The following is a 576,716-nucleotide window of genomic DNA, read 5'->3' on the forward strand; positions in this document are numbered from 1 at the left end:
GACAGGCTGTGTGAACCCCCCTGGCGTTCTTGTATCGACCGGGATTCAAACTCAGGATCCTAGGATCCCAAGCCGGCACCCGAACCGCTCAGCCAACACCAGGCTTGCAAGATACTTGAATATGCATCCAAATGAACAATGACAATGTGTGGTGCACCCCTTGTTGGCACAACATCTCCAAGCCATTGCAGACAACCTCATATACTGTTGTGGCCAAACATATTGACACCCTTGCACTTTTTTCAAATAATGCACCATTTCCTCCCGAAAATTGTTGAAGTTAAAAAACCTTTTGGTATCCACACATGTATTTCTTTGGATTGCAGTGGAACAAAACAAAAAAAGCTGAAAAAAATTACGAAATCTTAGCTTATTCCACACATGAATCCTAAAATGGCTCGGACAACATTATTGGCACCATTTAGAAGTTGTTAGAAATAATTAGATTTCAAGCAGGTAATCAATCTCCTTTACTTCGGAAATGAACTCACCCGTAGTGAGTTGCAGGTGCCTGCAATATAAAAATCACTAATTCAATCAGTTTGAATATAGAAAAGGAGTCATTCTGCTGTTTTGTGTCACTGTGTGTATCGCAATGAGCATGGCGAAAAGAAAGAAAACCAGATAATTGTCTGAGGAGGTCAGACACACGATTGTAGCCAAGCATTGACAATCTCAAGGCTACAAACAAGTGCATCTCCAGAGACCTTGATGTTCCTGTGTGCACCGTACTCAATGCTATCAGGAGGTTTAAGGCCCATGGCACTGTAGCCAACCTCCCTGGACGTGGCCGCAAGAGAAAACTTGATTGAAGATGGCAGCGAAGGGTTGTTCGAATGGTGGAGAAAGCACCTCAATCAACTGCCAAACAGATTCAAGCTGACCTTCAGACACTTAGGTATGACAGTTTCAACTCGCACCATCCGTCACCAATAAAAGGGGGTTCTAAGGTAGGAGTCCCAGGAGGACCCCACTGCTGAGAAAGCCAGACTGGAGTTTGCCAAAACACACCTGAACAAGCCAAAATCCTTCTGGGAGAATGTCCTGTGGACAGATGAGGCCAAATTAGAGCTTTTGGTAAAGCACATCATCTCTATGTTTACAGAAAACAAAATGGAGCCTTCAAAGGCTCTCTCTCGATGTCCCTGCTCTCAAATGTTGTGTTTGTGTCCTACCCCCTCTCTCCCAATCTTGTCTACCGCTCCCCATGTTATATGTTTTATGTGTCGATTTGTCTTTCTGTGTGATTAATGTTAGCTCTTTCATGAGCCTCGATGTTGTATACAACAACAAAAAAAAAAGCAGGACAATGACCCCAAACACACTTCAAAAAGCACCCAGGAATGGTTTAAGACAAAAGGCTGGACTGTTCTGAAGTGGCCAGCAATGAGTCCAGATCTAAATCCCATTGAACACCTGTGGGGAGATCTGAAAACAGCAGTTGGGAGAAGGTACCCTTCAAATCTGGGAGAACTGGAGCAGTTTGCACAAGAAGAGTGGGACAAACTGCTATTAGAGAGGTGTAGGAAGCTCATTCATGGCTACAGGAAGTGCTTGACCGCAGTTATTTTGTCCAAAGGTTGTGATACCAAATATTAAGTCTCGGGTGTCAATAATTTTGTCAATGCCATTTCTTTTTATTTTCTGATTTAAAAGGATATATTAAGTTCTGAATCAAAAACAAATGTTCTGTAATATTAACAGTGAAATAAAGAATTGTGGAGACCAAATACTTTTGTCAATTTCAACTTGTTTTTAGAGAAAATTGTGAGTTATTTGAAAAAGATGCAAGGCTGCTAATATTTTTGGCCATGACTGTAATTGCATTGCCAGGCAGTGGCTCTCTTGAATGCAACTAACTGAACTAACAATGGATGGATTCAACGAACAAGAAAACGTCTGGAATGACCAAATCTTTCCATGTGGATGGGGTATGCCTGGGTAAAGAAAAAAAATTGGGGGAAAAATTAGAGGGCCTTCTTGGTTTAATTGTTCTATTAGGAGGACAAAAACAAGGGAATGTGGGAGTTCGATTTGACTCCCACAGTCGTGAGATGTTTCTCTCATAAAGAGAGTTGAGTTATCACCTGCATCTTGTTTCAAATTTGTTTTATCATATGTTTTAATCCTTTCATTAATCAATGTTATTTGCCATTTCTGTTCAAAGACAATGATGGTATCTTTGAATGATGGTATATTCCACTAGTTGTTTTAAATCCACACATCTCATGACACACCAATCAATATAATCTTCAAAAATGTATATTGCCAATGAAGGTCAAGAGTATAATTAGTGATAAATCTTTGAGTAATCTGCATTATGAATTATGGAAACTAGTGGAGTCACCCGTGAGAATCCCACGGGCATGGAGGTGTATCGTTGCGATCGGTTCAGCCGTTTTTGCGGTATCATCGGAGCATTTCATTGCTCATCCCTGTTCTGGAAATTCTTTCACAATCGGATTCAGATGGCCTTTCAGATTCAGATGATTCAGATGGATTCAGAAACACATAATCTTTCTATAATTCACCAAATGTCCGTCCGTCTGTCTGTCCGTCCATTCCCAGGTACCGCAAAAACGGCTGAACCGATCGCAACAAAATTTTGGGTGGGTAATCCTGGGACTCCCTGGAGTAAAATAGGCTATATTGTTTTTCCAATTTCAGCTTTGGTCCCGTGGTCATTATGCTTTCTGTGTTTCAGTGTGTGTTTCTGTGTATGCACAAGAATTATGCATACTAATAATGCATAATGTATACTAATAATGTATAATGTATACTAAAAATACTAATAATTAATGATGTGTACTTCACAAGATTATGTGTCTCTGTGCTTAGAAATACTTAAAGGAACAAAGCTTATATTGATAATTATCTGTGCAAAGATGGAATACAATATTTCTTAAAACCATGAAGCTGTTTTTTCCAGACATAGTGGAATGCCAGGACTCCTTTTTCTTCTGAGGTGCTTATCTTTTATGGCTTATGTTGAAAATGTAAAACAGATGCTTCACCGTGCTTATGGGCGCTTACTTGCCTCGAATCCCTGACTCCTCATCTGAGCCCTCATTATTCAGTCTGACTTCTTGAGACGCAGGAGACGTTTCTTTGTCTCAAGAAATACTATAAAAGACGAGATTCAACCGGATCAGGCAGCAGATTTCTGGGAAACGTTTGTGATGCTCTGTGGTCATCACATCATTCCGAAATGCCAAAGGTGTATGCCGGCATAGTATTGTTAACTTTTTGTAATCCTTGTGTGTATTCAAGCAAATCTTCTCCAGAGAATAAAATATTCAAATTGCTCTTGGTGTGTGGACATTTGATACAATGTGTGGTGTGTGGACATTCCAATCGATACACCCACAACAATTGATACACCCACGACAGCAGTGAAGGGGATGGGTGATGTGGTGGAGGGCAAATGTAAGGAGGTGGAGGCAGAGCCTCCGTTTGGCACCCGTGGAGCCCGCAGCCGCAGGGGGCCACCCACAAATTGGGGCCTCCCACATCAGCTAAAGCATCTTTCTTTAAAGTCCAGTTGTGCAAAATAGACGTTTTCAATAACACTATCCTGCATGCCTACCGGCTGCCAATCGCTTCGCCGATGGGTTTAATCAAAGACATCATGTTGCACTTCACAACCACATGGTAAACCTATCTGTAAATCTTAATTCTCAATGAGGATCAAAAATAGAATGAAACACGCGAAAAGCCGGACCTTTCGTACCCGAGTTGTTGTTGTTGTTGTTTATGTTCTCCTTCCATGTCCGTTGAAGGAGCTGTGCTCCAACGCGAGTCGAACGGATTGACGCGACAAAAGACGGGAATTCATCCGAGTTGCTTTATTGCACAAATCAAACTCGGGTACTCTGAAAAGCCCGTTTATCGGGCAGCAATATATATACAAATCATGCCGGAGCGTTTGCCCGGGAAAGGCGAGACCGCTCTCGTCCTGGGCGAGCCCTGGAAAGGCGAGTCTGGACGTGCCTGGGCGTCCTGGGCGAGTCCTGGAAAGGCGAGTCTGGATGTGCCCGGGCGTCCTGGGCGAGCCCTGGAAAGGCGAGAGCGGGCATGCCCGGGCGAGCCCTGGAAAGGCGAGACTGGGCGTGCCCGGGCGTCCTGGAAAGGCGAGTCTGGGCATGCCTGGAAAAGACGAGACCGGGCGTGCCCGGGCGGCCCGGGCGAGCCCGGGAAAGGCGAGTCCGGGCATGCCCGGGAGAGGCGCGTCTGGGCCTGTCCGGGCGGCCTGGGCGAGCCCGGCATGGTGATCGCTCCCTGGCCGCGTCCTCGGCGGGTGCAAGGCGATTGTGTATACCCAGCGGTAACCGCTACACAACCACAAGCCGTGAAGGGGCGGCCCTCCAGGAGGTGGCGGAAATGGCGAACGGCCAGGTATCGACCGAGGAGCTCGCGGTCAAACGTGCTGTATTTTAACTCGTTCGGCCGGAGTTGCCGGCTAAAAAAAGTGAGTGGCTGCCAAACCCCGTTCACCCGTTGCTCATGTACGGCGCCCACCGCGTAGTCGGAGGCGTCCGTAGTGAGGGCGATGGGAGCGTCGAGCACCGGGTGAGCCAGCAGCGTTGCGTCGGCGAGGGCCCGCTTCGCGCTCGTGAATGCCGCGTCCATGGCCGCGGACCAGACGATGTCATGCTTGGCCAGCTTGCCCCGGAGGGCTTCGTAAAGGGGCCGCATGAGCTGAGCAGCGCGGGGCACGAAACGGTGATAAAAATTCACCATGCCGAGGAACCCCTGCAGGGCCTTGATGGAGCGGGGACGCGGGAACTTGGTGATGGCCTCGACCTTGGTCGGCAGCGGCACGGCCCGGTTCTTGGTGATGTGGTGGCCCAAAAAGTCAACGGCCGTCGTGCCGAAGTGGCATTTGGCCGGGTTGACGATTAAGCCGTGCTCGCTGAGGCACCCGAACAGTGTTCGGAGGTGGAGGAGGTGCTCGGCCCGGGACGTGCTGGCGACGAGGATGTCGTCCAGGTAGACGAAGAGGATTGGCAGGTCAGGCAGCACGCTGTCCATCAAGCGTTGGAATGCCTGGGCCACGTTCTTGAGGCCAAACGGCATCCTCAAAAATTCGAACAGGCCGAACGGCGTGATGACGGCCGTTTTTGGGACGTCGGCCGGCCTGACAGGTACCTGGTGGTATCCCCGTATCAGGTCAATTTTTGAAAAAATGACCCGTCCCGCCAAATGGGAGGAAAAGTCTTGGATGTGCGGGATCGGATACCTGTCGGGGGTGGTAACGTCGTTGAGGCGGCGGTAGTCGCCACATGGGTGCCATCCGCCGCTCGGCTTTGGCACGATGTGCAGTGGTGAGGCCCACGCGCTATCGGAGCGCCGCACGATGCCGAGGCGCTCCAACGCGTCGAACTCGGCTTTGGCCACGGCGAGCTTGGCCGGGTCGAGGCGGCGGGCTCTGGCATAGACCGGCGGGCCCGTAGTGGGTATGTGGTGCTCGATACCATGTCGCACTGCGACGACCGAAAACGTCGGCGGCGTGAGGGCCGGGAATTCCGCGAGCAGGCGAGCAAACTCTTTCGCCGCCAGGAGGGCGCACACTAGTTCGGTCGGCGCGGAGCTGCTCATCGTGCATGCCAGGGAGCTGAAGGTCTCGGCGTTGACAAGGCGATGCCGTTTGACGTCGACCAGCAGCCCGTGCGCGCAGAGGAAGTCGGCGCCCAGCAAAGCCATGGGCACGCTTGCGGTCACAAAGGTCCAATTAAAGCGCTGGCTGCCGAAGCAGAGGGTGACGTTGCACGGGCCAAAGGTGCGTATGGCCGATCCGTTGGCAGCGACCAAGGAGGGGCCGCAAACGGCGGTCTGCTTGTCGTGCTCGGAGGCGGGTATGACGCTCAGTTGGGCGCCGGTGTCACAAAGGAAACGCCGCCCGGACGCTTTGTCCTTAATAAAAAGCAAGTTGCCCGAGTGGCCGGCGCTCATGGCTGGTAATGAACGCCGGCCCGGTCATTTCCTGACTTGCCGAAAGTGCACGGGGGTCGGCATGTCCGAGCCTTCTGTCCGAACCTGGCGTGGTAATAACACCACGCCTGGTCAGGTGGAGGCCCCGGCCGTCATGTTGGAAGCGGTCGGCGCGGCGTGGCGGCCGCCAGTTGCACCGGCAGTTCGGCCTCCAACCGCACAGGGCGCTCGGGCGCCATGGGCGTCGCCTCGGACGGCGGAGGGCTCCAGGTAGCCACCCCGATGTGCTGGCCTGCCGAGGAGATCTTGTCGGCTTCCCTTCCGAGTCCGAGTTGCTTTATTGCACAACTTCGTCCGAGTTGCTTTATTGCACAAATCAAACTCGGGTACTCTGAAAAGCCCATTTATCGGGCAGCAATATATATACACATCATGCCGGAGCATTTGCCCGGGAAAGGCGAGACCGGGCGTGCCCGGGCGTCTTGGGCGAGCCCTGGAAAGGCGAGTCTGGACGTGCCCGGGCGTCCTGGGCGAGCCCTGGAAAGGCGAGAGCGGGCATGCCCGGGCGTCCTGGGCGAGCCCTGGAAAGGCGAGGCTGGGCGTGCCCGGGCGTCCTGGAAAGGCGAGTCTGGACGTGCCCGGGCGAGCCCTGGAAAGGCGAGAGCGGGCATGCCCGGGCGTCCTGGGCGAGCCCTGGAAAGGCGAGACTGGGCGTGCCCGGGCGTCCTGGGCGAGCCCTGGAAAGGCGAGTCTGGGCATGCCCGGGAAAGACGAGACCGGGCGTGCCCGGGAGAGGCGCGTCTGGGCCTGTCCGAGTGGCCTGGGCGAGCCCGGCATGGTGATCGCTCCCTGGCCGCGTCCTCAGCGGGTGCAAGGCGATTGTGTGTACCCAGCGGTAACCGCTACACCGTCACGCTTTATTCTAAAATCTTAAATAGTTCCTGCTGCCATATGTTAAACATCTTCTTCAGCAATTCAGAAAGATAGACTGTCTTTTAAAATAGAAACCTGTATCTTTATGTTTTAAACAGACTTTTTTTTCCCAAGTATAATCAATCATTTCTTCTTGTTTCCATACTTTTTCCAGTAACATCCCTACATCCTTTTTCATTTTTCAAAATGTTTTTATTACTTGTTAAATAACTTTCTAACGACCTCAAAGTAAATCGAATTTAATTTACCATGAATTATTTACTCGATTCTACGTCATTTCCTCCATCTTCCGGAAGTACCTTTAGGACGTCAGTCAGCGCCAGCTTCTTTATCTTAACACACTCGGCATTAGGCTCACATAAGCTATCCTGGCAATAATGAACATTGATAGGCACAGAAACCGAGGTGTCGTGAAATTATACCGAAGGTGAACCCAGGGTGTGCTCGCTTCAAAAGGGGCGTCTAAAAGACCCGGGACAACCGGGGCACACGAACACTCCAGCGGCACTCACTGTGACATAGTCCTGTAGTTTGAATGGTATGTACGCCCCTATATGCTGCGCTGATTGTTTTCTCTATTGGTATCGGCCATTGCCCATGAAATACTCTGATTCTAATGTCTGTTGCATGAATGTATTTTTACAGGATGTTACTTCAGATCTAAATGATATTAAACCTACCCAAGGGTCAAGTCGTGTCTGAGCTTGATTTTCACGACATTTAATATCATTTAGAGATGCCGGAATGGCTGACCACAAGATGATCGTGGTACCGATTCTCGGAGCCGACTCTCAAGCTGAGGGATCGGGATCGGAGTTCACCCACTGGCTCAAAACGCTGGAGAATTACTTTGCTGCTCACGAAACAGAGCCCACCGCTGCGGTGAAGCTGTCCGTGTTACAGTCGAAGGTCCATCACACCGTTTTCCGGAGCATTACTCGATTTGTGACGTACGCTACGGCCCTGGCCGAGCTGAAGCGACTATACGTAAAAACACGGAGCGCTGTGCACGGCCGGCATCAACTCTCCCAGCGGCGACAACAACCATCTGAATCGATCGATCGCTACGCGCAGGAGTTGCGTTACCTGTTGGCGGACTGCGTGCAGGAAATACGGACCCACGAGCAAGTGCAGGACGACTTGCTCCGAGATTCATTCATCTCCGGAATTAATTCTGGAGTCTTGAGGCTCCGACTCCTGGAGGTCGCGGAGCTGACATTTACGGAAGCACTACGGCTGGCACGCGTCTATACAGATGCCCGAGAACAATCCACCGCTTATGATCACCCACGAGTCGTGGCGGGGACTTCTCAACTCGCGCGACCGGAGAGGGGTACCGCCGAGGATATGGAGGAGGACCCGACCACCACGGCCGAGTCTCTGGGTGCTCCTGAAGCGGACTCCGCTTCCGGCCTAACTGCTGCCGCCGCTGCCCGGCCACGGCCTGACCGGTACGCAAAATGTTATTTCTGTGGGAATCGGCAGCACCCTCCATCTGACTGCCCAGCTCGGGAAACCATATGCCACCTGTGCTCCACCAAGGGCCATTTTGCAAAGGTCTGCAGAAAGGCCGCTCGGGGCACGCGTCCCCACGCGACCTTGAATGGGCTCGTCGCTGAGCCAACGGATCAAGCGCCGGACGGGGCGCCTCACTCGGCTTTGATGAGCCGACCTCCTTCTCGCGGGCCTCTGGCTGCATGCACGACCTTGGTGAGATACACCGGGCCGCCGAAACAAATGGCGCGAACGCGACCGGCCGCAGCGCGACCGACCTTGACTGGCGTTCGAACGCCTACTTCAAACAAGCGACATGCTCCTGCTTTGGAAACTCCTCTCGATGTGCGGCAAATGCAGCACGTGACTCGAGCCCCATCTGACGGCGGCTCTTACGAATTACATGCACCCACTCTGGCATATGAATCTGCAGACGGCAGTGATCCTTCTCACGTGACTCGAGCGCCATCTGGCGGCGGCTCTTACGACCTACACACACTGACTCCGGCAAATGAAACTGCTGATGAGCCAACTATGCGCTTGTCACGAGGATCCTCCCCGGGCTGCCCGAATGACCGGCAAACTGCAGCTGGCGTGGGAACGTCCTCTGACAGTGGGTATTACGATTTCTATGCTCCTGCTGAGGCCCAACCTGCCGACGATGCCCGGAGGATTGCAGCCGGAGTGGGATCCACCCACGAGGCGCGATCTTCTCGCCCGGCCGGTACAATACCTGCCGGGTCTGCCGGCCTTGCGCAGGCCATCATTCCGCTCAAGGTCGCGGGCGTTTTTGCGCAGGCTTTGATTGACACGGGGTCTACGGATAGTTTTATCGATCAACGACTAGTGCATCAACATGGGTGGCCGGTTCTCGGGACAACACGCCGGATCTTCATGGCCTCTCAGGGACATCGATTGAGCACAAAAGGGGCGTGTCGATTGAAACTTGTGATAAAGGGACGCACGTTCCCGGACGTGTATCTCATGGTATTACCTGCTTGATGTGCCGACGTTCTGTTAGGACTTGATTTCCTTAAGCGGCATGGACGTTTGGAAATAGACTTCGGTGGGCCGGACACGCTTGCTGTGTGCGCCCTCGCTCAAATGAACGTGGAGCCTCTCTCGCTGTTCCCCAACCTGACCACTGATTGTACCCCTGTAGCCATCAAATCGCGGCGCTACTCTCGCGCAGACGCGCAATTCATTGCGGAAGAAACGGCCCAGCTCTTAAAGGACGGTATTATAGAACCCAGTAGGTCACCGTGGTGGGCCCAAGTCTTAGTGGTGCGAAGTGAGGCCCACCGCCGGCGCATGGTAATCGACTATTCACAGACGATTAAACGTTTTACACAGCTGGATGCCTACCCCTTACCGGGGATGGACGCCCTGGTACGCCAGGTGGCCCTGTATTCTGTTTATAGCACTCTCGATCTGCGTAGTGCGTATCATCAGGTCCCCATCTCTAGGGCTGATCGCGTCTTTACAGCCTTTGAATCGGGTCAGCGGTTGTACCAGTTCACTCGACTCCCCTTTGGGGTAACTAACGGAGTCGCTTGCTTTCAGAGGGCTATGGATGACCTCGTTGCGAAGGAGAACTTGACCGATGTCTTTGTCTATCTGGACAATCTTACGGTTTGTGGGTATGACCAGGAGCATCACGACGCTAATCTGAAGCGCTTCCTCGAGGTCGCGCGGAAATATCGCCTCACCATGAATGCGGCTAAGTGTCGTTACTCTCTACGCACGGTAGATCTTTTGGGGTACACCATGACCCATGGCTCTGTCTCTCCGGATAAGGAGCGTCTGCGCCCTTTGCTCGATATGGCTCCGCCTAGCGATCGGGCTTTGCTGAAACGCGCTCTTGGGCTGTTCGCCCACTATTCAAAGTGTGTGCAAAATTTCTCCGCGAAGCTCCGCCCCCTCGTGGCCTGCGACACGTTCCCCATGGGCCCGGCCGCCATGGCGGCCTTCGAGGGCCTTTAAGCCGACATCGCTGGCGCCGCTGTCGCGACGATTGACGAGAGTGCCTCTTTCGTTTTGGAGAGTGACGCGTCAGATCATGCGATAGCGGCGACTCTCTCCCAAGGGGGACGCCCTGTGGCTTTCTTCTCGCGGACTCTCACCTCCGCCGAGCGGAGGCATTCGTCTGTCGAAAAGGAAGCGTACGCGATCGTCGAATCAATTCGGCGATGGCGGCCGTACCTGCTTGGGCGGTGTTTCCAAATCGTCACGGACCAACAAAGCGTTGCATTTATGTACGACACCTTACATGCTCAGCGCATTAAGAATGAGAAAATCACCCGTTGGCGTATCGAACTCGCCGACTTCTGCTACACCATCAAATACCTCCCGGGGAAGGATAACCTGGTTGCCGACGCCTTATCGAGGCCGGCCACTTGCGCGGGGGTTGTCACTTTGGAGGGGCTGCGCACTTTGCACGGCACTATGTGTCATCCCGGGGTAGCGCGTTTCGCGCATTTTGTGCATGAGGGGAATCTGCCGTACTCGATTGAGGACATCCGCCGCATCTGCCGTGATTACACGATCTGTGCGGAACTCAAACCGCGTTTTTACAACCCTCCGAAGGGGACGCTCGTTAGGGCTACTAGACCGTGGGAGCGCTTGGCGATGGACTTCAAAGGGCCGCTGCCGATGTCGAGCAACTCTCGCTATCTGCTCACTATCGTCGATGAGTATTCATGATTCCCCTTTACTTATACGTGTGGGGATATGTCGGCTGCCACGGTTATTCGGTGCCTGCAGAATTTGTTTTCTATGTTCGGGTATCCGGCCCACGTGCATACCGATCGGGGTGCGGTGTTCCTGTCCCAGGAGGTGAGGGGCTACTTGCTCCAGCATAATGTCGCTTCGAGCTACACCACCCCGTACCGGCCCCAAGCGAATGGGCAGATCGAACGCTTTAATGGGATTATATGGAGGGCCGTCATGCTAAGCCTTCGGACCCTCGGCCGAGGCCTCGATAAATGGGCGTGGTCGCTACCTGCCGCTCTAAACTCGATCCGGGCTCTCCTATGTACTGCCACCAACCAGACTCCTCACGAGCGACTGTTCCACCACCCTAGAAGCTCTGGCAGTATCCAATCTTTACCCAGCTGGCTCGCTGAGCCGGGGCCCGCCTATCTCAAACGAGCGGTTCGCGCTAGCAAGTACGACCCCCTTGTTGACAAGGTGCGAGTCCTCCAGGCTAATCCTGAGCATGCTCGCGTGTTAACGGCGGACGGCCACGAGTCTACTGTCTCCGTACGCCATCTCGCCCCATGTGGGGACGACGACAGGGATATCGACGAACCCGTCTACGAGTCTATGGACTCTACCAAAGCTTCCTCTATGGAACTACCACCGACACTTCCGTCGTCACCCACTCCCGTGCCCGAAGGCGCTGGGGCGCCCCCTCCGACACCCACCTCCGGCGGCTATTCCGACGCGGGGGACTCCGGACTTGGGGACGCCATACCCGGTAGTTTCCGAACACGAACTGGCAGGGTAGTTCGCCGTCCCGACCGCTATGGGTGGATCGACTGACGTAGATCGACGTGACCCATTCGATTATTGCTGATGCTTGCTTGCAACCTGCCGAGCGGCAGTATAGTTCTAACGGCGGGGAGAATGTAGTGAAATTATACCGAAGGTGAACCCCGGGTGTGCTCGCTTCAAAAGGGGCGTCTATAAGACCCGGGACAACCGGGGCGCACGAACACTCCAGCGGCACTCACTGTGACATAGTCCTGTAGTTTGAATGGTATGTACGCCCCTATATGCTGCGCTGATTGTTTTCTCTATTGGTATCGGCCATTGACCATGAAATACTCTGATTCTAATGTCTGTTGCATGAATGTATTTTTACAGGATGTTACTTCAGATCTAAATGATATTAAACCTACCCAAGGGTCAAGTCGTGTCTGAGCTTGATTTTCACGACACGAGGTCCGAGGCATTACGAGTCTGAAGCAGCAAAAAGAAAAAAGCAAGAGGCGTCGAAGGTTGAAGAAACAAAATTGAGAGGTTGTCTGGAGAAATTTCTAATGAAACCACTCAGAGCGCAGCACAGCACATTTGACTCAACGTTACAGCTCCAGTGCCAGGAGCAAGGTAGGAATTCTGGGGACATGGATGTCGAGGCAACACTTTCAATGGAAGAGCAGATGCCTGGACAGGTCGAGAAAGAATCAGTTGGAGGTGAGCAGTCTGTGGATTTTGTCGAAAATTTTGCTGACTATTCAGAGTGGCCTCAAGTGCTGGGCCAGGTAACAATTTCCGCCATTGTCGGTCCAAAGTCGGTCCACTTTCGGTCCAAAGCATGTGAAAATGCATGATTTTCCAAACAACGATGCGAATAGGAGATTCTCAGGTGAAAATTATTATAGAAAGCTCAAAAATGGTGAACAAATCAAGCGCACATGGCTAATATATTCTATAGCAGCCGACACTGTGCACCGCTTCTGTTGTAAGCTTTTTGGAAATGTCGCCATGCACCTCACTTGTGATGGTCTTTCAGCCTGGAAAGATTTGTCAAAAACATTGTCCTGATATGAAACCTCACCACACCACGTACCTTGCATGCAGAAGTGGAAGGAATTGGATGCAAGGTTAAAAGCCGGGAAGACTCTCGATGATGAGCTTGAGTTTGATAGACCTGGAGAAAAAACATTGGAGAAACGTCCTTGAGCGTTTGATTGCGATTGTTCATTTTTTAGCTGAGAGAAATCTGGCATTCCTTGGGTCATCGAAAGACCTCTACGAGCCTAACATTGGTAATTTTCTTGGGCAGTTGGAGTTGATGGCTCAATTTGACCCGGTCATGCAGGAGCATATTCGAAGATCAACCGGGGAAGTACGAGATAACTATCTGAGTGCCGATATTCAGAACGAGCTCCTCGGATTATTAGTCAACAAAATCAGAAGTGAAATACTTACACGTGTTTCAACTTACAAGTCCTACCTGGTGTTGCTTGATTGGACCCCAGATATCGGCCACTAAGAGCAACTTTCCATCATCATCCACTTCGTTCATGTGCGAGATGGAGAGGCTTCTGAAATATGCGAACATCTCCTCTCATTTTTTGTTGTGAAAGACACGACTGGCATGAAACTAACGGAGAAGTTATTGGACATATCGGACGGCTTTGGTCTGCCTTTGTCTGACTGCGGAGGCCAAGGATACGACAACGGCAGCAACATGAAAGGGAAACGTTCTGGCGTTCAGGCTCGGATTCTCCAGATGAACCCTCGGGCATTTTATGTCCCCTGCAATGCTCATAGTCTCAACCTTGTGGTTTCAGATGCTGCGCAGTGCTCATCGTCTCAATATCATTTTTCGGCTTCATGCAACAGCTCCACACACTTTTTGCGGTTTCAACACAAAGATGGGACATTCTAAGGGAACACACCTCCATTTCCGTGAAATCACTTTCTGAAACACAATGGGAATGTAAAACTGAGGCTGTGAAGGTCGTGCGCTGTCAGATGCAGAATGTAAAGGCTGCTCTACTGAGTTTGGCTCACACTGCAAAAGGAAAGGATGCTAAATGTTACAGCGAGGCAATGGGCCTAGTTAAGGAAGTGGGGACTTCAGATTTCTCATATGTCTGGTCATCTGGTGTGCAATGCTCACATGGTGAACTATCGCGATTCTGGATTTGATCAGGCCATGGATACTGCTAAGTGTCTTGCGCTGTCAGTGGAGGCAGAAACACCATTTCGCGACACTCGCAAGGTTAGCAATAAATGTTACTTTTCTTACGAGTCTGCAGATGAACCAGTTTCTGACCCACAGCCAAAGTTCGAAGTTGAATTTTTCTACAGGGTTATTGATGTTTGTCTGACTGCACTGGACAGTAGATTTGAGCAGATGCGCTGCATCCTACAGCCATTCAACTTTCTATTTAACATCACAGCCACGAAAGCTTTAAGTGACAATGATCTTAGAAAAAGCTGGAAAGACCGACATATCATCCTAACTGATTCAAATTCAAGCGATTTGGAACCCATCGAGCTACTGGAAGAACTCAAGCTTCTGCACAACTCAGTGCCAGAAAGATGTTCTCCACTTGAAACACTGAGCTGTACAACTAAAAACTCCTACTGGAAGAACTGAAGCTTCTGTGCAACTCAGTGCCAGAAAGATGTTCTCCACTTGAAACACTGAGCTGTACAACTAAAAACTCCTACTGGAAGAACTCAAGCTTCTGCACAACTCAGTGCCAGAAAGATGTTCTCCACTTGAAACACTGAGCTGTACAACTAAAAACTCCTACTGGAAGAACTGAAGCTTCTGTGCAACTCAGTGCCAGAAAGATGTTCTCCACTTGAAACACTGAGCTGTACAACTAAAAATTCCCTCATTGACACTTATCCAAATGCACACGTGGCTCTGAGGGTTTTACTAACGATGCCGGTAACTGTTGCATCTGCAGAACGCTCTTTCTCAAAGCTGAAGCTCACAAAGAGCTACTTGCGCTCTACAATGTCACAGGACAGACTGTCACACCTGGACATCATCTCAATCGAGAAGGACTTAGGACGAAGACTGAAGTATGATGACATTATTGACGAATTTGCATCCAGGAAAAGTAGAAGGGTGAAATTGTAAAGAATCAATGATTGTTGTGTGTGTGTGTGTGTGTGTGTGTGTGTGTGTGTGTGTGTGTGTGTGTGACATGATATTTTGACTCCATGACTCATACATGTTTGATGCTCTTCTCCGCATCCCCTCTGAATATCTGAAGAATTTAAATCCATAACAGACCAATTCCACCACGTAATACTTCAAAAGAATGATCTTTTGAGCACTTTTCGGAATGATGTGACATTCACTTTGTTCTGTTCTCGAGTTGTTGCCCTTGACCTTTATTTGCAGGAATTCATCATTTTTGTCTGTTCAGTCTGTACTACATCTGTACCCAGTTTGTTGGTGATCGGCAGATCGGGTCATTATTGACAGAGCGATGTGCATATAGATATATTCAGAAATCATCAGAACTGCATTTGCTTTTTCCATCGTGAGATTCGAATAAACTACATCATTTTCCCTGTCGGAATTTCTCCTCTCATCATTTTATTTTAGCGATTTATTGGGGTTTTTAAGAGGATTCCACAAACTAATTTTGAAGGATTTCTGCAGCTCATTTTATGAGCTATAATGATTTTTTTAATGTTTGTACTTTTGGTCATTGTGATTTTTAAGGTCAAGTTTTTATTTTCGTATCCCAATGGAACCTGAGAGTCAATTCCTAAGTCAGATTTGATTTGATGTGCCTTAATTCATAGATTTGATGTGCCTTAATACAAAAACCCACTCCTTTCTCTGATGTTTCATTCTGGAATAATTGTTAGAAATGTGATTTTCCCCCTTTTGATGACCTTGACATTTGACTTGGTTCATCCCAGAGACATACACCCAGACTGATACACGCAGAGACAGACAGAACTGGTCATCCTAATACTTCGCTAACCCCATCCGGACATTAACCGAGGTATGAATCGATTCTTCGCCTGAAGATCTGTCACCATATTATTAGCCCTCCAATAGAAAGGGCCGCCACTTGAGGTTTGCAGGGGGCCACCCACATACCCAGCGGAGGCTCTGGGTGGAGGGGAAGCGTGACACGTTGGAAGGTGGGGGAGGGGGGGGGGGGGAGGACATGAGGCAGAGTAGGGGAAGCAAGGCGGTAGAAAGGAAATGTAAGGTGGTGGAGAGGATGCATGAGGCGATGGAGGGGAAGCGTTACACAGTGGGGTGGGGGTGAAGCGTGACTCGTTGGTGGGGGGGGGGAGGAGGGGGTGGGAGGATGTGAGACAGAGGAGGGGAAGGGTGTGGAGGCTGAGATGAAAGGTGGTGGTGGAGGGGAATCGTGAGGCAGAGGGGAATTGGGGAGAACGTGAGGCGGTTGAGGGGAAATGGAAGGTGATGGAGAAACGTGGGGTGGTGGAGGGGAAGTGCAGGATGGTGAAGGGGAAGTGCAGGGTGGTGGAGGGGAAGTGCAGGGTGGTGGAGGGGAAGTGCAGGATGGTGGAGGGGAAGTGCAGGATGGTGGAGGGGAAGTGCAGGGTGGTGGAGGGGAAGTGCAGGATGGTGGAGGGGAAGTGCAGAGTGGTGGAGGAGAAGCAAGAGGCAGTGGTGGGGAAGTGTGGCTAGGTGATGGTGGGGGGTGGGGAGGGCAGTGTAAGGCTTTGCTTTTCAATATCCAATACCTGACAAGTAAAAAATGTTTTTTTTTTTTTTTTTTTTTTTGTATACAGAATCGAGGCTCGTGAAAGAGCTAACATTTATCACACAAAATAATCAAACAGACACACAAAGTATAAAATAAGGGGAGTGGTAGACAAGATGGGGAGAGAAGGGGAAGCACACAAACACAACATTTGAGAGCAGGGACATCGGGAGATCTGTGGGAGGGAGAGGGCTTGGGGGAGGGGTGTGAGAAGGGGGGGAGGGGGTGGGAGAAGTATAAAACACAAGGACACTGCAAGGACTTCCAGGAAAGAAGTTGGTATTTCAAAAAGGTGGATCTGGGGTGAATTCATGGGGGAAGAAAAGATCAAGGTTTTGGATGGCGGAAGATAAAGGATGGTGGTGAACAGCTGTTTTAAAGACCTGGAGGGAGGAGTGGGATTGAAGAGAGTGAGGGAGTTTGTTCCAGAGGTGGGAGAAAAGAGGAATGAAGGAGTGAAGGTGAGCAGAGAGTCTTGATGTTGGCAGTTTAACCATAAGCGGGTTGCAGGCAGATATTGTGCGACCTGTAGGAATATTTGAGGGACAGAGCCCAGAGAGAGCTGGAGGAGCAAGGCCGGAGAGGAGTCGGTAGAAGACAGAAAGACCACCAACCTGCCTGCGGTGAGTAAGTGAAAGGCCCTCGGAGGTAGCCTCATCGCGGGAGATTCCAATGATTCTGAAGGCTTTGGTTTCAACAGCGTGAAGACGAGCTAGGTGTGAGGCAGGAGCACCAGCCCAGAGGGGAGAGCAGTATTCCATTGAGCTGCGAATGAAAGCCTTGTATGTGGTGAGGAGCTCAGGTGTGCCAAGGAAGGACTTCGCACGACGGAGGATGCCCAGTCGGCGACTGGCTTTGGAGGCCAGATTTGAAATGTGGTTTTCCCAGGAAAGATCATGGCAGATAGTGAGACCAAAAAGCTTGAGCGACAGAACTTCTTGGAGAGGATTGTTGAGAAAGTAGATGGGAGGATTGTCCAGTCGATCTTTTCGGAGAGACATAGTAAGAGTGTGAGATTTGTCAGGATTGAAAGACATGAATTATCAAATTATCATTAATAATTATCAATAATGAATCAATAAAATTATCAAATTATTATCAAAAAAATAATTATTGGTTCACGAGTTATCAAACAGAGTGATCACTAGTTTCGTCATGGGTGTGTGTCTGTCTGTCTGTCCGCAGCATAACTACCCGATGATATCATCCGATCTTGATGAAACTTGGGTGGGAGGTTGATATCATGATCTAGTTGTGTCCTGTCAAGAGTGGGCATATTGCGCCCTTTGTGGGTGGAGCTACACCCCCAAAAGATGTCTTTTTAAGGGTTCAAGCTACATCTTCTCCGAGGGGTTTGGTGGAATCTGACAGGGGGTTCGGTATTTGGTTAGGCCAATGTCATGTGTGTAGCCCCACGGAGCTCGATTTTTCATTTTCGCCCCAAGGTCAAGGTCACAAGGTCACAAAATTTAGAAAAGTCGATTTTTGATGGTTTTATTACATTGTTCGCTTCCTGATAGGGTGAAATGTCGTACATGTTTTTATATTATCACATACATCATGAAATACAAGTTTTCCAACAAATTTCAGAATCTTCGACCTTTGACCTTTGAAGGTCATAAAGGTCAAATTTTCAAAGTTGTCAGAATCGAACTGAATTTTCGGTATTGTGTAGCTAACGAACCTCATAACTGATTATACATTATTTTCTATCTCATTTCAAGGTCAGTAACCTTCGTTTTGACATTTCAAGGTCACAAAGGTCAAATTTGCAAAGTTGTCGGAATCGAACCGAATTTTCGGTATTGTGTAGCTAACTAGTCTCGTAACAGATAATACATTCCTATTTATATATTTTCAATGTCGGTTTTGACCTTTGTCATTGAATACCGCTCGCTCGTGAACCATCGTCGTCTCCTGACTTGTCATTATCAAAGACATTATTTATTATCATTACAATTATCCGCATCTCTAGTGCCCAGTGGGACGTTTCACTCAGCCATTGCTTACTTGTAGAGATCCAGAGTAGAATCAAAATCCCCTATAGTTCACAAGAAACATCACAGGAGTGAAAAAGAAAAACAAATAATATTTATTGCACCAATTCCCTCCAAAAAACATCACAGTAAAATTCCACAAAGGACATAAATAACGACGACATGAACCCCGTCCCTGACAAGGGAGAAAATTCCCATTGAACTCTGTAGGACACTTTGGACCTCTTTACACATCATGTGGATGACCAAGTTCAATGGTTACCCTCAAGTTGTTTGAGAAGTCATTTAGAACTCTTATTCTGTCTGTGCAACACATTTGATCAAACAAACCATCGTGGAGTTGGAAAGGCTCTGCTCTTGCCCGACATGAACAAATTGGTTTGGATTTCCCCAGAGCAATATTCCTACTTGTTCAGTTACAAACCGAGAAATTTCATTAAAAAGAAAGATAAAATAAATCCTTGTAGTTGGCACATTGTGACGTCACAACAGGTACTGTACGCACTCCGAATGCCCTGTTGGTGACACATGTAAAGTTGGGATTTACAGACAGCAGTTTGGGCCCAATCAGTTTTAAACCCTTGGACTTTCCTCGAGCAATGAAGTTTCTGTGGGAAATCGTACTCACTGTCCCAAATAAAACTTCAGCAACTGTTAAAGTTTTTACATTGACAATGACAACACTCCATTTAAAAAAAGTGATAATAAAGCGAGTTCAAGGAAATGGCCCTGGTTCCGCAGAATTTACCCGACTGTCAGACTTGAACGCCAAAGCCCGGAGGATGTGCATCGCTGGTGAGAAGGGAGGGAGAGGAAAACTGGGAGATTCATCAGGGGAAACCGTCGTGAATGTGTGATGAAGGGGTAACAATGGCGATCTTCCTGCCACCATGCGATCGACGTCACGTCTCAAAATACGTGTAGATGGAAGTCACGTAGTGCTTGACGTCGTGCCAGTCAGGACATTCGTTTTGGAGAAGCTCTTCAATGTTCTGCAAGAGAAGGGAATGAGAAAGTGATGAAAGGACTAAGAACATGTTCAAACACATAACAAGTCCTTCAACAGGACAGTCTCCATTGGGGTGAGTTTATAGTAAGTTACAGAATGTTCATCTGAACATAATCTCTCTCTTGTGGTGGTTTCTCCATTTCCTACAAAGTTTAGCATGACCAGTTATTAATTATTACCATTATTATTACTATTATTATTATTATTACTATTATTGCTATCTATATAATAATAGCGTAAGGACTCGACTTTGTTATCCCTTTTACGCCGCACCCAGTGACCCGATGCCCACGGCACTAATGGATTTACGATCTACGAACCGCGCTCTTTGTTTATCACGTACAGCCATACTCGAAAAATCTGAATTAGCCGACGTTGGGGCCCAAAAGCATCCGATTAACTGCCGATACGACGCCATCTTACGACGCCATCATATTGGCGTCTGCTGGGCGAAGGTGAAGCAAGCCGTCTGCTGATTGGACAGGCGAAGGCGAAAGCAAGCTGTCCACTGAGTGGACAATCCAGAGCATGCATTTGTGCCGGTGTCGGCGATCGTTCATATACGCACTCTTCATTCTCATCTTTCTTCCTAACTCTTACTCGGACAAGCAAATCCCCTATGCCATCCATAATGGTACACTCTATCCATACACCACATCCTCCCTTCCGTGGATGTTCCACGGGTTTCGGCTAGTTATTACTATTATTATTACTATGATTATCACAATTATTATTACTATTATTATTAGCATTACTATTATTATTACTATTAATTATTATTATTACTATTATTATTAATTATTACTTATTGTTACTATTATTACTGTTATTATTACTATTAATATTAATTATTATTACTATTATTATTAACTACCATTACTACTAATACTACTCCTCCTCCTCCTCCTCTCCTACTTATTTGTAATGTATGATATGGATTGGGGAACTTCATTTTTAAGGGAAAAATGTATTTAAGTCATAAATCCTCCTCCTCCTCCCCCACCCCAACCCTTTTACCTCCACCACCCCATCACCACCTTCTCTCCCAATTAGGCACCCACACAGACTCTTTCCCGAAGTATAGTAGGTGTGGGTGGTTTCTGGTTCAAAATCGGAAATCCTAATATGACCCTACTGCAAAGCCGCAATGAGCCGGCGAAGCCAAAGCCTCTTGCCACTATTTTACCCATCACGATGGCATCAGTAGGTTAGGTAGTTGGTAGTAGGTAGGTGTAGTAGGTACCGTACCTGGTAAGACTTGGTAAAAGAGAAGAGCAGACAGTCCTCCCCAATACCTACATACAATAAATGTCACAAGAAGCTTAAGGAAGTAACTATACGATGTGCTAGCTTAGGGCCTATTTTAAGAAATTTTAACTGGGCTTAACATACGTTTTCACAGTATGTGTGTAGTCTTCTAACTTCAGTCGCTCAGGACTGGTTCTCTCCGGGCACTGCGGCTTCCTCCACCAGAAGAAGTTAGCTTGCAGTAAGATCAGTGCCGACAGATCAGACGATAGCGCCGATTCAACGGCAATGTGTGACTGTCGTTAATCAAACCGAGCTTTCTTTCTTTATGTAAACCGCTTATACCGGTCGGTGCAGGACAACATCATAAATCAGACAAACCTACTGAGCATGGGAGCATGGGATTGAAGCCTAATTCGCCTTTTTAGGTCTACCACTAAAGAAGAGAAAAAATTCGAAAATGCCCCAGAGTGGTTTACTTTCCAATTACGTTTCGTGAGAACATTGCTTTTTAATCGCGAAAAGAAGGTGATTGACGCTGATAGTGACCTGTAAGTACTCTTGAACATCCTCAACAACACATATATGCTGGTGCAAGCACTTAAAGGTCTTTATACACTTTAAAGAAATTTAGCAGTGTGCAGTTAAAGTGTAAACTTAAATCGTAGATCGTAAATCGTAAATTATTATAAATTATTAATTCGTAAATTAGTTTGTTTACAAACATTCAGCGGAGGAATACGTTGACCTAGTTTCTCAAAATTTATCTCAGTAAAGGAATATATTTGCATAATGTCACCTGTTAAACCCTGATTAGCCTCTGGATAGCAATTTGAGTGATTAAATACGGCTTTAGCTGAGGAAATTTGAGCATATGATGAGAACTATTTTGAGCAGCGTATGCTTACGCGTGATTCGGTTGTTTTGCACCACCTCGTTCCCGGCGTCGCAGACGACGCCCTAGTAAGATGTCCTGTGTCGATGGCGCTGATTGGCTGACCTAAGCTGATCGGTCAGCTCACAAAATTTCGCAAATTCAGACCTAAATGACACCATTTGCATTCTGGATGAGATTGAAATTTATAAAATTTCCTTCTTGATTAATTCGGTGAATTCCGTCTCAACTTCGGATATTTCCGGCCATGAAAAACTATCCCCTACGGCCGCGAGATTTCTAAAAAATAATTATTCGTCAATTTTAGGATATTTGACGCCGTTTTCAGCCTCCGAAACGCGGTAAAAAGCTCTTTTGAAATATTTTTTCAAATGCTCGAATCTCATTGGTTCCAGTGTTTGGTGAAGATTTTCGTTGAAGATAACCAGGGCCCATGCGGGCCCGGGAAACGAGGTTGGTCTTAAAGTATTTTAATTACAAATTAGAGGTGCATATGATTGTGAATCAAACAAAGACGGGTGAAACAAACTCCTATTGAACTTTTTCGCAATTTTTTATGCATACTTCTGCATCCGCAAGATGGCGGCCTTGGAGCGATTTGGTGCGTCAAAGCTTCGACATTCTCAACGGATCCAGCAAAATCTGGCTTTTCAACATAATACGTACGCGTTCATTCACAACACCGGCTACGCCGGCTATAATTAGACCTTACCCTTGAGCCCGCGAGTGATTTTTAATCCCTTCAAAAACAGAATACAATCTCTTGAGCATCCACTTTGTTGGTGAAGCACCGCAAAGACTTTGAGAGAACAAAATGGCTGCCATAAAGAACACAAACACCAGGCATGAAGAGCTAATGTAACGTGTTTATTACCTCCGCCACCAAAGGTGGATGTGGAGCTTATGTTTTCACCCCTGTTTGTTTGTTTGTCACCGGCCTACAAATCACAATTCTAAACCAATCGTCACATAACTTCACCAAGTTGTAGAGGTCGTCACAATTGAGAAGCCTATTGATTTTGAGGTCAAAGTTCAAAGGTCATCTGACATTTTCCCCGAGAATATCGACAAAACAACAGGTAAACTTGTCAATTGGTACAAAATCACCAGAATATACCTGGACTGCTATAGTAATCACCCATGCAGACTCAGGATTGACCTGAGCTCTGTTATTAAACTTTTATAAATCGGCAAATTTGGAGACAAGAACATAAACAAACATAAAGACGCCAATTGGCGGAAAGGTTTGGCATATCTGATTTCCCGGGAATTCAAAATGACCAGAAAACACAATGAACGAGGCAGTTAATGTGGTGTTCTGATGACGAGTCACTCATCCTATGGTTTTCCTGAAAATAGCTTTCTTTGTTGTGGTCAAATTTTTTTGAAAGATTTGTAATTTGGAAAGGTAATTTGTGGACACCCTGTAGAGTGTAGACCAACATTGGCATTGGATACCTATTGTGGAATGAAACCTTGCCACACATTCTCCAGTCACTCTCACCAACACGACCAGAAAGTGGCTCATACACACCTTGATACACACCACCTGGAGACAAAAAGGTCACAGCAAAAGTAACTTTCTAAGTAGGCCACTTCAGCCTCTGCAGATTGTTGGCCACTTGTTAATTTTAAGAGAAAGCATTGACATCTGATGAAACGAGTGTACGAGACTTGACGTCACCCTGAAAGTACGACGCACTGGTCGACACAAAGACATGCGAACCAATGCAAATATGGGAAGCACCGAAGAATCAAATGCTCACGCAAACATTGTTGTTGTTTTTCAGGTAAAAAAATAACATTAAAAAAACCAGATTAGTATTGAAGAATTGCAATAAAATCAACAGCAGCGGTAAAGAGGGAAACGAAAGAGAAAGAGAGAAGCATCAAGATGCCATCTGTTGTCACTCAATCCTCCCTCAATTCCTTCAAAAGTGCTGCCCATCGTCACCTCATGCTTTCTCCCTTCGACTGACCCCCATTCCCCTCGCCCCCTTTACTTTATACCACCCAAATGCAATGTCTGTCTCTCTGGCTTCCCTTTGATTCCGAGTCTGTGAACCTGCTGTAATCTCTCATTGAGCTCTTACATAAGCCAGGATTTCTATGTTAATTTTTTAAATTAATATATTTTGTATTAATTTGTATTAATTTTTGTAATATTTTTGTATCTTAACAAATACACAAATCAACAAGTTTTGGAACATAATTTGCGTCGAGGAGTGGATAATCCACCTTTGTGGAAATGGCTGACAACACGGCTTCATCCAATGTACCAAAACAATCGTGAGTGAAGGAAGTCTCTCAAGACTTTCCACGGATCTCAACTTTGCAGAAGCATTGGCGGAGGTATGCTGTGGAGCCCTTTTGTTAGCAAATGAGCTCGGGGGAGTTGGGTAATTGACACTTGCACATTTGTACATCAAGGAAAATAAAAAGCAAGCAGGAAATAACAGGGTCATGTAAACCTTGTAGTTTTTTTTAAAGCAGATGCTATGTGGAGCACTTTGACCACTGAACGGAGCCCCAATGGGTTCACGCTAATTTGCGGCCCATCATGTATGTGCGCACATATAAATGCATACCAGAGTAGGGGGAATGCCGATGCTTTCAGCTGCATCAAAAGCCAGAGAGAAATTTCTCCTCTGTGGAAAAAAAAGACCACACAGACCCATCATTATTACTGGCAAAATCCAAGATTTTTCAAGTATATTGGTTGGTCTTGTGCGTTATACTGTCTGTCTGCCTGTCTATCACCCACAGGTCACAATTTTAAACCGACCTTCATGAAACTTCACCAAATGGTAGAGTTCGTCGTAAGGAAGAAACCTATTGATTTTGAGGTCAAAGGTCATCTTGAGGTCGAATTTCTAAAATCGTCATTCTTCATCCAATTGACTTGAAAATTGAACAGCATTTGCATATTGAGTCACATTTGCATACTAACTTGGGAAACTAACTTTTTGAGGACAAAAGATAAAAGGTCAACTCAAGGTCAAACTTCTAAAATCATCAATTTTCATCTGAAAACTTGTCACTTTTCACCCGATTAACTTGAAAAATTAAACAGCAACTGCATAGTATATCACGGAATTGGAAAACCTACTATTTTTGGGGTCAAAAGGTCAAAGGTCAACTCAAGACCAAACTTCTAAAATCATCCATTTTCATCCAATTAACCTGAAAATTAAAGAGCAGCTGCATTGTATATCACGGAATTGGAAAACCTACTATTTTGGGGTCAAAAGGTCAACTCAAGATCAACCTTCTAAAATCATCAATTTTCATCTGACAAAAATCAATTTTAATCCGATTGACCTAAGCTTTGATTAAGATCGTCAACTTTATCCTAATGAAATGGAAAATTAGATGTATCCATTGCACCTTTATATTGGATTTTGTGGATTTAGGGTGGATTTTGCAAGTATCTGCATGACGTCTCCTTGTTTTGTACTTTGATGAGGATCATGATCATTCATCCTCCATGCTAATCAGCGATCAACTGGGATGAAGCGACGATATTTTCATTCACCTATGACTGAGTTTTCAAACACCAGGCTCAGACTATGAGCTGCATTACGTTATCACCATATACAACTGTGCAAAAAATGGCAGAAATGTCTGCTTTACAGGATGCAACAATGGCATTGGCACAAGGTTTTTCTGGTTAGGAGGGCAGGCCATCAGCTACCTTATCCGTGGGGTTCAGTTGACTGTAAGGGATGTGTGCAGGCAGGTAGCTGTGTACCAGAGCACAGAAGGCCAGGCCATCGCTCCAGCTGCTGCTGAAGTTTGTGATGTCAATATTCTGTGGAATTAGAGGCAAGATTGTAACGAGAGCAAGCCCAACTGTCTTCATTTGTTCAAGACCTCTACGGTCATCCATCCAACTGTTGGCAATGCTTATGGTTAAACAGGTATTTTCCAGGGAAATTTCAAATAAAGAGAAACTAAACTGATATAATAAACTCCAAAATCTGGTTCTCTCTCTCCCCCACCCACTCTTTCGATTACAGGCCTCAGGAAGTGCTGGAACTCCAAAAGCCATCAGCTCTTAATTACCCACAAGGCCCGAAACAGCCGAGAGATGTCAAGGCTTCTCAGCCTCAGGCCAATTAACAGAAGCGGATCTTTTCCGGTAGCATTCAATTGCCTTGTACTTGACGGATTCAGGAGAAGATCCATTGTTTATTCGAAGGGAGAGAAACGGAGGTAGGGAATCCTCACACACACGAGCAATGAGCTCAGATGCAAACACTCTGGCCTGTCTCCAAGGAAACAATTAGAGTCATGAAGGGGCAGCTGCCTCTCATCCTGTAACAAACTCAATGGGTTGGCAGGCAACCTCATTAACTCAAGGTGAAAGCTGCTCACGGCTAGGGTCAGAAAAGGCTAAATTAATGAGGCGAGAGTTTGAAAGCCAAGAACCTCCGTTAAATGTGAAAAAAGAAGAAAAAAAACCACCTTTCAAAATACACGCCATTGGTCATTTCATTTATCGAATCGTTCAACCTTTCGTTGCACAACCCATAAAAAGGTGACACAAATACTTTTCAGGAAGTGGTCACAACCTGGAACTAGCCATGGGATAAACACTATGGTACTCACGCACGCACATCTTTTTTCTCCACAATGGTAGTCATGATACTTACTCGGTATTTCTTGGTTTGTTTCTGGCACCAGAGGAGGAGGGCATTGCGCTTAGAACTGTTGTATTGCTTTGAAAGCCTGATTAGAGGGTCTTCAGCACCATCCCTATAAGGGACAACCCAAGAAGTGCAAATGGTCAAGAGATTACACAATTACCAAAATGCCAAGCGTACTTAAATATCCAACAGAGATTAACTGCGTCTGTGGTGTTGGATTCAAGGACGCACCTGAGACGACTCTGGCGTGTTACAGAGGTAGGATCAGCCGAGCACGCGGGTTGGCTGTTGGGAATGGACGCTCCGTTCAGGAACCCAACAGATGGATCAGACATGTCGACAACTCCTCCATTTCTTCTTTCTGGCATTTGAAACATGTTTCAGTCTTCCTCTTTCATACCCAAGCTTTTGCGCATTATTTGCTCAATTTATGTGCCAAAAAAAACATTATAGTAAAAAATTGTGAATATCGATTATATTTAAAAATATTAATTAAATAGTAAGAATATAAAAATCAAATTTGGTGGTTTGCAAGAAGATTTTTTTTTAATGTTCTAAGTTAAATTCAATATGGCTGCTAAACCATGTGACCTATGATGTCAGAAATTTAATATTTCAATACAAATGGGTCATAGATCATGTGCATGCAATTTCAGATTTTTAGGATAAGGAATTCGATTAAAACATTTTTGTCTGGTATACAACTTCACTTATGATGTCATCATTATCATGCTTTTGTTCCCCATTGGAAGTACGTGACAATGTGCCAAGTTTCAAATTTTTCCATTCAGCAGTTTCCGAGAATTTTTGTTATTATTATTTGCGTTTAATCCAAGAAGGCTGCCATGCCACATGACCTATGATGTCACAATTGTTACAAAAACATTCTCCATTGGTGTCGCTCCTACCCTGAAAGTTTTGTCTCAATCGGACATGCGGTTGCTGAGAAAAACGAGGTTTAGCCCGTACGGACGTACAAACCAAAAACATAATGCCTCCGGCTACTTTCGAGGGCGGAGGTATTAAAAAAAATCTAGATCGTGGTTTAATAATCCCAGGGATCTAAGAAACTCTGTGACACCATTAAAATTCGGCGCACTTATGGTAGAAGCAAACCCGACAATGGCAATAAGCCTTCCCCTCGCTATTCTATAGGTGGAGGCTTAATTTTTTTTTTTTTAACTGCAAAATTTTTTTTTCTACGATAGTCAAGTTTGAGAAAAACGGATATTTATGCACAGTGATCATTAAAAAGTCCAAAATACATCAAATACAAAAATCAACACGACGATTCCCTTTCAATCACTGGTAGGTTTCAATTGTGCACGTTTATAGAATGGGCCAGTCTTGCGGCTCAGGACGGTGTAGTGCTACATACGTTATTTTGGATAGAGCTCACAAGTGATCATCAAATTGTGAATTGTAATCAAACAATCGGTTTCACGTATTGGTTCATGTATTTACAAGCTTCTCGCAGACCACATGTGAGTGTAGTGCATTTAAGAATCATTAATAGTACGTCTAAGTTTGGCGATGTTTCATCGTACAGAGTCGATTTCAAAATGCTTGTCACTCCGATCATGGCGATCGAAAAGTTGGAGTCAAAATTGATGTTCATTATGTGATTTTGAGGGTGCCAAATCAGGCATCCAAAACACTACCGCTTGTAATATTAGATGCCCCTGGCACAGACAACCGTCGATTCTGAGCCGTACATGCACGCACGCACACACCTGTTCTAAGGGATACATGGGCATAGTTTAGAATAGTTATTTCATGGTGTAATTCCTGTAATTAAAAAGTGTATAGAGCAGTGTTTTGTGAGCTCTCCCCTTTCCCACCCAAATGTCTGTTTCTAAGCCCTCATTTTCCCCTCCCCACATTCTCAAATCTTCCATTCTCAAATATCAGTCCATATACGGTACTTTCCTTCTCTGCAAACAGTCAATCGGCACAACCAACGTATGATCACAGGCGGGCCAGCTGAAGAGTGCCAGAAATGCCCGGCGGGGCCCAATCCGTCATTCCATGTGTGAGCTCAGCAAGCCGGGGAGTGAATAAAAAAATCAGCGCAGCTTTGGACTTCAGCGGCTTCTTGATGATTTTGTCTTCAAGAGAGTTTCAGAGTTCTCACTGTTTTGGCATACTGTCCGTGATGCTGCAATCCAACACAGCACCCTCGTCTCTCTGTCTGTCTCTGTCTGTCTGTGTCCGTCTCACTCTCTCTCTCTTGTGAGTTACAAAAACTGCAGTGGGATGTACACAATGGAGGACTGGCCACATGAGCCGCTATGAAGACCCCCTCACTGCATGGTGGGCATTGCCCCAGACTGCGGAGGACAGGTTCCATTCACTCTTTGTCTTGTCCTTTCCTTCTGTCGATCTCATTATCCTGTATTAATGAGTATCGAGGAATCATTTAAGTTCCGTCAAGGACCCATGGGCAAGTTGTGTATTTATTTATAATTCATTTGTATCCAATCCGCTTGCAGCCATGTGCTATTCTTCTTCTTCTTCTTCTTCTTCTTCTCCACCCCATTTTGTTAATAAAGGCTGTTTGCTCATGAGAACCTGTGTGTGGTCATTGGAAAACAAACCCCAAAGCACATCGATAATTTGAATAAACCCATCACCCTCTTATGGTTAAACTGCCAAAATCAACACTCTATTCATCTTCACTCTTTCATTCCTCTTTTCTCCCACCTCTGGAACAAACTCCCTCACTCTCTTCAATCCCACTTCTCCCTCCAGGTCTTTAAAACAGCTGTTCACCACCATCTCTTATCTTCCCCCATCAAAAAACCTTCATCTTTTCTACCCCCGTTAATTCACCCCAGATCCACTTTTTTGAAATACCGACTTCTTTATGGAAGTCATAGCAGTGTCCATGTGTTATTATTTTTTTTACCTTGAAAATCCCCCCCCCCCCCACCCCCTTCTCATGCCTCCTCCCCCCAAGCCCTCTCCCTCCCACAGGTGTTCCGATGTCCCTGCTCTCCATCTTGTCTCCCGCTCCCTTTATCATGTTTTATGTGTCAGTTTGTCTTTTTGTGATCAATGTTAGCTCTTACACGAGCCTCGATCTTGTATCCAAAAAAGAAAAGAAAAAAAAAGTCAGGCTGTTTGGGATTCACACATGTTTGGGATCCACACTATTAAGGCGCAGTAAAAAGCAAGTCACCGGTCAAGACTTGCTCGGCCACTTCTGGTCGATTCGCCGTCGTCATGTCTGAGATGCCGATTCACACGAAAATTAACGGTCGGACGCAGAGACCTCTCACCCTTTCCCTGCCCAATGGGTGCGTCGGTTGTTACAATCAAAAAAAAAAAAAATATATATATTGTTGCGGATATGGGATTTGGCCTCCATATCCGCTTGTAAATATTCCCCTATTTCCCCAATACTCCCCAACTATCCCCAATCCCCCATTCCCTAGTCCCATTGTCTGTAAACAACACTCTGTAGAACCGACCTTCCCCTTTTTCCCCCATTAACTGTCGTGCCCAGGTTCACCGCATCTCACGTAGACAACTATAGGACCTCTTGCTAGCTATTCTTAGTCTATGTCAGTTAAGGACTCGTTTCCATTAATTCTGACTCTTCGTTGCACCAGAATGTGATTGTATGGCACCAGTAGTGAGTTTAGGACCTCCCAATACCTCCCCACAACCTCATCTCCGCATCCTCCCATCATCTCATGGAACAACAACAACTACAACCACAGCGGGGGCGGCGCGGCCGCGGTGCGGGGAGTGGGCGTCCTCACTCCGGCTCGGTTAGCCGCCATGGCCCATGTGCTCCAGGTTACCTCCAGGTTACGGGGTTACCACGAAGGGGCTGGCTGTCAGCTCCTCGTCAAGGGCGGAGCCCGGTAACCCCCCCGCACCCAATGAGAAGCAATGGGCCGATTCCATCTGGGGCGGAGCTAACGAGCCGAGGGCGTGTCACTCCCCGCCGGATATACGCAGCGACTGACCGGACGTGACGTGAGATGCGCCCCCAGCTTGGAGAAAGAACGTCACCTTCTAGCGCTGAGAGAGACCTCCCGCATCTCTGGACCGGACCGGGTCGATTCTGCCCCTGAGCCAAGAGTGCACCTTGAGCCTCGACTACCTGCCCTTCCTTGCCATCAATCCCCGTGTGAGTCAGTTTTGTCCTGTTTATCTGTCGTCTGTCGGGGCTACTATAAGACCGTGATTAAGTGCCTACCTTCCTATGCTGTCTCTCTTGTCCTTGTAATCTAACGCTCCGAACTATTATAACCTCCTCCGGAGGTCTTGAGAACTGTACCCCTGGTGTCGTGTCATTTAATCCAGCCGTTGTGTCCTTTCCTCAATTGATTTAGCGTAGCGCGACTCGGCCAACGTTCGAGTATAATCGGGTAAACTGTGCAGACGCGGTCATACCAAACCGCTCGGTAAACTAACATCCACAACCGCGTCTGTAACATTTGGTGTCGAGGAGTTGGATTCGGACCTGGGACTAAATTCAGTTAGGCCCAAATTTTGGAACACCAATTGTACCATTAGGGTAACATTTTGGTGTTGGGAAGTGGAATTCGATCCGGAGCGCGTTTCACGCGCTCGAAATTATAACGGCGAAATTTGATTTTGTTTTACGAAAAAATAAAAACCCGAATTTTGAAAGTCGCGCTATGGCAGACCAAGACGGCTGGGTTCCGGTGGGGGAGAGTGAGGCAGGGTCGATCCAGGACCAAATTGAGGGACAAGAGGAGAGCGAAGCAGCGAGGGTAGCAGACGCACAAAATGGCGCCTCGCACATGGCCACGGCGACCGCGCCCGCGACCGTGGTAGCGCCCCTGGTGGATTCGAACCTTTTCCTCCTGCAAATGAGGGCCTTTATGGAACAAATGGGAGACCAAATTGGAGGTTTGAAAAACAGTATAGAAGCTCAGGGTGAGCGATTGGAGGGCAAAATAGGGGTAATAACGAACGAAATGAGGGCCGATATGGAGAAAAGGGAGCAGAGGGACAGAGACCGCAAGTTGGGCGAAAGGGTCCCACGGGTGCACGGCGAGGTAAAGCGGGTCGAAAAGCGCTGGTTGAGCGAAGCGGAGGAAAGCACGGGTACAATGACGGGGGTAGAAATCGCGACACGGGGTTTGGAAAAGCCAGCGGTCGCCGAGGTTAATAAAGAAAAAGCAGTAGCGGGAATAATTAAAATTGAAGAGATGACGGAGGTAGCCCGGGAATTGCAGGGAGAAATGGAAAATGTACAAAGTCCCTGCTCACATCACGATGCTGTGCTTAACCCGAATGGAAGTTTGCAGGTTCGCGTGGAGAAAAGGATCCCCCAGGTGAGTCGTGCTGTTGTGTATTGTGCGGGGAGATTTTGTAAGAGGATGTTTGGCGACAAAAGAATTTTCACGCGCTTGGGATCGAGGAAGCATCCGGGCGTTGGTGAGGGGTCCCGTGTGAGTGGAAATGGCACGCGTGGGAGGAAAAAGTGTGCGTCGGCGAGTGGGTGTGTTATAAAGTGTGGGAGTGAAACCGAGTGCGAGCGAGAATGCACGTCGGTGTGTACGGGGTGTGACACAGGGAGTGAGAGCAATACGGAGTGCACGCCCATGGTGAGTGTTACGGAGGACGTAACGGAGGAGAGGTGTGGACCGAAGTGTGCGCGAGAGGTGTGGTGTGTAACAGAGAGAGCGTTGGTGGAATGTACGGACGGCGTTGGAACGCCAGGTTTTGTGAGGGTGAAAGGGGTAGCGTATGCTTGTGAGCATGCAAGTAAAGCACCGACGGTAAACAGGTTAGCGGTTAGGGCGACGGATAGCCGATGCGAGCGCTCGGTGCGAGGGGTGCGAGGCCCGGCGCGGGTCGATGCTGCGTCGCTTCTCTTCGAAGCGTCGTTGCCGATTCGGGCTGGGCCCCGCCCCGCACGGTCGAGTCGGGGCCTTGGCGGGCGAGGCGACCGGTCCGGTTCGAGGGCGAGTGGGAGGAAGCGGAACGGTGCCCCCTCGTGGGGACGGGGTTCCGACCGGGGGAGATTGAGCCATCGGGCCCGGGACCGCAAGGTGCCGCGCCGAGATGGTGCGTGGAGCCTCGGTCCAACCAAACCACCTCCCTTGAACCGAAAGCCGGACGGATTCAACCTGCAGGCGACCAAACCACCCGAATTCATTGCTCGGCTTTACGAACCGAGTTTAATGATGTCACGGCGCACCGAGAGGATCTAATAAGTAGACGGGTGATGAGGATAGTGTTTTGGCCCCAAAATTAGAGAAAAACAAAATTTGATGAATGGCAAAGGAGTGGCAGTAATGAGTGGCAGATGATGGGTAGTGATTGGAAAATTTTTAATTTGTTGAAATTTGATGTGCAAAATTGGTAGTGGGAGATGCCCGATGTGGTGGGATGGCAACTCTGTCATCCCTCACAAACGTGGGGCAAATGCGCTATAGATTATGGGGTGTATGGCAGTGAAAACTAGCCCGGGTGGGTTAGGATATTGATAGGGCCCTAGAAGATGACAGTAGGTAACGTTAAGGTTTAGTTAGTGACTGATACCTGTAGTGGGGACGCAGGTAGATTAGTATGGATGATAATGACGTGGGAGCGCAATAGTTTGGTGGGTGTTTGAGTGTTCCACCATGTTTGTTTGGTGCTGTGGATTCTGGATGTGGTGGTGTTGCTGTTGTAGTCTGCATTCGCATTGGCTGGAGGTGGGGGTATGTACGCATCCAGGTGTAGTTGCTGCATGTGTATGTGTATGTGCCCCTGCTGGCCCACTTTAGCTGACCGTATCGAGGTTGAAGGGCCGAAACGGGATGATGCTGGAGACCTCGACTAAGGATCCGGTCAGTGCGGCACACTAGTGACCAGGTGTGTTTTGAACTTACGTATATATATATATGGGAGATATATGGGTATATATATATATATGGGTACAGTCACGTGAAAAAGTAAGTACACCCCATGTAAAGTTTTGACTTTTTCAACATATTTCAACATACAGCTATTTGATCTTCATTTCAACAATATTGATAGATAAAGGTGATATAATATAACAAATATCATGAAACATTTACATTTTGTAGTCCATTGTATAATTTAAATAAACATAAATGCAAATTTCGCATGTGGAAAATGTAAGTACACCCTTGGCTCTAATAGGTGGTATTGCCCCCTTTGGCAGAAACAACCTCAAGTAGGCGTTTCTTATAACTGTCTACCAGTCTCTGACATCGACTGGGAGAAATTTTTGCCCACTCCTCCATGCAGAATTCTTTCAGCTGTGCGATGTTTGAAGGGTTTCTTGCATGCACAGCTCGTTTCAAATCCCCCCAAAACATCTCGATGGGATTTAGATCTGAGCTTTGACTTGGCCATTCCAGAACCCTCCATTTCTTTCTTTTCAGCCATTCCTTGGTGGATTTACTGGTATGTCTAGGGTCATTGTCATGTTGCAAGGTCCACCTTCGGTTGAGCTTCAACTTACTGACAGATGGCCTCACATTATCCTCAAGCACCCTCTGGTACAATGAAGAATTCATAGTGCTATCTATGATGGTGAACTGCCCAGGCCCTGATGCAGCAAAGCTGCCCCAAACCATAATATTTCCACCACCGTGCTTTACAGTTGGCATCAGGTTCTTGTGGTGAAATGCCTGCTTTGGTTTTCGCTAAACATGTCTTCTGGTACTGTGGCCAAACAGCTCTACCTTTGACTCATCTGTCCAGAGCACATTGTTCCAGAAGTGCTGGTCTTTGCCTCGGTGTTCATTGGCAAACTTTAGTCTTGCCCTGATGTTCATTCTGGACAGCAAAGGTTTCCTCCTGGCACACCTCCCATGTAGATCAAATTTGTGCAGCCTCTTTCTAATGGTAGACTCGTGCACTTTGACGTCAACAGTGGCAATAACTACCTGTAGGTCCCGTGATGACATTCTGGCATTCTTAGAGACTTCTTTCAGCATCTTGTGGTCTGCTCTCGGGCTGAACTTGCTGGGGCGGCCTTGTCTGAAGAGGTTGGCAGTTGTTTGGAATCTTCTCCACTTGTAGATGATCTTCCGGACAGTCGAATGATTGATTTCAAATTGTTTGGATATCTTTTTAAATCCCTTCCCAGACTCGTCGGCATCAATAACCTTCATTCTGAAGGCCTCAGAGAGCTCTTTTGATCTAGGCATGGTGACGCCGCACACTTCGACAACAAAGAGCAAACCAAACTAAATGTCTGAGGTTAAAATAAGACAGGTTCCTCCAAGATCCTCTCTAATGATGTTTTAATCATTTGCACCTGAGCTGGTGCACCTGATTCTAATTTTAGGTATTTGAAGTAGTGATAAATGTAGGGGTGTACTTACTTTTTCCACATGCGAAATTTGCATTTATGTTTATTTAAATTTTACAATGAACTATAAAATGTAAATGTTTCATGATATTTGTTATATTATATCACCTTTATCTATCAATATTGTTGAAATGAAGATCAAATAGCTGTATGTTGAAATATGTTGAAAAAGTCAAAACTTTACATGGGGTGTACTTACTTTTTCACGTGACTGTATATATATATATATATTTTTTTTTGTTACCATTATTATTACTTATTTTGCATATATGAGTGAGTGGGTGAAGGTGTGTGTTTTAGCATGAATTAATTTTTGCATGAGTGTGTTTTTGTGTGTTGAGTGGTGTATGATGTAAAGGTAGGTGGTTGGTTGGTTGGTGTTCTGTGTGTATGTGTGTCTATGTGTGTGTATGGGTGTGTATGAATGATCTGGTGTGTTTTGTTGGTGAGTGGTGAATGGTATAAAGGTGAGTGTTTGAGTGTTCCACCATGTTTGTTTGGTGCTGTGGATTCTGGATGTGGTGCCTGGAGTGAACCAGCATTGTTTTGCCCTGCCAGTGCTTTCGTTTCCTGTGGTTTGCTGTGTTCGTCCTGTTCGTATTTATTTCCCTGGTTTGTCCTGCATTTTCGTTCGTCTTTTCCCTTCCTGCTTTCCCCCATACTTCCTCCTGTTTGGGGGGCGTTGCCCACCAGACAGGGGGGAGCCTTGCGCTCCCCTTCGTTTCCCGTCACTCCCTCCCTTCCCCCACCCCGAGTGTTGCCCTCCGTCCCCCTAGAACCGCGGTATGGCGAGCAGGCGCCATAATTGTGTCCGGTTTCGGTGGATTAATGATTGTAGTTTTCCGGCTCGGGAAAAATTCGGTCGGGATGTTTTGTTGGGTGTGCTGGGGTTCAAAGCTGTTGACTTTTTCTGCCTGATCTCCCTCGCCCGTGGTTTCGACGTGTCCTTTCAAACAGGGCAGGGACTTGTCGAGTTCTGGCGCCGGTGGGCTACCGCTCAGTCTGCTGGGAAACTGGCAGATTGGGCGGTCGAGGCTCTCTCAGAAACCCAGGAGAAAGTCGTGACCGTCCACCTGTACAACGAAGGCGTAAGTGACTATGATGTCAAAGTTTGGCTCAGTCGCTATGCCGACATCCAAGGCCAAGTACGGCTCGTCCAGGACAGCCTCGGTATTTGGACCGGGACTCGGCAGTTCCGGGTAAAGCTGCGGACGAGGGAGGATGGTACGGTCACCCACATCCCTAATGGGATTATGGTTGGGATGGACCGAGGGCAAGTCTTTTACGCGGGACAGCCGAAATTATGCCGCCGATGCGGTCAACTTGGTCACTTGATTACCGGGTGTACAGTGAACATCTGCACTCAGTGTGGCGAGTTGGGACATTTGAGGGAGCGCTGCACCCAAGTGGTGCGGTGCAACCTCTGTGGTGCGTCGGGGCACACTTTCCGCTCCTGTCGCAGAGCTACGCTAGCAGGATGCGTGCTTCTGCGGCTGGGAGTGGGGGTGTTGCCCCAGGGACAGGGGACGGTGTGGCCCCAGGGACAAAGAAAGGGGACGGTGTGGCCCCAGGGACAAATAAAGGGGACGGTGTGGCTCCAGGGACAAAGAAAGGGGATGGTGTGGCTCCAGGGACAAAGAAAGGGGACGGTGTTGCCCGAGGGACAGCAGAGGAGGGTGTTAGGACAGGGGAGGGTGTGGGGACAGGGGAAGCTGGGGAGGGTAGCACTAACGTGCCTGTGTGCTTGTCAGCCCTCCACCCTGCAGAAAGTAAAGAGAGGGAGTTGGACGAGGGATGATTGGAGGGGGAGGAGAACGAGGAGGGAGAGGCAGTTACTGCACCTCCCACAGAGCAGGACCTGGATGTGGCTACGCCAAGTGGCGGGCACACTGCGGTGGGAGAGGAGAAAGTACAAGGAATGGTGGCTCCGGTAGCGGGGTCAGAAGAAACATCCATGGTACCAGAAACCCCGTTGCCGGAGGCAGGAAGTGATGGCTCCTCCTCCGACTATGAACAAAGTGACCCTGGACAATGGGTGGAGAAGAAGCGTCGGAGGAGGGGCCAGGACAAAGGAAAAGCTCCTCTGGGCAAAGCCCCACAGGGAAAGACCACAAGAACGTCAAAGACAAAAACCCCTGTGGGGCGCAGAGCCCCCCCCCCCCCCCCCCCCCCCCCCCCGTGCAGCGACCCATCCAGGTCTGGGGGATCGCCTGCTCGTGGTAGGGGTGGGGTGCAGTCGGGGTTGGTCGCAGCAGGTCTCCGGGGGAGGGCCCAAATCCAGTATTCCCCTGAACGCTCACGTTCCCGTTCCCCCGTGAGTCGTTCTCCACCCGTTGACCTTACCCCTCCTCCGGGGGCAGCTGTGGCCATGGGCCTCAGCGAGGGTTTGCTCGCGGAGGACTTGTGCCTTTCTTCCCCGGACGGCGGGCGAGGCGGGGGGGGGGGGTAATTTTTATGACTCCCGAGGAGGAGGACCTCGCCTTGCTACCCAGGGAGAATGTCTGCATAGTCAGAGTCTGGCTCCCGGGCACCCTCGTGGCTCCCGGCTGCAGGAAGAACCGCAGGAGGAGGAAGAATGGTAGCCCGTCGTGTCTTGGCAAGGAGGGAGGAGCTTCATAAGTCCTATGACTCCCCTTTCGTGGTTTGCACTAGGGTTGGTGATTAATACACTAACACCTATGAGCTTTAAATTAACGTGTTTGAACGTACGGGGAGTCTGTACCACGGTCCGGAGGATCGCTATTTTTGAAGAACTGCGCAATTTTGAATGGGATGTCTGCCTGTTGCAGGAATGCCATATTCCGCACGGTGAGTATGGATACCTCCGTGCAAATTGTCGGTACGGAGAGTCGTATTGGTCCGGAAGCAACACTAACAGGGCGGCAGGATTAGGGTTCCTTATTAAGAGCCCGAATGTCGAGGTCCTTAGTTTAGAAGAAATTATTCCAGGGCGATTGGCCGCGCTCAGGGTGGTGGTGTCATCGACCCCACTGACCTTGGTCAATGTGTACGCCCCTACGCCGGTGGGAGAAAGAGTGGAGCTCCTGCGCCAGTTGGGGCTCCTCCTCTCCACCTCTGGCCCCGTGATCGTTGGGGGAGATTTTAATATAAGTTTGGACAGGTTTCCCCTGGAGCAATCGGCGCTGGCTCTTAAAGGGCTTGTTCAGGATTTTAGGTTGAGGGACACGGGTGCGGGAAGGAATGAGGTCACCGGACCGAAGCGGCTGGTACCAGTCGGGCTAGGATTGATTACATCCTTTTGACACCAAATTTTGGCGACCCGGACCTGGTACTTCACGCGGTGGCATTTTCAGATCACTGTCGTTTGTCTCTGGGTATTGAATTAAATGGGGTGCGTCCCCGGCGCTCTGAACTCTGGAAGCTTAACTGTCGCCTTTTGCAGGATGACAGTTTAGTGCGTTCCTACGTTCGGAAGTATAGGGAGTGGGAAACGGTCAGGTGCCTCTTCCCTACCTCGGCAGCCTGGTGGGAGGAGGTGAAACGTAGGACCATAGTGTTTTTCCGTACGGCCGGGCGAATGAGGGCCACGGGGCAACGAGAGCATTTGAAGCGCATGCAGGCATACCTCCAGCGCCTGCATAAGAAACTTTGCGAAGGGAGGGACGTGTCGGAAAAAATCCGCCGGGTGAAGGGGAGGATTTTTAGCATCCTCGAAGCCAGGGCGAGGGCCGTCATCTTCCGGAGCAAGGTGCAGGCATTGGAGGGGAATGAAAAGTGTACCAGATTTTTCTTCCAACGATGTTCCAGGCAGAGGGGCAGTTTGGCCCAGGTTAATGTGGGGTGGGGCCATGTTTCGGATCCGGACCAAATTACTGAGGCAGTGGAGGACTATTACTCCAGGCTTTTTGAAAAACGACCGGTTGACCAAATCCAGATGGCCGACGTTCTCGGCCATCTGAGGAATCATTTGAGCCCCGAACAGCGGAGCAGTTGGAGAAGCCGGTGAGCCTGGAGGAATTGACCTCCGCTGTTAGGGATTTCGCCGCGAATAAAACCCCGGGTGACGACGGCCTGCCCGTGGAGTTTTATCGCCGCCTTTGGCACGTCCTTGCGAGGACTATCTGCAGGTAGTGAGGGAGCTAGCCACCTCTGCGAGGTTTCCAGATTCGATGCGCCGGGGCGTGGTAAACCTCGTGCACAAGAAGGGTGATCAGGAGGATTTGTCCAACTGGCGCCCGATCACTTTGTTGAATGTCGACTACAAGATACTAACAAAGGTGCTGTCTAAGAGGGTGCACGGTGTCATGATGGACCTCGTGCACCCGGATCAGACTTGTGCTGTTCCGGGACACAGAGTGTCCGACAGCCTGGGCCTGGTTCGAGAGGCGATCCAGCTAGCGGAGGAGAGAGGCCTCCCACTGAGCATAGTCAGTTTGGACCAGGAGAAGGCTTTCGACAGAGTGTCACATGAATACATGATGGCCGTTTTGGACCGTTTTGGCTTTGGGCCAAATTTGATGCATTGGGTGGACCTGATGTATAGGGACGTTGAAGCCCGTGATTTGGTCAACGGACACCTCTCGGGAGCCTTCCCAGTCGCTTCTGGGGTCAGGCAGGGCTGCCCAATGTCACCAGTCCGTTTTGTTCTTTGTATTGAACCGTTTGCTTGTGCACTGCGAGCGGACCCATCCTTCCCTGGGTTGTGGATTCCCGGAACCCATGGGGAGCGCCTAAAGGTGAGTCTGTACATGGACGACGTGTCAGTGTTTGTCACCGATGCAGTCGCCATGTGCAGACTGGTGGGTCTCTGCGAGCGTTTTGGGTTGGCCTCCTCTTCTAAAATCAATCCTCAGAAGAGTGAGGTCATTCACTTTGGTCGGCACAGGACGGGCTCCGGCCCCTCTTGCCGGTACACGGAGCGAAGAGATCGATTAAAGATCCTCGGGGTCTGCTTTGACCCAGGCGGCATGGCCGCTGAGAACTGGCGAACGGTCATTGGGGGAATGGAATTGGAAGTCGCTTCTTGGCGGTCTCGTCGCCTTACCATGGAGGGGCGAAATTTAGTGATCAAGAATGTTTTGATTGGTAAGTTGTTGTATTTGGCTAGAATCTCCCCACCTCCTCCTGCGGTGGGACAGGCTCTGGAGAGATTAATTTTCACTTTCTTCTGAGGTACCCGAGCAGAGCACAGGAGTCGGAGGGTTGTGAAGATGAGCCCGTCCTTGGTTGGGAAGGGTGTCCCCTGCCCAGTGTTTGTATGTATGTATGTCTGCGTTTGCGTGTACTCTCATGGAGTTATTTGTGTCAGAGGACCCGGGTGGCGCGGGATTTTTTGTTCTTTTTTCTGGGGCCATCCGTCGCGCGGTTGGAAGGGCGGTCCCTCCCGCTGTCTCGGCCTTTTTCTGGGTCCTGTCCGGGGCATTTCCAGATGTTTGAGGGGTTCGCCCGGGAGCAGGGCCTGTTGACCTGTCGGCCCATCGGTTGGCAGTTGTCGCAGGTCCTGGATCACTTGCGCCCAAGGGAGGTGCTGCGGGAGGTGCGTATCCTTCACGGAAGCCCTCTCACAGAACGTATGGCGCGAAAGGTTTGGGAGAACGTTTCGGCTCGCTGTCTCGCCAACGACCAGAAGGACGTCGGGTGGCAAGCCGCCCATGAGTGTCTTCCGGTCCGGGTATTTCGGTTCCAGAGGGACCTGAACGTGTCGGGCCAGTGTCCCCGACCCCGATGCACAGGGGACGAAACCGTCAAGCATGTCCTTTGGGACTTCCCTGTCACCGAGGGGGTCAGATCGCTTGCGGCTGGCCTCCTCGAATGCTATGTGCCTTGGCTGGCGATGGTCAGACGGGACGTCTTTGTGTTCAGCAGGCTCCTACCACAACCAGTGCCTGGCCGCAAGTGGAGGCAGGACATGAGAATGGTCTGTATAATCAAGACCGTCTTGTGGCGAGCGAGAACCAGAGGTTTCTATACCAGGGAAAGGTTGGATCCTGGGCAGATATGGGGCATGGCCCTATCCTGCCTCCAAAGGTACAGGCTTGGCGACAGCCTGCGGGCAACCGGGCGGGGTGCTGGCCGTAACAATGCGTCAGTTGTGTCGTAAAGCCCTCCCTGGAGCGGGGAATACGGCCGGGCTTCTCCGTGGTGAAGGGGGGGGGGGGGTGGGTGTGTCCCGTGGGAGGTTACTTCCAAATGTGCGGGCGACAGTCATGTGCAGCCGTAGTCCCTGACCGAGCTTGCCGCCCGGGCTTGGAAAGGTTGGGGGTGCTCCGGCAGGTGTGCTTGCGGGCCCTGTCGGGCGGTGATTCTCATTGGGACACTCATGCCTCGGGGGCAGCTCAGGGAGCCGGTGCCTGACTTGTGGTGCATCTTCCGGGTGGGCCCTCCCGGGCGCGGCCTGGGGAGGGTGGGGGCAGTTGGGTTTCCTTTTGTTTGATCTTGATTTTGCCTTGGTTTGATTTTTATTTTCTTTCATTATTATTTCCAGCGGTGGGTCGAGCCCTCAACGTGTTTGTGGCCGCATGTTCCCGGCTGCGGTTAGCAGCCGGTTGTTGATTTCGGTATGCAAAGGAAAAAAGGCCCCTTGATCCTTATTGTTTTAAGGTGTCCCTTCCTTGGTTGTTTTTGGGGGAGGTGGGAGAGGGGGATAGGGTCTTCTTTCCTTTCTCCCTCCCCTTTGGTTAGTTAGAGTCAGGTGTCTGTTGCCTGGGGTGGGAGAGGGTTTTTGGGGGTTTGGGCATAGGGATGATGGACTTTGGTTTTTACGATTAATGGTTTATTGAGTTTGATTTGATTTGCATCTTTGTCTTTGAACTTTGTTTTATTTTGTTTCTTGATCTTTGCTCTGCTTTCTCTCTTTGATTTCTTATTTATTGTTTGATTTCTTGGCTTTGATTTCTTGGGTTTTTGAGTGATGGTTTTATTGAGTGGCTTTTGAGAGTGTTTTTACCTTTTTTGTAATAAAAAAGGGTTCAGCCATAAAGAGGTGTTGTTGTTGTTGTTGTTGTTGTTCACACTGGCTGGGAGTGGGGGTATGTTCGCATCCAGGTGCAGTTGCTGCATGTGGATGTGTATGTGCCCCTGCTGGCCCACCTTAGCTGACCGTATCGAGGTTGAAGGGCCGAAACGGGATGATGCTGAGGACCTCGACTGAGGACCCGGTCAGTGTGGCACACTTGTGACCAGGTGTGTTTTGAACTTATATACAGTGATCCCTCGTTTATCGCGGGGGTTACGTTCCAGAACCCCCCGCGATAGACGAAAATCCGCGAAGTAGCGACCATATTTTAATTTTATTATTTATATATATTTTAAAGCTTTATGACCCTCCCCACACTCTTATTAACCTTTCCCACACTCTTATTAACCTTTCTCACACTCTTATTAACCTTTCCCATACTCTTATAAACACTTCCTATACTCTTAAACACTTTTTACACTCTTAAACATACGTAATTTTAACAACATATAAAATTCTAATGGGTACTCACGATTGAAGATACTGTAGCGACCCATGGGTTCCCCAAGCAAGACCAGCATCAGAATCTCCTTGCTCCAGCCGGTGACGTCACCGGCGGGGATTCCCGGTGCCAGAGTGGCTGGTCACGTGACCGCCAAAGCGTGCCGCGCGTGCGGGTATAATCAGCTACACCTGTTGATCACGTGACCGCCGAAGCACGCCACGCTTGAGAGGCGTGGCTTTCGGTTTCTGGTTGTGCTTTATAATGCAGCCCGATAAATGGGCTTTTCAGTGTTCCCGAGTTGGTTTTGAGAATAAATATCTTCTCGGACGAGTTTGTGTCTTGCCCGTCATTTCGTCCGTATCAAGCAAGAGTCCCGGCTCTTCAATACTACAACTTGCGTGATGAAGATGATGATGAATTAGCTGTGCAGTACTGACGACGATGAAGGTGATGACGATGATGAATGTACTGCACAGCCAGAAAGAGCATTACAGTTACCCATTACGTGGGTAACTAGCGCAAATGGAAGCTGCCGCATCTGCGTTTTCCATACGCACGACTCTTTGTCTCTTTGTCTACTGTTCTACTGTACACTATGTACAGTATTTTATTTCTTGTAATATGTTTTAATTACTGTATTTTTCTTATTTTTTTACGTTTTTAAATTTTTTAGGCTAGTAAATGCTTATTTTACCACAAAAATATTTAAAATAATAGTATATAAAAATACATTTATACCGCAAAATCCCGCGATATAGCGAAAAATCGGCGATATAATTTTACATATACTAGCGAGAAAAACCCGCGATGTACCGAAGCCGCGAAAAGTGAACCGCGATATAGCGAGGGATGACTGTATATACAGTATATATATATATATATATATATATATATCACGGGTGTATACAAATATAGTAATGTTATTAAATAGCCAACCTTATAGCAACTGCTTTTGCCTTAGACATTTGGCCCAATGCAGGAATTTAACATGGCCCATTGTATCCTCCGCTGCACCAGGGGCGGAGGAAAAGAATAGAAGAGTGATCCAATTTTTGGTTCTCAAAATAATTTGATTATTGAACCTGCCCACTCAGTTCGGTCATCACGAGTGCAGTGGTACCAACCCCATGGTATCCCAGGTGTCACCAAGAAGGATGGCTCTCGATGTTCAACAATATTCTCAACATTTCATCAACCACTGGTTAATTCAACCACCGAGTAGGAGTTATGAAATGTTACAAAATGCTGTTTTACCAACGTGTTCATCCTTGGTCTGGTTAAGGCACCGATGTTGTAGTATTGAAGATGGACGGTTGTGGTTGGCTGGGACAGGAGCCATCACTTCAGCAAAATCCTTCTCAATCGGTTTCACGAAGCTTGGAGTGCGACTATCAGCCTCGTCACTGTAGAGCACACGCATCCAAATGATCCAAAAATCAATGACTTGGGGGTAAATAAGGGGTTAATTATTCAACATTTATCTCTTAATGAATGTACACTACCGGTCAAAAGTTTTAGAACACCTCAATTTTTCCAGTTTTTATTGAAATTTACGCAGTTTAATGTCCAGTAAATAACCTGAAATTGTACAAAGGTAAGCAGTAAACTGCTCGAGGTTCAAAAAAAAGTTTTGGTTAGCAAAAACGGAAAAATAATGTAAATTGCACAGTTACAACAGTATTGTAAAAAAAAAAGGCCTTCTTCAGGGAACAAAGAATGGGTTAACAACTTACAGCTGTTCTGCAGCAATGTAAGTAAATTAAGCCTTGAAAGTTGATGCAAACAATTCCTACAGGTGTCCCAAACTCTGCTGATTACTTGATTACAAACCCCCTGTCTGTATGAAAGCAGTATTGGAACAGACTGTTATTACACCCTCTGAAGCATTATTTGGACAATATTGCACTGCAGGACGTAGTATATTGGAAACTGGAGGAAACTCTGTCTGACAGGAAGAGGTCTGGCAGACCCAAAGCCACAACAGAATCAGAAGACAAGTTTCTGAGAGTCAACAGCTTGCGTGATAGGCGGCCCACAGGACAACAGCTTCAAGCACAGCTTAACACTAGTCGAAGTAAGCAAGTCTCAGTTTCAACTGTGAAGAGAAGACTTCGAGCTGCAGGTTTGACAGGTCGAGTGGCAGTAAGAAAGCCATTGCTAAGATGGCAAAATAAGAAAAAGAGGCTTGCCTGGGCCATGAAGCACCGCCAGTGGACTACTGAAGACTGGAAGAAGGTCTTATGGACCGATGAATCAAAATTTGAAATATTTGGTTCATCACGCAGGGTTTTTGTACGCCGTCGAGTGGGCAAAAGGATGGTTCCTCAGTGTGTGACACCAACTGTCAAACATGGAGGAGGAAGCGTGATGGTCTGGGGCTCTTTTGCTGGATCCAGAGTCGGCGACTTGCACAGAGTGACTGGCACCCTGAACCAAAAGGGCTACCACAGCATTTTTCAGCACCATGCAATACCCTCTGGTATACACCTAGTTGGTCAGGGGTTCATCCTACAGCGAGATAATGACCCTAAACACACCTCTAGGCTATGTCAATTTACGCAGTTTTACCTTCGAGGAAAAGAACAAGACGGTGGGCTTCAAATCCTGGAATGGCCAGCACAGTCTCCAGATTAAACCCGATCGAGCTGGTTTGGGATGAACTGGACAGAAGGGTGAAAGCAAAGAAACCTACAACTGCCACACATTTGTGGGAACTTCCGCAACAGTGTTGGGAAGAACTTCCCGAACAATATTTGATTTCCATTGTAGAAAGAATGCCACGAGTGTGTTCGGCGGTTATATCTGCAAAAGGTGGCTACTTTGCCGAGTCAAAAATTTAAATTAAATTTTGTTAAACAAGGTGATTCTATGATTTCTTTTTATCTCCAATTGTTTATTTGTTTTCTGCTTAATTTCAGAGTACATTGAGACATTAAACTGCATAAATTTCATTAAAAACTGGAAAAATTGAGGTGTTCTAGAACTTTTGACCGGTAGTGTACATACAAGTGTTTGTAACTCCAATTAGCAGCGACCAGGGTCAGAGGTCAAGGCAGCCCCGTTAAAACCGTTTCAGACTAGGTTAAGCACGTTGATAGGGTTTCTCTGTCACCTTTTTTTCCTGTTCTCCTTGCTGTACACCCTCCCCATTATTTATTCAACCTGTTGCTTTGAAGGTGAGTCGATGTGCATTTGAGCCACAGGATCATCCTCTAGGTCTAGCATAACCAATTTCCCTGTAAAACCGTATACGCGCTGAATCTGCTGCAAGGCCAAATCAATTTAATATATCGCCACACCTCATCGCAAACCAGTCGTGTGCACAGAACGCTTTCGCTCGGCATCCTGGGAGTTCAATTCCGGCAGTTTCACATTGCCCGCTAGGAAGACAGAGTCCATTACAATATGTTTACTCACAAATGCCATGATAAATGCTTACCAATAACAAGTAAACAAGAACAGCACTCGGTAGAACGCTTAAATCCACCAAGCTGAACAGTTTACGTTTTGTATCCGACTGATGGGCCATGATGTCCATCACGGCGTTTGTCCAGGTTCGGAGCATTTTAATAATTATATATATATTTATATATATTATAAATATATTTATATTTATATATAGTTTAAAAGTATATATATATATATATATATATATATATATATATATATATATATATATATATATATATATATATATATATATATATATAAAAATATATATATAAAAATATATATATATCTATATATATATATATCTATATATATATATATATATATATATATATATATATATATATATATATATATATATATATATATATATATATATATATATATATATGTACGAGGGCCAGTCAATAAGTAACCTTAAAATGGCGATATAAATTCGAGAATGTAATGTGTGTAGTTGAAGACTACGTATGTTATATCTATGTGTAAGAGTCATGTTTTGCCCGTTTTAGATCTGGCAACATTGAGCGTATGACGTCAGTAGAGCAATTCCAAGATGGCGGCTCCCTCAGAAGCATGCACCAGGGAGGACCAACGTTCTGTCATCCATTTCTTGGGAAGTGAGGGTGTGAATCCCAATGAAATCCATCACAGAATGAAGATGCAATATGGTGACGCATGTTTATCGCTGCAGCAGGTGTACGACTGGGAAAGGAAGTTTAACAGTGGAGTGTCCAGTGCCTTACAAACAACACACAACACAACAAAAAACACAGACACTTACCTTTAAAATGTCAGCAATATGTAGGTGCAATTACAAACATCCAAGTGAAATCCATTGCCAAATTGAACAATGGATACGATTGACAAAACTTTGGGGTCAACTTCGATTTTTGCTCCAAGGAAGGGTTAACTCCCGAAACATAAGGTTCTCCATGTTTCCCACTGTAGTTAGCACACTTCGATCAATGTAATGATTCCATCCATTGTTCTACCTGTCCACCGATGCAATTTGACACAAGCTTTGTAGAGGAGGACTTCATTCATTCTTCATTCTACGTTTTCCAGATTACACTTTTTCTAAAATAATATCAACACAAAGATTCCACTTCAACAACTTTTGCACAGCAATTCCGATCCCACAATAATTTGCGGTACACGCACCTTGCCGTTAAACCTGCAGACAATTCCGCTTCGAGCTGTCCCACGATCCGACGAGCTTCCTGTAACTCTTCCCGCAGCTCACCTGTTGCCTCCTCCGCCTCGTCACGAATGTTGTCTGCCAACACGACGGCGGTTTGCAGGTCTGACTGGAATTGCTTCCATTCGCTTTGTGCTTCCTATGTGTACATACGGTTCAAAGGAAGCAGATACAAAGTAAACACAAACCTACCTGTTTAAACAAACAAGGGAAAAAACAGGTGTGGGGAAAACACCCACCTGCATCTCCAGCTTGGAATCCCTGAGCTGTGTATGCAGGTTACGGTTTTCTTCCTCCAAACTGTTGATTGTGCCTGAAAGACACCATGGTGGGGTGGGTGACAGCACAAAGAAAAAGTGAGAGACCAAAGCACAACTCTGGTGCCCTCCAGCAGCACAATGACATCACATCCATGTAGTGGTGCAATATAAACCTCTACAATTAGCTGGAGACGAAGCCAACGGTTACACATCGTACAGCAATACGGACCAAACATTACAGCACAAACATCTTGTAGGACAAATGCAGATGAATCCCCCAGATCAAATTCAATGGTGGAGAGAAGGTTTTGATACAATCTTTTCCAAAAATTTTGGCATTTCCAAAATGACATCATGGAACAACATTGTGGATCGGATTGTTGAGTGTCACAGATAAGGCTAAAAGATCCACTCATATCATTAATAACCAAGGAGGCATTACTCTCAAGCGATGCCATTGGACGTCAAATGATGTCCAAATGGATCACGGCGGTCAAGCAGCTTTATTGGAATCCCCATTCCACCTTTCAGAGACGACGATTTTTCACCAATGAGATTTGGATCAAATGGATGTGAACGTTTTAGAGTTCCTCCACCTCCACCTTGCATAACCTCCACCTACCGAGATGTTCAGCCACGTTGTGGTCGTCGTGCAGTTTGACCATGCGGTGCTGCTCCAGAGCATCCTCCAGCTCCAGCACATTCTCGCAGAGTTCTGCCAGGTGCTCATCACGGAGGCGGAGTTCTGTTTGAAGATGCATTGCTTCCGCCTCGCAGCCCCGTTGCACATTGCCCGCATGTCTCTGTCCGATATTCCTCTCCACCCCTTTTGTGACCGAGTCGCTTTCGTTTGCACTGAGCTGCGTTTTCAGCACCTCATTCTCTGCAGCAACCTACTCCGGAATTCAAAAGTGAAGAAGCAAATTCATGAATAAATAAACAAGTTGGGAAGAGATCTCGATGATTGAAGCCATGTGCATATGAATGAACAAAAAGAGGAGAGAGCGTGTGTTGGGGGAAGAGTGTCAAAATTTCCACCATTTTGTGCAGATAATATGTAGATGGACCATTACTTTTATGATACAAAAAAAGAAATCGACAAGAAAACTTCCACGATACATAAGTTGAGATTGAACCACACAGAAAGTTGAAGAACACCTGAAATTCCAATGAGCAACAATATTGTGAGGAAAATGACTTGGAGATTAATTCTGCATCAGTTATTTCTTAATGAGTGTTAGTTGAATGATTGGAAAGACCAATCAGCCTCGACCAGAATCGGATGTCTACCTAGCTTCCCTGTCATCCCCACCCTCATGTCTGTCTCGTTTCCCGATCTTCCATCTGGTTTTTCTTAAATCACCCCCATAGTCGTTTCTCACCTCCCACACACATGCCACATGAGCATGGCTGTCTCCACGTGTGCTAGTTCAATCCTCTCACATAAGTTTTACAAATGGCTGTCACACGTGTGCTACCACAGTGGTACAACAGTGCATATGAGACACCCGCACAGTGGGATGGTGGTAGAGGGCTGCCTATAAAAGGATTGACACACACCCAGAAACAACCAGCTCGGGACAATAGTCACGCCTCGCACACAGCTCGGGACCCATGGATAGCGAGCTGCACAGCCATTGGAAGGCAGCCTGGGATGCCCAGCCATTGAGAGGGCCCCCGCACAACGCAAGCTAGACTCCCGCTAGAGATGCACAGCACAACCGGGTGCCCTGCCAGCCACACAACCAGCTGCGGAGAGCATCACCAGAACCACAGAGACCGAAGGGTGACACTAGACCAATAGAGGGGTCTCAAGTCGTGAGACTGCCACACTCTGGCATCTCCAGTCCAGCCTGCCTCCGGCGCTTCAAAAGAAGGACGCACACACGCTTTCACGTTGGTCCATTCTCCCTTGCATCTTGTGTTACTGACCGAGTCTGATGTGACAAGATTAGAGGTAGAATAGCTGGCAAATTGTTACTGTCCCATAAAGCCCGCTGGTCGGTTAGTCTCTATTTTACTGCCATTTGCATTTTCCATGCCTCCCATCCCCATTATTTATTAAATCCCTCACTTTTTTTTTTTTTTTTTTTTTTTTTTTTTTGTTGTTTTGTTTTGTTTTGTTTTGTTTGTTTGTTTGTATACAATATCGAGGCTCGTGAAAGAGCGAACATTTATCACACAGAAAGACAAACCGACACATAAAACATATAACATAGGGAGCGGTAGACAAGATGGGGAGAGAGGGGGAAGGCCACAAACACAACATTTGAGAGACATGGAGACATCGAGAGATCTGAGAGAGGGCGAGGGCTTTGGGGGGGGGGGCGTGGGAAGGGGGCAGTGGGAGAGGTATAAAACATATGGACACTGCCAGGACTTCCAGGAAAGAAGTTGGAATTTCAAACAAGGTGGATCTGGGGTGAATTAGCGGGGGTAGAAAAGATCAAGGTTTTGGATGGGGGAAGATAAGAGATGGTGGTGAACAGCTGTTTTAAAGACCTGGAGGGAGGAGTGGGATTGAAGGGAGTGAGGGAGTTTGTTCCAGAGGCGGGAGAAAAGAGGAATGAAAGAGTGAAGGTGAGCGGAGAGCCGAGATTTCGGCAGTTTAACCATCAGAGGGTTGCTGGCAGATCTTGTGCGACCTGTAGGAATATTTGGGGGACAGAGCACAGAGAGAGCTGGGGGTGCAAGGCCGGAGAGGAGTCGGTAGAAGACAGAAAGACCACCTACCTGCCTGCGGTGAGTGAGTGAAAGGCCCTCAGAGATAGCTTCATCGTGGGAGATTCCAATAATTCTGAAAGCTTTGGTTTCAACAGTGTGAAGCCGAGCTAGGTGTGAGGCAGGAGCACCAGCCCATAGGGGAGAACAGTATTCCATTGAGCTGCGGATGAAAGCCTTGTATGTGGTGAGGAGCTCAGGTGTGCCGAGGAAGGACTTCGCACGACGGAGGATGCCCAGTCGGCGACTGGCTTTGGAGGCCAGCTTGGAAATGTGGTTTTCCCAAGAAAGATCATGGCAGATAGTGAGACCCAAAATCTTGAGCGACAGAACTTCTTGGAGAGGATTGTTGAGAAAGTAGATGGGAGGGTTGTCCAGTCGATCTTTTCGGAGAGACATAGTAAGAGTGTGAGATTTGTCAGGATTGAAAGACATGTTCCACTTGTTTGACCAGTCTGTGATTTTGTCCAGGTCTTCAGAGAGTGAGGAGGCAGCAGACTGCCGATCTGAGGGAAGAGGAATGGAGCGGCAGAGAGTGGAGTCATCAGCAAAAAGATAGAGAGGATTTTCGAGAGAGTCAGAGAGATCATTGATGAAGACCAGAAAAAGCACGGGGCCCAGAACACTGCCTTGGGGAACTCCAGCCTGAACAGGAAGAGGAGATGAGAGAAACCCATTCAGGGCCACACGTTGACGACAACTAGAGAGTAAGTCCGCCAGCCATGCGTGGAGATTTCCATGGATACCAAAGGAGGAGAGTTTGGTGAGCAGAGCGGGGTGCCAGACCGTGTCGAAGGCACGTGATATGTCGAGGGAGACAGCTCTAATTTCCTGTTTGGCATTGAGGACCTCCATCCATTGTTGAGACAGCAGAAGCAGCATGTCCAGAGTAGAGTGACCTGGTCTGAAACCAAATTGATGATCAGAGATCAAGCCATTGGAGAAGAGGAAAGATTTCATATCAGAAGCAATGATGGATTCCATGACTTTGCTGATAATTGGGAGAAGGCTGATTGGTCTGTAGTTGCTAGGATCTGTTTTTGCACCTTTTTTGTGCAAAGCGGTGATGTTGGCTGATTTCCAAGCAGATGGCAGTTGACCTTGAGCAAAAGAGAGGGTGAAGAGAACAGAGAGAGGGTGAGATAGAGCAGCAGAGCAGGATTTTAGGACCCGTGGGCTGATGCCGTCGGGTCCAGTTGCAGAATCAGAGTCGAGGGTTGACAGAAACTTTTCCACCTTGTCAGGAGGAAAGGACACGGAGTCCAGGAGCAGCAGGGTACGACTGGGTATGGTGGGTACAGAGAGGGATGGGTTTGGGACACAAGATTTAGAGGCAAACACAGAGTTGAGGCATTCAGCTTTTTCACGTGCGGAGTCAGCTGTGTAGCCGTTTGAGGTAAGGGAGGGGATGGAGGGGGAACAAACACCAGAAACGGATTTGACCAGACGCCACCAGGATTTGGAAGAGGGAGACAGATAAGAGAGTTCGGTCTTGAGAACGGAGAGATATTGTTTCCTGGCTCTCCTGAGGGTGGACACACACTTGTTTCGGGCTTTGTGAAAGGAAATGAGATTTCCTTCCGTTGGATTTGCTTTCCAGGAGACGAAGGCAAGTTGTTTCTGGGCAACAGCCTCACCACAAGATTCCGTGTACCATGGACGGGAGGAAGGGTATGACAACTGAAGACGAGATGGGATAAATCTGTGCATGAGAGAGAGCAATTTACTTTGGAAGAATTCCCAGGATGAGTTGATGTCAGAGGTGGTAGAGATGGGAGACCAGTCCAGATGATTGATGGCTGCTTGAAGACCGTGCCAGTTGGCCTGAGTGAAATGCCAGACTCGTCGACGCTGAGCAGGCTCCCTGAGGATGGTCAGAGAGATGTCCACTTTAACAAGGACATGATCAGATGATCCGATCGGAGCAGAAGAAGAGCAGCAGACATTTTCAGGGAAGTTAGTCATAACCAAGTCCAGAAGAGAAGATGTTCCGTTGACTGAGATCCGGGTCGGGAAATTGACAGATTGTGTCAGTCCCAGTGAGTCGCAGAAGTCCTTTGCTGAGGAGCCATGGCTGGTGAGAGAGGTACCCACACCCAGCCAACTGGCATGATGACAGTTGAAATCACCACATATGAGGAAGAGAGAGTTGGGATGAGTAGATAGAAGTTGGTCCATATCATCAGACAGCGAGATGTAGATGGAGTCATCACTGTTTGGTGGACGGTACAACACACATATGAACAAGAGGTGGGAGCGAAGGGGAAGCCGTAGCCAGAGGTATTCCTGGGGGTGAGGTGGAGAGAGTGCAGTGCAGGGCGAGTGAGGAAGAGAGTTTTTGATAAAGATAGCAACCCCGCCTCCAGGACGAGGCTCAGGTCTATCATACCGGAGGAGGGAGTAGCCCGGGAGAGATACTATGGAATCAGAGACATCATAAAGGAGGAAAGTTTCTGTTAAGCAGATCACGTCTGGTTTGACAGAAGCAACCTGTATGGAGAGATCAGTTAAGTTTGAACGAAGGCCCCGGATGTTTGAGGTCCATACCGTTAATGAAGAGGAAGGGGGAGCATCAGATACAGAACAGGGGGGAGGAGGGGTAGGGTAAGATGTGGAAGAGGTGGAAGAGGTAGGGAGAGCTGTTGAAGGTGTGTCAGAGATTTCAGAATAGCTCGGAGAAAGGGAAGGATGGGGCGGACAAAAGGTTTGATGGTGATTGGGTGAGCCACAATGAGGTGTTATTTGAGGAGGGGGAAGAGCGAGGCAGAAGGTTGGGGGAGATGGAGGTGAGAGTTTGAAGGGGGAAGAAGCGGGGAGGACGCTTTGAGGAGGGGGAGTGAGCGGGGGGAAATTGAGAAGCAATGAGGGTGGGGAGATTTGAAGGGGAGGGGTGAGGGGGGAGTTTGGGAGGGAAGGGACAAGGGGAGGGATTTGAAAGGGATGGGATATGGGGGAGATTTGGAGGGGAGGGGTGAGGCAGGAGTCTAGGAGGGGAGGGGCGAGGGGGCGTCTTGGCGGGGAGGGGTGAGGGAGTAGTTTAGGAGGGAGGGGGCAAGGGGGGAGATTTGAAAGGGATGGGTGATGGGGAAGATTTGGAGGGGAGGGGTGATGGGGAAGATTTGGAGGAGAGGAGGGGTTATGGGGAAGATTTGGAGGGGAGGGGTGAGATTGGATTTTTGAAAGTGTACGATTTATGGGAAACGAACATTTATTGCAAAATGAGTTTCTTGTGACCTTCGAGTTAAAAATACGTTTAAGGACGCTGGATGGAGGATGGAGTGCAGGAGAGTTTAGGGAATGTAGAACAAAGGCACTATAGGAGATGGATATTTTTTTTGGGATGAATTGATTTGGTGAGCAAGTCGAAAGCAGCCTTTTAAAGAAGAAGAAGAAAAAGGTGTTATAAAATATGACGGAATACATAACTTGAGGGGAAAGTGTAAACATTGAAGGTTAATGAGTGAAAACTATCTGGGGAAATGGGGGAGAAACACGTGGTCGAAGAACGAACGAACGAATAAGAATGAATAAACGAATGAGAACAGAGAAGGAAATGTTTTTTTTTTTTTTTTTTTTTTTTTTTTTGAGTTGAGATTTACACAAGGAAGTAGGCTATGGGTGAAAAGACTGGGAATACAGAGAACGAAAGTTATTGGATCACAAACGACGGACCACTGAGAGAAAAACAAAGCCTCAAGGTTGTACAGTGCACACTGTACAAGGCCTTGCTCGCGACACGGCAAACAGACGATCAATTTATGAAAGATAAACACCGAGAAACAACCAAAGTTGCACACAATAACTTCACACACCGAAAGATAAATACAGTTTCGACAAAATACAATTGTGAACAGACTTAACTTCGAAAAACGTGGAGACCGTGTGGAGCTTCGAAAATCCCTGCCGCCGTCTCCAAGATCGTTTTAAAATATTTTTAATCGTTTTAAAATATTTGCTGTGTATTTTGAGCCACCATCTTATCCTCCTGCAAAATTAAGTCACCCAGTAAAACCGTACGCGCATGCTTAAACAGTTGCACAGTTACAAATTTTAAAACATAACCACACCACCTGCGGATTAGCCACGCGTGCGCAGAACGCCTCCGCTCAGCATCCTGGGAATTCATCCCCGACGGTCTCGTGTCGCCCGTTAGGGAGACCGAGTCCATTACAATATCATACCTCTGATATGCAAGACTGCATCGTCTGTGTTTCTGCCATACTCTGGTCCAGCTTTTCTCTCAACATGTCCAGCTCGGTCTCCATGTCGTTTCCTTTTAAAAGAGCCCGATCCTTCCACTGTTCAAATGCTTGTAGTGTCTCCTTTAACTCCATGTTTTCTTCCGAAAGGCGCTGCAGTCTCTGTTCCAGATTCTTGTAATTTTCCTCAAGCTCCTGATGGTCTTTCTGCCCAGGCTGCACCATTTTCTTTGCCACTTCAAACTCTTCTTCTTCTCCCATCATTCGAGCATTGTACTGGCTCTCATCCTCTTCCTTCCCTGATGATGCCATCTCCATCCTATTTGGGGCTTCAACTCCATTATCCTGGCCACTGGAAAGTCTGGCATTAACCTGGAACTGCTCATGCAGCTTCTGAATTTCAGAGTTTTTCTTCTGGTTCTGGTCCTCCAGTACCTTCAGCTTCGCCTCTTGAAAGGCCAATTCATTGAGAAAGCCTTCTGAACGGGACCTGGTGATGGCACCGCTGCGTAAAAATAAATTGGGTCGATACCGCGTGCGAGTATGAAAGCCATCTTTTGATCGCCTCTTCTTTACAATGCCGAAATTAAACATCCGCTCTTTGCTGGTCGGTGACGCTGTCGAGCCACGCTGACTCTGCTTGTTTTGCTCCCCTCTCGGACCTTCCTCTGTGGGAGAAGATGGACAACAACAGAGGAGGAAGAGTTGCTCAAGTGAATAAAGCATGATAATTTCTCACCATTAAATAACATACAAGAACTAGCAAGGATACCCGTCTGCGACGGGTGCAAATTGGAAGGATTCTTAAAATTAAAGGTGAACGCTCTGACTATATCCTACAATGCCTAAGATTGGGGGTATTGATATCAGAATTTTTTCAGCCAGACTTAAAACATTTTAAAAACTTTTGTACATACATTTTGTATAAACATTGTCGTCAATTGAATGTAGCATTTATTTTTTATTCCCTGTCAAATGGCATTGGTCCCATGTCAATCGGATGAAGTTGAATAATTAACGTTACGCCTTTATGACGTCATAATTCCGAACCCGGAAGTCGGAAGTCATTGTCGTCAAATAAATGTAGCATGTATTTTTCACTCTCTGTCACATGCCGTTGGTCCCATGTCAATCAGATGAAGTTGAAAAATTAACGTTACGAAATATGCTGATGACGTCATAATTTTAAAACCCGAAGTTTTTAAAAAACATTTAAGGTGTGCTGTAGTTTCTCTGAGACGTACTGAATCCGAATATGCCTTTGGTTTTGCTCTGCGATGAGTAGTTCTCGAGTTAAAAGAGGACAAACAAACACACATACTTTACTACTTTATATATATATAGATGAGACCGAGTTGCTGATGGAATCAATTTGCAGCTACTTTAGCAACAAGTCAAGAATGGCAAAGATTGACAAGAGCAAACTTCACAAAACCACAAAGGAGGGGAAGATAATAAAAGTACAACAAATCACAACAACGTGCTCATGTCTTTGGGTTGTGGATAAGTTGCATCAGCTGATGGAAATGGTGGATTGGATCGCTTTCAAAATTACAACAAAGCATTTGATAAAGTGCGACAAACAGGTTGTTAGAATCAGCAGTGGGTTATCAAATTGGTGAAAGAACTAGGAACAAAAGGTAGTGGTGGTTCATGGTACCTGATTGAGGACTCGATTACAAATCACTGAACATACGATTGACAGTTTAAAAAATTATTCAAACTTTGACGTTGAGAGTTGTTATCATCACCGTATTATGGACAGGTTAACAGGAGGAGCTCCACAACCTCTACCACTCATGTAACCCTACTCGTGTAAGCAAAAAAAAAAAATTTGAAAGACGTCAAACTGATGCGGGCGACAGTACAATTTCAAACCGATGCCTCATTCCAAAGCAAACCACACTTGGAGACAACTTGAGCAAATGCTAAGCGAACAAGATTTTTAAAACATCGATTCAAGGTTCACACACACGGTAAAGACATTAGTAGACAATGGACCAAAAAATGGTGGATGGGATTTGAACTTGGGATCCCAGAATTGTGAGCCATGTATTCAATGGAAACACGAACAGGCCAGGCCAGAAAAAAATAATATATATATATATTATTAAAGGCTATGGTTTATTGCACTAAATGCATAATGGTTTGGATCCCATAAATAACAAGAAAGAGCAATCAGAGATTGTAGACCCTCGCCAGGATGCGTTTTAGTGTTTTTTTAAGGCTTTTGTGTTAAAACAATTATGGCGGCCGAACCACGTGATGAATGACGTCATTATTATTTTTTTCCTACACCAATTTATCCCCAGATGACGCTCAAGAAATTTCATCTTGATCGGATGAAGTTTTGTACTTGTCGAATTATGACGTCATAATGGAAGCACCTATGACATCATCATTAACATATGTTATTTCCCATGGAACGTTCTTTACAATGAGCCATGTCTCAATTTTTTTCTATTCAATGCTTTCGGAGATATAGAGGTGCAAAGTTTTTCGGTTTTTCCAACATGGCGCCCATACCACGTGACCTATGACGTTATGATTATCATTAAAAAATTCCACAGGAGGAGGCGCTCATATGCTGAAAATTTCCTGTCAATTGGACCAACAGTTGCAGAGAAAATCATATTTATTCTGTGCGGACAAACAAACAAAGACAGACAAACAAACAAACAAACAGACAAGAAACAAACAGACAAACAAGCAAACAGACAGACAAACAAAAAACAAACAGACAAACAAACAAACAACAAACAAACAAACAAACAGACAGACAAATGAAAAATCACTCATAGAGTGCCACTTGGCAAAACAGAACAAAGTGGAATGGCACTCAGTAGAGCATCCTTTTAACCTCAAAAATAGTTTGTGGTTGAATTAATTGACCTGATATGCAAATCGTCTTCAAATTTTAATTTTATTGGATGAAAATTGACAATTTCAGAAATTAGACCTATGTTGACCTTTTGGCCTATTCTGATCTCAAAAATAGTTGGTGGTTGAATTCAGTTCACTGATGTGTATATCCCATTCAAATTTCAAGTGAATCGTATGAAAATTGAGGATGTTAGAAATTTGAAATTGTTGTTGACTTTTGGCCTATGCTGATCTCAAAAATAGTTGGTGGTTGAATTCGGTTCGCCGATATGTATATCCTATTGAAATTTCGAGTCAATCGGATGAAAATTGAGGATTTTAGAAATTGAAAAAAGTAGTCGACCTTTGGCATATGTTGACCTTTTGACCCCAAAAATATATAGGATTTTGTCGGACCACGAACTCTACCCTTTGGTAAAGTTTCGTGAAGATCGGTTTAAAATTATTGTGAACTGCAGGAAAGTATAAATGAGCGGACAACAGACAAACAAACACACAAACACACACACAAACCGGAGTGATCAACATACTTGAAAAAAAAAATTTGTCAAGTAACAAACAAACAGGCAAACAAACAAACAGACAACAAACAAACAGACAACAATCAAACAGACAACAAACAAACAAACAAACAGAAAAACAAACAGACAAACAGACAAACAAACAAACAAACAGACAAATGAAAAATCGGTCAGAGACCGAGGACTTGCCGGAATGTACTTTTTATCGGCCATTTAGAACAAATATGGCGGCCGAACCACGTGACCGATGATATCATTATTAACATATTTTATTCCCCATGGAGAGTTCTTTACAATGAGCCATGTCTCAATTTTTTCTATTCAGCACTTTCGGAGATATGGAAGTGCAAAGTTTTTCGGTTTTTCCAAGATGGCGGCCGACCACGTGACATATGACGTCATCATTAACATATTTTATTCCCCATGGAGAGTTCTTACCAATGAGCCATGTCTCAATTTTTTCTGTTCAGCACTTCCGGAGATATGGAGGTGCAAAGTTTTTCGGTTTTTCCAAGATGGCGGCCGACCACGTGACATATGACGTCATCATTAACATATTTTATTCGCCATGGAGAGTTCTTTACAATGAGCCATGTCTCAATTTTTTCTGTTCAGCACTTTTGGAGATATCGTGGTGCAAAGTTTTGCCGTTTTTCCAAGATGGCGGCCGACCACGTGACTGATGACGTCATCATTAACATCTTTTATTCCCCATGGAGAGTTCTTTACAATGAGCCATGTCTCAATTTTTTCTGTTCAGCACTTTCGGAGATATGGAGGTGCAAAGTTTTTCGGTTTTTCCAAGATGGCGGCCGAACCACGTGACTGATGACGTCATCATTAACATATTTTATTACCCATGGAGAGTTCTTTACAATGAGCCATGTCTCAATTTTTTCTGTTCAGCACTTTTGGAGATATAGCGGTGCAAAGTTTTGCCGTTTTTCCAAGATGGCGGCCGACCACGTGACATATGACGTCATCATAAACATATTTTATTCCCCATGGAGAGTTCTTTACAATGAGCCATGTCTCAATTTTTTCTGTACAGTACTTTCGGAGATATAGAGGTGCAAAGTTTTTCGGTTTGTCCAAGATGGCGGCCGAACCACGTCACCGATGACGTCATCAATTGGGCACAGTCTATTCCAGGGCAAGACCAATATGTGTGCAAAGTTTGGCGATTCTCCGTGCAACGGTGTAGACGCAGTGCTGCAAACAGACAAACAGACAAACAGATGAAAAATCGGTCAGAGACCGAGGACTTGCCGGAATTTACTTTTTTATCGGCCATTTAGGACAAATATGGTGGCTGAACCACGTGACCGATGACGTCATCATTAACATATTTTATTCCCCGTGGAGAGTTCTTCACAATGAGCCATGTCTCAATTTTTTCTGTTCAGCACTTTCGGAGATATCGAGGTGCAAAGTTTTTCCAAGATGGCGGCCGAACCACGTGACCGATGACGTCATCATTAACATATTTTATTCCCCATGGAGAGTTCTTTACAATGAGCGATGTCTCAATTTTTTATATTCAGGACTTTTGGAGATGTGGAGGTGCAGAATTTTTCGGTTTTTCCAAGATGGCGGCCGAACCACGTGACCGATGACATCATCATTAACATATTTTATTCCCCATGGAGAGTTCTTTACAATGAGCCATGTCTCAATTTTTTCTATTCAGCACTTTCGGAGATATGGAGGTGCTAAGTTTTTCGGTTTTTCCAAGATGGCGGCCGACCACGTGACTGATGACGTCATCATTAACATATTTTATTCCCCATGGAGAGTTCTTTACAATGAGCCATGTCTCAATTTTTTCTGTTCAGCACTTTTGGAGATATAGTGGTGCAAATTTTTGCCTTTTTTCCAAGATGGCGGCCGACCACGTGACATATGACGTCATCATTAACATATTTTATTCCCCATGGAGAGTTCTTTACAATGAGCCATGTCTCAATTTTTTCAGTACAGTACTTTCGGAGATATAGAGGTGCAAATTTTTTCGGTTTTTCCAAGATGGCGGCCGAACCACGTCACCGATGACGTCATCAATTGGGCACAGTCTATTCCAGGGCAAGACCAATATGTGTGCAAAGTTTGGCGATTCTCCGTGCAACGGTGTAGACGCAGTGCTGCAAACAGACAGACAAACAGACAAACAAACGAACAGATCAACATACTTGCCGGAAAATTTTTCCGGCAAGTAATGAAAAATCGGTCAGAGACCGAGGACTTGCCGGAATGTACTTTTTTATCGGCCATTTAGGACAAATATGGCGGCCGAACCACGTGACCGATGACGTCATCATTAACATATTTTATTCCCCATGGAGAGTTCTTTACAATGGGCCATGTCTCAATTTTTTCTATTCAGCACTTTCGGAGATATGGAGGTGCATAGTTTTTCGGATTTTCCAAGATGGCGGCCGAATCACGTGACCGATGACGTCATCATTAACATATTGTATTCTCCATGGAGAGTTCTTTGCAATGAGCCATGTCTCAATTTTTTCTATTCAGTACATTCAGAGATATGGATGTGCAAAGTTTTTCGGTTTTTCCAAGATGGCGGCCGAACCACGTGACTGATGACGTCATCATTAACATATTTTATTCCACATGGAGAGTTCTTCACAATGAGCCATGTCTCCATTTTTTCTGTTCAGCACTTTTGGAGATATAGTGGTGCAAAGTTTTTCGGTTTTCCCAAGATGGCGGCCGAACCACGTGACTGATGACGTCATCATTAACATATTTTATTCCCCATGGAGAGTTCTTTACAATGAGCCATGTCTCTATTTTTTCTGTTCAGGACTTTCGGAGATATGGAGGTGCAAAAATTTTCGGTTTTTCCAAGATGGCGGCCGAACCACGTGACTGATGACGTCATCATTAACATATTTTATTCCCCATGGAGAGTTCTTTACAATGAGCCATGTCTCAATTTTTTCTGTCAGCACTTTGAGATATTGAAGTGCAAAAATTTTCGGTTTTTCCAAGATGGCGGCCGAACCACGTGACCAATGACGTCATCATTTGGGTACATTCTATTCCAGGGCAAGACCAATATGTGTGCAAAGTTTGGCGATTCTCCGTGCAACGGTGTAGACGCAGTGCTGCAAACAGACAGACAGACAAACAGACAAACAAACGAACAGATCAACATACTTGCCGGAATCTTTTCCGGCAAGTAACAAACACAGATGAAAAATCGGTCAGAGACCGAGGACTTGCCGGAATGTACTTTTTTATCGGCCATTTAGAACAAATATGGCGGCCGAACTACGTGATACATGACGTCATCATTAACATATTTTATTCCCCATGGAGAGTTCTTTACAATGAGCCATCTCTCAATTTTTTCCATTCTGCACTTTTGGAGATATAGTGGTGCAAAGTTTTCCCGTTTTTCCAAGATGGCGGCCGAACCACGTGACCAATGGCATCATCATTAACATATTTTATTCCCCATGGAGAGTTCTTTACAATGAGCCATGTCTCAATTTTTTCTATTCAGCACTTTTGGAGATATAGTGGTGCAAAGTTTTCCCGTTTTTCCAAGATGGCGGCCGAACCACGTGACCAATGGCATCATCATTAACATATTTTATTCCCCATGGAGAGTTCTTTACAATGAGCCATGTCTCAATTTTTTCTATTCAGCACTTTCGGAGATATAGAGGTGCAAAGTTTTTCGGTTTTTCCAAGATGGCGGCCGAACAACGTCACCGATGACGTCATCAATTGGGCACAGTCTATTCCAGGGCAAGACCAATATGTGTGCAAAGTTTGGCGATTCTACGTGCAACGGTGTAGACGCAGTGCTGCAAACAGACAGACAGACAAACAGACAGACAGACAAATGAAAAATCGGTCAGAGACCGAGGACTTGCCGGAATGTACTTTTTTATCGGCCATTTAGGACAAATAGGGCGGCCGAACCACGTGACCGATGACGTCATCATTAACATATTTTATTCCCCATGGAGAGTTCTTTACAATGAGCCATACCTCAATTTTTTCTATTCAGGACTTTTGGAGATGTGGAGGTGCAGAGTTTTTCGGTTTTTCCAAGATGGCGGCCGAACCACGTGACCGATGATATCATCATTAACATATTTTATTCCCCATGGAGAGTTCTTTACAATGAGCCATGTCTCAATTTTTTCTATTCAGCACTTTCGGAGATATGGAGGTGCAAAGTTTTTCGGTTTTTCCAAGATGGCGGCCGACCACGTGACATATGACGTCATCATTAACATATTTTATTCCCCATGGAGAGTTCTTACCAATGAGCCATGTCTCAATTTTTTCTGTTCAGCACTTCCGGAGATATGGAGGTGCAAAGTTTTTCGGTTTTTCCAAGATGGCGGCCGACCACGTGACATATGACGTCATCATTAACATATTTTATTCGCCATGGAGAGTTCTTTACAATGAGCCATGTCTCAATTTTTTCTGTTCAGCACTTTTGGAGATATCGTGGTGCAAAGTTTTGCCGTTTTTCCAAGATGGCGGCCGACCACGTGACTGATGACGTCATCATTAACATATTTTATTCCCCATGGAGAGTTCTTTACAATGAGCCATGTCTCAATTTTTTCTGTTCAGCACTTTCGGAGATATGGAGGTGCAAAGTTTTTCGGTTTTTCCAAGATGGCGGCCGAACCACGTGACTGATGACTTCATCAGTAACATATTTTATTCCCCATGGAGAGTTATTTACAATGAGCCATGTCTCAATTTTTTCTGTTCAGCACTTTCGGAGATATGGAGGTGTAAAGTTTTTCGGTTTTTCCAAGATGGCGGCCGAACCACGTCACCGATGACGTCATCATTTGGGCACAGTATATTAGAGGGCAAGACCAATATGTGTGCCAAGTTTGGCGATTCTACGTGCAACGGTGTAGACGTAGTGCTGCAAACAGACAAACAGACAGACAGACAGACAGACAGACAGACAGACAGACAAACAAACGAACAGATCAACATACTTGCCGGAAAATTTTTCCGGCAAGTAACAAACAGACAAACGAACAGATCAACATACTTGCCGGAAAAAATTTTCCGGCAAGTAACAAACGAACAGATCAACATACTTGCCGGAAATTTTTTTCCGGCAAGTAATGAAAAATCGGTCAGAGACCGAGCACTTGCCGGAATTTATTTTTTTATCGGCCATTTAGGACAAATATGGCGGCCGAACCACATGGCCGATGACATATTTTATTCCCCATGGAGAGTTCTTTAGAATGAGCCATGTCTCAATTTTTTCTATTCAGCACTTTCGGAGATATGGAGGTGCAAAGTTTTTCGGATTTTCCAAGATGGCGGCCGAATCACGTGACCGATGACGTCATCATTAACATATTTTATTCCCCATGGAGTTCTTTTCAATGAGCCATGTCTCAATTTTTTCTATTCAGCACTTTCGGAGATTATGGAGGTGCAAAGTTTTTCGGTTTTTTCAAGATGGCGGCCGAACGACGTGACCGATGACGTCATCATTAACATGTTTTATTCCCCATGGAGAGTTCTTCACAATGAGCCATGTCTCCATTTTTTCTATTCAGCACTTTCAGAGATATGGAGGTGCAAAATTTTTCGGTTTTTCCAAGATGGCGGCCGAACCACGTGACATATGACGTCATCATTAACATCTTTTATTGCCCATGGAGAGTTCTTTACAATGAGCCATGTCTCAATTTTTTCTGTTCAGCACTTTTGGAGATATAGTGGTGCAAAGTTTTGCCGTTTTTCCAAGATGGCGGCCGACCACGTGACTGATGACATCATCATTAACATATTTTATTCCCCATGGAGAGTTCTTTACAATGAGCCATGTCTCAATTTTTTATGTTCAGCACTTTTGGAGATAGTGGTGCAAAGTTTTGCCGTTTTTCCAAGATGGTGGCCGACCACGTAAATGATGACGTCATCATTAACACATTTTATTCCCCATGGAGAGTTCTTTACAATGAGCCATGTCTCAATTTTTTCTGTTCAGCACTTTTGGAGATATAGTGGTGCAAAGTTTTGCCGTTTTTCCAAGATGGTGGCCGACCACGTGACTGATGACGTCATCATTTACATATTTTATTCCCCATGGAGAGTTCTTTACAATGAGCCATGTCTCAATTTTTTCTGTTCAGTACTTTCGGAGATATAGAGGTACAAAGTTTTTCGGTTTTTCCAAGATGGCGGCCGAACCACGTCACCGATGACGTCATCATTTGGGCACAGTATATTAGAGGGCAAGACCAATATGTGTGCTAAGTTTGGCGATTCTACGTGCAACGGTGTAGACGCAGTGCTGCAAACAGACAAACAGACAAACAGACAAACAGATGAAAAATCGGTCAGAGACCGAGGACTTGCCGGAATGTACTTTTTTATCGGCCATTTAGAACAAATATGGCGGCTGAACCACGTGATAGATGACGTCATCATTAACATATTTTATTCCCCATAGAGAGTTCTTTACAATGAGCCATGTCTCAATTTTTTCCATTCTGCACTTTTGGAGATATAGTGGTGCAAAGTTTTCCCGTTTTTCCAAGATGGCGGCCGAACCACGTGACCGATGGCATCATCATTAACATATTTTATTCCCGATGGAGAGTTCTTTACAATGAGCCATGTCTCAATTTTTTCTATTCAGCACTTTCAGAGATATGGAGGTGGAAAATTTTTCGGTTTTTCCAAGACGGCGGCCGAACCACGTGACATATGACGTCATCATTAACATATTTTATTCCCCATGGAGAGTTCTTTACAATGAGCCATGTCTCAATTTTTTCTATTCAGTACATTCAGAGATATGGAGGTGCAAGGTTTTGCCGTTTTTCCAAGATGGCGGCCGAACCACGTGACCTATGACGTCAACATTAACATATTTTATTCCCCATGGAGAGTTCTTTGCAATGGGCCATGTCTCAATTTTTTCTATTCAGCACTTCCGGAGATATGGAGGCGCAAAATTTTTCGGTTTTTCCAAGATGGCGGCCGACACACGTGACCGATGACGTCATAAATTGGGCACAGTCTATTCCAGGGCAAGACGAATATGTGTGCAAAGTTTGGCGATTCTCCGTGCAACGGTGTAGACGCAGTGCTGCAAACAGACAAACAGACAGACAGGCAAACGAACAGATCAACATACTTGCCGGAAAAATTTTTCCGGCAAGTAACAAACAGACAGACAAACAGACAGACAGACAAACAAACGAACAGATCAACATACTTGCCGGAAAATTTTTCCGGCAAGTAAAAAATCGGTCAGAGACCGAGGACTTGCCGGAATGTACGTTTTTTATCGGCCATTTAGAACAAATATGGTGGCTGAACCACGTGATAGATGACGTCATCATTAACTTATTTTATTCCCCATGGAGAGTTCTTTCCAATGAGCCATGTCTCAATTTTTTCTGTTCAGCACTTTTGGAGATATAGTGGTGCAAATTTTTGCCGTTTTTCCAAGATGGCGGCCGACCACGTGACATATGACGTCATCATTAACATATTTTATTCCCCATGGAGAGTTCTTTACAATGAGCCATGTCTCAATTTTTTCTGTTCAGCACTTTTGGAGATATAGTGGCGCAACGATTTGCCGTTTTTCCAAGATGGCGACCGAACCACGTGACTGATGACGTCATCATTTACATATTTTATTCCCCATGGAGAGTTCTTTACAATGAGCCATGTCTCAATTTTTTCTGTTCAGTACTTTCGGAGATATAGAGGTGCAAATTTATTCGGTTTATCCAAGATGGCGGCCGAACCACGTCACTGATGACGTCATCATTGAGGCACAGTATATTAGAGGGCAAGACCATTATGTGTGCAAAGTTTGGCGATTCTCCGTGCAACGGTGTAGACGCAGTGCTGCAAACAGACAAACAGACAGACAAACAGACAGATGAAAAATCGGTCAGAGACCGAGGACTTGCCGGAATGTACTCTTTTATCGGCCATTTAAGACAAATATGGCGTCCGAACCACGTGATAGATGACGTCATCATTAACATATATTATTCCCCATGGAGAGTTCTTCACAAAGAGCCATGTCTCAACTTTTTCTATTCAGCACTTTTGGAGATATGGAGGTGCTACGTTTTTCGGTTTTTCCAAGATGGCAGCCGAACCACGTGACCTATGATGTCATCATTAACATATTTTATTCCCCATGGAGAGTTCTTTACAATGAGCCATGTCTCAATTTTTTCTATTCAGCACTTTCAGAGATATGGAGGTGCACAATTTTTCGGTTTTTCCAAGATGGCGGCCGAACCACGTGACATATGACGTCATCATTAACATATTTTATTCCCCATTGAGAGTTCTTTACAATGAGCCATGTCTCAATTTTTTCCATTCTGCACTTTTGGAGATATAGTGGTGCAAAGTTTTCCCATTTTTCCAAGATGGCGGCCGAACCACGTGACCGATGGCGTCATCATTAACATATTTTATTCCCCATGGAGAGTTCTTTACAATGAGCCATGTCTCAATTTTTTCTGTTCAGCACTTTTGGAGATTTTGTGGTGCAAAGTTTTGCCGTTTTTCCAAGATGGCGGCCGACCACGTGACTGATGACGTCATCATTAACATATTTTATTCCCCATGGAGAGTTCTTTACAATGAGCCATGTCTCAATTATTCTGTTCAGCACTTTTGGAGATATAGTGGTGCAAAGTTTTGCCGTTTTTCCAAGATGGCGGCCGACCACGTGACATATGACGTCATCATTAACATATTTTATTCCCCATGGAGAGTTCTTTCCAATGAGCCATGTCTCAATTTTTTCTGTTCAGCACTTTTGGAGATATAGTGGCGCAACGATTTGCCGTTTTTCCAAGATGGCGACCGAACCACGTGACTGATGACGTCATCATTTACATATTTTATTCCCCATGGAGAGTTCTTTACAATGAGCCATGTCTCAATTTTTTCTGTTCAGCACTTTTGGAGATATAGTGGTGCAAATTTTTGCCGTTTTTCCAAGATGGCGGCCGACCACGTGACATATGACGTCATCATTAACATATTTTATTCCCCATGGAGAGTTCTTTACAATGAGCCATGTCTCAATTTTTTCTGTTCAGTACTTTCGGAGATATAGAGGTGCAAATTTATTCGGTTTTTCCAAGATGGCGGCCGAACCACGTCACTGATGACGTCATCATTGAGGCACAGTATATTAGAGGGCAAGACCATTATGTGTGCAAAGTTTGGCGATTCTCCGTGCAACGGTGTAGACGCAGTGCTGCAAACAGACAAACAGACAGACAAACAGACAGACAAACAGACAGACAGACAAACAAACGAACAGATCAACATACTTGCCGGAAAATTTTTCCGGCAAGTAACAAACAGACAGACAGACAAACAAACGAACAGATCAACATACTTGCCGGAAAATTTTTCCGGCAAGTAACAAACGAACAGATCAACATACTTGCCGGAAAATTTTTCCGGCAAGTAAAAAATCGGTCAGAGACCGAGGACTTGCCGGAATGTACGTTTTTTATCGGCCATTTAGAACAAATATGGTGGCTGAACCACGTGATAGATGACGTCATCATTAACTTATTTTATTCCCCATGGAGAGTTCTTTTCAATGAGCCATGTCTCAATTTTTTCATTTCAGCACTTTCGGAGATGTTGAGGTGCAAAGTTTTCCCATTTTTCCAAGATGGCGGCCGAACCACGTGACCGATGGCGTCATCATTAACATATTTTATTCCCCATGGAGAGTTCTTTACAATGAGCCATGTCTCAATTTTTTCTGTTCAGCACTTTTGGAGATTTTGTGGTGCAAAGTTTTGCCGTTTTTCCAAGATGGCGGCCGACCACGTGACTGATGACGTCATCATTAACATATTTTATTCCCCATGGAGAGTTCTTTACAATGAGCCATGTCTCAATTATTCTGTTCAGCACTTTTGGAGATATAGTGGTGCAAAGTTTTGCCGTTTTTCCAAGATGGCGGCCGACCACGTGACATATGACGTCATCATTAACATATTTTATTCCCCATGGAGAGTTCTTTCCAATGAGCCATGTCTCAATTTTTTCTGTTCAGCACTTTTGGAGATATAGTGGCGCAACGATTTGCCGTTTTTCCAAGATGGCGACCGAACCACGTGACTGATGACGTCATCATTTACATATTTTATTCCCCATGGAGAGTTCTTTACAATGAGCCATGTCTCAATTTTTTCTGTTCAGCACTTTTGGAGATATAGTGGTGCAAATTTTTGCCGTTTTTCCAAGATGGCGGCCGACCACGTGACATATGACGTCATCATTAACATATTTTATTCCCCATGGAGAGTTCTTTACAATGAGCCATGTCTCAATTTTTTCTGTTCAGTACTTTCGGAGATATAGAGGTGCAAATTTATTCGGTTTATCCAAGATGGCGGCCGAACCACGTCACTGATGACGTCATCATTGAGGCACAGTATATTAGAGGGCAAGACCATTATGTGTGCAAAGTTTGGCGATTCTCCGTGCAACGGTGTAGACGCAGTGCTGCAAACAGACAAACAGACAGACAAACAGACAGACAAACAGACAGACAGATGAAAAATCGGTCAGAGACCGAGGACTTGCCGGAATGTACTCTTTTATCGGCCATTTAAGACAAATATGGCGTCCGAACCACGTGATAGATGACGTCATCATTAACATATATTATTCCCCATGGAGAGTTCTTCACAAAGAGCCATGTCTCAACTTTTTCTATTCAGCACTTTTGGAGATATGGAGGTGCTACGTTTTTCGGTTTTTCCAAGATGGCAGCCGAACCACGTGACCTATGATGTCATCATTAACATATTTTATTCCCCATGGAGAGTTCTTTACAATGAGCCATGTCTCAATTTTTTCTATTCAGCACTTTCAGAGATATGGAGGTGCACAATTTTTCGGTTTTTCCAAGATGGCGGCCGAACCACGTGACATATGACGTCATCATTAACATATTTTATTCCCCATTGAGAGTTCTTTACAATGAGCCATGTCTCAATTTTTTCCATTCTGCACTTTTGGAGATATAGTGGTGCAAAGTTTTCCCATTTTTCCAAGATGGCGGCCGAACCACGTGACCGATGGCGTCATCATTAACATATTTTATTCCCCATGGAGAGTTCTTTACAATGAGCCATGTCTCAATTTTTTCTGTTCAGCACTTTTGGAGATTTTGTGGTGCAAAGTTTTGCCGTTTTTCCAAGATGGCGGCCGACCACGTGACTGATGACGTCATCATTAACATATTTTATTCCCCATGGAGAGTTCTTTACAATGAGCCATGTCTCAATTATTCTGTTCAGCACTTTTGGAGATATAGTGGTGCAAAGTTTTGCCGTTTTTCCAAGATGGCGGCCGACCACGTGACATATGACGTCATCATTAACATATTTTATTCCCCATGGAGAGTTCTTTCCAATGAGCCATGTCTCAATTTTTTCTGTTCAGCACTTTTGGAGATATAGTGGCGCAACGATTTGCCGTTTTTCCAAGATGGCGACCGAACCACGTGACTGATGACGTCATCATTTACATATTTTATTCCCCATGGAGAGTTCTTTACAATGAGCCATGTCTCAATTTTTTCTGTTCAGCACTTTTGGAGATATAGTGGTGCAAATTTTTGCCGTTTTTCCAAGATGGCGGCCGACCACGTGACATATGACGTCATCATTAACATATTTTATTCCCCATGGAGAGTTCTTTACAATGAGCCATGTCTCAATTTTTTCTGTTCAGTACTTTCGGAGATATAGAGGTGCAAATTTATTCGGTTTTTCCAAGATGGCGGCCGAACCACGTCACTGATGACGTCATCATTGAGGCACAGTATATTAGAGGGCAAGACCATTATGTGTGCAAAGTTTGGCGATTCTCCGTGCAACGGTGTAGACGCAGTGCTGCAAACAGACAAACAGACAGACAAACAGACAGACAAACAGACAGACAGACAAACAAACGAACAGATCAACATACTTGCCGGAAAATTTTTCCGGCAAGTAACAAACAAACGAACAGATCAACATACTTGCCGGAAAATTTTTCCGGCAAGTAAACAAACGAACAGATCAACATACTTGCCGGAAAATTTTTCCGGCAAGTAAAAAATCGGTCAGAGACCGAGGACTTGCCGGAATGTACGTTTTTTATCGGCCATTTAGAACAAATATGGTGGCTGAACCACGTGATAGATGACGTCATCATTAACTTATTTTATTCCCCATGGAGAGTTCTTTTCAATGAGCCATGTCTCAATTTTTTCTGTTCAGCACTTTTGGAGATATAGTGGCGCAACGATTTGCCGTTTTTCCAAGATGGCGACCGAACCACGTGACTGATGACGTCATCATTTACATATTTTATTCCCCATGGAGAGTTCTTTACAATGAGCCATGTCTCAATTTTTTCTGTTCAGCACTTTTGGAGATATAGTGGTGCAAATTTTTGCCGTTTTTCCAAGATGGCGGCCGACCACGTGACATATGACGTCATCATTAACATATTTTATTCCCCATGGAGAGTTCTTTACAATGAGCCATGTCTCAATTTTTTCTGTTCAGTACTTTCGGAGATATAGTGGCGCAACGATTTGCCGTTTTTCCAAGATGGCGACCGAACCACGTGACTGATGACGTCATCATTTACATATTTTATTCCCCATGGAGAGTTCTTTACAATGAGCCATGTCTCAATTTTTTCTGTTCAGCACTTTTGGAGATATAGTGGTGCAAATTTTTGCCGTTTTTCCAAGATGGCGGCCGACCACGTGACATATGACGTCATCATTAACATATTTTATTCCCCATGGAGAGTTCTTTACAATGAGCCATGTCTCAATTTTTTCTGTTCAGTACTTTCGGAGATATAGAGGTGCAAATTTATTCGGTTTATCCAAGATGGCGGCCGAACCACGTCACTGATGACGTCATCATTGAGGCACAGTATATTAGAGGGCAAGACCATTATGTGTGCAAAGTTTGGCGATTCTCCGTGCAACGGTGTAGACGCAGTGCTGCAAACAGACAAACAGACAGATGAAAAATCGGTCAGAGACCGAGGACTTGCCGGAATGTACTTTTTTATCGGCCATTTAGGACAAATAGGGCGGCCGAACCACGTGACCGATGACGTCATCATTAACATATTTTATTCCCCATGGAGAGTTCTTTACAATGAGCCATACCTCAATTTTTTCTATTCAGGACTTTTGGAGATGTGGAGGTGCAGAGTTTTTCGGTTTTTCCAAGATGGCGGCCGAACCACGTGACCGATGACATCATCATTAACATATTTTGTTCCCCATGGAGAGTTCTTTACAATGAGCCATGTCTCAATTTTTTCTATTCAGCACTTTCGGAGATATGGAGGTGCTAGGTTTTTCGGTTTTTCCAAGATGGCGGCCGACCACGTGACTGATGACGTCATCATTAACATATTTTATTCCCCATGGAGAGTTCTTTACAATGAGCCATGTCTCAATTTTTTCTGTTCAGTACTTTCGGAGATATAGAGGTGCAAATTTATTCGGTTTATCCAAGATGGCGGCCGAACCACGTCACTGATGACGTCATCATTGAGGCACAGTATATTAGAGGGCAAGACCATTATGTGTGCAAAGTTTGGCGATTCTCCGTGCAACGGTGTAGACGCAGTGCTGCAAACAGACAAACAGACAGACAAACAGACAGACAAACAGACAGACAGACAAACAAACGAACAGATCAACATACTTGCCGGAAAATTTTTCCGGCAAGTAACAAACAGACAGACAAACAGACAGACAGACAAATGAAAAATCGGTCAGAGACCGAGGACTTGCCGGAATGTACTTTTTTATCGGCCATTTAGAACAAATATGGCGGCTGAACCACGTGATAGATGACGTCATCATTAACATATTTTATTCCCCATAGAGAGTTCTTTACAATGAGCCATGTCTCAATTTTTTCCATTCTGCACTTTTGGAGATATAGTGGTGCAAAGTTTTCCCGTTTTTCCAAGATGGCGGCCGAACCACGTGACCGATGGCATCATCATTAACATATTTTATTCCCGATGGAGAGTTCTTTACAATGAGCCATGTCTCAATTTTTTCTATTCAGCACTTTCAGAGATATGGAGGTGGAAAATTTTTCGGTTTTTCCAAGACGGCGGCCGAACCACGTGACATATGACGTCATCATTAACATATTTTATTCCCCATGGAGAGTTCTTTACAATGAGCCATGTCTCAATTTTTTCTATTCAGTACATTCAGAGATATGGAGGTGCAAGGTTTTGCCGTTTTTCCAAGATGGCGGCCGAACCACGTGACCTATGACGTCAACATTAACATATTTTATTCCCCATGGAGAGTTCTTTGCAATGGGCCATGTCTCAATTTTTTCTATTCAGCACTTCCGGAGATATGGAGGCGCAAAATTTTTCGGTTTTTCCAAGATGGCGGCCGACACACGTGACCGATGACGTCATAAATTGGGCACAGTCTATTCCAGGGCAAGACGAATATGTGTGCAAAGTTTGGCGATTCTCCGTGCAACGGTGTAGACGCAGTGCTGCAAACAGACAAACAGACAGACAGGCAAACGAACAGATCAACATACTTGCCGGAAAAATTTTTCCGGCAAGTAACAAACAGACAGACAAACAGACAGACAGACAAACAAACGAACAGATCAACATACTTGCCGGAAAATTTTTCCGGCAAGTAAAAAATCGGTCAGAGACCGAGGACTTGCCGGAATGTACGTTTTTTATCGGCCATTTAGAACAAATATGGTGGCTGAACCACGTGATAGATGACGTCATCATTAACTTATTTTATTCCCCATGGAGAGTTCTTTCCAATGAGCCATGTCTCAATTTTTTCTGTTCAGCACTTTTGGAGATATAGTGGTGCAAATTTTTGCCGTTTTTCCAAGATGGCGGCCGACCACGTGACATATGACGTCATCATTAACATATTTTATTCCCCATGGAGAGTTCTTTACAATGAGCCATGTCTCAATTTTTTCTGTTCAGCACTTTTGGAGATATAGTGGCGCAACGATTTGCCGTTTTTCCAAGATGGCGACCGAACCACGTGACTGATGACGTCATCATTTACATATTTTATTCCCCATGGAGAGTTCTTTACAATGAGCCATGTCTCAATTTTTTCTGTTCAGTACTTTCGGAGATATAGAGGTGCAAATTTATTCGGTTTATCCAAGATGGCGGCCGAACCACGTCACTGATGACGTCATCATTGAGGCACAGTATATTAGAGGGCAAGACCATTATGTGTGCAAAGTTTGGCGATTCTCCGTGCAACGGTGTAGACGCAGTGCTGCAAACAGACAAACAGACAGACAAACAGACAGACAAACAGACAGACAGACAAACAAACGAACAGATCAACATACTTGCCGGAAAATTTTTCCGGCAAGTAATGAAAAATCGGTCAGAGACCGAGGACTTGCCGGAATGTACTTTTTTATCGGCCATTTAGAACAAATATGGCGGCTGAACCACGTGATAGATGACGTCATCATTAACATATTTTATTCCCCATAGAGAGTTCTTTACAATGAGCCATGTCTCAATTTTTTCCATTCTGCACTTTTGGAGATATAGTGGTGCAAAGTTTTCCCGTTTTTCCAAGATGGCGGCCGAACCACGTGACCGATGGCATCATCATTAACATATTTTATTCCCGATGGAGAGTTCTTTACAATGAGCCATGTCTCAATTTTTTCTATTCAGCACTTTCAGAGATATGGAGGTGGAAAATTTTTCGGTTTTTCCAAGACGGCGGCCGAACCACGTGACATATGACGTCATCATTAACATATTTTATTCCCCATGGAGAGTTCTTTACAATGAGCCATGTCTCAATTTTTTCTATTCAGTACATTCAGAGATATGGAGGTGCAAGGTTTTGCCGTTTTTCCAAGATGGCGGCCGAACCACGTGACCTATGACGTCAACATTAACATATTTTATTCCCCATGGAGAGTTCTTTGCAATGGGCCATGTCTCAATTTTTTCTATTCAGCACTTCCGGAGATATGGAGGCGCAAAATTTTTCGGTTTTTCCAAGATGGCGGCCGACACACGTGACCGATGACGTCATAAATTGGGCACAGTCTATTCCAGGGCAAGACGAATATGTGTGCAAAGTTTGGCGATTCTCCGTGCAACGGTGTAGACGCAGTGCTGCAAACAGACAAACAGACAGACAGGCAAACGAACAGATCAACATACTTGCCGGAAAAATTTTTCCGGCAAGTAACAAACAGACAGACAAACAGACAGACAGACAAATGAAAAATCGGTCAGAGACCGAGGACTTGCCGGAATGTACTTTTTTATCGGCCATTTAGAACAAATATGGCGGCTGAACCACGTGATAGATGACGTCATCATTAACATATTTTATTCCCCATAGAGAGTTCTTTACAATGAGCCATGTCTCAATTTTTTCCATTCTGCACTTTTGGAGATATAGTGGTGCAAAGTTTTCCCGTTTTTCCAAGATGGCGGCCGAACCACGTGACCGATGGCATCATCATTAACATATTTTATTCCCGATGGAGAGTTCTTTACAATGAGCCATGTCTCAATTTTTTCTATTCAGCACTTTCAGAGATATGGAGGTGGAAAATTTTTCGGTTTTTCCAAGACGGCGGCCGAACCACGTGACATATGACGTCATCATTAACATATTTTATTCCCCATGGAGAGTTCTTTACAATGAGCCATGTCTCAATTTTTTCTATTCAGTACATTCAGAGATATGGAGGTGCAAGGTTTTGCCGTTTTTCCAAGATGGCGGCCGAACCACGTGACCTATGACGTCAACATTAACATATTTTATTCCCCATGGAGAGTTCTTTGCAATGGGCCATGTCTCAATTTTTTCTATTCAGCACTTCCGGAGATATGGAGGCGCAAAATTTTTCGGTTTTTCCAAGATGGCGGCCGACACACGTGACCGATGACGTCATAAATTGGGCACAGTCTATTCCAGGGCAAGACGAATATGTGTGCAAAGTTTGGCGATTCTCCGTGCAACGGTGTAGACGCAGTGCTGCAAACAGACAAACAGACAGACAGGCAAACGAACAGATCAACATACTTGCCGGAAAAATTTTTCCGGCAAGTAACAAACAGACAGACAAACAGACAGACAGACAAACAAACGAACAGATCAACATACTTGCCGGAAAATTTTTCCGGCAAGTAAAAAATCGGTCAGAGACCGAGGACTTGCCGGAATGTACGTTTTTTATCGGCCATTTAGAACAAATATGGTGGCTGAACCACGTGATAGATGACGTCATCATTAACTTATTTTATTCCCCATGGAGAGTTCTTTCCAATGAGCCATGTCTCAATTTTTTCTGTTCAGCACTTTTGGAGATATAGTGGTGCAAATTTTTGCCGTTTTTCCAAGATGGCGGCCGACCACGTGACATATGACGTCATCATTAACATATTTTATTCCCCATGGAGAGTTCTTTACAATGAGCCATGTCTCAATTTTTTCTGTTCAGCACTTTTGGAGATATAGTGGCGCAACGATTTGCCGTTTTTCCAAGATGGCGACCGAACCACGTGACTGATGACGTCATCATTTACATATTTTATTCCCCATGGAGAGTTCTTTACAATGAGCCATGTCTCAATTTTTTCTGTTCAGTACTTTCGGAGATATAGAGGTGCAAATTTATTCGGTTTATCCAAGATGGCGGCCGAACCACGTCACTGATGACGTCATCATTGAGGCACAGTATATTAGAGGGCAAGACCATTATGTGTGCAAAGTTTGGCGATTCTCCGTGCAACGGTGTAGACGCAGTGCTGCAAACAGACAAACAGACAGACAAACAGACAGACAAACAGACAGACAGACAAACAAACGAACAGATCAACATACTTGCCGGAAAATTTTTCCGGCAAGTAACAAACGAACAGATCAACATACTTGCCGGAAAATTTTTCCGGCAAGTAAAAAATCGGTCAGAGACCGAGGACTTGCCGGAATGTACGTTTTTTATCGGCCATTTAGAACAAATATGGTGGCTGAACCACGTGATAGATGACGTCATCATTAACTTATTTTATTCCCCATGGAGAGTTCTTTCCAATGAGCCATGTCTCAATTTTTTCTGTTCAGCACTTTTGGAGATATAGTGGTGCAAATTTTTGCCGTTTTTCCAAGATGGCGGCCGACCACGTGACATATGACGTCATCATTAACATATTTTATTCCCCATGGAGAGTTCTTTACAATGAGCCATGTCTCAATTTTTTCTGTTCAGCACTTTTGGAGATATAGTGGCGCAACGATTTGCCGTTTTTCCAAGATGGCGACCGAACCACGTGACTGATGACGTCATCATTTACATATTTTATTCCCCATGGAGAGTTCTTTACAATGAGCCATGTCTCAATTTTTTCTGTTCAGTACTTTCGGAGATATAGAGGTGCAAATTTATTCGGTTTATCCAAGATGGCGGCCGAACCACGTCACTGATGACGTCATCATTGAGGCACAGTATATTAGAGGGCAAGACCATTATGTGTGCAAAGTTTGGCGATTCTCCGTGCAACGGTGTAGACGCAGTGCTGCAAACAGACAAACAGACAGACAAACAGACAGACAAACAGACAGACAGACAAACAAACGAACAGATCAACATACTTGCCGGAAAATTTTTCCGGCAAGTAACAAATGAAAAATCGGTCAGAGACCGAGGACTTGCCGGAATGTACTTTTTTATCGGCCATTTAGAACAAATATGGCGGCTGAACCACGTGATAGATGACGTCATCATTAACATATTTTATTCCCCATAGAGAGTTCTTTACAATGAGCCATGTCTCAATTTTTTCCATTCTGCACTTTTGGAGATATAGTGGTGCAAAGTTTTCCCGTTTTTCCAAGATGGCGGCCGAACCACGTGACCGATGGCATCATCATTAACATATTTTATTCCCGATGGAGAGTTCTTTACAATGAGCCATGTCTCAATTTTTTCTATTCAGCACTTTCAGAGATATGGAGGTGGAAAATTTTTCGGTTTTTCCAAGACGGCGGCCGAACCACGTGACATATGACGTCATCATTAACATATTTTATTCCCCATGGAGAGTTCTTTACAATGAGCCATGTCTCAATTTTTTCTATTCAGTACATTCAGAGATATGGAGGTGCAAGGTTTTGCCGTTTTTCCAAGATGGCGGCCGAACCACGTGACCTATGACGTCAACATTAACATATTTTATTCCCCATGGAGAGTTCTTTGCAATGGGCCATGTCTCAATTTTTTCTATTCAGCACTTCCGGAGATATGGAGGCGCAAAATTTTTCGGTTTTTCCAAGATGGCGGCCGACACACGTGACCGATGACGTCATAAATTGGGCACAGTCTATTCCAGGGCAAGACGAATATGTGTGCAAAGTTTGGCGATTCTCCGTGCAACGGTGTAGACGCAGTGCTGCAAACAGACAAACAGACAGACAGGCAAACGAACAGATCAACATACTTGCCGGAAAAATTTTTCCGGCAAGTAACAAACAGACAGACAAACAGACAGACAGACAAACAAACGAACAGATCAACATACTTGCCGGAAAATTTTTCCGGCAAGTAAAAAATCGGTCAGAGACCGAGGACTTGCCGGAATGTACGTTTTTTATCGGCCATTTAGAACAAATATGGTGGCTGAACCACGTGATAGATGACGTCATCATTAACTTATTTTATTCCCCATGGAGAGTTCTTTCCAATGAGCCATGTCTCAATTTTTTCTGTTCAGCACTTTTGGAGATATAGTGGTGCAAATTTTTGCCGTTTTTCCAAGATGGCGGCCGACCACGTGACATATGACGTCATCATTAACATATTTTATTCCCCATGGAGAGTTCTTTACAATGAGCCATGTCTCAATTTTTTCTGTTCAGCACTTTTGGAGATATAGTGGCGCAACGATTTGCCGTTTTTCCAAGATGGCGACCGAACCACGTGACTGATGACGTCATCATTTACATATTTTATTCCCCATGGAGAGTTCTTTACAATGAGCCATGTCTCAATTTTTTCTGTTCAGTACTTTCGGAGATATAGAGGTGCAAATTTATTCGGTTTATCCAAGATGGCGGCCGAACCACGTCACTGATGACGTCATCATTGAGGCACAGTATATTAGAGGGCAAGACCATTATGTGTGCAAAGTTTGGCGATTCTCCGTGCAACGGTGTAGACGCAGTGCTGCAAACAGACAAACAGACAGACAAACAGACAGACAAACAGACAGACAGACAAACAAACGAACAGATCAACATACTTGCCGGAAAATTTTTCCGGCAAGTAACAAACGAACAGATCAACATACTTGCCGGAAAATTTTTCCGGCAAGTAAAAAATCGGTCAGAGACCGAGGACTTGCCGGAATGTACGTTTTTTATCGGCCATTTAGAACAAATATGGTGGCTGAACCACGTGATAGATGACGTCATCATTAACTTATTTTATTCCCCATGGAGAGTTCTTTTCAATGAGCCATGTCTCAATTTTTTCATTTCAGCACTTTCGGAGATGTTGAGGTGCAAAGTTTTCCCATTTTTCCAAGATGGCGGCCGAACCACGTGACCGATGGCGTCATCATTAACATATTTTATTCCCCATGGAGAGTTCTTTACAATGAGCCATGTCTCAATTTTTTCTGTTCAGCACTTTTGGAGATTTTGTGGTGCAAAGTTTTGCCGTTTTTCCAAGATGGCGGCCGACCACGTGACTGATGACGTCATCATTAACATATTTTATTCCCCATGGAGAGTTCTTTACAATGAGCCATGTCTCAATTATTCTGTTCAGCACTTTTGGAGATATAGTGGTGCAAAGTTTTGCCGTTTTTCCAAGATGGCGGCCGACCACGTGACATATGACGTCATCATTAACATATTTTATTCCCCATGGAGAGTTCTTTCCAATGAGCCATGTCTCAATTTTTTCTGTTCAGCACTTTTGGAGATATAGTGGCGCAACGATTTGCCGTTTTTCCAAGATGGCGACCGAACCACGTGACTGATGACGTCATCATTTACATATTTTATTCCCCATGGAGAGTTCTTTACAATGAGCCATGTCTCAATTTTTTCTGTTCAGCACTTTTGGAGATATAGTGGTGCAAATTTTTGCCGTTTTTCCAAGATGGCGGCCGACCACGTGACATATGACGTCATCATTAACATATTTTATTCCCCATGGAGAGTTCTTTACAATGAGCCATGTCTCAATTTTTTCTGTTCAGTACTTTCGGAGATATAGAGGTGCAAATTTATTCGGTTTATCCAAGATGGCGGCCGAACCACGTCACTGATGACGTCATCATTGAGGCACAGTATATTAGAGGGCAAGACCATTATGTGTGCAAAGTTTGGCGATTCTCCGTGCAACGGTGTAGACGCAGTGCTGCAAACAGACAAACAGACAGACAAACAGACAGACAAACAGACAGACAGACAAACAAACGAACAGATCAACATACTTGCCGGAAAATTTTTCCGGCAAGTAAAAAATCGGTCAGAGACCGAGGACTTGCCGGAATGTACGTTTTTTATCGGCCATTTAGAACAAATATGGTGGCTGAACCACGTGATAGATGACGTCATCATTAACTTATTTTATTCCCCATGGAGAGTTCTTTTCAATGAGCCATGTCTCAATTTTTTCTGTTCAGCACTTTTGGAGATATAGTGGCGCAACGATTTGCCGTTTTTCCAAGATGGCGACCGAACCACGTGACTGATGACGTCATCATTTACATATTTTATTCCCCATGGAGAGTTCTTTACAATGAGCCATGTCTCAATTTTTTCTGTTCAGCACTTTTGGAGATATAGTGGTGCAAATTTTTGCCGTTTTTCCAAGATGGCGGCCGACCACGTGACATATGACGTCATCATTAACATATTTTATTCCCCATGGAGAGTTCTTTACAATGAGCCATGTCTCAATTTTTTCTGTTCAGTACTTTCGGAGATATAGAGGTGCAAATTTATTCGGTTTATCCAAGATGGCGGCCGAACCACGTCACTGATGACGTCATCATTGAGGCACAGTATATTAGAGGGCAAGACCATTATGTGTGCAAAGTTTGGCGATTCTCCGTGCAACGGTGTAGACGCAGTGCTGCAAACAGACAAACAGACAGACAGACAGACAAACAGACAGACAGACAAACAAACGAACAGATCAACATACTTGCCGGAAAATTTTTCCGGCAAGTAAACAAACGAACAGATCAACATACTTGCCGGAAAATTTTTCCGGCAAGTAAAAAATCGGTCAGAGACCGAGGACTTGCCGGAATGTACGTTTTTTATCGGCCATTTAGAACAAATATGGTGGCTGAACCACGTGATAGATGACGTCATCATTAACTTATTTTATTCCCCATGGAGAGTTCTTTTCAATGAGCCATGTCTCAATTTTTTCTGTTCAGCACTTTTGGAGATATAGTGGCGCAACGATTTGCCGTTTTTCCAAGATGGCGACCGAACCACGTGACTGATGACGTCATCATTTACATATTTTATTCCCCATGGAGAGTTCTTTACAATGAGCCATGTCTCAATTTTTTCTGTTCAGCACTTTTGGAGATATAGTGGTGCAAATTTTTGCCGTTTTTCCAAGATGGCGGCCGACCACGTGACATATGACGTCATCATTAACATATTTTATTCCCCATGGAGAGTTCTTTACAATGAGCCATGTCTCAATTTTTTCTGTTCAGTACTTTCGGAGATATAGTGGCGCAACGATTTGCCGTTTTTCCAAGATGGCGACCGAACCACGTGACTGATGACGTCATCATTTACATATTTTATTCCCCATGGAGAGTTCTTTACAATGAGCCATGTCTCAATTTTTTCTGTTCAGCACTTTTGGAGATATAGTGGTGCAAATTTTTGCCGTTTTTCCAAGATGGCGGCCGACCACGTGACATATGACGTCATCATTAACATATTTTATTCCCCATGGAGAGTTCTTTACAATGAGCCATGTCTCAATTTTTTCTGTTCAGTACTTTCGGAGATATAGAGGTGCAAATTTATTCGGTTTATCCAAGATGGCGGCCGAACCACGTCACTGATGACGTCATCATTGAGGCACAGTATATTAGAGGGCAAGACCATTATGTGTGCAAAGTTTGGCGATTCTCCGTGCAACGGTGTAGACGCAGTGCTGCAAACAGACAAACAGACAGATGAAAAATCGGTCAGAGACCGAGGACTTGCCGGAATTTACTTTTTTATCGGCCATTTAGGACAAATATGGCGGCCGAACCATGTGACCGATGACGTCATCATTAACATATTTTATTCCCCATGGAGAGTTCTTTACAATGAGCCATACCTCAATTTTTTCTGTTCAGGACTTTTGGAGATGTGGAGGTGCAGAGTTTTTCGGTTTTTCCAAGATGGCGGCCGACCACGTGACTGATGACGTCATCATTAACATATTTTATTCCCCATGGAGAGTTCTTTACAATGAGCCATGTCTCAATTTTTTCTGTTCAGCACTTTTGGAGTTATAGTGGTGAAATTTTTTGCCGTTTTTCCAAGATGGCGGCCGACCACGTGACATATGACGTCATCATTAACATATTTTATTCCCCATGGAGAGTTCTTTACAATGAGCCAAGTCTCAATTTTTTCTGTTCAGCACTTTTGGAGATATAGTGGCGCAACGTTTTTCGGTTTTTCCAAGATGGCGCCAGAACCACGTGACTGATGACGTCATCATTTACGTATTTTATTCCCCATGGAGAGTTCTTTACAACGAGCCATGTCTCAATTTTTTCTGTTCAGTACTTTCGGAGATATAGAGGTGCAAAGTTTTTCGGTTTTTCCAAGATGGCGGCCGAACACGTCACCGATGACGTCATCAATTGGGCACAGTCTATTCCAGGGCAAGACCAATATGTGTGCAAAGTTTGGCGATTCTACGTGCAACGGTGTAGACGCAGTGCTGCAAACAGACAGACAGACAGACAGACAAACAGACAAACAGACAAACAGACAGACAAACGAAAAATCGGTCAGAGACCGAGGACTTGCCGGAATGTACTTTTTTATCAGCCATTTAGGACAAATATGGCGGCCGAACCACGTGACCGATGACGTCATCAGTAACATATTTTATTCCCCATGGAGAGTTCTTTACAATGAGCCATACCTCAATTTTTTCTATTCAGGACTTTTGGAGATGTGGAGGTGCAGAGTTTTTCGGTTTTTCCAAGATGGCGGCCGACCACGTGACATATGACGTCATCATTAACATATTTTATTCCCCATGGAGAGTTCTTTCCAATGAGCCATGTCTCAATTTTTTCTGTTCAGCACTTTTGGAGATATAGAGGTGCAAATTTTGCCGTTTTTCCAAGATGGCGGCCGACCACGTGACATATGACGTCATCATTAACATATTTTATTCCCCATGGAGAGTTCTTTACAATGAGCCATGTCTCAATTATTCTGTTCAGCACTTTTGGAGATATAGTGGTGCAAAGTTTTGCCGTTTTTCCAAGATGGCGGCCGACCACGTGACATATGACGTCATCATTAACATATTTTATTCCCCATGGAGAGTTCTTTCCAATGAGCCATGTCTCAATTTTTTCTGTTCAGCACTTTTGGAGATATAGTGGCGCAACGATTTGCCGTTTTTCCAAGATGGCGACCGAACCACGTGACTGATGACGTCATCATTTACATATTTTATTCCCCATGGAGAGTTCTTTACAATGAGCCATGTCTCAATTTTTTCTGTTCAGCACTTTTGGAGATATAGTGGTGCAAATTTTTGCCGTTTTTCCAAGATGGCGGCCGACCACGTGACATATGACGTCATCATTAACATATTTTATTCCCCATGGAGAGTTCTTTACAATGAGCCATGTCTCAATTTTTTCTGTTCAGTACTTTCGGAGATATAGAGGTGCAAATTTATTCGGTTTATCCAAGATGGCGGCCGAACCACGTCACTGATGACGTCATCATTGAGGCACAGTATATTAGAGGGCAAGACCATTATGTGTGCAAAGTTTGGCGATTCTCCGTGCAACGGTGTAGACGCAGTGCTGCAAACAGACAAACAGACAGACAAACAGACAGACAAACAGACAGACAGACAAACAAACGAACAGATCAACATACTTGCCGGAAAATTTTTCCGGCAAGTAACAAACAGACAGACAAACAGACAGACAGACAAACAAACGAACAGATCAACATACTTGCCGGAAAATTTTTCCGGCAAGTAACAAACAGACAAATGAAAAATCGGTCAGAGACCGAGGACTTGCCGGAATGTACTTTTTTATCGGCCATTTAGAACAAATATGGCGGCTGAACCACGTGATAGATGACGTCATCATTAACATATTTTATTCCCCATAGAGAGTTCTTTACAATGAGCCATGTCTCAATTTTTTCCATTCTGCACTTTTGGAGATATAGTGGTGCAAAGTTTTCCCGTTTTTCCAAGATGGCGGCCGAACCACGTGACCGATGGCATCATCATTAACATATTTTATTCCCGATGGAGAGTTCTTTACAATGAGCCATGTCTCAATTTTTTCTATTCAGCACTTTCAGAGATATGGAGGTGGAAAATTTTTCGGTTTTTCCAAGACGGCGGCCGAACCACGTGACATATGACGTCATCATTAACATATTTTATTCCCCATGGAGAGTTCTTTACAATGAGCCATGTCTCAATTTTTTCTATTCAGTACATTCAGAGATATGGAGGTGCAAGGTTTTGCCGTTTTTCCAAGATGGCGGCCGAACCACGTGACCTATGACGTCAACATTAACATATTTTATTCCCCATGGAGAGTTCTTTGCAATGGGCCATGTCTCAATTTTTTCTATTCAGCACTTCCGGAGATATGGAGGCGCAAAATTTTTCGGTTTTTCCAAGATGGCGGCCGACACACGTGACCGATGACGTCATAAATTGGGCACAGTCTATTCCAGGGCAAGACGAATATGTGTGCAAAGTTTGGCGATTCTCCGTGCAACGGTGTAGACGCAGTGCTGCAAACAGACAAACAGACAGACAGGCAAACGAACAGATCAACATACTTGCCGGAAAAATTTTTCCGGCAAGTAACAAACAGACAGACAAACAGACAGACAGACAAACAAACGAACAGATCAACATACTTGCCGGAAAATTTTTCCGGCAAGTAAAAAATCGGTCAGAGACCGAGGACTTGCCGGAATGTACGTTTTTTATCGGCCATTTAGAACAAATATGGTGGCTGAACCACGTGATAGATGACGTCATCATTAACTTATTTTATTCCCCATGGAGAGTTCTTTCCAATGAGCCATGTCTCAATTTTTTCTGTTCAGCACTTTTGGAGATATAGTGGTGCAAATTTTTGCCGTTTTTCCAAGATGGCGGCCGACCACGTGACATATGACGTCATCATTAACATATTTTATTCCCCATGGAGAGTTCTTTACAATGAGCCATGTCTCAATTTTTTCTGTTCAGCACTTTTGGAGATATAGTGGCGCAACGATTTGCCGTTTTTCCAAGATGGCGACCGAACCACGTGACTGATGACGTCATCATTTACATATTTTATTCCCCATGGAGAGTTCTTTACAATGAGCCATGTCTCAATTTTTTCTGTTCAGTACTTTCGGAGATATAGAGGTGCAAATTTATTCGGTTTATCCAAGATGGCGGCCGAACCACGTCACTGATGACGTCATCATTGAGGCACAGTATATTAGAGGGCAAGACCATTATGTGTGCAAAGTTTGGCGATTCTCCGTGCAACGGTGTAGACGCAGTGCTGCAAACAGACAAACAGACAGACAAACAGACAGACAAACAGACAGACAGACAAACAAACGAACAGATCAACATACTTGCCGGAAAATTTTTCCGGCAAGTAACAAACGAACAGATCAACATACTTGCCGGAAAATTTTTCCGGCAAGTAAAAAATCGGTCAGAGACCGAGGACTTGCCGGAATGTACGTTTTTTATCGGCCATTTAGAACAAATATGGTGGCTGAACCACGTGATAGATGACGTCATCATTAACTTATTTTATTCCCCATGGAGAGTTCTTTTCAATGAGCCATGTCTCAATTTTTTCATTTCAGCACTTTCGGAGATGTTGAGGTGCAAAGTTTTCCCATTTTTCCAAGATGGCGGCCGAACCACGTGACCGATGGCGTCATCATTAACATATTTTATTCCCCATGGAGAGTTCTTTACAATGAGCCATGTCTCAATTTTTTCTGTTCAGCACTTTTGGAGATTTTGTGGTGCAAAGTTTTGCCGTTTTTCCAAGATGGCGGCCGACCACGTGACTGATGACGTCATCATTAACATATTTTATTCCCCATGGAGAGTTCTTTACAATGAGCCATGTCTCAATTATTCTGTTCAGCACTTTTGGAGATATAGTGGTGCAAAGTTTTGCCGTTTTTCCAAGATGGCGGCCGACCACGTGACATATGACGTCATCATTAACATATTTTATTCCCCATGGAGAGTTCTTTCCAATGAGCCATGTCTCAATTTTTTCTGTTCAGCACTTTTGGAGATATAGTGGCGCAACGATTTGCCGTTTTTCCAAGATGGCGACCGAACCACGTGACTGATGACGTCATCATTTACATATTTTATTCCCCATGGAGAGTTCTTTACAATGAGCCATGTCTCAATTTTTTCTGTTCAGCACTTTTGGAGATATAGTGGTGCAAATTTTTGCCGTTTTTCCAAGATGGCGGCCGACCACGTGACATATGACGTCATCATTAACATATTTTATTCCCCATGGAGAGTTCTTTACAATGAGCCATGTCTCAATTTTTTCTGTTCAGTACTTTCGGAGATATAGAGGTGCAAATTTATTCGGTTTATCCAAGATGGCGGCCGAACCACGTCACTGATGACGTCATCATTGAGGCACAGTATATTAGAGGGCAAGACCATTATGTGTGCAAAGTTTGGCGATTCTCCGTGCAACGGTGTAGACGCAGTGCTGCAAACAGACAAACAGACAGACAAACAGACAGACAAACAGACAGACAGACAAACAAACGAACAGATCAACATACTTGCCGGAAAATTTTTCCGGCAAGTAAAAAATCGGTCAGAGACCGAGGACTTGCCGGAATGTACGTTTTTTATCGGCCATTTAGAACAAATATGGTGGCTGAACCACGTGATAGATGACGTCATCATTAACTTATTTTATTCCCCATGGAGAGTTCTTTTCAATGAGCCATGTCTCAATTTTTTCTGTTCAGCACTTTTGGAGATATAGTGGCGCAACGATTTGCCGTTTTTCCAAGATGGCGACCGAACCACGTGACTGATGACGTCATCATTTACATATTTTATTCCCCATGGAGAGTTCTTTACAATGAGCCATGTCTCAATTTTTTCTGTTCAGCACTTTTGGAGATATAGTGGTGCAAATTTTTGCCGTTTTTCCAAGATGGCGGCCGACCACGTGACATATGACGTCATCATTAACATATTTTATTCCCCATGGAGAGTTCTTTACAATGAGCCATGTCTCAATTTTTTCTGTTCAGTACTTTCGGAGATATAGAGGTGCAAATTTATTCGGTTTATCCAAGATGGCGGCCGAACCACGTCACTGATGACGTCATCATTGAGGCACAGTATATTAGAGGGCAAGACCATTATGTGTGCAAAGTTTGGCGATTCTCCGTGCAACGGTGTAGACGCAGTGCTGCAAACAGACAAACAGACAGACAGACAGACAAACAGACAGACAGACAAACAAACGAACAGATCAACATACTTGCCGGAAAATTTTTCCGGCAAGTAAACAAACGAACAGATCAACATACTTGCCGGAAAATTTTTCCGGCAAGTAAAAAATCGGTCAGAGACCGAGGACTTGCCGGAATGTACGTTTTTTATCGGCCATTTAGAACAAATATGGTGGCTGAACCACGTGATAGATGACGTCATCATTAACTTATTTTATTCCCCATGGAGAGTTCTTTTCAATGAGCCATGTCTCAATTTTTTCTGTTCAGCACTTTTGGAGATATAGTGGCGCAACGATTTGCCGTTTTTCCAAGATGGCGACCGAACCACGTGACTGATGACGTCATCATTTACATATTTTATTCCCCATGGAGAGTTCTTTACAATGAGCCATGTCTCAATTTTTTCTGTTCAGCACTTTTGGAGATATAGTGGTGCAAATTTTTGCCGTTTTTCCAAGATGGCGGCCGACCACGTGACATATGACGTCATCATTAACATATTTTATTCCCCATGGAGAGTTCTTTACAATGAGCCATGTCTCAATTTTTTCTGTTCAGTACTTTCGGAGATATAGAGGTGCAAATTTATTCGGTTTATCCAAGATGGCGGCCGAACCACGTCACTGATGACGTCATCATTGAGGCACAGTATATTAGAGGGCAAGACCATTATGTGTGCAAAGTTTGGCGATTCTCCGTGCAACGGTGTAGACGCAGTGCTGCAAACAGACAAACAGACAGACAAACAGACAGACAAACAGACAGACAGACAAATGAAAAATCGGTCAGAGACCGAGGACTTGCCGGAGTGTACTTTTTTATCGGCCATTTAGGCCAAATATGGCGGCCGAACCATGTGACCGATGACGTCATCATTAACATATATTATTCCCCATGGAGAGTTCTTTACAATGAGTCATGTCTCAATTTTTTCTATTCAGCACTTTCGGAGATATGGAGGTGCTAGGTTTTTCCAAGATGGCGGCTAACCCACGTGACCGATGACGTCATTATTAACATATTTTATTCCCCATGGAGAGTTCATTACAATGAGCCATGTCTCAATTTTTTCTATTCAGCACTTTCGGAGATATGGAGGTGCTAGGTTTTTCCAAGATGGCGGCTAAACCACGTGACCGATGACGTCATTATTAACATATTGTATTCCCCATGGAGAGTTCTTTACAATGAGTCATGTCTCAATTTTTTCTATTCAGCACTTTCAGAGATATGGAGGTGTTAGGTTTTTCGGTTTTTCCAAGATGGCGGCCGAACCACGTGACATATGACGTCATCATTAACAAATTTTATTCCCCATGGAGAGTTCTTTACAATGAGCCATGTCTCAATTTTTTCTGTTCAGCACTTTTGGAGATATAGTGGTGCAAATTTTTTGCCGTTTTTCCAAGATGGCGGCCGACCACGTGACATATGACATCATCATTTACATATTTTATTCCCCATGGAGAGTTCTTTACAATGAGCCATGTCTCAATTTTTTCTGTTCAGCACTTTCGGAGATATAGAGGTGCAAAGTTTTTCCAAGATGGCGGCCGAACCACGTGACTGATGACGTCATCATTAACATATTTTATTCCCCATGGAGAGTTCTTTACAATGAGCCATGTCTCAATTTTTTTGGTTCAGTACTTTTGGAAATATGGAGGTGCAAATTTTTTCGGTTTTTCCAAGATGGCGGCCGAACCACGCGACTGATGACGTCATCATTAACATCTTTTATTCCCCATGGAGAGTTCTTCACAATGAGCCATGTCTCAATTTTTTCTGTTCAGCACTTTGAGATATCGAGGTGCAAATTTTTTCGGTTTTTCCAAGATGGCGGCCGAACCACGTGACCGATGACGTCATCATTTGGGCACAGTATATTAGAGGGCAAGACCAATATGTGTGCTAAGTTTGGCGATTCTACGTGCAACGGTGTAGACGCAGTGCTGCAAACAGACAAACAGACAAACAGACAAACAGACAAACAGACAAACAAACGAACAGATCAACATACTTGCCGGAATCTTTTCCGGCAAGTAATGAAAAATCGGTCAGAGACCGAGGACTTGCCGGAATGTACTCTTTTATCGGCCATTTAAGACAAATATGGCGTCCGAACCACGTGATAGATGACGTCATCATTAACATATATTATTCCCCATGGAGAGTTCTTCACAAAGAGCCATGTCTCAACTTTTTCTATTCAGCACTTTTGGAGATATGGAGGTGCTACGTTTTTCGGTTTTTCCAAGATGGCAGCCGAACCACGTGACCTATGATGTCATCATTAACATATTTTATTCCCCATGGAGAGTTCTTTACAATGAGCCATGTCTCAATTTTTTCTATTCAGCACTTTCAGAGATATGGAGGTGCACAATTTTTCGGTTTTTCCAAGATGGCGGCCGAACCACGTGACATATGACGTCATCATTAACATATTTTATTCCCCATTGAGAGTTCTTTACAATGAGCCATGTCTCAATTTTTTCCATTCTGCACTTTTGGAGATATAGTGGTGCAAAGTTTTCCCATTTTTCCAAGATGGCGGCCGAACCACGTGACCGATGGCGTCATCATTAACATATTTTATTCCCCATGGAGAGTTCTTTACAATGAGCCATGTCTCAATTTTTTCTGTTCAGCACTTTTGGAGATTTTGTGGTGCAAAGTTTTGCCGTTTTTCCAAGATGGCGGCCGACCACGTGACTGATGACGTCATCATTAACATATTTTATTCCCCATGGAGAGTTCTTTACAATGAGCCATGTCTCAATTATTCTGTTCAGCACTTTTGGAGATATAGTGGTGCAAAGTTTTGCCGTTTTTCCAAGATGGCGGCCGACCACGTGACATATGACGTCATCATTAACATATTTTATTCCCCATGGAGAGTTCTTTCCAATGAGCCATGTCTCAATTTTTTCTGTTCAGCACTTTTGGAGATATAGTGGCGCAACGATTTGCCGTTTTTCCAAGATGGCGACCGAACCACGTGACTGATGACGTCATCATTTACATATTTTATTCCCCATGGAGAGTTCTTTACAATGAGCCATGTCTCAATTTTTTCTGTTCAGCACTTTTGGAGATATAGTGGTGCAAATTTTTGCCGTTTTTCCAAGATGGCGGCCGACCACGTGACATATGACGTCATCATTAACATATTTTATTCCCCATGGAGAGTTCTTTACAATGAGCCATGTCTCAATTTTTTCTGTTCAGTACTTTCGGAGATATAGAGGTGCAAATTTATTCGGTTTTTCCAAGATGGCGGCCGAACCACGTCACTGATGACGTCATCATTGAGGCACAGTATATTAGAGGGCAAGACCATTATGTGTGCAAAGTTTGGCGATTCTCCGTGCAACGGTGTAGACGCAGTGCTGCAAACAGACAAACAGACAGACAAACAGACAGACAAACAGACAGACAGACAAATGAAAAATCGGTCAGAGACCGAGGACTTGCCGGAATGTACTCTTTTATCGGCCATTTAAGACAAATATGGCGTCCGAACCACGTGATAGATGACGTCATCATTAACATATATTATTCCCCATGGAGAGTTCTTCACAAAGAGCCATGTCTCAACTTTTTCTATTCAGCACTTTTGGAGATATGGAGGTGCTACGTTTTTCGGTTTTTCCAAGATGGCAGCCGAACCACGTGACCTATGATGTCATCATTAACATATTTTATTCCCCATGGAGAGTTCTTTACAATGAGCCATGTCTCAATTTTTTCTATTCAGCACTTTCAGAGATATGGAGGTGCACAATTTTTCGGTTTTTCCAAGATGGCGGCCGAACCACGTGACATATGACGTCATCATTAACATATTTTATTCCCCATTGAGAGTTCTTTACAATGAGCCATGTCTCAATTTTTTCCATTCTGCACTTTTGGAGATATAGTGGTGCAAAGTTTTCCCATTTTTCCAAGATGGCGGCCGAACCACGTGACCGATGGCGTCATCATTAACATATTTTATTCCCCATGGAGAGTTCTTTACAATGAGCCATGTCTCAATTTTTTCTGTTCAGCACTTTTGGAGATTTTGTGGTGCAAAGTTTTGCCGTTTTTCCAAGATGGCGGCCGACCACGTGACTGATGACGTCATCATTAACATATTTTATTCCCCATGGAGAGTTCTTTACAATGAGCCATGTCTCAATTATTCTGTTCAGCACTTTTGGAGATATAGTGGTGCAAAGTTTTGCCGTTTTTCCAAGATGGCGGCCGACCACGTGACATATGACGTCATCATTAACATATTTTATTCCCCATGGAGAGTTCTTTCCAATGAGCCATGTCTCAATTTTTTCTGTTCAGCACTTTTGGAGATATAGTGGCGCAACGATTTGCCGTTTTTCCAAGATGGCGACCGAACCACGTGACTGATGACGTCATCATTTACATATTTTATTCCCCATGGAGAGTTCTTTACAATGAGCCATGTCTCAATTTTTTCTGTTCAGCACTTTTGGAGATATAGTGGTGCAAATTTTTGCCGTTTTTCCAAGATGGCGGCCGACCACGTGACATATGACGTCATCATTAACATATTTTATTCCCCATGGAGAGTTCTTTACAATGAGCCATGTCTCAATTTTTTCTATTCAGTACATTCAGAGATATGGAGGTGCAAGGTTTTGCCGTTTTTCCAAGATGGCGGCCGAACCACGTGACCTATGACGTCAACATTAACATATTTTATTCCCCATGGAGAGTTCTTTGCAATGGGCCATGTCTCAATTTTTTCTATTCAGCACTTCCGGAGATATGGAGGCGCAAAATTTTTCGGTTTTTCCAAGATGGCGGCCGACACACGTGACCGATGACGTCATAAATTGGGCACAGTCTATTCCAGGGCAAGACGAATATGTGTGCAAAGTTTGGCGATTCTCCGTGCAACGGTGTAGACGCAGTGCTGCAAACAGACAAACAGACAGACAGGCAAACGAACAGATCAACATACTTGCCGGAAAAATTTTTCCGGCAAGTAACAAACAGACAGACAAACAGACAGACAGACAAACAAACGAACAGATCAACATACTTGCCGGAAAATTTTTCCGGCAAGTAAAAAATCGGTCAGAGACCGAGGACTTGCCGGAATGTACGTTTTTTATCGGCCATTTAGAACAAATATGGTGGCTGAACCACGTGATAGATGACGTCATCATTAACTTATTTTATTCCCCATGGAGAGTTCTTTCCAATGAGCCATGTCTCAATTTTTTCTGTTCAGCACTTTTGGAGATATAGTGGTGCAAATTTTTGCCGTTTTTCCAAGATGGCGGCCGACCACGTGACATATGACGTCATCATTAACATATTTTATTCCCCATGGAGAGTTCTTTACAATGAGCCATGTCTCAATTTTTTCTGTTCAGCACTTTTGGAGATATAGTGGCGCAACGATTTGCCGTTTTTCCAAGATGGCGACCGAACCACGTGACTGATGACGTCATCATTTACATATTTTATTCCCCATGGAGAGTTCTTTACAATGAGCCATGTCTCAATTTTTTCTGTTCAGTACTTTCGGAGATATAGAGGTGCAAATTTATTCGGTTTATCCAAGATGGCGGCCGAACCACGTCACTGATGACGTCATCATTGAGGCACAGTATATTAGAGGGCAAGACCATTATGTGTGCAAAGTTTGGCGATTCTCCGTGCAACGGTGTAGACGCAGTGCTGCAAACAGACAAACAGACAGACAAACAGACAGACAAACAGACAGACAGACAAACAAACGAACAGATCAACATACTTGCCGGAAAATTTTTCCGGCAAGTAACAAACGAACAGATCAACATACTTGCCGGAAAATTTTTCCGGCAAGTAAAAAATCGGTCAGAGACCGAGGACTTGCCGGAATGTACGTTTTTTATCGGCCATTTAGAACAAATATGGTGGCTGAACCACGTGATAGATGACGTCATCATTAACTTATTTTATTCCCCATGGAGAGTTCTTTTCAATGAGCCATGTCTCAATTTTTTCATTTCAGCACTTTCGGAGATGTTGAGGTGCAAAGTTTTCCCATTTTTCCAAGATGGCGGCCGAACCACGTGACCGATGGCGTCATCATTAACATATTTTATTCCCCATGGAGAGTTCTTTACAATGAGCCATGTCTCAATTTTTTCTGTTCAGCACTTTTGGAGATTTTGTGGTGCAAAGTTTTGCCGTTTTTCCAAGATGGCGGCCGACCACGTGACTGATGACGTCATCATTAACATATTTTATTCCCCATGGAGAGTTCTTTACAATGAGCCATGTCTCAATTATTCTGTTCAGCACTTTTGGAGATATAGTGGTGCAAAGTTTTGCCGTTTTTCCAAGATGGCGGCCGACCACGTGACATATGACGTCATCATTAACATATTTTATTCCCCATGGAGAGTTCTTTCCAATGAGCCATGTCTCAATTTTTTCTGTTCAGCACTTTTGGAGATATAGTGGCGCAACGATTTGCCGTTTTTCCAAGATGGCGACCGAACCACGTGACTGATGACGTCATCATTTACATATTTTATTCCCCATGGAGAGTTCTTTACAATGAGCCATGTCTCAATTTTTTCTGTTCAGCACTTTTGGAGATATAGTGGTGCAAATTTTTGCCGTTTTTCCAAGATGGCGGCCGACCACGTGACATATGACGTCATCATTAACATATTTTATTCCCCATGGAGAGTTCTTTACAATGAGCCATGTCTCAATTTTTTCTGTTCAGTACTTTCGGAGATATAGAGGTGCAAATTTATTCGGTTTATCCAAGATGGCGGCCGAACCACGTCACTGATGACGTCATCATTGAGGCACAGTATATTAGAGGGCAAGACCATTATGTGTGCAAAGTTTGGCGATTCTCCGTGCAACGGTGTAGACGCAGTGCTGCAAACAGACAAACAGACAGACAAACAGACAGACAAACAGACAGACAGACAAACAAACGAACAGATCAACATACTTGCCGGAAAATTTTTCCGGCAAGTAAACAAACGAACAGATCAACATACTTGCCGGAAAATTTTTCCGGCAAGTAAAAAATCGGTCAGAGACCGAGGACTTGCCGGAATGTACGTTTTTTATCGGCCATTTAGAACAAATATGGTGGCTGAACCACGTGATAGATGACGTCATCATTAACTTATTTTATTCCCCATGGAGAGTTCTTTTCAATGAGCCATGTCTCAATTTTTTCTGTTCAGCACTTTTGGAGATATAGTGGCGCAACGATTTGCCGTTTTTCCAAGATGGCGACCGAACCACGTGACTGATGACGTCATCATTTACATATTTTATTCCCCATGGAGAGTTCTTTACAATGAGCCATGTCTCAATTTTTTCTGTTCAGCACTTTTGGAGATATAGTGGTGCAAATTTTTGCCGTTTTTCCAAGATGGCGGCCGACCACGTGACATATGACGTCATCATTAACATATTTTATTCCCCATGGAGAGTTCTTTACAATGAGCCATGTCTCAATTTTTTCTGTTCAGTACTTTCGGAGATATAGAGGTGCAAATTTATTCGGTTTATCCAAGATGGCGGCCGAACCACGTCACTGATGACGTCATCATTGAGGCACAGTATATTAGAGGGCAAGACCATTATGTGTGCAAAGTTTGGCGATTCTCCGTGCAACGGTGTAGACGCAGTGCTGCAAACAGACAAACAGACAGACAAACAGACAGATGAAAAATCGGTCAGAGACCGAGGACTTGCCGGAATGTACTCTTTTATCGGCCATTTAAGACAAATATGGCGTCCGAACCACGTGATAGATGACGTCATCATTAACATATATTATTCCCCATGGAGAGTTCTTCACAAAGAGCCATGTCTCAACTTTTTCTATTCAGCACTTTTGGAGATATGGAGGTGCTACGTTTTTCGGTTTTTCCAAGATGGCAGCCGAACCACGTGACCTATGATGTCATCATTAACATATTTTATTCCCCATGGAGAGTTCTTTACAATGAGCCATGTCTCAATTTTTTCTATTCAGCACTTTCAGAGATATGGAGGTGCACAATTTTTCGGTTTTTCCAAGATGGCGGCCGAACCACGTGACATATGACGTCATCATTAACATATTTTATTCCCCATTGAGAGTTCTTTACAATGAGCCATGTCTCAATTTTTTCCATTCTGCACTTTTGGAGATATAGTGGTGCAAAGTTTTCCCATTTTTCCAAGATGGCGGCCGAACCACGTGACCGATGGCGTCATCATTAACATATTTTATTCCCCATGGAGAGTTCTTTACAATGAGCCATGTCTCAATTTTTTCTGTTCAGCACTTTTGGAGATTTTGTGGTGCAAAGTTTTGCCGTTTTTCCAAGATGGCGGCCGACCACGTGACTGATGACGTCATCATTAACATATTTTATTCCCCATGGAGAGTTCTTTACAATGAGCCATGTCTCAATTATTCTGTTCAGCACTTTTGGAGATATAGTGGTGCAAAGTTTTGCCGTTTTTCCAAGATGGCGGCCGACCACGTGACATATGACGTCATCATTAACATATTTTATTCCCCATGGAGAGTTCTTTCCAATGAGCCATGTCTCAATTTTTTCTGTTCAGCACTTTTGGAGATATAGTGGCGCAACGATTTGCCGTTTTTCCAAGATGGCGACCGAACCACGTGACTGATGACGTCATCATTTACATATTTTATTCCCCATGGAGAGTTCTTTACAATGAGCCATGTCTCAATTTTTTCTGTTCAGCACTTTTGGAGATATAGTGGTGCAAATTTTTGCCGTTTTTCCAAGATGGCGGCCGACCACGTGACATATGACGTCATCATTAACATATTTTATTCCCCATGGAGAGTTCTTTACAATGAGCCATGTCTCAATTTTTTCTGTTCAGTACTTTCGGAGATATAGAGGTGCAAATTTATTCGGTTTTTCCAAGATGGCGGCCGAACCACGTCACTGATGACGTCATCATTGAGGCACAGTATATTAGAGGGCAAGACCATTATGTGTGCAAAGTTTGGCGATTCTCCGTGCAACGGTGTAGACGCAGTGCTGCAAACAGACAAACAGACAGACAAACAGACAGACAAACAGACAGACAGACAAACAAACGAACAGATCAACATACTTGCCGGAAAATTTTTCCGGCAAGTAACAAACAGACAGACAGACAAACAAACGAACAGATCAACATACTTGCCGGAAAATTTTTCCGGCAAGTAAAAAATCGGTCAGAGACCGAGGACTTGCCGGAATGTACGTTTTTTATCGGCCATTTAGAACAAATATGGTGGCTGAACCACGTGATAGATGACGTCATCATTAACTTATTTTATTCCCCATGGAGAGTTCTTTTCAATGAGCCATGTCTCAATTTTTTCTGTTCAGCACTTTTGGAGATATAGTGGCGCAACGATTTGCCGTTTTTCCAAGATGGCGACCGAACCACGTGACTGATGACGTCATCATTTACATATTTTATTCCCCATGGAGAGTTCTTTACAATGAGCCATGTCTCAATTTTTTCTATTCAGCACTTTCAGAGATATGGAGGTGGAAAATTTTTCGGTTTTTCCAAGACGGCGGCCGAACCACGTGACATATGACGTCATCATTAACATATTTTATTCCCCATGGAGAGTTCTTTACAATGAGCCATGTCTCAATTTTTTCTATTCAGTACATTCAGAGATATGGAGGTGCAAGGTTTTGCCGTTTTTCCAAGATGGCGGCCGAACCACGTGACCTATGACGTCAACATTAACATATTTTATTCCCCATGGAGAGTTCTTTGCAATGGGCCATGTCTCAATTTTTTCTATTCAGCACTTCCGGAGATATGGAGGCGCAAAATTTTTCGGTTTTTCCAAGATGGCGGCCGACACACGTGACCGATGACGTCATAAATTGGGCACAGTCTATTCCAGGGCAAGACGAATATGTGTGCAAAGTTTGGCGATTCTCCGTGCAACGGTGTAGACGCAGTGCTGCAAACAGACAAACAGACAGACAGGCAAACGAACAGATCAACATACTTGCCGGAAAAATTTTTCCGGCAAGTAACAAACAGACAGACAAACAGACAGACAGACAAACAAACGAACAGATCAACATACTTGCCGGAAAATTTTTCCGGCAAGTAAAAAATCGGTCAGAGACCGAGGACTTGCCGGAATGTACGTTTTTTATCGGCCATTTAGAACAAATATGGTGGCTGAACCACGTGATAGATGACGTCATCATTAACTTATTTTATTCCCCATGGAGAGTTCTTTCCAATGAGCCATGTCTCAATTTTTTCTGTTCAGCACTTTTGGAGATATAGTGGTGCAAATTTTTGCCGTTTTTCCAAGATGGCGGCCGACCACGTGACATATGACGTCATCATTAACATATTTTATTCCCCATGGAGAGTTCTTTACAATGAGCCATGTCTCAATTTTTTCTGTTCAGCACTTTTGGAGATATAGTGGCGCAACGATTTGCCGTTTTTCCAAGATGGCGACCGAACCACGTGACTGATGACGTCATCATTTACATATTTTATTCCCCATGGAGAGTTCTTTACAATGAGCCATGTCTCAATTTTTTCTGTTCAGTACTTTCGGAGATATAGAGGTGCAAATTTATTCGGTTTATCCAAGATGGCGGCCGAACCACGTCACTGATGACGTCATCATTGAGGCACAGTATATTAGAGGGCAAGACCATTATGTGTGCAAAGTTTGGCGATTCTCCGTGCAACGGTGTAGACGCAGTGCTGCAAACAGACAAACAGACAGACAAACAGACAGACAAACAGACAGACAGACAAACAAACGAACAGATCAACATACTTGCCGGAAAATTTTTCCGGCAAGTAACAAACGAACAGATCAACATACTTGCCGGAAAATTTTTCCGGCAAGTAAAAAATCGGTCAGAGCCCGAGGACTTGCCGGAATGTACGTTTTTTATCGGCCATTTAGAACAAATATGGTGGCTGAACCACGTGATAGATGACGTCATCATTAACTTATTTTATTCCCCATGGAGAGTTCTTTTCAATGAGCCATGTCTCAATTTTTTCATTTCAGCACTTTCGGAGATGTTGAGGTGCAAAGTTTTCCCATTTTTCCAAGATGGCGGCCGAACCACGTGACCGATGGCGTCATCATTAACATATTTTATTCCCCATGGAGAGTTCTTTACAATGAGCCATGTCTCAATTTTTTCTGTTCAGCACTTTTGGAGATTTTGTGGTGCAAAGTTTTGCCGTTTTTCCAAGATGGCGGCCGACCACGTGACTGATGACGTCATCATTAACATATTTTATTCCCCATGGAGAGTTCTTTACAATGAGCCATGTCTCAATTATTCTGTTCAGCACTTTTGGAGATATAGTGGTGCAAAGTTTTGCCGTTTTTCCAAGATGGCGGCCGACCACGTGACATATGACGTCATCATTAACATATTTTATTCCCCATGGAGAGTTCTTTCCAATGAGCCATGTCTCAATTTTTTCTGTTCAGCACTTTTGGAGATATAGTGGCGCAACGATTTGCCGTTTTTCCAAGATGGCGACCGAACCACGTGACTGATGACGTCATCATTTACATATTTTATTCCCCATGGAGAGTTCTTTACAATGAGCCATGTCTCAATTTTTTCTGTTCAGCACTTTTGGAGATATAGTGGTGCAAATTTTTGCCGTTTTTCCAAGATGGCGGCCGACCACGTGACATATGACGTCATCATTAACATATTTTATTCCCCATGGAGAGTTCTTTACAATGAGCCATGTCTCAATTTTTTCTGTTCAGCACTTTTGGAGATATAGTGGCGCAACGATTTGCCGTTTTTCCAAGATGGCGACCGAACCACGTGACTGATGACGTCATCATTTACATATTTTATTCCCCATGGAGAGTTCTTTACAATGAGCCATGTCTCAATTTTTTCTGTTCAGTACTTTCGGAGATATAGAGGTGCAAATTTATTCGGTTTATCCAAGATGGCGGCCGAACCACGTCACTGATGACGTCATCATTGAGGCACAGTATATTAGAGGGCAAGACCATTATGTGTGCAAAGTTTGGCGATTCTCCGTGCAACGGTGTAGACGCAGTGCTGCAAACAGACAAACAGACAGACAAACAGACAGACAAACAGACAGACAGACAAACAAACGAACAGATCAACATACTTGCCGGAAAATTTTTCCGGCAAGTAATGAAAAATCGGTCAGAGACCGAGGACTTGCCGGAATGTACTTTTTTATCGGCCATTTAGAACAAATATGGCGGCTGAACCACGTGATAGATGACGTCATCATTAACATATTTTATTCCCCATAGAGAGTTCTTTACAATGAGCCATGTCTCAATTTTTTCCATTCTGCACTTTTGGAGATATAGTGGTGCAAAGTTTTCCCGTTTTTCCAAGATGGCGGCCGAACCACGTGACCGATGGCATCATCATTAACATATTTTATTCCCGATGGAGAGTTCTTTACAATGAGCCATGTCTCAATTTTTTCTATTCAGCACTTTCAGAGATATGGAGGTGGAAAATTTTTCGGTTTTTCCAAGACGGCGGCCGAACCACGTGACATATGACGTCATCATTAACATATTTTATTCCCCATGGAGAGTTCTTTACAATGAGCCATGTCTCAATTTTTTCTATTCAGTACATTCAGAGATATGGAGGTGCAAGGTTTTGCCGTTTTTCCAAGATGGCGGCCGAACCACGTGACCTATGACGTCAACATTAACATATTTTATTCCCCATGGAGAGTTCTTTGCAATGGGCCATGTCTCAATTTTTTCTATTCAGCACTTCCGGAGATATGGAGGCGCAAAATTTTTCGGTTTTTCCAAGATGGCGGCCGACACACGTGACCGATGACGTCATAAATTGGGCACAGTCTATTCCAGGGCAAGACGAATATGTGTGCAAAGTTTGGCGATTCTCCGTGCAACGGTGTAGACGCAGTGCTGCAAACAGACAAACAGACAGACAGGCAAACGAACAGATCAACATACTTGCCGGAAAAATTTTTCCGGCAAGTAACAAACAGACAGACAAACAGACAGACAGACAAATGAAAAATCGGTCAGAGACCGAGGACTTGCCGGAATGTACTTTTTTATCGGCCATTTAGAACAAATATGGCGGCTGAACCACGTGATAGATGACGTCATCATTAACATATTTTATTCCCCATAGAGAGTTCTTTACAATGAGCCATGTCTCAATTTTTTCCATTCTGCACTTTTGGAGATATAGTGGTGCAAAGTTTTCCCGTTTTTCCAAGATGGCGGCCGAACCACGTGACCGATGGCATCATCATTAACATATTTTATTCCCGATGGAGAGTTCTTTACAATGAGCCATGTCTCAATTTTTTCTATTCAGCACTTTCAGAGATATGGAGGTGGAAAATTTTTCGGTTTTTCCAAGACGGCGGCCGAACCACGTGACATATGACGTCATCATTAACATATTTTATTCCCCATGGAGAGTTCTTTACAATGAGCCATGTCTCAATTTTTTCTATTCAGTACATTCAGAGATATGGAGGTGCAAGGTTTTGCCGTTTTTCCAAGATGGCGGCCGAACCACGTGACCTATGACGTCAACATTAACATATTTTATTCCCCATGGAGAGTTCTTTGCAATGGGCCATGTCTCAATTTTTTCTATTCAGCACTTCCGGAGATATGGAGGCGCAAAATTTTTCGGTTTTTCCAAGATGGCGGCCGACACACGTGACCGATGACGTCATAAATTGGGCACAGTCTATTCCAGGGCAAGACGAATATGTGTGCAAAGTTTGGCGATTCTCCGTGCAACGGTGTAGACGCAGTGCTGCAAACAGACAAACAGACAGACAGGCAAACGAACAGATCAACATACTTGCCGGAAAAATTTTTCCGGCAAGTAACAAACAGACAGACAAACAGACAGACAGACAAACAAACGAACAGATCAACATACTTGCCGGAAAATTTTTCCGGCAAGTAAAAAATCGGTCAGAGACCGAGGACTTGCCGGAATGTACGTTTTTTATCGGCCATTTAGAACAAATATGGTGGCTGAACCACGTGATAGATGACGTCATCATTAACTTATTTTATTCCCCATGGAGAGTTCTTTCCAATGAGCCATGTCTCAATTTTTTCTGTTCAGCACTTTTGGAGATATAGTGGTGCAAATTTTTGCCGTTTTTCCAAGATGGCGGCCGACCACGTGACATATGACGTCATCATTAACATATTTTATTCCCCATGGAGAGTTCTTTACAATGAGCCATGTCTCAATTTTTTCTGTTCAGCACTTTTGGAGATATAGTGGCGCAACGATTTGCCGTTTTTCCAAGATGGCGACCGAACCACGTGACTGATGACGTCATCATTTACATATTTTATTCCCCATGGAGAGTTCTTTACAATGAGCCATGTCTCAATTTTTTCTGTTCAGTACTTTCGGAGATATAGAGGTGCAAATTTATTCGGTTTATCCAAGATGGCGGCCGAACCACGTCACTGATGACGTCATCATTGAGGCACAGTATATTAGAGGGCAAGACCATTATGTGTGCAAAGTTTGGCGATTCTCCGTGCAACGGTGTAGACGCAGTGCTGCAAACAGACAAACAGACAGACAAACAGACAGACAAACAGACAGACAGACAAACAAACGAACAGATCAACATACTTGCCGGAAAATTTTTCCGGCAAGTAACAAACGAACAGATCAACATACTTGCCGGAAAATTTTTCCGGCAAGTAAAAAATCGGTCAGAGACCGAGGACTTGCCGGAATGTACGTTTTTTATCGGCCATTTAGAACAAATATGGTGGCTGAACCACGTGATAGATGACGTCATCATTAACTTATTTTATTCCCCATGGAGAGTTCTTTCCAATGAGCCATGTCTCAATTTTTTCTGTTCAGCACTTTTGGAGATATAGTGGTGCAAATTTTTGCCGTTTTTCCAAGATGGCGGCCGACCACGTGACATATGACGTCATCATTAACATATTTTATTCCCCATGGAGAGTTCTTTACAATGAGCCATGTCTCAATTTTTTCTGTTCAGCACTTTTGGAGATATAGTGGCGCAACGATTTGCCGTTTTTCCAAGATGGCGACCGAACCACGTGACTGATGACGTCATCATTTACATATTTTATTCCCCATGGAGAGTTCTTTACAATGAGCCATGTCTCAATTTTTTCTGTTCAGTACTTTCGGAGATATAGAGGTGCAAATTTATTCGGTTTATCCAAGATGGCGGCCGAACCACGTCACTGATGACGTCATCATTGAGGCACAGTATATTAGAGGGCAAGACCATTATGTGTGCAAAGTTTGGCGATTCTCCGTGCAACGGTGTAGACGCAGTGCTGCAAACAGACAAACAGACAGACAAACAGACAGACAAACAGACAGACAGACAAACAAACGAACAGATCAACATACTTGCCGGAAAATTTTTCCGGCAAGTAACAAATGAAAAATCGGTCAGAGACCGAGGACTTGCCGGAATGTACTTTTTTATCGGCCATTTAGAACAAATATGGCGGCTGAACCACGTGATAGATGACGTCATCATTAACATATTTTATTCCCCATAGAGAGTTCTTTACAATGAGCCATGTCTCAATTTTTTCCATTCTGCACTTTTGGAGATATAGTGGTGCAAAGTTTTCCCGTTTTTCCAAGATGGCGGCCGAACCACGTGACCGATGGCATCATCATTAACATATTTTATTCCCGATGGAGAGTTCTTTACAATGAGCCATGTCTCAATTTTTTCTATTCAGCACTTTCAGAGATATGGAGGTGGAAAATTTTTCGGTTTTTCCAAGACGGCGGCCGAACCACGTGACATATGACGTCATCATTAACATATTTTATTCCCCATGGAGAGTTCTTTACAATGAGCCATGTCTCAATTTTTTCTATTCAGTACATTCAGAGATATGGAGGTGCAAGGTTTTGCCGTTTTTCCAAGATGGCGGCCGAACCACGTGACCTATGACGTCAACATTAACATATTTTATTCCCCATGGAGAGTTCTTTGCAATGGGCCATGTCTCAATTTTTTCTATTCAGCACTTCCGGAGATATGGAGGCGCAAAATTTTTCGGTTTTTCCAAGATGGCGGCCGACACACGTGACCGATGACGTCATAAATTGGGCACAGTCTATTCCAGGGCAAGACGAATATGTGTGCAAAGTTTGGCGATTCTCCGTGCAACGGTGTAGACGCAGTGCTGCAAACAGACAAACAGACAGACAGGCAAACGAACAGATCAACATACTTGCCGGAAAAATTTTTCCGGCAAGTAACAAACAGACAGACAAACAGACAGACAGACAAACAAACGAACAGATCAACATACTTGCCGGAAAATTTTTCCGGCAAGTAAAAAATCCGTCAGAGACCGAGGACTTGCCGGAATGTACGTTTTTTATCGGCCATTTAGAACAAATATGGTGGCTGAACCACGTGATAGATGACGTCATCATTAACTTATTTTATTCCCCATGGAGAGTTCTTTCCAATGAGCCATGTCTCAATTTTTTCTGTTCAGCACTTTTGGAGATATAGTGGTGCAAATTTTTGCCGTTTTTCCAAGATGGCGGCCGACCACGTGACATATGACGTCATCATTAACATATTTTATTCCCCATGGAGAGTTCTTTACAATGAGCCATGTCTCAATTTTTTCTGTTCAGCACTTTTGGAGATATAGTGGCGCAACGATTTGCCGTTTTTCCAAGATGGCGACCGAACCACGTGACTGATGACGTCATCATTTACATATTTTATTCCCCATGGAGAGTTCTTTACAATGAGCCATGTCTCAATTTTTTCTGTTCAGTACTTTCGGAGATATAGAGGTGCAAATTTATTCGGTTTATCCAAGATGGCGGCCGAACCACGTCACTGATGACGTCATCATTGAGGCACAGTATATTAGAGGGCAAGACCATTATGTGTGCAAAGTTTGGCGATTCTCCGTGCAACGGTGTAGACGCAGTGCTGCAAACAGACAAACAGACAGACAAACAGACAGACAAACAGACAGACAGACAAACAAACGAACAGATCAACATACTTGCCGGAAAATTTTTCCGGCAAGTAACAAACGAACAGATCAACATACTTGCCGGAAAATTTTTCCGGCAAGTAAAAAATCGGTCAGAGACCGAGGACTTGCCGGAATGTACGTTTTTTATCGGCCATTTAGAACAAATATGGTGGCTGAACCACGTGATAGATGACGTCATCATTAACTTATTTTATTCCCCATGGAGAGTTCTTTTCAATGAGCCATGTCTCAATTTTTTCATTTCAGCACTTTCGGAGATGTTGAGGTGCAAAGTTTTCCCATTTTTCCAAGATGGCGGCCGAACCACGTGACCGATGGCGTCATCATTAACATATTTTATTCCCCATGGAGAGTTCTTTACAATGAGCCATGTCTCAATTTTTTCTGTTCAGCACTTTTGGAGATTTTGTGGTGCAAAGTTTTGCCGTTTTTCCAAGATGGCGGCCGACCACGTGACTGATGACGTCATCATTAACATATTTTATTCCCCATGGAGAGTTCTTTACAATGAGCCATGTCTCAATTATTCTGTTCAGCACTTTTGGAGATATAGTGGTGCAAAGTTTTGCCGTTTTTCCAAGATGGCGGCCGACCACGTGACATATGACGTCATCATTAACATATTTTATTCCCCATGGAGAGTTCTTTCCAATGAGCCATGTCTCAATTTTTTCTGTTCAGCACTTTTGGAGATATAGTGGCGCAACGATTTGCCGTTTTTCCAAGATGGCGACCGAACCACGTGACTGATGACGTCATCATTTACATATTTTATTCCCCATGGAGAGTTCTTTACAATGAGCCATGTCTCAATTTTTTCTGTTCAGCACTTTTGGAGATATAGTGGTGCAAATTTTTGCCGTTTTTCCAAGATGGCGGCCGACCACGTGACATATGACGTCATCATTAACATATTTTATTCCCCATGGAGAGTTCTTTACAATGAGCCATGTCTCAATTTTTTCTGTTCAGTACTTTCGGAGATATAGAGGTGCAAATTTATTCGGTTTATCCAAGATGGCGGCCGAACCACGTCACTGATGACGTCATCATTGAGGCACAGTATATTAGAGGGCAAGACCATTATGTGTGCAAAGTTTGGCGATTCTCCGTGCAACGGTGTAGACGCAGTGCTGCAAACAGACAAACAGACAGACAAACAGACAGACAAACAGACAGACAGACAAACAAACGAACAGATCAACATACTTGCCGGAAAATTTTTCCGGCAAGTAAACAAACGAACAGATCAACATACTTGCCGGAAAATTTTTCCGGCAAGTAAAAAATCGGTCAGAGACCGAGGACTTGCCGGAATGTACGTTTTTTATCGGCCATTTAGAACAAATATGGTGGCTGAACCACGTGATAGATGACGTCATCATTAACTTATTTTATTCCCCATGGAGAGTTCTTTTCAATGAGCCATGTCTCAATTTTTTCTGTTCAGCACTTTTGGAGATATAGTGGCGCAACGATTTGCCGTTTTTCCAAGATGGCGACCGAACCACGTGACTGATGACGTCATCATTTACATATTTTATTCCCCATGGAGAGTTCTTTACAATGAGCCATGTCTCAATTTTTTCTGTTCAGCACTTTTGGAGATATAGTGGTGCAAATTTTTGCCGTTTTTCCAAGATGGCGGCCGACCACGTGACATATGACGTCATCATTAACATATTTTATTCCCCATGGAGAGTTCTTTACAATGAGCCATGTCTCAATTTTTTCTGTTCAGTACTTTCGGAGATATAGTGGCGCAACGATTTGCCGTTTTTCCAAGATGGCGACCGAACCACGTGACTGATGACGTCATCATTTACATATTTTATTCCCCATGGAGAGTTCTTTACAATGAGCCATGTCTCAATTTTTTCTGTTCAGCACTTTTGGAGATATAGTGGTGCAAATTTTTGCCGTTTTTCCAAGATGGCGGCCGACCACGTGACATATGACGTCATCATTAACATATTTTATTCCCCATGGAGAGTTCTTTACAATGAGCCATGTCTCAATTTTTTCTGTTCAGTACTTTCGGAGATATAGAGGTGCAAATTTATTCGGTTTATCCAAGATGGCGGCCGAACCACGTCACTGATGACGTCATCATTGAGGCACAGTATATTAGAGGGCAAGACCATTATGTGTGCAAAGTTTGGCGATTCTCCGTGCAACGGTGTAGACGCAGTGCTGCAAACAGACAAACAGACAGATGAAAAATCGGTCAGAGACCGAGGACTTGCCGGAATTTACTTTTTTATCGGCCATTTAGGACAAATATGGCGGCCGAACCATGTGACCGATGACGTCATCATTAACATATTTTATTCCCCATGGAGAGTTCTTTACAATGAGCCATACCTCAATTTTTTCTGTTCAGGACTTTTGGAGATGTGGAGGTGCAGAGTTTTTCGGTTTTTCCAAGATGGCGGCCGACCACGTGACTGATGACGTCATCATTAACATATTTTATTCCCCATGGAGAGTTCTTTACAATGAGCCATGTCTCAATTTTTTCTGTTCAGCACTTTTGGAGTTATAGTGGTGAAATTTTTTGCCGTTTTTCCAAGATGGCGGCCGACCACGTGACATATGACGTCATCATTAACATATTTTATTCCCCATGGAGAGTTCTTTACAATGAGCCAAGTCTCAATTTTTTCTGTTCAGCACTTTTGGAGATATAGTGGCGCAACGTTTTTCGGTTTTTCCAAGATGGCGCCAGAACCACGTGACTGATGACGTCATCATTTACGTATTTTATTCCCCATGGAGAGTTCTTTACAACGAGCCATGTCTCAATTTTTTCTGTTCAGTACTTTCGGAGATATAGAGGTGCAAAGTTTTTCGGTTTTTCCAAGATGGCGGCCGAACACGTCACCGATGACGTCATCAATTGGGCACAGTCTATTCCAGGGCAAGACCAATATGTGTGCAAAGTTTGGCGATTCTACGTGCAACGGTGTAGACGCAGTGCTGCAAACAGACAGACAGACAGACAGATGAAAAATCGGTCAGAGACCGAGGACTTGCCGGAATGTACTCTTTTATCGGCCATTTAAGACAAATATGGCGGCAGAAGCACTTGACCGATGACGTCATCATTAACATGTTTTATTCCCCATGGAGAGTTCTTTACAATGAGCCATGTCTCAATTTTATCTGTTCAGCACTTTTGGAGATACAGTGGAACAAAGTTTTGCCGTTTTTCCAAGATGGCGGCCGACCACGTGACATATGACGTCATCATTAACATATTTTATTCCCCATGGAGAGTTCTTTACAATGAGCCATGTCTCAATTTTTTCATTTCAGCACTTTCGGAGATGTTGAGGTGCAAAGTTTTCCCATTTTTCCAAGATGGCGGCCGAACCACGTGACCGATGGCGTCATCATTAACATATTTTATTCCCCATGGAGAGTTCTTTACAATGAGCCATGTCTCAATTTTTTCTGTTCAGCACTTTTGGAGATTTTGTGGTGCAAAGTTTTGCCGTTTTTCCAAGATGGCGGCCGACCACGTGACTGATGACGTCATCATTAACATATTTTATTCCCCATGGAGAGTTCTTTACAATGAGCCATGTCTCAATTATTCTGTTCAGCACTTTTGGAGATATAGTGGTGCAAAGTTTTGCCGTTTTTCCAAGATGGCGGCCGACCACGTGACATATGACGTCATCATTAACATATTTTATTCCCCATGGAGAGTTCTTTCCAATGAGCCATGTCTCAATTTTTTCTGTTCAGCACTTTTGGAGATATAGTGGCGCAACGATTTGCCGTTTTTCCAAGATGGCGACCGAACCACGTGACTGATGACGTCATCATTTACATATTTTATTCCCCATGGAGAGTTCTTTACAATGAGCCATGTCTCAATTTTTTCTGTTCAGCACTTTTGGAGATATAGTGGTGCAAATTTTTGCCGTTTTTCCAAGATGGCGGCCGACCACGTGACATATGACGTCATCATTAACATATTTTATTCCCCATGGAGAGTTCTTTACAATGAGCCATGTCTCAATTTTTTCTGTTCAGTACTTTCGGAGATATAGAGGTGCAAATTTATTCGGTTTATCCAAGATGGCGGCCGAACCACGTCACTGATGACGTCATCATTGAGGCACAGTATATTAGAGGGCAAGACCATTATGTGTGCAAAGTTTGGCGATTCTCCGTGCAACGGTGTAGACGCAGTGCTGCAAACAGACAAACAGACAGACAAACAGACAGACAAACAGACAGACAGACAAACAAACGAACAGATCAACATACTTGCCGGAAAATTTTTCCGGCAAGTAACAAACAGACAAACAGACAAACAGACAGACAAACGAAAAATCGGTCAGAGACCGAGGACTTGCCGGAATGTACTTTTTTATCAGCCATTTAGGACAAATATGGCGGCCGAACCACGTGACCGATGACGTCATCAGTAACATATTTTATTCCCCATGGAGAGTTCTTTACAATGAGCCATACCTCAATTTTTTCTATTCAGGACTTTTGGAGATGTGGAGGTGCAGAGTTTTTCGGTTTTTCCAAGATGGCGGCCGACCACGTGACATATGACGTCATCATTAACATATTTTATTCCCCATGGAGAGTTCTTTCCAATGAGCCATGTCTCAATTTTTTCTGTTCAGCACTTTTGGAGATATAGAGGTGCAAATTTTGCCGTTTTTCCAAGATGGCGGCCGACCACGTGACATATGACGTCATCATTAACATATTTTATTCCCCATGGAGAGTTCTTTACAATGAGCCATGTCTCAATTATTCTGTTCAGCACTTTTGGAGATATAGTGGTGCAAAGTTTTGCCGTTTTTCCAAGATGGCGGCCGACCACGTGACATATGACGTCATCATTAACATATTTTATTCCCCATGGAGAGTTCTTTCCAATGAGCCATGTCTCAATTTTTTCTGTTCAGCACTTTTGGAGATATAGTGGCGCAACGATTTGCCGTTTTTCCAAGATGGCGACCGAACCACGTGACTGATGACGTCATCATTTACATATTTTATTCCCCATGGAGAGTTCTTTACAATGAGCCATGTCTCAATTTTTTCTGTTCAGCACTTTTGGAGATATAGTGGTGCAAATTTTTGCCGTTTTTCCAAGATGGCGGCCGACCACGTGACATATGACGTCATCATTAACATATTTTATTCCCCATGGAGAGTTCTTTACAATGAGCCATGTCTCAATTTTTTCTGTTCAGTACTTTCGGAGATATAGAGGTGCAAATTTATTCGGTTTATCCAAGATGGCGGCCGAACCACGTCACTGATGACGTCATCATTGAGGCACAGTATATTAGAGGGCAAGACCATTATGTGTGCAAAGTTTGGCGATTCTCCGTGCAACGGTGTAGACGCAGTGCTGCAAACAGACAAACAGACAGACAAACAGACAGACAAACAGACAGACAGACAAATGAAAAATCGGTCAGAGACCGAGGACTTGCCGGAATGTACTCTTTTATCGGCCATTTAAGACAAATATGGCGTCCGAACCACGTGATAGATGACGTCATCATTAACATATATTATTCCCCATGGAGAGTTCTTCACAAAGAGCCATGTCTCAACTTTTTCTATTCAGCACTTTTGGAGATATGGAGGTGCTACGTTTTTCGGTTTTTCCAAGATGGCAGCCGAACCACGTGACCTATGATGTCATCATTAACATATTTTATTCCCCATGGAGAGTTCTTTACAATGAGCCATGTCTCAATTTTTTCTATTCAGCACTTTCAGAGATATGGAGGTGCACAATTTTTCGGTTTTTCCAAGATGGCGGCCGAACCACGTGACATATGACGTCATCATTAACATATTTTATTCCCCATTGAGAGTTCTTTACAATGAGCCATGTCTCAATTTTTTCCATTCTGCACTTTTGGAGATATAGTGGTGCAAAGTTTTCCCATTTTTCCAAGATGGCGGCCGAACCACGTGACCGATGGCGTCATCATTAACACTAGGGCATGCCCGTACTATATATATGCCCGTACTATATATCTATCTAAAATTATATCCCCCCCCTCTATTTACATGAAATGGTTTGGTCCATTCGCAACGCCAAAGCGAACGGCGAACGGCTTGCGAGTACAGTGACAATCCCCCCCCTCTATTTACATGAATGGTTTGGTCCATTCGCAACGACCACAGAACCCCCCCCTCTATTTACATGAAATGGTTCGGTCCAAAGCGAACGGCTTCCGGAGTTTGGTAAAGAAATCGCCATCGCGTACACAAACGCGCAGGAAAGCGAATGAATCGCAAATTCGTTTTTATTAGTTTTAAAACATCGTTTAACGCCAACATAGCGCCAACATAGTTTGCAAACGTGAAATAAATGAATACGCTCTCAAATGTGCCATCCGAGGCAGAGTGTGTCCGCCACGTTCGGCACACGCGCTAGTTCGCTGCTCTCTGATTGGTTGAATCGTTTTTTGGACATCGCTCGGTAAGTAATTGTCCGATTAATATGAAACCTTGAAAAGGCACATCCTCGGGTCCCCAGCAATATACCTGGCAAGTTTCAAGTATATCGGACCCGTGGTTGTCGAGAAACAGCGGTCACAGACAAACAAACACACAGACAGACACACACACACACACACAGAGATTGCTGGAATTATAGATAGATATTTTATTCCCCATGGAGAGTTCTTTACAATGAGCCATGTCTCAATTTTTTCTGTTCAGCACTTTTGGAGATTTTGTGGTGCAAAGTTTTGCCGTTTTTCCAAGATGGCGGCCGACCACGTGACTGATGACGTCATCATTAACATATTTTATTCCCCATGGAGAGTTCTTTACAATGAGCCATGTCTCAATTATTCTGTTCAGCACTTTTGGAGATATAGTGGTGCAAAGTTTTGCCGTTTTTCCAAGATGGCGGCCGACCACGTGACATATGACGTCATCATTAACATATTTTATTCCCCATGGAGAGTTCTTTCCAATGAGCCATGTCTCAATTTTTTCTGTTCAGCACTTTTGGAGATATAGTGGCGCAACGATTTGCCGTTTTTCCAAGATGGCGACCGAACCACGTGACTGATGACGTCATCATTTACATATTTTATTCCCCATGGAGAGTTCTTTACAATGAGCCATGTCTCAATTTTTTCTGTTCAGCACTTTTGGAGATATAGTGGTGCAAATTTTTGCCGTTTTTCCAAGATGGCGGCCGACCACGTGACATATGACGTCATCATTAACATATTTTATTCCCCATGGAGAGTTCTTTACAATGAGCCATGTCTCAATTTTTTCTGTTCAGTACTTTCGGAGATATAGAGGTGCAAATTTATTCGGTTTTTCCAAGATGGCGGCCGAACCACGTCACTGATGACGTCATCATTGAGGCACAGTATATTAGAGGGCAAGACCATTATGTGTGCAAAGTTTGGCGATTCTCCGTGCAACGGTGTAGACGCAGTGCTGCAAACAGACAAACAGACAGACAAACAGACAGACAAACAGACAGACAGACAAATGAAAAATCGGTCAGAGACCGAGGACTTGCCGGAATGTACTCTTTTATCGGCCATTTAAGACAAATATGGCGTCCGAACCACGTGATAGATGACGTCATCATTAACATATATTATTCCCCATGGAGAGTTCTTCACAAAGAGCCATGTCTCAACTTTTTCTATTCAGCACTTTTGGAGATATGGAGGTGCTACGTTTTTCGGTTTTTCCAAGATGGCAGCCGAACCACGTGACCTATGATGTCATCATTAACATATTTTATTCCCCATGGAGAGTTCTTTACAATGAGCCATGTCTCAATTTTTTCTATTCAGCACTTTCAGAGATATGGAGGTGCACAATTTTTCGGTTTTTCCAAGATGGCGGCCGAACCACGTGACATATGACGTCATCATTAACATATTTTATTCCCCATTGAGAGTTCTTTACAATGAGCCATGTCTCAATTTTTTCCATTCTGCACTTTTGGAGATATAGTGGTGCAAAGTTTTCCCATTTTTCCAAGATGGCGGCCGAACCACGTGACCGATGGCGTCATCATTAACATATTTTATTCCCCATGGAGAGTTCTTTACAATGAGCCATGTCTCAATTTTTTCTGTTCAGCACTTTTGGAGATTTTGTGGTGCAAAGTTTTGCCGTTTTTCCAAGATGGCGGCCGACCACGTGACTGATGACGTCATCATTAACATATTTTATTCCCCATGGAGAGTTCTTTACAATGAGCCATGTCTCAATTATTCTGTTCAGCACTTTTGGAGATATAGTGGTGCAAAGTTTTGCCGTTTTTCCAAGATGGCGGCCGACCACGTGACATATGACGTCATCATTAACATATTTTATTCCCCATGGAGAGTTCTTTCCAATGAGCCATGTCTCAATTTTTTCTGTTCAGCACTTTTGGAGATATAGTGGCGCAACGATTTGCCGTTTTTCCAAGATGGCGACCGAACCACGTGACTGATGACGTCATCATTTACATATTTTATTCCCCATGGAGAGTTCTTTACAATGAGCCATGTCTCAATTTTTTCTGTTCAGCACTTTTGGAGATATAGTGGTGCAAATTTTTGCCGTTTTTCCAAGATGGCGGCCGACCACGTGACATATGACGTCATCATTAACATATTTTATTCCCCATGGAGAGTTCTTTACAATGAGCCATGTCTCAATTTTTTCTGTTCAGTACTTTCGGAGATATAGAGGTGCAAATTTATTCGGTTTATCCAAGATGGCGGCCGAACCACGTCACTGATGACGTCATCATTGAGGCACAGTATATTAGAGGGCAAGACCATTATGTGTGCAAAGTTTGGCGATTCTCCGTGCAACGGTGTAGACGCAGTGCTGCAAACAGACAAACAGACAGACAAACAGACAGACAAACAGACAGACAGACAAACAAACGAACAGATCAACATACTTGCCGGAAAATTTTTCCGGCAAGTAAACAAACGAACAGATCAACATACTTGCCGGAAAATTTTTCCGGCAAGTAAAAAATCGGTCAGAGACCGAGGACTTGCCGGAATGTACGTTTTTTATCGGCCATTTAGAACAAATATGGTGGCTGAACCACGTGATAGATGACGTCATCATTAACTTATTTTATTCCCCATGGAGAGTTCTTTTCAATGAGCCATGTCTCAATTTTTTCTGTTCAGCACTTTTGGAGATATAGTGGCGCAACGATTTGCCGTTTTTCCAAGATGGCGACCGAACCACGTGACTGATGACGTCATCATTTACATATTTTATTCCCCATGGAGAGTTCTTTACAATGAGCCATGTCTCAATTTTTTCTGTTCAGCACTTTTGGAGATATAGTGGTGCAAATTTTTGCCGTTTTTCCAAGATGGCGGCCGACCACGTGACATATGACGTCATCATTAACATATTTTATTCCCCATGGAGAGTTCTTTACAATGAGCCATGTCTCAATTTTTTCTGTTCAGTACTTTCGGAGATATAGAGGTGCAAATTTATTCGGTTTATCCAAGATGGCGGCCGAACCACGTCACTGATGACGTCATCATTGAGGCACAGTATATTAGAGGGCAAGACCATTATGTGTGCAAAGTTTGGCGATTCTCCGTGCAACGGTGTAGACGCAGTGCTGCAAACAGACAAACAGACAGACAAACAGACAGATGAAAAATCGGTCAGAGACCGAGGACTTGCCGGAATGTACTCTTTTATCGGCCATTTAAGACAAATATGGCGTCCGAACCACGTGATAGATGACGTCATCATTAACATATATTATTCCCCATGGAGAGTTCTTCACAAAGAGCCATGTCTCAACTTTTTCTATTCAGCACTTTTGGAGATATGGAGGTGCTACGTTTTTCGGTTTTTCCAAGATGGCAGCCGAACCACGTGACCTATGATGTCATCATTAACATATTTTATTCCCCATGGAGAGTTCTTTACAATGAGCCATGTCTCAATTTTTTCTATTCAGCACTTTCAGAGATATGGAGGTGCACAATTTTTCGGTTTTTCCAAGATGGCGGCCGAACCACGTGACATATGACGTCATCATTAACATATTTTATTCCCCATTGAGAGTTCTTTACAATGAGCCATGTCTCAATTTTTTCCATTCTGCACTTTTGGAGATATAGTGGTGCAAAGTTTTCCCATTTTTCCAAGATGGCGGCCGAACCACGTGACCGATGGCGTCATCATTAACATATTTTATTCCCCATGGAGAGTTCTTTACAATGAGCCATGTCTCAATTTTTTCTGTTCAGCACTTTTGGAGATTTTGTGGTGCAAAGTTTTGCCGTTTTTCCAAGATGGCGGCCGACCACGTGACTGATGACGTCATCATTAACATATTTTATTCCCCATGGAGAGTTCTTTACAATGAGCCATGTCTCAATTATTCTGTTCAGCACTTTTGGAGATATAGTGGTGCAAAGTTTTGCCGTTTTTCCAAGATGGCGGCCGACCACGTGACATATGACGTCATCATTAACATATTTTATTCCCCATGGAGAGTTCTTTCCAATGAGCCATGTCTCAATTTTTTCTGTTCAGCACTTTTGGAGATATAGTGGCGCAACGATTTGCCGTTTTTCCAAGATGGCGACCGAACCACGTGACTGATGACGTCATCATTTACATATTTTATTCCCCATGGAGAGTTCTTTACAATGAGCCATGTCTCAATTTTTTCTGTTCAGCACTTTTGGAGATATAGTGGTGCAAATTTTTGCCGTTTTTCCAAGATGGCGGCCGACCACGTGACATATGACGTCATCATTAACATATTTTATTCCCCATGGAGAGTTCTTTACAATGAGCCATGTCTCAATTTTTTCTGTTCAGTACTTTCGGAGATATAGAGGTGCAAATTTATTCGGTTTTTCCAAGATGGCGGCCGAACCACGTCACTGATGACGTCATCATTGAGGCACAGTATATTAGAGGGCAAGACCATTATGTGTGCAAAGTTTGGCGATTCTCCGTGCAACGGTGTAGACGCAGTGCTGCAAACAGACAAACAGACAGACAAACAGACAGACAAACAGACAGACAGACAAACAAACGAACAGATCAACATACTTGCCGGAAAATTTTTCCGGCAAGTAACAAACGAACAGATCAACATACTTGCCGGAAAATTTTTCCGGCAAGTAACAAACAGACAGACAAACAGACAGACAGACAAACAAACGAACAGATCAACATACTTGCCGGAAAATTTTTCCGGCAAGTAACAAACAGACAAATGAAAAATCGGTCAGAGACCGAGGACTTGCCGGAATGTACTTTTTTATCGGCCATTTAGAACAAATATGGCGGCTGAACCACGTGATAGATGACGTCATCATTAACATATTTTATTCCCCATAGAGAGTTCTTTACAATGAGCCATGTCTCAATTTTTTCCATTCTGCACTTTTGGAGATATAGTGGTGCAAAGTTTTCCCGTTTTTCCAAGATGGCGGCCGAACCACGTGACCGATGGCATCATCATTAACATATTTTATTCCCGATGGAGAGTTCTTTACAATGAGCCATGTCTCAATTTTTTCTATTCAGCACTTTCAGAGATATGGAGGTGGAAAATTTTTCGGTTTTTCCAAGACGGCGGCCGAACCACGTGACATATGACGTCATCATTAACATATTTTATTCCCCATGGAGAGTTCTTTACAATGAGCCATGTCTCAATTTTTTCTATTCAGTACATTCAGAGATATGGAGGTGCAAGGTTTTGCCGTTTTTCCAAGATGGCGGCCGAACCACGTGACCTATGACGTCAACATTAACATATTTTATTCCCCATGGAGAGTTCTTTGCAATGGGCCATGTCTCAATTTTTTCTATTCAGCACTTCCGGAGATATGGAGGCGCAAAATTTTTCGGTTTTTCCAAGATGGCGGCCGACACACGTGACCGATGACGTCATAAATTGGGCACAGTCTATTCCAGGGCAAGACGAATATGTGTGCAAAGTTTGGCGATTCTCCGTGCAACGGTGTAGACGCAGTGCTGCAAACAGACAAACAGACAGACAGGCAAACGAACAGATCAACATACTTGCCGGAAAAATTTTTCCGGCAAGTAACAAACAGACAGACAAACAGACAGACAGACAAACAAACGAACAGATCAACATACTTGCCGGAAAATTTTTCCGGCAAGTAAAAAATCGGTCAGAGACCGAGGACTTGCCGGAATGTACGTTTTTTATCGGCCATTTAGAACAAATATGGTGGCTGAACCACGTGATAGATGACGTCATCATTAACTTATTTTATTCCCCATGGAGAGTTCTTTCCAATGAGCCATGTCTCAATTTTTTCTGTTCAGCACTTTTGGAGATATAGTGGTGCAAATTTTTGCCGTTTTTCCAAGATGGCGGCCGACCACGTGACATATGACGTCATCATTAACATATTTTATTCCCCATGGAGAGTTCTTTACAATGAGCCATGTCTCAATTTTTTCTGTTCAGCACTTTTGGAGATATAGTGGCGCAACGATTTGCCGTTTTTCCAAGATGGCGACCGAACCACGTGACTGATGACGTCATCATTTACATATTTTATTCCCCATGGAGAGTTCTTTACAATGAGCCATGTCTCAATTTTTTCTGTTCAGTACTTTCGGAGATATAGAGGTGCAAATTTATTCGGTTTATCCAAGATGGCGGCCGAACCACGTCACTGATGACGTCATCATTGAGGCACAGTATATTAGAGGGCAAGACCATTATGTGTGCAAAGTTTGGCGATTCTCCGTGCAACGGTGTAGACGCAGTGCTGCAAACAGACAAACAGACAGACAAACAGACAGACAAACAGACAGACAGACAAACAAACGAACAGATCAACATACTTGCCGGAAAATTTTTCCGGCAAGTAACAAACGAACAGATCAACATACTTGCCGGAAAATTTTTCCGGCAAGTAAAAAATCGGTCAGAGACCGAGGACTTGCCGGAATGTACGTTTTTTATCGGCCATTTAGAACAAATATGGTGGCTGAACCACGTGATAGATGACGTCATCATTAACTTATTTTATTCCCCATGGAGAGTTCTTTTCAATGAGCCATGTCTCAATTTTTTCATTTCAGCACTTTCGGAGATGTTGAGGTGCAAAGTTTTCCCATTTTTCCAAGATGGCGGCCGAACCACGTGACCGATGGCGTCATCATTAACATATTTTATTCCCCATGGAGAGTTCTTTACAATGAGCCATGTCTCAATTTTTTCTGTTCAGCACTTTTGGAGATTTTGTGGTGCAAAGTTTTGCCGTTTTTCCAAGATGGCGGCCGACCACGTGACTGATGACGTCATCATTAACATATTTTATTCCCCATGGAGAGTTCTTTACAATGAGCCATGTCTCAATTATTCTGTTCAGCACTTTTGGAGATATAGTGGTGCAAAGTTTTGCCGTTTTTCCAAGATGGCGGCCGACCACGTGACATATGACGTCATCATTAACATATTTTATTCCCCATGGAGAGTTCTTTCCAATGAGCCATGTCTCAATTTTTTCTGTTCAGCACTTTTGGAGATATAGTGGCGCAACGATTTGCCGTTTTTCCAAGATGGCGACCGAACCACGTGACTGATGACGTCATCATTTACATATTTTATTCCCCATGGAGAGTTCTTTACAATGAGCCATGTCTCAATTTTTTCTGTTCAGCACTTTTGGAGATATAGTGGTGCAAATTTTTGCCGTTTTTCCAAGATGGCGGCCGACCACGTGACATATGACGTCATCATTAACATATTTTATTCCCCATGGAGAGTTCTTTACAATGAGCCATGTCTCAATTTTTTCTGTTCAGTACTTTCGGAGATATAGAGGTGCAAATTTATTCGGTTTATCCAAGATGGCGGCCGAACCACGTCACTGATGACGTCATCATTGAGGCACAGTATATTAGAGGGCAAGACCATTATGTGTGCAAAGTTTGGCGATTCTCCGTGCAACGGTGTAGACGCAGTGCTGCAAACAGACAAACAGACAGACAAACAGACAGACAAACAGACAGACAGACAAACAAACGAACAGATCAACATACTTGCCGGAAAATTTTTCCGGCAAGTAAACAAACGAACAGATCAACATACTTGCCGGAAAATTTTTCCGGCAAGTAAAAAATCGGTCAGAGACCGAGGACTTGCCGGAATGTACGTTTTTTATCGGCCATTTAGAACAAATATGGTGGCTGAACCACGTGATAGATGACGTCATCATTAACTTATTTTATTCCCCATGGAGAGTTCTTTTCAATGAGCCATGTCTCAATTTTTTCTGTTCAGCACTTTTGGAGATATAGTGGCGCAACGATTTGCCGTTTTTCCAAGATGGCGACCGAACCACGTGACTGATGACGTCATCATTTACATATTTTATTCCCCATGGAGAGTTCTTTACAATGAGCCATGTCTCAATTTTTTCTGTTCAGCACTTTTGGAGATATAGTGGTGCAAATTTTTGCCGTTTTTCCAAGATGGCGGCCGACCACGTGACATATGACGTCATCATTAACATATTTTATTCCCCATGGAGAGTTCTTTACAATGAGCCATGTCTCAATTTTTTCTGTTCAGTACTTTCGGAGATATAGAGGTGCAAATTTATTCGGTTTATCCAAGATGGCGGCCGAACCACGTCACTGATGACGTCATCATTGAGGCACAGTATATTAGAGGGCAAGACCATTATGTGTGCAAAGTTTGGCGATTCTCCGTGCAACGGTGTAGACGCAGTGCTGCAAACAGACAAACAGACAGACAGACAGACAAACAGACAGACAGATGAAAAATCGGTCAGAGACCGAGGACTTGCCGGAATGTACTTTTTTATCGGCCATTTAGGACAAATATGGCGGCCGAAACATGTGATAGATGACGTCATCATTAACATATATTATTCCCCATGGAGAGTTCTTTTCAATGAGCCATGTCTCAATTATTTCTATTCAGCACTTTCAGAGATATGGAGGTGGTAGGTTTTTCGGTTTTTCCAAGATGGCGGCCGAACTACGTAACTGATGACGTCATCATTAACATATTTTATTCCCCATCAAGAGTTCTTTACAATGAGCCATGTCTCAATTTTTTCTATTCAGTACTTTCAGAGATATGGAGGTGCAAAGTTTTTAGGTTTTTCCAAGATGGCGGCCGAACCACGTGACTGATGACGTCATCATTAACATATTTTATTCCCCATGGAGAGTTCTTTACAATGAGCCATGTCTCAATTTTTTCTGTTCAGCACTTTCGGAGATATAGAATTGCAAACTTTTTCCAAGATGGCGGCCGAACCACGTGACCAATGACGTCATCACTAACATTTTATTCCCCATGGAGAGTTCTTTACAATGAGCTCAATTTTTTCTGTTCAGCACTTTTGGAGATATAGTGGTGCAAAATTTTGCCATTTTCCAAGATGGCGGCCGAACCACGTGACTGATGACGTCATCATTAACATATTTTATTCCCCATGGAGAGTTCTTTACAATGAGCCATGTCTCAATTTTTTCTATTCAGCACTTTCAGAGATATAGCGGTGCAAAGTTTTGCCGTTTTTCCAAGATGGCGGCCGACCACGTGACATATGACATCATCATTAACAAATTTTATTCCGCATGGCGAGTTCTTTACAATGAGCCATGTCTCAATTTTTTCTGTTCAGCACTTTTGGAGATATAGTGGTGCAAAGTTTTGCCGTTTTTCCAAGATGGCGGCTGACCATGTGACTGATGACGTCATCATTAACATGTTTTATTCCCCATGGAGAGTTCTTCACAATGAGCCATGTCTCAATTTTTTCTGTTCAGCACTTTGAGATATCGAGGTGCAAAATTTTTCGGTTTTTCCAAGATGGCGGCCGAACCACGTGACTGATGACGTCATCATTTGGGCGCAGTATATTAGAGGGCAAGACCAATATGTGTGCCAAGTTTGGCGATTCTAGGTGCAACGGTGTAGACGTAGTGCTGCAAACAGACAAACAGACAGACAGACAAACAAACGAACAGATCAACATACTTGCCGGAATCTTTTCCGGCAAGTAACAAACAAACGAACAGATCAACATACTTGCCGGAAAATTTTTCCGGCAAGTAAACAAACGAACAGATCAACATACTTGCCGGAAAATTTTTCCGGCAAGTAAAAAATCGGTCAGAGACCGAGGACTTGCCGGAATGTACGTTTTTTATCGGCCATTTAGAACAAATATGGTGGCTGAACCACGTGATAGATGACGTCATCATTAACTTATTTTATTCCCCATGGAGAGTTCTTTTCAATGAGCCATGTCTCAATTTTTTCTGTTCAGCACTTTTGGAGATATAGTGGCGCAACGATTTGCCGTTTTTCCAAGATGGCGACCGAACCACGTGACTGATGACGTCATCATTTACATATTTTATTCCCCATGGAGAGTTCTTTACAATGAGCCATGTCTCAATTTTTTCTGTTCAGCACTTTTGGAGATATAGTGGTGCAAATTTTTGCCGTTTTTCCAAGATGGCGGCCGACCACGTGACATATGACGTCATCATTAACATATTTTATTCCCCATGGAGAGTTCTTTACAATGAGCCATGTCTCAATTTTTTCTGTTCAGTACTTTCGGAGATATAGAGGTGCAAATTTATTCGGTTTATCCAAGATGGCGGCCGAACCACGTCACTGATGACGTCATCATTGAGGCACAGTATATTAGAGGGCAAGACCATTATGTGTGCAAAGTTTGGCGATTCTCCGTGCAACGGTGTAGACGCAGTGCTGCAAACAGACAAACAGACAGACAAACAGACAGATGAAAAATCGGTCAGAGACCGAGGACTTGCCGGAATGTACTCTTTTATCGGCCATTTAAGACAAATATGGCGTCCGAACCACGTGATAGATGACGTCATCATTAACATATATTATTCCCCATGGAGAGTTCTTCACAAAGAGCCATGTCTCAACTTTTTCTATTCAGCACTTTTGGAGATATGGAGGTGCTACGTTTTTCGGTTTTTCCAAGATGGCAGCCGAACCACGTGACCTATGATGTCATCATTAACATATTTTATTCCCCATGGAGAGTTCTTTACAATGAGCCATGTCTCAATTTTTTCTATTCAGCACTTTCAGAGATATGGAGGTGCACAATTTTTCGGTTTTTCCAAGATGGCGGCCGAACCACGTGACATATGACGTCATCATTAACATATTTTATTCCCCATTGAGAGTTCTTTACAATGAGCCATGTCTCAATTTTTTCCATTCTGCACTTTTGGAGATATAGTGGTGCAAAGTTTTCCCATTTTTCCAAGATGGCGGCCGAACCACGTGACCGATGGCGTCATCATTAACATATTTTATTCCCCATGGAGAGTTCTTTACAATGAGCCATGTCTCAATTTTTTCTGTTCAGCACTTTTGGAGATTTTGTGGTGCAAAGTTTTGCCGTTTTTCCAAGATGGCGGCCGACCACGTGACTGATGACGTCATCATTAACATATTTTATTCCCCATGGAGAGTTCTTTACAATGAGCCATGTCTCAATTATTCTGTTCAGCACTTTTGGAGATATAGTGGTGCAAAGTTTTGCCGTTTTTCCAAGATGGCGGCCGACCACGTGACATATGACGTCATCATTAACATATTTTATTCCCCATGGAGAGTTCTTTCCAATGAGCCATGTCTCAATTTTTTCTGTTCAGCACTTTTGGAGATATAGTGGCGCAACGATTTGCCGTTTTTCCAAGATGGCGACCGAACCACGTGACTGATGACGTCATCATTTACATATTTTATTCCCCATGGAGAGTTCTTTACAATGAGCCATGTCTCAATTTTTTCTGTTCAGCACTTTTGGAGATATAGTGGTGCAAATTTTTGCCGTTTTTCCAAGATGGCGGCCGACCACGTGACATATGACGTCATCATTAACATATTTTATTCCCCATGGAGAGTTCTTTACAATGAGCCATGTCTCAATTTTTTCTGTTCAGTACTTTCGGAGATATAGAGGTGCAAATTTATTCGGTTTTTCCAAGATGGCGGCCGAACCACGTCACTGATGACGTCATCATTGAGGCACAGTATATTAGAGGGCAAGACCATTATGTGTGCAAAGTTTGGCGATTCTCCGTGCAACGGTGTAGACGCAGTGCTGCAAACAGACAAACAGACAGACAAACAGACAGACAAACAGACAGACAGACAAACAAACGAACAGATCAACATACTTGCCGGAAAATTTTTCCGGCAAGTAACAAACAGACAGACAGACAAACAAACGAACAGATCAACATACTTGCCGGAAAATTTTTCCGGCAAGTAAAAAATCGGTCAGAGACCGAGGACTTGCCGGAATGTACGTTTTTTATCGGCCATTTAGAACAAATATGGTGGCTGAACCACGTGATAGATGACGTCATCATTAACTTATTTTATTCCCCATGGAGAGTTCTTTTCAATGAGCCATGTCTCAATTTTTTCTGTTCAGCACTTTTGGAGATATAGTGGCGCAACGATTTGCCGTTTTTCCAAGATGGCGACCGAACCACGTGACTGATGACGTCATCATTTACATATTTTATTCCCCATGGAGAGTTCTTTACAATGAGCCATGTCTCAATTTTTTCTATTCAGCACTTTCAGAGATATGGAGGTGGAAAATTTTTCGGTTTTTCCAAGACGGCGGCCGAACCACGTGACATATGACGTCATCATTAACATATTTTATTCCCCATGGAGAGTTCTTTACAATGAGCCATGTCTCAATTTTTTCTATTCAGTACATTCAGAGATATGGAGGTGCAAGGTTTTGCCGTTTTTCCAAGATGGCGGCCGAACCACGTGACCTATGACGTCAACATTAACATATTTTATTCCCCATGGAGAGTTCTTTGCAATGGGCCATGTCTCAATTTTTTCTATTCAGCACTTCCGGAGATATGGAGGCGCAAAATTTTTCGGTTTTTCCAAGATGGCGGCCGACACACGTGACCGATGACGTCATAAATTGGGCACAGTCTATTCCAGGGCAAGACGAATATGTGTGCAAAGTTTGGCGATTCTCCGTGCAACGGTGTAGACGCAGTGCTGCAAACAGACAAACAGACAGACAGGCAAACGAACAGATCAACATACTTGCCGGAAAAATTTTTCCGGCAAGTAACAAACAGACAGACAAACAGACAGACAGACAAACAAACGAACAGATCAACATACTTGCCGGAAAATTTTTCCGGCAAGTAAAAAATCGGTCAGAGACCGAGGACTTGCCGGAATGTACGTTTTTTATCGGCCATTTAGAACAAATATGGTGGCTGAACCACGTGATAGATGACGTCATCATTAACTTATTTTATTCCCCATGGAGAGTTCTTTCCAATGAGCCATGTCTCAATTTTTTCTGTTCAGCACTTTTGGAGATATAGTGGTGCAAATTTTTGCCGTTTTTCCAAGATGGCGGCCGACCACGTGACATATGACGTCATCATTAACATATTTTATTCCCCATGGAGAGTTCTTTACAATGAGCCATGTCTCAATTTTTTCTGTTCAGCACTTTTGGAGATATAGTGGCGCAACGATTTGCCGTTTTTCCAAGATGGCGACCGAACCACGTGACTGATGACGTCATCATTTACATATTTTATTCCCCATGGAGAGTTCTTTACAATGAGCCATGTCTCAATTTTTTCTGTTCAGTACTTTCGGAGATATAGAGGTGCAAATTTATTCGGTTTATCCAAGATGGCGGCCGAACCACGTCACTGATGACGTCATCATTGAGGCACAGTATATTAGAGGGCAAGACCATTATGTGTGCAAAGTTTGGCGATTCTCCGTGCAACGGTGTAGACGCAGTGCTGCAAACAGACAAACAGACAGACAAACAGACAGACACAGACAGACAGACAAACAAACGAACAGATCAACATACTTGCCGGAAAATTTTTCCGGCAAGTAACAAACGAACAGATCAACATACTTGCCGGAAAATTTTTCCGGCAAGTAAAAAATCGGTCAGAGACCGAGGACTTGCCGGAATGTACGTTTTTTATCGGCCATTTAGAACAAATATGGTGGCTGAACCACGTGATAGATGACGTCATCATTAACTTATTTTATTCCCCATGGAGAGTTCTTTTCAATGAGCCATGTCTCAATTTTTTCATTTCAGCACTTTCGGAGATGTTGAGGTGCAAAGTTTTCCCATTTTTCCAAGATGGCGGCCGAACCACGTGACCGATGGCGTCATCATTAACATATTTTATTCCCCATGGAGAGTTCTTTACAATGAGCCATGTCTCAATTTTTTCTGTTCAGCACTTTTGGAGATTTTGTGGTGCAAAGTTTTGCCGTTTTTCCAAGATGGCGGCCGACCACGTGACTGATGACGTCATCATTAACATATTTTATTCCCCATGGAGAGTTCTTTACAATGAGCCATGTCTCAATTATTCTGTTCAGCACTTTTGGAGATATAGTGGTGCAAAGTTTTGCCGTTTTTCCAAGATGGCGGCCGACCACGTGACATATGACGTCATCATTAACATATTTTATTCCCCATGGAGAGTTCTTTCCAATGAGCCATGTCTCAATTTTTTCTGTTCAGCACTTTTGGAGATATAGTGGCGCAACGATTTGCCGTTTTTCCAAGATGGCGACCGAACCACGTGACTGATGACGTCATCATTTACATATTTTATTCCCCATGGAGAGTTCTTTACAATGAGCCATGTCTCAATTTTTTCTGTTCAGCACTTTTGGAGATATAGTGGTGCAAATTTTTGCCGTTTTTCCAAGATGGCGGCCGACCACGTGACATATGACGTCATCATTAACATATTTTATTCCCCATGGAGAGTTCTTTACAATGAGCCATGTCTCAATTTTTTCTGTTCAGTACTTTCGGAGATATAGAGGTGCAAATTTATTCGGTTTATCCAAGATGGCGGCCGAACCACGTCACTGATGACGTCATCATTGAGGCACAGTATATTAGAGGGCAAGACCATTATGTGTGCAAAGTTTGGCGATTCTCCGTGCAACGGTGTAGACGCAGTGCTGCAAACAGACAAACAGACAGACAAACAGACAGACAAACAGACAGACAGACAAACAAACGAACAGATCAACATACTTGCCGGAAAATTTTTCCGGCAAGTAAACAAACGAACAGATCAACATACTTGCCGGAAAATTTTTCCGGCAAGTAAAAAATCGGTCAGAGACCGAGGACTTGCCGGAATGTACGTTTTTTATCGGCCATTTAGAACAAATATGGTGGCTGAACCACGTGATAGATGACGTCATCATTAACTTATTTTATTCCCCATGGAGAGTTCTTTTCAATGAGCCATGTCTCAATTTTTTCTGTTCAGCACTTTTGGAGATATAGTGGCGCAACGATTTGCCGTTTTTCCAAGATGGCGACCGAACCACGTGACTGATGACGTCATCATTTACATATTTTATTCCCCATGGAGAGTTCTTTACAATGAGCCATGTCTCAATTTTTTCTGTTCAGCACTTTTGGAGATATAGTGGTGCAAATTTTTGCCGTTTTTCCAAGATGGCGGCCGACCACGTGACATATGACGTCATCATTAACATATTTTATTCCCCATGGAGAGTTCTTTACAATGAGCCATGTCTCAATTTTTTCTGTTCAGTACTTTCGGAGATATAGTGGCGCAACGATTTGCCGTTTTTCCAAGATGGCGACCGAACCACGTGACTGATGACGTCATCATTTACATATTTTATTCCCCATGGAGAGTTCTTTACAATGAGCCATGTCTCAATTTTTTCTGTTCAGCACTTTTGGAGATATAGTGGTGCAAATTTTTGCCGTTTTTCCAAGATGGCGGCCGACCACGTGACATATGACGTCATCATTAACATATTTTATTCCCCATGGAGAGTTCTTTACAATGAGCCATGTCTCAATTTTTTCTGTTCAGTACTTTCGGAGATATAGAGGTGCAAATTTATTCGGTTTATCCAAGATGGCGGCCGAACCACGTCACTGATGACGTCATCATTGAGGCACAGTATATTAGAGGGCAAGACCATTATGTGTGCAAAGTTTGGCGATTCTCCGTGCAACGGTGTAGACGCAGTGCTGCAAACAGACAAACAGACAGACAAACAGACAGACAAACAGACAGACAGACAAACAAATGAAAAATCGGTCAGAGACCGAGGACTTGCCGGAATGTACTCTTTTATCGGCCATTTAAGACAAATATGGCGTCCGAACCACGTGATAGATGACGTCATCATTAACATATATTATTCCCCATGGAGAGTTCTTCACAAAGAGCCATGTCTCAACTTTTTCTATTCAGCACTTTTGGAGATATGGAGGTGCTACGTTTTTCGGTTTTTCCAAGATGGCAGCCGAACCACGTGACCTATGATGTCATCATTAACATATTTTATTCCCCATGGAGAGTTCTTTACAATGAGCCATATCTCAATTTTTTCTATTCAGCACTTTCAGAGATATGGAGGTGCACAATTTTTCGGTTTTTCCAAGATGGCGGCCGAACCACGTGACATATGACGTCATCATTAACATATTTTATTCCCCATTGAGAGTTCTTTACAATGAGCCATGTCTCAATTTTTTCCATTCTGCACTTTTGGAGATATAGTGGTGCAAAGTTTTCCCATTTTTCCAAGATGGCGGCCGAACCACGTGACCGATGGCGTCATCATTAACATATTTTATTCCCCATGGAGAGTTCTTTACAATGAGCCATGTCTCAATTTTTTCTGTTCAGCACTTTTGGAGATATAGTGGTGCAAAGTTTTGCCGTTTTTCCAAGATGGCGGCCGACCACGTGACATATGACGTCATCATTAACATATTTTATTCCCCATGGAGAGTTCTTTCCAATGAGCCATGTCTCAATTTTTTCTGTTCAGCACTTTTGGAGATATAGTGGCGCAACGATTTGCCGTTTTTCCAAGATGGCGACCGAACCACGTGACTGATGACGTCATCATTTACATATTTTATTCCCCATGGAGAGTTCTTTACAATGAGCCATGTCTCAATTTTTTCTGTTCAGCACTTTTGGAGATATAGTGGTGCAAATTTTTGCCGTTTTTCCAAGATGGCGGCCGACCACGTGACATATGACGTCATCATTAACATATTTTATTCCCCATGGAGAGTTCTTTACAATGAGCCATGTCTCAATTTTTTCTGTTCAGTACTTTCGGAGATATAGAGGTGCAAATTTATTCGGTTTTTCCAAGATGGCGGCCGAACCACGTCACTGATGACGTCATCATTGAGGCACAGTATATTAGAGGGCAAGACCATTATGTGTGCAAAGTTTGGCGATTCTCCGTGCAACGGTGTAGACGCAGTGCTGCAAACAGACAGACAAACAGACAGACAGACAGACAGACAGACAAATCGGTCAGAGACCGAGGACTTGCCGGAATGTACTTTTTTATCGGCCATTTAGGACAAATATGGCGGCCAAACCACGTGACCGATGAAGTCATCATTACTTGTTTTCTAAACTAATTTATTCCTTGATGATGCTCAAGAAATTTCATCTTGATCGGATGAAGTTTTGTACTTGGCGAATTATGACGTCATAATGGAGGAACCTATGACATCATCATTAACATATTTTATTCCCCATGGAGAGTTCTTTACAATGAGCCATGTCTCAATTTTTTCTATTCAGGACGTTTGGAGATGTGGAGGTGCAAAGTTTTTCGGTTTTTCCAAGATGGCGGCCGAACCACGTGACCGATGACGTCATCATTAACATATTTCATTCCCCATGGAGAGTTCTTTAGAATGAGCCATGTCTCAATTTTTTCTATTCAGCACTTTCGGAGGTATGGAGGTGCTAGTTTTGCCATTTTCCAAGATGGCGGCTGAACCACGTGACTGATGACGTCATCATTAACATATTTTATTCCCCATGGAGAGTTCTTTCCAATGAGCCATGTCGCAATTCTTTCTATTCAGCACTTTTGGAGATGCAAATTTTTTCGGTTTTTCCAAGATGGCGGCCGATCCACGTGACTGATGACGTCATCATTAACATATTTCATTCCACATGGAGAGTTCTTTACATTGAGCCATGTCGCAATTTTTTTCTGTTCAGCACTTTTGGAGATAGATGATGCAAAGTTTTTCGGTTTTTCCAAGATGGCGGCCGAACCACGTAACGTATGACGTCATCATTAACATATTTTATTCCACATGGAGAGTTCTTTACAATGAGCCATGTCTCAATTTTTTCTATTCAGCACTTTCGGAGATATGGAGGTGCAAAAAAAATATTCTGCACCATTGGGAGATGGGGCCAAAAACGATGCACAGCAGGATATCTCATAAAGTTGTGGACAGATTCGGACGAAACTTGGTGGACAGGTTGGGTGTGACAAGGCAGAATCGATGTGATTTTGGTGAAGATGTGGACATGGATTCGGCTACAAGAATTATTTAATTTCCTCAGTGATTCTTCACCATTGAGAGATCAAACCAAAAGCGATATATAACATGATATTAAAAAAATTATGGATGAGTTATGACTAAACTAGGTGGATGAGTCGGTTCGGTGACAGGAACAAGCCGATTCGATTTTGGTTCAGGTCCGAATCCAGATCTGGTCTATCGGTGCATACAAACATAAACTGCTTAGCCTGGCGGGGGCGTTGTTCCAAGTGCCGTTCTCGTTCATCATATTTTGGATAACGCAGCCTCGGGCTCTGGCATTATACATGGAAAAGCAAATCGATTACACCCCGCCCCGGACGAGGCAAAACGCTGGTGCACGTGACCGTGACGCCGGAAATGACGTTGCTGACACCATCCAGTCGTAGCTATGGTGACGCCGGAAATGACGTTGCTGACACCATCCAGTCGTAGCTATGGTGACGCCGGAAAGGACGTTACTGAGACACTCGGTCTTAACCCTGGTGGAGCTCCGTACTAAAGCACGCGAGGAAATTGTGAGACTGAGATTTTATATACACATTCACCTTAGAAAAGCTTTTTTTATACACATTCACTTCATTCAGAAGTTCAAAAAGATGCGATTACAAATCTTCCCTCACCCTCCCCACAACCCCTCCACCCTCTCCCCCCCCCCCCCTCCCCCACACGCCGCTTGGTCACTTGCATGATATTTAGCCATATTTACCCATATTTACTGGCATAACATTCACTCATAATTCATATTTACCCATAAATTATATTCACCCATAAATCATATTTACCCCTGCTATCGAAGGTGGGTGAAGGATGTGTTATGTGTCTGTGTCTGTGTTACCCATGTCTGTTTGTCTGTTTGTCTGTGAACAAGATATCTCAAAAAGTTGTGGGCGGATTTGGACGGAATCTGTCGGAGAGGTAGCATATGTCATATATGACAAGGACGAAATGATTCGATTTTGGTGAAGATCCGGACCCGGCTGCTATCATTTTTTAAGTGATTCTTCACCATTGGGAGATAGGGCCAAAAACGATACATAGCGGGATATCTCAAAATGTTGTGGACAGATTTGGACGAAACTTGGTGGACTGGTTGGGTGTCTGACAAGAAAGAAGTGATTCAATTTTGATGACGTTTCGAATCCGGATCCGGATCAGATAATTTTAAAGTGATTTTTCACCATTGAGTTGTCGGGCTAAAATCGATATATAACACGATATCTCATTGCCCGCCGATGTCACTCGATCCGAAGTATTATTTGTGCACATTTACCTCAGAAGTGCATTTGTACACAATGCACGCGGTGCAGCATCAGCGGACGCCAAAGGATATGTTGTCCATCGCCCCCTCCCAATACAGTGTCTATGAGCTGCACGGCGGTATTGCCGGACGCCGAAGGCCGAAGGTGCCCCGGCAATGCCGCGCTGGAGGATATTTATTTATTTGAAGTGGGGGCGATGTACTTTGAATGTGTCTATGCTTGTATGTTATATTTTTAGTTCCCCTGTGGTATAAATATACCTATGAAATAGCTAATTAATATCTCAAAAGTTACATCTGCGATTTGCAAATAAATACAGTTGTGTAAATAATATTCAAGCGGTTGGAACTGCTCGAATGATTAGTTCAATTGTTTCAATGTTGATCTTAATGGAAAATATTGTTTTTTGGTGATGAGAATATTCACTTTTTCTTTGCAGGTGCAGTTTTGTACTTGTTTGCCGAACAGTTGTTTGCCGAACGCTTGACATCACCTGCTGACTTTGGTGAGAGTTTTTAGATCTGCTGTGGTGATAGTCAGCAGAGCTTTTCCGATACTCATTCGTCCGGCATCGTCTGTCATCTGTCTGCCGGTGTCTTATCAACTTTTTTCAAAGTGTATCTTCTCAAAGAGCTCATTGTGGATTCTTTCAATACTTGTTACACTGATTGTATGGGCTCCTCCCCTCAAAGTAGTAGATAATTTTTGGAATTTGTATGTTTTTGAATTTTCTGAAACTTCAAATTGGACTTTATCATTGGAATTTCAAACTCTATCATTTCTCGAAGATCATCTTTTCTAATCATGCATGTAGCAGGTTTAGGACCTTACTAGGTACCCAAGCAGTATGGGTGCTGTTGAATCATCCAAAGGGACAGAACATGGTACGAATGCTACACATTCGTACAGATCCAAAGGGCCAATTTTAGGGCGGTTTATATGATCTAAAATGACAGTTTTGGGGGCGAAGTTACCATTACTTCTGCAGGCTTAATTATTAGGTATAACATGTTTGTGGTATAGGGCAATGAAAGAAATCATATCTGATTTTCCTATAAACCGGATACAGCAGACTAACTGCAGGGCCGTGTGTTCAAACTCAGGCCCGGCATGAAGCAAGTTTTGTTTTTCATCCTGGTTGAAAAATTGAGGTTTTCCCTACTGAACCATGTTTACTGAATTCTGAATTCACAATTGTGTCACCCGATGCAAGGGCGTTAGATGACGGGTAGAATTGCCTTCGTCCAAACGTCGTAAAATAAATACCAATTCAGAAATTAATATAAACTTACAAATATTCTTATTTGTGTTTTTTTTCTCTTTTCAGGTGCTGTTCCTGGTATCATTCTTCATATCGTTATCACGCGTGGTCCTGCCATTATCAAACTCCATCGCACCTCATCAAAAAGAGAAAAGTCACCAAAATCCATAGCAAATTTCACATCATCTTTGTCCTAAACAAAAGGTTTAAAGAAAAACGAAAAGTTACGAAAAAAACCGACTTTAAATAAAGTCTGATTTTGTTGATTTACTGCACAAATTACATTTTAAGCACACATCGATATAAATATCTTCCAATTTTTTTGTAAATTCGGAAGTTTATCATGGGTAAACCAAAAGGCAAAAGCACTGCTCAAAGAAGAGAAGAGTCTAAGTTAAGAATGAGAAAATCGCGTGAGAATGAAACACCAGAGAAGAGAAAACTGAGGCAGAACACAGATCAAGAGAAACACACAGAATCAAGGGAAAATGAAACAACAGAGAAGAGAGTTAAAAGACAGAGAACAGTGAAAAGTTCAATGCAACACATTCGTGAGGTTGAAACACCAGAGAAGAGAAAACTGAGGCAGAACACAGATCAAGAGAAACACACAGAATCAAGGGAAAACGAAACAACAGAGAAGAGAAAACTGAGGCAGAACACAGATCAAGAGAAACACACAGAATCAAGGGAAAATGAAACAACAGAGAAGAGAGTTAAAAGACAGAGAACAGTGAAAAGTTCAATGCAACACATTCGTGAGGTTGAAACACCAGAGAAGAGAAAACTGAGGCAGAACACAGATCAAGAGAAACACACAGAATCAAGGGAAAACGAAACAACAGAGAAGAGAAAACTGAGGCAGAACACAGATCAAGAGAAACACACAGAATCAAGGGAAAATGAAACAACAGAGAAGAGAGTTAAAAGACAGAGAACAGTGAAAAGTTCAATGCAACACATTCGTGAGGTTGAAACACCAGAGAAGAGAAAACTGAGGCAGAACACAGATCAAGAGAAACACACAGAATCAAGGGAAAACGAAACAACAGAGAAGAGAAAACTGAGGCAGAACACAGATCAAGAGAAACACACAGAATCAAGGGAAAATGAAACAACAGAGAAGAGAGTTAAAAGACAGAGAACAGTGAAAAGTTCAATGCAACACATTCGTGAGGTTGAAACACCAGAGAAGAGAAAACTGAGGCAGAACACAGATCAAGAGAAACACACAGAATCAAGGGAAAACGAAACAACAGAGAAGAGAAAACTGAGGCAGAACACAGATCAAGAGAAACACACAGAATCAAGGGAAAACGAAACAACAGAGAAGAGAAAACTGAGGCAGAACACAGATCAAGAGAAACATACAGAATCAAGGGAAAATGAAACAACAGAGAAGAGAGTTAAAAGACAGAGAACAGTGAAAAGTTCAATGCAACACATTCGTGAGAATGAAACACCAGAGAAGAGAAAACTGAGACAGGAAAATGTGAAAAAATCAATGAGAATCATTAGAGAAGTGAAGATTAACATAATCCCAGAAAATGAAACAGTGATTTCAGAGTTTTTGAAAAATGTTAAGGATTCTGCAAATTATATATGTTGTTCATGTCACCGTTTAATGTACAGAATGACAGTTATACACTTGAATGAAGATAGATACAAGAAGTGTTCCAGCAGTTTGTTCAATGATGTACTTTCATATAGATTAAAGTCGCATGATGGCCAAGAGTGGATATGTAGAACATGTGATTTGACTCTGAAGACAGGAAAAATGCCTGCACAATCAAAGGCTAATAACTTGTCGCTACAACAACAGCCACGTGAACTGAAAGACCTAAATGCGCTGGAACTAAGATTGATATCGCAAAGAATCCCATTCATGAAAATGGTTGGTTTACCAAGAGGAAAACAACATGGTATACATGGTCCTGCAGTTAACGTGCCATCAAAATTAGATGCTGTTTGTAAACTGTTCCCACGATTGCCATCTGAATCACAGATAGTGCCCATGAAGTTGAAACGGAGTCTGAAACATTCCTCTCATTATATGTATGATTATGTACATGCTGATAGAGTTTTGAATGCTTTGCGCAGGTTAAAGTTAGACAACCCTCATTACACAAATATTGAAATCAATGAAAACTGGGCCTGTGATGCTGCACATGATGACATTGAGCTTTGGCAAGCAATTAGCTGTGATGATCCTAGCTTGAAGAAACGAAAACAAAGTTCGTGTGAAACACAATCAACACCTGGCTCTACTGACCATAGTTCAGAAAGTGTAGCACAGGGCTGTTCAGAAGAAAAACAACCAACATTTGTGATTGATGTATCAATGTCAGATCTGCCACAACATTGTCAGACAGACTATGCAAAGTTGAATGTCTTAGCTAGGAAAAACAGGATGAATATTGTTGACGTTCCACGTGATGGCAATTGTATGTTCTATTCTGTTTGTTACCACCTTGACAGGCTAGGAGTGACTACATGTAACCCAGTTTTGTTGCGTGAACAAGTTGCTGATTTCATGACCACAAATGCTGAGAATTATCGTGACTTTATATCAGCCAGGATAGCAACAGAAAATTTGTCTAATGCTGATACTGAGCAACCAACGGAACATGATAGAGCTATCAGGGAAATACAGGATATCGAAACACAAAGAGAGTTGCAATGGATAAGGTACATTGATGAAGTTCAATATGGAAATCAATGGGGAGACCACGTAACACTACAGGCACTGGCAGATATGTTTTCATTCACTGTTTATGTTCATGCAACGTCAAGCTCTACCATGCACACTGTATGTTCCAGATATCACAGTGATAAGGAATTTCATCTTGGATTGATTGGTCAATCTCACTATGTTGTGTTTGAGCCATACTCTGTATGCGATGGTACAAGTGTATCCTTGTCAAATGACGAAGTGCTTGAAAAACATGTTAATATGTCTGACACGAGTAGAGTGGCATCATCTTTGGAGACTGAAACGTGTGATGGAAAGACAACTGTGACTAAGGAAAACACATTAAGTGATGACTCTGATGAGGAACTAGTTGCTGAAGATGAGCATGCTTTTGAAGAAGCTTCTAAAGTTTGCGGCTTGCCATATGAAACCAGCATGATGAATGAAAATCCAGAATTAGTAAACAAATTGATAAGTGTTGCACCAGGAGATAACGAGAAGCCAATGCCACTTCTGAGTGATCCTAATTTTGAGGAATTGTCACATCCAGATAAATATCCAGATGGATCAAATGCACTGACAACTGATCGACCAATTCATTTAACTCCACGAAAATACTTCAACCAAAGACTACTTGATGTAGATGGACGATTTGCGAAATCAATTGAATATCTCCTTAGTGCACAATATGCTACTGAAAGCAAACAAGTTCAGAGTGATATCAATCACTTCATGTTTCGTAGAGCTAGTGGCAAACACTTTCGTGGCAAAAGACTCACAGCTGGTATGGTGAAAAGTGTTGAACACATGAGTAGACTTATACAATCTGACCATGCATATAGAATCCTGAAGAATGTTAGAGGGACACAGGCCTACTTTCAAACTGTATTTTATGATGTACTCGCCATGGTTCGACAAGTAGGTAATCCTACATGGTTTTTCACAGTATCTGCTGCCGACATGCAATGGCCTGATGTAATTCAACCAATAGCTCGACAGTATGGTACAATACTGAGTGACGATGATGTGAAAATTATGTCATTTGCAGATAGATCAATGTGGTTGAGATCAAACCCTGTCACTGCTGCACGCCAGTTTCAATACAGATTAGAGCTTTTGTTCAGAGATGTACTGAAATCGAATGCTCATCCGCTAGGTGAGATTGTTGACTATGTGATCCGTATAGAATTTCAAGCTCGTGGATCTCCTCATGCTCACACATTACTTTGGGTAAAAAATGCACCAAAATTAGATGTTGCATCTGATGAAGCTGTTGCATCTTTCATGGACAAACATGTATCTTGTGCTCTGCCAGATGATGATCCTGTGCTACACACATTAGTTGAAAGGTTGCAAGTCCATAGTCACTCGTCTTACTGTAGAAAAAAGGGTTGTTGTCGATTCAAATACCCAAAACCACCGAGTTCAAGAACTATCATTGCCAGAGAACCAGATGAACAAAATTCAAAACTGGTCAAGGAAAGTGCCAAGTGTGTTCTCAGCAAAGTGAAAGAGGTATTGTCCGATGAAAGTACCCCAAAGAATGTTAGTATGAAAAAACTGTTGGATATGGCGAATGTACCAGAAGAACTTTATGCAAATGCGTTGCCAGTTTCTGAGAAAGGCAAACATATACTGCTGAGGAGAAACCCTTCTGAAGTTAATGTTAATCCATACAATCCTACTGTATTGAAAGCATGGCAAGCAAACATTGATATCCAGTTCATTGTTGATGCATATGCATGTGTTATGTATGTAGCTGCTTACATGACCAAGAATGAAAAAGGTGTAGGAGAGCTATTGAAACAAGTGTGCAAAGAATACAAAGATCAGGACATCAAAACAATGTTGAGACGTGTGGGATCAGTATTCTTGAACCATCGTGAAGTAAGTGCACAAGAAGCTGTGTATCGAATTTTGTCAATGCCAATGAAGAAATTCAGTAGACAGGTGTTGTTTGTCAATACTGATGCAAAAACAGAACGATCAGCTGTGCTGAAACCACAAAAAGAGCTTGATGATCTGGATGATGGAGATGAGGATATATTCCAAAGTAACATCATCATAAGATATGCTTCAAGGCCTAACATATTGGAAAACCTGTGCCTTGCTGATTTTGCTGCCAATTATACGGTTAGTCATTGTGACAGAGGTGAAGAGATAGATGACAGTGTTCCTGTAGTATTAGAAATGGATCAAGAACAGGCAGGATTAGCTGACAGAGATAGACTCCCGAAGTACATCAAGTTGAAAGATGGCAAAGGAACAATGCATAAACGTCGATGTGAAGCAGTAATTCGATTTAGAAAGTTTAGTTTTGAAAAAGACTCCAGTAACTTCTATCGAGCAAAACTGATGCTATATTTACCATGGAGAAATGAGGATGTTGATCTGACTGCAGGCTTTCCTGATTATGCTTCTCATTATTTTGCCGTTGCCGATGCCATATGTGAAAATGAGGCAAAATTCACACAAAATTTGGAACTAATCGATCAAGCTATGCATGATCATGCAGAATATGGACCACCGGAACATGCATGGGCAAACATTGCACCCGGTGCTGAGCATAACAATTTGCAAGATATAAATGAAGACATTGATGTGGAGAGGGATATTGACCAGGAAGATCTTGATGCAAATGCCAACATGATTGAATGGCCAAAATGTATCCAGACATCAGAACTTGTAGCACGTTATCAAGCTGAAGCTGACCGAGAGCTTATGTCACCCTCAGAATATCGAAAAATGATTCGTAGACTCAATGTGAAACAGGCAGAGATCGTTTTTTATCACAGACAGTGGTGCAAAGCTGCCGTAATAGCAATGAAACAGGGTAAAGCTGTAAAACCATACAGACTTTTCTTGAGTGGTCCTGGTGGTGTTGGAAAAAGTCATGTGATAAAACTGATACATTCAGACACTAGAAAGTTGTTAGCACTGTCAGGTGGGATAAAACCAACAGATGTCACGGTGTTGTTGACTGCTCCTACAGGAGTTGCTGCATTTAATATTGGAGGAATGACCATTCACTCAGCGCTGCTTCTCCGAACAACTAAGTATGGGAAAGAAGGTGACCATCTGTCATTTGAGAAACTGAATTCTCTACGATCCAAGCTGGAACATCTGCACTTGGTTATCATTGATGAAATTTCCATGGTTGGATCAGATATGTTGTTGAACATCCACAAGCGTCTAGAGGAAATTAAAGGAGTTACTGGAGATTCAATATATTTTGGTAATGTGTGTATTCTTGCAGTTGGAGATTTGTATCAACTTCCTCCAGTGAGACAGTCACAAATATATCAACCTGTACGTGATCCAGTCGAAAGGTTGAATGGTTGTCTCTGGAAAGAAGAGTTCAAAATACATGAGTTGGATGAAGTTATGCGTCAGAAAGATGACTGTGCATTTGCAGAATTGCTTTGCCGTGTTAGAGTTGGGAAATGTACAAATAGAGATCTGGATGTATTGAAATCTAGAGAAATCAGTTTAGATGATCCAAATTACCCACACGATGTACTCCACGTATTTGCATTCAACTGTGATGTTGATGACAGGAATATGGCAAAATTGGAGAAACTTGCACCAAGTCCTAAACAGCGTATTTACATTCATGCATCAGATGACAAAACGGACAGCACAGGACAACTAAATTTGGAAAGAATACCAACTTCACAGAAACGTTCTGAAACTGCTGGTCTTCATACGACTCTCATTTTGGCAATTGGTGCACGAGTGATGCTCACATATAATGTGGATACTGGAGATGGACTTGTTAATGGTGTAATTGGAACTGTTGAAAGTATCATAGAAAATACAAACAAAGGAGTTGCTATAGTTCTGGTGAAATTTGACAACGAAAATGTAGGTACAAGTGCTATTTCTGGAAGTCAGTGGAAAGACCGATATCCCAATGCAGTTCCAATCAAAAGACACGAAGGGAAATTTGAAAAAGGAAACAGGAAGGCAGCGCAAATCTCCAGAAGACAATTCCCGCTTACACTGGCTTGGGCAGTAACAATTCATAAGTGTCAGGGTCTCACAGTGGATGAAATTGTTGTCAGCATGAAGGGTGCAAAACGATTTGGAAAAGGACAAGCATATGTGGCATTCAGTCGAGTGAAGACTCTGCTTGGTTTGCATATACTTGACTTCGATTCAGCTGGAATAAAAGCTAATGATAAATTGGAACATGAAATTAATGAAATGTGTGTTAATACATTATCAATGGAAGAGTTAAATCTTTTGACCTTGCACAAACCTGACTGGATAACAGTGGGTCACTTAAATATCCATTATTTCCTGGAGAAATTAGCAGACCTGATGAGTCATAGAGAAAATCAAATTTTAGCTGAAACAGATGTTATGTGTTTCACTGAAACCTATCTGACAGATGATCATAATGTTGATGAATTTGCTGAGAAATATGGATATACAGTTTTCAGACAAAATATTCCAAGCATGCATGATCATGGTAATTTGCACGGAGTGATGATATGTGCTCTGACTGATCTGCAACCTAAAGAACTAGAACTGATATCTGTGAAAGGATTGGAGTCAAAAGCGATAGTTTTAGAAACGCAGAAATCACGTTTTGTTGTTACTGTAGTTTATAGGAAACCATCATTCCCAATGAAAACCTTCTTGCTACAACTAAGTAGTCTTCTTGATTTGATGCCATTACATGTGCCAACAATCATACTTGGTGACTTCAATGATGATTTGACAAACCAAAGACAAACAGAGTTGACAAAGCTCATGCAATGCTATGGATTCAAACAATGTATTAACCAGGCAACAACAGATAGAGGTACAATGATAGATCACATATATTTCAATAAAAATGAACCGGAACAAGTTCACATGGACGTGCATGATACGTACTATTCTGATCATGACATGACTTTTGTCACCACAGAGTGTACATGAATGGTTCATGAGACATAATTGATGTCGTTGTAAGTTGTTATAGCAGATATTCTCCGCAAGCATGACATATATGACAGCATACTATGATTTCAAATAGTACATTACATATCTTAGCCCAGACAGAGCTACATTATCAAATATTTACCTGATTGTAATTAACATCAGTAATTAAATATTGATACATGTGAACTTCCTCCAGTGAGACAGTCACAAGTCTATCAACCTGTATGTGAACCAATAAAGGTTGAATGGTTGTCTCTGGAAAGATGAGTTCAAAATACATGAACAGCAACACTTAAAATTGGATACACTTCTTCATCAGAAGCTATATCAAATTCTCTAGAACTGCTAAACCCAATGGTGTCAATCATGACCAGTGAATGATCTCGTCATCTGAATCTTGTAACACCAATGACCTCTGGTGTGATACTATACTGTATGTGACTTGATTAGTGTTGTACAATGTTGACTACCCTTTGTTAAAATACCTGAAAATGAGTTTGTGATTTTACATCATTTGTGATTTTATATCATGTGATTTACATTTTACACGTCCAGCATGGTGATTTTAGTTCGGTGGGAATCAGAATATGGTTTTGACATACACTCAATATCTTGGTTCACATTTCTGGTACAGAGTAGTATGTTGTGCACATGTGTTCTGAGCATCTGTATTAAAGATAGTATCTCATCTTGCATATAATGCACTTGTGTGATCTTACTCTTCACAACCTTTGATTTTCTCCTCAGTGCTAGTGGACACAGCCTTCATAACATTCAATCGACTCAGTTGAAAGTTCAATGACATTCTAGAATGGCTGAAACTGGTCAGAAAGTATCTCTAGTATTGTTCTTTGTCAGGTCGATCTTGATTCCTGGATGTGACTTGTTTTTAGTTAAATACCAAAATGAGTGGTGTTTGGATCAACGATTACAAAGAAATTACGACTGATGAAGCTGAGAACATCTGTTATATTGCAGACAGAGTTAAATGCAATTATGACGTCATAAGGGAGGCACCTATGACGTCATCATTAACATATTTTATTCCCCATGGAGAGTTCTTTACAATGAGCCATGTCTCAATTTTTTCTATTCAGCACTTTTGGAGATATCGAGGTGCAAGGTTTTTTGGTTTTTCAAAGATGGCGGCTGAACCACGTGACCGATGACGTCATCATGAACATATTTTATTCCCCATGGAGAGTTCTTTACAAGGAGCCATGTCTCAATTTTTTCTATTCAGCACTTTTGGAGATATGGAGGTGCAAAGTTTTTCGGATTTTCCAAGCTGGCGGCAGAAGCACTTGACCGATGACGTCATCATTAACATGTTTTATTCCCCATGGAGAGTTCTTTACAATGAGCCATGTCTCAATTTTATCTGTTCAGCACTTTTGGAGATACAGTGGAACAAAGTTTTGCCGTTTTTCCAAGATGGCGGCCGACCACGTGACATATGACGTCATCATTAACATATTTTATTCCCCATGGAGAGTTCTTTACAATGAGCCATGTCTCAATTTTTTCATTTCAGCACTTTCGGAGATGTTGAGGTGCAAAGTTTTCCCATTTTTCCAAGATGGCGGCCGAACCACGTGACCGATGGCGTCATCATTAACATATTTTATTCCCCATGGAGAGTTCTTTACAATGAGCCATGTCTCAATTTTTTCTGTTCAGCACTTTTGGAGATTTTGTGGTGCAAAGTTTTGCCGTTTTTCCAAGATGGCGGCCGACCACGTGACTGATGACGTCATCATTAACATATTTTATTCCCCATGGAGAGTTCTTTACAATGAGCCATGTCTCAATTATTCTGTTCAGCACTTTTGGAGATATAGTGGTGCAAAGTTTTGCCGTTTTTCCAAGATGGCGGCCGACCACGTGACATATGACGTCATCATTAACATATTTTATTCCCCATGGAGAGTTCTTTCCAATGAGCCATGTCTCAATTTTTTCTGTTCAGCACTTTTGGAGATATAGTGGCGCAACGATTTGCCGTTTTTCCAAGATGGCGACCGAACCACGTGACTGATGACGTCATCATTTACATATTTTATTCCCCATGGAGAGTTCTTTACAATGAGCCATGTCTCAATTTTTTCTGTTCAGCACTTTTGGAGATATAGTGGTGCAAATTTTTGCCGTTTTTCCAAGATGGCGGCCGACCACGTGACATATGACGTCATCATTAACATATTTTATTCCCCATGGAGAGTTCTTTACAATGAGCCATGTCTCAATTTTTTCTGTTCAGTACTTTCGGAGATATAGAGGTGCAAATTTATTCGGTTTATCCAAGATGGCGGCCGAACCACGTCACTGATGACGTCATCATTGAGGCACAGTATATTAGAGGGCAAGACCATTATGTGTGCAAAGTTTGGCGATTCTCCGTGCAACGGTGTAGACGCAGTGCTGCAAACAGACAAACAGACAGACAAACAGACAGACAAACAGACAGACAGACAAACAAACGAACAGATCAACATACTTGCCGGAAAATTTTTCCGGCAAGTAACGAACAGATCAACATACTTGCCGGAAAATTTTTCCGGCAAGTAAAAAATCGGTCAGAGACCGAGGACTTGCCGGAATGTACGTTTTTTATCGGCCATTTAGAACAAATATGGTGGCTGAACCACGTGATAGATGACGTCATCATTAACTTATTTTATTCCCCATGGAGAGTTCTTTTCAATGAGCCATGTCTCAATTTTTTCTATTCAGCACTTTCAGAGATATGGAGGTGCAATTTTTTTCCAAGATGGCGGCCGAACCACGTGACATATGACGTCATCATTAACATATTTTATTCCCCATGGAGAGTTCTTTCCAATGAGCCATGTCTCAATTTTTTCTGTTCAGCACTTTTGGAGATATAGTGGTGCAAATTTTTGCCGTTTTTCCAAGATGGCGGCCGACCACGTGACATATGACGTCATCATTAACATATTTTATTCCCCATGGAGAGTTCTTTACAATGAGCCATGTCTCAATTTTTTCTGTTCAGCACTTTTGGAGATATAGTGGCGCAACGATTTGCCGTTTTTCCAAGATGGCGACCGAACCACGTGACTGATGACGTCATCATTTACATATTTTATTCCCCATGGAGAGTTCTTTACAATGAGCCATGTCTCAATTTTTTCTGTTCAGCACTTTTGGAGATATAGTGGTGCAAATTTTTGCCGTTTTTCCAAGATGGCGGCCGACCACGTGACATATGACGTCATCATTAACATATTTTATTCCCCATGGAGAGTTCTTTACAATGAGCCATGTCTCAATTTTTTCTGTTCAGTACTTTCGGAGATATAGAGGTGCAAATTTATTCGGTTTATCCAAGATGGCGGCCGAACCACGTCACTGATGACGTCATCATTGAGGCACAGTATATTAGAGGGCAAGACCATTATGTGTGCAAAGTTTGGCGATTCTCCGTGCAACGGTGTAGACGCAGTGCTGCAAACAGACAAACAGACAGACAAACAGACAGACAAACAGACAGACAGACAAACAAATGAAAAATCGGTCAGAGACCGAGGACTTGCCGGAATGTACTTTTTTATTGGCCATTGAGGACAAATATGGTGGTCGAACCACGTGACCGATGACGTCATCATTAACATATTTTATTCCCCATGGAGAGTTCTTTACAACGAGCCATGTGTCAATTTTTTTCTATTCAGTACTTTCGGAGATATAGAGGTGCAAAGTTTTTCGGTTTTTCCAAGATGGCGGCCGAACCACGTGACTGATGACGTCATCATTAACATTTTATTCCCCATGGAGAGTTCTTTCCAATGAGCCATGTCTCAATTTTTTATATTCAGCACATTCAGAGATATGGAGGTGCAAAATTTTTCGGTTTTTCCAAGATGGCGGCCGAACCACGTGACATATGACGTCATCATTAACAAATTTTATTCCCCATGGAGAGTTCTTTACAATGAGCCATGTCTCAATTTTTTCTGTTCAGCACTTTTGGAGATATAGTGGTGCAAAGTTTTGCCGTTTTTCCAAGATGGTGGCCGACCACGTGACATATGACATCATCATTAACATATTTTATTCCCCATGGAGAGTTCTTTACAATGAGCCATGTCTCAATTTTTTCTGTTCAGCACTTTTGGAGATTTAGTGGTGCAAAGTTTTGCCGTTTTTCCAAGATGGCGGCCGACCACGTGACTGATGACGTCATCACTAACATATTTTATTCCCCATGGAGAGTTCTTTACAATGAGCCATGTCTCAATTATTTCTGTTCACCACTTTTGGAGATATAGTGGTGCAAAGTTTTGCCGTTTTTCCAAGATGGCGGCCGACCACGTGACATATGACGTCATCATCAACATATTTTATTCCCCATGGAGAGTTCTTTACAATGAGCCATGTCTCAATTTTATCTGTTCAGCACTTTTGGAGATATAGTGGCGCAATGTTTTGCCGTTTTTCCAAGATGGCGACCGAACCACGTGACTGATGACGTCATCATTTACATATTTTATTCCCCATGGAGAGTTCTTTACAATGAGCCATACCTCAATTTTTTCTATTCAGGACTGTTGGAGATGTGGAGGTGCAGAGTTTTTCGGTTTTTCCAAGATGGCGGCCGAACCACGTGACCGATGACATCATCATTAACATATTTTGTTCCCCATGGAGAGTTCTTTACAATGAGCCATGTCTCAATTTTTTCTATTCAGCACTTTCGGAGATATGGAGGTGATAAGTTTTTCGGTTTTTCCAAGATGGCGGCCGACCACGTGACTGATGACGTCATCATTAACATATTTTATTCCCCATGGAGAGTTCTTTACAATGAGCCATGTCTCAATTTTTTCTGTTCAGCACTTTTGGAGATATAGTGGTGCAAATTTTTGCCGTTTTTCCAAGATGGCGGCCGACCACGTGACATATGACGTCATCATTAACATATTTTATTCCCCATGGAGAGTTCTTTATAATGAGCCATGTCTCAATTTTTTCTGTTCAGCACTTTTGGAGATATAGTGGCGCAACGTTTTGCCGTTTTTCCAAGATGGCGCCCGAACCACGTGACTGATGACGTCATCATTTACATATTTTATTCCCCATGGAGAGTTCTTTACAATGAGCCATGTGTCAATTTTTTCTGTACAGTACTTTCGGAGATATAGAGGTGCAAAGTTTTTCGGTTTTTCCAAGATGGCGGCCGAACCACGTCACCGATGACGTCATCATTTGGGCACAGTCTATTCCAGGGCAAGACCAATATGTCTGCAAAGTTTGGCGATTCTCCATGCAACGGTGTAGATGCAGTGCTGCAAACAGACAGACAGACAAACAGACAGACAAACAGACAAACGAACAGATCAACATACTTGCCGGAAAAATTTTTCCGGCAAGTAACAAATGAAAAATCGGTCAGAGACCGAGGACTTGCCGGAATGTACTTTTTTATCGGCCATTTAGGCCAAATATGGCGGCCGAACCATGTGACCGATGACGTCATCATTAACATATATTATTCCCCATGGAGAGTTCTTTACAATGAGTCATGTCTCAATTTTTTCTATTCAGCACTTTCGGAGATATGGAGGTGCTAGGTTTTTCCAAGATGGCGGCTAACCCACGTGACCGATGACGTCATTATTAACATATTTTATTCCCCATGGAGAGTTCATTACAATGAGCCATGTCTCAATTTTTTCTATTCAGCACTTTCAGAGATATGGAGGTGCTAGGTTTTTCCAAGATGGCGGCTAAACCACGTGACCGATGACGTCATTATTAACATATTGTATTCCCCATGGAGAGTTCTTTACAATGAGTCATGTCTCAATTTTTTCTATTCAGCACTTTCAGAGATATGGAGGTGTTAGGTTTTTCGGTTTTTCCAAGATGGCGGCCGAACCACGTGACATATGACGTCATCATTAACAAATTTTATTCCCCATGGAGAGTTCTTTACAATGAGCCATGTCTCAATTTTTTCTGTTCAGCACTTTCGGAGATATAGAGGTGCAAAGTTTTTCCAAGATGGCGGCCGAACCACGTGACTGATGACGTCATCATTAACATATTTGATTCCCCATGGAGAGTTCTTTACAATGAGCCATGTCTCAATTTTTTCGGTTCAGTACTTTTGGAGATATGGAGGTGCAAATTTTTTCGGTTTTTCCAAGATGGCGGCCGAACCACGCGACTGATGACGTCATCATTAACATGTTTTATTCCCCATGGAGAGTTCTTCACAATGAGCCATGTCTCAATTTTTTCTGTTCAACACTTTGAGATATCGAGGTGCAAATTTTTTCGGTTTTTCCAAGATGGCGGCCGAACCACGTGACCGATGACGTCATCATTTGGGCACAGTATATTAGAGGGCAAGACCAATATGTGTGCCAAGTTTGGCGATTCTACGTGCAACGGTGTAGACGCAGTGCTGCAAACAGACAAACAGACAAACAGACAAACAGACAAACAGATGAAAAATCGGTCAGAGACCGAGGACTTGCCGGAATGTACTTTTTTATTGGCCATTGAGGACAAATATGGTGGTCGAACCACGTGACCGATGACGTCATCATTAACATATTTTATTCCCCATGGAGAGTTCTTTACAACGAGCCATGTGTCAATTTTTTTCTATTCAGTACTTTCGGAGATATAGAGGTGCAAAGTTTTTCGGTTTTTCCAAGATGGCGGCCGAACCACGTGACTGATGACGTCATCATTAACATTTTATTCCCCATGGAGAGTTCTTTACAATGAGCCATGTCTCAATTTTTTATATTCAGCACATTCAGAGATATGGAGGTGCAAAATTTTTCGGTTTTTCCAAGATGGCGGCCGAACCACGTGACATATGACGTCATCATTAACAAATTTTATTCCCCATGGAGAGTTCTTTACAATGAGCCATGTCTCAATTTTTTCTGTTCAGCACTTTTGGAGATATAGTGGTGCAAAGTTTTGCCGTTTTTCCAAGATGGTGGCCGACCACGTGACATATGACATCATCATTTACATATTTTATTCCCCATGGAGAGTTCTTTACAATGAGCCATGTCTCAATTTTTTCTGTTCAGCACTTTCGGAGATATAGAGGTGCAAAGTTTTTCCAAGATGGCGGCCGAACCACGTGACTGATGACGTCATCATTAACATATTTGATTCCCCATGGAGAGTTCTTTACAATGAGCCATGTCTCAATTTTTTTGGTTCAGTACTTTTGGAAATATGGAGGTGCAAATTTTTTCGGTTTTTCCAAGATGGCGGCCGAACCACGCGACTGATGACGTCATCATTAACATCTTTTATTCCCCATGGAGAGTTCTTCACAATGAGCCATGTCTCAATTTTTTCTGTTCAGCACTTTGAGATATCGAGGTGCAAATTTTTTCGGTTTTTCCAAGATGGCGGCCGAACCACGTGACCGATGACGTCATCATTTGGGCACAGTATATTAGAGGGCAAGACCAATATGTGTGCTAAGTTTGGCGATTCTACGTGCAACGGTGTAGACGCAGTGCTGCAAACAGACAAACAGACAAACAGACAAACAGATGAAAAATCGGTCAGAGACCGAGGACTTGCCGGAATGTACTTTTTTATCGGCCATTTAGAACAAATATGGCGGCTGAACCACGTGATAGATGACGTCATCATTAACATATTTTATTCCCCATAGAGAGTTCTTTACAATGAGCCATGTCTCAATTTTTTCCATTCTGCACTTTTGGAGATATAGTGGTGCAAAGTTTTCCCGTTTTTCCAAGATGGCGGCCGAACCACGTGACCGATGGCATCATCATTAACATATTTTATTCCCGATGGAGAGTTCTTTACAATGAGCCATGTCTCAATTTTTTCTATTCAGCACTTTCAGAGATATGGAGGTGGAAAATTTTTCGGTTTTTCCAAGACGGCGGCCGAACCACGTGACATATGACGTCATCATTAACATATTTTATTCCCCATGGAGAGTTCTTTACAATGAGCCATGTCTCAATTTTTTCTATTCAGTACATTCAGAGATATGGAGGTGCAAGGTTTTGCCGTTTTTCCAAGATGGCGGCCGAACCACGTGACCTATGACGTCAACATTAACATATTTTATTCCCCATGGAGAGTTCTTTGCAATGGGCCATGTCTCAATTTTTTCTATTCAGCACTTCCGGAGATATGGAGGCGCAAAATTTTTCGGTTTTTCCAAGATGGCGGCCGACACACGTGACCGATGACGTCATAAATTGGGCACAGTCTATTCCAGGGCAAGACGAATATGTGTGCAAAGTTTGGCGATTCTCCGTGCAACGGTGTAGACGCAGTGCTGCAAACAGACAAACAGACAGACAGGCAAACGAACAGATCAACATACTTGCCGGAAAAATTTTTCCGGCAAGTAACAAACAGACAGACAAACAGACAGACAGACAAACAAACGAACAGATCAACATACTTGCCGGAAAATTTTTCCGGCAAGTAAAAAATCGGTCAGAGACCGAGGACTTGCCGGAATGTACGTTTTTTATCGGCCATTTAGAACAAATATGGTGGCTGAACCACGTGATAGATGACGTCATCATTAACTTATTTTATTCCCCATGGAGAGTTCTTTCCAATGAGCCATGTCTCAATTTTTTCTGTTCAGCACTTTTGGAGATATAGTGGTGCAAATTTTTGCCGTTTTTCCAAGATGGCGGCCGACCACGTGACATATGACGTCATCATTAACATATTTTATTCCCCATGGAGAGTTCTTTACAATGAGCCATGTCTCAATTTTTTCTGTTCAGCACTTTTGGAGATATAGTGGCGCAACGATTTGCCGTTTTTCCAAGATGGCGACCGAACCACGTGACTGATGACGTCATCATTTACATATTTTATTCCCCATGGAGAGTTCTTTACAATGAGCCATGTCTCAATTTTTTCTGTTCAGTACTTTCGGAGATATAGAGGTGCAAATTTATTCGGTTTATCCAAGATGGCGGCCGAACCACGTCACTGATGACGTCATCATTGAGGCACAGTATATTAGAGGGCAAGACCATTATGTGTGCAAAGTTTGGCGATTCTCCGTGCAACGGTGTAGACGCAGTGCTGCAAACAGACAAACAGACAGACAAACAGACAGACAAACAGACAGACAGACAAACAAACGAACAGATCAACATACTTGCCGGAAAATTTTTCCGGCAAGTAACAAACGAACAGATCAACATACTTGCCGGAAAATTTTTCCGGCAAGTAAAAAATCGGTCAGAGACCGAGGACTTGCCGGAATGTACGTTTTTTATCGGCCATTTAGAACAAATATGGTGGCTGAACCACGTGATAGATGACGTCATCATTAACTTATTTTATTCCCCATGGAGAGTTCTTTTCAATGAGCCATGTCTCAATTTTTTCATTTCAGCACTTTCGGAGATGTTGAGGTGCAAAGTTTTCCCATTTTTCCAAGATGGCGGCCGAACCACGTGACCGATGGCGTCATCATTAACATATTTTATTCCCCATGGAGAGTTCTTTACAATGAGCCATGTCTCAATTTTTTCTGTTCAGCACTTTTGGAGATTTTGTGGTGCAAAGTTTTGCCGTTTTTCCAAGATGGCGGCCGACCACGTGACTGATGACGTCATCATTAACATATTTTATTCCCCATGGAGAGTTCTTTACAATGAGCCATGTCTCAATTATTCTGTTCAGCACTTTTGGAGATATAGTGGTGCAAAGTTTTGCCGTTTTTCCAAGATGGCGGCCGACCACGTGACATATGACGTCATCATTAACATATTTTATTCCCCATGGAGAGTTCTTTCCAATGAGCCATGTCTCAATTTTTTCTGTTCAGCACTTTTGGAGATATAGTGGCGCAACGATTTGCCGTTTTTCCAAGATGGCGACCGAACCACGTGACTGATGACGTCATCATTTACATATTTTATTCCCCATGGAGAGTTCTTTACAATGAGCCATGTCTCAATTTTTTCTGTTCAGCACTTTTGGAGATATAGTGGTGCAAATTTTTGCCGTTTTTCCAAGATGGCGGCCGACCACGTGACATATGACGTCATCATTAACATATTTTATTCCCCATGGAGAGTTCTTTACAATGAGCCATGTCTCAATTTTTTCTGTTCAGTACTTTCGGAGATATAGAGGTGCAAATTTATTCGGTTTATCCAAGATGGCGGCCGAACCACGTCACTGATGACGTCATCATTGAGGCACAGTATATTAGAGGGCAAGACCATTATGTGTGCAAAGTTTGGCGATTCTCCGTGCAACGGTGTAGACGCAGTGCTGCAAACAGACAAACAGACAGACAAACAGACAGACAAACAGACAGACAGACAAACAAACGAACAGATCAACATACTTGCCGGAAAATTTTTCCGGCAAGTAAACAAACGAACAGATCAACATACTTGCCGGAAAATTTTTCCGGCAAGTAAAAAATCGGTCAGAGACCGAGGACTTGCCGGAATGTACGTTTTTTATCGGCCATTTAGAACAAATATGGTGGCTGAACCACGTGATAGATGACGTCATCATTAACTTATTTTATTCCCCATGGAGAGTTCTTTTCAATGAGCCATGTCTCAATTTTTTCTGTTCAGCACTTTTGGAGATATAGTGGCGCAACGATTTGCCGTTTTTCCAAGATGGCGACCGAACCACGTGACTGATGACGTCATCATTTACATATTTTATTCCCCATGGAGAGTTCTTTACAATGAGCCATGTCTCAATTTTTTCTGTTCAGCACTTTTGGAGATATAGTGGTGCAAATTTTTGCCGTTTTTCCAAGATGGCGGCCGACCACGTGACATATGACGTCATCATTAACATATTTTATTCCCCATGGAGAGTTCTTTACAATGAGCCATGTCTCAATTTTTTCTGTTCAGTACTTTCGGAGATATAGTGGCGCAACGATTTGCCGTTTTTCCAAGATGGCGACCGAACCACGTGACTGATGACGTCATCATTTACATATTTTATTCCCCATGGAGAGTTCTTTACAATGAGCCATGTCTCAATTTTTTCTGTTCAGCACTTTTGGAGATATAGTGGTGCAAATTTTTGCCGTTTTTCCAAGATGGCGGCCGACCACGTGACATATGACGTCATCATTAACATATTTTATTCCCCATGGAGAGTTCTTTACAATGAGCCATGTCTCAATTTTTTCTGTTCAGTACTTTCGGAGATATAGAGGTGCAAATTTATTCGGTTTATCCAAGATGGCGGCCGAACCACGTCACTGATGACGTCATCATTGAGGCACAGTATATTAGAGGGCAAGACCATTATGTGTGCAAAGTTTGGCGATTCTCCGTGCAACGGTGTAGACGCAGTGCTGCAAACAGACAAACAGACAGACAAACAGACAGACAAACAGACAGACAGACAAACAAACGAACAGATCAACATACTTGCCGGAAAATTTTTCCGGCAAGTAACGAACAGATCAACATACTTGCCGGAAAATTTTTCCGGCAAGTAATGAAAAATCGGTCAGAGACCGAGGACTTGCCGGAATGTACTTTTTTATCAGCCATTTAGAACAAATATGGCGGCTGAACCATGTGATAGATGACGTCATCATTAATATATTTTATTCCCCATGGAGAGTTCTTTACAATGAGCCATACCTCAATTTTTTCTATTCAGCACTTTCAGAGATATGGAGGTGCAAAAATTTTCGGTTTTTCCAAGATGGCGGCCGAACCACGTGACATATGACGTCATCATTAACATATTTTATTCCCCATGGAGAGTTCTTTACAATGAGTCACATCTCAATTTTTTCTATTCAGCACTTTGGGAGATATGGAGGTGGTAGGTTTTTCGGTTTTTCCAAGATGGCGGCCGAACTACGTAACTGATGACGTCATCATTAACATATTTTATTCCCCATCAAGAGTTCTTTACAATGAGCCATGTCTCAATTTTTTCTATTCAGTACTTTCAGAGATATGGAGGTGCAAAGTTTTTAGGTTTTTCCAAGATGGCGGCCGAACCACGTGACTGATGACGTCATCATTAACATATTTTATTCCCCATGGAGAGTTCTTTACAATGAGCCATGTCTCAATTTTTTCTGTTCAGCACTTTCGGAGATATAGAGTTGCAAACTTTTTCCAAGATGGCGGCCGAACCACGTGACCAATGACGTCATCACTAACATTTTATTCCCCATGGAGAGTTCTTTACAATGAGCTCAATTTTTTCTGTTCAGCACTTTTGGAGATATAGTGGTGCAAAATTTTGCCATTTTCCAAGATGGCGGCCGAACCACGTGACTGATGACGTCATCATTAACATATTTTATTACCCATGGAGAGTTCTTTACAATGAGCCACGTCTCAATTTTTTCTATTCAGCACTTCCGGAGATATATCGAGGTGCTAAGTTTTTTGGTTTTTCCAAGATGGCGGCCGAACCACGTGACCGATGACGTCATTATTAATATATTTTATTCCCCATGGAGAGTTCCTTACAATGAGCCACGTCTCAATTTTTTCTATTCAGCACTTCCGGAGATATATAGAGGTGCAAAGTTTTTCGGTTTTTCCAAGATGGCGGCCGAACCACGTCACCGATGACGTCATCAATTGGGCACAGTCTATTCCAGGGCAAGACCAATATGTGTGCAAAGTTTGGCGATTCTCCGTGCAACGGTGTAGACGCAGTGCTGCAAACAGACAAACAGACAAACAGACAAACAGACAAACAGACAAACAGATGAAAAATCGGTCAGAGACCGAGGACTTGCCGGAATGTACTCTTTTATCGGCCATTTAAGACAAATATGGCGTCCGAACCACGTGACCTATGATGTCATTATTAACATATTTTATTCCCCATGGAGAGTTCTTTACAATGAGCCATGTCTCAATTTTTTCTATTCAGCACTTTCAGAGATATGGAGGTGCACAATTTTTCGGTTTTTCCAAGATGGCGGCCGAACCACGTGACATATGACGTCATCATTAACATATTTTATTCCCCATTGAGAGTTCTTTGCAATGAGCCATGTCTCAATTTTTTCCATTCTGCACTTTTGGAGATATAGTGGTGCAAAGTTTTCCCATTTTTCCAAGATGGCGGCCGAACCACGTGACCGATGCCATCATCATTAACATATTTTATTCCCCATGGAGAGTTCTTTACAATGAGCCATGTCTCAATTTTTTCTGTTCAGCACTTTTGGAGATTTTGTGGTGCAAAGTTTTGCCGTTTTTCCAAGATGGCGGCCGACCACGTGACTGATGACGTCATCATTAACATATTTTATTCCCCATGGAGAGTTCTTTACAATGAGCCATGTCTCAATTATTTCTGTTCAGCACTTTTGGAGATATAGTGGTGCAAAGTTTTGCCGTTTTTCCAAGATGGCGGCCGACCACGTGACATATGACGTCATCATTAACATATTTTATTCCCCATGGAGAGTTCTTTCCAATGAGCCATGTCTCAATTTTTTCTGTTCAGCACTTTTGGAGATATAGTGGCGCAACGATTTGCCGTTTTTCCAAGATGGCGACCGAACCACGTGACTGATGACGTCATCATTTACATATTTTATTCCCCATGGAGAGTTCTTTACAATGAGCCATGTCTCAATTTTTTCTGTTCAGTACTTTCGGAGATATAGAGGTGCAAATTTATTCGGTTTTTCCAAGATGGCGGCCGAACCACGTCACCGATGACGTCATCATTGGGGCACAGTATATTAGAGGGCAAGACCATTATGTGTGCAAAGTTTGGCGATTCTCCGTGCAACGGTGTAGACGCAGTGCTGCAAACAGACAAACAGACAAACAGACAAACAGACAAACAGACAAATGAAAAATCGGTCAGAGACCGAGGACTTGCCGGAATGTACTTTTTTATCGGCCATTTAGGACAAATATGGCGGCCGAAACACGTGACCGATGATGTCATCATTAACATATTTTATTCCCCATGGAGAGTTCTTTACAACGAGCCATGTCTCAATTTTTTCTATTCAGCACTTTCAGATATGGAGGTGCAATTTTTTCCAAAGATGGCGGCCGAACCACGTGACATATGACGTCATCATTAACATATTTTATTCCCCATGGAGAGTTCTTTACAATGAGCCATGTCTCAATTTTTTCTGTTCAGCACTTTTGGAGATATAGTGGTGCAAAGTTGCCGTTTTTCCAAGATGGCGGCCGACCACGTGACATATGACGTCATCAGTAACATATTTTATTCCCCATGGAGTTCTTTACAATGAGCCATGTCTCAATTTTTTCTGTTCAGTACTTTCGGAGATATAGAGGTGCAAATTTTTTCGGTTTTTCCAAGATGGCGGCCGAACCACGTCACCGATGACATCATCAATTGGGCACAGTCTATTCCAGGGCAAGACCAATATGTGTGCAAAGTTTGGCGATTCTACGTGGAACAGTGTAGACGCAGTGCTGCAAACAGACAGACAGACAGACAAACAGACAAATGAAAAATCGGTCAGAGACCGAGGACTTGCCGGAATGTACTTTTTATCGGCCATTTAGAACAAATATGGCGGCCGAACCACGTGACCGATGATATCATCATTAACATATTTTATTCCCCATGGAGAGTTCTTTACAATGAGCCATGTCTCAATTTTTTCTATTCAGCACTTTTGGAGATATAGTGGTGCAAATTTTTGCCGTTTTTCCAAGATGGCGGCCGACCACGTGACATATGACGTCATCATTAATATATTTTACTCCCCATGGAGAGTTCTTTACAATGAGCCATGTCTCAATTTTTTCTGTTCAGCACTTTTGGAGATTTTGTGGTGCAAAGTTTTGCCGTTTTTCCAAGATGGCGGCCGACCACGTGACTGATGACGTCATCATTAACATATTTTATTCCCCATGGAGAGTTCTTTACAATGAGCCATGTCTCAATTTTTTCTGTTCAGCACTTTTGGAGATATAGTGGTGCAAAGTTTTGCCGTTTTTCCAAAATGGCGGCCGACCACGTGACATATGACGTCATCATTAACATATTTTATTCCCCATGGAGAGTTCTTTACAATGAGCCATGTCTCAATTTTTTCTGTTCAGCACTTTTGGAGATATAGTGGTGCAACGTTTTGCCGTTTTTCCAAGATGGCGACCGAACCACGTGACTGATGACGTCATCATTTACATATTTTATTCTGCATGGAGAGTTCTTTACAATGAGCCATGTCTCAATTTTTTCTGTTCAGTACTTTCGGAGATATAGAGGTGCAACGTTTTTTGGTTTTTCCAAGATGGCGGCCGAACCACGTCACCGATGACGTCATCAATTGGGCACAGTCTATTCCAGGGCAAGACCAATGTGTGTGCAAAGTTTGGCGATTCTACGTGCAACGGTGTAGACGCAGTGCTGCAAACAGACAGACAAACAGACAGACAGACAGACAGACAAATGAAAAATCGGTCAGAGACCGAGGACTTGCCGGAATGTACTTTTTTATCGGCCATTTAGGACAAATAGGGCGGCCGAACCACGTGACCGATGACGTCATCATTAACATATTTTATTCCCCATGGAGAGTTCTTTACAATGAGCCATACCTCAATTTTTTCTATTCAGGACTTTTGGAGATGTGGAGGTGCAGAGTTTTTCGGTTTTTCCAAGATGGCGGCCGAACCACGTGACCGATGATATCATCATTAACATATTTTATTCCCCATGGAGAGTTCTTTACAATGAGCCATGTCTCAATTTTTTCTATTCAGCACTTTCGGAGATATGGAGGTGCAAAGTTTTTCGGTTTTTCCAAGATGGCGGCCGACCACGTGACATATGACGTCATCATTAACATATTTTATTCCCCATGGAGAGTTCTTACCAATGAGCCATGTCTCAATTTTTTCTGTTCAGCACTTCCGGAGATATGGAGGTGCAAAGTTTTTCGGTTTTTCCAAGATGGCGGCCGACCACGTGACATATGACGTCATCATTAACATATTTTATTCGCCATGGAGAGTTCTTTACAATGAGCCATGTCTCAATTTTTTCTGTTCAGCACTTTTGGAGATATCGTGGTGCAAAGTTTTGCCGTTTTTCCAAGATGGCGGCCGACCACGTGACTGATGACGTCATCATTAACATATTTTATTCCCCATGGAGAGTTCTTTACAATGAGCCATGTCTCAATTTTTTCTGTTCAGCACTTTCGGAGATATGGAGGTGCAAAGTTTTTCGGTTTTTCCAAGATGGCGGCCGAACCACGTGACTGATGACTTCATCAGTAACATATTTTATTCCCCATGGAGAGTTATTTACAATGAGCCATGTCTCAATTTTTTCTGTTCAGCACTTTCGGAGATATGGAGGTGTAAAGTTTTTCGGTTTTTCCAAGATGGCGGCCGAACCACGTCACCGATGACGTCATCATTTGGGCACAGTATATTAGAGGGCAAGACCAATATGTGTGCCAAGTTTGGCGATTCTACGTGCAACGGTGTAGACGTAGTGCTGCAAACAGACAAACAGACAGACAGACAGACAGACAGACAGACAGACAGACAAACAAACGAACAGATCAACATACTTGCCGGAAAATTTTTCCGGCAAGTAACAAACAGACAAACGAACAGATCAACATACTTGCCGGAAAAAATTTTCCGGCAAGTAACAAACGAACAGATCAACATACTTGCCGGAAATTTTTTTCCGGCAAGTAATGAAAAATCGGTCAGAGACCGAGCACTTGCCGGAATTTATTTTTTTATCGGCCATTTAGGACAAATATGGCGGCCGAACCACATGGCCGATGACATATTTTATTCCCCATGGAGAGTTCTTTAGAATGAGCCATGTCTCAATTTTTTCTATTCAGCACTTTCGGAGATATGGAGGTGCAAAGTTTTTCGGATTTTCCAAGATGGCGGCCGAATCACGTGACCGATGACGTCATCATTAACATATTTTATTCCCCATGGAGTTCTTTTCAATGAGCCATGTCTCAATTTTTTCTATTCAGCACTTTCGGAGATTATGGAGGTGCAAAGTTTTTCGGTTTTTTCAAGATGGCGGCCGAACGACGTGACCGATGACGTCATCATTAACATGTTTTATTCCCCATGGAGAGTTCTTCACAATGAGCCATGTCTCCATTTTTTCTATTCAGCACTTTCAGAGATATGGAGGTGCAAAATTTTTCGGTTTTTCCAAGATGGCGGCCGAACCACGTGACATATGACGTCATCATTAACATCTTTTATTGCCCATGGAGAGTTCTTTACAATGAGCCATGTCTCAATTTTTTCTGTTCAGCACTTTTGGAGATATAGTGGTGCAAAGTTTTGCCGTTTTTCCAAGATGGCGGCCGACCACGTGACTGATGACATCATCATTAACATATTTTATTCCCCATGGAGAGTTCTTTACAATGAGCCATGTCTCAATTTTTTATGTTCAGCACTTTTGGAGATAGTGGTGCAAAGTTTTGCCGTTTTTCCAAGATGGTGGCCGACCACGTAAATGATGACGTCATCATTAACACATTTTATTCCCCATGGAGAGTTCTTTACAATGAGCCATGTCTCAATTTTTTCTGTTCAGCACTTTTGGAGATATAGTGGTGCAAAGTTTTGCCGTTTTTCCAAGATGGTGGCCGACCACGTGACTGATGACGTCATCATTTACATATTTTATTCCCCATGGAGAGTTCTTTACAATGAGCCATGTCTCAATTTTTTCTGTTCAGTACTTTCGGAGATATAGAGGTACAAAGTTTTTCGGTTTTTCCAAGATGGCGGCCGAACCACGTCACCGATGACGTCATCATTTGGGCACAGTATATTAGAGGGCAAGACCAATATGTGTGCTAAGTTTGGCGATTCTACGTGCAACGGTGTAGACGCAGTGCTGCAAACAGACAAACAGACAAACAGACAAACAGATGAAAAATCGGTCAGAGACCGAGGACTTGCCGGAATGTACTTTTTTATCGGCCATTTAGAACAAATATGGCGGCTGAACCACGTGATAGATGACGTCATCATTAACATATTTTATTCCCCATAGAGAGTTCTTTACAATGAGCCATGTCTCAATTTTTTCCATTCTGCACTTTTGGAGATATAGTGGTGCAAAGTTTTCCCGTTTTTCCAAGATGGCGGCCGAACCACGTGACCGATGGCATCATCATTAACATATTTTATTCCCGATGGAGAGTTCTTTACAATGAGCCATGTCTCAATTTTTTCTATTCAGCACTTTCAGAGATATGGAGGTGGAAAATTTTTCGGTTTTTCCAAGACGGCGGCCGAACCACGTGACATATGACGTCATCATTAACATATTTTATTCCCCATGGAGAGTTCTTTACAATGAGCCATGTCTCAATTTTTTCTATTCAGTACATTCAGAGATATGGAGGTGCAAGGTTTTGCCGTTTTTCCAAGATGGCGGCCGAACCACGTGACCTATGACGTCAACATTAACATATTTTATTCCCCATGGAGAGTTCTTTGCAATGGGCCATGTCTCAATTTTTTCTATTCAGCACTTCCGGAGATATGGAGGCGCAAAATTTTTCGGTTTTTCCAAGATGGCGGCCGACACACGTGACCGATGACGTCATAAATTGGGCACAGTCTATTCCAGGGCAAGACGAATATGTGTGCAAAGTTTGGCGATTCTCCGTGCAACGGTGTAGACGCAGTGCTGCAAACAGACAAACAGACAGACAGGCAAACGAACAGATCAACATACTTGCCGGAAAAATTTTTCCGGCAAGTAACAAACAGACAGACAAACAGACAGACAGACAAACAAACGAACAGATCAACATACTTGCCGGAAAATTTTTCCGGCAAGTAAAAAATCGGTCAGAGACCGAGGACTTGCCGGAATGTACGTTTTTTATCGGCCATTTAGAACAAATATGGTGGCTGAACCACGTGATAGATGACGTCATCATTAACTTATTTTATTCCCCATGGAGAGTTCTTTCCAATGAGCCATGTCTCAATTTTTTCTGTTCAGCACTTTTGGAGATATAGTGGTGCAAATTTTTGCCGTTTTTCCAAGATGGCGGCCGACCACGTGACATATGACGTCATCATTAACATATTTTATTCCCCATGGAGAGTTCTTTACAATGAGCCATGTCTCAATTTTTTCTGTTCAGCACTTTTGGAGATATAGTGGCGCAACGATTTGCCGTTTTTCCAAGATGGCGACCGAACCACGTGACTGATGACGTCATCATTTACATATTTTATTCCCCATGGAGAGTTCTTTACAATGAGCCATGTCTCAATTTTTTCTGTTCAGTACTTTCGGAGATATAGAGGTGCAAATTTATTCGGTTTATCCAAGATGGCGGCCGAACCACGTCACTGATGACGTCATCATTGAGGCACAGTATATTAGAGGGCAAGACCATTATGTGTGCAAAGTTTGGCGATTCTCCGTGCAACGGTGTAGACGCAGTGCTGCAAACAGACAAACAGACAGACAAACAGACAGACAAACAGACAGACAGACAAACAAACGAACAGATCAACATACTTGCCGGAAAATTTTTCCGGCAAGTAACAAACGAACAGATCAACATATTTGCCGGAAAATTTTTCCGGCAAGTAAAAAATCGGTCAGAGACCGAGGACTTGCCGGAATGTACGTTTTTTATCGGCCATTTAGAACAAATATGGTGGCTGAACCACGTGATAGATGACGTCATCATTAACTTATTTTATTCCCCATGGAGAGTTCTTTTCAATGAGCCATGTCTCAATTTTTTCATTTCAGCACTTTCGGAGATGTTGAGGTGCAAAGTTTTCCCATTTTTCCAAGATGGCGGCCGAACCACGTGACCGATGGCGTCATCATTAACATATTTTATTCCCCATGGAGAGTTCTTTACAATGAGCCATGTCTCAATTTTTTCTGTTCAGCACTTTTGGAGATTTTGTGGTGCAAAGTTTTGCCGTTTTTCCAAGATGGCGGCCGACCACGTGACTGATGACGTCATCATTAACATATTTTATTCCCCATGGAGAGTTCTTTACAATGAGCCATGTCTCAATTATTCTGTTCAGCACTTTTGGAGATATAGTGGTGCAAAGTTTTGCCGTTTTTCCAAGATGGCGGCCGACCACGTGACATATGACGTCATCATTAACATATTTTATTCCCCATGGAGAGTTCTTTCCAATGAGCCATGTCTCAATTTTTTCTGTTCAGCACTTTTGGAGATATAGTGGCGCAACGATTTGCCGTTTTTCCAAGATGGCGACCGAACCACGTGACTGATGACGTCATCATTTACATATTTTATTCCCCATGGAGAGTTCTTTACAATGAGCCATGTCTCAATTTTTTCTGTTCAGCACTTTTGGAGATATAGTGGTGCAAATTTTTGCCGTTTTTCCAAGATGGCGGCCGACCACGTGACATATGACGTCATCATTAACATATTTTATTCCCCATGGAGAGTTCTTTACAATGAGCCATGTCTCAATTTTTTCTGTTCAGTACTTTCGGAGATATAGAGGTGCAAATTTATTCGGTTTATCCAAGATGGCGGCCGAACCACGTCACTGATGACGTCATCATTGAGGCACAGTATATTAGAGGGCAAGACCATTATGTGTGCAAAGTTTGGCGATTCTCCGTGCAACGGTGTAGACGCAGTGCTGCAAACAGACAAACAGACAGACAAACAGACAGACAAACAGACAGACAGACAAACAAACGAACAGATCAACATACTTGCCGGAAAATTTTTCCGGCAAGTAAACAAACGAACAGATCAACATACTTGCCGGAAAATTTTTCCGGCAAGTAAAAAATCGGTCAGAGACCGAGGACTTGCCGGAATGTACGTTTTTTATCGGCCATTTAGAACAAATATGGTGGCTGAACCACGTGATAGATGACGTCATCATTAACTTATTTTATTCCCCATGGAGAGTTCTTTTCAATGAGCCATGTCTCAATTTTTTCTGTTCAGCACTTTTGGAGATATAGTGGCGCAACGATTTGCCGTTTTTCCAAGATGGCGACCGAACCACGTGACTGATGACGTCATCATTTACATATTTTATTCCCCATGGAGAGTTCTTTACAATGAGCCATGTCTCAATTTTTTCTGTTCAGCACTTTTGGAGATATAGTGGTGCAAATTTTTGCCGTTTTTCCAAGATGGCGGCCGACCACGTGACATATGACGTCATCATTAACATATTTTATTCCCCATGGAGAGTTCTTTACAATGAGCCATGTCTCAATTTTTTCTGTTCAGTACTTTCGGAGATATAGTGGCGCAACGATTTGCCGTTTTTCCAAGATGGCGACCGAACCACGTGATTGATGACGTCATCATTTACATATTTTATTCCCCATGGAGAGTTCTTTACAATGAGCCATGTCTCAATTTTTTCTGTTCAGCACTTTTGGAGATATAGTGGTGCAAATTTTTGCCGTTTTTCCAAGATGGCGGCCGACCACGTGACATATGACGTCATCATTAACATATTTTATTCCCCATGGAGAGTTCTTTACAATGAGCCATGTCTCAATTTTTTCTGTTCAGTACTTTCGGAGATATAGAGGTGCAAATTTATTCGGTTTATCCAAGATGGCGGCCGAACCACGTCACTGATGACGTCATCATTGAGGCACAGTATATTAGAGGGCAAGACCATTATGTGTGCAAAGTTTGGCGATTCTCCGTGCAACGGTGTAGACGCAGTGCTGCAAACAGACAAACAGACAGACAAACAGACAGACAAACAGACAGACAGACAAACAAACGAACAGATCAACATACTTGCCGGAAAATTTTTCCGGCAAGTAACAAACGAACAGATCAACATACTTGCCGGAAAATTTTTCCGGCAAGTAACAAACGAACAGATCAACATACTTGCCGGAAAAATTTTTCCGGCAAGTAACAAATGAAAAATCGGTCAGAGACCGAGGACTTGCCGGAATGTACTTTTTTATCGGCCATTTAGGCCAAATATGGCGGCCGAACCATGTGACCGATGACGTCATCATTAACATATATTATTCCCCATGGAGAGTTCTTTACAATGAGTCATGTCTCAATTTTTTCTATTCAGCACTTTCGGAGATATGGAGGTGCTAGGTTTTTCCAAGATGGCGGCTAACCCACGTGACCGATGACGTCATTATTAACATATTTTATTCCCCATGGAGAGTTCATTACAATGAGCCATGTCTCAATTTTTTCTATTCAGCACTTTCAGAGATATGGAGGTGCTAGGTTTTTCCAAGATGGCGGCTAAACCACGTGACCGATGACGTCATTATTAACATATTGTATTCCCCATGGAGAGTTCTTTACAATGAGTCATGTCTCAATTTTTTCTATTCAGCACTTTCAGAGATATGGAGGTGTTAGGTTTTTCGGTTTTTCCAAGATGGCGGCCGAACCACGTGACATATGACGTCATCATTAACAAATTTTATTCCCCATGGAGAGTTCTTTACAATGAGCCATGTCTCAATTTTTTCTGTTCAGCACTTTCGGAGATATAGAGGTGCAAAGTTTTTCCAAGATGGCGGCCGAACCACGTGACTGATGACGTCATCATTAACATATTTGATTCCCCATGGAGAGTTCTTTACAATGAGCCATGTCTCAATTTTTTCGGTTCAGTACTTTTGGAGATATGGAGGTGCAAATTTTTTCGGTTTTTCCAAGATGGCGGCCGAACCACGCGACTGATGACGTCATCATTAACATGTTTTATTCCCCATGGAGAGTTCTTCACAATGAGCCATGTCTCAATTTTTTCTGTTCAACACTTTGAGATATCGAGGTGCAAATTTTTTCGGTTTTTCCAAGATGGCGGCCGAACCACGTGACCGATGACGTCATCATTTGGGCACAGTATATTAGAGGGCAAGACCAATATGTGTGCCAAGTTTGGCGATTCTACGTGCAACGGTGTAGACGCAGTGCTGCAAACAGACAAACAGACAAACAGACAAACAGACAAACAGATGAAAAATCGGTCAGAGACCGAGGACTTGCCGGAATGTACTTTTTTATTGGCCATTGAGGACAAATATGGTGGTCGAACCACGTGACCGATGACGTCATCATTAACATATTTTATTCCCCATGGAGAGTTCTTTACAACGAGCCATGTGTCAATTTTTTTCTATTCAGTACTTTCGGAGATATAGAGGTGCAAAGTTTTTCGGTTTTTCCAAGATGGCGGCCGAACCACGTGACTGATGACGTCATCATTAACATTTTATTCCCCATGGAGAGTTCTTTACAATGAGCCATGTCTCAATTTTTTATATTCAGCACATTCAGAGATATGGAGGTGCAAAATTTTTCGGTTTTTCCAAGATGGCGGCCGAACCACGTGACATATGACGTCATCATTAACAAATTTTATTCCCCATGGAGAGTTCTTTACAATGAGCCATGTCTCAATTTTTTCTGTTCAGCACTTTTGGAGATATAGTGGTGCAAAGTTTTGCCGTTTTTCCAAGATGGTGGCCGACCACGTGACATATGACATCATCATTTACATATTTTATTCCCCATGGAGAGTTCTTTACAATGAGCCATGTCTCAATTTTTTCTGTTCAGCACTTTCGGAGATATAGAGGTGCAAAGTTTTTCCAAGATGGCGGCCGAACCACGTGACTGATGACGTCATCATTAACATATTTGATTCCCCATGGAGAGTTCTTTACAATGAGCCATGTCTCAATTTTTTTGGTTCAGTACTTTTGGAAATATGGAGGTGCAAATTTTTTCGGTTTTTCCAAGATGGCGGCCGAACCACGCGACTGATGACGTCATCATTAACATCTTTTATTCCCCATGGAGAGTTCTTCACAATGAGCCATGTCTCAATTTTTTCTGTTCAGCACTTTGAGATATCGAGGTGCAAATTTTTTCGGTTTTTCCAAGATGGCGGCCGAACCACGTGACCGATGACGTCATCATTTGGGCACAGTATATTAGAGGGCAAGACCAATATGTGTGCTAAGTTTGGCGATTCTACGTGCAACGGTGTAGACGCAGTGCTGCAAACAGACAAACAGACAAACAGACAAACAGATGAAAAATCGGTCAGAGACCGAGGACTTGCCGGAATGTACTTTTTTATCGGCCATTTAGAACAAATATGGCGGCTGAACCACGTGATAGATGACGTCATCATTAACATATTTTATTCCCCATAGAGAGTTCTTTACAATGAGCCATGTCTCAATTTTTTCCATTCTGCACTTTTGGAGATATAGTGGTGCAAAGTTTTCCCGTTTTTCCAAGATGGCGGCCGAACCACGTGACCGATGGCATCATCATTAACATATTTTATTCCCGATGGAGAGTTCTTTACAATGAGCCATGTCTCAATTTTTTCTATTCAGCACTTTCAGAGATATGGAGGTGGAAAATTTTTCGGTTTTTCCAAGACGGCGGCCGAACCACGTGACATATGACGTCATCATTAACATATTTTATTCCCCATGGAGAGTTCTTTACAATGAGCCATGTCTCAATTTTTTCTATTCAGTACATTCAGAGATATGGAGGTGCAAGGTTTTGCCGTTTTTCCAAGATGGCGGCCGAACCACGTGACCTATGACGTCAACATTAACATATTTTATTCCCCATGGAGAGTTCTTTGCAATGGGCCATGTCTCAATTTTTTCTATTCAGCACTTCCGGAGATATGGAGGCGCAAAATTTTTCGGTTTTTCCAAGATGGCGGCCGACACACGTGACCGATGACGTCATAAATTGGGCACAGTCTATTCCAGGGCAAGACGAATATGTGTGCAAAGTTTGGCGATTCTCCGTGCAACGGTGTAGACGCAGTGCTGCAAACAGACAAACAGACAGACAGGCAAACGAACAGATCAACATACTTGCCGGAAAAATTTTTCCGGCAAGTAACAAACAGACAGACAAACAGACAGACAGACAAACAAACGAACAGATCAACATACTTGCCGGAAAATTTTTCCGGCAAGTAAAAAATCGGTCAGAGACCGAGGACTTGCCGGAATGTACGTTTTTTATCGGCCATTTAGAACAAATATGGTGGCTGAACCACGTGATAGATGACGTCATCATTAACTTATTTTATTCCCCATGGAGAGTTCTTTCCAATGAGCCATGTCTCAATTTTTTCTGTTCAGCACTTTTGGAGATATAGTGGTGCAAATTTTTGCCGTTTTTCCAAGATGGCGGCCGACCACGTGACATATGACGTCATCATTAACATATTTTATTCCCCATGGAGAGTTCTTTACAATGAGCCATGTCTCAATTTTTTCTGTTCAGCACTTTTGGAGATATAGTGGCGCAACGATTTGCCGTTTTTCCAAGATGGCGACCGAACCACGTGACTGATGACGTCATCATTTACATATTTTATTCCCCATGGAGAGTTCTTTACAATGAGCCATGTCTCAATTTTTTCTGTTCAGTACTTTCGGAGATATAGAGGTGCAAATTTATTCGGTTTATCCAAGATGGCGGCCGAACCACGTCACTGATGACGTCATCATTGAGGCACAGTATATTAGAGGGCAAGACCATTATGTGTGCAAAGTTTGGCGATTCTCCGTGCAACGGTGTAGACGCAGTGCTGCAAACAGACAAACAGACAGACAAACAGACAGACAAACAGACAGACAGACAAACAAACGAACAGATCAACATACTTGCCGGAAAATTTTTCCGGCAAGTAACAAACGAACAGATCAACATACTTGCCGGAAAATTTTTCCGGCAAGTAAAAAATCGGTCAGAGACCGAGGACTTGCCGGAATGTACGTTTTTTATCGGCCATTTAGAACAAATATGGTGGCTGAACCACGTGATAGATGACGTCATCATTAACTTATTTTATTCCCCATGGAGAGTTCTTTTCAATGAGCCATGTCTCAATTTTTTCATTTCAGCACTTTCGGAGATGTTGAGGTGCAAAGTTTTCCCATTTTTCCAAGATGGCGGCCGAACCACGTGACCGATGGCGTCATCATTAACATATTTTATTCCCCATGGAGAGTTCTTTACAATGAGCCATGTCTCAATTTTTTCTGTTCAGCACTTTTGGAGATTTTGTGGTGCAAAGTTTTGCCGTTTTTCCAAGATGGCGGCCGACCACGTGACTGATGACGTCATCATTAACATATTTTATTCCCCATGGAGAGTTCTTTACAATGAGCCATGTCTCAATTATTCTGTTCAGCACTTTTGGAGATATAGTGGTGCAAAGTTTTGCCGTTTTTCCAAGATGGCGGCCGACCACGTGACATATGACGTCATCATTAACATATTTTATTCCCCATGGAGAGTTCTTTCCAATGAGCCATGTCTCAATTTTTTCTGTTCAGCACTTTTGGAGATATAGTGGCGCAACGATTTGCCGTTTTTCCAAGATGGCGACCGAACCACGTGACTGATGACGTCATCATTTACATATTTTATTCCCCATGGAGAGTTCTTTACAATGAGCCATGTCTCAATTTTTTCTGTTCAGCACTTTTGGAGATATAGTGGTGCAAATTTTTGCCGTTTTTCCAAGATGGCGGCCGACCACGTGACATATGACGTCATCATTAACATATTTTATTCCCCATGGAGAGTTCTTTACAATGAGCCATGTCTCAATTTTTTCTGTTCAGTACTTTCGGAGATATAGAGGTGCAAATTTATTCGGTTTATCCAAGATGGCGGCCGAACCACGTCACTGATGACGTCATCATTGAGGCACAGTATATTAGAGGGCAAGACCATTATGTGTGCAAAGTTTGGCGATTCTCCGTGCAACGGTGTAGACGCAGTGCTGCAAACAGACAAACAGACAGACAAACAGACAGACAAACAGACAGACAGACAAACAAACGAAAAATCGGTCAGAGACCGAGGACTTGCCGGAATGTACTTTTTATCGGCCATTTAGAACAAATATGGCGGCCGAACCACGTGACCGATGATATCATCATTAACATATTTTATTCCCCATGGAGAGTTCTTTACAATGAGCCATGTCTCAATTTTTTCTATTCAGCACTTTTGGAGATATAGTGGTGCAAATTTTTGCCGTTTTTCCAAGATGGCGGCCGACCACGTGACATATGACGTCATCATTAATATATTTTACTCCCCATGGAGAGTTCTTTACAATGAGCCATGTCTCAATTTTTTCTGTTCAGCACTTTTGGAGATTTTGTGGTGCAAAGTTTTGCCGTTTTTCCAAGATGGCGGCCGACCACGTGACTGATGACGTCATCATTAACATATTTTATTCCCCATGGAGAGTTCTTTACAATGAGCCATGTCTCAATTTTTTCTGTTCAGCACTTTTGGAGATATAGTGGTGCAAAGTTTTGCCGTTTTTCCAAAATGGCGGCCGACCACGTGACATATGACGTCATCATTAACATATTTTATTCCCCATGGAGAGTTCTTTACAATGAGCCATGTCTCAATTTTTTCTGTTCAGCACTTTTGGAGATATAGTGGTGCAACGTTTTGCCGTTTTTCCAAGATGGCGACCGAACCACGTGACTGATGACGTCATCATTTACATATTTTATTCTGCATGGAGAGTTCTTTACAATGAGCCATGTCTCAATTTTTTCTGTTCAGTACTTTCGGAGATATAGAGGTGCAACGTTTTTTGGTTTTTCCAAGATGGCGGCCGAACCACGTCACCGATGACGTCATCAATTGGGCACAGTCTATTCCAGGGCAAGACCAATGTGTGTGCAAAGTTTGGCGATTCTACGTGCAACGGTGTAGACGCAGTGCTGCAAACAGACAGACAAACAGACAGACAGACAGACAGACAAATGAAAAATCGGTCAGAGACCGAGGACTTGCCGGAATGTACTTTTTTATCGGCCATTTAGGACAAATAGGGCGGCCGAACCACGTGACCGATGACGTCATCATTAACATATTTTATTCCCCATGGAGAGTTCTTTACAATGAGCCATACCTCAATTTTTTCTATTCAGGACTTTTGGAGATGTGGAGGTGCAGAGTTTTTCGGTTTTTCCAAGATGGCGGCCGAACCACGTGACCGATGATATCATCATTAACATATTTTATTCCCCATGGAGAGTTCTTTACAATGAGCCATGTCTCAATTTTTTCTATTCAGCACTTTCGGAGATATGGAGGTGCAAAGTTTTTCGGTTTTTCCAAGATGGCGGCCGACCACGTGACATATGACGTCATCATTAACATATTTTATTCCCCATGGAGAGTTCTTACCAATGAGCCATGTCTCAATTTTTTCTGTTCAGCACTTCCGGAGATATGGAGGTGCAAAGTTTTTCGGTTTTTCCAAGATGGCGGCCGACCACGTGACATATGACGTCATCATTAACATATTTTATTCGCCATGGAGAGTTCTTTACAATGAGCCATGTCTCAATTTTTTCTGTTCAGCACTTTTGGAGATATCGTGGTGCAAAGTTTTGCCGTTTTTCCAAGATGGCGGCCGACCACGTGACTGATGACGTCATCATTAACATATTTTATTCCCCATGGAGAGTTCTTTACAATGAGCCATGTCTCAATTTTTTCTGTTCAGCACTTTCGGAGATATGGAGGTGCAAAGTTTTTCGGTTTTTCCAAGATGGCGGCCGAACCACGTGACTGATGACTTCATCAGTAACATATTTTATTCCCCATGGAGAGTTATTTACAATGAGCCATGTCTCAATTTTTTCTGTTCAGCACTTTCGGAGATATGGAGGTGTAAAGTTTTTCGGTTTTTCCAAGATGGCGGCCGAACCACGTCACCGATGACGTCATCATTTGGGCACAGTATATTAGAGGGCAAGACCAATATGTGTGCCAAGTTTGGCGATTCTACGTGCAACGGTGTAGACGTAGTGCTGCAAACAGACAAACAGACAGACAGACAGACAGACAGACAGACAGACAGACAAACAAACGAACAGATCAACATACTTGCCGGAAAATTTTTCCGGCAAGTAACAAACAGACAAACGAACAGATCAACATACTTGCCGGAAAAAATTTTCCGGCAAGTAACAAACGAACAGATCAACATACTTGCCGGAAATTTTTTTCCGGCAAGTAATGAAAAATCGGTCAGAGACCGAGCACTTGCCGGAATTTATTTTTTTATCGGCCATTTAGGACAAATATGGCGGCCGAACCACATGGCCGATGACATATTTTATTCCCCATGGAGAGTTCTTTAGAATGAGCCATGTCTCAATTTTTTCTATTCAGCACTTTCGGAGATATGGAGGTGCAAAGTTTTTCGGATTTTCCAAGATGGCGGCCGAATCACGTGACCGATGACGTCATCATTAACATATTTTATTCCCCATGGAGTTCTTTTCAATGAGCCATGTCTCAATTTTTTCTATTCAGCACTTTCGGAGATTATGGAGGTGCAAAGTTTTTCGGTTTTTTCAAGATGGCGGCCGAACGACGTGACCGATGACGTCATCATTAACATGTTTTATTCCCCATGGAGAGTTCTTCACAATGAGCCATGTCTCCATTTTTTCTATTCAGCACTTTCAGAGATATGGAGGTGCAAAATTTTTCGGTTTTTCCAAGATGGCGGCCGAACCACGTGACATATGACGTCATCATTAACATCTTTTATTGCCCATGGAGAGTTCTTTACAATGAGCCATGTCTCAATTTTTTCTGTTCAGCACTTTTGGAGATATAGTGGTGCAAAGTTTTGCCGTTTTTCCAAGATGGCGGCCGACCACGTGACTGATGACATCATCATTAACATATTTTATTCCCCATGGAGAGTTCTTTACAATGAGCCATGTCTCAATTTTTTATGTTCAGCACTTTTGGAGATAGTGGTGCAAAGTTTTGCCGTTTTTCCAAGATGGTGGCCGACCACGTAAATGATGACGTCATCATTAACACATTTTATTCCCCATGGAGAGTTCTTTACAATGAGCCATGTCTCAATTTTTTCTGTTCAGCACTTTTGGAGATATAGTGGTGCAAAGTTTTGCCGTTTTTCCAAGATGGTGGCCGACCACGTGACTGATGACGTCATCATTTACATATTTTATTCCCCATGGAGAGTTCTTTACAATGAGCCATGTCTCAATTTTTTCTGTTCAGTACTTTCGGAGATATAGAGGTACAAAGTTTTTCGGTTTTTCCAAGATGGCGGCCGAACCACGTCACCGATGACGTCATCATTTGGGCACAGTATATTAGAGGGCAAGACCAATATGTGTGCTAAGTTTGGCGATTCTACGTGCAACGGTGTAGACGCAGTGCTGCAAACAGACAAACAGACAAACAGACAAACAGATGAAAAATCGGTCAGAGACCGAGGACTTGCCGGAATGTACTTTTTTATCGGCCATTTAGAACAAATATGGCGGCTGAACCACGTGATAGATGACGTCATCATTAACATATTTTATTCCCCATAGAGAGTTCTTTACAATGAGCCATGTCTCAATTTTTTCCATTCTGCACTTTTGGAGATATAGTGGTGCAAAGTTTTCCCGTTTTTCCAAGATGGCGGCCGAACCACGTGACCGATGGCATCATCATTAACATATTTTATTCCCGATGGAGAGTTCTTTACAATGAGCCATGTCTCAATTTTTTCTATTCAGCACTTTCAGAGATATGGAGGTGGAAAATTTTTCGGTTTTTCCAAGACGGCGGCCGAACCACGTGACATATGACGTCATCATTAACATATTTTATTCCCCATGGAGAGTTCTTTACAATGAGCCATGTCTCAATTTTTTCTATTCAGTACATTCAGAGATATGGAGGTGCAAGGTTTTGCCGTTTTTCCAAGATGGCGGCCGAACCACGTGACCTATGACGTCAACATTAACATATTTTATTCCCCATGGAGAGTTCTTTGCAATGGGCCATGTCTCAATTTTTTCTATTCAGCACTTCCGGAGATATGGAGGCGCAAAATTTTTCGGTTTTTCCAAGATGGCGGCCGACACACGTGACCGATGACGTCATAAATTGGGCACAGTCTATTCCAGGGCAAGACGAATATGTGTGCAAAGTTTGGCGATTCTCCGTGCAACGGTGTAGACGCAGTGCTGCAAACAGACAAACAGACAGACAGGCAAACGAACAGATCAACATACTTGCCGGAAAAATTTTTCCGGCAAGTAACAAACAGACAGACAAACAGACAGACAGACAAACAAACGAACAGATCAACATACTTGCCGGAAAATTTTTCCGGCAAGTAAAAAATCGGTCAGAGACCGAGGACTTGCCGGAATGTACGTTTTTTATCGGCCATTTAGAACAAATATGGTGGCTGAACCACGTGATAGATGACGTCATCATTAACTTATTTTATTCCCCATGGAGAGTTCTTTCCAATGAGCCATGTCTCAATTTTTTCTGTTCAGCACTTTTGGAGATATAGTGGTGCAAATTTTTGCCGTTTTTCCAAGATGGCGGCCGACCACGTGACATATGACGTCATCATTAACATATTTTATTCCCCATGGAGAGTTCTTTACAATGAGCCATGTCTCAATTTTTTCTGTTCAGCACTTTTGGAGATATAGTGGCGCAACGATTTGCCGTTTTTCCAAGATGGCGACCGAACCACGTGACTGATGACGTCATCATTTACATATTTTATTCCCCATGGAGAGTTCTTTACAATGAGCCATGTCTCAATTTTTTCTGTTCAGTACTTTCGGAGATATAGAGGTGCAAATTTATTCGGTTTATCCAAGATGGCGGCCGAACCACGTCACTGATGACGTCATCATTGAGGCACAGTATATTAGAGGGCAAGACCATTATGTGTGCAAAGTTTGGCGATTCTCCGTGCAACGGTGTAGACGCAGTGCTGCAAACAGACAAACAGACAGACAAACAGACAGACAAACAGACAGACAGACAAACAAACGAACAGATCAACATACTTGCCGGAAAATTTTTCCGGCAAGTAACGAACAGATCAACATACTTGCCGGAAAATTTTTCCGGCAAGTAAACAAACGAACAGATCAACATACTTGCCGGAAAATTTTTCCGGCAAGTAAAAAATCGGTCAGAGACCGAGGACTTGCCGGAATGTACGTTTTTTATCGGCCATTTAGAACAAATATGGTGGCTGAACCACGTGATAGATGACGTCATCATTAACTTATTTTATTCCCCATGGAGAGTTCTTTTCAATGAGCCATGTCTCAATTTTTTCTGTTCAGCACTTTTGGAGATATAGTGGCGCAACGATTTGCCGTTTTTCCAAGATGGCGACCGAACCACGTGACTGATGACGTCATCATTTACATATTTTATTCCCCATGGAGAGTTCTTTACAATGAGCCATGTCTCAATTTTTTCTGTTCAGCACTTTTGGAGATATAGTGGTGCAAATTTTTGCCGTTTTTCCAAGATGGCGGCCGACCACGTGACATATGACGTCATCATTAACATATTTTATTCCCCATGGAGAGTTCTTTACAATGAGCCATGTCTCAATTTTTTCTGTTCAGTACTTTCGGAGATATAGTGGCGCAACGATTTGCCGTTTTTCCAAGATGGCGACCGAACCACGTGACTGATGACGTCATCATTTACATATTTTATTCCCCATGGAGAGTTCTTTACAATGAGCCATGTCTCAATTTTTTCTGTTCAGCACTTTTGGAGATATAGTGGTGCAAATTTTTGCCGTTTTTCCAAGATGGCGGCCGACCACGTGACATATGACGTCATCATTAACATATTTTATTCCCCATGGAGAGTTCTTTACAATGAGCCATGTCTCAATTTTTTCTGTTCAGTACTTTCGGAGATATAGAGGTGCAAATTTATTCGGTTTATCCAAGATGGCGGCCGAACCACGTCACTGATGACGTCATCATTGAGGCACAGTATATTAGAGGGCAAGACCATTATGTGTGCAAAGTTTGGCGATTCTCCGTGCAACGGTGTAGACGCAGTGCTGCAAACAGACAAACAGACAGACAAACAGACAGACAAACAGACAGACAGACAAACAAACGAACAGATCAACATACTTGCCGGAAAATTTTTCCGGCAAGTAACAAACAGACAAATGAAAAATCGGTCAGAGACCGAGGACTTGCCGGAATGTACTTTTTTATCGGCCATTTAGAACAAATATGGCGGCTGAACCACGTGATAGATGACGTCATCATTAACATATTTTATTCCCCATAGAGAGTTCTTTACAATGAGCCATGTCTCAATTTTTTCCATTCTGCACTTTTGGAGATATAGTGGTGCAAAGTTTTCCCGTTTTTCCAAGATGGCGGCCGAACCACGTGACCGATGGCATCATCATTAACATATTTTATTCCCGATGGAGAGTTCTTTACAATGAGCCATGTCTCAATTTTTTCTATTCAGCACTTTCAGAGATATGGAGGTGGAAAATTTTTCGGTTTTTCCAAGACGGCGGCCGAACCACGTGACATATGACGTCATCATTAACATATTTTATTCCCCATGGAGAGTTCTTTACAATGAGCCATGTCTCAATTTTTTCTATTCAGTACATTCAGAGATATGGAGGTGCAAGGTTTTGCCGTTTTTCCAAGATGGCGGCCGAACCACGTGACCTATGACGTCAACATTAACATATTTTATTCCCCATGGAGAGTTCTTTGCAATGGGCCATGTCTCAATTTTTTCTATTCAGCACTTCCGGAGATATGGAGGCGCAAAATTTTTCGGTTTTTCCAAGATGGCGGCCGACACACGTGACCGATGACGTCATAAATTGGGCACAGTCTATTCCAGGGCAAGACGAATATGTGTGCAAAGTTTGGCGATTCTCCGTGCAACGGTGTAGACGCAGTGCTGCAAACAGACAAACAGACAGACAGGCAAACGAACAGATCAACATACTTGCCGGAAAAATTTTTCCGGCAAGTAACAAACAGACAGACAAACAGACAGACAGACAAACAAACGAACAGATCAACATACTTGCCGGAAAATTTTTCCGGCAAGTAAAAAATCGGTCAGAGACCGAGGACTTGCCGGAATGTACGTTTTTTATCGGCCATTTAGAACAAATATGGTGGCTGAACCACGTGATAGATGACGTCATCATTAACTTATTTTATTCCCCATGGAGAGTTCTTTCCAATGAGCCATGTCTCAATTTTTTCTGTTCAGCACTTTTGGAGATATAGTGGTGCAAATTTTTGCCGTTTTTCCAAGATGGCGGCCGACCACGTGACATATGACGTCATCATTAACATATTTTATTCCCCATGGAGAGTTCTTTACAATGAGCCATGTCTCAATTTTTTCTGTTCAGCACTTTTGGAGATATAGTGGCGCAACGATTTGCCGTTTTTCCAAGATGGCGACCGAACCACGTGACTGATGACGTCATCATTTACATATTTTATTCCCCATGGAGAGTTCTTTACAATGAGCCATGTCTCAATTTTTTCTGTTCAGTACTTTCGGAGATATAGAGGTGCAAATTTATTCGGTTTATCCAAGATGGCGGCCGAACCACGTCACTGATGACGTCATCATTGAGGCACAGTATATTAGAGGGCAAGACCATTATGTGTGCAAAGTTTGGCGATTCTCCGTGCAACGGTGTAGACGCAGTGCTGCAAACAGACAAACAGACAGACAAACAGACAGACAAACAGACAGACAGACAAACAAACGAACAGATCAACATACTTGCCGGAAAATTTTTCCGGCAAGTAACAAACGAACAGATCAACATACTTGCCGGAAAATTTTTCCGGCAAGTAAAAAATCGGTCAGAGACCGAGGACTTGCCGGAATGTACGTTTTTTATCGGCCATTTAGAACAAATATGGTGGCTGAACCACGTGATAGATGACGTCATCATTAACTTATTTTATTCCCCATGGAGAGTTCTTTTCAATGAGCCATGTCTCAATTTTTTCATTTCAGCACTTTCGGAGATGTTGAGGTGCAAAGTTTTCCCATTTTTCCAAGATGGCGGCCGAACCACGTGACCGATGGCGTCATCATTAACATATTTTATTCCCCATGGAGAGTTCTTTACAATGAGCCATGTCTCAATTTTTTCTGTTCAGCACTTTTGGAGATTTTGTGGTGCAAAGTTTTGCCGTTTTTCCAAGATGGCGGCCGACCACGTGACTGATGACGTCATCATTAACATATTTTATTCCCCATGGAGAGTTCTTTACAATGAGCCATGTCTCAATTATTCTGTTCAGCACTTTTGGAGATATAGTGGTGCAAAGTTTTGCCGTTTTTCCAAGATGGCGGCCGACCACGTGACATATGACGTCATCATTAACATATTTTATTCCCCATGGAGAGTTCTTTCCAATGAGCCATGTCTCAATTTTTTCTGTTCAGCACTTTTGGAGATATAGTGGCGCAACGATTTGCCGTTTTTCCAAGATGGCGACCGAACCACGTGACTGATGACGTCATCATTTACATATTTTATTCCCCATGGAGAGTTCTTTACAATGAGCCATGTCTCAATTTTTTCTGTTCAGCACTTTTGGAGATATAGTGGTGCAAATTTTTGCCGTTTTTCCAAGATGGCGGCCGACCACGTGACATATGACGTCATCATTAACATATTTTATTCCCCATGGAGAGTTCTTTACAATGAGCCATGTCTCAATTTTTTCTGTTCAGTACTTTCGGAGATATAGAGGTGCAAATTTATTCGGTTTATCCAAGATGGCGGCCGAACCACGTCACTGATGACGTCATCATTGAGGCACAGTATATTAGAGGGCAAGACCATTATGTGTGCAAAGTTTGGCGATTCTCCGTGCAACGGTGTAGACGCAGTGCTGCAAACAGACAAACAGACAGACAAACAGACAGATGAAAAATCGGTCAGAGACCGAGGACTTGCCGGAATGTACTCTTTTATCGGCCATTTAAGACAAATATGGCGTCCGAACCACGTGATAGATGACGTCATCATTAACATATATTATTCCCCATGGAGAGTTCTTCACAAAGAGCCATGTCTCAACTTTTTCTATTCAGCACTTTTGGAGATATGGAGGTGCTACGTTTTTCGGTTTTTCCAAGATGGCAGCCGAACCACGTGACCTATGATGTCATCATTAACATATTTTATTCCCCATGGAGAGTTCTTTACAATGAGCCATGTCTCAATTTTTTCTATTCAGCACTTTCAGAGATATGGAGGTGCACAATTTTTCGGTTTTTCCAAGATGGCGGCCGAACCACGTGACATATGACGTCATCATTAACATATTTTATTCCCCATTGAGAGTTCTTTACAATGAGCCATGTCTCAATTTTTTCCATTCTGCACTTTTGGAGATATAGTGGTGCAAAGTTTTCCCATTTTTCCAAGATGGCGGCCGAACCACGTGACCGATGGCGTCATCATTAACATATTTTATTCCCCATGGAGAGTTCTTTACAATGAGCCATGTCTCAATTTTTTCTGTTCAGCACTTTTGGAGATTTTGTGGTGCAAAGTTTTGCCGTTTTTCCAAGATGGCGGCCGACCACGTGACTGATGACGTCATCATTAACATATTTTATTCCCCATGGAGAGTTCTTTACAATGAGCCATGTCTCAATTATTCTGTTCAGCACTTTTGGAGATATAGTGGTGCAAAGTTTTGCCGTTTTTCCAAGATGGCGGCCGACCACGTGACATATGACGTCATCATTAACATATTTTATTCCCCATGGAGAGTTCTTTCCAATGAGCCATGTCTCAATTTTTTCTGTTCAGCACTTTTGGAGATATAGTGGCGCAACGATTTGCCGTTTTTCCAAGATGGCGACCGAACCACGTGACTGATGACGTCATCATTTACATATTTTATTCCCCATGGAGAGTTCTTTACAATGAGCCATGTCTCAATTTTTTCTGTTCAGCACTTTTGGAGATATAGTGGTGCAAATTTTTGCCGTTTTTCCAAGATGGCGGCCGACCACGTGACATATGACGTCATCATTAACATATTTTATTCCCCATGGAGAGTTCTTTACAATGAGCCATGTCTCAATTTTTTCTATTCAGTACATTCAGAGATATGGAGGTGCAAGGTTTTGCCGTTTTTCCAAGATGGCGGCCGAACCACGTGACCTATGACGTCAACATTAACATATTTTATTCCCCATGGAGAGTTCTTTGCAATGGGCCATGTCTCAATTTTTTCTATTCAGCACTTCCGGAGATATGGAGGCGCAAAATTTTTCGGTTTTTCCAAGATGGCGGCCGACACACGTGACCGATGACGTCATAAATTGGGCACAGTCTATTCCAGGGCAAGACGAATATGTGTGCAAAGTTTGGCGATTCTCCGTGCAACGGTGTAGACGCAGTGCTGCAAACAGACAAACAGACAGACAGGCAAACGAACAGATCAACATACTTGCCGGAAAAATTTTTCCGGCAAGTAACAAACAGACAGACAAACAGACAGACAGACAAACAAACGAACAGATCAACATACTTGCCGGAAAATTTTTCCGGCAAGTAAAAAATCGGTCAGAGACCGAGGACTTGCCGGAATGTACGTTTTTTATCGGCCATTTAGAACAAATATGGTGGCTGAACCACGTGATAGATGACGTCATCATTAACTTATTTTATTCCCCATGGAGAGTTCTTTCCAATGAGCCATGTCTCAATTTTTTCTGTTCAGCACTTTTGGAGATATAGTGGTGCAAATTTTTGCCGTTTTTCCAAGATGGCGGCCGACCACGTGACATATGACGTCATCATTAACATATTTTATTCCCCATGGAGAGTTCTTTACAATGAGCCATGTCTCAATTTTTTCTGTTCAGCACTTTTGGAGATATAGTGGCGCAACGATTTGCCGTTTTTCCAAGATGGCGACCGAACCACGTGACTGATGACGTCATCATTTACATATTTTATTCCCCATGGAGAGTTCTTTACAATGAGCCATGTCTCAATTTTTTCTGTTCAGTACTTTCGGAGATATAGAGGTGCAAATTTATTCGGTTTATCCAAGATGGCGGCCGAACCACGTCACTGATGACGTCATCATTGAGGCACAGTATATTAGAGGGCAAGACCATTATGTGTGCAAAGTTTGGCGATTCTCCGTGCAACGGTGTAGACGCAGTGCTGCAAACAGACAAACAGACAGACAAACAGACAGACAAACAGACAGACAGACAAACAAACGAACAGATCAACATACTTGCCGGAAAATTTTTCCGGCAAGTAACAAACGAACAGATCAACATACTTGCCGGAAAATTTTTCCGGCAAGTAACAAACGAACAGATCAACATACTTGCCGGAAAATTTTTCCGGCAAGTAAAAAATCGGTCAGAGACCGAGGACTTGCCGGAATGTACGTTTTTTATCGGCCATTTAGAACAAATATGGTGGCTGAACCACGTGATAGATGACGTCATCATTAACTTATTTTATTCCCCATGGAGAGTTCTTTTCAATGAGCCATGTCTCAATTTTTTCATTTCAGCACTTTCGGAGATGTTGAGGTGCAAAGTTTTCCCATTTTTCCAAGATGGCGGCCGAACCACGTGACCGATGGCGTCATCATTAACATATTTTATTCCCCATGGAGAGTTCTTTACAATGAGCCATGTCTCAATTTTTTCTGTTCAGCACTTTTGGAGATTTTGTGGTGCAAAGTTTTGCCGTTTTTCCAAGATGGCGGCCGACCACGTGACTGATGACGTCATCATTAACATATTTTATTCCCCATGGAGAGTTCTTTACAATGAGCCATGTCTCAATTATTCTGTTCAGCACTTTTGGAGATATAGTGGTGCAAAGTTTTGCCGTTTTTCCAAGATGGCGGCCGACCACGTGACATATGACGTCATCATTAACATATTTTATTCCCCATGGAGAGTTCTTTCCAATGAGCCATGTCTCAATTTTTTCTGTTCAGCACTTTTGGAGATATAGTGGCGCAACGATTTGCCGTTTTTCCAAGATGGCGACCGAACCACGTGACTGATGACGTCATCATTTACATATTTTATTCCCCATGGAGAGTTCTTTACAATGAGCCATGTCTCAATTTTTTCTGTTCAGCACTTTTGGAGATATAGTGGTGCAAATTTTTGCCGTTTTTCCAAGATGGCGGCCGACCACGTGACATATGACGTCATCATTAACATATTTTATTCCCCATGGAGAGTTCTTTACAATGAGCCATGTCTCAATTTTTTCTGTTCAGTACTTTCGGAGATATAGAGGTGCAAATTTATTCGGTTTATCCAAGATGGCGGCCGAACCACGTCACTGATGACGTCATCATTGAGGCACAGTATATTAGAGGGCAAGACCATTATGTGTGCAAAGTTTGGCGATTCTCCGTGCAACGGTGTAGACGCAGTGCTGCAAACAGACAAACAGACAGACAAACAGACAGACAAACAGACAGACAGACAAACAAACGAACAGATCAACATACTTGCCGGAAAATTTTTCCGGCAAGTAAACAAACGAACAGATCAACATACTTGCCGGAAAATTTTTCCGGCAAGTAAAAAATCGGTCAGAGACCGAGGACTTGCCGGAATGTACGTTTTTTATCGGCCATTTAGAACAAATATGGTGGCTGAACCACGTGATAGATGACGTCATCATTAACTTATTTTATTCCCCATGGAGAGTTCTTTTCAATGAGCCATGTCTCAATTTTTTCTGTTCAGCACTTTTGGAGATATAGTGGCGCAACGATTTGCCGTTTTTCCAAGATGGCGACCGAACCACGTGACTGATGACGTCATCATTTACATATTTTATTCCCCATGGAGAGTTCTTTACAATGAGCCATGTCTCAATTTTTTCTGTTCAGCACTTTTGGAGATATAGTGGTGCAAATTTTTGCCGTTTTTCCAAGATGGCGGCCGACCACGTGACATATGACGTCATCATTAACATATTTTATTCCCCATGGAGAGTTCTTTACAATGAGCCATGTCTCAATTTTTTCTGTTCAGTACTTTCGGAGATATAGAGGTGCAAATTTATTCGGTTTATCCAAGATGGCGGCCGAACCACGTCACTGATGACGTCATCATTGAGGCACAGTATATTAGAGGGCAAGACCATTATGTGTGCAAAGTTTGGCGATTCTCCGTGCAACGGTGTAGACGCAGTGCTGCAAACAGACAAACAGACAGACAAACAGACAGATGAAAAATCGGTCAGAGACCGAGGACTTGCCGGAATGTACTCTTTTATCGGCCATTTAAGACAAATATGGCGTCCGAACCACGTGATAGATGACGTCATCATTAACATATATTATTCCCCATGGAGAGTTCTTCACAAAGAGCCATGTCTCAACTTTTTCTATTCAGCACTTTTGGAGATATGGAGGTGCTACGTTTTTCGGTTTTTCCAAGATGGCAGCCGAACCACGTGACCTATGATGTCATCATTAACATATTTTATTCCCCATGGAGAGTTCTTTACAATGAGCCATGTCTCAATTTTTTCTATTCAGCACTTTCAGAGATATGGAGGTGCACAATTTTTCGGTTTTTCCAAGATGGCGGCCGAACCACGTGACATATGACGTCATCATTAACATATTTTATTCCCCATTGAGAGTTCTTTACAATGAGCCATGTCTCAATTTTTTCCATTCTGCACTTTTGGAGATATAGTGGTGCAAAGTTTTCCCATTTTTCCAAGATGGCGGCCGAACCACGTGACCGATGGCGTCATCATTAACATATTTTATTCCCCATGGAGAGTTCTTTACAATGAGCCATGTCTCAATTTTTTCTGTTCAGCACTTTTGGAGATTTTGTGGTGCAAAGTTTTGCCGTTTTTCCAAGATGGCGGCCGACCACGTGACTGATGACGTCATCATTAACATATTTTATTCCCCATGGAGAGTTCTTTACAATGAGCCATGTCTCAATTATTCTGTTCAGCACTTTTGGAGATATAGTGGTGCAAAGTTTTGCCGTTTTTCCAAGATGGCGGCCGACCACGTGACATATGACGTCATCATTAACATATTTTATTCCCCATGGAGAGTTCTTTCCAATGAGCCATGTCTCAATTTTTTCTGTTCAGCACTTTTGGAGATATAGTGGCGCAACGATTTGCCGTTTTTCCAAGATGGCGACCGAACCACGTGACTGATGACGTCATCATTTACATATTTTATTCCCCATGGAGAGTTCTTTACAATGAGCCATGTCTCAATTTTTTCTGTTCAGCACTTTTGGAGATATAGTGGTGCAAATTTTTGCCGTTTTTCCAAGATGGCGGCCGACCACGTGACATATGACGTCATCATTAACATATTTTATTCCCCATGGAGAGTTCTTTACAATGAGCCATGTCTCAATTTTTTCTGTTCAGTACTTTCGGAGATATAGAGGTGCAAATTTATTCGGTTTTTCCAAGATGGCGGCCGAACCACGTCACTGATGACGTCATCATTGAGGCACAGTATATTAGAGGGCAAGACCATTATGTGTGCAAAGTTTGGCGATTCTCCGTGCAACGGTGTAGACGCAGTGCTGCAAACAGACAAACAGACAGACAAACAGACAGACAAACAGACAGACAGACAAATGAAAAATCGGTCAGAGACCGAGGACTTGCCGGAATGTACTTTTTTATCGGCCATTTAGGACAAATAGGGCGGCCGAACCACGTGACCGATGACGTCATAATTAACATATTTTATTCCCCATGGAGAGTTCTTTACAATGAGCCATACCTCAATTTTTTCTATTCAGGACTTTTGGAGATGTGGAGGTGCAGAGTTTTTCGGTTTTTCCAAGATGGCGGCCGAACCACGTGACCGATGACATCATCATTAACATATTTTGTTCCCCATGGAGAGTTCTTTACAATGAGCCATGTCTCAATTTTTTCTATTCAGCACTTTCGGAGATATGGAGGTGCTAAGTTTTTCGGTTTTTCCAAGATGGCGGCCGACCACGTGACTGATGACGTCATCATTAACATATTTTATGCCCCATGGAGAGTTCTTTACAATGAGCCATGTCTCAATTTTTTCTGTTCAGCACTTTTGGAGATATAGTGGTGCAAATTTTTGCCGTTTTTCCAAGATGGCGGCCGACCACGTGACATATGACGTCATCATTAACATATTTTATTCCCCATGGAGAGTTCTTTACAATGAGCCATGTCTCAATTTTTTCTGTTCAGTACTTTCGGAGATATAGAGGTGCAAATTTATTCGGTTTTTCCAAGATGGCGGCCGAACCACGTCACCGATGACGTCATCATTGAGGCACAGTATATTAGAGGGCAAGACCATTATGTGTGCAAAGTTTGGCGATTCTCCGTGCAACGGTGTAGACGCAGTGCTGCAAACAGACAAACAGACAGACAAACAGACAAACAGACAAACAGACAAATGAAAAATCGGTCAGAGACCGAGGACTTGCCGGAATGTACTTTTTTATCGGCCATTTAGGACAAATAGGGCGGCCGAACCACGTGACCGATGACGTCATCATTAACATATTTTATTCCCCATGGAGAGTTCTTTACAATGAGCCATACCTCAATTTTTTCTATTCAGGACTTTTGGAGATGTGGAGGTGCAGAGTTTTTCGGTTTTTCCAAGATGGCGGCCGAACCACGTGACCGATGACATCATCATTAACATATTTTGTTCCCCATGGAGAGTTCTTTACAATGAGCCATGTCTCAATTTTTTCTATTCAGCACTTTCGGAGATATGGAGGTGCTAAGTTTTTCGGTTTTTCCAAGATGGCGGCCGACCACGTGACTGATGACGTCATCATTAACATATTTTATTCCCCATGGAGAGTTCTTTACAATGAGCCATGTCTCAATTTTTTCTGTTCAGTACTTTCGGAGATATAGAGGTGCAAATTTATTCGGTTTATCCAAGATGGCGGCCGAACCACGTCACTGATGACGTCATCATTGAGGCACAGTATATTAGAGGGCAAGACCATTATGTGTGCAAAGTTTGGCGATTCTCCGTGCAACGGTGTAGACGCAGTGCTGCAAACAGACAAACAGACAGACAAACAGACAGACAAACAGACAGACAGACAAACAAACGAACAGATCAACATACTTGCCGGAAAATTTTTCCGGCAAGTAACAAACGAACAGATCAACATACTTGCCGGAAAATTTTTCCGGCAAGTAACAAACAGACAGACAGACAAACAAACGAACAGATCAACATACTTGCCGGAAAATTTTTCCGGCAAGTAAAAAATCGGTCAGAGACCGAGGACTTGCCGGAATGTACGTTTTTTATCGGCCATTTAGAACAAATATGGTGGCTGAACCACGTGATAGATGACGTCATCATTAACTTATTTTATTCCCCATGGAGAGTTCTTTTCAATGAGCCATGTCTCAATTTTTTCTGTTCAGCACTTTTGGAGATATAGTGGCGCAACGATTTGCCGTTTTTCCAAGATGGCGACCGAACCACGTGACTGATGACGTCATCATTTACATATTTTATTCCCCATGGAGAGTTCTTTACAATGAGCCATGTCTCAATTTTTTCTATTCAGCACTTTCAGAGATATGGAGGTGGAAAATTTTTCGGTTTTTCCAAGACGGCGGCCGAACCACGTGACATATGACGTCATCATTAACATATTTTATTCCCCATGGAGAGTTCTTTACAATGAGCCATGTCTCAATTTTTTCTATTCAGTACATTCAGAGATATGGAGGTGCAAGGTTTTGCCGTTTTTCCAAGATGGCGGCCGAACCACGTGACCTATGACGTCAACATTAACATATTTTATTCCCCATGGAGAGTTCTTTGCAATGGGCCATGTCTCAATTTTTTCTATTCAGCACTTCCGGAGATATGGAGGCGCAAAATTTTTCGGTTTTTCCAAGATGGCGGCCGACACACGTGACCGATGACGTCATAAATTGGGCACAGTCTATTCCAGGGCAAGACGAATATGTGTGCAAAGTTTGGCGATTCTCCGTGCAACGGTGTAGACGCAGTGCTGCAAACAGACAAACAGACAGACAGGCAAACGAACAGATCAACATACTTGCCGGAAAAATTTTTCCGGCAAGTAACAAACAGACAGACAAACAGACAGACAGACAAACAAACGAACAGATCAACATACTTGCCGGAAAATTTTTCCGGCAAGTAAAAAATCGGTCAGAGACCGAGGACTTGCCGGAATGTACGTTTTTTATCGGCCATTTAGAACAAATATGGTGGCTGAACCACGTGATAGATGACGTCATCATTAACTTATTTTATTCCCCATGGAGAGTTCTTTCCAATGAGCCATGTCTCAATTTTTTCTGTTCAGCACTTTTGGAGATATAGTGGTGCAAATTTTTGCCGTTTTTCCAAGATGGCGGCCGACCACGTGACATATGACGTCATCATTAACATATTTTATTCCCCATGGAGAGTTCTTTACAATGAGCCATGTCTCAATTTTTTCTGTTCAGCACTTTTGGAGATATAGTGGCGCAACGATTTGCCGTTTTTCCAAGATGGCGACCGAACCACGTGACTGATGACGTCATCATTTACATATTTTATTCCCCATGGAGAGTTCTTTACAATGAGCCATGTCTCAATTTTTTCTGTTCAGTACTTTCGGAGATATAGAGGTGCAAATTTATTCGGTTTATCCAAGATGGCGGCCGAACCACGTCACTGATGACGTCATCATTGAGGCACAGTATATTAGAGGGCAAGACCATTATGTGTGCAAAGTTTGGCGATTCTCCGTGCAACGGTGTAGACGCAGTGCTGCAAACAGACAAACAGACAGACAAACAGACAGACAAACAGACAGACAGACAAACAAACGAACAGATCAACATACTTGCCGGAAAATTTTTCCGGCAAGTAACAAACAGACAGACAGACAAACAAACGAACAGATCAACATACTTGCCGGAAAATTTTTCCGGCAAGTAAACAAACGAACAGATCAACATACTTGCCGGAAAATTTTTCCGGCAAGTAAAAAATCGGTCAGAGACCGAGGACTTGCCGGAATGTACGTTTTTTATCGGCCATTTAGAACAAATATGGTGGCTGAACCACGTGATAGATGACGTCATCATTAACTTATTTTATTCCCCATGGAGAGTTCTTTTCAATGAGCCATGTCTCAATTTTTTCTGTTCAGCACTTTTGGAGATATAGTGGCGCAACGATTTGCCGTTTTTCCAAGATGGCGACCGAACCACGTGACTGATGACGTCATCATTTACATATTTTATTCCCCATGGAGAGTTCTTTACAATGAGCCATGTCTCAATTTTTTCTGTTCAGCACTTTTGGAGATATAGTGGTGCAAATTTTTGCCGTTTTTCCAAGATGGCGGCCGACCACGTGACATATGACGTCATCATTAACATATTTTATTCCCCATGGAGAGTTCTTTACAATGAGCCATGTCTCAATTTTTTCTGTTCAGTACTTTCGGAGATATAGAGGTGCAAATTTATTCGGTTTATCCAAGATGGCGGCCGAACCACGTCACTGATGACGTCATCATTGAGGCACAGTATATTAGAGGGCAAGACCATTATGTGTGCAAAGTTTGGCGATTCTCCGTGCAACGGTGTAGACGCAGTGCTGCAAACAGACAAACAGACAGATGAAAAATCGGTCGTAGACCGAGGACTTGCCGGAATGTACTTTTTATCGGCCATTTAGAAGAAATATGGCGGCCGAACCACGTGACCGATGATATCATCATTAACATATTTTATTCCCCATGGAGAGTTCTTTACAATGAGCCATGTCTCAATTTTTTCTATTCAGCACTTTCGGAGATATAGAGGTGCTAGGTTTTTCCAAGATGGCGGCTAAACCACGTGACCAATGACGTCATTATTAACATATTTTATTCCCCATGGAGAGTTCTTTACAATGAGCCATGTCTCAATTTTTTCTATTCAGCACTTTCGGAGATATGGAGGTGCTAGGTTTTTCCAAGATGGCGGCTAAACCACGTGACCGATGACGTCATCATTTGGGCACAGTATATTAGAGGGCAAGACCAATACGTGTGCCAAGTTTGGCGATTCTACGTGCAACGGTGTAGACGTAGTGCTGCAAACAGACAAACAGACAAACAGACAAACAGATGAAAAATCGGTCAGAGACCGAGGACTTGCCGGAATGTACTTTTTTATCGGCCATTTAGGACAAATATGGCGGCCGAACCACGTGACATATGATGTCATCATTAACATATTTTATTCCCCATTGAGAGTTCTTTACAATGAGCCATGTCTCAATTTTTTCTGTTCAGCACTTTTGGAGATATAGTGGCGCAACGTTTTGCCGTTTTTCCAAGATGGCGACCGAACCACGTGACTGATGACGTCATCATTTACATATTTTATTCCCCATGGAGAGTTCTTTACAATGAGCCATGTCTCAATTTTTTCTGTTCAGCACTTTTGGAGATTTCGTGGTGCAAAGTTTTGCCGTTTTTCCAAGATGGCGGCCGATCACGTGACATATGACATCATCATTAACATATTTTATTCCCCATGGAGAGTTCTTTACAATGAGCCATGTCTCAATTTTTTCTGTTCAGCACTTTTGGAGATATAGTGGCGCAACGTTTTGCCGTTTTTCCAAGATGGCGACCGAACCACGTGACTGATGACGTCATCATTAACGTATTTTATTCCACATGGAGAGTTCTTCACAATGAGCCATGTCTCCATTTTTTCTGTTCAGCACTTTTGGAGATTTCGTGGTGCAAAGTTTTGCCGTTTTTCCAAGATGGCGGCCGATCACGTGACATATGACATCATCATTAACATATTTTATTCCCCATGGAGAGTTCTTTACAATGAGCCATGTCTCAATTTTTTCTGTTCAGCACTTTTGGAGATATAGTGGCGCAACGTTTTGCCGTTTTTCCAAGATGGCGACCGAACCACGTGACTGATGACGTCATCATTAACATATTTTATTCCACATGGAGAGTTCTTCACAATGAGCCATGTCTCCATTTTTTCTGTTCAGCACTTTTTGAGATATAGTGGTGCAAAGTTTTTCGGTTTTTCCAAGATGGCGGCCGATCACGTGACATATGACGTCATCATTAACATATTTTATTCCCCATGGAGAGTTCTTTACAATGAGCCATGTCTCAATTTTTTCTGTTCAGCACTTTTGGAGATATAGTGGCGCAACGTTTTGCCGTTTTTCCAAGATGGCGACCGAACCACGTGACTGATGACGTCATCATTAACATATTTTATTCCACATGGAGAGTTCTTCACAATGAGCCATGTCTCCATTTTTTCTGTTCAGCACTTTTTGAGATATAGTGGTGCAAAGTTTTTCGGTTTTTCCAAGATGGCGGCCGAACCACGTGACTGATGACGTCATCAATTGGGCACAGTCTATTCCAGGGCAAGACCAATATGTGTGCAAAGTTTGGCGATTCTACGTGCAACGGTGTAGACGCAGTGCTGCAAACAGACAGACAGACAGACAAACAGACAGACAGATGAAAAATCGGTCAGAGACCGAGGACTTGCCGGAATGTACTTTTTTATCGGCCATTTAGGACAAATATGGCGGCCGAACCACGTGACCGATGACGTCATCATTAACATATTTTATTCCCCATGGAGAGTTCTTTACAATGAGCCATGTCTCAATTTTTTCTATTCAGCACTTTTGGAGATGTGGAGGTGCAGAGGTTTTCGGTTTTTCCAAGATGGCGACCGATCCACGTGACCAATGACATCATCATTAACATATTTTATTCCCCATGGAGAGTTCTTTACAATGAGCCATGTCTCAATTTTTTCTATTCAGCACTTTCGGAGATATGGAGGTGCTAAATTTTTCGGTTTTTCCAAGATGGCGGCCGACCACGTGACATATGACGTCATCATTAACATATTTTATTCCCCATGGAGAGTTCTTTACAATGAGCCATGTCTCAATTTTTTCTGTTCAGCACTTTTGGAGATATAGTGGCGCAACGTTTTGCCGTTTTTCCAAGATGGCGACCGAACCACGTGACTGATGACATCAGCATTTACATATTTTATTCCCCATGGAGAGTTCTTTACAATGAGCCATGTCTCAATTTTTTCTGTTCAGTACTTTCGGAGATATAGAGGTGCAAAGTTTTTCGGTTTTTCCAAGATGGCGGCCGAACCACGTCACCGATGACGTCATCAATTGGGCACAGTCTATTCCAGGGCAAGACCCATATGTGTGCAAAGTTTGGCGATTCTACGTGCAACGGTGTAGACGCAGTGCTGCAAACAGACAAACAGACAAACAGACAGACAGACAGACAGACAGACAAACGAACAGATCAACATACTTGCCGGAAAATTTTTTCCGGCAAGTAACAAATGAAAAATCGGTCAGAGACCGAGGACTTGCCGGAATTTACTTTTTTATCGGCCATTTAGGACAAATATGGTGGCTGAACCACGTGACCGATGACGTCATCATTAACATATTTTATTCCCCATGGAGAGTTCTTTACAATGAGCCATGTCTCAATTTTTTCTATTCAGGACGTTTGGAGATGTGGAGGTGCTAGTTTTTCGGTTTTTCCAAGATAGCGGCCGAACCACGTGACCGATGACGTCATCATTAACATATTTCATTCCCCATGGAGAGTTCTTTAGAAGGAGCCATGTCTCAATTTTTTCTATTGAGCACTTTCGGAGGTATGGAGGTGCTAGTTTTTCCGAGATGGCGGCTGAACCATGTGACCTATGATGTCTTCATTAACATATTTTATTCCCCATGGAGGATTCTTTACAATGAGCCATGTCTCAATTTTTTCTATTCAGCACTTTTGGACACATAGAGGTGCTAAGTTTTTCGGTTTTTCCAAGATGGCGGCCGAACCACGTGACCGATGATATCATCATTAACATATTTTATTCCCCATGGAGAGTTCTTTACAATGAGCCATGTCTCAATTTTTTCTATTCAGCACATTCAGAGATATGGAGGTGCAAAATTTTTCGGTTTTTCCAACATGGCGGCCGAACCACCTGACATATGACGTCAGCATTAACAAATTTTATTCCCCATGGAGAGTTCTTTACAATGAGCCATGTCTCAATTTTTTCTGTTCAGCACTTTTGAAGATTTCGTGGTGCAAAGTTTTGCCGTTTTTCCAAGATGGCGGCCGACCACGTGACTGATGATGTCATCATTAACATATTTTATTCCCCATGGAGAGTTCTTTACAATGAGCCATGTCTCAATTTTTTCTGTTCAGTACTTTCGGAGATATAGAAGTACAAGGTTTTTCGGTTTTTACAAGATGGCGGCCGAACCACGTCACCGATGACGTCATCAATTGGGCACAGTCTATTCCAGGGCAAGACCAATATGTGTGCAAAGTTTGGCGATTCTACGTGCAACGGTGTAGACGCAGTGCTGCAAACAGACAGACAAACAGACAGACAGACAGACAGACAGACAGACAGACAAACGAACAGATCAACATACTTGCCGGAAAATTTTTTCCGGCAAGTAACAAACGAACAGATCAACATACTTGCCGGAAAATTTTTCCGGCAAGTAACAAACAGACAAACGAACAGATCAACATACTTGCCGGAAAATTTTCCGGCAAGTAACAAACAAACAAACAGACAAACAAACAGACATATGAAAAATCGGTCAGAGACCGAGGACTTGCCGGAATGTACTTTTTTATCGGCCATTTAGGACAAATATGGCGGCCGAACCACGTGACCGATGACGTCATCATTAACATATATTATTCCCCACGGAGAGTTCTTTACAAATAGCCATGTCTCAACTTTTTCTATTCAGCACTTTCAGAGATATGGAGGTGCAAAAATTTTCGGTTTTTCCAAGGTGGCGGCCGAACCACGTGACATATGACGTCATCATTAACATCTTTTATTCCCCATGGAGAGTACTTTACAATGAGCCATGTCTCAATTTTTTCTGTTCAGCACTTTTGGAGATATAGTGGAGCAACTTTTTGCCGTTTTTCCAAGATGGCGACCGAACCACGTGACTGATGACGTCATCATTTACATATTTTATTCCCCATGGAGAGTTCTTTACAATGAGCCATGTCTCAATTTTTTCTGTTCAGTACTTTCGGAGATATAGAGGTGCAAATTTTTTCGGTTTTTCCAAGATGGCGGCCGAACCACGTCACCGATGACGTCATCAATTGGGCACAGTCTATTCCAGGGCAAGACCAATATATGTGCAAAGTTTGGCGATTCCACGTGCAACGGTGTAGACGCAGTGCTGCAAACAGACAGACAGACAAACAGACAGACAGACAGATGAAAAATCGGTCAGAGACCGAGGACTTGCCGGAATGTACTTTTTTATTGGCCATTGAGGACAAATATGGTGGTCGAACCACGTGACCGATGACGTCATCATTAACATATTTTATTCCCCATGGAGAGTTCTTTACAACGAGCCATGTGTCAATTTTTTTCTATTCAGTACTTTCGGAGATATAGAGGTGCAAAGTTTTTCGGTTTTTCCAAGATGGCGGCCGAACCACGTGACTGATGACGTCATCATTAACATTTTATTCCCCATGGAGAGTTCTTTACAATGAGCCATGTCTCAATTTTTTATATTCAGCACATTCAGAGATATGGAGGTGCAAAATTTTTCGGTTTTTCCAAGATGGCGGCCGAACCACGTGACATATGACGTCATCATTAACAAATTTTATTCCCCATGGAGAGTTCTTTACAATGAGCCATGTCTCAATTTTTTCTGTTCAGCACTTTTGGAGATATAGTGGTGCAAAGTTTTGCCGTTTTTCCAAGATGGTGGCCGACCACGTGACATATGACATCATCATTAACATATTTTATTCCCCATGGAGAGTTCTTTACAATGAGCCATGTCTCAATTTTTTCTGTTCAGCACTTTTGGAGATTTAGTGGTGCAAAGTTTTGCCGTTTTTCCAAGATGGCGGCCGACCACGTGACTGATGACGTCATCACTAACATATTTTATTCCCCATGGAGAGTTCTTTACAATGAGCCATGTCTCAATTATTTCTGTTCACCACTTTTGGAGATATAGTGGTGCAAAGTTTTGCCGTTTTTCCAAGATGGCGGCCGACCACGTGACATATGACGTCATCATCAACATATTTTATTCCCCATGGAGAGTTCTTTACAATGAGCCATGTCTCAATTTTATCTGTTCAGCACTTTTGGAGATATAGTGGCGCAATGTTTTGCCGTTTTTCCAAGATGGCGACCGAACCACGTGACTGATGACGTCATCATTTACATATTTTATTCCCCATGGAGAGTTCTTTACAATGAGCCATACCTCAATTTTTTCTATTCAGGACTGTTGGAGATGTGGAGGTGCAGAGTTTTTCGGTTTTTCCAAGATGGCGGCCGAACCACGTGACCGATGACATCATCATTAACATATTTTGTTCCCCATGGAGAGTTCTTTACAATGAGCCATGTCTCAATTTTTTCTATTCAGCACTTTCGGAGATATGGAGGTGATAAGTTTTTCGGTTTTTCCAAGATGGCGGCCGACCACGTGACTGATGACGTCATCATTAACATATTTTATTCCCCATGGAGAGTTCTTTACAATGAGCCATGTCTCAATTTTTTCTGTTCAGCACTTTTGGAGATATAGTGGTGCAAATTTTTGCCGTTTTTCCAAGATGGCGGCCGACCACGTGACATATGACGTCATCATTAACATATTTTATTCCCCATGGAGAGTTCTTTATAATGAGCCATGTCTCAATTTTTTCTGTTCAGCACTTTTGGAGATATAGTGGCGCAACGTTTTGCCGTTTTTCCAAGATGGCGCCCGAACCACGTGACTGATGACGTCATCATTTACATATTTTATTCCCCATGGAGAGTTCTTTACAATGAGCCATGTGTCAATTTTTTCTGTACAGTACTTTCGGAGATATAGAGGTGCAAAGTTTTTCGGTTTTTCCAAGATGGCGGCCGAACCACGTCACCGATGACGTCATCATTTGGGCACAGTCTATTCCAGGGCAAGACCAATATGTCTGCAAAGTTTGGCGATTCTCCATGCAACGGTGTAGATGCAGTGCTGCAAACAGACAGACAGACAAACAGACAGACAAACAGACAAACGAACAGATCAACATACTTGCCGGAAAAATTTTTCCGGCAAGTAACAAATGAAAAATCGGTCAGAGACCGAGGACTTGCCGGAATGTACTTTTTTATCGGCCATTTAGGCCAAATATGGCGGCCGAACCATGTGACCGATGACGTCATCATTAACATATATTATTCCCCATGGAGAGTTCTTTACAATGAGTCATGTCTCAATTTTTTCTATTCAGCACTTTCGGAGATATGGAGGTGCTAGGTTTTTCCAAGATGGCGGCTAACCCACGTGACCGATGACGTCATTATTAACATATTTTATTCCCCATGGAGAGTTCATTACAATGAGCCATGTCTCAATTTTTTCTATTCAGCACTTTCAGAGATATGGAGGTGCTAGGTTTTTCCAAGATGGCGGCTAAACCACGTGACCGATGACGTCATTATTAACATATTGTATTCCCCATGGAGAGTTCTTTACAATGAGTCATGTCTCAATTTTTTCTATTCAGCACTTTCAGAGATATGGAGGTGTTAGGTTTTTCGGTTTTTCCAAGATGGCGGCCGAACCACGTGACATATGACGTCATCATTAACAAATTTTATTCCCCATGGAGAGTTCTTTACAATGAGCCATGTCTCAATTTTTTCTGTTCAGCACTTTCGGAGATATAGAGGTGCAAAGTTTTTCCAAGATGGCGGCCGAACCACGTGACTGATGACGTCATCATTAACATATTTGATTCCCCATGGAGAGTTCTTTACAATGAGCCATGTCTCAATTTTTTCGGTTCAGTACTTTTGGAGATATGGAGGTGCAAATTTTTTCGGTTTTTCCAAGATGGCGGCCGAACCACGCGACTGATGACGTCATCATTAACATGTTTTATTCCCCATGGAGAGTTCTTCACAATGAGCCATGTCTCAATTTTTTCTGTTCAACACTTTGAGATATCGAGGTGCAAATTTTTTCGGTTTTTCCAAGATGGCGGCCGAACCACGTGACCGATGACGTCATCATTTGGGCACAGTATATTAGAGGGCAAGACCAATATGTGTGCCAAGTTTGGCGATTCTACGTGCAACGGTGTAGACGCAGTGCTGCAAACAGACAAACAGACAAACAGACAAACAGACAAACAGATGAAAAATCGGTCAGAGACCGAGGACTTGCCGGAATGTACTTTTTTATTGGCCATTGAGGACAAATATGGTGGTCGAACCACGTGACCGATGACGTCATCATTAACATATTTTATTCCCCATGGAGAGTTCTTTACAACGAGCCATGTGTCAATTTTTTTCTATTCAGTACTTTCGGAGATATAGAGGTGCAAAGTTTTTCGGTTTTTCCAAGATGGCGGCCGAACCACGTGACTGATGACGTCATCATTAACATTTTATTCCCCATGGAGAGTTCTTTACAATGAGCCATGTCTCAATTTTTTATATTCAGCACATTCAGAGATATGGAGGTGCAAAATTTTTCGGTTTTTCCAAGATGGCGGCCGAACCACGTGACATATGACGTCATCATTAACAAATTTTATTCCCCATGGAGAGTTCTTTACAATGAGCCATGTCTCAATTTTTTCTGTTCAGCACTTTTGGAGATATAGTGGTGCAAAGTTTTGCCGTTTTTCCAAGATGGTGGCCGACCACGTGACATATGACATCATCATTTACATATTTTATTCCCCATGGAGAGTTCTTTACAATGAGCCATGTCTCAATTTTTTCTGTTCAGCACTTTCGGAGATATAGAGGTGCAAAGTTTTTCCAAGATGGCGGCCGAACCACGTGACTGATGACGTCATCATTAACATATTTGATTCCCCATGGAGAGTTCTTTACAATGAGCCATGTCTCAATTTTTTTGGTTCAGTACTTTTGGAAATATGGAGGTGCAAATTTTTTCGGTTTTTCCAAGATGGCGGCCGAACCACGCGACTGATGACGTCATCATTAACATCTTTTATTCCCCATGGAGAGTTCTTCACAATGAGCCATGTCTCAATTTTTTCTGTTCAGCACTTTGAGATATCGAGGTGCAAATTTTTTCGGTTTTTCCAAGATGGCGGCCGAACCACGTGACCGATGACGTCATCATTTGGGCACAGTATATTAGAGGGCAAGACCAATATGTGTGCTAAGTTTGGCGATTCTACGTGCAACGGTGTAGACGCAGTGCTGCAAACAGACAAACAGACAAACAGACAAACAGATGAAAAATCGGTCAGAGACCGAGGACTTGCCGCAATGTACATTTTTATCGGCCATTTAGGACAAATATGGTGGCCGAACCACGTGACCGTTGACGTCATCATAAACATTTATTCCCCATGGAGAGTTCTTTTCAATGAGCCATGTCTCAATTTTTTCAATTCAGCACTTTCGGAGATGTTGAGGTGCAAAGTTTTCGGTTTTTCCAAGATGGCGGCCGAACCACGTGACCGATGACGTCATCATTAACATATTTTATTCCCCATGGAGAGTTCTTTACAATGAGCCACGTTCCAATTTTTTCTATTCAGGACTTTCGGAGATATGGAGGTGTAAATTTTTCCGGTTTTTCCAAGATGGCGGCCGAACCACGTGACCAATGACGTAATCATTAACATATTTTATTCCCCATGGAGAGTTCTTTACAATGAGCCACGTTCCAATTTTTTCTATTCAGGACTTTCGGAGATATGGAGGTGCAAAGGTTTTCGGTTTTTCCAAGATGGCGGCCGAAACACCTGACCGATGACGTCATAAATTGGGCACAGTCTATTCCAGGGCAAGACGAATATGTGTGCAAAGTTTGGCGATTCTCCGTGCAACGGTGTAGACGCAGTGCTGCAAACAGACAGACAAACAGACAAACAGACAGACAGACAAACAGATGAAAAATCGGTCAGAGACCGAGGACTTGCCGGAATGTACTTTTTTATCGGCCATTTAGAACAAATATGGCGGCCGAACTACGTGATACATGACGTCATCATTAACATATTTTATTCCCCATGGAGAGTTCTTTACAATGAGCCATCTCTCAATTTTTTCCATTCTGCACTTTTGGAAATATAGTGGTTCAAAGTTTTCCCGTTTTTCCAAGATGGCGGCCGACCACGTGACATATGACGTCATCATTAACATATTTTATTCCCCATGGAGAGTTCTTTACAATGAGCCATGTCTCAATTTTTTCTGTTCAGCACTTTGGGAGATTTCGTGGTGCAAAGTTTTGCCGTTTTTCCAAGATGGCGGCCGACCACGTGACTGATGATGTCATTATTAACATATTTTATTCCCCATGGAGAGTTCTTTACAATGAGCCATGTCTCAATTTTTTCTGTTCAGTACTTTCGGAGATATAGAAGTGCAAAGTTTTTCGGTTTTTCCAAGATGGCGGCCGAACCACGTCACCGATGACGTCATCAATTGGGCACAGTCTATTCCAGGGCAAGACCAATATGTGTGCAAAGTTTGGCGATTCTACGTGCAACGGTGTAGACGCAGTGCTGCAAACAGACAGACAAACAGACAGACAAACAGACAAACAGACAAATGAAAAATCGGTCAGAGACCGAGGACTTGCCGGAATGTACTTTTTTATCGGCCATTTAGGACAAATATGGCGGCCGAACCATGTGACCGATGACATCATCATTAACATATATTATTCCCCATGAAGAGTTCTTTACAATGAGTCATGTCTCAATTGTTTCTATTCAGCACTTTCGGAGATATGGAGGTGCTAGGTTTTTCCAAGATGGCGGCTAAACCACGTGACCGATGACGTCATTATTAACATATTTTATTCCCCATGGAGAGTTCTTTACAATGAGCCATGTCTCAATTTTTTCTATTCAGCACTTTCGGAGATATGGAGGTGCTAGGTTTTTCCAAGATGGCGGGTAAACCACGTGACCGATGACGTCATTATTAACATATTTTATTCCCCATGGAGTGTTCTTTACAATGAGCCATGTCTCAATTTTTTCTATTCAGCACTTTCGGAGATGTGGAGGTGCAAAGTTTTTCGGTTTTTCCAAGATGGCGGCCGAACCACGTGACCGATGACGTCATCATTAAGATATTTTATTCCCCATGGAGAGTTCTTTACAATGAGCCATGTCTCAATTTTTTCTATTCAGCACTTTCGGAGATATGGAGGTGCTAGGTTTTTCCAAGATGGCGGCTAAACCACGTGACCGATGACGTCATTATTAACATATTTTATTCCCCATGGAGTGTTCTTTACAATGAGCCATGTCTCAATTTTTTCTGTTCAGCACTTTTGGAGATATAGTGGTGCAAAATTTTGCCGTTTTTCCAAGATGGCGGCCGACCACGTGACTGATGACGTCATCATTAAGATATTTTATTCCCCATGGAGAGTTCTTTACAATGAGCCATGTCTCAATTTTTTCTGTTCAGTACTTTTGGAGATATAGCGGTGCAATTTTTTTGCCGTTTTTCCAAGATGGCGACCGAACCACGTGACTGATGACGTCATCATTAACATATTTCATTCCCCCTGGAGAGTTCTTTACAATGAGCCATGTCTCAATTTTTTCTGTTCAGTACTTTTGGAGATATGGAGGTGCAAATTTTTTCGGTTTTTCCAAGATGGCGGCCGAACCACGTTACCGATGACGTCATCAATTGGGCACAGTCTATTCCAGGCCAAGACGAATATGTGTGCAAAGTTTGGCGATTCTCCGTGCAACGGTGTAGACGCAGTGCTGCAAACAGACAGACAGACAGACAGACAAACAGACAAACGAACAGATCAACATACTTGCCGGAAAAAATTTTCCGGCAAGTAACAAACAAACGAACAGATCAACATACTTGCCGGAAATTTTTCCGGCAAGTAACAAACAGATGAAAAATCGGTCAGAGACCGAGGACTTGCCGGAATGTACTTTTTTATCGGCCATTTAGAACAAATATGGCGGCCGAACTATGTGATACATGACGTCATCATTAACATATTTTATTCCCCATGGAGAGTTCTTTACAATGAGCCATACCTCAATTTTTTCTGTTCAGGACTTTTGGAGATGTGGAGGTGCAGAGTTTTTCGGTTTTTCCAAGATGGCGGCCGACCACGTGACTGATGACGTCATCATTAACATATTTTATTCCCCATGGAGAGTTCTTTACAATGAGCCATGTCTCAATTTTTTCTGTTCAGCACTTTTGGAGATATAGTGGCGCAACGTTTTTCGGTTTTTCCAAGATGGCGCCAGAACCACGTGACTGATGACGTCATCATTTACGTATTTTATTCCGCATGGAGAGTTCTTTACAATGAGCCATGTCTCAATTTTTTCTGTTCAGTACTTTCGGAGATATAGAGGTGCAAAGTTTTTCGGTTTTTCCAAGATGGCGGCCGAACCACGTCACCGATGACGTCATCAATTGGGCACAGTCTATTCCAGGGCAAGACCAATATGTGTGCAAAGTTTGGCGATTCTACGTGCAACGGTGTAGACGCAGTGCTGCAAACAGACAGACAGACAGACAGACAGACAGACAAACAGACAAACAGACAAACAGACAGACAAACAAACAGATCAACATACTTGCCGGAAAATTTTTTCCGGCAAGTAACAAACAAACAAACAGACAAACAAACAGACAAAGACAAACAAACATACAAATGAAAAATCGGTCAGAGACCGAGGACTTGCCGGAATGTACTTTTTTATCGGCCATTTAGGACAAATAGGGCGGCCGAACCACGTGACCGATGACGTCATAATTAACATATTTTATTCCCCATGGAGAGTTCTTTACAATGAGCCATACCTCAATTTTTTCTATTCAGGACTTTTGGAGATGTGGAGGTGCAGAGTTTTTCGGTTTTTCCAAGATGGCGGCCGACCACGTGACTGATGACGTCATCATTAACATATTTTATGCCCCATGGAGAGTTCTTTACAATGAGCCATGTCTCAATTTTTTCTGTTCAGCACTTTTGGAGATATAGTGGTGCAAATTTTTGCCGTTTTTCCAAGATGGCGGCCGACCACGTGACATATGACGTCATCATTAACATATTTTATTCCCCATGGAGAGTTCTTTACAATGAGCCATGTCTCAATTTTTTCTGTTCAGTACTTTCGGAGATATAGAGGTGCAAATTTATTCGGTTTTTCCAAGATGGCGGCCGAACCACGTCACCGATGACGTCATCATTGAGGCACAGTATATTAGAGGGCAAGACCATTATGTGTGCAAAGTTTGGCGATTCTCCGTGCAACGGTGTAGACGCAGTGCTGCAAACAGACAAACAGACAGACAAACAGACAAACAGACAAACAGACAAACAGACAAACAAACGAACAGATCAACATACTTGCCGGAAAATTTTTCCGGCAAGTAATGAAAAATCGGTCAGAGACCGAGGACTTGCCGGAATGTACTTTTTTATCGGCCATTTAGAACAAATATGGCGGCTGAACCACGTGATAGATGACGTCATCATTAACATATTTTATTCCCCATAGAGAGTTCTTTACAATGAGCCATGTCTCAATTTTTTCCATTCTGCACTTTTGGAGATATAGTGGTGCAAAGTTTTCCCGTTTTTCCAAGATGGCGGCCGAACCACGTGACCGATGGCATCATCATTAACATATTTTATTCCCGATGGAGAGTTCTTTACAATGAGCCATGTCTCAATTTTTTCTATTCAGCACTTTCAGAGATATGGAGGTGGAAAATTTTTCGGTTTTTCCAAGACGGCGGCCGAACCACGTGACATATGACGTCATCATTAACATATTTTATTCCCCATGGAGAGTTCTTTACAATGAGCCATGTCTCAATTTTTTCTATTCAGTACATTCAGAGATATGGAGGTGCAAGGTTTTGCCGTTTTTCCAAGATGGCGGCCGAACCACGTGACCTATGACGTCAACATTAACATATTTTATTCCCCATGGAGAGTTCTTTGCAATGGGCCATGTCTCAATTTTTTCTATTCAGCACTTCCGGAGATATGGAGGCGCAAAATTTTTCGGTTTTTCCAAGATGGCGGCCGACACACGTGACCGATGACGTCATAAATTGGGCACAGTCTATTCCAGGGCAAGACGAATATGTGTGCAAAGTTTGGCGATTCTCCGTGCAACGGTGTAGACGCAGTGCTGCAAACAGACAAACAGACAGACAGGCAAACGAACAGATCAACATACTTGCCGGAAAAATTTTTCCGGCAAGTAACAAACAGACAGACAAACAGACAGACAGACAAACAAACGAACAGATCAACATACTTGCCGGAAAATTTTTCCGGCAAGTAAAAAATCGGTCAGAGACCGAGGACTTGCCGGAATGTACGTTTTTTATCGGCCATTTAGAACAAATATGGTGGCTGAACCACGTGATAGATGACGTCATCATTAACTTATTTTATTCCCCATGGAGAGTTCTTTCCAATGAGCCATGTCTCAATTTTTTCTGTTCAGCACTTTTGGAGATATAGTGGTGCAAATTTTTGCCGTTTTTCCAAGATGGCGGCCGACCACGTGACATATGACGTCATCATTAACATATTTTATTCCCCATGGAGAGTTCTTTACAATGAGCCATGTCTCAATTTTTTCTGTTCAGCACTTTTGGAGATATAGTGGCGCAACGATTTGCCGTTTTTCCAAGATGGCGACCGAACCACGTGACTGATGACGTCATCATTTACATATTTTATTCCCCATGGAGAGTTCTTTACAATGAGCCATGTCTCAATTTTTTCTGTTCAGTACTTTCGGAGATATAGAGGTGCAAATTTATTCGGTTTATCCAAGATGGCGGCCGAACCACGTCACTGATGACGTCATCATTGAGGCACAGTATATTAGAGGGCAAGACCATTATGTGTGCAAAGTTTGGCGATTCTCCGTGCAACGGTGTAGACGCAGTGCTGCAAACAGACAAACAGACAGACAAACAGACAGACAAACAGACAGACAGACAAACAAACGAACAGATCAACATACTTGCCGGAAAATTTTTCCGGCAAGTAACAAACAGACAGACAAACAGACAGACAGACAAACAAACGAACAGATCAACATACTTGCCGGAAAATTTTTCCGGCAAGTAAACAAACGAACAGATCAACATACTTGCCGGAAAATTTTTCCGGCAAGTAAAAAATCGGTCAGAGACCGAGGACTTGCCGGAATGTACGTTTTTTATCGGCCATTTAGAACAAATATGGTGGCTGAACCACGTGATAGATGACGTCATCATTAACTTATTTTATTCCCCATGGAGAGTTCTTTTCAATGAGCCATGTCTCAATTTTTTCTGTTCAGCACTTTTGGAGATATAGTGGCGCAACGATTTGCCGTTTTTCCAAGATGGCGACCGAACCACGTGACTGATGACGTCATCATTTACATATTTTATTCCCCATGGAGAGTTCTTTACAATGAGCCATGTCTCAATTTTTTCTGTTCAGCACTTTTGGAGATATAGTGGTGCAAATTTTTGCCGTTTTTCCAAGATGGCGGCCGACCACGTGACATATGACGTCATCATTAACATATTTTATTCCCCATGGAGAGTTCTTTACAATGAGCCATGTCTCAATTTTTTCTGTTCAGTACTTTCGGAGATATAGAGGTGCAAATTTATTCGGTTTATCCAAGATGGCGGCCGAACCACGTCACTGATGACGTCATCATTGAGGCACAGTATATTAGAGGGCAAGACCATTATGTGTGCAAAGTTTGGCGATTCTCCGTGCAACGGTGTAGACGCAGTGCTGCAAACAGACAAACAGACAGATGAAAAATCGGTCAGAGACCGAGGACTTGCCGGAATGTACTTTTTATCGGCCATTTAGAACAAATATGGCGGCCGAACCACGTGACCGATGATATCATCATTAACATATTTTATTCCCCATGGAGAGTTCTTTACAATGAGCCATGTCTCAATTTTTTCTATTCAGCACTTTCAGAGATATGGAGGTGCAAAGTTTTTCGGTTTTTCCAAGATGGCGGCCGACCACGTGACATGTGACGTCATCATTAACATATTTTATTCGCCATGGAGAGTTCTTTACAATGAGCCATGTCTCAATTTTTTCTGTTCAGCACTTTTGGAGATATCGTGGTGCAAAGTTTTGCCGTTTTTCCAAGATGGCGGCCGACCACGTGACTGATGACGTCATCATTAACATATTTTATTCGCCATGGAGAGTTCTTTACAATGAGCCATGTCTCAATTTTTTCTCTTCAGCACTTTCGGAGATATGGAGGTGCAAAGTTTTTCGGTTTTTCCAAGATGGCGGCCGAACCACGTGACTGATGACGTCATCATTAACATATTTTATTCGCCATGGAGAGTTCTTTACAATGAGCCATGTCTCAATTTTTTCTGTTCAGCACTTTCGGAGATATAGAGGTGCAAAGTTTTTCCAAGATGGCGGCCGAACCACGTGACTGATGACGTCATCATTAACATATTTGATTCCCCATGGAGAGTTCTTTACAATGAGCCATGTCTCAATTTTTTCTATTCAGCACTTTCGGAGATGTGGAGGTGCAAATTTTTTCGGTTTTTCCAAGATGGCGGCCGAACCACGTGACCGATGACGTCATCATTAACATATTTTATTCTCCATGGAGTGTTCTTTACAATGAGCCATGTCTCAATTTTTTCTGTTCAGCACTTTTGGAGATATAGTGGTGCAAAGTTTTGCCGTTTTTCCAAGATGGCGGCCGACCACGTGACTGATGACGTCATCATTAAGATATTTTATTCCCCATGGAGAGTTCTTTACAATGAGCCATGTCTCAATTTTTTCTGTTCAGTACTTTTGGAGATATAGCGGTGCAATTTTTTTGCCGTTTTTCCAAGATGGCGGCCGAATCACGTGACCTATGACGTCATCATTAACATATTTCATTCCCCATGGAGAGTTCTTTACAATGAGCCATGTCTAAATTTTTTCTGTTCAGTACTTTTGGAGATATGGAGGTGCAATTTTTTTCGGTTTTTCCAAGATGGCGGCCGAACCACGTGACCGATGACGTCATCATTTGGGCACAGTATATTAGAGGGCAAGACCAATATGTGTGCCAAGTTTGGCGATTCTACGTGCAACGGTGTAGACGCAGTGCTGAAAACAGACAAACAGACAGACAAACAGACAGACAGATGAAAAATCGGTCAGAGACCGAGGACTTGCCGGAATGTACTTTTTTGTCGGCCATTTAGGACAAATATGGCGGCCGAAACACGTGATAGATGACGTCATCATTAACTTATTTTATTCCCCATGGAGAGTTCTTTTCAATGAGCCATGTCTCAATTTTTTCTATTCAGCACTTTCAGAGATATGGAGGTGCAATTTTTTCCCAAGATGGCGGCCGAACCACGTGACATATGACGTCATCATTAACATATTTTATTCCCCATGGAGAGTTCTTTCCAATGAGCCATGTCTCAATTTTTTCTGTTCAGCACTTTTGGAGATATAGAGGTGCAAATTTTGCCGTTTTTCCAAGATGGCGGCCGACCACGTGACATATGACGTCATCATTAACATATTTTATTCCCCATGGAGAGTTCTTTACAATGAGCCATGTCTCAATTATTCTGTTCAGCACTTTTGGAGATATAGTGGTGCAAAGTTTTGCCGTTTTTCCAAGATGGCGGCCGACCACGTGACATATGACGTCATCATTAACATATTTTATTCCCCATGGAGAGTTCTTTCCAATGAGCCATGTCTCAATTTTTTCTGTTCAGCACTTTTGGAGATATAGTGGCGCAACGATTTGCCGTTTTTCCAAGATGGCGACCGAACCACGTGACTGATGACGTCATCATTTACATATTTTATTCCCCATGGAGAGTTCTTTACAATGAGCCATGTCTCAATTTTTTCTGTTCAGCACTTTTGGAGATATAGTGGTGCAAATTTTTGCCGTTTTTCCAAGATGGCGGCCGACCACGTGACATATGACGTCATCATTAACATATTTTATTCCCCATGGAGAGTTCTTTACAATGAGCCATGTCTCAATTTTTTCTGTTCAGTACTTTCGGAGATATAGAGGTGCAAATTTATTCGGTTTATCCAAGATGGCGGCCGAACCACGTCACTGATGACGTCATCATTGAGGCACAGTATATTAGAGGGCAAGACCATTATGTGTGCAAAGTTTGGCGATTCTCCGTGCAACGGTGTAGACGCAGTGCTGCAAACAGACAAACAGACAGACAAACAGACAGACAAACAGACAGACAGACAAACAAACGAACAGATCAACATACTTGCCGGAAAATTTTTCCGGCAAGTAACAAACAAACGAACAGATCAACATACTTGCCGGAATCTTTTCCGGCAAGTAACAAACGAACAGATCAACATACTTGCCGGAATCTTTTCCGGCAAGTAATGAAAAATCGGTCAGAGACCGAGGACTTGCCGGAATGTACTTTTTTATCGGCCATTTAGGACAAATATGGCGGCCGAAACACGTGACCGATGATGTCATCATTAACATATTTTATTCCCCATGGAGAGTTCTTTACAACGAGCCATGTCTCAATTTTTTCTATTCAGCACTTTCAGATATGGAGGTGCAATTTTTTCCCAAGATGGCGGCCGAACCATGTGACATATGACGTCATCATTAACATATTTTATTCCCCATGGAGAGTTCTTTACAACGAGCCATGTCTCAATTTTTTCTGTTCAGCACTTTTGGAGATATAGTGGTGCAAAGTTTTGCCGTTTTTCCAAGATGGCGGCCGACCACGTGACATATGACGTCATCATTAACATATTTTATTCCCCATGGAGTTCTTTACAATGAGCCATGTCTCAATTTTTTCTGTTCAGCACTTTTGGAGATATAGTAGTGCAAAGTTTTGCCGTTTTTCCAAGATGGCGGCCGACCACGTGACATATGACGTCATCATTAACATATTTTATTCCCCATGGAGAGTTCTTTACAATGAGCCATGTCTCAATTTTTTCTGTTCAGTACTTTCGGAGATATAGAGGTGCAAAGTTTTTCGGTTTTTCCAAGATGGCGGCCGAACCACGTGACTGATGACGTCATCATTAACATGTTTTATTCCCCATGGAGAGTTCTTCACAATGAGCCATGTCTCAATTTTTTCTGTTCAGCACTTTGAGATATCGAGGTGCAAATTTTTTCGGTTTTTCCAAGATGGCGGCCGAACCACGTGACCGATGACGTCATCATTTGGGCACAGTATATTAGAGGGCAAGACCAATATGTGTGCCAAGTTTGGCGATTCTACGTGCAGCGGTGTAGACGTAGTGCTGCAAACAGACAAACAGACAGACAGACAGACAGACAAACAAACGAACAGATCAACATACTTGCCGGAATCTTTTCCGGCAAGTAATGAAAAATCGGTCAGAGACCGAGGACTTGCCGGAATGTACTTTTTATCGGCCATTTAGAACAAATATGGCGGCCGAACCACGTGACCGATGATATCATCATTAACATATTTTATTCCCCATGGAGAGTTCTTTACAATGAGCCATGTCTCAATTTTTTCTGTTCAGCACTTCCGGAGATATGGAGGTGCAAAGTTTTTCGGTTTTTCCAAGATGGCGGCCGACCACGTGACATATGACGTCATCATTAACATATTTTATTCGCCATGGAGAGTTCTTTACAATGAGCCATGTCTCAATTTTTTCTGTTCAGCACTTTTGGAGATATCGTGGTGCAAAGTTTTGCCGTTTTTCCAAGATGGCGGCCGACCACGTGACTGATGACGTCATCATTAACATATTTTATTCGCCATGGAGAGTTCTTTACAATGAGCTATGTCTCAATTTTTTCTGTTCAGCACTTTCGGAGATATAGAGGTGCAAAGTTTTTCCAAGATGGCGGCCGAACCACGTGACTGATGACGTCATCATTAACATATTTGATTCCCCATGGAGAGTTCTTTACAATGAGCCATGTCTCAATTTTTTCTATTCAGCACTTTCGGAGATGTGGAGGTGCAAATTTTTTCGGTTTTTCCAAGATGGCGGCCGAACCACGTGACCGATGACGTCATCATTAACATATTTTATTCTCCATGGAGTGTTCTTTACAATGAGCCATGTCTCAATTTTTTCTGTTCAGCACTTTTGGAGATATAGTGGTGCAAAGTTTTGCCGTTTTTCCAAGATGGCGGCCGACCACGTGACTGATGACGTCATCATTAAGATATTTTATTCCCCATGGAGAGTTCTTTACAATGAGCCATGTCTCAATTTTTTCTGTTCAGTACTTTTGGAGATATAGCGGTGCAATTTTTTTGCCGTTTTTCCAAGATGGCGGCCGAATCACGTGACCTTTGACGTCATCATTAACATATTTCATTCCCCATGGAGAGTTCTTTACAATGAGCCATGTCTAAATTTTTTCTGTTCAGTACTTTTGGAGATATGGAGGTGCAATTTTTTTCGGTTTTTCCAAGATGGCGGCCGAACCACGTGACCGATGACGTCATCATTTGGGCACAGTATATTAGAGGGCAAGACCAATATGTGTGCCAAGTTTGGCGATTCTACGTGCAACGGTGTAGACGCAGTGCTGAAAACAGACAAACAGACAGACAAACAGACAGACAGACAAATGAAAAATCGGTCAGAGACCGAGGACTTGCCGGAATGTACTTTTTTATCGGCCATTTAGGACAAATAGGGCGGCCGAACCACGTGACCGATGACGTCATCATTAACATATTTTATTCCCCATGGAGAGTTCTTTACAATGAGCCATACCTCAATTTTTTCTATTCAGGACTTTTGGAGATGTGGAGGTGCAGAGTTTTTCGGTTTTTCCAAGATGGCGGCCGAACCACGTGACCGATGATATCATCATTAACATATTTTATTCCCCATGGAGAGTTCTTTACAATGAGCCATGTCTCAATTTTTTCTATTCAGCACTTTCGGAGATATGGAGGTGCAAAGTTTTTCGGTTTTTCCAAGATGGCGGCCGACCACGTGACATATGACGTCATCATTAACATATTTTATTCCCCATGGAGAGTTCTTACCAATGAGCCATGTCTCAATTTTTTCTGTTCAGCACTTCCGGAGATATGGAGGTGCAAAGTTTTTCGGTTTTTCCAAGATGGCGGCCGACCACGTGACATATGACGTCATCATTAACATATTTTATTCGCCATGGAGAGTTCTTTACAATGAGCCATGTCTCAATTTTTTCTGTTCAGCACTTTTGGAGATATCGTGGTGCAAAGTTTTGCCGTTTTTCCAAGATGGCGGCCGACCACGTGACTGATGACGTCATCATTAACATATTTTATTCCCCATGGAGAGTTCTTTACAATGAGCCATGTCTCAATTTTTTCTGTTCAGCACTTTCGGAGATATGGAGGTGCAAAGTTTTTCGGTTTTTCCAAGATGGCGGCCGAACCACGTGACTGATGACTTCATCAGTAACATATTTTATTCCCCATGGAGAGTTATTTACAATGAGCCATGTCTCAATTTTTTCTGTTCAGCACTTTCGGAGATATGGAGGTGTAAAGTTTTTCGGTTTTTCCAAGATGGCGGCCGAACCACGTCACCGATGACGTCATCATTTGGGCACAGTATATTAGAGGGCAAGACCAATATGTGTGCCAAGTTTGGCGATTCTACGTGCAACGGTGTAGACGTAGTGCTGCAAACAGACAAACAGACAGACAGACAGACAGACAGACAGACAGACAGACAAACAAGTATGTTGATCTGTTCGTTTGTTTGTCTGTCTGTCTGTTTGTCTGTCTGTTTGTCTGTCTGTTTGTCTGTTTGCAGCACTGCGTCTACACCGTTGCACGGAGAATCGCCAAACTTTGCACACATAATGGTCTTGCCCTCTAATATACTGTGCCTCAATGATGACGTCATCAGTGACGTGGTTCGGCCGCCATCTTGGATAAACCGAATAAATTTGCACCTCTATATCTCCGAAAGTACTGAACAGAAAAAATTGAGACATGGCTCATTGTAAAGAACTCTCCATGGGGAATAAAATATGTAAATGATGACGTCATCAGTCACGTGGTTCGGTCGCCATCTTGGAAAAACGGCAAATCGTTGCGCCACTATATCTCCAAAAGTGCTGAACAGAAAAAATTGAGACATGGCTCATTGTAAAGAACTCTCCATGGGGAATAAAATATGTTAATGATGACGTCATATGTCACGTGGTCGGCCGCCATCTTGGAAAAACGGCAAAAATTTGCACCACTATATCTCCAAAAGTGCTGAACAGAAAAAATTGAGACATGGCTCATTGGAAAGAACTCTCCATGGGGAATAAAATAAGTTAATGATGACGTCATCTATCACGTGGTTCAGCCACCATATTTGTTCTAAATGGCCGATAAAAAACGTACATTCCGGCAAGTCCTCGGTCTCTGACCGATTTTTTACTTGCCGGAAAAATTTTCCGGCAAGTATGTTGATCTGTTCGTTTGTTACTTGCCGGAAAAATTTTCCGGCAAGTATGTTGATCTGTTCGTTTGTTTGTCTGTCTGTCTGTTTGTCTGTCTGTTTGTCTGTCTGTTTGTCTGTTTGCAGCACTGCGTCTACACCGTTGCACGGAGAATCGCCAAACTTTGCACACATAATGGTCTTGCCCTCTAATATACTGTGCCTCAATGATGACGTCATCAGTGACGTGGTTCGGCCGCCATCTTGGATAAACCGAATAAATTTGCACCTCTATATCTCCGAAAGTACTGAACAGAAAAAATTGAGACATGGCTCATTGTAAAGAACTCTCCATGGGGAATAAAATATGTAAATGATGACGTCATCAGTCACGTGGTTCGGTCGCCATCTTGGAAAAACGGCAAATCGTTGCGCCACTATATCTCCAAAAGTGCTGAACAGAAAAAATTGAGACATGGCTCATTGTAAAGAACTCTCCATGGGGAATAAAATATGTTAATGATGACGTCATATGTCACGTGGTCGGCCGCCATCTTGGAAAAACGGCAAAAATTTGCACCACTATATCTCCAAAAGTGCTGAACAGAAAAAATTGAGACATGGCTCATTGGAAAGAACTCTCCATGGGGAATAAAATAAGTTAATGATGACGTCATCTATCACGTGGTTCAGCCACCATATTTGTTCTAAATGGCCGATAAAAAACGTACATTCCGGCAAGTCCTCGGTCTCTGACCGATTTTTTACTTGCCGGAAAAATTTTCCGGCAAGTATGTTGATCTGTTCGTTTGTTTGTCTGTCTGTCTGTTTGTCTGTCTGTTTGTTACTTGCCGGAAAAATTTTTCCGGCAAGTATGTTGATCTGTTCGTTTGCCTGTCTGTCTGTTTGTCTGTTTGCAGCACTGCGTCTACACCGTTGCACGGAGAATCGCCAAACTTTGCACACATATTCGTCTTGCCCTGGAATAGACTGTGCCCAATTTATGACGTCATCGGTCACGTGTGTCGGCCGCCATCTTGGAAAAACCGAAAAATTTTGCGCCTCCATATCTCCGGAAGTGCTGAATAGAAAAAATTGAGACATGGCCCATTGCAAAGAACTCTCCATGGGGAATAAAATATGTTAATGTTGACGTCATAGGTCACGTGGTTCGGCCGCCATCTTGGAAAAACGGCAAAACCTTGCACCTCCATATCTCTGAATGTACTGAATAGAAAAAATTGAGACATGGCTCATTGTAAAGAACTCTCCATGGGGAATAAAATATGTTAATGATGACGTCATATGTCACGTGGTTCGGCCGCCGTCTTGGAAAAACCGAAAAATTTTCCACCTCCATATCTCTGAAAGTGCTGAATAGAAAAAATTGAGACATGGCTCATTGTAAAGAACTCTCCATCGGGAATAAAATATGTTAATGATGATGCCATCGGTCACGTGGTTCGGCCGCCATCTTGGAAAAACGGGAAAACTTTGCACCACTATATCTCCAAAAGTGCAGAATGGAAAAAATTGAGACATGGCTCATTGTAAAGAACTCTCTATGGGGAATAAAATATGTTAATGATGACGTCATCTATCACGTGGTTCAGCCGCCATATTTGTTCTAAATGGCCGATAAAAAAGTACATTCCGGCAAGTCCTCGGTCTCTGACCGATTTTTCATTTGTCTGTCTGTCTGTTTGTCTGTCTGTTTGTTACTTGCCGGAAAAATTTTTCCGGCAAGTATGTTGATCTGTTCGTTTGCCTGTCTGTCTGTTTGTCTGTTTGCAGCACTGCGTCTACACCGTTGCACGGAGAATCGCCAAACTTTGCACACATATTCGTCTTGCCCTGGAATAGACTGTGCCCAATTTATGACGTCATCGGTCACGTGTGTCGGCCGCCATCTTGGAAAAACCGAAAAATTTTGCGCCTCCATATCTCCGGAAGTGCTGAATAGAAAAAATTGAGACATGGCCCATTGCAAAGAACTCTCCATGGGGAATAAAATATGTTAATGTTGACGTCATAGGTCACGTGGTTCGGCCGCCATCTTGGAAAAACGGCAAAACCTTGCACCTCCATATCTCTGAATGTACTGAATAGAAAAAATTGAGACATGGCTCATTGTAAAGAACTCTCCATGGGGAATAAAATATGTTAATGATGACGTCATATGTCACGTGGTTCGGCCGCCGTCTTGGAAAAACCGAAAAATTTTCCACCTCCATATCTCTGAAAGTGCTGAATAGAAAAAATTGAGACATGGCTCATTGTAAAGAACTCTCCATCGGGAATAAAATATGTTAATGATGATGCCATCGGTCACGTGGTTCGGCCGCCATCTTGGAAAAACGGGAAAACTTTGCACCACTATATCTCCAAAAGTGCAGAATGGAAAAAATTGAGACATGGCTCATTGTAAAGAACTCTCTATGGGGAATAAAATATGTTAATGATGACGTCATCTATCACGTGGTTCAGCCGCCATATTTGTTCTAAATGGCCGATAAAAAAGTACATTCCGGCAAGTCCTCGGTCTCTGACCGATTTTTCATCTGTTTGTCTGTTTGTCTGTTTGTCTGTTTGCAGCACTGCGTCTACACCGTTGCACGTAGAATCGCCAAACTTAGCACACATATTGGTCTTGCCCTCTAATATACTGTGCCCAAATGATGACGTCATCGGTGACGTGGTTCGGCCGCCATCTTGGAAAAACCGAAAAACTTTGTACCTCTATATCTCCGAAAGTACTGAACAGAAAAAATTGAGACATGGCTCATTGTAAAGAACTCTCCATGGGGAATAAAATATGTAAATGATGACGTCATCAGTCACGTGGTCGGCCACCATCTTGGAAAAACGGCAAAACTTTGCACCACTATATCTCCAAAAGTGCTGAACAGAAAAAATTGAGACATGGCTCATTGTAAAGAACTCTCCATGGGGAATAAAATGTGTTAATGATGACGTCATCATTTACGTGGTCGGCCACCATCTTGGAAAAACGGCAAAACTTTGCACCACTATCTCCAAAAGTGCTGAACATAAAAAATTGAGACATGGCTCATTGTAAAGAACTCTCCATGGGGAATAAAATATGTTAATGATGATGTCATCAGTCACGTGGTCGGCCGCCATCTTGGAAAAACGGCAAAACTTTGCACCACTATATCTCCAAAAGTGCTGAACAGAAAAAATTGAGACATGGCTCATTGTAAAGAACTCTCCATGGGCAATAAAAGATGTTAATGATGACGTCATATGTCACGTGGTTCGGCCGCCATCTTGGAAAAACCGAAAAATTTTGCACCTCCATATCTCTGAAAGTGCTGAATAGAAAAAATGGAGACATGGCTCATTGTGAAGAACTCTCCATGGGGAATAAAACATGTTAATGATGACGTCATCGGTCACGTCGTTCGGCCGCCATCTTGAAAAAACCGAAAAACTTTGCACCTCCATAATCTCCGAAAGTGCTGAATAGAAAAAATTGAGACATGGCTCATTGAAAAGAACTCCATGGGGAATAAAATATGTTAATGATGACGTCATCGGTCACGTGATTCGGCCGCCATCTTGGAAAATCCGAAAAACTTTGCACCTCCATATCTCCGAAAGTGCTGAATAGAAAAAATTGAGACATGGCTCATTCTAAAGAACTCTCCATGGGGAATAAAATATGTCATCGGCCATGTGGTTCGGCCGCCATATTTGTCCTAAATGGCCGATAAAAAAATAAATTCCGGCAAGTGCTCGGTCTCTGACCGATTTTTCATTACTTGCCGGAAAAAAATTTCCGGCAAGTATGTTGATCTGTTCGTTTGTTACTTGCCGGAAAATTTTTTCCGGCAAGTATGTTGATCTGTTCGTTTGTCTGTTTGTTACTTGCCGGAAAAATTTTCCGGCAAGTATGTTGATCTGTTCGTTTGTTTGTCTGTCTGTCTGTCTGTCTGTCTGTCTGTCTGTCTGTTTGTCTGTTTGCAGCACTACGTCTACACCGTTGCACGTAGAATCGCCAAACTTGGCACACATATTGGTCTTGCCCTCTAATATACTGTGCCCAAATGATGACGTCATCGGTGACGTGGTTCGGCCGCCATCTTGGAAAAACCGAAAAACTTTACACCTCCATATCTCCGAAAGTGCTGAACAGAAAAAATTGAGACATGGCTCATTGTAAATAACTCTCCATGGGGAATAAAATATGTTACTGATGAAGTCATCAGTCACGTGGTTCGGCCGCCATCTTGGAAAAACCGAAAAACTTTGCACCTCCATATCTCCGAAAGTGCTGAACAGAAAAAATTGAGACATGGCTCATTGTAAAGAACTCTCCATGGGGAATAAAATATGTTAATGATGACGTCATCAGTCACGTGGTCGGCCGCCATCTTGGAAAAACGGCAAAACTTTGCACCACGATATCTCCAAAAGTGCTGAACAGAAAAAATTGAGACATGGCTCATTGTAAAGAACTCTCCATGGCGAATAAAATATGTTAATGATGACGTCATATGTCACGTGGTCGGCCGCCATCTTGGAAAAACCGAAAAACTTTGCACCTCCATATCTCCGGAAGTGCTGAACAGAAAAAATTGAGACATGGCTCATTGGTAAGAACTCTCCATGGGGAATAAAATATGTTAATGATGACGTCATATGTCACGTGGTCGGCCGCCATCTTGGAAAAACCGAAAAACTTTGCACCTCCATATCTCCGAAAGTGCTGAATAGAAAAAATTGAGACATGGCTCATTGTAAAGAACTCTCCATGGGGAATAAAATATGTTAATGATGATATCATCGGTCACGTGGTTCGGCCGCCATCTTGGAAAAACCGAAAAACTCTGCACCTCCACATCTCCAAAAGTCCTGAATAGAAAAAATTGAGGTATGGCTCATTGTAAAGAACTCTCCATGGGGAATAAAATATGTTAATGATGACGTCATCGGTCACGTGGTTCGGCCGCCCTATTTGTCCTAAATGGCCGATAAAAAAGTACATTCCGGCAAGTCCTCGGTCTCTGACCGATTTTTCATCTGTCTGTCTGTTTGTCTGTCTGTTTGTCTGTCTGTTTGTCTGTTTGCAGCACTGCGTCTACACCGTTGCACGGAGAATCGCCAAACTTTGCACACATAATGGTCTTGCCCTCTAATATACTGTGCCTCAATGATGACGTCATCAGTGACGTGGTTCGGCCGCCATCTTGGATAAACCGAATAAATTTGCACCTCTATATCTCCGAAAGTACTGAACAGAAAAAATTGAGACATGGCTCATTGTAAAGAACTCTCCATGGGGAATAAAATATGTTAATGATGACGTCATATGTCACGTGGTCGGCCGCCATCTTGGAAAAACGGCAAAAATTTGCACCACTATATCTCCAAAAGTGCTGAACAGAAAAAATTGAGACATGGCTCATTGTAAAGAACTCTCCATGGGGAATAAAATATGTAAATGATGACGTCATCAGTCACGTGGTTCGGTCGCCATCTTGGAAAAACGGCAAATCGTTGCGCCACTATATCTCCAAAAGTGCTGAACAGAAAAAATTGAGACATGGCTCATTGAAAAGAACTCTCCATGGGGAATAAAATAAGTTAATGATGACGTCATCTATCACGTGGTTCAGCCACCATATTTGTTCTAAATGGCCGATAAAAAACGTACATTCCGGCAAGTCCTCGGTCTCTGACCGATTTTTTACTTGCCGGAAAAATTTTCCGGCAAGTATGTTGATCTGTTCGTTTGTTTACTTGCCGGAAAAATTTTCCGGCAAGTATGTTGATCTGTTCGTTTGTTTGTCTGTCTGTCTGTTTGTCTGTCTGTTTGTCTGTCTGTTTGTCTGTTTGCAGCACTGCGTCTACACCGTTGCACGGAGAATCGCCAAACTTTGCACACATAATGGTCTTGCCCTCTAATATACTGTGCCTCAATGATGACGTCATCAGTGACGTGGTTCGGCCGCCATCTTGGATAAACCGAATAAATTTGCACCTCTATATCTCCGAAAGTACTGAACAGAAAAAATTGAGACATGGCTCATTGTAAAGAACTCTCCATGGGGAATAAAATATGTTAATGATGACGTCATATGTCACGTGGTCGGCCGCCATCTTGGAAAAACGGCAAAAATTTGCACCACTATATCTCCAAAAGTGCTGAACAGAAAAAATTGAGACATGGCTCATTGTAAAGAACTCTCCATGGGGAATAAAATATGTAAATGATGACGTCATCAGTCACGTGGTTCGGTCGCCATCTTGGAAAAACGGCAAATCGTTGCGCCACTATATCTCCAAAAGTGCTGAACAGAAAAAATTGAGACATGGCTCATTGGAAAGAACTCTCCATGGGGAATAAAATATGTTAATGATGACGTCATATGTCACGTGGTCGGCCGCCATCTTGGAAAAACGGCAAAACTTTGCACCACTATATCTCCAAAAGTGCTGAACAGAATAATTGAGACATGGCTCATTGTAAAGAACTCTCCATGGGGAATAAAATATGTTAATGATGACGTCATCAGTCACGTGGTCGGCCGCCATCTTGGAAAAACGGCAAAACTTTGCACCACAAAATCTCCAAAAGTGCTGAACAGAAAAAATTGAGACATGGCTCATTGTAAAGAACTCTCCATGGGGAATAAAATATGTTAATGATGACGCCATCGGTCACGTGGTTCGGCCGCCATCTTGGAAAAATGGGAAAACTTTGCACCTCAACATCTCCGAAAGTGCTGAAATGAAAAAATTGAGACATGGCTCATTGAAAAGAACTCTCCATGGGGAATAAAATAAGTTAATGATGACGTCATCTATCACGTGGTTCAGCCACCATATTTGTTCTAAATGGCCGATAAAAAACGTACATTCCGGCAAGTCCTCGGTCTCTGACCGATTTTTTACTTGCCGGAAAAATTTTCCGGCAAGTATGTTGATCTGTTCGTTTGTTACTTGCCGGAAAAATTTTCCGGCAAGTATGTTGATCTGTTCGTTTGTTTGTCTGTCTGTCTGTTTGTCTGTCTGTTTGTCTGTCTGTTTGTCTGTTTGCAGCACTGCGTCTACACCGTTGCACGGAGAATCGCCAAACTTTGCACACATAATGGTCTTGCCCTCTAATATACTGTGCCTCAATGATGACGTCATCAGTGACGTGGTTCGGCCGCCATCTTGGATAAACCGAATAAATTTGCACCTCTATATCTCCGAAAGTACTGAACAGAAAAAATTGAGACATGGCTCATTGTAAAGAACTCTCCATGGGGAATAAAATATGTAAATGATGACGTCATCAGTCACGTGGTTCGGTCGCCATCTTGGAAAAACGGCAAATCGTTGCGCCACTATATCTCCAAAAGTGCTGAACAGAAAAAATTGAGACATGGCTCATTGTAAAGAACTCTCCATGGGGAATAAAATATGTTAATGATGACGTCATATGTCACGTGGTCGGCCGCCATCTTGGAAAAACGGCAAAAATTTGCACCACTATATCTCCAAAAGTGCTGAACAGAAAAAATTGAGACATGGCTCATTGGAAAGAACTCTCCATGGGGAATAAAATAAGTTAATGATGACGTCATCTATCACGTGGTTCAGCCACCATATTTGTTCTAAATGGCCGATAAAAAACGTACATTCCGGCAAGTCCTCGGTCTCTGACCGATTTTTTACTTGCCGGAAAAATTTTCCGGCAAGTATGTTGATCTGTTCGTTTGTTTGTCTGTCTGTCTGTTTGTCTGTCTGTTTGTTACTTGCCGGAAAAATTTTTCCGGCAAGTATGTTGATCTGTTCGTTTGCCTGTCTGTCTGTTTGTCTGTTTGCAGCACTGCGTCTACACCGTTGCACGGAGAATCGCCAAACTTTGCACACATATTCGTCTTGCCCTGGAATAGACTGTGCCCAATTTATGACGTCATCGGTCACGTGTGTCGGCCGCCATCTTGGAAAAACCGAAAAATTTTGCGCCTCCATATCTCCGGAAGTGCTGAATAGAAAAAATTGAGACATGGCCCATTGCAAAGAACTCTCCATGGGGAATAAAATATGTTAATGTTGACGTCATAGGTCACGTGGTTCGGCCGCCATCTTGGAAAAACGGCAAAACCTTGCACCTCCATATCTCTGAATGTACTGAATAGAAAAAATTGAGACATGGCTCATTGTAAAGAACTCTCCATGGGGAATAAAATATGTTAATGATGACGTCATATGTCACGTGGTTCGGCCGCCGTCTTGGAAAAACCGAAAAATTTTCCACCTCCATATCTCTGAAAGTGCTGAATAGAAAAAATTGAGACATGGCTCATTGTAAAGAACTCTCCATCGGGAATAAAATATGTTAATGATGATGCCATCGGTCACGTGGTTCGGCCGCCATCTTGGAAAAACGGGAAAACTTTGCACCACTATATCTCCAAAAGTGCAGAATGGAAAAAATTGAGACATGGCTCATTGTAAAGAACTCTCTATGGGGAATAAAATATGTTAATGATGACGTCATCTATCACGTGGTTCAGCCGCCATATTTGTTCTAAATGGCCGATAAAAAAGTACATTCCGGCAAGTCCTCGGTCTCTGACCGATTTTTCATCTGTTTGTCTGTTTGTCTGTTTGTCTGTTTGCAGCACTGCGTCTACACCGTTGCACGTAGAATCGCCAAACTTAGCACACATATTGGTCTTGCCCTCTAATATACTGTGCCCAAATGATGACGTCATCGGTCACGTGGTTCGGCCGCCATCTTGGAAAAACCGAAAAAATTTGCACCTCGATATCTCAAAGTGCTGAACAGAAAAAATTGAGACATGGCTCATTGTGAAGAACTCTCCATGGGGAATAAAAGATGTTAATGATGACGTCATCAGTCGCGTGGTTCGGCCGCCATCTTGGAAAAACCGAAAAAATTTGCACCTCCATATTTCCAAAAGTACTGAACCAAAAAAATTGAGACATGGCTCATTGTAAAGAACTCTCCATGGGGAATCAAATATGTTAATGATGACGTCATCAGTCACGTGGTTCGGCCGCCATCTTGGAAAAACTTTGCACCTCTATATCTCCGAAAGTGCTGAACAGAAAAAATTGAGACATGGCTCATTGTAAAGAACTCTCCATGGGGAATAAAATATGTAAATGATGATGTCATATGTCACGTGGTCGGCCACCATCTTGGAAAAACGGCAAAACTTTGCACCACTATATCTCCAAAAGTGCTGAACAGAAAAAATTGAGACATGGCTCATTGTAAAGAACTCTCCATGGGGAATAAAATGTTAATGATGACGTCATCAGTCACGTGGTTCGGCCGCCATCTTGGAAAAACCGAAAAACTTTGCACCTCTATATCTCCGAAAGTACTGAATAGAAAAAAATTGACACATGGCTCGTTGTAAAGAACTCTCCATGGGGAATAAAATATGTTAATGATGACGTCATCGGTCACGTGGTTCGACCACCATATTTGTCCTCAATGGCCAATAAAAAAGTACATTCCGGCAAGTCCTCGGTCTCTGACCGATTTTTCATCTGTTTGTCTGTTTGTCTGTTTGTCTGTTTGTCTGTTTGCAGCACTGCGTCTACACCGTTGCACGTAGAATCGCCAAACTTGGCACACATATTGGTCTTGCCCTCTAATATACTGTGCCCAAATGATGACGTCATCGGTCACGTGGTTCGGCCGCCATCTTGGAAAAACCGAAAAAATTTGCACCTCGATATCTCAAAGTGTTGAACAGAAAAAATTGAGACATGGCTCATTGTGAAGAACTCTCCATGGGGAATAAAACATGTTAATGATGACGTCATCAGTCGCGTGGTTCGGCCGCCATCTTGGAAAAACCGAAAAAATTTGCACCTCCATATCTCCAAAAGTACTGAACCGAAAAAATTGAGACATGGCTCATTGTAAAGAACTCTCCATGGGGAATCAAATATGTTAATGATGACGTCATCAGTCACGTGGTTCGGCCGCCATCTTGGAAAAACTTTGCACCTCTATATCTCCGAAAGTGCTGAACAGAAAAAATTGAGACATGGCTCATTGTAAAGAACTCTCCATGGGGAATAAAATTTGTTAATGATGACGTCATATGTCACGTGGTTCGGCCGCCATCTTGGAAAAACCGAAAAACCTAACACCTCCATATCTCTGAAAGTGCTGAATAGAAAAAATTGAGACATGACTCATTGTAAAGAACTCTCCATGGGGAATACAATATGTTAATAATGACGTCATCGGTCACGTGGTTTAGCCGCCATCTTGGAAAAACCTAGCACCTCCATATCTCTGAAAGTGCTGAATAGAAAAAATTGAGACATGGCTCATTGTAATGAACTCTCCATGGGGAATAAAATATGTTAATAATGACGTCATCGGTCACGTGGGTTAGCCGCCATCTTGGAAAAACCTAGCACCTCCATATCTCCGAAAGTGCTGAATAGAAAAAATTGAGACATGACTCATTGTAAAGAACTCTCCATGGGGAATAATATATGTTAATGATGACGTCATCGGTCACATGGTTCGGCCGCCATATTTGGCCTAAATGGCCGATAAAAAAGTACATTCCGGCAAGTCCTCGGTCTCTGACCGATTTTTCATTTGTTACTTGCCGGAAAAATTTTTCCGGCAAGTATGTTGATCTGTTCGTTTGTCTGTTTGTCTGTCTGTTTGTCTGTCTGTCTGTTTGCAGCACTGCATCTACACCGTTGCATGGAGAATCGCCAAACTTTGCAGACATATTGGTCTTGCCCTGGAATAGACTGTGCCCAAATGATGACGTCATCGGTGACGTGGTTCGGCCGCCATCTTGGAAAAACCGAAAAACTTTGCACCTCTATATCTCCGAAAGTACTGTACAGAAAAAATTGACACATGGCTCATTGTAAAGAACTCTCCATGGGGAATAAAATATGTAAATGATGACGTCATCAGTCACGTGGTTCGGGCGCCATCTTGGAAAAACGGCAAAACGTTGCGCCACTATATCTCCAAAAGTGCTGAACAGAAAAAATTGAGACATGGCTCATTATAAAGAACTCTCCATGGGGAATAAAATATGTTAATGATGACGTCATATGTCACGTGGTCGGCCGCCATCTTGGAAAAACGGCAAAAATTTGCACCACTATATCTCCAAAAGTGCTGAACAGAAAAAATTGAGACATGGCTCATTGTAAAGAACTCTCCATGGGGAATAAAATATGTTAATGATGACGTCATCAGTCACGTGGTCGGCCGCCATCTTGGAAAAACCGAAAAACTTATCACCTCCATATCTCCGAAAGTGCTGAATAGAAAAAATTGAGACATGGCTCATTGTAAAGAACTCTCCATGGGGAACAAAATATGTTAATGATGATGTCATCGGTCACGTGGTTCGGCCGCCATCTTGGAAAAACCGAAAAACTCTGCACCTCCACATCTCCAACAGTCCTGAATAGAAAAAATTGAGGTATGGCTCATTGTAAAGAACTCTCCATGGGGAATAAAATATGTAAATGATGACGTCATCAGTCACGTGGTTCGGTCGCCATCTTGGAAAAACGGCAAAACATTGCGCCACTATATCTCCAAAAGTGCTGAACAGATAAAATTGAGACATGGCTCATTGTAAAGAACTCTCCATGGGGAATAAAATATGTTGATGATGACGTCATATGTCACGTGGTCGGCCGCCATCTTGGAAAAACGGCAAAACTTTGCACCACTATATCTCCAAAAGTGGTGAACAGAAATAATTGAGACATGGCTCATTGTAAAGAACTCTCCATGGGGAATAAAATATGTTAGTGATGACGTCATCAGTCACGTGGTCGGCCGCCATCTTGGAAAAACGGCAAAACTTTGCACCACTAAATCTCCAAAAGTGCTGAACAGAAAAAATTGAGACATGGCTCATTGTAAAGAACTCTCCATGGGGAATAAAATATGTTAATGATGATGTCATATGTCACGTGGTCGGCCACCATCTTGGAAAAACGGCAAAACTTTGCACCACTATATCTCCAAAAGTGCTGAACAGAAAAAATTGAGACATGGCTCATTGTAAAGAACTCTCCATGGGGAATAAAATTTGTTAATGATGACGTCATATGTCACGTGGTTCGGCCGCCATCTTGGAAAAACCGAAAAATTTTGCACCTCCATATCTCTGAATGTGCTGAATATAAAAAATTGAGACATGGCTCATTGTAAAGAACTCTCCATGGGGAATAAAATGTTAATGATGACGTCATCAGTCACGTGGTTCGGCCGCCATCTTGGAAAAACCGAAAAACTTTGCACCTCTATATCTCCGAAAGTACTGAATAGAAAAAAATTGACACATGGCTCGTTGTAAAGAACTCTCCATGGGGAATAAAATATGTTAATGATGACGTCATCGGTCACGTGGTTCGACCACCATATTTGTCCTCAATGGCCAATAAAAAAGTACATTCCGGCAAGTCCTCGGTCTCTGACCGATTTTTCATCTGTCTGTCTGTCTGTTTGTCTGTCTGTCTGTTTGCAGCACTGCGTCTACACCGTTGCACGTGGAATCGCCAAACTTTGCACATATATTGGTCTTGCCCTGGAATAGACTGTGCCCAATTGATGACGTCATCGGTGACGTGGTTCGGCCGCCATCTTGGAAAAACCGAAAAAATTTGCACCTCTATATCTCCGAAAGTACTGAACAGAAAAAATTGAGACATGGCTCATTGTAAAGAACTCTCCATGGGGAATAAAATATGTAAATGATGACGTCATCAGTCACGTGGTTCGGTCGCCATCTTGGAAAAACGGCAAAAAGTTGCTCCACTATATCTCCAAAAGTGCTGAACAGAAAAAATTGAGACATGGCTCATTGTAAAGTACTCTCCATGGGGAATAAAAGATGTTAATGATGACGTCATATGTCACGTGGTTCGGCCGCCACCTTGGAAAAACCGAAAATTTTTGCACCTCCATATCTCTGAAAGTGCTGAATAGAAAAAGTTGAGACATGGCTATTTGTAAAGAACTCTCCGTGGGGAATAATATATGTTAATGATGACGTCATCGGTCACGTGGTTCGGCCGCCATATTTGTCCTAAATGGCCGATAAAAAAGTACATTCCGGCAAGTCCTCGGTCTCTGACCGATTTTTCATATGTCTGTTTGTTTGTCTGTTTGTTTGTTTGTTACTTGCCGGAAAATTTTCCGGCAAGTATGTTGATCTGTTCGTTTGTCTGTTTGTTACTTGCCGGAAAAATTTTCCGGCAAGTATGTTGATCTGTTCGTTTGTTACTTGCCGGAAAAAATTTTCCGGCAAGTATGTTGATCTGTTCGTTTGTCTGTCTGTCTGTCTGTCTGTCTGTCTGTCTGTTTGTCTGTCTGTTTGCAGCACTGCGTCTACACCGTTGCACGTAGAATCGCCAAACTTTGCACACATATTGGTCTTGCCCTGGAATAGACTGTGCCCAATTGATGACGTCATCGGTGACGTGGTTCGGCCGCCATCTTGTAAAAACCGAAAAACCTTGTACTTCTATATCTCCGAAAGTACTGAACAGAAAAAATTGAGACATGGCTCATTGTAAAGAACTCTCCATGGGGAATAAAATATGTTAATGATGACATCATCAGTCACGTGGTCGGCCGCCATCTTGGAAAAACGGCAAAACTTTGCACCACGAAATCTTCAAAAGTGCTGAACAGAAAAAATTGAGACATGGCTCATTGTAAAGAACTCTCCATGGGGAATAAAATTTGTTAATGCTGACGTCATATGTCAGGTGGTTCGGCCGCCATGTTGGAAAAACCGAAAAATTTTGCACCTCCATATCTCTGAATGTGCTGAATAGAAAAAATTGAGACATGGCTCATTGTAAAGAACTCTCCATGGGGAATAAAATATGTTAATGATGATATCATCGGTCACGTGGTTCGGCCGCCATCTTGGAAAAACCGAAAAACTTAGCACCTCTATGTGTCCAAAAGTGCTGAATAGAAAAAATTGAGACATGGCTCATTGTAAAGAATCCTCCATGGGGAATAAAATATGTTAATGAAGACATCATAGGTCACATGGTTCAGCCGCCATCTCGGAAAAACTAGCACCTCCATACCTCCGAAAGTGCTCAATAGAAAAAATTGAGACATGGCTCCTTCTAAAGAACTCTCCATGGGGAATGAAATATGTTAATGATGACGTCATCGGTCACGTGGTTCGGCCGCTATCTTGGAAAAACCGAAAAACTAGCACCTCCACATCTCCAAACGTCCTGAATAGAAAAAATTGAGACATGGCTCATTGTAAAGAACTCTCCATGGGGAATAAAATATGTTAATGATGACGTCATCGGTCACGTGGTTCAGCCACCATATTTGTCCTAAATGGCCGATAAAAAAGTAAATTCCGGCAAGTCCTCGGTCTCTGACCGATTTTTCATTTGTTACTTGCCGGAAAAAATTTTCCGGCAAGTATGTTGATCTGTTCGTTTGTCTGTCTGTCTGTCTGTCTGTCTGTTTGTCTGTTTGTCTGTTTGCAGCACTGCGTCTACACCGTTGCACGTAGAATCGCCAAACTTTGCACACATATGGGTCTTGCCCTGGAATAGACTGTGCCCAATTGATGACGTCATCGGTGACGTGGTTCGGCCGCCATCTTGGAAAAACCGAAAAACTTTGCACCTCTATATCTCCGAAAGTACTGAACAGAAAAAATTGAGACATGGCTCATTGTAAAGAACTCTCCATGGGGAATAAAATATGTAAATGCTGATGTCATCAGTCACGTGGTTCGGTCGCCATCTTGGAAAAACGGCAAAACGTTGCGCCACTATATCTCCAAAAGTGCTGAACAGAAAAAATTGAGACATGGCTCATTGTAAAGAACTCTCCATGGGGAATAAAATATGTTAATGATGACGTCATATGTCACGTGGTCGGCCGCCATCTTGGAAAAACCGAAAAATTTAGCACCTCCATATCTCCGAAAGTGCTGAATAGAAAAAATTGAGACATGGCTCATTGTAAAGAACTCTCCATGGGGAATAAAATATGTTAATGATGATGTCATTGGTCACGTGGATCGGTCGCCATCTTGGAAAAACCGAAAACCTCTGCACCTCCACATCTCCAAAAGTGCTGAATAGAAAAAATTGAGACATGGCTCATTGTAAAGAACTCTCCATGGGGAATAAAATATGTTAATGATGACGTCATCGGTCACGTGGTTCGGCCGCCATATTTGTCCTAAATGGCCGATAAAAAAGTACATTCCGGCAAGTCCTCGGTCTCTGACCGATTTTTCATTACTTGCCGGAAAAATTTTCCGGCAAGTATGTTGATCTGTTCGTTTGTTTGTCTGTCTGTCTGTTTGTCTGTCTGTTTGTCTGTCTGTTTGTCTGTTTGCAGCACTGCGTCTACACCGTTGCACGGAGAATCGCCAAACTTTGCACACATAATGGTCTTGCCCTCTAATATACTGTGCCTCAATGATGACGTCATCAGTGACGTGGTTCGGCCGCCATCTTGGAAAAACCGAATAAATTTGCACCTCTATATCTCCGAAAGTACTGAACAGAAAAAATTGAGACATGGCTCATTGTAAAGAACTCTCCATGGGGAATAAAATATGTTAATGATGACGTCATATGTCACGTGGTCGGCCGCCATCTTGGAAAAACGGCAAAACTTTGCACCACTATATCTCCAAAAGTGCTGAACAGAAAAAATTGAGACATGGCTCATTGTAAAGAACTCTCCATGGGGAATAAAATATGTTAATGATGACGTCATCAGTCACGTGGTCGGCCGCCATCTTGGAAAAACGGCAAAACTTTGCACCACAAAATCTCCAAAAGTGCTGAACAGAAAAAATTGAGACATGGCTCATTGTAAAGAACTCTCCATGGGGAATAAAATATGTTAATGATGACGCCATCGGTCACGTGGTTCGGCCGCCATCTTGGAAAAATGGGAAAACTTTGCACCACTATATCTCCAAAAGTGCAGAATGGAAAAAATTGAGACATGGCTCATTGTAAAGAACTCTCAATGGGGAATAAAATATGTTAATGATGACGTCATATGTCACGTGGTTCGGCCGCCATCTTGGAAAAACCGAAAAATTGTGCACCTCCATATCTCTGAAAGTGCTGAATAGAAAAAATTGAGACATGGCTCATTGTAAAGAACTCTCCATGGGGAATAAAATATGTTAATGATGACATCATAGGTCACGTGGTTCGGCTGCCATCTTGGAAAAACCGAAAAACGTAGCACCTCCATATCTCCAAAAGTGCTGAATAGAAAAAGTTGAGACATGGCTCTTTGTGAAGAACTCTCCATGGGGAATAATATATGTTAATGATGACGTCATCTATCACGTGGTTCGGACGCCATATTTGTCTTAAATGGCCGATAAAAGAGTACATTCCGGCAAGTCCTCGGTCTCTGACCGATTTTTCATTACTTGCCGGAAAAATTTTTCCGGCAAGTATGTTGATCTGTTCGTTACTTGCCGGAAAAATTTTTCCGGCAAGTATGTTGATCTGTTCGTTTGTTACTTGCCGGAAAAAATTCCGGCAAGTATGTTGATCTGTTCGTTTGTTACTTGCCGGAAAAAAATTTCCGGCAAGTATGTTGATCTGTTCGTTTGTTACTTGCCGGAAAAAATTTTCCGGCAAGTATGTTGATCTGTTCGTTTGTTACTTGCCGGAAAAAATTTTCCGGCAAGTATGTTGATCTGTTCGTTTGTCTGTCTGTTTGTCTGTTTGTCTGTTTGTCTGTCTGTCTGTCTGTCTGTCTGTCTGTCTGTTTGCAGCACTGCGTCTACACCGTTGCACGTAGAATCGCCAAACTTTGCACACATATTGGTCTTGCCCTGGAATAGACTGTGCCCAATTGATGACGTCATCGGTGACGTGGTTCGGCCGCCATCTTGGAAAACCCGAAAAACTTTGCACCTCTATATCTCCGAAAGTACTGAACAGAAAAAATTGAGACATGGCTCGTTGTAAAGAACTCTCCATGGGGAATAAAATACGTAAATGATGACGTCATCAGTCACGTGGTTCTGGCGCCATCTTGGAAAAACCGAAAAACGTTGCGCCACTATATCTCCAAAAGTGCTGAACAGAAAAAATTGAGACTTGGCTCATTGTAAAGAACTCTCCATGGGGAATAAAATATGTTAATGATGACGTCATATGTCACGTGGTCGGCCGCCATCTTGGAAAAACGGCAAAAAATTTCACCACTATAACTCCAAAAGTGCTGAACAGAAAAAATTGAGACATGGCTCATTGTAAAGAACTCTCCATGGGGAATAAAATATGTTAATGATGACGTCATCAGTCACGTGGTCGGCCGCCATCTTGGAAAAACCGAAAAACTCTGCACCTCCACATCTCCAAAAGTCCTGAACAGAAAAAATTGAGGTATAGCTCATTGTAAAGAACTCTCCATGGGGAATAAAATATGTTAATGATGACGTCATGTATCACATAGTTCGGCCGCCATATTTGTTCTAAATGGCCGATAAAAAAGTACATTCCGGCAAGTCCTCGGTCTCTGACCGATTTTTCATTTGTCTGTTTGTCTGTTTGTCTGTTTGTCTGTTTGCAGCACTGCGTCTACACCGTTGCACGTAGAATCGCCAAACTTTGCACACATATTGGTCTTGCCCTGGAATAGACTGTGCCCAATTGATGACGTCATCGGTGACGTGGTTCGGCCGCCATCTTGGAAAAACCGAAAAACTTTGCACCTCTATATCTCCGAAAGTACTGAACAGAAACAATTGAGACATGGCTCATTGTAAAGAACTCTCCATGGGGAATAAAATATGTTAATGATGATGTCATATGTCACGTGGTCGGCCGCCATCTTGGAAAAACGGCAAAACTTTGCACCACTATATTTCCAAAAGTGCTGAACAGAAAAAATTGAGACATGGCTCATTGTAAAGAACTCTCCATGGGGAATAAAATATGTAAATGATGACGTCATCAGTCACGTGGTTCGGTCGCCATCTTTGAAAAACGGCAAAACGTTGCGCCACTATATCTCCAAAAGTGCTGAACAGAAAAAATTGAGACATGGCTCATTGTAAAGAACTCTCCATGGGGAATAAAATATGTTAATGATGACGTCATATGTCACGTGGTCGGCCGCCATTTTGGAAAAACGGCAAAACTTTGCACCACTATATCTCCAAAAGTGCTGAACAGAAAAAATTGAGACATGGCTCATTGTAAAGAACTCTCCATGGGGAATAAAATATGTTAATGATGATGTCATATGTCACGTGGTCGGCCGCCATCTTGGAAAAACGGCAAAACTTTGCACCACTATATCTCCAAAAGTGCTGAACCGAAAAAATTGAGACATGGCTCATTGTAAAGAACTCTCCATGGGGAATAAAATATGTTAATGATGATGTCATATGTCACGTGGTCGGCCGCCATCTTGGAAAAACGGCAAAACGTTGCGCCACTATATCTCCAAAAGTGCTGAACAGAAAGAATTGAGACATGGCTCATTGTAAAGAACTCTCCATGGGGAATAAAATATGTTAATGATGATGTCATATGTCACGTGGTCGGCCGCCATCTTGGAAAAACGGCAAAACTTTGCACCACTATATCTCCAAAAGTGCTGAACCGAAAAAATTGAGACATGGCTCATTGTAAAGAACTCTCCATGGGGAATAAAATATGTTAATGATGATGTCATATGTCACGTGGTCGGCCGCCATCTTGGAAAAACGGCAAAACGTTGCGCCACTATATCTCCAAAAGTGCTGAACAGAAAGAATTGAGACATGGCTCATTGTAAAGAACTCTCCATGGGGAATAAAATATGTTAATGATGACGTCATATGTCACGTGGTCGGCCGCCATCTTGGAAGAACGGCAAAACTTTGCACCACTATATCTCCAAAAGTGCTGAACAGAAAAAATTGAGACATGGCTCATTGTAAAGAACTCCATGGGGAATAAAATATGTTAATGATGATGTCATCAGTCACGTGGTCGGCCGCCATCTTGGAAAAACCGAAAAACCTAGCACCTCCATATCTCCGAAAGTGCTGAATATAAATAATTGAGACATGGCTCATTGTAAAGAACTCTCCATGGGGAATAAAATATGTTAATGATGATGTTATCGGTCACGTGGTTCGGCCGCCATCTTGGAAAAACCGAAAAACTCTGCACCTCCACATCTCCAAAAGTCCAGAATAGAAAAAATTGAGGCATGGCTCATTGTAAAGAACTCTCCATGGGGAATAAAATATGTTAATGATGACGTCATCAGTCACGTGGTTCGGCCGCCATATTTGTCCTAAATGGCTGATAAAAAAGTACATTCCGGCAAGTCCTCGGTCTCTGACCGATTTTTCATCTGTCTGTTTGTCTGTTTGTCTGTTTGTCTGTCTGTCTGTTTGCAGCACTGCGTCTACACCGTTGCACGTAGAATCGCCAAACTTTGCACACATATTGGTCTTGCCCTGGAATAGACTGTGCCCAATTGATGACGTCATCGGTGACGTCGTTCGGCCGCCATCTTGGAAAAACCGAAAAACTTTGCACCTCTATATCTCCGAAAGTACTGAACAGAAAAAATTGAGACATGGCTCATTGTAAAGAACTCTCCATGGGGAATAAAATATGTTAATGATGACGTCATCAGTCACGTGGTCGGCCGCCATCTTGGAAAAACGGCAAAACGTTGCACCACTATATCTCCAAAAGTGCTGAACAGAAAAAATTGAGACATGGCTCATTGTAAAGAACTCTCCATGGGGAATAAAATATGTTAATGATGATGTCATATGTCACGTGGTCGGCCGCCATCTTGGAAAAACCGAAAAACTTTGCACCTCTATATTTCCAAAAGTGCTGAACAGAAAAAATTGAGACATGCCTCATTGTAAAGAACTCTCCATGGGGAATAAAATATGTTAATGATGACGTCATCGGTCACGTGGTTCGGCCGCCATATTTGTCCTAAATGGCGGATAAAAAAGTACATTCCGGCAAGTCCTCGGTCTCTGACCGATTTTCTGTCTGTCTGTCTGTCTGTCTGTTTGTCTGTCTGTCTGTTTGCAGCACTGCGTCTACACCGTTGCACGTAGAATCGCCAAACTTTGCACACATATTGGTCTTGCCCTGGAATAGACTGTGCCCAATTGATGACGTCATCGGTGACGTGGTTCGGCCGCCATCTTGGAAAAACCGAAAAACTTTGCACCTCTATATCTCCGAAAGTACTGAACAGAAAAAATTGAGACATGGCTCATTGTAAAGAACTCTCCATGGGGAATAAAATATGTAAATGATGACGTCATCAGTCACGTGGTTCGGTCGCCATCTTGGAAAAACGGCAAAACGTTGCGCCACGATATCTCCAAAAGTGCTGAACAGAAAAAATTGAGACATGGCTCATTGTAAAGAACTCTCCATGGGGAATAAAATATGTTAATGATGACGTCATATGTCACGTGGTCGGCCGCCATCTTGGAAAAACGGCAAAACTTTGCACCACTATATCGCCAAAAGTGCTGAACAGAAAAAATTGAGACATGGCTCATTGTAAAGAACTCCACATGGGGAATAAAATATGTTAATGATGACGTCATCAGTCACGTGGTCGGCCGCCATCTTGGAAAAACGGCAAAACTTTGCACTACGAAATCTCCAAAAGTGCTGAACAGAAAAAATTGAGACATGGCTCATTGTAAAAAACTCTCCATGGGGAATAAAATATGTTAATGATGTCATATGTCACGTGGTCGGCCGCCATCTTGGAAAAACGGCAAAACTTTGCACCACTATATCTCCAAAAGTGCTGAACAGAAAAAATTGAGACATGGCTCATTGTAAAGAACTCTCCATGGGGAATAAAATATGTTAATGATGACGTCATCAGTCACGTGGTCGGCCGCCATCTTGGAAAAACCGAAAAACTTAGCACCTCCATATCTCCAAAAGTGCTGAACAGAAAAAATTGAGACATGACTCATTGTAAAGAACTCCCCATGGGGAATAAAATGTGTTAATGATGACGTCATCAGTCACGTGGTCGGCCGCCATCTTGGAAAAACGGCAAAACTTTGCACCACTATATCTCCAAAAGTGCTGAATAGAAAAAATTGAGACATGGCTCATTGCAAAGAACTCTCCATGGGGAATAAAATATGTTAATGATGACGTCATCGGTCACGTGGTTCGGCCGCCATCTTGGAAAAAACGAAAAACTTTGCACCTCCATATCCCCGAAAGTGCTGAATAGAAAAAATTGAGACATGGCTCATTGTAAAGAACTCTCCATGGGGAATCAAATATGTTCATCATGACGTCATTGGTCACGTGGTTCGGCTGCCATATTTGTCCTAAATGGCCAATAAAAAAGTACATTCCGGCAAGTCCTCGGTCTCTGACCGATTTTTCATCTGTCTGTCTGTTTGTCTGTCTGTCTGTCTGTTTGCAGCACTGCGTCTACACCGTTGCACGTAGAATCGCCAAACTTTGCACACATATTGGTCTTGCCCTGGAATAGACTGTGCCCAATTGATGACGTCATCAGTCACGTGGTTCGGCCGCCATCTTGGAAAAACCGAAAAACTTTGCACCACTATATCTCAAAAAGTGCTGAACAGAAAAAATGGAGACATGGCTCATTGTGAAGAACTCTCCATGTGGAATAAAATATGTTAATGATGACGTCATCAGTCACGTGGTTCGGTCGCCATCTTGGAAAAACGGCAAAACGTTGCGCCACTATATCTCCAAAAGTGCTGAACAGAAAAAATTGAGACATGGCTCATTGTAAAGAACTCTCCATGGGGAATAAAATATGTTAATGATGACGTCATATGTCACGTGATCGGCCGCCATCTTGGAAAAACCGAAAAACTTTGCACCACTATATCTCAAAAAGTGCTGAACAGAAAAAATGGAGACATGGCTCATTGTGAAGAACTCTCCATGTGGAATAAAATATGTTAATGATGACGTCATCAGTCACGTGGTTCGGTCGCCATCTTGGAAAAACGGCAAAACGTTGCGCCACTATATCTCCAAAAGTGCTGAACAGAAAAAATTGAGACATGGCTCATTGTAAAGAACTCTCCATGGGGAATAAAATATGTTAATGATGATGTCATATGTCACGTGATCGGCCGCCATCTTGGAAAAACGGCAAAACTTTGCACCACGAAATCTCCAAAAGTGCTGAACAGAAAAAATGGAGACATGGCTCATTGTGAAGAACTCTCCATGTGGAATAAAATACGTTAATGATGACGTCATCAGTCACGTGGTTCGGTCGCCATCTTGGAAAAACGGCAAAACGTTGCGCCACTATATCTCCAAAAGTGCTGAACAGAAAAAATTGAGACATGGCTCATTGTAAAGAACTCTCCATGGGGAATAAAATATGTTAATGATGATGTCATATGTCACGTGATCGGCCGCCATCTTGGAAAAACGGCAAAACTTTGCACCACGAAATCTCCAAAAGTGCTGAACAGAAAAAATTGAGACATGGCTCATTGTAAAGAACTCTCCATGGGGAATAAAATATGTAAATGATGACGTCATCAGTCACGTGGTTCGGTCGCCATCTTGGAAAAACGGCAAAACGTTGCGCCACTATATCTCCAAAAGTGCTGAACAGAAAAAATTGAGACATGGCTCATTGTAAAGAACTCTCAATGGGGAATAAAATATGTTAATGATGACATCATATGTCACGTGGTTCGGCCGCCATATTTGTCCTAAATGGCCGATAAAAAAGTACATTCCGGCAAGTCCTCGGTCTCTGACCGATTTTTCATCTGTTTGTCTGTTTGTCTGTTTGTCTGTTTGCAGCACTACGTCTACACCGTTGCACGTAGAATCGCCAAACTTGGCACACGTATTGGTCTTGCCCTCTAATATACTGTGCCCAAATGATGACGTCATCGGTCACGTGGTTTAGCCGCCATCTTGGAAAAACCTAGCACCTCCATATCTCCGAAAGTGCTGAATAGAAAAAATTGAGACATGGCTCATTGTAAAGAACTCTCCATGGGGAATAAAATATGTTAATAATGACGTCATTGGTCACGTGGTTTAGCCGCCATCTTGGAAAAACCTAGCACCTCTATATCTCCGAAAGTGCTGAATAGAAAAAATTGAGACATGGCTCATTGTAAAGAACTCTCCATGGGGAATAAAATATGTTAATGATGATATCATCGGTCACGTGGTTCGGCCGCCATATTTCTTCTAAATGGCCGATAAAAAGTACATTCCGGCAAGTCCTCGGTCTACGACCGATTTTTCATTTGTCTGTCTGTTTGTCTGTCTGTTTGTTACTTGCCGGAAAATTTTTTCCGGCAAGTATGTTGATCTGTTCGTTTGTCTGTCTGTCTGTCTGTTTGTCTGTCTGTCTGTTTGCAGCACTGCGTCTACACCGTTGCACGTGGAATCGCCAAACTTTGCACATATATTGGTCTTGCCCTGGAATAGACTGTGCCCAATTGATGACGTCATCGGTGACGTGGTTCGGCCGCCATCTTGGAAAAACCGAAAAAATTTGCACCTCTATATCTCCGAAAGTACTGAACAGAAAAAATTGAGACATGGCTCATTGTAAAGAACTCTCCATGGGGAATAAAATATGTAAATGATGACGTCATCAGTCACGTGGTTCGGTCGCCATCTTGGAAAAACGGCAAAAAGTTGCGCCACTATATCTCCAAAAGTGCTGAACAGAAAAAATTGAGACATGGCTCATTGTAAAGAACTCTCCATGGGGAATAAAATATGTTAATGATGACGTCATCTGTCACGTGGTTCTGCCGCCATCTTGGAAAATCCGAAAAACTTTGCACCTCCATATCTCCGAAAGTGCTGAATAGAAAAAATTGAGACATGGCTCATTGGAAAGAACTCTCCATGGGGAATAAAATATGTTAATGATGACGTCATCGGTCACGTGGTTCGGCCGCCATCTTGGAAAAACTTTGCACCTCGATATCTCCGAAAGTGCTGAACAGAAAAAATTGAGACATGGCTCATTGTGAAGAACTCTCCATGGGGAATAAAATATGTTAATGATGACGTCATCGGTCACGTGGTTCAGCCACCATATTTGTCCTAAATGGCCGATAAAAAAGTACATTCCGGCAAGTCCTCGGTCTCTGACCGATTTTTCATTACTTGCCGGAAAAGATTCCGGCAAGTATGTTGATCTGTTCGTTTGTTACTTGCCGGAAAAATTTTCCGGCAAGTATGTTGATCTGTTCGTTTGTCTGTTTGTCTGTTTGTTACTTGCCGGAAAAGATTCCGGCAAGTATGTTGATCTGTTCGTTTGTTACTTGCCGGAAAAATTTTCCGGCAAGTATGTTGATCTGTTCGTTTGTTACTTGCCGGAAAAATTTTCCGGCAAGTATGTTGATCTGTTCGTTTGTTACTTGCCGGAAAAAATTCCGGCAAGTATGTTGATCTGTTCGTTTGTTTGTCTGTCTGTCTGTCTGTCTGTCTGTTTGTCTGTCTGTTTGCAGCACTGCGTCTACACCGTTGCACGTAGAATCGCCAAACTTTGCACACATATTGGTCTTGCCCTGGAATAGACTGTGCCCAATTGATGACGTCATCGGTCACGTGGTTCGGCCGCCATCTTGGAAAAACCGAAAAACCTTGCACCTCCATATCTCCGAAAGTACTGAACAGGAAAAATTGAGACATGGCTCATTGTAAAGAACTCTCCATGGGGAATACAATATGTTAATGATGACGTCATCAGTCACGTGGTTCGGTCGCCATCTTGGAAAAACCGAAAAAATTTGCACCGCTACATCTCCGAAAGAACTGAACAGAAAAAATTGAGACATGGCTCATTGTAAAGAACTCTATGGGGAATAAAATATGTTAATGATGACGTCATCAGTCACGTGGTCGGCCGCCATCTTGGAAAAACGGCAAAACTTTGCACCACTATATCTCCAAAAGTGCTGAACAGAAAAAATTGAGACATGGCTCATTGTAAAGAACTCTCCATGGGGAATAAAATATGTTAATGATGATGTCATATGTCACGTGGTCGGCCGCCATCTTGGAAAAACGGCAAAACTTTGCACCACTATATCTCCAAAAGTGCTGAACAGACAAAATTGAGACATGGCTCATTGGAAAGAACTCTCCATGGGGAATAAAATGTTAATGATGTCATATGTCACGTGGTCGGCCGCCATCTTGGAAAAACGGCAAAACTTTGCACCACTATATCTCCAAAAGTGCTGAACAGAAAAAATTGAGACATGGCTCATTGTGAAGAACTCTCCATGTGGAATAAAATATGTAAATGATGACGTCATCAGTCAAGTGGTTGGCCGCCATCTTGGAAAAACGGAAAAAATTTTCACCTCCATATCTCCGAAAGTGCTGAATAGAAAAAATTGAGACATGGCTCATTGGAAAGAACTCTCCAGGGGGAATAAAATATGTTAATGATGACGTCATCAGTCACGTCGTTCTGCTGCCATCTTGGAAAATTCGAAAAACTTTGCACCTCCATATCTCCGAAGGTGCTGAATAGAAAAAATTGAGACATGGCTCATTGGAAAGAACTCTTCATGGGGAATAAAATATGTTAATTATGACGTCATCGGTCACGTGGTTCGGCCGCCATCTTGGAAAATCCGAAAAACGTTGCACCTCTATCTCCAAAAGTTCTGAACAGAAAAAATTGAGACATGGCTCATTGTAAAGAACTCTCCATGGGGAGTAAAATATGTTAATGATGACGTCATATGTCACGTGGTCGGCCACCATCTTGGAAAAACGGCAAAACTTTGCACCACTATATCTCCAAATGTGCTGAACAGAAAAAATTGAGACATGGCTCATTGTAAAGAACTCTCCGTGGGGAATAAAATATGTTAATAATGACGTCATAGGTCACGTGGTTCGGCCGCCATCTTGGAAAAACCGTAAAACCTAGCACCATATCTCTGAAAGTGCTGAATAGAAAAAATTGAGACATGACTCATTGCAAAGAACTCTCCATGGGGAATAAAATATGTTAATAATGACGTCATAGGTCACGTGGTTCGGCCGCCATCTTGGAAAAACCGTAAAACCTAGCACCTCCATATCTGTGAAAGTGCTGAATAGAAAAAATTGAGACATGACTCATTGTAAAGAACTCTCCATGGGGAATAAAACATGTTAATAATGACGTCATCGGTCACGTGGTTTAGCCGCCATCTTGGAAAAACCTAGCACCTCCAGATCTCCAAAAGTGCTGAATAGAAAAAATTGAGACATGGCTCATTGTAAAGAACTCTCCATGGGGAATCAAATATGGTAATGATGACGTCATCAGTCACGTGGTTCGGCCGCCATCTTGGAAAAACCGAAAAATTTTGCACCACTATAGCTCCAAAATTGCTCAACAGAAAAAATTGAGACATGGCTCATTGTAAAGAACTCTCCATGGGGAATCAAATATGGTAATAATGACGTCATCGGTCACGTGGTTTAGCCGCCATCTTGGAAAAACCTAGCACCTCCAGATCTCCAAAAGTGCTGAATAGAAAAAATTGAGACATGGCTCATTGTAAAGAACTCTCCATGGGGAATAAAATATGTTAATGATGACGTCATCGTTCACGTGTTTCGGCCGCCATATTTGTCCTAAATGGCCGATAAAAAGTAAATTCCGGCAAGTCCTCGGTCTCTGACCGATTTTTCATTACTTGCCGGAAAAATTTTCCGGCAAGTATGTTGATCTGTTCGTTTGTTACTTGCCGGAAAAATTTTCCGGCAAGTATGTTGATCTGTTCGTTTGTTTGTCTGTCTGTCTGTTTGTCTGTCTGTTTGTCTGTCTGTTTGTCTGTTTGCAGCACTGCGTCTACACCGTTGCACGGAGAATCGCCAAACTTTGCACACATAATGGTCTTGCCCTCTAATATACTGTGCCTCAATGATGACGTCATCAGTGACGTGGTTCGGCCGCCATCTTGGATAAACCGAATAAATTTGCACCTCTATATCTCCGAAAGTACTGAACAGAAAAAATTGAGACATGGCTCATTGTAAAGAACTCTCCATGGGGAATAAAATATGTTAATGATGACGTCATATGTCACGTGGTCGGCCGCCATCTTGGAAAAACGGCAAAAATTTGCACCACTATATCTCCAAAAGTGCTGAACAGAAAAAATTGAGACATGGCTCATTGTAAAGAACTCTCCATGGGGAATAAAATATGTAAATGATGACGTCATCAATCACGTGGTTCGGTCGCCATCTTGGAAAAACGGCAAATCGTTGCGCCACTATATCTCCGAAAGTACTGAACAGAAAAAATTGAGACATGGCTCATTGTAAAGAACTCTCCATGGGGAATAAAATATGTTAATGATGACGTCATATGTCACGTGGTCGGCCGCCATCTTGGAAAAACGGCAAAAATTTGCACCACTATATCTCCAAAAGTGCTGAACAGAAAAAATTGAGACATGGCTCATTGTAAAGAACTCTCCATGGGGAATAAAATATGTAAATGATGACGTCATCAGTCACGTGGTTCGGTCGCCATCTTGGAAAAACGGCAAATCGTTGCGCCACTATATCTCCAAAAGTGCTGAACAGAAAAAATTGAGACATGGCTCATTGAAAAGAACTCTCCATGGGGAATAAAATAAGTTAATGATGACGTCATCTATCACGTGGTTCAGCCACCATATTTGTTCTAAATGGCCGATAAAAAACGTACATTCCGGCAAGTCCTCGGTCTCTGACCGATTTTTTACTTGCCGGAAAAATTTTCCGGCAAGTATGTTGATCTGTTCGTTTGTTTACTTGCCGGAAAAATTTTCCGGCAAGTATGTTGATCTGTTCGTTTGTTTGTCTGTCTGTCTGTTTGTCTGTCTGTTTGTCTGTCTGTTTGTCTGTTTGCAGCACTGCGTCTACACCGTTGCACGGAGAATCGCCAAACTTTGCACACATAATGGTCTTGCCCTCTAATATACTGTGCCTCAATGATGACGTCATCAGTGACGTGGTTCGGCCGCCATCTTGGATAAACCGAATAAATTTGCACCTCTATATCTCCGAAAGTACTGAACAGAAAAAATTGAGACATGGCTCATTGTAAAGAACTCTCCATGGGGAATAAAATATGTTAATGATGACGTCATATGTCACGTGGTCGGCCGCCATCTTGGAAAAACGGCAAAAATTTGCACCACTATATCTCCAAAAGTGCTGAACAGAAAAAATTGAGACATGGCTCATTGTAAAGAACTCTCCATGGGGAATAAAATATGTAAATGATGACGTCATCAGTCACGTGGTTCGGTCGCCATCTTGGAAAAACGGCAAATCGTTGCGCCACTATATCTCCAAAAGTGCTGAACAGAAAAAATTGAGACATGGCTCATTGGAAAGAACTCTCCATGGGGAATAAAATATGTTAATGATGACGTCATATGTCACGTGGTCGGCCGCCATCTTGGAAAAACGGCAAAACTTTGCACCACTATATCTCCAAAAGTGCTGAACAGAATAATTGAGACATGGCTCATTGTAAAGAACTCTCCATGGGGAATAAAATATGTTAATGATGACGTCATCAGTCACGTGGTCGGCCGCCATCTTGGAAAAACGGCAAAACTTTGCACCACAAAATCTCCAAAAGTGCTGAACAGAAAAAATTGAGACATGGCTCATTGTAAAGAACTCTCCATGGGGAATAAAATATGTTAATGATGACGCCATCGGTCACGTGGTTCGGCCGCCATCTTGGAAAAATGGGAAAACTTTGCACCTCAACATCTCCGAAAGTGCTGAAATGAAAAAATTGAGACATGGCTCATTGAAAAGAACTCTCCATGGGGAATAAAATAAGTTAATGATGACGTCATCTATCACGTGGTTCAGCCACCATATTTGTTCTAAATGGCCGATAAAAAACGTACATTCCGGCAAGTCCTCGGTCTCTGACCGATTTTTTACTTGCCGGAAAAATTTTCCGGCAAATATGTTGATCTGTTCGTTTGTTACTTGCCGGAAAAATTTTCCGGCAAGTATGTTGATCTGTTCGTTTGTTTGTCTGTCTGTCTGTTTGTCTGTCTGTTTGTCTGTCTGTTTGTCTGTTTGCAGCACTGCGTCTACACCGTTGCACGGAGAATCGCCAAACTTTGCACACATAATGGTCTTGCCCTCTAATATACTGTGCCTCAATGATGACGTCATCAGTGACGTGGTTCGGCCGCCATCTTGGATAAACCGAATAAATTTGCACCTCTATATCTCCGAAAGTACTGAACAGAAAAAATTGAGACATGGCTCATTGTAAAGAACTCTCCATGGGGAATAAAATATGTAAATGATGACGTCATCAGTCACGTGGTTCGGTCGCCATCTTGGAAAAACGGCAAATCGTTGCGCCACTATATCTCCAAAAGTGCTGAACAGAAAAAATTGAGACATGGCTCATTGTAAAGAACTCTCCATGGGGAATAAAATATGTTAATGATGACGTCATATGTCACGTGGTCGGCCGCCATCTTGGAAAAACGGCAAAAATTTGCACCACTATATCTCCAAAAGTGCTGAACAGAAAAAATTGAGACATGGCTCATTGGAAAGAACTCTCCATGGGGAATAAAATAAGTTAATGATGACGTCATCTATCACGTGGTTCAGCCACCATATTTGTTCTAAATGGCCGATAAAAAACGTACATTCCGGCAAGTCCTCGGTCTCTGACCGATTTTTTACTTGCCGGAAAAATTTTCCGGCAAGTATGTTGATCTGTTCGTTTGTTTGTCTGTCTGTCTGTTTGTCTGTCTGTTTGTTACTTGCCGGAAAAATTTTTCCGGCAAGTATGTTGATCTGTTCGTTTGCCTGTCTGTCTGTTTGTCTGTTTGCAGCACTGCGTCTACACCGTTGCACGGAGAATCGCCAAACTTTGCACACATATTCGTCTTGCCCTGGAATAGACTGTGCCCAATTTATGACGTCATCGGTCACGTGTGTCGGCCGCCATCTTGGAAAAACCGAAAAATTTTGCGCCTCCATATCTCCGGAAGTGCTGAATAGAAAAAATTGAGACATGGCCCATTGCAAAGAACTCTCCATGGGGAATAAAATATGTTAATGTTGACGTCATAGGTCACGTGGTTCGGCCGCCATCTTGGAAAAACGGCAAAACCTTGCACCTCCATATCTCTGAATGTACTGAATAGAAAAAATTGAGACATGGCTCATTGTAAAGAACTCTCCATGGGGAATAAAATATGTTAATGATGACGTCATATGTCACGTGGTTCGGCCGCCGTCTTGGAAAAACCGAAAAATTTTCCACCTCCATATCTCTGAAAGTGCTGAATAGAAAAAATTGAGACATGGCTCATTGTAAAGAACTCTCCATCGGGAATAAAATATGTTAATGATGATGCCATCGGTCACGTGGTTCGGCCGCCATCTTGGAAAAACGGGAAAACTTTGCACCACTATATCTCCAAAAGTGCAGAATGGAAAAAATTGAGACATGGCTCATTGTAAAGAACTCTCTATGGGGAATAAAATATGTTAATGATGACGTCATCTATCACGTGGTTCAGCCGCCATATTTGTTCTAAATGGCCGATAAAAAAGTACATTCCGGCAAGTCCTCGGTCTCTGACCGATTTTTCATCTGTTTGTCTGTTTGTCTGTTTGTCTGTTTGCAGCACTGCGTCTACACCGTTGCACGTAGAATCGCCAAACTTAGCACACATATTGGTCTTGCCCTCTAATATACTGTGCCCAAATGATGACGTCATCGGTGACGTGGTTCGGCCGCCATCTTGGAAAAACCGAAAAACTTTGTACCTCTATATCTCCGAAAGTACTGAACAGAAAAAATTGAGACATGGCTCATTGTAAAGAACTCTCCATGGGGAATAAAATATGTAAATGATGACGTCATCAGTCACGTGGTCGGCCACCATCTTGGAAAAACGGCAAAACTTTGCACCACTATATCTCCAAAAGTGCTGAACAGAAAAAATTGAGACATGGCTCATTGTAAAGAACTCTCCATGGGGAATAAAATGTGTTAATGATGACGTCATCATTTACGTGGTCGGCCACCATCTTGGAAAAACGGCAAAACTTTGCACCACTATCTCCAAAAGTGCTGAACATAAAAAATTGAGACATGGCTCATTGTAAAGAACTCTCCATGGGGAATAAAATATGTTAATGATGATGTCATCAGTCACGTGGTCGGCCGCCATCTTGGAAAAACGGCAAAACTTTGCACCACTATATCTCCAAAAGTGCTGAACAGAAAAAATTGAGACATGGCTCATTGTAAAGAACTCTCCATGGGCAATAAAAGATGTTAATGATGACGTCATATGTCACGTGGTTCGGCCGCCATCTTGGAAAAACCGAAAAATTTTGCACCTCCATATCTCTGAAAGTGCTGAATAGAAAAAATGGAGACATGGCTCATTGTGAAGAACTCTCCATGGGGAATAAAACATGTTAATGATGACGTCATCGGTCACGTCGTTCGGCCGCCATCTTGAAAAAACCGAAAAACTTTGCACCTCCATAATCTCCGAAAGTGCTGAATAGAAAAAATTGAGACATGGCTCATTGAAAAGAACTCCATGGGGAATAAAATATGTTAATGATGACGTCATCGGTCACGTGATTCGGCCGCCATCTTGGAAAATCCGAAAAACTTTGCACCTCCATATCTCCGAAAGTGCTGAATAGAAAAAATTGAGACATGGCTCATTCTAAAGAACTCTCCATGGGGAATAAAATATGTCATCGGCCATGTGGTTCGGCCGCCATATTTGTCCTAAATGGCCGATAAAAAAATAAATTCCGGCAAGTGCTCGGTCTCTGACCGATTTTTCATTACTTGCCGGAAAAAAATTTCCGGCAAGTATGTTGATCTGTTCGTTTGTTACTTGCCGGAAAATTTTTTCCGGCAAGTATGTTGATCTGTTCGTTTGTCTGTTTGTTACTTGCCGGAAAAATTTTCCGGCAAGTATGTTGATCTGTTCGTTTGTTTGTCTGTCTGTCTGTCTGTCTGTCTGTCTGTCTGTCTGTTTGTCTGTTTGCAGCACTACGTCTACACCGTTGCACGTAGAATCGCCAAACTTGGCACACATATTGGTCTTGCCCTCTAATATACTGTGCCCAAATGATGACGTCATCGGTGACGTGGTTCGGCCGCCATCTTGGAAAAACCGAAAAACTTTACACCTCCATATCTCCGAAAGTGCTGAACAGAAAAAATTGAGACATGGCTCATTGTAAATAACTCTCCATGGGGAATAAAATATGTTACTGATGAAGTCATCAGTCACGTGGTTCGGCCGCCATCTTGGAAAAACCGAAAAACTTTGCACCTCCATATCTCCGAAAGTGCTGAACAGAAAAAATTGAGACATGGCTCATTGTAAAGAACTCTCCATGGGGAATAAAATATGTTAATGATGACGTCATCAGTCACGTGGTCGGCCGCCATCTTGGAAAAACGGCAAAACTTTGCACCACGATATCTCCAAAAGTGCTGAACAGAAAAAATTGAGACATGGCTCATTGTAAAGAACTCTCCATGGCGAATAAAATATGTTAATGATGACGTCATATGTCACGTGGTCGGCCGCCATCTTGGAAAAACCGAAAAACTTTGCACCTCCATATCTCCGGAAGTGCTGAACAGAAAAAATTGAGACATGGCTCATTGGTAAGAACTCTCCATGGGGAATAAAATATGTTAATGATGACGTCATATGTCACGTGGTCGGCCGCCATCTTGGAAAAACCGAAAAACTTTGCACCTCCATATCTCCGAAAGTGCTGAATAGAAAAAATTGAGACATGGCTCATTGTAAAGAACTCTCCATGGGGAATAAAATATGTTAATGATGATATCATCGGTCACGTGGTTCGGCCGCCATCTTGGAAAAACCGAAAAACTCTGCACCTCCACATCTCCAAAAGTCCTGAATAGAAAAAATTGAGGTATGGCTCATTGTAAAGAACTCTCCATGGGGAATAAAATATGTTAATGATGACGTCATCGGTCACGTGGTTCGGCCGCCCTATTTGTCCTAAATGGCCGATAAAAAAGTACATTCCGGCAAGTCCTCGGTCTCTGACCGATTTTTCATTTGTCTGTCTGTCTGTCTGTCTGTTTGTCTGTCTGTTTGCAGCACTGCGTCTACACCGTTGCACGTAGAATCGCCAAACTTTGCACACACATTGGTCTTGCCCTGGAATAGACTGTGCCCAATTGATGACGTCATCGGTGACGTGGTTCGGCCGCCATCTTGGAAAAACCAAAAAACGTTGCACCTCTATATCTCCGAAAGTACTGAACAGAAAAAATTGAGACATGGCTCATTGTAAAGAACTCTCCATGCAGAATAAAATATGTAAATGATGACGTCATCAGTCACGTGGTTCGGTCGCCATCTTGGAAAAACGGCAAAACGTTGCACCACTATATCTCCAAAAGTGCTGAACAGAAAAAATTGAGACATGGCTCATTGTAAAGAACTCTCCATGGGGAATAAAATATGTTAATGATGACGTCATATGTCACGTGGTCGGCCGCCATTTTGGAAAAACGGCAAAACTTTGCACCACTATATCTCCAAAAGTGCTGAACAGAAAAAATTGAGACATGGCTCATTGTAAAGAACTCTCCATGGGGAATAAAATATGTTAATGATGACGTCATCAGTCACGTGGTCGGCCGCCATCTTGGAAAAACGGCAAAACTTTGCACCACAAAATCTCCAAAAGTGCTGAACAGAAAAAATTGAGACATGGCTCATTGTAAAGAACTCTCCATGGGGAGTAAAATATATTAATGATGACGTCATATGTCACGTGGTCGGCCGCCATCTTGGAAAAACGGCAAAAATTTGCACCACTATATCTCCAAAAGTGCTGAATAGAAAAAATTGAGACATGGCTCATTGTAAAGAACTCTCCATGGGGAATAAAATATGTTAATGATGATATCATCGGTCACGTGGTTCGGCCGCCATATTTGTTCTAAATGGCCGATAAAAAGTACATTCCGGCAAGTCCTCGGTCTCTGACCGATTTTTCATTTGTCTGTCTGTCTGTTTGTCTGTCTGTTTGTCTGTCTGTTTGTCTGTTTGCAGCACTGCGTCTACACCGTTGCACGGAGAATCGCCAAACTTTGCACACATAATGGTCTTGCCCTCTAATATACTGTGCCTCAATGATGACGTCATCAGTGACGTGGTTCGGCCGCCATCTTGGAAAAACCGAATAAATTTGCACCTCTATATCTCCGAAAGTACTGAACAGAAAAAATTGAGACATGGCTCATTGTAAAGAACTCTCCATGGGGAATAAAATATGTTAATGATGACGTCATATGTCACGTGGTCGGCCGCCATCTTGGAAAAACGGCAAAAATTTGCACCACTATATCTCCAAAAGTGCTGAACAGAAAAAATTGAGACATGGCTCATTGTAAAGAACTCTCCATGGGGAATAAAATATGTAAATGATGACGTCATCAGTCACGTGGTTCGGTCGCCATCTTGGAAAAACGGCAAATCGTTGCGCCACTATATCTCCAAAAGTGCTGAACAGAAAAAATTGAGACATGGCTCATTGGAAAGAACTCTCCATGGGGAATAAAATATGTTAATGATGACGTCATATGTCACGTGGTCGGCCGCCATCTTGGAAAAACGGCAAAACTTTGCACCACTATATCTCCAAAAGTGCTGAACAGAATAATTGAGACATGGCTCATTGTAAAGAACTCTCCATGGGGAATAAAATATGTTAATGATGACGTCATCAGTCACGTGGTCGGCCGCCATCTTGGAAAAACGGCAAAACTTTGCACCACAAAATCTCCAAAAGTGCTGAACAGAAAAAATTGAGACATGGCTCATTGTAAAGAACTCTCCATGGGGAATAAAATATGTTAATGATGACGCCATCGGTCACGTGGTTCGGCCGCCATCTTGGAAAAATGGGAAAACTTTGCACCACTATATCTCCAAAAGTGCTGAATAGAAAAAATTGAGACATGGCTCTTTGTGAAGAACTCTCCATGGGGAATAATATATGTTAATGATGACGTCATCTATCACGTGGTTCGGACGCCATATTTGTCTTAAATGGCCGATAAAAGAGTACATTCCGGCAAGTCCTCGGTCTCTGACCGATTTTTCATCTGTTTGTCTGTCTGTTTGTCTGTCTGTCTGTTTGCAGCACTGCATCTACACCGTTGCATGGAGAATCGCCAAACTTTGCAGACATATTGGTCTTGCCCTGGAATAGACTGTGCCCAAATGATGACGTCATCGGTGACGTGGTTCGGCCGCCATCTTGGAAAAACCGAAAAACTTTGCACCTCTATATCTCCGAAAGTACTGTACAGAAAAAATTGACACATGGCTCATTGTAAAGAACTCTCCATGGGGAATAAAATATGTAAATGATGACGTCATCAGTCACGTGGTTCGGGCGCCATCTTGGAAAAACGGCAAAACGTTGCGCCACTATATCTCCAAAAGTGCTGAACAGAAAAAATTGAGACATGGCTCATTATAAAGAACTCTCCATGGGGAATAAAATATGTTAATGATGACGTCATATGTCACGTGGTCGGCCGCCATCTTGGAAAAACGGCAAAAATTTGCACCACTATATCTCCAAAAGTGCTGAACAGAAAAAATTGAGACATGGCTCATTGTAAAGAACTCTCCATGGGGAATAAAATATGTTAATGATGACGTCATCAGTCACGTGGTCGGCCGCCATCTTGGAAAAACCGAAAAACTTATCACCTCCATATCTCCGAAAGTGCTGAATAGAAAAAATTGAGACATGGCTCATTGTAAAGAACTCTCCATGGGGAACAAAATATGTTAATGATGATGTCATCGGTCACGTGGTTCGGCCGCCATCTTGGAAAAACCGAAAAACTCTGCACCTCCACATCTCCAACAGTCCTGAATAGAAAAAATTGAGGTATGGCTCATTGTAAAGAACTCTCCATGGGGAATAAAATATGTAAATGATGACGTCATCAGTCACGTGGTTCGGTCGCCATCTTGGAAAAACGGCAAAACATTGCGCCACTATATCTCCAAAAGTGCTGAACAGATAAAATTGAGACATGGCTCATTGTAAAGAACTCTCCATGGGGAATAAAATATGTTGATGATGACGTCATATGTCACGTGGTCGGCCGCCATCTTGGAAAAACGGCAAAACTTTGCACCACTATATCTCCAAAAGTGGTGAACAGAAATAATTGAGACATGGCTCATTGTAAAGAACTCTCCATGGGGAATAAAATATGTTAGTGATGACGTCATCAGTCACGTGGTCGGCCGCCATCTTGGAAAAACGGCAAAACTTTGCACCACTAAATCTCCAAAAGTGCTGAACAGAAAAAATTGAGACATGGCTCATTGTAAAGAACTCTCCATGGGGAATAAAATATGTTAATGATGATGTCATATGTCACGTGGTCGGCCACCATCTTGGAAAAACGGCAAAACTTTGCACCACTATATCTCCAAAAGTGCTGAACAGAAAAAATTGAGACATGGCTCATTGTAAAGAACTCTCCATGGGGAATAAAATTTGTTAATGATGACGTCATATGTCACGTGGTTCGGCCGCCATCTTGGAAAAACCGAAAAATTTTGCACCTCCATATCTCTGAATGTGCTGAATATAAAAAATTGAGACATGGCTCATTGTAAAGAACTCTCCATGGGGAATAAAATGTTAATGATGACGTCATCAGTCACGTGGTTCGGCCGCCATCTTGGAAAAACCGAAAAACTTTGCACCTCTATATCTCCGAAAGTACTGAATAGAAAAAAATTGACACATGGCTCGTTGTAAAGAACTCTCCATGGGGAATAAAATATGTTAATGATGACGTCATCGGTCACGTGGTTCGACCACCATATTTGTCCTCAATGGCCAATAAAAAAGTACATTCCGGCAAGTCCTCGGTCTCTGACCGATTTTTCATTTGTCTGTCTGTCTGTTTGTCTGTCTGTTTGTCTGTCTGTTTGTCTGTTTGCAGCACTGCGTCTACACCGTTGCACGGAGAATCGCCAAACTTTGCACACATAATGGTCTTGCCCTCTAATATACTGTGCCTCAATGATGACGTCATCAGTGACGTGGTTCGGCCGCCATCTTGGATAAACCGAATAAATTTGCACCTCTATATCTCCGAAAGTACTGAACAGAAAAAATTGAGACATGGCTCATTGTAAAGAACTCTCCATGGGGAATAAAATATGTTAATGATGACGTCATATGTCACGTGGTCGGCCGCCATCTTGGAAAAACGGCAAAAATTTGCACCACTATATCTCCAAAAGTGCTGAACAGAAAAAATTGAGACATGGCTCATTGTAAAGAACTCTCCATGGGGAATAAAATATGTAAATGATGACGTCATCAGTCACGTGGTTCGGTCGCCATCTTGGAAAAACGGCAAATCGTTGCGCCACTATATCTCCAAAAGTGCTGAACAGAAAAAATTGAGACATGGCTCATTGGAAAGAACTCTCCATGGGGAATAAAATATGTTAATGATGACGTCATATGTCACGTGGTCGGCCGCCATCTTGGAAAAACGGCAAAACTTTGCACCACTATATCTCCAAAAGTGCTGAACAGAATAATTGAGACATGGCTCATTGTAAAGAACTCTCCATGGGGAATAAAATATGTTAATGATGACGTCATCAGTCACGTGGTCGGCCGCCATCTTGGAAAAACGGCAAAACTTTGCACCACAAAATCTCCAAAAGTGCTGAACAGAAAAAATTGAGACATGGCTCATTGTAAAGAACTCTCCATGGGGAATAAAATATGTTAATGATGACGCCATCGGTCACGTGGTTCGGCCGCCATCTTGGAAAAATGGGAAAACTTTGCACCACTATATCTCCAAAAGTGCTGAATAGAAAAAATTGAGACATGGCTCTTTGTGAAGAACTCTCCATGGGGAATAATATATGTTAATGATGACGTCATCTATCACGTGGTTCGGACGCCATATTTGTCTTAAATGGCCGATAAAAGAGTACATTCCGGCAAGTCCTCGGTCTCTGACCGATTTTTCATCTGTTTGTCTGTCTGTTTGTCTGTCTGTCTGTTTGCAGCACTGCATCTACACCGTTGCATGGAGAATCGCCAAACTTTGCAGACATATTGGTCTTGCCCTGGAATAGACTGTGCCCAAATGATGACGTCATCGGTGACGTGGTTCGGCCGCCATCTTGGAAAAACCGAAAAACTTTGCACCTCTATATCTCCGAAAGTACTGTACAGAAAAAATTGACACATGGCTCATTGTAAAGAACTCTCCATGGGGAATAAAATATGTAAATGATGACGTCATCAGTCACGTGGTTCGGGCGCCATCTTGGAAAAACGGCAAAACGTTGCGCCACTATATCTCCAAAAGTGCTGAACAGAAAAAATTGAGACATGGCTCATTATAAAGAACTCTCCATGGGGAATAAAATATGTTAATGATGACGTCATATGTCACGTGGTCGGCCGCCATCTTGGAAAAACGGCAAAAATTTGCACCACTATATCTCCAAAAGTGCTGAACAGAAAAAATTGAGACATGGCTCATTGTAAAGAACTCTCCATGGGGAATAAAATATGTTAATGATGACGTCATCAGTCACGTGGTCGGCCGCCATCTTGGAAAAACCGAAAAACTTATCACCTCCATATCTCCGAAAGTGCTGAATAGAAAAAATTGAGACATGGCTCATTGTAAAGAACTCTCCATGGGGAACAAAATATGTTAATGATGATGTCATCGGTCACGTGGTTCGGCCGCCATCTTGGAAAAACCGAAAAACTCTGCACCTCCACATCTCCAACAGTCCTGAATAGAAAAAATTGAGGTATGGCTCATTGTAAAGAACTCTCCATGGGGAATAAAATATGTAAATGATGACGTCATCAGTCACGTGGTTCGGTCGCCATCTTGGAAAAACGGCAAAACATTGCGCCACTATATCTCCAAAAGTGCTGAACAGATAAAATTGAGACATGGCTCATTGTAAAGAACTCTCCATGGGGAATAAAATATGTTGATGATGACGTCATATGTCACGTGGTCGGCCGCCATCTTGGAAAAACGGCAAAACTTTGCACCACTATATCTCCAAAAGTGGTGAACAGAAATAATTGAGACATGGCTCATTGTAAAGAACTCTCCATGGGGAATAAAATATGTTAGTGATGACGTCATCAGTCACGTGGTCGGCCGCCATCTTGGAAAAACGGCAAAACTTTGCACCACTAAATCTCCAAAAGTGCTGAACAGAAAAAATTGAGACATGGCTCATTGTAAAGAACTCTCCATGGGGAATAAAATATGTTAATGATGATGTCATATGTCACGTGGTCGGCCACCATCTTGGAAAAACGGCAAAACTTTGCACCACTATATCTCCAAAAGTGCTGAACAGAAAAAATTGAGACATGGCTCATTGTAAAGAACTCTCCATGGGGAATAAAATTTGTTAATGATGACGTCATATGTCACGTGGTTCGGCCGCCATCTTGGAAAAACCGAAAAATTTTGCACCTCCATATCTCTGAATGTGCTGAATATAAAAAATTGAGACATGGCTCATTGTAAAGAACTCTCCATGGGGAATAAAATGTTAATGATGACGTCATCAGTCACGTGGTTCGGCCGCCATCTTGGAAAAACCGAAAAACTTTGCACCTCTATATCTCCGAAAGTACTGAATAGAAAAAAATTGACACATGGCTCGTTGTAAAGAACTCTCCATGGGGAATAAAATATGTTAATGATGACGTCATCGGTCACGTGGTTCGACCACCATATTTGTCCTCAATGGCCAATAAAAAAGTACATTCCGGCAAGTCCTCGGTCTCTGACCGATTTTTCATTTGTTACTTGCCGGAAAAATTTTCCGGCAAGTATGTTGATCTGTTCGTTTGTTTGTCTGTCTGTCTGTTTGTCTGTCTGTTTGTCTGTCTGTTTGTCTGTTTGCAGCACTGCGTCTACACCGTTGCACGGAGAATCGCCAAACTTTGCACACATATTGGTCTTGCCCTGGAATAGACTGTGCCCAATTGATGACGTCATCGGTGACGTGGTTCGGCCGCCATCTTGGAAAAACTGAAAAACCTTGCACCTCTATATCTCCGAAAGTACTGAACAGAAAAAATTGAGACATGGCTCATTGTAAAGAACTCTCCATGGGGAATAAAATATGTTAATGATGACATCATCAGTCACGTGGTCGGCCGCCATCTTGGAAAAACGGCAAATCGTTGCGCCACTATATCTCCAAAAGTGCTGAACAGAAAAAATTGAGAATCAAGGGAAATCAAGGGAAAACGAAACAACAGAGAAGAGAAAACTGAGGCAGAACACAGATCAAGGGAAACACACAGAATCAAGGGAAAACGAAACAACAGAGAAGAGAAAACTGAGGCAGAACACAGATCAAGAGAAACATACAGAATCAAGGGAAAACGAAACAACAGAGAAGAGAAAACTGAGGCAGAACACAGATCAAGAGAAACATACAGAATCAAGGGAAAACGAAACAACAGAGAAGAGAAAACTGAGGCAGAACACAGATCAAGAGAAACATACAGAATCAAGGGAAAATGAAACAACAGAGAAGAGAGTTAAAAGACAGAGAACAGTGAAAAGTTCAATGCAACACATTCGTGAGAATGAAACACCAGAGAAGAGAAAACTGAGGTAGAACACAGATCAAGGGAAACACACAGAATCAAGGGAAAATGAAACAACAGAGAAGAGAGTTAAAAGACAGAGAACAGTGAAAAGTTCAATGCAACACATTCGTGAGAATGAAACACCAGAGAAGAGAAAACTGAGGCAGAACACAGATCAAGAGAAACATACAGAATCAAGGGAAAATGAAACAACAGAGAAGAGAGTTAAAAGACAGAGAACAGTGAAAAGTTCAATGCAACACATTCGTGAGAATGAAACACCAGAGAAGAGAAAACTGAGGCAGAACACAGATCAAGGGAAACACACAGAATCAAGGGAAAACGAAACAACAGAGAAGAGAAAACTGAGGCAGAACACAGATCAAGAGAAACATACAGAATCAAGGGAAAACGAAACAACAGAGAAGAGAAAACTGAGGCAGAACACAGATCAAGAGAAACATACAGAATCAAGGGAAAACGAAACAACAGAGAAGAGAAAACTGAGTCAGAACACAGATCAAGAGAAACATACAGAATCAAGGGAAAATGAAACAACAGAGAAGAGAGTTAAAAGACAGAGAACAGTGAAAAGTTCAATGCAACACATTCGTGAGGTTGAAACACCAGAGAAGAGAAAACTGAGGTAGAACACAGATCAAGAGAAACATACAGAATCAAGGGAAAACGAAACAACAGAGAAGAGAAAACTGAGGCAGAACACAGATCAAGAGAAACATACAGAATCAAGGGAAAACGAAACACCAGAGAATAGAAAACAGAGACAGGAAAATGTGAAAAAATCAATGAGAATCATTAGAGAAGTGAAGAATAACATAATCCCAGAAAATGAAACAGTGATTTCAGAGTTTTTGAAAAATGTTAAGGATTCTGCAAATTATATATGTTGTTCATGTCACCGTTTAATGTACAGAATGACAGTTATACACTTGAATGAAGATAGATACAAGAAGTGTTCCAGCAGTTTGTTCAATGATGTACTTTCATATAGATTAAAGTCGCATGATGGCCAAGAGTGGATATGTAGAACATGTGATTTGACTCTGAAGACAGGAAAAATGCCTGCACAATCAAAGGCTAATAACTTGTCGCTACAACAACAGCCACGTGAACTGAAAGACCTAAATGCGCTGGAACTAAGATTGATATCGCAAAGAATCCCATTCATGAAAATGGTTGGTTTACCAAGAGGAAAACAACATGGTATACATGGTCCTGCAGTTAACGTGCCATCAAAATTAGATGCTGTTTGTAAACTGTTCCCACGATTGCCATCTGAATCACAGATAGTGCCCATGAAGTTGAAACGGAGTCTGAAACATTCCTCTCATTATATGTATGATTATGTACATGCTGATAGAGTTTTGAATGCTTTGCGCAGGTTAAAGTTAGACAACCCTCATTACACAAATATTGAAATCAATGAAAACTGGGCCTGTGATGCTGCACATGATGACGTTGAGCTTTGGCAAGCAATTAGCTGTGATGATCCTAGCTTGAAGAAACGAAAACAAAGTTCGTGTGAAACACAATCAACACCTGGCTCTACTGACCATAGTTCAGAAAGTGTAGCACAGGGCTGTTCAGAAGAAAAACAACCAACATTTGTGATTGATGTATCAATGTCAGATCTGCCACAACATTGTCAGACAGACTATGCAAAGTTGAATGTCTTAGCTAGGAAAAACAGGATGAATATTGTTGACGTTCCACGTGATGGCAATTGTATGTTCTATTCTGTTTGTTACCACCTTGACAGGCTAGGAGTGACTACATGTAACCCAGTTTTGTTGCGTGAACAAGTTGCTGATTTCATGACCACAAATGCTGAGAATTATCGTGACTTTATATCAGCCAGGATAGCAACAGAAAATTTGTCTAATGCTGATACTGAGCAACCAACGGAACATGATAGAGCTATCAGGGAAATACTGGATATCGAAACACAAAGAGAGTTGCAATGGATAAGGTACATTGATGAAGTTCAATATGGAAATCAATGGGGAGACCACGTAACACTACAGGCACTGGCAGATATGTTTTCATTCACTGTTTATGTTCATGCAACGTCAAGCTCTACCATGCACACTGTATGTTCCAGATATCACAGTGATAAGGAATTTCATCTTGGATTGATTGGTCAATCTCACTATGTTGTGTTTGAGCCATACTCTGTATGCGATGGTACAAGTGTATCCTTGTCAAATGACGAAGTGCTTGAAAAACATGTTAATATGTCTGACACGAGTAGAGTGGCATCATCTTTGGAGACTGAAACGTGTGATGGAAAGACAACTGTGACTAAGGAAAACACAGAAAGTGATGACTCTGATGAGGAACTAGTTGCTGAAGATGAGCATGCTTTTGAAGAAGCTTCTAAAGTTTGCGGCTTGCCATATGAAACCAGCATGATGAATGAAAATCCAGAATTAGTAAACAAATTGATAAGTGTTGCACCAGGAGATAACGAGAAGCCAATGCCACTTCTGAGTGATCCTAATTTTGAGGAATTGTCACATCCAGATAAATATCCAGATGGATCAAATGCACTGACAACTGATCGACCAATTCATTTAACTCCACGAAAATACTTCAACCAAAGACTACTTGATGTAGATGGACGATTTGCGAAATCAATTGAATATCTCCTTAGTGCACAATATGCTACTGAAAGCAAACAAGTTCAGAGTGATATCAATCACTTCATGTTTCGTAGAGCTAGTGGCAAACACTTTCGTGGCAAAAGACTCACAGCTGGTATGGTGAAAAGTGTTGAACACATGAGTAGACTTATACAATCTGACCATGCATATAGAATCCTGAAGAATGTTAGAGGGACACAGGCCTACTTTCAAACTGTATTTTATGATGTACTCGCCATGGTTCGACAAGTAGGTAATCCTACATGGTTTTTCACAGTATCTGCTGCCGACATGCAATGGCCTGATGTAATTCAACCAATAGCTCGACAGTATGGTACAATACTGAGTGACGATGATGTGAAAATTATGTCATTTGCAGATAGATCAATGTGGTTGAGATCAAACCCTGTCACTGCTGCACGCCAGTTTCAATACAGATTAGAGCTTTTGTTCAGAGATGTACTGAAATCGAATGCTCATCCGCTAGGTGAGATTGTTGACTATGTGATCCGTATAGAATTTCAAGCTCGTGGATCTCCTCATGCTCACACATTACTTTGGGTAAAAAATGCACCAAAATTAGATGTTGCATCTGATGAAGCTGTTGCATCTTTCATGGACAAACATGTATCTTGTGCTCTGCCAGATGATGATCCTGTGCTACACACATTAGTTGAAAGGTTGCAAGTCCATAGTCACTCGTCTTACTGTAGAAAAAAGGGTTGTTGTCGATTCAAATACCCAAAACCACCGAGTTCAAGAACTATCATTGCCAGAGAACCAGATGAACAAAATTCAAAACTGGTCAAGGAAAGTGCCAAGTGTGTTCTCAGCAAAGTGAAAGAGGTATTGTCCGATGAAAGTACCCCAAAGAATGTTAGTATGACAAAACTGTTGGATATGGCGAATGTACCAGAAGAACTTTATGCAAATGCGTTGCCAGTTTCTGAGAAAGGCAAACATATACTGCTGAGGAGAAACCCTTCTGAAGTTAATGTTAATCCATACAATCCTACTGTATTGAAAGCATGGCAAGCAAACATTGATATCCAGTTCATTGTTGATGCATATGCATGTGTTATGTATGTAGCTGCTTACATGACCAAGAATGAAAAAGGTGTAGGAGAGCTATTGAAACAAGTGTGCAAAGAATACAAAGATCAGGACATCAAAACAATGTTGAGACGTGTGGGATCAGTATTCTTGAACCATCGTGAAGTAAGTGCACAAGAAGCTGTGTATCGAATTTTGTCAATGCCAATGAAGAAATTCAGTAGACAGGTGTTGTTTGTCAATACTGATGCAAAAACAGAACGATCAGCTGTGCTGAAACCACAAAAAGAGCTTGATGATCTGGATGATGGAGATGAGGATATATTCCAAAGTAACATCATCATAAGATATGCTTCAAGACCTAACATATTGGAAAACCTGTGCCTTGCTGATTTTGCTGCCAATTATACGGTTAGTCATTGTGACAGAGGTGAAGAGATAGATGACAGTGTTCCTGTGGTATTAGAAATGGATCAAGAACAGGCAGGATTAGCTGACAGAGATAGACTCCCGAAGTACATCAAGTTGAAAGATGGCAAAGGAACAATGCATAAACGTCGATGTGAAGCAGTAATTCGATTTAGAAAGTTTAGTTTTGAAAAAGACTCCAGTAACTTCTATCGAGCAAAACTGATGCTATATTTACCATGGAGAAATGAGGATGTTGATCTGACTGCAGGCTTTCCTGATTATGCTTCTCATTATTTTGCCGTTGCCGATGCCATATGTGAAAATGAGGCAAAATTCACACAAAATTTGGAACTAATCGATCAAGCTATGCATGATCATGCAGAATATGGACCACCGGAACACACATGGGCAAACATTGCACCCGGTGCTGAGCATAACAATTTGCAAGATATAAATGAAGACATTGATGTGGAGAGGGATATTGACCAGGAAGATCTTGATGCAAATGCCAACATGATTGAATCGCCAAAATGTATCCAGACATCAGAACTTGTAGCACGTTATCAAGCTGAAGCTGACCGAGAGCTTATGTCACCCTCAGAATATCGAAAAATGATTCGTAGACTCAATGTGAAACAGTCAGAGATCGTTTTTTATCACAGACAGTGGTGCAAAGCTGCCGTAATAGCAATGAAACAGGGTAAAACTGTAAAACCATACAGACTTTTCTTGAGTGGTCCTGGTGGTGTTGGAAAAAGTCATGTGATAAAACTGATACATTCAGACACTAGAAAGTTGTTAGCACTGTCAGGTGGGATAAAACCAACAGATGTCATGGTGTTGTTGACTGCTCCTACAGGAGTTGCTGCATTTAATATTGGAGGAATGACCGTTCACTCAGCGCTGCTTCTCCGAACAACTAAGTATGGGAAAGAAGGTGACCATCTGTCATTTGAGAAACTGAATTCTCTACGATCCAAGCTGGAACATCTGCACTTGGTTATCATTGATGAAATTTCCATGGTTGGATCAGATATGTTGTTGAACATCCACAAGCGTCTAGAGGAAATTAAAGGAGTTACTGGAGATTCAATATATTTTGGTAATGTGTGTATTCTTGCAGTTGGAGATTTGTATCAACTTCCTCCAGTGAGACAGTCACAAATATATCAACCTGTACGTGATCCAGTCGAAAGGTTGAATGGTTGTCTCTGGAAAGAAGAGTTCAAAATACATGAGTTGGATGAAGTTATGCGTCAGAAAGATGACTGTGCATTTGCAGAATTGCTTTGCCGTGTTAGAGTTGGGAAATGTACAAATAGAGATCTGGAGGTATTGAAATCTAGAGAAATCAGTTTAGATGATCCAAATTACCCACACGATGTACTCCACGTATTTGCATTCAACTGTGATGTTGATGACAGGAATATGGCAAAATTGGAGAAACTTGCACCAAGTCCTAAACAGCGTATTTACATTCATGCATCAGATGACAAAACGGACAGCACAGGACAACTAAATTTGGAAAGAATACCAACTTCACAGAAACGTTCTGAAACTGCTGGTCTTCATACGACTCTCATTTTGGCAATTGGTGCACGAGTGATGCTCACATATAATGTGGATACTGGAGATGGACTTGTTAATGGTGTAATTGGAACTGTTGAAAGTATCATAGAAAATACAAACAAAGGAGTTGCTATAGTTCTGGTGAAATTTGACAACGAAAATGTAGGTACAAGTGCTATTTCTGGAAGTCAGTGGAAAGACCGATATCCCAATGCAGTTCCAATCAAAAGACACGAAGGGAAATTTGAAAAAGGAAACAGGAAGGCAGCGCAAATCTCCAGAAGACAATTCCCACTTACACTGGCTTGGGCAGTAACAATTCATAAGTGTCAGGGTCTCACAGTGGATGAAATTGTTGTCAGCATGAAGGGTGCAAAACGATTTGGAAAAGGACAAGCATATGTGGCATTCAGTCGAGTGAAGACTCTGCTTGGTTTGCATATACTTGACTTTGATTCAGCTGGAATAAAAGCTAATGATAAATTGGAACATGAAATTAATGAAATGCGTGTTAATACATTGTCAATGGAAGAGTTAAATCTTTTGACCTTGCACAAACCTGACTGGATAACAGTGGGTCACTTAAATATCCATTATTTCCTAGAGAAATTAGCAGACCTGATGAGTCATAGAGAAAATCAAATTTTAGCTGAAACAGATGTTATGTGTTTCACTGAAACCTATCTGACAGATGATCATAATGTTGATGAATTTGCTGAGAAATATGGATATACAGTTTTCAGACAAAATATTCCAAGCATGCATGATCATGGTAATTTGCACGGAGTGATGATATGTGCACTGACTGATCTGCAACCTAAAGAACTAGAACTGATATCTGTGAAAGGATTGGAGTCAAAAGCGATAGTTTTAGAAACGCAGAAATCACGTTTTGTTGTTGCTGTAGTTTATAGGAAACCATCATTCCCAATGAAAACCTTCTTGCTACAACTAAGTAGTCTTCTTGATTTGATGCCGTTACATGTGCCAACAATCATACTTGGTGACTTCAATGATGATTTGACAAACGAAAGACAAACAGAGTTGACAAAGCTCATGCAACGCTATGGATTCAAACAATGTATTAACCAGGCAACAACAGATAGAGGTACAATGATAGATCACATATATTTCAATAAAAATGAACCGGAACAAGTTCACATGGACGTGCATGATACGTACTATTCTGATCATGACATGACTTTTGTCACCACAGAGTGTACATGAATGGTTCATGAGACATAAATTGATGTCGTTGTAAGTTGTTATAGCAGATATTCTCCGCAAGCATGACATATATGACAGCATACTATGATTTCAAACAGTACATTACATATCTTAGCCCAGACAGAGCTACATTATCAAATATTTACCTGATTGTAATTAACATCAGTAATTAAATATTGATACATGTGAACTTCCTCCAGTGAGACAGTCACAAGTCTATCAATCTGTATGTGATCCAATAAAGGTTGAATGGTTGTCTCTGGAAAGATGAGTTCAAAATACATGAACAGCAACACTTCAAATTGGATACACTTCTTCATCAGAAGCTATATCAAATTCTCTAGAACTGCTAAACCCAATGGTGTCAATCATGACCAGTGAATGATCTCGTCATCTGAATCTTGTAACACCAATGACCTCTGGTGTGATACTATACTGTATGTGACTTGATTAGTGTTGTACAATGTTGACTACCCTTTGTTAAAATACCTGAAAATGAGTGTGATTTTACATCATTTGTGATTTTACATCATGTGATTTACATTTTACACGTCCAGCATGGTGATTTTAGTTCGGTGGGAATCAGAATATGGTTTTGACATACACTCAATATCACATTTCACATTTCTGGTACAGAGTAGTATGTTGTGCACATGTGTTCTGAGCATCTGTATTAAAGATAGTATCTCATCTTGCATATAATGCACTTGTGTGATCTTACTCTTCACAACCTTTGATTTTCTACTCAGTGCTAGTGGACACAGCCTTCATAACATTCAATCGACTCAGTTGAAAGTTCAATGACATTCTAGAATGGCTGAAACTGGTCAGAAAGTATCTCTAGTATTGTTCTTTGTCAGGTCGATCTTTATTCCTGGATGTGACTTGTTTTTAGTTAAATACCAAAATGAGTGGTGTTTGGATCAAAGATTACAAAGAAATTACGACTGATGAAGCTGAGAACATCTGTTATATTGCAGACAGAGTTAAATGTAATTATGACGTCATAAGGGAGGCACCTATGACGTCATCATTAACATATTTTATTCCCCATGGAGAGTTCTTTACAATGAGCCATGTCTCAATTTTTTCTATTCAGCACTTTTGGAGATATCGAGGTGCAAGGTTTTTTGGTTTTTCCAAGATGGCGGCTGAACCACGTGACCGATGACGTCATCATTAACATATTTTATTCCACATGGAGGATTCTTTACAATTAGCCATGTCTCAATTTTTTCTATTCAGCACTTTTGGACACATAGAGGTGCTAAGTTTTTCGGTTTTTCCAAGATGGCGGCCGAACCACGTGACCGATGATATCATCATTAACATATTTTATTCCCCATGGAGAGTTCTTTACAATGAGCCATGTCTCAATTTTTTCTATTCAGTACTTTCGGAGATATGGAGGTGCTAAGTTTTTCGGTTTTTCCAAGATGGCGGCCGAACCACGTGACCGATGATATCATCATTAACATATTTTATTCCCCATGGAGAGTTCTTTACAATGAGCCATGTCTCAATTTTTTCTATTCAGTACTTTCGGAGATATGGAGGTGCAAAGTTTTTCGGTTTTTCCAAGATGGCGGCCGAACCACGTGACTGGTGACGTCATCATTAACATATTTTATTCCCCATGGAGAGTTCTTTACAATGAGCCATGTCTCAATTTTTTCTGTTCAGCACTTTTGGAGATATAGTGGTGCAAAGTTATGCCGTTTTTCCAAGATGGCGGCCGACCACGTGACCGATGGCATCATCATTAACATATTTTATTCCCCATGGAGAGTTCTTTACAATGAGCCATGTCTCAATTTTTTCTATTCAGCACATTCAGAGATATGGAGGTGCAAAATTTTTCGGTTTTTCCAAGATGGCGGCCGAACCACCTGACATATGACGTCATCATTAACAAATTTTATTCCCCATGGAGAGTTCTTTACAATGAGCCATGTCTCAATTTTTTCTGATCAGCACTTTTGGAGATTTCGTGGTGCAAAGTTTTGCCGTTTTTCCAAGATGGCGGCCGACCACGTGACTGATGATGTCATCATTAACATATTTTATTCCCCATCGAGAGTTCTTTACAATGAGCCATGTCTCAATTTTTTCTGTTCAGCACTTTTGGAGATTTCGTGGTGCAAAGTTTTGCCGTTTTTCCAAGATGGCGGCCGACCACGTGACTGATGATGTCATCATTAACATATTTTATTCCCCATGGAGAGTTCTTTACAATGAGCCATGTCTCAATTTTTCTGTTCAGTACTTTCGGAGATATAGAAGTGCAAGGTTTTTCGGTTTTTCCAAGATGGCGGCCGAACCACGTCACCGATGACGTCATCATTAACATATTTTATTTCCCATGGAGAGTTCTTTACAATGAGCCATGTCTCAATTCTTTCTATTCAGCACTTTCGGAGATATGGAGGTGCAATGTTTTTCGGTTTTTCCAAGATGGCGGCCGAACCACGTAACCGATGGCATCATCATTAACATAGTTTATTCCCCGTGGAGACTTCTTTACAATGAGCCATGGCTCAATTTTTTCTGTTCAGCACTTTTGGAGATATAGTGGTGCAAAGTTTTGCCGTTTTTCCAAGATGGCCGCCGACCACGTGACATATGACGCCATCATTAACATATTTTATTCACCATGGAGAGTTCTTTACAATGAGCCATGTCTCAATTTTTTCTGTTCAGCACTTTTGGAGATATAGTGGAGCAAAGTTTTGCCGTTTTTCCAAGATGGCGGCCGACCACGTGACTGATGACATCATCATTAACATATTTTATTCCCCATGGAGAGTTCTTTGCAATGAGCCATGTCTCAATTTTTTCTGTTCAGTACTTTCGGAGATATAGCAGTGCAAATATTTTCGGTTTTTCCAAGATGGCGGCCGAACCACGTGACTGATGACGTCATCATTAACATATTTTGTTCACCATCGGGAGTTCTTTACAATGAGCCATGTCTCAATTTTTTTCTGTTCAGCACTTTTGGAGATATAGTGGTGCAAATTTTTGCCGTTTTTCCAAGATGGCGGCCGAACCACGTGACCGATGACGACATCATTAACATATTTTATTCCCCCTGGAGAGTTCTTTCCAATGAGCCATGTCTCAATTTTTTCTGTTCAGCACTTTTGGAGATAGAGGTGCAACGTTTTTCGGATTTTCCAAGATGGTGGCCGAACCACGTGACCGATGACGTCATCATTAACTTATTTTATTCCCCCTGGAGAGTTCTTTCCAATGAGCCATGTCTCAATTTTTTCTATTCAGCACTTTCGGAGATATGGAGGTGAATTTTTTTCCCGTTTTTCCAAGATGGCGGCCGCACCACGTGACCGATGACGTCATCATTAACATATTTTATTCCACATGGAGAGTTCTTGACAATGAGCCATGTCTCAATTTTTTCTATTCAGCACTTTCGGAGATATGGAGGTGCTAGGTTTTTCGGTTTTTCGAAGATGGCGGCCGACCACGCGACTGATGACGTCATCATTAACATATTTTATTCCCCATGGAGAGTTCTTTACAATGAGCCATGTCTCAATTTTTTCTGTTCAGCACTTTTGGAGATATAGTGGTGCAAAGTTTTGCCGTTTTTCCAAGATGGCGGCCGACCACGTGACATATGACGTCATCATTAACATATTTTATTCCCCATGGAGAGTTCTTTACAATGAGCCATGTCTCAATTTTTTCTGTTCAGCACTTTTGGAGATATAGTGGCGCAACGTTTTGCCGTTTTTCCAAGATGGCGACCGAACCACGTGACTGATGACGTCATCATTTACATATTTTATTCCCCATGGAGAGTTCTTTACAATGAGCCATGTCTCAATTTTTTCTGTTCAGTACTTTCGGAGATATAGAGGTGCAAGGTTTTTCAGTTTTTCCAAGATGGCGGCCGAACCACGTCACCGATGACGTCATCAATTGGGCACAGTCTATTCCAGGGCAAGACCAATATGTGTGCAAAGTTTGGCGATTCGCCGTGCAACGGTGTAGACGCAGTGCTGCAAACAGACAGACAGACAGACAGACAGACAGACAGACAGACAAACAGACAGACAAACGAACAGATCAACATACTTGCCGGAAAAATTTTTCCGGCAAGTAACAAACGAACAGATCAACATACTTGCCGGAAAATTTTTTCCGGCAAGTAACAAACGAACAGATCAACATACTTGCCGGAATCTTTTCCGGCAAGTAACAAACGAACAGATCAACATACTTGCCGGAAAAAATTTTCCGGCAAGTAACAAACAGACAGACAAACAGACAGACAAATGAAAAATCGGTCGTAGACCGAGGACTTGCCGGAATGTACTTTTTATCGGCCATTTAGAAGAAATATGGCGGCCGAACCACGTGACCGATGATATCATCATTAACATATTTTATTCCCCATGGAGAGTTCTTTACAATGAGCCATGTCTCAATTTTTTCTGTTCAGCACTTTTGGAGATATAGTGGCGCAACGTTTTGCCGTTTTTCCAAGATGGCGACCGAACCACGTGACTGATGACGTCATCATTAACGTATTTTATTCCACATGGAGAGTTCTTCACAATGAGCCATGTCTCCATTTTTTCTGTTCAGCACTTTTGGAGATTTCGTGGTGCAAAGTTTTGCCGTTTTTCCAAGATGGCGGCCGATCACGTGACATATGACATCATCATTAACATATTTTATTCCCCATGGAGAGTTCTTTACAATGAGCCATGTCTCAATTTTTTCTGTTCAGCACTTTTGGAGATATAGTGGCGCAACGTTTTGCCGTTTTTCCAAGATGGCGACCGAACCACGTGACTGATGACGTCATCATTAACATATTTTATTCCACATGGAGAGTTCTTCACAATGAGCCATGTCTCCATTTTTTCTGTTCAGCACTTTTTGAGATATAGTGGTGCAAAGTTTTTCGGTTTTTCCAAGATGGCGGCCGATCACGTGACATATGACGTCATCATTAACATATTTTATTCCCCATGGAGAGTTCTTTACAATGAGCCATGTCTCAATTTTTTCTGTTCAGCACTTTTGGAGATATAGTGGCGCAACGTTTTGCCGTTTTTCCAAGATGGCGACCGAACCACGTGACTGATGACGTCATCATTAACATATTTTATTCCACATGGAGAGTTCTTCACAATGAGCCATGTCTCCATTTTTTCTGTTCAGCACTTTTTGAGATATAGTGGTGCAAAGTTTTTCGGTTTTTCCAAGATGGCGGCCGAACCACGTGACTGATGACGTCATCAATTGGGCACAGTCTATTCCAGGGCAAGACCAATATGTGTGCAAAGTTTGGCGATTCTACGTGCAACGGTGTAGACGCAGTGCTGCAAACAGACAGACAGACAGACAAACAGACAGACAGACAAATGAAAAATCGGTCAGAGACCGAGGACTTGCCGGAATGTACTTTTTTATCGGCCATTTAGAACAAATATGGCGGCTGAACCACGTGATAGATGACGTCATCATTAACATATTTTATTCCCCATAGAGAGTTCTTTACAATGAGCCATGTCTCAATTTTTTCCATTCTGCACTTTTGGAGATATAGTGGTGCAAAGTTTTCCCGTTTTTCCAAGATGGCGGCCGAACCACGTGACCGATGGCATCATCATTAACATATTTTATTCCCGATGGAGAGTTCTTTACAATGAGCCATGTCTCAATTTTTTCTATTCAGCACTTTCAGAGATATGGAGGTGGAAAATTTTTCGGTTTTTCCAAGACGGCGGCCGAACCACGTGACATATGACGTCATCATTAACATATTTTATTCCCCATGGAGAGTTCTTTACAATGAGCCATGTCTCAATTTTTTCTATTCAGTACATTCAGAGATATGGAGGTGCAAGGTTTTGCCGTTTTTCCAAGATGGCGGCCGAACCACGTGACCTATGACGTCAACATTAACATATTTTATTCCCCATGGAGAGTTCTTTGCAATGGGCCATGTCTCAATTTTTTCTATTCAGCACTTCCGGAGATATGGAGGCGCAAAATTTTTCGGTTTTTCCAAGATGGCGGCCGACACACGTGACCGATGACGTCATAAATTGGGCACAGTCTATTCCAGGGCAAGACGAATATGTGTGCAAAGTTTGGCGATTCTCCGTGCAACGGTGTAGACGCAGTGCTGCAAACAGACAAACAGACAGACAGGCAAACGAACAGATCAACATACTTGCCGGAAAAATTTTTCCGGCAAGTAACAAACAGACAGACAAACAGACAGACAGACAAACAAACGAACAGATCAACATACTTGCCGGAAAATTTTTCCGGCAAGTAAAAAATCGGTCAGAGACCGAGGACTTGCCGGAATGTACGTTTTTTATCGGCCATTTAGAACAAATATGGTGGCTGAACCACGTGATAGATGACGTCATCATTAACTTATTTTATTCCCCATGGAGAGTTCTTTCCAATGAGCCATGTCTCAATTTTTTCTGTTCAGCACTTTTGGAGATATAGTGGTGCAAATTTTTGCCGTTTTTCCAAGATGGCGGCCGACCACGTGACATATGACGTCATCATTAACATATTTTATTCCCCATGGAGAGTTCTTTACAATGAGCCATGTCTCAATTTTTTCTGTTCAGCACTTTTGGAGATATAGTGGCGCAACGATTTGCCGTTTTTCCAAGATGGCGACCGAACCACGTGACTGATGACGTCATCATTTACATATTTTATTCCCCATGGAGAGTTCTTTACAATGAGCCATGTCTCAATTTTTTCTGTTCAGTACTTTCGGAGATATAGAGGTGCAAATTTATTCGGTTTATCCAAGATGGCGGCCGAACCACGTCACTGATGACGTCATCATTGAGGCACAGTATATTAGAGGGCAAGACCATTATGTGTGCAAAGTTTGGCGATTCTCCGTGCAACGGTGTAGACGCAGTGCTGCAAACAGACAAACAGACAGACAAACAGACAGACAAACAGACAGACAGACAAATGAAAAATCGGTCAGAGACCGAGGACTTGCCGGAATGTACTTTTTTATCGGCCATTTAGGACAAATATGGCGGCCGAACCACGTGACCGATGACGTCATCATTAACATATTTTATTCCCCATGGAGAGTTCTTTACAATGAGCCATACCTCAATTTTTTCTGTTCAGGACTTTTGGAGATGTGGAGGTGCAGAGTTTTTCGGTTTTTCCAAGATGGCGGCCGACCACGTGACTGATGACGTCATCATTAACATATTTTATTCCCCATGGAGAGTTCTTTACAATGAGCCATGTCTCAATTTTTTCTGTTCAGCACTTTTGGAGATATAGTGGTGAAAATTTTTGCCGTTCTTCCAAGATGGCGGCCGACCACGTGACATATGACATCATCATTAACATATTTTATTCCACATGGAGAGTTCTTTACAATGAGCCAAGTCTCAATTTTTTCTGTTCAGCACTTTTGGAGATATAGTGGCGCAACGTTTTTCGGTTTTTCCAAGATGGCGCCAGAACCACGTGACTGATGACGTCATCATTTACGTATTTTATTCCCCATGGAGAGTTCTTTACAACGAGCCATGTCTCAATTTTTTCAGTTCAGTACTTTCGGAGATATAGAGGTGCAAAGTTTTTCGGTTTTTCCAAGATGGCGGCCGAACCACGTCACCGATGACGTCATCAATTGGGCACAGTCTATTCCAGGGCAAGACCAATATGTGTGCAAAGTTTGGCGATTCTACGTGCAACGGTGTAGACGCAGTGCTGCAAACAGACAGACAGACAAACAGAAAAAATCGGTCAGAGACCGAGGACTTGCCGGAATGTACTCTTTTATCGGCCATTTAAGACAAATATGGCGTCCGAACCACGTGATAGATGACGTCATCATTAACATATATTATTCCCCATGGAGAGTTCTTCACAAAGAGCCATGTCTCAACTTTTTCTATTCAGCACTTTTGGAGATATGGAGGTGCTACGTTTTTCGGTTTTTCCAAGATGGCAGCCGAACCACGTGACCTATGATGTCATCATTAACATATTTTATTCCCCATGGAGAGTTCTTTACAATGAGCCATGTCTCAATTTTTTCTATTCAGCACTTTCAGAGATATGGAGGTGCACAATTTTTCGGTTTTTCCAAGATGGCGGCCGAACCACGTGACATATGACGTCATCATTAACATATTTTATTCCCCATTGAGAGTTCTTTACAATGAGCCATGTCTCAATTTTTTCCATTCTGCACTTTTGGAGATTTTGTGGTGCAAAGTTTTGCCGTTTTTCCAAGATGGCGGCCGACCACGTGACTGATGACGTCATCATTAACATATTTTATTCCCCATGGAGAGTTCTTTACAATGAGCCATGTCTCAATTATTCTGTTCAGCACTTTTGGAGATATAGTGGTGCAAAGTTTTGCCGTTTTTCCAAGATGGCGGCCGACCACGTGACATATGACGTCATCATTAACATATTTTATTCCCCATGGAGAGTTCTTTCCAATGAGCCATGTCTCAATTTTTTCTGTTCAGCACTTTTGGAGATATAGTGGCGCAACGATTTGCCGTTTTTCCAAGATGGCGACCGAACCACGTGACTGATGACGTCATCATTTACATATTTTATTCCCCATGGAGAGTTCTTTACAATGAGCCATGTCTCAATTTTTTCTGTTCAGCACTTTTGGAGATATAGTGGTGCAAATTTTTGCCGTTTTTCCAAGATGGCGGCCGACCACGTGACATATGACGTCATCATTAACATATTTTATTCCCCATGGAGAGTTCTTTACAATGAGCCATGTCTCAATTTTTTCTGTTCAGTACTTTCGGAGATATAGAGGTGCAAATTTATTCGGTTTTTCCAAGATGGCGGCCGAACCACGTCACTGATGACGTCATCATTGAGGCACAGTATATTAGAGGGCAAGACCATTATGTGTGCAAAGTTTGGCGATTCTCCGTGCAACGGTGTAGACGCAGTGCTGCAAACAGACAAACAGACAGACAAACAGACAGACAAACAGACAGACAGACAAACAAACGAACAGATCAACATACTTGCCGGAAAATTTTTCCGGCAAGTAACAAACGAACAGATCAACATACTTGCCGGAAAATTTTTCCGGCAAGTAACAAACGAACAGATCAACATACTTGCCGGAAAATTTTTCCGGCAAGTAACAAACAGACAAACGAACAGATCAACATACTTGCCGGAAAATTTTCCGGCAAGTAACAAACAAACAAACAGACAAACAAACAGACATATGAAAAATCGGTCAGAGACCGAGGACTTGCCGGAATGTACTTTTTTATCGGCCATTTAGGACAAATATGGCGGCCGAACCACGTGACCGATGACGTCATCATTAACATATATTATTCCCCATGGAGAGTTCTTTACAAATAGCCATGTCTCAACTTTTTCTATTCAGCACTTTCAGAGATATGGAGGTGCAAAAATTTTCGGTTTTTCCAAGGTGGCGGCCGAACCACGTGACATATGACGTCATCATTAACATCTTTTATTCCCCATGGAGAGTACTTTACAATGAGCCATGTCTCAATTTTTTCTGTTCAGCACTTTTGGAGATATAGTGGTGTAAAGTTTTGCCGTTTTTCCAAGATGGCGGCCGACCACGTGACCGATGATGTCATCATTAACATATTTTATTCCCCATGGAGAGTTCTTTACAATGAGCCATACCTCAATTTTTTCTATTCAGGACTTTTGGAGATGTGGAGGTGCAGAGTTTTTCGGTTTTTCCAAGATGGCGGCCGAACCACGTGACCGATGACATCATCATTAACATATTTTATTCCCCATGGAGAGTTCTTTACAATGAGCCATGTCTCAATTTTTTCTATTCAGCACTTTCGGAGATATGGAGGTGCTAAGTTTTTCGGTTTTTCCAAGATGGCGGCCGACCACGTGACTGATGACATCATTAACATATTTTATTCCCCATGGAGAGTTCTTTACAATGAGCCATGCCTCAATTTTTCTATTCAGGACTTTTGGAGATGTGGAGGTGCAGAGTTTTTCGGTTTTTCCAAGATGGCGGCCGAACCACGTGACCAATGGCATCATCATTAACAAATTTTATTCCCCATGGAGAGTTCTTTACAATGAGCCATGTCTCAATTTTTTCTGTTCAGCACTTTTGGAGATTTCGTGGTGCAAAGTTTTGCCGTTTTTCCAAGATGGCGGCCGACCACGTGACTGATGATGTCATCATTAACATATTTTATTCCCCATCGAGAGTTCTTTACAATGAGCCATGTCTCAATTTTTTCTGTTCAGCACTTTTGGAGATTTTGTGGTGCAAAGTTTTGCCATTTTTCCAAGATGGCGGCCGACCACGTGACCGATGACGTCATCATTAACATATTTTATTCCCCATGGAGAGTTCTTTACAATGAGCCATGTCTCAATTTTTTCTGTTCAGTACTTTCGGAGATATAGAAGTGCAAAGTTTTTCGGTTTTTCCAAGATGGCGGCCGAACCACGTCACCGATGACGTCATCAATTGGGCACAGTCTATTCCAGGACAAGACCAATATGTGTGCATAGTTTGGCGATTCTACGTGCAACGGTGTAGACGCAGTGCTGCAAACAGACAGACAAACAGACAGACAGACAGACAGACAGACAAACAGACAAACGAACAGATCAACATACTTGCCGGAAAATTTTTTCCGGCAAGTAACAAACGAACAGAAAAACAAACAAACAAACAAACAGACAAACAAACAGACAGAAAACAAACAGAAAAACAAACAGACAAACAAACAGATGAAAAATCGGTCAGAGACCGAGGACTTGCCGGAATGTACTTTTTTATTGGCCATTTAGGACAAATATGGCGGCCGAACCACGTGACTGATGACGTCATCATTAACATATTTTATTCCCCATGGAGAGTTCTTTACATTGAGCCACGTCCCAAGTTTTTCTATTCAGGACTTTGAGATATGGAGGTGTAACGTTTTCCGGTTTTTCCAAGATGGCGGCCGAACCACGTGACATATGACGTCATCATTAACATATTTTATTCCCCATGGAGAGTTCTTTACAATGAGCCATGTCTCAATTTTTTCTGTTCAGCACTTTTGGAGATATAGTGGTGCAAAGTTTTGCCGTTTTTCCAAGATGGCGGCCGAACCACGTGACCTATGACGTCATCATTAACATGTTTTATTCCCAATGGAGAGTTCTTTACAATGAGCCATGGCTCAATTTTTTTCTGTTCAGCACTTTGAGATATCGAGGTGCAAATTTTTTCGGTTTTTCCAAGATGGCGGCCGAACCACGTGACCGATGACGTCATCATTTTGGCACAGTATATTAGAGGGCAAGACCAATATGTGTGCCAAGTTTGGCGATTCTACGTGCAACGGTGTAGACGTAGTGCTGCAAACAGACAAACAGACAGATGAAAAATCGGTCAGAGACCGAGGACTTGCCGCAATGTACATTTTTATCGGCCATTTAGGACAAATATGGTGGCCGAACCACGTGACCGTTGACGTCATCATAAACATTTATTCCCCATGGAGAGTTCTTTTCAATGAGCCATGTCTCAATTTTTTCAATTCAGCACTTTCGGAGATGTTGAGGTGCAAAGTTTTCGGTTTTTCCAAGATGGCGGCCGAACCACGTGACCGATGACGTCATCATTAACATATTTTATTCCCCATGGAGAGTTCTTTACAATGAGCCACGTTCCAATTTTTTCTATTCAGGACTTTCGGAGATATGGAGGTGTAAATTTTTCCGGTTTTTCCAAGATGGCGGCCGAACCACGTGACCAATGACGTAATCATTAACATATTTTATTCCCCATGGAGAGTTCTTTACAATGAGCCACGTTCCAATTTTTTCTATTCAGTACTTTCGGAGATATGGAGGTGCAAAGGTTTTCGGTTTATCCAAGATGGCGGCCGAACCACGTCACTGATGACGTCATCATTGAGGCACAGTATATTAGAGGGCAAGACCATTATGTGTGCAAAGTTTGGCGATTCTCCGTGCAACGGTGTAGACGCAGTGCTGCAAACAGACAGACAAACAGACAGACAGACAGACAGACAGACAAACAGACAAACGAACAGATCAACATACTTGCCGGAATCTTTTCCGGCAAGTAACAAACAGACAGACAAACAGACAGACAGACAAACAAACGAACAGATCAACATACTTGCCGGAAAATTTTTCCGGCAAGTAAAAACGAACAGATCAACATACTTGCCGGAAAATTTTTCCGGCAAGTAAAAAATCGGTCAGAGACCGAGGACTTGCCGGAATGTACGTTTTTTATCGGCCATTTAGAACAAATATGGTGGCTGAACCACGTGATAGATGACGTCATCATTAACTTATTTTATTCCCCATGGAGAGTTCTTTTCAATGAGCCATGTCTCAATTTTTTCTGTTCAGCACTTTTGGAGATATAGTGGCGCAACGATTTGCCGTTTTTCCAAGATGGCGACCGAACCACGTGACTGATGACGTCATCATTTACATATTTTATTCCCCATGGAGAGTTCTTTACAATGAGCCATGTCTCAATTTTTTCTGTTCAGCACTTTTGGAGATATAGTGGTGCAAATTTTTGCCGTTTTTCCAAGATGGCGGCCGACCACGTGACATATGACGTCATCATTAACATATTTTATTCCCCATGGAGAGTTCTTTACAATGAGCCATGTCTCAATTTTTTCTGTTCAGTACTTTCGGAGATATAGTGGCGCAACGATTTGCCGTTTTTCCAAGATGGCGACCGAACCACGTGACTGATGACGTCATCATTTACATATTTTATTCCCCATGGAGAGTTCTTTACAATGAGCCATGTCTCAATTTTTTCTGTTCAGCACTTTTGGAGATATAGTGGTGCAAATTTTTGCCGTTTTTCCAAGATGGCGGCCGACCACGTGACATATGACGTCATCATTAACATATTTTATTCCCCATGGAGAGTTCTTTACAATGAGCCATGTCTCAATTTTTTCTGTTCAGTACTTTCGGAGATATAGAGGTGCAAATTTATTCGGTTTATCCAAGATGGCGGCCGAACCACGTCACTGATGACGTCATCATTGAGGCACAGTATATTAGAGGGCAAGACCATTATGTGTGCAAAGTTTGGCGATTCTCCGTGCAACGGTGTAGACGCAGTGCTGCAAACAGACAAACAGACAGACAAACAGACAGACAAACAGACAGACAGACAAACAAACGAACAGATCAACATACTTGCCGGAAAATTTTTCCGGCAAGTAAAAAATCGGTCAGAGACCGAGGACTTGCCGGAATGTACGTTTTTTATCGGCCATTTAGAACAAATATGGTGGCTGAACCACGTGATAGATGACGTCATCATTAACTTATTTTATTCCCCATGGAGAGTTCTTTTCAATGAGCCATGTCTCAATTTTTTCTATTCAGCACTTTCAGAGATATGGAGGTGCAATTTTTTTCCAAGATGGCGGCCGAACCACGTGACATATGACGTCATCATTAACATATTTTATTCCCCATGGAGAGTTCTTTCCAATGAGCCATGTCTCAATTTTTTCTGTTCAGCACTTTTGGAGATATAGTGGTGCAAATTTTTGCCGTTTTTCCAAGATGGCGGCCGACCACGTGACATATGACGTCATCATTAACATATTTTATTCCCCATGGAGAGTTCTTTACAATGAGCCATGTCTCAATTTTTTCTGTTCAGCACTTTTGGAGATATAGTGGCGCAACGATTTGCCGTTTTTCCAAGATGGCGACCGAACCATGTGACTGATGACGTCATCATTTACATATTTTATTCCCCATGGAGAGTTCTTTACAATGAGCCATGTCTCAATTTTTTCTGTTCAGCACTTTTGGAGATATAGTGGTGCAAATTTTTGCCGTTTTCCCAAGATGGCGGCCGACCACGTGACATATGACGTCATCATTAACATATTTTATTCCCCATGGAGAGTTCTTTACAATGAGCCATGTCTCAATTTTTTCTGTTCAGTACTTTCGGAGATATAGAGGTGCAAATTTATTCGGTTTATCCAAGATGGCGGCCGAACCACGTCACTGATGACGTCATCATTGAGGCACAGTATATTAGAGGGCAAGACCATTATGTGTGCAAAGTTTGGCGATTCTCCGTGCAACGGTGTAGACGCAGTGCTGCAAACAGACAAACAGACAGACAAACAGACAGACAAACAGACAGACAGACAAACAAACGAACAGATCAACATACTTGCCGGAAAATTTTTCCGGCAAGTAACAAACGAACAGATCAACATACTTGCCGGAATCTTTTCCGGCAAGTAATGAAAAATCGGTCAGAGACCGAGGACTTGCCGGAATGTACTTTTTTATCGGCCATTTAGGACAAATAGGGCGGCCGAACCACGTGACCGATGACGTCATCATTAACATATTTTATTCCCCATGGAGAGTTCTTTACAATGAGCCATACCTCAATTTTTTCTATTCAGGACTTTTGGAGATGTGGAGGTGCAGAGTTTTTCGGTTTTTCCAAGATGGCGGCCGAACCACGTGACCGATGACATCATCATTAACATATTTTGTTCCCCATGGAGAGTTCTTTACAATGAGCCATGTCTCAATTTTTTCTATTCAGCACTTTCGGAGATATGGAGGTGCTAAGTTTTTCGGTTTTTCCAAGATGGCGGCCGACCACGTGACTGATGACGTCATCATTAACATATTTTATTCCCCATGGAGAGTTCTTTACAATGAGCCATGTCTCAATTTTTTCTGTTCAGCACTTTTGGAGATATAGTGGTGCAAATTTTTGCCGTTTTTCCAAGATGGCGGCCGACCACGTGACATATGACGTCATCATTAACATATTTTATTCCCCATGGAGAGTTCTTTACAATGAGCCATGTCTCAATTTTTTCTGTTCAGTACTTTCGGAGATATAGAGGTGCAAATTTATTCGGTTTTTCCAAGATGGCGGCCGAACCACGTCACCGATGACGTCCTCATTAACATATTTTATTCCCCATGGAGAGTTCTTTGCAATGAGCCATGTCTCAATTTTTTCTATTCAGCACTTTCGGAGATATGGAGGTGCAAAGTTTTTGGGGTTTTCCAAGATGGCGGCCGAACCACGTGACCGATGACGTCATCACTAACATTTTATTCCCCATGGAGAGTTCTTTACAATGAGCCATGTCTCAATTTTTTCTGTTCAGCACTTTTGGAGATATAGTGGTGCAAAGTTTTGCCATTTTCCAAGATGGCGGCCGAAGCACGTGACTGATGACGTCATCATTAACATATTGTATTCTCCATGGAGAGTTCTTCACAATGAGCCATGTCTGAATTTTTTCTGTTCAGCACTGAGATATCGAGGTGCAAAATTTTTCGGTTTTTCCATGATGGCGGCCGAACCACGTGACCGATGACGTCATCATTTGGGCACAGTATATTAGAGTGCAAGACAAATACGTGTGCAAAGTTTGGTGATTCTACGTGCAACGGTGTAGACGTAGTGCTGCAAACAGACAAACAGACAAACAGACAAACAGACAAATGAAAAATCGGTCAGAGACCGAGGACTTGCCGGAATGTACTTTTTTATCGGCCATTTAGGCCAAATATGGCGGCCGAACCATGTGACCGATGACGTCATCATTAACATATATTATTCCCCATGGAGAGTTCTTTACAATGAGTCATGTCTCAATTTTTTCTATTCAGCACTTTCGGAGATATGGAGGTGCTAGGTTTTTCCAAGATGGCGGCTAACCCACGTGACCGATGACGTCATTATTAACATATTTTATTCCCCATGGAGAGTTCATTACAATGAGCCATGTCTCAATTTTTTCTATTCAGCACTTTCGGAGATATGGAGGTGCTAGGTTTTTCCAAGATGGCGGCTAACCCACGTGACCGATGACGTCATTATTAACATATTTTATTCCCCATGGAGAGTTCATTACAATGAGCCATGTCTCAATTTTTTCTGTTCAGCACTTTCGGAGATATAGAGGTGCAAAGTTTTTCCAAGATGGCGGCCGAACCACGTGACTGATGACGTCATCATTAACATATTTGATTCCCCATGGAGAGTTCTTTACAATGAGCCATGTCTCAATTTTTTTGGTTCAGTACTTTTGGAGATATGGAGGTGCAAATTTTTTCGGTTTTTCCAAGATGGCGGCCGAACCACGCGACTGATGACGTCATCATTAACATCTTTTATTCCCCATGGAGAGTTCTTCACAATGAGCCATGTCTCAATTTTTTCTGTTCAGCACTTTGAGATATCGAGGTGCAAATTTTTTCGGTTTTTCCAAGATGGCGGCCGAACCACGTGACCGATGACGTCATCATTTGGGCACAGTATATTAGAGGGCAAGACCAATATGTGTGCTAAGTTTGGCGATTCTACGTGCAACGGTGTAGACGCAGTGCTGCAAACAGACAAACAGACAAACAGACAAACAGACAAACAGACAAATGAAAAATCGGTCAGAGACCGAGGACTTGCCGCAAAGTACTTTTTTATCGGCCATTTAGGACAAATATGACGGCTGAACCACGTGACCGATGACGTCATCATGAACATATTTTATTCCCCATGGAGAGTTCGTTGCAATGAGCCATGTCTCAATTTTTTCTGTTCAGTACTTTCGGAGATATGGAGGTGCAAAGTTTTTCCAAGATGGCGGCCGAACCACGTGACCTATGACGTCATCATTAATATGTTTTATTCCCAAAGGAGAGTTCTTTACAATGAGCCATGTCTCAACTTTTTCTGTTCAGCACTTTTGGAGATTTCGTGGTGCAAAGTTTTGCCGTTTTTCCAAGATGGCGGCCGACCACGTGACTGATGACGTCATCATTAACACATTTTATTCCCCATGGAGAGTTCTTTACAATGAGCCATGTCTCAATTTTTTCTGTTCAGCACTTTTGGAGATATAGTGGTGCAAATTTTTGCCGTTTTTCCAAGATGGCGGCCGACCACGTGACATATGACGTCATCATTAACATATTTTATTCCCCATGGAGAGTTCTTTACAATGAGCCATGTCTCAATTTTTTCTGTTCAGCACTTTTGTAGATATAGTGGCGCAACGTTTTGCCGTTTTTCCAAGATGGCGACCGAACCACGTGACTGATGACGTCATCATTTACATATTTTATTCCCCATGGAGAGTTCTTTACAATGAGCCATGTCTCAATTTTTTCTGTTCAGTACTTTCGGAGATATAGAGGTGCAAAGTTTTTCGGTTTTTCCAAGATGGCAGCTGAACCACGTCACCGATGACGTCATCAATTGGGCACAGTCTATTCCAGGGCAAGACCAATATGTGTGCAAAGTTTGGCGATTCTACGTGCAACGGTGTAGACGCAGTGCTGCAAACAGACAGACAGACAGACAGACAGACAGACAGACAAACAGACAAACAAACGAACAGATCAACATACTTGCCGGAAAATTTTTCCGGCAAGTAATGAAAAATCGGTCAGAGACCGAGGACTTGCCGGAATGTACTTTTTTATCGGCCATTTAGGACAAATATGGCGGCCGAACCACGTGACCGATGACGTCATCATTAACATATTTTATTCCCCATGGAGAGTTCTTTACAATGAGCCATACCTCAATTTTTTCTATTCAGGACTTTTGGAGATGTGGAGGTGCAGAGTTTTTCGGTTTTTCCAAGATGGCGGCCGAACCACGTGACTGATGACATCATCATTAACATATTTTATTCCCCATGGAGAGTTCTTTACAAAGAGCCATGTCTCAATTTTTTCTGTTCAGCACTTTTGGAGATATAGTGGTGCAAAGTTTTGCCGTTTTTCCAAGATGGCGGCCGAACCACGTGACCTATGACGTCATCATTAACATGTTTTATTCCCAATGGAGAGTTCTTTACAATGAGCCATGGCTCAATTTTTTCTGTTCAGCACTTTGAGATATCGAGGTGCAAAATTTTTCGGTTTTTCCAAGATGGCGGCCGAACCACGTGACTGATGACGTCATCATTTGGGCACAGTATATTAGAGGGCAAGACCAATATGTGTGCCAAGTTTGGCGATTCTACGTGCAACGGTGTAGACGTAGTGCTGCAAACAGACAAACAGACAAACAGACAAACAGACAAACAGACAAATGAAAAATCGGTCAGAGACCGAGGACTTGCCGGAATTTACTTTTTTATCGGCCATTTAGGACAAATATGGCGGCCGAACCACGTGACCGATGATGTCATCATTAACATATTTTATTCCCCGTGGAGAGTTGTTTACAATGAGCCATGTCTCAATTTTTTCTGTTAATCACTTTTGGAGATATAGTGGTGCAAAGTTTTGCCGTTTTTCCAAGATGGCGGCCGACCACGTGACTGATGACGTCAACATTAAGATATTTTATTCCACATGGAGAGTTCTTTACAATGAGCCATGTCTCAATTTTTTCTGTTCAGTACTTTTGGAGATATAGCGGTGCAATTTTTTTGCCGTTTTTCCAAGATGGCGGCCGAATCACGTGACCTATGACGTCATCATTAACATATTTCATTCTCCATGGAGTGTTCTTTACAATGAGCCATGTCTCAATTTTTTCTGTTCAGCACTTTTGGAGATATAGTGGTGCAAAGTTTTGCCGTTTTTCCAAGATGGCGGCCGACCACGTGACTGATGACGTCATCATTAAGATATTTTATTCCCCATGGAGAGTTCTTTACAATGAGCCATGTCTCAATTTTTTCTGTTCAGTACTTTTGGAGATATAGCGGTGCAATTTTTTTGCCGTTTTTCCAAGATGGCGGCCGAATCACGTGACCTATGACGTCATTATTAACATATTTTATTCCCCATGGAGAGTTCTTTACAATGAGCCATGTCTCAATTTTTTCTATTCAGCACTTTCGGAGGTATGGAGGTGCTAGTTTTTCCGAGATGGCGGCTGAACCACGTGACCTATGATGTCTTCATTAACATATTTTATTCCCCATGGAGAGTTCTTTCCAATGAGCCATGTCGCAATTCTTTCTATTCAGCACTTTCGGAGATATGGAGGTGCAAAGTTTTTCGGTTTTTCCAAGATGGCGGCCGATCCACGTGACTGATGACGTCATCATTAACATATTTCATTCCACATGGAGAGTTCTTTACATTGAGCCATGTCGCAATTTTTTTCTGTTCAGCACTTTTGGAGATAGATGATGCAAAATTTTTCGGTTTTTCCAAGATGGCGGCCGAACCACGTGACGTATGACGTCATCATTAACATATTTTATTCCACATGGAGAGTTCTTTACATTGAGCCATGTCTCAATTTTTTCTATTCAGCACTTTCGGAGATATGGAGGTGCAAAAAAAATATTCTGCACCATTGGGAGATGGGGCCAAAAACGATGCACAGCAGGATATCTCAAAAAGTTGTGGACAGTTTCGGACGAAACTTGGTGGACAGGTTGGGTGTGACAAGGCAGAATCGATGTGATTTTGGTGAAGATGTGGACATGGATTCGGCTACAAGAATTATTTAATTTCCTCAGTGATTCTTCACCATTGAGAGATCAAACCAAAAGCGATATATCTATAACATGATATTAAAAAATTATGGATGAGTTATGACTAAACTAGGTGGATGAGTTGGTTCGGTGACAGGAACAAGCCGATTCGATTTTGGTTCAGGTCCGAATCCAGATCTGGTCTATCAGTGCATACAAACATAAACTGCTTAGCCTGGCGGGGGCGATGTTCCAAGTGCCGTTCTCGTTCATCATATTTTGGATAACGCAGCCTCGGGCTCTGGCATTATACATGGAAACGCAAATCGATTACACCCCGCCCCGGACGAGGCAAAACGCTGGTGCACGTGACCGTGACGCCGGAAATGACGTTGCTGACACCACCCAGTCGTAGCTATGGTGACGCCGGAAAGGACGTTACTGAGACACTCGGTCTTAACCCTGGTGGAGCTCCGTACTAAAGCACGCGAGGAAATTGTGAGACTGAGATTTTATATACACATTCACCTTAGAAAAGCTTTTTTTATACACATTCACTTCATTCAGAAGTTCAAAAAGATGCGATTACAAATCTCCCCTCACCCTCCCCACAACCCCTCCACCCTCTCCCCCCTCCACAACCCCTCCACCCTCTCCCCCCCTCCCACACACTCCGCTTGGTCACTTGCATAATATTTAGCCATATTTACCCATATTTACTGGCATAACATTCACTCATAATTCATATTTACCCATAAATTATATTCACCCATAAATCATATTTACCCCTGCTATCGAAGGTGGGTGAAGGATGTGTTATGTGTCTGTGTCTGTGTTACCCATGTCTGTTTGTCTGTGAACAAGATATCTCAAAAAGTTGTGGGCGGATTTGGACGGAATCTGTCGGAGAGGTAGCATATGTCATATATGACAAGGACGAAATGATTCGATTTTGGTGAAGATCCGGACCCGGCTGTTATCATTTTTTAATTGATTCTTCACCATTGGGAGATAGGGCCAAAAACGATACATAGCGGGATATCTCAAAATGTTGTGGACAGATTTGGACGAAACTTGGTGGACTGGTTGGGTGTCTGACAAGAAAGAAGTGATTCAATTTTGATGACGTTTCGAATCCGGATCCGGATCAGATAATTTTAAAGTGATTTTTCACCATTGAGTTGTCGGGCTAAAATCGATATATAACACGATATCTCATTGCCCACCGATGTCACTCTCCGAAGTATTATTTGTGCACATTTACCTCAGAAGTGCATTTGTACACAATGCACGCGGTGCAGCATCAGCGGACGCCAAAGGATATGTTGTCCATCGCCCCCTCCCAATACAGTGTCTATGAGCTGCACGGCGGTATTGCCGGACGCCGAAGGCCGAAGGTGCCCCGGCAATGCCGCGCTGGAGGATATTTATTTATTTGAAGTGGGGGCGATGTACTTTGAATGTGTCTATGCTTGTATGTTATATTTTTAGTTCCCCTGTCGTATAAATATACCTATGAAATAGCTAATTGATATCTCAAAAGTTACATCTGCGATTTGCAAATAAATACAGTTGTGTAAATAATATTCAAGCGGTTGGAACTGCTCGAATGATTAGTTCAATTGTTTCAATGTTGTTCTTAATGGAAAATATTGTTTTTTGGTGATGAGAATATTCACTTTTTCTTTGCAGGTGCAGTTTTGTACTTGTTTGCCGAACAGTTGTTTGCCGAACGCTTGACATCACCTGCTGACTTTGGTGAGAGTTTTTAGATCTGCTGTGGTGATAGTCAGCAGAGCTTTTCCGATACTCATTCGTCCGGCATCGTCTGTCATCTGTCTGCCGGTGTCTTATCAACTTTTTTCAAAGTGTATCTTCTCAAAGAGCTCATTGTGGATTCTTTCAATACTTGTTACACTGATTGTATGGGCTCCTCCCCTCAAAGTAGTAGATAATTTTTGGAATTTGTCTGTTTTTGAATTTTCTGAAACTTCAAATTGGACTTTATCATTGGAATTTCAAACTCTATCATTTCTCGAAGATCATCTTTTCTAATCATGCATGTAGCAGGTTTAGGACCTTACTAGGTACCCAAGCAGTATGGGTGCTGTTGAATCATCCAAAGGGACAGAACATGGTACGAATGCTACACATTCGTACAGATCCAAAGGGCCAATTTTAGGGCGGTTTATATGATCTAAAATGACAGTTTTGGGGGCAAAGTTACCATTACTTCTGCAGGCTTCATTATTAGGTATAACATGTTTGTGGTATAGGGCAATGAAAGAAATCATATCTGATTTTCCTATAAACCGGATACAGCAGACTAACTGGAGGGCCGTGTGTTCAAACCCAGGCCCGGCATGAAGCAAGTTTTGTTTTTCATCCTGGTTGAAAAATTGAGGTTTTCCCTACTGAACCATGTTTACTGAATTCTGAATTCACAATTGTGTCACCCGATGCAAGGGCGTTAGATGACGGGTAGAATTGCCTTCGTCCAAACGTCGTAAAATAAATACCAATTCAGAAATTAATATAAACTTACAAATATTCTTATTTGTGTTTTTTTTCTCTTTTCAGGTGCTGTTCCTGGTATCAGTCTTCATATCGTTATCACGCGTGGTCCTGCCATTATCAAACTCCATCGCACCTCATCAAAAAGAGAAAAGTCACCAAAATCCATAGCAAATTTCACATCATCTTTGTCCTAAACAAAAGGTTTAAAGAAAAACGAAAAGTTACGAAAAAAACCGACTTTAAATAAAGTCTGATTTTGTTGATTTACTGCACAAATTACATTTTAAGCACACATCGATATAAATATCTTCCAATTTTTTTGTAAATTCGGAAGTTTATCATGGGTAAACCAAAAGGCAAAAGCACTGCTCAAAGAAGAGAAGAGTCTAAGTTAAGAATGAGAAAATCGCGTGAGAATGAAACACCAGAGAAGAGAAAACTGAGGCAGAACACAGATCAAGGGAAACATACAGAATCAAGGGAAAACGAAACAACAGAGAAGAGAAAACTGAGGCAGAACACAGATCAAGGGAAACATACAGAATCAAGGGAAAACGAAACAACAGAGAAGAGAAAACTGAGGCAGAACACAGATCAAGAGAAACATACAGAATCAAGGGAAAACGAAACAACAGAGAAGAGAAAACTGAGGCAGAACACAGATCAAGAGAAACATACAGAATCAAGGGAAAACGAAACAACAGAGAAGAGAAAACTGAGGCAGAACACAGATCAAGAGAAACATACAGAATCAAGGGAAAACGAAACAACAGAGAAGAGAAAACTGAGGCAGAACACAGATCAAGAGAAACACACAGAATCAAGGGAAAACGAAACAACAGAGAAGAGAAAACTGAGGCAGAACACAGATCAAGGGAAACACACAGAATCAAGGGAAAACGAAACAACAGAGAAGAGAAAACTGAGGCAGAACACAGATCAAGGGAAACACACAGAATCAAGGGAAAACGAAACAACAGAGAAGAGAAAACTGAGGCAGAACACAGATCAAGAGAAACACACAGAATCAAGGGAAAACGAAACAACAGAGAAGAGAAAACTGAGGCAGAACACAGATCAAGGGAAACACACAGAATCAAGGGAAAACGAAACAACAGAGAAGAGAAAACTGAGGCAGAACACAGATCAAGGGAAACACACAGAATCAAGGGAAAACGAAACAACAGAGAAGAGAAAACTGAGGCAGAACACAGATCAAGAGAAACATACAGAATCAAGGGAAAACGAAACAACAGAGAAGAGAAAACTGAGGCAGAACACAGATCAAGAGAAACATACAGAATCAAGGGAAAACGAAACAACAGAGAAGAGAAAACTGAGGCAGAACACAGATCAAGAGAAACATACAGAATCAAGGGAAAATGAAACAACAGAGAAGAGAGTTAAAAGACAGAGAACAGTGAAAAGTTCAATGCAACACATTCGTGAGAATGAAACACCAGAGAAGAGAAAACTGAGGTAGAACACAGATCAAGGGAAACACACAGAATCAAGGGAAAATGAAACAACAGAGAAGAGAGTTAAAAGACAGAGAACAGTGAAAAGTTCAATGCAACACATTCGTGAGAATGAAACACCAGAGAAGAGAAAACTGAGGCAGAACACAGATCAAGAGAAACATACAGAATCAAGGGAAAATGAAACAACAGAGAAGAGAGTTAAAAGACAGAGAACAGTGAAAAGTTCAATGCAACACATTCGTGAGAATGAAACACCAGAGAAGAGAAAACTGAGGCAGAACACAGATCAAGGGAAACACACAGAATCAAGGGAAAACGAAACAACAGAGAAGAGAAAACTGAGGCAGAACACAGATCAAGAGAAACATACAGAATCAAGGGAAAACGAAACAACAGAGAAGAGAAAACTGAGGCAGAACACAGATCAAGAGAAACATACAGAATCAAGGGAAAACGAAACAACAGAGAAGAGAAAACTGAGGCAGAACACAGATCAAGAGAAACATACAGAATCAAGGGAAAATGAAACAACAGAGAAGAGAGTTAAAAGACAGAGAACAGTGAAAAGTTCAATGCAACACATTCGTGAGGTTGAAACACCAGAGAAGAGAAAACTGAGGTAGAACACAGATCAAGAGAAACATACAGAATCAAGGGAAAACGAAACAACAGAGAAGAGAAAACTGAGGCAGAACACAGATCAAGAGAAACATACAGAATCAAGGGAAAACGAAACACCAGAGAATAGAAAACAGAGACAGGAAAATGTGAAAAAATCAATGAGAATCATTAGAGAAGTGAAGAATAACATAATCCCAGAAAATGAAACAGTGATTTCAGAGTTTTTGAAAAATGTTAAGGATTCTGCAAATTATATATGTTGTTCATGTCACCGTTTAATGTACAGAATGACAGTTATACACTTGAATGAAGATAGATACAAGAAGTGTTCCAGCAGTTTGTTCAATGATGTACTTTCATATAGATTAAAGTCGCATGATGGCCAAGAGTGGATATGTAGAACATGTGATTTGACTCTGAAGACAGGAAAAATGCCTGCACAATCAAAGGCTAATAACTTGTCGCTACAACAACAGCCACGTGAACTGAAAGACCTAAATGCGCTGGAACTAAGATTGATATCGCAAAGAATCCCATTCATGAAAATGGTTGGTTTACCAAGAGGAAAACAACATGGTATACATGGTCCTGCAGTTAACGTGCCATCAAAATTAGATGCTGTTTGTAAACTGTTCCCACGATTGCCATCTGAATCACAGATAGTGCCCATGAAGTTGAAACGGAGTCTGAAACATTCCTCTCATTATATGTATGATTATGTACATGCTGATAGAGTTTTGAATGCTTTGCGCAGGTTAAAGTTAGACAACCCTCATTACACAAATATTGAAATCAATGAAAACTGGGCCTGTGATGCTGCACATGATGACGTTGAGCTTTGGCAAGCAATTAGCTGTGATGATCCTAGCTTGAAGAAACGAAAACAAAGTTCGTGTGAAACACAATCAACACCTGGCTCTACTGACCATAGTTCAGAAAGTGTAGCACAGGGCTGTTCAGAAGAAAAACAACCAACATTTGTGATTGATGTATCAATGTCAGATCTGCCACAACATTGTCAGACAGACTATGCAAAGTTGAATGTCTTAGCTAGGAAAAACAGGATGAATATTGTTGACGTTCCACGTGATGGCAATTGTATGTTCTATTCTGTTTGTTACCACCTTGACAGGCTAGGAGTGACTACATGTAACCCAGTTTTGTTGCGTGAACAAGTTGCTGATTTCATGACCACAAATGCTGAGAATTATCGTGACTTTATATCAGCCAGGATAGCAACAGAAAATTTGTCTAATGCTGATACTGAGCAACCAACGGAACATGATAGAGCTATCAGGGAAATACTGGATATCGAAACACAAAGAGAGTTGCAATGGATAAGGTACATTGATGAAGTTCAATATGGAAATCAATGGGGAGACCACGTAACACTACAGGCACTGGCAGATATGTTTTCATTCACTGTTTATGTTCATGCAACGTCAAGCTCTACCATGCACACTGTATGTTCCAGATATCACAGTGATAAGGAATTTCATCTTGGATTGATTGGTCAATCTCACTATGTTGTGTTTGAGCCATACTCTGTATGCGATGGTACAAGTGTATCCTTGTCAAATGACGAAGTGCTTGAAAAACATGTTAATATGTCTGACACGAGTAGAGTGGCATCATCTTTGGAGACTGAAACGTGTGATGGAAAGACAACTGTGACTAAGGAAAACACAGAAAGTGATGACTCTGATGAGGAACTAGTTGCTGAAGATGAGCATGCTTTTGAAGAAGCTTCTAAAGTTTGCGGCTTGCCATATGAAACCAGCATGATGAATGAAAATCCAGAATTAGTAAACAAATTGATAAGTGTTGCACCAGGAGATAACGAGAAGCCAATGCCACTTCTGAGTGATCCTAATTTTGAGGAATTGTCACATCCAGATAAATATCCAGATGGATCAAATGCACTGACAACTGATCGACCAATTCATTTAACTCCACGAAAATACTTCAACCAAAGACTACTTGATGTAGATGGACGATTTGCGAAATCAATTGAATATCTCCTTAGTGCACAATATGCTACTGAAAGCAAACAAGTTCAGAGTGATATCAATCACTTCATGTTTCGTAGAGCTAGTGGCAAACACTTTCGTGGCAAAAGACTCACAGCTGGTATGGTGAAAAGTGTTGAACACATGAGTAGACTTATACAATCTGACCATGCATATAGAATCCTGAAGAATGTTAGAGGGACACAGGCCTACTTTCAAACTGTATTTTATGATGTACTCGCCATGGTTCGACAAGTAGGTAATCCTACATGGTTTTTCACAGTATCTGCTGCCGACATGCAATGGCCTGATGTAATTCAACCAATAGCTCGACAGTATGGTACAATACTGAGTGACGATGATGTGAAAATTATGTCATTTGCAGATAGATCAATGTGGTTGAGATCAAACCCTGTCACTGCTGCACGCCAGTTTCAATACAGATTAGAGCTTTTGTTCAGAGATGTACTGAAATCGAATGCTCATCCGCTAGGTGAGATTGTTGACTATGTGATCCGTATAGAATTTCAAGCTCGTGGATCTCCTCATGCTCACACATTACTTTGGGTAAAAAATGCACCAAAATTAGATGTTGCATCTGATGAAGCTGTTGCATCTTTCATGGACAAACATGTATCTTGTGCTCTGCCAGATGATGATCCTGTGCTACACACATTAGTTGAAAGGTTGCAAGTCCATAGTCACTCGTCTTACTGTAGAAAAAAGGGTTGTTGTCGATTCAAATACCCAAAACCACCGAGTTCAAGAACTATCATTGCCAGAGAACCAGATGAACAAAATTCAAAACTGGTCAAGGAAAGTGCCAAGTGTGTTCTCAGCAAAGTGAAAGAGGTATTGTCCGATGAAAGTACCCCAAAGAATGTTAGTATGACAAAACTGTTGGATATGGCGAATGTACCAGAAGAACTTTATGCAAATGCGTTGCCAGTTTCTGAGAAAGGCAAACATATACTGCTGAGGAGAAACCCTTCTGAAGTTAATGTTAATCCATACAATCCTACTGTATTGAAAGCATGGCAAGCAAACATTGATATCCAGTTCATTGTTGATGCATATGCATGTGTTATGTATGTAGCTGCTTACATGACCAAGAATGAAAAAGGTGTAGGAGAGCTATTGAAACAAGTGTGCAAAGAATACAAAGATCAGGACATCAAAACAATGTTGAGACGTGTGGGATCAGTATTCTTGAACCATCGTGAAGTAAGTGCACAAGAAGCTGTGTATCGAATTTTGTCAATGCCAATGAAGAAATTCAGTAGACAGGTGTTGTTTGTCAATACTGATGCAAAAACAGAACGATCAGCTGTGCTGAAACCACAAAAAGAGCTTGATGATCTGGATGATGGAGATGAGGATATATTCCAAAGTAACATCATCATAAGATATGCTTCAAGACCTAACATATTGGAAAACCTGTGCCTTGCTGATTTTGCTGCCAATTATACGGTTAGTCATTGTGACAGAGGTGAAGAGATAGATGACAGTGTTCCTGTGGTATTAGAAATGGATCAAGAACAGGCAGGATTAGCTGACAGAGATAGACTCCCGAAGTACATCAAGTTGAAAGATGGCAAAGGAACAATGCATAAACGTCGATGTGAAGCAGTAATTCGATTTAGAAAGTTTAGTTTTGAAAAAGACTCCAGTAACTTCTATCGAGCAAAACTGATGCTATATTTACCATGGAGAAATGAGGATGTTGATCTGACTGCAGGCTTTCCTGATTATGCTTCTCATTATTTTGCCGTTGCCGATGCCATATGTGAAAATGAGGCAAAATTCACACAAAATTTGGAACTAATCGATCAAGCTATGCATGATCATGCAGAATATGGACCACCGGAACACACATGGGCAAACATTGCACCCGGTGCTGAGCATAACAATTTGCAAGATATAAATGAAGACATTGATGTGGAGAGGGATATTGACCAGGAAGATCTTGATGCAAATGCCAACATGATTGAATCGCCAAAATGTATCCAGACATCAGAACTTGTAGCACGTTATCAAGCTGAAGCTGACCGAGAGCTTATGTCACCCTCAGAATATCGAAAAATGATTCGTAGACTCAATGTGAAACAGTCAGAGATCGTTTTTTATCACAGACAGTGGTGCAAAGCTGCCGTAATAGCAATGAAACAGGGTAAAACTGTAAAACCATACAGACTTTTCTTGAGTGGTCCTGGTGGTGTTGGAAAAAGTCATGTGATAAAACTGATACATTCAGACACTAGAAAGTTGTTAGCACTGTCAGGTGGGATAAAACCAACAGATGTCATGGTGTTGTTGACTGCTCCTACAGGAGTTGCTGCATTTAATATTGGAGGAATGACCGTTCACTCAGCGCTGCTTCTCCGAACAACTAAGTATGGGAAAGAAGGTGACCATCTGTCATTTGAGAAACTGAATTCTCTACGATCCAAGCTGGAACATCTGCACTTGGTTATCATTGATGAAATTTCCATGGTTGGATCAGATATGTTGTTGAACATCCACAAGCGTCTAGAGGAAATTAAAGGAGTTACTGGAGATTCAATATATTTTGGTAATGTGTGTATTCTTGCAGTTGGAGATTTGTATCAACTTCCTCCAGTGAGACAGTCACAAATATATCAACCTGTACGTGATCCAGTCGAAAGGTTGAATGGTTGTCTCTGGAAAGAAGAGTTCAAAATACATGAGTTGGATGAAGTTATGCGTCAGAAAGATGACTGTGCATTTGCAGAATTGCTTTGCCGTGTTAGAGTTGGGAAATGTACAAATAGAGATCTGGAGGTATTGAAATCTAGAGAAATCAGTTTAGATGATCCAAATTACCCACACGATGTACTCCACGTATTTGCATTCAACTGTGATGTTGATGACAGGAATATGGCAAAATTGGAGAAACTTGCACCAAGTCCTAAACAGCGTATTTACATTCATGCATCAGATGACAAAACGGACAGCACAGGACAACTAAATTTGGAAAGAATACCAACTTCACAGAAACGTTCTGAAACTGCTGGTCTTCATACGACTCTCATTTTGGCAATTGGTGCACGAGTGATGCTCACATATAATGTGGATACTGGAGATGGACTTGTTAATGGTGTAATTGGAACTGTTGAAAGTATCATAGAAAATACAAACAAAGGAGTTGCTATAGTTCTGGTGAAATTTGACAACGAAAATGTAGGTACAAGTGCTATTTCTGGAAGTCAGTGGAAAGACCGATATCCCAATGCAGTTCCAATCAAAAGACACGAAGGGAAATTTGAAAAAGGAAACAGGAAGGCAGCGCAAATCTCCAGAAGACAATTCCCACTTACACTGGCTTGGGCAGTAACAATTCATAAGTGTCAGGGTCTCACAGTGGATGAAATTGTTGTCAGCATGAAGGGTGCAAAACGATTTGGAAAAGGACAAGCATATGTGGCATTCAGTCGAGTGAAGACTCTGCTTGGTTTGCATATACTTGACTTTGATTCAGCTGGAATAAAAGCTAATGATAAATTGGAACATGAAATTAATGAAATGCGTGTTAATACATTGTCAATGGAAGAGTTAAATCTTTTGACCTTGCACAAACCTGACTGGATAACAGTGGGTCACTTAAATATCCATTATTTCCTAGAGAAATTAGCAGACCTGATGAGTCATAGAGAAAATCAAATTTTAGCTGAAACAGATGTTATGTGTTTCACTGAAACCTATCTGACAGATGATCATAATGTTGATGAATTTGCTGAGAAATATGGATATACAGTTTTCAGACAAAATATTCCAAGCATGCATGATCATGGTAATTTGCACGGAGTGATGATATGTGCACTGACTGATCTGCAACCTAAAGAACTAGAACTGATATCTGTGAAAGGATTGGAGTCAAAAGCGATAGTTTTAGAAACGCAGAAATCACGTTTTGTTGTTGCTGTAGTTTATAGGAAACCATCATTCCCAATGAAAACCTTCTTGCTACAACTAAGTAGTCTTCTTGATTTGATGCCGTTACATGTGCCAACAATCATACTTGGTGACTTCAATGATGATTTGACAAACGAAAGACAAACAGAGTTGACAAAGCTCATGCAACGCTATGGATTCAAACAATGTATTAACCAGGCAACAACAGATAGAGGTACAATGATAGATCACATATATTTCAATAAAAATGAACCGGAACAAGTTCACATGGACGTGCATGATACGTACTATTCTGATCATGACATGACTTTTGTCACCACAGAGTGTACATGAATGGTTCATGAGACATAAATTGATGTCGTTGTAAGTTGTTATAGCAGATATTCTCCGCAAGCATGACATATATGACAGCATACTATGATTTCAAACAGTACATTACATATCTTAGCCCAGACAGAGCTACATTATCAAATATTTACCTGATTGTAATTAACATCAGTAATTAAATATTGATACATGTGAACTTCCTCCAGTGAGACAGTCACAAGTCTATCAATCTGTATGTGATCCAATAAAGGTTGAATGGTTGTCTCTGGAAAGATGAGTTCAAAATACATGAACAGCAACACTTCAAATTGGATACACTTCTTCATCAGAAGCTATATCAAATTCTCTAGAACTGCTAAACCCAATGGTGTCAATCATGACCAGTGAATGATCTCGTCATCTGAATCTTGTAACACCAATGACCTCTGGTGTGATACTATACTGTATGTGACTTGATTAGTGTTGTACAATGTTGACTACCCTTTGTTAAAATACCTGAAAATGAGTGTGATTTTACATCATTTGTGATTTTACATCATGTGATTTACATTTTACACGTCCAGCATGGTGATTTTAGTTCGGTGGGAATCAGAATATGGTTTTGACATACACTCAATATCACATTTCACATTTCTGGTACAGAGTAGTATGTTGTGCACATGTGTTCTGAGCATCTGTATTAAAGATAGTATCTCATCTTGCATATAATGCACTTGTGTGATCTTACTCTTCACAACCTTTGATTTTCTACTCAGTGCTAGTGGACACAGCCTTCATAACATTCAATCGACTCAGTTGAAAGTTCAATGACATTCTAGAATGGCTGAAACTGGTCAGAAAGTATCTCTAGTATTGTTCTTTGTCAGGTCGATCTTTATTCCTGGATGTGACTTGTTTTTAGTTAAATACCAAAATGAGTGGTGTTTGGATCAAAGATTACAAAGAAATTACGACTGATGAAGCTGAGAACATCTGTTATATTGCAGACAGAGTTAAATGTAATTATGACGTCATAAGGGAGGCACCTATGACGTCATCATTAACATATTTTATTCCCCATGGAGAGTTCTTTACAATGAGCCATGTCTCAATTTTTTCTATTCAGCACTTTTGGAGATATCGAGGTGCAAGGTTTTTTGGTTTTTCCAAGATGGCGGCTGAACCACGTGACCGATGACGTCATCATTAACATATTTTATTCCACATGGAGGATTCTTTACAATTAGCCATGTCTCAATTTTTTCTATTCAGCACTTTTGGACACATAGAGGTGCTAAGTTTTTCGGTTTTTCCAAGATGGCGGCCGAACCACGTGACCGATGATATCATCATTAACATATTTTATTCCCCATGGAGAGTTCTTTACAATGAGCCATGTCTCAATTTTTTCTATTCAGTACTTTCGGAGATATGGAGGTGCTAAGTTTTTCGGTTTTTCCAAGATGGCGGCCGAACCACGTGACCGATGATATCATCATTAACATATTTTATTCCCCATGGAGAGTTCTTTACAATGAGCCATGTCTCAATTTTTTCTATTCAGTACTTTCGGAGATATGGAGGTGCAAAGTTTTTCGGTTTTTCCAAGATGGCGGCCGAACCACGTGACTGGTGACGTCATCATTAACATATTTTATTCCCCATGGAGAGTTCTTTACAATGAGCCATGTCTCAATTTTTTCTGTTCAGCACTTTTGGAGATATAGTGGTGCAAAGTTATGCCGTTTTTCCAAGATGGCGGCCGACCACGTGACCGATGGCATCATCATTAACATATTTTATTCCCCATGGAGAGTTCTTTACAATGAGCCATGTCTCAATTTTTTCTATTCAGCACATTCAGAGATATGGAGGTGCAAAATTTTTCGGTTTTTCCAAGATGGCGGCCGAACCACCTGACATATGACGTCATCATTAACAAATTTTATTCCCCATGGAGAGTTCTTTACAATGAGCCATGTCTCAATTTTTTCTGATCAGCACTTTTGGAGATTTCGTGGTGCAAAGTTTTGCCGTTTTTCCAAGATGGCGGCCGACCACGTGACTGATGATGTCATCATTAACATATTTTATTCCCCATCGAGAGTTCTTTACAATGAGCCATGTCTCAATTTTTTCTGTTCAGCACTTTTGGAGATTTCGTGGTGCAAAGTTTTGCCGTTTTTCCAAGATGGCGGCCGACCACGTGACTGATGATGTCATCATTAACATATTTTATTCCCCATGGAGAGTTCTTTACAATGAGCCATGTCTCAATTTTTCTGTTCAGTACTTTCGGAGATATAGAAGTGCAAGGTTTTTCGGTTTTTCCAAGATGGCGGCCGAACCACGTCACCGATGACGTCATCATTAACATATTTTATTTCCCATGGAGAGTTCTTTACAATGAGCCATGTCTCAATTCTTTCTATTCAGCACTTTCGGAGATATGGAGGTGCAATGTTTTTCGGTTTTTCCAAGATGGCGGCCGAACCACGTAACCGATGGCATCATCATTAACATAGTTTATTCCCCGTGGAGACTTCTTTACAATGAGCCATGGCTCAATTTTTTCTGTTCAGCACTTTTGGAGATATAGTGGTGCAAAGTTTTGCCGTTTTTCCAAGATGGCCGCCGACCACGTGACATATGACGCCATCATTAACATATTTTATTCACCATGGAGAGTTCTTTACAATGAGCCATGTCTCAATTTTTTCTGTTCAGCACTTTTGGAGATATAGTGGAGCAAAGTTTTGCCGTTTTTCCAAGATGGCGGCCGACCACGTGACTGATGACATCATCATTAACATATTTTATTCCCCATGGAGAGTTCTTTGCAATGAGCCATGTCTCAATTTTTTCTGTTCAGTACTTTCGGAGATATAGCAGTGCAAATATTTTCGGTTTTTCCAAGATGGCGGCCGAACCACGTGACTGATGACGTCATCATTAACATATTTTGTTCACCATCGGGAGTTCTTTACAATGAGCCATGTCTCAATTTTTTTCTGTTCAGCACTTTTGGAGATATAGTGGTGCAAATTTTTGCCGTTTTTCCAAGATGGCGGCCGAACCACGTGACCGATGACGACATCATTAACATATTTTATTCCCCCTGGAGAGTTCTTTCCAATGAGCCATGTCTCAATTTTTTCTGTTCAGCACTTTTGGAGATAGAGGTGCAACGTTTTTCGGATTTTCCAAGATGGTGGCCGAACCACGTGACCGATGACGTCATCATTAACTTATTTTATTCCCCCTGGAGAGTTCTTTCCAATGAGCCATGTCTCAATTTTTTCTATTCAGCACTTTCGGAGATATGGAGGTGAATTTTTTTCCCGTTTTTCCAAGATGGCGGCCGCACCACGTGACCGATGACGTCATCATTAACATATTTTATTCCACATGGAGAGTTCTTGACAATGAGCCATGTCTCAATTTTTTCTATTCAGCACTTTCGGAGATATGGAGGTGCTAGGTTTTTCGGTTTTTCGAAGATGGCGGCCGACCACGCGACTGATGACGTCATCATTAACATATTTTATTCCCCATGGAGAGTTCTTTACAATGAGCCATGTCTCAATTTTTTCTGTTCAGCACTTTTGGAGATATAGTGGTGCAAAGTTTTGCCGTTTTTCCAAGATGGCGGCCGACCACGTGACATATGACGTCATCATTAACATATTTTATTCCCCATGGAGAGTTCTTTACAATGAGCCATGTCTCAATTTTTTCTGTTCAGCACTTTTGGAGATATAGTGGCGCAACGTTTTGCCGTTTTTCCAAGATGGCGACCGAACCACGTGACTGATGACGTCATCATTTACATATTTTATTCCCCATGGAGAGTTCTTTACAATGAGCCATGTCTCAATTTTTTCTGTTCAGTACTTTCGGAGATATAGAGGTGCAAGGTTTTTCAGTTTTTCCAAGATGGCGGCCGAACCACGTCACCGATGACGTCATCAATTGGGCACAGTCTATTCCAGGGCAAGACCAATATGTGTGCAAAGTTTGGCGATTCGCCGTGCAACGGTGTAGACGCAGTGCTGCAAACAGACAGACAGACAGACAGACAGACAGACAGACAGATGAAAAATCGGTCAGAGACCGAGGACTTGCCGGAATGTACTTTTTTATCGGCCATTTAGGACAAATATGGCGGCCGAAACACGTGACCGATGATGTCATCATTAACATATTTTATTCCCCATGGAGAGTTCTTTACAACGAGCCATGTCTCAATTTTTTCTATTCAGCACTTTCAGATATGGAGGTGCAATTTTTTCCCAAGATGGCGGCCGAACCATGTGACATATGACGTCATCATTAACATATTTTATTCCCCATGGAGAGTTCTTTACAACGAGCCATGTCTCAATTTTTTCTGTTCAGCACTTTTGGAGATATAGTGGTGCAAAGTTTTGCCGTTTTTCCAAGATGGCGGCCGACCACGTGACATATGACGTCATCATTAACATATTTTATTCCCCATGGAGTTCTTTACAATGAGCCATGTCTCAATTTTTTCTGTTCAGCACTTTTGGAGATATAGTAGTGCAAAGTTTTGCCGTTTTTCCAAGATGGCGGCCGACCACGTGACATATGACGTCATCATTAACATATTTTATTCCCCATGGAGAGTTCTTTACAATGAGCCATGTCTCAATTTTTTCTGTTCAGTACTTTCGGAGATATAGAGGTGCAAAGTTTTTCGGTTTTTCCAAGATGGCGGCCGAACCACGTGACTGATGACGTCATCATTAACATGTTTTATTCCCCATGGAGAGTTCTTCACAATGAGCCATGTCTCAATTTTTTCTGTTCAGCACTTTGAGATATCGAGGTGCAAATTTTTTCGGTTTTTCCAAGATGGCGGCCGAACCACGTGACCGATGACGTCATCATTTGGGCACAGTATATTAGAGGGCAAGACCAATATGTGTGCCAAGTTTGGCGATTCTACGTGCAGCGGTGTAGACGTAGTGCTGCAAACAGACAAACAGACAGACAGACAGACAGACAAACAAACGAACAGATCAACATACTTGCCGGAATCTTTTCCGGCAAGTAATGAAAAATCGGTCAGAGACCGAGGACTTGCCGGAATGTACTTTTTATCGGCCATTTAGAACAAATATGGCGGCCGAACCACGTGACCGATGATATCATCATTAACATATTTTATTCCCCATGGAGAGTTCTTTACAATGAGCCATGTCTCAATTTTTTCTGTTCAGCACTTCCGGAGATATGGAGGTGCAAAGTTTTTCGGTTTTTCCAAGATGGCGGCCGACCACGTGACATATGACGTCATCATTAACATATTTTATTCGCCATGGAGAGTTCTTTACAATGAGCCATGTCTCAATTTTTTCTGTTCAGCACTTTTGGAGATATCGTGGTGCAAAGTTTTGCCGTTTTTCCAAGATGGCGGCCGACCACGTGACTGATGACGTCATCATTAACATATTTTATTCGCCATGGAGAGTTCTTTACAATGAGCTATGTCTCAATTTTTTCTGTTCAGCACTTTCGGAGATATAGAGGTGCAAAGTTTTTCCAAGATGGCGGCCGAACCACGTGACTGATGACGTCATCATTAACATATTTGATTCCCCATGGAGAGTTCTTTACAATGAGCCATGTCTCAATTTTTTCTATTCAGCACTTTCGGAGATGTGGAGGTGCAAATTTTTTCGGTTTTTCCAAGATGGCGGCCGAACCACGTGACCGATGACGTCATCATTAACATATTTTATTCTCCATGGAGTGTTCTTTACAATGAGCCATGTCTCAATTTTTTCTGTTCAGCACTTTTGGAGATATAGTGGTGCAAAGTTTTGCCGTTTTTCCAAGATGGCGGCCGACCACGTGACTGATGACGTCATCATTAAGATATTTTATTCCCCATGGAGAGTTCTTTACAATGAGCCATGTCTCAATTTTTTCTGTTCAGTACTTTTGGAGATATAGCGGTGCAATTTTTTTGCCGTTTTTCCAAGATGGCGGCCGAATCACGTGACCTTTGACGTCATCATTAACATATTTCATTCCCCATGGAGAGTTCTTTACAATGAGCCATGTCTAAATTTTTTCTGTTCAGTACTTTTGGAGATATGGAGGTGCAATTTTTTTCGGTTTTTCCAAGATGGCGGCCGAACCACGTGACCGATGACGTCATCATTTGGGCACAGTATATTAGAGGGCAAGACCAATATGTGTGCCAAGTTTGGCGATTCTACGTGCAACGGTGTAGACGCAGTGCTGAAAACAGACAAACAGACAGACAAACAGACAGACAGACAAACAAATGAAAAATCGGTCAGAGACCGAGGACTTGCCGGAATGTACTTTTTTATCGGCCATTTAGAACAAATATGGCGGCTGAACCACGTGATAGATGACGTCATCATTAACATATTTTATTCCCCATAGAGAGTTCTTTACAATGAGCCATGTCTCAATTTTTTCCATTCTGCACTTTTGGAGATATAGTGGTGCAAAGTTTTCCCGTTTTTCCAAGATGGCGGCCGAACCACGTGACCGATGGCATCATCATTAACATATTTTATTCCCGATGGAGAGTTCTTTACAATGAGCCATGTCTCAATTTTTTCTATTCAGCACTTTCAGAGATATGGAGGTGGAAAATTTTTCGGTTTTTCCAAGACGGCGGCCGAACCACGTGACATATGACGTCATCATTAACATATTTTATTCCCCATGGAGAGTTCTTTACAATGAGCCATGTCTCAATTTTTTCTATTCAGTACATTCAGAGATATGGAGGTGCAAGGTTTTGCCGTTTTTCCAAGATGGCGGCCGAACCACGTGACCTATGACGTCAACATTAACATATTTTATTCCCCATGGAGAGTTCTTTGCAATGGGCCATGTCTCAATTTTTTCTATTCAGCACTTCCGGAGATATGGAGGCGCAAAATTTTTCGGTTTTTCCAAGATGGCGGCCGACACACGTGACCGATGACGTCATAAATTGGGCACAGTCTATTCCAGGGCAAGACGAATATGTGTGCAAAGTTTGGCGATTCTCCGTGCAACGGTGTAGACGCAGTGCTGCAAACAGACAAACAGACAGACAGGCAAACGAACAGATCAACATACTTGCCGGAAAAATTTTTCCGGCAAGTAACAAACAGACAGACAAACAGACAGACAGACAAACAAACGAACAGATCAACATACTTGCCGGAAAATTTTTCCGGCAAGTAAAAAATCGGTCAGAGACCGAGGACTTGCCGGAATGTACGTTTTTTATCGGCCATTTAGAACAAATATGGTGGCTGAACCACGTGATAGATGACGTCATCATTAACTTATTTTATTCCCCATGGAGAGTTCTTTCCAATGAGCCATGTCTCAATTTTTTCTGTTCAGCACTTTTGGAGATATAGTGGTGCAAATTTTTGCCGTTTTTCCAAGATGGCGGCCGACCACGTGACATATGACGTCATCATTAACATATTTTATTCCCCATGGAGAGTTCTTTACAATGAGCCATGTCTCAATTTTTTCTGTTCAGCACTTTTGGAGATATAGTGGCGCAACGATTTGCCGTTTTTCCAAGATGGCGACCGAACCACGTGACTGATGACGTCATCATTTACATATTTTATTCCCCATGGAGAGTTCTTTACAATGAGCCATGTCTCAATTTTTTCTGTTCAGTACTTTCGGAGATATAGAGGTGCAAATTTATTCGGTTTATCCAAGATGGCGGCCGAACCACGTCACTGATGACGTCATCATTGAGGCACAGTATATTAGAGGGCAAGACCATTATGTGTGCAAAGTTTGGCGATTCTCCGTGCAACGGTGTAGACGCAGTGCTGCAAACAGACAAACAGACAGACAAACAGACAGACAAACAGACAGACAGACAAACAAACGAACAGATCAACATACTTGCCGGAAAATTTTTCCGGCAAGTAACGAACAGATCAACATACTTGCCGGAATCTTTTCCGGCAAGTAACAAACAGACAGACAAACAGACAGACAGACAAACAAACGAACAGATCAACATACTTGCCGGAAAATTTTTCCGGCAAGTAAAAACGAACAGATCAACATACTTGCCGGAAAATTTTTCCGGCAAGTAAAAAATCGGTCAGAGACCGAGGACTTGCCGGAATGTACGTTTTTTATCGGCCATTTAGAACAAATATGGTGGCTGAACCACGTGATAGATGACGTCATCATTAACTTATTTTATTCCCCATGGAGAGTTCTTTTCAATGAGCCATGTCTCAATTTTTTCTGTTCAGCACTTTTGGAGATATAGTGGCGCAACGATTTGCCGTTTTTCCAAGATGGCGACCGAACCACGTGACTGATGACGTCATCATTTACATATTTTATTCCCCATGGAGAGTTCTTTACAATGAGCCATGTCTCAATTTTTTCTGTTCAGCACTTTTGGAGATATAGTGGTGCAAATTTTTGCCGTTTTTCCAAGATGGCGGCCGACCACGTGACATATGACGTCATCATTAACATATTTTATTCCCCATGGAGAGTTCTTTACAATGAGCCATGTCTCAATTTTTTCTGTTCAGTACTTTCGGAGATATAGTGGCGCAACGATTTGCCGTTTTTCCAAGATGGCGACCGAACCACGTGACTGATGACGTCATCATTTACATATTTTATTCCCCATGGAGAGTTCTTTACAATGAGCCATGTCTCAATTTTTTCTGTTCAGCACTTTTGGAGATATAGTGGTGCAAATTTTTGCCGTTTTTCCAAGATGGCGGCCGACCACGTGACATATGACGTCATCATTAACATATTTTATTCCCCATGGAGAGTTCTTTACAATGAGCCATGTCTCAATTTTTTCTGTTCAGTACTTTCGGAGATATAGAGGTGCAAATTTATTCGGTTTATCCAAGATGGCGGCCGAACCACGTCACTGATGACGTCATCATTGAGGCACAGTATATTAGAGGGCAAGACCATTATGTGTGCAAAGTTTGGCGATTCTCCGTGCAACGGTGTAGACGCAGTGCTGCAAACAGACAAACAGACAGACAAACAGACAGACAAACAGACAGACAGACAAACAAACGAACAGATCAACATACTTGCCGGAAAATTTTTCCGGCAAGTAAAAAATCGGTCAGAGACCGAGGACTTGCCGGAATGTACGTTTTTTATCGGCCATTTAGAACAAATATGGTGGCTGAACCACGTGATAGATGACGTCATCATTAACTTATTTTATTCCCCATGGAGAGTTCTTTTCAATGAGCCATGTCTCAATTTTTTCTATTCAGCACTTTCAGAGATATGGAGGTGCAATTTTTTTCCAAGATGGCGGCCGAACCACGTGACATATGACGTCATCATTAACATATTTTATTCCCCATGGAGAGTTCTTTCCAATGAGCCATGTCTCAATTTTTTCTGTTCAGCACTTTTGGAGATATAGTGGTGCAAATTTTTGCCGTTTTTCCAAGATGGCGGCCGACCACGTGACATATGACGTCATCATTAACATATTTTATTCCCCATGGAGAGTTCTTTACAATGAGCCATGTCTCAATTTTTTCTGTTCAGCACTTTTGGAGATATAGTGGCGCAACGATTTGCCGTTTTTCCAAGATGGCGACCGAACCATGTGACTGATGACGTCATCATTTACATATTTTATTCCCCATGGAGAGTTCTTTACAATGAGCCATGTCTCAATTTTTTCTGTTCAGCACTTTTGGAGATATAGTGGTGCAAATTTTTGCCGTTTTCCCAAGATGGCGGCCGACCACGTGACATATGACGTCATCATTAACATATTTTATTCCCCATGGAGAGTTCTTTACAATGAGCCATGTCTCAATTTTTTCTGTTCAGTACTTTCGGAGATATAGAGGTGCAAATTTATTCGGTTTATCCAAGATGGCGGCCGAACCACGTCACTGATGACGTCATCATTGAGGCACAGTATATTAGAGGGCAAGACCATTATGTGTGCAAAGTTTGGCGATTCTCCGTGCAACGGTGTAGACGCAGTGCTGCAAACAGACAAACAGACAGACAAACAGACAGACAAACAGACAGACAGACAAACAAACGAACAGATCAACATACTTGCCGGAAAATTTTTCCGGCAAGTAACAAACAGACAGACAAACGAACAGATCAACATACTTGCCGGAAAAATTTTTCCGGCAAGTAACAAACGAACAGATCAACATACTTGCCGGAAAATTTTTTCCGGCAAGTAACAAACGAACAGATCAACATACTTGCCGGAATCTTTTCCGGCAAGTAACAAACGAACAGATCAACATACTTGCCGGAAAAAATTTTCCGGCAAGTAACAAACAGACAGACAAACAGACAGACAAATGAAAAATCGGTCGTAGACCGAGGACTTGCCGGAATGTACTTTTTATCGGCCATTTAGAAGAAATATGGCGGCCGAACCACGTGACCGATGATATCATCATTAACATATTTTATTCCCCATGGAGAGTTCTTTACAATGAGCCATGTCTCAATTTTTTCTGTTCAGCACTTTTGGAGATATAGTGGCGCAACGTTTTGCCGTTTTTCCAAGATGGCGACCGAACCACGTGACTGATGACGTCATCATTAACGTATTTTATTCCACATGGAGAGTTCTTCACAATGAGCCATGTCTCCATTTTTTCTGTTCAGCACTTTTGGAGATTTCGTGGTGCAAAGTTTTGCCGTTTTTCCAAGATGGCGGCCGATCACGTGACATATGACATCATCATTAACATATTTTATTCCCCATGGAGAGTTCTTTACAATGAGCCATGTCTCAATTTTTTCTGTTCAGCACTTTTGGAGATATAGTGGCGCAACGTTTTGCCGTTTTTCCAAGATGGCGACCGAACCACGTGACTGATGACGTCATCATTAACATATTTTATTCCACATGGAGAGTTCTTCACAATGAGCCATGTCTCCATTTTTTCTGTTCAGCACTTTTTGAGATATAGTGGTGCAAAGTTTTTCGGTTTTTCCAAGATGGCGGCCGATCACGTGACATATGACGTCATCATTAACATATTTTATTCCCCATGGAGAGTTCTTTACAATGAGCCATGTCTCAATTTTTTCTGTTCAGCACTTTTGGAGATATAGTGGCGCAACGTTTTGCCGTTTTTCCAAGATGGCGACCGAACCACGTGACTGATGACGTCATCATTAACATATTTTATTCCACATGGAGAGTTCTTCACAATGAGCCATGTCTCCATTTTTTCTGTTCAGCACTTTTTGAGATATAGTGGTGCAAAGTTTTTCGGTTTTTCCAAGATGGCGGCCGAACCACGTGACTGATGACGTCATCAATTGGGCACAGTCTATTCCAGGGCAAGACCAATATGTGTGCAAAGTTTGGCGATTCTACGTGCAACGGTGTAGACGCAGTGCTGCAAACAGACAGACAGACAGACAAACAGACAGACAGACAAATGAAAAATCGGTCAGAGACCGAGGACTTGCCGGAATGTACTTTTTTATCGGCCATTTAGAACAAATATGGCGGCTGAACCACGTGATAGATGACGTCATCATTAACATATTTTATTCCCCATAGAGAGTTCTTTACAATGAGCCATGTCTCAATTTTTTCCATTCTGCACTTTTGGAGATATAGTGGTGCAAAGTTTTCCCGTTTTTCCAAGATGGCGGCCGAACCACGTGACCGATGGCATCATCATTAACATATTTTATTCCCGATGGAGAGTTCTTTACAATGAGCCATGTCTCAATTTTTTCTATTCAGCACTTTCAGAGATATGGAGGTGGAAAATTTTTCGGTTTTTCCAAGACGGCGGCCGAACCACGTGACATATGACGTCATCATTAACATATTTTATTCCCCATGGAGAGTTCTTTACAATGAGCCATGTCTCAATTTTTTCTATTCAGTACATTCAGAGATATGGAGGTGCAAGGTTTTGCCGTTTTTCCAAGATGGCGGCCGAACCACGTGACCTATGACGTCAACATTAACATATTTTATTCCCCATGGAGAGTTCTTTGCAATGGGCCATGTCTCAATTTTTTCTATTCAGCACTTCCGGAGATATGGAGGCGCAAAATTTTTCGGTTTTTCCAAGATGGCGGCCGACACACGTGACCGATGACGTCATAAATTGGGCACAGTCTATTCCAGGGCAAGACGAATATGTGTGCAAAGTTTGGCGATTCTCCGTGCAACGGTGTAGACGCAGTGCTGCAAACAGACAAACAGACAGACAGGCAAACGAACAGATCAACATACTTGCCGGAAAAATTTTTCCGGCAAGTAACAAACAGACAGACAAACAGACAGACAGACAAACAAACGAACAGATCAACATACTTGCCGGAAAATTTTTCCGGCAAGTAAAAAATCGGTCAGAGACCGAGGACTTGCCGGAATGTACGTTTTTTATCGGCCATTTAGAACAAATATGGTGGCTGAACCACGTGATAGATGACGTCATCATTAACTTATTTTATTCCCCATGGAGAGTTCTTTCCAATGAGCCATGTCTCAATTTTTTCTGTTCAGCACTTTTGGAGATATAGTGGTGCAAATTTTTGCCGTTTTTCCAAGATGGCGGCCGACCACGTGACATATGACGTCATCATTAACATATTTTATTCCCCATGGAGAGTTCTTTACAATGAGCCATGTCTCAATTTTTTCTGTTCAGCACTTTTGGAGATATAGTGGCGCAACGATTTGCCGTTTTTCCAAGATGGCGACCGAACCACGTGACTGATGACGTCATCATTTACATATTTTATTCCCCATGGAGAGTTCTTTACAATGAGCCATGTCTCAATTTTTTCTGTTCAGTACTTTCGGAGATATAGAGGTGCAAATTTATTCGGTTTATCCAAGATGGCGGCCGAACCACGTCACTGATGACGTCATCATTGAGGCACAGTATATTAGAGGGCAAGACCATTATGTGTGCAAAGTTTGGCGATTCTCCGTGCAACGGTGTAGACGCAGTGCTGCAAACAGACAAACAGACAGACAAACAGACAGACAAACAGACAGACAGACAAATGAAAAATCGGTCAGAGACCGAGGACTTGCCGGAATGTACTTTTTTATCGGCCATTTAGGACAAATATGGCGGCCGAACCACGTGACCGATGACGTCATCATTAACATATTTTATTCCCCATGGAGAGTTCTTTACAATGAGCCATACCTCAATTTTTTCTGTTCAGGACTTTTGGAGATGTGGAGGTGCAGAGTTTTTCGGTTTTTCCAAGATGGCGGCCGACCACGTGACTGATGACGTCATCATTAACATATTTTATTCCCCATGGAGAGTTCTTTACAATGAGCCATGTCTCAATTTTTTCTGTTCAGCACTTTTGGAGATATAGTGGTGAAAATTTTTGCCGTTCTTCCAAGATGGCGGCCGACCACGTGACATATGACATCATCATTAACATATTTTATTCCACATGGAGAGTTCTTTACAATGAGCCAAGTCTCAATTTTTTCTGTTCAGCACTTTTGGAGATATAGTGGCGCAACGTTTTTCGGTTTTTCCAAGATGGCGCCAGAACCACGTGACTGATGACGTCATCATTTACGTATTTTATTCCCCATGGAGAGTTCTTTACAACGAGCCATGTCTCAATTTTTTCAGTTCAGTACTTTCGGAGATATAGAGGTGCAAAGTTTTTCGGTTTTTCCAAGATGGCGGCCGAACCACGTCACCGATGACGTCATCAATTGGGCACAGTCTATTCCAGGGCAAGACCAATATGTGTGCAAAGTTTGGCGATTCTACGTGCAACGGTGTAGACGCAGTGCTGCAAACAGACAGACAGACAAACAGAAAAAATCGGTCAGAGACCGAGGACTTGCCGGAATGTACTCTTTTATCGGCCATTTAAGACAAATATGGCGTCCGAACCACGTGATAGATGACGTCATCATTAACATATATTATTCCCCATGGAGAGTTCTTCACAAAGAGCCATGTCTCAACTTTTTCTATTCAGCACTTTTGGAGATATGGAGGTGCTACGTTTTTCGGTTTTTCCAAGATGGCAGCCGAACCACGTGACCTATGATGTCATCATTAACATATTTTATTCCCCATGGAGAGTTCTTTACAATGAGCCATGTCTCAATTTTTTCTATTCAGCACTTTCAGAGATATGGAGGTGCACAATTTTTCGGTTTTTCCAAGATGGCGGCCGAACCACGTGACATATGACGTCATCATTAACATATTTTATTCCCCATTGAGAGTTCTTTACAATGAGCCATGTCTCAATTTTTTCCATTCTGCACTTTTGGAGATTTTGTGGTGCAAAGTTTTGCCGTTTTTCCAAGATGGCGGCCGACCACGTGACTGATGACGTCATCATTAACATATTTTATTCCCCATGGAGAGTTCTTTACAATGAGCCATGTCTCAATTATTCTGTTCAGCACTTTTGGAGATATAGTGGTGCAAAGTTTTGCCGTTTTTCCAAGATGGCGGCCGACCACGTGACATATGACGTCATCATTAACATATTTTATTCCCCATGGAGAGTTCTTTCCAATGAGCCATGTCTCAATTTTTTCTGTTCAGCACTTTTGGAGATATAGTGGCGCAACGATTTGCCGTTTTTCCAAGATGGCGACCGAACCACGTGACTGATGACGTCATCATTTACATATTTTATTCCCCATGGAGAGTTCTTTACAATGAGCCATGTCTCAATTTTTTCTGTTCAGCACTTTTGGAGATATAGTGGTGCAAATTTTTGCCGTTTTTCCAAGATGGCGGCCGACCACGTGACATATGACGTCATCATTAACATATTTTATTCCCCATGGAGAGTTCTTTACAATGAGCCATGTCTCAATTTTTTCTGTTCAGTACTTTCGGAGATATAGAGGTGCAAATTTATTCGGTTTTTCCAAGATGGCGGCCGAACCACGTCACTGATGACGTCATCATTGAGGCACAGTATATTAGAGGGCAAGACCATTATGTGTGCAAAGTTTGGCGATTCTCCGTGCAACGGTGTAGACGCAGTGCTGCAAACAGACAAACAGACAGACAAACAGACAGACAAACAGACAGACAGACAAACAAACGAACAGATCAACATACTTGCCGGAAAATTTTTCCGGCAAGTAACAAACGAACAGATCAACATACTTGCCGGAAAATTTTTCCGGCAAGTAACAAACGAACAGATCAACATACTTGCCGGAAAATTTTTCCGGCAAGTAACAAACAGACAAACGAACAGATCAACATACTTGCCGGAAAATTTTCCGGCAAGTAACAAACAAACAAACAGACAAACAAACAGACATATGAAAAATCGGTCAGAGACCGAGGACTTGCCGGAATGTACTTTTTTATCGGCCATTTAGGACAAATATGGCGGCCGAACCACGTGACCGATGACGTCATCATTAACATATATTATTCCCCATGGAGAGTTCTTTACAAATAGCCATGTCTCAACTTTTTCTATTCAGCACTTTCAGAGATATGGAGGTGCAAAAATTTTCGGTTTTTCCAAGGTGGCGGCCGAACCACGTGACATATGACGTCATCATTAACATCTTTTATTCCCCATGGAGAGTACTTTACAATGAGCCATGTCTCAATTTTTTCTGTTCAGCACTTTTGGAGATATAGTGGTGTAAAGTTTTGCCGTTTTTCCAAGATGGCGGCCGACCACGTGACCGATGATGTCATCATTAACATATTTTATTCCCCATGGAGAGTTCTTTACAATGAGCCATACCTCAATTTTTTCTATTCAGGACTTTTGGAGATGTGGAGGTGCAGAGTTTTTCGGTTTTTCCAAGATGGCGGCCGAACCACGTGACCGATGACATCATCATTAACATATTTTATTCCCCATGGAGAGTTCTTTACAATGAGCCATGTCTCAATTTTTTCTATTCAGCACTTTCGGAGATATGGAGGTGCTAAGTTTTTCGGTTTTTCCAAGATGGCGGCCGACCACGTGACTGATGACATCATTAACATATTTTATTCCCCATGGAGAGTTCTTTACAATGAGCCATGCCTCAATTTTTCTATTCAGGACTTTTGGAGATGTGGAGGTGCAGAGTTTTTCGGTTTTTCCAAGATGGCGGCCGAACCACGTGACCAATGGCATCATCATTAACAAATTTTATTCCCCATGGAGAGTTCTTTACAATGAGCCATGTCTCAATTTTTTCTGTTCAGCACTTTTGGAGATTTCGTGGTGCAAAGTTTTGCCGTTTTTCCAAGATGGCGGCCGACCACGTGACTGATGATGTCATCATTAACATATTTTATTCCCCATCGAGAGTTCTTTACAATGAGCCATGTCTCAATTTTTTCTGTTCAGCACTTTTGGAGATTTTGTGGTGCAAAGTTTTGCCATTTTTCCAAGATGGCGGCCGACCACGTGACCGATGACGTCATCATTAACATATTTTATTCCCCATGGAGAGTTCTTTACAATGAGCCATGTCTCAATTTTTTCTGTTCAGTACTTTCGGAGATATAGAAGTGCAAAGTTTTTCGGTTTTTCCAAGATGGCGGCCGAACCACGTCACCGATGACGTCATCAATTGGGCACAGTCTATTCCAGGACAAGACCAATATGTGTGCATAGTTTGGCGATTCTACGTGCAACGGTGTAGACGCAGTGCTGCAAACAGACAGACAAACAGACAGACAGACAGACAGACAGACAAACAGACAAACGAACAGATCAACATACTTGCCGGAAAATTTTTTCCGGCAAGTAACAAACGAACAGAAAAACAAACAAACAAACAAACAGACAAACAAACAGACAGAAAACAAACAGAAAAACAAACAGACAAACAAACAGATGAAAAATCGGTCAGAGACCGAGGACTTGCCGGAATGTACTTTTTTATTGGCCATTTAGGACAAATATGGCGGCCGAACCACGTGACTGATGACGTCATCATTAACATATTTTATTCCCCATGGAGAGTTCTTTACATTGAGCCACGTCCCAAGTTTTTCTATTCAGGACTTTGAGATATGGAGGTGTAACGTTTTCCGGTTTTTCCAAGATGGCGGCCGAACCACGTGACATATGACGTCATCATTAACATATTTTATTCCCCATGGAGAGTTCTTTACAATGAGCCATGTCTCAATTTTTTCTGTTCAGCACTTTTGGAGATATAGTGGTGCAAAGTTTTGCCGTTTTTCCAAGATGGCGGCCGAACCACGTGACCTATGACGTCATCATTAACATGTTTTATTCCCAATGGAGAGTTCTTTACAATGAGCCATGGCTCAATTTTTTTCTGTTCAGCACTTTGAGATATCGAGGTGCAAATTTTTTCGGTTTTTCCAAGATGGCGGCCGAACCACGTGACCGATGACGTCATCATTTTGGCACAGTATATTAGAGGGCAAGACCAATATGTGTGCCAAGTTTGGCGATTCTACGTGCAACGGTGTAGACGTAGTGCTGCAAACAGACAAACAGACAGATGAAAAATCGGTCAGAGACCGAGGACTTGCCGCAATGTACATTTTTATCGGCCATTTAGGACAAATATGGTGGCCGAACCACGTGACCGTTGACGTCATCATAAACATTTATTCCCCATGGAGAGTTCTTTTCAATGAGCCATGTCTCAATTTTTTCAATTCAGCACTTTCGGAGATGTTGAGGTGCAAAGTTTTCGGTTTTTCCAAGATGGCGGCCGAACCACGTGACCGATGACGTCATCATTAACATATTTTATTCCCCATGGAGAGTTCTTTACAATGAGCCACGTTCCAATTTTTTCTATTCAGGACTTTCGGAGATATGGAGGTGTAAATTTTTCCGGTTTTTCCAAGATGGCGGCCGAACCACGTGACCAATGACGTAATCATTAACATATTTTATTCCCCATGGAGAGTTCTTTACAATGAGCCACGTTCCAATTTTTTCTATTCAGGACTTTCGGAGATATGGAGGTGCAAAGGTTTTCGGTTTTTCCAAGATGGCGGCCGAAACACCTGACCGATGACGTCATAAATTGGGCACAGTCTATTCCAGGGCAAGACGAATATGTGTGCAAAGTTTGGCGATTCTCCGTGCAACGGTGTAGACGCAGTGCTGCAAACAGACAGACAAACAGACAAACAGACAGACAGACAAACAGATGAAAAATCGGTCAGAGACCGAGGACTTGCCGGAATGTACTTTTTTATCGGCCATTTAGAACAAATATGGCGGCCGAACTACGTGATACATGACGTCATCATTAACATATTTTATTCCCCATGGAGAGTTCTTTACAATGAGCCATCTCTCAATTTTTTCCATTCTGCACTTTTGGAAATATAGTGGTTCAAAGTTTTCCCGTTTTTCCAAGATGGCGGCCGACCACGTGACATATGACGTCATCATTAACATATTTTATTCCCCATGGAGAGTTCTTTACAATGAGCCATGTCTCAATTTTTTCTGTTCAGCACTTTGGGAGATTTCGTGGTGCAAAGTTTTGCCGTTTTTCCAAGATGGCGGCCGACCACGTGACTGATGATGTCATTATTAACATATTTTATTCCCCATGGAGAGTTCTTTACAATGAGCCATGTCTCAATTTTTTTCTGTTCAGTACTTTCGGAGATATAGAAGTGCAAAGTTTTTCGGTTTTTCCAAGATGGCGGCCGAACCACGTCACCGATGACGTCATCAATTGGGCACAGTCTATTCCAGGGCAAGACCAATATGTGTGCAAAGTTTGGCGATTCTACGTGCAACGGTGTAGACGCAGTGCTGCAAACAGACAGACAAACAGACAGACAAACAGACAAACAGACAAATGAAAAATCGGTCAGAGACCGAGGACTTGCCGGAATGTACTTTTTTATCGGCCATTTAGGACAAATATGGCGGCCGAACCATGTGACCGATGACATCATCATTAACATATATTATTCCCCATGAAGAGTTCTTTACAATGAGTCATGTCTCAATTGTTTCTATTCAGCACTTTCGGAGATATGGAGGTGCTAGGTTTTTCCAAGATGGCGGCTAAACCACGTGACCGATGACGTCATTATTAACATATTTTATTCCCCATGGAGAGTTCTTTACAATGAGCCATGTCTCAATTTTTTCTATTCAGCACTTTCGGAGATATGGAGGTGCTAGGTTTTTCCAAGATGGCGGGTAAACCACGTGACCGATGACGTCATTATTAACATATTTTATTCCCCATGGAGTGTTCTTTACAATGAGCCATGTCTCAATTTTTTCTATTCAGCACTTTCGGAGATGTGGAGGTGCAAAGTTTTTCGGTTTTTCCAAGATGGCGGCCGAACCACGTGACCGATGACGTCATCATTAAGATATTTTATTCCCCATGGAGAGTTCTTTACAATGAGCCATGTCTCAATTTTTTCTATTCAGCACTTTCGGAGATATGGAGGTGCTAGGTTTTTCCAAGATGGCGGCTAAACCACGTGACCGATGACGTCATTATTAACATATTTTATTCCCCATGGAGTGTTCTTTACAATGAGCCATGTCTCAATTTTTTCTGTTCAGCACTTTTGGAGATATAGTGGTGCAAAATTTTGCCGTTTTTCCAAGATGGCGGCCGACCACGTGACTGATGACGTCATCATTAAGATATTTTATTCCCCATGGAGAGTTCTTTACAATGAGCCATGTCTCAATTTTTTCTGTTCAGTACTTTTGGAGATATAGCGGTGCAATTTTTTTGCCGTTTTTCCAAGATGGCGACCGAACCACGTGACTGATGACGTCATCATTAACATATTTCATTCCCCCTGGAGAGTTCTTTACAATGAGCCATGTCTCAATTTTTTCTGTTCAGTACTTTTGGAGATATGGAGGTGCAAATTTTTTCGGTTTTTCCAAGATGGCGGCCGAACCACGTTACCGATGACGTCATCAATTGGGCACAGTCTATTCCAGGCCAAGACGAATATGTGTGCAAAGTTTGGCGATTCTCCGTGCAACGGTGTAGACGCAGTGCTGCAAACAGACAGACAGACAGACAGACAAACAGACAAACGAACAGATCAACATACTTGCCGGAAAAAATTTTCCGGCAAGTAACAAACAAACGAACAGATCAACATACTTGCCGGAAATTTTTCCGGCAAGTAACAAACAGATGAAAAATCGGTCAGAGACCGAGGACTTGCCGGAATGTACTTTTTTATCGGCCATTTAGAACAAATATGGCGGCCGAACTATGTGATACATGACGTCATCATTAACATATTTTATTCCCCATGGAGAGTTCTTTACAATGAGCCATACCTCAATTTTTTCTGTTCAGGACTTTTGGAGATGTGGAGGTGCAGAGTTTTTCGGTTTTTCCAAGATGGCGGCCGACCACGTGACTGATGACGTCATCATTAACATATTTTATTCCCCATGGAGAGTTCTTTACAATGAGCCATGTCTCAATTTTTTCTGTTCAGCACTTTTGGAGATATAGTGGCGCAACGTTTTTCGGTTTTTCCAAGATGGCGCCAGAACCACGTGACTGATGACGTCATCATTTACGTATTTTATTCCGCATGGAGAGTTCTTTACAATGAGCCATGTCTCAATTTTTTCTGTTCAGTACTTTCGGAGATATAGAGGTGCAAAGTTTTTCGGTTTTTCCAAGATGGCGGCCGAACCACGTCACCGATGACGTCATCAATTGGGCACAGTCTATTCCAGGGCAAGACCAATATGTGTGCAAAGTTTGGCGATTCTACGTGCAACGGTGTAGACGCAGTGCTGCAAACAGACAGACAGACAGACAGACAGACAGACAAACAGACAAACAGACAAACAGACAGACAAACAAACAGATCAACATACTTGCCGGAAAATTTTTTCCGGCAAGTAACAAACAAACAAACAGACAAACAAACAGACAAAGACAAACAAACATACAAATGAAAAATCGGTCAGAGACCGAGGACTTGCCGGAATGTACTTTTTTATCGGCCATTTAGGACAAATAGGGCGGCCGAACCACGTGACCGATGACGTCATAATTAACATATTTTATTCCCCATGGAGAGTTCTTTACAATGAGCCATACCTCAATTTTTTCTATTCAGGACTTTTGGAGATGTGGAGGTGCAGAGTTTTTCGGTTTTTCCAAGATGGCGGCCGACCACGTGACTGATGACGTCATCATTAACATATTTTATGCCCCATGGAGAGTTCTTTACAATGAGCCATGTCTCAATTTTTTCTGTTCAGCACTTTTGGAGATATAGTGGTGCAAATTTTTGCCGTTTTTCCAAGATGGCGGCCGACCACGTGACATATGACGTCATCATTAACATATTTTATTCCCCATGGAGAGTTCTTTACAATGAGCCATGTCTCAATTTTTTCTGTTCAGTACTTTCGGAGATATAGAGGTGCAAATTTATTCGGTTTTTCCAAGATGGCGGCCGAACCACGTCACCGATGACGTCATCATTGAGGCACAGTATATTAGAGGGCAAGACCATTATGTGTGCAAAGTTTGGCGATTCTCCGTGCAACGGTGTAGACGCAGTGCTGCAAACAGACAAACAGACAGACAAACAGACAAACAGACAAACAGACAAACAGACAAACAAACGAACAGATCAACATACTTGCCGGAAAATTTTTCCGGCAAGTAACAAAGACAAACAAACAGACAGACAGACGCAAATGCAATATCCTCTCCACTCTTCTGGCGAGGGTAACAAATAAAAAGACGACACAAGGAACTTGGACGCAGGAGGCCATTTGGCCCATTAAGCCTGTGCTACATCTACACCATATTCAATCTAGCAGTTTATCAATTTAAATGAACTTTAGAATGGAGGAGATGGGATGACAACAGTGGGGAAAGCACCAGGGTGTGTTACACACATAATGTGACAAAAAAAAACATTTAAAATAAAATAAACATTTGGAGGGAGTTTTAGGAAGGGAGCAAACTCGGTTGTAAGGTGAGGCAGGAACAAACACAGACAGCACATTCACCTTTTTAGGAAACCACGACACATCTCAGACATCGCAATCATGACACAGGTGTACAATCACCTCATCCATACCTCAGGCTACCGACCATTCCTGCCAATTTACATGTACCCCTCTATCCCCGCAATGCTTATGCGGTGTATATTTTAATAATTCTAATTTGACCCTATCAACTCTTTCTGCTGCTACTACCTTTCCAGAGAGACCATTCCATGCATTTACCACTCACTGCGTGACAGGACTCACCTGTCTTATAACCATGATAACCATCCTCTTCTTCACTCTGAAACTGTGGCCCCTGGTCCTGTTGATTTTGTTTGATTTTGTACCTTCCACATTGATTTTGTTCATAACTTTCATCATCTGAAACATCTCAATCAGATCCCCTCGTAATCACCTCCTTTATAAACACAAAAATCCTGTCTTCTTCAGGCACTCCTCATAGCTTAGTCTAGCTGGGCCTAGAATCAGTCTTGACAATTTATGCTGAATCTCCATACCCGTTACATTTATTGATGTTAAACTGCATCTGCATCTATGAAAGTATCCATAGTTTCTTGAATTGAACAGAGGTGGGCGGTCCGCTTCGAAAGTCCGCTTATCCGCTTATCCGCTGCAGCGGACTAACGTTTTCGAAGCGGATAAGCGAATCGGAACAACCCCCGGAAACCGAAGCGGATAAGCGTAAGCGGACTACCGAAAAATTAAAGCGCATCGCGATTCGCCAAATCAGCTGTTAGCCTGAGCCGTTACTCTAGAATTGTGAATATTTATTTAAGTGAATAATAAGTGAAACCCTAACAACTCGGCTCTCGCCCAATCTCTTCCCGCTCGAGTTCCGTGATGCTTGGGTAACTCTATTTCTCAGGCATAACACGCCGCTCCCGAGCTCTGCCTCGGTCGAGCGCGTGTTCAGCTACGGGTCGGACATCCTCAGGCCTAAGAGGTCGGCCCTGGCTGCACCGAACTTCGAGGCCCTCGTCTTCATGAAGGGCAACCTCCAAATCCTCAAGAAGGCCCACGAGGTGGAGGAGGAAGACGAGGACTAGTCAACAGACTGCTAGTGCTAGTCTGTTGACTAGTAGACTCTCTTGTCAAAGAAAGGACGGGCAAATTGATTTTTCTTTAATGTAACTTGCATATATTAAAATTATATTTAAATTAACTGTAGAGTAGAGTAGAGTCGAGTGGAAAACTTTATTTCAATAAATTTTGAATAAATTTTATTTAAATAAAAATGTATATTTTTGATCTTAAAAGCTTTGTTTGTCTTTGTAGTAGTTAGAAATGGCTATTTAGGCTTAAAAAGCATTAAATTCCCTTTAGAAACGTCAAAAATCGCTTTAAAAACGTCGAAGCGCTTTTAAAAAATCGAATCGAAGCGGATAAGCGGATAAGCGGTAAGCGGACTAAGATTTTCGGCCGCTGAAGCGGATAAGCGAATCGGACTACACGGGCTGGCGGAGCGGATAAGCGGTAAGCGGACTTAAAATTTTCCGAATCGCGCCCACCTCTGGAATTGAATGCCCCCCCCCCCCCACTCTGTCCAATTTACCTCCAAGCTTTGTGTCATCTGCAAATTTAGAAAGATTACTCTCAACTCCATTGTCCAAATCATGAACGAGAAAACAGGTGAAAATGCAAAGCCCATCTGCATTCGTTGGTATTCAGACGTCTTCTTCTTCTTCCATATGCTCAAAATAATGAAAACAGTTTTAGTCTAGTAGGTAGACTAGGTCCCCTTGCACCCCCCGGAGATATACTTCTAATCAGTGTTTCTAGATTGGAAAAAATGTGTAGAAAATGACTAGCTATGGCCCCAAGCTGAAAAAATGTCCCACATACCATTTTTATGCAAATTACTGCTGCCATTATCAAAAAAACGATTTTTGACATATCTCAGCCAATATTGCAGATAATTGAAAAATGAAGGTGTCTAGACCCATGTTTTGAAGGGCATAGATCATGATAGAACTATTCATAACATGATTACATGTGTCTATGGTATACTAGTATGCATATTAATGCTGTAATTACAAAATAATCAGTTTTACAAATGATAAGGATACGTTAATACTGCAGATAACTTAACATGGTACATAAGGGGTCTAAACCCAGGTATTTTCAAGGTTAAATGTCAACAAGATGCTCCTGAGTCTTGCATAGGGGCGGGACATTGGCAGTAACATTGGTACCACTCAACTTTTCTTCCCACCATTGACTTTGTATTGCGAGAGATTTTCACTTGCTTATTTAAAGGTTTCTCACCCAGCCCACGTAAAATCTACCAACTCCTGCTGTTAACTCCCAAACATATTTTTTTATGTTATCCAATCACAGTGCAGAAATGACAGACTAGAGATCCAAATTAGTGCTGCTATAGCTGCCATTTTACATTTCCATCCATGTAACATGCGCGCTCGCGCGCTCGTATCAATTGGTAATGTCGCGCGCTCGTATCAATTGGTAACGTTGATGTTATTGAATACCTCAGTTGAAAGTTCAGTCTTCCATTCCATCTGTGTGTTGTTCTTGGTATTCATCCTCCAATCTAGCCAGGTAAGATGCTAACTATAATGTTACTCACACTCTTGACTTCAGTTTCTGCATGAAATCATAAACAGGCAGAATAACAGCTGAGCCAGCTAGCACCATGTTAGCTAACGTTAAAGCTAGCCTCATCTATGTACAGTATGTTCCTAATGTCGGTGTAACTTAAACTTTTGTTAATGCCAAACATGAGACATATCTGTTGACTTCTGTATATGAATTGAACCAGAAAGAGGCACGACAGCTGAGCTAGCTACAGTAACTTAGCACAATGTTTCATTGGCCTAGATAGCTAACGTTAGTGTGGAAGAATTTAGATGTTTTAGCTATTAGCACTTTTGATGCCACTAAACATGGTTTAGTCAGCTAAAAAGTACCCTAGTGTAGAACATGACTCAGAACCTCTGTTACCTCACTGAAAACTCAGAGCCTCCTTTCACAGGCACTTTTAACATCATTCGTGATTTCTTATTTGTCATTTAACAGTGATGGTAGACATCGACAGCAAGCATGCCCAAAAGAAAACGGAGTGTAGAACCTGCAGCCCAAAGCTCTCCTCCTACATGCATCCTTCATGTACCATCCATGTCTGATCATGGGGATTTCACGCCCCTCCGTAAAATTAAAGGATCTGCTTCAGAAAAACTGCAACTGCTTCAAAAGATCCGGGATAGACGTCTCAACCAACCGCATGACTCCCCATGTCGTATGCAATCAGTATGTGATCAGATCCCGGCAACTCTTCCTGATGACCTAGAAAGAGTAGGATATCACAGCAAGTGTTATAAGCACTTTGTCCGCCACTTTCATCGTCTGGGAGATGATACAGAACCAGGGCCATCAACCTCATCATGGCATCACTCTCCTCGTAAACCAGGAGGTTCTGCTGAACCCATCTTCCCGCCAGAGTGTATATTTTGTGAGAAAGTTGAGACCAAAGATGCTCATCGCAATACTGAGAGGCCTACAACCTTCCCATCCTTTAAAAACAAAGAAAATGCATGGGAGCAAATCGAAACACGGGCTGAGAAAATGGGTCTCTATCGACTCCATCGAAAGGTGAAAAACAAAGACCTCTTTGCATGTGAGGCCAAACACCATCCGTCATGTTTTAAAGCTTTCCGCACAGCATTCTACAACTATGAGCGTGCGATTCACAGAGCCGAAGCACCAAAGGAGCAGGCTTGCATGTCAGCCGCCCATGAAAAGGCATTCAACTCAGTACTGGAACACATTCAAACCCAGGTCATCCAGCAGAATAAAGTTCTACAGCTTTCTTCCTTGCGCTTGCTCTATGTCGAGGAACTGAAACTGAATGGATATGAGAACTCAAATTATCGGTCAGAGAAACTACTGAAACGCCTACAGAATGACCCAATCAAGGAGCATATCCACTTCACGAAGGTTGATCATGACAAATGTGATGTCATTTCTTTCTGGCTTGTGCACAGCTCAAACATAACAGTTTCCAATGCTCTCGCACGAGCATTCACACTCGGAAGCACAAACAAGAACCAAAATGTTGCCCTCCAACTTCGCCAGGGTATTCTACAGGCTTTCAGAGAGTGTAAAGACCAACCATGGCCACCAACAGCTGAAGACATGGAGCTCAATCCTGAAGACATCCTACCTCCAGACCTTGTCCGCTTTCTCAGCGTGCTAATGACTGGCAAGGAGGGCATCGAGACAGAAAAGGTGAAGCGTCTGGTCTTCTCCATTGGACAAGATCTGTGCCGTGCAGTGTCAGATGGAAAATGGAAGTTACCAAAGCACATTCTCCTCTGTGTGACTGTAAGGCACCTGTTCCGAAGCAAACAGCTCACCACAATACTACACAGGCTTGGACACTCTGAGAGCTTGTCAAGTCTCAGAGTCAAGATGAGCCATTAGACCTGGGAGAACTCATGAAGTACTGCCTGATGCCAGTGCCTCCTAGCCTTGGGACACCAGATGGGTTCTTCTGCAAAACCAACAAAGCCTCCATTCTGCACTACCTTTTAGAGGACACCACACCACAAGATCTGCAATACCCCAAGGATGCCCTGTTCATCCAGGATGGAATGGCGCTGCTGCATACCCTTGCCAACCTTCCCCCAACATGTGGTGAGATATGCTTGCAGGTGCTTGATCAGATGGTGGCCAAGCAGCACTTTCTGTTCTCCACTGACAGTTACCATCCTGAGTCAATCGAAGCGCAGGAAAGGCTGAGGCGGGGCAGCTCAGAGAAGATCATTCTGGCTGGACCAGCAACCAGGAAGCCATATGACTTCAAAATGTTCCTTGCAAATGACGACAACAAAAAGCAGATGTGCCAGCTTCTTCTGAAAGTGTGGAGTGGACAAGAGGCAGCTACCAGGCTGGAGAGAACAGAGATGGCTGTGCTGATCGTGGAGGGGAAGGCCCACCAACTTGCCTCAACGAATGGCAAGGTAAAATTGAAAGCCCTTCGTGAATGGCGATTCAATTTGTAATTTTTCCTGAAAAAAAGGTGATTACCTGTGATGTTTGTCTAGATCTGAAACTGGCAGTGACTGGTGATTGAAATGCGGTGCCTTTTTGTGTTTCAGGTCGAGGTACGTGAACTCCCCACGATCTACAGCAACCAGGAAGAGACTGATACCAGGGTGGTTCTGTACCTCCATCATGCTGCTACCATCGGATACAAGAACGCTGTAGTCAGAACACCGGACACAGACATCCTCCTGATCCTGCTCCACCATGCCCACAACATCAAGCTGACGGTGTACCTGGATACAGGGTCAGGGAAGCATCGCCAACTTGTCAACGTCTCTGAGCTGGCAGAATCCCTGGGAGAGGACTACTGTGCCACTCTCCTGGGGTACTATGTGTTCAGCGGAGAAGACTGCACCAGTGCCTTCAAAGGGAAGGGAAAAGTCGGGCCCTTGAAAAAGCTGGAGAAGAATACCAGGTTTCACAGGGCATTCGGTGAACTGGGTGACAACTGGGATGCCAACCCTGAGGTGGAGAGGCAGTTAGAAAAATTCACCTGTGTGATGTACGGCCAGAGTCGCGAGTCATCAGTGGACATTGTCCGTGCCAAGCTGCTACGAAAAATGGTGGGAGAGGACAAGACCCTCACATCCAAGTCCAAGGTTGATCTGGCTCGCCTTCCTCCATGCCAGTCTGCCCTGAAGCCGCACATCCAGCGTGTGAACCACCGCGTAGCATTGTACAAAAGAGCCGATCAACCTATCATCGAAAAGCCAAAACCTTATGAGGAGCAAGGATGGATAAGGACTGATGAAGGACTGTTGAAACCAATGTGGTCCAGTGGTCCCATCCTACCAACCTCACTGGTGGATCTTCTGAACACAGGAGAGCACGAAGAGGAGGAGGAAGAGGAAGGAGAAGAAGAGTTTGACTCTGACGATTTCGATGAAAATGATGATGACTGACTCAGTGTAGAATCACTAATGCTAATGATGTTTATCTAAAACAAGCAAGAGAAGAGTGGTCACATTGAGTGCTAGGACTATTTTGACAGTTGTAATATTTAGAAAAATAAAACTTTGTGTTAACGTCTGTGTAGACGGACCTTAATATGAGTCTATTATTTCGTAAAACTGTGATTATTTTGTAAATAAAGCACTAATTAGCATACTAGTATACCATAGACACATGTAATCATGTTATGAATAGTTCTATCATGATCTATGCCCTTCAAAACATGGGTCTAGACACCTTCATTTTTCAATTATCTGCAATATTGGCTGAGATATGTCAAAAATCGTTTTTTTGATAATGGCAGCAGTAATTTGCATAAAAATGGTATGTGGGACATTTTTTCAGCTTGGGGCCATAGCTAGTCATTTTCTACACATTTTTTCCAATCTAGAAACACTGATTAGAAGTATATCTCCGGGGGGTGCAGGGGGACCTAGTCTTCCTACTAGACTATTTAACATAAAATACAAAATTAAAATTGATGATTTTATGCAGCCTTGACCTTTGACTTTTTGATATAAAAAAAACAATTGGCTTCTAGCTTTTGATTGGTGAACCAATTCAGTGATGCAATATGCAAATTATAAAAAATTTCAGGTCAATCGGGTGAAAATTGGCAATTTGATGTGATGCTGACCTTTGACCTTTAGACCAAATTATTAATTTGCCTTCTCCATATTATTGTAATAAAGATTTTTGAAAATCTGATGACAAAACTCAAATGGCAAATTGAAATTTCAGGTCAATTGGATGAAAATTTATGATTTTATGTGACGCTGACCTTTGACCTTTTGACAAAATTAAAAATTTGCTTTCTCGTATTACCATAATAAAGCTTTGGTGCAAATTTGATGAAAATAGCTCAAATGGTAAAAAAAGAAGTACGAGCGGACAGACACAGAAGTGATTACAAACCCGTCTCCCGCTGTGCAGGGGATCGGATAATAATAAATAGTTGTAGTACTGACCCCTGGGTTACCTCACTAATTATAACCTCTCAACTCACGTCCTCCAATTCACAGACATTTTGCTTCCTATCACTATTTCAGTTTCCAATCCATCTATAGCTACAACACAAAACCTCAACTTAGCTAAAAACCTCCTCTGGGGCACCTTATCAAATTGAGATATATAGGCCTATGCTACATCAACTGCACTTCCCTCATCCAGCCAATTAGAAACTGCTTCATCAAACTTTTTTTTTTGCTGCCTTCAATTGGTTTATATTTATTCATTGGTTCCTCATCGTCCAATCCCCAGTTGACATTTCAAACATCTTCCGCACAACTAAAGTTAAAGGAACAGATCCTCTCGTTCCCCAATTCCGATCTGGATCCTTTATTAAATGCCGGTAGTGGTGTTCCACTGCTACTCTCTCTAAATTCGTTCACTGCTACTCTCTAGTCCTATGGTACCTGTCCTGACTCCAATGATCTGTTAAAGACATCACATGATGATTATATACTCTGCCACCTACACCGACACTCTCGGATGTGTATTATCTGCCGCTGAAGCTTCATCATTCCTTCATCTTCCTCGCTGCTGATTTCCTTCCTCCACTCCGACCTGGAACTCCTCCAAATGCCCTTCCTCACCCCCCTCAGCTAGATTCTCAGCTATTGGTAAATCCCCCTGACTGTTCTTCAATAAATGATGAAGCAAAATAACGATTGAACAAGCTCACCATCTCACTTTTCATCACCAACCAATGTCCCTGTGCTATTCCTCAATGGACCAACACTTCTCTCAACCTATTCTGTACCCCTTGTGGACTTAAAAGGATTCTTTGCTATTTTTGTGGAAATGACTCCTAGTGGGTTAAAGATGCCTAGTATAGTACAGTTATTTCCTTAGTGAGTGTCTCAGCATAAGCGTAAAGTAATTAAATGTCATATTAGATATGCATCGCCTATGTAAGTAATAGTTATATGACATCAACCTTCCCTATTGTATGTGCAGTATGTAAAATTACCAACCCTTTTGAACCATTTTTTTACTGTTCTCACCCCTGTTAATAAATGTGTCTTTTTGCATTCTGGTAGGCCTGAGGGCACCAGTTTAATGTGGGGAATTCCGTCGAGCAGCCCGAGCCGAGCTGCGGTCGTGAGAGGTCACAGAGCTCACCGGTACCCCGGGCTGAACAGCAGCCAATGGTGAGTGAGAGTAGAGTGGCATAAAGCGTCATAGATGATGTGCAATGCCGACACTATAAAAGGTGAGAGCAAGAAGGAAGTGAGGATTATTTAATTTTTTTAAGTGATTCTTCACCATTGGGAGATAGGGCCAAAAACGATACATAGCAGGATATCTCAAAAAGTTATGGATGGATTGGGACAAAACTTGTTGGACAGGTTGTGTGTGTGACAAGGAAGAATCGATTTGAATCCCTGCTGCCCGATACTCTACATCTCTGCCAAATTTCGTCCGAATCTCCACAACGTTTTGAGATATTTTGTTCACACACGGACAGACAGACAAACAAACAGATAGACAGACAGGGGTGAAAACATAACCTCCATCCACCTTTGGTGTCGGAAGTAAAAATGTGGGTCTAAGTATATCCAGGGGCCCTTTTTATTCATCGAATATTCCCTCCGATCAGACGTACACCGACTTAGCGACACGTCGTGTTTCTGACAATTGTTGAGCATCAAGGTAAATGAGCGACTTTGTGATTAATCTTGGAGGAATAATTAAATAACTATAACCCATCTTTTTTTTTTTCCTCTCTCTACTAAGAAAATCAATGGTGTTAACAGGAAGCCACCTTTTTGGCCAATCTTGCAGTTCTTCCCCGCTGCCCCTTTGCGCTTGCTATATTTTTAGCGTGTTTTGTCCAAATGTGTTTATGATCCGCGTTTATCAGAATCATCTTGATCTGCGCTTCAAGGATATAATGCAAGAATGTTGCATGGCAGGTACGACATAGGTGAAGTTGGCCACGTGGTCTCTGTCTCTGTCCTTTAACGGGTCCAAATATTCACACCAACTTGCCAGTAAAAAAGCCTTTGGCTCAGGTCTTTCAAGAACCAGATAGCCAGGCATGACATTTGACCAAAGGAAATTTGGATTGGGCATTATTATTGTTCCGGGTGCCTGAGATAACTCACCAACTTTTCACAAAACACGCCTTGGGATCAATAACATCCATAAACTGGTGTTTGCAGGCGGGTCAACCAGTTTAACGTGCATCTGAGAGATGGCGCACACATCGATGCCTCGCCATGCATGTGAAACCAGGATGGCAGTTTATAGCTGGGTCGACATTAGAACCCAGGCTACACGGCCGATTCAAAGTTAGCTGCACTCTGCACATTATCGTATGATCTGATACAACCAATCCCCATTTTATAACACACAAATGCTGCCACCCATCTCCTCCCCACACAGTATATTTTTAATGTAGGAAACCAAAACTTTGCCCATCAATCTGTACACTCGAGTAATCAAGAAAAGCAATCAGTATCCATGATGTGTTTATAATGTTTTTATTTTTCCTTTGGGCTTCATTGCAGTGCAAGTACCATGCCTCTCAACAAAATGGGTGTGTGGCAAGAACCATGCCCCACACCATGGGTGCATGGCAAGCACTGTGCCCTACAACGTGGGCGTGTGGCAAGCACTGTGCCCTACAACGTGGGTGTGTGGCAAGCACCGTGCCCTACACCATGGGTGCATAGCAAGCACTGTGCCCTACAACGTGGGTGTGTGGCAAGCACTGTGCCCTACAACGTGGGTGTGTGGCAAGCACCATGCCCTACAACATGTGTGTGGCAAGCACCGTGCCCTACAACGTGGGTGTGTGGCAAGCACCGTGCCCTACAACGTGGGTGTGGCAAGCACCGTGCCCTACAACGTGGGTGTGTGGCAAGCACCGTGCCCTACAACATGGGTGCGTGGCAAGCACCGTGCCCTACAACAAGGGTGTGTGGCAAGCACCGTGCCCTACAACATGGGTGTGTGGCAAGCACCGTGCCCTACAACATGGGTGTGTGGCAAGCACCGTGCCCGACAACATGGGTGCGTGGCAAGCACCGTGCCCGCCAACATGGGTGCGTGGCAAGCACCGTGCCCGCCAACATGGGTGTGTGGCAAGCACCGTGCCCGCCAACATGGGTGTGTGGCAAGCACCATGCCCTACAACGTGGGTGTGTGGAAGCACCGTGCCCTACAACATGGGTGCGTGGCAAGCACCGTGCCCTACAACATGGGTGTGTGGCAAGCACCGTGCCCTACAACGTGGGTGTGTGGCAAGCACCGTGCCCTACAACATGGGTGCGTGGTAAGCACTGTGCCCTACAACATGGGTGTATGGCAAGCACCGTGCCCTACAACATGGGTGCGTGGCAAGAACAGTGCCCTACAACATGGGTGCGTGGCAAGCACCGTGCCCTACAACATGGGTGTGTGGCAGGCACCCTGCCCTACAACATGGGAGTGTGGCAAGCACCGTGCCCTACAACGTGGGTGTGTGGCAAGCACCATGCCCTACAACATGGGTGCATGGTAAGCACTGTGCCCTACAACATGGGTGTATGGCAAGCACCGTGCCCTACAACATGGGTGCGTGGCAAGAACAGTGCCCTACAACATGGGTGCGTGGCAAGCACCGTGCCCTACAACATGGGTGTGTGGCAAGCACCGTGCCTGCTGTACAAAATGGGTGCGTGGCAAGCACTGTGCCCTACAACATGGGTGCGTGGCAAGCACCGTGCCCTACAACATGGGTGTGTGGCAAGCACCGTGCCTGCTGTACAACATGGATGCGTGGCAAGCACTGTACACTACAACATGGTGTTACGGATTCGTCACTTCCGTTGTTGTGGTTTTCATCCACTGTAAACATTTTTGGTTCCATGTACTATTATTGTTATCGTTTAAGTGAAATAGATATTACTATTTTCCAAAAGGTAAAAAAGTTAATGTTTTAAATGAAACCGGAACCGGACGACGACGAAGAGGAAGAGGAGGAAGGGAAGGCGGAGCGAGTGAGTTGGACAAGAAGCCGAGCTGCTTCAAGGTCCTGAACGAACGTTGGCGAACGAGGGTCACGTGTGAACTTTGGGTTTCCTGGGAAAGGGATTCCTGCGACAGAGTTGTTATCGCTGTGACAGATAAACCTGCGTGACAGGTTTTGCGATCGATTCCGACGAGAATTTGCGGTCGATCTCACAAGTCTTTCAAAGTCTAAGTCCTGTTTTCCCTTTGGTTTGAGGTGGGACAGAGATCGAGAGTATGTCTGTGTACATGTGCGGGGGAGGGAGGGGAGGAGGAGGGGGAGTACACATCTGTGGGTTTTGAATGGGGAGGGAGAGGAATAGGGCAAGAGTGAAGGTGTGTCTGTGTGTGTGTATGTTTGTGTGTGTGTGTGCGGTGTGTGTGCGTTTGCATGATAATGTAAAGTGCCATGAGGGTAGTTTACTCTGCTTGATGGGGCTATATATATATATAGTATATTTTTTTTTTAAACACCTTTAGAGGCCATTTTTCCCGCAAAGCGGGGGTTGGCCTTTTTCGGGAACCGTGGTTGTTGTTGTTTTTTTGGTCCCTTTTTTGAAGCAATGTTTTACGGCCGGATGCCCTTCCTGACGCCAACCCTTTTTGCCGCCTTTAACGACAAACAGGGAATTACCAGTGAACTGGTACTCAATTAGCCGACCTCGGAAGGATGACAGGCTGAGTCAACCCCCCTGGCGTTAATTCAGCGATCGACCGGGATTCGAACCCAGGATCCTAGGATCCTAAGCCGGCACCCTAGCCGCTAGCCCAACACCAGGGATGGGGCTATATAAGACTCCTTTATTTTTATTATTATTATCTACAGCTCTGGGACAAACAACCAAGACAGAGCACTCACAACACGAAGCGAGCAGACGCCATGACACCGCAGCGACACACACACACACACACACACACACACACACACACACACACACACACACACACACACACACACACACACACACAGAGAGAGAGATACAGAGAGTGAGAGAGTTACAGAGAGAGTGTGAGGGACAGAGAGAGACTGAGGTACAGAGTATGAGGGACAGAAAGAGAGAGGTATAGAGTGTGAGGGATAGAGAGAGCGAGTGAGACACAGAGAGAGAGAGAGAGAGAGGGAGAGAGAGAGAGGGGTACAGATAGGTACAGAGAGAGAGGCACAGAGAGAGAGAGTACAGAGAGAGAGGTATATAGAGAGAGGCACAGAGAGAGAGAGAGAGAGAGAGAGAGAGAGGCAGAGAGAGAGTTACAGAGTGTGAGGGACAGAAAGAGAGAGGTATAGAGTGTGAGGCATAGAGAGAGTGAGGCACAGAGAGCTAGGCAAAGAGAGAGGGACAGAGAGAGAGGAGAGGCACAGAGAGAGAGAGGTACAGGGAGAGAGAGGTACAGAGAGAGAGAGGTACAGAGAGAGAAGCAAAGAGAGAGAGGCACAGAGTGGTACAGTGAGAGAGGTACAGAGAGAGAGGCACGGAGAGAGAGCTACAGAGAGAGAGAGAGGTACAGAAATAGAGAGAGGTACAGAGAGGAACAGAGAGAGAGGTACAGAGAGAGAGGTACAGAGAGAGAGGTACAGAGAGAGAGGTACAGAGAGAGAGGTACAGAGAGAGAGAGGTATAGAGAGAGGTACAGAGAGAGAGACAGAGGTACAGAGAGAGAGGCACAGAGACGTACAGAGAGAGGTACAGAGAGAGAGAGACAGAGAGAGAGAGACTGAGGTACAGAGAGAGAGGTACAGAGAGAGAGGTACAGTGAGAGAGGTACAGAGAGAGAGGTACAGAGAGAGAGGTACAGAGAGAGAGAGGTACAGAGAGAGGTACAGAGAGAGAGAGAGAGGGGTACAGAGAGAGAGAGAGGTACAGAGAGAGAGGTACAGTGAGAGAGAGGTACAGAGAGAGAGGTACAGAGAGAGGGGTTCAGAGATAGAGAGAGATACAGTGAGAGAGGTACAGAGAGAGAGGTACAGAGAGAGAGGTACAGAGAGAGAGGTACAGTGAGAGAAGTACAGTGAGAGAGAGGTACAGAGAGAGAGAGGTACAGAGAGAGAGGTACAGTGAGAGAGGTACAGTGAGAGGTTGCAGAGAAAGAGGTACATAGAGGTACAGTGAGAGAGGCACAGAGAGGTACAGTGAGAGAGGCACAGAGAGGTACAGTGAGAGAGGTACAGTGAGGTACAGAGAGAGAGGTACAGAGAGAGAGAGGTACAGAGAGAGAGAGGTACAGAGAGAGAGAGGTACAGAGAGAGAGAGGTACAGAGAGAGGGACAGAGAGAGGAACAGAGAGAGGGACAGAGAAAGGGATAGAGAGAGAGGTACAGATAGAGAGAGAGAGGTACAGAGAGAGAGAGGTACAGTGAGAGAGAGGTACAGTGAGAGAGGTGCAGAGAAAGAGGTACATAGAGGTACAGTGAGAGAGGCACAGAGAGGTACAGTGAGAGAGGTACAGAGAGAGAGAGGTACAGAGAGAGAGAGGTACAGAGAGAGAGAGGTACAGAGAGAGAGGTACAGAGAGAGGTACAGAGAGAGGGACAGAGAGAGGGACAGAGAGAGGAACAGAGAGAGGGACAGAGAAAGGGATAGAGAGAGAGGTACAGAGAGAGAGGGACAGAGAAAGAGAGGGACAGAGAGAGAGAGGGACAGTGAGAGAGGTACAGAGAGAGAGAGGTACAGAGAGAGAGAGAGAGAGGTACAGAGAGAGAGAGGTACAGTGAGAGAGAGGTACAGTGAGAGAGGTACAGAGAGAGAGAGGTACAGAGAGAGAGAGAGGTACAGAGAGAGAGAGAGGTACAGAGAGAGAGAGAGAGAGAGAGGTACAGAGAGAGAGAGAGAGAGGTACAGAGAGAGAGGGGTACATTGAGAGAGGTACAGAGAGAGAGAGGTACAGAGAGAGAGAGAGAGAAAGAGAGGGACAGAGAGAGGTACAGTGAGAGAGGTACAGAGAGAGAGAGAGGTACAGAGAGAGAGAGAGAGGTACAGAGAGAGAGAGAGGTACAGAGAGAGAGAGGTACAGAGAGAGAGAGGTACAGAGAGAGAGAGAGGTACAGAGAGAGAGGGGTACATTGAGAAAGGTACAGAGAGAGAGGTACAGTGAGAGACGTACAGTGAGAGAGGTAGAGAGAGGAACAGAGACAGAGCGAGTCCACAGAGTGAGGCACACAGAGTGAGGCACACATAGTGAGGCACACAGAGTGAGGGACAGCGGACAGATGTGGGAGTGACGGTGGGAATGGGAGAGACAGAGACCGAGAGCTGGGAGTTCGGCAAATAGACATCGGTTCATCGACACTTCCCGTAAATACCGAAATGATGACAGAACATCCCGGACGAGTGACGACCCGTACCAGCACACGTACGAGACACGACGTACGTACCCGAGCGATGCCCGGCCGTGCCCGCGTTCCCCATCGCAGCTTCGACTTTGGAAACTTCGCGCCAAACTTGCCGTCGGGAGCGCCACGTGTATATGGCTAAGCGAGGAGCATGGCGATTATCGGTCTTGGAGGGAGGGTAAAGGATCGACGAAGACAGAACACGAACTCAGACCCACGGAGGAAGCGACACGTACAGAGTGAGGAAGTGAGGGACACGGGCGGATTGCATCGTCCCCACCTCCTTGGCCTCCGGCGGAACGATCACGTTTCAGCGCTCGGGCAGAGGGACGAGTTGGGAGAGGACGGAGGATCCAGTGGACTGGGAGGGAGTGAAGGCGCGTGATCCAGTGGACTGGGAGGGAGTGAAGGCGCGTGATCCAGTGGACTGGGAGGGAAGGCGGCAGGCGGGTGATCCAGTGGATTGGGAGGGAAGGCGGGTGATCCAGTGGACTCGGAGGGAAGGCGGGTGATCCAGTGGACTGGGAGGGAAGGCGGATGATCCAGTGGACTGGGAGGGAAGCCGGGTGATCCAGTGGACTGGGAGTGGAAGGCAGGTGATCCAGTGGACCTGGAGGGAAGGCGGGTGTTCCAGGGGACTGGGAGGGAAGGCGGGTGATCCAGTGGACTGGGAGTGAAGGCGGATGATCCAGTGGACTGGGAGTGAAGGCGGGTGATCCAGTGGACTGGGAGGGAGGGAAGGCGGGTGATCCAGTGGACTGGGAGGGAAGGCGGGTGATCCAGTGGAATGGGAGGGAAGGCGGATGATCCAGTGGAATTGGAGGGAAGGCGGATGATCCACTGGATTGGGAGGGAGGGCGGATGATCCACTGGATTGGGAGGGAGGGCGGGAGATCCAGTGGATTGGGAGGGAGGGCGGGAGATCCAGTGGATTGGGAGGGAGGGCGGGAGATCCAGTGGATTGGGAGGGAGGGCGGGAGATCCAGTGGATTGGGAGGGAGGGCGGGAGATCCAGTGGATTGGGAGGGAGGGCGGGAGATCCAGTGGATTGGGAGGGAGGGCGGGAGATCCAGTGGATTGGGAGGGAGGGCGGGAGATCCAGTGGATTGGGAGGGAGGGCGGGAGATCCAGTGGAATGGGAGGGAGGGCGGGAGATCCAGTGGATTGGGAGGGAGGGCGGGAGATCCAGTGGATTGGGAGGGAGGGCGGGAGATCCAGTGGATTGGGAGGGAGGGCGGGAGATCCAGTGGATTGGGAGGGAGGGCGGGAGATCCCGTGGACTGGGAGTGGAAGGGCGGAAGATCCAGTGGAATGGCGGGAGAGTGTGAGCAACTTGCTTTCGTCCAGGTGGGAACACAGAAGGCTTCATGAACTTTCTGATTGGCTGTCAGGTGACAAATCGCAGCCATACAGGTCTCATGGCCAAAAGCCTCGACTCCTCGACCATTCAATAACAACAATTTTACCACGAATGACCTGAACGGGATCACCACACACTCATTCCCACCGCAGCTGTTTACATGTCCTCGCTCACGGGTGTCCATTTGTCCGCACGGCTCACCCCGGGTGTGCATTTGTCCGCACGGCTCACCCCGGGTGTGCATTTGTCCGCACGGCTCACCCCGGGTGTGCATTTGTCCGCACGGGCTCACCCCGGGTGTGTATTTGTCCGCACGGCTCACCCAGGGTGTGTATTTGTCCGCACGGCTCACCCAGGGTGTGCATTTGTCCACACGTTCACCCAGGGTGTGCATTTGTCCGCACGGCTCACCCCGGGTGTGTATTTGTCTGCACGGCTCACCCAGGGTGTGCATTTGTCCACACGTTCACCCCGGGTGTATATTTGTCCGCACGGCTCACCCAGGGCATGCATTTGTCCGCACGGCTCACCCAGGGTGTGCATTTGTCCACACGTTCACCCAGGGCGTGCATTTGTCCGCACGGCTCACCCAGGGTGTGCATTTGTCCGCACGGATCACCCCGGGTGTATATTTGTCCGTACGGCTCACCCAGGGCATGCATTTGTCCGCACGGCTCACCCAGGGTGTGCATTTGTCCACACGTTCACGCAGGGCGTGCATTTGTCCGCACGGCTCACCCAGGTTGTGCATTTGTCCGCACGGAACACCCCCGGTGTGCATTGCCGTCTGCTTGTCGGAATGCTCGTTGCCATGTCAACGAGATGATGTCATCATGTTGAAAGAATGCAGAGAGCGAGTAAAACTAAACGTGAGGATCCCAAACGATTAGGACCGACCTCAACTTGCCTTGTACAACCACAGGTTTTGTTGTTTATCAAATTATGTACGCTGTACATTTGTATCATTGTTGTAGTTGTTCGACATCGTGTTAAGCTATCTTTCTTTCCTAGCTCCCGTTTTGTTACCGAAGACCCTCTCATGCTGGACGAAATAGAACTAGAACTAGTGGTGCCATGTGCGTCTCCATGTTTTGTTCAGTAAAACTGAACCGTCTGCTTGTCGGAACATCTCCCTCGAATAAAAACATCTCCCTCTAATAACACATTTGCTTATACACCTCTCTGTTCCTTCGTTCTCTGCTCTCCTGGCTGTCAATCTCCTATTCTTCTGTTCCTGCTTCTGAACCTGTCCTGGAATCATTCATCCCCCTTAGGAATCCTTCATGCCCTCATTTAGGGAATTTCCCCAGATAGTTTTCACGGTTTAGTTTTAAAATGTTTAAACTTCCCCTGAAGTGTTGTATTCTGTTGTAGTTTATAACACACTTTTCTTCGTCTTCTTCTTTAAAAGGTTGTTTTCGACTTGCTCGCCAAATCTCTTCATTTCAAATAAAAATTCAATCTCTTACAGTTCTTCCTTCTTACATTCCCTAAACTCACCTGCATCCACCCCTCCTCCAACGTTTTTAAATGGATCTCTGACTCGAAAATCACAAGAAACTCATTTTGCAATAAATGTTCGTTTTCCATTAATCATCAAACACTTTCTAAAATCCAAACTCAACCCTCCCCTCCCAAACTCCCCCTCACCCCTTCCCTTCAAATCTCCCTACCCTCCTTTTTTCTCCAATTCTCTCCTCTCACCCCTCCTCCTCAAAGCGTCCTCCCCACTTCCTCTCCCTTCCAACTCTTACCTCCATCCCTTCCAACCTTCTTCCTCGCTCTGCCCCCTCTCAAACAACACCTCACTGTGCCTCACCCAATCACCATCAAACCTTTTGTCCTCCTCATCCTTCCCTTTCTCCTAGCTCTTCTGAAATCTCCGACACACTATCAACAGCTCTCCCTACCACCTCCTCCTCTTCTTCATCTCAATCTACCCCCCCCCCCCCCCCCCCTGTTATGTATCCGATGCGTCCCCTTCCTCTTCTTTAACGGTATGGACCTCAAACATCCGGGGCCTTAGCTCAAACCTGATTGATCTCTCCATGCAGGTTGCTTCTGACAAACCAGACTTAATCTGCTTAACGGAAACTTTCCTCCTTCAAGATGTCTCTGATTCCTTAATATATCTCCCTGGTTACTACCTCCTCCGGTATGATAGGCTCGATGCCGTTGCGGGCTCAAATTGGTTTTCAACTTTGGACCTCAAGAGTGGGTATTGGCAGGTGGAGATGGATCGGGCAGGGAAGGAGAAAACGGCATTTTCCACAGGTAAGGGGCTGTATCAGTTCACTGTGATGCCGTTTGGTTTGTGTAACGCCCCCGCCACCTTTGAGAGATTAATGGAGCATGTGCTAGGCGGCATGCCATGGCAATCATGCCTGGTATACCTGGATGACGTCCTAGTGCATGCCACGACCTTCACCCAGGCATTAGCTAATTTGGACCAGGTGTTCGGGTGCCTCAGACAGGCAGGGTTGAAGCTGAACCCGAGTAAGTGCACCTTGTTTGCAAGAGAGGTGGCCTATCTAGGTCACGTGATCGGCCGCGAGGGGGTAAAAACGGACCCAGACAAAATTAAAGCGGTAGAGGAGTGGCCCGCACCACGTACCATCAAGGAGGTGCGGGTTTTTTGGGACACTGCTCCTACTACCGGCGTTTTGTGGCGAAATTTGCGGAGTTGGCCCGTCCCCTCCACCGGCTTACGGAGAAGGGGACGCGATTTAATTGGACAAGGGAGTACCACGAGGCCTTCCAAAAATTGAAGGGGTGTTTAACATCCGCACCCCTTCTAGCTTACCCCACTAGCGACGGGACATTTACCCTGGACACGGATGCGAGCCAGGAAGGATTGGGCGCAGTTTTGTCTCAGACACAGGAGGGTGTGGAGAGAGTGATTGGTTATTATAGTCGGGCCTTAAGTAGGCCCGAGCGAAATTATTGTGTAACTCGCAAAGAGTTATTGGCTATGCTGGCTGCCATGAACCATTTCCACCCGTACCTGTACGGGCAGAAATTTTCGGTTCGAACTGACCATTCCTCCTTGCAATGGCTCCTTCGGTTCAAGGAACCGGAGGGCCAAATTGCAAGGTGGTTGGAAAAGTTGCAGCAGTACGATTTTGATGTGACCCATACGGCCGAGAAGGCCCATGGTAATGCAGACGCACTCTCTCGGCGTCCTTGTCTGGGGGAAAACTGTAAATTTTGTGCGAGACACGAGGAGAGGGAGCAATTGGGCCATTCTGCCCCGATTCTCGTCGTCCGGGCAACCCGGGTGAGAGGGCCAATTTTGCCACTAACCGCGGATGAGGAATTTGGAAATTTGGCATGGAGCACGGCCCAGCAGGAGGATCCTGTTCTGGGGCCGGTGTTCAAATGGGTCAAATTGGGGCAAAGACCAAAGGGGGAAGAGGTCACCCCCCTCGGGGCGCAAACAAAGGCGTATTGGGCTCAGTGGCAGACCCTGGAATTGAAGGATAACATCTTATATCGCAAGTGGGTGGAGGTTCCCTCTGATAGAACTTCCTGGCTGGTGATAGTCCCAGACAAATTCAAAAACATCATATTACAACAGGTGCATGGTACCCGCTCCGGCGGCCATTTGAGCAGGACAAAGACAACATCTCGGGTCCGCCGGAGGTTCTATTGGGTGAAATATGGGGCGCGACATACAGGACTGGTGTCGGAGATGCGACGCCTGTTCTGCCAAAAAGGGACCAGCACGGAGGATGAGGGCCCCCCTCCAATTACACCAGATGGGGGCCCCCCTTGAGCGGGTGGCTATGGATATTCTAGGACCGCTGCCCCGCACCCGCCAAGGTAATAAGTATATCTTCGTTGTAATGGACTATTTCACCAAGTGGCCAGAGGCCTATGCCCTCCCCAACCAAGAAGCCGGGGTGGTAGCACAGGCCTTCGTGGAAGGATTTGTATGTCGGCACGGGATTCCACAGGAGCTGCACACCGATCAGGGTCGAAATTTTGAAAGCCAATTACTAAAAGAGGTGTGCAGACTCCTGTCAATTCGAAAAACCAGGACCACGCCCTTGCGGCCACAATCTGACGGGATGGTGGAACGGTTCAACAGAACATTGATACAACAACTAGCATTGTTCACCACCACCCATCAGGATGACTGGGACGAACATCTCCCGTACTTGTTGATGGCCTACCGAACCAGCCAGCACGGGGCCACCGCACGCAGTCCAGCGTTGCTTATGTATGGGCGGGAGTTACGGGCTCCCGCCAACTTGCTATTCGGTCCCATGCCAGACACCACGGATACACCGCCAAGGGAGGGTTACGCACGTCACTTGGAGGAAGGCATGGAGCGGGTCCATGCCTTCGCCCGCCGCCAGCTCCATCTGGCGGGGGCCAAGATGAAACGCAGGTACGACGACCGGAGCCAGGGGAGTCAGTACGCTCCGGGGATGAAGATTTGGTTCTTTAATCCCCGGAGGCGGAAGGGTAGGTGCCCAAAACTCACCTCCCCCTGGCAAGGCCCGGGAGTCGTCCTGTCGCAAGTCTGTGACGTGGTCGTTAAGATCAAGATGGGGCCACGGGCCCTCCCTCGGATTGTCCATGCCGACCGGATAAGACCTTATGCCGGCGAGCAGGCACCCTCATGGATCGCCTCGGCTCTAGATGCCGAGGCAGGCCCCAGTACCTCTTGCGACGGGGGCTCGTAGCGTCAGAGGACTGGGGGGGGGGGGGGGTGGTGGTAGTGAGAGATACCCGATGTGGTGGGATGGCAACTCTGCCATCTCTCACAAGCGGGGGCAAAGGAGCAATAGACTTATGGGGTTGGCAGTGAAAACTAGCCCGGAAGGGTTAGGATATAATGATAGGGACCTAGAAGATGACCTTAGGTAACGTTAAGGTTAGGTAGTGACAATGATACCTGTAGTGGGGACGCAGGTAGATTAGTTGGATGATAATGACGAGGGAGCGCAATAGTTTAAAGGGGCGACTGGGAAGCGCAAGTTCCAGAGGGGAGTAGTTAGATGAGATGATGCCGTGTGTGTGAGGATCGAAAGTGTATTGAGCAGGGTATGAGTAAATGATTGTGATTGTGAGTTGTATTGTGATTGCACAGGTGTGCAACTGAACAGGTGTATGGAGCAGTGTTTGGGTGAGTGATAGTGATGTGTATTGTGCTGACCAAATGGTCCAGGAAGGAAGGAGGGTGCAGGTGGCACCAGGTGTGATTGCACAGGTGTGCAACGACAGGTGAATGGAGAACAGGTGTATGGAATAAATGGTCTGGAATATATGGAGTATTGGAATGGATGGTCGTGGAGTGAGTATGGTGGAAACTGTGGAGTGGAGTGGATGGTGCGAAGGTGTGGATGGGGGAAAGGAGGATGGACCCCATCACGAATACCCGGGGAGGGCAGTGTAAGTGTTAGGTAGAGGGTACAGGTAAATTGTGGTTGGATATTGGCATCTGTGGTGCATGGTGGAAGAATGGTACTTGGATGGGTGCATTAGTGTTGTGGAAATGGCTGGGTGTGTAGCCTGTTAGTGTGTGTAGTTGGTTGACATTCCGCCACTGTTAGGATGTCGGCCAGGTGAGGCCGCAGGTGGGCTCTGGGAGCCGGTAGAGTTGTTGTGGATGGGGCCCGAGGATCCGGAGGACGGACCCGGGTAGCCCAGTGCCAGAGGGCACCGAGGGGTGACAGAGCCAGGAGGGGCCTTCCCCAGTTAGATAGGTTAGGTGAGGAGCAGGTAAGCTCGGAGGCAACTACAGTGGTGGAGGTGTGCAGGTGGGTAGACCTGCTTGGAGAGCTGCACGACCCAGCCCGGAAATTGTGCAAGGGCACCGGGAGATTAATCGGGGGAGTGAGACCCCAAATTGATAAGCACCACAGTTTGGTCAATGGGAATTGGTTTTTAGAACCCATAGTGTAAGTTGGCCAATGGATTGGCAGGGAAGACCCCGGGTAGTGTAAAGTGTGTTAATGTCATTTAGAAGATAGTTCGGATTAAGAATCTCCTCGCACCATCTGCATCCACTCACCTGAGATGACGTACCTCCACACCATGCCAGGTGGTTTTTATTATTTTTATTGTGCAAATGTCTGGAATGTGAGACGCATCATGACGTGGGTGTGACATTGTGCTGATGTTCCATCTCTTCCTCCTTATGAGGATTGATGATGAATTGGGTGATGGCAAATTTTGGTTGGAGGGATTGTGGAGACAAATTTGGTATAAGGGAAATATGGGGGAGACGTGACAGTAGTGACGGATTTGTAATGTGTAGATGTTGTAAATATGGGGTAAGGGCAAGGGTAGAGTAGGTGACAGGGGGGGTGACGTACGGTAGGGACGAGCTTTTCTCACTTCGCTCTCCGTACGCACTTCGCCTTGCATCGCCTTGTTTGATGTGTACCCTTGTGACCTTACCCCTCGCTCACCTGTCTTTTCCCCGCTTTGTCTCCCACCCGAGGACTGTGCGCCACTGTGCGTTGAGGGGAGCGTGCGGAGGTCGTCTTGTGTGCCAGGACCCTCGCAACCCGCATGCATTGCATTGATGTACCAACTTATGGACCGCTGTTCTGCGGCCAAGTACCACTTGATGGACCCCAGGTTCTGGGGCAGGGCACCTCTGTTGGAGACCGGCCATAGTGGCCAGGGAATCTTGCTTGCGGACCTCGGTAAGGTGGCACCTATGCCAAACAGGTGGACCACCCTTAGTTGGCCCCTGTGGCCCTAAATAAAAATGGACACGGTTTGTGCTTTTTATATTTCCAAGTAGGCCGCATGAAGCAAGAAGACATCGGGAAGAACATCGGCCCAGCAGAGAAGGAGAAGACCACCACCAGTTGTTTTTTTGTGTTTATTACAAACAGTAATGACTGTGCACTGGTTGGTGCTTTTGGGTGCTTTTGGGTGCTTTGGTGTTATTGGTACTGGTGCATTGATGCAATGCGTGCTGTCTCCTCCCTCCCAACAGGAATTCCTTCTCTTTGTTTCCCTAAAAAGAAAAAAAAACACAGGCCCTGGGTTGCGTTGTAAATAAGAAATAACGTCACTGTAAATAATGCTCCCCACCGTAAATGTATAGCTTGAAAACAATTCCGCAATTCGGTTATCCTGTGGGCGCAAATCTGTTAGGCAGGGTGCAATGCAGCAGGGGGACATATTTATTTGTGTTTTAAAATTGTCACACTCAGGGTCAGGTTAATTGTAGAGGGAATTACACCTACGTGTCACACTAAGTTAAAGTTTTGTAGGCCCGAGAATTGGGTCTGAAGGAAGGAGGGTGCAGTGTAACGAATTTGAGAAGTGTAACGAATTTGAGAAGTGTAACGATTTTGAGAAAGTGTAACGAATGTGAGAAGTATGGTTTTGTTGTGTGTAACTGACCCTCGTAATGTAAAGAAAGGTCGAAGCTCGTCCTCTTAGTTAATTCCATAAACCTAGACACAGGACACCATATATCCTTTTAAATAGTTAGTCCCTTATTCTATGTAGGCTAAGGATGTGTTTCCCAATAGGTTGACTCTTCATTGCACCGAATTAAATAAGAGTAGGCCCCTCCAACGCCCCATGGCAGCTTCCAAGTGCCAGGTTTGCCAGGTTTGCTGCAATTGACTCTTTAGGCACTTTGCTGCATTTTCATCTGCCGTCCACTTTGCTGCATTTGACTCCATTACGCACGAGGTAACGACGAAGAAGAAAGGCGGGTCTCCACCTCGTCATAGAGGGGAGGAGTAAGTCGGCCCCGCTCATCCAACCCAGAACGAGGGGTTTGGCTTGAGAGGGCGGAGAGAGAACGCTTGGGGGAGGTTCGCAAAGGGTGAAGGGCGGGCCCTATATAACCCGCCGCGGGACGCTCCCCACGGAGATGAGCTGAGAGGAGGGATGAGTTCTGAGTCCAGCAGATGAGCTGAGAGGAGGGATGAGTTCTGAGTCCAGCAGATGAACTGAGAGGAGAGATGAGTTCTGAGTCCAGCAGATGAGCTGAGAGGAGGGATGAGTTCTGAGTCCAGGAGATGCGCTGGAGATGAGCAGGTGTGACCAAGCCGCCGTGAGACGTGCCGCGCTGCAGGAAAAACGGACCGAGGCAACGCAAGGAGCTCGCAAGGCAGCAGTACGGAGAAAGGAACTTCGCCCGCGCAGTTTGGGACCAACGACCGCGGCTCGGCTTCTTGACGGCGGTGCCTTCTGGCCCGACCGTGCCCAGTACCCGCTGAACCTTCCTTGCCTCTCAAAGCCACCCATCTCCAAGCCATTCCTTCCTGCCTGCATTTCCCCGTGTAAGTGTGATCGTCCGTCTGTCTTTAACGTTGTCCTGGGGTTTATTAATTAAGCTTGTAATGATTTCTGTAAGCTAATGATTTCACTGTGTTTCCTGCTCCTTCCATTTTCTGTATATAACCTTGACTGCTCTCTTTGCTTTGGCTTGTGTAAATAATTAATAAATCCTGTTATTCCTCCGTACTTCTTCTTCTTCTTCATTCTCGTTCGGTCGCTTTAGTGGTTTCAATATTGAGTGTACGTGGCGCGATTCGGCCAACGTTTGAGAATTGGGTTAGTCTTTGGTAATGGCTCGAACGTCGGGTTGCTAAAAACCGCTCGGCAACTAACTAGACCATCCAAACCGGGGTTTGAGTGGTACTTGTCTCCCTAATCTGCGGAGGGACGGATAAAGGTATTCGGGATAGACCCTGGACCCATAATCCTGATCCATTCCATCCCGCGGGATAGCGTTACAAGTACCAGGACTGGGGAGACGGCCAGCTTAACAGGACAAGGGGCTAATCACCCCTTGCTAACGGGAGAGCCGTCCCCCGTATCCATAACAATATATATATATATATATATATATATATATATATATATATATATATATGTATATATAACTGTAAGAAATAGTAGAAACTCCACAGTACGAGCAGGGCATCTCATTTGCATTGAATAAATAATCGTTAGATTAAATAAGACGCGGACGTAGCTTCAGGACGTCGATCTTTAATTGTCGACAAGCTTTCGACCAACAAAGGTCTTCTTCTGAGTCTACAAAAACAGCAGGCATGTATATCAGTCAAGTATGTATAGTGATATGTGTGTAAGATGTGTGATATGTGTAGAAAATGCATACAAAAGGAAGAGCCACGCCAAAGTTCACTCACCGGCCCCAAGTTCAACGGAAGTGAAGCGCACCTTCCAGTTACCGTTTGCGTTACAGTTCCGGTGCACGTGCATATACAAATATAGAGATATACATACATAAACACACAAGCATATATTCATATACCATTTATATTCATATAATATATTTATATATTTATATAAATGACATATAAAGGTAGAATGAATGAATGAATGAATGGGTTACGGTTAACAATTTGATTGGGTTGATGTAGGAACATGCTTTAGTCATCCAAATTTATGCCATGAGGGACTTTTGTCCGAAGTTTATGTATCCAAAAGGATTCACGTTTCAGAATCGTGGTGTGTGATCGATTTGTGAATGATTCAATGGCAGAGATTTGAATGTCATTTATAGAGTGATCCGGTTGATTAAAGTGTATCGTGTAAGGTAGAGATTTGCCCTGACTGGTGTGGAAGTTATTGATTTCTGACCGGGTGTTATTAAATCGTGTGTAGTGTATTCTCAGTTTTTCCAACATATTGTTTGTTGCACTTTTGGCAAGTGATTAGGTATATGACCCATGTAGATTTGCAGTTCATATAGGAGGTGATGGGGAATTTTTGTCCAGTGCTAGAACTACAGAATTTGTTTCCTTCTAGTAAATGCTTGTGAATAATACATTACAATGCACTCTGAGTGATTGACTGAGTCAGTAGCAAACGCTACCCACCCCCCCCCCCCCCCAGTCTGGAGTCAAGCACTCAGAGTAAGACGCATTTGCTCAACAAAAGACCCTCACTCTGTGAAAGAAGCAATAACCCGAGCAAAACACATACCGAGAGCAGACCTTCTGACTTACAAACCCAAACCTGCAACTAACCGTGTCCCACTGGTAACCACCTACTCTGCTACCTCATCCCAATTGCCAAGTATTCTGAATAAGGCCCTTCCTCTCCTCCATCAATCAGAAACACTCGGCACCACATTTCCTCAACCTCCACTAACATCATTTCGACGTGGTCGGACACTCAGGGACCTCTTGGTAAAAGCAGAGCACCCACAGCCCCACAACAAACAAACTAGGATCCCTGGCTTCTATGAATGCACAGCAAACAAATGTATTATTCACAAGCATTTACTAGAAGGAAACAAATTCTGTAGTTCTAGCACTGGACAAAAATTCCCCATCACCTCCTATATGAACTGCAAATCTACATGAGTCATATACCTAATCACTTGCCAAAAGTGCAACAAACAATATGTTGGAAAAACTGAGAATACACTCTACACACGATTTAATAACACCCGGTCAGAAATCAATAACTTCCACACCAGTCAGGGCAAATCTCTACCTTACACGATACACTTTAATCAACCGGATCACTCTATAAATGACATTCAGATCTCTGCCATTGAATCGATCACAAATCGATCACACACCACGATTCTGAAACGTGAGTCCTTTTGGATACACAAACTTCGGACAAAAGTCCCTCATGGCATAAATTTTGATGACTAAAGCATGTTCCTACATCAACCCAATCAAATTGTTAACCGTAACCCATTCATTCATTCAATCTTTCATTCATTCATTCATTCATTCATTCATTCTACCTTTATATGTCATTTATATAAATATATTATATGAATATAAATGGTATATGAATATATGCTTGTGTGTTTATGTATGTATATCTCTATATTTGTATATGCACGTGCACCGGAACTGTAACGCAAACGGTAACTGGAAGGTGCGCTTCACTTCCGTTGAACTTGGGGCCGGTGAGTGAACTTTGGCGTGGCTCTTCCTTTTGTATGCATTTTCTACACATATCACACATCTTACACATATATCACTATACATACTTGACTGATATGCATGCCTGCTGTTTTTGTAGACTCAAAGGCAGACCTTTGTTGGTCAAAAGCTTGTCGACAATTAAAGATCGACGTCCTGAAGCTACGCCCGCGTCTTATTTAATCTAATGATTATATATATATATATATATATATATATATATATATATATATATATATATATATATATATATATATATATATATTGCGGATCTGTCGCCGGCCTTCTCCCCTTATTATATCAAGGGGGGATTAATCCCCTTGTCTTTACTGACCTGGCGTGCCCAGAGACCTATCACGTCCCTTCCGGACAGCGCTAAATAGGGTTTCAGGACCAAATTCGCTGTTACCTAAGTACAAGCGCTGCCCTGAAACGAGGAGATAAGCCTCGCATGAATCACGTGTGTTGGTGATATGCCGAGCGGTTGCGTACACGTGATCCGCACCGTTATAGATGGTGGAACCCGATTGGAGTGATCTTATTCGTACCATGCTTAGTCAATGGAGAAATCACAGGTACGATCGAATCAGAAGGAAGAACACAGGTTTATTTACAGTATATAATTGAAGAAGCAGAGACACAGAGCAAATCCTTAAAAACAGTCTTACTTAATCCCCAGGACTACGGGCCCTTCTCACACACACACTCACGCGGGGATTGCAGATGACAGGATGATGTTCTCCGGCTCGTCCACGGATGGCTCCCGTGCAGCTTCCTCCGGTCCCCGGCACGTCCCGTGTAGATGTATGCAGGAGAAGGCAGGAGCTCGTAGCGTGTCGACTGAATGGAGCCGGTTATCACGGGGCGAACGGTAGAGGGCGGACTTTGGCGTGGCTGGCGGTTATTCACTCCGCTGTTATGGCCGCGCTTACTCGCGTAGCTGAAAAGCACTATATGCGTTACCCGGCGCGTCTAGCTGCGCCCGCATACTTGTATGGCCAACGCCTCTCTCTATCTCCTGGCGTGCACGTTCTAATGCAAGGTCAAAGTTCACAATGGCGAGTGATACAAGTTCCTCTCTCTCTGCGCGTCCTGAAAGCCCTCCGTTCTGCATTCAAGTCCTTTCCGACAAGTCCTTTTCATCAAGTCCTTCCCATCAAGTCCTTTCGAGGGCTTTTCGCATGGGCTTATATAGGCCCGCCCCACGAACCTTCTGGAACTCACCAGACTCCCTTTACCACACCCTCTCACGCCATGCCGCTAGAGCTCTGATTGGCTGGTGGCTCTTACCGTCTCCCTCACGCCGCTCACCCCGACCCCGCGCCCCTCCTTCACCTGCCGAGGCCCTGCCTCGTGTTAGCTTGACTAGGGGACAGCCAAATGGGGCGCGGGATGGATTCCGCCCATAGAGGTAGAATTGGAGGGTGGATGCAAAATGATTGGGGCCTATTCTCTTGTCTTTACACAACGCAGGTACTAAGAGGGGAAATGGCCTATTCTTACACAGACTAAGAAATAACTATACTACAAATGGGCCTATATTTTGCTTGTGAACTAACTTTGAGGGGCAAATCTTTAGCATTTATTGAGTAAAATGTACAAATCTCAAAACCGTAGCACTGCCCCCCTCCCTTGCCAGACTCGTCCCCGAGTCGAACCCACACAAGTGAGAACGACCGGTTTTGAGAAAGGTTTGGGACTAGTTTTTAAATTATGTGTGACACTTAGATGTGGTTCCCCTCTAACATTTAATCTAACTCCCTGTATGTGACAGTTTTACAACACTAGATATGTCCCAGTTTGTCCCACCTACTGCGTTGTGTAACTAACTCTAACCGACTCACACCCACAGTTAACCGAATTGCGGAATTGTTTTGAAACTAAACATAAAGCCGGTGGGTAGCATCTTATTTTCAACTACAACCTAATTATTTACATCTCTATAACCCAGGACCTGTTCTTTTTGGAAAGAAGATTGGAGGGGAGAAAACAGCAATGCACCAATGCACCAATACACATTTCACAAAAAAGTTCACATTTAAAATGTCATATTTGCTGCTTGGCTGCATCTTCTTGCTTCCTGCTTCATCTTCGGTGTGCCATAAAAAACTTAAAGGTCTTCTTTCCTGGCACACCAGAATACAATGTACAAACCGTGTCCGTTTTTATTGCCAGCAGGGCCAATCTCATGTGGTCCGACTGCGTGACATCGACGCCACTTAAAACCAGTGGTCCGCAGGTGCAAGGTAAGTTTGCAGCAAATGACTGCTCAGCAAAAAGGCAAGGCCACAGAACGTGTGGTACATAATGTGTATTGTGGTGCAGCAAAATGCAGCAGGGGTGCCGCACAGGTGTAGCCAGGTGCAGCTGCACAGTTCAGTGTTCCTGCACAATCCCCCTCCAAAATGGGTCCATGGGTGGGGAGGAAGACAACGCACAGTTAGCAAAGGAAAGGACTCCAAGGTACACACAATACAAGGTAATGCAACGCGAGGGGCGCGGAGGAGCGAGCAGAGCAGACTCGTCCCTACTGTCCGTACCCCCCCCCCCCCCAACGTCAGCTACACTACAGTACCTTCACCCCTCCCTGTATTTACACTTTACAAATCCGTCGCTACATATCCCCCTCTAATCCAAATTCGTCTTCCAATCCCTCCCAAGAATGAAGAGCTGGAATCAACACATTGTCTCATCACGTCGAGATGCGTCTCACTCACTCAAATAGTTCACAAAACCTGGTGTGGAGTTCCGTCTCCCTTGGTGAGTGGATGTGGATGGCGTGAAGGGACTTCCTCATCCTAGCTACACTAGTTACATTAACTTTTAAACTAACCCGGGGTCATGCCCTGCCAATCGGCATCTTTAAACTATGCGGTTCTAAAAACCTGATTCCCATTGACCACCTGGTGCCTTCCAATTTGGGTCTCACTCCCCAATTTTTCTTACTGTGCCTTTGCACAATTTCGGGGCTGGGTCGTTTGACTCCACTAGCAGGTCTACCTGCCTGCGCACCTCCGCCACTGAAGTCGCCACCCGAGCTTACCTTGCTCATTGCTCCTACCTAACTTGGGGAAGGCCCCTCCTGGCTCTCTCACCCCTCCGATGCCCTCTCTGGCATTGGGCTACCCGGGTCCTTCTCCTGGATCCTCGGGCCCCACTGAACACTACTCATAACCCTCACTGGCTCCCAGAGCCTACCTGCGGCCTCACCTGGCCGACAGACTACCAGTGGCGGAGTGCCCCAATAACCATATGCACCAACAAAGCCCACACGCCCAGCCATTCCACATACTCTTGCACCCACCAAAGCACTTCCTTGCCACTACCTGCACCACAGGTGTCAATCTCCAAACAATTTACCTAAGCCCTCTACCTGACTTTAAACTCCCCACCCCTGGTATTCGTGAAGGGGTCCATCTTCCCCCCATTCACTCCTTCGCACCATGCATTCCACACCTTATATTCCACACCGAGCATTCCACACCAAATATTCTCATGCACCAAGTTCTCTTGCACACCTCTTGTGCTCACACACCTGTTCCCCACTTGCACACCATGCAAGTCAATTCACTTCAACATACTCCATTCGTCCTCAATACACCACCTCTGGTTATCCCCAACTAATACCTCATTTGCTCAAGCTCAACACACACCCAATTCCTCATTTACTCAAGCTCATCCACACACAGCCATTCTCAACCAATGCCTCATTTGCTCAACGCCAAGATTCTCACACAAGTCCTCACACACAGCATCATCTAACTAACTTCTTCTCCCCCTAATACTCGTGCTCCCCTGTCTTCCCTTACACTAAGCACATCCCTCGTCATTAACAACCATCTGATCTCTCTACGTCCCCTCTACTGGTACAAATGTCACTACTTCAACCTCATGTCTCTGCCGTCCTCTAATTCCCGAGCAATTATCCCAGGCCACCCTCGGTTAGTTTTCACTGCCACCCCATAATTCTAATGCTCATGTGCCCCAAGTGAAGAATGGTAGAACTACCATTCCTCTACGCAGGGTACCATTCGCCAACACTACTCTCATAGTCCGCTTCACTAGGAGCCTCTTCGTGTGGAAATACATTTTCACAGCTCGGCTTCGCAAAGCCGAGCGATGCATGCGGGTGGTTGGTCTCCTGTAGGTTGGGTCCGTCCGGCATTTTTGATTCAGGGGAGGAGGCATGCTTGGGCCAAGGCTCCAGGCGCCATCTCTGCGCGGAGCCTTTCGGTCCCATACACGATGGCCCAACAACCCACGGTCGGAGCATTGCAACTGCAAGGGTGCGCGGTTCCGAACTCTCATACCCCCCCCCCCCCCCCTCGAACCGTGCCGATCGCCTTTCCCGCCAAGGCGCGGCCCGGCACGGGTCGGGCATGGCGGTTCTTGTGAAGCTGCTACATTACCGATCCCGGCCGGTTTCCGCAGCAAACGACTCACCGAGGGCTCACGTCGGCTATACGTCGCGCTAGACGCTACCCACCCCCCCCCACCCCCCCCAGTCTGGTTCGATGCTTGAGCCGCATTCTCACACCAACACGCGACCCACTCTTTCGCACACCCAGGCGTCCCCACGCCTTCCATACACTCACTGTATTCTGTTGCGGCACTCTCCTGTGCATTCTCTTCTGTTACACACTCAGGTGCACACCACACAGGCGCACTCATGCCGTTCGCACACTCCATCATCACACACTTTTCCTCCACACACTTCTCTCGTGCACTCTCTCTTGTTACATCCTCAGTAACAACCACGGGTGTGCACTCTCCCGGTACACACCCAATCAGTGCACACTTACCCACGGGGGTGCACTCTCCTGTTGCACACCCAATCACGTGCTCTGGTGTGCATCCTCTCTCACTCTCCTCGGCCATCGCACACTCTGTTTCACACTCGTTTTCGACACACTCTTCCCACTCACATTCCGTTTCACACTCGGTTTCACACTCTCGCTCCGGTGCACACTTTTTTCGCACACATGCGCCATTCGCTCTCATACACCTCACAGAGGACCTTCCACGAGCGCCCGGGCTCCGTCTCGATCCAAGCGCGCCAAAAACCTTTTCGCGCCAAACACTTTCGCGCCATACACACCCCTGCTCACCTTAAGGATCCTCTTCCGCAGCAGCACCTGCAAACTTTCATTGGGGTTAGGCAGCACGACATCACGATGCGAACACGGACTTTGCGCGGATTCCATTTTTTCCTCCCGCGATTCATTTTCTAACTCTGCCGTCTCTTCGGCCCCAATTTCAACTACAATCACCTCTTTTTCTTCGACGACCACTGGCGCCAATAAAATTTCTTTTTCCAATTCGGCGGCCGTCGGCTTTTCCACACCCCGAGTCGCGATCTCTATTCTCTCGGTCAATTTAATTGTGCGACGCTCTACCTCGCTCTCTACGCACTCCTCACATTGCGTTACCTCGTCGCGTACCAATGCGACCTCTTCGCTCAGCTTGCGCCCAACGTCCTCCCCAAATTTTTTTTATTTCTTTGGTGGATTTCTCACTTTGAATGTCCTTCTTACCATTTATTTTATTTATTTCATTCTGTTGGGCACCCATCATTTCTTTCGTTTCCCGGGTTTCGTTTTTCATTTCCCTGGTTTCGTTTTTCATTTCCCTTATTTCTTTCATGAATTGCGCCATGAAGGTGCCCATATAGGATTGCATGTCCATAATCCCCACTTGCGCAGTGGGCGCGGCCCTCGTTGCCACGTGCGAGGCGCCCTCATTTTCTTTCCCTGTTACCTCTGCTGCCGCACCCTCTTCGGCTTCCTCCATTACCAACTGTCCCTCTCGGTCCTGGGTCATTAATTCCTCGTTATCTACCTCTTCTTCTACCCCCACCGGCATCCGATCGCTTTGGCTAGCGATGGCACGAATTAAATTTGGCTTTTCATACTTAAATTTTGGTCGCTCGTAATTTTGACCAAATTTGTCCAAAAAAAATTGGCTGGGTTCCAAATCCCACTCCCGGACACCAATTGTTGCGGCCAATATGTACAATTGGTGTCCTACAATTTGGTCCAATAATTTAGTCCCAGGTTCCAAATCCCACTCCTGAAACCAATTGTTGCGGATCTGTCGCCGGCCTTCTCCCCTTATCAAGGGGGGATTAATCCCCTTGTCTTTACTGGCCTGGCGCGACCCGAGACCTATCACGTCCCTTCCGGACAGCACTAAATAGGGTTTCAGGACCAAATTTGCTGTTACCTAAGTACTAGCGCTGCCCTGAAACGAGGAGATAAGCCTCGCACGAATCACGTGTGTTGGTGATACGCCGAGCGGTTGCGTACACGTGATCCGCGCCGTTATAGATGGTGGAACCTGATTGGAGCGATCTTATTCGTACCACGCTTAGTCAATGGAGAAATCACAGGTACGATCGAATCAGAAGGAAGAACACAGGTTTATTTACAGTATATAATTGAAGAAGCAGAGACACAGAGCAAATCCTTAAAAACAGTCTTACTTAATCCCCAGGACTACGGGCCCGTCTCACACACACACTCACGTGGAGATTGCAGATGACAGGATGATGTTCTCCGGCTCGTCCAGGGATGGCTCCCGTGCAGCTTCCTCTGGTCCCCGGCACGTCCCGTGTAGATGGATGCAGGAGAAGGCAGGAGCTCGTAGCGTGTCGACTGAATGGAGCCGGTTATCATGGGGCGAACGGTAGAGGGCGGACTTTGGCGTGGCTGGCGGTTATTCACTCCGCTGTTATGGCTGCGCTTACTCGCGTGGCTGAAAAGCGCTATATGCGTTACCCGGGAATGTCTCTCTCTATATGCGTTACCCGGCGTGCGCGTCCCGCGTACTTGTACAGCCAATGCCTCTCTCTATCTTATGGCGTGCACGTTCTAATGCAAGGTCAAAGTTCACAATGGTGAGTGATACAAGTTCCTCTCTCTCTCTCCCTGCGAGTCCTCAAAGTCCTCTGTTCTCCATTCAAGTCCTTTCCGACAAGTCCTTTTCATCAAGTCCTTCCCAACAAGTCCTTTCGAGGGCTTTTCACATGGGCTTATATAGGCCCACCCCGCGAACCTTCTGGAACTCACCAGACTCCCTTTACGACGCCCTCTCACGCCATGCCGCTAGAGCTCTGATTGGCTGGTGGCTCTTACCGTCTCCCTCACGCCGCTCACCCCGACCCCGCGCCCCTCCTTCACCTTCCGAGGCCCTGCCTCATGTTAGCTTGACTAGGGGACAGCCAAATGGGGCGCGGGATGGATTCCGCTCATAGAGGTAGAATTGGAGGGTGGACGTAAAATGAATGGGGCCTATTCTCTTGTCTTTACACAACGCAGGTACTAAGAGGGGAAATGGCCTATTCTTACACATACTAAGAAATAACTATACTACAAATGGGCCTATATGGAACTCGTGGAACTAACTACGAGGGGCAAACCTTTCGCATTTATTAAGTAAAATGTACAAATCTCAAAACCGTAGCAATATATATATATATATATATATATATATATATATATATATATATATATATATATATATATTGTTGCGGATCTGGGGTCGGCGCTCCCCTTACCAAGGGGGGGTTAATCCCCTTGTCTTTTACACCAGCCGATCCTCCCAGTCCCGGAAATTACACGCTCCTTTGCGGGGTGAGATTGGCCAGGGTGATTGGTCAAGATGTTCCCAAATACCTCTGCCAATCCCTCCACAAAGCAGGGATATAATTTCCCGCTCAGACCCGGACAAGATGGAGTTTGCCAAACAGTTAGCAGTTCGAAATCCGAGCCGTTAGCAAGAAGACTAAACCCGATCCTAAGCGGTTATGCCAAATCGTGCCACGTATATTCAATTGGGGACAGGACGAAAGCGATCGGATGAGAAGAAACCAAGGGGTAAAGAAAGAACAAATATGGTTTATTAATTACACTAAAAGAGGAAACGAAAGGCAAGAATGTACAAGTAGAGGAAATAAAAGGACACAGGGCAAGTTTAGACACTCTTAATTAACACGCCCAGGACAGAACAAACACACTTACACGAAAGGATGGAATGGCAGGGATGGTGTGAAGGAAGAGAAGGGTCCAGGCAGATGGTAGGCGTCGAGGTTCGGGCAGGTGGTTCAGCATTGAGGTCCGGCTCCAGGGTCACGCTCCACTCCGGTCCACATTTCACCTTGGTCCACGCTTCAGTTCGCGGCGAAACCCGGCAGGCAGCGCGGTTAATATTGTCGCCGTAGCGGACCGACCCTCTTTTGTGGTTAACTCAACCCTCTCTCTCCCTTTGACTTGCCTCTCGTAGCTCGACTCTGTCACTCTCCTTCGGTCCGACCTCGTAAGTAGTCCACGGCCACACTTATATTGGCCGCCCGCGTATCAAGCCGCCTGCCTTTTGGAAACGCCCACCGATGAGCTCGCCTCGGCCCTGATTGGTCGTGAGGGCTCCTGGACTCCACCCCTTGATGGTGTGTTGATGGGGCCACGCCTCATTCCTGGCGCTCCTCCCCCTTCTCCTACTCGGCCGCATGGTCAATGGCGTTTTTAGACGGGCGCTGCGGCTGGCAGAGACGTGCCATATAATTTGGAGAGGGTAAACCACAAAATGAATAGGATGGGAATTTGAGAAGGGGGCTAGGTTATTTGATTAATACAACACAGAGTCAAACTATTGGGAACAGATCCTTACCTGAAACACATACTAATGAAATAACGAAAGAAGATCCTATGGTGTCCTACGTGTTGCTCGTGGCCTATCTAGCGTGCGATCTTTGACCTTTTGGGAAGATGGGGATATTTACAGGGAATTATTTACAAGGCTTATTATTTTACAAGTGAAGGTTCTAAAAACCGTAACAATATATATTGTTATGGAAACGGAGTACGGCTCTCCCCTTAGCAAGGGGGGTTAACCCCTTCTCCTGTACACTGACCGTCTCCGCTCCTGGTACCTGTATCGCTCCTTTGCAGGGGGGGGATTGATCAGGGTTATTGGTCCAGGTATTAGCCCGAATACCTTTATCAATCCCTCTGCAAAACAGGGAGACAAGTACCGCTCGAACCACAGTTTTAGATGGACTAGTTGCCGAGCAGTTTTAGCAACCCGAAATTCGAGCCATTAACAATTACTAACCCGATAATGAGCGTTGGCCAAAATCGTGCCACCGGTGTTCAATCAGGTAAAAGACGAAGACGATCGGACGAGAATGAAGAAGCCAATGGTAGGAAAGAACAGATATTTATTATCACTGTGCAAAAACCAAAGAAGAAGAGAAACGAGGGCATGTACAAGGGAAGAAGAAGAAGGACACAGAGCAAGCTTAACTTATACAGGCTTACTTAAACCCCAGACAACACAAAGGACAGACGACGGGCAGACTCACATGAATAGGGAATTGTAGGCAGGAATTGAATGGAGGGATGAGAAGGTTCAGTCGGTCCACAGAACGGGCGACAGGGAGGTCCGAGGATCGCGGCACGACGTCGAGGTCTGCGTGCACGCACTTGTTCGTTGGAGGTTGGTTCCGGCAGTTTCCATCAGTGCTGGTTGGTATCGCGAGCACTCTCAGGCTCATCTGCGCGCGCGTCTCTCTCTGAAGCTTTCTCTTGCGTCTCTGAAGATCCTCTCCCATGCGTCAACACTCCACCGAACTGAACTGCCGGTGGGGGCTTCGTGCGACGGGTTATATAACCACGCCCATGGAACTTTCACGAACCTGCTCGATCTTTCTCTCTCCGCCCTCTCAAGCCATGCCCACTGGCTCCTGGTTGGTTGGTAAGGGCTGCTCCCTGGCTCCACCTTCGATGACGAGTGGGGCCACGCCCTTCTTCTCCGAGCTGACCTCGTGGGTAATGGAGTTTTGGGGCGAAGAAAACAGCCCAAGCAGTAGCGGCGAACGCCACCTCACTGGCAGTTTTAGGAGGCCATGGGGATATTGTAAGGGATCCTACCTTATTTGATTCGATGCAACGCAGAGTCAACTCGTGGAAACACAGCCTTATACTGATACACATAATAATGAAATAACTATTGAGGGAAGCCTATGATTTGCTACGTGATGCGATGGACTAACTAAGGTGCGATCAATTAACAGCCAATTAAGGGGAAATGTACACAGGAAATTTACTACTAAATTTACAAAGTGAAGGTTATAAAAACCGTAACAATATATATATATATATTGTTGCGGTTTTGAGAACCCACACTTATAAATATGACATTATTAAAGGGTTAAAGGTTGCACCCCATAGTTAGGCCACAAGCAACACGTAGGTCATCATAGGACTTCAGTTATTTCATTCGTATGTGTTTAAATAAGGCCGTGTTTCCAATAGTTGAATCTGCGTTGTGTCAATCAAATAAGGAGTAGGCCCCAATCCATTCATTTTGGCAGCCTCCCTCTCCAAGTGACGCCATTAAGCACGCCCTCCTGTCTGTGTCCCATGGCCCCTCCCAATTGGTACGCTCCTCGGCCAGCAGCCGCAGCCTTAGCTGCCCGTGAGCTTGCTCAACGCCGCCATAAGCCATGAGGTGAGGCCCAGAAAAAGGGGGCGGAACGCCAGGAAGAAGGTGTGGCCACGTCAACCCACCATCAGGGCGTGGCCGGTAAGCGATAACCAGCCAACCAGGGCTGAGGTAAGATCGCCTGACAGGCGTGGCTTTTGGGCTCGTGGAGCGATCGCTGCTTGACTTATAAAAGTGCGAATGCAAAGCCCTTTCACAGGACTTATACGGACCGCACATTTGTGAAAGGACTGTCCAGGACACTTGTTGGAGGCACGCTTGTTAAAGAGGACTGGTTGGAAAAGCGCGTTGCAAGAGGACTTCTGAGAAGCATTGGTTGTGAAAGGACTCTTGTTGGATCCTTGTGCTAAAGCAGGACATTGGAGAGAGGGGTGCATTTGGCACGAGCGTGCACTTATTACATATGCCGCTAGGACACCAACCTTCCCCCCGTTATATAATTGTCCGTTCGCGTTCCACTACACGCGGAGCTGCCTGCCGGGTTTCGCCCGCTGGACCGGAGCCTGAACCGGAGCCTGGACCTGAGCCGGGCTGGAGACTGGACGCGCTGGTGACCATCAACCATCTACAATCCCCGTGTGAGTGTGTATGTGAGACGGGCCCGTTTGTCCTGGGGTATTAAGAATAAGACTGTTTAAGGCTGCCCTGTGTGCTTCTTCTTCCTCTTCCTATCCTGTACATTTCTTTCGTTTCCTCTTCTTTCTTTGTACATAATTAATAAACCAATCTGTTCTTCCTATTTCCTGGGTTTCCTCTCCATCCGATCGCATCAGTCTTTTCTCCATTGGGTAAACGTGGCACGATCGGAACCGCCATAATCGGGTATAGTCCTTGCTAACGGCCCGAATTGCGGCTCGCTTCGCTCAGCGTGTCCACTAACGCCGTGGTTCGGGCGGGAGTTATTTCCCTGCTTCACGGTCGGTGTTATTAATTTGGTATTAGGACTAAGTTGACCAATAACCCTACCTAATACCGACCGGAAGGAGCGTATAACTTCCAGGACTCGTGTCAGCCAGATAAAAGGACAAGGGGATTAACCCCCCCTTGATAAGGGGAGAGCCGACGTCCGAGATCCGCAACAATTGGTGTCAGGAGTGGGATTTGGAGCCTGGGACTAAATTTGTTAGACAAAATTTTGGACACCAATTGTGCATATTGGCCGTAACAATTGGTGTCGGGGAGTGGGATTTGGACCCAAACCAAATTTTTATATTTTGGACAAAATTTGGTCAAAATTACGAGTGGCCAAAATTTTATTTAACATCTAAATTTTGAATCATGCCATGGGTAGCCAAGGCGGTCGGATGCCGGTGGGAGTAATGATAGAGGAAAAATAAATGACCCAGGACCGAGAAGGACAGTTGGTAATGGAAGCAAAAAAGGGTGTGGCAACTGGTAATGGCGGCGCCTCGCACATGGCGGTGAGAGCCGAGCCCACTGTACCAGTGTACCAACGTTTAAAGACATGCAATCATTTATGACTGAAATGAGGGCCTTAATGGTCAAGCATGATGAAAACGTGAAAGAATGGAGGAGCGACAGGGAAAAGATGAGGGATGAAGCCAGGTGTGAGATAAAAGCATTGGGGAAGAACATTGATCGCATGTTGAGCGAGGAGGTCGCAGTTGTACGCGACGAGGTAATGCGATGTGAGAAGCGCGGGTTAAGCGAGGGGGAGCAAAGCACAGCCGGGTAGACCGGGGTAGAAATCGCGACACGGGGGATAGAGAAGCCGACGACCGCTGAATTCGAGAATTTTATTTTATTAGCGCCAGCGGTCGTCGAGGAAAAAGAAAATGAAATAATGATAGTGGAAATTGGGATTAAGAAGACGGCGGACTTAGAAGAGCAATCGCGGAAGGAAGAGATGGAAAATGTGCAAAGTCCGTGTTCGCATCATGATGCCGTACTTGCTAATCACAATAAAGATTTGCAGGTGCGTGTGGAGAAGAGGATCCCGAAGGTAGGCCGGGCTGTATATTGCGCGAAAAGGTTTGGCGCGAAAAGATTTTTCGCGCGCTTGGGATCCCGACGTCACCCGGACGCTCGTAGGAGGTCCATGGTGCGCTGTATGGAAGTGAATGGCGCGAGGGTTAGGAAAAAGTGTGCGCCGAAGAGTGAGTGTGAAACAGAGTGTGATAGTGAGAGAGAGTGTGACACAGAGAGTGAGATGGATGGAGAGAGTGTGTGAGGATGCACACCTGAATTGGTTGTGGAGAGTGTGCGGGGATGCACATTGGAGCTCGTGATTGGGTGTGCGACAGGGGATTGCACACCCGTGGGTAGTTGTGCGCTGAGTGGGTGGATGCAAGAGTGCACCCCCATGAGTGTAACGGAGTACGTAACGGGAGAGTGGGCACCGAGATGCGTGTGAGAGAAGTGTGTAATGAAGTGTGCGAGCAGCGAGTGGTGTGCACGAGAGAGTGCGGTGATGAAATGTGTGGAGTGTCTGGGAGGCGTTGGAGCGCCGCATTTTGTGAGTATGGGAAGAGTCGCGTGTGGATGTGAGAATGCGACTCGAGCATCGACACTGACCGGGGCAGCGGTTAGGCTGGCGGATAGCCGACGCGAGCTCTCGGGGCGTGATGCGTTTTGTGTACTGCGGGGGCCAGCGGGGATCGTTGCTGCGGCGCTCCTGCAAGGGCCGGGTCCCGCCGGTTTGGTCGGTGCCGCGTCGTAGCGGCGAACGGCACGATTCCGGGGGAGAAAGGCCAGGTCGGACCTTCGCCCCTGGCGGGCGCGGTGCTCCGACCGGGGGAGGTTGGGTCATCGGACCGGAGACCGCAAGGCTCCACGCCAAGATGGACCTTGGAACCTCGGCCCGAGTATGCCTCCTCCCCAGAATCGAAAATGCCGGACAGACCCAACCTACAGGAGACTGACCATCCGCATGCATTGCCGGCTTTTCGAAGCCGAGCTGTGAAAATGCATTCCACCCCGAGAGGCTTGAGAGTAGTAGACATTTGGTAGTAGTGATGGCGAATGGTATAGTGGTATACGGTGTAGAGGGATGGTTGCTCTACCATCCCTCACATCATTTGGGGCGAAGGAGCTATAGGTTTATGGGGTTTGGCGGTGCAAACTAGCCAGGGAGGGCTTGGATAATGTTAGGATCTAGAGATGACCATAGGTGACCAAGATTTAAGTAGTGACTTTTGTACAGGTAGTGGGGACGTAGAGTAGAGTAGTTGGATGATAATGACGAGGGATGTGCAGTTGTATAAAGGGATGACAGGGAAAGCACAAGTTAGAGGGAAGGAGATAGTTAAATGATGCAGTGTGTTTGTGGTGTAGTTTGTTAAATGAGGAATTGAATGAGAGTCTTGCTGGTGAGCATGTTGAAATGAGGAATTGGAGCGTGGGAAAATCTGAGCGAATGAGGCAATGCTCGAGAATGATGTGTGTGTGTAAAAGTGTATGAATGGAGTATTGAGGATATGTGTCATTGGTGTGCAAGTGATGCACATTGGTGTGCATGTCAAGAGTGATGGACTTGCATGGTGTGCAAGTGGAGAAGGGTTGTGTGGAATAAATGGTGTGGAGTAAATGGAGTGTGGAATACGTGGCGTGGAGTGTATGGTGCGAAGGAGTGGGTGGGGGAAGGATGGACCCCTTCACGAATACCCGGGGAGGGTAGTTTAAACGTAGGTAGAGGGAGTAGGTAAATTTGGGTTGGATATTGACATCTGTGGTGCGGGTAGTAGAAAGTAGTGTTTTGTTGGGTGCATAAGTGTATGGAATAGCTGGGCGTGTGAGCCTGTTAGTAAGTGTGGTTATTGAGCACTCCGCCACTGGTAGTCCGTCGGCCAGGTGAGGCCGCAGGTAGGCTCTGGGAGCTAGTTAGTGTTCAGTTCAGTAGGGGCGGGGCCCGAGGATCCCACGAGAGGACCCGGGTAGCCCAATGCCAGGGGGGGCATAGAGGGGGTAAGTGCCAGGGAGGGCCTTCCCAGGTTAGGGTTGAGTGAAGGAGCTACGCAAGCTCGGGTGGCGACGTTCAGTGGCGGAGGTGCGCAGGTAAGTAGGACCTGCTAGGAGAGCCACACAACCCAGCCCCGAAATTGTGCGAGGGCACAGTAGCGAAAAATCGGGGGAGTGAGACCCCAAATTGGTGAGCACCACAGGGAGGTCAATGGGAATTGGTTTCTAGAACCGCATAGTGTAATGATGGCCAATGGATTGGCAGGGCGAGACCCCGGGTAGTTTAACTGTGTTTAACCCATACCACGTGACCTATGACGTCATAATTAGCAGTAAAAATTATGCAGGTCTATCCAATCACTTGTTGAAAAATTCGTGCCAATTGGACTAACGGTTGCAGAGAACATTGAGTTTTTAATTTTCCGGACATGAAAAACAGGGGCGGAAGAAAGAAAATAAACTCGCACAGAAATAATAGGTCCACCGTCCACCGCGTGTGGACGGTGGACAAGACGACGGACAGATACCACATTTCCCCACACGCGGTTTTGGACAACTGCTGGGCTCTTGGAAGCTGAAGGCCGCATTGGACTTGACGGTAGAGAATCGAAAGGAGGCCGTCTAATCTGCTCGCCTCACGCTTGTTGTGTTTTCGACGCGCGGAGTTCTACACCGCCATTTTGGATCACTTCCCGCACGAGTGGCTACCCCAGTTTCAACAGCCGCCAAGCTCCTGAAAGTACTCTTTGGGACGCCAAGCTAAGTGCCGGCTGACGGGGTTTATTTTCATTTTATCTTTCCCTTGACACCACCCCCCAGAATTTCCATGTTTTAAACGTTTCCCGGTGTGTACCCTGGATAAGAATAGGTACACCGTATCCCTGCGTGTCGTAAGAGACGACTAAGAGGGTTGGCGTCAGGAAGGGCATCCGGCCATAAAAACATTGCCTCAAAAAGGGAACCATGACAATTACAACTACATATGGGCAGGGTACAGCCGAAGTGGAGATCGGTTTCTGAGGTTTGGGACATGGAATGTAGGGACAATGACAGGGAGATCAGGAGAAGTGGTGGAAGTATTGGTCAGAAGAAGAGTGGACATATGTTGTGTGCAAGAGACGAGATGGTAGGGAAGTGGTGTGAGAATGGTGAAGGGTAGGCAGGGACAGAAATACAAGTTTGTGTGGCAAGGCTGCCCGGAGGGCGTGAATGGTGTTGGTGTCCTGTTTTCTGAGGAGTTTGTAGACAGTGTGGTGAGTGTGACTAGAGTGAGTGATAGGTTGATGATGGCGAAAATGATGATTGGAAAGCTCTTGGTGAACGTCATCTTGGGATATGCTCCGCAGGTTGGTCGAAGCGATGAAGAAAAGGCCAAGTTCTGGTGTGCGATAGAGAAGCTGATGGAAAACGTGAAAGATGAGGAAGTTGTTGTGGTAGGAGGAGACCTAAATGGACATGTGGGAAGGAGTATGGATGGTTTTGACGGAGTTCATGGGGGTTACGGATATGGTGTGAGAAATGGAGAAGGTGGAAGGATTTTGGAGTTTGCTGATGGAGCTGATTTGTTGACTTGTAATACTCAGTTCCAGAAAGAGGATAATAAGCTTGTTACATACACGTCAGGTGGGTCGACGACAACCGTTGACTACCTGATGGTGCGTAGGCGAGATAGGGGGCACCTCCGGGACACAAAGGTGATCCCAGGGGAGGAGGCTGTTTCACAGCACCACTTGGTTGTCTGCGACGTAAGGGTGAAAGGTGCGAGGAGAGCTCGGCGGGTGAAGTACCAACCGAGAATGAAGGTGTGGAGGTTGAAAGAGGTGACAGTAAGGGAGGCATTAAAGGAGAGGCTGAGTAGGGTCGAGGATGATGTGGTTGAGCTTGAAAGTGGTTGGATGTCAATGAAAGCTTGTCTGTTGGGAGCCGTTGGTGAGGTATGTGGATGGACAAAAGGACCACCGAGGCACTCGGAAACATGGTGGTGGGATGATGAAGTTGGAAAGAGGATTGACGAGAAGAGGAAGAAGTTCAAGGAGTGGCAGAAGGCGAAGGGTACAGGAGCAGAAACAGCAGAGCATGAAAGTTATAAGGCAGCCAGGAAGGCTGCAAAGAAAGAGGCAGCAAAGGTGCAGGAGGCATGTAGGAAAATGTTCGGAGAACGCTTGGATTCGGAAGAGGGTCAGAAAGCAGTATTCAGGATTGCAAAGCAGATAGCGAAAGAGAGGTGTGATGTGATGGGGGTGAGTTGCTTGAAGGATGAAGTGGGACAAATCGTTGTCGACCCAGATGGAATTAAAGGGAGATGGAAAAGATATATGGAAATGCTGTTGAATACAGAGAATGAATGGGATGGCAACATAGAGAGTAACCCTGTTTTAGGACCGGCAGAGAAGATAACTGAGAAGGAAGTTGAGGAAGCGATAAAAGCAATGAAGGGTAGAAAAGCAGGAGGGCCGACGGGAGTTGTGGGAGATATGTTGAAGGCAGCAGGAAGTTGGGGTGTGAAGAGAATGACAGAGATCTGTAATCTGGTGGTGAAAGAAGGCCGCATTCCAGTGGATTGGGAACTGAGTACCCTCGTCCCTCTATAGAAGGGGAAAGGTGACCCTCTGGAGTGTGGCTCGTACCGAGCGATAAAGTTATTGGACCATGGAATGAAGGTATTGGAAAGGGTGTTGGAGAGGAGGATAAGGAAGAAAGTGAAGATCGACGAAATGCAGTTTGGATTCATGCCAGGAAGAGGAACGACAGACGCGCTTTTCATTGTGAGGCAGTTGCAGGAGAAGTACATGGAGAAGAGGAAGAAGTTGTTTCTTGGGTTTGTTGATCTGGAGAAAGCATTCGATAGGGTACCACGCAAAGTATTGACATGGGCATTGAGGAAGTTAGGAGTGGAGGAATGGTTGATCAGAGTAGTGATGGCAATGTACAAAAGAGCACGCACAGCTGTAAGGACGAAGGACGGGAACAGTGGTGAGTTTGAGGTGAAGGTGGGAGTGCATCAGGGGTCGGTACTAAGTCCACTACTATTTGTAGCTGTGATGGAGGTGCTGGCTCAGAACGTAAAGGAGGGTTTACCGTGGGAGTTGTTGTATGCAGATGATCTGGTGTTGATTGCGGAAAGTATGGATGGACTGAAGGAAAAGATGCACACGTGGTAGGAATGTATGGAGACAAAAGGTTTGAAGGTGAATATCGGAAAGACGAAGGTGATGGCAAGTGGTAAAGCATGTGGAGAGGTGGAAAGAACTGGGAAGTGGCCCTGTGCTGTGTGTAGGAAGGGTGTCGGAGTGAACTCCATTCAATGTACAATGTGCGCTGAGTGGGTTCATCAAAAATGTAGTGGTCTGAGAGGGTCATTAACCAGTGTGGCAGCTACATTCAAATGTAAGGTGTGCACAGAGGGAGCTGCAGATGGAGGGATTGTTGAGTTGGATCTTGGAGACGGCGTGAAGCTGGAAGGTGTGAAAACATTTTGCTACCTCGGAGACATGCTGAACGGAGAAGGTGGATCAGACTCGGCAACGGTTGCTCGAGTGAGATGTGCATGGAAGAAGTTTCGGGAACTGGGTGGCGTGCTGATGATGAGGGGAGTGTCGTTGAAGCTGAAGGGAAAGGTGTATGCTGCATGTGTGAGAAGTGTTATGATTTATGGGAGCGAGACATGGGTGATGAACGTAGAGCAGCAACGAAGGTTGGAAAGGGTGGAAATGCGAATGGTTCTGTGGATGTGTGGAGTATCGTTGAGAGAGAGGAAGACAAATGATGAATTGCGAAAGATGATGGGAATAGAGCCTGTGATTGATGCTGTGAAGAGGAACAGGTTGAGATAGTTTGGTCATGTGTTGAGGAAGGATGAAAGTGACTGGTTGAGAAGAGTGATGGAAATGAATGTAGAAGGAAGCAGAGGATGGGGAAGACCGAAAAAGACTTGGCTAAAGATGGTGGAAGAAGAAATGCGGGCAAGGGGGTTAACAAGGAGAGATGCAGAAAATAGGGCAAAATGGAGAAGATTGTCATGGGGACCGCAAGGCTAACCCCCGCTCTAGCAGGGAAAATGGCCTTTAAAATGCATGTTGTTGTTGTTGTAATGTCAATTAGAGTATAGTTAGGAGAAAATCTCTTCGCACCCTCCGCATCCACTCACCAAGGTGACAGGACTCCACACCATGTTTTGCAAGTATTTGGAATGTAAGACGCATCTTGACGTGGGTGAGACATTGTATGTGATTCCATCCCTTCCTTCTTGGGAGGGATTGGGGACGAATTTGGCATTAGGGGAGATATGGGAGGCAAGACGGGTAGAGACGGAATTAGTAAATTTGTAAATTGTGTGAATACGGGGTAGGGGCAAGGGTAGTGTAGGCTGACATGGGGGGTGACGTACGAGTAGGCACAAGCTTTTCTCAGCTCGCTCTCCTCTTGCTCCTCTTGCTCCTCTTGCTCTTGCGTCCTCCAAGCTCTTGCTTTGACCCCGTCCTCTTGCTTGCTGTCCCTCGTTGTTGCTGGGGAGAAGGAAGACGCCTGAACGAGCAGGTGTGTGCGAGCCATCGTGCGACCAGCTGCGCTGCAGCTAAGGGGGCAGCAGGCCACGAAAAGGACGCGCCAGGCAGCAATCGACGCTGGACCCTCCATTGCCTCCCAAAAACAACCATCCATCCTCAAGCCATACCTGCCTGCAATATCCCCCGTGTAAGTGTGAACGTCTTCTGTCCTAATCGTTGTCCTGGGGTTAAGTAAATAGACTAGTATAAGCTAACGATGCACTGTGTATCTGCTCCTTCCATTCGCTGAATATAACCGATTGCTCTCGTTGCTCTGACTTGTGAAAATACATAATAAATCCTGTTATTCCTCCGTACTCTGTCTTCTTCTCTCTTCCTTCTCTTTCGGTCGCTTTAGAGGTTTCCCGATTGAATATCTGTGGTGCGATCTGGTCAACGTTGGGGGAGTCGGGCCAATTGGGGATCCTGTAACGGTCGCGGTGGACCATCCGCTCGGCCCAAAGTAACATCTAAACCGCGTCTGTAACAATATATATATATAATAATAACAAGGGAGACTTGTGCCCTTCATGTAACAAGGGAGACTGCTCTAATTTCCTGTTTGGCATTGAGGACCTCCATCCATTATTGAGAAAGCAGAAGCAGCATGTCCAGAGTGGAGTGTCCAGGTCTGAAACCAAATTGATGATCAGAGATCAAGCCATTGGAGAAGAGGAAAGATTTCATATCTGAAGCAATGATGGATTCCATGACTTTGCTGATAATTGGGAGAAGGCTGATTGGTCTGTAGTTGCTGGGATCTGTTTTTGCACCTTTTTTGTGCAAAGCGGTGATGTTGGCAGATTTCCAAGCAGATGGAAGATGACCTTGAGCAAAAGAGAGGGTGAAGAGAACAGAGAGAGGGTGAAGAGAACAGAGAGAGGGAGTGAAAGAGCGGAAGAACATGATTTTAGGACCCGTGGGTTGATGCCGTCAGGTCCAGTTGCAGAATCAGAGTCGAGGGTTGACAGAAACTTTTCCACCTTGTCAGGAGGAAAGGACACAGAGTCCAGGAGCAGCTGGGTACGACTGGGTACGGTGGGTACAGAGAGGGATGGGTTTGGGACACAAGATTTAGAGGCAAACACAGAGTTGAGGCATTCAGCTTTTTCACGTGCGGAGTCAGCCGTGTGGCCATTTGAGGTGAGGGAGGGGATGGAGGGGGAACAAACACCAAAAACAGATTTGACCAGACGCCACCAGGATTCGGAAGAGGGAGACAGATAAGAGAGTTCAGTCCTGAGAACGGAGAGATATTGTTTCCTGGCTCTCCTGAGGGTGGACACACACCTTTTTCGGGCTTTGTGAAAGGAAATGAGATTTCTTTCCGTTGGAGTTGCTTTCCAGGAGACGAAAGCAAGTTGTTTCTGGTCAATAGCCTCACCACAAGATTCCGTGTACCATGGACGGGAGGAAGGGTATGACAACTGAAGACGAGATGGGATAAATCTGTGCATGAGAGAGAGCAATTTACTTTGGAAGAATTCCCAGGATGAGTTGATGTCAGAGGTGGTAAAGATGGGAGACCAGTCCAGATGATTGATGGCTGCTTGAAGACCGTGCCAGTTGGCCTGAGTGAAATGCCAGACTCGTCGACGCTGAGCAGGCTCCCTGAGGATGGTCAGAGAGATGTCCACTTTAACAAGGACATGATCAGATGATCCGATTGGAGCAGAAGAAGAGCAGCAGACATTTTCAGGGAAGTTAGTCATAACCAAGTCCAGAAGAGAAGATGTTCCGTTGACTGAGATCCGGGTCCGGAAATTGACAGATTGTGTCAGTCCCAATGAGTTGCAAAGTCCTTTGCTGAGGAGCCATGGCTGGTGAGAGAGGTACCCACACCCAGCCAACTGGCATGGTGACAGTTGAAATCACCACATATGAGGAAGAGAGAGTTGGGATGAGTCGATAGAAGTTGGTCCATATTATCAGACAGCGAGATGTAGATGGAGTCATCACTGTTTGGTGGACGGTACAACACACATATTAACAAGAGGTGGGAGCGAAGGGGAAGCCGTAGCCAGAGGTATTCCTGGGGGTGAGGTGGAGAGAGTGCAGTGCAGGGCGAGTGAGGAAGAGAGTTTTTGATAAAGATAGCAACCCCACCTCCAGGACGAGGCTCAGGTCTATCATACCGGAGGAGGGAGTAGCCCGGGAGAGATACTAAGGAATCAGAGACATCATAAAGGAGGAAAGTTTCTGTTAAGCAGATCACATCTGGTTTGACAGAAGCAACCTGGATGGAGACATCAGTTAAGTTTGAACGAAGGCCCCGGATGTTTGAGGTCCATACCATGAGGTATTGCAAAGTAAAGGATCTGCATTCATTTCTGAACTTGCATTGGTGGATTGTTATACATCTGCATTATTTTCCATTAAAAAACTTTATGTTGAACTTGAAGGCTCCAAGCATGGACTATATATATAGCCCTCATTGAGGTAAAAATAAAAGTAAAAATCCTGCTATCGCTTGCCAAGCGAACCATTCCCCCCTCCCCCTCCCTCTCCACTCCCCCCTCCTCCTCCCTCTCCACTCCCCCTCCCCTCCCTCTCCACTCCCCCCTCACCTCTCCCCCTCCACTCCCCCTCCACTCCCCCTCCCCTCCACCCTCACCTCCCCCCTCCCCTCTCCTCCTCCCCCTCCCTCCTCTTCTCCCCTCTCCTCCTCCCCCTCCCCCTCTTCTCCCCTCTCCTCCTCCCCCTCCCCCTCTTCTCCCCTCCCCCTCTTCTCCCCTCCCCCTCCCCTCCTCCCCCTCCCCTCCTCCCCCTCTTCTCCCCTTCCCCCTCCCTCTTCACTCCCCCTCCCTTCCCCTCTCCCCCTCCCCTCCCCCCTCCCCCTCCCCTCCTCCCCCTCCCTCCTCTTCTCCCCTCTCCTCCTCCCCTCCCCTCCCCCCCTCTTCTCCCCTCCCCCCCTCTTCTCCCCTCCCCCCCTCTTCTCCCCTCCCCACCCTCTCCTCCCCTCCCCGCCCCGTTCCCCTCTCCTCCCCTTCCTCCTCCCCTCCCTTCCCCCGCCCGGCAATGCCGGGTACTTCCCATGGCCAGCTGTACGTGGGCTGCTCGAGGGTTGGAAAACCAAGCAATCTTTATGTCTTGGCACCAAGTAAGAAAACCAGAAATGTTGTATACCAAGAGGTTTTGAGAAATTGAAATTTGACAAAACGTCATATAGGAAATGTACTGTGATATTGCTCTAAAATATTGTTACGGTCCGCGGATTAGGATGTTATTTTACCGAGCGGTGGTATTACCGCGGCCGAACAGTGCTTCCCTGACTAAAACCCGATTCACCCCAAACTTTGGCCGTATCGCGCCGCAGCTACTCAATATGGAAACCTCTAAAGCGACCGAACGAGAATGAAGAAGAAGACGAAGTACGGAGGAATAACAGGATTTATTAATTATTTTCACAAGCCAAAGCAACGAGAGCAGTCGGTTATATACAGAAAATGGAAGGAGCAGACACACAGTGAAATCATTAGCTTACCTATTCAAGCTTAATTAATAAACCCCAGGACAACATTAAAGACAGACGGACGATCACACTTACACGGGGAAATGCAGGCAGGAAGGAATGGCTTGGAGATGGGTGGCCTTTAGAGGCAAGGAAGGTTCAGCGGGTGCTGGGCACGGTCGGGCCAGAAGGCACCGCCGTCAAGAAGCCGAGCTTTGGTCCCAAACTGCGCGGGCGAAGTTCCTTTCTCCGTACTGCCTCGTGTGCTCCTTGCGTTGCCCCGGTCCGTTTCTCCTGCAGCGCGGCACGTCTCATGGCGGCTCGGTCACACCTGCTCGTCTCCAGCGCATCTCCTGGACCCAGAACTCATCCCTCCTCTCAGCTCATCTCTTTTTGGGAGCATCCCACAGCGGGTTATATAAGCCCCGCCCTTCACCCTTTTCGAACCTTCCCCAAACGTTCTCTCTCCGCCCTCTCAAGCCAAACCCCTCGTTCTGGGTTGGATGAGCGGGGCCGACTTACTCCTCCCCTCTATGACGAGGTGGAGACCCGCCTTTCTTCTTCGGCGTTACCTCGTGCGTAATGGAGTCAACTGCTGCAAAGTGGACGGCAGATGAAAATGCAGCAAAGTGCAAACCTGGCACTTGGAAGCTGCCATGGGGCGTCGGAGGGCCTACTCTTATTTAATTCGGTGCAATGAAGAGTCAAACTAGTGGGAAACACATCCTTAGCCTATACAGAGAATAAGGGACTAACTATTTAAAAGGATATATCGTGTCCTGTGTGTAGGTTTATGGAATTAACTAAGAGGACGAGCTGCGACCATTCTTTACATTACGAGGGTGTTACACACAACAAAACCATACTTTTCACATTCGTTACACTTTCTCAAAATTGTTACACTTCTCAAATCCGTTACACTTCTCAAATCCGTTACACTTCTCAAATCCGTTACACTGCACCCTCCTTCCTTCAGGCCCGTGCTCGGGCCTACAAAACTTTAACTTAGTGTGACACGTAGGTGTAATTCCCTCTACAATTAACCTGACCCTGAGTGTGACAATCTTAAAACACAAATAAATATGTCACCCTGCTGCATTGCACCCTGCCTAACAGATTTGCGCCCACAGGATAACCGAATTACGGAATTGTTTTCAAGCTATACATTTATGGTGGGGAGCATTATTTACAGTGATGTTCTTTCTTATTTACAACGCAACCCAGGACCTGTGTTTTTCTTTTTTTCTTTTTAGGGAAACAAAAAGAAGGAAATTCCTGTTGGGAGGGAGGAGACAGCACGCATTGCATCGATGCACCAGTACCAATAACACCAAAGCACCCAAAAGCACCCAAGAGCACCAACCAGTGCACAGTCATTACTGTTTGTAATAAACACACAAAAAAACAACTGGTGGTGGTCTTCTTCTTCTCTGCTGGGCCGATGTTCTTCCCGATGTCTTCTTGTTTCATGCGGCCTACTTGGAAATATAGAAAGCACAAACCGTGTCCATTTTTATTTAGGGCCACAGGGGCCAACTAAGGGTGGTCCACCTGTTTGGCATAGGTGCCACCTTACCGAGGTCCGCAAGCAAGATTCCCTGGCCACTATTGCCGGTCTCCAACAGAGGTGCCCTGCCCCAGAACCTGGGGTCCATCAAGTGGTACTCGGCCGCAGAACAGCGGTCCATAAAGTGGTACATCAATGCAATGCATGCTGGTTGAGAGGGTCCTGGCACACAAGACGACCTCCGCACGCTCCCCTCAACACCCAGTGGCGCACAGTCCTCAGGTGGGAGACAAAAGGGAAAGGGGGAAGACAAATGAGCGAGGGGTAAGGTCACAAGGGTACACATCAATAAGGCAATGCAAGGCGAAATGCGTACGGAGAGCGAAATGAGAAAGCTCGTCCCTACCGTACGTCCCCCCCCCCCCCGTCACCTACACTACCCTTGCCCTTACCCCATCTTTTACAAAAGCTACACATTTACAAATTCGTCACTACTGTCACGTCTTCCCCATATTTCTTCTACACCAAATTCGTCTCCACAATCCCTCTAGCCAAAATTTGCCATCACCAAATTCATCATCAATCCTCATAAGGAGGAAGAGATGGAACACAAAGCACAATGTCACACCCACGTCATGATGCGTCTCACAATCCAAAACATTTGCACATTAAAATAATTAAACATGGCATGGTGTGGAGGTACGTCATCTCAGGTGAGTGCATGTAGATGGTGCGAGGAGACTTCAATCCTAACTATCCTCTAAATGACTTTAACACACTTTACACTACCCGGGGTCTTTCCCTGCCAATCCATTGGCCAACTTACACTATGGGTTCTAAAAACCAATTCCCATTGACCAAACTGTGGTGCTTCTCAATTTGGGGTCTCACTCCCCCGATTCATCTCCTGGTGCCCTTGCACAATTTCTGGGCTGTGACGTGTAGCTCTCCCAGCAGGTCTACCCACCTGCACACCTCCACCACTGCAGTTGCCACCCGAGCTTACCTAGCTCCTCAACCTAACCTATCTACTGGGGAAGGCCCCTCCTGGCTCTGTCACCCCTTGGTGCCCTCTGGCACTGGGCTACCCGGGTCCGTCCTCCGGGTCCTCGGGCCCCATCCACAACAACTCTACCGGCTCCCAGAGCCCACCTGCGGCCTCATCTGGCCGACATCCTCACAGTGGTGGAGTGCCCAAACCAACTACACACACTAACAGGCTACACGCCCAGCCATTTCCACGACACTAATGCACCCATCCAAACATCATTCTTCCACCCGCACCACAGATGCCAATATCCACCCACAATTAACCTATACCCACTACCTAACACTTACACTACCCGCCCTGGGTATTCGTGATGGGGGTCCACTCTTCCCCCATTCACACCTTCGCACCATCCACTCCGCTCCATCGTTTCCACCATACTCACTCCACGACCATGCATTCCAATACTCCATATACTCCACACTACCATTTATTCCATACACCTGTTCCTCATACCTGTTGTTGCACACCTGTGCACTCACACCTGGTGCCACCTGCACCCTCCTCTTCCTGGACCATTTGGTCAACTCAATACTCATCACTATCACTATCACTCTCACTCATACACTGCTCCACACACCTGTCCAGTTGCACACCTGTGCAATCACACCTGTTCACCATACACTTCCAATCCTCAACACACACGGCATCATCTGGACTAACTATTCCCCTCTGAAACTTGCGCTTCCCAGTTGCCCCTTTAAACTATTGCGCTCCCACGTCATTATCATCCACACTAATCTACCTGCGTCCCCACTACAGGTATCAGTCACTAACTAATCTTAACGTTACCTAATGTCATCTTCTAGGGCCCTACACACAATATCCTAACCCACCCGGGCTAGTTTTCACTGCCATACACCCCATAACTCTAGTGCTCCTTTGCCCCCCTCTGTGAGGGATGGTGGATTGGCCATCCCACCACATGGGGCATCTCTCACTATTAATTTTGCTCGTCCAAATCCAACAAATCAAAAATTTGCCAATCACTCTACCAATCCTCTGCCAATCCTTTACCAATCATCAAATTTTGTTTTTCTAATTTCGGGTCCAGAACACTAACCTCATCACCACAGTCTATACTCTAGTGCCTCTCGGTGCGCCAATTCACTTCCACAGCCCGGCTTCGTAAAGCCGAGCAATGAATGCGGGTTGTTTGGTGCCGGCGACTGGATGCGTCCGGCACTCGGTGCAGGGAAGGACGCTTACCCGGGCCGAGATCCCACGCACCACCTCGGCGCGGAGCCATCCAATTGCCCGATCTCGACCTGCCGGAACGCCTTAACAAAAAGGGGTCGCTATGATGACCCTTCCTATTGGGCTGCCCGTTCCGCCTAGCGGAGCACGGACGCGGCCGTTCCAAGCGCGGCCCAGCGTGGATCACGTACGGCGGTCCTTTCGAACCCGCCGTGGTTCGGATCCCCGCTGGTCCTTGCGGCACGCGAAACCCGGCACGCACCGAGGGCCCGATTCGGCTATAAGTCGCTCTAACCGCTAACCCGGTTACCGTCGATGCCTCACCTGCATGCTTACACGCATACGCTACCCCTTCCTTGCTCATACACCCAGCGATTCCCATGCTCCTCGTCATTGCACCTTCTCTTCCACACCCAGGTACACTCATTCCGCTCACAGACTTGGTCACACACCTGACCACCGAACACCTTTGCACACACTCGTCGCTCGCACACCTCACCAACACATCTCTTCGCGCCCCCTTCTCGGTCACCTCCTCGGTGACTATCACAGGTGTGCTCTCACTCGCACACCCAACCACGTGCCTCACGACCAACTCAAGTGTGCATTCCCACACACGCTCTACCATTCCAGGTGTGCATCCTTCCATTCCAGGTGTACATCCTCGCTCACCTGTCACAACCAACTCACACTCCGTGTCACTCTCACTACTTTCACCACCACTCTTGACAGCGCACTCACCCTTACTCTCGACAGCGCACTCTTTCCTCATGCCCCTGTCCGTTACACACCTTTCTCGCGCACACCCTTGCGCACACTCTCCTGTTACACCCTCTGTAACACTCACCACAGGCATGCATTCTTCCTTACTTTTGACAGCGCACTCTTTCCCCATGCACCTGTCCGTTACACACCTTTCTCGCACACACTCTCCCTTTACACCCTCCGTAACACTCACCACAGGCGTGCATGCTTCCGTTACATCCTCTGTAACACTCCTCACTACGCGCTTCCATGTGCTCCCTCGCACACGCGCTACGACCGACTCACTCTCGACAGCACACTCACTCCTTGGCGCGCACTTTTTCCTCACACACTCCATGGTCGGACATTCTCGCACTCCTCTTTTTTCGCACACCAGACCTGTCGCACACTTCACCAACGGCCTCTCACGAACACCCGGGTCCACATCAACCCCCAAGCCGACTGAAGCTCCCCTCACATCATGTACATTTCCACGTATATCGCCACTCACCTTGGCACCTCGTCTCCGCACCTCCTTCGCCACCTGCAAACTCTTTATTTGGTTAGTGAGCACACCATTATGAGTTGAGCACCGACCTTGTACATATTCCATCACCTCCTCCTTTATCTCCCTCTTAGTTTCTGTCCGTCCCTTCTTAATTTCACTCACCTCTTCTTCCACTTCCTCTAATTTTTGCTTCACCTCTTTTATTTCCCGGTGCGTCTCCTCAAGTTCGTCCTCTAAGGCTATCTTGACCGTCTCTATGTGCGTCCTCACCTCTCGGTCCTTCGTCTCCATTACTTCTGTCACCTCATCCAACCTCATTGTCAGTCCCTCACGTACCATCTGACATTGCCTCTGTGTCGCTATCAAGTCCTTTTTTATGTCGTTTTGTGTCGCTTTTAACCCTCCTAGTACCACAGTGTTCCTTTGAACCTGCTCCACTAACTCCGTTTGTCCCTCTGTCAGCTGTTCCACCTCCTCCATCAGATCTTCTATTCCCCCTTGTAACTTTGCCGTCCCATTTCTCACCTCTTTCTCTATACGCTTTTCGCCTCGCTTTACCTCCTCGCGTACCCCCGAGACCTCCTCACTTACACCTCGTCGTATCTCCTCTTTCATCTCCTCCCTTTCTTTTGTAGATGCCGCCCTCATCTGTCCCAATTCATCCCTCTGGGCATCCAGTTTGGTTCCTACCCCGATTCTCACCCCCTCTATCTGGTTCCCCATCTGTTCGATTTCCCGGGCGGATTGCTCCCCTATTTCCCGCAATTTGTCTTCCATCCTATTTTCTAACCCCATTAACCCATTTTTCACCCCCTCTAACTGATTCTCCTGGGCAGCCATTCTATTTTCCACCCCCGTTAACCCATGTTTCACCCCTTCTATTCCATTGTCTAACCCCTCAAATTTCTTGTCTAATCCCTCAAATTTCTTGTCTAATCCCTTAAAATTATTGTCTAGCCCCTCAAATTTAGCTTCTAGCTGTTCCCCCATTTCTCCCATTTTGCCCCCCATTTCGCCCCCCATTTCGCCCATTTTGCCCCCCAATTCGTCCCTCATTGCCCCCATACTGTGTTTCAAACCTCCAATTTGGTCTCCCATTCGGCCCTCCAATTGCTCATTCTGAGCCCTCATTTGCTCACTCTGAGCCCTCATTTGCTCACTATTCTTTTCCATAAGGGCCTTCATTTGTATCATGAAAAGGTTCAAATCCACCAGCGGCGCTGCTACGGTCACGGGCGCCGCTAAATTTGGTGTCGCTACACCCACGTGCGTGAGGACGCCATTTTGCGCGCCCGAAACCTCATGCGCGAGAGCGCCATTTTGTGCGCCTGATACCCCCTCAACCACATTGCCAATGTTCTCCTCCTCCCTTTCCTCCACATACATTTCCCCGAGGTCCTGGGTCGATTCCACCCCGTTTATCTCTATCTCTCCCACCGGCATCCCGTCGCCTTGACCAGCCATGGCGCGATTTCAAAATTTGGGTTTTTCTTTTAAAAACAAAACAATTTCCAGCTGCTTGTAATTTTGAGCGCGTTAAGCGCGCTTCGGGCCTCGTATCTCACTCCCCGACACCAATTGTTACTGCCAATAACACAATTGGTGTTCCAAAATTTGGGCTAAATAAATTTAGTCCCAGGTTCGAATCCCACTCCTGACACCAATTGTTACGGTCCGCGGATTAGGATGTTATTTTACCGAGCGGTGGTATTACCGCGGCCGAACAGTGCTTCCCTGACTAAAACCCGATTCACCCCAAACTTTGGCCGTATCGCGCCGCAGCTACTCAATATGGAAACCTCTAAAGCGACCGAACGAGAATGAAGAAGAAGAAGAAGAAGTACGGAGGAATAACAGGATTTATTAATTATTTTCACAAGCCAAAGCAACGAGAGCAGTCGGTTATATACAGAAAATAGAAGGAGCAGACACACAGTGAAATCATTAGCTTACCTATTCAAGCTTAATTAATAAACCCCAGGACAACATTAAAGACAGACGGACGATCACACTTACACAGGGAAATGCAGGCAGGAAGGAATGGCTTGGAGATGGGTGGCTTTTAGAGGCAAGGAAGGTTCAGCGGGTGCTGGGCACGGTCGGGCCAGAAGGCACCGCCGTCAAGAAGCCGAGCTTTGGTCCCAAACTGCACGGGCGAAGTTCCTTTCTCCGTACTGCCTCGTGCGCTCCTTGCGTTGCCCCGGTCCGTATCTCCTGCAGCGCGGCACGTCTCACGGCGGCTCGGTCACACCTGCTCGTCTTCTGGGTCCAGGAGATGCGCTGGACTCATCCCTCCTCTCAGCTCATCTCTTTTTGGGAGCATCCCGCAGCGGGTTATATAGGCCCCGCCCTTCACCCTTTTCGAACCTTCCCCAAACGTTCTCTCTCCGCCCTCTCAAGCCAAACCCCTCGTTCTGGGTTGGATGAGCGGGGCCGACTTACTCCTCCCCTCTATGACGAGGTGGAGACCCGCCTTTCTTCTTCGGCGTTACCTCGTGCGTAATGGAGTCAACTGCTGCAAAGTGGACGGCAGATGAAAATGCAGCAAAGTGCAAACCTGGCACTTGGAAGCTGCCATGGGGCGTCGGAGGGCCTACTCTTATTTAATTCGGTGCAATGAAGAGTCAAACTAGTGGGAAACACATCCTTAGCCGACACAGAGAATAAGGGACTAACTATTTAAAAGGATATATCGTGTCCTGTGTGTAGGTTTATGGAATTAACTAAGAGGACGAGCTGCGACCATTCTTTACATTACGAGGGTGTTACACACAACAAAACCATACTTTTCACATTCGTTACACTTTCTCAAAATTGTTACACTTCTCAAATCCGTTACACTTCTCAAATCCGTTACAATATACATGTTCTTTTCATCATATATTTGTATTATTCTTATTCAACCCGGGCGAAGCCGGGTACCTCAGCTAGTAGAATATATAGAAGATTAAAAACACCTCACAGCCACAAAACACGAAATTAAAAACACCTCACAGCCACAAAACACGAAATTAAAAACACCTCACAGCCACAAAACACGAAATTAAAAACACCTCACAGCCACAAAACACGAAATTAAAAACACCTCACAGCCACAAAACACGAAATTAAAAACACCTCACAGCCACGAAACACGAAATTAAAAACACTTCACAGCCACGAAACACGAAATTAAAAACACTACACAGCCACGAAACACGAAATTAAAAACACTTCACAGCCACGAAACACGAACTTAAAAACACTTCACAGCCACGAAACACGAACTTAAAAACACCACAGCCACGAAACACGAAATTAAAAACACCTCACAGCTACGAAACACGAAATTAAAAACACTTCACAGCCACAAAATACGAAATTAAAAACACCTCACAGCCACGAAACACGAAATTAAAAACACTTCACAGCCACGAAACACGAAATTAAAAACACTTCACAGCCACAAAATACGAAATTAAAAACACCTCACAGCCACGAAACACGAAATTAAAAACACCTCACAGCCACGAAACACGAAATTAAAAACACCTCACAGCCACAAAACACGAAATTAAAAACACCTCGCAGCCACAAAACATGAAATTAAAAACATCTCGCAGCCACAAAACACGAAATTAAAAACACCTCACAGCCACAAAACACAAAATTAAAAACACCTCACAGCCACAAAACACGAAATTAAAAACACCTCACAGCCACAAAACACGAAATTAAAAACACCTCGCAGCCGCAAAACACGAAAGTAAAAACACCGCAGTACACAAAACACGAAATTAAAAACACCTCGCAGCCGCAAAACACGAAATTAAAAACACCGCAGCCACAAAACATGAAATTAAAACACCTCACAACCACAAAACACGAAATTAAAAACATCTCAGCCACAAAACACGAAATTAAAAACACCTCACACCCACAAAACACGAAATTAAAAACATCTCACAGCCACGAAATTAAAACACCTCACAGCCACGAAACACGAAATTAAAAACACCTCCCAGCCACGAAATTAAAAACACCTCACAGCCACGAAACATGAAATTAAAAATACCTCACAGCCACGAAATTAAAAACACCTCACAGCCACGAAACATGGAATTAAAAACACCTCCCAGCCACGAAATTAAAAATACCTCACAGCCACGAAACACGAAATTAAAAATACCTCACAGCCACGAAACACGAAATTAAAAATACCTCACAGCCACGAAACACGAAATTAAAAATACCTCACAGCCACGAAACACGAAATTAAAAATACCTCACAGCCACGAAACACGAAATTAAAAATACCTCCCAGCCACGAAATTAAAAACACCTCACAGCCACGAAACATGGAATTAAAAATACCTCCCAGCCACGAAATTAAAAACACCTCACAGCCACGAAACATGGAATTAAAAATACCTCCCAGCCACGAAATTAAAAACACCTCACAGCCACGAAACACGAAATTAAAAACACCTCCCAGCCACGAAATTAAAAACACCTCACAGCCACGAAACATGGAATTAAAAATACCTCCCAGCCACGAAATTAAAAACACCTCACAGCCACGAAACATGGAATTAAAAACACCTCCCAGCCACGAAATTAAAAACACCTCACAGCCACGAAACATGGAATTAAAAACACCTCACAGCCACGAAATTAAAAATACCTCACAGCCATGAAACACGAAATTAAAAATACCTCACAGCCACGAAACACGAAATTAAAAATACCTCACAGCCACGAAACACGAAATTAAAAACACTTCACAGCCACGAAACACGAAATTAAAAATACCTCACAGCCACGAAACACGAAATTAAAAATACCTCACAGCCACGAAACACGAAATTAAAAATACCTCACAGCCACGAAACACGAAATTAAAAATACCTCACAGCCACGAAACACGAAATTAAAAATACCTCACAGCCACGAAACACGAAATTAAAAATACCTCACAGCCACGAAACACGAAATTAAAAATACCTCACAGCCACGAAACACGAAATTAAAAATACCTCACAGCCACGAAACACGAAATTAAAAATACCTCACAGCCACGAAACATGGAATTAAAAACACCTCCCAGCCACGAAATTAAAAATACCTCACAGCCACGAAACACGAAATTAAAAATACCTCACAGCCATGAAACACGAAATTAAAAATACCTCACAGCCACGAAACACGAAATTAAAAACACCTCCCAGCCACGAAATTAAAAACACCTCACAGCCACGAAACATGGAATTAAAAACACCTCCCAGCCACGAAATTAAAAATACCTCACAGCCACGAAACACGAAATTAAAAATACCTCACAGCCACGAAACACGAAATTAAAAACACCTCCCAGCCACGAAATTAAAAACACCTCACAGCCACGAAACATGGAATTAAAAACACCTCCCAGCCACGAAATTAAAAATACCTCACAGCCACGAAACACGAAATTAAAAATACCTCACAGCCACGAAACACGAAATTAAAAACACCTCCCAGCCACGAAATTAAAAACACCTCACAGCCACGAAACATGGAATTAAAAATACCTCACAGCCACGAAACACGAAATTAAAAACACCTCCCAGCCACGAAATTAAAAATACCTCACAGCCATGAAACACGAAATTAAAAATACCTCACAGCCACGAAACACGAAATTAAAAACACTTCACAGCCACGAAACACGAAATTAAAAATACCTCACAGCCACGAAACACGAAATTAAAAATACCTCACAGCCACGAAACACGAAATTAAAAATACCTCACAGCCACGAAACACGAAATTAAAAATACCTCACAGCCACGAAACACGAAATTAAAAATACCTCACAGCCACGAAACACGAAATTAAAAATACCTCACAGCCACGAAACACGAAATTAAAAACACCTCCCAGCCACGAAATTAAAAATACCTCACAGCCACGAAACACGAAATTAAAAATACCTCACAGCCACGAAACACGAAATTAAAAATACCTCACAGCCACGAAACACGAAATTAAAAATACCTCACAGCCACGAAACATGGAATTAAAAACACCTCCCAGCCACGAAATTAAAAATACCTCACAGCCACGAAACACGAAATTAAAAATACCTCACAGCCATGAAACACGAAATTAAAAATACCTCACAGCCACGAAACACGAAATTAAAAACACCTCCCAGCCACGAAATTAAAAACACCTCACAGCCACGAAACATGGAATTAAAAACACCTCCCAGCCACGAAATTAAAAATACCTCACAGCCACGAAACACTAAATTAAAAATACCTCACAGCCACGAAACACGAAATTAAAAACACCTCCCAGCCACGAAATTAAAAACACCTCACAGCCACGAAACATGGAATTAAAAACACCTCCCAGCCACGAAATTAAAAATACCTCACAGCCACGAAACACGAAATTAAAAATACCTCACAGCCACGAAACACGAAATTAAAAACACCTCCCAGCCACGAAATTAAAAACACCTCACAGCCACGAAACATGGAATTAAAAATACCTCACAGCCACGAAACACGAAATTAAAAACACCTCCCAGCCACGAAATTAAAAATACCTCACAGCCATGAAACACGAAATTAAAAATACCTCACAGCCACGAAACACGAAATTAAAAACACTTCACAGCCACGAAACACGAAATTAAAAATACCTCACAGCCACGAAACACGAAATTAAAAATACCTCACAGCCACGAAACACGAAATTAAAAATACCTCACAGCCACGAAACACGAAATTAAAAATACCTCACAGCCACGAAACACGAAATTAAAAATACCTCACAGCCACGAAACACGAAATTAAAAACACCTCCCAGCCACGAAATTAAAAATACCTCACAGCCACGAAACACGAAATTAAAAATACCTCACAGCCACGAAACACGAAATTAAAAATACCTCACAGCCACGAAACACGAAATTAAAAATACCTCACAGCCACGAAACACGAAATTAAAAATACCTCACAGCCACGAAACATGGAATTAAAAACACCTCCCAGCCACGAAATTAAAAATACCTCACAGCCACGAAACACTAAATTAAAAATACCTCACAGCCACGAAACACGAAATTAAAAACACCTCCCAGCCACGAAATTAAAAACACCTCACAGCCACGAAACATGGAATTAAAAACACCTCCCAGCCACGAAATTAAAAATACCTCACAGCCACGAAACACGAAATTAAAAATACCTCACAGCCACGAAACACGAAATTAAAAACACCTCCCAGCCACGAAATTAAAAACACCTCACAGCCACGAAACATGGAATTAAAAACACCTCACAGCCACGAAATTAAAAACACCTCACAGCCACGAAACATGAAATTAAAAACACCTCCCAGCCACGAAATTAAAAATACCTCACAGCCACGAAACACGAAATTAAAAATACCTCACAGCCACGAAACACGAAATAAAAAAACACCTCCCAGCCACGAAATTAAAAATACCTCACAGCCACGAAACACGAAATTAAAAACACCTCACAGCCACGAAACACGAAATTAAAAATACCTCAGCCACGAAACACGAAATTAAAAAACACCTCACAGCCACGAAACACGAAATTAAAAACACCTCACAACCACAAAACACGAAATTAAAAACACCTCACAGCCACGAAATTAAAAACACCTCACAGCCACGTCATTTAAAAACACCTCACCACCACATCATTTAAAAACACCTCACCACCATGTCAATTTTACACACCACCACATAATGCAAAATACATCACCACCACGTGATTCAAACCCACCACCACGTTGTTAAAAACACTTCACAACCACGGAAATAGAGTTTCAGGGAGTAGTTCAGTGACAACAAGACACTGCTCAGATATGTAGATATATAGATAAATAAACCTGAAAATCGCAGAGCCAGAATTATTTTTTGGTCTGGGAAGCCCATGCGAGGTTTCTTCTTCTTCACCCTCACAACCCTGGGTGAATATGCGATCTTTTTTTTTTAAGTTCGAATTTTGCCAAATCTGTTTCATTCGTTTGTTAATATACCTCAGCCATTGACAAATCTGGAACTAAGTCTTTATAAGTTCATCAAATACTGACACCGTGAATGACATTCACTGAGCTAAATGTTGATATTAAAGCGCGGCGTTACGCGCGCTGCTTGCGAGCAAGGAGGAAGCGGACAAGCGGTAACTTATAAGCGTCTTTATTTCAGGAGCTCACTAACACTGGCGCGCTCCGGGCTGTGCGCCCGGTGTATATCATGAGGCCACGCCTACCCCTCGGGCGTGGCCACCGCCCACTTGGTGCGCGGAATGATGTCACCATGCCAGTGGGCTTTTGTGTCCGCCACACGCGCCCCCCCAGAATTCCCGCGCACCTGGAGGGCCAGTTTGCGGGGCAGACGAATGACCCGGCCGAAGCGCCCCCTGGCGATTGGCGGCGTCTGGGGTGCAGGGATGCCAGGTGGGATGCCCCTGGCTGCCCCTGGGATGGGTGCAGGACCGGGGGGCGGCGGGGCTGGGCGGTGCCGGGGGTCCGCCCGCAGGTGGGCGGCCCCGACGTGGGGGTCGGGCCACTGGCGGTGGATGGTCCACGTCGAGGTGGGCCGGCTTGAGGCGGTCTACCGAAACGCGGTCAGGAGTACCGCCGATGTCCAGGGTGAAGTGCTTCGCCCCGGTCTCCAGCACGTGGAAAGGCCCGTCGTACGGGGGCCACAGTGGTGTCCGGTGGGCATCGTGGCGGACGAAGACGTACTCCGCCGTGCGAAGCTCCGGGGCGACGTGCGTCGGTGGGTGCCCGTGGCATGCCGTTGGCACCGGGGCGAACCTCTGGGCGGTCTCTTGCAGAGCGGAGCGCTGCTGTGCCACGGACCATGGTGCCGTGGAGTCGGGGAGGAACTCACCCGGCACCCGCAGCGGTTGCCCGAAGACCAACTCCGCCGCGGATGCGCGCAGGTCCTCCTTGGGCGCCGTCCGGAGGCCCAGCACGACCCAGGGGAGCCTGTCGACCCAGCCGCCGTCGCGGAGGGTGGCCCGGAGCGCGGCCTTCAATGAGCGGTGAAATTGCTCACACAGGCCGTTAGCCTGGGGGTGGTAGGCCGTGGTTCGGTGCAGCCGGACCCCGAGCCCCTGCGCGACCGCCCCCCAGAGCTCCGACGTGAACTGGGGGCCGCGGTCGGACGAGATGTCTGAGGGGGCGCCGAACCGGGCGACCCAGGTAGCGATGAAAGCCTGCGCGACATTGGCCGCCGTTGTCGACGCCAAGGGCACGGCCTCCGGCCACCGGGTGGTGCAGTCCACCATGGTGAGGACATAGGTGAAACCCCGCGAGGGGGGCAGAGGTCCCACCAGGTCCACGTGGATGTGGTCAAACCGGCGTTCCGGCACCGTGAACGGGGCCAACGGGGCCTGGGTGTGCCGGTGCACCTTGGCGCGCTGGCAAGCGAGGCACGTCCTGGCCCAGCCGCGGACGGCCTTCCGGAGGCCATGCCAGAAGAACTTGTCGGCGATCAGCCTTTGGGAGGCCCTCGCGCCCGGGTGGGACAGGCCGTGGATGGCGTCAAACACCTGGCGCTGCCAGCCCGCGGGCACGATGGGGTGAGGACGCCCGAGGGAGACGTTACACAAGAGGGCCGCGCCCGCGCCTTCGAACGCCACCTCGGTGACGCGGAGGCCCGTGACGGCGGTCCGCAAGGCCTGGACATCGGGGTCAGCGGCCTGGTCCGCTGCCATCCGGGCATAGTCGATGCCGAGGTGGACTGCATGGGCGACGGCCTGGGAAAGGCAATCCGCCACCGGGTTGTCCTTCCCCGCGACGTGCTGGATGTCCGTCGTGTACTCGGACACGGCCGAGAGGTGACGCTGCTGCCGGGCCGACCACGGCTCGGTGACCTTGCCCATCGCGAAGATCAGCGGCTTGTGGTCGACGAAGGCAGTGAACGCACGGCCCTCGAGCAGATGGCGGAAGTGCCTGACCGCCAAGTGAAGCCCGAGCAACTCGCGGTCGAAGGTACTGTAACGGCGTTCGGGCGGGCGAAGCTGCCGGCTAAAGAACGCCAGCGGTTGCCAAGCTCCACGCACCCATTGCTCGTGCACCGCGCCCACCGCGTAATCCGAGGCATCGGTGGTGAGGGCGATCGGTGCATCGGGCGCCGGGTGCGCGAGCATGGTGGCGTTAGCCAAGGCGAGCTTCGCGCCTGTGAACGCCGTGTCCATCTGCTCGGTCCAGGTAACGTCGCCTTTCCCAGGCTTACCTCAGAGAGCTTCGTGCAGGGGGCGCAGGAGCTGGGCGATACGGGGCAGGAACCGATGGTAAAAGTTCACCATGCCCAGGAACTCCTGCAGCCCTCTGATCGTGCGGGGGCGCGGAAACCCCTTCACCGCCTCCACCTTGGCCGGCAGGGGGACGGCTCCGTGCCTGGTGACACGGTGCCCCAGAAAATCGATTATGGTGGCGCCGAACCGGCACTTTGCGGGGTTCACAATCAGGCCATGCTGGCCCAGGCATTCGAAGAGCGTGCGGAGGTGGCGTAGGTGCTCTTCGCGGGACGCGCTGGAGACGAGGATATCGTCCAGGTAGACGTAGACAAAATCCAAGTCACGCAGGACGCTGTCCATCAGTCGCTGGAAAGCCTGAGCTGCATTCTTCAGACCGAAGGGCATGCGCAGGAACTCGAAGAGTCCGAATGGCGTGATGACCGCCGTCTTCGGGACGTCCTCCGGCCTGACGGGGACCTGATGGTAGCCGCGTATGAGGTCCACCTTTGAGAAGAAGGACATGCCCGCCAAACGGGCAGAAAAGTCCTGAATGTGGGGGATGGGGTAGCGGTCGGGAGTTGTGGCGTCATTGAGACGGCGATAGTCCCCGCACGGTCGCCATCCCCCGCCGGGCTTCGGCACGATGTGCAGCGGCGACGCCCAAGCGCTCTCTGAGCGCCGAACGATGCCGAGTCGCTCCAGGGTAGCGAACACCGCTTTTGCCACCGCCAGCTTCGTCGGCTCGAGGCGGCGTGCCCGGGCGTAGACCGGTGGCCCGACGGTGGGGATGTGATGGGCCACCCCGTGCTTGACGGCCCCCGCCGAGAAGGTGGGCCGCGTGAGGGCCGGGAAGCCGGCGAGGAGGCGGGTGAATGCGTCCGCTGCCGGAAGCGTACAGACCAACGTGGCCGGAACCGAACCGTTCGGCAAGCCGCTTGGCAAGCTGGTCGTTGAGCTGGGCAACGCACAAGCGAGCGAGCTGAACGTCTCGGCCTGGACAAGACGTCTGCGCTTGACGTTGACCAGGAGCCCATTAGCGCACAGGAAGTCCGCGCCAAGCAGTGCCATGGGCACGTCGGCGGTGACGAACGTCCATCGGAAAACCTGCCCTCCGAACCGCAGAGAGAGGCAGCATTTTCCGTACGTACGGATGGGCGTCCCGTTCGCGGCAAGCAGCGCGGGGCCCCCACCCGCAGCGTGCTTGTCTGACGTGCCGGCGGGAACGACACTCACCTGTGCTCCCGTGTCGCACAGGTAACGGCGCCCGGAGAAGGTGTCCGTTATGAACAGCAGGCTGCTCGAACGGCCGGCGCTCATCGCCACTATTGAGCGCCGGCCCAGGCGTTTCCCGACCTGTTGAAGGAGCATGGCGGATGACACTGCCGAGCTTCGTGGCCGAACTTGGCGTGGAACCAGCACCAGGTGGTGGAGCTGGAGGAGCGCGGCTGGCTCCGCCAGGCCGGTGGAGTTGGCGGGTTTCCCTGCGGTGGCGGTTTTCGCCGCGGCGGTGGGCGGGGCGTGGCGGCGGTCACGAGGTGCGTATCAGCATGCTGCGTATGCTGTATAAGCTGATGCTGTGGATCAGCAGCATCAGCAGCAGCGTCAGCAGCATCAGCCACGAGGGCTGTGACGGCCACGCCGACTCTCGCCCGCGTGTCCGAAGCGGCGAAGTACTTGTCCGCCTCGGCTGCCAATGCTCGGGGTTCCGTTAGCCCGGTCCCGGCCAACGTGAGGCGAACCTGCGCTGGAAGTTGGCGACGGAAAAGCGCCCGGAATAGAGAACCGGGGGCTTCGTCGCCCAACAGTGACAGCATATGGTCCATTCGGACCGACGGGCGCGTGTCACCGAGCTCGGGGAGATCCAGGAGGCGGTCGGCCCGTGCGTCGTCCGTGAGGCCGAACGTGGCTAGGAGTAGCCGCTTGAGTGCCTCGTACTTGTGGCCGTCCGGTGGGTGGCGAAGGACGGACACAACTCGAGCGGCCGTGCCGGGCCCGAGGGAGGCGACGACGTGGCAATAGCGCATGTCATCGCCGGTGAGGCGCCGAAGCTGAAATTGGGCTTCGGCCTGGACGAACCAGACTTCGGCCTGAGCCTCCCAAAATTCGGGAAGTTTGATGAAGTTGGCCATGGCAATGGCGTCGCGTGTGGAAGGATCGCTCCGGCAGATCCAACGTCAAGGGGGTCACCAGTAAAGCGCGGCATTACACGCGCTGCTTGCGAGCAAGGAGGAAGCGGACAAGCGGTAACTTATAAGCGTCTTTATTTCAGGAGCTCACTGTAACACTGGCGCGCTCCGGGCTGCGCGCCCGGTGTATATCATGAGGCCATGCCTACCCCTCGGGCGTGGCCACCGCCCACTTGGTGCGCGGAATGATGTCACCACGCCAGTGGGCTTTTGTGTCCGCCACAATATCTCTTCAGAGGTAAAAACAAAAACAAAAAAAAAACAGTTTTAAACCATTATACGTATCAAACGATACATTTTATGAAACGGGGAAACCTAATACACACTTTGGTAGTTTTAAAATGACAGAATATGTCTTTATTAGAAAAAAAAAAAATGAACATTGAAGACGACGCTGCTAAAAAAAATACACCGCTCTAACGCATAACCACGAGTTTAAACTACATTTACAACAAATATGAAAACTATTTTCATATCACATTGTTAAATATAGAATATATAGAAGATAATGTTTAAAAAAATGAGCCCTATCTTCCAACGGTAAAAAAATCCTTCAAAAAATTCCTGGATCGGGAATAATATCCTGAGCTTCACCAAAAACTAATCAATCCTTCCTTATCCCAAGGGCAATCATCCCACCAACTTTCATCCAAAATCCGTTCAGAACTTTTCCAGATATCTTGTTCACAAACACACGAACACACACACACACACACACGGACGGACGGACACGATCGAATGCATTACTCCCTGGCGGGAGTAAAAATCTAACTTTCCCGTCTGTAGAGCGCCGAGCCCAAAATGAAATAATTATTTATTTTTAAAAAGCCAATTTTATTTCAAGCACAAATGATTCTTGTATTCACAGTTGAAATCATTGTTACCTGTTTGTCTGTGTGTAAGCAGGAAAAGGTTATGGGTGGATTCAGATGAAACATGGTCAGGGGCGCCATAAGGGGGGGGGGGGGGGGTTAGGGTTATGATTCCAAGGGCCCTGCACTGACAGGGGCCCTAAAAATTATTGCAACATTAGATAAAAATTCTCAGTATTAAATTATTAACCTATCATCTTCAATAGAATAATACACAAATAAAACTAACAGTTCTTTTTCTTTTCTTGTTTTTGGCAAAAAGGAAACATCCAGAGAGCCTCTGTATTGCCCAATCCAATCGCCCCCCCCCCCCTCTATTTACATGAAATGGTTTGGTCCTGCCCCCAAAACAGACGCGAACGGCTTGCAAGGCAATGCTAGCAGACAGTGAATTGAGCGTGAGAAGTGCCGGTTCAGGAGCGTCAGGTCTCAGCTAAAAAACAAATCTGGGTGTCAAAAAAGAAAAGAAAGACAGGAGAGAGAAAACGATTTATATAAACGATTTTATTATTTAAACGATTTATATAAAACCGTTCAATCATATCACACGCAAATCATCAAAATCGAAACAGTGAAGCGCGGTGCTACGTGCGCTACTCGTTTACCAAGGAGGAAGCGGACAACGCGGTAAGTTAAAAGAGTCTTTATTGCAAGAGCTCCACTGTAGCACTGGCCTGCTTCGGGCTGCGCGCCCAGTGTATATCCTGAGGCCAGGCCTACCCCTCGGGCGTGGCCAACGCCCACTTGGTGCGCGGAATGATGCCATCACGCCAGTGAGCTTTGGTGTCCGCCACACGCGCCCCCCCAGAATTCCCGCGCACCTGGAGGATCAGTTTGCGGGGCAAACGGATGACCCGGCCGAAGCGCCCTCTGGCGACTGGCGGCGTCCGGGGGGCAGGGATGCCCGCTGGAATGCCTCCGGCTGCACCCGGGATGGGTGCAGGACCGGGGGGCGGCGTGCCGGCGGGGCTGGGCGGTGCCGGGGGTCTGCCCCCAGGGGGGCGGCCCCGACGCGGGGGCCGAGCCACCGGCGGTGGGTGGTCCACGTCGAGGTGGGCCGGCTTGAGGTGGTCAACGGAGACGCGGTCAGGAGTACCGCCGATGTCCAAGGTGAAATGTTTCACCCCGGTCTCCAGCACGCGGAAAGGCCCGTCGTACGGGGGCCACAGCGGTGTCCGGTGGGCGTCGTGCCGGACGAAGACGTACTCCGCGGTGCGAAGCTCTGGGGCGACGTGCGTAGGTGGGTGCCCGTGGTGCGCCGTCGGCACCGGGGCGAACCTCTGGGCGGTCTCCTGCAGCGCGGAGCGCTCCTGCGCCACGGACTTTGGTGCCGTGGGGTCGGGGAGGAACTCGCCCAGCATCCGCAGTGGTTGTCCGAAAACCAACTCCGCCGCGGATGCGCGCAGGTCGTCCTTGGGCGCCGTCCGGAGGCCCAGCAGGACCCAGGGGAGCCTGTCGACCCAGCCACCGTCGCGGAGGGTGGCCCGGAGCGCGGCCTTCAACGAGCGGTGGAAGCGCTCGCACAGGCCGTTGGCCTGGGGGTGGTAGGCCGTGGTTCAGTGCAGCTGGACCCCGAGCCCCCGCACGACCGCCCCCCAAAGCTCCGAGGTGAATTGGGGGCCGCGGTCGGACGAGATGTCCGAGGGGGCGCCGAACCCTGCGACCCAGGTGGCGATGAACGCCAGTAGGTGATAAATGTTGCTTCTGGGACACCTCCGTTTAACATGGGAAATCCCTATCTAATGTCATTTACCCCTTGTCTTTTTCAAAAATCATAAACACCTCTCTTTCTCCCTCTATGAACCTATAATCCTTCTCACCTTATGAACCTATGATCCTTCTCGCCTTATGAACCTATGATTTTCTTCCTTTATGAACCTATAATCCTTCTAGCCTTATGAACCTATGATCATTCTCACTTACATGTAATTTTTACCCTATTCCCCCACTAGCCCCTTAATGTAGTTCCTTAGACCACTCTACTAATGAGCCTATAAATATATTATCTCTTTCTAACTTTTTTAAGAGTTCCATTCTCCTATATAACTCATCCCCATCAAGTATATTTATAAAGTATACAGGTTCCTTAACCTTTTGTTGTGAAAGTATAAAGTGGTATGTTTCACGGAGGGTTCTTGTTTGACCTCCTCCTCTCCCACATACCATTTTAAAATTATAATATTTATTATCCGATTGATAACCATTAAAGTTCTCACTCCACTCTAATATATTTTTCTTCCCGCCCTCCATTACCCCACTTAACAAATGAATACGTTTATCCGTCTTGAGAACCTTCTGACCAGTGATTCTCTCAACCTCTTGAATCTGATATTTTTCACATTCGTTATGTTTTCCATTTATATACCAAGGTTGATTACACCTCCACTCTTTAGTCTGGTTGATACTTGGTTCTATCATTTATATAATAGTAAAAAAGGTGGCGGTAGCCCGTTAAAATCCCTAACCCCCCTTTTTAACTTATCACTTATATATATATATCTTATCACTTATATATATATCTTATCACTTATATATCTTATCACATATATCTTATCACTTATATCTTATCACTTATATATCTTATCACTTATATATCTTATCACTTATATACTTATATAACCATAAGGGAGACTATCAATTCCATTTTCTAAAATAAACCTCTTATCATCAAAAGCCCCCAATGCTTTCTTATTCACCTCTTCTGAATATAATTGATGTTTATAACTTCTTATTCCATTAATCTTTCTAAACTCTTCTTTCTTTGTTGTTAAACAGTTATAATAATCCTTAAAGTTTATTGTTTCTTTAATGACATTTTTCTTTATACCTTTTAACTTCTTATCAGTCTTTTCAACGTTATTCACAATGTATTTATAAGCATAAGCCTTCGACCTCAATCCCACAAATTCACTCATAACATTTCCTCCCAATTCATCCTTGAACTTTCCAATCACCTTTTTATTTTTAGAAGAGAACAACTCACTCTCTGGACTGTAATTACTTGTATCATAGATATTAATGTCCTTTTTCATGTCTGAATAAACATCATCAGTATTAATTTTCAAAATAAAACTATCAGTATCCATATACAACAATGACACATTATCCTTATACTTTGATTTTAGATTAATATAAAAGTAATCATACATTAATGACTTTGACAAGTCAAGAATTGATGTTCCAATGTAAATAGGTTTGTCCATTTCAATACTCTCTTTAACCAAATGGATCGCACAAAAGTTCTCAGTAAAGACCTCAGCTCTAGTAAAACTCGGTCTATTAATTAATTTTGATGCTTGTTCCCAAGATGTTGCTAGTCTGATATTTTGTCTTTTCCTCACATTCTCCATGGTCTTACCAAAGACCGCATTATTCATCAATTTATAAAAGTCTTTCTCAAAATCTGTTTTTGACTCTGTTCTTCTTTGTGTATTAAAATCAATGTACCCCTTTAACCAATGACTTTGATTGAACTTTAGAACCCTGTGGATCTTCTCTACTCTTAGACCTTTTGATAAATATTGTCGCAAATTTCTTTGGTGTAGTACATAATTTTTCTTGTTATATAATGTAGTAAGTAATTTTTCTGTTGATTCGCCTATATCAAACGATCGTTGATAATCACTCAACCATTCTTTCTTTGGACTTTCTTTCTCACAAGCAAATGGAAGATCTTTATGTTTGATATGAAGTTCTTCAGGATATTTTAAATCGACCTCAAAATAATAACCAACCTTTGAATCATCCAATTGTTTTTGTGTAGAGATACATACATCTTGTAAAACCTTTGTGTAGTCTTTTTCCTTTACCCATCTTAGTTTCCCATAAGGAAGAGCTTGAGACATTGCCCAGCCATACAAGTTGTTTGCGTCATAGTACATCAAGTAAGAACTCTCTTTCGTTGAATCATAATTTGGAAGATATTTGTTATTTGCTTTTGCGTATCTGCTCGAGCATACTTGTGAAATTCCACCTCTTTTTGCCTTTTCAATCATCAAAAGCATATCGACATCGGTTATCAAATCCAAATCTTGTTTTGTCATTTTCAACATCGCGCTCCAAGCCAATCCAGGTGCTGTGTAGTAGTGAGCAGGATCCAATCCATATCCAGTGCGACAAACAGATCTAAAGGCTTCAAATACATCGGCCAATAAAAGCACATCAGTTTTGAGATACAAATCGTGATACTCACCAAGATTCTTGATGTTATATTTTTCCCAAACATTTTGTGCGTGTACATAATCTTTATCAGATATATGACTGTTGTTTAATTTGTTATCGAAATTTTATTTTAAAGGAAGTTGTGTTTCATTGAATCTCTCAAATGAGTCCATATAGTCATAGGGGTAAATTCCCTTTTGTGTTAGAAAATCTTTATCTGAAAAATACTCTGAAAGACATGGAAACTCTTTTAGATTTTGAACCAAGTTAGCCAATGGACTTGCCATGAATTTAAATGTATCAAGAAATCTGATATGAGTAATAGGAGATGTGTGAATTGTTTTTGTGAATGAAATGTATTTCTGATCTGTGTTAGGAATTGCTGAAATGTGTCCAGATGTCTTTGAAAGTTCATTAATAAATAGATGCGTATCATAATGAGCATTGTTATGAAGAAAGACAGGAATGAAAGAGGGGAGTTGATTAATTAATATTACAACTTTGATGAGCTGGACCTCTATATTTACCAGTGAGATGACAATGATCTCTAACCTTTAGACCTTCACCAATTTTTTCCTCACAAATATGACAAACATTGTTTTTTCTAAATTCCCTTTTCTGTTCACTCGTCAAGGACATTGGTTTATTAGTTTCTCTCATTATCTTGGTTAATCGGACACAGTCTTTTTCTAGTCGTTTCACAAACTCATCTGGGGTATTTGAGCCTCTATACTCCTCTAACTTGTTATATTTATCACCAACGGATGATTTGATATAATAACAAAAACCGCAAGGAGTATGTTTTTGATATTTATTTGTGTATGAATCTTTTGGATCTGGAGAAGCAGTATCTATTTTTTCTAGAATACTTTCAAAATCAGCATATATAACAAATGGATGTTTGATCTTTTTCTTTTCATCTTTGAATGTGATATTTGAGCCTTCTTTAGGCATATTGATTACCGTTGATTTATGTTCACCACAATAATTTGAATGTTTATCTAATCTTTCTTGTGTATGGAAGAAGTTAAGACAACGCAAACAAATATATATTTTATTTGTTCTTTTACATACTTGTGGTTTTATTAATTTAGCAATATCTTTAATGTATGTATAATGTGAATTTTCCTCTGAATTAAAATATAGAAGATTAATATGAGTTTGTTTACAATTGTCAGAAAGCTTTAAAACCTGAATGCTGTTTGTTTCTGTTAGACCATAAACATTAACTGATAAATTATTTATCTTTTCAAATTTAGGAATATCATTTAAAGCCATCGGAAACTTTAGATCTTTCATATTTAATGTATTCTCATATTTTTTATAATGAGATACTCTTTCATCATGAAAATGTGGAGGATGTAAGTGTGCTAGAATAGACCAGAGAAAACATTTATTGTCTTTATTTTTGATATTGATAACTGCTTTTCTATTTTTGATAACACTGGGTAAATCAATGTAGGAAGAAGCTTTTAGAGGATCTGATTTAAGAATATGAATGTCTATGTAAATAATTTTTCCTATATTGAATCCACTTCCTACGATTGAATTATCCACATCTTGCTCTTGTTTAATAAGTTCATCATAGACTCCTGATGTTTTAAAATCTTGATATGAAGATATAAAGTGTGGCTCAGTTCTCATGTATGGTGTATCTATAACTCCTTCGTCCTTTGTCATTTCTAATTTTACTCCCATATAAAATTTAAGTGGTTTCATTTCTTTTAGTGTTTTTTCAATCAACGTTTGAACAGCAGGTTTAACTATTTCTACAGCATCAACTATAGACTCTGGTTCAGGAGGTTTGAAGTTAAAGACTCTTATTTTAATATGTTCTTTGAATGCGCCATCAGAGTTTTTAGTTGTGATAAAATTTGATAAATGTAGAATTGTTTTAAGATGTATTTCGAAGCCTTTCTTGAGGATATTTTTATTACATGCAGAACAGTGTTTTGTTTCCTTCTGAATAGGAGATAGTAGGTGAAGTAGATTAAATGTGTGTTTGTTAGTTTTAAGGTGTCTTTTGTAGTGTTTATATTCTTGTTCACAAACATCACAATACGTTGCTTTGATCATATTTATTTATATAGTAAAATTATACTTAAAACAAAGTGCCTTTTTAGAGGCTTTTTAAAAGATGAAACTGTGCTTAAAGTAAAACACCTTTGAGCTTTTCAACTCGTTTTATGTATATAACTTTACTTAAAGTAAAACACCTTTGAGCTTTTCAACTCGTTTTATGTATATAACTTTACTTAAAGTAAAACACCTTTGAGCTTTTCAACTCGTTTTATGTATATAGCTTTACTTAAAGTAAAACACCTTTGAGCTTTTCAACTCGTTTTATGTATATAACTTTACTTAAAGTAAAGCGTCTATGTATTAGCCAGAAAGTTTAGATACTCTAGTTCATCAATTTCAATTTCACTATCTGAGTCATCAATAAAGCTACTCTCATAACTATCATTTGAACACAAACTATTAGTATCATAACTATCTTCAGATCCTAGACTCTCAGTATAATAACTCTCAGAGTATTGACTGTTAATATCACTCATTTACATACCATTAAACTTCCATCAATATCTATATGTTTTCTTTCATTAGAACTAATAACCACAATATTTTCTACATTAAATGTTATTTTCAAATAATCTCTAATAATCAGAGTACGGAATGATAGTTCACCACTAATATTCATATTATTAATTTCACCCACATCTTTGGGTCTATTAAAGAATATACAAATGTTTCCTCTAGAATCGTTGATGGTCTTATCATTCATTTTCAAAGCTTCTTTATCAATGACCTTTTCAAGCTTTGAGTAAATTGTTAGTAGTAGTGGAGAAACTTTTGTCAAATTTACTTTAATAGAGTTATTAATTAACATAGCTTGTCCCGTAAATTTAATAAAAGGACACATGTTATTCTCCATTATGGGTTTAATCCAAAAATTTCCATATTTATCTTTGTTCAATTTAACATCTTTGACATATTTTTCTATATCTTCCACCGAAGTAGAGATTGATTGAAATTTGTCTTTTGTGTTTTGAAACATTGTATTTATTAGCTAATAAATTTGCGTTTAGTTTAAGTAAAGTTATATACATAAAACGAGTTGAAAAGCTCAAAGGTGTTTTACTTTAAGCACAGTTTCATCTTTAAAAAAGCCTCTAAAAAAGGCACTTTGTTTTAAGTATAATTTTACTTTATAAATATGATAAATTCTGAAGGATATTTAGAATTTCCAGACTCTCCATATGATAAATTAGAGAATTGTCTGGCTTGTGGTAGAGTGGGGCTTAATACAGAATCAGAAGCATATAAACAATGTATTTTCTGTGATTATCTTCTAATTAATGATAACAAAAAATATAGAAAAATATATAACTCTTTTAAATTAGAACCAAAAATGAATTACTTTACAAGATTAATAAGAGAGATGAATGTTAAGTATTATGGTGATAATACACCATTTCTTACAAGGGAAGAGACTATTTGTATTGAGGAAATGTATAAGGGTTTAATGATATTTATTATTCAAAATAATTTTAATGGAAATGTTAATACAAGATACTATATAAACAAAATAATGGATTATTTTGAAATTAAACCTGAACTCAGGATAAAATATAGAGTTTCTCAAAAAACTCAAAAAAAGTTGGATGACTTGTTTTCCAAATATATAAATGAATGATTTTTTACCCGTTTGGGAAAATAAGATAAAATTTAATAACCATAAAAATCTTCCAAATTCATTGAGATGTCTAATAGTCGGTTCAAGCGGATGTGGAAAAACCTGTTTACTTTTAAAGATGCTCCTTAGTCCTAATTTTTTAGATTATGATAATTTAATAATTTTTACAAAGTCAAGTTTTCAACCTGAGTATCAACTACTCTCACAGGGTTTTAATGCGGGTCTTAAAAAGGAAGACATTATCGGTTTATTTAAACTTCAAAACAAACTAAATGATTATAATATTGATGATATTGTTACAGACACGACTTTGATGTTAAGGTGGGCCGAGCGGAATGGCCGTCGTGTCCGCACAAATTACCCGATTGTACTCGAACGTCGACGAAGCCGCGCTACGCTGGCTCAATAGGAAAGAGAAGACACCCGGCTGGGTTATAATGACACAATACGACACCAGGGGTTCAGTTCTCAAGACCTCCGGAGGAGGTTATATTAAGGCGGAAGGTTAGATTACAACTACAAGAGGTACATCATAGGAAGACAGGCACTTAGACACAACCTTATATTATTCCCGACAGACCACAGAGAAACAGGACAAAAACTGACTCACACGGGGATTGATGGCAAGGAAAGCGGGTATTCGATGGCCAGCACAAGGTGCACCTTGTGCTCAGGGACAGGATGGCGCGGCCCAAAAGATGCAGGAGGTCTCTCAGCGCTCGAGGTGGCGTCTTGTCGTCTCAAGCTGGGGGCGCATCTGACGTCACGTCCGGCAAGCGGCTGCGTATATCCGGCGGGGAGTGACACGCCCTCGGCTCGTTAGCTCCGCCCAGATGGAATCGGTCCGCCCTTCTTATTGGGTGCGGGGGGGGGGGGGGTTTACCAGGCTCCGCCCTTGACGAGGAGCTGACAGCCAGCCCCTTCGTGGTAACCCCGTGGGGCGCATGGATAATGGCGGCTAACCGAGCCGGAGGGAGGACGCACACTCCCCGCGCGCGCCGTTGTTGTAGTTGTTGTTGTTGTTGTTGTAGCTGTAGTTGTTGTTGTTGTTGTTGTTTGGGGAAGAAGATGGGAGGAGGTATGGGAAGGTCCTAAACTCACTACTGGTGCCATATAATCACATTCTGGTGCAACGAAGAGTCATAATTAATGGAAACGAGGCCTTAACTGACATAGATTAAGAATAACTAGGAAGATGTCCGAAAGTTGTCTACGTGTGGTGCGGTGGACCTGGGCACGACATTTAATGGGGGAATAAGGGGAAGGTCGGCTCTACTGATTGTTATTTACATGCAATGGGACTAGGGAATGGGGGACTGGGGAAAGTTGGGGAGTATTGGAGAAAATAGGGGAATATTTACAAGCGGATATGGAGGCCAAATTCCATATTCGCAACATTGCACCCTTCTCTACCCTCGGGGCGTCCCGACCCGATAAATTTTTACCTACTTTAGTGTGGCACGCAATGTAGTTCCCTCTACTATTAACTCTACCCTGAGTGCGACAGTTTTACAGATATTCACAAATGAGTAAATATGTCCCCCTGCGACGTTGCACCCTTCTCCTCACAGAAACACACCCACAGGATAACCGAATCCGGAAAGAATTCTCAAACTAAACATACAGCCGGTAGGGAGCATTATTTACAAGACTATGCTGCTATTTACACTACGATCCAGGACCTGTTTTTGGAGGAACACATGCAGATGTTATGCATAGAGAGAGCGCGCTTGCCAGCATCGATACACCAACCCACGAGTGCTCTGTGGCCGACGGCCTTTAATAACGTGCAGAGCACCCTTCCCCAGCATCAAAAGCACCACCCCACCACCAATCGGTGCAGTCACCATTGTTCAATGATTAAAAATAAATTCGACAACCCCTAACCCTGCAGGTGTCTCTTGCTCTTCTTGTGGTGCACTTGGTGTTAACTAAAAGTGGTTCACCTGTATGGCATAGGTGCCACGTTGACCCAGAGGTCCATCCCCGGGTGGTGCTTGGCCGCAAACGAACTGCGGTCCATTGTGGGTGGCCACAAACATTGCGGTCCATATGGTGTATCGATCCCGGCAGCAAACAGCGAAAGTGCAGGCCCACAACTGCGCAGCCAGCACCTCTCTCTCCTCTCTCTCTACCCCAAAGCCAGATCCTCGGAGGTGGGAGACAAAAGAAGAAACAAGTGAGTAAGGTGGTAAGGGCGCAAAAGTGCACGCAATGTAAGGTGATGCACACTGGGGGCACATGGGAACCAGGTGAGACAGGTACGTTCCTATCGTACGCCCCCCCCACCAGGTAACCTACATGGCCCCTCCCTTACCCCTTACTGTATCCACAAAACACAACACTACCCATAAACATCTACTTTACAACTCGACAAACATCCCTACTGTCTTCCCCGTTCCTCCCATATACCAAATTCGTCTTCTCTCCCTCCTAACCAATCAAATTTGCCATTTTCAACTCTCATCAAAATTTGCCATTTTCAACTCTCATCAAAATTTGCCATTTTCAACTCAACATCAAAATTTGCCATTACCAATTCATCATCAGTCCCTCCTAGGGAGGGAGAGATGGAATCACCCCAATGTCTCATCCACGTCGTGATGCGTCTCACAAATCCACACAGCAATCTCATTTCCTGCAACAAACAAAGAAAACACAGGTGTGGAGTCATCATCATCACCACAGGCAAGTGGCTGCGTATGGTGCGACAGGTTCATCAATCCTAACTATTTCCTAAATGACTTTAACAACTTTACACTACCCGGGGTCTTCCTCCGGCCAAACCATTGGCCCTCTTACACTATGGGTTCTAAAAACCAATTCCCATTGGCCAAACTGTGGTGCTCTTCAATTTGGGGTCTCACTCCCCCGATTCATCTCCCGGTGCCCTCGCACAATTTCTGGGCTGCGGCGTGTACCTCTCCCAGTGGGTCTACCCACCTGCACACCTCCACCACTGCAGTTGCCTCCGAGCTTACCTGCTCCTTGCCCTAACCTAACTACCTGGGGAAGGCCCTCTGGCACTCTCCACACTCGGTGCCCTCTCTGGCACTGGGCTACCCGGGTCCATCCTCCGGATCCTCGGGCCCCATCCACAACTCTACCGGCTCCCAGAGCCCACCTGCGGCCTCACCTGGCCGACATCCTCACAGTGGTGGAGTGCCCAACCAACTACACACACTAACAGGCTACACGCCCAGCCATTTCCACAACACTAATGCACCCATCCACAACACCATTCTGCCACCGCACCACAAATGCCAATATCCAACCACAATTTACCTGCACCCTCTACCTAACACTTACACTACCCGCCCCGGGTACTCGTGAAAGGGGTCCACTCTTCCCCCATCCACACCTTCGCACCACGCACACCACTCCGTACCACTCACTCCAACTCTCTCCACACACCTGTACCTGCACACCTGTGCTCTCACACCTGGTGCCACCTGCACCCTTCTCTCCCCAAGCGCATTCGCGCTGATCCACACACTCACTACTCATACACTGCTCCACACACCTGTCCAGTTGCACACCTGTGCAATCACACCTGTTCAATTCTCACACACACACGGCATCATCTCAGCTAACTACTCCCTTCTGAAACTTGCGCTTCCCAGTCGTCCCTTTAAACTATTGCGCTCCCACGTCATTATCATCCACACTAATCTACCTGCGTCCCCACTACAGGTATCAGTCACTAACTAACCTTAACGTTACCTAAGGTCATCTTCTCTAGATCCCTACACACCATATCCTAACCCTCCCGGGCTAGTTTTCACTGCCATACACCCCATAAGCTATTGCTCCTTTGCCCCCCCATGGGAAGGATGGTGGATTTGCCATCCCACCACATCGGGGGTCTCTCACTACCAATTTCGCACATCAAATTGCAACAAATTAAAAATTTGCCAATCATTGCCCATCATCTGCCAATCACTACTGCCAATCCCTTGCCAATCATCAAATTTTGTTTTTCTCTAATTTTGGGTCCAAAACACTAACCTCATCACCCAGTCGACTCACTAATACCTCTCGGTGCGCCAATTCCTGTCCAAAGCCCGGCTTCGTAAAGCCAAACAATGGATGCTGGTTGTTTTGTGCCAGCGGCTGGATGCGTCCGGCACTCGGTGCAGGGACGGGGGCTTACCCGGGCCGAGATCCCACGCATCACCTCGGCGTGGAGCCATCCAATGTCCCGATCTCGACCTGCCGGCACGTCTCAACACAACGCGGTCGCCATAACGACCCTTCCTATCGGGCTGCCAGCTCCGCCTAGTGGAGCACGGACGCGGCCGTTCAAAGCGAGGCCCGGCACGCACCGAGGGCCCGCTTCGGCTAAAAGTCGCTCTAACCTCTAACCCGTGTAACGTCGATGCTTCACCTGCATGCTTACACCCCGCAGCCCGTTCCTTGCTCACACATCCAGCTGTGCCCATGCTCCTCGTACCGTTCCTTACACACCCAGGCACACCCATTCCACTCACAGCCTTGGTCACACACCTGACCACCGAACACTTTGGCACACATTCGTTGGTAGCACACCTCACCAAAACACCTCTTCGCGCCCCCTCCTCTGTCACCTCCTCTGTGACAATCACAGGTGTGCCCTCATTCGCACACCCAACCACGTGCCTCACCACCAACTCCAGCGTGCATTCCCACTCACGCTCTACCATTCCAGGTGTGCATCCTTCCATCCCAGGTGTACATCCTCGCTCACCTGTCACAACTAACTCACGCTCCTTGTCACTCTCACTACTTTCACCTCCATTCTTGACAGCGCACTCACCCTTACTCTTGACAGCGCAGTCTTTCCCCATGCACCTGTCCGTCACACACCTTTCTCGCGCACACTCTCCCGTTACACCCTCTGTAACACTCACCACAGGTGGACACTCTTCCTTACTTCTGACAGCGCACTCTTTCCTCATGCACCTGTCCGTCACACACCTTCCTCGCGCACACTCTCCCGTTACACCCTCTGTAACACTCACCACAGGTGGACACTCTTCCTTACTTCTGACAGCACACTCTTTCCTCATGCACCTGTCCGTCACACACCTTCCTCGCGCACACTCTCCCGTTACACCCTCTGTAACACTCACCACAGGTGGACACTCTTCCTTACTTCTGACAGCGCACTCTTTCCTCATGCACCTGTCCGTCACACACCTTTCTCGCGCACACTCCTGCGCACACTCTCCCGTCACACCCTCTGTAACACTCACCACACCACGCTTCCATGTGCTCCCTCGCACACGCGCTACGACCGACTCACTCTCGCCAGCACACTCACTCCTTGGCACGCACTTTTTCCTCACACACCCCAGAGTCGGACTTTCTTGCACACCTCCTTTTTCGCACACCAGACCTGTCGCACACCTCACCAACGGCCTTTCACGAACACCCGGGTCCATCTCGACCCCCAAGCTTCTTAAATCCCCTGGCGCATCATACGCACGACCATATTGGTCACCACTTACACCGGGTCCTCTTCCTCTTCGCTTCTCCTCCATCACCTGCGAATCCCTCATCCGGTTAATGAGCACATCATCACGATCCAAACACAGACTTTGGACCAATTCTTTTATCTCCTCTTTTATTTCTTTCTTATCCCCTCTCCGTCGCTTCTTAATTTCGCTCATCCCTTCTTCCACTTCTTCTAATTTGTGCTTCACTTCTTTTATTCCCCGGTACGTCTCCTCAAGCTCGTCCTCCAAGGCTACCTTGACCGTTTCCATGTGCGTCCTCACCTGCCGGTCCTTCGTCTCCATAACCTCTATCACCTCGTCCAGCCTCGTTGTCAGTCCCTCACGTACCATCTGACATTCCCTCTTTGTCGCTATCAAGTCGTTTTTTATGTCGTTTTGTGTCGCTTTTAACCCTCCTAATACCGCAGTGTTCCTTTGAACCTGCTCCACTAACTCCGTTTGTCCCACCGTCAGCTGCTCCACCTCCTGCGTCAGGTCCTCTATGCCCCCTTGTAACTTTACAGTCCCCTTTCTCACCTCCTTCTCCATGTGCTCCTTACAGTGCCTCACCTCCTCGCGCACTCCTCCGACCTCCTCACTCACTCCTCTTCTGATCTCTTCTCCCATCTCTTGCATCTCCTGCCCAGATGCCACCCTCATCTGCTCCATTTCCTCCCTGTGAGCATCCAGTTTGGTTTCTACCCCTATTCTGACCCCCTCTATCTGCTGCTCCATTTGTTTAACTTCCCTTTCCGCTTGGTCCCTCATGTCCCTCAATTTGCCTTCCATACTGTTTTCTAACCCCTCTAACCCATTTTTCACTCCCTCTATCTGATTCTCCTGGGCAGCCATTCTATTTTCTACCCCCTCTAACCCCTTTTGCATCCCTTCCATTTGATTTTCTTGAGCGGCCATTCTGTTTTCTACCCCCATTAACCCATTCTTTACCTCTTTTATCCCGTTGTCTAACCCCTCAAAATTTTTGTCTAACTTCCCAAATTTCTTGTCTAACTCCTCACCGGTACCCCTCGCTTCGTCCCTCATTACCCCCATTTGGTTTCCCAACCGCTCACTATCAGCCCTCATTCCCACCATTTGTTCCATAAGGGCCCTCATTTGCAGGAGGAAAAGGTTCGAATCCACCAGGGGCGCTGCCGCGGGCGTGGACGCCGTGGCCACCTCGTGCGTGACAACGCTATTTTGCGACCCTGCCGCCCTCACTGCTTCGCTCTCCTCGCGTCCCTCAATTTGGTCCTGGACCGACCCTGCTTCACTCTCCCCTACCGGACCCCAGCCGTCTTGATCCGCCATAGCGCGACTTGCAAAATTCGAGTTTCGTAAAACAAAACAAATTTCGGCCGCTCCAAATTTTGACCAAATTTTTTTTTTTTCTTTTTTCCTCTATTCGTTTTTTTTTCAAAATTTGGTCGGGCCTCGAATCCCACTCCTGACACCAATTGTTACAGACACGACTTTGATGTTAAGGTGGGCCGAGCGGAATGGCCGTCGTGTCCGCACAAATTACCCGATTGTACTCGAACGTCGACGAAGCCGCGCTACGCTGGCTCAATAGGAAAGAGAAGACACCCGGCTGGGTTATAATGACACAATACGACACCAGGGGTTCAGTTCTCAAGACCTCCGGAGGAGGTTATATTAAGGCGGAAGGTTAGATTACAACTACAAGAGGTACATCATAGGAAGACAGGCACTTAGACACAACCTTATATTATTCCCGACAGACCACAGAGAAACAGGACAAAAACTGACTCACACGGGGATTGATGGCAAGGAAAGCGGGTATTCGATGGCCAGCACAAGGTGCACCTTGTGCTCAGGGACAGGATGGCGCGGCCCAAAAGATGCAGGAGGTCTCTCAGCGCTCGAGGTGGCGTCTTGTCGTCTCAAGCTGGGGGCGCATCTGACGTCACGTCCGGCAAGCGGCTGCGTATATCCGGCGGGGAGTGACACGCCCTCGGCTCGTTAGCTCCGCCCAGATGGAATCGGTCCGCCCTTCTTATTGGGTGCGGGGGGGGGGGGGTTACCAGGCTCCGCCCTTGACGAGGAGCTGACAGCCAGCCCCTTCGTGGTAACCCCGTGGGGCGCATGGATAATGGCGGCTAACCGAGCCGGAGGGAGGACGCACACTCCCCGCGCGCGCCGTTGTTGTAGTTGTTGTTGTTGTTGTTGTAGCTGTAGTTGTTGTTGTTGTTGTTGTTTGGGGAAGAAGATGGGAGGAGGTATGGGAAGGTCCTAAACTCACTACTGGTGCCATATAATCACATTCTGGTGCAACGAAGAGTCATAATTAATGGAAACGAGGCCTTAACTGACATAGATTAAGAATAACTAGGAAGATGTCCGAAAGTTGTCTACGTGTGGTGCGGTGGACCTGGGCACGACATTTAATGGGGGAATAAGGGGAAGGTCGGCTCTACTGATTGTTATTTACATGCAATGGGACTAGGGAATGGGGGACTGGGGAAAGTTGGGGAGTATTGGAGAAAATAGGGGAATATTTACAAGCGGATATGGAGGCCAAATTCCATATTCGCAACCTGAGTATCAACTACTCTCACAGGGTTTTAATGCGGGTCTTAAAAAGGAAGACATTATCGGTTTATTTAAACTTCAAAACAAACTAAATGATTATAATATTGATGATATAATACAATTATTTTGTGATACACAGAAATCAAAATCAAAACTAAAACCCATAACTTGTATTCTCAGTGATAATACGGATGATATACCTTCACCTCAAGATTTAGATAAATCAAAAAAGAACCTCGTTATCTTTGATGATTGTGTTAATGAGAGAAACCAAACAGTAATGGATAGCTACTATACAAGAGGGAGACATTCTTCTTGTAATTGTATTTATCTTAGTCAGTCATATTTTCAACTCCCTCGGCGCTCAATAAGAAACAATGCTAATACTTTTATTTTATTTAAGTTAAATTCAATAGATACAAATAATTTTTGGAGAGATAATTGTTCTACATTACGTAGTAAGAAGGAATTTGAAAATAATATGAAACACACGATGGGAAAATATAAATATATTGTTGTGAAACAAGATGAGATACTAAATGATATTTTTCAATAAATAAATACAGAAAATGAATACCGAAGAAAGAGTAAGAAAGTTTAAAGAACATCAAGAGTTGGTTTCAAAAGTTGTAAAGCAACAGGAAGACATAAAGAAGAAAAGGAGACAGAAACTAACTGGTGAAGAAGCCTTTGAAAGAAAACAAGAGAAATTTTTTAAACCACTTTTAAAAACTCAACAAACGATTTCACCTACAGTTCCCATGGTAGAATTTACTCCAAAAAAATTTCAAATGCTCAAAGATTTTAGTCAAATGACAGAGCAAGAACTTGGAGAATTAGAATATGATGATGAAGGATTATTTCGGCATCTTGAGAAGGTAAATAAACTTTCCAATTATATTGTAGAAGCTCTTCAAAACAATGAATATTTGAAGGGTTCAAAAACCAGAGCAGGTCTCATTCCAACAGAAGAACCAGCACAGTTCCATCTTGTGAAAGAAAAGTTATTGATATTTAATGATAAATTGGTGTTCTTAAGTTCTGACCAACCAAATGTTGAATTAACCCCAAGATTAATGTTTCTTCTAACAAAAGATGGACATTCTAATTCACCTTATTTTGATGAACCGCTTGATATGGAAAGAGAGGAAGATAGAGAGTATATTGAGTTGCTAAACGCACTTGATTATGGAGTTTCTGTTGCTGGTAAAAGTAAGAAGAATGAGAAGGAGAAACATATTATTGATGCTTTAAGTAAGCTTGGTTCGGGTGTTAGTTTTCTTCCAAATGACCCATCACAATTAGTTAATAGGTTATTATTGTTGTTAGGTAGTAAGAAGGCTGGAAACAACAATTGTTTTAATGAAGCATCCGCCATTTTAGATCAGTTGATGAATATGAAAATAATTAATAAATGTCAATACAAAGATATTTTATTAGATATTAAATAAGATGAGAAGCACAATTCTTAGTTTTAATTTCACAACGAGTGATTACACAGCTTCATTCCCTTACCCACTACAACTTGACCCCAAAAAAGAATATGAGGCTTCTTTGTTGTCAATGGAGACTTACAATACCCTTTTTAATATCACAGAGAAAAACAACAAGTTTAGTTATAATCCAGGAAGTGGATATAAAACTATAACCGTTTCACCCGGTGCTTACGAGATTTCTCAAATATCTTCAGAAGTCTCTCGCCTTATGAAAGAAAAAGGTGATGAACCAAAAAATATTGTAATAGATATTCAAAAACACACTTCAAAATCAACTATTAAACTTAAAAATAATTATAAAGTTGATTTCACGATTGAAAATTCGTTCAGAGAGCTATTGGGGTTCTCTTCTAAAAAGATTGAAACTAACGGGACGTTTTACAGTGATAATGTCATTCAAATATCCTCCGGTATAAATTCAGTATTAATTCATTGTGATTTGATTGATGGTGCTTATAACGATGGAATAAGAACAAATACAATATTTTCATTCAGCGCATACTCAACCCCGATTGGTTATAAATTTAATATGGAACCAAAAAATCTTGTCTATTTACCTGTGTCAGGAAAAACCATATACAGAGTAAATTTTAGGATAACCGACCAAGATAATCGTATGATATCCTTTAATGATGAAATTATATCCATCAGAATTCACCTACGTGAAGTTTTTCAATAAATAAATAATGGTTATTGTGAGAAAACACGAGTTGGGAAAATATAAAATAATTACAGGGGATGGGATGTTCCTTTCACCATACTATAAGGGTGAAGGTATGTTTCTTGGGAGAGGATACTATAAACCAAAGAGACAACGGGGTGTGGGACATCAATTTAGAAATAAAGGAGATGGGATAATTGATACTCTAATGGGTATTGGTTCAACCATCCTTAAACATAAAGACCTAATTGGTTCAACTGCTTCAGCCGTGGGCTCAGTTGCGGGTGCTATAAAGAGTATAAAAGATGCTCAAAAGGAGTCTCATAAATTACAAGCAATCAAAGAAATTAAAAAAGGTAAAACTCAACTATCTTCACAAGAACGACAAAAAATCATTAAAATACTTGGGTCAGGGTTTCAACGATTTTAATGCTATATAAATACAAGTATGGAAGCGATTGATAGTATCTATGATTTGGATGATACGATTATCATTTCAAACTCTACTAAAAAGGAAGACTATTTTAAGGTAAATGCTATAACAGGAACAGACTGGAATTCAAACGGAACAAAAAGTTTTGAAATAAATAATCAACAAACTTACTTGAATATAGCTGATAGTTTCTTGCTGTGTAAATTTAAATTCACTAAGGCTGCGAATAATACTAATGCTACACTCGTAAATGATTTCTTCTGGAAAATGTTTGATAGTGTCCGCCTGTATATTGGAACACAAGAGGTTGAAGCGGTTGATTATGTCTCTGCTATATCTGAAATGATGAAATTTACACTATATTCGTTTAGTGATAGAATGGGTAAGGGAGCTGTTGAAGGTTTTATTCCTGATATGTCAACGGGAACAAATGCTGACCCTGGTTATAGTCAAAGGAAGTCAATGTATAATGATGATACAAAAGCAGAGAATAGTTTTACGGTAGCAGTACCTCTGAAAGGTATATTTGGATTTTGTGATTATGATAAAGTTTTGTATGGCCTTAAAATTAGATTTCAACTACAAAGGAATGATAATGTAAATAGGTTGCTTTTTGGGGATGAAAATGCTTTTGGAGAAAATAATAAATTTGTTATTAATGATTTGTGTTGGTATATCAGTGAATATACTCCTAATCTTAAAACGGAAGAGATGTTAAATAGAAGACTTAACTCAAAGAAACCGCTAAATGTATCATACCTTAAAAGAAGATGTCAACACGTTAAACTGGAACACACTACCTACACTTGGAATTTGGGTGTTCTTGAAGGAAAGCCACGATACCTCTGGCTCATTTTAAAAAAACCAGATGGAGAGGAGGGTACTAATAAGAATAATGCGCTGAGTGATAATGCTAAGGTGAAACAACTTCGGGTTTCTCTTGATGGAACATTTTATCCGCGAGATAGATTGGAAATTGATTGGGAAAAAAATGATTATGCGGAAGCCTACAAGTCCTACCAAAAGGTGTGTGAAAGTAATGGTAATAATGAACCTATTTTGGATATGGTTGCGTTTCAAAAACTTTATACAATCTACGCAATTGACCTGAGTTCTCAAAAGGAAACTATAAAGTCTAATAGAGTGGATACTTCTCTATACATTGAAAGAGGAGAGAATGAAGAAGTTGATGCTTATTGTTTGCTTTTGGAGGAAACAGAATTACAGATTAATACAGATAATGGTGTTATGATTAATATCACATAGGTTTTTTCTCATAAATAAATGGTAGGGGTATATGTTAATCAAATCAATCTTGATAAATTAACATCTTGTATTCAAAATCAAAAGCCTTGTATTATTAATGTTAATACATTTCAAAGAAAAGGAGCAGTAAGAATTGATGTTTTACTCACAAGAGAGCAGGTGAAAACACTAAATGATGCTGGATCACTTAAAATTAAAATGACAAAACCTATGTTAAAGAAATATTCAATAGACGAGTCAAGAGGAGGATTTCTCCCATTTCTAATTCCTTTATTTGCTGGTTTAAGTGCGGCGGGAGCATTGACTGGTGGTATTTCAGCAGCGATAAAAACTGCTAACGAAAGGAAGGCACAACTAAAAGCTCAAAAAGAATTGGAAAGACATAACAAGGAGTTGGAGAAACAAATTAGTGGAAGTGGTGTAATTGTAGATTTTGCTCAAAAACTTGAAAGTCTACCTGATAAAGCTAGATTGTTAGTTGGAGATATGCTTTCCTCTATCGCTCAAGCGGGTGTTAAACTAACTAAACGGGGTAATGGATTGTATCTTTCTCATAAATAAATGGATAAATAGTTTAAACAATTTGGAAAGAATACAACGTCAAATATAGAACTAGCTAAGTATTGTAAAACACTAAAAATTGATAATGTGGTTATTTGTATGAGAGATGAATTAATACATATAAATAAGAATACAAAGAATATTATTATGAATTTAGACACACAGAATGGTTCTCATTGGGTTTGCATTCATAATAGTCAGGATAAATATTATTTTGATAGTTATGGTATGCCACCACCTGTTGAAGTAATACAATTCTTACAGAATGGTGTTTATCAAACATTTCAAGTTCAAGAAATTAATTCTAAATGTTGTGGTCAATTTATGTTTATATGTATTATTTCAACTCAACAATAATGAAAATTTTTATGATATCATTTTTAATCTAATATAAATGACTTATGTTGGGAAAGATGGTTCTATCTTTGGAAAATCCTCTCAGGATATTGATTTATCAAATTATTATACAAAGGCACAGGCTGAACGACAAAAATATAGTGTAAGTAAAAATATTAATATGAAGAATACTTATAAATTAATCAATTATCCAAACCCTACAGATGCGAATGACTTAATTAGATTAAGTGATTTATCACAATATATATTTTTAAAGAAAACAGCACGTTTTGTTAAACAAGTAAAATTTACAACCACAACACCTGGTTATACTGACCATACACCTTTCCTCATTGAATTTAACTACCTGCTTACAATTGAATTTTATAAAGAAGGACATTTAGTTAATATGCGAATTAATAAATGGGGGTATGATATGCCTGATTTAGGGTATAATTGGTCTTTTTCAATAAACATAGAAGACCTACATGATTTAAATCAGTCTCGTAAAGAAGAATATTATCCACTTGGTGAAGATAAGGATTTATGTGGAAGTACAATTAGTAAACAACAAATACGTGATTTTAAGAAAAGAAAAATATATGATAGTATAGCGATGGTTCGCATGACAAAGAAGGAAGGTAATGAGATAAGGATAGAAAGCCGAGGAATACAAACCGATTTGGTAGTGGGAAGATGGGGTGGTATTACCTGTCATAATATTAATCTCACATATATTTCTGATACATAAATGGCAGGAAGAAGACTACAAGAGAATTATAATTTTTGTATTCAAGGATACCTACAAGAAAAGGGTGCTCGGTATTACATACCTTATGATTTGGAGCATATACATGGGAATTTTGTCATTAAAAACTGGCCTTATACTGATATTGTTAAACCCACAAATAGAGACTTGTTTAAAATATTAAATAAAAATGAACTTCTCAAAGTTATGAAATATAAAACTCTTTTAGAAATCGTCAACAAATCTTATTGGTATCCTATTATGAGAAAAATAATTATAGATACAAGAATATCTCAAAATCCAGATGAGTATATGTATAATATTCTTTGGGGTTCAAACTCAAGGGTAGCAAGGGATGAGGAAGGAGTTGAAGAAGAGAAGGAGGAAAGAGAGAAAAAGGAGAAGGAGGAAAGGGAGAAAAAGGAGACGGAGGAAAGGGAGAAAAAGGAGAAGGAGGAGAGGGAGAAAAAGGAGAAGGATGAAAGGGAGAAAAAGGAGGAGGAGAAGGAGAAGGAGGAGAGGGAGGAAAGAGAGAGGGTGGAAAAATATAAAAATATGACCATTCCTGAGATTAATGAAAGATTGAAGGTATTACGGCAAATAAATAAATCTCAACGCACTGAAGAGGAAAATAAAGAATTAATGACTCTTACGAACATATTGGTTTTTAAATTTGCTATAATGAATTCAGAGCGCAGATATACAACATATAGTTGATGATGTTGGTGTTATTGACTTTAGTTAGTTTTATTTGTAAATAAATGGAGGAGAGAGTGAAGCCATTTCTAAGGATTCTTTATGTTTTAAAAATCAAGATAGAAATGTATATGTTGAAAACCAAAAAGGTTTTGGCACTATGTAGGACTTTTTCTCATAAATAAATATGAGTTATTGTCTCAAATGTAAAAAGAAAACTAAATCTAAAAATATCTCTTATGTTAAAGCTAAAAATAATAGAGTTTATCAAAAAGGAATATGTCAAGTGTGTGGCTCTAAAAAGTGTCAATTCATCTCTCCTAAAAGTGGAGGAGACATACAAAAGTTTTTGTCAGGTAGCAAATTTACAACAACTGGAATTCCAGGGGAATTACACCTTCCAGGGTATTCTTTCTGTGGCCCAGGAACAAACTTGGATAAAAGATTAGATGAGGCTGACAATCCTAAACCTTGGTCTAAACCTACAAATAGGGTTGATGAAGTGTGTATGAAGCATGATATTGCTTATGGGAAAACCACTACGTTGACTGAAAAACATAAAGCCGACAGAGAAATGTTGTATAATTTGTCTTTGATACAAAATCCAACGTTGAGAGAGAAAGTTGATAGGTTTATTGTGAGAAATTTGATAAATGCTAAATTGAAACTTGGCCTTGGTTATTCACCCTCAAAAAACTATTAGGCTCTCATGATGTCATCAAGACTGAGGAGCTTTTGGCTGATGAATTACATAAACCTATAATCACAAAGTTTAAAAGAAGGAAAGTTTATTCTAAATACACCGACCACATATGGTCCGCTGATTTAATTGAACTAAAAAATGATAAGGGATACAAGTATGCTTTAACCGTTATTGATTTGAGGAGTAGATTTGCTTGGGTTGTTCCTTTGAAAAACAAGAGAGGTTATACTCTGATGTTAGCCTTCCAACAGATATTTAATAAAAGTAAAAGAAAACCAAAGAAACTGTGGACCGATGAGGGAACAGAGTTCTATAACAAAATATTTATGAAATTTCTTAAGGGGGAGGGTATTAAATTATACAGCACCTTTAATGAAGGAAAAGCAGTTGTTATTGAGCGTTTTAATCGTACTTTGAAAGAGAGGCTATATAAAAAATTCACACAACTCGGTTCTCAAAAATGGGTGTATTTAATTCAGGGTATTGTAGATAATTACAATAATACCGTTCATTCATCAACAAAATCAAAACCATCAGAATCATTTACAAAATTAGAATATGAAAAGGAGATTAATTTGAGAAAACCGAAGTTCAAAGTTGGTGATATTGTAAGAATATACAGATGGAAAAGCCATTTTGAGAAAGGTTATACAAAAAAATGGACTAATGAATTATTTAAAATCGTTGATGTAATGGATACAGTCCCTTGGACCTACAAATTATATGATTTAAATGGAGAAGAAATCTTAGGGTCATTTTATTCACAGGAATTACAAAAAACAAAGCTGATAACCCTTGAAAATAATAAATAAATAAAAAAATGTAATGGGGATACGTTTTTAAATCTGTGAACCCCAAACACAGAATCCCACAACTTTTTAGTTGGGGCTTAACTTTTGTGTGTATAACGGGGATACGTTTTTAAATCTGTGAACCCCAAACACAGAATCCCACAACTTTTTAGTTGGGGCTTAACTTTTGTGTGTATCATGGGGATACGTTTTTAAATCTGTGAACCCCAAACACAGAATCCCACAACTTTTTAGTTGGGGCTTAACTTTTGTGTGTGTGTGAGTGGGTCATAATAATGTACAAACCCTAACCCAACCCTCACATTAAAACACCATATTTGTTAGTCAAAACAACTGAATCCATTACATCAACCATTAAAAAAAGTTCTTAACTCCATCTCTTTGTATGACCTTCCAATTCTATTTATCTTTTCCCAACTTTTTTAAAACAATTCAATGATAATATAAGATAAATGAGTCTGTGAGGTTTGACATTCATTCAAAAATTCACCTCACATCCAGAACGCTAACCCAACCCAATCCCTAACCCATCCCCATCCCTTACCCAACCCATCCCTAACCCTCACATTCAAAATCCCAACCCTAACCCAACCCATCCCTAACCCATTAACCCAACCCCATCCCTAACCCTCACATTCAAAATCCCAACCCTAACCCTAGCATAATCCTTTTTTCCTTTTCTTTTTTTAATACGTATTTCAATATTTTTTTTAAATGTTTTTTAATACGTATTTCAATATATATATTTTTCCTCTTCCTCCAATTCTGTCTTTCAAGGCTTTCAAGTTGGAAAAAGTAGAAATGGGAAGAAAGTATTTTCCAGCATCTTCTTCCCCGAACTTTCTTGATATTGCTGAAATACATGTAAAAAAGAAATATATTACTTATCTAATATTGAATGAAATAACATATACTTTAATTGATTATTAATCAACTGAACTTACCTTAAATCAAACGTCATTAAAGAAAGAACATTGTTCATTGCTTTAGAATCCAAAGAGCCTCCAAGGTAAAACTCTTTCGTTGGATTATCAAGGTAAAACTCGTTCTCTTGGTCATGGTCTTTAAACAAATCGATCATTTCACCCCAGGTTGTGGCAAAAGTGGTATTTTCATTTTGAATCTCAGATACAATTTCCTGTGAGAGAAAATAACAACGTATTAATTAATTATTTTTTACATTTAATACACAATTATTATATGTATATTAAAATAAAATATTACCTTCATTGATGAGAAATTTGAATCGAGTTTATCAAGGTGAAGGTTTAGCTCCACACAGCTAGAGTCTCCAAAACGAAACCAGTTTTCAAAGTCTCCAAGGTAAAACTCTTTTCCTAATTTTATGAAATTTAGTGAGTCTCCAAGGTAGGCTCCACAGTTAGAACCATCTAGGCAGACCTCATAATTTGTTTTTCCCAAATTTAGTGAGTCTCCAAGGTAGGCTCCAGTTAGAACCATCTAGGCAGACCTCATAATTTGTTTTTCCCAAATTTAGTGAGTCTCCACGGTATAACTCTTTGGCTGGGTCATCAAGGTAGAACTCGTTCTGTGGGTCTTGGTTGTTCAAAAGGTCTTCAAACAAATCAATCATCATTTCACCCCAGGTTGTGGCAAAAGTGGTATTTTCATTTTGTATCTCAGATACAATTTCCTGTGAGAGAAAATAACAACGTATTAATTTAATACAATATTATTATTTATATAAATCAAGCTCTATGAATATTAAAAGAAACATTGCTGACTCTTGCACGAGTCTTATCTAAAAAAAAAAAAAAAAAAAAAAAAAAAAAAAAAATCCCAAAAAAAAAAAAAAAAAATACAAAAAAAAAATACAAAAAAAAAATACAAAAAAAATACAAAAAAAAAAAAAAAAATACAAAAAAAAAATATACAAAAAAAAAAAAAATTCCAAAAAAAAAATACAAAAAATACAAAAATATATATATATATACAAAAAAAAAAAATACAAAAAAAAAATCCAAAAAAAAAAAAAATATATACAAAAAAAAATATCCAAAAAAAAAAAAAAAAATACAAAAAAAAAAAAAAAAATACAAAAAAAAAAATACAAAAAAAATAAATAAATAAATAAATAAATAAATAAACTTACCTCCATTGATAAGAGGTTCGAGTCCAGTTCATCAATCTGAAGGTTGAGCTCCACACAGGTAGTAGGACTCCAAGGAATGTCAAAGTTATCCAACTCCTTTTCAGCATAGTAGTCCATTCTCAAGTGAAGCAGAAAGTGTGTTTGAAAAGGCCTGTGTGGTTAGTGCCTTTTATAAGAAAGACTGGGTGTGTCATTTCCTGTGGAAATTCCCTTGGGCAAGTGTGGGCAAGTCTGGGCAAGTCTGGGCATGTCTTAACTGGAAATGATGTAATGTCTCAACAGAAAATTATGTAATGTTTCAACAGAAAATGATGTAATGTTTCAACAGAAAATGATGTAATGTTTCAACAGAAAATGATGTAATGTTTCAACAGAAAATGATGTAATGTTTCAACAGAAAATGATGTAATGTCTTAACTAAAAATAATGTAATGCTGGAGAGTTTATAAAGTGGGTGGGCTTTAGTAAAACGTGGGCGGGGCCTACCAAAACGGGGCGGGGATTAACAAAAAGTGGGCGGAGCTTAACAAAAAGTGGGCGGAGCTTAGCAAAAAGTGGCGCGGAGCTTAACAAAAAGTGTGTGGCACAGGACCCGAACATAATCAATCATCAATGAACAACAATGATCATTGATAGTAAGAGAAAAAGGCCCATAAGACCAAGGGGGTCAGGAATAGAGGTGTTAAGGGGAAATGAAGAAAAGTGATGGTGAGAGGGAAATTTACATGGAAGTGAGAATGATCATAGGTTCATAAGGCTAGAAGGATTATAGGTTCATAAAGGAAGAAAATCATAGGTTCATAAGGCGAGAAGGATCATAGGTTCATAAGGTGAGAAGGATTATAGGTTCATAGAGGGAGAAAGAGAGGTGTTTATGATTTTTGAAAAAGCCAAGGGGTAAATGACATTAGATAGGGATTTCCCATGTTAAACGGAGGTGTCCCAGAAGCAACATTTATCACCTACTAACGCCTGCGCAACGTCCGCCACCGTCGTCGCCGCCAAAGGCACGACCTCCGGCCACCGGGTGGTGCGGTCCACCGTTGAGGACATGGGTGAAACCCCGCGAGGGGGGCAGAGGTCCCACCAGGTCCACGTGAACGTGGTCGAACCTACGTTCCGGCACCACAAACAGGGCCAATGGGGCCTGGGTGTATCGGTGCACCTTCGCGCGCTGGCACGCGAGGCACGTCCTGGTCCAGCCGCGGACGGCCTTCCGGAGGCCATGCCAGACAAACTTGTCAGCGACCAACCTCTGGGAGGCCCTCGTGCCCGGGTGGGTACAGGCCGTGGATGGCGTCAGAAACCTGGCACTCAGCCAGCGGGCACGATGAGGCGAGGCCGCCCGAGGGAGACGTCGCACAAGAGGGCCGTGCCCGCACTGTCGAACGGCACCTCGGTGACGCGGAGGCCCGTGACGGCGGTCTGCAAGACCTGGACGTCGGGGTCCGCGGCCTGGTCCGCCGCCATCCGGGCATAGTCGATGCCGAGGTGGACTGCGTGGGCGACGGACCGGGAAAGGCAATCTGCCACCGGGTTGTCCTTCCCCACGACGTGCCGGATGTCCGTCGTATATTCGGACAGGGCCGAGAGGTGACGCTGCTGCAGGGCCGACCACGGCTCGGTGACCTTCCCCCATCGCGAAGACCAGTGGCTTGTGGTCGACGAAGGCCATGAACGCACGGCCCTCGAGCAGATGGCGGAAGTGCCTGACCGCCAGGTGAAGCCCGAGCAACTCGCGGTCGAAGGTACTATAACGGCGTTCGGGCGGGCGAAGCTGCCGGCTGAAGAACGCCAGCGGTTGCCAGGCACCACGCACCCATTGCTCGTGCACCGCGCCCACCGCGTAGTCCGAGGCGTCGGTGGTGAGGGCGATCGGTGCATCGAGCGCCAGGTGCGCGAGCATGGTGGCGTTAGCCAAGGCGAGCTTCGCGCCGACGAACGCCGCGTCCATCTGCTCGGTCCAGGTAACGTCACCTTTGCCCGGCTTCCCTCGGAGGGCCTCGTGCAGGGGGCGCAGGAGCTGGGCGATGCGGGGCAGGAACCGATGGTAAAAGTTTACCATGCCCAGGAACTCCTGGAGCCCCTTGATCGTGCGGGGGCGTGGAAACCCCTTCACCGCCTCCACCTTGGCCGGTAGGGGGACGGCCCCGTGCCTGGTGATGCGGTGCCCCAAAAAGTCGATTTCGGCGACGCCGAACCGGCACTTGGCGGGGTTCACGATGAGGCCATGCTGGCCCAGGCGTTCGAAGAGCGTGCGGAGATGGTGGAGGTGCTCTTCGCGGGACGCGCTGGCGACGAGGATGTCGTCCAGGTAGACGTACACGAAATCCAAGTCGCGCAAGACGCTGTCCATTAGCCGCTGGAACGCCTGAGCCGCATTCTTCAACCCGAAGGGCATCCGAAGAAATTCGAAAAGTCTCAATGGTGTGATGACAGCCATCTTCGGGATGTCCTCCGGTCTGACGGGGACCCTGGTGGTACCCGTGTATGAGGTCCACCTTTGAGAAAAAGGACATATTCGCCAAACGGGCGGAAAAGTCCTGAATATGGGGGACGGGGTAGCGGTCGGGGTGGTGGCGTCGTTGAGACGGCGATAGTCCCCGCACGGTCGCCATCCCCCACCGGGCTTTGGCACGATGTGGAGCGGCGACGCCCAAGCACTCTTGGAGCGCCGCACGATGCCGAGCCGCTCCAGCGTAGCGAACTCCGCTTTAGCTACCGCGAGCTTCGTCGGCTCGAAGCGGCGTGCCCGGGCGTAGACCGGTGGCCCGGCAGTGGGGATGTGGTGTTCCACCCCATGCTTGATGCCCCCCCCCCCCGTGAGGGCCGGGATGCTGGCGAGGAGGCGGGCGAACTCGTCCGCCGCCGGAAGCGTACAGATCGACCTCGCCGGCACCGAACCGTCGTTCAGCATGCCGCTCGGCGAGCCGCTCGGTGAGCTGCTCGATGAGCTGCTCGATGAGCAAGGCAGCGCGCAAGCGAGCGAGCTGAATGTTTCAGCCTGGATAAGGCGTCTGTGCTTTACGTCGACCAGCGGCCCATTAGCACACAGGATGTCCACGCCGAGCAATGCCATGGGCACGTCGGCGGTGACGAAGGACCACCGGAAAACTTGCCCTCCGAACCGCAGGAAGATGCAACGTTTTCCGTATGTGCGAATGGACGTACCGTTGGCTGCAAGCAGCGCGGGGCCCCGGCCCGCGGTTTGCTCGTCCGACGTACTGGCGGGGATGACGCTCACCTGCGCTCCTGTGTCGCACAGGTAACGGCGCCCGGACAAGGTGTCCTTGATGAACAGTAGGCTGTTCGACCGGCCGGCGCTCAGCGACGCTACCGAGCGCCGGCCCGGGAGTTTCCCGACTTGCCGAATGAGCACGGCCGGCGACACTGCCGAGCCTCGTGGCCGAACTGGGCGTGGAAAAAACACCAGGGTGGTGGCGGAGGCAGCGGAGGCCGCAGTTTTCTCCGCGGCGGCGGTGGTGGGCGGGACCTGGCGGCGGCCGCGAGGTGTGCATCAGCATCAGCCACGAGGTGTGCATCGGCATCAGCCTTGGGATGCGCGACGGCCACACCAAAACTCGCCTGCGTGTCCAAAGCCGCGAAGAACTTGTCGGCCTCGGCAGCGAGAGTTCGGGGCTACCGTTATCGCGGAACCGGCCAACGCGAGGCATACTCGTGCCGGCAGCTGGCGTCGAAACAGCGCTCGGAACAGAAAATCCGGGGTTTCGTCGCCCAGCAGTGACAGCATATGGTCCATGCGGACCGACGGTCGCGCGTCACCGAGCTCAGGGAGGTCCAGGAGGCGGTCGGCCCGTGCGTCCACCGTGAGGCCGAACGTGGCGAGGAGGAGACGCTTGATCGCCTCATACCTGCCGTCGGCCGGTGGGTTCCTCAGGACCGACACGACGCGGGCGGCCGTGCCGGGCCCGAGGGAGGCGACCACGTGGCAGTACATGGTCTCGTCCACCGTGATGCCTCGGTCGGAACTGGGCTTCTGCCTGCAGGAACCATACTTCGGCTTGAGCCTCCCAGAACTCGGGGAGTTTGATTGTGACCGCGTTGGTGGCCATTGCTGTTGCGTGTTCGGGTTGTCAGCGATGGCTGACCAGAACGTCGGAGGGTCACCAATGAAGCGCGGTGCTACGCGCGCTACTCGTTTACCAAGGAGGAAGCGGACAACGCGGTAAGTTAAAAGAGTCTTTATTGCAAGAGCTCCACTGTAGCACTGGCCTGCTTCGGGCTGCGCGCCTGGTGTATATCCCGAGGCCACGCCTACCCCTCAGGCGTGGCCGACGCCCACTTGGTGCGCGGATTGATGCCATCACACCAGTGAGCTTTGGTGTCCGCCACAACAGTATCTTTAGAATTTCAATAAAAGCCGCATCACTGTGCTGGTGTGCATGTGTGTCACGTCCTTGTTCACCAGATCTGTATTCCTCGGACTGCCTCCGAGTCCGAGACTGGTGTGCAGCTGTGTCACGTCCTTGTTCACCAGATCTGTATTCCTCGGACTGCCTCCGAGTCCGAGACTGGTGTGCAGCTGTGTCACGTCCTTGTTCACCAGATCTGTATTCCTCGGACTGCCTCCGAGTCCGAGACTGGTGTGCAGCTGTGTCACATCCTTGTTCACCAGATCTGTATTCCTCGGACTGCCTCCGAGTCCGAGACTGGTGTGCAGCTGTCACGTCCTTGTTCACCAGATCTGTATTCCTCGGACTGCCTCCAAGACTGGTCTGCAGCTGTGTCACGTCCTTGTTCACCAGATCTGTATTCCTCGGACTGCATCCGAGACTGGTCTGCAGCTGTGTCACGTCCTTGTTCACCAGATCTGTATTCCTCGGACTGCCTCCGAGTCCGAGACTGGTGTGCAGCTGTGTCACGTCCTTGTTCACCAGATCTGTATTCCTCGGACTGCCTCCGAGTCCGAGACTGGTCTGCAGCTGTGTCACGATCTTGTTCACTAGATTTGTATTCCTCGGACTGCCTCCGAGTCCGAGACTGGTGTGCAGCTGTGTCACATCCTTGTTCACCAGTGTTATGTAACTCGACAAACTACGATCAATTGTCGTACACATTTATTCACTCTGCCGATACAGGCCCGATTCACCTCAGCGCCATCCGAGCTCACGCGTAGTGATACAATGCGGTCGCGGTGTAGGGATACAACGGTGATTATTTGCACTACATACATGACATCCTCCCCTTTGAGTCCAAAATTACCAAGAGCAACACGTGCTAGATTTCAAGAATTGACATTTCAAAAGCAACATTTCCAAAACACGTGAAAATATGTGTGCAAACGGTTATGAGAATAATAAAAATACGTGAAAATAGAACATGTGTCACCGTGAAAATAGAACATGTGTCCCCGTGAAAAAAAACATCTTCAAAGATTCAACCGGTCGGGTGCTTTTCTCTCACGCATTGAGCGTCGCGGTGTACCAGTGGATACAGAGTCCGAGGTGATTCCTTTGGGTCGCGGTGTACCAGTGGATACAGAGTCCGAGGCGATTCCTTTGGTCTCCACAAAGGGTGTAGCGGTCGCAGAGGTTTTTGGGGCATCCGAGCCGGCTGGAGCGGCCACGACGATCTCCGGCAGTGGCGGGTCGAACTGTTGTTCTGACTGTGACGATGCTGCAGGCTCTATCGACTCACAGTGACGGTAGGTTATGTGGTCCTGATGTCGACGAATTTCGCGGCCGTCCTGCAGGCGAATCACACAGGACAGTGGACCTGGCTTCTCGATGATGTCCCCCGGTAGCCACGTCGCACCTGCACCAAAATTTCGGGCAAACACTGGATCTCCAATGTTGATACAGCGACTGTTGGACGTCTTATCGTGCACCAACTTTTGATTAAGCTGGCTCTGATAAACGTTTGATGATATGTCTGGTTTGAGATTGTCAAGTGTCGATCTCACATGTCGTTTCATCAATAGCTCAGACGGAGCTGCACCGGGTGTTGATTGTGGCGTGATGCGGTATTTGAACAGGAGACGAGAAAGCTTTGTTTCCAGGGTTCCCTCCTGAAGTTTCCTCAATCCGGATTTGATGATTCCCACGGATCGTTTGGCCAAGCCATTTGAAGCCTGGTGATGTGGGCTGACAAACTTATGTTTGTTGCCATTCCGACGTGTGAACTCGGCAAACTCGGGACTGGAAAAACATGAACCGTTATCACTCACGATCATCCTGGGCAGACCATGAGTGGCGAAACAGCGTCTGAATCTTTCGATGACAATGGCTGACGTAGTACCACGCGTCACATAGGCATCAATCCATTTTGTGTGCGCGTCCGTAATTATTAGAATCATGCTGCCGTTAATAGGCCCGGCATAATCGAGATGCACGCGATGCCACGGTTCGCTGGGCCATTCCCAGGGATGCAGTGGCGCTTTCGCAGGTGTATTCCGGGTGCTCTGGCAGGGGTAACAATGTCGAACATGATGTTCGATATCAGCATCAAGATTCGGCCACCACACATAGTTTCTGGCGAGTGACTTCATCTTCACAATCCCGGGGTGACAGTCATGGATTTCATCCATGACCCTGGAATGCAGATTTTTCGGGATCATGACACGACATCCCCAGAGTAGGCAACCATTTTCAACGCTGAGTTCGTTTTTACATGCTTTAAAAGCCGCAAAATCCGGGTTACCCTCAGGTAGCAAATGCCATCCAAGCTGTACAGCCTGGACAGTTCTGGACAGAACGGGGTCTCGTCGAGTATGAGTGCGGATCTGGCCGGAATCGACAGCACAATCTTCCAGATGATCCATCAGTGCGATAATGGATCCTGGTGTAGGCGAATCATCAACAGATTCTGGAAGGGGTAACCAACTCATGGCATCTGCATTTGTGATAGATGAACCGGGCTTATAACATATGGTGTAGTCATAAGCAGCGAGAAACAGGGACCAGCGGATGATCCTGGGCGGTAGTGTGTCAGATGTCGCCTTAGTAGGACCAAACAGACTGATCAGCGGCTTGTGATCGGTGCGAATCGTGAAATGATGTCAAAGAAGGTACTGGCGAAATTTGCTGACGCCGAAAACGATTCCCAATCCTTCCTTGTCAAGTTGGGAATAGTTCTTCTCTGCCGGGGACAACGTTCTGGATGCAAATGCAACCGGTCTTTCCGTACCATCAGGCATCACGTGTGATAATACACTCCCCACTCCATACCGACAGGCATCGCATGTCAGCACAAGATCCTTCTCTGGATCAAAATGAACGAGAACATTGGACGATTTGAGCAGATCCTTAGAGGTCTGGAATGCTGATTGTTCAGTCGGCCCCCAGCTCCAGGAGACTCCTTTCCTCAAAAGCCGATAAAGGGGGCCCAAAACGTCGGTCACATTCGGGATGTAACGACCATAGAACTGAAGCAAACCGAGGTATGACTTCAATTCGGTCACGTCTCGTGGAGCAGGAGCATCCTTGATAGCTCGGACTTTCTCATCTGTCGGGTGTAGACCCTCGGCATCAATCGTATGACCCAGGTACGTGACTGATGGCACCATAAACTTGCATTTGTCTCGACGCAAACGTAGGCCGGAGTCGGAAATCTTCTTCAGAACTCTCTCCAGGTTTTGTAGATGTTCCGCGTCCGTATGACCAGTAACTAGAATATCATCCTGGTAACAAACGACGTTGCGTTCGGCGGCAAACAAACTGTCCATGACACGCTGATAAATTCCAGGTGCAGATTTCACTCCAAAACTGAGTCAGTGGTACCTGTACAGCCCACGATGCGTGTTGATGGTAAGATACTGTTTCGAATTCTCATCCAAGCGGAGCTGTAGATAGGCGGATTTGAGATCGAGTTTCGTAAAAGTCTTGCCTCCCGTGAGACGAGCATAGAGGTCTTCGATCCTCGGGATTGGATATTTATCCAATGAAGAACACTTGTTCACGGTCATTTTATAATCTCCACATATGCGGATGGACTGGTCCGATTTTATGACCGGAACGATGGGCGCCGCCCATTCGGCATACTGGATTTGCTCGATGATGCCCAGATTTTCAAGATGATCCAGTTCCTTGTCAATCCGCTCCCGCAGGGCGAAAGGGACTGGGCGAGCCCTGCAAAATATAGGATTGGCATCCCGGTCAACCCTGAGTTTAGCCGTATGTCCTTTCAAGGTTCCAAGCTCATCCTTGAAGACATCCGGGTACGTATCCAGCACATTTTTGAGCGTGTATGCTGCGGTAGGAGAAACGTTGGCTGCCCGGAGTTGATGAATGCTTTCCCACTTCAGTCGAATTATACTCAACCAGTTCCTGCCGAGTAAGGAAAGGCCCTTTCCAGGAATAACGATCAGGGGTAGGTGAAACTCACGGTTATCGTAGCCCACCGTGACGTCACATGTACCGCAGGGAACAATCTTCTCACCTGTATAGGTGGAGAGTCCATAGGTAGTAGGTTTCAGATGGGGTCGGTCAGCATCACTCCACAGGTTTGTGAAAACAGCATGGCTGATGAGCGAGACGGCCGCACCAGTGTCGACCTCCATTTGCAATGGTCGATTGTTGACGACAACATTGGCAAGAAGAGGGTCCCGCTTATGGTGAGAATCAATATGAAGCAGGTCATACGATTCTGAGTTGTCGGAAACAGAGCTCACCTGGTCAAGCTCAGGTTCCTCCGAACCGATAAACTGATGAATCTTGTCAGCAGCTTTCTCTTTTCCCGATTTGCGAGTGATGCAAGCTGGAGCAATATGACCAGTTTTCGAACAGATATGGCAGGTGGCATCTTTGAACCGACACATCTCCGGAGGGTGCTTTCCATTGCACCGAAAACATTGGTTGTGTGTTTGAGACTGCACTGGCTTCTGACGAGGAGCCTTGTTCCAACGTTTTGGCTGAACATGATCCAACCGATTCACAGCAGGGCTGGTACCAGACGAGCGAGTGGCACCAATGCTTGTCGCGTTGCGTTCAGCACTCTCCATGGAAATGGCGGTGTCTCTTGCATTTTGGAACGTCAGTCTTCTCTCCGCAAGCAGGCGTCTACGAGTGCGGTCATCGGACATACCAAGCACCAGCAAATCACGGAGCATGTCATCAATCGTGTCCCCAAACTCACACAGATGTGACAGTTTTTTGAGGTGTGCAATGAAGTCTGCGATCGACTGACCTTGCTGCTGTCTGCACATGTAAAAATTAAACCGACACAGGATGACTGAAGGAGATGGGTTGCAATGTTCCTTCAAAGCGGCCTTGAGCTCTTCATACGTGAGGTCCTGGATTGTCCGAGGCCGAATCAGGTTTTTAACGAGTGTGAACGTCTCACCTCCGCAAACGGACAGGAAGACGGCCTTCATCCGGGCTTCGGTCGCGATGCCGTTCGCCTCGAAGTAGAAAGACAACCGCTCAGAATACGTGTCAAAATCCCCCTCATGAGGGTCGAATTCATCGATGTGGCCGAAAGACGTCATGGTCTAGATGTTTATCCTCGTCGCCATGTAAGGTATCTCGACAAACTACGATCGATTGTAGTACACGTTTATTGACTCTGCCGATACAGGCCCAATGAACTGCAGCGCCAGCCGAGCTGGGGCGTAGTTATACAAATATACAATGCCGTCACCGTGTAGTGATACAATGCGGTCGCGGTGTAGGGATACAATGGTGATTATTTGCACTACATCCTTGTTCACCAGATCTGTATTCCTGGGACTGCCTCCGAGTCCGAGACTGGTGTGCAGCTGTGTCACGATCTTGTTCACCAGATCTGTATTCCTCGGACTGCCTCCGAGTCCGAGACTGGTGTGCAGCTGTGTCACGTCCTTGTTCACCAGATCTGTATTCCTCGGACTGCCTCCGAGTCCGAGACTGGTGTGCAGCTGTGTCACATCCTTGTTCACCAGATCTGTATTCCTCGGACTGCCTCCGAGTCCGAGACTGGTGTGCAGCTGTGTCACGTACTTGTTCCTGCTTCCGATAGTCCTCGTCCAGCCAAGCCTTCTTTCTTGCAACAGCTTCCTTGGACGTTTTCGTTAATGAGGCTTTACGTTTGGGAGGCATTTTACCGGTTTATCTGAAACGGTACCCGCCCAGAAACACGTACCAGAGAAAACAAATCGTTTGGGCAATGGGCTCTCCGATATTCGATGTGTTCACGATTTTAATTACGTAACGTAACGTTTGTGACGAAGTTTGTGTTCTCGTTTTTATTTTCGTAATCGTTTAATGTACGTTTAATATTTAATGAACGTTTAATGTTTAATGAACGTTTAATGTTTAATGAACGTTTAATGAGCGTAAGAATAATGTTTAATAATCATTAAATGAATGAATGAATGTAATGAATAATGCCATGGCGTCGCGTTGGCAGCAGTGACATAATTCCGCGCACCAGTGGATGTCGGCCACGCCCCAGGTGAGGCGTGGCCTCCGGATATACACGCGGGCTCGCAGCCCCGAGCATGGCAGTGCTGACGAGTGAGCAACCAATAAAGAGCTCGACTTAACCCAAAGCGTTGTGGCCTACCTTTGTTTGACGTGTGTGCCCAGCACCCCACAGTTTAATGAGCGTAAGAATAATGTTTAATGATCATTAAATGAACTAGGGCATGCCCGTACTATATCTATATCTAAAATTATATCCCCCCCTCTATTTACATGAAATGGTTTGGTTCATGAAATGTTTTGGTCCATTCGCAACGCCAAAGCGAACGGCGAACGCTTTACATGAAATGGTTTGGTGCATGAAATGTTTTGGTCCATTCGCAACGCCAAAGCGAACGGCGAACGGCTTGCGAGTACAGTGACAATCCCCCCGGGGTTTTAATTAGTTTTAAAACATCGTTTAACGCCAACATAGCGCCAACATAGTTTGCCGACGGGAAATAAATGAATACGCTCTCAAATGTGCCATCCGAGGCAGAGTGTGTCCGCCACGTTCGGCACACGCGATAGCTCGCTGCTCTCTGATTGGTTGAATCGTTTTTTGGGCATAGCTCGGTAAGTAATTGTCCGATTAATATGAAACCTTGAAAAGGCACATCCTCGGGTCCCCAGCAATATACCTGGCAAGTTTAAAGTATATCGGACCCGTGGTTGTCGAGAAACAGCGGTCACAGACAAACGTACAAACAAACAAACACACAGAGATTAGTGGAATTATAGATAGATGAATGAATGTAATGAATAATGCCATGGCGTCGCGTTGGCAGCAGTGACAATATAAAAATGTTTGCCAAGAACTTCAAAGAGAGAAAAGGAACTTTTATCAGCAATGTCGTCTGTCCTGAAGTTCTAAGCTGAAGAAGAGGTACAAAATCATTCAATTCCTTTCCGAAAGAAAAGCATACAGTTGATATCACTAATCACGATTTGAAACAGCATGGAATAATATTTACCGATATGAACAGTGATGTGGTTTTTTTATTGAAATTCTAAAAATCCTGTTTGATTTTGATGATTTGCGTGTGATATGATTGAACGGATGTTAAAATAAATCGCGCCTCCCAATTGAAGCCCTGCCCATAGGGCGCGTACCGTTACTCGTCATATATAATGGAGGTACAACAATTTTTTACCGCTTTGCTTTGAAGAACGGGAATGAAGGGGGAGGAGCGTGTTAATATGTCTGGTTGAAGGCTTTGGGTGGTGAGGGGGCTTTAAGCCAGATTTTAGTCTTACAGCCGCCATGTTGGTGCTCGCCGTCACTGCGATGCAAAGTGAAAGACGCCTCAGAGCTGTCACAATCGCTATGTCGTATGTACTCCCGATACGTGTTTCCTTCATTGTAAAAACTACCAAGTCAACAGTTAAAAGGATTTTGAGTCGATAGGCCTAGTAAGTTTCGATAGGTCTACTGACTACTGATCTAGTATTGATAACAATGTCGCGAACTGACTTACGATGCTAAATTGGACACCATTGTGTAAATTGGTACAACCGAATAGTGGACACTATTGTGAGCAGCATTGAGCAGCGGTCAACAGTTAAAAGGATTTTGAGCCGATAGGCCTAGTAAGTTTCGATAGGTCTACTGACTACTGATCTAGTATTGATAACAATGTCGCGAACTGACTTACGATGCTAAATTGGACACTATTGTGTAAATTGGTACAACCGAATAGTGGACACTATTGTGAGCAGCGTTGAGCAGCTGTTTGACAGATCAGCAACATCAACATTGTATGCTGATCTCTCACTTCTTCACCCAAGGAACTTTGATCAAGTGCCAGCGGGAGCTATGGAAGAGCTGCATAAACATTTGCTGAGATTTGATGATGGTGTCACTGCGGAACAACCACAAAAAGAACTGTGAAGCATTGGAGAACAATGGTCAACACTGAAACAATCAGTAGCAGATGCTTATACAGTGCAGGAGGGCAGTGAGTCTGAACAGGACAGGAAGACTCTAACGAGTACATGTAAGTCATGTAAAGCCTGTCATCTCTGCTGCTACAAGGTGCTCCTCAAGTTTAACCTCCTCACTGATGCCTACAAGAGCATTGGGCTTGCCTACAAGCTGCTGCTAACGCTGCCTGTGTCACAAGTGGCATGTGAACGGTCTTTCTCTGCTTTGAAGATAATCAAAAGCTGTCTGCGAAGTACAATGACACAAGAACATCTTGAGGCGTTCATGTTGATGTCTGTGGAAAAAGGGATCCTGGCCAAACTTGAAACTAAGGATATCATTGATCGTGTGTCTGCTTGTGTGCTTGTGTGCTTGTGTTACTGAAAATAAATTTAATTTTTAGTGGATTTTATTTAGTTTTTTTTTCAAGCATTTTGTCTATTTTCTCAGATAAGCAACATATTAGTGAATAATGGGTCGACCTAGGTGAAGGATGCCCGGGCCGGTTTTAAGATCCAGGCGGCTGATGCTTGTGTGGGTATCAGTCTTGCATCAAATAGTGAATTCCATACTGTATGCAGAAATATAAGCATTGTTTCTACCTTCTGGCAAAAATGTCGCGGAAAAAATGTGCGCGCGTGCTTCATCGGGGCCCATTGTGATATCTTTTCATGGGGCCCAAAATCCCTGGCGGCGCCCCTAAAACATGGTGGACTGGTTACCTCTGCCTCCAAAGATGGATTGGAGGTTATGTTTTCACCCCTGTCTGTCTGTCTGTTTGTGAACAGAATATCTCAAAAGGTTGTGGACGGATTCGGACGAAATTTAGCAAAAAGGTAGTGTATGTGACAAGGAAGTTTCGATTAGATTTTGGTGAAGATCCGGATCCGGCTAGTAGAATTTTAAAAAGTAGTTCTTCACCATTGAGAGATCGGATTGAAACCAACATATAGCAGGATATCTCAAAAACTTATGGATGGATTTGGACGACACTTGTCGGACAGGTTGTGTGTGTGTGACAAGGAAGATTTGATTCGATTTTGGTTTAGATCTGGATGCGGATCCAGCTTGTAGAATTTTTTATGCGATTCTTCATCATTGAGTGATATGGCCAACCAGGTGGAGGTATGCTCTCCACTGAGAGCTGTTCTAGTTTGGTGGGTGACCAGGACCAATTGATTTGATTTTAGTTCAGGTGCGGATCCAGATCCATTGTGGACGGATGTGGACGAAACCTGGTGGAGAGGTTGGGTGTCTGACAAGGTCGATTGGATTCGATTTTTGTGAAGATCTGAATATGGATTCGGAAATGAGAATTATTTAATTTTTCAAGTGATTCTTCACCATTGAGTGATATGGCCAAGCAGTTGGAGGTACAGTCACGTGAAAAAGTAAGTACACCCCATGTAAAGTTTTGACATTTTCAACATATTTCAACATACAGCTATTTGATCTTCATTTCAACAATATTGATAGATAAAGGTGATATAACATGACAAATATCATGAAACATTTACATTTTGTAGTCCATTGTATAATTTAAATAAACATAAATGCAAATTTCGCATGTGGAAAAAGTAAGTACACCCTTGGCTCTAATAGGTGGTATTGCCCCCTTTGGCAGAAACAACCTCAAGTAGGCGTTTCTTACAACTGTCTACCAGTTTCTGACATCGACTGGGAGAAATTTTTGCCTACTCCTCCATGCAGATTTCTTTCAGCTGTGCGATGTTTGTGTGGCTTCTTGCATGCACAGCTCGTTTCAAATCCCCCCACAACATTTCAATGAGATTTAGATCCAGGCTTTGACTTGGCCATTCCAGAACTCTCCATTTCTTTCTTTTCAGCTATTCCTTGGTGGATTTACTGGTATGTTTAGGGTCATTGTCATGTTGCAAGGTCCACCTTCAGTTGAGCTTCAACTTTCCGACAGATGGCCTCACATTATCCTCAAGCACCCTCTGGTACAATGAAAAATTCATAGTGGATTCTATGATGGAGAGTTGCCCAGGCCCTGATGCAGCATAGCTGCCCCAAACCATAATATTTCCACCACCATGCTTTACAATTGGTATCAGGTTCTTGTGGTCAAATGCTGTCTTTGGTTTTCGCCAAAACATGTCTTCTGGTACTGTGGCCAAATAGCTCTACCTTTGACTCATCTGTCCAGAGCACATTGTTCCAGGAGTGCTGGTCTTTTCCAAGGTGTTCATTGGCAAACTTTAGTCTTGCCCTGATGTTCTTTCTGGACAGCAAAGGTTTCCTCCTGGCACACCTCCCATGCAGATCAAATTTGTGCAGCCTCTTTCTAATGGTAGCCTCGTGCACTTTGACATCAACTGTGGCAAGAACTATCTGTAGGTCCCGTGATGACATTCTGAGGTTCTTCGAGACTTCTTTCAGCATCTTGCGGTCTGCTCTCGGGCTGAACTTGCTGGGGCGGCTTGGCCTGAACAAGTTGGCAGTTGTTTGGAATCTTCTCCACTTGTAGATGATCTTCTGGACAGTCGAATGATTGATTTCAAATTGTTTGGAGATCTTTTTAAATCCCTTCCCAGACTCGTAGGCATCTATAACCTTCTTTCTGAATGCATCAGAGAGCTCTTTTGATCTAGCCATGGTGACGCCGCACACTTCAACAACAAAGAGCAAACCAAACTAAATGTCTGAGGTTTAAATAAGACAGGTTCCTCTAAGATCCTCTCCAACGATGTTCTAATCATTTGCACCTGAGCTGGTGCACCTGATTCTAATTTTAGGTATTTGAAGTAGTGATAAATGTAGGGGTGTACTTACTTTTTCCACATGCTAAATTTGCATTTATGTTTGTTTAAATTATACAATGGACTACAAAATGTAAATGTTTCATGATATTTGTTATATTATATCACCTTTATCTATCAATATTGTTGAAATGAAGATCAAATAGCTGTATGTTGAAATATGTTGAAAAAGTCAAAACTTTACATGGGGTGTACATACTTTTTCACATGACTGTATATGCTCTCGACAGCGTTCCGTACGAACTACCTCCGCAACCAAAAGTGGATTGGAGGTTATGTTTTCACCCCTGTCGCAGGATTCAATTTAACTCTTGCGTCGTCAAATACCAGGACGAGTGGCCGGAGAGGTTCAAAAAGAAACAAGCATCGGGCGCGATACCTAAACGGTGTTTCTAACGACGTCCGCCTTTAGGTGTTTCCAACGACGTCTGCCTCAAGGTGTTTCCAACGACGTCTGCCTCAAGGTGTTTCCAACGATGTCCGCCTTCAGGTTTTAAATTTTGTGCATTTCGGTTTTCGCATCAGTTTAAGACTAGAAGACCTGTGAACGGTCGTGACTGGTTGTCGGCACCATGAACACACATAAACAAACACAAACATGGTTTGTGTGCATGTCTTCCAACCTTTTTTTTTTCCTGTTTTTCCCCGCCCTAATTTTCCCGTTACCGTTTTTTCCCCTACTTCACCTGATAGGCAGTTAAGAGGAAGCATCGTTCATTTTTTCAGGAAAGCACCAAATTTGGCACAGATGTAGTATGGACCTATACAATTGTTTTCCTGAGGGGCGCCCAAAAATTCAGAAATTTTGAAATGAAAATTATATCCTGAGGGGCGCCGTGAAAAGGGGGAGAAAACGGGTATTGATTCGAACTGTAGATTCTGATATTGTGGTCTTGGCAATAGCACACTACTTTACGTACCAGTCACATGGTGTGGAGGAACTCTGGATTGCCATTGGCACTGGTAAAAGCTACCGCTACCTTGCCATCCATAAAATTGCCACCGGCCTTGGCCGCAGGAAGTCCGAGTCTTTGCCATTATTTCATGCCTTCACTGGTTGCGACACAGTGTCATTTTTTGCCCAAATTGGGAAAAAGACAGCCTGGAAGGCTTGGGAGGCATACCCCAGCATCACGCAGACCTTTCATGCTCTCGCTTATAGGCCATCTGTGGACGCTATTACTATGGAACTAAAGAGCATAGAAAGATATGTTGCCATCCTCTATGACCGGACTACCGAGATAAAGACAGTGAATGACATGCGCCGACACTTGTTCACGAAGAAGGCAAGAACAATTGATCACATTCCCCCAACAGCAGACGCCTTCGAACAACACCTAAAACGTGCATGTTTTCAGGCTGGACACGTATGGAGTCAGGCACTTGTGCCCTACCCAGAACTTCCATCACCAGCTGATTGGGGCTGGATGAAAACAGGGACTTCTTGGACACCAATTTGGACCATAATACCACTGATACAGGAGGCATGTTCAGAGCTTACAAGCTGCCATTGTAAGTCGGCCTGTAAAGGCAACTGTAAATGCTCCAGGGCAAATCTGCCCTGCACATCACTGTGTGACTGCGATGGACAGTGCTTGTAGTACTACGCGTCTGTGCGAGAGCCTCCACCTTTCAAGTGCCCACAATATTTTAAGTTAAAACTGCAACTGTGTGTAACTTTGATTAATTAATACCATTTCATTGTTATCAGAGACCAATAAAACAATGTGTATCACTTGGAATTGAAATTTTACCTAAAATACTATGAGATTCAAGGAAAATGGAAAGAAAGGGCGGTCACATTGAAATTCAATATGGCGGCCACCAGGGGTTCTGAATTTTTGGGCGCCCCTCAGGAAAACAATTGTATAGGTCCATACTACATCTGTGCCAAATCTGGTGCTTTCCTGAAAAAATGAACGATACGCCCTATTTTTCGGTCGTAACTGCCTAAGTATGAAGATCTTGCGAACGGTCCTTTTCTTGATGGGGCTTGTCCCTTTGTTTTTCTTATTCACGTATCCCGTGAGTCTCGTGTGTGTGTGTGTGTGTGTGTGTGTGTGTGTGTGTGTGTGTGTGTGTGTCTGTGTGTCTGTGTGTGGGGGTTTGTGTGCATGTGTGTGTGTCTGTGTGCACGCATGTGTGTCGGGGGATAAGACTAGAAGACCAGGAACGGTCGCTGATCTTCTAAACCTTTTATTTTTTACACGTACACGTCAATGTGGGGATCATGGTGCCGAGTACCCGGTCAATGCGGGGTTCACGGTGCCGAGTACATGCGGGGTTCATGGTGCCGAGTACCCCGTCGATGCGGGGTTCATGGTGCCGTATCCCGTCAAAGTGGGGTTCATGGTGCCGAGTACATGCGGGGTTCATGGTGCCGAGTACCCCGTCGATGCGGGGTTCATGGTGCCGAGTACATGCGGGGTCAATGGTGCCATGGTTTCATGGTTCATGGTTTTGGTTCATGGTTTCATGGCACCATGAACCAACACACACACACGAGACACACACACACATGAGACACGAGAGTAAGAAAAACAAAGGGCCACCCCCATCAAGAAAAGGACCGTTCGCAAGATCTTCAGGTAAAGTAGGGGAAAAAACGGTAACGGGAAATTTAGGGCGAGGAAAAAAGGAAAAAAAAAGATTGGAAGTTCAGCGACCGTTCACAGCTCTTCTAGTCTTAAACTGATGTGAAAACCGAAATGTACAAAATTTAAAACCTGAAGGCGGACGTCGTTGGAAACACCTAAAGGCGGACGTCGTTGGAAACACCGTTCAGGTGCGCCTGTGCTTCATCGGAGCCCATTGTGATATCTTTTCATTGTGATAGCATTGTGATATTATCTCCGGCAGATATGCCGGATCTGGATCCGCACCTGAACTACAGCTGCATCCACCCACTTTTTGAGATATTTTGTTCACAAACAGACAGGGGTGAAAACATAACCTCCAATCCACCTTTGGAGGCGGAGGTAACCAGCCCACCATGTTTCATCTGAATCCACCCATAACGTTTTCCTGCTTACACACAGACAAACAGGTAACAATGATTTCAACTGCGAATACAAGAATCATTTGTGCTTGAAATAAAATTGGCTTTTTAAAAATAAATAATTATTTCATTTTGGGCTCGGCGCTCTGCAGACGGGAAAGTTTGATTTTTATTGAACTTCAATCTGAGTTAACGTTGTTCTGCAGATTAAAGATCCATTCTGTATACAATCGTGGGCATAATGTGGCGTCGTTATGACAATTTAAGTTGGTTATCCTACTTGCACTTTCTTTTACAAATCGGTCATGTAGTTTGCTCACCTCTGAGCTATCCAGCCAGGGTTTGAATCCTGACCCAGCTATAAATTACCGTTCTGGTGTTGCACGGGTATGGCGACGCATCAATGTGTGTGTGTGTGTCACCCCTCGGATGGACGTTAAACCAGGTGTCCTGTCTGATACCATTTGTTTGTGCAAGTTAATGACCCCACGGTGTCCACAATGAAGAGTAGGTGAGCTATTGCCGGCACCCAGAACAAATTCGAAATTCTTGCCAAACATGGGGCACTGCAGTGCACCTGCGAGACCTGATGCTAACCTGCAGCCACGTACTGCATTCAAATGACGACCGTGTAATCTGACTGCAGGTAGGAAGTTACCTTAATCCCACTTAACTAAATCAAATTCCTTATCCCGTGGACTTCCACAACCGATGAAGCAAGATTGTTTTATCTGTAAAATAAAATGATGTTCCTTCCTTAAAATCAACAAATGGACTATTATCATAAAGTTAACATTTGGTAATAACCAACAAAATGGGGATCTCGCGAGATCTCGGAGACGGTGGGAGGTATTTTCGAAGCTCCACACGGTCTCCACGTTTTTCGAAGTTAAGTCTGTTCACAATTGTATTTTGTCGAAACTGTATTTATCTTTCGGTGTGTGAAGTTATTGTGTGCAACTTTGGTTGTTTCTCGGTGTTTATCTTTCATAAATTGATCGTCTGTTTGCCGTGTCGTGTCTTGAGGCCTTGTACAGTGTGCACTGTACAACCTTGAGGCTTTGTTTTTCTCTCAGCGGTCCGTCGTTTTGTGATCCAATAACTTTCGTTCTCTGTATTCCCAGGCTTTTCACCCATAGCCTACTTCCTTGTGTAAATCTCAACTCGGGGAAAAAAAAACAAAAAAAACAAAAAAAAAAAACATTTCCTTCTCTGTTCTCATTCGTTTATTCATTCTTATTCGTTCGTTCGTTCTTCGACCACGTGTTTCTCCCCCATTTCCCCAGATAGTTTTCACTCATTAACCTTCAATGTTTACACTTTCCCCTCAAGTTATGTATTCCGTCATATTTTATAACACCTTTTTCTTCTTCTTCTTCTTTAAAAGGCTGCTTTCGACTTGCTCACCAAATCAATTCATCCCAAAAAAAATATCCATCTCCTATAGTGCCTTTTTTCTACATTCCCTAAACTCTCCTGCACTCCATCCTCCATCCAGCGTCCTTAAACGTATTTTTAACTCGAAGGTCACAAGAAACTCATTTTGCAATAAATGTTCGTTTCCCATAAATCGTACACTTTCAAAAATCCAATCTCACCCCTCCCCTCCAAATCTTCCCCATAACCCCTCCCCTCCAATCTTCCCCATCACCCCTCCCCTCCAAATCTTCCCCATCACCCATCCCTTTCAAATCTCCCCCCTTGCCCCCTCCCTCCTAAACTACCCCCTCACCCCTCCCCGCCAAGACGCCCCCTCGCCCCTCCCCTCCTAGACTCCTGCCTCACCCCTCCCCTCCAAATCTCCCCCATATCCCATCCCTTTCAAATCCCTCCCCTTGTCCCTTCCCTCCCAAACTCCCCCCTCACCCCTCCCCTTCAAATCTCCCCACCCTCATTGCTTCTCAATTTCCCCCCTCTCACTCCCCCTCCTCAAAGCGTCCTCCCCGCTTCTTCCCCCTTCAAACTCTCACCTCCATCTCCCCCAACCTTCTGCCTCGCTCTTCCCCCTCCTCAAATAACACCTCATTGTGGCTCACCCAATCACCATCAAACCTTTTGTCCGCCCCATCCTTCCCTTTCTCCGAGCTATTCTGAAATCTCTGACACACCTTCAACAGCTCTCCCTATCTCTTCCACCTCTTACACATCTTACCCTACCCCTCCTCCCCCCTGTTCTGTATCTGATGCTCCCCCTTCCTCTTCATTAACGGTATGGACCTCAAACATCCGGGGCCTTCGTTCAAACTTAACTGATCTCTCCATACAGGTTGCTTCTGTCAAAGCAGACGTGATCTGCTTAACAGAAACTTTCCTCCTTTATGATGTCTCTGATTCCATAGTATCTCTCCCGGGCTACTCCCTCCTCCGGTATGATAGACCTGAGCCTCGTCCTGGAGGCGGGGTTGCTATCTTTATCAAAAACTCTCTTCCTCACTCGCCCTGCACTGCACTCTCTCCACCTCACCCCCAGGAATACCTCTGGCTACGGCTTCGCCTTCGCTCCCACCTCTTGTTCATATGTGTGTTGTACCGTCCACCAAACAGTGATGACTCCATCTACATATCGCTGTCTGATGATATGGACCAACTTCTATCTACTCATCCCAACTCTCTCTTCCTCATATGTGGTGATTTCAACTGTCATCATGCCAGTTGGCTGGGTGTGGGTACCTCTCTCACCAGCCATGGCTCCTCAGCAAAGGACTTCTGCGACTCACTGGGACTGACACAATCTGTCAATTTCCCGACCCGGATCTCAGTCAACGGAACATCTTCTCTTCTGGACTTGGTTATGACTAACTTCCCTGAAAATGTCTGCTGCTCTTCTTCTGCTCCGATCGGATCATCTGATCATGTCCTTGTTAAAGTGGACATCTCTCTGACCATCCTCAGAGAGCCTGCTCAGCGTCGACGAGTCTGGCATTTCACTCAGGCCAACTGGCACGGTCTTCAAGCAGCCATCAATCATCTGGACTGGTCTCCCATCTCTACCACCTCTGACATCAACTCATCCTGGGAATTCTTCCAAAGTAAATTGCTCTCTCTCATGCACAGATTTATCCCATCTCGTCTTCAGTTGTCATACCCTTCCTCCCGTCCATGGTACACGGAATCTTGTGGTGAGGCTGTTGCCCAGAAACAACTTGCCTTCGTCTCCTGGAAAGCAAATCCAACGGAAGGAAATCTCATTTCCTTTCACAAAGCCCGAAACAAGTGTGTGTCCACCCTCAGGAGAGCCAGGAAACAATATCTCTCCGTTCTCAAGACCGAACTCTCTTATCTGTCTCCCTCTTCCAAATCCTGGTGGCGTCTGGTCAAATCCGTTTCTGGTGTTTGTTCCCCCTCCATCCCCTCCCTTACCTCAAACGGCTACACAGCTGACTCCGCACGTGAAAAAGCTGAATGCCTCAACTCTGTGTTTGCCTCTAAATCTTGTGTCCCAAACCCATCCCTCTCTGTACCCACCATACCCAGTCGTACCCTGCTGCTCCTGGACTCCGTGTCCTTTCCTCCTGACAAGGTGGAAAAGTTTCTGTCAACCCTCGACTCTGATTCTGCAACTGGACCCGACGGCATCAGCCCACGGGTCCTAAAATCCTGCTCTGCTGCTCTATCTCACCCTCTCTCTGTTCTCTTCACCCTCTCTTTTGCTCAAGGTCAACTGCCATCTGCTTGGAAATCAGCCAACATCACCGCTTTGCACAAAAAAGGTGCAAAAACAGATCCTAGCAACTACAGACCAATCAGCCTTCTCCCAATTATCAGCAAAGTCATGGAATCCATCATTGCTTCTGATATGAAATCTTTCCTCTTCTCCAATGGCTTGATCTCTGATCATCAATTTGGTTTCAGACCAGGTCACTCTACTCTGGACATGCTGCTTCTGCTGTCTCAACAATGGATGGAGGTCCTCAATGCCAAACAGGAAATTAGAGCTGTCTCCCTCGACATATCACGTGCCTTCGACACGGTCTGGCACCCCGCTCTGCTCACCAAACTCTCCTCCTTTGGTATCCATGGAAATCTCCACGCATGGCTGGCGGACTTCCTCTCTAGTCGTCGTCAACGTGTGGCCCTGAATGGGTTTCTCTCATCTCCTCTTCCTGTTCAGGCTGGAGTTCCCCAAGGCAGTGTTCTGGGCCCCGTGCTTTTTCTGGTCTTCATCAATGATCTCTCTGACTCTCTCGAAAATCCTCTCCATCTCTTTGCTGATGACTCCACTCTCTGCCGCTCCATTCCTCTTCCCTCAGATCGGCAGTCTGCTGCCTCCTCACTCTCTGAAGACCTGGACAAAATCACAGACTGGTCAAACAAGTGGAACATGTCTTTCAATCCTGACAAATCTCACACTCTTACTATGTCTCTCCGAAAAGATCGACTGGACAACCCTCCCATCTACTTTCTCAACAATCCTCTCCAAGAAGTTCTGTCGCTCAAGATTTTGGGTCTCACTATCTGCCATGATCTTTCTTGGGAAAACCACATTTCCAAGCTGGCCTCCAAAGCCAGTCGCCGACTGGGCATCCTCCGTCGTGCGAAGTCCTTCCTCGGCACACCTGAGCTCCTCACCACATACAAGGCTTTCATCCGCAGCTCAATGGAATACTGTTCTCCCCTATGGGCCGGTGCTCCTGCCTCACACCTAGCTCGGCTTCACGCTGTTGAAACCAAAGCTTTCAGAATTATTGGAATCTCCCGCGATGAAGCTATCTCTGAGGGCCTTTCACTCACTCACCGCAGGCAGGTAGGTGGTCTTTCTGTCTTCTACCGACTCCTCTCCGGCCTTGCACCCCCAGCTCTCTCTGTGCTCTGTCCCCCAAATATTCCTACAGGTCGCACAAGATCTGCCAGCAACCCTCTGATGGTTAAACTGCCGAAATCTCGGCTCTCTGCTCACCTTCACTCTTTCATTCCTCTTTTCTCCCGCCTCTGGAACAAACTCCCTCACTCCCTTCAATCCCACTCCTCCCTCCAGGTCTTTAAAACAGCTGTTCACCACCATCTCTTATCTTCCCCCATCCAAAACCTTGATCTTTTCTACCCCCGCTAATTCACCCCAGATCCACCTTGTTTGAAATTCCAACTTCTTTCCTGGAAGTCCTGGCAGTGTCCATATGTTTTATACCTCTCCCACCGCCCCCTTCCCATGCCCCCCCCCCCCCCAAAGCTCTCGCCCTCTCTCAGATCTCTCGATGTCTCCATGTCTCTCGGTCCCTGCTCTCAAATGTTGTGTTTGTGTCCTTCCCCCTCTGTCCCCATCTTGTCTACCGCTCCCGATGTTATATGTTTTATGTGTCGGTTTGTCTTTCTGTGTGATTAATGTTCGCTCTTTCACGAGCCTCGATCTGGTATACAAAACAAAACAAAACAAAAGAAAACAAAACAAAAAAAAAAAAAAAACAAAAAAAAAAAAACATTTCCTTCTCTGTTCTCATTCGTTTATTCATTCTTATTCGTTCGTTCGTTCTTCGACCACGTGTTTCTCCCCCATTTCCCCAGATAGTTTTCACTCATTAACCTTCAATGTTTACACTTTCCCCTCAAGTTATGTATTCCGTCATATTTTATAACACCTTTTTCTTCTTCTTCTTTAAAAGGCTGCTTTCGACTTGCTCACCAAATCAATTCATCCCAAAAAAAATATCCATCTCCTATAGTGCCTTTTTTCTACATTCCCTAAACTCTCCTGCACTCCATCCTCCATCCAGCGTCCTTAAACGTATTTTTAACTCGAAGGTCACAAGAAACTCATTTTGCAATAAATGTTCGTTTCCCATAAATCGTACACTTTCAAAAATCCAATCTCACCCCTCCCCTCCAAATCTTCCCCATAACCCCTCCCCTCCAATCTTCCCCATCACCCCTCCCCTCCAAATCTTCCCCATCACCCATCCCTTTCAAATCTCCCCCCTTGCCCCCTCCCTCCTAAACTACCCCCTCACCCCTCCCCGCCAAGACGCCCCCTCGCCCCTCCCCTCCTAGACTCCTGCCTCACCCCTCCCCTCCAAATCTCCCCCATATCCCATCCCTTTCAAATCCCTCCCCTTGTCCCTTCCCTCCCAAACTCCCCCCTCACCCCTCCCCTTCAAATCTCCCCACCCTCATTGCTTCTCAATTTCCCCCCTCTCACTCCCCCTCCTCAAAGCGTATCCCCGCTTCTTCCCCCTTCAAACTCTCACCTCCATCTCCCCCAACCTTCTGCCTCGCTCTTCCCCCTCCTCAAATAACACCTCATTGTGGCTCACCCAATCACCATCAAACCTTTTGTCCGCCCCATCCTTCCCTTTCTCCGAGCTATTCTGAAATCTCTGACACACCTTCAACAGCTCTCCCTATCTCTTCCACCTCTTACACATCTTACCCTACCCCTCCTCCCCCCTGTTCTGTATCTGATGCTCCCCCTTCCTCTTCATTAACGGTATGGACCTCAAACATCCGGGGCCTTCGTTCAAACTTAACTGATCTCTCCATACAGGTTGCTTCTGTCAAAGCAGACGTGATCTGCTTAACAGAAACTTTCCTCCTTTATGATGTCTCTGATTCCATAGTATCTCTCCCGGGCTACTCCCTCCTCCGGTATGATAGACCTGAGCCTCGTCCTGGAGGCGGGGTTGCTATCTTTATCAAAAACTCTCTTCCTCACTCGCCCTGCACTGCACTCTCTCCACCTCACCCCCAGGAATACCTCTGGCTACGGCTTCGCCTTCGCTCCCACCTCTTGTTCATATGTGTGTTGTACCGTCCACCAAACAGTGATGACTCCATCTACATATCGCTGTCTGATGATATGGACCAACTTCTATCTACTCATCCCAACTCTCTCTTCCTCATATGTGGTGATTTCAACTGTCATCATGCCAGTTGGCTGGGTGTGGGTACCTCTCTCACCAGCCATGGCTCCTCAGCAAAGGACTTCTGCGACTCACTGGGACTGACACAATCTGTCAATTTCCCGACCCGGATCTCAGTCAACGGAACATCTTCTCTTCTGGACTTGGTTATGACTAACTTCCCTGAAAATGTCTGCTGCTCTTCTTCTGCTCCGATCGGATCATCTGATCATGTCCTTGTTAAAGTGGACATCTCTCTGACCATCCTCAGAGAGCCTGCTCAGCGTCGACGAGTCTGGCATTTCACTCAGGCCAACTGGCACGGTCTTCAAGCAGCCATCAATCATCTGGACTGGTCTCCCATCTCTACCACCTCTGACATCAACTCATCCTGGGAATTCTTCCAAAGTAAATTGCTCTCTCTCATGCACAGATTTATCCCATCTCGTCTTCAGTTGTCATACCCTTCCTCCCGTCCATGGTACACGGAATCTTGTGGTGAGGCTGTTGCCCAGAAACAACTTGCCTTCGTCTCCTGGAAAGCAAATCCAACGGAAGGAAATCTCATTTCCTTTCACAAAGCCCGAAACAAGTGTGTGTCCACCCTCAGGAGAGCCAGGAAACAATATCTCTCCGTTCTCAAGACCGAACTCTCTTATCTGTCTCCCTCTTCCAAATCCTGGTGGCGTCTGGTCAAATCCGTTTCTGGTGTTTGTTCCCCCTCCATCCCCTCCCTTACCTCAAACGGCTACACAGCTGACTCCGCACGTGAAAAAGCTGAATGCCTCAACTCTGTGTTTGCCTCTAAATCTTGTGTCCCAAACCCATCCCTCTCTGTACCCACCATACCCAGTCGTACCCTGCTGCTCCTGGACTCCGTGTCCTTTCCTCCTGACAAGGTGGAAAAGTTTCTGTCAACCCTCGACTCTGATTCTGCAACTGGACCCGACGGCATCAGCCCACGGGTCCTAAAATCCTGCTCTGCTGCTCTATCTCACCCTCTCTCTGTTCTCTTCACCCTCTCTTTTGCTCAAGGTCAACTGCCATCTGCTTGGAAATCAGCCAACATCACCGCTTTGCACAAAAAAGGTGCAAAAACAGATCCTAGCAACTACAGACCAATCAGCCTTCTCCCAATTATCAGCAAAGTCATGGAATCCATCATTGCTTCGGATATGAAATCTTTCCTCTTCTCCAATGGCTTGATCTCTGATCATCAATTTGGTTTCAGACCAGGTCACTCTACTCTGGACATGCTGCTTCTGCTGTCTCAACAATGGATGGAGGTCCTCAATGCCAAACAGGAAATTAGAGCTGTCTCCCTCGACATATCACGTGCCTTCGACACGGTCTGGCACCCCGCTCTGCTCACCAAACTCTCCTCCTTTGGTATCCATGGAAATCTCCACGCATGGCTGGCGGACTTCCTCTCTAGTCGTCGTCAACGTGTGGCCCTGAATGGGTTTCTCTCATCTCCTCTTCCTGTTCAGGCTGGAGTTCCCCAAGGCAGTGTTCTGGGCCCCGTGCTTTTTCTGGTCTTCATCAATGATCTCTCTGACTCTCTCGAAAATCCTCTCCATCTCTTTGCTGATGACTCCACTCTCTGCCGCTCCATTCCTCTTCCCTCAGATCGGCAGTCTGCTGCCTCCTCACTCTCTGAAGACCTGGACAAAATCACAGACTGGTCAAACAAGTGGAACATGTCTTTCAATCCTGACAAATCTCACACTCTTACTATGTCTCTCCGAAAAGATCGACTGGACAACCCTCCCATCTACTTTCTCAACAATCCTCTCCAAGAAGTTCTGTCGCTCAAGATTTTGGGTCTCACTATCTGCCATGATCTTTCTTGGGAAAACCACATTTCCAAGCTGGCCTCCAAAGCCAGTCGCCGACTGGGCATCCTCCGTCGTGCGAAGTCCTTCCTCGGCACACCTGAGCTCCTCACCACATACAAGGCTTTCATCCGCAGCTCAATGGAATACTGTTCTCCCCTATGGGCCGGTGCTCCTGCCTCACACCTAGCTCGGCTTCACGCTGTTGAAACCAAAGCTTTCAGAATTATTGGAATCTCCCGCGATGAAGCTATCTCTGAGGGCCTTTCACTCACTCACCGCAGGCAGGTAGGTGGTCTTTCTGTCTTCTACCGACTCCTCTCCGGCCTTGCACCCCCAGCTCTCTCTGTGCTCTGTCCCCCAAATATTCCTACAGGTCGCACAAGATCTGCCAGCAACCCTCTGATGGTTAAACTGCCGAAATCTCGGCTCTCTGCTCACCTTCACTCTTTCATTCCTCTTTTCTCCCGCCTCTGGAACAAACTCCCTCACTCCCTTCAATCCCACTCCTCCCTCCAGGTCTTTAAAACAGCTGTTCACCACCATCTCTTATCTTCCCCCATCCAAAACCTTGATCTTTTCTACCCCCGCTAATTCACCCCAGATCCACCTTGTTTGAAATTCCAACTTCTTTCCTGGAAGTCCTGGCAGTGTCCATATGTTTTGTACCTCTCCCACCGCCCCCTTCCCATGCCCCCCCCCCCCCAAAGCCCTCGCCCTCTCTCAGATCTCTCGATGTCTCCATGTCTCTCGGTCCCTGCTCTCAAATGTTGTGTTTGTGTCCTTCCCCCTCTGTCCCCATCTTGTCTACCGCTCCCGATGTTATATGTTTTATGTGTCGGTTTGTCTTTCTGTGTGATTAATGTTCGCTCTTTCACGAGCCTCGATCTGGTATACAAAACAAAACAAAACAAAACAAAACAAAAAAAAAAAAAAAAAAAAAAAAAAAAAGGATTTGGTTTCCGTGAGTTCGTATTTGGTGAAACTTTGCATCTAAAATGGGTTTGTATCAACCAGTTGTTGTATTGTGATTAACCATCCTTGTGGTTAACCATCCTTGTTAAACATCCTTGTGGATAACCATCCTTGTGAGTAACCATCCTTGTGGTCAACCATCCTTGTGGGTAACCTTCCTTGTGGTTAACCATCCGCGTGGATAACCATCCTTGTGGTCAACCATCCTTGTTAACCATCCTTGTGGATAACCATCCTTGAGGGTAACCATCCTTGTGGGTACCCATCCTTGTGGTTAACCATCCTTGTGGGTAACCTTCCTTGTGGGTAACCAACCTTGTGGTTAACCATCCTTGTTAAACATCCTTGTGGTTAACCATCTGCGTGGATAACCATCCTTGTGGTCAACCATCCTTGTTAACCATCCTTGTGGATAACCATCCTTGTGGGTAACCATCCTTGTGGGTACCCATCCTTGTGGTTAACCATCCTTGTGGGTAACCTTCCTTGTGGTTAACCATCCTTGTTAAACATCCTTGTGGTTAGCCATCCTTGTGGGTAACCTTCCTTGTGGTTAACCATTCGCGTGGATAACCATCCTTGTGGTCAACCATCCGTGTTAACCATCCTTGTGGATAACCATCCTTGTGGGTATCCATCCTTGTGGGTACCCATCCTTGTGGTTAACCATCCTTGTGGGCAACCTTCCTTGTGGTTAACCATCCTTGTTAAACATCCTTGTGGTTAACCATCCTTGTGGGTAACCTTCCTTGTGGTTAACCATTCGCGTGGATAACCATCCTTGTGGTTAACCATCCTTGTGGGTAACCTTCCTTGTGGTTAACCATCCGTGTGGATAATCATCTGTGTGGTTAACCAGCCGCGTGGTTAACCATCCTTGTGGGTAACCTTTCTTGTGGTTAACCATTCACGTGGTTAACCATCCTTGTGGGTAACTATCCTTGTGGTTAACCATCTGCGTGGTTAACCATGCTTGTGGGTAACTATCCTTGTGGTTAACCATCGTTGTGTTATCAGGACCAGAAAATCCCATATTATGCAATGAGTGCTGAAACCTTTTGATCACAGTGGATTCTTGCAGCATCGTTCATTTATTTCATAAAATGTCATTGACATTTCACAAGGTGCAAAGAAATGCACAGCGAGAGATAAAATATATATTGTTGCGGGTCGCGGATTAGATGTTATTTACCGAGCGGTGGTATTGCCGCGACCTAACAGTTCCCCCGATTCTTCCCCAACTCACCCGATTCACCCAGACAAATCGCGCTATGCCAAATCAATGATAGAAAGGACACGACGACTGGGAAAGAGGAAACGACGCAAGGGGTACAGTTCTCAAGACCTCCGGAGGAGGGTATAATTACAGTGGTGGAGAAAAGGGGTAGATTACAAGGCAGTGAGGTAAAGACACAGAAGAGATGGGCACTTAATTACCGTCTTATCTTATCCCAGACAGACCACAGACAAACGGAACAAGGCGGACTTACACAGGGATTGATGGCAGGAAGGGACAGGTAGGTCGATAGCACAAGGTGCACCTTGGCTCGGGGACAGGATAAAGCACGGTCCAGAAGATGCGGGGAGGCCTCACAGCGCTCGGAGGGGACGTCTTTCTTTCTCCAAGCTCAGCGCGCATCTGACGTCACCTCCCTCTCCCTGCGCATGCTCAGCGGGGAGTGACACGCCCTCGGCTGGTTGGCTCCGCCCCACTGGGGCCGGTCCGCCGCTTCCATTGGGTGCGGGGGTTACCGGGCTCCGCCCTTGACGAGGAGTGGACAGGGAGCCCCTATTTGGTAACCCCGTCGAGCACATGTTCGATGGCGGCTCGTTGGGAAGGCCTGGTGCCCTCCCAACACCCCCTACCAACCAAGCCGGAGTGAGGACGCGCACTCCCTGCGCTCGTTGTCGTTGTTGTTGTTGTTGTTGTTGTTGTTGAACTGTGAGGAAGAGCTGCGGGGAGGTATTGGGAGGTCCTAAACTTCCTAACGGTGCCATACAATCACATTCTGGTGCAACGAAGGGTCAGAATTAATGGAAACGAGTCCTTAACTGACATAGACTAAGAATAACTAGCAAGATGTCCTATAGTTGTCTTACATGAGATGCGGCGAACCTGGGCACGACATTTAATGGGGGAAATAGGGGGAGGTCGGGTCTACAGAGTGTTGTTTACAGAAAATGGGACTAGGGAATGGGGGATTGGGGATAGTTGGGAAGTATTGAGGAAATAGGGGAATATTTACAAGCGGATATGGATGGATGCAAATCCCATATCCGCAACATTGCACCCTTCTCTACCTCGGGGCGTCTCGACCCGATAAATTTTTACCTACTTTAGTGTGGCACTCAGATGTAGTTCCCTCTACTATTAACTCAACCCTGAGTGCGACAGTTTTACAGATGTTCACAAATGAGTAAATATGTCCCCCTGCGACGTTGCACCCTTCTCCTAACAGAAACACACCCACAGGATAACCGAATCGCGGAAAGCATCCTCAAACTAAACATACAGCCGGTAGGGAGCATTATTTATACAACACTGATATTTACACTACGATCCAGGACCTGTTCTTTGAGGAACACATGCAGATGTTATGCATAGGGAGAGCACGCATGCCAGCATCGATACACCAATCTACGAGTGCCCTGTGGCCCTACGGCCTTTAATAATGTGCAGAGCACCCCGTCCAAGCACCAAAAGCACCACCCCATTACGCACAGTCAGCACCATCCGGTGCACCAATAAAGTGTTCATAAAAATGCACAATTAAGTGTCCATGGTCACCGGTGGTGTCGCAGCCGGCCGATGTTCTGCCGCTGGTCTTGCCTTCATGGAGTGCACTTGGCCTTCTGGCTTCTTTAGAAATAAAGAAAGGCGCCAACCGCGTCCATTTCTGAATTGTGGCCGTCAGGGGGGCCAACTAGAAGTGGTTCACCTGTATGGCATAGGTGCCACATTGACCCAGAGGTCCATCCACGGGTGGTGCTTGACCGCAAAAGAACTGCGGTCCATTGTGGGCGGCCACAAAAATTGCGGTCCATATGGTGTATCGATCCAGGCAGCAAGCAGCGGAAGTACAGGCCCACAACTGCGGAGCCAGCACCTCTCTCTCCTCTCTCTCTGCCCCAAAGCCAGATCCTCGGAGGTGGGAGACAAAAGAAGACAAGTGAGTAAGGTGGTAAGGGCGCAAAAGTGCATGCAATACAAGGTAATGCACACTGGGGGCACATGGGAACCAGGTGAGACAGGTACGTTCCTACCGTAGGCCCCCCGCCACCAGGTAACCTACATTGCCCCTCCCTTAACCCTTACTGTCTCCACAAAACACAACACTACCCATAAACATCTACTTTACACATCAACAAACGTCCCTACTGTCTTCCCCGTTCCTCCCATCAACCAAATTCGTCTTCTCTCCCTCCTAACCAATCAAATTTGCCATTTCCAACTCTCATCAAAATTTGCCATCTCTAATTCATCATCAGTCCCTCCTAAGGAGGGAGAGATGGAATCACCCCAATGTCTCATCCACGTCGTGATGCGTCTCACAAATCCACACAGCAATTCTCCTTTCCTGCAACACAGAACAAAGGAACACAGGTGTGGAGTCATCATCATCACCTCAGGTAAGTGGCTGCGTATGGTGCGACAGGTTCATCAATCCTAACTATTTCCTAAATGACTTTAACAACTTTACATTACCCGGGGTCTTTCCCTGCCAATCCATTGGCCAACTTACACTATGGGTTCTAAAAACCAATTCCCATTGCCCAAACTGTGGTGCTTCTCAAGTTGGGGTCTCACTCCCCCGATTCATCTCCCGGTGCCCTCGCACAATTTCTGGGCTGTGACGTGTAGCTCTCCCAGCAGGTCTACCCACCTGCACACCTCCACCACTGTAGTTGCCACCTGAGCTTACCTGCTCCTTACCTAACCTATCTAATTTGGGAAGGCCCGTCCTGGCTCTGTCACCCCACTCGGTGCCCTCTGGCACTGGGCTACCCGGGTCCGTCCTCCGGATCCTCGGGCCCCATCCACAACTACCGGCTCCCAGAGCCCACCTGCGGCCTCACCTGGCCGACATCCTCACAGTGGTGGAATGCCCAAACCAACTACACACACTAACAGGCTACACGCCCAGCCATTTCCACAACACTAATGCACCCATCCACAATACCATTCTGCAACCGCACCACAAATGCCAATATCCAACCACAATTTACATATACCCTCTACCTAACACTTACACTACCCGCCCCGGGTACTCGTGAAAGGGGTCCACTCTTCCCCCATCCACACCTTCGCACCATGCACACCACTCCGTACCACTTACTCCAACTCTCTCCACACCACTCATTCCAATACTCCATGTATTCCACACACCTGTACTTGCACACCTGTGCTCTCATACTTGGTGCCGCCTGCACCCTTCTCTCCCCCAAGCGCATTCGCGCTGATCCACACACTCACTACTCATACACTGCTCCACACACCTGTCCAGTTCTCAAGATGAAAACTAACCCTAACCTAACCCTAACCCTAACCCTAACAACAGCGCGGCGTCACCATGGCTAGATCAAAAGAGCTCTCTGATGCATTCAGAAAGAAGGTTATAGATGCCTACGAGTCTGGGAAGGGATTTAAAAAGATCTCCAAACAATTTGAAATCAATCATTCGACTGTCCAGAAGATCATCTACAAGTGGAGAAGATTCCAAACAACTGCCAACTTGTTCAGGCCAAGCCGCCCCAGCAAGTTCAGCCCGAGAGCAGACCGCAAGATGCTGAAAGAAGTCTCGAAGAACCTCAGAATGTCATCACGGGACCTACAGATAGTTCTTGCCACAGTTGATGTCAAAGTGCACGAGGCTACCATTAGAAAGAGGCTGCACAAATTTGATCTGCATGGGAGGTGTGCCAGGAGGAAACCTTTGCTGTCCAGAAAGAACATCAGGGCAAGACTAAAGTTTGCCAATGAACACCTTGGAAAAGACCAGCACTCCTGGAACAATGTGCTCTGGACAGATGAGTCAAAGGTAGAGCTATTTGGCCACAGTACCAGAAGACATGTTTTGGCGAAAACCAAAGACAGCATTTGACCACAAGAACCTGATACCAATTGTAAAGCATGGTGGTGGAAATATTATGGTTTGGGGCAGCTATGCTGCATCAGGGCCTGGGCAACTCTCCATCATAGAATCCACTATGAATTTTTCATTGTACCAGAGGGTGCTTGAGGATAATGTGAGGCCATCTGTCGGAAAGTTGAAGCTCAACTGAAGGTGGACCTTGCAACATGACAATGACCCTAAACATACCAGTAAATCCACCAAGGAATAGCTGAAAAGAAAGAAATGGAGAGTTCTGGAATGGCCAAGTCAAAGCGCGGATCTAAATCTCATTGAAATGTTGTGGGGGGATTTGAAACGAGCTGTGCATGCAAGAAACACACAAACATCGCACAGCTGAAAGAAATCTGCATGGAGGAGTGGGCAAAATTTTCTCCCAGTCGATGTCAGAAACTGGTAGACAGTTGTAAGAAACGCCTACTTGAGGTTGTTTCTGCCAAAGGGGGCAATACCACCTATTAGAGCCAAGGGTGTACTTACTTTTTCCACATGCGAAATTTGCATTTATGTTTATTTAAATTATACAATGGACTACAAAATGTAAATGTTTCATGATATTTGTTATATTATATCACCTTTATCTATCAATATTGTTGAAATGAAGATCAAATAGCTGTATGTTGAAATATGTTGAAAATGTCAAAACTTTACATGGGGTGTACTTACTTTTTCACGTGACTGTACCTCCACCTGCTTGGCCATATCACTCAATGGTGAAGAATCACTTGAAAAATTAAATAATTCTCATTTCCGAATCCATATTCAGATCTTCACAAAAATCGAATCCAATCGACCTTGTCAGACACCCAACCTCTCCACCAGGTTTCGTCCACATCCGTCCACAATGGATCTGGATCCGCACCTGAACTAAAATCAAATCAATTGGTCCTGGTCACCCACCAAACTAGAACAGCTCTCAGTGGAGAGCATACCTCCACCTGGTTGGCCATATCACTCAATGATGAAGAATCGCATAAAAAATTCTACAAGCTGGATCCGCATCCAGATCTAAACCAAAAACGAATCAAATCTTCCTTGTCACACACACACAACCTGTCCAACAAGTGTCGTCCAAATCCATCCATAAGTTTTTGAGATATCCTGCTATATGTTGGTTTCAATCCGATCTCTCAATGGTGAAGAACTACTTTTAAAAATTCTACGAGCCGGATCAGGATCTTCACCAAAATCTAATCAAATCCTCCTTGTCACATACACTACCTTTATGCTAAATTTCGTCCGAATCCGTCCACAACCTTTTGAGATATTCTGTTCACAAACAGACAGACAGGGGTGAAAACATAACCTCCAATCCACCTTTGGAGGCGGAGGTAACCAGCCCACCATGTTTCATCTGAATCCACCCATAACGTTTTCCTGCTTACACACAGACAAACAGGTAACAATGATTTCAACTGCGAATACAAGAATCATTTGTGCTTGAAATAAAATTGGCTTTTTTAAAATAAATAATTGTTTCATTTTGGGCTCGGCGCTCTGCAGACGGGAAAGTTTGATTTTTATTGAACTTCAATCTGAGTTAACGTTGTTCTGCAGATTAAAGATCCATTCTGTATACAATCGTGGGCATAATGTGGCGTCGTTATGACAATTTAGTTGGTTATCCTACTTGCACTTTCTTTTACAAATCGGTCATGTAGTTTGCTCACCTCTGAGCTATCCAGCCAGGGTTTGAATCCTGACCCAGCTATAAATTACCGTTCTGATGTTGCACAGGTATGGCGACGCATCAATGTGTGTGTGTGTCACCCCTCGGATGGACGTTAAACCAGGTGTCCTGTCTGATACCATTTGTTTGTGCAAGTTAATGACCCCACGGTGTCCACAATGAAGAGTAGGTGAGCTATTGCCGGCACCCAGAACAAATTCGAAATTCTTGCCAAACGTGGGGCACTGCAGTGCACCTGCGAGTCCTGATGCTAACCTGCAGCCACGTACTGCATTCAAATGACGACCGTGTAATCTGACTGCAGGTAGGAAGTTACCTTAATCCCACATAACTAAATCAAATTCCTTATCCCGTGGACTTCCATAACCGATGAAGCAAGATTGTTTTATCTGTAAAATAAAATGATGTTCCTGCCTTAAAATCAACAAATGGACTATTATCACAAAGTTAACATTTGGTAATAACCAACAAAAGGGACGAAGCGTTTATGTGCAAGGATTTGGTTTCCGTGAGTTCGTATTTGGTGAAACTTTGCATCATAAATGGGTTTGTATCAACTAGTTGTTGTATTGTGATTAACCATCCTTGTGGTTAACCATCCTTGTTAAACATCCTTGTGGTTAACCATCTTTGTGGGTAACCATCCTTGTGGTTAACCATCCGCGTGGATAACCATCCTTGTGGTTAACCATCCTTGTGGGTAACCTTCCTTGTGGTTAACCATCCGTGTGGATAACCATCCTTGTGGGTAACCATCCTTGTGGGTAACCATCCTTGTGGTTAACCATTCGCGTGGTTAACCATCCTTGTGGGTAACTATCCTTGTGGTTAACCATCTGCGTGGTTAACCATGCTTGTGGGTAACTATCCTTGTGGTTAACCATCGTTTTGTTATCAGGACCAGAAAATCCCATATTATGCAATGAGTGCTGAAACCTTTTGATCACAGTGGATTCTTGCAGCATCGTTCATTTATTTCATAAAATGTCATCGACATTTCACAAGGTGCAAAGAAATGCACAGCGAGAGATAAAATATATTGTTACTGTCGCGGTTAAGATGTTATATTGACCGAGCGGTGGTGTATTACCGCGACCTAACACTAACAGTTCCCCCGATTCTTCCCCAACTCGCCCGATTCACCCCAAACTTTGGCCGTATCGCACCGCAGCTGCCCAATCTGGAAAAGACTAAAACGACGAATGCAAAGAGGAAGACGAAGGCAAAGAAAGGTTTGGAAATACTACTAAATTTATTTGCTATTTACACACATAAGCAAAAAGAAAGCAGTCACGTTTATTTACAACACATAAGACGCAGGTGACACAGTGCAAATACTAGCTTACCTACAGTCTTAATTAACCCCGGGACAGAACAAACAAAAGACAGACTCACACGGGGAATGATGACAGGAGTTGGCTGGAAGGAGAGGATCGCTTGGAGCTGTATTGTGCAGCACGATCGGCGCGTTTAGCAGCCGCCGTTCCTTCGCGGCCCTGCTCAAAACCGCCGTCCAGGCCCCAAGCGGCTGTTGGGTGTTGTTGCTGCTGTGGCCGCCGCTGCTTTTCCAGGATTACAACAGGCTTTGTGCTTTCTGGGATGTCCTCTCCTTGGATGTTCTCTATGTTCTCTTGGTCCAATCACTCCTCACCACCGACAATTCAACGCAACCAACGCAACCACTGACCACCACAACGCAACCACTGATGACCAAAACCACACAACTCAGCTCTGCTTCTTGGACCCTCTCTCTTCTCAACGGCTTGGGCTCCCTTTTGTCTGCCGGTAAAAGCTCATCTCTCAAAGCTTGTCTCAGCTTCCCTTTTGGGAGCGTCGCGCTGCGGATTTTAGCTGCGGTCACGCCTGCTCATTCCCTCCTCTCAGCGCCTCTCTTTCTTCTTCAAAGCTCGACTCCTTGGGGAGCGTCGCGCTGTGGGTTATATAGGCCCCGCCCCTCAACCTTTGCGAACCTCCCCGATCGCTCTTCCTCCGCCCTCTCTAGCCAAACCCCTGGCTCATGGTTGGTCGAGTGGGGCTAGCTCACTCCTCCCCTCTATGACGAGGTGGAGACACGCCTTTCTTCTCCGACCCTGCCTCGTGGTCAATGGCGGTTATTGGAGGGGAGGTAATTGCCAACGACGAAAAGGGGGAATGGAGGTTTTGGGAATGGGAATGAAGGGAATCTATCTCTTTCACTTGGTGCAATGGAGTACTTCTATTAATGGGAGACACAGCCTTACCCTAAAACACAGAATAAGATATAACTATCGAACAGGGGTATTCTATTATTTGGCTGACGTGTATGCTTGTGGACTAATTATGGGATGCCCCTTTGACCTTTACACAGCTCCGGAGGCGGGAGGCGCAGAATAACAATAATAATAATAATAAAGCACACAATCAAAAAATATATATACAGTCCTCATATCCGCAACACTGCACCCTCCTCCTCTTAGGCATGTCCGGGCCTACAACTTTTATTTAGTGTGACACGTAGGTGTAGTTCCCTCTACTTTTAACCTGACCCTGAGTGCGACAGTTTTAAAACATAAATAAATGTGTCCCGCTGCTCCATTGCACCCTGCCTAACAGACTTACGCCCACAGTTAACCGAATTGCGGAATGGTCTTCAAACTACACACTGACGGTGGGGAGCATTATTTACAATGACTCTGCTTTTATTTACAAGACTAACCCAGGACCTGTGATTGTTCTTTCTGGGGGGGAGACAGTCTGCTCTGCATCAATGCACCATGAAAGCACCCAAAAACGCACCAATACACCCCCAAGCACCAATCGGTGCAGTCACCATTGTTCAAGAAAATAAAACCAACAACCCCTAACCCTGCAGGTGATCTCTTGCTCTTCGGCTCCCTCTGCTGGTTATTATTATTTGTTCTTCCAGATGTTGTCTTTCTTTCATTTTCTTACTGGCGGCCTATTTGCAATAAAGTGTGCCCAACGTGTCCATTTTATTTTCTTTATTTATGGCCCACAGGGCTGACTATGTGTGGTTCACCTGTGGGGCATCGGTGCCCTGTGGCCAAGGTCCGCCAGCAAGATTTCGGGCCCTCATGGCCGGTTCCAGCAGAGGGGCCATGCCCCAACCCATGGGGTCCATAAGGGGTGCTCGGCCACAGACATGTGGTCCATAATGTGGTGCATCGATGCAGACAGCTGGTTCTGAGAGTGCCGGGCGCACAATGGCCGACTCACGCACGCTCCCCTCGGCACCCAATGGCGCACAGGTCATGTGGGAGACAAAAGAGACAATTGAGCGAGGGGTAAGGTCACAAGGGTACACATCAATAAGGCAATGCAAGGCGAAATGCGTACGGAGGGCGAAGTGAGAAAGCTCGTCCCTACCGTACGTCACCCCCCCTGTCACCTACACTACCCTTGCCCTTACCCCATATTTACAAAATCTACCCATTTACAAATTCGTCACTACTGTCACGTCTTCCCCATATTTCTCCTATACCAAATTCGTCTCCACAATCCCTCTACTTCAAAATTTGCCATCACCAAATTCATCATCAATCCTCATAAGGAGGAAGAGATGGAACATCAAAGCACAATGTCACACCCACGTCATGATGCGTCTCACAATCCAAACATTTGCATCATAAAAAATAATCAAAACATGGCATGGTGTGGAGTACCTGTCACCTCAGGTGAGTGGATGCAGATGGTGCGAGGAGATCCTCCATCCTAACTATCCTCTAAATGACTTTAACACACTTTACACTACCCGGGGTCTCTCCCTGCCAATCCATTGGCCACTTACACTATGGGTTCTAAAAACCAATTCCCATTGACCAAACTGTGGTGCTTCTCAATTTGGGGTCTCACTCCCCCGATTCATCTCCCGGTGCCCTTGCACAATTTCTGGGCTGTGACGTGTAGCTCTCCCAGCAGGTCTACCCATCTGCACACCTCCACCACTGCAGTTGCCACCCGAGCTTACCTAGCTCCTCACCCTAACCTAACTAACTGGGGAAGGCCCCTCCTGGCTCTGTCACCCCACTCGGTGCCCTCTGGCACTGGGCTACCCGGGTCCGTCCTCCGGATCCTCGGGCCCCATCCACAACTACCGGCTCCCAGAGCCCACCCGCGGCCTCACCTGGCCGACATCCTCACAGTGGTGGAGTGCCCAAACCAACTACACACACTAACAGGCTACACGCCCAGCCATTTCCACAACACTAATGCACCCATCCAAATACCATTCTTCCACTCGCACCACAGATGCCAATATCCAACCACAATTTACCTATACCCTCTTACCTAACACTTACACTACCCGCCCCGGGTATCCGTGATGGGGGTCCATCCTTCCCCCATTCACACCTTCGCACCATCCACTCCACTCCACAGTTTTCCACCATACTCACTCCACGACCATCCATTCCAATACTCCATTTATTCCACACTACCATTCTCCATACCTGTTGTTGCACACCTGTGCACTCACACCTGGTGCCACCTGTACCCTCCTCCTCTTCCTGGACCATTGGGTCAGCACAATACACAATCACCTTCACTCACTCATACACTGCTCCACACACCTGTTCAGTTGCACACCTGTGCAATCACACCTGTTCAATCCTCAAACACACGGCATCATCTCATCTAACTACTCCCCTCTGAAACTTGCGCTTCCCAGTCGTCCCTTTAAACTATTGCGCTCCCACGTCATTATCATCCACACTAAACTACCTGCGTCCCCACTACAGGTATCAGTCACTAACTAACCTTAACGTTATCTAATGTCATCTTCGCTAGATCCCTACACACAATATCCTAACCCACCCGGGCTAGTTTTCACTGCCATACACCCCATAAGCTAGTGCTCCTTTGCCCCCCGTTTGTGAGGGATGACAGAGTTGCCATCCCACCACATCGGGGAGGTCCTACTATCAATTTGGCACACCAAATTTCAGCCAATCAAAAATTTTGCATTTACTGCCAATTCTACCCACTATTATAAATTTCGTATCAAATCACTACCATCATCATCACAGTCCGCTATATCCTAGCCTCGGTGCGTCATGACATCATTAAACTCGGCTTCGCAAAGCCGAGCAATGAATTCGGGTGGTTTGGTCGCCTGCAGGTTGAATCCGTCCGGCTTTCGGTTCAAGGGAGGTGGTTTGGTTGGGCCGAGGTTCCACGCACCATCTCGGCGCGGCACCTTGCGGTCCCGGGCCCGATGGCTCAATCTCCCCCGGTCGGAACCCCGTCCCCACGAGGGGGCACCGTTCCGCTTCCTCCCACTCGCCCTTGAACCGGACCGGTCGCCTCGCCCGCCTAGGCCCGGACTCGACCGTGCGGGGCGGGGCCAAGCCCGAATCGGCAACGACGCTTCGAAGAGAAACGACGCAGCTTCGATCCGCGCCGGGCCTCGCATCCAACAAAGGGCTCCACGCACCGAGTGCTCGCATCGGCTATCCGTCGCTCTAACCGCTAACCCAGTTACCGTCGATGCTTCACCGGCATGCTCACACGCATACGCTACCCCTTTCACCCTCACAAAACCCGCCGTTCCAACGCCGTCCGTACATTCCACCAACGCTCTCCCTGTTACACACCACACCTCTCGCGCACACTCTTGCACACACCTCGGTCCACACCTCTCCTCCGTTACGTCCTCCGTAACACTCACCATGGGCGTGCACTCTGGCATCCACCCACTAACGCACTCAGATGGGCTCTCCCACACTCGCGCTACCACCAACTCAGGTGTGCTTCCTCGCACGCGTTCCACCACCACCTTACTCTCCGTGTCACACTCACCCTCGCACGTACACTCCGTACACCCCGACGTGCATTCTCGCTCGCACTCGGTTTCACTCCCACACTTTATAACACACCCACTCGCCGACGCACACTTTTTCCTCCCACGCGTGCCATTTCCACTCACACGGGACCCTTCACCAACGCCCGGATGCCTCCTCGATCCCAAGCGCGCGAAAATTCTCTTGTCGTTAAACATCCTCCTGCAAAATCTCCCCGCACAATACACAGCACGTCTCACCTTCGGGGTTCTTCTTCCTCCCTGCACCAAAACCTGCAAACTCTTTATTTGGTTAGTGAGCATACCATTATGATTTGAGCAGGGACTTTGTACATATTCCATTTCTCCCTGCAATTCCCGGGCTACCTCCGTCATCTCTTCAATTTTAATTCCCAGCACTGCTTTTTCTTTATTCACCTCGACGACCGCTGGCTTTAATAAAACACCCTCCTCTACCTCAGCGGTCGCCGGCTTTTCCAAACCCCGGGTCGCGATTTCTACCCCTGTCATTGTACCCGTGCTTTTCTCAACTTCGTCCAACCGGCGCTTCTCGACCCGCGTTACCTCCTCGTGCACCCGTGGGACCCTTTCGCCCAACTTGCGGTCTCTGTCCCTCTGCTCCCTTTCCTCCCTATCGGCCCTCATTCCGTTTATTGTTGCTTCAATTTGCTCACTCCGAGCACCAATCCGGTTCCCCATTTGTCCCATTTGGCCCCCTATCCTGTTTTCCATCCCTTTGAAATTATCGTCTGTTTTTACCATAAAGGCCATCATCTGTTTCATAAACAGGTCCAAATTCATTGGCATCTCTGGCTCGGCTGCCGCGACCACGGGCGCGGCTAAATTTGGTGCCGCTACACCCACGTGCGCGAGGACGCCATTTTGTGCATCTGATACCCCCTCAACCACATCCTCCATATACATTTCCCCGAGGTCCTGGGTCGATTCCACCCCGTCTATCTCTAGCTCACCCACCGGCATCCGATCGCCTTGACCAGCCATGGCGCGATTTCAAAATTCGGGTTTTTCTTTAAAACAAAACAAATTTCGGCAGCTTGTAATTTTCAGCGCGTTAAGCGCGCTTCGGGTCCGTATCTCACTCCCAGACACCAATTGTTACTGTCGCGGTTAAGATGTTATATTGACCGAGCGGTGGTGTATTACCGCGACCTAACACTAACAGTTCCCCCGATTCTTCCCCAACTCACCCGATTCACCCCAAACTTTGGCCGTATCGCACCGCAGCTGCCCAATCTGGAAAAGACTAAAACGACGAATGCAAAGAGGAAGACGAAGGCAAAGAAAGGTTTGGAAATACTACTAAATTTATTTACTATTTACACACATAAGCAAAAAGAAAGCAGTCACGTTTATTTACAACACATAAGACGCAGGTGACACAGTGCAAATACTAGCTTACCTACAGTCTTAATTAACCCCGGGACAGAACAAACAAAAGACAGACTCACACGGGGAATGATGACAGGAGTTGGCTGGAAGGTGAGGATCGCTTGGAGCTGTATTGTGCAGCACGATCGGCGCGTTTAGCAGCCGCCGTTCCTTCGCGGCCCTGCTCAAAACCGCCGTCCAGGCCCCAAGCGGCTGTTGGGTGTTGTTGCTGCTGTGGCCGCCGCTGCTTTTCCAGGATTACAACAGGCTTTGTGCTTTCTGGGATGTCCTCTCCTTGGATGTTCTCTATGTTCTCTTGGTCCAATCACTCCTCACCACCGACAACTCAACGCAACCAACGCAACCACTGACCACCACAACGCAACCACTGACGACCAAAACCACACAACTCAGCTCTGCTTCTTGGACCCTCTCTCTTCTCAACGGCTTGGGCTCCCTTTTGTCTGCCGGTAAAAGCTCATCTCTCAAAGCTTGTCTCAGCTTCTCTTTTGGGAGCGTCGCGCTGCGGATTTTAGCTGCGGTCACGCCTGCTCATTTCCTCCTCTCAGCGCCTCTCTGTCTTCTTCAAAGCTCGACTCCTTGGGGAGCGTCGCGCTGTGGGTTATATAGGCCCCGCCCCTCAACCTTTGCGAACCTCCCCGATCGCTCTTCCTCCGCCCTCTCTAGCCAAACCCCTGGCTCATGGTTGGTCGAGTGGGGCTGGCTCACTCCTCCCCTCTATGACGAGGTGGAGACACGCCTTTCTTCTCCGACCCTGCCTCGAGGTCAATGGCGGTTATTGGAGGGGAGGTAATTGCCAACGACGAAAAGGGGGAATGGAGGTTTTGGGAATGGGAATGAAGGGAATCTATCTCTTTCACTTGGTGCAATGGAGTACTTCTATTAATGGGAGACACAGCCTTACCCTAAAACACAGAATAAGATATAACTATCGAACAGGGGTATTCTATTATTTGGCTGACGTGTATGCTTGTGGACTAATTATGGGATGCCCCTTTGACCTTTACACAGCTCCGGAGGCAGGAGGCGCAGAATAACAATAATAATAATAATAATAAAGCACACAATCAAAAAATATATATACAGTCCTCATATCCGCAACAATATATACTGAAACGCAAAAGAAACTTACCACCTTTGAAACCTTTAAATATCAACAATAACACTGCGTGTAGTAAATGTGTGAACTTATTTGTGGACAATAGTGTCCTCACTGTCAGACAAAACGGTCATGGATGGTCACTTGAACCTTCAATGGTCATTTCATAGCACAGCTGTTGAACAGCCGTTTTGACTGTCAGTGATTAGCCAAGGGGTACGGGATGATTTTAATGAGCTGCACGTGATGTCTTGATATTGGCTTTAAAAAGGCCAGTGCAAAATGGGCATTTTGACCAAAAAATTTGACCATTTTGACCAACTTCAAAAAGACCGAAAACGCAAAAGAAACTTATCACTTGTTTGAAATGTAATAAAATTGTAACAGTTCAAAATAAAACAAACCAACAATTGCTAATTGAAACATTGGCATTTTATTGATGACATGTCAAGTTTTTGACCAAGATACACCATCTCATCAGTTTGTTCTACAGTACAGAACAGCACAGGGTGCAATGTCAGTCCCCTTTCAATAGCGTGTGTGGCCACCATTGTTTTGGATACAGGCAGTGCATCGTCGGCGTATACTGCCTACCAGTCTTTGGATGGATTGCTGCTGGATTCTGTCCCACTCAGTCCTCAATGTCTGAAGCAGCTCTGCCCATGTCCTGGCCCTGCCAACTACGCATCTCCCAAGCTCATCCCACAGGTGCTCCATGGGATTCAGGTCAGGGGAGAACGCAGGCCACTGCATGGTGTTGATGTTCTCGCCTTGGAGAAATGCAGTGGTAAAGCGAGCAGCATGGGGACGAGCGTTGTCATGCTGAAAGGTTCTCAGTTCTGGGTGGTCTAGCAGGAATGGCAGCAGATGAGGTCGCAGGATGTTATCCACATAACGCTGGGTGTTAAGATTCCCATCCACAACCACCAGTGGCGTCCTGTACCGGCCTGATATGGCGGCCCACACCATCACACTTGGGCCACCCCACCTGTTGGCTTGACGCACGCAACAATCGGCATATCGCTCGCCAGTTCTTCTCCAGACACGCTCACGCCCATCAGGACTGTCCACACAGAACCTTGACTCATCGCTGAAAGCGACCTTGTTCCACTGCGCCAAGGTCCACCGCTGATGCTGCTGGCACCATCTCTGTCGGTTGCGGCGATGGGCAGCCATCATCACGGGGCCTCTGTATGGTCTTCTGGCAGTCAGACCATAGTCATGCAGTCGTCTTCGTGCAGTATCATTGGAGATCCGTGGTTTGCATGCCCCGGAGTTTCTGCCGCAGTGCGGGATGCTGGACGGAATCGATCCCGCAGGTGACTTCGGACCATCTGCCTGTCCTGCCTTGCAGTGGTGACTCTTGGCCTCCCTGATCGAGGTCTGTCATCTGCAGAGTTGTGGAGGGTGTCTCTGTCCACCAGGGCCGATATCGTCTGGTGTGAACAGCCAAGGCGACGTGCCACCTCACGGTAGCTCAGTCCGCCTTGCAGCAATGCAGCATGCCCAGGGCACGCTGCCGTTTATCCCTTGACAATCGTGGCATGTTGATTGAAATGCCCATTTTGCACTGGCCTTTTTAACGCCAATATCAAGACATCACGTGCAGCTCATTAAAATCATCCCGTACCCCTTGGCTAATCACTGACAGTCAAAACGGCTGTTCAACAGCTGTGCTATGAAGTGACCATTGAAGGTTCAAGTGACCATCCGTGACCGTTTTGTCTGACAGTGAGGACACTATTGTCCACAAATAAGTTCACAAATTTACTACACGCAGTGTTATTGTTGATATTTAAAGGTTTCAAAGGTGGTAAGTTTCTTTTGCGTTTTCGGTCTTTTTGAAGTTGGTCAAAATGGTCAAATTTTTCGGTCAAAATGCCCATTTTGCACTGGCCTTTTTAAAGCCAATATCAAGACATCACGTGCAGCTCATTAAAATCATCCCGTACCCCTTGGCTAATCACTGACAGTCAAAACGGCTGTTCAACAGCTGTGCTATGAAGTGACCATTGAAGGTTCAAGTGACCATCTGTGACCGTTTTGTCTGACAGTGAGGACACTATTGTCCACAAATAAGTTCACACATTTACTACACGCAGTGTTATTGTTGATATTTAAAGGTTTCAAAGGTGGTAAGTTTCTTTTGCGTTTCAGTATATATTAAAAGAACATTCTTCTTCTTCTTTCATGTGCAGCACAAGTCTGTGAGATGGCATCATTGGCCGTGGGCACGGCCATGCCGCTGATGCAGTGACCCCTATAGGTTTGGGCAGGAATTTGTAATTTGTTTACGGTGTCGGTGATAGCTCGACTACTCTTCGCGAAGGACACCGTGAGGTCTTCAACATCCACCAACGGATGCTGGCTGACGGGACGTCCGTTTAACGTCCATTCGATGGACGGCACACACATGGATGAATCAACCTGCCGGTGAAACATTGGGATGACAGTTTGTAGCTGGATTGGTATTTGATCCCAGGCTCGACAGTTTAGAGATATAGGCCATGGGCTACCTAGACCCCTGGTGCACCCCCCCCCCCCCCCCCCCCACCAACCTACTACCCAAGGTTTTTTTTAAGCCTTGGGGTGTCCTGAACACGAAATTGAATGTTAACAGTGAAAATATAGGGACGAACTTTCCTGCGTCAAACACCATGGTGACTATCCGTTAACACCTGTTAACCTTCACACAACTCCGTGTGCCTTCTCCATGTCGGCTTGCCTCTTCCGCTGTTCATCGTCAGTGCTTCTCCACTTTTGCGGCTTCTGTACATATTTGGCCCGACAGGACTTGCGATATTTGGCCTCGCATGCGAACAGGTCATGCCCTCTGATCCGACGTAGCAAGCTCTCATCACTTCGCTCCTCAACTGACGCGACAACATTTTTCCCTCCGTCAAATTCAAACATTGACAAACCTTCTGATGTCCACGATCCACTTGATTTGATCTTCTTCCTCCCTTCAGACTTACAAAATAAACAGTCGGGGTTGAAGAGGACGCGATCACCTTCGGACGACCGACTTGTTCTGTGGGCAGTACCTGTTTCAAGTGGGTCAGATGGTTCAGATGGTTGCAGGCGATCCAGATTCATAGTGAAGCGTTGGTAACATTGTCGGTGATAACCATGATGGTCTGACAGGGTACTGGGTATTAGATCACATGATCCTTTCATCCTGTGTGTAGAATCCACTGGTTGGGAAAGCCGTCTTTGTCTGATGTCCTGCAACTTCGACAATTTGTTCTCGGCGGTACTGGTGCTCGAAAGAAGCTGAAGGGGTCCATACTTTAATCCTGGAACATGGACAATGCATTCGGGTATATGTTTCTGTGTCTGTGTTTCTTCATTACTTGTACAACCACTATCGTGTCGTGTTTTTCTCTGGGGAGGTGGACCAGTCTCCATCGGCGTGGAGGGGTCAGTAGGATCAGACATGATCAGGCTGCGTCATTTGGTGCATTCACACTGGACCTGAAAAGACACGTTTAAAGTCATATTTAGAAACAGAAGACAATCAAATATATGTGTAATATTTAGTATTTATGTGTAAAACCAAGGTAAGAGAATCAGGAGACGTGTATATTCACGTGGTTCAATGGTACACTGGAAATTGAAACTTAACTACAATTGTTGTGAATTTTCATAGCCATGTCACACGACATGTATGAGTAAAAACTTAACTAACCTGTGACGAAGTCCTTTCAGAATTGCCTGGGTAGAACGTAACTATATTTTCACATGTACAACAGGAGATATAACTGAAAACAAAAACTGTATGGCGAATAATCGTAAAGAGTGTTGGAGAAAACATGAATTCCATGAATCGCGTTGGCGGCCTTAAATTCCATATGTTGTATTGGGGGCTCCGCTTTGCTGATTAAATTCCATATGTTGTATTGGGGGCTCGGCTTTGCTGATTAAATTCCATATGTTGTATTGGGGGCTCGGCTTTGCTGATTAAATTCCATATGTTGTATTGGGGGCTCGGCTTTGCTGATTAAATTCCATATGTTGTATTGGGGGCTCGGCTTTGCTGATTAAATTCCATATGTTGTATTGGGGGCTCGGCTTTGCTGATTAAATTCCATATGTTGTATTGGGGGCTCGGCTTTGCTGATTAAATTCCATATGTTGTATTGGGGGCTCGGCTTTGCTGATTAAATTCCATATGTTGTATTGGGGGCTCGGCTTTGCTGATTAAATTCCATATGTTGTATTGGGGGCTCGGCTTTGCTGATTAAATTCCATATGTTGTATTGGGGGCTCGGCTTTGCTGATTAAATTCCATATGTTGTATTGGGGGCTCGGCTTTGCTGATTAAATTCCATAAATCTTGTACTGTGGATTAAATTCCCTAAATTTCGTCCGGTAAAGAATTCCCTAACATTCCCAGAATTCCCAAATTTGGAAATTTTTCCAACATTACCAAATTTTTCAAAAATTTGAAAAATTTTGTGTGAAGGTTAACAGGTGTTAACGGATAGTCACCATGGTGTTTGACGCAGGAAAGTTCGTCCCTATATTTTCACTGTTAACATTCAATTTCGTGTTCAGGACACCCCAAGGCTTAAAAAAAACCTTGGGTGGTAGGTTGGTAGGTTGGTGGGGGGGGGGGGGGGGGTGCACCAGGGGTCTAGGTAGCCCATGGCCTATATCTCTAAACTGTCGAGGCTGGGATCAAATACCAATCCAGCTACAAACTGTCATCCCAATGTTTCACCGGCATGTTGATTCATCCATGTGTGTGCCGTCCATCGAATGGACGTTAAACGGACGTCCCGTCAGCCAGCATCCGTTGGTGGATGTTGAAGACCTCACGGTGTCCTTCACGAAGAGTCGTCGAGCTATCACCGACACCCTCAACAAATTACAAATTCCTGCCCTAACCTATAGGGGGCACTGCATCAGCGGCATGGCCGTGCCCACGGCCAATGATGCCATCTCACAGACTTGTGCTGCGCATGAAAGAAGAAGAAGAATGTTCTTTTAATATATATTTTTTATCTCTCGCTGTGCATTTCTTTGCACATTGTGAAATGTCAATGACATTTTATGAAATAAATGAACGATGCTGCAAGAATCCACTGTGATCAAAAGGTTTCAGCACTCATTGCATAATATGGGATTTTCTGGTCCTGATAACACAACGATGGTTAACCACAAGGATAGTTACCCACAAGCATGGTTAACCACGCAGATGGTTAACCACAAGGATAGTTACCCACAAGGATGGTTAACCACGCGAATCGTTAACCACAAGAAAGGTTACCCACAAGGATGGTTACCCACAAGGATGGTTAACCACAAGGATGTTTAACAAGGATGGTTAACCACAAGGAAGGTTATCCACGCGAATGGTTAACCACAAGGAAGGTTACCCACAAGGATGGTTAACCACAAGGATGTTTAACAAGGATGGTTAACCACAAGGAAGGTTACCCACAAGGATGGTTAACCACAAGGATGGGTACCCACAAGGATGGTTACCCACCAGGATGGTTATCCACAAGGATGGTTGACCACAAGGAAGGTTACCCACAAGGATGGTTAACCACAAGGATGTTTAACAAGGATGGTTAACCACAAGGATGGTTACCCACAAGGATGGTTAATCACAATACAACAACTAGTTGATACAAACCCATTTCAGATGCAAAGTTTCACCAAATACGAACTCACGGAAACCAAATCCTTGCACATAAACGCTTCGTCCCTTTTGTTGGTTATTACCAAATGTTAACTTTATGATAATAGTCCATTTGTTGATTTTAAGGCAGGAACATCATTTTATTTTACAGATAAAACAATCTTGCTTCATCGGTTGTGGAAGTCCACGGGATAAGGAATTTGATTTAGTTATGTGGGATTAAGGTAACTTCCTACCTGCAGTCAGATTACACGGTCGTCATTTGAATGCAGTACGTGGCTGCAGGTTAGCATCAGGTCTCGCAGGTGCACTGCAGTGCCCCATGTTTGGCAAGAATTTCGAATTTGTTCTGCGTGCCGGCAATAGCTCACCGACTCTTCATTGTGGACACCGTGGGGTCATTAACTTGCACAAACCAATGGTGTCAGACAGGACACCTGGTTTAACGTCCATCCAAGGGGTGACACACACACACACACACACACACACACATTGATGCGTCGCCATACCCGTGCAACACCAGAACGGTAATTTATAGCTGGGTCAGGATTCAAACCCTGGCTGGATAGCTCAGAGGTGAGCAAACGACATGACCGATTTGTAAAAGAAAGTGCAAGTAGGATAACCAACTTAAATTGTCATAACGACGCCACATTATGCCCACGATTGTATACAGAATGGATCTTTAATCTGCAGAACAACGTTAACTCAGATTGAAGTTCAATAAAAATCAAACTTTCCCGTCTGCAGAGCGCCGAGCCCAAAATGAAATAATTATTTATTTTAAAAAAGCCAATTTTATTTCAAGCACAAATGATTCTTGTATTCGCAGTTGAAATCATTGTTACCTGTTTGTCTGTGTGTAAGCAGGAAAACGTTATGGGTGGATTCAGATGAAACATGGTGGGCTGGTTACCTCCGCCTCCAAAGGTGGATTGGAGGTTATGTTTTCACCCCTGTCTGTTTGTGAACAGAATATCTCAAAAAGTGGGTGGATGCAGCTGTAGTTCAGGTGCGGATCCAGATCCGGTATATCTGCCGGAGATAATATCACAATGCTATCACAATGAAAAGATATCACAATGGGCTCCGATGAAGCACAGGCGCACCTGAACGGTGTTTCCAACGTCGTCCGCCTTTAGGTGTTTCCAACGACGTCCGCCTTCAGGTTTTAAATTTTGTACATTTCGGTTTTCACATCAGTTTAAGACTAGAAGAGCTGTGAACGGTCGCTGAACTTCCAATCTTTTTTTTCCCTTTTTTCCCCGCCCTAATTTCCCGTTACCGTTTTTTCCCCTACTTTACCTGAAGATCTTGCGAACGGTCCTTTTCTTGATGGGGCTTGTCCCTTTGTTTTTCTTATTCTCGTATCCCGTGAGTCTCATGTGTTTATGTGTGTGTGTGTGTGTGTCTGTGTGTGTGGGGGTTTGTGTGTGTTTGTGTGTGTGTGTGTGTGTGTGTGTGTGTGCACGCATGTGTGTCAGAGGATAAGACTAGAGGATCGGGAACGTTCACTGATCTTCCAAACCTTTTATTTTTTTCTTTTCTACCCCGTCCTAACTTTTCCCCGTTACCGTTTTTTCCCCACTTCACCTGAAGATCTTGCGAACGGTCCTTTTCTTGATGGGGGTGGCCCTTTGTTTTTCTTACTCTCGTGTCTCATGTGTGTGTGTGTCTCGTGTGTGTGTGTTGGTTCATGGTGCCATGAAACCATGAACCATGAACCAAAACCATGAACCATGATTCCCGCATGTACTCGGCACCATGAACCCCGCATCGACGGGGTACACGGCACCATGAACCCCGCATCGACGGGGTACTCGGCACCATGAACCCCGCATCGACGGGGTACTCGGCACCATGAACCCCGCATCGACGGGGTACTCGGCACCATGAACCCCGCATCGACGGGGTACTCGGCACCATGAACCCCGCATCGACGGGGTACTCGGCACCATGAACCCCGCATCGACGGGGTACTCGGCACCATGAACCCCGCATCGACGGGGTACTCGGCACCATGAACCCCGCATGTACTCGGCACCATGAACCCCACATTGACGGGATACGGCACCATGAACCCCACATTGACGTGGTACTCGGCAACATAAACCCCACATTGACCGGGTACTCGGCACCGTGAACCCCACATTGACGGGGTACTCGGCACCATGAACCCCGCATTGACGGGGTACTCGGCACCATGAACCCCGCATTGACCGGGTACTCGGCACCATGAACCCCACATTGACATGTACTCGAAACTATGAACCCCACTTTGACGGGGTACTCGGCACCATGAACCCCCACATTGACGTGGTACACGGCACCATGAACCCCACATTGACGTGGTACTCGGCAACATAAACCCCACATTGACCGGGTACTCGGCACCGTGAACCCCACATTGACGTGGTACTCGGCAACATAAACCCCACATTGACGGGGTACTCGGCACCATGAACCCCGCATTGACCGGGTACTCGGCACCATGAACCCCGCATTGACGTGTACGTGTAACAAATAAAAGGTTTAGAAGATCAGCGACCGTTCCTGGTCTTCTAGTCTTATCCCCTGACACACATGCGTGCACACAGACACACACACATGCACACAAACCCCCACACACAGACACACACACACACACACACACACACACACACACACACACACACACACACACACACACACGAGACTCACGGGATACGAGAATAAGAAAAACAAAGGGACAAGCCCCATCAGGAAAAGGACCGTTCGCAAGATCTTCATACTTAGGCAGTTAAGACCGAAAAATAGGGCGTATCGTTCATTTTTTCAGGAAAGCACCAGATTTGGCACAGATGTAGTATGGTAAAGCGCGGCGTTACGCGCGCTGCTTGTGAGCAAGGAGGAAGCGGACAAGCGGTAACATATAAACGTCTTTATTGTAAGACTACACTGTAACACTGAAATGATCCGGGCTGGTCGCGCGGTGTATATCATGAGGCCACGCCTACCCCTCGGGCGTGGTCACCGCCCACTTGGTGCGTGGAATGATGTCACCACGCCAGTGGGCTTTTGTGTCCGCCACACGCGCCCCCCCAGAATTCCCGCGCACCTGGAGGGCCAGTTTGCGGGGCAGACGAATGACCCGGCCAAAGCGCCCCCTGGCGATCGGCGGCGTCCGGGGTGCAGGGATGCCAGGTGGGATGCCCCTGGCTGCCCCTGGGATGGGTGCAGGACCGGGGGGCGGCGTGGCGGCAGGGCTGGGCGGTGCCGGGGGTCCGCCTGCAGGAGGGCGGCCCCGACGTGGGGGTCGGGCCACTGGCGGTGGATGGTCCGCATCGAGGTGGGCCGGCTTGAGGCGGTCTACCGAAACGCGGTCAGGAGTACCGCCGATGTCCAGGGTGAAGTGCTTCGCCCCGGTCTCCAGCACGCGGAAAGGCCCGTCGTACGGGGGCCGCAGTGGTGTCCGATGGGCATCGTGGCGGACGAAGACGTACTCCGCCGTGCGAAGCTCCGGGGCGACGTGCGTCGGTGGGTGCCCGTGGCATGCCGTTGGCACCAGGGCGAACCTCTGGGCGGTCTCTTGCAGAGCGGAGCGCTGCTGTGCCGCGGACCATGGTGCTGTGGAGTCGGGGAGGAACTCGCCCGGCACCCGCAGCGGTTGCCCGAAGACCAACTCCGCCGCGGATGCGCGCAGGTCCTCCTTGGGCGCCGTCCGGAGGCCCAGCAGGACCCAGGGGAGCCTGTCGACCCAGCCGCCGTCGCGGAGGGTGGCCCGGAGCGCGGCCTTCAATGAGCGGTGAAATCGCTCACACAGGCCGTTAGCCTGGGGGTGGTAGGCCGTGGTTCGGTGCAGCCGGACCCCGAGCCCCTGCGCAACCGCCCCCCAGAGCTCCGAGGTGAACTGGGGGCTGCGGTCGGATGAGATGTCTGAGGGGGCACCGAACCGGGCGACCCAGGTGGCGATGAAAGCCTGCGCGACATCGGCCGCCGTTGTCGACGCCAAGGGCACGGCCTCCGGCCACCGGGTGGTGCGGTCCACCATGGTGAGGACGTAGGTGAAACCCCGCGAGGGGGGCAGAGGTCCCACCAGGTCCAAGTGGACGTGGTCAAACCGGCGTTCCGGCACCGTGAACGGGGCCAATGGGGCCTGGGTGTGCCGGTGCACCTTGGCGCGCTGGCACGCGAGGCACGTCCTGGCCCAGCCGCGGACGGCCTTCCGGAGGCCATGCCAGACGAACTTGTCGGCGATCAGCCTTTGGGAGGCCCTCGCGCCCGGGTGGGACAGGCCGTTGATGGCGTCAAACACCTGGCGCTGCCAGCCCGCGGGCACGATGGGGCGAGGACGCCCGAGGGAGACGTCGCACAAGAGGGCCACGCCCGCGCCGTCGAACGGCACCTCGGTGACGCGGAGGCCCGTGACGGCGGTCCGCAAGGCCTGGACGTCGGGGTCAGCGGCCTGGTCCGCTGCCATCCGGGCATAGTCGATGCCGAGGTGGACTGCGTGGGCGACGGCCCGGGAAAGGCAATCCGCCACCGGGTTGTCCTTCCCCGCGACGTGCTGGATGTCCGTCGTGTACTCGGACACGGCCGAGAGGTGACGCTGCTGCCGGGCCGACCACGGCTCGGTGACCTTGCCCATCGCGAAGATCAGCGGCTTGTGGTCGACGAAGGCAGTGAACGCCCGGCCCTCGAGCAGATGGCGGAAGTGCCTGACCGCCAAGTGAAGTCCGAGCAACTCGCGGTCGAAGGTACTGTAACGGCTTTCGGGTGGGCGAAGCTGCCGGCTAAAGAACGCCAGCGGTTGCCAAGCTCCACGCACCCATTGCTCGTGCACCGCGCCCACCGCGCAGTCCGAGGCATCGGTGGTGAGGGCGATCGGTGCATCGGGCGCCGGGTGCGCGAGCATGGTGGCATTAGCCAAGGCGAGCTTCGCGCCCGTGAACGCCGTGTCCATCTGCTCGGTCCAGGTAACGTCGCCTTTGCCCGGCTTACCTCGGAGAGCTTCGTGCAGGGGGCGCAGGAGCTGGGCGATACGGGGCAGGAACCGATGGTAAAAGTTCACCATGCCCAGGAACTCCTGCAGCCCTCTGATCGTGCGGGGGCGCGGAAACCCCTTCACCGCCTCCACCTTGGCCGGCAGGGGGACGGCTCCGTGCCTGGTGACACGGTGCCCCAGAAAATCGATTGTGGCGGCGCCGAACCGGCACTTTGCGGGGTTCACAATCAGGCCATGCTGGCCCAGGCGTTCGAAGAGCGTGCGGAGGTGGTGTAGGTGCTCTTCGCGGGACGCGCTGGCGACGAGGATATCGTCCAGGTAGACGTAGACAAAATCCAAGTCGCGCAGGACGCTGTCCATCAGTCGCTGGAACGCCTGAGCCGCATTCTTCAGACCGAAGGGCATGCGCAGGAACTCGAAGAGTCCGAATGGCGTGATGACCGCCGTCTTCGGGACGTCCTCCGGCCTGACGGGGACCTGATGGTAGCCGCGTATGAGGTCCACCTTCGAGAAGAAGGACCTGCCCGCCAAACGGGCGGAAAAGTCCTGAATGTGGGGGACGGGGTAGCGGTCGGGAGTCGTGGCGTCATTGAGACGGCGATAGTCCCCGCACGGTCGCCATCCCCCGCCGGGCTTCGGCACGATGTGCAGCGGCGACGCCCAAGCGCTCTCTGAGCGCCGAACGATGCCGAGTCGCTCCAGGGTAGCGAACCCCGCTTTTGCCACCGCCAGCTTCGTCGGCTCGAGGCGGCGTGCCCGGGCGTAGACCGGTGGCCCGACGGTGGGGATGTGATGGGCCACCCCGTGCTTGACGGCCCCCGCCGAGAAGGTGTGCCGCGTGAGGGCCGGGAAGCCGGCGAGGAGGCGGGTGAATGCGTCCGCTGCCGGAAGCGTACAGACCAACGTGGCCGGAACCGAATCGTTCGGCAAGCCGCTTGGCAAGCCGCTCGTTGAGCTGGGCAATGCACAAGCGAGCGAGCTGAACGTCTCGGCCTGGACAAGCCGTCTGCGCTTGACGTCGACCAGGAGCCCATTAGCGCACAGGAAGTCCGCGCCAAGCAGTGCCATGGGCACGTCGGCGGTGACGAACGTCCATCGGAAAACCTGCCCTCCAAACCGCAGAGAGAGGCAGCGTTTTTCGTACGTACGGATGGGCATCCCGTTCGCGGCAAGCAGCGCGGGGCCCCCACCCGCGGTGTGCTTGTCTGACGTGCCGGCGGGAATGACACTCACCTGCGCTCCCGTGTCGCACAGGTAACGGCGCCCGGAGAAGGTGTCCGTTATGAACAGCAGGCTGCTCGAACGGCCGGCGCTCATCGCCACTATTGAGCGCCGGCCCGGGCGTTTCCCGACCCGTTGAAGGAGCACGGCGGATGACACCGCCGAGCTTCGTGGCCGAACTTGGCGTGGAACCAGCACCAGGTGGTGGAGCTGGAGGAGCGCAGCTTGCTCCGCCAGGCCGGTGGAGTTGGCGGGTTTCCCCGCGGTTGCGGTTTTCGCCGCGGCGGTGGGCGGGGCGTGGCGGCGTTCACGAGGTGCGTATCAGCATGCTGCTGAACATCAGCGCGCTGTAGAAACTGATGCTGTGGAACATGCTGCTGAACATCAGCGCACTGTAGAAGCTGATGCTGTGGAACATGCTGCTGAACATCAGCGTCGAGGGCCGTGACGGCCACGCCGACGCTCGCCCGCGTGTCCGAAGCGGCGAAGTACCTGTCCGCCTTGGCGGCCAATGCTCGGGGTTCCGTTAGCTCGGTCCCGGCCAACGCGAGGCGAACCTGCGCTGGAAGTTGGCGCCGGAAAAGCGCCCGGAATAGCGAACCGGGGGCTTCGTCGCCCAACAGTGACAGCATATGGTCCATTCAGACCGATGGGCGCGTCTCACCGAGCTCGGGGAGATCCAGGAGGCGGTCGGCCCGTGCGTCGTCCGTGAGGCCGAACGTGGCTAGGAGTAGCCGCTTGAGTGCCTCGTACTTGTGGCCGTCCGGTGGGTGGCGAAGGACGGACACAACTCGAGCGGCCGTGCCGGGCCCGAAGGAGGCGACGACATGGCAGTAGCGCAGGTCGTCGTTGGTGAGGTGCCGAAGCTGAAATTGGGCTTCGGCTTGAACGAACCAGACTTCGGCCTGGGCCTCCCAAAATTCGGGAAGTTTAATCGCCATTGCCTTGTCGTTGGCCATTGCAATGGCGTCGTGTTCGGAAGGATCGCTACGGCAGATCCAACGTCGAGGGTCACCAGTAAAGCGCGGCGTTACGCGCGCTGCTTGTGAGCAAGGAGGAAGCGGACAAGCGGTAACATATAAACGTCTTTATTGTAAGACTACACTGTAACACTGAAATGCTCCGGGCTGGTCGCCCGGTGTATATCATGAGGCCACGCCTACCCCTCGGGCGTGGCCACCGCCCACTTGGTGCGTGGAATGATGTCACCACGCCAGTGGGCTTTTGTGTCCGCCACAATGGACCTATACAATTGTTTTCCTGAGCGGCGCCCAAAAATTCAGAAACCCTGGTGGCCGCCATATTGAATTTCAATATGACCGCCCTTTTTTTCCATTTTCCTTGAATCTCTCATAGTATTTTAGGTAAAATTTCAATTCCAAGTGATACACATTGTTTTATTGATCTCTGATAACAATGAAATGGTATTAATTAATCAAAGTTACACACAGTTGCAGTTTTAACTTAAAATATTGTGGGCACTTGAAAGGTGGAGGCTCTCGCACAGACGCGTAGTACTACAAGCACTGTCCATCGCAGTCACACAGTGATGTGCAGGGCAGATTTGCCCTGGAGCATTTACAGCTGCCTTTACAGGCCGACTTACAATGGCAGCTTGTAAATTGTGAACATGCCTCCTGTATCAGTGGTATTATGGTCCAAATTGGTGTCCAAGAAGTCCCTGTTTTCATCCAGCCCCAATCAGCTGGTGATGGAAGTTCTGGGTAGGGCACAAGTGCCTGACTCCATACGTGTCCAGCCTGAAAACATGCACGTTTTAGGTGTTGTTCGAAGGCGTCTGCTGTTGGGGGAATGTGATCAATTGTTCTTGCCTTCTTCGTGAACAAGTGTCGGCGCATGTCATTCACTGTCTTTATCTCGGTAGTCCGGTCATAGAGGATGGCAACATATCTTTCTATGCTCTGTAGTTCCATAGTAATAGCGTCCACAGATGGCCTATAAGCGAGAGCATGAAAGGTCTGCGTGATGCTGGGGTATGCCTCCCAAGCCTTCCAGGCTGTCTTTTTCCCAATTTGGGCAAAAAATGACACTGTGTCGCAACCAGTGAAGGCATGAAATAATGGCAAAGACTCGGACTTCCTGCGGCCAAGGCCGGTGGCAATTTTATGGATGGCAAGGTAGCGGTAGCTTTTACCAGTGCCAATGGCAATCCAGAGTTCCTCCACACCATGTGACTGGTAGGTAAATTAGTGTGCTATTGCCAAGATCACAATATCAGAATCTACAGTTCGAATCAATACCCGTTTTCTCCCCCTTTTCACGGCGCCCCTCAGGATTTAATTTTAATTTCAAAATTTCTGAATTTTTGGGCGCCCCTCAGGAAAACAATTGTATCGGTCCATACTACATCTGTGCCAAATTTGGTGCTTTCCTGAAAAAATGAAAGATGCTTCCTCTTAACTGCCTAACTATCAGGTGAAGTAGGGGAAAAAACGGTAACGGGAAAATTAGGGCGGGGAAAAACAGGAAAAAAAAAAGGTTGGAAGACATGCACACAAACCATGTTTGTGTTTGTTTATGTGTGTTCATGGTGCCGACAACCAGTCACGACCGTTCACAGGTCTTCTAGTCTTAAACTGATGCGAAAACCGAAATGCACAAAATTTAAAACCTGAAGGCGGACGTCGTTGGAAACACCTTGAGGCAGACGTCGTTGGAAACACCTTGAGGCAGACGTCGTTGGAAACACCTAAAGGCGGACGTCGTTGGAAACACCGTTCAGGTATCGCGCCCGATGTTTGTTTCTTTTTTAACCTCTCCGGCCACTCGTCCTGGTATTTGACGACGCAAGAGTTAAATTGAATCCTGCGACAGGGGTGAAAACATAACCTCCAATCCACTTTTGGTTACGGAGGTAGTTCGTACGGAACTCTGTCGAGAGCATATACAGTCATGTGAAAAAGTATGTACACCCCATGTAAAGTTTTGACTTTTTCAACATATTTCAACATACAGCTATTTGATCTTCATTTCAACAATATTGATAGATAAAGGTGATATAATATAACAAATATCATGAAACATTTACATTTTGGAGTCCATTGTATAATTTAAATAAACATAAATGCAAATTTAGCATGTGGAAAAAGTAAGTACACCCCAATATTTATCACTACTTCAAATACCTAAAATTAGAATCAGGTGCACCAGCTCAGGTGCAAATGATTAGAACATCGTTAGAGAGGATCTTAGAGGAACCTGTCTTATTTAAACCTCAGACATTTAGTTTGGTTTGCTCTTTGTTGTTGAAGTGTGCGGCGTCACCATGGCTAGATCAAAAGAGCTCTCTGATGCATTCAGAAAGAAGGTTATAGATGCCTACGAGTCTGGGAAGGGATTTTAAAAGATCTCCAAACAATTTGAAATCAATCATTAAACTGTCCAGAAGATCATCTACAAGTGGAGAAGATTCCAAACAACTGCCAACTTGTTCAGGCCAAGCCGCCCCAGCAAGTTCAGCCCGAGAGCAGACCGCAAGATGCTGAAAGAAGTCTCGAAGAACCTCAGAATGTCATCACGGGACCTACAGATAGTTCTTGCCACAGTTGATGTCAAAGTGCACGAGGCTACCATTAGAAAGAGGCTGCAGAAATTTGATCTGCATGGGAGGTGTGCCAGGAGGAAACCTTTGCTGTCCAGAAAGAACATCAGGGCAAGACTAAAGTTTGCCAATGAACAGCTTGGAAAAGACCAGCACTCCTGGAACAATGTGCTCTGGACAGATGAGTCAAAGGTAGAGCTATTTGGCCACAGTACCAGAAGACATGTTTTGGCGAAAACCAAAGACAGCATTTGACCACAAGAACCTGATACCAATTGTAAAGCATGGTGGTGGAAATATTATGGTTTGGGGCAGCTATGCTGCATCAGGGCCTGGGCAACTCTCCATCATAGAATCCACTATGAATTTTTCATTGTACCAGAGGGTGCTTGAGGATAATGTGAGGCCATCTGTCGGAAAGTTGAAGCTCAACTGAAGGTGGACCTTGCAACATGACAATGACCCTAAACATACCAGTAAATCCACCAAGGAATAGCTGAAAAGAAAGAAATGGAGAGTTCTGGAATGGCCAAGTCAAAGCCCGGATCTAAATCTCATTGAAATGTTGTGGGGGGATTTGAAACGAGCTGTGCATGCAAGAAACCACACAAACATCGCACAGCTGAAAGAAATCTGCATGGAGGAGTAGGCAAAAATTTCTCCCAGTCGATGTCAGAAACTGGTAGACAGTTGTAAGAAACGCCTACTTGAGGTTGTTTCTGCCAAAGGGGGCAATACCACCTATTAGAGCCAAGGGTGTACTTACTTTTTCCACATGCGAAATTTGCATTTATGTTTATTTATATTATACAATGGACTACAAAATGTAAATGTTTCATGATATTTGTTATATTATATCACCTTTATCGATCAATAATGTTGAAATGAAGATCAAATAGCTGTATGTTGAAATATGTTGAAAATGTCAAAACTTTACATGGGGTGTACTTACTTTTTCACGTGACTGTACCTCCACCTGCTTGGCCATATCACTCAATGGTGAAGAATCACTTGAAAAATTAAATAATTCTCATTTCCGAATCCATATTCAGATCTTCACAAAAATCGAATCCAATCGACCTTGTCAGACACCCAACCTCTCCACCAGGTTTCGTCCACATCCGTCCACAATGGATCTGGATCCGCACCTGAACTAAAATCAAATCAATTGGTCCTGGTCACCCACCAAACTAGAACAGCTCTCAGTGGAGAGCATACCTCCACCTGGTTGGCCATATCACTCAATGATGAAGAATCGCATAAAAAATTCTACAAGCTGGATCCGCATCCAGATATTCACCAAAATCGAATCAAATCTTCCTTGTCACACACACACAACCTGTCCGACAAGTGTCGTCCAAATCCATCCATAAGTTTTTGAGATATCCTGCTATATGTTGGTTTCAATCCGATCTCTCAATGGTGAAGAACTACTTTTAAAAATTCTACTAGCCGGATCCGGATCTTCACCAAAATCTAATCGAAACTTCCTTGTCACATACACTACCTTTTTGCTAAATTTCGTCCGAATCCGTCCACAACCTTTTGAGATATCCTGTTCACAAACAGACAGGCAGGGGTGAAAACATAACCTCCAATCCATCTTTGGAGGCGGAGGTAACCAGTCCACCATGTTTCATCTGAATCCACCCATAACTTTTTCCTGCTTACACACAGACAAACAGGTAACAATGATTTCAACTGCGAATACAAGAATCATTTGTGCTTGAAATAAAATTGGCTTTTTTAAAATAAATAATTATTTCATTTTGGGCTCGGCGCTCTGCAGACGGGAAAGTTTGATTTTTATTGAACTTCAATCTGAGTTAACGTTGTTCTGCAGATTAAAGATCCATTCTGTATACAATCGTGGGCATAATGTGGCGTCGTTATGACAATTTAAGTTGGTTATCCTACTTGCACTTTCTTTTACAAATCGGTCATGTAGTTTGCTCACCTCTGAGCTATCCAGCCAGGGTTTGAATCCTGACCCAGCTATAAATTACCGTTCTGGTGTTGCACGGGTATGGCGACGCATCAATGTGTGTGTGTGTGTGTCACCCCTCGGATGGACGTTAAACCAGGTGTCCTGTCTGATACCATTTGTTTGTGCAAGTTAATGACCCCACGGTGTCCACAATGAAGAGTAGGTGAGCTATTGCCGGCACCCAGAACAAATTCGAAATTCTTGCCAAACGTGGGGCACTGCAGTGCACCTGCGAGACCTGATGCTAACCTGCAGCCACGTACTGCATTCAAATGACGACCGTGTAATCTGACTGCAGGTAGGAAGTTACCTTAATCCCACATAACTAAATCAAATTCCTTATCCCGTGGACTTCCATAACCGATGAAGCAAGATTGTTTTATCGGTAAAATAAAATGATGTTCCTGCCTTAAAATCAACAAATGGACTATTATCATAAAGTTAACATTTGGTAATAACCAACAAAAGGGACGAAGCGTTTATGTGCAAGGATTTGGTTTCCGTGAGTTCGTATTTGGTGAAACTTTGCATCATAAATGGGTTTGTATCAACTAGTTGTTGTATTGTGATTAACCATCCTTGTGGTTAACCATCCTTGTTAAACATCCTTGTGATTAACCATCCTTGTGGTTAACCATCCTTGTTAAACATCCTTGTGGTTAACCATCTTTGTGGGTAACCATCCTTGTGGTTAACCATCCGCGTGGATAACCATCCTTGTGGTTAACCATCCTTGTGGGTAACCTTCCTTGTGGTTAACCATCCGTGTGGATAACCATCCTTGTGGGTAACCATCCTTGTGGGTAACCATCCTTGTGGTTAACCATTCGCGTGGTTAACCATCCTTGTGGGTAACTATCCTTGTGGTTAACCATCTGCGTGGTTAACCATGCTTGTGGGTAACTATCCTTGTGGTTAACCATCGTTGTGTTATCAGGACCAGAAAATCCCATATTATGCAATGAGTGCTGAAACCTTTTGATCACAGTGAATTCTTGCAGCATCGTTCATTTATTTCATAAAATGTCATTGACATTTCACAAGGTGCAAAGAAATGCACAGCGAGAGATAAAATATATATATTGTTACAGACACGGCTTAAGATGTTATGATGGGCCGAGCGGAATGGCCGCCGTGTTCGCACAGTTTACCCGATTCTTCCCCAACTTACCCGATTCCACCCGACGTTGACCAAATCGCGCTATGCTAAATCAATGAAGGAAAGGACACAACGACTGGGATAAATGAAACGACGCAAGGGGTACAGTTCTCAAGACCTCCGGAGGAGGATATAATTAGTGGGGGAGAAAAGGGGTAGATTACAAGGTAATGAGGTAAAACACAGAAGAGATAGGCACTTAGACACAATCTTATCTATCCCAGACAGACTACAGACAAACGGAACAAGACTGACTTACACAGGGATTGATGGCAGGGAAGGACAGGCAGTCGATAGCACAAGGTGCACCTTGGCTCAGGGACAGAATCAAGCACGGTCCAGTCCAGAGATGCGGGGAGGTGTCACGGCGCTCGGAGGTGGCGTCCTTCTCTCTCCAAGCTGAGGGCGCATCTGACGTCACCTCCCTCTTCCTGCGCATGCTCAGCGGGGAGTGACACGCCCTCGGCTCGTTGGCTCCGCTCCAGATGGGATCGGTCCGCCGCTTCTATTGGGTGCGGGGGTTACCGGGCTCCGCCCTTGACGAGGAGCTGACAGCGAGCCCCACTTGGTAACCCCGTCGAGCACATGGTCGATGGCGGCTCGCTGGAAAGGCTTGGTGCCCTCCCAACACCCCCTACCAACCAAGCCGGAGTGAGGGCGCGCACTCCCCGCGCCGCCGCCGCTGTTGTTGTTGTTGCTGTTGCTGTTGTTGTTGCTGTTGCTGAACCGTGAGGAAGAGCTGCGGGGAGGTATTGGGAGGTCCTAAACTTCCTAACGGTGCCATACAATCACATTCTGGTGCAACGAAGAGTCAGAATTAATGGAAATGAGTCCTTAACTGACATAAACTAAGAATAACTAGCAAGATGTCCTATAGTTGTCTACGTGAGATGCGGTGGACCTGGATGCGACATTTAATGGGGGAAATAGGGGGAGGTCGGGTCTACAGAGTGTTGTTTACAGGAAATGGGGCTAGGGAATGGGGGATTGGGGATAGTTGGGAAGTATGGAGGAAATAGGGGAATATTTACAAGCGGATATGGATGGATGCCAATCTCATATCCGCATCATTGCACCCTTCTCTATCTCGGGGCGGCCCGACCCGATAAATTTTTACTTACTTTAGTGTGACACTCAGATGTAGTTCCCTCTACTATTAACTCAACCCTGAGTGCGACAGTTTTACAGATGTTCACAAATGAGTAAATATGTCCCCCTGCGACGTTGCACCCTTCTCCTCACAGAAACACACCCACAGGATAACCGAATCGTGGAAAGCATCCTCAAACTAAACATACAGCCGGTAGGGAGCATTATTTACACAAGACTGATATTAACACTACGATGCAGGACCTGTTCTTTGAGGAACACATGCAGATGTTATGCATAGAGAGAGAGCACGCATGCCAGCATCGATACACCAACCCACGAGTGGCCTGTGGCCCTACGGCCTTTAATAATGTGCAGAGCACCCCGTCCAAGCACCAAAAGCACCACCCCATACACACAGTCAGCACCATCCGGTGCACCAATAAAGTGTTCATAAAAATGCACAATCAAGTGTCCATGGTCACCGGTGGTGTCGCAGCCGGCCGATGTTCTGCCGCTGGTCTTGCCTTCCTGGAGTGCACTTGGCCTTCTGGCTCCTTTAAAAATAAAGAAAGGCGCCAACCGCGTCCATTTCTAAATTGGGGCCGTCAAGGGGCCAACGATAAGTGGTTCACCTGTATGGCATAGGTGCCACGTTGACCCAGAGGTCCATCAACGGGTGGTGCTTGCCTGCAAAAGAACTGCGGTCCAATGTGGGCGGCCACCAAAATTGCGGTCCATATGGCGTATCGATCCAGGCAGCAAGCAGCGGAAGTGCAGGCCCACAACTGCGGAACCAGCACCTCTCTCTCCTCTCTCTCTCTGCCCCACAGCCAGATCCTCGGAGGTGGGAGACAAAAGAAAACAAGTGAGTAAGGTGGTAAGGGCGCAAAAGTGCACGCAATGTAAGGTAATGCACACTGGGGGCACATGGGAACCAGGTGAGACAGGTACGTTCCTACCGTACGCCCCCCCCCCACCAGGTAACCTACATTGCCCCTCCCTTACCCCTTACTGTATCCACAAAACACAACACTACCCATAAACATCTACTTTACACATCAACAAACTTCCCTACTGTCTTCCCCGTTCCTCCCATCAACCAAATTCGTCTTCTCTCCCTCATAACCAATCAAATTTGCCATTTCCAACTCTCATCAAAATTTGCCATCTCCTATTCATCATCAGTCCCTCCTAAGGAGGGAGAGATGGAATCACCCCAATGTATCATCCACGTCGTGATGCGTCTCACAAATCCACACAGCAATTCTCCTTCCCTGCAACACAGAACAAAGGAACACAGGTGTGGAGTCATCATCATCACCTCAGGTAAGTGGCTGCGTATGGTGCGACAGGTTCATCAATCCTAACTATTTCCTAAATGACTTTAACAACTTTACATTACCCGGGGTCTTTCCCTGCCAATCCATTGGCCAACTTACACTATGGGTTCTAAAAACCAATTCCCATTGACCAAACTGTGGTGCTTCTCAAGTTGGGGTCTCACTCCCCCGATTCATCTCCCGGTGCCCTCGCACAATTTCTGGGCTGTGACGTGTAGCTCTCCCAGCAGGTCTACCCACCTGCACACCTCCACCACTGTAGTTGCCACCCGAGCTTACCTGCTCCTTACCTAACCTATCTAATTTGGGAAGGCCCTTCCTGGCTCTGTCACCCCACTCGGTGCCCTCTGGCACTGGGCTACCCGGGTCCGTCCTCCGGATCCTCGGGCCCCATCCACAACTACCGGCTCCCAGAGCCCAACTGCGGCCTCACCTGGCCGACATCCTCACAGTGGTGGAGTGCCCAAACCAACTACACACACTAACAGGCTACACGCCCAGCCATTTCCACAACACTAATGCACCCATCCACAATACCATTCTGCAACCGCACCACAAATGCCAATATCCAACCACAATTTACCTATACCCTCTACCTAACACTTACACTACCCGCCCCGGGTACTCATGAAAGGGGTCCACTCTTCCCCCATCCACACCTTCGCACCATGCACACCACTCCGTACCACTTACTCCAACTCTCTCCACACCACTCATTCCAATACTCCATGTATTCCACACACCTGTACTTGCACACCTGTGCTCTCATACTTGGTGCCGCCTGCACCCTTCTCCCCCCCAAGCGCATTCGCACTGATCCACACACTCACTACTCATACACTGCTCCACACACCTGTCCAGTTCTCACACAGCATCATCTCATCTAACTACTCCCCTCTGAAACTTGCGCTTCCCAGTCGTCCCTTTAAACTATTGCGCTCCCTCATCATTATCATCCACTGTACTCTACCTGCGTCCCCACTACAGGTATCAGTCACTATCTAAACCTTAACTTTACCTAATGTCAATCTCTTCTAGATCCCTACACACAATATCCTAACCCACCCGGGCTAGTTTTCACTGCCATACACCCCATAATCTATAGCGCATCTGCCCCCCTGTTTGTGAGGGATGACAGAGTTGCCATCCCACCACATCGGGCATCTCCCACTACCAATTTAGCACATCAAATTTCAACAAATCAAAAATTTGCTAATCACTACTCATCATCTGCCAATCATTACTGCCAATCCTTTGCCAATCATCAAATTTTGTTTTTTTTTCTAATTTTGGGTCCAAAACACTAACCTCATCACCCGTCTACTTATTAGGTCCTCTCGGTGTGCCAATTCCCTTCTAAAGCTCGGCTTCGTACAGCCGAGCAATGAATGCGGGTTGTTTTGTGCCAGCGGCTGGATACGTCCCGCATTCGGGGCAGGGACGGGGGCTTACCCGGGCCGAGATCCCACGCACCACCTCGGCGTGGAGCCATCCAATGTCCCGATCTCGACCTGCCGGAATGTCTCAATAAAAAGTGGTCGCAATGACGACCCTTCCTATCGGGCTGCCCGCTCCGCCTAGTGGAGCACGGACACGGCCGTTCAAAGCGAGGCCCAGCGTGGATCGCGTACGGCGGTCCTTTCGAACCCGCCGTGGCTCGGATCCCCGCTGGTTCTCGCGGCACGCGAAGCCCGGCACGCACCGAGGGCCCGATTCGGCTAAAAGTCGCTCTAACCGCTAACCCGGTTACCGTCGATGCCTCACCTGCATGCTTACACGCATACGCTACCCCTTTCTTGCTACTACCTCCAGCTGTTCCCATGCTCCTCATACCTTTCCTTACACACCTCGGTACACTCATTCCGCTCACCGACTTGGTCACACACCTGACCACCGAACACCTTGGCACACATTCGTCGCTCGCACACCTCACCAACACACCTCTTCGCGCCCCTTCCTCGGTCACCTCCTCTGTGACAATCACAGGTGTGCTTTCACTCGCACACCCAACCACGTGCCTCACTACCAATTCCAGCGTGCATTCCCACACACGCTCTACCATTCCAGGTGTGCTTCCTTTCTCACCTGTCACAACCAACTCACACTTCGTGTCACTCTTACTACTCTCACCTCCACTCTTGACAGCACACTCTTTCCTCATGCACCCGTCCGTTACACACCTTTCTCGCGCACACTCTCCCGTTACACCCTCTGTAACACTCACCACAGGTGTACACTCTTCCTTACTTTTGACAGCGCACTCTTTCCCCATGCACCTGTCCGTCACACATCTTTCTCGCGCACACTCTCCCGTTACATCCTCTGTAACACTCCTCACTACGTGCTTCCATGTGCTCCCTCGCACACGCGCTACGACCGACTCACTCTCGACAGCACCCTCACTCCTTGGCACGCACTTTTTCCTCACACACCCCAGAGTCGGACTTTCTCGCACACCTCCTTTTTCGCACACCAGACCTGTCGCACACTTCACCAACGGCCTCTCACGAACACCCAGGTCCATCTCGACCCCCAAGCTCATTAAATCACCTGGCGCATCATACGCACGACCATATTGGTCACCACTTACACCGGGTCCTCTTTCTCTTCGCTTCTCCTCCATCACCTGCGAATCCCTCATCCGGTTAATGAGCACATCATCACGATCCGAACACAGACTTTGGACCAATTCTTTTACCTCCTCTTTTATCTCTTTCTTATCCCCTCTCCGTCGCTTCTTAATTTCGCTCACCCCTTCTTCCACTTCTTCTAATTTCTGCTTCACCTCTGTATATTTCCCGGTGCGTCTCCTCAAGTTCGTCCTCTAAGGCTACCTTGACTGTTTCCATGTGCGTCCTCACCTGCCGGTCCTTCGTCTCCATTACCTCTGTCACCTCGTCTATTTTCCTCGTCAGGTCCTCATGTACCGTCTGACACTCTTTTTTAATTACCCCTACGTCCTTTTTCATCTCCTTCTGTGTCGATTTTAAACCCTCTATTACCGCTGTGTTCTTCTTTACCTGGTCCCCCAACTCCTTTTGTCCCACTGTCAGTTGTTCTACTCCCAGCGTCAACTCCTCTATACCACCTTGCAATTTTACAGTCCCCTTTCTCACCTCCTTCTCCATGCGCTCCTTACAGTGCCTCACCTCCTCGCGCACTCCTCCGACCTCCTCACTCACACCTCTTCTGATCTCTTCTCCCATCACTTGCATCTCCTGCCCAGATGCCACCCTCATCTGCTCCATTTCCTCCCTGTGAGCATCCAATTTAGTTTCTACCCCCATTCTGACCCCCTCTATCTGCTGCCCCATTTTTTAAACTTCCCTTTCCGCTTGGTCCCTCATGTCCCTCAATTTGCCTTCCATACTGTTTTCTAACCCCTCTAACCCCTTTTGCATCCCTTCCATTTGATTCTCTTGAGCAGCCATTCTGTTTTCTACCCCCGATAACCCATGTTTCACCCCTTCTATTTGATTCTCTTGAGCGGCCATTCTGTTTTCTACCCCCATTAACCCATGTTTCACCCCTTCTATTTGATTCTCTTGAGCGGCCATTCTGTTTTCTACCCCCATTAACCCATTCTTTACCTCTTTTATCCCATTGCCTAATGCCTCACCGGTACCCCTCGCTTCGTCCCTCATTACCCCCATTTGGCCCTCCAATCGCTCACCCAATCGCTCACTATCAGCCCTCATTTGCTCACTATTAGCCCTCATATCGTCCTTCTGCAGGTTGAGGGACGCCTGCATTTGTACCATAAATTGCTCCATGAGGGCCTGCATTTGGGCCATCCCTCCCACTTGTGCAGCGGGTGCGGCCGCCGTAGCCATGTGCGAGGCGCCATTTTGCGCGCCCGCAACCTCGTGCGCGAGGACGCCATTTTGCGAACCTGCCGCCCTCACTGCTTCGCTCTCCTCATGTCCCTCAATTTGGTCCTGGATCGACCCTGCCTCACTCTCCTCTACCGGAACCCAGCCGTCTTGATCTGCCATAGCGCGACTTTCAAAATTCGGGTTTTTATTTTACAACAAAACAAATTTCGGTTACTTGTCATTTTGAGCGCGTTAAGCGTGCTTCGGGTCCGATCTCACTCCTCGACACCAATTGTTATGGACACGGCTTAAGATGTTATGATGGGCCGAGCGGAATGGCCGCCGTGTTCGCACAGTTTACCCGATTCTTCCCCAACTTACCCGATTCCACCCGACGTTGACCAAATCGCGCTATGCTAAATCAATGAAGGAAAGGACACAACGACTGGGATAAATGAAACGACGCAAGGGGTACAGTTCTCAAGACCTCTGGAGGAGGATATAATTAGTGGGGGAGAAAAGGGGTAGATTACAAGGTAATGAGGTAAAACACAGAAGAGATAGGCACTTAGACACAATCTTATCTATCCCAGACAGACTACAGACAAACGGAACAAGACTGACTTACACAGGGATTGATGGCAGGGAAGGACAGGCAGTCGATAGCACAAGGTGCACCTTGGCTCAGGGACAGAATCAAGCACGGTCCAGTCCAGAGATGCGGGGAGGTGTCACGGCGCTCGGAGGTGGCGTCCTTCTCTCTCCAAGCTGAGGGCGCATCTGACGTCACCTCCCTCTTCCTGCGCATGCTCAGCGGGGAGTGACACGCCCTCGGCTCGTTGGCTCCGCCCCAGATGGGATCGGTCCGCCGCTTCTATTGGGTGCGGGGGTTACTGGGCTCCGCCCTTGACGAGGAGCTGACAGCGAGCCCCACTTGGTAACCCCGTCGAGCACATGGTCGATGGCGGCTCGCTGGAAAGGCTTGGTGCCCTCCCAACACCCCCTACCAACCAAGCCGGAGTGAGGGCGCGCACTCCCCGCGCCGCCGCCGCTGTTGTTGTTGTTGCTGTTGCTGTTGTTGTTGCTGTTGCTGAACCATGAGGAAGAGCTGCGGGGAGGTATTGGGAGGTCCTAAACTTCCTAACGGTGCCATACAATCACATTCTGGTGCAACGAAGAGTCAGAATTAATGGAAACGAGTCCTTAACTGACATAAACTAAGAATAACTCGCAAGATGTCCTATAGTTGTCTACGTGAGATGTGGTGGACCTGGATGCGACATTTAATGGGGGAAATAGGGGGAGGTCGGGTCTACAGAGTGTTGTTTACAGGAAATGGGACTAGGGAATGGGGGATTGGGGATAGTTGGGAAGTATGGAGGAAATAGGGGAATATTTACAAGCGGATATGGATGGATGCCAATCTCATATCCGCAACAATATTAAAAGAACATTCTTCTTCTTCTTTCATGCGCAGCACAAGTCTGTGAGATGGCATCATTGGCCGTGGGTACGGCCATGCCGCTGATGCAGTGACCCCTACAGGTTTGGGCAGGAATTTGTAATTTGTTTACGGTGTCGGTGATAGCTCAACTACCCTTCGCGAAGGACACCGTGAGGTCTTCAACATCCACCAACGGATGCTGGCTGACGGGACGTCCGTTAAACGTCCATTCGATGGACGGCACACACATGGATGAATCAACCTGCCGGTGAAACATTGGGATGACAGTTTGTAGCTGGATTGGTATTTGATCCCAGGCTCGACAGTTTAGAGATATAGGCCATGGGATACCTAGACCCCTGGTGCACCCCCCCCCCCCCCCACCAACCTACCAACCTACCACCCAAGGTTTTTTTAAAGCCTTGGGGTGTCCTGAACACGAAATTGAATGTTAACAGTGAAAATATAGGGACGAACTTTCCTGCGTCAAACACCATGGTGACTATCCGTTAACACCTGTTAACCTTCACACAACTCCGTGTGCCTTCCCCATGTCGGCTTGCCTCTTCCGCTGTTCATCGTCAGTGCTACGAGCTTGGATCAGCGGATCCAAGCTCGTAGGCATGCTTCACAGCTGTATCCGTGTCGATAGCGGAGCTGTACACCATGAATGATTTGTAGCAGCCCATGTTACAGAATGATAGTTTGTCCTTGTATTGATCATGCGTCTGCAGCTTTATTTTCAGGTTTTCGCTCCTGTATTCTGGATTAGGGTATTGCGAATCCTGCAGGGATGATATGTAAATGTTGCGTAAATCCGTTAGTTTCAGAATTTGTTTCTTTTCGAGGACATCTGTGTCCAGTATGCTACAGACAGCCTCGAATGCTTCTCCGTGTGCCTTCTCCATGTCGGCTTGCCTCTTCCGCTGTTCATCGTCAGTGCTTCTCCACTTTGCGGCTTCTGTACATATTTGGCCCGACAGGACTTGCGATATTTGGCCTCGCATGCGAACAGGTCATGCCCTCTGATCCGACGTAGCAAGCAAGCTCTCATCACTTCGCTCCTCAACTGACGCGACAACATTTTTCCCTCCGTCAAATTCAAACATTGACAAACCTTCTGATGTCCACGATCCACTTGATTTGATCTTCTTCCTCCCTTCAGACTTACAAAATAAACAGTCGGGGTTGAAGAGGACGCGATCACCTTCGGACGACCGACTTGTTCTGGGGGCAGTACCTGTTTCAAGTGGGTCAGATGGTTCAGATGGTTGCAGGCGATCCAGATTCATAGTGAAGCGTTGGTAACATTGTCGGTGATAACCATGATGGTCCGACAGGGTACTGGGTATTAGATCACATGATCCTTTCATCCTGTGTGTATAATCCACTGGTTGGGAAAGCCGTCTTTGTCTGATGTCCTGCAACTTCGACAATTTGTTCTCGGCGGTACTGGTGCTCGAAAGAAGCTGAAGGGGTCCATACTTTAATCCTGGAACATGGACAATGCATTCGGGTATATGTTTCTGTGTCTGTGCTTCTTCATTACTTGTACAACCACTATCGTGTCGTGTTTTTCTCTGGGGAGGTGGACCAGTCTCCATCGGCGAGGAGGGGTCAGGAGGATCATACATGATCAGGCTGCGTCATTTGGTGCATTCACACTGGACCTGAAAAGACACGTTTAAAGTCATCTCTCTATAATTCCACTAATCTCTGTCTGTGTGTGTGTGTGTGTGTGTGTGTGTGTGTGTGTGTGTGTGTGTGTGTGTGTGTGTGTGTGTGTGTGTATGCGACCGCTGTTTCTCGACAACTACCGGTCCGATATACTTGAAACTTGCCAGGTATATTGCTGGGGACCCGAGGATGTGCCTTTTCAAGGTTTCATATTAATCGGACAATTACTTACCGAGCTATGTCCAAAAAACGATTCAACCAATCAGAGAGCAGCGAGCTATCGCGTGTGCCGAACGTGGCGAACACACTCTGCCTCGGATGGCACATTTGAGAGCGTATTCATTTATTTCCCGTCGGCAAACTATGTTGGCGCTATGTTGGCATTAAACTATGTTTTAAAACTAATTACAACTAATTTGCGATTCTTTCGCTTTGCGATGCGATTTGCGATTGCGTTAAACTCGCTCGGGCGTTAAACTATGTTTTAAAACTAATTAAAACTAATTTGCGATTCATTCGCTTTCCTGCGCGTTTGTGCACGCGATGGCGATTTCTTTACCAAACTCCGCGTCCGCAAGCCGTTAGCTTTGGACCAAACCATTTCATGTAAATAGAGGGGGGGGGGATTGTCACCGTACTCGCAAGCCGTTCGCTTTGGACCAAACCATTTCATGTAAATAGAGGGGGGGGGGGATTGTCACCGTACTCGCAAGCCGTTCGCTTTGGACCAAACCATTTCATGTAAATAGAGGGGGGGGATTGTCACCGTACTCGCAAGCCGTTCGCTTTGGACCAAACCATTGCATGTAAATAGAGGGGGGGGGGGGATATACTTTTAGATATCTATCTATAATTCCAGTAATCTCTGTACGTTTGTTTGTCTGTGACCGCTGTTTCTCGACAACTACCGGTCCGATATACTTGAAACTTGCCAGGTATATTGCTGGGGACCCGAGGATGTGCCTTTTCAAGGTTTTAAATTAATCGGACAAGTACTTACCGAGCTATGTCCAAAAAACGCTTCAACCAATCAGAGAGCAGCGAGCTATCACGTGTGCCGAACGTGGCGATCAGACTCTGCCTCGGACGGCACATTTGACAGCGTATTCATTTATTTCATGTTGGAAAACTATGTTGCCGTTAAGCTATGTTTTAAAACGAATTCAAACTGCGATTAAATTAAAACGATTCATCGTAACTGCGATTTGCGAACTTCCGGACAGTCAAGACTTCACTTCCGGCAGCCAATCACAGAACGCTTTGTTGCGTAGGCGTGGCCGATGTGAGACGAGCGGAGCTGAGCGCGTTACGAGCTGACCGCCATTACGGTACGTAATTCGATTTCTTATGCGCATTATTTCTCCCAATTCAGTCAGAGCGAAGGGCGGAAGCGAAGAGCGTTGTTTTTTTTGTTTACGGGCGTACGGGCGGGGTAGAGCGTACGGGTAGCGTTTTTTTTTTTTTTTGGCAAGGAACGGGCACCCACGTACGGGCAATGCCCTAGTCTATCTATAATTCCAGTAATCTCTGTTTGTACGTTTGTACGTTTGTACGTTTGTCTGTGACCGCTGTTTCTCGACAACCACGGGTCCGATATACTTTAAACTTGCCAGGTATATTGCTGGGGACCCGAGGATGTGCCTTTTCAAGGTTTCATATTAATCGGACAATTACTTACCGAGCTATGTCCAAAAAACGATTCAACCAATCAGAGAGCAGCGAACTATCGCGTGTGCCGAACGTGGCGGACACACTCTGCCTCGGATGGCACATTTGAGAGCGTATTCATTTATTTCACGTTTGCAAACTATGTTGGCGTTAAACTATGTTTTAAAACTAATAAAAACGAATTTGCGATTCATTCGCTTTCCTGCGCGTTTGTGCACGCGATGGCGATTTCTTTACCAAACTCCGGAAGCCGTTCGCTTTGGACCAAACCATTTCATGTAAATAGAGGGGGGGGATATAATTTTAGATATAGATATAGTACGGGCAATGCCCGAGGTATATTGCCTTGGTATATTGCCAGGTATATTGCTGGGGACCCGAGGATGTGCCTTTTCAAGGTTTGAAATTAATCGGACAAGTACTTACCGAGCTATGGCGATTTAGCCGTTCGCCGTTCGCTTTGGCGTTGCGAATGGACCAAACCATTGCATGTAAATAGAGGGGGGGGTTCTGTGGTCGTTGCGAATGGACCAAACCATTCATGTAAATAGAGGGGGGGGGGGGGTTCTGTGGTCGTTGCGAATGGACCAAACCATTTGATGTAAATAGAGGGGGGGATTGTCACCGTACTCGCAAGCCGTTCGCTCTGCCTTTGGCTTTGCGAATGGACCAAACCATTCCATGTAAATAGAGGGGGGGGGATATAATTTTAGATATTTATATAGTACGGGCATGCCCTAGTATATATAGTACGGGCATGCCCTAGTATTTAGAAACAGAAGACAATCAAATATATGTGTAATATTTAGTATTTATGTGTAAAACCAAGGTAAGAGAATCAGGAGACGTATATATTCACGTGGTTCAATGGTACACTGGAAATTGAAACTTAACTACAATTGTTGTGAATTTTCATAGCCATGTCACACGACATGTATGAGTAAAAACTTAACTAACCTGTGACGAAGTCCTTTCAGAATTGCCTGGGTAGAACGTAACTATATTTTCACATGTACAACAGGAGATATAACTGAAAACAAAAACTGTATGGCGAATAATCGTGAAGAGTGTTGGAGAAAACATGAATTCCATGAATCGCGTTGGCGGCCTTAAATTCCATATGTTGTATTGGGGGCTCGGCTTTGCTGATTAAATTCCATATGTTGTATTGGGGGCTCGGCTTTGCTGATTAAATTCCATATGTTGTATTGGGGGCTCGGCTTTGCTGATTAAATTCCATATGTTGTATTGGGGGCTCGGCTTTGCTGATTAAATTCCATATGTTGTATTGGGGGCTCGGCTTTGCTGATTAAATTCCATATGTTGTATTGGGGGCTCCGCTTTGCTGATTAAATTCCATATGTTGTATTGGGGGCTCGGCTTTGCTGATTAAATTCCATATGTTGTATTGGGGGCTCGGCTTTGCTGATTAAATTCCATATGTTGTGTTGGGGGCTCGGCTTTGCTGATTAAATTCCATATGTTGTATTGGGGGCTCGGCTTTGCTGATTAAATTCCATATGTTGTATTGGGGGCTCGGCTTTGCTGATTAAATTCCATATGTTGTATTGGGGGCTCCGCTTTGCTGATTAAATTCCATATGTTGTATTGGGGGCTCGGCTTTGCTGATTAAATTCCATATGTTGTATTGGGGGCTCGGCTTTGCTGATTAAATTCCATATGTTGTGTTGGGGGCTCGGCTTTGCTGATTAAATTCCATATGTTGTGTTGGGGACTCGGCTTTGCTGATTAAATTCCATATGTTGTATTGGGGGCTCGGCTTTGCTGATTAAATTCCATATGTTGTGTTGGGGGCTCGGCTTTGCTGATTAAATTCCATATGTTGTGTTGGGGACTCGGCTTTGCTGATTAAATTCCATATGTTGTGTTGGGGGCTCGGCTTTGCTGATTAAATTCCATATGTTGTATTGGGGGCTCGGCTTTGCTGATTAAATTCCATAAATCTTGTACTGTGGATTAAATTCCCTAAATTTCATCCGGTAAAGAATTCCCTAACATTCCCAGAATTCCCAAATTTGGAAATTTTTCCAACATCACCAAATTTTTCAAAAATGTGAAAAATTTTGTGTGAAGGTTAACAGGTGTTAACGGATAGTCACCATGGTGTTTGACGCAGGAAAGTTCGTCCCTATATTTTCACTGTTAACATTCAATTTCGTGTTCAGGACACCCCAAGGCTTAAAAAAAACCTTGGGTGGTAGGTTGGTAGGTTGGTAGGTTGGTGGGGGGGGGGGGGGGGGGGGTGCACCAGGGGTCTAGGTAGCCCATGGCCTATATCTCTAAACTGTCGAGCCTGGGATCAAATACCAATCCAGCTACAAACTCTCATCCCAATGTTTCACCGGCAGGTTGATTCATCCATGTGTGTGCCGTCCATCGAATGGACGTTAAACGGACGTCCCGTCAGCCAGCATCCGTTGGTGGATGTTGAAGACCTCACGGTGTCCTTCGCGAAGAGTAGTTGAGCTATCACCGACACCGTAAACAAATTACAAATTCCTGCCCAAACCTGTAGGGGGCACTGCATCAGCGGCATGGCCGTGCCCACGGCCAATGATGCCATCTCACAGACTTGTGCTGCGCATGAAAGAAGAAGAAGAATGCTCTTTTAATATATATATTTTATCTCTCGCTGTGCATTTCTTTGCACCTTGTGAAATGTCAATGACATTTTATGAAATAAATGAACGATGCTGCAAGAATCCACTGTGATCAAAAGGTTTCAGCACTCATTGCATAATATGGGATTTCTGGTCCTGATAACACAACGATGGTTAACCACAAGGATAGTTACCCACAAGCATGGTTAACCACGCAGATGGTTAACCACAAGGATAGTTACCCACAAGGATGGTTAACCACGCGAATGGTTAACCACAAGAAAGGTTACCCACAAGGATGGTTAACCACGCGGCTGGTTAACCACACAGATGATTATCCACACGGATGGTTAACCACAAGGAAGGTTACCCACAAGGATGGTTAACCACAAGGATGGTTATCCACGCGAATGGTTAACCACAAGGAAGGTTACCCACAAGGATGGTTAACCACAAGGATGTTTAACAAGGATGGTTAACCACAAGGAAGGTTATCCACGCGAATGGTTAACCACAAGGAAGGTTACCCACAAGGATGGTTAACCACAAGGATGTTTAACAAGGATGGTTAACCACAAGGAAGGTTACCCACAAGGATGGTTAACCACAAGGATGGGTACCCACAAGGATGGTTACCCACAAGGATGGTTAACCACAAGGATGGTTATCCACACGGATGGTTAACCACAAGGATGGTTAACCACACGGATGGTTAACCACAAGAAAGGTTACCCACAAGGATGGTTAACCACGTGGCTGGTTAACCACACAGATGATTATCCACACGGATGGTTAACCACAAGGAAGGTTACCCACAAGGATGGTTAACCACAAGGATGGTTATCCACGCGAATGGTTAACCACAAGGAAGGTTACCCACAAGGATGGTTAACCACAAGGATGTTTAACAAGGATGGTTAACCACAAGGAAGGTTACCCACAAGGATGGTTAACCACAACGATGGGTACCCACAAGGATGGTTACCCACAAGGATGGTTATCCACAAGGATGGTTAACAAGGATGGTTGACCACAAGGATGGTTATCCACGCGGATGGTTAACCACAAGGATGTTTAACAAGGATGGTTAACCACAAGGATGGTTAATCACAATACAACAACTAGTTGCTACAAATCCATTTATGATGCAAAGTTTCACCAAATACGAACTCACGGAAACCAAATCCTTGCACATAAACGCTTCGTCCCTTTTGTTGGTTATTACCAAATGTTAACTTTATGATAATAGTCCATTTGTTGATTTTAAGGCAGGAACATCATTTTATTTTACAGATAAAACAATCTTGCTTCATCGGTTGTGGAAGTCCACGGGATAAGGAATTTGATTTAGTTATGTGGGATTAAGGTAACTTCCTACCTGCAGTCAGATTACACGGTCGTCATTTGAATGCAGTACGTGGCTGCAGGTTAGCATCAGGTCTCGCAGGTGCACTGCAGTGCCCCCTGTTTGGCAAGAATTTCGAATTTGTTCTGCGTGCCGGCAATAGCTCACCGACTCTTCATTGTGGACACCGTGGGGTCATTAACTTGCACAAACCAATGGTGTCAGACAGGACACCTGGTTTAACGTCCATCCAAGGGGTGACACACACACACACACACACACACACACATTGATGCGTCGCCATACCCGTGCAACACCAGAACGGTAATTTATAGCTGGGTCAGGATTCAAACCCTGGCTGGATAGCTCAGAGGTGAGCAAACGACATGACCGATTTGTAAAAGAAAGTGCAAGTAGGATAACCAACTTAAATTGTCATAACGACGCCACATTATGCCCACGATTGTATGCAGAATGGATCTTTAATCTGCAGAACAACGTTAACTCAGATTGAAGTTCAATAAAAATCAAACTTTCCCGTCTGCAGAGCGCCGAGCCCAAAATGAAACAATTATTTATTTTAAAAAGCCAATTTTATTTCAAGCACAAATGATTCTTGTATTCGCAGTTGAAATCATTGTTACCTGTGTTACCATTGTTACCTGTGTTACATACTGTGTGTAAGCAGGAAAAAGTTATGGGTGGATTCAGATGAAACATGGTGGGCTGGTTACCTCCGCCTCCAAAGGTGGATTGGAGGTTATGTTTTCACCCCTGTCTGTCTGTGAACAAAATATCTCAAAAAGTGGGTGGATGCAGCTGTAGTTCAGGTGCGGATCCAGATCCGGTATATCTGCCGGAGATAATATCACAATGCTATCACAATGAAAAGATATCACAATGGGCTCCGATGAAGCACAGGCGCACCTGAACGGTGTTTCCAACGACGTCCGCCTTCAGGTGTTTCCAACGACGTCCGCCTTCAGGTTTTAAATTTTGTACATTTCGGTTTTCACATCAGTTTAAGACTAGAAGACCTGTGAACGGTCGCTGATCTTCCAACCTTTTTTTTTCCTTTTTTCCCCGCCCTAAATTTCCCGTTACCGTTTTTTCCCCTACTTTACCTGAAGATCTTGCGAACGGTCCTTTTCTTGATGGGGCTTGTCCCTTTGTTTTTCTTATTCTCGTATCCCGTGAGTCTCATGTGTTTATGTGTGTGTGTGTGTGCGTGTGTGTCTGTGTGTGTGGGGGTTTGTGTGTGTTTGTGTGTGTGTGTGTGTGTGTGTGTGTGTGTGTGTGTGTGTGCACGCATGTGTGTCAGAGGATAAGACTAGAGGATCGGGAACGTTCACTGATCTTCCAAACCTTTTATTTTTTTCTTTTCTACCCCGTCCTATCTTTTCCCCGTTACCGTTTTTTCCCCCACTTCACCTGAAGATCTTGCGAACGGTCCTTTTCTTGATGGGGGTGGCCCTTTGTTTTTCTTACTCTCGTGTCTCATGTGTGTGTGTGTCTCGTGTGTGTGTGTTGGTTCATGGTGCCATGAAACCATGAACCATGAACCAAAACCATGAACCATGAACCCCGCATGTACTCGGCACCATGAACCCCGCATGTACTCGGCACCATGAACCCCGCATGTACTCGGCACCATGAACCCCACATTGACATTGAACCATGAAACCATGGCACCATTGACCCCGCATGTACTCGGCACCATGAACCCCGCATCGACGGGGTACTCGGCACCATGAACCCCGCATGTACTCGGCACCAAGAACCCCACATTGACGTGGTACTCGGCACCATGAACCCCACATTGACGGGATACGGCACCATGAACCCCACATTGACGTGGTACTCGGCAACATAAACCCCACATTGACCGGGTACTCGGCACCGTGAACCCCACATTGACGGGGTACTCGGCACCATGAACCCCGCATTGACCGGGTACTCGGCACCATGAACCCCACATTGACATGTACTCGAAACTATGAACCCCACTTTGACGGGGTACTCGGCACCATGAACCCCCACATTGACGTGGTACACGGCACCATGAACCCCACCTCATTGACGTGGTACTCGGCACCATGAACCCATCATTGACGTGGTACTCGGCACCATGAACACCGCATTGACGGGTTACTCGGCACCATGAACCCCGCATTGTCCGGGTACTCGGCACCATGAACCCCACATTGACCTGTACTCGACACCATGAACCCCACATTGACGTGGTACTCGGCAACATAAACCCCACATTGACCGGGTACTCGGCACCGTGAACCCCACATTGACGTGGTACTCGGCAACATAAACCCCACATTGACGGGGTACTCGGCACCATGAACCCCGCATTGACCGGGTACTCAGCACCATGAACCCCACATTGACGGGGTACTCGGCACCATGAACCCCGCATTGACCGGGTACTCGGCACCATGAACCCCACATTGACGTGTACGTGTAAAAAATAAAAGGTTTAGAAGATCAGCGACCGTTCCTGGTCTTCTAGTCTTATCCCCTGACACACATGCGTGCACACAGACACACACACATGCACACAAACCCCCACACACAGACAGACACACACACACACACACACACACACACACACACACACACACACACACACACACACACACACACACACACAGACACACACACATGCACACAAACCCCCACACACAGACACACACACACACACACACACACACACACACACACACACACACACACACACACACACACACACACACACACACACACACACGAGACTCACGGGATACGAGAATAAGAAAAACAAAGGGACAAGCCCCATCAAGAAAAGGACCGTTCGCAAGATCTTCATACTTAGGCAGTTACGACCGAAAAATAGGGCGTATCGTTCATTTTTTCAGGAAAGCACCAGATTTGGCACAGATGTAGTATGGACCTATACAATTGTTTTCCTGAGGGGCGCCCAAAAATTCAGAACCCCTGGTGGCCGCCATATTGAATTTCAATGTGACCGCCCTTTTTTTCCATTTTCCTTGAATCTCATAGTATTTTAGGTAAAATTTCAATTCCAAGTGATACACATTGTTTTATTGGTCTCTGATAACAATGAAATGGTATTAATTAATCAAAGTTACACACAGTTGCAGTTTTAACTTAAAATATTGTGGGCACTTGAAAGGTGGAGGCTCTCGCACAGACGCGTAGTACTACAAGCACTGTCCATCGCAGTCACACAGTGATGTGCAGGGCAGATTTGCCCTGGAGCATTTACAGTTGCCTTTACAGGCCGACTTACAATGGCAGCTTGTTAACTCTGAACATGCCTCCTGTGTCAGTGGTATTGTGGTCCAAATTGGTGTCCAAGAAGTCCCTGTTTTCATCCAGCCCCAATCAGCTGGTGATGGAAGTTCTGGGTAGGGCACAAGTGCCTGACTCCATACGTGTCCAGCCTGAAAACATGCACGTTTTAGGTGTTGTTCGAAGGCGTCTGCTGTTGGGGGAATGTGATCAATTGTTCTTGCCTTCTTCGTGAACAAGTGTCGGCGCATGTCATTCACTGTCTTTATCTCGGTAGTCCGGTCATAGAGGATGGCAACATATCTTTCTGTGCTCTGTAGTTCCATAGTAATAGCGTCCACAGATGGCCTATAAGCGAGAGCATGAAAGGTCTGCGTGATGCTGGGGTATGCCTCCCAAGCCTTCCAGGCTGTCTTTTTCCCAATTTGGGCAAAAAAATGACACTGTGTCGCAACCAGTGAAGGCATGAAATAATGGCAAAGACTCGGACTTCCTGCGGCCAAGGCCGGTGGCAATTTTATGGATGGCAAGGTAGCGGTAGCTTTTACCAGTGCCAATGGCAATCCAGAGTTCCTCCACACCGTGTGGCTGGTACGTAAAGTAGTGTGCTATTGCCAAGACCACAATATCAGAATCTACAGTTCGAATCAATACCCGTTTTCTCCCCCTTTTCACGGCGCCCCTCAGGATATAATTTAATTTCAAAATTTCTGAATTTTTGGGCGCCCCTCAGGAAAACAATTGTATCGGTCCATACTACATCTGTGCCAAATTTGGTGCTTTCCTGAAAAAATGAACGATGCTTCCTCTTAACTGCCTAACTATCAGGTGAAGTAGGTGAAAAAAACGGTAACGGGAAAATTAGGGCGGGGAAAAACAGGAAAAAAAAAAGGTTGGAAGACATGCACACAAACCATGTTTGTGTTTGTTTATGTGTGTTCATGGTGCCGACAACCAGTCACGACCGTTCACAGGTCTTCTAGTCTTAAACTGATGCGAAAACCGAAATGCACAAAATTTAAAATCTGAAGGCGGACGTCGTTGGTAACACCTTGAGGCAGACGTCGTTGGAAACACCTTGAGGCAGACGTCGTTGGAAACACCTAAAGGCGGACGTCGTTGGAAACACCGTTCAGGTATCGCGCCCAATGTTTGTTTCTTTTTGAACCTCTCCGGCCACTCGTCCTGGTATTTGACGACGCAAGAGTTAAATTGAATCCTGCGACAGGGGTGAAAACATAACCTCCAATCCACTTTTGGTTGCGGAGGTAGTTCGTACGGAACTCTGTCGAGAGCATATACAGTCATGTGAAAAAGTATGTACACCCCATGTAAAGTTTTGACTTTTTCAACATATTTCAACATACAGCTATTTGATCTTCATTTCAACAATATTGATACATAAAGGTGATATAATATAACAAATATCATGAAACATTTACATTTTGTAGTCCATTGTATAATTTAAATAAACATAAATGCAAATTTAGCATGTGGAAAAAGTAAGTACACCCCAATATTTATCACTACTTCAAATACCTAAAATTAGAATCAGGTGCACCAGCTCAGGTGCAAATGATTAGAACATCGTTAGAGAGGATCTTAGAGGAACCTGTCTTATTTAAACCTCAGACATTTAGTTTGGTTTGCTCTTTGTTGTTGAAGTGTGCGGCGTCACCATGGCTAGATCAAAAGAGCTCTCTGATGCATTCAGAAAGAAGGTTATAGATGCCTACGAGTCTGGGAAGGGATTTAAAAAGATCTCCAAACAATTTGAAATCAATCATTCGACTGTCCAGAAGATCATCTACAAGTGGAGAAGATTCCAAACAACTGCCAACTTGTTCAGGCCAAGCCGCCCCAGCAAGTTCAGCTCGAGAGCAGACCGCAAGATGCTGAAAGAAGTCTCGAAGAACCTCAGAATGTCATCACGGGACCTACAGATAGTTCTTGCCACAGTTGATGTCAAAGTGCACGAGGCTACCATTAGAAAGAGGCTGCACAAATTTGATCTGCATGGGAGGTGTGCCAGGAGGAAACCTTTGCTGTCCAGAAAGAACATCAGGGCAAGACTAAAGTTTGCCAATGAACACCTTGGAAAAGACCAGCACTCCTGGAACAATGTGCTCTGGACAGATGATTCAAAGGTAGAGCTATTTGGCCACAGTACCAGAAGACATGTTTTGGCGAAAACCAAAGACAGCATTTGACCACAAGAACCTGATACCAATTGTAAAGCATGGTGGTGGAAATATTATGGTTTGGGGCAGCTATGCTGCATCAGGGCCTGGGCAACTCTCCATCATAGAATCCACTATGAATTTTTCATTGTACCAGAGGGTGCTTGAGGATAATGTGAGGCCATCTGTCGGAAAGTTGAAGCTCAACTGAAGGTGGACCTTGCAACATGACAATGACCCTAAACATACCAGTAAATCCACCAAGGAATAGCTGAAAAGAAAGAAATGGAGAGTTCTGGAATGGCCAAGTCAAAGCCCGGATCTAAATCTCATTGAAATGTTGTGGGGGGATTTGAAACGAGCTGTGCATGCAAGAAACCACACAAACATCGCACAGCTGAAAGAAATCTGCATGGAGGAGTAGGCAAAAATTTCTCCCAGTCGATGTCAGAAACTGGTAGACAGTTGTAAGAAACGCCTACTTGAGGTTGTTTCTGGCAAAGGGGGCAATACCACCTATTAGAGCCAAGGGTGTACTTACTTTTTCCACATGCGAAATTTGCATTTATGTTTATTTAAATTATACAATGGACTACAAAATGTAAATGTTTCATGATATTTGTCATGTTATATCACCTTTATCTCTCAATATTGTTGAAATGAAGATGAAATAGCTGTATGTTGAAATATGTTGAAAATGTCAAAACTTTACATGGGGTGTACTTACTTTTTCACGTGACTGTACCTCCACCTGCTTGGCCATATCACTCAATGGTGAAGAATCACTTGAAAAATTAAATAATTCTCATTTCCGAATCCATATTCAGATCTTCACAAAAATCGAATCCAATCGACCTTATCAGACACCCAACCTCTCCACCAGGTTTCGTCCACATCCGTCCACAATGGATCTGGATCCGCACCTGAACTAAAATCAAATCAATTGGTCCTGGTCACCCACCAAACTAGAACAGCTCTCAGTGGAGAGCATACCTCCACCTGGTTGGCCATATCACTCAATGATGAAGAATCGCATAAAAAATTCTACAAGCTGGATCCGCATCCAGATCTAAACCAAAATCGAATCAAATCTTCCTTGTCACACACACACAACCTGTCCGACAAGTGTCGTCCAAATCCATCCATAAGTTTTTGAGATATCCTGCTATATGTTGGTTTCAATCCGATCTCTCAATGGTGAAGAACTACTTTTAAAAATTCTACTAGCCGGATCCGGATCTTCACCAAAATCTAATCGAAACTTCCTTGTCACATACACTACCTTTTTGCTAAATTTCGTCCGAATCCGTCCACAAATTTTTGAGATATCCTGTTCACAAACAGACAGGCAGGGGTGAAAACATAACCTCCAATCCACCTTTGGAGGCGGAGGTAACCAGCCCACCATGTTTCATCTGAATCCACCCATAACGTTTTCCTGCTTACACACAGACAAACAGGTAACAATGATTTCAACTGCGAATACAAGAATCATTTGTGCTTGAAATAAAATTGGCTTTTTAAAATAAATAATTATTTCATTTTGGGCTCGGCGCTCTGCAGACGGGAAAGTTTGATTTTTATTGAACTTCAATCTGAGTTAACGTTGTTCTGCAGATTAAAGATCCATTCTGTATACAATCGTGGGCATAATGTGGCGTCGTTATGACAATTTAACTTGGTTATCCTACTTGCACTTTCTTTTACAAATCGGTCATGTAGTTTGCTCACCTCTGAGCTATCCAGCCAGGGTTTGAATCCTGACCCAGCTATAAATTACCGTTCTGGTGTTGCACGGGTATGGCGACGCATCAATGTGTGTGTGTGTGTGTCACCCCTCGGATGGACGTTAAACCAGGTGTCCTGTCTGACACCATTGGTTTGTGCAAGTTAATGACCCCACGGTGTCCACAATGAAGAGTAGGTGAGCTATTGCCGGCACCCAGAACAAATTCGAAATTCTTGCCAAACAGGGGGCACTGCAGTGCACCTGCGAGACCTGATGCTAACCTGCAGCCACGTACTGCATTCAAATGACGACCGTGTAATCTGACTGCAGGTAGGAAGTTACCTTAATCCCACATAACTAAATCAAATTCGTTTTCCCGTGGACTTCCACAACCGATGAAGCAAGATTGTTTTATCTGTAAAATAAAATGATGTTCCTGCCTTAAAATCAACAAATGGACTATTATCACAAAGTTAACATTTGGTAATAACCAACAAAAGGGACGAAGCGTTTATGTGCAAGGATTTGGTTTCCGTGAGTTCGTATTTGGGGAAACTTTGCATCTAAAATGGGTTTGTATCAACTAGTTGTTGTATTGTGATTAACCATCCTTGTGGTTAACCATCCTTGTTAAACATCCTTGTGGTTAACCATCCGCGTGGATAACCATCCTTGTGGTTAACCATCCTTGTTAAACATCCTTGTGGTTAACCATCCTTGTTAAACATCCTTGTGGTTAACCATCCTTGTTAAACATCCTTGTGGTTAACCATCCTTGTTAAACATCCTAGTGGTTAACCATCCTTGTGGTTAACCATCTTTGTTAAACATCCTTGTGGATAACCATCTTTGTGGGTAACCATCCTTGTGGTTAACCATCCGCGTGGATAACCATCCTTGTGGTTAACCATCCTTGTGGGTAACCTTCCTTGTGGTTAACCATCCGTGTGGATAACCATCCTTGTGGGTAACCATTCTTGTGGGTAACCATCCTTGTGGGTAACCATCCTTGTGGGTAACTATCCTTGTGGTTAACCATCTGCGTGGTTAACCATGCTTGTGGGTAACTATCCTTGTGGTTAACCATCGTTGTGTTATCAGGACCAGAAAATCCCATATTATGCAATGAGTGCTGAAACCTTTTGATCACAGTGGATTCTTGCAGCATCGTTCATTTATTTCATAAAATGTCATTGACATTTCACAAGGTGCAAAGAAATGCACAGCGAGAGATAAAATATATATATTAAAAGAGCATTCTTCTTCTTCTTTCATGCGCAGCACAAGTCTGTGAGATGGCATCATTGGCCGTGGGCACGGCCATGCCGCTGATGCAGTGCCCCCTACAGGTTTGGGCAGGAATTTGTAATTTGTTTACGGTGTCGGTGATAGCTCAACTACTCTTCGCGAAGGACACCGTGAGGTCTTCAACATCCACCAACGGATGCTGGCTGACGGGACGTCCGTTTAACGTACATTCGATGGACGGCACACACATGGATGAATCAACCTGCCGGTGAAACATTGGGATGACAGTTTGTAGCTGGATTGGTATTTGATCCCAGGCTCGACAGTTTAGAGATATAGGCCATGGGCTACCTAGACCCCTGGTGCACCCCCCCCCCCCCACCAACCTACCAACCTACCAACCTACCACCCAAGGTTTTTTTTAAGCCTTGGGGTGTCCTGAACACGAAATTGAATGTTAACAGTGAAAATATAGGGACGAACTTTCCTGCGTCAAACACCATGGTGACTATCCGTTAACACCTGTTAACCTTCACACAAAATTTTTCAAATTTTTGAAAAATTTGGTAATGTTGGAAAAATTTCCAAATTTGGGAATGTTAGGGAATTCTTTACCGGACGAAATTTAGGGAATTTAATCCACAGTACAAGATTTATGGAATTTAATCAGCAAAGCCGAGCCCCCAATACAACATATGGAATTTAATCAGCAAAGCCGAGCCCCCAATACAACATATGGAATTTAATCAGCAAAGCCGAGCCCCCAACACAACATATGGAATTTAATCAGCAAAGCCGAGCCCCCAACACAACATATGGAATTTAATCAGCAAAGCCGAGCCCCCAACACAACATATGGAATTTAATCAGCAAAGCCGAGCCCCCAATACAACATATGGAATTTAATCAGCAAAGCCGAGCCCCCAATACAACATATGGAATTTAATCAGCAAAGCCGAGCCCCCAATACAACATATGGAATTTAATCAGCAAAGCCGAGCCCCCAATACAACATATGGAATTTAATCAGCAAAGCCGAGCCCCCAATACAACATATGGAATTTAATCAGCAAAGCCGAGCCCCCAACACAACATATGGAATTTAATCAGCAAAGCCGAGCCCCCAATACAACATATGGAATTTAGTCAGCAAAGCCGAGCCCCCAATACAACATATGGAATTTAATCAGCAAAGCCGAGCCCCCAATACAACATATGGAATTTAATCAGCAAAGCCGAGCCCCCAATACAACATATGGAATTTAATCAGCAAAGCCGAGCCCCCAACACAACATATGGAATTTAATCAGCAAAGCCGAGCCCCCAATACAACATATGGAATTTAATCAGCAAAGCCGAGCCCCCAATACAACATATGGAATTTAATCAGCAAAGCCGAGCCCCCAATACAACATATGGAATTTAATCAGCAAAGCCGAGCCCCCAATACAACATATGGAATTTAATCAGCAAAGCCGAGCCCCCAATACAACATATGGAATTTAAGGCCGCCAACGCGATTCATGGAATTCATGTTTTCTCCAACACTCTTCACGATTATTCGCCATACAGTTTTTGTTTTCAGTTATATCTCCTGTTGTACATGTGAAAATATAGTTACGTTCTACCCAGGCAATTCTGAAAGGACTTCGTCACAGGTTAGTTAAGTTTTTACTCATACATGTCGTGTGACATGGCTATGAAAATTCACAACAATTGTAGTTAAGTTTCAATTTCCAGTGTACCATTGAACCACGTGAATATACACGTCTCCTGATTCTCTTACCTTGGTTTTACACATAAATACTAAATATTACACATATATTTGATTGTCTTCTGTTTCTAAATATGACTTTAAACGTGTCTTTTCAGGTCCAGTGTGAATGCACCAAATGACGCAGCCTGATCATGTCTGATCCTACTGACCCCTCCACGCCGATGGAGACTGGTCCACCTCCCCAGAAAAAAACACGACACGATAGTGGTTCTACAAGTAATGAAGAAAGACAGACACAGAAACATAGACCCGAATGCATTGTCCATGTTCCAGGATTAAAGTATGGACCCCTTCAGCTTCTTTCGAGCACCAGTACCGCCGAGAACAAATTGTCGAAGTTGCAGGACATCAGACAAAGACGGCTTTCCCAACCAGTGGATTCTACACACAGGATGAAAGGATCATGTGATCTAATACCCAGTACCCTGTCGGACCATCATGGTTATCACCGACAATGTTACCAACGCTTCACTATGAATCTGGATCGCCTGCAACCATCTGAACCATCTGACCCACTTGAAACAGGTACTGCCCACAGAACAAGTCGGTCGTCCGAAGGTGATCGCGTCCTCTTCAACCCCGACTGTTTATTTTGTAAGTCTGAAGGGAGGAAGAAGATCAAATCAAGTGGATCGTGGACATCAGAAGGTTTGTCAATGTTTGAATTTGACGGAGGGAAAAATGTTGTCGCGTCAGCTGAGGAGCGAAGTGATGAGAGCTTGCTACGTCGGATCAGAGGGCATGACCTGTTCGCATGCGAGGCCAAATATCGCAAGTCCTGTCGGGCCAAATATGTACAGAAGCCGCAAAGTGGAGAAGCACTGACGATGAACAGCGGAAGAGGCAAGCCGACATGGAGAAGGCACACGGAGAAGCATTCGAGGCTGTCTGTAGCATACTGGACACAGATGTCCTCGAAAAGAAACAAATTCTGAAACTAACGGATTTACGCAACATTTACATATCATCCCTGCAGGATTCGCAATACCCTAATCCAGAATACAGGAGCGAAAACCTGAAAATAAAGCTGCAGACGCATGATCAATACAAGGACAAACTATCATTCTGTAACATGGGCTGCTACAAATCATTCAGTGTACAGCTCCACTATCGACACGGATACAGCTGTGAAGCATGCCTACGAGCTTGGATCCGCTGATCCAAGCTCGTAGCACTGACGATGAACAGCGGAAGAGGCAAGCCGACACGGAGAAGGCACACGGAGTTGTGTGAAGGTTAACAGGTGTTAACGGATAGTCACCATGGTGTTTGACGCAGGAAAGTTCGTCCCTATATTTTCACTGTTAACATTCAATTTCGTGTTCAGGACACCCCAAGGCTTTAAAAAAACCTTGGGTAGTAGGTTGGTAGGTTGGTGGTGGGGGGGTGCACCAGGGGTCTAGGTAGCCCATGGCCTATATCTCTAAACTGTCGAGCCTGGGATCAAATACCAATCCAGCTACAAACTGTCATCCCAATGTTTCACCGGCAGGTTGATTCATCCATGTGTGTGCCGTCCATCGAATGGACGTTAAACGGACGTCCCGTCAGCCAGCATCCGTTGGTGGATGTTGAAGACCTCACGGTGTCCTTCGCGAAGAGTCGTCGAGCTATCACCGACACCGTAAACAGATTACAAATTCCTGCCCAAGCCTGTAGGGGGCACTGCATCAGCGGCATGGCCGTGCCCACGGCCAATGATGCCATCTCACAGACTTGTGCTGCGCATGAAAGAAGAAGAAGAATGCTCTTTTAATATATATATTTTATCTCTCGCTGTGCATTTCTTTGCACCTTTTGAAATGTCAATGACATTTTATGAAATAAATGAACGATGCTGCAAGAATCCACTGTGATCAAAAGGTTTCAGCACTCATTGCATAATATGGGATTTTCTGGACCTGATAACACACCGATGGTTAACCACAAGGATAGTTACCCACAAGGATGGTTAACCACGCGAATGGTTAACTACAAGGATGGTTACCCACAAGGATGGTTACCCACAAGGATGGTTAACCACAAGGATGGTTATCCACACGGATGGTTAACCACAAGGATGGTTAACCACAATAAAGGTTACCCACAAGGATGGTTAACCACGTGGCTGGTTAACCACACAGATGATTATCCACATGGATGGTTAACCACAAGGAAGGTTACCCACAAGGATGGTTAACCACAAGGATGGTTATCCACGCGAATGGTTAACCACAAGGAAGGTTACCCACAAGGATGGTTAACCACAAGGATGTTTAACAAGGATGGTTAACCACAAGGAAGGTTACCCACAAGGATGGTTAACCACAAGGATGGGTACCCACAAGGATGGTTACCCACAAGGATGGTTATCCACAAGGATGGTTAACAAGGATGGTTGACCACAAGGATGGTTACCCACAAAGATGGTTAACCACAAGGATGTTTAACAAGGATGGTTAACCACAAGGATGGTTAATCACAATACAACAACTAGTTGATACAAACCCATTTTAGATGCAAAGTTTCACCAAATACGAACTCACGGAAACCAAATCCTTGCACATAAACGCTTCGTCCCTTTTGTTGGTTATTACCAAATGTTAACTTTATGATAATAGTCCATTTGTTGATTTTAAGGAAGGAACATCATTTTATTTTACAGATAAAACAATCTTACTTCATCGGTTGTGGAAGTTCACGGGATAAGGAATTTGATTTAGTTATGTGGGATTAAGGTAACTTCCTACCTGCAGTCAGATTACACGGTCGTCATTTGAATGCAGTACGTGGCTGCAGGTTAGCATCAGGTCTCGCAGGTGCACTGCAGTGCCCCACGTTTGGCAAGAATTTCGAATTTGTTCTGGGTGCCGGCAATAGCTCACCTACTCTTCATTGTGGACACCGTGGGGTCATTAACTTGCACAAACCAATGGTATCAGACAGGACACCTGGTTTAACGTCCATCCGAGGGGTGACACACACACACACACATTGATGCGTCGCCATACCCGTGCAACACCAGAACGGTAATTTATAGCTGGGTCAGGATTCAAACCCTGGCTGGATAGCTCAGAGGTGAGCAAACTACATGACCGATTTGTAAAAGAAAGTGCAAGTAGGATAACCAACTAAATTGTCATAACGACGCCACATTATGCCCACGATTGTATACAGAATGGATCTTTAATCTGCAGAACAACGTTAACTCAGATTGAAGTTCAATAAAAATCAAACTTTCCCGTCTGCAGAGCGCCGAGCCCAAAATGAAATAATTATTTATTTTAAAAAAGCCAATTTTATTTCAAGCACAAATGATTCTTGTATTCGCAGTTGAAATCATTGTTACCTGTTTGTCTGTGTGCAAGCAGGAAAAAGTTATGGGTGGATTCAGATGAAAAATGGTGGACTGGTTACCTCTGCCTCCAAAGGTGGATTGGATTGGAGGTTATGATTTCACCCCTGTCTGTCTGTCTGTCTGTTTGTGAACAGGATATCTCAAAGATTTGTGGACGGATGTGGACGAAACCTGGTGGAGAGGTTGGGTGTCTGACAAGGTCGATTGGATTCGATTTTGGTGAAGATCTGAATATGAAGTCGGAAATGAGAATTATTTAATTTTTCAAGTGATTCTTCACCATTGAGTGATATGGCCAACCAGGTGGAGGTATGCGCTGTCTTCAGAGTTCCGTCCTAGCTTCCTCCACAACCAAAAGTGGATTGGAGGTTATGTTTTCACACCTGTCTGTCCGTTTGTGAACAAAATATCTCAAAAAGTTGTGGACGGATTCGGAGGAAACCTGGTGGAGATGTTGTGTGTCCGACGAGGAAGAATCGATTCGATTTTGGTGAAGATCTGAATATGGATTCGGATATGAGAATTATTTTTTTTTACTTCTTGAGTGATTCTTCACCTTTGAGTGACATGGCCAACCAGGTGGAGGTAGATGCTCTCGACTGAGTTCCGTCCTCGATAGATTCCTTTCCACTTTTCAAACGACGGAGCCTGAATCCGACTGGCCAAGCATTACACGTCACAACGCAGACTCGGGCTAAATCTCAACTTGAACGTGCAACTCCTGCGCTGCTGTCAACCTCGCAATGCATGCGAAAAAGGAATTGTGAAGTGATATTCAGAATTGTGTATTTTATTTTGAAGTAATGAATGTTTTGCCAAAAATAAAGGACAGAAACAAAGATCGTCACAACAGTATTATTGAAGCGCAAGCAAAAGGTGCAACTTGTCTTGTATTTCCGCGTATCAGCAACCTTACGCCATGACAGATATTATGGAAGCCGAAACACCATTTTCTGGTGGATACGTCAATGGGATCTTGAGCAGTTCATCGAACCGCCTTGGGAAGTGCTCATTGGGACATCTGCGTCTCCATGGCATGGGTTGTCCACTCGGGGGAATGTTGGGAGATCTTCTCGAGCAAGGAGTTCACCTGGAAGCAAAGAGACTGGATTTGTTTGTCCCAAGAAGGCAAGGCGTCTCGCGTCTCGAAGTGCACGATGCCGTCGATCTGGTCGATCACGCCGGTCATGCGTCCCTCGGTGATCATCTGAGACGCGATTTTTTCAGCCTTCGACGGGGGGATTTCGAGCAACGCTCCCAGCTCCTGGAACGTTATGTTGTCGTAGAGCTTGCTCGCGGAGAGCAGGTTGTGTTCGATGACGGCGCGGTCCAGGATGCTGGAGCCGTCGGCGGTGGTGGCCTTCTGGTGCGGCGCGAGCGATGCGGCGAACTCCTGCAGCTGATCGCCCCGGATGATCCGGTCCAGGTACATCTTCTCCAAGATGCCGTGGGCCGCCAACTGCTGGCACCGCTCGTCCTTGAAGAGGGTGGCGAGCATGCGTGACCGCTGCTGCCCGGCAGACGCCAGGATGGTGCAGTGCAGGGCGTGCTTGAGCGCCTCCATGCGCTCTTTCTCGGCCACGATACTCTTGTAGGAGAGCTCGTTGTACCTCTGCGCCGCTTCGATGAACTTGCGCCGGTAGTCGAGGACCCGCGCGTAGCACACCTTGTAATGGATCTGCAGCTGCTCGTTGGTCGATTCATTCTGCAGCAACGACGCGCGGTTAATGAAAGCCTCCGCTTGCACCGGGTCATCGTCCTCCAGGTAAAGGCGGGCAATCTTCAGGTAAGTCTCGAGCTTGTAGTCCACGCCGTACTGCTTCTGACCCGTCTCCAGCGGGATTCCCACCAACACCTGAGCCGCGTTCCGCCAGTCCTCCTCCCTCTCGTATATGGAGGCCAGGTGCTGACGGATGCTCGCCACTTGCTCCTCGAAGCTGATCACCCTCGGCTGCACTCGCTCCAAAGTGAAATGAGCCACTTCCTTGGCCACGGGGTCGGGCAAGCGGGGGAGTTGCGAGCAGAAGTCGCTCAGGAGTTGCCTGGAGATGACCAGACTTACATTTTCGTTCGCCATCGCCTCCACGAAGGCCTTCAGGGCGTCCGGTTGCTGAGCCGATCCCGCCGATTCCATGGCCTTGTCCAGAAGTTGCCGATACCTGCACACCAGGTCTTTGTGCGAGCCGCTGGAAGTGGCCAGAGCTTGGAGCTCCTGCCTCACGCTGGGAGCCATTAGGGACGGTCGGGCCGACGTCGCTCGAGCGGTTCGCTTCTTCCGGTCTTTCGACGCAAACCGTCACCGCTGGCAGCAACACCAACGATTTCTGTCTCTCCTTCTGCCTGATGTGCCTAATTTACAACGATAAGACTTTGTGCTAAATCTTACAAAACGAATCGACACCTTCGCAAAGGCCGCGAACGTTGACCTTCTACTCCCATTTCCGGTACAAGGAAAATAACCCATCCTTTCCCCAAAAAACTATTTTAAAAAAATACAATGATGACTTTCTTATCTTCCTTGTCTATTCATACTTTTATTTATTTCGTCATCCTTTACATTTTGGTTTCACCTGGAATCTGTTCCCGCTCAGTCAGATAGCCGAGTTATAATTAACACAAATACGGTAGTGCTAGTTTTATCAATAACTTTTAAAAATAGCTCAAACGTCTTACATCGCGGAGTTTTCTATAATACCATAGTTAAATGTATGTCATATACAAAAAATGCTTACGTAACGAAAAGTGATAAGCAAGACTCACCGTGTAGACTTCCGAGCGGTGTATCGTTGGATTACTGTTTGCATCGTGCAGCTGAGTATTGTATTTTGTACGGATATTTCCGTGTGTTGTACGTGTGTCTTGAATGATGGTGCTGTGAGTTTTAAATCTAACATAAACCTAGACGAAGGTTTGTATATTATTGTAATTTTGGAAATAATAGCGAAATTTACATCATGCGATATTCGTTTGCAAATTTAATAGGAAATATTAAGAGACTTACTGATACAGTATTACAGTGAGAAAATCGATTATGAGGAACTATCGTTTTAAAGTCATTCCAACAAAATGAATCAAAGTAGAAAATACATTAGTATCAGCCGAATATTATGGATGTGTAAATAAATTACTGACAGCTGCACTGGGCTCCAGCCTTATTAAAATTACATTTAGAATTTATATTCCATCCTGGAGGCATTTATTTTCTATTTACATGTAAGTTGATTGTTGTGAAATACAACATTTTAATAATTACGTTTGAGCACAAAGTCGATCGGTCACGTGCTGATGTTTTGAAATCGCACTGAGGTAAATAACGAAGGTTTTCCGCATGTGTGCATTTGTTTATTTATTTATTGGTACGTGCTTTCCCCGTCATTGGTTTATACAAATATCCAGAAACAGAGGATGTTTGATCGTGCACATTCTTCCGTTCTTTACGAAAATTGTACTTTTTATATGGAATGTGCGATCTGCCTGCATTTATAGTGATTACCTAACGGTCTTAAAGGCCTTCACTGTTGGGGCCCACACTACGTGTTAGTGTTAGTTATGGAAGATGCTCCCATCAGTGATGATCTTTTAGCGAAAAAATCCTTTTCTGTTGTTAGCATTCTTCGTTCTAATTTTCTGTTCTATTTTTTTTTCGTTCTTCTTCGCTCTGTTTTTATTCGCTCTCATTAATATTATTATTTTTGCCCCTTTGTTCCTCGCTTCTATTCTTCTTCTTCTTCACTACTAGGACCCAACTGCAAAGCCGCAATGCGCCGGCAAAGCCAAAGCCTCTTGCCACTATTTTACCCATCACTATGGCATCAGTAGGTTAGGTAGTTGGTAGTAGGTAGGTGTAGTAGGTACCGTACCAAGTTCAAAATGACACCATTTGCATTCTGGATGAGATTGAAATTTATAAAATTTACTTCTTGATTAATTCGGTGAATTCCGTCTCAACTTCGGATATTTCCGGCCGTGAAAAACTATGCCCTACGGCCGCGAGATTTCAAAAAAAAAAAAATTCGTCAATTTTGGAATATTTGACGCCGTTTTCAGCCTCCGAAATGCGTAATAAGCTTTTTTGAAATATTTTTCAAATGCTCAAATCTCATTGGTTCCGGTGTTTGGTGACGATTTTCGTTGAAGATAACCTGGGCCCGTGCGGGCCCGGGGAACAAGATTGGTCTTAAAGTATTTTAATTACAAATTAGAGGTGCATATGATGGTGAATCAAACAAAGACGGGTGAAACAAACTCCTATTGAACTTTTTTGCAATTTTTTTATGCATACTTCCGCATCCAGAAGATGGCGGCCTCCATTGAGCGATTTGGTTTTTGAAATATTTTTTCAAATGCTCGAATCTCATTGGTTCCGGTGTTTGGTGACGATTTTCGTTGAAGATAACCAGGCCCGTGCGGGCCGAGGTTGGTCTTAAAGTATTTTAATTACAAATTAGAGGTGCATAAGATTGTGAATCAAACAAAGACGGGTGAAACAAACTCCTATTGAACTTTTTTCAATTTGTTATGCATACTTCCGCATCCGCAAGATGGCGGCCTCCATTGAGCGATTTGGTGCGTCAAAGCTTCGAAATTCTCAAGGTATCCAGCAAAATCTGGCTTTTCAACATCATACGTACGCGTTCATTCACAACACCGGCTTCGCCGGCTACTAACTTCTGCACTCATATTCTTCTTCCTCTTTGCTACTATTCCTTGTCGCTCCTCCCCTGCACTCGACGGATACTTCTTCACTTCCACTCTTTCTTCACTTTAACCACTTATTTGCCTAAAAAGCTTTTTAACTACATATTTGTCTGAAAAACTTTTAAACTACTTATTTGTCTTAGCCTGGTGTTGGTTTAGCGGTTAGGGCGCTAGCTTGGGATCCTAGGATCTTGAGTTTGAATCCCGGTCGATCACTGAATTAACGCCAGGGTGGTTGACTCAGCCTGTCATCCTTCCGAGGTTGGCAAAATTGAGTACCAGCTTGCTGGGATGAATGATCCGGTGTGTACCCCGATTTAGAATAGGTACACCATATCCCTGCACATCGTAAGAGCGTGACCAAGGGTTGGCGTCAGGAAGGGCATCCGGCCATAAAAACATTAGCCTCAAACAGGGAACCATGAGGTCATGGGGCCTGCAAGGGCAACCCCCACTCTAGCGGGGAAAAATGGCCTTACAACGATCATTCATATATTCATATTTGTCTAAAAAAACTTTTAAACTACTTATTTGCCTAAAAATCTTTTAAACCGCTTATTTGCCGAAAACACTTGACTACTTATTTGCCTAAAAAAGCTTTTTAACTACTTATTTGCCTAAAAAACCTTTTTAACTACTTATTTACCAAAAAAAACTTTCTATCTACTTATTTGCCTAAAAAACTTTTCAACTAATTTGCCTAAAAATCTTTTTAACTACTTCTTTGCCTAAAAAATTTTTCAACCACTTCTTTGCCGAAAAAACTTTAAAACTACTTATTTGCCTCTTTGCCTAAAAATAACTTTCGTTTATTCTCCTGATTTCTTTAGCTTTGTGCAAGGTTAGAATTCAATCCATACTACATAACATTTGCCATTGAAATGACAAAACATTTGATTATTTAATAACTTATTCAACAGAGAAATGAAGACGAACAAACTGTACAAGCTGTGGGTCACCAAGAAAGGTTTCCAGGGCAGTGGTAAGTTCCACGATCAGTGGTTGGTGGTGAGGTGGATGTTACTTTCGCGGTGAGTTTATTTGATGAAACGCTGTTGTTTCTCTGGATTAAGAACTTGCTCATTTGTAAGCAACCTCTGCATCCATGACAGATGAGGAGCTCGTGGTTAATCCAAAAGCCTTTCCCTCTGTCAAGATTGGAGACATCCTTGAAATTGCTCATACGGATAATGAATATAGGTGAGGATTACCACTGACATTTTGTCCGAGTTGCGGTTTTCTTGGTGCTTTTCGAGTTCCTACATTACTAGTTGGCAGTGCCTATCAGGTGGAATGAGCTTAAAGCTGGAATAATATTAGATTATTATTATTATTTCTTTTTATATACAGAATCGAGGCTCGTGAAAGAGCTAACATTTATCACAAAAAAAAAAAAAATCAAACAGACAGATGAAAAATCGGTCAGAGGCTGAGAACTTGCCGGAATTTACTTTTTTATCGGCCATTCAGGACAAATATGGCGGCCGAACAACGTGACTGATGACGTCATCATTAACATATTTTATTCCCCATGGAGAGTTCTTTACAATGAGCCATGTCTCAATTTTTTCTGTTCAGCACTTTCAGAGATGTAGAGGTGCTAAGTTTTTCGGTTTTTCCAAGATGGCGGCTGAACCACGTGACCGATGACGTCATCAATTGAGCACAGTCTATTCCAGGGCAAGACAAATATGTGTGCAAAGTTTGGCGATTCCACATGCAACGGTGTAGACGTAGTGCTGCAAACAGACAAACAAACAGACAGACAGATGAAAAATCGGTCAGAGACCGAGGACTTGCCGGAATTTACTTTTTATCGGCCATTTAGGACAAATATGGCAGCCGAACCACGTGACCTATGACGTCATCATTAACATATTTTATTCCACATGGAGCGTTCTTTACAATGAGCCATGTCTCAATTTTTTCTGTTCAGCACTTTTGGAGATATAGTGGTGCAAATTTTTGCCGTTTTTCCAAGATGGCGGCCGAACCACGTGACTGATGACATCATCATTAACATATTTTATTCCCCATGGAGAGTTCTTTACAATGAGCCATGTCTCAATTTTTTCTGTTCAGTGCTTTCGGAGATATAGAGGTGCAAAGTTTTTCGTTTTTTCCAAGATGGCGGCCGAACCACGTGACAGATGACGTCATCAATTGGGCACAGTCTATTCCTGGGCAAGACCAATATGTGTGCAAAGTTTGGCGATTCTACATGCAACGGTGTAGACGTAGTGCTGCAAACAGACAGACAGACAAACAAACGAACAGATCAACAGATTCCGGCAAGTAACAAACAGACAGATGAAAAATCGGTCAGAGACCGAGGACTTGCCGGGATTTACTTTTTTATCGGCCATTTTGGACAAATATGGCGGCCGAACCACGTGACCGATGACGTCATCATTAACATATTTTATTCCCCATGGAGAGTTCTTTACAATGAGCCATGTCTCAATTTTTTCTATTCAGCACTTTCGGAGATAAGGAGGTGCAACGTTTTTCGGTTTTTCGAAGATGGCGGCCGAACCACGTGACCGATGACGTCATCATTAACATATTTTATTCCCCATGGAGAGTTCTTTATACTGAGCCATGTCCCAATTTTTTCTATTCAGCACTTTTGAAGATATGGAGGTGCTAAGTTTTTCGGTTCAAGTTTCATTTTTTCGGTATTTCACATCATTTGTCGTTTTTCATGGCGCAGTCAATGTTATTTTCATGACAATGCGACACAATAACTGGTGTCACATGGCCATTACCCCACGCATGCGAAGCAGGGAGTGCGCTAAGCAATTGAATCACTTTTCCTGTTGGTGTTTGTCTGTCTACAAACGCCATTTGATGATCGAGGAACAACTTGATTTCAATTGAATGTTATATTTTGAACACAAATCAGAACATTAATCAGAAAGCGAACCTGTAGTTCAGCGATGTTTTGGTTCTGAAATTGTCTCGATTATGCATCCGTAGAGAAATAATATATAAGTATAAGAAGAAGAAGCTCACCGAAGAAGAAGCTTCACGCGAAGAAGAAGAAGCTCACCTATATGTAACTAAGTAGGGAATCTGTATAGAATAAGATCGTATATGTGTCTCCATACCAGGGGTGGAGCTATGCTAATTAGGTAGGGCTTAAGGATAACCTCCAGTGTGTAATTGCTCCTGTGATTTTTCCCCTTTGTTTTTATTTAATCAAAAGGGTTGCCCACGATTGTTCCTCATCAATCCTCAAACCTCTCCAATGCTCTGGAAAACCCTCGCTTTCTTTTTTTCAGACTGGTCCACATTGTGTTGTACTGTACCCCATCCCATAGCTATCCAAACAGTAGCTGCATCACTCTCTGCTGATTTGAAATGATTGTAGACGTTGTTCTGATATATGGAACATGAGCAGAGGTACCTGGCGTAGCCGGGCATCGCAAAGTCGCTTCGCTGACGGGAATATTAGGAGAGGTGGAGAGAGGGGAGGGTGGGGGAGATGGAGATGGGGGGGTGAAGACAGAAAGGGTTGGGAGAGAGAAAGAGATAGAGGGAGATGAGAGCGAGGGGGAGGAGAGAGAGAGGGATTCAGTTGGGGTCCAGAGGGAGAGAGATGGTGGGGGGAGATGAGGCTACAGACCATACACTCCCGAGAGAGGAGTGGTGTACGCTCTGGAGAGAAGGGTAGTGCGAGGAGGGGAGTGGTAGAGAGGGAGGAGGAGGAGAGGAGGAGGGAGGGGGGAGATAGGAAAGAGTGGGAGAGCGAGGAGGCTAGAATGCGGAGGGTGGGGTAGAGAGAGAGGGTGGTAGGGGGAGATGGACGACGAGGAGGGGGCGAGAAGAGTGAGGAGGGGGCGAGGGGAAGAGTAAGGAGGGGAGATAAGATGGACAGGACTAAACATTTTTCGGATGTGACACCAAGTTTAACGTCCATCTCAGGGATGGCACACACATTGATGAATCACCTTGCCTGTGAAACACTGGGACAACAGTTTATAGCTGGGCCAGGATTTGAACCCAGGTTAGATGGCTTAGCGCGAGTGTGCATACCTCTCGGCCATCATGCTTGTCCCTTGCTTTTAATAGTTTAATTTACTTTGCCTTCCTAACTCCTGGGATGTCCCCACAGAGTACCGAGCTGCTGTATCACCATGGGAGCCAAGTGTCTTACACTCAAGCAAGCACTCCAATGAAGTGCCATCGCGCAAAATTGAATGACGTCATATGCAGCGACACCTTTTACAAAATTACTTTACAGCATGTATATTTTTGTGGTACAAAACTTAAACAAACATTTCAACAATAAAAAAGACATTCCAAAGCTCTGGTTCACTCTCATCAAGGAAAAACGTGAACAGAATGAAGCAGCAACAAAGACACATTTTATAGATGTAGTTATTATCTCAATGCTCATTGGTTGATACTCAGTAACCAATAGGATAGGAGGATGGATCATCTGTCGACGATTCACCAATATTCATCCACGTAGTTAACATGGTCAAAACAAATACAATGTGTGCACAAATTCCTTTTGTCGTCAAAGTATCGGATCGTTTTACTTGATAAATGTTGTCTCCATTATGTGGAGATGTGAGATACTGCATGCTTTGCTCAGGGTTCGGAACCAGCTTTCATGATATTGCTCTGCTCACCAAGGATTACTCAAAAGATGAGATGGAAAATGGAAATCCATGGTATCCATGGAAATCTCCATGCATGGCTTGCGGACTTCCTCTCTGGTCGTAGACAACGTGTGGCCCTGAATGGATTTCTCTCATCTCCCCTTCCTGTTCAGGCTGGAGTTCCCCAAGGCAGTGTTCTGGGCCCTGTGCTTTTTCTGGTCTTTCTCAATGATCTCTCGGACTCTCTGGAAAATCCTCTCTATCTCTTTGCTGATGACTCCACTCTCTGCCGCTCCATTCCGCATCCCTAAGATCGGCAGTCTGCAGCCTCCTCACTCTCTGAAGACCTGGACAAAATCACAGACTTGTCAAACAAGTGGAACATGTCTTTCAATCCTGACAAATCTCACACTCTTACTATGTCTCTCCGAAAAGATCGACTGGACAACCCTCCCATCTACTTTCTCAACAATCCTCTCCAAGAAGTTCTGTCGCTCAAGTTTTTGGGTCTCACTATCTGCCATGATCTTTCTTGGGAAAACCACATTTCCAAGCTGGCCTCCAAAGCCAGTCGCCGACCTAATTTGATCCTCGAAACGTTGAAACAATTTTTCCTTTCCAGGCAAATATATATATTTTAATGCTTTTAGACATTAGATGGTGACACCTCGCATGAAACTGCCGTGTTTGCATCCGTGTGAGGTATGTAAAAAAATTCGTCGCTGCGTGATGACGTCATGTGCAGGGACGTCGTTTTTTACATACCACACGGCTCACACTGAAGCAAACATGGAATATCATTTTGCTTGTAACAGTCATTGCAAAGCCTCGCAAATTCTGGTGAGCAAAAATTGAGTGAGAAGCGACATGTCACTGTGTCCAGCAGACAGAAAGTTACTGCGTTTGATGTCCCAAGATGTGACGCGGCTTTGTGTGACGACTGGCATTTGGGTTTCTGGGCCGTTTGGAGAGAAAGACGGCTTGTCTAAAAGGCGGTGCTTTTTACGTTTGGAGAGAAGAAGGAAGGCGTGGCCTGTAGAATGGGTGGTGCCAGAGCTGTAGATAGAGCTCTGGATGGTGTCCCCCCTGCCCCCAACCCTCCTCCACCACCCCACAGACACAAATTCAGCTTTATATATATATATATACACAAAGAATTAAGTTAAGCACCCCCCCCGTTTTTTTACAACCTCGCACATTACAAGTTTGTTGTCGTCAAAACAGTGTAATATACCCATGATATTGCTATATTTTCTGGAGAAGTGATATTATGGTCACATAAAAACATAACAATCATGGCGTTTTCAATATTTTATTCTGAATAATTTAAGGTGAAAATTTTTGGGAATTTTAGGCATATTTTCACCTCAATTTAAGTATGGAGCTATAGGTCCATCACGGACAGTGTGGATGACGTTTATGTTTTCTAACGTACAGTCATTGTTCTGAGAAGACCTCTAGCGATCTTTGCGTCAATAACGTGTGTAGGACCCACGTGATCGGATCACTGACTCAACCCTACGTCTCATAGACCCTATAAGCCGTCGTATGCGTTGCTGTGGCAGGTTGTTCCATTCCCGATGTAATGCACGTTCCAATTCATCCAGATTGGCTATTGGAGGGACCATCTTCGCAATTTGTCGTCCCAACATGTCCCAAACGTGCTCGAGGGGGTTCAACCTGCCACAGCAACGCATACGACGGCTTACAGGGTCTATGAGACGTAGGGTTGAGTCAGTGATCCGATCACGTGGGTCCTACACACGTTATTGACGCAAAGATCGCTAGAGGTCTTCTCAGAACAATGACTGTACGTTAGAAAACATAAACGTCATCCACACTGTCCGTGATGGACCTATAGCTCCATACTTAAATTGAGGTGAAAATATGCCTAAAATTCCCAAAAAATTTCACCTTAAATTATTCAGAATAAAATATTGAAAACGGCATGATTGTTATGTTTTTATGTGACCATAATATCACTTCTCCAGAAAATATAGCAATATCATGGGTATATTACACTGTTTTGACGACAACAAACTTGTAATGTGCGAGGTTGTACAAAAACGGGGGGGGGGGGGGGGGGGGTGCTTAACTTAATTCTTTGTGTATGTATATATATATATATATATATATATATATATATATTATGATGGCATTCAATCCTGGAAAATCTGACTTACATTGTCATTCTGGAAGGGGCGTGAAAGCTACCCCACCCATCAATTTCCTTGATCATCCACTGGAAGAAGTTCAGTCTTTTCAACTTATCACCCTCGCAATCAGCCGTGACCTCCCCAAGGGTGACTACATAGTAAAGTTGGCTGCAGACTGCAGGTCAAAGTCTTTCCTTGGAAACTCAAAGCTATTCAGTCTACAATACCTGTCTATAGCACAATGTAGTACTTCTGTCTGCCGTCGTCTGGCACCCCAGCATCACATCTGCATCTGCTGGATTCTGTGGAATCTAAAGCTCTAATCATTATTGGAATGCCCTGTGATGAGGATGAAGCACAAGGTATGTTCCTTTGACATCGCAGATAGGTTTAGGGTCTTTCTATTTTTTTTTACTGCTTCTCCTCCAATATTATGCCTTCTCACTCAGTCCTCCGATTATTCACCTGGGATACTCGTGCTCTTCTCATGACTTCCTCCTTCTTAAACTTCCTAATTTCAGGCTGACCACACACCTCAACTATATTTTTGCTAGCTTCTCCCATATATGGAACCGCCTTCCAAATGCCGTTCTTTTTCCACTCTTCCCTCTCCAGGGCTTCAAGCAAGCAGTGCATCCATGATCTTTATCATCCCATTTAACCCTCCCTTACCCAACCCATTGGCTTGCTGAATGTGCCCAATTGTTACCCTGCTACGCCACTGTCAGTTCAACCGTGCCCTTCCATGAGCCTCGTTCTCTTGAACCAGAATTTAGTGATGCTGAATGCAGGATTCCATTTTTGTTGTTCATGTTGCGATAAATGATCACGATGCATTCTAAAAGTCCGATAAGCCACAGTTCACTGTCGTTATTTTGATAAAATAGCTGTTGTACATTACTTGTCTTGTACCTGAGCTTCTGTAGGTTTTATGTTTCTTACTATTTCTCTGTTTGTAGCCCTCTGCTGCTCCAGGTTAAATCATTAAAAGAAGATCATCAGAAGGGTAAGTATCGTTTTTCACAAATATAACTTCATAAACGATTGTTTTACGGAAATATTATTGGCAAATGAAGATCGAGTGCTCTTCTTCCAGAAACTATCAGCGTGGATCAGTCCGTGGCCACAGTGTTCAACCTTCGGCCTTACCAAGACGTCTTTGTGAGTGTTGTGGATGCCAAGGTAAGCTATATCAGCTACTGTGTTCAGCTGTTTTCACACTTTGTCGTTCTGGTTTTGAATGTGGCTCATTGTTTCCCAGGAAGTAACCTTGGATCTTGTAGAACTGACATTTAAAGACCAGTACATCAGTCGCAGCGACATGTGGCGCCTCAAGAAGAGCCTGGTGAGTGAGTGAGTGAGTGAGTGGTTCTGGGGACATTCAATGGACCAAGTTGGTTAATTTGTTATTTTAATAAAGTTGCTTCCTGGTTATCGTCTCTTGCAGGTCAACACTTGTGCCTACATCACACAGAAGGTTGAATTTGCTGGAATAAGGTTGGTGGATTCACTTTAGCGGAGTTTAACCTTTTTTGTATTTACCATCATTTACATTTACCATTTACTGTAATAAATAGAGGTTTGTGGCTGTAGCTATGTCAGAAATATTTACTCGTTGATTGGTCGCAGCACTGACCAATCGGGTGTGCCCATTTTCCCCTTCACTCATCCATTGGTCGTGGCATTGACCAATCGGGTGTGCCTGTTTTTCCTTTCACTTTACAAGTAGTCACGGCATTGACCAATTGGGTGTGACCGGTTTTCCAGCATTGTTATTCGTGTCTGTTATTGTGTGTATCCGCATCAGCAAACATTGGTGCATCTAGGTGGTGCGGTAAATCAACACATTTTCCTCACCTTGTGTAACCTCACCTCGTGTTACCTCACCTCTCACTACGGTCATTACAATATTGGTGATATCCTGGTTTTGTTTTATCTATATATATAAAACACAGTTTGTGTGTGTGTGTGTGTGTGTGTGTGTGTAATGTTACCGATAGACTCCTAAACGGAGAGGCTTACGTGCTTGATATTTGACATAGACATGGCCATTGAGCCTGGGACGAACATGGCCGAACTCAAAATATTTGACGATCCATATTTTTTATTCATATTTACCTCAGCGCATTTCAGCGAAGTACCCGCTAATCTCAGCCGGTTCCAGAGCAGCTCGCTGATTCGCTCAGAGCGATCACATGATGTTCCATTACCGCCGCCAGACTGATTCGCTCAGAGCGATCACGTGATGTTCCATCCCGTCACACGTCACACGTTTTTTCACCTTTTATGCGATCGTGTTTTGTATCGATTTTGTGCGATATGAATTAAATGTCTTTGAAACAGCTGTGAAACGTCTTTCCACAACCCTTCCGTAACCGATTGGAGCAGTTTATTGCCGCATAAAACGAGATCCGCGAAGCGAGTTGGCCGAGTCGTGCTGACCAAGATGGCGACACGGCGGCTTCACTTTTCACGGAGTATGAGCGTTCTATATATTTTCAATTCAGTGCGCCCGTGATTTGTGGCATAGACATGACCATTGGGCCTTCACGGTGTAATTTGTGCAAGGCTTTTGTCCGAGTGAGCTTGAGTCGAGAGGGTGAATGTACTGGGTGGGAATGTACGGGTCTCCCTTCCCCCGCCCGGCAACGCCGGTACTGGAGGACGTCACAGGATCGGTGAGTCTCCAAAATCCGCTTCGTGCTGTTGCGAATATGCAGGACTATGTCCGATTGTTGTGCTGCTCTCCGACCATGAGAACTGCAACGTCATTGTTGACTGGCCATCCCCTTCCCTCCCCCTTCCCCCTCCCCCCTCCGTCCCCCCTTCCCTTCCCCCTCCACCCTACCCCCTCCACCCTACCCCTCCCCTTCTCCCCTCCCCCTCCCCCTCCATTTCCCCCTCCCCCTCCATTTACCCCCTCCCCCTCCCTTTTCCCGCTCCCCCCTCCCCCTCTCATTTCCCCCTCCCCTCTCCCCCCTCCCCCTCCCTCTCTCATTTCCCCCTGCCCCCTCCCCCTCCCTTACCCCCCTCCCCCTCCCCCTCCCTTACCCCCCCTCCCCCTCCCTTACCCCCCTCCCCCTCCCTTACCCCCCTCCCCCTCCCTTACCCCCCTCCCCCCTCCCCCCTCCCCCCTCCCCCTCCCCCTCCCCCTCCCTTCCACCTCCACCCTACCCCCTCCACCCTACCCCCTCCCCTTCTCCCCTCCCCCTCCCTTTTCCCCCTCCCCTCCCCCACCCTTCTCCCCTCCCCCCCTCTTCTCCCCTCCCCCCCCCCGTTCCCCTCCCCTCCCCTCCCCCGCTCAGCAATGCCGGGTACTTCTGCCGGGTCCCCCCCTCCCACCCCTCACCCTCCCCCCTCCCACCCCTCACCCTCCCCCCTCCCACCCCTCACCCTCCCCCTCCCACCCCTCACCCTCCCCCCTCCCACCCCTCACCCTCCCCCCTCCCATCCCTCACCCTCCCCATCCCCCCTCCCATCCCTCACCCTCTCCACCCCCCCTCTTCCCTCTCCCCTCCCCCCTCCCACCCCTCACCCTCCCCATCCCCCCTCCCACCCCTCACCCTCCCCATCCCCCCTCCCATCCCTCATCCTCCCCATCCCCCCCTCTTCCCTCTCCCCTCCCTCCTCCCCTCCTCCCCTCCCCCCTCCCCCTCCCACCCCCTCCCATCCCTCACCCACCCCATCCCCCCCTCTTCTCCCCTCTCCCCCTCCCCCTCCCACTCTTCTCCCCTCCCCCCCCGTTCCCCTCCCCTCCCTACCGTTCCCCTCCCCTCCCCTCCCCCGCCCGGCAATGCCGGGTACTTCTGCTAGTCAGGCTATAATCCAATCTGTTGTAACATTTTGTAATATATTATGGTTTATGCACTCTCTCTCAAGATAACAGAAGGTAATTCGATAGAACTGAAGGAAACCAGTGAAATCACGGGTGCGATATCTTGACACAACTGAAGGTAAATTTAAGTGAAGGTATTGCAACAATTAAGACTGCACAAATGTATTAAACTTTGTCAAGCTTGCTTGCTCACGGTGTTGCACAAACCAGGTATTATTTTTTTAAATTTTATTTTGATGCCAGCTCGATTCAAACTTGGGACCTGCTGTCCCACAGGCATGCAAGTTAACCGCTGAGCTATATGGTCAAAACCATTGAGTGTGAAAACAGTATATACACAAAATGTACATCATATAATGTCGTCTGCATGAAAGCAAAGTGGCTGTCAAAAAAAAAAAAAAAAAAAAAAAATGGCTGTCAAAATGCCATTAAAAAATACTGATTAATTAAAAATGAAAAGCAGAAATGACGAGTCAATAAGTATTCAACATCTTTGCTATGACGCTCCAAATTGAGCTCAGGTGCATCCAGTTTCCTTTGATCATCCTTAATAAGTCTCTATAACTTGATTGGAGTCCACCTGTGGCCAATTCAATTGAATGGATATGATTGAGAAAGAAACACACCTTTCTATATAAGGTCCCACAGGTGAAAGTGCATGTCAGTACAGAAACTCTGCCATGAAGTCCAAGCAACTGTCTAGAACTCTGAGATAGGATTGTGAGGAGGAATAGATCTGGGGAAAGGGTATAAAACAATTTCTAGATTGTTGAAAGTTCGCAGGAGCACAGTGAGCTCCATCATTAGGAAATGGAAAGAATATGGAACTACCCAGACTCTCCCTAGATCTGGTCGTCTGACCAAACTGAGCAACCGTACAAGAAGAACCTTGGTCAGGGAGGTGACCAAGAACCCAATGACCACTTTGACAGAACTACAGAGTTCCTTGGCTGAGATGGGAGAACCTGCTAGAAGGACAACAATCTCTGCAACACTTCACAAATCTAGACTTCATGAGAGAGTGGCCAGATGGAAAGTACTCCTGAGGAAAAGGCAAATGACAGCACACCTGGAGTTTGTTAAAAGGTGCGTGAAGGACTCTGAGAACATGAGGCAAAATATTCTGTGGTCTGATGAGACAAAAATTGAACTATTTGGCCTGAATGCAAAGAGCTGCGTCTGGCAGAAACTGAGCACAGCTCATCACCCATCTAACACCATCCCTACTGTGAAGCATGGTGGTGGCAGCATCATACTATGGGGATGCTTTTCAGTGGCAGGGCCTGGGAGACTTGTAAGGATAAGGGGAATAATGAATGGAGCCAAGTACAGGCAAATCCTTGAGGAGAACCTTCTTCAGAGTGCAAAAGACCTTGGACTGTGGTGAAGATTTACATTCAAACAGGACAACGACCCCAAACATTCAGCCAAAGCAACACTGGAATGGCTTCAGAACAAGAACGTGAAAGTCCTTGTGTTGCTCGGCCAAAGGCCAGACTTGATTCCCATTGAGAATCTGTGGAAAGACTTGGAGATTGCTATTCACCGATGCTCCCCATCCAACATGACTGAGCTTGAACAGTTTTGTACAGAATAATGGGCAAATATTGGCAATCAAGATGTTCAAAGTTTGTCGAGACCTATCCCAACAGACTTACAGGTGTAATTGCTGTCAAAGGTGCTTCCACCAAGCTGTCAAAGGTGCTTCCTCTACTCTCCGTCGCTCCATTCTTCATCCCTCAGATCGGCAGTCTGCAGCCTCCTCACTCTCTGCAGACCTGGACAAAATCACAGACTGGGCAAACAAGTGGAACATGTCTTTCAATCCTGAAAAATCTCACACTCTTACGATGTCTCTCCGAAAAGACCGACCGACTGGACAACCCTCCCATCCACTTTCTGAATAATCCTCTCCAAGAAGTTCTGTCACTCAAGCTTTTGGGTCTCACTATCTGCCATGATCTTTCCTGGGAAAACCACATTTCAAATCTGGCCTCCAAAGCCAGTCGCTGACTGGGCATCCTCCGTCGTGCGAAGTCCTTCCTTGGCACACCTGAGCTCCTCACCACATACAAGGCTTACATCCGCAGCTCAATGGAATACTGCTCTCCCCTCTGGGCTGGTGCTCCTGCCTCACACCTAGCTCGTCTTCACGCTGTTGAAACCAAAGCGTTCAGAATCATTGGAATCTCCCGCGATGAAGCTAACTCCAAGGGCCTCTCACTCACTCACTCACCGCAGGCAGGTTGGTGGTCTTTCCGTCTTCTACCGACTCCTCTCTGCCCTTGCCCCCCCCAGCTCTCTCTGGGCTCTGTCCCGCAAATATTCCTACAGGTCGCACAAGATCTGCCTGCAACCCTCTTATGGATAAACTGCCAAAATCAAGACTCTCTGCTCACCTTCACTCCTTCATTCCTCTTTTCTCCCGCCTCTGGAACAAACTCCCTCACTCTCGTCAATCCCACTCCACCCTCCAGGTCTTTAAAACAGCTGTTCACCACCATCTCTTATCTTCCCCCATCCAAAACATTGATCTTTTCTACCCCTGCTAATTTCACCCCAATTCCACTTTTTTGAAATACCAACTTCTGTCCTGGAAGTCCTTGGTGTCCTTGTGTTTTATACTTCTCCCACCCCCCCCCCCCTTCCCACGCCTCCTCCCCCCAAGCCCGCTCCCTTCCACACATCTCCCTGCTCTCAAATGTTATGTTTGTGTGCTTCCCCTTCTCTCCCCATCTTGTCTTCCGCGCCCTCTTTTTATATATTTTGTTTGTCTGGTTGATTTGTTTGTGAAGTAAATGTTAGCTCTTTCACCAGCCTCGATTCAGTATACAAACAAAACAAAACAAAACAAAAAACAACGATAAGCTAGTTTTGTATTTTTAATTCAATTTCTGAGATTTGTAGAATTTCTTTTTCACTTGGAAGTTATGGGTTACGATGTGTAAATAAAGGTGGAATAATTTTGGTTTAATGCAATTTAATTCCTCGTTATAAGGGAACAAAAGGTGAAAATTTGAAAGGGGGTCTAGACTTTATATCGGCACTATATACCTACGATGTACCTTCTACTTCTTCGATATACCTAGTATATCTACTTCTATTCTATAATCGATATATCTTCTGGGCCCTGTGCTTTTTCTGGTCTTCATCAATGATCTCTCCGACTGTCTGGCAAATGCTCTCTATCTCTTTGCTGATGACTCAAACTTTTGATTTGTGTCCCAAACCCGTCTCTCTCTGTACCCGTTGTACCCAGCTGCTTCTGGACTCTGTGTCCTTCTCTCCTGAAAAGGTGGAGAAGTTTCTGTCAATCCTCGACTGATTCTGCAACTGGACCAGATGGCATCAGCCTACGGGTCCTAAAATCCTGCTCTGCCGCTCTTTCACACCGTCTCTCTATTCTCTTCACCCTCTCTTTTGCTCAAAGTCATCTTCCATCAGCTTGGAAATCAGCCAACATTACTGCTTTACACAAAAAGGTGCAAAAACAGATCCTTACAACTACAGACCAATCAGCCTGCTCCCAATTATCAGCAAAGTCATGGAATCCATCATTGTTTCGGATTTCGAATCCTTCCTCTTCTCCAATGGCTTGATCTCTTATCATCAATTTGGATTCGGACCAGGTTACTCTACTCTGGACATGCTGCTTATGCTGTCTCAACAATGGATGGAGGTCCTCAATGTCAAACAGGAAATTAGAGCTGTCTCCCTTGACATTTCACGTGCCTTCGATACGGTCTGGCACCCTGCTCTGCTCACCAAACTCTCATCCTATGGTATCCATGGAAATCTCCATGCATGGCTTTCGGACTTCCTCTCTGGTCGTAGTCAACGTATGGCCCTGAATGGATTTCTCTCATCTCCCCTTCCTGTTCAGGCTGGAGTTCCCCAAGGCAGTGTTCTGAGCCCTGTGCTTTTTCTGGTCTTCATTAATGATCTCTCTGACTCTCTGGAAAATCCTCTCTATCTCTTTGCTGATGACTCTACTCTCTGCTGCTCCATATCTCATCCCTCAGATTGGCAGTCTGCAGCGTCCTCACTCTCTGCAGACCTGGACAATCACAGACTGGTCAAACAAGTAGAACATGTCTTTCAATCCTGATAAATCTCACACTCTCACGATGTCTCTGAAAAGACCGTTTGGACAACCCTCCGATCGACTTTCTCAACAATCCTCTCCAATAAGTTCTGTCACTCAAGCTTTTGGGTCTCACTATCTGCCATGATCTTTCCTGGGAAAACCACATTTCCAAGATGGCATCCAAAGCCAGTCGCCGACTGGGCATCCTTCGTCATGTGAAGTCCTTCCTTGGCACACCTGAGCTCCTCACCACATACAAGGCTTTCATCCGCAGCTCAATGGAATACTGTTCTCCCCTCTGGGCTGGTGCTCCTGCCTCACACCTAGCCCAGCTAGGTGTGAGGCAGGATATCTCAAAAAACCAAAGCTGTTGAAACCAAAGCTTTCAAAATCATTGGAATCTCCCGCGATTAAGCTAACTCCGAGGGCCTTTCACTCACTCACCACAGGCAGGTTGGTGGTCTTTCTGTCTTCTACCGACTCTTCCCCGGTCTTGCTCCCCCTGCTCTGTCTGTGCTCTGCCTCCCAAATATTCCTGCAGGACGCACAAGATCTGCCAGCAACCCTCATCTGGTGAAACTGCCAAAATCAAGACTCTCTGCTCACCTTCACTGTTTCATTCCTCTTTACTCCCGTCTCTGAAACAAACTCCCTCACTTTCTTCAATCCCACTCCTCCCTCCAGGTCTTTAAAACAGCTGTTCACCACCATGTCTTATCTTCCCCATCCAAAATCTCGATCTTTTCTACCCCCATTAATTCACTGCAGATCCACTCCTTTGAAATACCGACTTCTTTCCTGGAAGTCCTCGCAGTGTCCATGTGCTTTATACCTCTCCCACCCCCACTTCCCACCCCCCCCCCCTTTCCATGTCTCCCCACCCCCAAGCCCTCTCCCTCCCACAGATCTCCCGATGTCCCTGCTCTCTGCTGTTGTACTTGTGTGCTTCCCTGTCTCTCCCCATCTTGTCTGCCGCTCCCTTTGTCATATGTTTTATGTGTCAGTTTGTTTTTATGTGAGTAATGTTAGCTCTTACACGAGCCTTGATGTTGTACCCAAAAAGAAAGAAAAAAATACAAAAACTTAAAATTAAAATAATGAATATGCTTGTTTTTATATTTACTAGGGCATTGCCCGTACGTGGGTGCCCGTTCCGTGGCCAAAAAAAAAAAAAAACGCTACCCGTACGCTCTACCCCGCCCGTACGCCCGTAAACAAAAAAAACAACGCTCTTCGCTTCCGCCCTTCGCTCTGACTGAATTGGGAGAAATAATGCGCATAAGAAATCGAATTACGTACCGTAATGGCGGTCAGCTCGTAACGCGCTCAGCTCCGCTCGTCTCACATCGGCCACGCCTACGCAACAGAGCGTTCTGTGATTGGCTGCCGGAAGATAAGTCGTCACTGTCCGGAAGTTCGCAAATCGCAGTTAGGATGAATCGTTTTAATTTAATCGCAGTTTGAATTCGTTTTAAAACATAGTTTAACGGCAACATAGTTTTCCAACGTGAAATAAATGAATACGCTGTCAAATGTGCCGTCCGAGGCAGAGTCTGATCGCCACGTTCGGCACACGTGATAGCTCGCTGCTCTCTGATTGGTTGAAGCGTTTTTTGGACATAGCTCGGTAAGTAATTGTCCGATTAATATGAAACCTTGAAAAGGCACATCCTCGGGTCCCCAGCAATATACCTGGCAAGTTTCAAGTATATCGGACCCGTGGTTGTCGAGAAACAGCGGTCACAGACACACAGACACACAGACACACAGACACACAGACACACAGACACACAGACACACAGACACACAGAGATTGCTGGAATTATAGATAGATATCCTGGACTGATCAACAAAAATCATTCATTTTGATTTGACTCGACTTTGTTCTGCATTCCAGAACTCAGGCAAGTGAACTGTGGGTTGGAAGAGAAAAGGTAACTTGTGGTTACATTGGAGAAGATACTAGGGTAAGCGATTTCAGGTGTTTTGTTAGAAACACGAATTTTCCACTCATGTTTGTACATTAAATTTAATAGAAAATACGGTATTGCATTTTTAAAGTATAGTACAGTAATACCCTGGTTTATGCTCGTTAATGTGCCATAAATGTTAATGTGCCGTCTCGTTTCTACCAATACTCACTCCAAACTAGAACGGCACTCAGTAGAGAGCATACCTCCGCCTGGTTGGCCATATCACTCAATGGTGAAGAATCTCTTTAAAAATTCTACTAGCTGGATCCAGTTCCGGATCTTCACCAAAATTGAATCGATTCTGCCTAATCACACACACAACCGGTCCAACAAGTTTCGTCCAAATCCATCCATAACTTTTTGAGATATCCTGCTATGTATCGTTTTTGGCCTTATCTCCAAATGGTGAAGAATCACTTAAAAAAAAAAAAATTTCTCATATCCGAATCCATATTCAGATCTTCACCAAAATCGAATCGAATCGTCATTGTCAGACACCCAACCGGTCCACCAAGTTTCGTCCAAATCCGTCCACAACTTTTTGAGATATCCTGCTATGTATCGTTTTTGGCCCTATCTCCCAATGGTGAAGAATCACTTTAAAAAAAAAAAATTGTCATATCCGAATCCATATTCAGATCTTCACCAAAATCGAAACGAATCGTCATTGTCAGACACCCAACCGGTCCACCAAGTGTCGTCCAAATCCGTCCACAACTTTTTGAGATATCCTGCTATGTATCGTTTTTGGCCCTATCTCCCAACGGTGAAGAATCAATTCAAAAATTATAGTAGCCGGATCCGAATCCGGATCTTCACCAAAATGTAATCATTTCGTCGTTGTCACATACGCTACATCTCTGCCAAATTTCGTCTGAATCCGTCCACAACTTTTTAAGATTTTTGTTCACAAATGGACAAAAAAGACAAAAAGACAAGGGTGAAAACATAACCTCCATCCTCATTTGGTGGCAGAGGTAAAATTTGCTCATTTGAGGTGAGGCATAAACGAACTTGTCCAAGACGGGTACCCTGCTAGTTTCATTCATTTTGATGAGAAAAATTGCTTTGATTTACGTCATTTCGATATTCGTCGCACTTTTCAGGAACGCATCCCCCACATAAACCCGGGTCTTACAGTACTCGTTTGTTCTGTCCATCTGAGAGTATCCTATGTATAATACTTGTGCTGCTACCTTTAGATTGTGCATCCTCTATTCCAGACAAAAGAAAGGAATTTTTTTTTCATCCTACCTTCCTACATTTTGATGCTCTTGAAACTACGATTCACATCCTAATGTTTGGAAAATCCAAAATAATTTTCAGGGTTTATCCTGATAAAGCCTTGAATAAAGTTTTCCATCTCTTCCTTATTCCTTTGTTTTTTTGCTCTTTCAAGATTATCGATAATTTTTGCGCAGATAAGGAATGGGTCAGTGGAGCAGTATGCATGGTTAGAATACAGTGGTGGTGGAGAGGGGGGTGGGGGGGGGGGGGGGGTGGAGGTACTTGGAGACAAATGGATTGCTTCAAGGAAAATTCACTAGATGGGGATTTTGAAAAAGTGTAAGTTATCAATAATGTTTTGAATTAAGTAGATTCCATTAATGGATTAAGACTTGATTTTGGTTACAAAATGGAAGCTCAAGGAAGGTGTCAGATTGGGGAAAAAGGCCGATGTATTGACAAGTGGGTCAGCAGGTTGACGCAATGAACGGGAGAAGAGAAGGGTGTCGGGCTCAGGAAAAACAAATTCCAAGGTCACTTTTTACAAGTACAGTATTGTGTTACGGGGTCCTCCCCTATCCCCTGGTCTCGGTAAACCTCCGAACCCCGAGAGGGTCCCCGGCAGAAAGATATGTTATCCTTGGTTGAAATCGATCAAATCAATAATGAGACCACACCAAGGGTTATGAACAAACAATAATATATTATGAATCACACCGGAATCACGACACAAATAATAATAGCAATTCGCCCTACAATCACTATTTTAAGATGGTACCACCTTATCTATCCCTTTTACCCCAACTCACAGCACTCCCCCAATGTCTCTGTACCCCTCCAAGGCAAAGTCGATTCGCTCCAGCGATTGTTGGATCAATGTCCGATCACAATCAATTGAGGCGTGGACGATCGAAGCAACCCATAGGTCACATGGTCCAACACCCAGCACAATAGCGGTGGAATGGGAAACCTCCCAAAGACGTGCTCCGACGTACACGTTTGCGGTTCAATCAGCGAGTCTCCTTATAATCCTCAAAAGCCACTTTCTTGCACAGCCGTCCCCGGCAACCCACTGGGGAATAACACCCGGCCGACGCGACAAAAACCTTTTCACTGCAGGTAGCGCACGTGGCGAAATGGCGGACGGCTTTCACTCGAGCCGGGGCTTTGAAGCAAGGATCCTCCGGAACCTCAATGCAGATACCCGACTACCCAGGCTCCACAGCACTCCGGCGATATCACCTATCGCACGAACTTCCTTTCAAGGACGCGAAGTTCACTCGCACTGTATGCTCGGTCTAGAGCTTCAACAAAAACGTCTTTCCACGATCTCCTCACGCCTCTTCTTCTTCGCTCCCTTTCTCTTCCGGGTCACGATCCGGATTTCCGGCCACATTTTACCAGGAGCGCTTTTAAACCTTTTAACCACAATAACCCTTACTGAGAACAAACAATAATAATAATACCAACAATAATTAGGGCCGAATCCGTAACGCTTCCCCCCCTCAAGAAAGAAAGTTTGAACACAGCGAAAACTTTCTTTGTAGGCAAATTCTTGAAACCAACACAAGTAATCAATGCTTCCCAAAAAATAAAGCAACAAAACTTCGAACAACTTACAGAGATTTCCAAAGTTAATTCACTCTGGACAAAGCATCAGCAACAACATTGTCCCTGCCCTTTACATGTTCAATTTCCAAGTTACCCCTGCAAAGCCAAACTCCATCTCATCAGCCTCTGATTTTTACTTTTAGTTTCTTTTGGAATGAAGGTTAAGGGGTTGATCAAAAATCCCAAGTCAAGCAAATCGATAGCACTTTTTCTGGGAGGCCGAGCTGAGGGCCAGGTTCCATGGTGGTTGGGTGGTGAGGCCTGGACATATTCACTACATGGACGCCTTTAGGAACGTGGAGTTCACGGTTAGTCCGTGTAGGAAAGTTCACTACATGGACGCCTTTAGGAACGTGGAGTTCATGGTTAATCCGTGTAGGAAAGTTCACTACATGGACGCCTTTAGGAACGTGGCGTTCACGGTTAATCCGTGTAGGAATCTTGGCTCGGCTGCTCCGCAGCATTCAGTGCTTCAACTCTTTCTAACTTTCCTAACAATCACGGTTGAACCACTTGTCACAGTAGTCACCTGAATGGCGGTCACCTTCTCGGCCACTGCTCTGATAATCCTTCCTTCGGGAGCTGTCATAACTCTGGAAGCCTCCATAATAATATCGATTGCGGCCACCACCCCTACTACTCCGTGGTCCTCCTCTGTAACCCCCTCGACCCCTAGGAAATGCCTTCCCGACTGTGATGGTCCGACCCTCCAACTCCTTGCTATTCAGATCCTTTTCTGCCTCTCTGACATCCTTTGAGTTTTCAAACGTGACAAAGCCAAACCCTCTTGACTTTCGTGTCTCCCTGTCTTTTATCAGCAGCACTTCCAAAAGCGGTCCATATTTGCTGAAGGCAGACTCCAGAACATCTTCCTTTGTTTTGAAGTTCAGTCCACCTACAAATAAATTGCTAAATTTGTCGCCATCCCTAACTGTTGTGGTGTTATTTTCCCTACCGGGCTTTTTAACAACGATCGGGTTACCATAAACTTGACCACCGGCCAAATCATTCCCGATAACAACAGATACTCCCTCTACAGGAAGCGTGGCTTGTAAACCGATGGTGACCGGTCCTGACACCAAATCAGACTCCAACTGGATGACATGAAGTGGAGCTCCAACGCAGCCACCAATCCCCTGTAAACGAACACTATCACCAGTTGCCATCTCCTCGGACAATGGCAAGATGCCTTCAAGCATTAAAGATTGATGTGCTCCTGTGTCCCTCAATACACGAACATAACAGTTGGACATCAAGTGTCCAGGTTTATGGCAAAAAGTGCAAGTAGGCCCGGAGGAGAACCTCGTGGTCTGCCAAGGCATGGGGGCGGCGGTCTGCCTCGAGCCCCCCGGACGATAGGTCTGTCTTGGCACCGCAGTCTTCTGATTTCTAGAAGTCGTGGTATCAGAGTGGTCCTCATTTTCATCTCGAGGCCGCCCCCATGAATTTTCATTCTCCGCCCCTGATGTACCATAGCTCCCCTGACTAGGTCTGGGCGAGAAGTTCGGTGTGTGGAACCCCATACTGTGTGTTAAGGCATAGTCATCTGCCAGGGTTGCTGCCTCATACAACTTTGGTACTTTCCTTTCCTCCAGGTATACTTTAATGTCCACGTGGACACACTGTTGGAATTCCTCCACCAGGATCAATTGTCGCAATAGTTCGAAGTCTTTCCCAACTCCTTTTGAATCACACCACCTATCAAACATGGTTTCTTTCAATCTGGCAAACTCCACATGGGTCTCACTCTCACTCCACCTGGCATTCCGGAATTTTTGTTGGTAAGCTTCCGGGACCAATTCATAGGCTTTGAGAATGTGTTTCTTCAATACCTCCTAATCTGCACATTGGTCCATCGGTAAAGCCGAATAAATATCTTGAGCTTTACCCACCAGACACTTTGCACTCGTATGGACCAGTACTCCTCAGGCCAGTTTAACAGTCGAGCCACTTTCTCAAAGTGTGGAAAAAAACTTGGCTACCTCCTTTTCATTGAAGGGTGGAACCAGCCTCACATGTCTGCCAACATCCCAGGTGTCTGGCTAGGTGTCGTACCAGTCAGCAGAGATGGTACCTCTCCCTGTTCTCTCCTTAACTCCAGCTCCTTGACTTTAATTTCCTGCTGACACGCCAATTCACGGTCTTTTAACTCCCTGTCGGTTTTTCTCTCCTCTGCTTCGAGTTCCCTTGCAGCTCTCCTTTCCTCTTCTCTCTTCTGCTTTCCTTTCCTCTGCTTTTAATCTTTCCTGGAGTGCTCGTTCCTCTGCTTTTAATCTTTCCTGGAGTTCTCATTCCACTCTCCTTTCCTCTGCTTGTTTCTCTTCTCTTCTCTCTTCTGCTTTCCTTTCCTCTGCTTTTAATCTTTCCTGGAGTTCTCGTTCCACTCTCCTTTCCCCTGCTTGTTTCTCTTCTCTCTTCTGCTTTCCTTTCCTCTGCTTTTAATCTTTCCTGGAGTTCTCGTTCCTCTCTCCTTTCTTCTGCTTTTAATCTTTCCTGGAGTTCTCGTTCCTCTCTCCTTTCCTCTGCTTTTAATCTTTCCTGGAGTTCTCGTTCCACTCTCCTTTCCTCTGCTTGTTTCATTTCTCTTCTCTCTTCTGCTTTCCTTTCCTCTGCTTTTAACCTTTTCTGGAGTTCTCGTTCCTGTTCTGCTCTTTCCGTTTCTGCTTTCCTTGCCTCTGCTTTTAACCTTTCCTGGAGTTCTCGTTCCTGTTCTGCTCTTCTTTCCTCGCTCTGCAATTGCAACTCCAGTTTCCGGAGCTCCACCTCTTCTGGTTCCTCGGGTAACCAATCCCGGGCTACCTCTTCCCATGTTCCTAATCCCACCATAGATTGTATCACCACTGTCTGCATCTCTGCCTTCCTCATATTAGTTCGGACCTCCAAGCTAAAATGTGTGGCCAATTTCCCGTGCCCCGATTTTACTAACGTTCTGAACTGTGCTTCACTCGGGGTCACTGCAAACTTCTCTGCGTCAAACTCCATGGTGACTATTGTTAACACCTGTTAACCTTCACACAAGAAATTAAAAAAACAAATTTTTTTTTTTGGGGGAAAATTTTTGGAATGTTGGAAAAAGTTCCAAATTTGGGAATTCTGGGAATGTTAGGGAATTCTTTCCCGGACTAAATTTAGGAAATTTTATATCCCGGACGCAGACCCAATTTCGAGCCCACGAATATCAATTGGACGAGCCCCCAATTTCTGTTACGGGGTCCTCCCCTATCCCCTGGTCTCGGTAAACCTCCGAACCCCGAGAGGGTCCCCGGCAGAAAGGTATGTTATCCTTGGTTGAAATCAATCAAATCAATAATGAGACCACACCAAGGGTTATGAACAAACAATAATATATTATAAATCACACCGGAATCACGACACAAATAATAATAGCAATTCGCCCTACAATCACTATTTTAAGATGGTACCACCTTATCTATTCCTTTTACCCCAACTCACAGCACTCCCCCAATGTCTCTGTACCCCTCCAAGGCGAAGTCGATTCGCTCCAGCGATCGTTGGATCAATGTCCGATCACAATCAATTGAGGCGTGGACGATCGAAGCAACCCATAGGTCATGTGGTCCAACACCCAGCACAATAGCGGTGGAATGGGAAACCTCCCAAAGACGGGCTCCGACGTACATGTTTGCGGTTCAATCAGCGAGTCTCCTTATAATCCTCAAAAGCCACTTTCTTGCACAGCCGTCCCCGGCAACCCACCGGGGAATAACGCCCAGCCGACGCGACAAAAACCTTTTCACTGCAGGTAGCGCACGTGGCGGAATGGCGGACGGCTTTCACTCGAGCCGGGGCTTTGAGGCAAGGATCCTCCGGAACCTCAATGCAGATACCCGACTACCCAGGCTCCACAGCACTCCGGCGATATCACCTATCGCACGAACTTCCTTTCAAGGACGCAAAGTTCACTCGCACTGTACGCTCGACCGCTCGGTCCGGAGCTTCAACAAAAACGTCTTTCTACGATCTCCTCACGCATCTTCTTCTTCGCTCCCTTTCTCCTCCGGGTCACGATCCGGATTTCCGGCCACATTTTACCAGGAGCGCTTTTAAACCTTTTAACCACAATAACCCTTACTGAGAACCAACAATAATAATAATACCAACAAGAATTAGGGCCGAATCCGTAACAATTGCTTTTAATAAGTAAATTCCATTGTAAACAACTGCCCACAATTAATCCATCAATGCCCTTTTCAGACTTATTCACATATGCTCCTATGTGAATCTTTCAGATCTAAAAACAGAACGCTCGGTTGATATCGGGGGAGCTCATGAGGTGGCACTTGGTTGGCAGAAGACTTGGAAATTTTGTCGTGAAGAGCTCACAACAACGGAATCAGGAAAACACTTCCACATGAAAAAAATATGGGTATGAAAGAAGAGATGTGACCATCAAGCTTAGACTTTTGGGGAAGGTAAGAAAAAAAAAGAAGGGTTTCTGGCAGAATGCATGCAACCTGGAGGGGCAGGGACTCCGTAACTGCATTGGGAAGCAAGGAGTCTAATCTGATGCTTGAGGTGTTGAAACTTCATCTGAGCAAAACAGAAAAAGAAAAGTGAGCAACAAAAGATCGTTTTTTGCTCTGACGAAGGGTTAACACTTGAAACGTCAGCTTCTCCTTGCTTTCTATGGCAGTTAGCTTACCTCAATCAACATTTTGTTGATTTTGTCCATTGCTTTATGGAGACGCCACAGTTTCCTATCACTGGGTGGTTTCCAGGTGAAAAGACGAGTGTCTTTATGGCAATTTCCTCACCACATTAATTGTTTTACCAAGAATGAGATGTTGCGCAGGAAATCTGGAGATGTGAAGGTATGAGCTGATGAGAGACGGGGACAAAGACAGTACTGAAGTTTGTTCATTGAGAAATGAGTCCAAGGTCGAGCAGGAACAATTGAAAGACACCAACCTGTAGAGAGAGATTAATGCCGTTGTATTGTAAGCCTTTGTTGTTGGTGGACCAGATGTAAAAGGTGAGGTGGTACATGGTTGGGTGCATGTTTGGTGGTGGAGAGTGAAGGTCAGGGACAGTGGGGGCATGTTCGGCAATAAGATCAGACGAGACAAGATGGAGCAGGTGGAGGTTGATAGAGGTGGATGTTCCACATTAAATTAACTTGCTTTTTTGTGCTTCAGGATAATTTAGTTGGATAAGAAAATAGAGGGAGAGGGAGGAAAGCAGATAAACAAAGATAGATATGGGGAAAAGTGAGAAGAGAACCAACTACATCCACATGGAACATGTACGATTAACACTACAGAAATACACAGGTGTAAAGGGCTTACAACATGAAGGCAGAAACTGCAGATATCTACAATGTTTAAACGAACTGTTGTGGGGTGAAGAAGAAGTGTGGAAAATGAGATTGAAACTGAAAACCCAAAGAATCATGTCCGTTGAGATGAGGCATGTGCTCTAAACAGCCAAGAAAGAAACACCACACCTATACAAAGGTGTACATACATCAGTTAACTCTCAGGGTTAACGATTATAGCATTAACAATTGCAAAAAACACAGTTACAACAGGTGGGACATAAATATTCCGACCGATACAATTTGTAGGAGCAAAGAAGGTCTGCGTGCAATACCTGTGAGAATTTGTGAAGACAGGTGTAAACCTGGAGGTGTTGGGGGAGGAGCATGATGAGGCTTATAAAAACTGTTTTACTTATTTCATAAACAGTATACATATGATTGGTGTATGCATCATAGTTTGAGTATATTGACTCGTTTTGCCTCCTTAAATTGAACTCTTTATTAACTGATATACACTCATTGCAAATATGGTGCTTGGGTTTTGTACTAACTGGAGGATAAACACTGCTCAGGCCAGAAATCCTTGAACATGTGACATTCTCCGATAACGAATGTCCAACAAACATCCCAGCATCACTCTTGGCCCAGTCCACGCTCCACCCATGCACGTCACGTGATCCACACTCTGTCGCCATCTAGTATTTATTTTTTGTCGATGAACCTTATTACCACAGCTGAACAAAATAGTCGTATCTGGACAAATTTTGCTTTTGGAAGGGCGGATCTACCCAGCGGGACATAAGCTGCTGACCCCAGTGGTAGAGACCTTTTTGTAATACCTGTGAATCTCATTTCAGGTCGTTTTTCGTTCAACATACGCTCTTATTTACATCTTCATCCAGATGAGCTCTGAGATGTGGGACTTCGACATTTTTGGTAAGTTTGTGATTGAACACGTCTCCATCTTGATTATGTAAATCAATTATACTGTCACATTTACACTCCCGTCTTGCAGCCATGAAAGTGCTTGGCGGGAAAATGCACACACCGAGGTGTTACCTCAAGGGATGACCGATCTTGGAGCTCATTCTTGAGGCGATCGCATGTCCGAGTGGTCACGCACAGTCTTGCGAAATAGGGATTCATTTAAATATAGGGACGAGCACGAGACTCATTTACAGACTGATCCAGCAGGCGAGAGACAAATGATCAAGGATGATAATTGAATGAATGAATGAATGATCGTTTTAAGGCCATTTACCCCGCTAGAGCGGGGGTTAGCCTTGCGGGCCCCATGACAATCATGGTTCACTGTTTGAGGCAATGTTTTTATGGCCGGATGCCCTTCCTGACGCCAACCCTTGGTCACACTCTTACGATGTGCAGGGATATGGTGTACCTATTCTAAACTGGGGTACACACCTGGATCATTCATCCCAGCAAGCTGGTACTCAATTTGCTGGCAATTTGCAAGCTGGCAAATAATTGATGTGTGAGCTGTAGCAAAGTGAAACTGTGGATTTTTAAAAATGTGTTTGCAAAACAAAGATAAGATTGAATAATCACAAAAAAATGTGCAGAATCCATTCAGGTGTCTAATAGTTTGTTCAATTACATTTGGGGAAACTTTTAAAGATTATTTTAACATGTAACCTTTTTAGATTGTGAGAATTGTTATTTTTACAGTAAAGTCAACCTGTCAACTTGAGTATAAACTACTCTCTCAAGGTTCCGACGCAGATCTTCGAAAATAGGATACTGTCGTATTTAAGCCCTTCACCACGACCGACCGACCGACCGTTAATCAGTCGAGTGTGGAGCTGCAAAACGCTGAAGCATTGCTTTGTGATTGGCTGAAATTAACATGCGGAACCCCGACCAGTGTTGAATGCTCCGCGTTTTAACTGTCTAAACGTGCAACAGGGGCAGGGACTCCGTCACATTACATAGTAGTAATCACATTACATAATACAACTATTACATAGTCGTAATATCAGGATTACAATTAACTAATTTGGCAGATAAGCAGGTTATTGACCGAGAGAAGAAAGGTCCGATTGCTTTATTGTTGAATTGCGCAATAGTCTTACGGTATATAGTTTTTATAGTTGATTACTTTTTGACTCTTGAGAGGGGCAAAGGTCCAATTTATTACAGAATTGAGATTAGGGGTCTGAGTAGTAATACGACCAGTGGAGTAGAGCAAAGTTAAATCGGAATGAGACGGAGTGAATGGCTTAGCTCTCAGCATAGCGTATCCAAATGGTCCAGAAGTTAGATATTGATACTCCTGCCGATTGACACGGATCACACTGATATGTCTGAATGCACTCGTTAACCACTGCACGGAATGAGTTGGGAACTGGTCCGATTGCTTTATCGGACCTTTTACTTGGAGTATATCTGGGAAGATTTTGGGCATTTGCTCCTCACCACATACAAGGCTTTCATCCGCAGCTCAATGGAATACTGCTCTCTCCTCTGGGCTGGTGCTCCTGCCTCACACCTAGCTCGTCTTCATGCTGTTGAAACCAAAGCGTTCAGAATCATTGGAATCTCCCGTGATGAAGCTACCTCCGAGGGCCTTTCACTTACTCACCGCAGGCAGGTTGGTGGTCTTTCTGTCTTCTACCGACTCCTCTCTGGCCTTGCTCCTCCAGCTCTCTCTGGGCTCTGTCCCCCAAATATTCCTAAAGGTCGCACAAGATCTGCCTGCAACCCTCTTATGGTTAAACTGCCAAAATCAAGACTCTCTGCTCACCTTCACTCCTTCATTCCTCTTTTCTCCCGCCTCTGGAACAAACTCCCCCACTCCCTTCAATCCCACTCCTCCCTCCAGGTCTTTAAAACAGCTGTTCACCACCATCTCTTATCTTCCCCCATCCATAACCTTGATCTTTTCTACCCCCACTAATTCACCCCAGATCCACCTTGTTTGAAATTCCAACTTATTTCCTGGAAATCCTGGCAGTGTCCATATGTTTATACCTCTCCCACCCCCCCCCCCCCTTTCACATGCCTCCCCCCCTTCACATGCCTTCCCCCCTTCACATGCCTCCCCCCCAAAGCCCTCTCCCTCCCACAGATCTCTCGATGTCTCCATGTCTCTCGGTCCCTGCTCTCAAATGTTGTGTTTGTGTCCTTCCCCCTCTCTCCCCATCTTGTCTACCGCTCCCGATGTTATTTGTTTTATGTGTCTGTTTGTCTTTCTGTGTGATTAATGTTCGCTCTTTCACGAGCCTCGATCTTGTATACAAAAAAAAAAAAAAAAAAAAATTGTAGCCTGGGGAGTCAGCTTTGGGGGAGGACCCCAATTCTCTCTATGTAAATGTGTATCCCATAGCACCGTCTGGTGAGAGTGGGATCATTGAGCAGTGGGATTTGTTTTTGATTTTTTTTTGTATACAAGATCGAGGCTCGTTTAAGAGCTAACATTAATCACAAAAAACATAAACGGACACATAAAACATATAATGAAGGGAGCGGGAGACAAGATTGGGAGAGAGAGGGAAGCACACACAAGCACAACAGTAGAGAACAGGGACATCAGGAGATCTGTGGGAGGGAGAGGGCTTGGGGGAGGGTGCAGGGGAAGGGAGTGGTGGGAGAGGTAAAAACAAATGGACCCTGCTAGGACTTCAAGGAAAGATTTTCTGAGATTTTGTATGCATTTTCTGAGAATGCCACAGAGTGCTCGATCATGGGAGCCCCAAGCGACATATAACCGCACTCATTGATGACCATCTACAAATTTCATACCCATCTGCACAGATTGCATTGTCTGCAAACACGATGTTTAAAACTACTGCATGTAGAAGTTTAATTTGTCTGTACTTGACCGTTTTTTTCCACTGAATTAATAAACAATAAATAATGTATAAGGATTCATTAGTTATCAAAAACGGAAGGGATTCAATTTGGTGATTATGGGGCTTTTAAGTTGGAGCATATCTAAAATCCACTTTTTTGTTTAAGTGCATCCTTGAAAGTGGTTCATTCTACTTTGGAAGAAAACCTCAATCCCCGAAATAGTTTTCTTGTACTGCCAACCCCTGCATAAACATTCAGGCATGATTTTGTGAGTGAGCAGGTTGGTTACCAGGAATTGTTAAGCATTTTCTTTGACAGTTCCCATGCATTGATTATCCGCACACTGTTTGAATGTTCTCTGCAAATTGTGTTCAGGAGTGAATTCTTTCTGCAGGTGACCTGTATTTTGAAAAAGCTGTGAATGGATTTTTGACTGATCTTTTTACAAATTGGAAGGTAACTTTGAAAATCTTTTCTTTTTCATATATCCTACCAAACTATGTGTATATTACGTCTCCATAGTTTGTTTTTGTTATTTCAATATTGGGTCTGTGTTTATTAGAGTGGTTATCTATCCATAATGGAGCAGGCGTGAGTGCGTGCAGTGTGTGTGTGTATATATATATATATGACTCTCTTGAAAATCCTCTGTATCTCTTTGCTGATGACTCTACTCTCTGTCGCTCCATTCTTCATCCCTCAGATCGGCAGTCTGCAGCCTCCTCACTCTCTGCAGACCTGGACAAAATCACAGACTGGGCAAACAAGTGGAACATGTCTTTCAATCCTGACAAATCTCACACTCTTACGATGTCTCTCCGAAAAGACCGACTGGACAACCCTCCCATCCACTTTCTGAATAATCCTCTCCAAGAAGTTCTGTCACTCAAGCTTTTGGGTCTCACTATCTGCCATGATCTTTCCTGGGAAAACCACATTTCAAATCTGGCCTCCAAAGCCAGTCGTGCGAAGTCCTTCCTTGGCACACCTGAGCTCCTCACCACATACAAGGCTTTCATCCGCAGCTCAATGGAATACTGCTCTCCCATCTGGGCTGGTGCTCCTGCCTCACACCGAGCTCGTCTTCACGCTGTTGAAACCAAAGCATTCAGAATCATTGGAATCTCCCGCGATGAAGCTAACTCCAAGGGCCTCTCACTCACTCACCGCAGGCAGGTTTTGGTGGTCTTTCCGTCTTCTACCGACTCCTCTCTGGCCTTGCCCCCCCAGCTCTCTCTGGGCTCTGTCCCGCAAATATTCCTACAGGTCGCACAAGATCTGCCTGCAACCCTCTTATGGTCAAACTGCCAAAATCAAGACTCTCTGCTCACCTTCACTCCTTCATTCCTCTTTTCTCCCGCCTCTGGAACAAACTCCCTCACTCTCTTCAATCCCACTCCACCCTCCAGGTCTTTAAAACAGCTGTTCACCACCATCTCTTATCTTCCCCCATCCAAAACCTTGATCTTTTCTACCCCCGCTAATTTCACCCCAATTCCACTTTTTTGAAATACCAACTTCTGTCCTGGAAGTCCTTGGTGTCCTTGTGTTTTATACTTCTCCCTCCCCCCCCCCCCCTCCCCCTTCCCACGCCTCCTCCCCCCAAGCCCTCTCCCTTCCACACATCTCCCTGCTCTCAAATGTTGTGTTTGTGTGCTTCCCCTTCTCTCCCCATCTTGTTTTCCGCTCACTCTTTTTATATATTTTATTTGTCTGGTTGATTTGTTTGTGAAGTAAATGTTAGCTCTTTCACGAGCCTCGATTCAGTATCCAAAAAAAAAAAAAATGTATATATATATATATATATATATAGATATATATATATATATATATATGTAGATATGTGATCATTGCAATTCTCAGACCTGGACAAACAGATGATACGTGATACATATATTTCATACAATTTATATATATTTAATTGTTTGAGCTGGCTTCTGTAAACTTTTTCTCACAAAGAAACAAGTTTCCCATATTAGTGATAAACGGTATTATTTTTGATGTTATTCCAGTATCATTTTTACGAGTAATATCATGGTCTAATTTAGCGGATTACTGTGCTACGATCTTATCAATGTCCTGTATATGTGCTCATTTGTTACTCACTTGGCTGAAAATGACACAAACATCCTGAAATATTATGGCAACCAAGCTGTATTTTATGTCTTTCTTTTCTTTTCCAGGACAAAAGCTGCTGCCATGAAGCAACCGTTGTTCTGTTCTCCCGAACGTATTACGATGCTAAAACCAAAAGTATGTTTTGTGATGGCCCTATGATATAAACCTCTCGCTGAGGTTTATGGTCATTTAGCCATAGTAATTTGGTTTATTATTCCCACCGCAGGTGCTTTCCCTGAAGATCATCGTGATAACATCCAGCAGGATTACAAGGGCCGTTTTTATGAAGACTTTTACAAGTAAGGGAGTTTTATGGGAACCTAGATAGTTTATTTTATTTAATTTTGCATTTTGTGCTTTGTGCAATTTATTGCAGTCTCCTTGATGCTAAATTTACCCTGTGTATGTGAAGAGAAAAGCAGCGTTAAGCAATTGACTCATGTCTGTCTGTCCATCTACAAACATCAGTTTACGATCAAGGAACAACTTCATTTTATTTAAATTGAATGTTGTATTTTGAACACGAATCGGAATATGAATCAAAGAACAAAGGTGTAGTTTATCAGTACTTTGGCTCTGAATTTGTCCCGATCGCACATGTGCAGAGAGGGGTGAGATCGTTTTTTTACTCTGCCTTCTTGTCTGGCAGTCAAAGAAAAATTAAAATCATTCCAAACAGGAAACTTGCTCTTTCGAAGGACGTCATAAAGGACAGATACAACAGGCACGAACAACTAATGTAACGTGCTAGATAGGGTGGTGTAACAGACATTGTGCCAAAGGTGGTAAACTTCCAGAATTCTTTTTTAATACGACTTTTGCAATCTTTATTTTATTTAAACGGAATTATACACTTGAACATCATAGAACACGGATCGCCTTCTTGTCACTTCCAAAACCCTCTAGTTTTACAGTACTTGGACATGTTATAAAGGTTGTGTATTAGGCTTGTATATACAGTCACGTGAAAAAGTAAGTACACCCCATGTAAAGTTTTGACTTTTTCAACATATTTCAACATACAGCTATTTGATCTTCATTTTAACAATATTTATAGATAAAGGTGATATAATATAACAAATATCATGAAACATTTACATTTTGTAGTCCATTGTATAATTTAAATAAACATAAATGCAAATTTCGCATGTGGAAAAAGTAAGTACACCCCTACATTTATCACTACTTCAAATACCTAAAATTAGAATCAGGTGCACCAGCTCAGGTGCAAATGATTAGAACAGCGTTAGAGAGGATCTTGGAGGAACCTGTCTTATTTAAACCTCAGACATTTAGTTTGGTTTGCTCTTTGTTGTTGAAGTGTGTGGTGTCACCATGCCGAGATCAAAAGAGCTCTCTGAGGCCTTCAGAAAGAAGGTTATAGATGCCTACGAGTCTGGGAAGGGATTTAAAAAGATCTCCAAAAAATTTGAAATCAATCATTCGACTGTCCGGAAGATCATCTACAAGTGGAGAAGATTCCAAACAACTGCCAACTTGTTCAGGCCAGGCCGCCCCAGCAAGTTCAGCCTGAGAGCAGACCGCAAGATGCTGAAAGAAGTCTCTAAGGCTGCACAAATTTGATCTACATGGGGGGGTGTGCCAGGAGGAAACCTTTGCTGTCCAGAAAGAACATCAGGGCAAGACTAAAGTTTGCCAATGAACACCTCGGCAAAGACCAGCACTTCTGGAACAATGTGCTCTGGACAGATGAGTCAAAGGTAGAGCTATTTGGCCACAGTACCAGAAGACATGTTTGGCGAAAACCAAAGACAGCATTTGACCACAAGAACCTGATACCAACTGTAAAGCATGGTGGTGGAAATATTATGGTTTGGGGCAGCTTTGCTGCATCAGGGCCTGGGCAGCTCACCATCATGGAATCCACTATGAATTCTTCATTATACCAGAGGGTGCTTGAGGATAATGTGAGGCCATCTGTCGGAAAGTTGAAGCTCAACCGAAGGTGGACCTTACAACATGACAATGACCCTAAACATACCAGTAAATCCACCAAGGAATGGCTGAAAAGAAAGAAATGGAGGGTTCGGGAATGGCCAAGTCAAAGCCCGGATCTAAATCCCATCGAGATGTTGTGGGGGGGATTTGAAACGAGCTGTGCATGCAAGAAACCCCTCAAACATCGCACAGCTGAAAGAACTCTGCATGGAGGAATGGGCAAAATTTTCTCCCAGTCGATGTCAGAGACTGGTAGACAGTTATAAGAAACGCCCACTTGAGGTTGTTTCTGCCAAAGGGGGCAATACCACCTATTAGAGCCAAGGGTGTACTTACTTTTTCCACATGTGAAATTTGCATTTATGTTTATTTAAATTATACAATGGACTACAAAATGTAAATGTTTCAGGATATTTGTTATATTATATCACCTTTATCTATCAATATTGTTGAAATGAAGATCAAATAGCTGTATGTTGAAATATGTTGAAAAAGTCAAAACTTTACATGGGGTGTACTTACTTTTTCACGTGACTGTAAGATTGCTTCAATAGCTCGAAACTTCTAGAATCCTTTTTTTTTTTTAAGGATCTTTGAAATCATTATTTTATTTTATTTGATGAAGCATAAACTCTAACACCGTGTGGGGTAACGTGTTCTATGAACTCTCTGATATTCGTTTTTATTTTTGTGCTGGTCTTGATAAGTATTTTCTTCTTCACGATTTATTTATTTCTGAAGCTTCCCTGTTTATTCTTCAACGTGATATTTCCAGTAGTTTTGTTGAGAACACCTGTTTCAAAAGTAAAGCAAGAAGTTGCAGGCAAATTTATGGCTTCTAAGCTACTTTCGCAAATAACAGTAACAAAAACAATTCGTGATTAAGAGATTAAATTTCCATTGGTAAGGTAAGGAATCGCTACTTTTGCATCCCCTAATGGCCATTTTCAACAAATATTTTGGCTCAATCGGTTTATAACGAGACTCGATGTTGTTATGGTAAGAGCACCTGCTCTGGGTTTGGGAAGTCGCAGATTCAAACCCTGGTTGAGTGCCGTTTCAAAATGGTATGTGCTGCTTCCTTGCTTGATGTTCGACATTTAAAAGGCTAAGAGCACAGACATCCCAGCATCAAACTGGGACATCCCATGCTGGGACATCCCAGGAAAAGGAAAATCTTCCTTAGGAAATGCCCGCTTAGTGTGGTGAGAAAGGTTGTTGTTACGTCGCTGGTACCCAGAGTGCCCCGGGAAGTGATGGCACCAACCTTAATGGTGTGTTTGTCTCATCTAAGTCCTGTGCTGTGTCTAATGTATTCGTCTGTATGTCCAGGTGTGTGAGATGCGTGTATGGCAGCTCCTCTCTATGAGCCTTAGATTCTGCTTAAAAAAAATAAAATATTCACCATATCACAGAGGTCACATCATCTGATTTTATATGTGCGATTCTCCACAGACTTAATTCCCACAGTATTATTATGAAAAGTAGTAAAAAAAAATTATTTTTTTTAAACAGCACCACAATTTGATGCACAATGGATACTGTCTGTACTATACCGTCTCGGAGCGCGAGCACAGCTGGTGATTGGCTCACGTCAATCTCAGCTGCTTTCGATGAGCTGTGAAAATAATATTTTGGTGAAACTATGATCACCGACTAAAGCAAAATGTGAGACATCAATCGTCGAAATACAGATGGGATTGTCAAAAGTAATTAACAAAACCATATAAAACGAGAACGCCACTCAGTAGAGCGCATACTCCCGCCGTGGGTTTAGTTGGAATAATATGTTTTGTTTAACATCCCCTCTCCCCAAAACAATAAATGAAAAAGAAAGTAGGCCCTAACTGTCAGAGAACTTATTTTGATATATCTCGGAATTAGAGGAGAAAAACATCATTTAAGAATAAGAATAAAAGCTTTAATGCAGTTAAAACAGAAAAAATAATTCCCCAAAATATTCCCCCAAAAAATTCCTGGATCCGGAATAATATCCTGAGCTTCACCAAGAACTAATCAATTCTTCCTTATCCCAAGGGCAATCATCCCACCAACTTTCATCCAAATCCGTTCAGAACTTTTCCAGATATCTTGTATACGAACACACACACACACACGCACACACACACACACACGGACGGACACGATCGAATGCATTACTCCCTGGTGGGAGTAATAAACAAACCCAGGTGTCTTTATATTGATATACGTACTGCCACGTCTGCATACTTCCTTTATAGGTGAGCATACATGTACGTCTTTATCAAGACAAATTTTCCACACGTTTTTTGAAAAAAAGAAAACCAGGGGAATATTGTAATCGGCTTTGTCCGTCCGTCTATCTGTCCGTCACGCTATCTCCTCCTAAGCAGTAGTGCAAAAATTCATCAAACATAGTAGTTATGATCATCACATGGCAAGAAGGTGCAAAAACAGTAATTTTGTCCCCGCCCCCTGGGGTGGGGTCAAAGGCTCGAACACCAGAAAATGCAATTACGGGTACATTTCATACATGAAACTTTGTATATGCAATCAACATGGGGAGAGGTTGGGGGGGGGGGGGGGGCGCATGAAATATGTAACTTTTTTGGGATTTGACCCACGGTGCATGTACTTAGGGACACAGGGGTCAAAACCAGAAATTTGAAATTGCGTCATTCCCGGTGTAACCTTTTTGCCATCTTTTTCAACTTTGCTTTAGGTGGGAAGCGTTGGGATTTGTGCTTGGCTTGCCATCGACTTTGCTCTCGTTTAGTTTAAAGTGCCATGCCAATAGATCCGGTTTCCACATCGTTACTTCCTGACGTTTATAATTTTATTACCCTGCGCTCGCGAAGCGAAAAGCAAGGGTAGGCATTCGGTTGCATACGTGTGTGTGGCGTGCGTCTGCATTTTTGTCCCCCGTCACACCGCGGAGCGAAAGGGGGACTATGGTTTTCCCGTCCGTCCGTCCGTCTGTCCGTGCGTGCATGCGTGCGTAAGCGAAGGACCGCATTCAAATTTGATGTGTGGGTGCAACCCACGTCAAAATCCAAAATGGCCACCGCCATGTATGTCTGAACCTTGTGAGCGGAATATGTTGAAAAATAAGCGAAGTACCAACTTCTAATCTGGTGTGTGGGTGTATCTAGGCATAAGGAAGAACGCTATTGAAAATTGGGTCGCCACGTCAAAATCCAAGATGGCCGCCACCATATATATTGTTACAGACGTGGCTTAGATGTTAGTTTACCGAGCGGTTTTGGTATGACCACGTCTGCACAAGTTACCGATTATACTCGACGTTGACGAAGCCGCGCCACGCTGGCTCAATAAGAAAAAGAAGACACCCGGCTGGGTTATAAAATGACGACACCAGGGATACGGTTCTCAAGACCTCCGGAGGAGATTATATTCGTTACGGAAAAGGTTAGATTACAGGGGCTAGAGGTACAACATAGAAAGACAAGCACTTAGACACAATCTTATATTATTCCCCAACAGACGACAGGCAAACGGGACAACGGCTGACTCACACGGGGGTTGATGGAAAGGACAGGCGGGTAGCGATGGCTCCAGGTGCACCTGTGCTCAAAGGTTAGAATCGACCCGGTCCGGTCCAGAGATGCGGGGAGGTCTCGTCGCAGCGCTCAGAGGTGACGTTCTTTCTCAGGCGGGTTCTCTTCCTCTCAGCGGTCGTAGGCAAGGCAACGTTCTTTCTCCAGCTGGGGGCGCATCTGTCGTCACATCCGGCGCGGGGCCGCGTATATCCGGCGGGGAGTGACACGCCCTCGGCTCGTTAGCGCCGCCCCAGATGGAATCGGCACGTTGCTTCTCATTGGGTGCGTGCGGGGGGGTTTACCAGGCTCCGCCCTTGACGAGGAGCTGACAAGGAGCCCCTTCGTGGTAACCCCGTGGAGCGCGTGGTCAATGGCGCTAATCGAGCCGGTGTGAGGACGCATCCTCCCCCGCTCCGCCGCCATCTCCTCTGTTGTTGTTGTAATTGTTGGGGAAGAAGATGGAAGGAGGTATGGGAAAGGTCCTAAACTCACTACTGATGCCATATAATCACATTCTGGTGCAACGAAGAGTCATAATTAATGGAGACGAGGCCTTAACTGACATAGACTAAGAATAACTAGGAAGATGTCCGAAAGTTGTCTACGTGTGGTGCGGTGGACCTGGGCACGACATTTAATGGGGGAATAAGGGGAAGGTCGGCTCTACTGATTGTTATTTACATGCAATGGGACTAGGGAATGGGGGATTGGGGAAAGTTGGGGAGTATTGGAGAAAATAGGGGAATATTTACAAGCGGATATGGAGGCCAAATTCCATATTCGCAACATTGCACCCTTCTCTACCCTCGGGGCGTCCCGACCCGATAAATTGTTACCTACTTTAGTGTGGCACGCAATGTAGTTCCCTCTACTATTAACTCTACCCTGAGTGCGACAGTTTTACAGATATTCACAAATGAGTAAATATGTCCCCCTGCGACGTTGCACCCTTCTCCTCTCAGAAACACACCCACAGGATAACCGAATCCGGAAAGAATTCTCAAACTAAACATACAGCCGGTAGGGAGCATTATTTACAAGATTACGCTGATATCTACACTACGATCCAGGACCTGTTTTTGGAGGAACACATGCAGATGTTATGCATAGAGAGAGCGCGCTTGCCAACATCGATACACCAACCCACGAGTGCTCTGTGGCCGACGGCCTTTAATAACGTGCAGAGCACCCTTTCCCAGCATCAAAAGCACCACCCCACCACCAATCGGTGCAGTCACCATTGTTCATTGGAATAAAAATAAATTCGACAACCCCTAACCCTGCAGGTGTCTCTTGCTCTTCTTGTGGTGCACTTGGTGTTAACTAAAAGTGGTTCACCTGTATGGCATAGGTGCCACGTTGACCCATAGGTCCATCCCCGGGTGGTGCTTGGCCGCAAACGAACTGCGGTCCATTGTGGGTGGCCACAAACATTGCGGTCCATATGGTGTATCGATCCCGGCAGCAAACAGCGAAAGTGCAGGCCCACAACTGCGCAGCCAGCACCTCTCTCTCCTCTCTCTCTACCCCAAAGCCAGATCCTCGGAGGTGGGAGACAAAAGAAGCAGACAAGTGAGTAAGGTGGTAAGGGCGCAAAAGTGCACGCAATGTAAGGTGATGCACACTGGGGGCACATGGGAACCAGGTGAGACAGGTACGTTCCTATCGTATGCCCCCCCCCCCACCAGGTAACCTACATGGCCCCTCCCTTACCCCTTACTGTATCCACAAAACACAACACTACCCATAAACATCTACTTTACACATCAACAAACATCCCTACTGTCTTCCCCGTTCCTCCCATAAACCAAATTCGTCTTCTCTCCCTCCTAACCAATCAAATTTGCCATTTTCAACTCTCATCAAAATTTGCCATCTCCAACTCAACATCATAATTTGCCATCACCAATTCATCATCAGTCCCTCCTAGGGAGGGAGAGATGGAATCACTCCAATGTCTCATCCACGTCGTGATGCGTCTCACAAATCCACACAGCGATTCATCTCCTGCAACAAAACAAAGAAAACACAGGTGTGGAGTCATCATCATCACCACAGGTAAGTGGCTGCGTATGGTGCGACAGGTTCTTCAATCCTAACTATTTCCTAAATGACTTTAACAACTTTACACTACCCGGGGTCTTTCTCCGGCCAAACCATTGGCCCTCTTACACTATGGGTTCTAAAAAACCAATTCCCATTGGCCAGACTGTGGTGCTCTTCAATTTGGGGTCTCACTCCCCCGATTCATCTCCCGGTGCCCTCGCACAATTTCTGGGCTGTGGCGTGTACCTCTCCCAGTGGGTCTACCCACCTGCACACCTCCACCACTGCAGTTGCCTCCGAGCTTACCTGCTCCTTACCCTAACCTAACTACCTGGGGAAGGCCCTCTGGCACTCTCCCCACTCGGTGCCCTCTCTGGCACTGGGCTACCCGATCCACACCCGGGATCCTCAGGCACCCACTCACAACTACCGGCTCCCAGAGCCCACCTGCGGCCTCACCTGGCCGACATCCTCACAGTGGTGGAGTGCCCAACCAACTACACACACTAACAGGCTACACGCCCAGCCATTTCCACAACACTAATGCACCCATTCACAACACCATTCTGCAACCGCACCACAAATGCCAATATCCAACCACAATTTACCTGTACCCTCTACCTAACACTTACACTACCCGCCCCGGGTACTCGTGAAAGGGGTCCACTCTTCCCCCATCCACACCTTCGCACCATGCACACCACTCCGTACCACTTACTCCAACTCTCTCCACACACCTGTACCTGCACACCTGTGCTCTCACACCTGGTGCCACCTGCACCCTTCTCTCCCCAAGCGCATTCGCGCTGATCCACACACTCACTACTCATACACTGCTCCACAAACCTGTCCAGTTGCACACCTGGGCAATCAAACCTGTTCAATTCTCACACACACGGCATCATCTCAGCTAACTACTCCCTTCTGAAACTTGCGCTTCCCAGTCGTCCCTTTAAACTATTGCGCTCCCACGTCATTATCATCCACACTAATCTACCTGCGTCCCCACTACAGGTATCAGTCACTAACTAAACTTATCGTCACCTAATGTCAATCTCTTCTAGATCCCTACAATATAACCTAACCCACCCGGGCTAGTTTTCACTGCCATACACCCCATAATCTAGTGCTCCTTTGCCCCACCTTTCTGTGAGGGATGGTGGATTTGCCATCCCACCACATCGGGGGTCTCTCACTACCAATTTTGCACATCAAATTTCAACAAATTAAAAATTTGCCAATCACTGCCCATCATCTGCCAATCACTACTGCCAATCCTTTGCCAATCATCAAATTTTGTTTTTTTTCCTAATTTTGGGTCCAAAACACTAACCTCATCACCCAGTCTACTCACTACTGCCTCTCGGTGCGCCAATTCCTGTCCAAAGCCCGGCTTCGTAAAGCCAAGCAATGGATGCTGGTTGTTTTGTTCCAGCGGCTGGATGCGTCCGGCACTCGGTGCAGGGACGGGGGCTTACCAGGGCCGAGATCCCACGCATCACCTCGGCGTGGAGCCATCCAATGTCCCGATCTCGACCTGCCGGAATGCCTCAACAAAAAGTGGTCGCCATGACGACCCTTTTTATCGGGCCGCCCGCTCCGCCTAGTGGAGCACGGACGCGGCCGTTCAAAGCGAGGCCCAGCACGCACCGAGGGCCCGATTCGGCTATAAGTCGTTCTAGACTCTACCCCGTCTAACGTCGATGCTTCACCTGCATGCTTACACCCCGCAGCCCGTTCCTTGCTCACACCTCCAGCCGTTTCTACGCTCCTCGTACCTTTCCTTACACACCCAGGTACTCTCATTCCACTCACAGACTTGGTCACACACCTGACCACCGAACACTTTGGCACACATTCGTTGGTCGCACACCTCACCAAAACACCTCTTCGCGCCCCCTCCTCAGTCACCTCCTCTGTGACAATCACAGGTGTGCTCTCATTCGCACACCCAACCACGTGCCTCACCACCAACTCCAGCGTGCATTCCCACTCACGCTCTACCATTCCAGGTGTGCATCCTTCCATCCCAGGTGTACATCCTCGCTCACCTGTCACAACCAGCTCACTCTCCTGGTCACTCTCACTACTCTCACCACCACTCTTGACCACGCACTCACCCTTACTCTTGACAGCACACTCTTTCCTCATGCACCTGTCCGTCACACACCTTTCTCGCGCACACTCTCCCGTTACACCCTCTGTAACACTCACCACACCGCGCTTCCATGTGCCCCCTCGCACACGCGCTACGACCGACTCACTCTTGCCAGCACACTCACTCCTTGGCACGCACTTTTTCCTCACACACCCCAGAGTCGGACTTTCTCGCACACCTCCTCTTTCGCACACCAGACCTGTCGCACACTTCACCAACGGCCTCTCACGAACACCCGGGTCCATCTCGACCCCCAAGCTTATTAAATCCCCTGGCGCATCATACGCACGACCATATTGGTCACCACTTACACCGGGTCCTCTTCCTCTTCGCTTCTCCTCCATCACCTGTGAATCCCTCATCCGGTTAATGAGCACATAATCACGATCCGAACACAGACTTTGGACCAATTCTTTTACTTCCTCCTTTATCTCTTTCTTATCCTCTCTCCGTCGCTTCTTAATTTCGCTCACCCCTTCTTCCACTTCTTCTAATTTTTGCTTCATCTCCTTCATCTCTTCGTGCGCCCCTTTAAGTTCTTCCTCTAACTCCACTTTATTTTTTTCTATGTGCTCCCGCACCTCCCGCTCTTTAACCTCCATTACCTCTACCACCTTGTCCATTTTCCTCGTCAGGTCCTCATGTACCGTCTGGCACTCTTTTTTAATTACCCCTACGTCCTTTTTCATCTCCTTCTGTGTCGATTTTAAACCCTCTATTACCGCTGTGTTCTTCTTTACCTGGTCCCCCAACTCCTTTTGTCCCACTGTCAGTTGTTCTACTCCCAGCGTCAACTCCTCTATACCACCTTGCAATTTTACAGTCCCCTTTCTCACCTCTTTCTCCATGCGCTCCTTACAGTGCCTCACCTCCTCGCGCACTCCTCCGACCTCCTCACTCACTCCTCTTCTGATCTCCTCTCCCATCACTTGCATCTCCTGCCCAGATGCCACCCTCATCTGCTCTATTTCCTCCCTGTGAGCATCCAGTTTGGTTTCTACCCCCATTCTGACCCCCTCTATCTGCTGCTCCATTTGTTTAACTTCCCTTTCCGCTTGGTCCCTCATGTCCCTCAATTTGCCTTCCATACTGTTTTCTAACCCCTCTAACCCATTTTTCACTTCTTTTATCCCGTTGTCTAACCCCTCAAAATTATTGTCTAACTTCTCACTGGTACCCCTCGCTTCGTCCCTCATTACCCCCATTTGCTCACTCTGAGCATCCATCCGGCCCTCCAATCGCTCACTATTCTGGGCCATAAGGGCCTTCATTTGTATAAAAAAAAGGTTCAAATCCATTGGCATCTCCGGTTCGACTACCGCGACCATGGGCGTGGCTAAATGTGGCGCCGCTGTAATCACGTGCGCTAGAGCGCCATTTTGTGCACCTGCTACCCTCGCTGTTTCGCTCTCCTCATGTCCCTCATGTCCCTCAATTTGGTCCTGGACCGACCCTGCTTCACTCTCCCCTACCGGACCCCAGCCGTCTTGATCCGCCATGGCGCGACTTTCAAAATTCGAGTTTCGTAACACAAATTCGAAATTTCGCCGTTATAATTTCGTCGAGCGCAGTAACCGCGGGACCGCGCTCCGGATCGATTTGGTCGAGCGCCGTACGCGCTCCGGCTCGATTTTCCCTCCCAAAATTTGGGCCTAACTAATTTAGTCCCGGGTCCGAATCTCACTCCTCGACACCAATTGTTACCGTACTAACACAATTGGTGTCCAAAATTTGGGCTAAATAAATTTAGTCCCAGGTTCGAATCCAACTCCTGACAACCAATTGTTACAGACGTGGCTTAGATGTTAGTTTACCGAGCGGTTTTGGTATGACCACGTCTGCACAAGTTACCGATTATACTCGACGTTGACGAAGCCGCGCCACGCTGGCTCAATAAGAAAAAGAAGACACCCGGCTGGGTTATAAAATGACGACACCAGGGATACGGTTCTCAAGACCTCCGGAGGAGATTATATTCGTTACGGAAAAGGTTAGATTACAGGGGCTAGAGGTACAACATAGAAAGACAAGCACTTAGACACAATCTTATATTATTCCCCAACAGACGACAGGCAAACGGGACAACGGCTGACTCACACGGGGGTTGATGGAAAGGACAGGCGGGTAGCGATGGCTCCAGGTGCACCTGTGCTCAAAGGTTAGAATCGACCCGGTCCGGTCCAGAGATGCGGGGAGGTCTCGTCGCAGCGCTCAGAGGTGACGTTCTTTCTCAGGCGGGTTCTCTTCCTCTCAGCGGTCGTAGGCAAGGCAACGTTCTTTCTCCAGCTGGGGGCGCATCTGTCGTCACATCCGGCGCGGGGCCGCGTATATCCGGCGGGGAGTGACACGCCCTCGGCTCGTTAGCGCCGCCCCAGATGGAATCGGCACGTTGCTTCTCATTGGGTGCGTGCGGGGGGGTTTACCAGGCTCCGCCCTTGACGAGGAGCTGACAAGGAGCCCCTTCGTGGTAACCCCGTGGAGCGCGTGGTCAATGGCGCTAATCGAGCCGGTGTGAGGACGCATCCTCCCCCGCTCCGCCGCCATCTCCTCTGTTGTTGTTGTAATTGTTGGGGAAGAAGATGGAAGGAGGTATGGGAAAGGTCCTAAACTCACTACTGATGCCATATAATCACATTCTGGTGCAACGAAGAGTCATAATTAATGGGGACGAGGCCTTAACTGACATAGACTAAGAATAACTAGGAAGATGTCCGAAAGTTGTCTACGTGTGGTGCGGTGGACCTGGGCACGACATTTAATGGGGGAATAAGGGGAAGGTCGGCTCTACTGATTGTTATTTACATGCAATGGGACTAGGGAATGGGGGATTGGGGAAAGTTGGGGAGTATTGGAGAAAATAGGGGAATATTTACAAGCGGATATGGAGGCCAAATTCCATATTCGCAACAATATGTCTGAACTTTGTGAGCGAAATATCTTGAAAAATAAATGAACTACTAACGTCTAGCCTGGTGTGTGGGTGTATCTACGCATAAGGAAGAACGCTATTGAAAATTGGGTCGCCACGTCAAAATCTAAGATGGCCGCTTTGCGTCTTCCACTTTGTCAACTCGCATCACTTCACCGACGGGAGACCTAGGCGTAACGCTTGTTAAAATTCATTTTCTCAGCAAGTTCGTCCGATTGACATGGAATTTTACCATAGGAGTGCCTCGGCCTGTATAAATTTTTATTCATAATTATGACGTGATTGGTCACGTGGTATGGACGCCATCTTGGAAAAACGTTGCACCTCTATATCTCTGAGACCGCTCCATGGAAAACAACTGAAACATGGTGCGTTGTCAAGTACTCCCCATGGGGAATAGATATGTTAATGATGATGTCATCAGTACCTTAATTATGACATCATAATTCGACAAGTACAATGCTTGATCCAATCAGTATGAATTCTTTTCTCTGCAACCATTGGTCAAATTGACACGAAACTTTCACCATAGGAGCGCCCCCTCCTGTATAATTTCATTGGTAATAATGACGTCATAAGTCACGTGATTACTGGCGCTATCTTGGAAAAACTTTGCCACCTCTACATCTCTTAAACTGCTCCATGGAAAAAAATTGAAACATGGCTCATTGTCAAGTACTTCCCATGGAGAATAAGTCATGTTAATGATGATGTCATCGGTGCCTTCGTTATGTCATAATTTGACAAGTAAAACGCTTCATCCGATCAGTATGATTTGTTTTTCTCTGCAACTGTTGGTTTGATGGACACAATTTTGACCATAAGATCACCTCCTGTATAAATTTTTTTAATGATAATTATGACATCATAGGTCACGTGGTCAGGCGCCATCTTGGAAAAACCAAAAAACATTGCATCTCTATATCTCCGAAACGGCTCCATGGAAAAAATTGAAATGTGGCTCATTGTAAAGAACTCCGCATGAGGAATAAGTTTTCTAACGATGATGTCATTCGTGCCTTAATTATGACGTCATAATTCGACAGAGACAACGCTTAGTCTGATCAGTTTGAAATTTATTGAGCTTGGTCTAGGCAACAATTATATTAGAGAATATAAACTTATGATGTAATTGCTCACATGGTCTGGCAGCCATATTGGATCAATGAAAAAAACCTTCAAGAACAGAAGAGTTGGCTCGCACCAAGTTCATTGCACAGGGTAAGTATTCTATGAATACCATGTAGTTTTAATTTTGGTATTTCCCACGTTTGTCACTCTAATGGCAAAATACACTGCCTAGAGGCACCGTGGAGGATTTTACGTGGAAAAAATGATTTTTTTTTCCCCCACTGCAAAATGCAAAATTAAAGGCTTCCTTTTCTATTGATAACACAAAACGGAATTTAGGTTTTTTTAGAAGAGGAAATGACACTTTTTTGAAATGGAAAATCATTGGCTCTACATTAGATTTCACGAATTACAACAAACCGTGAAGTTTTAAGTTTATCAGCATCCTGAGTGAGTGATCTTTGAGAAAAATGTGTCACAAAATAGGGAGGAATGTAAACAGTAATTTAACAATATCACTAATAAAAATAAATAATACAGCAAGAAAAACAGGCTTTTGACCAACGTTATTCATTGGTCTCTTATACTGGCTCTTTTAGTGTTGTTGTGCAGAATGAGCGGAGAGAAGATTGGATGTCTTTGCTGGTGACAATAAAAACGATCTTCATCCAGTATCCAAAACTGGTGCGATTGCTGGAATCTGGTGTGTATTGGGAATTTAATCGCTATTTTCTTTTTCTCTTTATATCCACTTTATAAATTACTTTCCATTGGAATGTTGGGATGTACAGTTTATGAGCAAACTGAGCATAACAAGGGCAAGACAAAATCGAATGGGAGGAATTTGATTGTAAAGGACAGCAAAGGAAGATGAAACGCTATGAAATACTTAGGTGGAGTTATCATTCGATTAAAAAAAGAAAATTTCAATTCAATATTTTATAAGATTGAGAGAGGGGTGAAGGAAGGAGTGATGAAAAGAATGAGAGGTTTGAGTGAGCTGGCTTCTCTTAAAAAAAAAACTAAAAAAAAACGTGAGACTATTCGTTCAATTAAGAGAGATGGGTGATAAAGATAAGCTTGAGGGCACGGAGCAAAGGAAAGAAGGAAGTGAGAATGCGGACGGCTTATGTCTCACAGAAAACCCGGCCTAGCCGAGAGCCGAGACAAACACGAGCTCAAATCAATACAACTGTACCAAGTAAGACTAGACAAGAACACTGGACCAGGTTCACAATACAGGGAACAACTGCCAATAGTTAGACAAGACAAATCTGGTGGGATAAACTTTTTGCTTTTGGAGACGATCCGATGGAGCTGAGAAAACCGTCTGCACTGGTGAAGAATCTGCGACTGAGACGGACAATATGCCTGCTTTCATCTCTTGTGGACATTATCGTGTCTTAGAAATGAGTCTTCCATTGTACACAAATGCTCTCTGACTTCATTTCCTGTATTTCTATAATGGCCATAATGTGGAGAGAAAATCGTCACTGATGGTTTTCATCTGGTTATCATCGGCATAGAGATTTGCAAATCGTCTGTGTTTATCTACAGCAGGTTTATCTACAGTGTTTATCTACGTCATATCCTCACACACAGCTGCTTGTGTGTAATTTGTTGAAAACTTTTTGGTGTGTATATTTTTCTGTTTCTTTGCGGAAGCAAAACTCATGGAAGAGTAAGGTAGAACTGACAGTGGGACAAACATCGAGGGAATGAATGAACAGGAAAATAAGAGAAGTTTGATGGTTGGGTTAGGAAAGGTTAATGGGGGTAACAAAGGTCATGGGTCAGAATTGGGGATGACATTATGTGGAGGTGCTCTGCTTACTTGAAGCCCTGAAGGGAAGAGTAAGACAGAACATCCTCTAGAAGGCAGTTCCATAGATGGGAAGTGAGGAATAAGAGTTGAGGTGTGCAGTGAGCCTGGATTATTGGAAGAATGCATACGTCCTGGAGTAGATAGGGAGGGTCAGGGTACTGAGAGGGCAGAGGAAGGAACATCGGAAAAATAGATGATAAAAACAAACAAACAGAGACCACCAACTTGCTTGCCATGTGAGAGCAAACAGACCATGTGCTTGATCCGCCTCATCACGGGAGATTCCAATGATTTTGAGAGCTTCAGGAAAGACAGATTTGATGGTGGAGCACCAGCCAATAGCTGAGAGCAGTACTCCATTGAGGTATGGACAAAATCCTTGTAGTCTGTGAGCAGCTCTGATTTCCCAAGCGAGGACCTGAATTGACAGAGGAGGCCAGCTTTGCAATGCGGTAGGCCTAGGAAATGTCATGGCTGATGATGAGGCCGAAAAGTTCAAGATACTGCACCTCTTGCAGTAGATGACCAAGGAAATAGATGGCTGGGTTCATTTGACAATACTTCTGGAGCGATAGGGTGAGACTGAGATTTTGTATCATTGAAGGACATGTTCCATTTACCAGACCAATGTGTGATCATTTCCATGAGAGAGATGCAGCTCCTTAGCAGAGGGGTGGGTAGTTAGTGTATGACACATTGTGGAGTCAACCTCAAAGAGGAAGATGGGGGGTTTTTCAACCTTTCATGAAATATCGGGCCCGAGGCCTCTCCTTCTCATATACAGTAATTATGTTGTTCTGCAGCAAGGCTTAACATTTTGGACACGTTGCAAACTATGTGGAATAAAGGGCGATTGATGGTTGGATTTTCTGACGTATTGTGTTTAATAAAATAATTAATTGTTTTAATCACAATTCATATCTGGATTTGCCTTTGAGTCTCTCTTTTGCTTGCAGATGGCTTTCCCAGTGCTTGCAATTCCACTGCTGCTCAAGGGAATTACCTCGAGTCGATTAACCTGTCATTCAATGGTAAGTCGATTGAAAACTGTGTTCCTAAGTATCTCCGTGGTGTAGGCTGGCAGCTTTTTTAATGAGTCAAATATGTAGATTCGAGTTTAGGACATTGCTGCTTATTATACTTTTACCATCAGTTCATTTTGATAGCTGCTGCTGCTGATGCTGACGATGATGAGTTAAATCGAGGAGCATTTGTCTACCTTTCCATGAACAATATTTTAAATTGTCAATGTAGAATGTTTCTTGTCTTGGTGTCTTCATGAAGATTCAGTCAAATGTGAGTTTCAAAAAGAAGGAACATTGCAGGAAGGAATTATTGGGCCAAACGTCATATATGTCTTCAAACATCATGATATGAAACGCTGAACTTTGACAAATATTTAGTTGTCAATTTATTGTTCATAAAATATTAGTATGCAAAAACACACACAGGTATTTTTACAGATAAACGGAGGTGGGTACTTTGAGACCTGGTAGGTCTCCGCTCGATTTCCTGAAACCCACCCATGTGTGAAGATTGCAGCCAACAACAGCAACTTGCACGCGTGCACACACCCACACATCTCGTTTTTTCATTTCTGTTCCTCACAATTCTGTCTCTCTCTTATTCACACAGACACACACACACACAGACACACACACACGCACACACACAAGCAACAAACACACACACACACACACACACACACACACACACATATATATATGCACATACATATATACACACACACACACACACACACACACACACACACACACACACACATACACACACACACACACACACACACACACACACACACACACACACACAAAGGTGGATACTTTAAGACCTGGGAGGGCTCCGTTTCGCCTCCTGAAACCTGCATACGAAGATAACATCCAACGGCACACACGCACACACACACACGCACACACACACACACGCGCACACACACACACACACACACACGACATGCATGTTAACTTGAAAATCAGAGGATTACATCATTGGAATTGCATGCATCTAGTATGTTATTTACAGCTGTGTCAAATAACCAATTAATGGTCCTTTCTTTCTCAGGTGTTTTTTTCTGCTCCTGCCTATGTTACTATGCATACATACTACCTATAGGCCTGTTCCCAGTAGTTTTGTGTCATTTTATTACCGCTGTACTGTTTTCTAGCTCTTATATGTTGTTTTGATTGAAAAAGTTGCCACGGTCGGTGCAAGATGATTATTTAATTTTGTTTTCCGATTGTGCGGTGTGTGAATGCTACAGTGTTTGACAAGCACTATATAAATCGCAACTTCGAGCGGACGGGGCAGATGACGGTGGTGATCACCCCGGGTGTGGGTGTATTCGAGGTAGATCGTCAGCTGATGACCCTCACAAAGCAGCGTATGATTGATAATGGTAAGTGATTTAATCAGGATAACATCTGCAGCCATCGTGCCTTTCCTCAGTGTAAAATCAAAATGTTGTTTTTTAAAATAATAAACTAGCCGAAAGCACCCGGCGTTGCCTGGGTTCTTTTTGAATGAATTTACTACTACAATTCAGCTTTTACTTGCGGCCGTAGAAGATTGACAGTTCAGCTCAGCTTTTAATTGCGAAATGGGCCCAGCCCGGCCGAGGCGGCATCAACCGGCCTCGCCACCTAGCCTATAACCTTTCCGGGGCCCGTCCCAACATTTTTTGTTTTCGAGGTTTCCTCCTATCTTTCACCGTTTAGGAGATTAGTGTGTGCAAACAAACAAACAAACAAAAACGTTCTTTTATATATATAGATAGATGATTCACTAAAGATACGATCTTTTATTGGCTTATTTAGGAGTTTTCTATTGAGTTTTTTTATATTGAGAAATAAGAATTTACTTTGAAATTACAAGTGCTATAATATAAACCAATTAATAAAACTATATTTTACTATAGACTTGTTCAAATGAATAGTGTTTGAGAGAATGTGGCATAAAATGGCAATAAATGTACAAATTAGAATGACACTCGGTAGAAAGTATACCTCCGCCAGGCTGAACAGTTTACGTTTTGTATCCCACTCATAGGCTGGATCTGGATCTTCACCAAAATCGAATAAATTTGTCCTTGTCGTACACCCAACCTGTCCACCAAGTATTGTCATAATCCCTCCATAATTTTTTGAGAGATTGTGCCATATATCGTTTTTGGCCCTATATCCCAATGGTGAAGAATCACTTTAAAAATTCCAGGAGCCGGATCCGAGTCCAGATCTTCACCAAAATCTAATAATTTCGTCCTTGTCACATACGCTACATCTCTGCCAAATTTTGTCCGAATCCGTCCACAACCTTTTGAAATATTTTGTTCACAAATGGACAAACAAACAAACAGACAGACAGACAGGTGTGAAAACATAACCTCCATCCACCTTTGGTGGCGGAGGTAATGAATCGATAGGGGTTCCACGCAGAGGGAATCAAATACAGTAGACAAAGGTCAACCTCAGCGAACTGCTTCCTGCACTGGCAATGGTGAGAAAGGACCATCATTAATTTTATTTAAACGAAAAATATGGCTATCTATTAAAATTGCGTACAAAATCTATATATACATGTATAAAAGCGAAATGTCCGTTTGTTTGTTTGTTTGTGAACCTACTCCTCTGAGCTCCCAAGGTTAATCGGCATGAAACATTATGGGATAACATCTTTTACCACCATACACCTAAATACGGGTTGTAAAACAGTTATTTCTTCACAATTCATAACTTAAAACCATCCGAGTCACCACCTGCGCCATGATCTCCGAGGGTCAATCCACACATACAAATCATTATGAAGAGCCCAATTTTTATCGGATTTCAAAGCGGATATCGATATAATTAGTTTGATGGTGAGTTCCGATATCAAATATGTTATCGTATGTGATAAACGACTCTTAATTAAGACGTTACCATGATCGGTAAGTTCGGCAAAGAAGGAGTCATGTGACATCTCAAATGCGCTAATTATTCAAAAACTGAAAATAGTACAAACACAACCTGTACATCGTTTTGAAGGTAATTTTACGGCTCATCTAGCTACATCAGCATCAATAGTTTGTACAAAAAAGGACCCACGTGACGCCAACTGCAAACTGCCACTTGACAACGGGTGTACCTCCAATGATTACCTCATTCTCACAACAAGGTGAGTTGTTGCTTTGCTCTTTGTTTTGGATCATAATGCTTTGAGCTTCCAAGGTTAATCTCAACGAGACTTTCTACCGTCAGATTTTTAACCACGATATACCTGAAAATGGGTTTTGTACCGTGACGATGATGAGGTCATTTGGCCCGTTATTGTCGTATTGCACTCCCGAGTTAATGAGGTAATTTATTTACTACACCTTCACACCTTTACACACTTTAGACCCTTTCCACCCCTTAGACCCTTTCCACCCCTTAGACCCTTTTAGACCCTTTCCACCCCTTAGACCCCTCTAGACCTTTTACACCCCTTAGACCCCTTAGACCCCTCTAGACTCCTCTAGACCCTTTACACCCCTTAGACCCATTTGACCCTTTACACCTACTTAGAACCATTTGAAGATTAGGTAACCTTGTAAGTTAATGAAAATGCTTAAATTAACCCTTGTATCCAAAGATTAGGTAACCTTGTAAGTGAACGAAAATGTCTGTGATAGGAATTGGCGTGGACCTGGTGTGCATGGGAGAACAACCACTTCATGCCGTTCCCCTTTTCAAGGTATGTTCACTTTGTTTTGCATGAATCCTAAAAAATGACATTTGCATACTCTGTATGATTAGCAAAGAACCCGTCCGTTAATTTCCCCACCCTTATGATTTACTAGCAGGTTACCCACCCTGCAGATGGGTATAGAAGGTGACATGAAGTGGAGTACAATCTCTGCTGAAGCTAAATGACTGAATCGATACACCTGTAAATTTGGGAGCTAATGTGGTCTGCCACGTAGATGTGCCAAGAACGCCTTCACAGCAATAACTACATTCTACTACATGCTAGACGTACTCACATTGTGCATACTGTATGTACTTTATAGTACTCACGTTCTAATGGTACGTACTTAATTTGGATGTATTCATGTACTAATGGTACATACATAATAGATGTACTTACATTGTAGTACATACTTAATAGATGTACTCAACTCTTGCTGAGTGGAGGCATCAAGCAAGCAAACTTAGTTTTCTTTATATCGTTGCCTTGTAATACCGGCTTCAACCAGGTGGTGCTATGTGATACACATTTACATGGACAGAATAGGGATTCTCCCCCCACACTGAACCCCCCAGGACCATGATTTTTATTTACACTCTAAGACGCCACCGTGCCCCCAACGAGGCCAGCCACCAGTTTTCAACTCATTCCGTCCACTGATTGAGAAGTGCACAGAAGTCAAACACACAAACAGCCATCTCTGGAATTATAGTATGATTAGAAAAATCCTCAAAGTGAAACAAAGTCTGATTTTATAAACTGAGAATATGCCTGGTGTTGGCATAACAGTTAAGGTGGCTGGTAAGATCATTGGGTCTTGAATAATTTGAGCCCATGTTGCGCCGTGGAAGTAACACCAGGTGGACTGACTCGGCCTGTCATCCTTCCGATGTCAGCAAAATGAATACCAGCGTACTGGTAACGGGGCATCAGCAGTACAGCCGTGCTTCCAGAAATGATGTAACCAGCAGCCACAGACTGCGTGCACAACAACTGAGTATAATTATTGTAATAGACAATGCAAAAACACAATCGAGCTTCGTTGTTGCAGCCACCCACCCTTCCATGAATATGATTGATGTTGGAGCCATTCCAAATGGGAATAATATTATCTTATGGGGATGAAACCAGTCATCCCAACAAAAACTGTCTGGAACAAACCGTTTTCGGTGTAAAAAACAAAACAGTTGAGTATAATACAAATAAATCGGCCATTGTAGCTTAACTTTCATTTCATAACTGAGGATTACGATAAGATCTGATTATTTGGCATTTTTAGGGATCTTTATTTTTTTGGTATACAAGATCGAGGCTCGTGTAAGAGCTAACATTAATCACAAAAAAAAGCAAACGGACACATAAAACGTATAATAAAGGGAGCGGGAGACAAGATGGGAAGAGAGAGGGAAGCGCACAAGTACAGCAGTAGAGAACAGGGACATTGGGAGATCTGTGGGATGGAGAGGGCTTGGGGGGAGGAGGCATGGGAAGGGGGGTGGGAGAGATATAAAACACATGGACACCGACTGCTAGGACTTCCAGGAAAGAAGTTGGTATTTCAAAAAAGTGGATCTGGGGGGAATTAACGGGGGTAGAAAAGATCAAGGTTTTTGGATGGGGGAAGATAAGAGATGGTGGATTATGCACCAGTAAGCAGTAAATGCAACTTAAGTGAATTTCACAGTTCGTTTTTATTTATTTATTAATGTGCAAGCTGCTGCGTCTTATATTTGTGAGTTTGCGATCAACCGTTAAACTAATTTGCTCGATGTGTTTGTGTTTTGTTTTTTCTTTTTCTTCTACTTGATGATTATGATGATCACAGTTGCATAACCGATGTGCCACACAAGACAGCATGTTGGGTGATGATTACAACATCCCACATTGGATCAATCACAGGTAAAGTGGAAATGCAAATGTGCACACTGTTAAATGTACTAACTCACCATGAACCTTTGACATGTTGCTGGGGTTATTAGTTACACTAGCAGAGTACCTGCCCTATGGGTGATCCTGTTCCAAGCCTGCAACACATTCTTCTGACACATCCCTTTATTTGGGTGGTGTATAGGCAACAGACCGCTGCCTCACTTACTCCTGAAAAAAAAATAACCCAGGTTACATACATTAAGGAAAAGCATGCGTACTGCTTATGTGCATATGTAATACATCGTGGTTATATAGCTCAAATAATTCTAATTGCACTGGCCCATAGGTTGACACCAGAGGCCTGAGGCCTATATACACTAGCCTTAACAAGGCCCATGACGCTTATCAGCTCCAACCTTTCGACATTGGATGATCCTTTTTCAGAGTCGCTTTGGTCGTTTCACACTGGACAGAAAACATATTGGGTGGACCTGACGATTGTAAATATAACACTTCCGAAGATGTCTTAGGTTTACCGTCGTATCAAAATTGCGGACAAATGATATTTTTCAGATTGCATTTTTGGGTGACATCAAGCCAGCTGTCCAACCATTGGGTATATGGCAGACATACATACACTTATTCCGTGTTATATCTCTATATAATTCCAGCAATCTCTGTGTGCGTGTGTGTGTGTCTGTCTGTCTGTCTGTCTGTATGCGACCGCTGTTTCTCGACAACTACCGGTCCGATATACTTGAAACTTGCCAGGTATATTGCTGGGGACCCGAGGATGTGCCTTTTCAAGGTTTGAAATTAATCGGACAAGTGGTTCCCAAGGTATGGTCACCGTACTCGCAAGCCGTTCGCTTTGGCTTTGCGAATGGACCAAACCATTTCATGTAAATAGAGGGGGGGGGGGGGTTCTGTGGTCGTTACTGCCACGTGGTTTCAAAGTTTTTTTTTGTTGTTGTTTGCACGCATGTTTTTTTGCACGCACGTACGGGCAAGCACGTACGGGCAAGCACGTACGTGCGGGCACGCCCTAGTACATATAGATTTTGCTATATTCGGGAAACAAATTTGGAGGTTCTTTGCAATGCACATGTTTGTAAAATAAAATATTCGAAATTGTAAATATAAATGGTGCGGTTTTTGGTGATTATTGGATCGTCTTTGTTTATGTGTTCATTGGTTGGCGTTGAATTGTCAAACCGCCGATCTTGACACATGAATGGGGTTGAATGCACATGCGTGTAGACTTTCTTTTTCTTTTTTCTTTTTAATCCCAACTTTTCCTTTCCAGCTTTTACACATCAAAGAATATCTACTGCTCATCGTTTGTCCCTCGGGTCAAACTTGCTCCACTGGCTCCAAGAAAGGTGAATTCAGAATTGTCACGATTAAGTGAGAGGAGAGTTGTACGATCGTTGTCTGTGGTGTTAAAGGGGGTAAGCGTCGTGTTGGGGTGGGGGAGAGGGGTGGGTATGATGTTTTATTTTTGAATATTGTATTGTGGAGTTTGGTACTTGTCGGTCACTATTGTAACTGCTTGGATACGTCCCCTGGCATGTCTTCTGGTGATAATTTGTAATTGGTAAAGAGGCTTCAAATTATCGGTCTCCTTGAATGAAACAGTTTTTGTTTCCTCCTAACTGTTTCTGAACACTCGACTTTCAGAGAGGTGCCATCTCCTACTTCATAGCTTACGCACTAGCTTGTGCATGTCCCTGTTTGGGTTTTTTCCTCAACAGAAGCACCAAGTACTGTGTGAAGGAGAGTCATAGGGTCTGCAAAGGAGTCATTTTATCTCATGAAGGAGTTGACTTCCTTTGGTTTTTACCTTGACGTTGTGAAGTAAAATGGATTTTTATTTTTATATTTTTGTTGATGGTGTTCTTCATTTCCCTAACATAGCATCTGGTCCGTGGACTCAAGTGTGGAGAAATGTTTTGGCCTTGTAATTGGGTCTTTTTTGTCCCCCCCCCCCCCCGCCCCACGGACATGGTCGAAGACGGGGGACATTAAAATGAGCTCTGATCGACCGATCATCTGTCCATGTACTTTTGTGTACGCAATATTTCAAAAAACGTTCAACATGTATCTTTCATATTTCAGACATCTATTCCTTATGACATGATGTCAACCTTATTCGATCACGGCTGTGATTGTGTTGCAATGGCAACCATCTCGGTAACTTAGCTTGTGTATGCGATATTTCAAAAAGATATTCAAGATTTAGCTTTCATATAATACAGATCTATTCCTCATACCACCCTAAAGGTGGGGGACCTAGAGTATCAGCTACTTCCTTGTTGGTTTCAATATTAGTGTATTTAACAGTTAAATGACGGTGTTGTTATTTTATTTTTAAAAAACAACAACAACAACAACAACATGCATTTTAAGGCCATTTTCCCTGCTAGAGAGGGGGTTAGCCTTGCGGTCCCCATGACAATCTTCTCCATTTTGCCCTATTTTGTGCATCTCTCCTTGTTAACCCCCTTGCCCGCATTTCTTCTTCCACCATCTGTAGCCAAGTCTTTCTCGGTCTTCCCCGTCCTCTACTTCCTTCTACATTCATTTCCATCACTCTTCTCAACCAGTCACTTTCATCCTTCCTCAACACATGACCAAACCATCTGAACCTTTTCCTCTTCACAGCAGCAATCAGAGGCTCTATTCCCATTTTCCCATATATTTTTATTTAAGCAATGGAAATAACCTTAGGATCTCTGATCTTGGTGAATATTTTGAAACAAGTGCTGGTAACATCTGCTTTTCCTTGGCAAGCATATGATGCCCCTTCCTCTATGCCCTCTCCTCTCCCCCTGCCCCTTTCCCCAAAGGCAGTGACTTCCAAACTAAAGCCAAGCAAATCAACTGGTGGGTGAATTTATTGCATTATTGTGTGTGTGTGTGTGTGTGTGTGTGTGTGTGTGTGTGTGTGTGTGTGTGTGTGTGTGTGTGTGTGTGTGTGTGTGTGTGTGTGTGTGTGTGTGTGTGTGTGTGTGTATTTCCTTATACATCTCTAAACCCTGGCCCAATTTCCCTGAAATTTAATGTACTGTACCACATTATTTTCAAACTGTGAGTGTCAACGTCTCAATAAAAACCTAAAATTATTTTTTTAATTGCTGTTTGTGCTCCTCTTTTTCTCTTGATCTTCCTCTCATTTCCCTCTCCATGTCCGGAACATAGTTTAATTTATCAAACTGTCTTCATCTTTCTTGGATATGTGCCTGAGCTACCTCCATCTTCTCTGATTTCTTCATTGATATATTTTGTGCTTCTCCTATTGCTAAATTTGAGAGTTCCTTTCTGGCCAGGAAACCTTTAAAATTCCTCTCAAGCGTTTTGCTGAAATTCTCAAAGTTAACAATAATATGAGTGCCTGTACAAGGAACTGTGGACAGGAGTAAACCATTAGGCCCTTCAAAGCCTGCACTATTATTACCATCCTGTGGTGGTTTGCCCATGCTCTATTCCTTTAAATGCGGAGAATCAAGCAAGGAAGTAGCACGTACCATTTCTTAAATAGTCTTTGGTATGACTCGAGCAGGGATGGAACCACCATCCTCCCAGACTCAGAGCGGATGCTCTAACTATTACACCACCGAGCCCGGTCTAAACGTTGCACCACCGAGTCCGGTCTAAACCATGACACCACCGAGCCCGGTCTAAACGTTAAACCACCGAGTCTGGTCTAACCATTACACCACCAAGTCCAGTCTAACCATTACACCACCGAGCCCGGTCTAAATGTTAAACCACCGAGTCTGGTCTAACCATTACACCATTAAGTCTGGTCTAACCATTACACCACCGAGTCTGGTCTAAATGTTACACCACCAAGTCCGGTCTAAACGTTACACCACCGAGTCCGTTCTAACAGTTACACCACTGAGTCCCGTCTAAATGTTCTACCGCCGAGTCCGGTCTGACCGGTACACCACCGACTCCGCTCTAACAGTTACAGCACCAAGTCCGGTTTAACCGTTCTTCCGCCGAGTCCGGTCTGACCTTTCCACCGCCGAGTCCGGTCTGACCTTTCCACCGCCGAGTCCGGTCTGACCTTTCCACCGCCGAGTCCGGTCTGACCTTTCCACCGCCGAGTCCGGTCTGACCTTTCCACCGCCGAGTCCGGTCTGACCTTTCCACCGCCGAGTCCGGTCTGACCTTTCCACCGCCGAGTCCGGTCTGACCGTTCCACCGCCGAGTCCGGTCTGACCGTTCCACCGCCGAGTCCGATCTGACCGTTCCACCGCCGAGTCCGATCTGACCGTTTCACCACCGAGTCTGGGCTGACCGTTACTCTACTCTTTATCTTTTTGGTTGTCTTCCAGCACTCTGCACCATACAAAAGAACTGACTTTCCATTGGAATTGAGGATTTTAATATCAGTTGCTGATGATGTTATAATTCGACCATACTTTGTTGAAACACTTAATGTTTCGTTTGTTTTATTGATCCAGGCCACGAATGTCTTTCTCAGTTCCTCCACTTTTATCCAATGTTTTTCCTCGATACACAAATGTTGTTGCACCTTCAATCAACTTCTTCCTAAACTTTTTTTTTCTTTTCTTGAATCTTTCCAAACGTATTTGAGATGAGCGCTAAATCTTCGGCATAGTCCAAATCGTCCACAACTCTATTGGCCATCCACTCGATACTTGTTGCCTTTCCTTTGTTTAACTTTAACAGGTGCTTGTCTATTACTATGTATCGGCAAAATAATTGGTGAGAGCATGCATCTTTGCTTTCACACCTGTCTTTACTGGAAACAAGGGTGACGGCTTACTATCATGAATTGCACTGCAGTTTAAACCTTCATATACCGTTTTAATCATTTTGATTAGTATTTGCTACCTTGTATTTCTTTCCATTTTACTCCCTGTACTTGTATGTACATTCTTTCCAGGTTGCTCCCCTGGTCGAGAAGCCGAGACCTCCATCCCTATCCAGGTCGATTATGATGCGTATGACGTGCAGGTGTTTAAACTGCGCACACCCACGCACATGCACAAGCTTCCCTCCAGGTGCGGGTCACAACATTAAGATTTTCAGTTTGCGAGTGGTGTGAATTACAAATGAGAGAAATTTGAGGATAATGAAGTAAATAAAGAAGAGGGACGATGTGTGTATACAATTGGTGGGGTGGGGAAAGAGGTCGGTTATGAAGATGTGGAAAGGTTGGTGGTGGTAAATCAAAGTCTGCAAGTAATGCAATGGTTGAAAGACTTTCCTCGAAAAGAATAACAAACGAACACTTAATATCGATTTTGGGGGGAACAGGGTAGTATTTCTAAGGCTCAGGTAGAGGTCCTGGTTGATTAAACTTTGTAGACCCAGCTCGGTTTGTAAAATAGTGTAACATTTGGAAGCACCAAGTTTTGAATCTCTTCTGTGATTTCAACTCATCGATTATGTAAATAACTATTGTTTTATTATCATCCATTTGTGCCGTATGTTTCTAGAGTCAATGGGGATAAAGTGAATAGGCCTCGTTTTATTTCCTGTTCAAATACATTTTTGGTACACATTTTGGTTTCAATGTCCATGTCCATATCTCATCCACAACTTTTTGAGATGTCGTGCTATATATCGTTTTTGGCCCGATCACTCAATGGTGAAGAAACATTAAAAAAGTTATCGGATCCGGATCTTCACCAAAATCGAATCGATTCGTCCTTGGCACACATGCAAACTGTCCACCAATTTTTTTTTTTCCGAATCCGTCCGTAACTTTGAGATATCCTGCTCACAGACAGACAGGTGTGAAAATATACCCTCTGTCCACCCTTGGTGGGGAAGTTAATAAGCAGGTTGTTGCAGCATCGCTTCTGCTGATCTGGGAAAAAAATGTAATTCGTAAGCGACTTGAAACCGGACTTTCAATTCACAAAAGTTCCAAGCTCTGATGCTGTCTCCCCATAAGGGCTGGTTCTGTTCTTTACAAGGGTGCACTTCGTTTCAAAAAGGGTGAAAAAACGTCATGCATGCACAAATGTCATCATTATCCCCATGCTTTTTGAAAAAAAATTGGGGGATATTGTAATCCTGTCTGTCATGCTATCTCTCCTACCTGGTAGTTATGATCACCACACCTGGTAGTTATGATCATCACATAGCAAGAAGGTGCGAGAGCAGTATTATCTTTAGCTCTGCCTGAGGGGCAGGGCCAAAAGGTGAAATACCAAAAAATGCAATTATGGCCACATTTTTAAAATAAAACTTTGTACATACAATCAACATTGGGGACATGTGAGATATGTAACATTTTTGGATTTGATCCTTGGTTCATACACCAGGGGATGGTGACTTAAGGTCGCAGGGGTCAGAACGGGGAAAAAATGATTTACCTCTAAAATTTGAAATTGGGTTATTTCTGGTGGAACTTATTGTGATCTTTAAACTTTGCTTTACGTGGGAAGAGTGCGGATTTGCAATGGCGTGCCATAGACTTCGCTCTAGTTTGTATTTGCAACTGGAGCATAGATTTGCTTTGTTTAATCATACGGTGATTGCAAGGTCTTGATGGAAGACCATTGCATTGCAAAGGTGTACTTGAGGTGTATAAAATGTTTTTGTTTTTTTTAACATGATGCGAGTTTGCATACCTTTACCTTCCCTTTCTGCAGTGGTGTGCATGTTCAATATCATCATGTCTCTCACCCATCAAAAGGCTTCAACCAATTACTCTCCCCTCCATGTTTGGCAACATAAAGTGATGCAAAAGATTCCGTGGCAGTTTATAACACGTCACGGCCTGTCTTTTAGACAGTGAGCGCAGCCTCTCAACTGCCAGAGAGGTATGAATAGCTATTAATACAAGCACAATGTTCCAACAAGAATCCGAAGCCAACTACTCCAACCGTTTCATCCTTGTTCGGGCACAATCAAAATCGATATAGACCCAGAAGCCTAGCCAGGCCAAAGGTCTGTCCAAATAATTAGGATAATTCAAAATGGAGGCAAGTTACCTCCCTTATTTGTAACGTTTATGACCATTGTAGTGAAAATCAATCAAGTCCACAACTTTGTCCCGTAGGTAGGTTTAATGACAATCTGATCTCTAGCAACATCCTGTAGAATACAATCATGCAATATATATATATCAGGATCATGGCATCATATAGAAAGGATCAATAATATTAGTCAATGCAAGCAAGCCTAGAGTATCTGCAAATACGCACCATCCGAGTCTACATGTCATAGATTAAATGTCGCAGGAGTGGCCCGGAGCCGCGGACGTCCGAGTTCTTATAGACGCCTCTCAGTGGTTCAAGTGAGCATCACACCTGGGTTCAACTTGGATACATTTTCACTACATTCTCCCCGCCGTTAGAACTACACTGCCGTTAGGCAGGAATCAAGCATGCGACAGCATTAGTAGAGTAGCGATGTCAGTCCATGTCAGTCGGTCCATCCATAGCGGTCAGGGCGGCGAATTGCCCTGCCAGCATGGGTCCGGAAACTACCGGGTACTACATCCCCAAGCCCGGAGTCCCCCGCGTCGGAATAGCCGCTGGAGGCAGGCGTCGGAGGGGGCACCACAGTGCCTTCAGGCAGGGGTGTATCTGGCGACGGGAGGGACGGCAGATGCTCCATAGGCAGAGCCCCGGGAGAGTCCATAGACTCGTAAATCGGTTCGTCGATGTCCCCGTAAGAGTCGATGGCCCCGCAAGGGGCGAGATGGCGTACGGAGACAGTAGACTCGCGTCCATCAGCCATCATCACGCGAGCATGCTCGGGATTAGCCTGGAGTACCTGCACCTTATCCACTAGGGGATCGTACTTGCTCGTGCGAACTGCGCGTTTGAGGTAGGCCGGCCCCGGCTCAGCGAGCCAACTAGGTAAAGATCGGATACTACCCGAGCTCCTTGGGTGGTGAAACAGCCGTTCGTGAGGAGTCTGGTTGGTGGCCGTACATAGTAAAGCCCTGATTGAGTTCAGCGCCGCAGGTAGTGACCAAGCCCATTTATCTAGGCCCCGGCCGAGGGACCTGAGGCTTAGCGTGACGGCCCTCCATATAATCCCATTGAAGCGTTCGACATGCCCATTCGCCTGTGGTCGATACGGGGTGGTATAGCTAGAAGCGACATTATTCTGGAGCATGAATTCTGGACATTTTCACTACACCCATCACCATATCTCTCACCCACGAAGGCAGTTGTGACCTTTTGCTCCTGCTATAAACTGGCGAGGAATCTTTTATATTTATACTTCCAGTTGAGAAGCAATTGTTCATTAGTGCAGTGCAAAAATCATGTAAAACCTGTTATAAACTGCCGATGGCTATTTTGTGTGTAGATCTGTATGTTGCTTGAATGCTGTTTCATATATGACATTTAATGTGCATGTAATAATACGTTACCATTTCCTGTCATCATTTTCAACAGAGGTAGTTGTGATGTGAGGAGCCATGCGAGCAGCACTGTGTCCGAAGCCCCGGGAAGCCCCGTGCTGTCGGGCCGCAGCCAGCACTCCGAGGAAGGCAGTAGCCAGACCTCTGATGAGAGCCTCCCCGTTCCTTCCTCTCCAGCATGTCTTATCCCACGCAGGCCTCAACGCATGCATGACATCAGTAGCTCCCTGGGTTACATCACTGCATATGGTACAGATGTTGCACCTTATCACCTTGAATGTAGTGAGAACAATTTATGAGAATGTTTAAATTATGCTTGTGGTGATGATGGCGATGAGATATTTTGCCCCCTAATAAATGGAATCTAAAGTCAAATTTTGATTTGCTATCACAATAACTATACTTTATTACAATCACATGTTTAACTTTTCATCCTTAAATGTATGCATACAGATCTACAATTGGACAGCAAATGTAGCTTTTTATTTTTATTTTTTAAATAACTCTACTGGGGAAAGAAGGGTCGAGCTCAAAACCAAGGGTGGCCCCGTGCGTGAAAAAGCAAAGAAAGGAGATGGGAAGATTTATGAATTAGATGAGATCTGAATGATTGATTCATGACTTGAATTGTCGTAACTTGATCAACGTTGGGAGCACGCTGTTCGGGAAGCTTTTCCAAAGAGATGTCGTGCGTGAGAAAAGGAGGAGGCCTAGTGATTAGTACGGAGGGAAGGGAGGGTAATGCAGCAGAAGCAAGACTGGTGTTGCAAACAGAGTGAAGAGGAGGAGGAGGGACAGGAAGAGAGTTTGACAGAGCATTGACTGTGGTACTAGCATCAGAGGCACAAGGAAGAGAGTGAGTGCTCATTGGTGGGCCAAAGGTTGGAGATGGCTAGACATAGTAGGATTGTTTATCAGTCAGAGAGCCTTGCAATCCAGAATACAATGACTGATGGAGGAGTGCTGCCCCAGACATGAGAGCACTATCCCATCAACGGTCTGGGATTTATAACTGGTGTAGCCATCAGCGGGAATGGACAGGGTTGTTCGTTTCTGTGAGATCATTGATGGAAAGAAGAAAGAGGAAGAGCAAGATGTCAGAACCTTGTGAGACACCATAATTAATGTGCTGGGGAAAGGGGGGGGGGGGGCAGAGAGGGCACCATCAATGCAGGTAGAGCTAGATCGCCCAGTAAGTTGGAAAACCAGGAGATTAGCTGAGCCTCAATACCATACATTGGGAGCTTTGCTCGGAGGCCTGTGTGCCAAACTCTGTCAAAGGCTTTGCCAACTTTCAATGCACCAATTTGACTTTTCCGAAGTGCTCGAGAACTGAAGACAATTAGTCAGCAACATGGGCCAGGAAGTCACCAGTGGAAGTTAAATTGGAGGTTTCGCGTGTAAAGTTACGTTATATATTGATGATCAAAAGATTGCTTCGTTATTAATTTTTCATAAAAAAGTGTGTTTTATTTGAAATAATGCTTTGCTGCCTTCATCTTGGGAAGTTGTAGTCATCATTTATATCCACAAGACATGTTCCAAGTCTGATCCATTCAACTCCAGACCAGTTAGAACTTCTCTCTATATATCCAGCGAGGTGATGGGATCCATCATTTGCTGTCGACCTCAGACATTATCTCTTCTCCATCTCGTTAATCTCCGTTTGGCCGTTCAATATCCACCCCAAAGTTTCTACCATGGACACGTTTCCTCTTTTAACTCAACAATAGATGGATGTACTAAATGTCCAACAAGAGATCAGGGATATCTCTTGATCTCACTGTACTATCTGGTACCCAGCATTACCATCCGAGCTCTGGCAATGGTATTCAGCCCCACCCACTCTCCTCAAATAGATTTTTTGCAAGCGGAAACATGAGGTACCGCTTGCTGGCATTGTGCTTTCAGATCTCCCTTTTGAGGCCGGTGGTCCTGTTTTTTGGTTTTTTTGTGTACAAGATCAAGGCTCGTGTAAGAGCTAACATCAATCACAAAAAGATAAACTGACACATAAAACATATGATAAAAGGAACAGGGGACAAGATGGGGAGAGAGAGGGAAGCGCACAAGTACAACATTTGAGAGCAAGGACATTGGGAGATCTGTGGGAGGGGGAGGGGGCTTGGGGAGAGGAGGAATGGGAAGGAGGGGGTGGGAGAGGTATAAAACACATGGACACTGCTAGGACTTCCAGTAGAGCTGGGGGAGCAAGGCCGGAGAGGAGTCGGTAGAAGACAGAAAGACCACCAACCTGCCTGTGGTAAGTGAGTGAAAGGCCCTCGGAGTTAGCTTCATCGCGGGAGATTCCAATGATAAAGATATTGTTATTGGTTTCGATAAATGACCTCTCCTCTTCCCTTTCCACCTTGTGCAGAACAGTAAGTTAGACTGGCATAGATCAACAGGAAGTATCACACGTAACGTTTTGACGACTTGAGTGTCGACTAGTCCAACCTGAGCGGTTGTACTCATTGGTGGTGCCTTCAGTTTTAAATTGCACATTTCCAATTTCGACCACTTTTCTCAGGAATTGAGTGCAGGTGCATTTCATTTCATGATTTTATTTTCAGGAACCAATTAAATCGTGCAGTTTTGCATGATATTTCGGAAGTGCTTCAGCATTTTTTGCCATTAGCCATTTTGAGAGGGTACAAGTAAAATCAGGCACAGTAATGACAACCTAATTCACTCTTGCTCATACTAGACTCCCTTTGCAGCAATTGAGTGCAACGGGTGTCAATTTTATTTTTATGCACCGTGGAATTGAGAAACACCGCTGACTCGCTGTCGATTTCTTTAGATGTTCCTGAAGAATTTGCCGGGCGAAACAAAGAAGACTCGAGCATGCCAGGCCGCTTCCAGGTTGGCAGTGCCGACTCCCAGTTGCGCACCAAGCTAAGTGGGCTGCCACCGCAGCGTGCCCTCATCAACCCTTTTGCACCGTCTCGCATGCGCATGAAGATGACGTCAAACAGACGCAGATGGATGCACACATTCCCCATGGGTGAATTCGAAAATCGAATCTCTTTGTATTTCTTGACATAAACGATACTATTGATGCACGATTATTTTTGTGTAATTTATTTTGTAATACTTGCTTCTTATGATTTCCTATGAAAAAAAAAATGGACTGGCAGAATTGTAAATGCGAAGTGAAGAATGTAAAATCTTGATCTTTCTCACCTATTACTGTTTGTTTGGTTGTTTTGACATCTTGCAGGGTTTGAGCAAACTCGAAAAAACCCCTTTAAATGGTTTTTCAGTTCAATAGATACTCTAAAGACCTCAGAAATCCACCCGTATGCCCGGCTTAACCTCGCAAACCCTCAAACACTTCCCATTCATTGTACTGGAACTATGCTGGGATTCATTGTACTGGAACTCTTCTGGGATTCCTTGTACTGGGACTATGCTGGGATTCATTGTACTGGGACTCTGCTGGGATTCATTGTACTGGGACTCTGCTGGGATTCATTGTACTGGGACTCTGCTGGGATTCATTGTACTGGGACTCTGCTGGGATTCATTGTACTGGGTCTATGCTGGTAATTAATTGTACTGGGACTATGCTGGGATTCATTGTGCTAGGACTATGCTGGGATTTATTAGTCCCCTACCGGTGTACACTGGAGGGGACTATAGGTTTGCACGCCGTCCGTCCCTCCATCTGTCAGTCCGTCAGTCCGTCACGCAAAAAACAGTTTTCCGGACTTTTTTCTAAACTCTTAATGCTAATGATTTCAAACTTGGTACATGGTTTCCTCATGATAAGTTACAGATCAAGTTCGAACTTCACGACGTTTCGATCATTTTTGACAAAGTTATGGCACTTTGAACTTTGGTAATTCTGATAATTCTGATGATCCTTAACTCAGTGCCATTTTAAGTTTTAATTTCCTTTAAAAAACATTTTCTCTGCAATAATTGGACCGATTGAGATCAAATTTTCACTGTAGGGGGGACTCGGTCTGTGGAATATTTTAATGGTAATTATGACGTCACAGGTCACGTGGTTCGGCCGCTATATTGTTTTTCGTGAAAACACGAAAACCCTGTTTTCTCTGCAACGGCTGAACAGATCGAGGCCAAACTTTGCAGGCAGAATCGCATACCCATGACGAACAAAAAAATGAGTAAGCATGACGTCATGCATCACATGGTTTCAGAGTTATGACGTTTTTAAGCATGAACCTTTAAAACCGAGCCCCTCCCTCATTTTTGATCCAATCGAAGGGAAACCTCACAGATCTGTTCAGCATGTCAGTCTACTAAAATGTCCTTTTGGAATTTGCGATAGGTCTCGTGGTTTGGCAGATATCGTTAATTAAACGAAAATATTTAAAAAATGGATATCTCTTGAATCGCTAGTACCTCAGACCATGAGTTAGTAATTATATAATTCACACAGTGCAATACGTGCAGGCCGCTCCACGGAGCGACCTTGCAGGCTTATCAACGAGGCGAGGCGTGACACACATGTGTCTCAGCATACCTCAGATCAAGTTTGAAAACCAGCATCAACCGTGCATAAATTTGCATATTCGATCATTTTTGACAAAGTTATGGCACTTTGAACTTTGGTAGGGGACATGTATTGCAGCGCAGTACTCAGAATGCTTGTTGTACTGGGACTATGCTGGGCTTCATTGTACTGGGACTATTCTGGGATTCATTGTACTGGGACTATGCTGGGATTCATTGTACTGGGACTCTGCTGTATTTGAGTTCAGACAAAGCAAGATATGCAGTATTTTACCTGATGCTGGACTCAACTCTCAGCATACTTATAGGTAATTTATGGATTGTTTTAATCTCCTTTTTTTTGTAGGTCCAAGTGGTGAGGCTATTCAAATTCACCACCAGACGCGGATGAACACACTGACGCACGAGGACTTCGTTATCATGGAGGACCATACAAGGTGTCTTCCAAATATTCTTAAACAATTTTGTACATTTATTTTGCATCATTTTGAACTATATTTGGAATTGTCAAATTATATGACAGAGTTCCATCCGTTAAGGCATATACTTTATAAGATGAACTGCTACAAGCAGTATACCAATGTACAGCTTAGAAATAGTTATTCCCTCAGTACATGTATTAGCGTAAGAGTGAGGTAATTTAATTGTGACGAAGGATTATGCATCAATATTTGTATAGAAACCTGTCATCTTCCCTCACTAATGTTTGCCTAAGCCCTTTCTCTTTTTGAAACCATTTCAATGTTCGACCTGGTGTAACTTGTCTTGTATATGCTTTATTTGGGGATTTGTCATTGCAACGCCAAGGAGGCACTAGCTTTGGTGTGAATACATAAGTTTCAAACATTCAGAAATAGTCGAGAGGCTCAGGGAGGGATTTCCCTGAGATTTACAGCCAAACCACCAATCTGTGTGGGGCATACAGGGTGGGGTGTCCGATGTGACCATATAAGGCCTGTGCCTGCATGGTGGGGTTCCTTGTCCGGTTTCACGAGTCTTGGAGAGGTCACATCATGGTCCGGTGAGAGTCAAGCCCAGTATGTGTGGCAGTGAGAGCTAAGCTGTGGGACCGGCTGTGGCCACATAGCCTGTGTTACCCTCCAGACAAAGTTGTATTTGTATTTGTATCCCGAGTAAAGTATATAAGCGTTTATAGCTGGAGTACCCGGCGTTGCTCAAGGGAAAAAGTAACAATATATTTGAAATGAGGGCAAATATAATGGAAAAGCAATTACATCCAAATCAGAATCCATCACAAATGTCAAATCATCATTTTACCTTTTCATTGAACATATGCTGGTGAATGTGCCATTGATCATGTTTCTGAGTTAAGTTTGATGATGTTCAGGAAGAAGAAGAAGACTTATCACCAACTTTGGCCATGTCCGGAATTGTTTGATTGCATCTAATTTGTTTGATTATTTGTGTTGAAATGTCTGGTATTTTTTTTGTATTTATTTATGCATATGTGGACTTGTATATAACTGTCATTAATCAAAAGGGCTTACGCACTATAGAGCGTTTTTTTTTTTAATCCACCAAAAAATGGACCTTTTTTTTTCTTCTAATATTTAAAGAAAAACAAATTGGTCGAAAACTCTCCCAGGCACTCACTGACAAATTCCTGAAAGTTTGACGAAGATCCGTTCAGCCATCTCTGAGAAAAATGGCGACGCACACAGACAGACAAACGGCTCCTTTATAGTATAGATTTATTGGTATCACTAAAGTTTACCACATAATTAATTCGTAGCACATGTGGGGCCACCATTTTCCATGGCAGACCCAGTCCGGCCCTGGTCCGATTTCAGATGGGGCAGGGTAGGGAGGACACCAGACGAGACATCCTTACGCGATTTAAGCTTTAATTTAAATCAAGCCCATTACCCCATGCTGGCTATGATTCAGGAAACTCCACCCTTTCAAATTAATGGCTTTGGGAACTGATCATAAACCTCAATGCAATTGCATAGATCATATTAAAGTTCTATTTCTGCTCCTGGCCTCCATTCCCCATGAAGAACGTACCCCTTTGTCCCCCAATTGTCACTTTAAGCCTAACTTCAATCTCTGAACCCTCCCTTCCTCCCAACCACCCTCACGATTATAACAATATATATTTAGATATATCCTGTCTCTGTTCGGTTCAAAAACATTTTAAAATGGCTTCTGTAAATACTTTCAATAGTTAGTTTAATTTGACTCTTCAAACTTGATATCTGTCACATCCAATATTGGGCTAAATATCGTCCTGTCCGTAGCTAGTTAAGACCAGCCTTGGACAAATAGCCGAGACAGTTTTACTCCCGAGGCGACCAGCCAAAAATATAGCGGTTATTTTTGATGTGCGAGAGGGAAGAGGTGCGAGGTATTTATCTCACGAAACACATGGGTTATTCCGAAACCACAAACAAGTAAACACTACAAGGAAATTCAACAAATAAGATTTAATGAAAATAAATCAAGAAATAAAATGAAGGCTGAGGTAAAACGAAATCCTATTTTGAGGGACCCTCCACAGTCTCAAAAACACACAAGGGAAAGATAAAATGAAAATAAAACCCCTTCAGCCGGCACTTAGCTTGGTGCCGGCACTTAGCAACGAGTACTTTTAGGAGCTTGGCGGCTGTTGAAACTGGGGTAGCCACTCGCGCGCCGAAGGCACTACAAGCGTGAGGCGAGCAGATTAGACGGCCTCCTTTCGAGTTTCTTTTCTCTACCGTCAAGTGCAACGCGGCCTTCAGCTTCCAAGAGCCCAGCAGTCGACCAAAACCTCCTGCAAAACACTGATGACGTGGAAAAGAGCTCCTCGCTTCCCAAAACGCACTCAACACAGTCAGCACACGATCGTCCACGATCACACAGAGAGAGAGAGAGAGACAGAGAGAGACACAGAGGCGGTCTTTTCTTCCTTCACCGAACATCCTTCCCACTTCGCCCCACCCACAACCTCTGGGCTAATCATGTCTCTAAGGGGCGTGGCCTGTTTCCTATGGTCCTTTGTAGGCGGGGCTTAGTCCGATCGGTAATGTTTGGGTTCTGTCGGCATGCAGAGGATGGTTGTTGTCGTTAAAAGGATGTTTTTCATGGCCGGCCTTTCCAGCAAAACGTAAAGGGAAGATCACAGAGGAAATATCACATACTGGGGAAAACTAACCTTAATCCCTAACTAGTTATCACTGCTTCACCCCTTGTGTGAAGAGACATAAACAACATTGAGCTACAGTCTCTCTGGTGTTGGCTTAGCGGTTCGGGTGCCGGCTTGGGATCCTCGGATCCTGGGTTCGAATCCCGGTCAATCGCTGAATTAACGCCAGGGGGGTTGACTCAGCCTGTCATCCTTCCGAGGTCGGCAAATTGAGTACCAGCTTGCTGGGATGAATGATCCCGGTGTGTACCCCGGTTTAGAATAGGTACACCGTATCCCTGCGCATCGTAAGAGCGTGACCAAGGGTTGGCGTCAGGAAGGGCATCCGGCCATAAAAACATTGCCTCAAACAGGGAACCATGATTGTCATGGGGCCAGCAAGGCTAACCCCCGCTCTAGCAGGGAAAATGGCCTTAAAACGATCATTCATTCATTCATTCATTCATTCATTCATTCAGTCTCTCTACTTAAGTACATCGAGGTTTCTCCTACGCGACCACGCTATAATTATACAGTCCTACTTTTACTATGTGATTCCTTCATCTACCCCCATAAACGTAACAATATGTTCATATTAACATGCGATACATGTGTACGAGATCTAGCTTGGTTAAAGGTCATCTCATGATATGATATATACTGAACAGCAAAAGAAACGTCAGTCAGAATCAATATTTTGGAGTCTTTATTTTCAAGTCATGATCAACACGAATTGAGATTTAGGATCAACATGAAACATTACAGGTATGGTCACCATAGTTCAAAGAATAATGTGAAATGTTCTGAATAAGAAAAACACAAGACCAGGTGAGAACAAGGGACGTCAAAATCAGTATATTGTGTCACCCCCATGAGCGTTGATGACAGCCATACATCGTCTGTACATGGAGTGGATTAATCGGTTGATGAAGGCATTTGTCACTTGGGCCCACACTCTGAGAAACGCCTGACTGAGTTGAGCTACAGTTGTCGGCCTTGGTCGAACGTCATTCAGTCTTCTTTGAACCTCGTCCCACAAGTGCTCTATCAGGTTTAAATTGGGGCTGAGCGCAGGCCAGTGCATGGTTTGGATGCCATTCTGTTGCAGGAAGTCCCTTGTTGCTCTGGCAGTGTGGGCACGGGTGTTGTCCTGCTGGAAGACATGATTTCCGTTGACGTCCAAAATGTGGCACAACGTGAGGTCTGAGGACTTGATCGATGTAGCGAGCAGCTGTGACACCATTGCCTCTTCTTGGACCAATATTCTGGAACACCACAGGACCGACTTTGTGATTGAGAGCAATAGCACCGCATACCATGATGTTTGGACCACCCCACGAGTCTCTTTCCATCACACAGTCATCTGAGTAGCGTTCCCCACGTCTACGCCAAACTCTCACTCTGCCATCTGCCGTGGAAACACAGTATCGGCTTTCGTCTGAGAAAAGAACGGTTCTCCACTGCTGGTAACGCCAATTTTGATGCTGTGTGGCCCACTGTAGTCAGTCATGGCAGTGTCGAGCTGTAAGAATGGGGCCATGATATGGCTTGTGACAACGGACATCCCTGTTCTTCAAACGTCGACAGACTGTATCACCACTAATGTGTCTCTGGTGGGTTCCAACTGTTTGTCTTGCAGTTTCTGTAGCCCTGGTAAGCGATCTTGGATGTGATGACGCACAATCTGTCGATCCTGTCGTGGTGTTGTTACCCTCGGTCTGCCACTGCGTGGGCGGTCATCGGTGCTGTTGGTGGCCTAGTATCGTTCCTGTAACCTGTAGATGGTTCTCACGTTGACATGGAAAGCATTGGCAACCATTCGTGCAGTCTGTCCAGCATGCAATCTTCAAATAGCCTGGTCTCTCTGAATCCTCGTAAGTCTGGGCATGGTGCTGGCATCGAAACACGAATGATGAACACACGTTTTGGGGTGCCTTTTATAGGGAAAGTCACAAGGAGACGCACCTGCATTTTGATTTTCATGGGAATCATGCACGACATTGTACCATGGTCGTTTTTTTGCCTGCGTTTTGGTGACCTGTTTTTATCCACGTGTGCACCACTGTCGGTAGTTAGGATTAAATTTAGATACAGACTAATGTAAATAACGAGATATCTAAACGAAATGCATTGATATTTCTATGGGAAATGTTCAGGAATTATTTTTATGAAGTGACGTTTCTATTGCTGTTCAGTGTATTTTTATTCTCTCAGTTCCATTGTTAGTGTTGTACTAATATACAGTATGTGCTGTTTGTGTGCTCTCCAGCTCTTTACTCCGACCTGATGATGACCGTCTTCCTGTGTCTACTCCCATTCTAAGCTCAAGTAGTCGTGAGGACCTCTCGCCCATCATTACTAGATCCGGTACGGAATGTTCACACTAATGTAATGTGCATGCTCAAATAACTCCACCCCCACCCCCACTCGGAATACATTGTATACAAATATCGGGAATAGGAATGACATTGATCAAGATTGATGTCAAGAAACCTTCTCCCTATCATTTTGCGTTTAAATATTGCATCGTATTTGCATGGCCTTCTTTTTCATTAATTGTGAGACCCCATCCTTAAGCTGCCCAGACTAATTCAAAGTCAAATTTGTATCGAAAATTGATCTCAACAATCATTATTTGTCATTATTACACATCAAATATCAAGAAGCTTTGAGATCCCAAGTACTTTGAAAGATCAAGAATTGCATTTCTCCTGAATGACTAATTTATACAGTGCATTCAGAAAGTATTCAGACCCCTTCACTTTTTTCACGTTTTGTTATATGAATGAATGATCGTTTTGAGGCCATTTTTCCCCACTAGAGCAGGGGTTAGCCTTGCGGGCCCCATGACAACCATGGTTCCCTGTTTGAGGCAATGTTTTTATGGCCGGATGCCCTTCCTGGTGCCAACCCTTAGTTGCCTCTTATGATGTGCAGGGATACTGTGTACCTATTCTAAACCGGGGTATACACCGGGATCATTCATCCCAGCAAGCTGGTACTCAATTTGCCGACCTCGGAAGGATGACAGGCTGAGTCAACTCCCCTGGTGTTAATTTAGCGATCGACCGGGATTCGAACCCAGGATCCTAGGACCCCAAGCCGGCACCCGAACCGCTAAGCCAACACCAGGCTATGTTGCTTTGTTATGTTGCAGCCTTATGCTGAAATCGTTTAAATTCATTTTTTCCCTCATCAATCTACACGCAATACCCCATAATGACAAAGAGAAAACAGGATTTTGGAAAGTTTTGCAAATTTATTAAAAATAAAAAACTGAAATATCACATTGACATAAGTATTCAGACCCTCAACTCAGTACTTAGTTGAAGCACCTTTAGCAGCGATTACAGCCTCGAGTCTTCTTGGGTATGACGTGACAAGCTTTGCACACCTGGATTTGGGGATTTTCTGCCATTCTTCTCTGCAGATCCTCTCAAGCTCTGTCAGGTTGGATGGGGACCATTGGTGGACAGACATTTCCAGGTCTCTCCAGAGATGTTCGATTGGGTTCAAGTCAAGGCTCTGGCTGGGCCACTCAATGACCTTCACAGAGTTGTCCCGAAGCCACTCCTGCGTTGTCTTGGCTGTGTGCTTTGGGTCATTGTCCTGTTGGAAGGTGACCCTTCGGCCCAGTCTGAGGTCCTGAGCGCTCTGTTTCAGGTTTTCATTAAGGATATCTCTGTACTTTTCTCCGTTCATTGTTCCCTCAACCCTGACCAGTCCCCCAGTCCCTGCTGCTGAAAAACACCCCCACAGCATGATGCTGCCACCACCATGCTTCACAGTTGGGATGGTATTGGGCAGGTGATGAGCAGTGCCTGGTTTCCTTCAGACATGATGCTTAGAATTGAGGCCAAACAGTTCAATCTTGGTTTCATCAGACCACAGAATCTTGTTTCTCACAGTCTGAGAGTCCTTTAGGTGCTTTTTTGCAAACTCCAAGCGGCTTTCATGTGTCTTTCACTGAGGAGAGGCTTCCGTCTGGCCACTCTGCCATAAAGCCCAGATCGGTGGAGTGTTGCAGTGATGGTTGTCCTACTGGAAGTTTCTCCCATCTCCACACAGGATCTCTGGAGCTCAGCCAGAGTGACCATCGGGCTCTTGGTCACCTCTCTTACCAAGGCCCTTCTCCCCCGATTGCTCAGTTTGGCCGGGCGGCCAGCTCTAGGAAGAGTCCTGGTTGTTCTAAACTTTTTCCATTTAAGAATTATGGAGGCCTCTGTGCTCTTGGGAACCTTCAATGCAGCACAGATTTTTTTTTTGTAGGCTTCCCCAGATCTGTGCCTCGACACAATCCTGTCTGTGAGCTCTGCAGGCAGTTCCTTCGACCTCATGGCTTGGTTTTTGCTCTAAATATGCATTGTCAGCTGTGAGACCTCATATAGACAGGTGTGTGCCTTTCCAAATCATGTCCAATCAATTTAATTTACCACAGGTGGACTCCAATCAAGGTGTAGAAACATCTCAAAGATGATCAAGAGAAATGGGAGGCACATGAGCTAAATTTCACGTGTCATAGCAAAGGGTCTGAATACTATGTCAATGTGATATTTCAGTTTTTTCTTTTTAATAAATTTGCAAAACTTTCTAAAATCCTGTTTTCTCTTTGTCATTATGGGGTATTGAGTGTAGATTGATGAGGGAAAAAATTTCCCTCATCAATCTGCACTCAATATCGTCTGTCTGTCTGTCTGTCATTCTGTCTGTCATTCTGTCTGTCTCTCTGCCATTCTGTCTGTCTGTCTGTCACTCTGTCTGTCTGTCTGTCTGTCATTCTGTCTGTCTGTCTGTCATTCTGTCTGTCATTCTGTCTGTCATTCTGTCTGTCTGTCATTCTGTCTGTCTGTCTGTCATTCTGTCTGTTTGTCATTCTGTCTGTCTGCCATTCTGTCTGTCTGTCTGTCATTCTGTCTGTCTGTCATTCTGTCTGTCTGTCATTCTGTCTGTCTGTCTGTCTGTCATTCTGTCTGTCTGTCTGTCATTCTGTCTGCCATTCTGTCTGTTTGTCTGTCATTCTGTCTGTCTCTCTGCCATTCTGTCTGTCTGTCTGTCATTCTGTCTGTCTGTCTGCCACTCTGTCTGTCTGTCTGTCTGTCTGTCTGTCTGTCTGTCATTCTGTCTGTCTGTCATTCTGTCTGTCTGTCATTCTGTCTGTCTGTCATTCTGTCTGTCTGTCATTCTGTCTGTCTGTCATTCTGTCTGTCTGTCATTCTGTCTGTCTGTCATTCTGTCTGTCTGTCTGCCATTCTGTCTGTCTGTCTGTCTGTCATTATGTCTGTATAAACGATTTCAGCACAAGGCTGCAACATAACAAAATGTGAAAATACTGAAGGGGTCTGAATACTTTCTGAATGCACTGTATGTGCATTTTGTCGTTTATAGTTGAAAAGTAGAAGAAGTGTTTTGTTCATAGAACACCTTACCCCACACAGTGTTGAGAAAAAGGACATGGGACACAACAACACAACAACATGCATTTTAAAGGCCATTTTCCCTGCTAGAGCGGGGGTTAGCCAAACATGGGAAGGACATGGGAAGGACATGAAGGACATGGGAAACAAAAAGGACATGGGAAGAGTCTTTTAAACTTTTGTATTGCGTTTCTGAGCAAGATCTTCATTTGTTTTGTCTGTGAACCTTGCTGAACAGGCCTGATGGCAAAACCACAGCGCTATGCACCCAAGGAGGTCTTATAATAAACCCAAAGGACCAATGAGGCCTGGGAAATGAAGCCAACGGAAGTGCCCCAGCAGCCATATTGGCATTCCGTTCATTTTCATTTTGTAAAAAAACTGCAGGAATATTAGAAACTGATTACTCTGAAAGATTGTTTTCATGGAAAGTTTTTGCCTGATGTTGGCTTAATGGTTCAGGTGGCTGGCCTGAGATCTTTAGGATCCTGATTGAATCCCAGTTGATCGTTGAATTAACGCCGGGGGGGTTGACGCAGCCTGTCATCATTCCGAGGTCGGCAAATTGAGTACCAGCTCACTGGCAATTGCGGCCCTGCATCAGCGGCACAAAAACGCGCTTCCAGAAAAATGATGTTACCAGCAGCCACAGGCTACATACGAACAACAACAACAACAACAACATGGAAAATTGTCGACTCTTGAGTTAATTGCTCCCTAATTGTGAGACCGAGTTGGGATTCATCCCTCATCAGGATGCCTTGCCTTTTTTTTTTTTTTTTTTTTTTTTTTCCTCATCAGGATGCTTGGACTTGGGGCCTGGCAAAGGTGCAGTTAAAGGGACAATGACACCCAACAGAACACAGTGAAAGATGATTAAAAGCGAGTATATTTACACGAGTATTCCTGCTATTATAGCATGGTATCACAATGTCACAATAGCTTGTTAACAGTTTTCTAGACTACTTTCTTTTCAGAATCAAACATTTTAGAAAATTTCCGAATCAAATACTTGTTTCAAATTACTTGGACAGCTGATGATATGCACTCGCATCTGGATCCTTCACATTGCTGAATACAACTGCTTAATTGTCGATTTGTTACCACTTTTGTAGATAAACCGGTATTCAAATAATACATTCTTTATAAAGATGGTGGTGCGACCACAGTGGATAAACAATGGTCCATCATAATCAGAGTCAACAACAAAGTAGTGAGGCCTTACCATTGAAGCATTTCCATTGGATATGTCTCTTTATCTGGCCCGGTGTGTACCCCAGTTTAGAATAGGTACACCGTTTCCCTGCGTGTCGTAAGAGGCGACTAAAAAAGTTGGTGTCAGGAAGGGCATCCGGCCATAAAAACATTGCCTCAAAAACAGAACCATGACAATTACAACTACATATGGGCAGGGTACAGCACGAAGTGGAGATCGGTTTCTGAGGTTTGGGACATGGAATGTAGGGACAATGACAGGGAGATCAGGAGAAGTGGTGGAAGTATTGGTCAGAAGAAGAGTGGACATATGTTGTGTGCAGGAGACCAGATGGAAGGGAAGTGGTGTGAGAATGCTGAAGGGTAGGCAGGGACAGAAATACAAGTTTGTGTGGCAAGGGTGCCCGGAGGGCGTGAATGGTGTTGGTGTCCTGTTTTCTGAGGAGTTTGTAGACAGTGTGGTGAGTGTGACTAGAGTGAGTGATAGGTTGATGATGGTGAAAATGATGATTGGAAAGCTCTTGATGACCGTCATCTCGAGATATGCTCCGCAGGTTGGTCGGAGCGATGAAGAGAAGGACAAGTTCTGGTGTGCGATAGAGAAGCTGTTGGAAAACGTGAAAGATGAGGAAGTTGTTGTGGTCGGGGGAGACCTAAATGGACATGTGGGAAGGAGTATGGATGGTTTTGAGGGAGTTCATGGGGGTTACGGATATGGTGTGAGAAATGGAGAAGGTGAAAGGAGCGAGGAGAGCTCGGCGGGTGAAGTACCAACCGAGAATGAAGGTGTGGAGGTTGAAAGAGGTGACAGTGAGGGAGGCATTAAAAGAGAGGCTGAGTTGGGTAGAGGATGATGTGGTTGAGCTTGAAAGTGGTTGGATGTCAATGAAAGATAGTCTGTTGGGAGCCGTTGGTGAGGTATGTGGATGGACAAAAGGACCAGTGAGGCACTCTGAAACATGGTGGTGGAATGATGAAGTTGGAAGGAAGATTGATGAGAAGAGGAAGAAGTTCAAGGAGTGGCAGAAAGTGAAGGGTATGGGGGCAGAAAAGGCAGAGCATGAAAGTTATAAGGCAACCTAGAAGGCTGCAAAGAAAGAGGTAGCAAAGGCGCAGGAGGCATGCAGGAAAATGTTCGGAGAACGCTTGGATTTGGAAGAGGGTCAGAGAGCGGTATTCAGGATTGCAAAGCAGATAGCGAAAGAGAGTTGTGATGTGATGGGGGTGAGTTGCTTGAAGGATGAAGTGGGACAAATCGTTGTGGACCCAGATGGAATTAAAGGAAGATGGAAGAGATATATGGAAATACTGTTGAATGCAGAGAATGAATGGGATGGCAACATAGAGAGTAACCCAGTTTTAGGACCGGCAGAGAAGATAACTGAGAAGGAAGTTGAGGAAACGATAAAAGCAATGAAGAGTAGAAAAGCGGGAGGGCCGACAGGAGTTGTGGGAGATATGTTGAAGGCAGCAGGTTGGGGTGTGAAGAGAATGACAGAGATCTGTAATCTGGTGGTGAAAGAAGGCCCCATTCCAGTGGATTGGGAACTGAGTACCCTCGTCCCTCTATACAAGGGGAAAGGTGACCCTCTGGAGTGTGGCTCGTACCGAGCGATAAAGTTATTGGAGCATGGAATGAAGGTATTGGAAATGGTTTTGGAGAGGAGGATAAGGAAGAAGGTGAAGATCGACGAAATGCAGTTTGGATTTATGCCAGGAAGAGGAACGACAGACGCACTCTTTATTGTGAGGCAGTTGCAGGAGAAGTACATGGAGAAGAGGAAGAAGTTGTTTCTTGGGTTTGTTGATCTGGAGAAAGCATTCGATAGGGTTCCATGCGAAGTATTGACATGGGCATTGAGGAAGTTAGGAGTGGAGGAATGGTTGATCAGAGTAGTGATGGCAATGTACAAAAGAGCGCGTACAGCTGTAAGGACGAAGGACGGGAACAGTGGTGAGTTTGAGGTGAAGTTGGGAGTGCATCAGGGGTCGGTACTAAGTCCACTACTATTTGTAGCTGTGATGGATGTGCTGGCTCAGAACGTAAAGGAGGGTTTACCATGGGAGTTGTTGTATGCAGGTGATCTGGTGTTGATTGCGGAAAGTATGGATGGATTGAAGGAAAAGATGAACAAGTGGAAGGAATGTATGGAGACAAAAGGTCTGAAGGTGAATATAGGAAAGACGAATGTGATGGCAAGTGGTAAAGCATGTGGTGAGGTGGAAAGAACTGGGAAGTGGCCATGTGCTGTGTGCAGGAAGGGTGTCAGAGTGAACTCCATTCAATGTACAATGTGCGCTGAGTGGGTTCATCAAAAATGTAGTGGTCTGAGAGGGTCATTAACCAGTGTGGCAGCTACATTCAAATGTAAGGTGTGCACAGATGGAGCTGCAGATGGAGGAAATGTTGAGTTGGATCTTGGAGACGGCATGAAGCTGGAAGGTGTGAAAATATTTTGCTACCTCGGAGACATGCTGAATGGAGAAGGTGGATCAGACTCGGCAACGGTTGCGAGAGTGAGATGTGCATGGAAGAAGTTTCGGTAACTGAGTGGCATGCTGATGAGGAGGGGAGTGTCGATGAAGCTGAAGGGAAAGGTGTTTGCTGCATGTGTGAGAAGTGTTATGATTTATGGGAGCGAGACATGGGTAATGAACGTCGAGCAGCAACGAAGGCTGGAAAGGGTGGAAATGCGAATGGTTCGGTGGATGTGTGGAGTATCATTGAGAGAGAAGAAGACAAATGATGAATTGCGAAAGATGATGGGTATAGAGCTGGTCATGATTTTGGAGAAGATTGTCATGGGGACCGCAAGGCTAACCCCCGCTCTAGCAGGGAAAATGGCCTTAAAATGCATGTTGTTGTTGTGTGTTGATGGGAATAGAGCCTGTGATTGATGCTGTGAAGAGGAGCAGGTTGAGATGGTTTGGTCATGTGTTGAGGAAGGATGATAGTGACTGGTTGAGAAGAGTGATGGAAATGAATGTAGAAGGAAGTAGAAGACGGGGAAGACCGAGAAAGACTTGGCTAAAGATGGTGGAAGAAGAAATGCGGGCAAGGGGGTTAACAAGGGGAGATGCAGAAAATAGGGCAAAATGGAGAAGATTGTCATGGGGATCGCAAGGCTAACCCCCGCTCTTGTCGGGAAAATGGCCTTAAAATGCATGTTGTTGTTGTTGTATGTCTCTTTATCTGATACCATTTCCTTTTGAGAGACTTGTTGTTCATGGATCCTCGTGAGACTGCCGAAGTCTTTATACCATAGACTCGAGAGGGTGTTAATACGGTAATATTGTCAACTGTTGAACTGTACACTAAATGTATAAAGTCATTCGCTATAAAAGCACTCGCTCATTTAGTGATCCAAACTGAGCACAAGTCGTGTGATGTTTCGCTCACAGGTTTGAATACCATGATGTGGCCTATCAATCTGTCCATCGTCTAATAGACTCGTCATAACCGATACAAAAGTACACTGATGCTTCTTCATATTTCTGTCATGTATGTGATACATGTACAAGCTACTCATGATGGAGCCTTGGATCATCGTGTAAAAACATTTATAAATCGGTTGTTGTGCCAGACCAACATTCTACCATATCAAAAGGTAGCTTCGGATGTTTAATGTTCACATTGCAAAAGAGATAGCTAGCTTAATGTCTTCTGTGAAGGACTTCATAAATCAAATTCTGCCAAAGATTGAAACTACGGACATCCTTACCCGATCTATGCTTTATGGCCTGGTGGACAGCCTGCTAAAAGACACCTGTGGCCTGGTGGACAGCCTGCTAAAAGACACCTGTGGCCTGGTGGACAGCCTGCTAAAAAAATGGACCAGCTATTCCAAATTTTAATCTTTTCTAATAATGTTATTTAGGGAATAGGTCAGGTTTGAACCAGTAAAGCGATCTGCAAGTGATTTTTTTGAGTTACAGTTGCAATTCGAATGAATGAAAGATGGAGTTGCATTCACAAATTGGTTGACCAATAATCTCTTCTATCGGATTAGGCATTAAAAGAGTTTGGTCAAGATTCTGAACAGTACATGAAAACTTTATCGAGATCTGTCTGTCTGACCCTCCTGGTGTTCTTCAGCCAAGGTGTGTCCGGTGCTGCCAAAGCAGTCTTCCAGTGAGGATTACACTGTGTGGTTTCCGTTTGCCTTCCTTGAAGTAATCACTCCAGGAATTTGGGGTGCTTTCGATAACTCGCCTACTTTTCACGAAGGACCGCGTGGGATCTTTAGCATCCACCAACTATTACTGACAGATGGGACACCTGGATCAATATCCACCATTTTTCATCATCGTCGACTTTTTTCATCAAACATACTGATGGAAAGACGGTTGTGAGCCCTTGCCAAAGGTGTTCGTGGAATCACATACTGCAAACTGAGGAAATGTCATTTTTCTGAGGAAAGTCGCACAAGATTGCAGTGGAATTGGCGAAAGCAAAGATTTCATGAATGAAACTTGAATCTACTGCTTGGGAAATATCAGCACGCTGAGGTGGCCACCGGAGCACTTCATATTGGCTTCACTCACGCTAACAGAGATATATGGTGCATTGCACCTCCAGGACTTCCGTGTGTGCAACGCTATATTTGTCAGAATGCAGAATCAAACAGTTATTCTGCCCTCAGGGTATGAGACACATGAATGCTGATTTTTGTCGTTACTCTGCTCCCAGACCCCAGGAAAATTGTGAAGAATCACTTTGAAAATTAAAAGAAATTATCCTATCGGACTCCGGATACTGATCTTCAGCAAAATTGAATCAATTTGTCCTTATCACACACACAACCTGTCCACCAACAACAACAACGACATGCATTTTAAGGCCATTTTCCCTGCTAGAGTGGGGGTTAGCCTTGCGGTCCCCATGACAATCTTCTCCATTTTGCCCTATTTTCTGCATCTCTCCTTGTTAACCCCCTTGCCCGCATTTCTTCTTCCACCATCTTTAGCCAAGTCTTTCTCGGTCTTCCCCGTCCTCTACTTCCTTCTACATTAACTTCCATCACTCTTCTCAACCAGTCACTTTCATCCTTCCTCAATACATGACCAAACCATCTCAACCTGTTCCTCTTCACAGCATCAATCACAGGCAATATTCCCATCATCTTTCGCAATTCATCATTTGTCTTCCTCTCTCTCAACGATACTCCGCACATCCATCGAACCATTCGCATTTCCACCCTTTCCAGCCTTCGTTGCTGCTCTACGTTCATTACCCATGTCTCGCTCCCATAAATCATAACACTTCTCACACATGCAGCATACACCTTTCCCTTCAGCTTCAGCGACACTCTCCTCCTCATCAGCACGCCACTCAGTTCCCGAAACTTCTTCCATGCACATCTCACTCGAGCAACCGTTGCCGAGTCTGATCCACAAGCAACCTGTCCACCAAGTTTCCTCTAAATCCATCCATAACCTTTTGAGATATTTTATTTTGAGATTGATACATAAACGAGAAGTCACTCATAGCGCGACAATTGGCGAAACAGAACAAACTCAAATGGCACTCGGTCGAGAGCACAAACCTCTGCCAGGCTCGACAGTTTATATTTTGTATCCCACTGATAGGCCAGATCTGGATCCGAACCTGAACCAAAAGCTAATCGGCTTGTTATTGTCACCTATCCAACTCATCCAACTAGTTTTGTCAAAACTCGTACATACCTTTTTGAAATATCGTGCTCTATATCGTTTTTGGCCCGATCTCTCAATGGTGAAGAATCACTTAAAAAAAAAAAAATTGAAAATTCTTGTATCAGGTTTCAGAATTTTCACAAAAATGGAATTGATTCATCTTTGTCACTCACCGAACTTGTACTCTAAGAATCCATCCACAACGTTTTGAGATATAGTGCTATATTGTTTGACCCCGCTGGATGTGTTCCTGGAAAATGCCGCGAATTGCGAAACCGTGAATAGCGGGGTGTTGTTTCAATGGAAAAGGCGGGGGGGGGGGGGGGGGTGAGGGATAGTTTCCCCAAGTTGTGAAAATCCGCGAATAGAGAGGAACAACCCGCGAATGACAAGGCAAAATTTGCGAATGGTGAGGCAAATCCTGAGAATGTCGACGGTAATCCGCGAAGGTCAATGAAAGTCCCAGAAATGGAGAGACAAAACCCACGAATATTAGCGATAATCCCGCAAATAGCTAGGCAAATCCCATGAATGTCTGCGATAATCCCGGAAATGGTGAGGCAAATCCCGTGAATGTCGATGAGAATCTGTGCATGCATGCCGCGCCAGTTTCATTGGGGAAAAGGGAGACAGCCAATTGCACGAATAGATACTGTGGAGTGTTTTCATTCTGTACAGTAATTTGCGGGGATGACGTCTTATGCAGCTGGTGGAACATCCCGCTAAGCTCGTTTATAGTGCGGCTAAAATTCGCTGCTGCGAAAGCCATGAAAACGCAAAGCACACATCAGTGAATGTCGAAGCAGGTCATGCTCGTGGCTCATAGAATATTTTTTTGCATATGTCCAGTTGCTTTATGCATGGCTGGTGAAAGATGGGTTTTATAAATGTGTCAAGCTTGCAGCTCGTGAATTTATTTTTTTTGCGCCCCTGAAAAACCACAAATTCGTGGAACAAGGCCGCGAATAGAAAAAAAAACCCACGAATATGCGGGACACTTTTCCGCGAATAGAGAAACGGGTTGCATTTTATCAACCGCGAATACATGGAACCACGAATAGTGGAGTCTGACTGTATATCGTTTTTTGCCCGATCTCTCAATGGTGAAGAATCACTTAAAACATTCTTGTATGCAAATTCAGATCTTCACCAAAATTGAATCAATTCTTCCTTGTCACACATCTAACCTGCTCATGAATTGAAGTTGTCACATCAAGTTGTCACATCACACATCATTGAATCAATTCTTCCTTGTCACACATTTTGTCTGAATCGGTCCACAACACAACTTTTTGAGATGTAACCTTTAATATTGTGCTATATTTAGTTTTCTGGACCTATCTTCAATGGTGAAGAATGGCTTCAAAAATTCCAGGATCCGCATCCAGATCCTGATGAAAAATGTGTGTTGCTGTCCTTAGCCGGCCACCTACATACGCAATTTTTTTGAGAACGATTGCTTGAAAATTGTGACCAACAGGCCAACAAACTTGCTGAAATGCTTTCTCATTTCGTTTGTTTGTTTGTTACTTGGCGAAGCTTGGCGAAACAGCAGTGAAAACATAACCTCTGTCCACCTTCAGTGGCGCAGGTAAATAGTATATGGAGTGTTGTGTTCGGACTTGTTATAATTTGAACTTTCTCGTTGGTTTGTGTTTGTGAAGAATCTGCTTCCATGAAGATACTTATCTGACTTGAATTACAAGCTTACGATGAGCAAGCAAAGCTCTCTGTGGTTCTGTGATAGTTTTGATTTAAATCTAACAATATATTCCATCAATCCATATCCAGACTTATCCTCACTGACTTAATGTTAGATAAAACTTTATTTTAAAGGTTTTTTTGACACCGATATACAATTTGAGTGTCAAATCCCATTGCTTGTGATGTCACGACATTTAAAGGTTTTGATATGAATATTTATGAATAAATAATAATTCAATAAGATGTACATCAATCTGCAGATGTCCTGATGTGACAGCTATGGTCATGGTAGACCTCATCCTAGAATTGTGGTTGATCAGCTGGTAATTCAAGCGGATCCTTTTTGAGGGTGGTGACAACTTCGCTTACACTGATCCCAGTTAAAGTAATGTAGTGTTACATGTTGCAAATTGATTCTGGAAATGTTTTTTTTTTGTTGCAGTGGCCGGTGGAAATAGCTTGCGGAGACTGTTGACAAGCTCTAGTTCT

General features: G+C 44.5%; 4 protein-coding genes across 6 annotated transcripts in view; 1 reads left to right on the plus strand and 3 right to left on the minus strand.

Moving 5' to 3' along the window:
- Positions 1–18,665: 18,665 nt before the first annotated feature.
- LOC137439444 (cytospin-A) lies at positions 18,666–320,407 on the minus strand. Its single transcript, XM_068135203.2, has 11 exons — positions 320,064–320,407; positions 53,939–54,624; positions 47,659–47,929; positions 47,016–47,089; positions 46,740–46,915; positions 43,380–43,528; positions 26,619–26,748; positions 26,394–26,496; positions 25,433–25,549; positions 24,327–24,386; positions 18,666–19,578 (listed from the first exon to the last, which is right to left on the minus strand). Exons 1-11 carry the CDS (start codon positions 320,095–320,097, stop codon positions 19,489–19,491), a joined length of 1,890 nt encoding a protein of 629 aa, XP_067991304.2. The 5' UTR covers positions 320,098–320,407; the 3' UTR covers positions 18,666–19,488.
- A 76,845-nt stretch (positions 320,408–397,252) lies between these two features.
- LOC144888760 (uncharacterized) lies at positions 397,253–398,923 on the minus strand. The gene is made up of 5 exons (XM_078767942.1): positions 398,730–398,923; positions 398,088–398,270; positions 397,841–398,017; positions 397,561–397,754; positions 397,253–397,469 (listed from the first exon to the last, which is right to left on the minus strand). Exons 1-5 carry the CDS (start codon positions 398,844–398,846, stop codon positions 397,253–397,255), a joined length of 888 nt encoding a protein of 295 aa, XP_078624068.1. The 5' UTR covers positions 398,847–398,923.
- Positions 398,924–489,512: 90,589 nt separating this feature from the next.
- On the minus strand, positions 489,513–491,329 carry COPS4 (COP9 signalosome subunit 4). The gene has a single exon (XM_068135204.2). The coding sequence runs from the start codon at positions 490,969–490,971 to the stop codon at positions 489,748–489,750; it is 1,224 nt and encodes a 407-aa protein (XP_067991305.1). The 5' UTR covers positions 490,972–491,329; the 3' UTR covers positions 489,513–489,747.
- A 676-nt stretch (positions 491,330–492,005) lies between these two features.
- DEPDC5 (DEP domain containing 5, GATOR1 subcomplex subunit) overlaps positions 492,006–576,716 on the plus strand; it is a 159,917-nt gene continuing 75,206 nt past the window's right edge. For 2 of the 3 annotated variants that reach the window (XM_068135206.2, XM_078767894.1), the window contains exons 1-25: positions 492,006–492,068; positions 494,357–494,418; positions 494,549–494,636; positions 501,162–501,208; positions 501,299–501,384; positions 501,464–501,547; positions 501,650–501,699; positions 510,022–510,091; positions 519,071–519,149; positions 522,418–522,479; positions 524,207–524,276; positions 524,368–524,440; positions 538,443–538,546; positions 540,625–540,699; positions 541,950–542,084; positions 544,335–544,396; positions 546,216–546,289; positions 547,566–547,641; positions 549,109–549,145; positions 551,181–551,298; positions 554,662–554,876; positions 557,431–557,634; positions 559,459–559,549; positions 564,509–564,606; positions 576,670–576,716. The exon at positions 576,670–576,716 is cut by the window's right edge and continues 31 nt beyond it. In XM_068135206.2, coding sequence (XP_067991307.1) covers positions 494,361–494,418; positions 494,549–494,636; positions 501,162–501,208; positions 501,299–501,384; positions 501,464–501,547; positions 501,650–501,699; positions 510,022–510,091; positions 519,071–519,149; positions 522,418–522,479; positions 524,207–524,276; positions 524,368–524,440; positions 538,443–538,546; positions 540,625–540,699; positions 541,950–542,084; positions 544,335–544,396; positions 546,216–546,289; positions 547,566–547,641; positions 549,109–549,145; positions 551,181–551,298; positions 554,662–554,876; positions 557,431–557,634; positions 559,459–559,549; positions 564,509–564,606; positions 576,670–576,716 — 2,103 coding nt within the window. In that variant the 5' untranslated portion in view covers positions 492,006–492,068; positions 494,357–494,360. The remainder of the gene's footprint in view (positions 492,069–494,356; positions 494,419–494,548; positions 494,637–501,161; positions 501,209–501,298; positions 501,385–501,463; positions 501,548–501,649; positions 501,700–510,021; positions 510,092–519,070; positions 519,150–522,417; positions 522,480–524,206; positions 524,277–524,367; positions 524,441–538,442; positions 538,547–540,624; positions 540,700–541,949; positions 542,085–544,334; positions 544,397–546,215; positions 546,290–547,565; positions 547,642–549,108; positions 549,146–551,180; positions 551,299–554,661; positions 554,877–557,430; positions 557,635–559,458; positions 559,550–564,508; positions 564,607–576,669) is intronic. The other variant, XM_078767893.1, reaches the window with a different exon arrangement.

This window comes from Myxine glutinosa, chromosome 14 (assembly GCF_964187855.1).
Source record: "Myxine glutinosa chromosome 14, kmMyxGlut1.1, whole genome shotgun sequence".
Taxonomy (NCBI): domain Eukaryota; kingdom Metazoa; phylum Chordata; class Myxini; order Myxiniformes; family Myxinidae; genus Myxine; species Myxine glutinosa.

Excerpts from the sequence above, each read along its gene's own strand:
- COPS4 (XM_068135204.2), bottom strand. The coding sequence starts at position 490,971 with ATGGCTCCCAGCGTGAGGCAGGAGCTCCAAGCTCTGGCCACTTCCAGC.
- LOC137439444 (XM_068135203.2), bottom strand. The coding sequence starts at position 320,097 with ATGGGGAACGCGGGCACGGCCGGGCATCGCTCGG. Across the intron at positions 54,625-320,063 it reads CACGGCCGGGCATCGCTCGG|AGGAAGGTCCGAGAGGGGAG; the intron begins GTACGTACGTCG and ends CTTCTCCCACAG. Across the intron at positions 19,579-24,326 it reads TCGGCATTCCCCCTACTCTG|AACATTGAAGAGCTTCTCCA; the intron begins GTATGCATTTAT and ends CTTCTCTTGCAG.
- LOC144888760 (XM_078767942.1), bottom strand. The coding sequence starts at position 398,846 with ATGGACTACTATGCTGAAAAGGAGTTGGATAACTTTGACATTCCTTGG. Across the intron at positions 398,271-398,729 it reads CGAACCTCTTATCAATGGAG|GAAATTGTATCTGAGATACA; the intron begins GTAAGTTTATTT and ends TTTCTCTCACAG. Across the intron at positions 398,018-398,087 it reads TGGGAAAAACAAATTATGAG|GTCTGCCTAGATGGTTCTAA; the intron begins GTCTGCCTAGAT and ends ACAAATTATGAG.